This window comes from Vanessa cardui, chromosome 20, assembly GCF_905220365.1.
Source record: "Vanessa cardui chromosome 20, ilVanCard2.1, whole genome shotgun sequence".
Classification (NCBI taxonomy): domain Eukaryota; kingdom Metazoa; phylum Arthropoda; class Insecta; order Lepidoptera; family Nymphalidae; genus Vanessa; species Vanessa cardui.
In genome coordinates, this window is record NC_061142.1 from 4,133,905 (window position 1) to 4,610,023 (window position 476,119).

At 32.5% G+C, this 476,119-nt stretch overlaps 18 protein-coding genes, 1 non-coding gene and 1 pseudogene across 20 annotated transcripts in view; 9 read left to right on the forward strand and 11 right to left on the reverse strand.

Annotated features, from left to right (window-relative positions):
* Window positions 1–20,043, reverse strand: part of LOC124538624 — a 560,620-nt gene extending 540,577 nt beyond the window's left edge. Inside the window, exon 1 of the mRNA XM_047115740.1 lies at window positions 19,886–20,043. Coding sequence (XP_046971696.1) covers window positions 19,886–19,887 — 2 coding nt within the window. The 5' untranslated portion in view covers window positions 19,888–20,043. The remainder of the gene's footprint in view (window positions 1–19,885) is intronic.
* A 7,350-nt stretch (window positions 20,044–27,393) lies between these two features.
* On the reverse strand, window positions 27,394–27,466 carry Trnam-cau. Its single transcript has one exon. It is a non-coding gene; the product is annotated as a tRNA-Met (tRNA).
* A 38,062-nt stretch (window positions 27,467–65,528) lies between these two features.
* On the reverse strand, window positions 65,529–69,336 carry LOC124538601 (39S ribosomal protein L40, mitochondrial). Its single transcript, XM_047115714.1, has 5 exons — window positions 69,165–69,336; window positions 69,001–69,093; window positions 68,328–68,498; window positions 67,805–68,003; window positions 65,529–65,708 (listed from the first exon to the last, which is right to left on the reverse strand). The coding sequence occupies exons 1-5, from the start codon at window positions 69,197–69,199 to the stop codon at window positions 65,589–65,591; spliced, it is 618 nt and encodes a 205-aa protein (XP_046971670.1). The 5' UTR covers window positions 69,200–69,336; the 3' UTR covers window positions 65,529–65,588.
* Window positions 69,337–78,948: 9,612 nt separating this feature from the next.
* On the forward strand, window positions 78,949–83,042 carry LOC124538468 (glucose-dependent insulinotropic receptor-like). Its single transcript, XM_047115542.1, has 4 exons — window positions 78,949–79,291; window positions 80,363–80,497; window positions 81,148–81,297; window positions 81,659–83,042. The coding sequence occupies exons 1-4, from the start codon at window positions 79,084–79,086 to the stop codon at window positions 82,579–82,581; spliced, it is 1,416 nt and encodes a 471-aa protein (XP_046971498.1). The 5' UTR covers window positions 78,949–79,083; the 3' UTR covers window positions 82,582–83,042.
* Window positions 83,043–93,381: 10,339 nt separating this feature from the next.
* Window positions 93,382–96,019, forward strand: LOC124538399 (carboxypeptidase B-like). The gene is made up of 6 exons (XM_047115447.1): window positions 93,382–93,475; window positions 93,594–93,803; window positions 93,882–93,978; window positions 94,323–94,631; window positions 95,253–95,523; window positions 95,672–96,019. The coding sequence occupies exons 1-6, from the start codon at window positions 93,405–93,407 to the stop codon at window positions 95,977–95,979; spliced, it is 1,266 nt and encodes a 421-aa protein (XP_046971403.1). The 5' UTR covers window positions 93,382–93,404; the 3' UTR covers window positions 95,980–96,019.
* Window positions 96,020–96,225: 206 nt separating this feature from the next.
* On the forward strand, window positions 96,226–98,540 carry LOC124538546. Its single transcript, XM_047115632.1, has 4 exons — window positions 96,226–96,235; window positions 96,526–96,606; window positions 97,402–97,485; window positions 98,249–98,540. Exons 1-4 carry the CDS (start codon window positions 96,226–96,228, stop codon window positions 98,506–98,508), a joined length of 435 nt encoding a protein of 144 aa, XP_046971588.1. The 3' UTR covers window positions 98,509–98,540.
* Window positions 98,541–98,983: 443 nt separating this feature from the next.
* Window positions 98,984–129,745, forward strand: LOC124538661 (autophagy-related protein 2 homolog A). The gene is made up of 38 exons (XM_047115795.1): window positions 98,984–99,261; window positions 99,978–100,146; window positions 100,343–100,483; window positions 100,903–101,005; window positions 101,083–101,667; window positions 102,121–102,269; window positions 102,655–102,813; window positions 103,561–103,646; window positions 103,728–103,909; window positions 104,312–104,490; window positions 104,757–104,877; window positions 104,949–105,113; window positions 106,391–106,544; window positions 106,983–107,086; window positions 107,318–107,523; window positions 107,984–108,107; window positions 109,012–109,160; window positions 110,039–110,223; window positions 110,916–111,066; window positions 113,101–113,285; window positions 113,978–114,162; window positions 114,955–115,219; window positions 115,704–115,893; window positions 116,648–116,755; window positions 117,467–117,723; window positions 118,960–119,165; window positions 119,885–120,022; window positions 120,531–120,714; window positions 121,797–121,964; window positions 122,854–123,013; window positions 123,550–123,717; window positions 124,233–124,401; window positions 124,955–125,101; window positions 125,600–125,727; window positions 126,327–126,481; window positions 127,052–127,210; window positions 128,413–128,617; window positions 129,139–129,745. The coding sequence occupies exons 1-38, from the start codon at window positions 99,094–99,096 to the stop codon at window positions 129,150–129,152; spliced, it is 6,471 nt and encodes a 2,156-aa protein (XP_046971751.1). The 5' UTR covers window positions 98,984–99,093; the 3' UTR covers window positions 129,153–129,745.
* Window positions 129,746–129,841: 96 nt separating this feature from the next.
* On the reverse strand, window positions 129,842–132,232 carry LOC124538660 (28S ribosomal protein S5, mitochondrial). The gene is made up of 7 exons (XM_047115794.1): window positions 131,955–132,232; window positions 131,655–131,874; window positions 131,441–131,574; window positions 131,253–131,347; window positions 131,041–131,176; window positions 130,609–130,808; window positions 129,842–130,270 (listed from the first exon to the last, which is right to left on the reverse strand). The coding sequence occupies exons 1-7, from the start codon at window positions 132,100–132,102 to the stop codon at window positions 129,914–129,916; spliced, it is 1,290 nt and encodes a 429-aa protein (XP_046971750.1). The 5' UTR covers window positions 132,103–132,232; the 3' UTR covers window positions 129,842–129,913.
* A 757-nt stretch (window positions 132,233–132,989) lies between these two features.
* On the forward strand, window positions 132,990–134,940 carry LOC124538351 (zinc finger protein-like 1 homolog). The gene is made up of 6 exons (XM_047115392.1): window positions 132,990–133,230; window positions 133,301–133,412; window positions 133,493–133,686; window positions 133,904–134,135; window positions 134,395–134,518; window positions 134,624–134,940. The coding sequence occupies exons 1-6, from the start codon at window positions 133,129–133,131 to the stop codon at window positions 134,805–134,807; spliced, it is 948 nt and encodes a 315-aa protein (XP_046971348.1). The 5' UTR covers window positions 132,990–133,128; the 3' UTR covers window positions 134,808–134,940.
* On the reverse strand, window positions 134,538–136,952 carry LOC124538350 (tubulin--tyrosine ligase-like protein 12). The gene has a single exon (XM_047115391.1). The coding sequence runs from the start codon at window positions 136,830–136,832 to the stop codon at window positions 134,991–134,993; it is 1,842 nt and encodes a 613-aa protein (XP_046971347.1). The 5' UTR covers window positions 136,833–136,952; the 3' UTR covers window positions 134,538–134,990.
* Window positions 136,953–138,677: 1,725 nt separating this feature from the next.
* On the reverse strand, window positions 138,678–148,534 carry LOC124538656 (DDB1- and CUL4-associated factor 5). Its single transcript, XM_047115788.1, has 13 exons — window positions 148,044–148,534; window positions 147,082–147,239; window positions 146,337–146,496; window positions 145,704–145,833; window positions 144,944–145,230; window positions 144,372–144,490; window positions 142,781–142,906; window positions 141,942–142,155; window positions 141,585–141,690; window positions 140,570–140,795; window positions 139,663–139,762; window positions 139,493–139,582; window positions 138,678–139,408 (listed from the first exon to the last, which is right to left on the reverse strand). Exons 1-13 carry the CDS (start codon window positions 148,231–148,233, stop codon window positions 138,753–138,755), a joined length of 2,562 nt encoding a protein of 853 aa, XP_046971744.1. The 5' UTR covers window positions 148,234–148,534; the 3' UTR covers window positions 138,678–138,752.
* Window positions 148,535–148,595: 61 nt separating this feature from the next.
* LOC124538659 (RRP15-like protein) lies at window positions 148,596–150,152 on the forward strand. The gene is made up of 4 exons (XM_047115793.1): window positions 148,596–148,784; window positions 148,868–149,211; window positions 149,334–149,647; window positions 150,082–150,152. Exons 1-4 carry the CDS (start codon window positions 148,739–148,741, stop codon window positions 150,137–150,139), a joined length of 762 nt encoding a protein of 253 aa, XP_046971749.1. The 5' UTR covers window positions 148,596–148,738; the 3' UTR covers window positions 150,140–150,152.
* LOC124538658 (RAB6A-GEF complex partner protein 2) lies at window positions 150,143–152,229 on the reverse strand. Its single transcript, XM_047115791.1, has 6 exons — window positions 151,867–152,229; window positions 151,582–151,787; window positions 151,213–151,493; window positions 150,924–151,076; window positions 150,603–150,789; window positions 150,143–150,407 (listed from the first exon to the last, which is right to left on the reverse strand). The coding sequence occupies exons 1-6, from the start codon at window positions 151,986–151,988 to the stop codon at window positions 150,199–150,201; spliced, it is 1,158 nt and encodes a 385-aa protein (XP_046971747.1). The 5' UTR covers window positions 151,989–152,229; the 3' UTR covers window positions 150,143–150,198.
* A 294-nt stretch (window positions 152,230–152,523) lies between these two features.
* LOC124538657 (BTB/POZ domain-containing protein KCTD3) lies at window positions 152,524–160,762 on the forward strand. Of its 2 annotated transcripts, none has more exons than XM_047115789.1 (13): window positions 152,524–152,714; window positions 152,849–153,162; window positions 153,244–153,409; window positions 153,611–153,687; window positions 153,927–154,020; window positions 154,642–154,859; window positions 155,244–155,456; window positions 155,656–155,772; window positions 157,087–157,226; window positions 157,793–157,967; window positions 158,326–158,422; window positions 159,322–159,509; window positions 159,903–160,762. In XM_047115789.1, exons 1-13 carry the CDS (start codon window positions 152,668–152,670, stop codon window positions 160,043–160,045), a joined length of 1,989 nt encoding a protein of 662 aa, XP_046971745.1. In that variant the 5' UTR covers window positions 152,524–152,667; the 3' UTR covers window positions 160,046–160,762. The 2 variants fall into 2 exon arrangements, with proteins under 2 accessions (XP_046971745.1, XP_046971746.1); XM_047115790.1 differs by having other exon boundaries at window positions 159,906–160,762.
* Window positions 160,763–164,877: 4,115 nt separating this feature from the next.
* Window positions 164,878–169,744, reverse strand: LOC124538388 (CAAX prenyl protease 2). The gene is made up of 6 exons (XM_047115433.1): window positions 169,510–169,744; window positions 169,180–169,424; window positions 168,929–169,096; window positions 168,756–168,824; window positions 167,746–167,808; window positions 164,878–166,715 (listed from the first exon to the last, which is right to left on the reverse strand). Exons 1-6 carry the CDS (start codon window positions 169,623–169,625, stop codon window positions 166,513–166,515), a joined length of 864 nt encoding a protein of 287 aa, XP_046971389.1. The 5' UTR covers window positions 169,626–169,744; the 3' UTR covers window positions 164,878–166,512.
* Window positions 169,745–170,411: 667 nt separating this feature from the next.
* LOC124538662 (F-box only protein 11) lies at window positions 170,412–183,266 on the forward strand. Its single transcript, XM_047115796.1, has 14 exons — window positions 170,412–170,825; window positions 173,483–173,723; window positions 175,001–175,168; window positions 175,954–176,158; window positions 176,501–176,729; window positions 177,521–177,745; window positions 178,277–178,521; window positions 178,636–178,962; window positions 179,633–179,827; window positions 180,122–180,427; window positions 180,630–180,810; window positions 180,936–181,083; window positions 181,172–181,270; window positions 181,626–183,266. The coding sequence occupies exons 1-14, from the start codon at window positions 170,729–170,731 to the stop codon at window positions 181,753–181,755; spliced, it is 2,796 nt and encodes a 931-aa protein (XP_046971752.1). The 5' UTR covers window positions 170,412–170,728; the 3' UTR covers window positions 181,756–183,266.
* Window positions 183,267–184,178: 912 nt separating this feature from the next.
* On the reverse strand, window positions 184,179–188,861 carry LOC124538663. Its single transcript, XM_047115797.1, has 8 exons — window positions 188,618–188,861; window positions 188,359–188,541; window positions 188,049–188,279; window positions 187,828–187,968; window positions 186,908–187,028; window positions 186,334–186,478; window positions 185,969–186,025; window positions 184,179–185,884 (listed from the first exon to the last, which is right to left on the reverse strand). Exons 1-8 carry the CDS (start codon window positions 188,729–188,731, stop codon window positions 184,303–184,305), a joined length of 2,574 nt encoding a protein of 857 aa, XP_046971753.1. The 5' UTR covers window positions 188,732–188,861; the 3' UTR covers window positions 184,179–184,302.
* Window positions 188,862–189,856: 995 nt separating this feature from the next.
* Window positions 189,857–202,189, forward strand: LOC124538196 (dolichyl-diphosphooligosaccharide--protein glycosyltransferase subunit STT3B). The gene is made up of 14 exons (XM_047115165.1): window positions 189,857–190,167; window positions 190,254–190,472; window positions 190,555–190,798; window positions 190,925–191,123; window positions 191,818–191,989; window positions 192,829–193,007; window positions 193,325–193,512; window positions 194,152–194,342; window positions 194,969–195,071; window positions 195,355–195,597; window positions 196,112–196,209; window positions 196,679–196,807; window positions 198,597–198,681; window positions 199,533–202,189. The coding sequence occupies exons 1-14, from the start codon at window positions 189,986–189,988 to the stop codon at window positions 199,608–199,610; spliced, it is 2,310 nt and encodes a 769-aa protein (XP_046971121.1). The 5' UTR covers window positions 189,857–189,985; the 3' UTR covers window positions 199,611–202,189.
* A 987-nt stretch (window positions 202,190–203,176) lies between these two features.
* Window positions 203,177–456,726, reverse strand: LOC124538272 (zinc finger protein 541). The gene is made up of 20 exons (XM_047115275.1): window positions 455,824–456,726; window positions 381,955–382,015; window positions 287,680–287,872; window positions 273,296–273,400; window positions 247,992–248,134; window positions 230,665–230,783; window positions 229,579–229,712; window positions 229,025–229,131; window positions 227,406–227,540; window positions 211,465–211,656; window positions 211,237–211,375; window positions 210,937–211,151; window positions 210,292–210,867; window positions 209,990–210,217; window positions 209,706–209,910; window positions 209,440–209,622; window positions 209,119–209,357; window positions 208,926–209,039; window positions 208,731–208,828; window positions 203,177–207,897 (listed from the first exon to the last, which is right to left on the reverse strand). Exons 2-20 carry the CDS (start codon window positions 381,970–381,972, stop codon window positions 207,738–207,740), a joined length of 3,303 nt encoding a protein of 1,100 aa, XP_046971231.1. The 5' UTR covers window positions 381,973–382,015; window positions 455,824–456,726; the 3' UTR covers window positions 203,177–207,737.
* Window positions 205,175–205,347, reverse strand: LOC124538675 (annotated as a pseudogene).
* Window positions 456,727–476,119: the final 19,393 nt, after the last annotated feature.

Genomic DNA, 476,119 nt, shown 5'->3' on the forward strand with positions numbered 1-476,119 from the left:
TCCATGCATTATATACAAAAACTTCCTGTCGAAACACACTATCTATTAAAAAAAAACCGCATCAAAATCCGTTGCGTAATTTTTAAGATCTATTTTTTTATGGTATAGGTTGGCGGACGAGCATATGGGCCAGCTCATGGTAAGTGGTCACCATCACCCATAGACAATGACGCTGTAAGAAATATTAACTATTATTTACATCGTCAATGTGCCACCAACATTGGGAACTAAGATGTTATGTCCCTTGTGCCTGTAGTTCTAGTATCTAAGCATACATAGGGACATACAGTGGTAAGCGACTTTGTTTTATACTAAGTAATGATTCGGGGCAAACCGCGTTGTACAGTTAGTATTGTTATTGTTTTGCTAAATTTAAAATTCAACGTTCTGGTCCTGAATCACAAACATGACCTACCTGAATTAATGATAAATATTCTTGCGTTGAGAGGCCGTTATCCTTGACTTTGTGACGTCAGTGCGGTGCAATCTTGAACGTGCGTGCAGACTTAGTCCTTTTTTTTGCCACTTAAATGTTATAGCATTGTTTTATTTAAATAGCGAATGACTTATAATCTAATTTTTATACACGAGCATTTGGTTTAAAAAAAAGTTAAATTTTAAGTAATTCTTTTAATATCCTCAATAGTATTAAAAATAAATGGTATTTTAACCATACTTATCGATGATGGCAACATTTATTTGATTTATCAAATATTAATTATCACGTAAGGTTTTATACAGGGTATATCTTTAAAACATTTTCTTAAAAAAAGAGATGTGTCATTGGACATCCGGTTGAAACGAAGTTGCTTTCGCTATAAATAATGTATTATATTTATTTAATAACAGACACACAAAGAGACACAATGAAGTAAATCATATAAAGAACAGGATATATAATAATTGTCATTAAAAAGTCCGCGTACATTAAAACAATAACAAAAAAAATGACCAATTTTATTTAAAACCATTTATAGAAAAGGACAGAGATAGAAAGAAAGAGAAACAGCAGGAAATGTCACCTGGAGCCTCCAGGCTGGCATTACATTTTTTCCTCACGTGACGATTTCTACAAGTTAAGTCCACTGTAAGCCGCGTAAAAGAACTTTGTTCGAAAAAATACTTTGACATGTTAGTTGTGAACAAGTCCAGGAGATTAATATACACACGCCAGTTTTTGTAACAATAATAATCTGATGTGAAAAATGATTGTTGATAAAAATAGCAGACTATGTGCAGATATGTATGAACTGAGGGTCTTCTCATTAGCGTATGCGCTCAAGATATTTTTATAAATAACATATGTACACAGGAATTTTGCAGAGGATAAAAATGTATATTTTATTTATGTAAATAAACTTCCTCAATAACAAGAACTTCAAAACACATTATAAAATCTATTGAAGACTCTTATGGTGAACACAAATCAAATCTCTTAAATACTGATCTCTGAAATCTGAGTTTGAACCCGATCAGCCTCCAAGCAAGAACACATCAATATATATACATATATATTGTTACATAAACTAATTTATCTGATAAGTGGGTGGTAGCTACATAGACGGGCTAGCACAAAGACCTTTAACAAGTAAATTTACCATAATAACGTCAGTTTATCAGCCTGTATATTTATAGAATTAAAAAAGAAATTTCACCTTTAAAATAAATACAGTATGTTAATTAAACTATTTTAAATTAAACTTTAAAGGCGACACTATCTCGACCGAGTCTTTGTTACACGTACATTGTTTTACGTAGAAATCCGAAAGTTATATTTATGTGCGGTTTTTAATTCAACACAAAACTCTTTTGGAGTTTCTATTTTAAAGTTTAGTGTGACCTAGCTCTGACATAGGTTGCGCTCCAAATATATGTCCCAACATATCCTGCGTTTGTTTGTTTGTGAATCGAGAGCCGTATATTGTAAGCCTTGAGGCTTAGTTACAGTAGGTTTTTTTGTAAATTCTGATTCAGTCGACTGTTAGTTCATACTTTACAATGCACGTTTACATTTTTATAAAACCATATTTGAGTGGTTAACAGACTCACCAACGCACGTTTTAAGCCGCAGATAGAAATTTAAATTTCGAATTGTATTTAGGATTTGTGAAATATAACGCCATTTAATCGTAGGACTTTTGTAAAAACAATTTATAAAAGGAAATAATTAATTATTTCGATTATCTATATCATCATCATTACATAGTGTCTGTCCCTATGTATGCTTAAATCTTTCAACGGATTTGTTTTATAATAGATATATTAATTCAAGAGGAAGCTTAAAGTGTATGCACATACATATGTATGCACTTGCAAAACATAGAGAAACACTGACGGTTTCGGATGTGCGATACCAGGGTGGGCCGCAAGTTAATAAATAAATGAGATTTACTGTATTGCTGAGCTAAAAAAAATTCACAGTCAAAGTAGAAGCACAAAACATAAAATTTATAAAAAAAGGTCGCCTGTCGGAAAAGGTTTTAGTATGTAAAATCAATAATATTAGCTGCGCTTCTCAGTTTCACCTTATGTCTGGACTATTGATGTGACATGTGACATACGTGAATTTCAAGTGCTTGTTCTGGATATAACAAGTCGTATGTGTACTTTGTTTTATAAAATCCAACCCAGTACATCCGCTTATTTTGCTTACCGTCGCATGAAAATTTAAATTTTAAATTTTTTGACTTTACAATAAAAATGACGTTGTCCACTCAAATACGTAAATAAATTTGAAAAACGAGTCGTTTTAATATTAAAGATTATAATTATATAGTTATAATTTTTAAAAAATAATAATATATACCACTTGGTGGTAGGGCTTTGTGCAAGCCCGTCTGGGTAGGTACCACCCACTCATCGGTTATTCTACCGCCAAATAACAATACTTAGTATTGTTGTATTCCGGTTGAAAGGGTGAGTGAACCAGTGTATCTCCAGGCACATATAATTAACCATTATTTAATAAAATAGTGTAGTGTAGCGATCGAGTTATTCCACTAACACATACTTAAATGTTCCTGATGATTACTATTTTTTACTTTAACAATTTATGATTTTTGCTTTTTCTTTATTTGTCTCCAAATATATATTAAAAGAGATAAAAACTAAATATAAATTTATTGAATAACATTCGAGAACAAAAACAACAAACACTTCTCTCACGCCTCTCATTTCGAATTCAATAAAACCTTTTAAAATCAAAATCAAGTTCGCATCTCGATGAAACGATTTAAATAACAATTTCACTCGACCAATATCTAAAAGCAATTTCGAAACAATTTACTTTATAAAAAACACATTAGGGAACTTTCTTTACTTAGCGTTGAAAAAGTTTGACCAAATACGAACCTCAACAAAAGATTAAAGGGGCCTGCGGTGACGAGCAAACGAAATAAGAGGAAACTCTCCTCGATGCGTAAAAACAAAACAGTGTCATTTATTTGTACAGAATATATTCCATAAAAAATATTAGGAGATACGCATTTTTTAAGTGATACGCACTGGTAAGTGGCATACTGTTCTTAAGCGCATAATCAAAATCAAAATATACTTTATTCAAGCAGGCGTTTACAAGCACTTTTGAATCGTCATTTATCAACTTTTTTATACGGATAAATCCAGTGGGGTTTTTGTTACATAATTGTCTAAATAAACAAAGCATGTATATTCAATAATTCATTAAAAAAATCTATATTAAGTGAAACCACCTAGTTCGGAATGTGGATTCTACCGACAAGAACCGGCAAGTATTTCAGTAGTTATTCTTTTTCAATATTTAAAAATACATTCGTGATAGTTAATTAAAATTATATATGTATGTAATTTAATGAGAAAGAATGACAAATAATCGTAAAAACCTTTTCATTCCTTCCATTTACGAAACAAATAAATTTTAATGTACTCGTCAGTTTTGTCACCTAAAAAGTGTGTACGTGAACTGGTATATAGCTCATTCTGCCCCACAGATATTAACAAATAACATTTAACTTGAAGCCTGTGAACAACAACTTTAGATTACATTCGGATTCGCAAGATAATGTCGTCAGTCTATTTTTTCACGTCTAGCCTTATAAATGATTGCATAATGGGTCATATTACGTCGTGTGAGTATGTATCAAGATCAAGTTTTTGTAATTTTTTCATATCCAAGGCTGCCGCTACTGGGCAACTCGATGGTATCTCCGCCGTCATTAGTAATGTAATAAATATTTATCATTCCAAGCACCATATGTCTGCCCCCAGCCATGGGAGCTAAGATGTATGAGAACTATCGGTTCCCTTCGTGTAATTGCATTTTTTATCCGTTTAGAGTTAGCGCAGCTATAACAATTTGATAATAATATTAGCAATTAGTATTTATTTGCAGTCGTTTTTCAGTTTAAGTACTAAAATGCTTTTAACATAACGCACAATTGCATAACCATAATATTAGCTTTATAAAGAAATTTTTTTTAATTATTTAAAGGATACAATATTAAGTAATTTCTAATAATCCCATTAACCCTTCCATTTAAGCATAAAGCTTTTTAAGAGAGGGGACGAAAATAGCCCAAGGGGTCTGGGCCGTTACCATTGTGCTATTGACGCTTAAGAACTATGTCTAATTAATACAGTTTAAATAATTGAAACTTAATTGTTTAAAGTTAGTATGTAGTACAAATAGAAAACTAAGTACAACAGACCTTATAGGATTAATTACTCTCATTTATATTATATCTCATTTGCATCATTTGTTTTTCCTGATCGATTTCAGCCTCGGGGATAAGCCAAATGCACATATTATCTTTTGTATATCATTGTGTACTCAAACACGAGTCTTTGTTTAATTTATATCAGGATTAACCAAATCAGGATTGCCATTTTCCAAACTTTAGGAAGCTACCAACATGAAAATAATAATAATAAAAAATACTCATTAAAGCAGGCGTTTTCGGAATGAAGATTCTATCGAGACGAACCAGCAAGTAATTCAGTATTTCGGTCCAAAAATGTTATAATTTGAACATTCCGAGATCTTCAATTAAAATCAACCTGCTATTTCACAGGAGAGAGTTTATAATTAGCACTTTGATGACATATTTTGTGAATGGAGACGCTTATAGATTTATCTCAGTGACAAGTTGTCTATCAGGCTGTCAAGACAACGAATATTTAACGAAAATGATGTTGTAATCCGCAGCAAGCTCAATACGAACGTAAGATATTATATTAAACATGCTGAATGTATGAACAACTGATTGTTGTTTGTATGTAATAAAATATAATCATTTTGTAGTATTTAATATTGTATAAATAATTGTCAATCATAAATTTATTTACATTAAATTTCCTTATTTTGATTAATATTTAAATTTAATTATTTTAAAAGAATTTTAATGTGAAGAGGAAATTATATTATCATTTTTTTTTTACGTTAACGATTACTGTGAAAGAGGTTTTAATATGACTCAAATGAAACTCGCCTCACATTATATCAACACCTAAGCGTATGTTTTTTAGTTTTTCTTTAGTAGTTTTTTACCAGTACGTAAGAACATGCACTTGTCTGATTAATTTCTCATAGATATTTGTCACTCAATTCATCAAAACGTCAGATCGGATTTTAATAATATCTGGTACAGAGATAGATTACAGTCTGCAATAGAACATAGGTTATTATTTATCTAGAAAAATGTACCTAACACTCCCGCCTCACACGCGGTCCAAGCGCGTTCGGATACTTTTTATAGCATATTTTTTATTTAACAATATTTGCTACGAAAATGTGCTTTTATAAAAATATGTTTAACTGGTTCTTTTTATAGCTAACGAAACAAAGTCCAGTTACAGGTACACGTACGATATACGAGTATTTTTATACTTACAGCTCCGTAAAAAATCTATTTAAAGAATAGGTATGTTCTTCAAATTCAATTATATATAAATGGAGTGGAATAAGGGCCCGATGATTGTACTGGAATAAAGTGCTCTCTCTAGGTGTTTCTCGTGTTTGATTTCGTTCTGAATTTTTTTTTTCACTCGTAAATGTGCTATAAATCATATTATCCTGTGACTCCATTAAATCTCACTTTCTTCAAGATCATTTATATTATTTTATCTGTTAATGTATGTTCGTCAATTTAATTTATATCTTCACACTATATTATTTAATTTCGGACACTATATTATTTAATATAGCATTTTATTATATTATTAATGTTTTTAAAAAATGTCAATAGTTATTATCTTTTTAAACGAATTAAAAAATATATGTTATCTGTGTCTAAATTTACGTAGAAGAATCGAATGTTTAACTTTCACAATTTTATAGCACACCTCGTAAAGCGTCATACTACTACAGTAATTCATTATCGCTACAGACTTCTGCTAAGCAACAGTACCTATAACAGTTTTGTAACAATTTCAAGGCCAATTAAGTCAGTGAGATTCAGGCACAAGGGACATAACTTGAGTCCCAAAGTTGGTGACGCATCGCATTGTATGAAACCCATACTAATATTATAAATACAAAAGTAACTCTGTCTGACTGTCTGTCTCGCTTTCACGCCAGTACTACTGGACCGATTTTAATGAAATTTGGTACACAAGTAGTCTCGAGCCTGAGAATGGATATAGGCTACTTTTTGGTAAGACCTCTCTGTATACGTCAATTATTATCAATGTAATATTTTAAGTCAATTTGTAAATTTATTCATATTATACGGGAGCAAAGCCACGGCTAGTTGCTAATATTTAATTTCAATATCAGTGTCATCCATAGAAGGTGTTCGCTTGTCATCAGATTTATTTGCCCATACATTTCCTTATCATAAATGAAAAAGGAACAAAATACATCGTGATTTATTAATTTTTCCCTGTTACTTAAGTTAATGACAATATAATTTTTTTTAATAGATAGCTAGACATTTCTATGTTGTTTCGATGTTGAATGGTCACAACCGCCCAATTACAGTCAGTAGTTACACTGGCTCCTCACCCTTCAAACAGGAACACAACAAATCTGAGTACTATTGTTTGGCTGTAGAATATCTTATGAGTGGGTGGTATACCCAGACGGGTTAGCACAAAGCCCTACTACCAAGATATTCTAATATTATAAATTCGAAATAAAGAAACTTCTGTCTGTCGGCATGCCAAAAACACAACTGACGGCTAAAACCTAAAACGCTAACGAAACCGCTGGCAACTACTATATAAATTGAATCTCCTTTGTTGCTTAAAAATAAATCTAGAAATAATAGTGCAGTTCATTAAAGTTTGAAATTGTAGTTCGATTATTGAAAAAAAGAAAACAATAGTTTGTTTTGTATCTGGCAGCAAACAACACGACCCTGAATTTACTATATAACCTTTTTACATTGCATTAAAAATACTTGCAAAGTCACTCAAAGCATTCCAGTTGTACAATAGCGATTGTATTAAATTTATTAACAGTCATTACATTTTATGATTTAAAAAAAATGTGCATATAATGTAACAAATATAATTGATCTATGATAAATATCATACAGATTATAAATCGCAAATCTACACCAAGATTTCCGGTTCATACGGACAGACAACTGATTATGCATATGCTTAATTTGTGTTTATAAATCAGCGGGTAGCGCTAAACACAAAGATCGTGAGAAAACCTGCCAAACATATTGTATCTACGGACTATCGTCGATGAAATAGGTTTCATGATTTTTTAAATATACTCATATAATTTTTTTTATTTAATTTTTTTTTTAAATTGGAATATCACTGATTAGTATGATTATTGATTTGGTTATCGACATCGTATAGTGGGACTCCCGTCACTTCCTCTCGTGGCGTGGTGTGGCGAGCTGGTACTGCCTGGCACAAGAAAAACAAAAGGCGGTTGATTTCGAACGGGGAGAGGAGCAGAAAACTAGATTCGAGGTTGGGCGGTAAAAAGATATAATTATAATACCATAAGCGGATAAATAATATATGTATCGATTGGTAAAGTAATATATAATATAGAATAGTGTATTATAATATAGTGACATAAATTAATGTTATGTGAGTAGTTTTATTATATAGGGATACTAGTTTCAATCCGCAGCTTCGATCACGTCTGAAAGAAAAGATACAGAAAAGGTCATAAGGTAAGTATTTGATGACCTTTTTCTTTGATAACGTGTATGCATTTTAATATAGTAGGTTAAGTGGTTAAGGCGTGAAAGCATAACAAACGAACGAACTCTGTATTTATGGCATGCGTTGTTATTTTTAGAACCAAGATGGCCCAGTGGTTAGCCGCGTGCATCTTATTCCGATGATTGCGGGTTCAGGCAAGGCAAGACCACTGAATGTCCATGTGCTTAATTCATCTTTATAATTCATCTCGTTCTCGACGGAGAAGGAAAACATCGCGAGGAAACCTGCATGTGTCTAATTTCGTAGAAATTCTGCCACATGTGTTCACCGACCCGCATTGGAACAGTGTAGTGGAATATGTTCCAAGCCTTCTCCTCAAAGGGAGGGAGAGGAAGCCTTAGCCCAGTAGTGGGAAATTTTTGAGGCTGTTGTTTTTTTTTTATTTTATAAAAAAACACCTAGACTAAACTACTGCATGCGGTTTTGACATGCACTATAATTTGGAAAAGATAGGTATATACACATATACCTCAAATAATACGACTAACACACATTTTTAACTAATAAAGTATATTTTACAAATATGTTTAGCAATTTATCTATTTATTTGTGTATATTAGGTATTTAGAATGACTCTCTAATAGTATTCTGTCACATCTGTTTGCGTACGCCAAAAGCAATTACTTTGTTATTCAATTGTATTCTCATTACCTTATAATTGGATTGAAATACTGTTTACATTACAAATTGATTCTTTTATATACTAAAAATAAAATATAATATTATGATTTTTTAAATTGATATGAGAAGTGATTCTCATATCAATTTAAAAAATATTAATAGTTTTTTAATTGAGGGCTTTCTTTAAGAAGGCGTCAAAATCAAAAATACCGAGAGAGAAAATATCGAAAAAAATATTAGTTGTGTATTTCAATAAAATATTTTCTGAGTAAACTGTCGGCTTTACCAGCGACCTTTTAGTTGCCAACTTTGACTATCGTCGTTCAAAGTTTGCCGCCCTGTCACTAGATGCCATTCTCTGCCTATTGTCATGTTAATAATGATTGAATGATTTGTCATATCAATTGCGCAAAATTTAATTTATGTTTTAGCAAAGCATTCTTAAAATGAAATCCTGGTAAATTACAAATCGTGATAGGCTTTTTCAAATTGTCTTCTCTTAGAGTCTTCTTCAAAAACAGCGTAATATCTCCCAACTTAGTCCAGTAATTTTCGCTCAACAAACTAACTTGTCAACTACTACTCCAAATATTAGGTAAATAATACTGTCGACAGGAACAATTTATTGCATAGTATTTTAAAGAAAGGGTTTTACTTAACGCTGCAAAATATTCCCTCAGCGAACTTCGAAGTGTCCTTAGAAAAAACTTCAGCGGTGCATTTGCAAAACTTATTCAGGAATCCAGGCGAAAATGTTGCTGTTTTTTCAATGAAAATCTTCTAAAGTGGACGCTTCTTTTTTTAAAAGTATGTTTAGAGAAATCTTTTACTTTACAAAAACGAAATCATGTTTTCTATAAAATCAATATTGCATATTTTTAATAATGCACTTACTAACGTAACTTCACATCAGAAATAAAAGTCTGATAAATGATTTCTTCAGCAAAAGGAAAATACTATTCTAAATGTCCTTTTACAATAATAAGTATCTTCGACATATATTCTTTAATAGTCGTGTGTTTATAACCTACTGGAACTGTTTCCTTATTGAATATCTCGGTTACTTTTTTAGAGCACAAGTTATTTAAAATTTTATACACTTTTCACCCGTCGCTATTAACGACATAGGAAACTATAACTGTTTAACGATCATTTTGTATTCAACATAAATTTCTGACCGTGCGTTTTACGATAACATCTTGATTGTATTCGAAATTCAAAGATTATTTTAAATTTCGAAACCAGCTGACGAACGTTTAGAATAAGTGAAGATAAAAGGCAGAAAATGTTATTTATATTCATTCAGCGTCCCGCCATTGTGGGAGGTAAACCCTAGTCTTGAGATTCATGACCCAACAAATAACTTGGAAGTTTGAAAACTTCGGAGCAACACGAACGACCCGCATACTATGAAAAATTACCTAGAGAGAACGAAGTTTTTGGACCCATTATTAGAAGAGCCTAATAAAGAATCTTAGATATTTTATAAATTTATATAATTCATTGATAAAAATCATTACTAAAATACTAGGTAAATATATAAAGTAGATATGTTTCGATTAAGTTATTTTAAGTATAACATAATGGCAAACTACCACACAAACACCACCAATTTTACCATCGAAGGGGACAGACATATTTAAAATAATGCGTAGAGAAAAATTTGTACAAATATACATTTTACACACACACCACAAGTTTATGCAGCATTTTTTTAATCTGTGCCTTTTTTGTACCGTGAGACCACAGACTATTTCGCCAATGTCACGCGCGACTGTAAGATGGCGATCAGCAGTCAATCATCTTAAAAATTGATTAAGTAAGTATTTTATATTCAACTAAAGACGAACCATTAGTCACTGTTAAATTTAACTAGAGGTATATATATGTTTCATAACACTCTGATTAAGTGTTTTCGCCTGTACCGCCTTGAAATATTTAAATAATATTATCTAATACTTCACAGTACCTCATTGTTAGTGAGATCGTTTATATATTCAATTGACTGGATAGAATCTTATGACAAGTCAAATATGAAGATGTTATAAATGAAGCAGTTTTTATATTTATGTATATAAAAAAAATTGAACGTGTGTTTGTCCTCTATGTTTCTTAAGCATTATTCGGATTGCGATGAGACTCTTGTACTTGTTTACGCTTATTAAACTCCTATTAATCTCGAATCAATTTTTGTGTTTAATTTTTTCATTTTTTTTTATTTAAGCTATCAGTGACGGATGAAGACTTCTTACGCTACCAGTGCACCGCAAACCTAACTTATTTTTCTAACTAAATATTGCAGCCATTTTTACCATTATATCATAAGTCTGTCTCTCACATTCTGCAAACGAAACAGCAATATGTACATGAGGAGTATAGATGTTTGGCATTCGTGTAATACACAAATGGGTAGTATCATACAGATACACAAAGGACTTATAATACGAAGGAGAACATATTCTGCTGATCATTGCTTTGGAATGTAGCATCAGCAAAATTGTAGATTTCAATAAGATTTAGTACATAGATATATATTTGTTTTACATTTTGTACTCGGTGTGTCCTTTTCATCCACGTCAAACTTAGATCGTACAAATCTGTTTCATACGCGTGATGATTATTGCCTACAATTTTGGCAAAACGATTTTTATTTGTGCTCAAAGTTCTTAATTTTAAGCGTTTTCTTTTATTTAAGCGAATATCCACAAATTAAGCGTCCAAGACCTTTTATTCTTTATTGTAGATGTTTAGTAAAAGAATTTATGTAAATTGCAAGCATTAACTACAAATGTCTGTCCACCGATACAGGACGGGCCATACTAATTCTAGACTATTCTAAATCACTCCTCCCGGCTCCAGTTCTTGCTTCTATAACGGTCCATTCTAAAAGGTCATTAAGACTGTGGCCAATTAGACTGTGTTAGTCCTTATTTGCTATTTTGGCTTTAAGAGGATAATGGATGAATGAAGAGCTAGAAATCCATAACTATAACGTAATTTTTTCCAATATTTGTTTGCGCTTTCAGGGAATTTAGCATTTACGAGCATAAAAATCACGGACTTTATACAAAGAGGAATAAAAACTAAGGCATTAAAGGGCGTTTGAAAAAATAAAAGAAAAACGACGTAAGGAATGCAGTAAATACAATGGCTGGCTAGCTGGTGCTGCACGGGAACGGGTGAAAATAGCTTGGCTTGAGACCGCGATTACCATAAGCAATGAGCGTGCAAATCGGGGCGGAACACTAGTAAACATTGACGATTATATGTGACCTTGGTTACGATTCAAACCCATAAAGTCGTTTAGGTTACCGGCCCCCGACGTCACGGTGGAAGTTGAAATGATTTATAATTGCATTACGACAAAATAGCCCTTATTATAAATGTAATAAAGGCTTTATGTTTGAATAATCCAGCGCCCACTCGAGCTATCGCATTATACGCTACAATAAATCTCTTCAGACCGGTTTCATCGTAGCTTGTAATAAGACAAGTAAAAGTTTATTCTAATAGCCGTGATCGATATTACAATGATTGTCAATTAGAAATGATTAATATTTATAATTTAATTTTATATGATTAATACGTCATACTCAAATAGAATAATATAAGGTATTATTTACGCATATTTAAGTTTTATGTGAATTCTTAATAATTGATTTATTTCTGTTTCAGCGTGATAAGCACTTAAACAGCTCTTAAGGAAAGCTAAGATCTCTGCAAGGGTGGCAAGCCCCGAACTATGTACTTTTGACGAAGAAAATCTTCCAAAAATTTTGATTCCTAAATTTAGGGGAAGTATGATATATATTTCCTCATAATTTACTCATATATAATACCAAATACAAACAGAATTGAATTTTATTTAACAAAGCTTACACAGAATTTCGCACTGATTTAACTGCGTAAAGTACTTAAAATTTTCTATTTGTGTTCAGCCGATATGGCCTCAGGCTTGCTGCGTTCTTCTTAACCTTAATGTTCAGGTACTTAATTTGTGTATAACTCATACATCTAGTGCTCGGGGGGGGGGGGGCTAATAACATCGTGAGGAAACCTGCATGTGTCTAATTTCAAAGAAATTCTGTCACATATGCTTTGGAGCAGCGTAGTAGAATAAGCTTCAAATGGAAGTCACAGCTTGGCATTTGCGAGCTGTTACGACTTTTATTATTAAGTGTTATGGCATAATAGCGTATTAAAAACCTTCATTTTTATAGAGTTAAAGTTCATCCTTATCAAAAATGCTCGAATAGACTAATAGACAACGCATTTTTTTAATAAATCTTTAGATGTCCGTTTTTGTATGATAACTTTAGTTTATAACTGTCAATAACCTTTGTATAAATAAACAATCATATAACAGTTACAACAATAACAACAACAACAGCCTGTAAATTTCCCGCTGCTGGTCTAAGGCCTCTTCTCCCTCTAAGGAGGTTTGGAATACATTCCACCACGCTGTTCCAATGCGGGTTGATGGAATACACATGTGGTAGAATTTCTATGAAATTAAAAACATGCAGGTTTCCTCAGGGTGTTGAATTATAAGCACAAATTAAGCACATAAATATTCAGCGGTGCTTGCCTGGGTTTGAATCCGCAATCATCGGTTAAGATGCACGTTCTAACCACTCAGCCATCTCGGCTCACAATTGCCTCTAAAAAGATAGATAAAATAAATCGCAAAAGAATTATATACTTATAAAAGTAATTTACAAAAAATATGCACTGTAATCATAACGAAATATTTTAACGTAAGCGTTCAAATCAATTTTTAACACCAAAAAACGCTTAACAATAATCTTTTGTTCAACATCTTTATTAGACAATGGAGATCGATATAAAGATTAATATACAAAGATCAATCGTTATATTGTAGATATAATAATAATTTTATTTAAAAAAAAACATTCGTTTCGTCTGAAGCTACTCTTACAGAAAATTTGTAGAGGGATATAAAGATTAATATATAAAGATCAATCATGACATTGTAGATATAAATTTAATAATATTAAAAAGTAATACGTTATGTCTGAAGCAACTCTTACAGCGAAATGTTAGCTAGATTTGCTAGTGATAGCCAACACAGATGTATGAAGCATTAGATCTAGACAACATGATTAAAATCCTTTTGCCAAGAAGACTACGTGTCTTGCATTACGGTGTGGTGTGTTTTAATTATCCGCGTGTTGTCTGAGTGTTCACTTCAGTGCTGAGTACACACTCAACCCGGCAACGCGGTTGCGCTTCAAGTTGTTTTTTCTCTGATTCTAAGGCCTTCCTTTTGAAATCCTTTTTTTATTAAATATGAATATAATATTAAAACTGTAATTGACGCTTTTCGACATGTAAAATATTTACTGAAATTTTTTATAAGTTTTTACGAAAATAAACGCAATATTTTTACGTTGCTGTTCTCTTCCTGTCATACTGTAACGTATTTCTAGGACACCAATAACGCGAAGATAAATGATTAAGCGCGCCAAAAATAAGGTAACATTCGATTTTCAAATCGAAAAACAAAAAAACATTTTTAAATTCTGCTGGAAACATTGCGTCGTGGGTTCATATGGAATGCAAACATGGCGACACACACACATACACATATCATTCACGACTGTTAATGCAACTGTGACGACCACAGCGACAACAAAGCACGTAAAATAATTTCTATATGGCAATAAAGTCTGTGATTGTAATATCAATCGACAAAGCGACCTTACAAAAGTATATTTATAGACATAGCTCCATATCTTTGAGTAAATATTTTGTAGTAAAGGTGTTCGTTGTCAAATGGCCGTGTCAGTGATTATTTTCGTACTGCGAAGTGTTCACTTTGAGTGTTGAGCATACAAAAGAATGCTATGCGGCCTCGCACAACTCAAGTCTTATTTCCGATCGATAGGTTCATATTTTGTATCAATAATTGTTATCGAATAATAACGTAAGAATAAAATATATAATAAAGGGTTAGATATGACATTGTTTTAATTAACTGGTTCTGAATGAAACATATTTTCTTTGTGTATTCATTAAGAGAAATTTTCAAATTATAATTGTCATTCCAAATGTTTAAATCCACAACGAGGCTCCTGGCTCAATTAATATTCAATTATAAATAAAACAAAGGAATAGAAAATAAACTAGCAAAACAATAACGAAATAAAGTTCAGGAGAAGAAAATGGAAAATACATAAAAAAATAAAAGATGTTTGAATTTAAATCTTTTATTTTTCATTGGATGATAAAAAAAACTGTTTTTGCTTAACAAAAGAAGTAGTAATAAGTTTATTGGTGGTAGGGCTTCGTGCAAGCCCGTCTGGGTAGGTACCACCCACTCATCAGTTATTCTACCGCCAAATAACAGTACTCAGTATTGTTGTGTTCCGGTTTGAAGCGTGAGTGAGCCAGTGTAACTACAGGCACAAGGAACATACATGTTAGTTCCCAAGGTTGGTGGCATATTAATTAATATTTTTTACAGCGTCATTGTCTATGGGTGATGGTGACCACTTACCATCAGGTGGCCCATATACTCGTTCGCCAACCTATACCATAAAAAAGAGTAAACTTCTTACAAATCAATATAATACTTAGTCGTTGCCCGCGGTATTGCCTACCTTCTAGGGATTCGTCGTCAAGGGTAAAGGAAGGAAATATGCTACACATTTCCTTCGTTGCGGTTCAAGATTGCCTGACACCAAATTTTATCAATTTCGATTCAGCAAACAGACAGAGTTACCTTCACTATTATATTAGTTTTGATTATTCAACAGAACTATTTTTTTATTCGCGTGCACTCTCAAACATAACACTATCATGTATAATTTAATATATGAGTATGATCTTTATCAGTGTACACTAAGCACTATAAAAGACGAGTAAATGTATAAGGAAAGTATACATGCACTATGATATAGTACTTTCTTTGTGAACATTATTCAACGTTGTTTCATTCATATCTGATTAGTAGAACTATACCTAATTATAACTACCCCTGCGTAGTCTGTTAATTACGGTTCTATCATTTGAAATTTTATTTTACCCTTTTTTAACCTCTTTATCACAAATGATTCAAGCTTTTTCAACCTGATAGGAAGTCACATTGTGAAAAGTATTAAAAATTCTTTGGAATCCAACCCTGGGAAATAAAATATTATGTCTCTTGTGCCTATCGTTACACCGGCTCACTATCCCTCGTAAATATATCAAATCGAAAAACAACAATACTAAGTATATATGGCTGTTTGGCGGTAGAAGACCTGACAACTTTAAAAATTATAAATTAAAATGTTTAGGTATACTTATGTCAAAATTACACGAACTTTAGTCAATCTTCTCAATTTCCTAACACATATTATACACAATACAAATTTTAAACTGGAATTTAATTACATTTTTATCTTATTGGTTTTTAGCGTGAACCTGACTCAGATATAATTTCGCCAATGTCACGATTCATATTACTTTACATTTATCATTTATGAATCAACGATAACGACAAAACGATCGCTTATTGTAATGTTAGTATCTACTAATATCACTTAAAGTTTTGTGAACGGTTCAGTCAAAACGCGTGAACTATAACACCCTAGTCTTGCTAATTGCTCTAATTAATTGCGACATCAATATAAATTACAATTAAACTAAAACTGATTCGCGTTATTGAATAAAATTAAAACGATTGACAACATTCCGTGCAATTATAATGTCACGGCTTTTACAATAACCCCGCGACATATATAAATTATTAATGAAAGAACAATATCGGTGAAACTGTCATCAGCGTTCAATTATATTTAATGGTTTGTTTCGTACTTTTGGAATTTCGATTGTTTTGCCAGTCGTGCGGTTGGTAGGATTTCATCCGTCAGAATCATCTGAGTTATTGAGAAATACGATTTGACTTCGCTACTTTTAATCCTCTGGTCACGGCGCAGAGTTAGTTCCGCGATAAATAAATACTTGATAGACACCGCTATCTAAAAGCGAAGACCAAACACTGGCATCTAAAATAAAACTCCCCATAATACCTAATTTCGTACAGTAAATAAAAATACTGTTTATTTAAGAATACACTCATAAAAATATACATAAATCACATTCGAGAAAGATGTACAACAAGTGGTTTTACTAAAAACAGGAGGCAGACCTCCTTCCAGACAACCTTAAGGTGCAAGAAAGATACATAGCTATGAAAGTATTATACTGCAATTATTATTAAGTAGATTTATAAGACATTAATTATATCTATTTAAGATTTTAATGATATAGATAATATGTCTTGATATTAATATTTATATAATACTGACATATTAGTCACGATTATACCTTACTGAGTATTTTGAATGAGTTCGTGACCACGGCTGAGTCAAGTGTCAAAACGTCATAAAAGGTGTGATGACGATAAAATCCGAGAAACTTACACATTAATACGAACAATATATTATGTTACATTGTCCAATGAATTGTTTTTTGACTATAGTAGCATGTAGCACTTAATTGTTGATAAAAAAAAAGAAACACATATGAAAATTTGAGGATTTTCGTTAAAAGGAATGGTCACCCTACCAAAAAACAAAAAAAAAATCAAAGTACGTTGATAAATGACGGATTTCCGAGGTTATAAATTAATAAAAAAAAAAACAAATTAATAACCTCTTTCTTTTTTTAAAATCGGGTAATTAATTGAAAATAACAAGGGTATCGCCCTAAATTACACTGGAAATTAAGGTATATCGCATATTGCGTCAGGAAACCCTTTCGGTACGAACTGTTTAGGAATACTTTATTGCACTTCCCCTAATACCAATTTATCACTCAAGGCCAAACTTGTCAAGTCATCGACTCATTGAAGCGTGAACCTGATTGTAAAGCATGAAAATAGTCAATCTATTTACGATTTTACACAAAGGAATCATCGAATAAAGGAATATTAAATAAATACACTTCCAAAAGTAAATAATCACGTTCATATGTTTTACAGTCCATATCCAGTTTTTTATCGTCTGTTGATAAAATCTCTGATATATCAATCAAAACAAATGATGCTTAAATTGCCTGTGGGTGTGATTTTTTTATTTTTATTTTGTTTTTACATATAATACGGTAAATTTCTAGTAATCGTATTCATCTAATATACACTAGTCGTGAACCCAATGGAATATCCCATATTAAAAATTGCACAGAAACCCAATCTTATTAAGTTTTTTTTTTTAATATTTGGAATGTAATAATGACTGTCGTCCATATTAATGTTCATCCTTTACTTATATATATAGAACGTAAAACTTTTTTATATTTCGAACATTTAAAAAAGACGAATTTCTACACAAACATTCATCTTAAATATCACCAACTTAGGTGATGAATTTTTAAACCATAAGCCTAAATACAGATTCTTCGTATTTCGAAAATCACAAATAATTAATATTCATACAACTTTTCATCCCTATTTAAGGATATGAATTTTGAAAAAAATCTATATTATAATTCATACATATATAAATTTCTCTTGAACCACTGGTTTATACTGAGTATTCGATTTAAGGTGCTTATTTTAAAGTATTATTAAATAAAATTTTTTAGTCAGTGTTTATTGATTATTAAACATCGATTATAAAAACAGCCTATTAAATCAATAAAAATATGTAATTGTTTGTCTGACGCTTCAAATACATACCACGCGTAACTTCTGTACATCTTGTACACGTTATTGCCTTATGAATGAAGTCCTCGCTCCACGCTTAGTACTTTGACCGAAGAAAACAGCGAGAAAAAATAAAACAAGCTATAAAAATGTTTTTATCAACTGTTTTATAACAATCTCAATAAACTTGTTTTTGGTGCAAGTTTATTTGCGCCAACTATCAACTTCCTATTTAACGCTCTGAAAACAATATTCGTATGCATATAAGATACTTTTACGACTATACTAGCGACCCGGCTTCGAACAAGTGCAACACTGATACTAATTTTACAACAGAATTTGTTTATTTACGACATCACATTACTAAATTCTTAAATTATCAATATTTCTTTACTGTATTGTCCATTATATACAAAAACCTTTCTCTCGGATCACTCTATCTATTAAAAAAAAACCGCATCAAATTCCGTTGCGTAGTTTTAAAGATTTAAGCCTATAGGTATAGGGATATAGGGACAGAGAAAGCGACATTGTTTTATACTATGTAGTGATTATATGTACAAGGATCTGGTATATCAAAAAGTTTCACTTTTTTATATATATATATATATATATATATATAAATATTTTTTTGTGTAAAATTTGCGTAAGAATTAAAAGCGAAAAGAAATAACTACAAAAGAGCGCAGTACATATCACGTAATCCTTTTAAAAACAGCGAACTTGAACTGTGGGGAACTCCGATTTATCAACTCCGGGTACATTAATTTCGAAAGACATTTATTAATTATACTTAAATTCTATATAATAAGTTAAAGAACTAATAAAATATTACACAATTTAATAAGTACGTTAATCGATAGATACATGCATTTATTGTTTACGTTAAAGTATTTCAAGGTCTGTACTTGACAAACTGATTTCCTTTATACAATCATGGATGTTATTGTGTTTATAAATAATTTATTCGTATTTAATTATAAGCTAATATTTACGCGTATAAAAATGACGACAAGCTTTTTGTGCGATAATTGATTTTGAAATTATATATTTAAAATTATATTGTAGTAGGTACTTATAGGTTATATTTCTGATATATTTTAATAAATTAGTATTTGTGGTATGATTAATTATTTATGAATATTTAGACTTTATAATTAAAAACGAAAATAGTCTCATAAATGTCAAAATCAATCAAAATAAATCGTCAAACGATATTGATTGATATGATATATTACTGTATTAGAGTTATATCTGAATAAATAATTAAATAAATTATAATACAATAACAAATTTAGCCAAAAGATATATTTTCACAAAGTTATGAATGAAAATATATTTAAAATAATCATGAATGAACACGATTAACATCTTACGCATAAAAGAGATATAAGCGATCAAAAAAAAAATTAAACAAATAACATAAATCTCGACATAACTTACATTTTGCTGACTCGCAAAGATGGCAAACCGGTTCTAAAACTATCCACAAAACACTCACAATTCACACTTGGGAATAAAAGAAGCACTCAACATCGTAATTATTTCACTCGCGTACACAATCGAGAGACACAGAACACACGTCCAACAGCAACGGCGGATGCCGGGGCACTGAAGTTGAACTCTACAGAGCTATCTTAACGGCTAAAGGGTGAAGAGTATTTTCAACCCTTAAGAGTTTTCTTTGCTCGTATACAACACCTCAAATATCACACTCGGTATACATAATACATCTTCGTTAATTAAATAGCCTTCGTAAGAAATAACGTTACAAATAACGTTGCAATAATCGTTACTAAAATATTAGTTTGGTTATATTGATAAATAATTTATATAAAACATGACTATTAAGTTATTATGTTTATATTGAAACTGTATTTAACGGTGTTAATCTGTTTTACACATATCGACTATGCGTATAGTTTATAAAATACATTAAATGAATGTATAATTTGTAGGTTATTTGTACTTGTATGTAAACACTGAACGAAATCGAATAATATTAAAATTCATTAAACATATATTATAGATAATATTGTGATTTTAGAGAAAATTGGTATTTCGTTAAAACGCATTACCTTGTGTTATTATTATTTTTCGAAAGTAAACGTCACGTGGTATGTCATGAGGATCTCGAAGGAAGGAGGAATCAGGATATTAGGATGTCCATAAAACTGAGATGTCTGTCATTTGAAATTATAAGTATCTACTTCTATTCATTAATTACTACGTACTTCTAAAGGATTTTGTCAAATAATTTCTGTGAATTCAAAGGAAGTATCTCTATCATATCAGAAAGTGATTTATCATAGAACACAAGACCGGAAAAGATTTAACTTCTTGATATATTTTGCTATAGAACCGTTCAACGATAATATTTAAATTAACTGATTTTTGTTATAATTATCGACATGGCTCAGCACACGTGGTTAATATCAAAGGTTGCTTGATTAGACACATAACATAACAACAACAGCCTGTAAATTACCACTGCTGGGCTAAAGGCCACCTCTCCCTTTTAAGGGGAAGAGTTTGGAACATACTCCACCACGCTGTTCAAATGAGGGTTGGTGGAATACACATGTGGCAGAATTTCTATGAAATTTGTCAAGTGCAGGTTTCCTCACGATGTTTTCCTTTACCGCTGAGCACGAGATGAATTATAAAGACAAATTAAGCACATGAATCAGCGGTGCTTGCCTGGGTTTGAACCCGCACTCATCGGTTAAGATGTACGCGTTCTAACCACTGGGCCATCTCTGATTAGACACGAGCAAGCACAAATTATTTTTTCATGTGCTTTGTGTTTATGATTCGTGATCGGCTGTGACAGTAAACATCGTGAAAGCATACATTACATTACATTAACATCCTGTAAATTTCCCACTGCTGGGCTAAGGTCTTCTTTTCCTATAAGGAGGTTTGGAGCATATACCACCAAGCTGGTCTTATTCGTGTTAGTGGATACAATTGTCAGAATTTCGTTGAAATTAGACACAATCAGGTTTCCTCGCGATGTTTTCCTTAACCGCGGAGCACGAGATGACTTATAAACATATATTTAGCACAAGTTTTATGTAGAACCCAGATACGGGTTTGAACATGCAATGATCAGTTAAGATGCACGCATTTCAACCACTAGTCCATCTCGACTAATTAAAAGGATCATGAAATTAAATTTAATTACGTGTGTGTGCACTATCCTTTAATTATTCACATGTCTAAGGACTATCAAACCGTGAATGCGTCAAAAAGTCACACACACATTATTAAAATACTGTGAAGTTTGACGAGTATCAAGCGTAGGTGTCACGCACACCAAGATAATTTACTTTATACTTTATTGTACTCCACACAGAAAATGAATAAACACAAAGTGGATCTAGCCTAAATAAAAGGCATACAAATTAAGATAACGAAGTTGGCTCGTTTGTTATAGTCATTTTAAGGTGTATGTATAATCTAAGCATCTATCATTGAAAATAAATATGCTATACCTTCTTATTTAATACTTATTATTTTTACCAATTAAATCTGTATTTTAGTTATACACCACAAAAAAAAATACATAAATCTTAGGATAAAACACCAAAAAAATGTGTGGCTAATTAGTCAATTCTTCCAGGCAACCCAATCTGAGTTGTTTGAATGCACATGTGGCAAAATTTCGAAGAAATTATACATATGCAGGTTTCCAACCCGCATTGGAACAGAGTGGTGGAATATGTTCCGAACCCTCTCCTTAATGGATGATAAAGAGATGGCCTTATCCCAGCAGTGGGAAATTTACAGGCTGTTACTTTACTTTACTTTTTTACCCAATCTGAGAGACATGTTTTTAATCCATAATAGGTGGTGCAGCCATAAACGCATTATTATTATATTTAAATTTTTAATTGTGTAAAAAATAATAGTTGCGGATTAAGCAAATAATACTATCTCAACATCAACTTGACGAAAAGGACTAATGGATCGAGAATAGACCCCTGTGCGACCTCCCATTATTAACGGAGCCTCATGAGATCTCCATCCAATTATACCAACAAGATTCAATTGTTCAATTTTCAAAAACATCTTGCAGCCTGTTCCTTCTGAAGGGATTTTACTGTAAATAGTTCAATTAAACTCAAGGATCTTTGATACTCTCTATGGGAACTTTATCATAAAACATTCTCGTGGAAGACCCGAGATGGCCCAGTGGTTAGAACGCGTACATCTTAACCGATGAATGCGGGTTTAAACCGTTTCATTTGTGATTATAATTCATCTCGAGTTTGGCGGTAGAGGAAAACGACGGTGACGAAACCTGCATGTGTCTAATTTCAACGAAATTATGCCACATGTGAATCCACCAACCCACATTAGAGCAGCGTAGTGGAATATGCTCATAACCTTATCCTCAAAGGAAGAGGAGGCTATTGCCCAGCAGTGGGAAATTTACAGGCTGTTATTATTATGATTAGTCTCATTGCAATAGGTGAACGTGACGATCAAACTGAAAGAGATAGATCACATCAGGAAATATAAAATTCCAATTACAAAACGACTAACGTCAGAACAAGAGGATTGATTGTCTCTTGAAATAAAAATTATAGTATCTGTTTGTCCTATGCCTTAGTACATATGTAACCCAGTACGCATTCAGGCATAGTGTACACCTTACTGTTATAGGTATAGTATCATCATCTAAGTATAGATTATTTAATCATTGTTTGGTCACTCGTCATACATTCTATCACTAAGCAGCAATAAATGGTATCGTTATATTATACATTAATGTGTGAGTGATCTATTTACACTGGGTAAGTTTAAGTTAGTTAGTTTAAGGTTTGTTTTATTTTAAGGCACCAAAATCTATAGGCAGAGGTGACTGCTTTCCACTATTTACTTATCTGCCCGCCCACCAAAATGTCATATCTATAATCTATACATATATAGAATAAATCTTGTCAATCTTAAAATATAATTGGCTCGAATAATCGAATTTCTCATTGATATCGAGAGAAAAACATTCGCATCAAAAAACTTTGTATTTCGTTTACTACAGCGTCTGTTTTAAATTGGATGAATCGTAGAACGTGCTTCCAAATTCAAATTTTAAAGATTCCATTACTCAGGAAAAAAATAGACATTGATTTAATTATTTATGCCTAACAATATATAAGACCTCTTTTTATTAATATCACGTCAAAATAAATTAGTTTTAATTTAAAAAAAAAAACTTTTCAATGTATTAGATTTTTGATAAGAAACAAGTTATCCAATCCGAGACAAGACGATTTATACCTTAAAAGGCTCGTTGAAACGATTAATCTGTTGTCGAGTAATTGATGCTTCCTCGGTGATTATTCAAAGTCACTTAGGTTACGGGACGTCAATATTTCACAGACACGGCATTTTGTAACTTCTATAAACCATTTTATGTACACCGCCTATGAATATTCATCGTGTCACATAAATGATGATTTTGCATATAGTCTACTAATAGTTGCCCGTTTTAAGGTGTTGCTTGTCAAGTGTCAGGCAAAAAATGTAGCCTATGTCATTTCTTAGAGTTCAAATTTGCTTCATAACAAATTCGTAAAAGACAGACAGACAGACAGACAGACAGAATTACTTTGACATATATAATATTAATATAGATTCCAGCCGAAGAAGGAATAAGATAAACAAACCTTTGATAAAAGTTTAATATTGCATACAACACTTTTTGATCAATATGTCATTATTTATAGAATACTATTTTTCTTAACGACTTATATCGACTTTAATTTTGCTTCCGATAATAGCTTTGTCGACATTACAACACTATTTTATATCATGGACTATACAAGCTCTCAACTATTTCAATATCAATGTCATGTTGTTTATTTGACTTTTGTTCTCCTGTGGTTGGAATAGACTACACTAATGACTAAATTAATGAAGTACAGAAAAGTAACAGCTTGTAAACGTCTCAATGCAATTATAAGGCTTCCCTTCCTTTTTAAGGGAGAATCTTAATTCACCGCGACACTCAAATATGGAACATACACTGCCATATGTTTCGTTATGTTTTTGATCATCGCTGAGATGAAATACGAATTAAGATCACGAAAATTCGGTACTTAGCCGGGTTCAGACTCAGAAGCATCGGCTTAGTTTCAAGTCTTCTGACCACTTTACAAAGTTTACACAGAGCCCTGGTGACAGGAATCGGTATAAATTAATAAAGATATTAATTATACGGCGACATTAACATTAGGCGTATAATCTCTATAGTTGATTTCAATGGCAAACGGCAAAGATAAATCATTTTTTCAAATCATAGATTTCGTCAGTCAGTCAGTCGTCGTCGTAAGTCAGTTGGATTTGGGATTTTAAATTTTTAATAAGTGGAAGAATGATACGCGGGGCTATTGAAATTCAAAAACATCCGAACTTCAATAGAGAAGATGGTTGGAGACTTTCTAACACCTGGGATCCTCTTCAAGATCCACTTATTAAAAATTTAAAATCCCAAATCCAACAGACGGCAAGACCTAAAGATACAGTCAGTGCCTTCTGCGTGCAACCGGAACGTTACTCAAGATACCAATTGAGAAATCGTTGGCGGTAGTTGTAAATAATATTTCTTTTGTTCTTCAAATAGACAAATGCCACCTTAGTCTACCCGTGACCACGAACGCTGTAAAGTGCTCGAAACGTTGGGATGTCAAAAATAATTAATATACGCGATTCAAATCCGTTATAACTAGTTTTATTTAAATGAGTAATAATCGCGAAAATTTAAGACAACATTAGGTGCCCCATTTGCTGATCTGCCTACTGAACGTAAAAAAAATAAGTGGAATGTTAATGTATTGTAACGATCTATTATTCGTTTTCAATAATCACCAATAAAATCGTGGAAGTGTTACCAGTTTAAATACATTGACAACACTAGCGGACACTATCCTCAAGCGCACCCACGTGTTTAAAAGGCATTTTGTGTTTGAATTTCGTATTGTATTAATTATCATGTAATTTTTTAATTTGTTAATTTAATGATTATCTTTTAAATGTATTTTTTAAGAATGTAATAAATCACGAATGTTTTTTGTGTATAATAGCGGTGATATTAACGCAAATAAAATGAAATAAGTTAATTAAAGGTTTGTTCACCTTAATCTCTCCTACCATTTGAATGAAGTATTATATTACTATTTACTAATTTATTTAAATAACTAATCTCTCCGAAGCTTATTTGTAAGACGAAAATCAAAATATTATATATTCAGCAAGGAATAGCGAAGTACAATCGGTCTAGTAGATATTCTAGTAGTGGTATACTGTAGTAGCTTCAAGAGTCTTGAAAATAAATACAGGGCACAACATTTTTCTATTTTCCCTTTTGTAAATCATTTCTCATGTTTACAAATATGGACTGGATGGTTTCATTTCCTTGGGAATGAAACAATCGCTTCCTGGCGATTCCTATTCATATGTATTTAATTAATTTGACAAAAAGAGACCCGCTGAGTTTCTTACTCCGGTTCTTCTCAGGTCAGGGTGTTTCTTTTTCCGAACCGGTGGTAGTGTTTAATTTGACCATCAATTAGAAAGTATAATACTTTTACGCTTAAAAAAAGTTATTTAAGTTTGATTTTGGACTTCTTTTTATTACTATCACGTCCAAATAAATTAGCGTTTAATTTAAACGGTGTAATTGCTTTTGATAAAATAGAAAAGATAATTATACTTTAAGCCTTCTTGATCTAAGAATAAGCAGTGGCTGTTACACTGTAATTTATTGATTGTCCATAATATTTTTTTAAGGATTTTTTTCTTGTATTTGTACATAATTATGTACAAATGCAAGAAAAATAATATCAAACCAAATTAAAGGATTGAACTAGGTAGAAAAGATTAGTATTGTATAAAGGTAGTATTACATCTTATCATTTCTTTTTTTAGTGTAGATTAGTAGTTTAAGCTAGAGCAATTTTATAGTGGTAGTGCCGAACAGACTTGTACAGAATCTGATTTCATTATCGCAGGCATCACGCCGATTGGCTTGGAACATGCACTACCGAAAATGCGGGTAGATCTTTTCTTGACTTCCTGACCAACACGAATACCGGATACTTTCCCTGTTGGAACTTCTGAGGACTTCTTATACGGACGACTACCAGTTACCCAGGTACATTCGAACCATTTCTAGGTTCGTCGGACCATTATCTGCGGATGCTTCACAATACCAGCTTCTTCTATTTGACCCTATTTAACCCAGAGCAGCTCTAATTTATGAACGATCAAGCTTTTTCGGACCAAGGGATCACTTTGGGTTTTCGTAGAGATTTTGGATCACTCTGTATCTTCTACCGTATTTATCGCGAAAATTGTTTCAAGCAATTATTTGGATTAATCCCGGCTGCTGAATTTTATTGATACCGCGCCACCTAGATGTCAGGAATCAACTGCAGCGCGACTTTTAAGGCTTAATCTGCCTCGAACAACCATTCTTTGGAAGCTCCTTTCCGCTGCAGATCTCCCGAACTGATATGACTTTGGAACCTTAAAGAAAACAGCACATACATTTCTCAAAGACAGGCAAATCATCTGCAAGCAAAGTACATTAGCTGTGGTAGTCCTTTCCATCAGATGACCCTCCTGCTCGTTTGCCAAATATGCTATAAAATACTCATCATACATTTCAACGCCAAACGACAATACCAAGTATTGTTGTATTCTGATTTGAAGTAAGCTAATATATGCATGTAAATCCCTTGTGCCTAGGAACTCTAAGATCTCAGTTGCGCGTATGAGGGTAATTTTGTTGTAAAAAAAACGCAGTCATAAACTTTATTGCCAAATTTAACCCGCTAATAAACGTTATAATTTATGGTTTTCAAAAAACAATAAAAAAAATAGATTTTAAAATAGATTTTTCGAACACTTAATAAAGAACAACTGTGAATATAAAAAACAAATGCCCCGGGTGAGGATCGAACTCACGACCTTAAGATTATGAGACTTACGCGCTGCCTACTGCGCTACCGAGGCGATGTGTTTACTTCGTGAAAAACAGTTCGTACTTGTATCACCAATTTGAGTTAACATGAAACAAACTAACATACATTAAGGTCATATTGATTAAAATATTAATAGTAATATAAGTATTAGTATATGAAATAAAAAATGCAGCTTACAAACCTATGCGGTCTTCCTGGAATTATCTTTGCTTGCCAATAAATAAAAGATAAACTATTACTGTAATAATATGTTCCCTGTGTTTAACAAAAGAGGCAGTTTAGACGCTTTCTGAGAATATGTTGTTGTAATCTGCCCCAGGAAAGAGTTACTGATTCTACGCAGTCGAGTAACAAATATAATAATAAATATTTGTTGCTATGACTAATGAAATATATCAATAATTTGTTAAAAAATATTCGAACACAACGTTGGCATGCGTATATTGATTATAAAGCAACTCATTTAAGCCGCTTAGAGTACCAGCGATTATGAGGCGGTAGCTGCATATAAAAGATATGGTTATGGTCTTGTTTTGAAGAAATCCAGGGATAGATAAGCTGAAAAAAGTTTCTGACTGAATAGAGATTTACAATGTGGCTGTATAAATATATAAAAAAATGAAAAACTTGCTAGCAGACGTTGTCAGTTTACACTACAGGTACTAGGTGTACCTATACCTGTCAACAAAACCTGGCATAGGTTTAGAAATCTGTAAAAATCTGTTGAATAATATTTATTACCGATAACAGTACGTTTCCTATAATGAAGAAACTGGCTATTAAATAAAATGTATTAAGGACATACATACATACAGCTGTTAGTCGATCATTCGGGTCATGAACTACTAGTCACTATAATCTCAAGCATGTCTACCCATTCTCGGACGCGAGTGGACCCGTATACCGCATATATAATACCTATATAACTTCAAAATAAGTTCACCTTTAACAGATGTTGCTTTAAATAGAAAAGTAAGTTAGTCATTTTTCTTTTCGCAATTTTGAAATCGCCTGGATCGATGTCGATTTTTGTCGCAAATTCTTATAAGATCTGCCACATAAAAAACCACTGAGCTTTGACCACAAAAGAGTATCTACTTAGTTTCATGTCGGTTCTTCTCAGTAGAATTAGCCAGTCGAATTCTGTCTAGGCATGAAACCCACGACCTCGTGAAAGTCGCGGGGAGCCTGCTAGTTGCGGGCTGCACAGGACCGGGCGTTGTGGCGATCTTTGGGGGAGGCCTATGCCCAGCAGTGTCCTACGTCTACGTCTACGTCCTTCGGCTGAAATGATGATGATGGTGAAATCCTTAAAGATATACCTACATTTGTGATTTTTATCACCTTTAAAATTATACTAAGTTCGAAACCTTATGTTGTTGTCCTTGGTCTAATGAACCCTCCACTTAAGACACCCATTGTAAATATACATTGCTAATTTGTTCAATAAGTGAGTCAATCCGTCGCCAGACAGGCATATGAATATAGTGCAGATTTAATTATCTGATCTGGAGAATAAAAATAGGGTCAACGTCAGTATAAAATCAAGTACAGCGACGAAAATCTTTATTTTCTGAACCATAAAAATCCTGTAGTGTTTGGCATCAGCTTTTCTGATTTAGTATTTACTACAGTAACAGTAACATCCTGTCCCACTAAGGAGATTCTGATTTAGTAGTAATTATCAATTTTCGTTGATAATATCGAATGTCATTTGAAACTGACACTGTTTTTCCATAGGAGTAGTTTTAGTAATTAGTAGATAGATAGATTTTGTAACAATCTATCGTGACGTTCAACATTTAATATGCCATATAATTCGTAACAATAAGTATTTCAAGTTCAAAGTCAAAACGACCTAAGAGACTGAAGTTGTTCGTTCAGCCATACATGTTAAGATTTATTATAAACAGGTGTAAGGCTTATAAAAAACCCTGTGTCCTAAATATCATCAAATTCTGTTCGATGGCCGGTTATCCGATGAAAGCGTCAAAGACAGACATACAGTCAGATAGTTGCACCCAAATTCAAACTCATTTATTCATATTGCAGCATTACGCTAACTTATTGATGGTCAAATTAAAACACTTCTTTTCGGAAAAAAAATGCTTATACTTGGCCTTATGCTTGTCAATGAATTACGCCACCGCATTACCGGGTATGCCTGTTTCGTATAAACGTCTTTTAAAACAACAAAACCAAATTCTGTTGTTCGTCTTGGTACGCCATAATATCACTGTAAAAGTCTTTTAAATTAAACATTACATTAAAATGCCTTTTGAACATGACTAGCGTAAGATTGTTGGTTGTAATAAATACAATTTTTCGTTTATTTTTTTCAAGCGATTGGTTCGTTTTTTTGTAACGTGATCAGCGATTTGCGATGGAGCATGACATAATAATTTTTCAACAATCAATCCACTTAAAGGTATTCGTTCCTAAGAATAACTAGGCAGGTTTCCTCACTATAACAAAGAAAAGAGACAATCGACTACGATTGTCAATATTAATTTAATAAAGACATTTTTTTCAGCCTACTGGGTTATATACACATATTATTCTTTATGCTTTTAAATAAATTGGTGTTCTATTTTTAAATTTAATTGTTCCATATTAAATAATATTTGCAATATTTATAAAAGACCTTATTATATTTTTCACACACAAATAATATAGTATTATATAGCGAATAGCTATATATTAGTCACTACATAGTATAAAACAAAGTCGCTTTCTTAATGCCTATAGATTTAAACATACAAAGGGTATGTATCCTTAAGTCTTAAATTACGCAATGGATTTTGATGTGATTTTTTTAGTAGATAGAGTTTTTCGAGAGGAAGGTTTTTGTATATAATACATAGACAATATAGTTAAGAAACACTGATAATTTTCGAAATTTCAACTGTGATGTCATTGCACTCGTGCGACCTCGTGCACACCCGGGCGGGTCGCTAGTATATTAGCTATTTCATTTAATATTTATTAGGGCAACACTAAAGGTAAACTAAGATCCTTATCGTGAACATTGCTAATCATAGACTTTTTATGTAGCTGTTAATACTGCGCAGCATGGATTCCCCGTGATGCATCGCTCCTTTTGCGCCGAGAAAGCGCCTCAGACGCCGCAGGGCCTCTATTTTTATTGCCCTTTTAATGTTATACTTCCAATCTCTCGATGCAGCAGTCTCCGCCTTCCAGATCAAAAAGGCATTTGTAAGAATACTCATATGAATGATTAATACGGCCTTTAAGCTAGAACTGACTAGATCATCAGCTTCCAATCTCGTTCTTTACGTAGCATACAAGCCACATTCCTTGTCGGTGTGCCGAGACTATCCTCTCCGTGGCATACAAAAAGTTGTAATATATCACCATAGTCGAAGTTTCATCCGCACCACCTATATATCCGAAAATCACAACAGCGCGAAACTTAAGACTTTTTCCGAATCGATACGACTTGGAAACCTTCTGGAAAAGAACATTCCTACTCTTTCCTTAAAGGCCGGCTCTGCAACTGCAAACACTCTACTGTTGCAGATGAATTTTGTAGTCGATAATAATGTTTGATGTGGAACTTAGAAGACTCTTTTTACCTCTCGTTTCCAAAGCAAACACGTGAAGTATTCCAGTCAAAAGTTGCTGATCTTGTTTAGCTCCATATACTATTAAATACTGGATCATATTAATTGAACCACAAGGTGACCATTATATACCTGAAAATAACAGTGTTGAGCAGTAAGAACTTTAATGTTTCTAATTAATAATTACCTAACATTCAGCCTTTATATGCCTGAGTGGACTCGAGGACCACATAGCCATTTAATCAAACCACCGCCTATACGCTAATGGCCAGTTCTAGCTCGCCTAACATTTTGACTCGCTAAGTGATTGGTTAGTGTCATATAGCCTAGTTGTCTATCATCTTTACAAGATAAAATATTACTGAAACCTACACATTAAATCAACCAAATCATTTTACTTTGCGTCTGAGAAATTAATATCAAATACTAACTATTGTTATGGGTATGAAAGCCAATTTACATATGTTTCGTAAGCATGTCTGTCTTTCAAAACATTTCTCAGAATACCGGAAACAGATGGATGAACAGACTATCCAGTCCATATGTAAATGTTCCCGAGAGAAAATCATAAGCATGTAAAACTAAAACATACTAATTAATTTGCGTACTTATAAGTGATCGTGATCTATACTAATCTATTATAATATTATAAAGGCATAAGTCTGTCTCTGTGATAAAAAAACTGGATCTCCAAAAAAGCACATACCCTTTTTATGTGCCAAACAGCAAACGACCAATCTAAAACACAAGCAAAGCAGCGCGAGATATCTAATAGGTACATAGCTCAAAAGCCCAAAAAACCACCTACGTCATAGTAGTGTCAAATTTTACGGAATGCTAAGAAGCTAAGTATTCTAAAGTCGATTTTTTTTGTGGAGGAAATCTCAAGATACCTTTCGAGTTTTTCCATTTGCAGAAACTGATATAAATATATTCAAAGAAATAATAACGGATCACGGCACTAGTTACGAAAAAAAAGGGATATAGTCTCAACAGACGTATTGTCCGCGCCTTTGTTGTATATTCTTATTATATTTAGTTTGATAGATTAGTTTAGTTTGGTTTAGTTTTGATTTTCATGCCGGCACATCAAAACTTTTTATCTCGACAACATTACAATAAATACATTGAGATTGCATATTTTAGTTGGTCAAGTTCTTGTTGTGTCAATTTTTTTTTCTTAGATTGTTGACAGTTGATTTTAGTGGGATTCTGGAATCCTAGATTGGTCTGAATAGTTTTCGATATCACATACGAAATTCTTCGCAAAACACTTTCCAACTAATTGATGAAAATGGCAACAATAAATTCTATATAAACGGCAAATTCAAATACGATCATAGTTTTACGAAATCATATATACAATCAGATTAAACATGTATGTATCTTGTAATTGTATACATAAGGATTGACTCAAAACTATTTTTTTCTCTTAGATTATAACGATAGCATTAAGCACCCTCACTATACGCACTACGTACGTCCCTTCTCGTTTGGACCACGTTTAAACATAAGCTTACGCTACACGTTTTGTTGGCGAAAAATTATCGTTCTAATAATAAGAGCCGAGATGGCCCAGTGGTTAGAACGCGTGCATCTTAACCGATGATTGCGGGATCAAACCCAGGCAAACACAAATGAATATTCATGTGCTTAGTTTGTGTTTAGAAATTCATCTCGTGCTCGGCGGTGGAGGAAAACATCACGAGGAAAGCCTGCATGTGTCTTATTTCATAGAAATTCTGCCACATGTGTATTCCACCAACCCGCTTTCGAAGAACGTGGTGGAATATGTCCCAAACTTTTTACTAGCAGGGAGAGGAGGCCTTAGCGCGGTAGTAAGAATTTTACAGGCTGTTGTTGTTACTGCTGTTGTGAATAGTATCACCCATCTGCCTGGCTAGTGTTTTAGAGAGTGTGAAGACCAAGGGAGCGCCCCTACTAACAAATCCTACTACTATTATAAAGGCGAAAGTTTGTATGTATGGATGTTTGTTACTCTTTCACGTAAAAATTACTGAATGGATTTGAATGAAACTTTACCACAATATAGCTTATACATCAGAATAACACATAGGCTACAATTTTTGAGGTTTCTAATGTGAGGTCGTAAAAAACACATTTTTTGTGCTTACATTGCAAACGCTGACTGAATCCTACAAGATAGATCAAAACAATGTACTACAGTATTGTACAACTTAAAAAGATCTACAAAAAAGTCCATTATGGTATATGTTGATCTCTTAGGAATAACCCACAATAACCATTTTTTATCCTTTACTTTGTACGTGAAATAATGGCTTATTTACGAAGCGATTTTAAGCGATTACTAGACTAGACGGGACGAACCTGAAGTCCACGCGAACGAAGTCGCGGGCATAAGCTAGTAGTTCATGAAAGTAAGAGTCGAACTTTCAATATAAAAACTCCCCTTACATCATCGTAACACAGTCCACTAAACTCACGCGGATACAATATATTTGTCTTGTGAAATATCATAATAAATAAGTAAAGGAAGAAACCCGTTTAATTATGTCATTTGCTAATTGGCCGAGTAATAATTCACTCGTTAAATAGGTCTTAGCGATAAGGTTGGAATTGTGCATTTTTCTTTAATGGATTCAAAGTCAATGGCGATGATTTTATCGTTAGGCAAATAGAAGGATTTCATTCTTCGCTTCCAGCTTTCGAAAATCGTTTAGTCTATAATAAATTTGGTTGATTTATTGAAGTTAAACAGATCAACAAATGGAATCTTAATGGAATAAAAGTAATTTCGAATTCGTTAAACAAATGGTGTTCTTTCATTTTTATTCTTAAGCTATTTTTTATAGAATATAAATTATTTATAATCTGGCTTATATTGTCATGTTGGGGAGTTTATATGAAATGAAAAAGTATCAAATCGGTTATAAAATTATGGTGAAATTACTTCATCCTATTTATTACAAAAGTTTATCAATATTGGTGCATTGATTTTATAAAACTGGTAAATGGACTGGCTTATCCTTAAGCTTAGTTAACTGCTCCGTATATCACCATTGCGCTACCATCTCCGTACCTCTGAGAGGTGCTTACATATAACGCCATAACATTGGCTTATTAAACTTACAGATTGAAACTCAAAAATCTATAATAAATGTGAAAGCCCTTCTTGTGTCGCTTTTTCACGACTAAACTGCTGAACCGAATTTGATTAAATTTGGTATGAAGCAAACTTGAACTCCGAGAAAGGTCGTAGGTTTTTCTTAACCTAACACATGATAACCAACATAGTAATACCCAAGCGAAGCTGCGGGCGACTACTAGTACTAAATACGGAATATTATAAGGAATATGCTCCTACTAAGACAAGGGTTGCACTAAGCCCTATCACAAAATAGAAAAATACTTAATTATAGAAAAAAAAAACAAAGTTTAAATAGAATTTATAGTCCACGATAAATTCTATTTAAACATATTATAAGATTTTATAAATATTTGGTATAAAATGTTCCAACATTTATTAAAATATAATATTATAAATATTAATAAAATCGATATCACTGGATGCTTCCAAACGATATTTTTAAAATATTCATTTGATAGCAATGTTTGGCAAACAAGTTTATAAATACTTACTCTTATTTTATCTTTTTAATTTGTTTACCTGTACAATTCATTCAGTGTATATTTATGAAATGCGTACAATTAACCATAACTTTTATCATTAAACGATACATTTATAATTAATCCCAAGATATTTTTTAAGCGATATACATATTCGCACCCGACCTATTCACCCACACTGAAATAATACGCCGTACAACACGGTTGCATAATATTTTTTACAATCTGACAGCAGACCTAATGACATTCGGAAGCTTACTCTAATTCCCCGTACAAAATATATCATTAAATTGGAGTGTCCGTTTGGAAAATTAAATTAACAAAATAAATAAAAAATTTAACAAAAAGAAAAACCGACTTCAAACACTATTTTAAAACAAATAAATATACACTAAAAAGTGGTACAAAATAATTGCTTATTTTTACTACTTTTTAGTGCATATTTAGTAAAATGAAATGAAAAATATTAGACTACTTAAAAGTCGATTTACGATTATATAATGTAGTTATAGTTATTGTAATATTTTGAGCTGGTGTCAGCAAACAACAATAAACGTGGTAACAAACATAAAAAAAATACAGACGAATTGATAACCTCCTCCTTTTTGAAGTCGGTTGATAACATTCTTTTCAATTTTTATCTATACCTCTGTCTCTCTGTATTTGTTCCGGCTAATTCTTGGAACGACTGAAATGACTCGTGATGGGACTTTTACTGGCAGTACCTACTAACCTAATGTAATAAGGAGTAACTTAGGCTGCAACGAATGTTTTTTTTTAGAAAAAGAACCCCGAAATATCATAAATACAAATGTATCCAATAAATTATCCAATTATACTAAATTAATGACGTCACGAAACTGAATACACTGTGTTATATACTTATAATTCCTTGGAATACATATTTGTATTGATTCCAATATATTTCGACTTCCATTTACATATTCAATGAGGTAATACGAAGTTCCTAACTAATATAAACCACTCAAGACAATACCGCCGAGCGTATGTATGCAATTGTGTTCGAAATTACCTTTAGGCATTAGGTAGTAAACAATGTGACACGTGACACAATGCAGAACTTGTTAAACTTGAGTTATTAACAAGATTTACTGGAACAAGTAACCTATGTATATTTCAAACTATATTGGACACTAAGCAAACGACGGCCGTTCATATAATATACTTTTTTCTTACATAAAATTATTTATTAATAGATTTTTCAACGCGGTTTTTTACTATCCACCACTAGATGGCGCTGTAAATTTGAAATAGTTTAATCGATCGCTATTATTATTATTTTATATACAACCTTGAACCACGGTGGTGTGACGACTTACGCAAGACGGTTGGCAAGAGCTGGATGCGAGTAGCCGAAGAACGATCTCAGTGGCGTGCAATTGAAGAGGCCTATGTCCAGCAGTGGACGGAAATGGGCTGATGGATGGATGGATGGATGAACCACCTCATTTTTACAGTATAACCGTATGTAGTATTTGAAAATTAATGAAATGTCCCTTTTTAGAGAATTACTAATAGTCCTATTAAAAAAAAGGAAAGTAACAGCCTGTAAATTTCCCACTGCTGGGATAAGGCCTCCTCTTCCACTATGGAGAGGGTTTGGAACATATCCCACCACGCTATTCCAATGCAGGGTGGTGGAATGCACATGTGGCAGAATTTTGATGAAATTAGACACATGCAGGTTTCCTCACGAAGTTTTCCTTCACCACCGAGCACGAGATGAATTATAAACACAAATTAAGCACATATATATAGTGGTGCTTGCCTGGGTTTGAACCCGCAATCATCGGTTAAGATGCTCACGTTCTAACCACTGGGCCATCTCAGCTTATATTATAGTCCTATTTACACGTGCTAATAATGAGGGTGGCAATACAGATACACCTCCTACAACAATTTACAACAAAGTAAATAATATTAAAATTTATTCATTAAAAAACATAAGTCTTATTCATAGTGACCCTTTAAGCGGTTTTGAGGTCTGTATTATGCTATTATCTATTCACTCTCGAAGGCGCGCCCCTCTACGTTAAATTAGTAGAGACTCGCATTAATGTGAATTAGTGACGCTTGTTCTTACAAGACGTCTTAGTGAGCGTGACGAAATCAAAAATTTACTCGAGACGATGGAAAACAAAACAATAAATACTAAGTATATTATATTTGTTCAGTTCATTTTATTAACAAGTAGCTATGCCCGCGACCTTGTACGCCTTTGAATATAACAAAAAAAAATTGTAGCCTATGTTACTCCCTATTGTATCAGTATTTTGTGAAAGTCCCGTCAAAATCGGTCAAGCCGTATAGCCGGAACAAGCAGACTGACAAAAATTTAAAAAAATGTTATTTTGGTATATGTACCGTGTATACATGTGCATTGAGTAAAAAGGGTTATTTTAATATTACAAACAGACACTCATATTTTATTATATAAGGGGCGCGCCTTTATGTGTAAATGGATCTATAATTTAAAACATATGTATAATCCTAATGTATATTATACTAGGTTAGTTGATATATTTGTCGGACCACACAGAAGCAATTATTTAAGAAATTATTTTATGCTTTGTAATGATAATGAAATGACGAAGAGGGTATATTCATACAGTTGACTGACGTACAAAATAGTACAGAATCAAATGGTGCGATTGCTCAGAGGGATTAATTAACCGTTTGATGGGGACTCGATGTTGGAATTGGGGGACGGGACGGTTTGAGAGCTCCAACAGAGTGCAATTACATACCCTCCGTCGAGATCATCGCCCACCATCAGTTTCTTGAGTTAAATTGTAATTCCACTACCGAAACTATACAGTGTGTTCAATTTCATTTTCCTTCGGCTCTTAGAAAGATGGAACCAATCCACGGATAACATAATCCTGATCCTTCTTCATATATCGTGAAAGCATAGAAAACAAATAGTATTTTTTTTATAAATATATTGTATTATTATAAATATTTTGTACTTGGAATTATATAAACTTTGTAATAAAAAAAATATGTGTTTTAAAAATCGAATAGTTATTGATTTTTTTTAAGCATTTAACTCTAATCTAGTTAAAGTACATAAAGTTCGTTTACATACATGAAATTTGCAATAGTTTCCAGAAATACTATTAGCGAGGAGTACCTTTCGCGAATTATAGTTTTGGAAACTTCAACCTCGAGGGTGGAAGTGAGAAGGGTATTAAATTTTAACCTTACGAAGTGAGATGGACAGCTAGTTAACTAAAATCATTAAAGAAACACTTTATACTTTGAACTTAAACAGTTTTAACTCTTAACTCAGAAATAAAACAATGTTTTTTATGCAATCAATTTTCCCGCCATGACGGTTATCTGTCAATATTAATGTTGCCAGATTAAAAATATAATAAATATAATGATTAATATACAAAGTGAAAGATACTCATCTCTTATACACAGATAATAATAATTCGTATAACATTTAATATTAAGTATGCCATTATAATGGAGTCTTACAAACTCACCATCATTACCGATCAATGAATACAATTATTAAAGTTATTGATTTCGGAACATTTACCATGTTTTTATTTTGGTTCGGTGGAGCTCGATATTTCGACATTATCTACGAATGTCTTGTTCACGAAAAAAAGACATTCTTAGAATCAATAACTTTAATAATAAAAATAACCATGTTAATTTATAATCTTATAATTAATACAATGACTAATAAATATAAAAAAAAAAAACGAATTAATTATTTAGAGGCAGAAAGGACACAAATTAATTCACCTAATCGTCTATAGCCTATTACATAAGTAAATAATATACAAATTATACCATCGTCCACTTTTCGTAATGTTTAAAAAAATAACGGTCATGACACGAAAGAAACGTTCCAAATTTGATTTTTTTTGTTCATTTGATATGAGAACTGTTTGGTAATGTTTGCCATATACTTGTTGTATATCAGATATTATCTAAAAACTCTGAGCAAAATGTTGAAGCAACTCGTGCTCCCCATACTTTATAAGCTTTACGTTTCTTATAAAACCTTACAATGTATTTGTATATAATCTAGATATTCGTATGGAAATCGACATGGATTTTTTTTGAATGATATGGCTTACGCGGTAATTTTTCGAAATTTTTACGCTAGAACTTTGTTTTTATTCGAGCAACCGATTCGATTTCTCTTTTTTACACCAATGTCCCCAGGTGGCCCCATACACTTTTTTTAAGTATAACATGCTGTTATATTCTTTTAATATATTTTGTTTAATCTGCAAAAATAAATAAAGTAGAAATGTTTGTCTTTGATTTTAAAATATCGGACACTTTTAAGTTTATGAAAATGTTGCCAAAACCAAAAGTGATATATTTTTTGTCTGATTTGTTACTTTTTCACGAATCGATTTTGATGAAATTTTATACGAAGTGAGTTTAAAGCTCAAGAACGAACATATCCTTCTTTTTTTTCACCCCGCAGGGGGCTGAATAGGAAGGTAGTGGATTGCATGCATTTTTTTGTAGGTACATGGTCAATGCCGACGAAAGTAATTGAAACTATGAGATTGTAGCTGCGGTGAATCACTCATACTTTCAATAGGAACATTATAATCTATATACATATAATAAAATCGTAGCGAGTCGAGATGGCCCAGTGCTTAGAACGCGTGCATCTTAACCGATGATTGCAAACCCAGGCAAGCACCGATGATTCATGTGCTTAATTTGTCTTTATAATTCATCTCGTGCTCGGCGGTGAAGGTAAATATCGTGAGGAAACCTGCATATGACAAATTTCATAGAAGTTCTGCCACATGTGTATTTCACCAACCCGCATTGGAACAGCGTGGTGGAATATGTTCCAAACCTCAACGGGAGAGGCATTTAACGCAGCAGTGGGAATTTACAGGCTGTTTTTGTTGTTGTAAAATCGTAACTGATCGAAATCTATACATGTAAGATATTTCAGAAAAAATTGGTACTAATGGTACTTATTAGCAGCAATAGTTTACATAAATATGATTTTTAGAATTTTTGTCTGTTTAACAGTTTGTTTGTTAACGCTTATATTGGAATCAGCTTTACCGGTTTGGATTCAGTTTTCACTAATGTACTTTAGTAACCTTGGGGTAACATATAGCGCTCGATTTATTATAATCATGAGGATGTTATGAACAAGGGCTGATGAAGTTAAAACGTCTTTAAAGAGTACTAGTGGAGTTACATCATCCCATTGCTTTCGAAAATAGATATGCTATAAATATCAATAGTTACGGCGCAGATTTTAAGTCTATACAATGACAAATTCCTTTTCATTCCTAGTAACTTTTCGTTTTTTTTAAGCAAGCCCAGTTTCCAGTGTATACAGCCAGCTTTATGTGGCTCTGACGCGTGTTCGTTTGCAAAAATATCTAAGCTATAATTCACGATGGCACTACGTGCAATATATGTTACGTAGTTAGACAAACACATCATCAATGTTTAATATTACAAGATTAAATTTTAATTTAATACTTTCGGTGGTTTGTGTTGAAGGAGCACTCAAATATATAAAAAAAATAATCTGTCCATCCATTTAGAAACTACAATACTACTACCTGCGTATCGCATATATCTGTGTGTCAGTCGAACTTAGAGATATACCGATATGTCAACCATATAATACCCCAACTTTTAAGGCTTAAGGTCACGCGAAAGGAGTCACGGGCACCAGTTGGTGCTAAATATTACCGGTTTGGCGGTAGAATATGTAATGAGTGGGTGGGTAGTATCTACTTCTGACGTCATATTCGATGTCATTCTTAGAAGTATATTAAGATAGCAGATTTTGAAGGACATTAATAACTCATATCCACGCTGCATCTACTGCATCAACACATTGGGTTCTTTAAAAAGATGTGGGTAAAATAACGTATTTAATTAATTCGATTCTGGTTCCGTAGCTTTATAAAAATACAATAAGTAACTAATTGAGATAATTCCTGATAGCTTTAGCTAAACATTTTAAGTACTGTGTAGGCATATGTGCTGAAAATATCATCCGTTTTTTCAAGTAGCTCGACGAGAAAGGCAGTCAGGATGAACTTGTCAGTCAGTCTTACGCATCATTTGCATCAATGATCTAGTGACTCGGTATTTAAACGAGAGAAGCTTGCAATATATATCCCCCTCCCTCCACACTTGGTAGTTCTACTGAATGCATTCCAATAGCCGGCCACGATGCAGTAAGAGAACAGCCACTATTTGGTGAAAACCAACTAAAAACCTTCACCTTTCAGTACCTTTTACAGCCCAAATGATAATAAAAAAATATTGGTTATATAATAATAAAAAAATATTCTGTACTTACAATATAAAATAAAGCCGAAAATAGTCATGGAACGTTTCCTTTTAAGAGCACTTTAATTGATTTGTTACATTGTATTTTTTGTCGCTGTATGTACCCAACCGTGATCGCAAGTTCATTGACTCTTGATGAGATCTTCTATATCATTGAAAAAACATAAAAAAAAACATTGTAATGACTTAGAACATTTTCGCATAGGTAGGTGCAATTATTTGAAATTAAACGAATGGAACGAAATACGGCTAAAAAATTACATTAACATGTAACGAACCACATACCTCCGTGATACGTAGCCATTACATTTCGTAGCTTTAAATTAATATCAAATTAATGACATTCATTAAATGTAATAAACATGGACCGAAAGAAAATCATGAATCAACAAACTTAAATTTAAATAAAGAACCGATGCAAGTACCTCTGAGTTTTTATGTGTTTATTTAGTTCATATATTTGTATTATAACTCTCGGCGGTCAAGGCAAACTGTTAAGGAAACCCCCAAGTGTCAGATAAAATTTTGCCACATAAGTCGACCTGCGTGGTTGAGTGGTGTGTACACCGGTTTTCATGGTTCCGAGGTCCCGGGTTCGATTCCCGGCCGAGTCGATGTAGATTATCATTAGTTGCGTATGTTGTCTTGGGTCAGGGTATTGGTAGTACCATCGTTACGTCTGATTTTCCATAATACAAGGTTTTTAGCTACTTACACTGGGATCAGACTAATGTATGTGATGTTATCTTGGTTTAATAAAAAATCTGTCACTGATATAGTTTGATGAATTAAGCTCCAACCTTTAACAAGAAGCCTTACATAGCTGTGGAATATTTAGAAGCTTGCTCTTGCTTTTCTTCAGCTGTTATTTTTTTAAAACCTTTATCGTTTTTACATGAATCAATGAACGATGATCACAAAAACATTAAATTAGTTATACTAATTCGTCAAAGTTAAATCTACAAAACCATCTGATTGCCTTTCAAACTTAATGATACTTGATTCAATTTGAGGCAATCTTTACAATATAAAATAAACACTTTGAGTTTTCAAGTATTCGAGCTAATTACGATATCCTATTTTTTAGCTTTGTTGGCTGTGGTTTTTCGCCTACAACCGGGTTTAATTAAGTCTGTAAACATAACTCAATACATATTCAATACAATTTGTAATATTGAATAATATTGGTGACTGTTCTGCTATGGTGGTAACTTCAATAGGAAAACAAAAGGAAACTGACACAAAAATATTTTTTCAAAGCGGAAAGGTAATTTAAAGAAGATTCATATCAAAAATTTTAATGTCAATCATCAAATAGCCGTTTACATGCCCATAATATTGATTCACAACGGTACCATTTTTAAAGGGTCGCTGGTAGTATATTGATTAAAAATATTTTATTATTATTGTTTATTTTTTCTAGATGACCTCTCTAAATATATTTGAATCTATATAAATCTCTTATATGTATACTGATTATTAATAAGCCATTGATTACAATGTAACCGTTTTCTCTCTAGTTGTCTTGATCCATTCTTACAAACAAAATCAAGCACACTCATAGTTCATAACAAAATGTTTACTTGAATAAAAACTTAAGCTTACTTATGACATTACTACCATAAGTTAATTACTTACTAAACGAATTCTAAGATTTCGCACAAAATACGTGCAGAATTTCACATTTCAAGCATTTTTGGAAGTTTAAAAGTTTTAATGGTACAAATTTGAGAAAGTTTCGGCTAAAAGTAGCGCTGAGTAATGTAAAAACGCAGATCCAATGTAACTTGAGCCCTGATTCAACAACTACAGATCTTATCGGGACCAAATTAGGAAGATGCTTAATCTCATTAAATTCAATTGTTTTATTATTCGTTCATTAAGTAACAAGACTACAAGCCGCTTGCGCCAGTATCAGCGTTGTAGTCAGAAATTGGAAAATTATCTGATTTCCAGTCACGTGCTGTCGGGGTCTTCAGTCGAGATAATGTGATGTAATTACCGGCTCCCGATAAATATTCCCCAGGACTATAGAACCAACGCCCCCTTACTTCGAAATCTCGTTATCACCCCGCCTCCAACTCGAAGATATCCACCTAACAATCGAACACTTATGAATAGATATTTCCACTAACAATAGACAAGAAAAAGTAGCGCGTTCTATTAATTTGCGCTACAGATAAAAGAGCTTCCCTTTGCGTTATTATAGGGTAACATAATACAGATCTTACACGTGAAAAACGTTTTTCATTCTATGATGATAAAAGTAAAATAAAAATAAAGGCGTTTATATTTAGTTCATATATGTAGATCAAGTGTAGGAAAATTAGCTGTATTATATAATTATTGATTTTGAAATTATAAGTTCAGTGAAATATTGTTTTGTCATTACTGAGTATTAAGAGCCATCAAATTATATTCGGGAAGGATATTTTTTTTTTAGTTTCATCATTACATCCATGTATACCGTCTCCAGTTACACTGGCACAATTATTTATTTCATCCAAATTTCATCCATACACTATAGATTGATTGCGTATGTCTTGTAATTATAGTGATGCCACAGTAATATTTTTTTATTAAAGTTTTTTTTTAATTGTGGAATAGGTTGGCGGACGAGCGTATGATGCCACCTGATGCCTCACTATCTCCCATAGACAATGACGCTGTAAGAAATATTAACTATGCCTTACATCGTCACTGCGCCACCAACCTTGGAAACTAAGATGTTATGTCCCTTGTGCCTGTAGATAGTAATACCTACATTTATATTACGTTATCGTGACTGTATTTACTTATAGCGAATGCCTAGCTAAAGTTAGATGGTTTCCGTGCAATACATTTTTGTAGAGACAAAAAGGTTAATAAGCACTATTATTAATTACAATTTGAATCATAAATAAAAACATATGATAAATATATTATCATATGCTCATTAATTTATCTTCAAGATAGATAAATTAATAATAGTTTTTACGAGTAACTGTCACGAATGAGCAGGCTAAGAGTTTTTATTACGACTGGAAAGAAAATTTCAAAGTGTTAATAAGTATATAATGTATGTTCACCATTGTCTCTCTTTATAGAGCAAAATATTTCATACATGTATTATTCACCCCAGTTAATAAGTATGGCGGTTACCGCCTCGATTTCGTAGGATAAAATAAGTATTAAAATGTTCATGTTTTTAACTTCAAAGATCAAAGACGCTACCACATCCCATTTCCTTTAAAATTTAAATTTTCAAAAACCTATCTTAGCGCTCTAACGCTTGCATTCTAAAATAAACCTATGTTCTAAATTTGAATTTTATAGACTCTTATATAGCTTTGTCTGAGCGTTGATAACCACTCAAGATTAACGATTTTGTTATAAATCGTTACCATAAATAAGAAACGTTGATTTATAATATTCTCAGAGTAATAGAAGATTTTAAATTAACTTGGTTATTATTATTACAATTACTTAATACGAGATGTTTACCATTTTTTTATTTTTAGTTGGCGGAGATAATTCGACATTACCTACGAATATCTTGTCCACTTGACTTCTCAGAGTAATATTTAAAAACTCAACGACTAATGACCACATTAAAGTAGAATTTAAAACTTTTCTTTCCTGGATTTAATCTCCTGGATTCCGAAAATCAAGATAGAGTTTTTAGCTTTCCTCTGGGAAATCCTGCACAGGATTAAACATATACTCCAGTTGATTTATGTGTACGCTGGCATTAAACTAAATTTCAATGCAACTAATTGAACGAAAAAAAAAAGATAATATTTACAATGATCGTATTGCTATTTATTATTTTTTCAAATTTCGAAATTAGAATTTCGAATTTCGATTTTGAACACAATAACACTAAATGCACTTGAGGTATAAAATTTGTTAAACATTCAACATTTACTTTATAATGCGGTATGTTCAGCAATTTTATCGAAATTTCAGAGGTGACAATAAGCGTTGTTTCTGAAAGCCGTTTTTGTAATCTCATCACGCGCCAAGCGACGTGCACCAATGTCCAACATTATTACCAACATACCTGACAACCTTCTAAAAGGAACTACTAAAATCCTGCTTACATAGCAGTGCTCCAATTCATGGCAGATAATGTAGATTTACGAAATAAAATTGGTCCTATTTTGGTAACAAACATTTTTGGACATTGTTATATAAAAGACAAATAAAATCGATATTAGTTTAGACTTATTTTATTACATACTATAAATTAAAAAAAAATAATAATAATCGGTATATCATCCCGACCGATACAGGCCACGTGTGCTACTCTCAAAGTTGTTAAGTTAACTCGGAAGAGATAGTGCTGACGAATGAAAACTGTCCATTCCCTTACCGGTACAACACACGAGAGTTCAGGCACTTCTACCAACGGCGATACACATTTAGAGGCAAGATAATTAATATAAACATTACCACTAAATAAACTTCTAAACTCAAGACTCAATTTCTCAACAGCGATGGAATAAGCCGGAATTTGAATCAAGACTACAGCCTAAAGCTAGAGCTAAGGTTTCTTAGTAACGATGCTACATCCAAATTTATATTAAACTAGCAACCCGCCCCGGCTTCGCACGGGTGCAATACTGATACTAAATATTCTATAGAATTTGTTTATTTACAACATCACATTAGACACATCAAAAATTACCGTTACGAAATTTCTAAATCTTAAAGATCTAAGTATACATAGGGACAGACTGCGGTAAGCGACTTTGTTTTATACTGTGTAATGATAATAATAATAAATAATTAATTTAAAATGAACAAGGAGGCTTATTCTGTGTAAATTCAATATATGATGTATGTATTCAATATAAGTGGTTGGCATATACGACCTCGTTGGTGTAGTGAAATTAACGAAAGGATCGCAGAGAATTCATATTATTACGTTAACTCGGAGTGCAGAGCGGCAATGTTTTAGCGGTTTCCTGCAGCAGTCGCTGAAACAAAAGTAACTCATTGTCACCGACACAATGAATCGCCCGATGTTTCAACGGGCAGTGTCTGTAAGCGGGTCACGCACCGAGCGACGAGAACCGATGTCCAACATTAATACCAACGTGTAAAACGACGTACTTTTTATATCTCATAACTAGCTGTGGCCGCGACCTCATACGCGGTTAAATTTAACAAAAAAACGATTGTTCAGTTCGTAGATTATACTATAAGTTATTAATTCTGTATTAGGCAGCTTTTGTGATATGCAGTCGTTGGTAGAGTCGAGATGGCCCAGTGGTTAGAATTTTAACCGATGATTGCGGGTTCAAACCCAGGCGAGCACCGCTGATTCATGTGCTTAATTTGCCTTTATAATTCATCTTAAAAGGAAATCATCGTGAGGAAACCTGCATGTGACAAATTTCATAAAAATTCTGCCACATGTGTATTCCACCAACCCGCATTGGAACAGCGTGGTGGAATATGTTCCAAACCTTCTCCTCAAAGGGAGAGGAGGCCTTTAGCCTAGCAGTTCGAATTTAAAGGCTGTTGTTGTTGTTTATATTGTTCAGTTCGTAGATTATACTATAAGTTATTAATTCTGTATTTGGCAGCTTTCGTGATATTCAGTCGCTGGTAAGAAGCACCTGATGTGACAGCGGATTGGTGGCATGCGCGAGGGTTGCGTGCAGTACTGGACAGTATATGGACATTGCGGGATTTTTTGATATATAATTTTACATACAATTCTAAAATAAAAGTAATAAGGAGTAAAATAGGCTAAGTTACCCCGTATTGAGTTCCGTCAAAATTAGTTTGGCTATTCCAGAGATTAGCCGGAACAAACGGAACGGAACGGACGAAAATTGTAATAATTTTTTTTTTGTTATATGTCTCATGTTAACATATATATGCATTTATTTTAATATAACAAACAGACACTCCATTTTTGTTATATGTATAAATGAAATGTGACAATATCGTTTGACTGTATAACGAAAAGTATAATTACTTTGTGGACTCTCTTCTTTTCCATTAATATAGGTTGTGTATATGTTGTGTGTAATAAAGTATTGTTATCGTTTATAAAAAGTACATGCATATTTTTAGGGAAACAAACAATGAGATAACAATTATGGCATAATAATACATACTTCAACTAATTTTCATATATTTTATTATAGGTACTACTAACTACACAATTATTAAAATTTAATGAACAACTATAAAATATTACAAAAATACAAATAGGTTATGTATTAAGTACTAAAAACTAATATATAATAGGTAAGGTAACTTACAAAGCAAATTATGTTCATATGTACATTTAAAATCGTTATTATGTATTATAAATCGTCGTTTCATGTAATAATTGTGTCAGCAATAAGACTAAAAAAATGTATGATCTTATTACAAACTATATAAAGGGGTTATTAAATGTCAAAAATGTGTAAATCTATTGCAAGAACATCAATACAGATTAAAAATCCCCTTCTAATTATTAATAGAACTGCGTTGCTATTTTGTTCCAAGAACGCTATCGTGATATGTTAGAAAGTATTGCATATGCGTATATATATATTATTTGTATATGCGTCATCGATTACAATTATTGAGATACTTAATGCATAAACGTGTCATCATCATCATAATTTCGGTTTTTTTTTTATATTATACTAGTAGTCGTTCGTGGCGTCGCGCGCGTTTTAGGGTGTCGGTTGTCAGATGTCAGGCAAAAAAAGTAGCCTATGCCCTTCGTCAAATTCGTTTCAGCACGTTGGTCGTGAAAGAGCGACAGACAGACAGAGATACTTTCCCTTTATAATATTAATATACATGGGTATCGGAGACAAATGAGCCATCACGTGTTAAATAGTCACCATCGTCCATAGACACAGGTGATGGAAGAAATATAAAACTTCTTACATCACCAATGAACAGCTAACCTTGTAAGCTAAGATATTCCGTGTTCATTCAAATCGGAGCACATCAATTCTGAATTACATTTACCCAATGTCTTAGACAGACTTAAATAAATCTATTATTATGATTACCAGTCAGTACCGTTAGTCGCTTTTCGTTATTTTGCAAAATCAAAATTTCGAAGATAGCTTACTTTTAATTGAATTCTGTAACATAACCTTGTAATAGCACCGTAGAAATAGATGTTGATAAAGAAAACAGATGTTTCAGTGATGTTTTTCTTTAAAATCCTCTCACAATAAACCTGACAATCACAAGCCGCGACGTTATCTGTGAGTCCGGAGTGTTTTTCCAAATTATACCAACTTTAAGTGCACCAACACTAATTTTAATGTCAAATCTTAATTTACATAAGCAGTTTTCTCTCAGTGATTTAAAATAATTTATGCTTTTATCTCCGTTTTCTTCTGCATAAATCCAGTTTGGAACCTCGACTCTTTATTAATATAGTATATTAGGCCATCTATTTATAAGATTTTAGTTGTCGAAGTAGTCAATTTAATAAGCATTTACAATAATGCCATATTACATAAAAGTAACTGTACCTTTTATTCTTGATATTATTCGATATTTTAATACATATTTGTGCCAGATCTGTAGGATTTTATATTCTATCACCCTAAATAGACAAGTGAAGTATGATTACACCTCTTGGCAATTATCTTTTGTGTTAGACGAACGATCATACACATTTTTTTGCAAGTCATTTCGTATTCTTTACCAAATGTATTTTCGGCGGTGGAAAAAATCAAAATCACGATTGAATAATCTCCTCGGTTTGTAAAAAATGCAATTATCCATCACCCTTCATGCTCTCATACTCTCCGTGTAATATTTAAAAAATGCATTGTTGTTTTTATGTTGTATAATTATGAATTGGATTATTAAAAATTATATAAACATTTGTGTTGTTAAAATTTTTATTAAAAATAATGCATCCAATTAAGGAATTAATATGATGATGATTTATTGTTGAGTTTTTTTAATGACTTCGACAGTATAGTATCATCAATTTTTACGATGGAATTGTTTCATTTCATTTAAAACGTTAACTACTATAAGTGCTGGAACATATTCCACAGCTGGGCTAAGACCTCCTCTTCTCTTCGATATTGGATACACGTCTGACATACTTTTATCTGTAAAAGGTCGGTTGGGTGTTTTACTCTATCACCAAGTACGAAATTTCTTACGAACAAAAAAATAAACAAATAGGCATATATTATTACAAAGTTGTGCCTAACTCACATTAAATATGATTCAGCATTGGGTCATCTCAACTTTTTGTATTCATAAACAAATTTATTATGTTATGAGTCATAGTTGTTATAACCATTCAAATTACTTTAGTTTTATAAACGTGCGTAATGATAATAATGCATAATCGGCAACGATTGGACGTCTCAGGGGACATACGTACTACGCATGCCGTTTAGGTCACAAGTGTGTATGCAAGGTGGCGGTGCAAGCACAAGTCCCTCAGATGACGGCAAATCTGATAAGACGGAAAGAGTAACAGCGCATGATTAACTACTTTAGACACAGCACTGTACTTTCTTCTAGTCTCAGAGTTGGTACTGATAATTTCTTGATAAACTGCTTTTTTATCGGCACGAAGTGAATTCTAAACCCAGGTGCTCAGAATCTGCTTTACATCTAATTACTAGACAATCAAGATGGTGCGTAATACAACTAATTATTAGGATTCAGTTATGTATAAATAGATGCTATACGATACATCACGTCAGCAACGAACGTAAATAGGGTTGCCAAAAATATTTAACAATAAAAACGAAAACTATTGTCACACTATACGAAATCTTCGACGTGTTCACAAAACCTTGAATTAATTTGTGTTAATTACCCCCTATTTCACACACATAATTTATGTTAGAGTTGTTTTTGAAGCATATAGTATATGAAAATAGTATAAAAAAACAACAGCTATATTTGATTATTGCATTTCAATGAGACCAAACAAAATCTTTTTTTTGTTTGAAATAAAAACAAATTTTTAACATCCTTTTCGCAGTCACTAAACAAGGCAACAGGCTGAGTCCCTGACATCATTGACGCTCATTGGCGACTGCTTACTATTATTTGGCCCGTTTGTTCGTTTGACTTGATAGGCAATATGATGTAAGGGGAATAATCTCACCTTTTGTATCCACTGAGGACAGCCGTGAGTTCATAATGAATAAGAAAATCTACAAGCCGCTTGTAGGCTTAGAAAGTGTAAGTACTTATAGTGATCAAATACGTAATTTCTCAAATACTGAATTTGGAAACTCAAGGACATTTAAATTGTTAATAAAAAATATGTTTTTTTTTTAAAACGACAACCCTAGTTTGTCTTTCTGATGCCAATAAATAGACCGTCCGTGACATCATTTAACATCAGTTAAATTTAACGCGTATGGACACCGTATGACTAATGTCTTTATCTCCACATCATAAACTAGCTACATATCCTGCTTTGCTTAAAATATAAATACATAAATAGTACAACTTAAAACGACTGATCAATAAAGCTCCGCTAGTAAATCCTTCATTATACCTACTGAAATATTATTTTAAATCAAACTGAATTTATTATTAAATATTTCCTAAGTTAACACAACAATTAGTGTGTTTATAAAATGATATAATTGAATCTAAGGAACTTTTCGCGCGTGGGGTAGGTATATCCGGTTGTCATAAAAAAATATTAGTATGTACGTTCGTCACAAGCATTTAAAAAGAGCTCGAATAGACTGTGCTGACAAAATTACTTATATAACAAACTAGTTATCGAACGCGGCTACGCTCATTTTAGGTATTGGTTGTCAGGTGTTAGGCGTAATATAAATATATGTAGCTTACGTTCTCTGGAATTCTAGCTTGCTTCATACATTTCATCAATTTCGCTTCAGTGATTTGGCCGGTCAATAGCAACAGACAGACAGCAATTTTCACATTTTAACATTACTACCATCCTACCTCTGCTTCGCATGCGTGCAATGCTGATACTGAATATACTAAAGAACATTTTTTTTAAAATACTTTTACTATTTTTCTGTCATAAGACAATACAAACCACTATGTCCCTGCATTTTAAATTTGTTATATCTCCGAAAATATCCATTTACCATAAATTACATATGGTAAGCGCCGTATTGAACTACATTGAATGCACAATGTATTTAAGATACTTAATTGGATTAAGCCGTATTATTTAAGCTCAATCCATAAATAAGCAATTATTTCTAATAAAAAGTAAAGAATATAAAATGACTATTGTTGGTTATTCCTAAGAGATTTACATATATCACGGGCTTTTTTGTAGACCTTCTTGTGTACAAGTTAGATTATTTTTTATCTATGCCGTAGGATTCAGCCAGCGTTTGCAATGTATGCCTAAAATGTGTTTAATATATATACGACATCACATTAGAAACCATTAAAATTATCAGCGTTTTTCTAATATGTTATGCAAGCCTCGTATAGACCTTCGCCTTGAATCACATAGATTAGATCTAAGCATTCTCGAGGACAGACAGTGGGAATCGACTTTGTTTTACACTATGTATACTAATATAAAACATATTTTAAAACATATGAAAATTGCAGCAGAGATGGCCCAGTGGTTAGAACGCGTGTATCTTAATCGATGATTGCGGGTTCAAACCCAGGCAAGCACCGCTGATTCATGTGCTCAATTTGTCTTTATAATTCATCTCGTGCTCAGCGGTGAAGGAAAACATTGTGAGGAAACCTGCATGTGACAAATTTCATATAAATTCTGCCACATGTGTATTCCACCAACCCGCATTGGAACAGCGTGGTGGAATATGTTCCAAACCTTCTCCTTAAAGGGAGAGGAGGCCTTTAGCCCAGCAGTAGGAATTTACAGGCTGTTGTTGTTGTTGTATATAAAAATTATATAGCAAATATATATAATGGAAATTAATGATTACATATTTGTATTGTTCAGAAAATTTCTAAATGATTAAATGTCAAGTGTTATTACGTATGCCGTTGACAAGAGGGCTGGTTAATTTTTCCTCCAGATAAAGGGAAATGTGATTACGCTACTAACATTCATGTCACCAGTCATTAATATCATTTCTTTATCTTTGTTAAGGAAAACAAATAGCATCATATAGTTATTACAACTATTTCTTTAAACGTACATACCATAATATGTAAGATAAAATTAGATAAATACGTTGTAATATGTAAAATGTAATTCGAATTGTTTGTTAATTATAAATGTACTTTAAAACAATCTCAAAGAACACGCCAAATTAATTATTCTGTGATTGTTAACTAAAGTATGCATTTTAAAATATACCATTGACCAAAACATTGAAAAACTGTCCATAAGATCTTATTAGTTAACAAAGTTATAATTATATCCTAGAAAATGAAAAAAACATCACGAAAGTCATAAAAATGCAACTGACAATTAAATTTTATCTCCTGTATCATATATTATCTCCACGTATCATATATCGGGGACTCCTAACACAAGTTAATTCCATTACTTAAAAGGAGCTTCCTAGCTGTATCTGTTGTATCTAGGTATAAGTTACAGAAATAAACAGTTTTTATTTTTTTTTACGTCTACTGTCCAGTGACGTCATTTCCCTGACAATTTTCGTTTAACAATAATATATTATAATCGACCATTCAATAAACATTCAAAATAAATATCGACGGTCACAGACTAACCAACTTTCAGTTATTATCAAGAAAATATTATTCAATCATCAAGAATGCAACTGACAGTCACAAATTAGTGTTGTTGCTTTTACTACGTGTGAGAGGTGACGTCACTTCCCTGACGTCACTCAGTTTTCGTTCTACAATAATATGTATAAATGTTAAGTTTGTCGTTTGTCAAGTCTCACACGAGACTCAAGGGGAGGGTCGGCTCAATAAAACCTTAATAGGGTTGTCTGTTCGATGGAGCACGTTCTGTTAAAGGTTACGGTTTTCACACTCTTGTCCCGGAAACCACGTATAGCCTATTCTAATGGAAGTAGGAATAAAGATAAACAAACTTAAATTTATTATATTATTATATATAATTATTATTTATTTATTTTTATTTTTTTTTATATGAGACAACATCACATACATTACCCTGATCCCAATGTAAGTAGCTAAAGCACTTGTGTTATGGAAAATCAGAAGTAACGACTGTACCACATACACCCAGACCCAAGACAACACAGAAAACTAATGATAATCTACATCGACTCAGCCGGAAATTGAACCCAGGACCTCGACGTGGCGTACCCATGAAAACCGGTGTACACACCACTCGACCACGGAGGTCGTCAAATTTGATTTCATAGTAAAGTAAAAAAAGTAACAGCTCGTAAATTTCCCACTGCTGGGTTAAGGCCTCCTCTTCTATTAAGGAGAGGGTTTTGGAAAATATTCCACCACGCTGTTACATTGCGGGTTGGTGGAATGCACATGTGGCAGAATTTCTATGAAATTTGTCACATGCAGGTTTCCTCACGATGTTTTCCTTCACCGCTGAGCACGAGATGAATTATAAACACAAATTAAGCACATATATAAGGTAGTGCCTCTGTTTGAACCCGATATCGTCGGTTAAGATGCACGCGTTCTAACCACTGGGCCATCTCGGCTCTTCATTTATATTTCATTTGATGCGATTTGCTAATAACTCAGCTATATTGTGCACTGCTAAGAGTTTATAATTAATATACCTTTATTTAAAATAAAAAACTATAACACTTAACAACTCATTTTCACCTTGATTATACTTTCAAAATTTCCATGGCATTTCCACCGACGTTCACAACGCCATTTTTTCATAAATCCATAGACAAAATATCATAGATTAATCAAGCACTCGACCAATGTTATCGCGTCAATTTGCTGCCATGTGTTATTTATTTGTCTTTCAACTGTTATAGTTGGAATAGAGCATTGCCATTGGTCTTGATTTGGAACTGCTCTCGTGTCGGATTGCCATCCCTTAAAATTATTACAAGGATAAAATACATGTGTTTTTACGATATTTCTTACTAATTTATCTTGACCAATTAAGTAGTTCCTGTTGAGAACAATTGCCCTGATCGAAAATAATTTAGAGTATATAATGTCATTATAAAATTTATTAGCAAAATAAAAATTGCATAAAATGCGTTTGTACATTTTGGTGCGATATGTTTAACAAGCAAATGTAGTCGTGAAAACACAATGCTTAATCGTATAAAAAGTAAGAGAAGGCCGCAGATAGTAAAACAAAAGGAGCTAGATTATAATCTGTTCTGATAAACATTATAATGAGCAAAAACGTAATGCAAAAACGAATACGTCCTAGTGTCAGACTTACTGATAGTAGCATGTTCAACCTCCAATCGTAAAAAGATATTGAAAAATGAACTCAATAGTGAAACAAACAAGCATTATTTTTGTGTAACTGCGTGAATACGTTCGGAGGATTTAGCTGTCCGCATGCGAATTGGCCTAATTGCCAAGTCCGAACTGTCCTAGGCTCGTTGCAGTTTTGCGAAGTTAGCACTTTGCTTTATCTCGGCTTACAAAAAGCTAATTAATTATCTGAGTCCGTATAAGTGGGATTAAGCGGTTGTTTCTAGCTTTTGTTAAACCCTGCCTTCGTAATTTGAATGTTTTCTGTCTGGAATTGGATAAAAAGATCGAAAGAACGAAATATGTCTTTCTACGGAAGTTCTCAAAAAATTATTTTAATTGCCTTAGATTTTTTTAAATGTTTAAAAACGATCCTTTGTATCGCGAAAGAATGTATATAGTTGTAAATATTTACGTATGTATTTAGCTCACCCCTAAAACATATATGTATGACTTGTATGTTTTGTTACTATATAATTCAATTCATTATAAATATAATTCAAATTTTCAAACAAAAAGCATATTGCGTATATATGCTTTTTGTTTGAAAATTTGCGGATGTTATAAAATAAAACCTCGAAATACATTCTCTATGTTTTATAGTTTTAGCTATTTCGTTGATAATCGCTTATAATGTTACCTTTTATGTAAAACAAGATTAATATTATATTAAGTACACAATGGATATATACAACATTAAAATACATATGTATATTTTGAGCAATAGGCACACTGTTTCTTTGCTAGTGAAACGACCCAAAAAAACGCAAGATGTTCTTATTTGATATTATGTATTGTACTTTTTGAGTTACTGAATAAGTTTATTTTTTAATTTACTAGTTATCTATATTCAATGCATATGTTTTAGTCTATACTAATATGATAAATCTTATAGTGACTCTCTGTCTGTCCGTCCGTCAATCTGGTACTCTTTCACAGCCAAAACACTAAAACAAATTTGATGAGATTTGGTATGAAGCAAGTTTAAACCTCAAAGAAGAACACGATATTTTTATATATGAAAAACGACGACACGCCTCAAACACGTGTGAAGCTGCGGGTGACAACAAGTTACTTATAAATAAATATGAATTTAATATGTAAACATAAAGAAACAAAAAGTTTGAATGTATTATTATTACTTTTGTTGGTAATTCTAATTAAAAAACCGACTTCGAATTTATTTCTCAAAACTATTTGGATTATTCGGGGTAATTGCGACAAGGTGGTAAAATAAACGAACAACAAACGGTAAGCAAGCAAGTGTTCAATAAATAACAATTTAATTATAAGTAGTCACATGTTGCAAGACTTGATATTATAATTTCAATATCCTTATTATAATTGCAAAGTGATTTAGTAATTATGTTAACTTTCTCAATCTCAGTCAACATCAAGACCAAAGTAAGTTTTATTACTTCTCAAGAAACTTTTAGTGAAAATGAATGAAAACATGCATCCGAACATAAAAATGAACATAATTTTTTGATAATTACTTGTTATAAAAATAGCGTAACAAACATTTTTAGAATGCTACTGTGTCATAAATGTACACCAAATAAAATGGTCAATTTCGAATACAACCGGTAAAGATAATTACTCAGGCATGTTTATTAAAAAAAAAAAAAAAATCTGTATTTTTTTTGCTGTCCTTACTCTTAGTCTCACGCACACTAAGACATCGTGTACGGACGAACATCACTCGTACTAATGCACACCGATAATAATTTAACGTGTAGGTGCGCCTTCGCGAGTGAATAGATCTATGTGTACATAACATATAACTACCTTTACATGTGTACATAACATATAATGTATATTGTTACACGATGAAAGTACTTGACATACAAAAATAATAAAAACGTGGATAGCAATTACACATTTTCATCAATAATAATTAATCTGTACGTAAAAAAGCTTAACCAATTTCATAAAACATTGTTATCTTATTGAGTACTTATAACATTTTAATGATACATATATTTTGAATTAACTTATAGTGCTGTTATCTTTTATTTTGATTCAATAAGTATAATTTTGTTGCAATACATTTTGTACCGAAAGTAATACAAACAAAGAAATAGGTCACACTTATCAAAGTAAAATTTGAAATACTATATATAAATGGGCTTGTACTTGCACGTAAATTATCGGAATAATTTGCTCAAAAGAAAAATAACAGTCTGATCGTGTCTTACTACTGATCACCATATTCGTCGGCTCTATGAGAAGCAAAACTGTCACCATTTTCTTAACCGTGATAGTTTCACAGAAGAAACTCCTCTCCGAAACGTTTACCTATAGGAAATGATCTCGCCTGACGTTGTAGACCAAAATTTGATTTTCCGCGAGAGATTTTCCAAGAGAATATTCTGAGAATGTTCCGCTACGTCCATGTTTGCGACAAAGAAGTGACACTTTGTCTACACTTGACACCATCTTACAATAATACAATATAATCTTAAATCTTGATTAATCAATAGAGTAAAGTTTAAATCATTCAAATAATAGAACTAAAGAAAAAAAAACTTAATCGTCGGATAATTTATAATCTCCTTTTTCACCTTAAGTTCATGAAAATACATACATACGAAAATAAAGCCTTTGTTTGATATGGATAATATTATAAAAAAAGCAAAAGTTGGGCCTTGAAAAAATATCGTAAAAATAAAACACACGTAGGTACACAAATGTAAGTTAACTACTATTCTATTCGACATACGGCTTAAAAAGTACCATAGTATTAACCGTAATATACAAAATAAATAACGTAATACTAATCACTGAGCTAATACTCGACGAAAAAAAAGATATGCTCTTTAGCCAAAATATAAGTTCTATTAAAACATTTACGCAGTTGTGCATTCGAATAAAAATTACTTTTAAGCAAAACACATTATTTCATTAAGAGAATTCCAAAGTATTTCTCGCTGTTCGCCGCAATTTCCTTATTGCTTCGAGAAAATTGAATTCACCCATATTCCAAAATGGAAAGCTTTAAATTAAAAATTTATTTACCGTTGCACAGTTTACAAATAATTTATGCTTTGTATTAAAATATACTACATATATATTTCATTAAAAGTTATACCTACCTCATGTTACGTATTACTTAATTATAAAGTGGATTCTATAATTATCGGAAATCGAATATTTGTCTGTTAGGACTCCCTACCTTTTTTCATATTGCCTTTTAATTTAATTCTAGGTTTCTATTATTAATGTCTTTCAGTTAATAATGGCATATAATCATAAATATAACTCTTTCGATCAATTAAAATTTCTTTTGCAATCCCTTCAAATATAATTCAACTAGTGCACTTCAAAACATGTACATTTAGAGGCTCACTTACTTTCAGTGCCCGTGTTCCATTTATGACGGCTTCAAGACACGGTAGCCCAGATTTCATAAGACATCTGTCGCAAAGCTGGGCACATGACCCATCTCCATTGCCGTCAATAGACCACACTCGACCCAGTAAGCCACGGCAACATTACCCGTTTTGAGCAGCTGCCGCTTCAAAAGCTTATGCTATAAAAATTTCATGAAACGCCTGCTGGCGGAGTCATTGCTACATCTTTTTAAAATCGCCGCAATGTTGCGACTAGTCCTGCCAGTTCCAGCAAGCGATAAATCTAAACAAAACTCAAGGGAACTTAGACTTTAGGCGTTGATAGTGAAACGCAAAATCAAGTAAAGACGATTTTCAATAGTCATATAGCTTTGTGGGATAGGTGTAGCGCTAGAATGAGAGCACCGACATTCGACACTCTTTTGAAGGAAATCATGATGCAATCATTCCCAGCGCGATAATTGCGGATGGGTAGGGTCTCCAGCATCCGCGAAACGTGAAAAGTTTTTAACATTCAAGTATAATTATAACGGTATTTCATTTACTGAAGCACTCTCCGCGGATATTCAGTCGCATCTTTTTAAAGAAATTCACGGTTTTATTAAACTCAATGCGTAGACATCGTTATTCGTTACGACGAAGGTGACAGAACAACGACTTATTCAAACAAGACGTAGTTAGATTTGTTATCGTCAGTCCTTGTCAATACATAGAAAAAATAAAAATACATATAAAAAGAAAAAATAACAAAGCCGATAACGTTTTGTGGAAAATATTTTATGTTACTTCGTGTTTACTTATTGCTTGTTGTATATTTTTTCTGTATCAAATATGTCATCAGTGATAAAAAAAACCTTTACCTCATAGTTAAATGCTAACAGAAAATGCAATTTAGAAGACATTTATTTAAACATAGAAACATAATATTTGGAGGGAAATTCTTATTGCGACCTATTTTCATAACGTTGCCATTATATTAAACAACATAAGTACTCACGGTTATTCAAACATAATTACGCTGGCAAATATTTCTTGGTAAATATAAACATAAGCACAACTGTCAAACTGTATATTTTAGGCGCCATTATTTTATTATTTTACTTGGTAAGTAAACACTCCGATACTTTACATATCGTTAGGCATAATAAAGAATACCTTATGCATTTTGTTATACCACAATTATTATAATAATAACGCCGGAATAATAATAATATTCATTTTAGGTTCTAATTATTTAGATTACTTTATTAATTTTTCTTATCATTTATCCTAATTGATATGATGCAACTCTATGAAATCCTCAATTATTTTATTTTATCTACTGAATAATTTCAAATTTATTGAAGAACAAAATTGTATGTGTGATTCAGTAAGAGTAATTCCAAAATCATAGATATCTCAAATGTCAACGCTACAGGACTGAAATACACTCTTCGGATTTAGCACCCGTTATTTTGCAAATTAAGCTTCAAGCTTCGAATGAATTCAGTCGAAATATTTGATACGACATAAATTAAATTATTAGAGTCGTTGTATTGTACTCTTTTTTAACATATAGGAGAGTACTGAGATTTATTGAAATATATTATACCGATTAACGTTTTACAAAATAAAATTCAAGATAATCTATACCAATTTGCTTTCGTGTCAAATTAGTGTCAATAAAATGGATTTCCCGTTTCTGTTGTAGTTGTAGGCATTGCTGATGTTGTTGTTGTCAGTGAGGTTTGAGAGGTTACAGTTGTCAATTTGATTGTTGTATCAATTGTATTTGTCGGTTTTTCTGAGGTACTCGTGACCATTTCTGCAGTACTATATGTAGTCATGTCTGTAGATGTTAAATTTTGATCCGTAGAATCAATGTTCCTTATTATTGTGTCAGTCTTTTCATTACTTGCGAACGATGATGATGATATTTTTGTACTTATAGCTGTTGAAATTTGCGAATTTGTTGTAACCTCTTTATTAGTAGTCGAGGAAATCACTTCCGTTTTTGTTATGTTTTCGTTTGTCTGTGATGAAGTAGTAACTTCTACATTACTTTTATTTATAGTACTACTTGCATCCCCTTTAGAGTTAGTTGACTGTGTATTTACATTTTTAATCTTCGTGTTGGTAATATAAAGAGTTGATTTTAGTGCACTTGACGCTGTTGATATTTTCATGGTTGTGATATGCGTTCTCTCCCTAATAGGTGTTACAGTTTTTATTAAATGAAGTGGTACTTTGGATACCTCATCTTTTTTTAATAAGAATTTATTGTTAAAGTTAGTTCCTTCTATTGTTGATTGTACTCGCATCTCCATAATACGTTTGATTAAGCTAATGGGCAACCAGTGTCCAGGAAATTCTGATTCGACGGGATTATCCACGTAAGCCAATTCATCTTTGCTTGAATCAAACCACTTTCTCGGGACCACGCACTTATAAATAGTCATGGTACAAACTAGTATCGATATTAGACGCACTATAAAAAGGAAAATTGTATTAAATCCTAACATAATTTTTTTCTACATATCATTAACATTGTAAAAAAACTTACTTGCAACTTGATATAACTGTTATACTTTTCATAACGCATAATAATATTTATGTACATGTTTTAATAAATTGAACACGAGACTTTTAACATAAATGTCACATTTAGAAGAAAAAGCATGGAAATGTTGTAGAAAATAAAAAATTTGTCTTATAAGTTAGGAGTTTTCTTATTACTTACAACAAATAGATCAAGCGTTAAATTGTTTTTACCGTCGCATGGCTTTATGACTAGGTGATAAGAGAAACCTCATTACTTATATGTACGTCGTCAGCCATACCTACATATCATTTAACACAGACATATGTATATAATTATTTAGATATTCTATTTATCTATTCCCAAAATTTTTAACAATTCTTATGTTCCAATATCGACCACTGATCAAATACTATTAATAATACATTTAAATGTTTTATGGTATAGGTTGGCGGACGAGCATATGGGCCACCTGATGGTAAGTGGTCACCATCACCCATAGACAATGACGCTGTAAGAAATATTAACTATTACCTAATTACATCGTCAATGCGCCACCAACCTTAGAAACTAAGATGTTATGTCCCTTGTGCCTGTAGTTACACTGGCTCACTCACCCTTCAGACCGGAACACAACAATACTGAGTACTGTTATTTGGCGGTAGAATAACTGATGAGTGGGTGGTACCTACCCAGACGGGCTTGCACAAAACCCTACCATCAAGTAAATTAAAATTAAAACATTTAAATGGTTTTGCTAGGCCGCTAAGTAATACTGTCTAAAATGAAAACTGAAAATATATAAAACGAAAAAGAATAACAACAGATCAATGATATTTTAATAAACATGTATGTTATATCCATACTAAACAACAGAATAAAGTGTGCCGCGCCGGAGACCGTTTATTTTAGTTTATTTTTACATTTCGTTAAAAGTAAAAAGGATAGCTTCATAAAAACAATAAGTAAAAGGGATAGCTAGATGTTTTAATTGCGCAAAACGTATTACTACGTAATTATGATGTATTATAACATAACGTATTACAACGTAAAACAATTAAAAGCAAACGTCCCAATTAGGACGTTTTCTAGTCTTTACTTTTTGCGCATTAATAACATATCTATTTACTACATCATTGCAACAGAGGTAATAAATTATTTATAATATTCTGTTTAATATTTATCGTGTCAATACGCTTCCATAATCTCTGCTCATATTGTTCATAAATTTTATGCAAATGTGAGATACAATTTTTGACTTTAAATAAAACAGAAAACTTTATCCATTTATTTCATGTTTTATGCAGACCCAGATCGACGATTTCTCCGAACGGATGCAAAAACACGACAACATAGGCGTCCTTAAATCCTAGAATTTGAGCATAATGTATAAAAACTTCTGAAATAAATATTTGAGGCAAATACTCTTGGATTCATATGTTAATAAAATATGATGTACAATTTATTATTTATTTGCCCATAAATTTCCTTATGCCTGACTTTTTATACAGAAATTAATCAACTTTACCAATTATTGTTTATAACTTTTATATACCTTTAAAATATTTATCTACCAATAGATTATTAAGTTTTTTTTTAAATTACAAAATTCAAGATGATTTGTAATGCCCATACGACTTTCGACTGAATAATATGAACTTAAGATTTTTCCACGAACATGTAATATGGCCTTACTTATCCCGGGATTAGCGTACATGTACGTTAAGCACCAGTATTATATGAGCATGTTAAATATCCAGCAAGTCATTTATTTCATCTAAACTAGTTCTATATTCTTAGTGTGAATTTGTGAAGTAGCCTAAAAATTTTTTATACAAATTGTAAAACCTTGGTTACATAAGGTATTATCAGAGTCGGATTTAAGGGTCTGGAGGCCCCTGGGCCACACAGCAGTGAGGGCCCTAGACAAACAGAAGTGTGAACACCCTAATAATTATATTATAATGAATTAATTAGTTTTTTTTTATTTCAATCACTGAGCTATGATTTATTTACTTGTATCGGTAACTTTTAAAATATTAAGTAGCAACATTATTATAATTTGACTAAGTATATCTCGGTATTTGTTAACTCGCTGAAAACTGACGTGGCCCCCTCATGTGGAGGCCCCAGGGCAGTTGCCCCGGTTGCCCTCCCCTAAATACGGCCCTGGGTATTATTACCTATCACTACGCCTCGACTCATTGCTTCAGACAATTTGTACTAAACTGTCTTCACTGATCATGATATTCATTTAAACGTAAAAAGTTGCCATACATAGCGTAGATATTCTTAGCCATATTTTTTTGCGTCATTAAATTGTCACCACGGTATTTTTTAGTAGTGTTTAGTTAATATTAGACTATATACTTACTGATTAGTAATACCGAGTCCTCGGCATATAAACTACTCTAACACAGCCTTCTACCGCGATGTCAAATTTGTCAAATTAATATCCTAACAATATTAGGAGTGTATTATATTAGGTTGGGGAAAAAGTCTTTTCGCATATAGTGTGTATGAACTTGTAATAAAATCTCTTTGGCTATACCATTTGTATCTGGCTGGTTTTGGTATCATTAAAAAGTTTTAATTTTAAAGAAGGCACTTCCAAATTCAAATTAGGAATTTGTGTGATTTTCATTTGTTTTTGTTGTTGTTAAAATGAGTGAATCTAAAGAAGAAATTCGATACATTTTAAAATTTTACCATAAAAAAGGTAAAAATGCAACTCAAGCCGCGAAAAAAAATTGTGATGTTTATGGACCTAATGCAGTATCTGTGAGCGTAGCGAGGTTTGGTTTAAGCGTTTTAAAGCCGGAAATTTTGATATCAAAGATGCATCTCGCTCTGGTCGCCCTGTTACGGACAAAATTGATGCCATTTTTGAAAAAGTGGAGCAAGATCGGCACATTAGTAGTTATGATGTAGCTGAAGAACTGGCAATTGACCACAAAACGGTTTTGACTCATTTGAATAAAGCTGGGTACACAAAAAAGCTCGATATATGGGTGCCTCATGAACTCACTGAAAGAAACCTAATGAACCGTGTACTCATTTGTGATTCTTTATTACGACGTAATGAAACCGAACCATTTTTGAAGAAGCTGATAACTGGTGATGAAAAGTGGATCACATATGACAAGAACGTGCGAAAAAGATCGTGGTCAAAGGCCGGTCAAGCTTCACAGACTGTGGCAAAACCCGGATTAACTCGCAACAAGGTAATGCTGTGTGTATGGTGGGATTGGAAGGGCATCATTCATTATGAGCTGTTACCCCCCGGCAGGACCATCGATTCAGAACTGTATTGCGAACATTGATGAGATTGAAGCAAGAAATTGAGAGAAAACGGCCAGAATTGATCAACAGAAGGGGTGTGGTTTTTCACCATGACAACGCTAGACCTCACACATCTTTAGCCACTCAACAAAAATTACGAGAGTTTGGCTGGGAGGTATTAATGCATCCGCCGTATAGTCCTGACCTTGCACCTTCAGATTTTCATCTGTTTCGGTCTCTGCAGAATTCCTTAGGCAGTGTCAGGTTAACATCACGAGAGGACTGCCAAAACCACTTGTCATTTTTACAGCAATGGGATCATGTCACTACCAACAAGATGGCAAAAAGTTATGGAACAAAATGGCACCTACATACTTTAGTCAAATGTAAATAAACTATAAAAAAAACTTTTTGAATTTTCATATAAAATACGAAGAAACTTTTTCCCCAACCTATTATTATTATAAAATAGTAAAATTGTCTAAATCATTGTGTTTCTGATTAGATTACATTTGTATTATTCGACAAAATCGAATAGGTAGTGACAATATTATAGTACAGCGATTAAAATGTATCTAGACTATTTTCAGCTAAGAGCTCCTTTGAATATTTTAGTTCCCTACTAAGTATGTATGAGAGTGCTAAATGACAAACGTGAAACTGGCTGTACTTCCACACTTTGAATTTTATAAGCTTATGTTATCAGGACCACTCTTTGTGACACTAAGGATTTAGTTTGAATAACAAGTCGCAATTGCTTACGAAAGGTTATGTACGCCATTGAATAAGACGTAAAGAATGATAAGTGTGCGAATTGTAATATATCCAATGATATTCTAATAAACAGATATGTTATACCCATACTAAACAACAGAAAAAAGTGTGCCGCGCCGGGGAACGTTTATTTGACATTTCGAAAATACCCAATGCTCTGATACAGAAAGTAAGAAAAGGCGGCACGTTTATCTAATTGCTCGTAGAAATGTGTGTGTTACGTTTTTCCAATATAACTCGAAGCGGATAATTGTATAATCGATATGGAAATCTCCTTTTCTGTTGATCTTTGTTTCTTTGTAGATTGTACGTAAATGCAATGAAAAAGACCACAGACCAAGCACTTTTCGTGTGCTTGATTTATGCTCACAGCGACAGTTATCATTGATATACTGTATTGCTTAAGTTACACCTACACTCTATTACACCCATAAGAGAAAAGTCAAATAGGTAAACAATGACGAACTCCGTAGTCGAGTGGTGTGTACACAGGTTTTCATGGGTACGCCACTCCGTGGTCCCGGGTTCGATTCAAGGCTGAGTCGATGTGGATTATTATTAGTTTTCTATGTTGTCTTGGGTCTGGGTGTTTGTGGTACCGTCGTTACTTCTGATTTTCCATAACACAAGTGCTTTAGCTACTTACACTGGGATCGGTGTAATGTATGTGATGTTGTCTCATATTTATTTATTTATTTTATTTAATATTTGACAGGAAATTGATATGATGGCGATATCATTGTCGAGAGACTAATCTATGATATTTACTATAGACAAAACTGATATCGTAATTTTGGAAGTAAAATTAAAGTGGAAATAAGTAGTTATATGTATATAACTTCTTATTTCTTATTAATAGTATTGAATAAAGTATAAATAAATATCCGAATTTCATAATTAACATAATTCGTAAAATGCTCGTCGATAACAATTTAACGTGAAGGAGCGCACTTTTAGGAACAAATAAACTTTGAATACTAATGTACAGTGAAACATGTGAAATATATTTATACTACTCAAATAGAATGATATAGTAAGCAGTGCATTTTAAGGTATCTTTTGAGGAATGAAATAACTGGGACACCGAGGCCGCACACGATTGGTCTGCCAGGCGATGCTTGTCTTGTCTTGGCAGGAAATGTATATGCCTATCTGTGCTCACGACTTTTGCTTTATATTATATACGAAATTTTGTTTTTTCATTTATAAAAGAAATATACATTTTCTTCAAATAAATTTCTAAAACTTATGTTCTATTTATTACTAAGAAGATTGAAATAAAAAACTATATTTTTAGTTACATATTTATTATCGCTAATAATAGATTTTAAACTAAATTAATATAACATCCTTTTATTATTTGTGTCCCCATTTCTTAGACACATCGAAGTATTCACCGTCCGGAGAATTGTAGTTCTTAATCGGTGGCGTAGCGTATGTCCCGCTGATCGTATATGGGATAAGTTGTAGATCAGGCTGTAAAAGAAATAACGCATAGTCAAATCAAATCAAAATAAACTTTATTCAAGTAGGCTATTACAAGCACTTTTGAATCGTCATTTTACAATTAAGTGAAGCTACCACCGGTTCAGAAAGTAGATTCTACCGAGAAGAACCGGCAAGAAACTCACTAATTACTCTAGTAACGACCTTACATGTTTTAATGGTGGGCTGAGTTATTTCTTTGGGAAGATTTCGACCACAATCATTAAACAAATAGGACTTTTCGCAATATACATATGACAACATTTTATATGACGTGTACCCTATTATTAGACGTAATTATATAAGATGACATATATTCTCACGATGTCTTCCTTCAACGAAAAGACGAAATATATTATAAAAGTTGAATTGCAAGTGTTGTAACAAATAGGGCATATCGGCACGTAAAATAATCATCACCTAGGAGTCGTATTATTATAATAATTATTGTTGTTGAATATTATTCATTAATTTTATGTATAGGATTTTCAAAAACCTTTATCATTGTTGAAACAATAAATAAATGTCAATGAATAAATATATCATTCAGTTAGACTGTTATGTTTTGATAACTACAAAAAAAAATATTTATATGATAGACTAACAAACAAAGCACATAATAAATATATAGTTGAAAATGTGTTACAAATGAATTATTCTTGAAACCTCTTGCTGAGCGTAATTAGCATGAAAAATTACACTTACTGATTACAATGTTTGGTTGGTTGGGATTGCTTGCTAATTAATCTAGTCTAATATTATATGATATTTATAACATAAAAATTTAGAGTAAATTGCATGACATAGTTATACTACCCTGCCTTACATACGGTTGTCAAACATGGTCACTGCGTCAAAAAGATGAAAATAAATTAGCCATACATCAAAGAAAAATGGAGAGAAATATGTTGGGCATCAAATTATCAGACAAAACTAAAAAGGAAACAATAAGGAAAGTAACACAAGTAACCGATATACTGCAAAAAATTAGAACTCTCAAATGGGCTTGGGCAGGTCATGTATGTAGAATGGCAGATAATAGATGGACTAGGAAACTAACAGAATGGACACCGAGGGGTACACAAAGAGGTAGAGGTAGACCGAGAAAGCGATGGGAAGACATATTCAGGGAAACGGGTGGACCAGACGGGAGAAGGAAAGCTCGAGATAGAGACAACTGGAGGAAGCTGGGGGAGGCCTACGCCAATGAGGCGACTTCCACTTATTTAATATAATTGGAATATTGTGAGCATGTTTTGTGGTAGAATAACGGCTATTTTTATTTTATTTTATTTTTTTATTTAATATTATATTTATGCATGTTTTTTTTTAGAAAAAATCTTTTTGAAAATAGAATGGCTGCTGTAGATTTACCAATTTGTATGAAGCAGATCGGTGTAGTTTGTACTTTGGCTTTATGCTTGTCTGGGTATCATGTGCTCATAATACATTCTAGTGCCAAACAGCAATACTCGTTATTTTTATGTTCCTGATTTAAGGATGTGTGAACCAGTATAACTACAGATAGAAAGGACATTTCATCTAGTTCCTAAAATTGCTGTCACCTTGGTGATGTCCTTTAGAACTCTATTATATATGGACTACTTACCACCAGTTGCCTATGCTAACATATTACAATAAATAAGTCAGCATAATGCCGATAGCCATTTAGAATGAAAATGTCAAACAAATTGTTCATAATTGAGCTTAGGTTCAGTGAGTTTTCTTATATGTAGTCTTAATAATATTTTGTTTATCTAATTATTAATTATTGTGTTGTTACAACACTACATTTTACTAGACTCTTTGTTAAGTTATTCAAGTTAAATTAAGCCTGTAATCGTAACTGTACCATTCAATCTCTTTATTGCACATGAAATTGGCAGAATAATCTGTGCCCTCTCGGCAAAAATTAAAATGATTCATAGCATAGCTAACTAGACAATAATAGCTAAATAACCAAACTAATAGCTATAAAACCAAAACAATAGCTAAATAACTAAATAAGCATAGCTAAATAAACAATTAAAATGATTCATAGCATAGCATAGCTAAAATGATTCATAGCATAGCTAACTGATATTTACCATGATAGCTTCATTGTACAACTCTTCTGATTCTTCATATAACATGTCTAGGGCACGTCGCTGTGCCGCCATGATTCTATCTATTTGATTTACATTTGATATATATTCTTGCTTCTTATACCGACTCCAATCTTTAAGCAGTAATGCGCGTGCCTCTTGTTCCTCTTCTGGTATGACAACAGCAGGTCTCTTTCGCTTTCTGGAAAATTAAAAAAAAGCATATGATTCTTTTATTTTGGAATATGTAATAAAACCTTATGAGTTAATTCTATCAATTAGTTGCAAACACTTAGTTGCAAAGTTATCTTATGACTTTAAATACTGATTTAACTAGGTATATTATTTTTTTAAATATATAAATTGATTAAATGTAAATATTTCTTTATTAAAACAATTCACATAGTTAACAAATATATTTCACATAGAACATATGAATGTAAAATATTAGACATTTTTTGTTTTAGATTTAGTCTATATTTAGATTTAGAGCAGATTTTTTTTAAAAATACAATGAAATTCTTACTTCATTTCATCTAAAAGATGCAAGGGAGGCTCTATCTCTTCAATGGGTTTCAGTTGCCTGGCATTTTTCTCTAATCTCCGAATCTGTTTTTCCAATCTTTTACGCCTTCTTTCCTCACGAGCTTTGACAATTGCTGGATCCAACTTTTTCTTTTTCTTCAAAGGTTCTGCCCTGAAAATCAAAAATGGAGATTGATGATTTTGGTAGGTAGGCAAAGGATCAAATGTGCCATCAGATGGTGGTGGAAGTGGTGGTCACCACAATGACACTGTAGGAATTATTAAGCATTCCTTACATCTTAATTTCCCCACCAACCTTGGAAACTAAGATGTTATATTCTTTGTGCCTAATCACACCAACTCAATGACCCTTCAAATAGGAACACAACATGTTGACTGCTGTTTGGAATATCTGCAGTAGAATATCTGATGAGTGGGAGGTATCTACCCAGACAGGTTAGCAGAAGGTTATGCCGCCAAGTAAACATTTGAAAATTTATATGTGAAAAGAAATGAATAATAGCTTTAAAATAATTATAAAATTTATAACGTGCACTATTGACATACATTCAAGAAAAAACATGTAAATATATTATATGTATATATAACTTTTAATAAGCAATGCAATACGAATGTTCATTTCAAAAATATGCGAGATAAAAATATATTCTTACCATAACTGGTCGGTTATCTTAAATTGCACAACTGCTGAAGCGGAAATATTTCTCGTATTGACAGGGATTTTTGTTGCCGATGAAATTGTTAAACTAAAAAAATAAATAACAATTAAAATGAAATTCAACTAATTTTAGGTTATTTTGCGATAAGTTGTTTATACCGTGAAAACTGTCTGAAAATATTTAAGTTTAACATCTTGTTACTATTGTGGTGGTGAGGGCTTTTCTAATCCCTTTTGGAAATAACTCCAAAAGGGTAATAAAACTTAAAATATAGTTATAGTAACAGTGTTCCGTCAAGACGATTTTGGCACTTGACAAATGACAGCTGATATTTTAGACGTCAATGTCTTATTGACAAGTAAACTCCAGAGCAAATCTATGTTCCGAATTACGCTGTATACATAGATTCTAACTCTTGAGTAATACAGTTACATTCACAGTTTAGGGACTTGCTTAAGATTCAAGTAAATTTTTTATTAAAATTTTAACAATTTATCGTATTAAGAAATATGTCCTGTTTAATTATAGTTATATAGTAAAGTAAAGTAACAGCCCGTAAATTTCCCACTGCTGGGGTGAGGCTTCCTCTCCCATTAAGGAGAGAGGTTTTGCAACATATTCCAGACAGTTTTGATGTTGTTGGCATCCTTAGATGATTATGAAGCTGCTCAATAATTGTGAAAACATTCAAATTACTATAATTAAATAAAAACAAACAAATATCAACTTGTGCTGTTTTTCTAATGAATTAATGTATATTTAATACACTACGTTAGTTCCGTAAAAAAACACTAGGAAAAAATAATCTCTAATGATTTATATTTTTCAAAAGATTATGTTCGCTTCACAATAGCAAATGTAAATAATAAAATAGAAAATATTTTAAGATGATTTTTTTACTATTTAAGTAAACAAAAAAAAGCATTTTAATTACTCAAAATTTGAGCAATATTTTACTAAAAACTTGAAAAATCTATTACCCAAGTTTCGATAGATCATACTTTTTTTATATAATCAATACTTTATCATATCTCTTACCTACAAGATGGAGCGAGCTATTTCTATACATGGGGAATAGAAATGGACCAATTGTTGGTCTTGGTTGGTCCGCCACATTTATTGAAGCTCTATAAAAATAAACATATTGGGTATATGTTTATTTTTATACATTAACATGCTCATTTTGTAATAAATCTGTTCTTGTAACTCCAAATAGAGATTTTAGAACATTCATGTTTTTCCATTCTTATTATGTTCAAGGGGATGTAAGGGGGCGCAAACTACACCTTAGTGCCCCAAGCCAACCTCACCTGCCCGTGGTGCATTATGCCGACCAGCAAACGAGGCTCTGGCGACCGACTGATGGCGGTATAACCATCAACATAATAGGCGTAGCTAAATACCACGGGCCGGTGACGGGCAGCAGCGTCACCGGTGCGAGAAGCTACGCCCTGCGATCGTCAACCCGCCTGCCCAGCGTGGCGATTATGGGCACAACCTCCACATACAGCACACACGCAAGCCACGGCCCCCAGTTCCCGGCAGCCCCGCTATTCCTCGTCATGGTGGCGACGATGGTAACGGCGGGACGGGGGATGCTAAGAATCACCGGGCTACGGGAGGCCACCACAACCGACTGACCCTTGCGACGTACAACGGACGCACGCTACGGCTTGACTCGCATCTAGCGCAACTTGAGGTAGAACTTGGGAAAATTAGGTGGCACATATTAGGGCTATGTGAAGTCCGTAGAGAGGGAGAGGACACCGTAACCCTCGAATCAGGCCACCTAATGTACTTCCGAGAGGGTGACCAACAATCCCAAGGTGGCGTTGGGTTTTTGGTAAATAACTCCCTAGTTGACAACGTGGTGGAAATCTCCAGTGTGTCGAACAGGGTAGCGTACCTCATTATAAAGCTCACCGAAAGGTACAGCCTCAAGGTGGTGCAAGCGTACGCACCGACCTCGACACACTCGGACGATGAAGTGGAAGAATTATTCGATGACATATCGAGGGCCCTCCACTTCACCACGAAAACCCACTACAACGTTGTCATGGGGGACTTCAACGCTAAAGTGGGAGTACAGAACTACAGCGAATTGGTAGTAGGACCCCATGGATTTGGAAGCAGGAATCATAGGGGGCAAATGCTTGTCAACTTCCTCGAACGGGAGGGGCTCTTCTTGATGAACTCCTTCTTCAAGAAGCTGCCGCAAAGGAAGTGGACGTGGCAAAGCCCCGACACTATAACAAAAAACGAGATCGACTTCATAATGACGGACAAGAGGCATATATTCAGAGACGTCTCAGTGATTAACAGGTTCAATATCGGTAGTGATCACCGACTCCTCCGAGGCTCTCTGAATATCAATTTTAAGGCCGAGCGCGCCCGTCTGATGAAGTCCACGCTCCGACCAAAGCTGCTCCAAACCATTGCGGGATCTGAAACATTCCAGTCAATCCTGGAGAACCGATTCGCTGCTGTGGAAACCACAACTGACGTAAACCAGAACCTCGAAAATGTAGTTCGAATTCTCAGGGAAGAAGGCACGAGATATTGTGGCATGCAGCGTAAGGGCAGGAAGTCGAACCTTTCGGAAGAGACTTTGGGGCTCATGAAGAAACGACGTGAAAACCCACCTGTCACTTCGTCAGAGAAACGGCAATTAAACCAAGAGATCAGCAGGCGCGTACGACACGACCTCCGGTGCTCCAATACTCTTGCAATAGAAAGAGCTATTAAGCAGAATCGGGGGTCTAAGGTGTTCGTACAATCTATTGGAAGGAGCCACCTGACGAAGTTGACCACAGCAAGTGGAGAAGTCGTTTCTTCTAAGCCGGCAGTACTTTCGGAAGTAGAGGACTTCTACGGCCGGTTATACGCATCGCATGCATCTCGACCTGATTCCGAAAATGAGGATCCTAGAGCTACATTAACACGCCATTTCTCCGAAGACCTGCCTGAAGTCAGTATTGGCGAAATTGAGACTGCTCTTGGACAGCTTAAAAATGGAAAAGCCCCTGGAGAAGACGGCGTTACCACAGAGCTATTAAAAGCGGGAGGTAAACCGGTACTTAGGGAACTTCAGACGCTTTTTAACTCTGTCCTCTTCGAAGGGAAACTCTATACACGGATAAACTCCGGAGGCGTGGAGTAGGAGTGTGGTCGTCCTGTTCTTCAAAAAGGGAGACAAAACCCTGCTGAAGAACTATCGTCCCATATCCCTACTGATCCACGTCTATAAGCTGTTTTCAAGAGTGATCACGAACCGTCTTGCGCGAAGATTCGACGAATTCCAACCCCCGGAGCAGGCCGGGTTTCGGACCGGATACGGCACCATAGACCACATCCATACAGTTCGGCAGATTATACAGAAGTCCCATGAGTATAATCGGCCCCTGTGTCTTGCATTCGTGGACTATGAGAAGGCCTTTGACTCGGTTGAAATCTGGGCTGTTCTGGAGTCCCTGCAACGTTGCCAAGTTGATTGGCGATACATCCAAGTGATGAGATGTCTCTACGAAGCCGCCACCATGTCCGTCCGAGTACAGAATCAGCAAACAAATCCCATACCATTGCATCGAGGAGTGAGACAAGGGGACGTTATTTCCCCCAAATTGTTCACTAATGCAATGGAGGATATGTTCAAGACGCTGAACTGGAAAGGACGTGGCATTAACATCAATGGCGAATACATCTCTCACTTGATATTCGCAGACGACATCGTCATCGTGGCAGAAACGCTGCAGGACCTACAACAAATGCTGAACGAGCTGGCTGATTCTTCTATGCGTATCGGCCTACGGATGAACTTACGGATACGGATAAATCCAAGATCATGTTCAATGAACATGTTCTACCGGAACCGACTACGATACACGGTACCGTCCTCGAAGTTGTTCAAAAATATGTCTACCTCGGGCAGACTCTGTGATTAGGTAGAAACAACCTTGAGGACGAGGTGAATAGAAGAATTCAGCTGGGTTGGGCAACGTTTGGGAAGTTATGTCGAATCTTAACATCATCGATCCCACAGTGCCTTAAGACGAAAGTCTTCAATCAGTGCGTCCTACCCGTCATGACATACGGAGCCGAAACGTGGACACTCACGACAAGGCTGGTCCACCAGCTTAAAGTCGCTCAGCGTGCTATGGAAAGGGCTATGCTCGGCGTTTCTTTGAGTGATCGCATCAGAAATGAGGTGATCCGTCAAAGAACCAAAGTCATCGACATAGCCCACCGGATTAGTAAGCTGAAGTGGCAGTGGGCTGGTCATATTTGTCGTAGAACCGACAACCGTTGGGGAAAACGTGTTCTAGAGTGGAGACCGCGTCTCGGCAAACGTAGTGTAGGACGTCCTCAGGCACGGTGGAGTGACGATATACGCAAGGCGGCAGGCAGGAGCTGGATGCGAGTAGCCGGAGAAAGACCACAGTGGCGTGCACTGGGAGAGGCCTATGTCCAGCAGTGGACAAAAATAGGCTGTTGATGATGATGATGATGATGATTATGTTCAATTGTTGCTTCTAAATTCAAATTGATGAAAGATTTCCGAAATATAAAAAAGACACGACATATATCTGCATTCCCGAAATTATGTGGTTCACCGTTAAATTGTATTCGAGTGGTGTTAGACGAAGATGTTTTAAATGTTGAAAAAGAGTAACTACTGAGTTTCTTGCCGGTTCTTCTCGGTAGAATCTACTTTCCGAACCGGTGGTAGCTTCACTTAATTGGTAAATGACGATTTAAAAGTGTTTGTGAAAGCCTACTTGAATAAAGTTTATTTTGATTTTGTTACTATTTTAAGAATAAAGATTACAAAAAATATAGATTATTTTATTTGATGTTTCCAGTCCGTACTGGTTCACGTAATGTTGTCTTAAATTTTCGCGATTATTACACATTTAAATAAAACTAGTTATAACGGATTTTAATCGCGTATATTAATTATTTTGGACATCCCGACGTTTCGAGCACTTTACAACGTTCGTGGTCACGGGTAGGGTAGTGTCTACCCGTGACCACCGTTATAACTAGTTTTATTTAAATGTGTAATAATCGCGAAAATTTAAGACAACATTATGTGAACCAGTACGGACTGGAAACATCAAATAAAATATAGATTATATTTGTTAATGCAAGCCGATAAAATTTAACATGAAGGCGCGCGCCTTCTTAATACAAGTTATATACCTATACATAAAAATTACTTATATATACTTATTATTCGGGATTACACCTACTATACACGCAAACTAACGTAACGTGTAATTATTTCAACTTATGACTTACATTTCTTTCAATGTCTTTTGTATTTATTTATTTTTTGGTATTTACCTTTGTACACATATAATAACTGTACTGCGCTATTACAAAGTGCTGTAAGTACTGTATGAACAAACATAAGTGCGTATGTTTTACGGAACTCAACTACCGCAATTAGTGTGTATGTTTTTCTACTTAAAATACTTTTGTTTCTTAGAATTTGTTAAATGACATGTTATTGTTTCGAGTTGACGACAGTACACGCGGTAATTGTGATTTTCTTTAGTCATAGATGCTGACATGATCACGTGAACAAATATTACAGATATCTCATGTTAATATAGTACAACACAACTTAATGTAGCATCAGCAATTCGTAAAACCGATCACATCCGAATTAAGTACGCTATGCCACATTATCAATATTTATTTCTTATGCGAATATTTACACAAACCTAATAACTTTTAAAATCATATGACCTAATATATTCGTCAATTTACGTCGATTTACGTGCACTTTCTTTCTCGGGTTGAACTGACACTAGAATCTATAGGAACGAATAGATTCGAATGGGGCGATGGGGAGCTATTTCTATTGATTGTGCAAATCGGCAGTAATCAGTTTTATTGTATTTGCCGATGCTACATCTAAGTTGTGTTAAACTGTAAACTATTATGCGATCTATTCCATTGTCTTTTTTGTGATATCAACTGCCGATATCAAATTAAATAGTAGAATTCAATAAAGAACAAAAAGGTCCATTGACAAATCCGCGGTACTTAGACGAATAACTTCTTAACGTTTCAAGTAGGTATATTGATCACTTTATTTGTCTAATTATGTGGTCTACCGCAAGCTAACCAAACAAAAATGATGAAAACCAACACTCCAATATAAAACCATTAAATCAAGCTTGTTATACACTACTAGTTTGATTCCGTAGTCAAAACGAGCAATTCATACTTACGTATAAAAAATTAAACCGGTGTCTATAACAGTCGATTACATTCGTTTTTTAGCTCTAGACACGATTCATATTATTTAATGTGGTTCCGTATATATTAATTAACGAGATCTATAATATATAATAATAAACATATTACAGGTAACTTAGTTTCGTACAGATCAGTTCAGTCTGGAAGAGGGCCTTTAACAATCTTTACGATAGATCTCGAATCTCATTTGTATCTTTTTTGGAATCATCTCACGCACACTTAGACAATGTGTAAGCACGAGCGACACTCATACTAAGGCACGCCGATAATTTAGCAAGTAAGGGCACGCTTTCGTGGTAGATACATAGGTATATCTAGCTAGGATAGAGCCTATTCCAATGTAAGTAGGAAAAAAGATAAACAACTCTTAGATTTTCGTATTGGATACAATTATCTAATAACTCAGTTATATTGTGCACTACAGGTAGTTCTTGATTAATATATCTTTATTTATAACACGACACTATTAGGTACATTTAAATATTTATTTCCACGTTCATTTTAGTTACAAAATTCCGATAACAGTTTCGACGACGTTCAAAACGCCATGTTTTCGTAAATAGGGAATATCATAGATTAAGCTTTTATCGACGTCAATTTACTGTAAAATGTTTTTTATTTAGCTTTTCTCCTGTTATGGTTGGAACAGAGTATAGGCACCTATAATATTTTGCTAATACTAAAAGTAAATTAAAAGATACAGATTATGTTATACGTGAATGGACTTCTAATTTAATTATAAAGGGGAAATCCATTTAACAACACGAAATAGCCTGTAATGATCGTAGTTTTTTTTTATTATGACTCATGCACCGCTACAAAATATCATCTGTATTCAGAATAGGACGTTGCGTTCTTATAATCAAGTTATTATGTTTGTTACTTAAATGTTAAGTCCGAGTTAAGATGAATATCAAAGGTTTCGTACTCAAAATTAAAGAAAAAATAACCACTAACTTTAAAGAATAGAAATACAAGTCGCTTTTTTAAATTTTATTTTAATAAATAATATAATAATTTATGTTCTTTTAGTTACATCGTGCCTGTTCGTAAATGCGATAAAATTTTCGTTCGGGTGCACTTATGAATGTGTTTGATAAAGAACTGGCAATGAAGATGGCGCGCGAGTATCCTATAATTTAATGCAAAATAAATGAAAGGAACATTGCAGCAAGCACATGCTATATTAGCGATTACTTAAAATCAAGTGTGTAATATATACCTAATGTTTATTTATGGTATAGTATTCTGAATACATTTAAGCTGTCTCTGACTTTTATATTTTTGCCAGCGTTACCCTAAAAACATCAGTATTTTCAACCGACTTCCAAAAGGAGGAGGTTATCAATTCGTCTGTATTTTTTTTTTTTTTTTTTTTTTTTTTTTTTTTTTTTATGTTTGTTACCTCATAACTTTTTACTGGGTGGACCGATTTTGATAATTTTTTTTTTGTTTGAAAGGTAGTACCTCCCGTGGGGTCCCATTTTTTTTAAATTTTTTTCCGACGATGGTATCCGTATGAAAACGACATAAGTCTTAAATTTGCATTATGTATATGCGCGACAAATAGGTGAATAACTGAAAATCACGTTAACCAATTTTGATAATTCTTTTTTTATTATAAAATATATACTTCAAGGGTAATTTGGTGAAAATTTGGTAAGGTTCTGAGCACAGGATCCATGACAAAGTAACGGAACGGAAGGGAACGGAACAATTCTGAGGAGCACGTTAGCGATACTCAGTCGAATCTTTTATTTATAGGTTATTTGGATATTTGAGTCACCTTCCGTAATGTGGTTATGTTTATGTAATTATCATAGTCGAATATTATAATCAACTAGCTACCCACCCCGGCTTCGCACGGGTGCAATACTGATACTAAATATACTACAGAATTTGTTTACTTACGACATCACATCGCAAACTTCTAAAATTATCAGTGTTTCTTTACTATATTGTTCATGTATTATATACACAAACCTTCCCCTTGAATCACACTATCTTTTAAAAAAAACCGCATCAAAATCCGTTGCGTAGATTTAAAGATATAGGGACAGAGAAAGCGACTTTGTTTTATACTACGTAGTGATGGAACTCCTATACGGCTCGCAGTTAGGGTGCGATATGGGGCAGAATTTCTTACTATCTTTAATCAAATTCTGTGTATGTGATGTGATGTCATATGATGTACGAAATATAGTTGGTCTTTTTCAAAGTTTTTTTTGCTGAGTTCGATTACAGCTCTTTCGAGGGATCCTTGTAGTTTACGCCGCGTGACGTATTAAGTCCGCATTTTCGAAAGTCTATTTTTGCTTTATTCGCAAGTTTCCTTTGAAATTGTCCTCGAAGTAGTTTCTGACTCATATAAACGGAACGCTTAATCTATCCATATTAAAAAAAATTAGTTAGTCAACATCAGCTTCACTTAAAATCAAAAAATAAATAAATATTTTAACAAAAAGAAAAACCGACTTCAAACAAAACACTATTTTAAAACAAATGAATATGCACGAAAAAGTAATAAAAATAATTGCGTATTCAACATATTTTTTAGAGTCTTCCTAAGTTAAATGAAATGAAAAATATTAGACTATTTAAAAGTCGATTAACGATTATATCATCTAGTTATAACTATTGTTATATTTGGAGTCGGTGTCAGCCAATAAAACCCTACATAACCCTACGTATATCTATCAAAAACCAATACGAGAATACTTTAACAAATATGTTTTTTACAAAGTACCTGTTACACAATAATATACTGGATCAATCAAGGGGCTCGTATCGCTTCTTTCTTTTGATTGTTGGGGCAAGGGCACCGTGGCTGACACCGGCTCCAAATATACCAATAACTATAACTACATGATATAATCGTTAATCGACTTTTAAGTAGTCTAATATTTTTCATTTCATTTAACTTAGGAAGACTCTAAAAAATATGTTGAATACGCAATTATTTTTATTACTTTTTCGTGCATATTCATTTGTTTTAAAATAGTGTTTTGTTTGAAGTCGGTTTTTCTTTTTGTTAAAATATTTATCTTTAATCACCTTGACATAATGAGCTATATCACACACCATAATATAGCGGAAATGTATTCATCTAATCAATAAAAGCATTTATGTGAACTCGTAAAAACCTAGCTTTCTGTTATATTAGTATAATTTAAATATAAACTAGCTGCCAATCTCGTCTTCGCCTGAGTGAAATGAAAATTTTATTTACTTGTCAATCAGAGCAACATCTACCTACCAATCTAAGCCCATTCAAATTCACCCGATAAAAACTCGAAATCGGTTCAAATGTTTAGGAGAAGTTATGTTACAAACAAACAGATTTATATAAATATCACTAATAAAATTAAATTCACATACAAATATTGTTATGTCTACTCGCTATTGCGGAATAAAATGTACTAAATTCGATAACAGACAACAAAAAGCTCCAAATATTATCATTTAAACCATACAAGTTATTTAACCACCATTGAAATTTTATTCAAACATGACAAAATGCACAATTGCACATACCTTTAAATTTGACCTGTGTGGTCATGTGCCTACAATATGTATTCTATGGAAACGCCTGAGGAACTATAAAATGCAAATCTTCTCATTATAATAAACAAAACTTAACCAGTTGACTTTATCCTCGTGGTGCGTAATATTTGTCTTCATAACATTCTTTGCTGAGAAACGTCAGTATTGAAATGTGCCAACAGAAAGGTTTGGTTATTACTGAACATAGGAGTATATTCACAATACATCGGTCGAATAAACATTTTCGTGTGTATTTATTTATTAATTATGGCGTACATGAGTGAATATGTAAACATAAGTGTTTCGAATGTGTTAAATCAAAGTGATGTGGACCTTTTTGATTTGTACGAACATTTTAAAGAAAAAGAATCTCAACAAATTGCCACTTATAAAATTGTTGCATATATATTTGGGATAGTCATATTCCTAAGCAATTTGACTGTAGTCATATCCAGTGGGCTGATTTTAAAGAAAGGTAAATCGTTTGATTCTTAGTTTAGAATGTGTACAACATTGAACGGATCTATACTTGCTTAAGCAATCTTCAAGTTACGTACGAAAGATAAACGTGAAAGTAAATATATGTATGTATGTAATACCTGTGTTATATCCAATAATTTATATGCTTGCTAAAGTTACCGCTATGAATTATAATAGTATCCAATTACCTGAAAAGTATAGGATTTTACCCGTTTTGAAAAACTTGCAGACTTTTTACAATTCTGTTTAAATAGTGTCTAAAAAACCAAAGCAAATAATCATTATATACTTTAATTATTATCGAGCAGAACCTACTTGAAATACTTTGAGAGTACTAGTTCCATCAATATAGAGTAAATCAGAGAAAATCACATGGCCAGCTTCCTGTAAAATATCAATAAAATACATAACTTAAACACCAGTTTAAAAGCCAATATAAATACTCATACAATTATGTTGCTATGGACAATTTGACATTAATAATATTCTTTCAACATAAATAAATGTAGTATATTGCTAATAACGCTTAGGATACAAATTATCGACGCTAATAACACCTTCAAATAAACGTTCCCTTCAATATACATTAAGATGATTACTTCATGTTGTAGTTTTCTTACAAAAGTTCCGCTTGTTAGTCATCATAGAAATACAAGGTGCTTCGAGTTTTACTTCGACTTCTAATAACAAACTATTCCGCAATAAAGTAAACGAACCAAAGAGGTTATACTTTATTGAATCAAAAGAACATATTATTATTTTAATTACGATTAAAATAATTTGAAATTCGATTATATAATTTAAGAATATACATATCAGATATTGTATTTTTTTTAATTATTTTCTTTGATATATGTAAATTTAAATTACTTAGTGTGAGATTTACACTAAATAAAATCCTCTATTTATCCAAAGCCTCGTATGCCGCAATTTCTCTATTCTCTAAGGCCATCTTGATGTCGCAATCTCTTAAAGCGTCGTTTGGAGCAATGTTGACATTTGGAATGAAAAGTTGCAGGTTTCCATTGCGTCTTCAAATATTTTTATAAAGTTTTATCTTTTGCAGGACTACAACCAAAGAGCACTTACATGTTGCTCGGCAATGTCTCTCTTGCAGACACTATCACCGGTTTATCCATTGTATTTGGAGTCAACATGGAAAACTTAACTAATGCCAATCCTTTGTGCATATTTCAGACCGGTAAAATATTATTTAAAACATAACAAGTGCTTATTAATGTATCTAAATAATAGCAATAATTAACTTTAAAGCAAGTTTTAATTTGTAACAAGTTAGTACAAGTAAACAACTGACGTTAAAATAGACAATTAAGATGATCACGGTATCCTCTGGACCCGAAGGTTAAAACCCAGGGTACCACGAGAAGGATATCGATTTTTCAGAAGGATAATATTTTTGTTGAAAAATATTAAATAATACTTTATTATTTTACAAAATAAGGATAAGAGTGGAAAATGTATCACCTAATGGCAAGTGGTAGGAGCACACATAGACATTTACGCTGTAAGCATTATAAACCCATTCTTGCATCGCCAATCGCTTACCTTGATAACTATACGCAATGTCTCTTATACCTGTAGTTAGATTGATCCGATCACCCTTTTAATCGAAACACAACAATACTTTTGCTGTAATATGTGAAGAGTGGTAGCACACACACATAGAAAGTCACTATACTTGGTGATTGATTGGTGAAATAGACACAAGTGTATTTAAAAAAAATTAACAGCAAATACTAATTCGACCCCTTTGGTACCTTCATTTGACTAATTCTGACCACTTAATCTATAACAAGTAAGAAAATGTATGAAAATTATACTTTATTTTAGGTATGCTCGTTTGTCCGGCGATGGTGTCGATATTTAGCGTCGGCCTTATTGCTGTCGACCGATATATTTACATCCTTCATGGCCTTTACTATCAAAGATGGTTCAGCACCACGAAAGTGAGAATTGGCATTCTTTGCTTTTGGTTGATTGGTGAGTAAATATAACAATTTTATTTCTGTTTCTTTAATGTTTGTAACAATCAACATATATTTTACTTTACAAAAAATATTTGTATACGAATCTTTCAAGAGTATGGTGAGTGTTTATTTTACTTACTTACTTACTAATCACATTAGTTATTCGTTACATTAAATATAAGCGTAAATCGTATTTATAATAAGAAAAATCGTTTTACTCTGTACTGTTAGTAATAATTTGTCCATATAGTACCTGGAAGTTTTTCATTATCAGAAAAATACTCTCTGAAATAGATATATCAAGTTACTGTTTATATTTAATTACGTAATTTTATAAATAATTTAACATTACAACAAACAACACTTTTTCACAGGCCTCGCCTTGGGATTTTTACCTGCCATCGGCTTTGTCAATACTGAGCTAAGAGATTCCCGATGCTACTACGTCGCTTTATTTCCTGGTGCAATAATTCTCCTCAACTCTCTTCTTAGTATAGTTCCCATTATACTTGTGGCCGTCCTCTACAGCATAATCTTGGTGAAAGCTCTTAAAAACGTAAAAGAAATTAATGCAACAGTTAAAAGTGTGAATTCAAGCAAAAGCAAAATACCTGAAATGAGAATTAACAGAGGGAACGTAAATTTAAAAAAATCTGCTCAATCCGTTAAAATACCTCATACGATCAAAAAAGTCGAAATTACAAGGAGCGCATCATTCGACGGCAGCATAAACCGTAGTATTAAGCAGAATTTTAATAAACTCAACTGTAAATCCAAAAGCAATGACGATCTTAATGATGATAAAAAAACGAATAACAATACTGTAGCATTTGCAATAGACAGTGATAGTCTAAAAAATTACGAATCAGATTTCAGTATACAGTCTATTCATTCAAGTTACACAGAACAAAGTAATGCTACAGACAGAAAAGAATCACGCGTAATAGACATGAGAAATCTCGAAAACGGGAAGCAGAAAACAAAGCATAAAATTCGAGAGCCAAATAAATGGCGTGCCATAATTATTGTGATGCTAACTTCAGGCAGTTTCATTGTTACATGGATGCCATTTTTCATAACAGTAATATTTTTTGTTTTCTGCCAAGAGAAACAAACGAATCCGAAGTGTCTGCATCTAAGAATGTTGCTCGGTGGACCCCTGGCAACACTGGCATTTCTCAATAGCATTTTAAATCCTTTGATATACGCCTGGTGGCATAAAGGTTTTCAAAGGTCCATACGAACATATTTTCGAAGACATCTTCAACATTTATTTCGAAAAGACGTTTTAAGATAGTTTACTTACTAATATTAAGGTTAGTTAGCTCTCTACTTCAATATTTAACTCTATTAGGCTATGATAATTAAACACAACATAAAATAAATGAGTATTTTTAACATCAATTTGGGTTATATTGAAACAATTTACTTTCTTGGGGTTATAATTAATTTATGATGGTCAAAAGCAACATCGGTGCCTTTATTGTTTAAGATATCATATCAATGAAAATCCTCATCATATTGATAACGAAAGCGTTCAATAGCCTATATAAAATTTTAATAATCTAAATGATAACCAAGACCATAATTATACATGTTCTAGGTCTTTCTGAGGCAATTGTATAAGTTCAATAATTCAATTCAAGCTGTCACATGCTCTGCCAAATAACTTCATAATTATTATAGCAATAAATGAACATAGTAATAGCACATAACATATATAAAATTAAATGTAATTGTATTAGTTTATATAGTAACCTAGTCGAATATAACTAAATTATTAAATGATAAATTATATGTAATGTATTATTTGCATATACCCAACTTAAGTTTTACCAAAGGTAAAACGAATAAATTAGGTACCGCAAGGTAATTCGAAATAGAAGGTCTATTGTAATATTGTACCATGTTAATAGACCCATTATTATTTAACCGAAACTATATGTTAACAAAATAGATATATTTTAGCCTAAGTCACTCCTTATTATATCAGTTATCTGCCAGTGAAAGTCCCGTCAAAATCGGTCCAGCTGTTTCAGAGATTAGCCGGAACAAACAGACAGACAGACAGACAGACAAAAAATGTAAAAAAAATGATATTTGGGTATATGTACCGTGTATACATACATATGCATTGAGTAAAAAAGGCTATTTTAATATTACAAGCAGACACTCTACTTTTATTATAAGGCTATACAGAACACTATTCAGTAATTACAATTGAAATATCAGTGACAATATGACATGTTACAATACAATAATTAACTATATATATATATATATATATATATATATATATATATATATATATATATATATATTTATCCCGCAAACAATTGGCCGTCCACTGAAGGCGAAAATGCATTTAAACTGACGTCCACCTGCTTTTGGCGTCCGTATACCGGACGCCACTTTTTTAGCCGGTGGCACTGAGGTCCTATTCATCCTAGCTAGCCGTAGTACAAAAATCGACGGAAGCTAAAATTCGCTTAAAATAATTGAAATAAAATATTGAAAAGTTCCCGAAGAAATCACCGCGCGGGTGAGGCGCTGCCGCAGCGCGTATATCGCACACAGTATATCTAGGGGAATTCCTGACTACGGATTCGCTTATTTGGCGTCCAAAATTGCGACGTTGCCGTCTCGCTCATTTCACTTACGACTTGCATAATACCTATTTGGTGCTTGATTATTGTTTGTTTTACATCAATGTGTAGAAATAAACTGTTATTGAAACTTATTTAATGTTGTATCAAATATATTAATAATGAATATATGAATTCCCGAGGACTTCGTGGAAGAAAATTTTTAAATATTTTACAATAATTAATATGTATATTAATTATTCATAATAATAACATAAAGTATGTCTGTCTGTCTGTTATCTTTTCACGCATAAACCGATTTAGATTAAATTTAGTATGGAGATATTGTAGAGAAGAACATAGGATAATTTTGTCTCCAAAATCATACCCTAACGAGGTAAAAAAGGAAAGTAGAAGTTTGTACAGGGAATCTATATCCGCTTAACTTATTTAAATTAAATTTGATATAAAGATAGGATAGTTTCCATCCACGAAATCATCCTCTAAGGGACTAAAAGGGGGTGAAAGTTTGTATAACATCTATATCAATCGTGATTGGTATCTGTACTGTTAAATCTTCTGTGTAAACAAACCGGCGTAAAGCTTAGTACTTTGTACAGGCGCTAAATAGCCATATACGGACGCCCAATAGCTGTATACGGACGCCCAATAGCTGTATACGGACGCCCAATAGCTGTATACGGACGCCCATTAGCTTTATACGGACGCCCAATAGCTGTATACGGACGCCCAATAGCTGTATACGGACGCCCATTAGCTTTATACGGACGCCCAATAGCTGTATACGGACGCCCAATAGCTGCATACGGACGCCCAATAGCTGTATACGGACGCCCAATAGCTGTATACGGACGCTCAATAGCTGTATAAGAACGCCCAATCAAAAAAACATAATCAAAAATCAAAATAAACTTTATTCAAGTAGACTTTAACAAACACTTTTGAATCGTCATTTTACAATTAAGTGAAGCTATCAAGCTACCACCGGTTCGGTAAGAAGATTCTATCGAGAAGAACCGGCACGAAACTCAGTAGTAGTTGAAAAAGAGTATTTTTCAACATTTAAAAATACAAAGTCATGTTAGTTAATACAATTATATAAATTAATATATCCTGCTAGGAAGTCAACAGGTATTACACGCTCCACGATTTTTTATTATCTATAAAATCTTGTTTCGAAAAATATGCTTTTTTTACCAATGTATTTTTTTACAAACGATTTGAATTAACGAAACGGCAAAGTTAAAAAATGTCTGCAGAATTTTATTATAGAATCGGATACCTTGGCCCAAGAAGGATTTATTACCTTTGCCGAGTCGGAAACTTGACGTTATAAGCTTATCTTCAGTTCTAGTGCACATACAATGATTATTACTGATTTTATCAAAGTGATCAATGTTACTGTGAATATACATTATATTGTTGTAAATATATTGCGACGTAACAGTGAGTATTCCTACTCTATTAAAAACACCCCGAAGAGAGTCCCTAGCTTCATGATTATAAATAAACCGGATTGCTCTCTTTTGTAAAATAAAGATAGATTCAATATCTGCACCGTTACCTCAAAGTAATATGCCATATGACATATTACTGTGAAAATAACCAAAATATACTAGACGAGCGGTATCAACATCAGTTAGTTGTCTAACTTTTCTAACCGCGTATGTTGCGGAGCTGAGTCTTCCTGTTAGGGATGATAAATGAGGACTCCACTGAAGTTTGGAATCCAATTCTATTCCTGAGAACACCGTAGTATCGGCTACATCAAGACGGTCACCGTTTTAAGATATCTTATAATTATGCTTTCTAACATTGGGTAGGGTAAAAACTACACATTTTGTTTTTGTAGGTATTCAAAACTAAATTATTTACTGTAAACCACTTATGTACCTGTGATAACCTTTAAAATCTGTGTAGTATCGTCAGCAAACAACACTATATCACAAATACCTTTAACATAGAAAGGAAGATCATTTATATATACCAGAAATAGAAAGGGACCCAAAATTGAACCTTGTACAATAGCAGAGCGATAGTAATCTTGAGGCATACAGTATTATTAGAGGTGGTATATGTGGCTGCAAGCTACCAACTATAAAATGAAAGCACTGTTCCCAGTAAATTCATTTTATTATAAATACTATCATTTTATTATTGTAAATATGAAAATTGGTAGGTAGATTTTTATGACATACAGGAAAAATAAAACACAGGAGATAACAAATACAACAACAAAATAATGTGATAGAGAGGACATAATTATTCCGATGAAGTTTTATGGGCAGAGCCACTTGTGCTAAGAGCGAAAATGAGAGACACGATCATATTTACGCAAACCAAATATGAATCCCATTTTGAAATCGCCCAAGTTTTTCGCTGATCCTCCGTGAGATGTGTATAACAGTCGTCGGCGTAATCTAGGATAGCAAGTAAATTCGTATTTACACATTATAACATATCGGGCATCCGTATACATGTAGAAGTCTTACGAATATTGGAACAAAATAAACGTTGAACTGTTTGTACAGAACAGCGATAGGAAAAGAAAGAGCCGTTTTTGTTGCCGTTGCCGTTTCGCTCATTTCACTTACGACTTGCATAATACCTATTAGGTGCTTGATTATTGTTTGTTTTACATCAGCGTGTAGAAATAAACTGTTATTGGAACTTATTTAATGTTTATTAAATACATTAATAATGAATATATGAATTCCCGAGGACTTCGTGGAAGAAAATTTTTAAATATTTTACAATAATTAATATTTATATTCATTATTCATTATAATAACATAAAGTATGTCTGTCTGTCTGTTATCTTTTCACGCTTAAACTGCTGAACCGATTTAGATAAAATTTAGTATGGAGACATTGTAGAGAAGAACATAGAATAATTTTGTCTCCAAAATCATACCCTAACGAGATAAAAAAGGAAAGTAGAAAGAAAGGATAGATTCCATCCACGAAATCATCCTCTAAGGGACTAAAAGGGGGTGAAAGTTTGTACAATATCCATATCAATCGTGATTGGTATCTGTACTGTTAAATCTTGTTATCTGTGATTGATAGTTTTTATTATTCGGTGTAAACAAACCAAATTGCCATATACGGACGCCCAATAGCTGTATACAGACGTCTAATAGCTATATACGGACGCAAAATAGCTGTATACGGACGCAAAATAGCTGTATACGGACGCCCAATAGCTGTATGCGGACGCCAAATAGCTGTATATGGACACCCAATAGCTGTATACGGACGCCTAATAGCTGTATACGGACATCCAATAGCTGTATACGGACGTCTAATAGCTGCATACGGACGCCCAATTAAAAAAACACAATCGAAATAAACTTTATTTGAGTACGCTTTAACAAACACTTTTGAATCGTCATTTTACAATTAAGTGAAGCTACCACCGGTTGGGAAAGTAGATTCTACCGAGAAGAACCGGCAAGAAATTCAGTAATTACTCTTTTTCAACATTTAAAAAATACAAAGTCGTGTTAGTTAATACAATTATATAAATTATTATATCCTGGTAGGAAGTCAACAGGTATTACCTCCACACTTTTTTATTATCTATAAAATCTTGTTTCGAATAATATGCTTTTTTACCAATGTATTTTTTACAAACGATTTGAATTTACGAAACGGCAAAGTTAAAAATGTCTGCGGAATTTTATTATAGAATCAGATACCTTGCCCCAAGAATGATTTATTGACTTTGCGGAGTCGGAAACTTGGCACGTACAATGATGATCACTGATTTTATCAAAGTGATCAATGTTGCTGTGAATATACATAATATTGTTGTAAATATACTGTGACGGAACAGTGAGTATTCCTACTTTGTTAAAAACATCCCGAAGAGAGTCCCTAGCTCCATGATTATAAATAAACCGGATTGCTCTCTTTTGTAAAATAAAGATAGATTCAATATCTGCACCGTTACCTCAAAGTAATATGCCATATGACATAATACTGTGAAAATAACCAAAATATACTAGACGAGCGGTATCAACATCAGTTACTTGTCTAACTTTTCTAACCGCGTATGTTGCGGAGCTGAGTCTTCCTGTTAGGGATGATGAATGAGGACTTCACTGAAGTTTGGAATCCAATTCTATTCCCGAGAACACCGTAGTATCGGCTACATCAAGACGGTCACCGTTTTAAGATATCTTATAATTATGCTTTCTAACATTGGGTAGGGTAAAAACTACACATTTTGTTTTTGTAGGTATTCAAAACTAAATTATTTACTGTAAACCACTTATGTACCTGTGATAACCTTTAAAATCTGTGTAGTATCGTCAGCAAACAACACTATATCACAAATACCTTTAACATAGAAAGGAAGATCATTTATATATACCAGAAATAGAAAGGGACCCAAAATTGAACCTTTTACGATAGCCGAGCGATAGTGATCTTGAGGACATACAGTATTATTTAAGGTGGTACTATGTGGCTGCAAGCTACCAGCTATAAAATGAAGCACTGTTCCCAGTAAATTCATTTTATTAGAAGTACTATCATTTTATTATTGTAAATATAAAATTTGGTAGGTAGACTTTTATGACATACATAAAACAAATACAACAACAAAATAATATGATAGAGAGGACATAATTATTCCGATGAAGTTTTATGGGCAGAGCCACTTGTGCTAAGAGCGAAAATGAGAGACACGATTATATTTACGCAAACCAAATATGAATCTTATTTAGAAATTTTTGAAATCGCCCAAGTGTTTCACTGATCCTCCGTGAGATTTGTATAACAGTCGTCGGCGTAATCCAGGATAGGAAGCAAAAGATTCGTATTTACATATTATAACATATTGGGCATCCGTATATATATAAGCCTTACGAATATTGGAACAAAATAAACGTTGAACTGTTTGTACAGAAAAGCGATAGGAAAAGAAAGAGACAACAAACCTAAAGCTGGCAACGTCGCACTTCCAAATACAGTCCATCCTGTGAGGACGCTAAATAATCGATGCCATAGGTAAATTATGATCAATATATCTAGGATGCCTTAAATGTATCATCATGGTTAGGGGTTCAAAAATGTTTGGGCATGACTGAAAGACGAATATCGCGGATTTTCTTTTTATCGGAAAACAACGTATCCCAAGGACTTGGAAATCAAAAAACTAAGCAGTATTCATTAAGACATGCTAAGTAAAGTAAGGGGAAGTTGGGGACGTCGTAATAATGCACCACGTACATGACGCCAAAAAGGTTGTAGGATGTATATATATATATACATATATATATATATATATATATATATATATATATATATATATATATATATATATATATATATTTATCCCGCAAACAATTGGCCGTCCACTGAAGGCGAAAATGCATTTAAACTGGCGTCCACCTGCTTTTGGCGTCCGTATACCGGACGCCACTTTTTTAGCCGGTGGCACTGAGGTCCTATACATCCTAGCTAGCCGTAGTACAAAAATCGACGGAAGCTAAAAATCGCTCTAAATAGTTGCAATAAAATATTGAAAAGTTCTCGAAGAAATCACCGCGCAGATGAGGCGCTGCCGCAGCGCGTATATCGCACACTGTATATCGAGGGGAATTCCTGTCTACGGATTCGCTTATTTGGCGTCCAAAATTGCGACGTTGCCATCTCGCTCATTACTTACGCGTTACATAATACCTATTCGGTGCTTGATTATTGTTTGTTTTACATCAGTCATTTAATTTTTATAAATAATGAATATATGAATTCCCGGGGACTTCGTGGAAGTTTTTTTTAAAATATATTACATTAATTAATATGTATATTAATTATTCATAATAATAATATAAAGTATGTCTGTCTGTTTGTTATCTTTACACGCTTAAGCTGCTGAACCGATTTATATGAAATTTGGTATGTAGAGAAGAACATAGGATAATTTTGTCTCCAAAATTATACCCTAACGAGATAAAAAAGGAAAGTAGAAGTTTGTACAGGGAATCTATATCCGATAAACTAATTTAAATTAAATTTGGTATGAAGATAGGATAGTTTCCATCCACGAAATCATCCTCTAAGAGGATAAAAGGGGGTGACAGTTTGTACAACATCTGTATCAATCGTGATTGGTATCTGTACTGTTAAATCTTCTGTTATCTGTCATTGGTTGTTTTTATTATTCGGAGTAAACAAACCGGCGTAAAGCTTAGTAACTTTGTACAGGCGCCAAATAGCCATATACGGACGCCCAATAGCTGTATACGGACGCCCAATAGCTGTATACGGACGCCCAATAGCTGTATACGGACGCCCAATAGCTGTATACGGACGCCCAATAGCCGTATACGGACGCCCAATAGCTGTATACGGACGCCCAATAGCTGTATACGGACGCCTAATAGCTGTATACGGACGCCCAATAGCTTTATACGGACGCCTAATACTGCATACGGACGCTCAATCAAAAAAAAAAAACAGAAATCAAAATAAAATTTATTCAAGTAGGCTTAAACAAGCACTTTTGAATCGTCATTTTACAATTAAGTGAAGCTACCACCGGTTCGGAAAGTAGATTCTACCGAGAAGAACCGGCAAAAATCTCAGTACTTACTCTTTTTCAACACTTAAAAATACAAAGTCATGTTAATTAAATACAATTATTTTTTATTTATTTTTTTAATTTATTTATCAGAAAAAAAAAACAATATTACAGTACAATGTGTTGATTAGCACTATAAAAAACCACAAAGGTTTGTCCCTAATGCTAAAATTTCACTGCGCTTTATATAAATTAGGCAAGTATGATAAATAATTATTTAAAACGATCATTCTTAAGACTGTTGCAAATTATAACGACGATTATTTATATATTTAAATTAATATATTCAGCTTGGAAGTCAACAGATACCTCCACGCTTTTTTATCATCTACAAAATTTTGTTTCGAATAATATGATTTTTTTACCAATGTATTTTTTACAAACAATTTGAATTTACGAAATGGCAAAGTTAAAAATTTCTGCCGAATTTTATTATAGAATTGGATACCTTGCCCCAAGAAGGATTTATTGACTTTGCGGAGTCGGAAACTTGGTGTTATAAGCTTATCCTTGCTTCTAGTGGACAAACAATGATGATCACTGATTTTATCAAAGTGATCAATGTTACTGTGAATATACATAATATTGTTGTAAATATACTGAGACGCAACAGTGAGTATTCCTACTTTTTTAAAAACATCCCGAAGAGAGTATCTAGCTCCAAGATTATAAATAAACCGGATTGCTCTCTTTTGTAAAATAAAGACAGATTCAATAATACCTGCAGCGTTACCTCAAAGTAATACGCCATATGACAAATACTGTGAAAAAAACCAAAATATAATAGACGAGCGGTATCAACCTCAGTTAGTTGTCCAACTTGTCTAAACGCGTATGTTGCAGAGCTGAGTCTTCCTGTTGGGGATGATAAATGAGGACTCCACTAAAGTTTGGAATCCATTTCTATTCCTGAGAACACCGTAGTATCGGCTACATCAAGACGGTCACCGTTTAAAGATATCTTATAATTATGCTTTCTAACATTGAGTAGGGTAAAAACTACACATTTTGTTTTTTGAGCAATCAAAACTAAATTATTTACTGTTAAACAATTGTATATCATTGATAATACACCGTTCACATCGTCATAGTCAGTTTTTTTGTCAACCCTGATTTTTAATCAGTGAAGTATCGTCAGCAAACAACATTATATCACAAATACCTTTAACATAAAAAGGAAGATCATTTATATATACCAGAAATAGAAAGGGACCCAAAATTGAACCTTGTACAATAGCCGAGCGATCGTGATCTTGAAGCATACAGTACTATTTTAGGTGGTACTATGTGGCTGTATGCTACCAAGTATAAAATGTAAGCACTGTTCCCAGTAATATCATTTTATTATAAATACTATCATTTTATTATCGTAAATATGAAATTTGGTAGGTAGATTTTATGATATACAGGAAAAATAAAACACAGGAGATAACAAATGCAACAACAAAGTAATATGATAGAAGTCATAATTATTCCGATGAAGTTTTATGGGCAGAGCCACTTGTGCTAAGAGTGAAAATGAGAGACATGATCATATTTGCGCAAACCTAATATGAATCTAATATAAAAAATTTGAAATCGCTCAAGTTTTTCGCTGATCCTCCGTGAAATCTGGATAACAGTCGTCGGCGTAATCATGGGTAGGAAGCAAAAGATTCGTATTTACACATTATAATATATCGGACATCCGTATATGTATAAGCCTTACGAATATTGGAACAAAATAAACGTTGAACTGTTTGTACAGAACAGCGATAGGAAAAGAAAGAGACAACAAACCTAAAGCTGGCAACGTCGCATTTCCAAATACAGTCCATCCTGTGAGGACGCTAAATAATCGATGCCATAGGTAAATTATGATCAATATATCTAGGATGCCTTAAATGTATCATCATGGTTAGGGGTTCAAAAGTGTTTGGGCACGACTGAAAGACGAATATCGTGGAATTTTTTTTTATCGGAAAACAACGTATCCCAAGGACCTGGAAATCAAAAAACTAAGCAGTATTCATTAAGACATGTTAAGTAAAGTAAGAGGAACTTGGGGACGTCGTAATGATGCACCACGTGCATGACGCCAAAAAGGTTGTAGGATGTATATATATATATATGTATATATATATATCTATGAAGAGACATATGTATATAAATATAATTGTATATATTTATTATTTTGTTTTACTCAATACAATAAATTTCACCTTAAACGTTTTGCCATTGACACATAATGATACATGTTAAAAAGTAAAATGATTTATTAATGTTTCTCATTTTTAACAAACTAATACAGATAACTAGTTCCCGCCCGCGTGTTCGCTCGCATTTTGTGTTAGATTATCATATGTTAGGCAAAAAAGAAGCCTGGTTCCTTTTTTTCGAGTTGAAGTTGAAGTGATCGTGAAAGAGCAACCAACAGACAGATAGAGTTACTTTTATAATATTAGTATATATTAACCAATGGACGTTATAAAATTTAAATGCATATAAAATATTTGATTTCTAATCATATGAATAATATATAAATAAAAATAGCATAGAAATATAAATGTACCTAATGTTTTCACCAGGGTGAGATAGCATTGAGTTCTTCAAAATAACCACTTTTTATTTTACCGTATATTTAATGATCATATATGTTTTTAAGTACGATTCAACCTTTATTATTATTACCTTGTACTTATTTGTATTCCGTAATATTGTGACCATGATCTTAACAAACAAACATTAAAGACCGATTCAATTAAACAATAAAATTACCAATAAGTCAAATAATTGATAAGATCTCGTTGATAATATTCAAAGTTGAGTCTAATAGGTATCTATGAACAATTAAGATTAAGATAACTTCGATAACATCGGAAATGGATTATCATTAACGGTGGCTAAAAGCGGATCGCGTGAAATAATAGCTTAGTTAGAACGATGGCGCCTTTGATCGCTTATCTGCTCTTGCTGACAGGCGTGGTTCACGCCCGACATGAAAATTATGAAGGGTAAGAATAGCATATACAACAATACATTAATAAATTTAAATAAAAAAAATAATAATTCATAATAATATTCGATACTAAAATATTTTCTAATAAAATTGATTGTATTTTTTCTCTGAAGCCACCTGCTCTACCGTATATGGGGACCATCTCACCAAATTAGCTCGTTAGAAGCTAGTATCGACATTTTATCTGCAAAACCTGCTGCTATATCAAAATCGAGACAATTGGAAGCTTTGATCAGACTTTCTCCACAAGAGAAAGAACAATGGTTGCCTTACTTCGAGAAGAACGAAATGGGCTACAAATTGGTCTCAGATAACTTAGCAAAGTGAGTTTACAAACATATAAAACCTCATTTGTACATAAGCCTACAGTTTTCTCATTTAATATAACCTTTTTAATATAGCATTCTTCGTGCTGAAGAAGTGCAAATCAAAAGAGCCAGAGAAGCTTCTGATTCTAACAGCACTATTACTTGGGATGCCTATTACAACTCGGAACAGGTATGATTTAAGAGTATAATAGAATAGCCGGAAGGTTGCGTTGATAGCTCTTTTATTTTACTTCTATAAAACATCATCCCATTCTACCCTTAAATTGATCATAGCTTTTCTTTACCTTAATTTATATTATAAGCCAGAAAGTAAGTCTGTTTGTCGGTCTGTCTGTCTTTCTTTCACTACCAAAACCGAATTTGATGAAATTTGGTATGAAGGAAACTTGAATTTCAAAAAAGGATATAGACTGCTTTTTTTGCCTAACACATGACAGCATGTACGCTAAAATGTGAGCGTAACCGCGGGCAATAACTAGTTATAAATACCTACAACTTGAATTCAAATTTCAGATATTCAAATACATTGACGAAGTCGGCGAAAAATACCCCAACCTTGTAACCGTCATTAATGCCGGTCTCAGTTACGAAGGTCGTCAAATTAAGTACGTAAGGATTTCCACGACCCGCTTCGAAGACACCCGGAAACCCGTTATAGTAATCGACGCTGCGGTTCATGCCAGGGAATGGGTTACCACACCAGTGGCCCTGTACATAATTGAACAGCTTGTTACCGGGGCAGATAAGGAACTCTTAGAAAAAATCGACTGGATCATTATACCCATGGCCAACCCTGACGGTTATGAATACTCCATCGAAGAGGTAAAATAGATAGATGATAGCCTTCAAAGATTATCAGCATAGCTCATTAAATACGTGACTTACTACTTGCTTATTTAAACAAATAGTCATCTACATAAACAATGTTGAAATAAACAGAAAAATGTCCAATTAATCATTATCATTATTTTATTATTGCGACACGAGGTGACATTATTTTTAGTCTATTTTAAAACCTGTCATAATTTTAATTAATTTCAGTCTTGTTTAATCTCGGTTACTATGTAGTATTTATTCAAAAAAACTATTCGTTTTGAAACGTTCGTTTCTGGAACGGATAGTATAAAATTGACGTTTTTGTTTTTTTTTTTATTAAAACAACATTACCTGTCTTTTTTTACATAACATACATTTACTGTAACTCTTATTTTAGCCTGTGAATCAAAGTTCAAGTCAACAACTTCTGAATTAACAGTAAATATCGTAAACAGCGCACTATTCGTAATTTCGTACGCTTATTTTACACAGGTAGGCTAGCTATCGATCTGATTGAATTTGGTTTAAAAAGTCACAAATAAAAGACATATTTCATAATATTTACACTTCAAATAGAAATCGTGATATACATTATCGAGAGATAACAATTATTTGGTTTTCTTATAGGACCGTCTTTGGCGTAAAACGAGATCTAAGTCACATGAGGGCGCTGATGAATGCCCTGGCGTTGACGGCAATCGTAACTTCGATTTCCACTTCGGCTCGAGACCCGCTTCTGCTGATCCTTGCTCTATTATCTATGAGGGACCATCTGCTTTTTCTGAGCCTGAAATCCGTGTGATTAGAGATGCTGTACTCTCAAACTTACCTCGTGCTGCCCTGTACATCTCCCTGCACAGTTACGGAAACATGTTCCTGTACGCATGGGGACACAATGGTATGTAATGCAAAGGATTTTTTTTGTAAAATTTCGAAGATTCTGAAGTATACTAATTGTCATAAGATTGGAAACGAATTTTAGTATAGTGTAAGTGTTTAATTAATAAGTTACATAACATATTTTTTATTTTATTTGTAATGCACAGGCACCCTCCCATCAAATGGACTGGCTCTTCACCTCGCTGGCATCAGAATGGCGGACGCCATTGACAAACTCAAACTAGACAAAGCAAGGCCTTACGTGGTAGGTAACGCTGCTCAGGTGCTGTATTTCACAAGTGGCACCTCTCGTGATTGGACCCGCTCCGTTGGTATTCCTCTCACCTACACCATGGAACTGCCTGGCTACGAATATGAATTCATTGTACCACCAACCTACATCAAACAAATTGTCACCGAATCTTGGGCGGGTATCGCAGAAGGCGGACACTACGTTCTTTATATGTATAATTAAATTGTTAGATTGCTACAATAAATAACTTTTTAAAGAATTTAATCGTTTTATATTTTATTATACATAGATAAAATAAAATTAAACAATCATGTTTCTGTATAACATTGGCACGTATTGATATGATTCATAATTTTCCATTCACCTTTTTCACTAGAATATATTATCAAAGAATATACCTTCGTAGTTGTTGTCAAATCGACATATGACAACATTAATAATAATATTTTTATACTGGGCTCTACAGCAATGTACTACAGTATGTATTTACCATTATTTAGTTTATTCATAGCAACGATATTGTACCTAAATATTCAAATACAAGAAATCTTTGTTACATAAACTTGACAATAGGTGATTATCACTACAATGAACTTCCTGTAGTTCAGCGAAAACAAATTCACAGTTAACTGACACAACTTCATCTATTCCATACTCTGTGAAGTCTTCAAAATAAATTTACATTTAGTTTTTTTTTTTTAATTATGGAAGTTTATCGAATAATAATAAAATGTTTCGTTGTATCCGCTACTTTATTTAAATATTCAGAAACAGTTAAATTTGTTCGAACTATCGAAGCTATAGGATTACCCTATTATAAGATTTCTTTAAAACTGGGAACTTGCCAAGGTAGGTCATTATTATTATGTAATGAAAAATAAAATAAAGTGACAGCCAGGTAATGATCTAATACTTGGTAAGGCCTTTTCTACTTCTCGGGAAAAAGATTGGAGTCATTGTACCACGATACGTCAATGAAAGTTGGTAGAAACATATGGGGCAAATTTGTATGCACTACATTACGTAGTTTTTCACGATGTTTCCACTCATCTTCAAATAAAAATTGATTTATTAATACAAATTAAGCTCGTATAACAAGAGTAAGAGAGTGACGCTTGCCGTAACTTGCACCTCAATCGTCGTATAAGGTGCATGTGTTATAAATATATTCCTACATAAAGAAAACAATATTTGCTAAGTGATTAAATAAATACTATAATTTAATAAATAATATTAACTAGTTTATATTACATCTTCATTAATAAGTATTTATAAACAGCGAATTAGTAGATTATATTTATTCTGAATCTTCATTTAGTGGTAATGAATTGTTATTAGTTGGTAATAATGTACATATTACTGATCGTTAGTCTCTCTCGCTTGACTGATTAGGCTTTAATTTAATTTTGTTTGTTTGGCTAAAAATTGAAAATTTTGATTATAAATTTGTTATGTATATATGTATAATTTAAATTACGCTGGCATATTGTAAATTTATAGGTAAAATACACATAAAATTGGTAAAATAGAATAGGGAAAAAAAATCTTAAAAAACGAGTCCAACTCGTTTTCCCTCGGAGTTGATGCTGTTTTCCTTTCCTAAATACCATTACTATTATTTAAATAAAGTGCCTTTTGTTCTAGAAAGTATACTCTTTTCCGAAAATAAGGCGTGGCCAACCGCTCGCATGAACAGAATTATGGAAATATATTACAAAAGTGAAATCAGTAAGTTGATAACCATTAGATAATTTATAATACCTATTCTATTCTATTTTTGTCCTTAATATATTTTTGTCCTTATATATTTTGAGGGATTAATAGATGCAATCAAAGATAACTAAAATCTTAAAAGCTGGTTTAGTCTTGGTCTCATTCATAATAAGTCGTCGGTGGTTAAAGATATTTCCAATTTGAATAACAGTTTTAAATTCGGGGATTAATTAGCAGTATTTCACAACCATACCGTTAGCAGACAACTAAACTTCGTCTACAAAAAAATTATCTACATCTGACATTACCTGTTAGTATTGAATTGCTGTCCCATACCCAACAATGATAGGGGTGTATATCGTAAACTTCAAACAGACTCAAATTTGAGGCGAAGGTTCGGAATATATTCCGCCACGCTGTTCCAACGCGGGTTCGTGGAATACACATGTGGCAGAATTTCTATAAAATTAGATACATGCACGATGTTTTCCTTCACCGCCGAGAACAAGAGGAGTTATAAACACAAATTAAGCACGTGAATATTCAGTGTTGCCTGCCTGGGTTTGAACCCGCGATAATCGGTTAAGATGCACTCGTCCTAACCACTGAGCCGGTTCTCGGCTATGTGTAAAGAGCAAACTTTTTTTTTAATCGATGTAATATATTTTAATTGGTGTCGTCGAAAAATGTTTAAAAAGCTCGTAAACATAGTTAAATCATTGAAAAATAGAACTTATTAATAGATAGAAAAATATCAAAAAGTTATATTACTTTTCAGGTGAATTCACAGTATCCAGCGTCGAAATAAAATTAGTAATTAATGATACGGACTGTTTAGGATCTTCTAATTCCGGTGTTGGTTATCCAGAATTTTCAGCTACAATATTTTTAGCAACTAATATGGCTGTTTTATTTTACAGTTTAACAATATACACATGTAATCATAACTACAAAATAATTTCTAATGAGGAAGGCTTCGTACCTAATTTATTTTTTTATACTAAGCTAAGAAAGTCAGAGCCATTAAATATTTTATAGTCAACGCTATTAAAAATCATTGCAATTAAATGTTTGACTGTGGTGTTCGTGTAAATATAAATGCAGCACTCTTCTTTAAATATTGTAATAAGCATTTTATTACAGAAATATAATAAATAATCTACTATTAGAAAAAAAAAACATTTTATCTACTACAAATACATACCATAGAGCAAAATTAACAGATTACATACTTCGCTCATTTATTATGATTGTTTCTGTCATAAAAGTTGCACTAGATGAGAATTACGCATAAGGCACCCATGCACTTTTGAAATCTGCTGTATATTCTTTAGTTATGTTTGCCGCCATTAAAATATATAAATAAATACATCAAGATCTACATTTTTGTTTTTTTTTATTTAATATTAATACATTGAATTAACAAAAATACAGATAAAAAAAATTAACAGGCATATGAAGTGACATTTCTTGAACATCTGTTTTATCAATTTTGATAGGAGGCAAGAGTAAAACGAAACGTTATGTTTATTTACGTGCTCAAGTCAATCACACGCAAATCACAATAGTCATTACGCACAAAAGCTAAAAAATTCATAGTGTAATGATAACAAAGTTTTAAAGATGTTGTGGTATCTGCCATGGTCAGAAAGTATTAAAAAAAGAGCCTGCAGATACTTACTTCAACGCTACTTGGGAAATTTTCTTGAAGAAAAACTAACTTTGGCTCAGCTGAGTGTCGATCTATACAATGGAACTGGTACCGTTTCAGACGTTAGCCTTGACTGTGAGGTAATTATTTTATTTGTTTTAAAAATTAGAAACAATATCATCAAATCAAATATTTTAGTTGATAATTTTATACACGAGGTTTATGTTTTTAAAGATATATGTCCTTGCCAGCAAAAAGTGCGTATAAATTTTATGCAAAACAGCACGTGTTCTTTATAAAGTATAACAAAGAAGTCTACAATTTTAGTTCTGCGATTTTACTATATACTAACTCATATAATGCTACATCTCATACACTACAATTTATTTTGAGTTAATTATTCGTACATTAAATCAGAGCTATAATAATAAGCTTATAAATATTTTATTTTTATGTAAAAATACATTGAGTATTCAAAGTTAATTTATGAGTAATAATGTTATTCTAATATGTGCAGAAATAAATTAACTATGAGTAACTTTTTTCACTTAGTAATTTAGTTACATCAAATTCTATATTATCATTACAATGAGGACTTTGTTTGGGAACTTTCATTATGAATAGATATTTTTTTTATCTACAAATGGTATTGTTATTAGTAAATTAGTTGTATTATTAGATTAAAAAATTTACTGTTGTGTATAGACAATATATTCTATTTGCTCTTGTAGTAGGGTTTGTTCATATGACATATAATATAATATATAGTGTAGGTGTTGAAAGTACCAAAAAAGTTTATAATATATATACCATTTTATTTTACATGGTTATTATGAAACTATTATTATAATTTCAGGCTCTTAATGAACTTGGAGACTCACAGAATTGGCCTATAGAGATAGTAGATGGGCATATGAAAGAGATCACTGTAACTGTCCCTTGGTCAACAATCCTCAAAGATGATTCTATTGTTGAAATCAATGGCCTCTCCCTCACTGTCCAACCAAAAGTACGAGCTGAACCAGGTATGTTGACATTTATTTAATATGTAGGAGTTGTGGCAAAACTATGCTGTCAATAATTTTAATGTAGATATAAATCAGAGTCAAAAGATTAAAAATCTTAAGCAATACTTTTTTAAAAATATAAGTATATTTCTTATCATGAAATTAGATGGTCAATACAATCATGTTTATTCAAACACAATTATTTCAAAAATAGTGTCATCAATGCTGGAATCCATGTGGTCATCAATGTCATCATCCATGCAGCTTGCCGCTGAATGTTTACAAGAGGATGCTGGCCCCCAAGAGTCTAATCCCGTTGAAGGAATTGAAATGTTTGCCCATGCCATAGATTCAAGTTAGTATTTATAAAAGATTCAAAATACAGATGATTAATAACAATAATATATTATAGGTATTTCAATGATAGGAGGACTACTAATTATCAAACCAAACAAGTTTTACATATCTCATATGATATACTGATAACTTAGGTACATTATGCACTTAAAATAGACCTTGCTTGGTATACATTTATTTATAACACCCAACACTACTTCACTTAAATACTACAAAAGATAGATATCAATCAATGACATTTTGTCAATTCAAGGCCAAAATAGTTTGTTTATCTCAACTCCTGCCATTGAAATTGCAAAAGATATGATAAAAAAATATAACCTCTGTATATATTACATACAGTAGGTCACCTAATATTTTTATAAAAAAGGTTTTATTGTTAATAAACATTTATCATTTGATAACTATATTTTTCAGTTTTAAGCAGAGTGAAAGTCAAATTTGTTAATACAAAAATAAGAATTGAGCATGTTCCTAAAAATGGAGACAAAGGTATTGCTTTGGAAATACATATTAAAAAGTAAGTAGATTGGAATATCACATTTGAAACAAGTTAAAATTCGAAATATTAACAATAATAATTAATATTATTTGCAGCATTGATTACTTTGATGAAGCCGGAGCTGAGCCACTACCGGAAGAAACAGATCCAGAAAAAACTAAAACATATATAGTTGCAACATATACAAATAAAAAAATTAAATTCAATGGTGTAACATTTTATATTGACGAGTTCCCTTCAAAATTGCGCACCATGGCACCTAGCCTTATAATGGAAAAATCAGCTTCTACACAAGCTGATAAGTCTGAAGGCACCTCTGCTGAGTCACCAGATTCAAACTACCAAAGCACTATGTCAGATGTCTTCTATGAAACTAGAAGCGTCATATCAACTATAGATTCTGACCCTATTAAAGAAATTATTGAGGAAAGACAGACTGATACTACCCGAGAAGCAACTCCAGAAGAAAAAGTATCACAACCCGATCCAGTGCTGTTTGCTAAGTTAACTGGACAACAAGAGTTAAGCCTGAAGTTAAAGCATTCTGAAGAAGTAGACGGACCAAAAGTAGAAGTTAGAATATTACTCGGATCATTTCTCTTATTTATAACTCCTAGACAGCTACATACACTAATAGAACTTGTAGATGCATTAAATCAACCACATCTAGAAGACACAAGGTAAGTAAATTAACACCTATATTTGTCAAAAATTTAGTTTTGTAACATATTTAAGGCTATTGAGGAAAAGTAAAGTGCACAAATAATATATTTAACTTACAACAGTTTTTGCTAGTTATTCTTGACACTTATGAAAATAGTAAGTATTTAAATTTAAATGCTGAACTAAAGCTCTGTTTGAATGTTGAGATTTCTATGTATAATTAGCCCAATGTAACCCACATTGGTGGACAAGTGACAGTGGTTGGGGTATCACGGTCGTATCCACAAGCCATCCCATAGCGCCCTTCGAAGGACCGGCAAGTGTGCCGCTTTTTTAGTTGGTATTCTGAAACTAGATTACCAGAGGGTCCCACATCGCCCCCCCCCTCAGGCGAGGGAAATAACAATTAATAAAAGTACCACTTATATAGTAATAATTTTTAACGGAGAGTATATTTACATCTTTTACAGCAACATACCAATACGTCCAAGTGTAAATATGCAATGTAAGCAAATGAAGCAAACCGATTTTCAAGTTATAGAAGCCCAGCTACTTGGTAATTTGGAGAAACAACATTCTAAACCTCAAGGCATGTATGGCTGGTCCGGACCAAGTTTTGGTATGTATTTTGAATGAAAATATTACACAATTCATAAGAACTACAAAGTGTTAAAGAACAAATCCCTCTATGAGAAGTTAAATGAGACTATTTTATGTCTGATTACGACCTGTGGAAATTTAGCTCCAGTTCGAGAATAAATTTCAGATCTAAAAATAACCATTCAAAGAAAGTCAACATAGTAATAATAATAATAATTACGGTAATAAGGAAAATTTGATTTCCATTGTATTTATGTGAAGAAATGAGTCTCGACCTACCCCTAAATACATACTTTATTTATTGTTAGTTCTTTATTAGTTGATTAGTTTTCTCTTCACTTGCATAGCTGCATGCGTGCGTGCTGGTTGCTAGTATAATTAATTAATTAAATAAATATTCGCAGAGGACAGTGACAGCGAAAGTGACAAGTTCCTCCCGATGACGTCACAAGGTAACGACATGGCGAAGAGCTTCACATCCTCAGTCAGCTCCATGAGCACAAGCATGACGTCAAGCGTCAATATACCAACATTCCAACCCCGTATCAAAAGGAATAAAAAAGGTTCTAACACTTAATTATTTATTTATTTGTTATGGCATAATATATAGAACATTTGTACCACATAAGAAGTAACAGATAGACTATGACTCATGCTTACATTATAACACTTATAGGTATTAAAAAAGTAATCAATATTAATATTATAAATGCGAAGGTAAGGCTGTCTCTCCGTCTGTCATAGCCAATCCTCTAAACCGATTTTTGTGTAATTTCATATAAGCAGACCTGTCTCCGAAACACGACATAGGCTGCTTTTTATACTTTACACCTGAAGACCGACCAACAGATGAATAATTTATAATTTTATTTTTTATTTTATGGTATGGTTGGCGGTCAAGCTTATTTGGCCACCTGATGGTAAGTGGACACCATCACCCATAAACAATGAAGCTGTAAGAAATATCAACTATTCCCTACATCGTCAATGTGCCACCAACCTTGGGAGCTAAGCTGTTATGTCAATTGTGCTTGTAGCTACACTGACTCACTCACCCTTCAAATCAGAACACAACAGTACTGAGTACTGTTATTTGGCGATAGAATAACTGATGAGTGGGTGGTACCTACCCAGGCGGGCTTGCACAAAGCCCTACCACCAAGTAAAAGATATAAGTCTCAAACTTAGAATCTCAAGGTTATAAATTGTCGATTTAAATATCCCTGATACGTTTTCTGTTAATAAAAATTATATGGTGGTAGTTACTGTGAACATAAGTTGTGTTATTTAATTTTAATGAATGCTTACAGTTCCGCACATTGATGGTGACCCCACAGCTGAAGTTTCACACATAAGTCTAAGAATCGCATCATTCTCTTGCGTTCTTCTTCATAAGGTAAATAAAAATTTAAAACTATTTCCATATCCATAAACATTAAAGTAATATAATTATATGCCAATAATTTAAACTTTTCAGGATATATTGATTCCAACGCCGATGGGAACACACAACATTTCTTCAGCATCTGTGGTAAAACTGCATCAGATATCAACTGAATTCTTTAACTGCGTTGAAACCTTTGGCAGACTCAATGAAAGGAGAGACTTGGATACAATAAATGAAGCATTAGACAGAGCGACGGACCGAGATCACTTAAGGTAAATGAAATTTAAATTAATTAGTGTGTAAACATATTTAAAACATCGTGAGGAAACCTCCATGTGACAAATTTCATAGAAATTCTGCCACATGTGTATTCCACCAACCCGCATTGGAACAGCATAATGGAATATATTCCAAACCTTCTCCTCAAAGGGAGAGGAGGCCTTTAGCCCAGCAGAGAGAATTTACAGGCTGTTGTTGTTAAACATATTTAAAGATACAGGACATAAACACTCTAAATAGAGAAGGATATGAGGTCTGGGATTGTATATTATCTATGGTAATGATTGTTTTTATCTGTTATGTATTAAAGGTCTAAATTCGTTATTTTTTTTTAATTGTAATTGTAGTGTATTAATTATTACGATTATAAGATTAATAGTATTTATTTTTTACAGATTATTAACCTCAGAAATAAGTCTAGATGGCAGTGAGAAGGTGACGTCACATGGTAGTCAAACAATGTGCGAGGCAGCCATTAAGAGTATGCTTGTTAGAGAGTGTCTCTACTATCAAGACGAAGAGCCTGAAGATGCTAAACCACAGAAGTTCGATTTAATATGGTTTGATCACAAAGGTATACTCCCAATTACATTACTGTTAGTTATATAAGCTAAAATGTTTATTTAAAGATGGACGAGAGTTTAGGACATTTGCAATAAGTTATTTTTTTTTTTTCCACGTAGAGGAAATCTTGACCGAAATATGATTGTCAGTACTTTACGTTATTTTTGTTAAAACTTTAGTTTAACTAATTACATTAATAGGTCCATGTTGTCCATTCATTTATGATTATGTCCCAAAAATATGCAATATTTTACTATTTTCATAATATGTTTTCAGATGAGGACGAAAATTCAGTTTTATCGTCGAAATCAGACATAAGAATAAACTTCAAACAGACTTCGAAATACATGAGAATATCCGGTGAAAAGAAATTGGTTCACCCTACGACCGACATCTTGTAAGTCTTATAAACTTTATGGGTTTATTTATGGCGTGTATTCAAACTATAATCATGTTTTTTGTCGTCAGGATAAAATGCACTCCGTTTTATATTGACGTAGATCTGACTTTAATCGAGCGCATGTCAGCTACGTTCTTCGGTGGTACCACAGCGACGACCCCGCCGTCGACACCGTCGCAGCCGAATCAGACGAACATATCTCTTCAATGCCCCAATCTTAATGTCATACTCAGGTAAAAATATCATGTATTTAAAACTGGGTATTTATTGCCTTTCCAATCTAGGAAGGAGTTGTCGAAAAAACACGTTAGGTTAGTTCGCGTACTATGGATTCTCCTATGCATAGTACACTACCAATAGTTCTTGATTAATATATCTTTGTTTGTAATAAAATATTTATTATTATACATTTAATTACTTATATAATATATATATTTTTTAAGATTTTTGTAACCCATATAAAACAATAATATCGCATCAATTCAATGCCAATCAATCAATCAATCAATCAGCCCATTTCCGTCCACTGCTAGACATAGGCCTCTCCAATTGCACGCCACTGAGATCGTTCTTGGGCTACTCACATCCAGCTCCTGCCAGCCGTCTTGCGTAAGTCCTCCACCGTGCTCGAGGACGTCCTACACTACGTTTTCCGAAACGCCGTCTCCACTGTAGAACACGTTTTCCCTAACGGTTATCGGTTCTGCGACAAATATGTCCAACCCACTGCCACTTCAGCTTACTAATCCGGTGGGCTATGTCGATGACTTTGGTTCTCTGGCAGATCGCCTTATTTCTGATGCGATCCCGCAGAGAAACGCCGAGCATAGCCCTTTCCATAGCACGCTGAGCGACTTTTAACTCGTGGACCAGCCTTGTCGAGAGTGTCCACGTTTCGGCTCCGTATATCATGACGGGTAGGACGCACTGGTTGAATACTTTCGTCTTGAGGCACTGTGGGATCGACGATGTAAAGATTCGACGTAACTTCCCAAACGCTATTTTACAATTCAACCTAGTTGAATTCTTCTATTCACCCCGTCCTCAAGGTTGTTTCTACCTAATCGGAAAGTCTGCCCAAGGTAGACAGACATATTTTTGAACAACTTCGAGGACGGTACCGTGTATCGCAATCGGTTCCGGTAGAACATAGTCCACGAATCTAAGACACAGGGGCCGATTATACTCTTGGGACTTCTGTATAATCAGCCGCACTGTGTGGATGTGGTTAATGCCAAAGAGGTTTGTTTTTGTTTAGTAATAATATATAATAATCGCCTATTAGAAGAGGTTATATATCAAAATCAGAGTATATTTTAAATTGTTTTTCACACCTATATTAACTGAAGCTACCACCGGTTCGAAATGTAGATTCATCCGGAAATTAGGAACGAAAGAAGTCCGCAACTCAATATTCTATATAAATATAGTGCTAAGGGTAGGTAGGTAAGTGATTCCGGTCGCGTCGGGTTTGCCGTGCGTAGTTAGCGAGTGACGGCTGATGATGCAGGTTCCCGGTGGCGGACCTGCGTGCGGGCGCGCGCGGGGCGGGGCGGCGCGTGCGCGCGGACTTCCTGCTGCTGCGCTGCGCCACGGCCGCGCTGCGCTCGCAGCTGCCCTCCGCGCTCACGCTGCGCGCCACCACGCTCGACCTCTACTACCACGTGAGACGTATACTAATATATATAGGAACTATTTCATGTTAGATCCAGTACAATATCGTTCTCAGTGTATACTACATATATCTAGGAACTATTTTATGTTAGATGCAGTAAAATATCGTTCTCAGTGTATACTAACATATTCGTCAGACGAAATAGGTAATATATGGACGGTTCAAGTTAAACTAATTCGTGTTTTAAATATACATATCATTGCTTTAAAATTCCTAATGTAAATCTAGTAATATTTATAAAATATTGTAAGCTATCCATTGTTATCATAGTATTTATTACTAAGTGTATTTTTTACATAACAATTACCAAAAAATCCTCATACCAAATCTAGAGCAGTTGATTTATAATTAAGTCTCTACTGTAGTACTCTAATGTATTCTTAATCTAGAATAATATGTAACTCGTTATTATTTACTCTTTATAAAGGAAAATGAACATTTGCCCGCTACGCACATAGCGCAGTCTGCTATGGACGACACTTCCTTGGAAGGGAATATTCTCAGGGACAACGCATCCAACCCCTTACCTATGTAAGCAGATTATATATTATTTTTCTTAATCTAAAAAAAGTTCTTTAATTTGATTCACATGCAGATTTAATGACGATGATTTCCTACAACGGTGAACGTGAGATGATTTGTAAACGCGAATTAAGGACAGGAAATGTCAAAGAAAATAAAGCTAAAAGTGTTGACAGTTGGAAAAATTGTTGTAAAAAAACAAACTAGTACATAAAACATTACATTTGTAATATTTGACAGGATATCGGTTACATTTAAACCGCGGGAACCAAACAAAAGTCCCTTCGACTACTTACACGATGAGATGGGCTTCGAACCCAAAGCAGCGAACCCCATGACAACCTCCATGTACATAATGAACAACCTCCGAAGCACGCTGCCGAGTCCCTTCAGCGGGAAGAAGATGGCGCATCAAAGTATCAGCAAACATGAAAATAATCAACCAGGTACATAGTCTAGATATATTATGGTCTAAGGATTAGCCTTACAAAATATCAATAAATATATAAAATATAATAATAACGTAAATAGTCAAGTAAAATTATGCTTAAAGATTTCAGACAAAGTGTTCCACAAGGATCACTTTTGGACTCTTTCTATTTCTTGTATATATAAATGATCATTTGTGTCTATGATAAAGATATTTGTGATTTTATTGTTTAATTCATTCTTGCCATTAAATATATAATAAAACATTATAGCGTTAAGTATAAAATCAATACCAAGAGTCCAAATTATAACTAGTTTAATTGAGAGTATTTTTACGCATACATAACCTGTTTTTTTTATTCATTTGTGTTACATGTTAATTCTCGTGTCAAAGGTCGTTTAATTGAGAGTATTTTAAGCATACTTAACCTTTTTTATTTTATTCATTTGTATAACATGTTAATTCTCGTGTCAAAGGTCAGGAAGAAGAAATTATAGTTCCCGGTACTGACGAAGAGATGACAGAGTTCACGAACAGTTCCGTGGAGCACTCCGCTATACACCTCGACTTCAATTTACCCATTCTAAGTCTTCAGCTTGAGTGAGTCAGTTTTAAAAGAACATAATGCATGTAAGAGCTGAGATGGCCCAGTGGTTAGAACGCGTGCATCTTAACCGATGATTTCGGGTTGAAACCCAGGCAAGCACCACTATATATATGTGCTTAATTTGTGTTTATAATTCATCTCGTGCTCGGCGGTGAAGGAAAACATCGTGAGGAAACCTGCATGTGTCTAATTTCACGGAAATTCTGCCACATGTGCATTCCACCAACACACATTGGAACAGCGTTGGGGAATATGTTCCAAACCCTCTCCTTAATGGAAGAGGAGGCCTTATCTCAGCAGTGGGAAATGTACAGGCTGTTACTTTACTTTACTTTAATGCATGTTTTATTTAATTATATGTAACGACAATATGCTTTACAATCGTACTTTTGTTACTTAGTAAAGTTTTGGTGCTGTACATCTTATGGACGTTGAATATTGAATATTCTTTACCTAAACTGTTAAACTAAAGACCAAAGTCCTAATGTCATTCAGTTTCAAATATTTAAACAATTACACCGTTTTCATTTGATGTCTCATTAAAAAGAATTGTCTTATTTATTTTATTTAATCAAAAACATATCTCAAAGTAAAAACAATGCGAGTTTATTTCCACAAAGGAATTTTTTTTGTTTTGGCTTTACGAATTTTATACAAGCTTACGCAAACGTTAATTAGACTTAAACTATTGACGGTAAAATTGGAAAACTTGTTACAAAAAACAAACTATTACATTTGTGGTATTTGACAGGATTTCGGTTATATTTAAACTTCTGGAACAAACAAAAGCCCTTTCTTTTGACCCCCTCATAACTCAAAAACTATTTGACATACAATATCAAACAAACATTAGCTAATTTATAATCATAAAATTAAACAAAAACGTGATGTTTTTAGATCGAAACAGTTGTATGAGATAATTTACAACCGTATCAACTCGGACCTGCTTCTGTGGGAGCCGCAGGCCGTGGACCAGTTCGACATCAGCCCGCACATGTGCGCGCCCATCTACCCCGCCTTTGGTCTCTGCAAAGGGATGGGATATGGTGAGTATTTCCACCTATATTAATATTATTAATGTGAAAGTAACTCTATCCGTCTGTCTGTCTGTCGACTCTTTCACGACCAGACCAATAAACCGAAATTGATGAAATTTGGGGTGAAGCAAACTTCAACTTCAAGAAAGGACATAGACCGGGAGATGATAATGACAAAATATTTGGTCATTTGTACCAGTATGGCGGTTCTAAAGGGGTCTAATTACGTAAATGCATAAAGGAAAATGATGGTTATGGCGCTCGCACCGGCTGCCCAATCGCGTGGACTTTAATCGAACGCGTCGGAATTAATAGTAGTATAGTAATCGGACGTAACAAATGACGAAATATTTTGTCATTATCATCTCCCGGTCTATACGTTTTGCCTTTGCCTAACACGTGACAACCAACAACTAAAATGCGAGCAAAGTCACGGGCAACAACTAGACATCAAATAAAATTCTCTAATAATAAATAATATTTATGTTTGGCGGTAAAATATCTGACGATTGGTACATACCCAAAGTGGTTTGTACAAAATAATCCTTACTAAAGTTCCAAAGTAAGAAGAAATGAAATTAGTAATTTCTTCTTACCTATAAGTTATCCAAATGAGGTTGTACAAGCAAGCGCGTACAATTAAGTACTAAGTGCATTTTCTTTGTCACCTTTGTTGTAATTACTTCTCTTTTATAATTTACGTTTATATTTTATAAATCAGTTCGCTATCGGTCATTAAGAGTACCGCGCGTAACTCACCATTTCGCATTCCGCCGTTTAATTCATTACAGACTAAGTTCTTTTATAAATATACATCTTACAGTTTTAGACAATAATTATATTTCTAAGCATTTTTTTTTTTAAGAAGCTATATAATATTTCTCTAGATTCAGACTCGGAAAGTTCGTCGTCCGAAGAAGAAAATCTCTACTACTCAACTTATGATAACAAATTACGAAAAGGCATTGGAAATACGAAACCTTTACCCGAAAATAAAGAGAGTGAGACGCATAACTTTTGTCTCACTCTTAAAGTCGGTAAAGGATTGATGACGATTTATGCTCCTGTTAGGGTAAGTCCATTCTATAATATTTGTAAATCTTTTTAAATATTATTTTTTTTAATCCTGGCTTACTATTAAATGTGGTTCATAGCAAGAGATCAAAGAAAAAATAAAATTGCGAGATTATTTAATTTTTTTTTTATGGTATAGGTTGGCGGACGAGCATATGGGCCACCTGATGGTAAGTGGTCACCATCACCCATAGACAATGACGCTGTAAGAAATATTAATTATTCCTTACATCGTCAATGTGCCACCAACCATGGGAACTAAGATTTTATTTCCCTTGTGCCTGTAGTTACACTGGCTCACTCACCCTTCAAACCGGAACACAACAATACTGAGTACTGTTATTTGGCGGTAGAATAACTGGTGAGTGGGTGGTACCTACCCAGACGTGCTTTGTGCAAGCCAGGTACAAAGCCCTACTACCCGAATTCCAAAAAAAAAACCACTATTCTATTGTTATATTCTTTATATATCTTGTTTTATTTATTATATAAACACGCATCAAAAATCATAGCTCTGTATGTTTGGAACATTTTACGCTGAAATTGACTACTCTTTCTCATATTTATTTTGTCAAAATTTCGGATAATTTTGTTTCTAGCATTTCTCTCAGCAAGACGCTCTTAGATCAGCTTAAGTTACTCGTAAAAGATGAATCATTGTCTTCATTTCGTAATCTGTTTTTATCCCAGGATAGCAACAAGCGTGTGGTGCCCGGACAAATGGGTGAGCTCGTGCTGGAAGCGTACAAGCTGTCGATGTGTCAAGTGAGCGGCCTCAACGGACGGTCGAAGACGGCGCAGATGTGCCTAAGAGCTGGGAAAGCAACGCTTTATCATGAACGTTAGTATATAATCATTGATATTACGTCTCATAAACGAGGGTATAATTCGATATGAAATAGGCAATTTGACTGGTTTTTAAAATCCATTTTATATTATTTAGTAGAGGTTAAGGAACTCAGTAAAAGTTGTGTTTTTTGTTTCTAGTACATATTTGCCGAATAATATCGTATTAAAAATTCCATATTTAAATAACGCGCGAAAACGCTACTTGGATAATATGGCGCTGCAATGGGGTCGGTGACGTCACTTTACTGTATTTTAATCTGTTGTACATATAGTAGAAAAGCAAAGTTTACAAGAAAGTAACTTCATCATAAGCCCGGCCAATCAGGAGCGTTTTGTGTCACGTGACAAACGTTTGAAAAAATGGATTTTTATTTATTGATTTTTGAATAAATTAGTATTATTTTCAAGTTTCGTTAGTAAATAACCATTTTTAAACTCATAATATACACTGATTACAATAATTCACAATTTATTTTTCGCATTCTCAAATAGCCTATTATCACAAATACTTTTTTTTTTAATCTTATTTTATTTATGGACTTTTGTCCAACACTGCTACGTCAGTCCCATTGTACCCTTTTCCTCTGGTTTTACATTATTTAATATCAATTGCTATTAAGTAGAACTCAAGGAGCATCCTAGCAGATTCTGACGAAGGATCTGCTAGAATACTCTGAAAAAATCCAAGATTGAATAAACATACATTCAAATTACATAAAAATAACTTTCTCTCATTCTGAGTCTTGCCACATTCCATCAACAAATGATATAGGTCTTCATAACTTCCACACTTATCGCATTTAGGAGAATCAGTTTTCTTCATAAGGAACCTAAAACTTTTTATACCTGTTGACTTCCAAGCAGGATACATTAATTGAAATAATTATATTTAATTAACATGACGTTGTATTTTTTAAATGTTAAAAAAGAGTAACTACTGAGTTTCTTGCCGGTTCTTCTCGGTAGAATCTACTTTCCGAACCGGTGGTAGCTTCACTTAATTGTAAAATGATGATTCAAAAGTGCTTATAAAAGCCTACTTGAATAAAATTTATTTTGATTTTTGATTTTTTTTTATGGAATATGGGCGGACCTAAGGAGCTGTAGTAATATAAGTCCTATCAAGAACTAGCGACCCGACCCATCTTCGCACGGGTGTAATTCTTATTATAGTAGAGGTTCAAAAAAAACTGACAACCTCAATGGTGGAGTGGTGTTTACACCAGTTTTCAAGGTTACGCCACTCTGAGGTCCTGGGTTCGATTCCCAGGCGAGTCGATGTAGATTATCATTAGTTTTCTACTTTGTCTTGGGTCTGGGTGTTTGTGGTACCGTCTTTAATTCTGATTTTCCATAACACAAGTGCTTTAGCTACTTACATTGAGATAAGAGTAATGTATGTAATGTTGTCTTATATTTATTTATTTATAAATTATCAATGTGCTTCTGCTATATTGTCCACGTATTATATACAAAAAATCTTCCTAACGAATCACGTTATATATCAATTAATAAAAACCGCATCAAAATCTGTTGCGTAATTTTAAATATCTAAGCATACATAGGGACAGACATCAGTAATCTACTTTATTTTATATTATATAAAGATGATGTTTGAAATATTTTATATATACAGTCTTTCCATTATTTTTTATAATAACGTTTCTTTTTTTATGGTATAGGTTGGCGGACGAGCATATGGACCATCTGATGGTAAGTGGTCACCATCGCCCATAGACAGTGACGCTGTAAGAAATATTAACCAATTCTTACATCGTCAATGTGCCACCAACCTTGGGAACTAAAATGTTATGTCCCTTGTGCCTGTAGCTACACTGGCTCACTCACCCTTCAGACCGGAACACAACAATACTGAGTACTGTTAATTGGCGGTAAAATAACTGATGAGTGGGTGGTACCTACCCAGACGGGCTTGCACAAAGCCCTACCACCAAGTAAAACATTTGTTAAATACTGTTTTTTAATTAAAACTTAAGTAATTTTTTTGTCTTTCTTTTATTTTCAGCTCTCCTAACAATACCATCAGAGAAACCCAATCTCCGATTATACGGAACCACTTTACCCTCTCACTTGAAAAGCACTATATACCCCTCCAGTAAAAGCGTAGCGATAAAAGAGCAACTAGAAAATAAGGATATGTTCACATTGGCGCTTAAGACTGACCCTAATTCCGAAACACCTAATCTAAAGGTAAGTGCATAAGGTTCTTGTTATTTATTAAACATTAAATTAAAAAAAAAATACTTTTGAAGATAAGAAACTTTTTTTCATTTTGAAATACCTTACATTTAATTACATTATTTAGCCGTAAGATAGTATGCTGAACAATTGAACAGAGTTTTAAACATATGTATTGTATGTACAATGTACAGTCAGAGTAAAAAAACCTTCGTGAGTTTTCAAATTCAATCCTTTATCAAGTCTTAAACTCTTAGTACCTTTTGAATCTAAAAATCGAATCACTACGGCGCAATTTGTTATTCTCGACCAGTAAAGCAGATTATCGCTCATACTGAGCACACGATAATAGATCTTAAGGTGACGAACCTTTTCTTATCCCGACTGTACATAATTTTCAAACTTAAGTGATTATTTAATAAAACAAAAAAATAATGATTTCTATAATGTTGTCTTAAAATTTCGCGTTTACACATTGAAATAAAACTAGCTATTACGGATTTTTTAATAAAATTTTTTTTTTCGTGGTCACGAACGCTGTAATGTGCTCGAAACGTCGGGATGTTAAAAATAATTAACATACGCGATTCAAATCCGTTATAGCTAGTTTTATTTTAATGATTTCTATTTTTGTGGCAGTTAGGATGTTATGAAATTTTTGATTAGTAGAATAATTTGTAATTATAATACGTCGTCCGTCGCAGACGATATGCATAGCGCTGGGCATCGAGCAGGCCACGCTGCGGCACCGCGGCGACAAGGGCGTGGCGTGGCTGAGCCAGCTCATGGACGTACTGGACGTGTTGGACTACCCCGTGCCCGGATACACGCCCTCCACCGTGCTCTCCGAGCTGCACGTGCACGTGTGGGACTGCGCCGTGGACTACCGGTACTCATATTAACAACAACAACAACAACAGCCTGTAAATTCCCACTGCTGGGCTAAACGCCTCCCTTTGAGGAGAAGGTTTGCAACATATCCACGCTGTTCCAATGCGGGTTGGTGGAATACACATGTGGCAGAATTTCTATGAAATTTGTCACATATTTACTCACGATGTTTTCCTTCACCGCTGAGCACGAGATGAATTGTAAAGACAAATTAAGCACATATATAGTGGTGCTTGCCTGGGTTTGAACCCGCAATCATCGGTTAAGATGCACGCGTTCTAACCACTGGGCCATCTCGACTCATATGAACAACACATTATTATTAATTGTTACGACTTGTCAAACGCGACTTCCCTTGGAACTTGGTCCGTTAAGTGTTAACATAGATAAGCCTTCCTTTGGAGTTGAAGCGAGCCTCATTTTTTTTTCATTAAAGTTGGTTAAGTGGATATACCGCAACAGACAGACAGATGGAACAACTTTTTGCCTTTATAATTTTATTTTATTTTTTAAAAAGATAACAAGCGGTGCCCCGAATTAATCAAGTAATTACTAATGTTCCTATTTACCTCTCCTTTTAAGCTTATCACGTGTTTTAGTAGTGGGGACGACAGCGGCCCAAGGGGCAAGTTCGGCACGCAAAGATTGCGCTATTGACGCTTTTCCTATAATATTAGTATAGATTACGATGTATCCTTAATTATCAGTGTGTAGTGATCCTCCCATCTTTAGATCACCAGTACGCCAAAACCAAGAACACATTAACGTTTACAAAAACCTTTGTCAACAGACCCCTGTACCTACCGATACGCACCGTGCTGACCTTGGGTAACTTCAGCGTCTCCAGCAACCTGATCCCGGAGACGAACACGTCGTATCTTCGCTTCCTAGCGCAGGAGTGCACTCTGTTCCTGTCGACGCTGACGGGGGCGAAGGCCAACGCGCCCGTGCCCCAGGACGACGACAAAGCCCCCGATGTAGATAAGGATTACATCTGCGTTATCGATGTCGGTTTATTCGAGCTGTCTCTGCGGATGGAGGATAAAAATAACGGTGTAAGTATTTTAATCTACATATTCAACCTCAAATTTGCCCACTGCTGGGCTTATGACTCTGTCTTTGAGATAAGGTTAGGAGCATATTCTATCACGCTGCTCCAATGCGGGTTCGTAGATTCAGATGTTGCACAATTTCTTTGAAACAAGACACATGGAGGTTTCCTTACAATGTTTCTCTTCACCGCTGAGCACGAGACGAATTTTAAACACATTAACTTTTGTGCACGTGAAAATTAAACGATGCTTGCCTGAGTTTGAACACGCAATCATCGCTTAAGATATATGATTTCTAACTACTGAGGCATCTCAGCTCTTATTGGCCATCGGATAAAATAAAATATTGAAAATATTTTGGTTTTTTAATTAATAATATTCATCAATATGTTATTAATAAATATTATTACACATCGTATAATACCAGAGTACTTTTAGTTTTTTATGTTACTGACAATATCGCTAAATTGAATATTTATATCCTCAGTCAAACGACCAACCACAAGTGGACCTGACGGCGTCTAACAACATGGTCAACATGTATACCTGCTGGGACTCTGCCTCGGCTCTCTGCAGACTGGTCACCTACATCGCTTCCGATGGGGACTCGCAACCACCCTTCGATAGATCGCGACACACTAGCATATGTTCGGACCAGCCCTTGGAACCATTAGTAGGTCAGTATGATGAAATAAGCAACATAAGAATTAACAACATTAAATGCTTACAACAACAACAGCCTGTAAATTCCCACTGCTGGGCTAAAGGCCTCCTCTCCCTTTGAGGAGAAGGTTTGGAACATATTCCAGCCCCGCTGTTCCAATGCAGGTTAGTGGAATACACTTGTGGCAGAATTTCTATGAAATTTGTCACATGCAAGTTTCCTCACGATGTTTTCCTTCACCGCTGAGCACGAGATGAATTATAAAGACATATTAAGCACATGAAACAGCGGTGCTTGCCTGGGTTTGAACCCGCAATCATCGGTTAAGATGCACGCGTTCTAAAAACTGGGCCATCTCGACTCTTTAATGCTTAAATATATACAAATGTGAACTAAAAATAGTTGCTGTATAAATCTTGACCGCGTGGAATGGTGGCAAGAATGCTAGCAGCATTTCCGCGTTGAATCGCAATTCCGATCCTCTGGGCAAACGAACCAGCCCTCCTGTCACCAGTGGAGGCAATTAGGTGTTATACTTTTGATGAAATAATTATAAATATGAGAAAGGAGGTCTGTTATCAGTGTTCCTGTGATTTGATCCCTTCAGGAATTATATTGTATAAAAATGGCGCTATGCCATTTTTGTTGCTATGGCTTTCAGTGAATCTCCAATAGTAACTAAAAGACAACTTCATTAAACGAATTGATTTAGTTAGGTATTTATTTCGTCCAATCAGCGTGTTGAAGTGACTTTATGTTATCCAAAGGTTTAGAAGACCGACCAATAGAAGATATCAGAGAGTTGTCGCCGAGTGAAATTCAACAAGTCAACGATTTAATGGCTGAGGCAATGAAGGAGAGTCCAAACAATACTAGTAAGTATATATTGTGTGCATTATCTCACGCACACATCTATATTTAAACTATATAACCTAACCTATAATGGTTCCTATTTGAATTGGGTATAAACATGTATGGTATGTCTATACCCAATTCAAATAGGAACCGTTCGGTAACATACGTCCAAGTACTAACTTTCGCATTTAAAGTATACCATATATATCCAATTGTCACTTTTAAATGTACTCATTTCATTATATATGGTGGTAGGGCTTTGTGCAATTTCGCCTGGGTGGGTACCACCCACTCATCAGATATTCTACCGCTAAACAACAATACGCTGTATTGTTGTGTTCCGGTTTGAAGGGTGAGTGAGTCAGTGTAACTACAGGCACAAGGGATATAGCATCTTAGTTCCCAAGGTTGGTGGAGCATTGACGATGTAAGTCATAGTTAATATTTCTTACAGCGTCATTGTGTGATGGTGACCACTTACCATCAGGTGGCTCATAGGCTCGTCCGCCAACCTATTCCATAAAATAAAATATATATATATTACAAACATCATAGTAACATCCAGGTCATTGGTGTTTTATAATACTACATCTCTAGTCTATACTAGAGTAATTTTTATTTTTTTGCAAATTAATTCAATTTCAAGATTTAACCATCCTTACGCAATTTACACGACAACGCACAATAGATTGTTGATAAATTATAATCAATAACATTACGTCACGTTACAGTGGAAGAGGATGACTTTAACAGTTCAATGGAAAAAGAAGGAGTTGAAGTATTCTTCTTCCCGGACGAATCGAACATGAAACAGAAGCCGCCGGATAACTTTGAAGCAGAAGTTGAAACGAAATCGCTGGAATATGAAGACTATCCGCCAATCGAGGAGGCTCAAGAAGCGAAACCAACAAACACGCAAGTCGCGAGAGATCTCGGCGACCCGACGTCGACTCCGAAGACAACGCCGCGGAAATCTAAACGGAAAAAGGTATAGTAAGACACAAATTAGATGTAGCATCGGAAAATGCAATGGAATGAAAATAAAACCGATTACTGCCGATTTACACAACCAATAGAAATAGCTCCCTATCGCGCCATTCGACGCTATTCGTCGCTATAGATTCACACGTCAGTGAAAGCAAGAGCATGTACATCGACGCGTCAAATTGACGAATATATTGGGTCATATGATATTACAAGTTATTACGTTTGTGCAAAGATCATATTCGCGTGAGAAATAAATATTGATAATTTGGGATAGCGTACTCAATTCGGATGTGATCGGTTTTACGAATTTTGTCGATGCGACATCTAAGTTGTGTCGTACTATAAGTTGCTTAAAAGAACTTTTTCAAATTTAAGATAAAATTTCAAAAATTATTAATTTTTATTTGGTTTCATTTGTTTTCAATGTATTTGTTGATAGGCCAACACTCTTAAGGAATATTTGTTCAATCTGTTCTACTACAAACACTATATACACAGTTTTCCTAATCTGATCCAAATCCAAGCGCTCATTGGCTGAAATTGTGTCTGCTGCATCGACCAATGAACACTCAGATTAAAGGCAAAATAGTTACTATGAATTCGATCAACATTTCAAAAATAGAAGCGTAGACTTTTTCCTAATCCAGAGATATGAAATGGTTTAGTTATTAAGATAGAGTTATAAAAATGAGATGAGATGGCCCAGTGGTTAGAACGCGTGCATTTTTACCGATGATTGCGGGTTCAAATCCAGGCAAGCACCACTATATACATGTGCTTAATTTGTATTTATAATTCATCTCGTGCTCGGCAGTGAAGGAAAACATCGTGAGAAAACCTGCATGTGTCCAATTTCATCGAAATTCTGCCACATGTGCATTCCACCAACCCGCATTGGAACAGCGTGGTGGAATATGTTCCAAACCCTCTCCTTAATGGAAGAGGAGGCCTTATCCCAGCAGTGGGAAATTTACAGGCTGTTACTTTACTTTTTTTTTACTTTTATAAAATTTCTTATCCTGTACTTGATTTGAGTTTTAATTATTCGGGCAGTTATGACTACAAATTCTGATGAAACGTGCTTTTATTAGATGTGTCTACCATGTATATTATGTTCGACTAAGCGAACCTTATCTTTAAAGAAAACAGAAAAAGGTTATAACTCTGGTGATGTATTTATCTTCTTCATAATATTTACTTAGATTGTCATAATAACTCATCTTTATGTTATGTGAAGGTCAAGTCCACGGGAGAAGGTAGCAACACAGACGACGAATACTGCATAGTGGAGGAACAGCCTTACGGTCAAGACAACGAAATGGACGAGCCAGTCGTGAACTGGATCAACGGGCCTGTATACATGGTCGATAACCATTTCACCGTGCCCGCAGCTAGGTCTGATGTGCTCAAAGCTCCGAAGAGTTTCCCATTACCTGTCCTTCGGTGAGTTATACACACGTACGGTCTCTCGCACAAATACATACACAACAACAACAACAGCCTGTAAATTCCCACTGCTGGGCTAAAGGCCTCCTCTCCCTTGGAGGAGAAGGTTTGGAACATATTCCACCACGCTGTTCCAATGCGGGTTGGTGGAATACACATGTGGCAGAATTTCTATGAAATTTGTCACATGCAGGTTTCCTCACGATGTTTCCCTTCACCGCTAAGCATGAGATGAATTATAAAGACAAATTAAGCACATGAATCAGCGGTGCTTGCCTGGTTTTGAACCCGCAATCATCGGTTAACATGCACGCGTTCTAACCACTGGGCCATCTCGACTTGATACATACACATTAATTATAATTTATGATTTTGAAGAGAGCTGGTTGCCAAAATCGGTCCTGCCGTCTCAGAGATTAGCCGGAACAAACAGACAGACAGACCGACAAAAATTGTAAAAAATGTTATTTTGGTATATGTACCGTGTCTAAATACAAATGCAATGAGTAAAAAAGAGCTATTTTAATATTACAAACAGGCACTCCAATTTTATTATATGTGTAGATGATTTATAAATGTTTTTCAATTTCAAAACGCGCTAAGTAAACCCTCTCCGCAAAGCTTGGCAAAGATCGGCTTTTTTAATTGTTTTTTCATAATTAATATAAATGATAGTACGTCAAATGATTGTTTACGAGAAAAATTATTCATTTTAGGTACACATTGTGCGAATTAAGTTTAACGTGGAACATGTACGGTGGAAGCGACTTCAAATCAGCGAACGATACAACACCCACGAAAAAAACTGTCACCATCGACGATACGCGGAAACAGGGCTCTCCGACTATATCAAAGTGAGTTTGCTAGCATCTTATCTTCTTATTATTATATTATGTTAAAATATTGGTTTACGGTTTGCGGTATATAAAAGTAGCCCATGTCCATGCTTGGGGTTCAAGCTTGTTTGATACCAAGTTTCATCAAATTCGGTTCAATGGCTTAGTCGTAAAAGCGTAACAGACAGAGTTACGTACTCGTTTATAATATTGGTATATATTCCGAATTAAGTTTTGGTATAATTAAACAATCGACTGAAATTGACTATTATTCCCATGACTGTAGTTTTGTACCCGGGAACAATACCCGGGCCAGGCCAGGTCAGGATAATAAAAAATATTTTCTGTCGCATTTGTGGTAACTGATAGTTCTTACATTTTTGTACCCAAAAATAACACAAGGCCACTTGCCCTGCGTTTGTGATGTCGCATAATCATCCAAGCGGATGGGGGAAAGGGTGTAAAGAATGCTAGTCGGTCAGGAGGACGTAATGATTTGTTCTCTAAGCGTCGCGTGGTCCCGCAGACGCAGCAAGGAGTTCGAGCCGTACGAGGCGCGGCGCGCCGTGGCCGCGTACCGGCACGGCGGCGTGAGCTGGGCGGCGGGCGCCGAGCGCGTGCGCGCGTCGCCCGCGCCGCGCCGCGACGTGCGCATGCGCGGTGGCCGCCTGCGCGACCACGCCACCTGCGTCAAGCTCTGCCTCACCAAGGTGCGCGATTTGCCAGTAGCTCAGCTCTATTGTGCATAATTAACCCCAACTATATTGCCTATTCCCGTCGAGATTTGCCAGTAGCTCAGCTATATTGTGCACTACTAACGTAACATATAATATTGTTCAACTTAACTACTTATACATACTTTAATTGTAGTTACTAATTTCCAGTTTCGTTAACGTTGGACATTGGCTTTTAACCTGCTGTAGTTGGAATATATAGACCGTATGCGTCTGGAATATGTCAACAACTAAAGAGATACATAGAAGACATTAAATCTTATGTACTATTGTTATGATAATTGGGTTTTTTAAGTAACAGCCTGTAAATTTCCCACTGCTGGGAGAAGCCCTCCTCTCCCTTTGAGGCGAAGGTTTGCAACATATTCCACCACGCTGTTCCAGAGCGGGTTGGTGGAATACACATGTGGCACAATTTTTATGAAATTTGTCACATTCAGTTTTCCTCTGGATGTTTTCCTTCACCACTGAGCACGAGATGAATTATAAAGACAAATTAAGCACATGAATCAGCGGTGCCTGCCTGGGTTTGAACCCGCAATCATCGGTTAAGATGCACGCGTTCTAGCCACTGGACCATCTCGACTCAAACATTTTGCCAGTAGTTCAGCTATATTGTACACTGGTTTCGCAGTTACTGCCTATTTGTAAAATACAACACTATTTCCACTTAACTACTTGTACCTACTTTAATTGTATTTACAAAAAAATCCAATAACAGTTTCATCAACGATCGACGTTGTCTTTTGTCCTACTGCGATTGGAATAGACTGTAGATGTCTGGAATATGACAAAAACTAAACTAGAGTTTCAGGTCTATAAAACCTTCGATTCGAAATGAAGAGATCAAACGAATATAGTATTTTACACGAATATTTAAAGAAATCTTGTATACTTTATGGCTATGTATATTAAGTTTTTCTGAATGTAATGTTATTTTATAATTCACCCTTATGCAACAAAACAACTGAAACATATCAACGCAAGTTAGCAAATATGAAGTCTAAAGTACCAAATAGTTAGTGCCTTTCTTATTTATTTACGCTTCGTGCTTGCAGCTAAAGTTCCAGCACGAAGTGTATCCGCCGGGAGGCACGCAGGCCTCCAGGCAGACGCTCGCTATCACGAAGATTGAAGTTCTAGACAGATTGGTCTGCAGTGACATCAACAAACTACTCAGCCAGTACAAACTCAAGGATGAGCCAGAGAGGAAGAATGCTCACATGGTAAGGAAAACTGTGACATATGTACATTTTTGACTTTTCCTTTTTATTAGTCTTAAGAATCTTTTATATTTCTAGCTTAATTTGACATAGGTCAAAACATTTCATTTGTCCCGATTTGGTTAAAATTTCATACAGCACTATCTATGACCGGTGGTGACCACTTACCGCCAGATAGATCTTTGTCTGTCCGCCATTTACATCATGAAGTAAAAATATATATCTATCCATCAGCCCATTTCTGTCCACTGCTGGATATAGGCCTCTCCAATTGCACGCCACTGAGATCGTTCTTGGGCTACTCGCATCCAGCTCCGCGTCTCGGCAAACGTAGTGTAGGACGTCCTCGGGCACGATAGAGTGACGACTTAGGCCAGACGGCTGGCAGGAGCTGGATATATCTACAACAACAACAACAACAACAGCCTGTAAATTCCCACTGCTGGGCTAAAGGCCTCCTCTCCCTTTGAGGAAAAGGTTTGGAACGTATTCCACCACGCTTTTCCAATACGGGTTGGTGGAATACACATGTGGCAGAATTTCTATGAAATTTGTCATATGCAGGTTTCCTCACGATGTTTTCCTTCACCGCTGAGCACAAGATGAATTATAAAGACAAATTAAGCACATGAATCAGCGGTGCTTGCCTGGGTTTGAACCCGCAATCATCGGTTAAGATGCACGCGTTCTAACCACTGGGCCATCTCGACTCGATATATCTATACTTCTGTAAAATTCCATCCAAATCCGTTCCGTTTTTTCGTGAAAGAGTAACAAACATACATACATCCATGCTCACAAACTTTCGCATGTATAATATGAGTAGGACTAATACTTAGCATTGCTAGATATATTTTGTGTATAAAATATTAAACTGTTTCTATTTAATCAGTTAATAGTAAAATCTGTCCACCTCCGAGCTGACGCTGCCGTGCCAGCTCAAGAATGCTGTCTCAAAGTCTCCCTCCTGCCTCTACGGTTCAACCTGGATCAGGATACACTAGCATTTCTCGTTGGATTCTTCTCCAAACTTGGAACCGACGAGATAAACGGTAAGTGGTTATGTCAGATTACTTTGTATATAATGGGAATTGATTATTTAGTTTGTAATGATTACATTTAGTAATAAAATTAAAAGGTCTAATAGTTATTTTCTTTATTAATAAAAATGGAAAAATATTTTTTGTTAAGAGTCCATGTTATTTCGATTAACAGGTATCTAAAGGTTTCAGAAGCATTTCCAAGAAATATTTTCTTTTAAACAATATATTTTCAGATAAAAATGTATTTTTAAACAAGGAACCAATTTCGATAGTCATTATTATTAATAATAATAATCTTTACAAGTAATATATGTATAACTTAATCAATTAGACAAGTTAATAAATATATTAAAGTCCTCTCTCCTAGAGGCTTTAGAACTGGCAACCTGTTCAGTTTTGAGCATCTTATCTAATACTTGTTCTCTTCATAAAGCCAAATATAATAATGATCATTGTCACAACTGTCGTTTTGAGCACCTTATCTAATCCTTCTTCTCTGTATTATAAAGCTAAAAATACTGATCATTGTCACATATGTCGGCCAGAAGAGGATACAAAGAGCGTGGGCGGGCTGTCGACGGAGTCGAGCGGGTCGCGGCAGACGACGCCCACGCACCGGCCGCCCGTCATGAGCATCGGCAGTCACCTGCGCGACCCGCCGCCCACGCCCACCTCGCTCGGCGACGCTGACTGCCTCTCGCTCAACGACACCGGTACCCCACTCGCTTGCTACGTCACTCTGAAGTTAGGTCAGGTGCCCATGATGAGCCGCGAATAGGGCTCCTTAAAATACGTTTTGACATTAATTTTCGAAGTTAGGTCAGGTGGCCATGATGAGCCATCCGTGAATAGGAACTTAAAATACAATATGTTTTGATATTAAATTTAGCTGGTCACTTAACCGAATACCCGAAGATATTTAACAGCAGACAGCTTTTTCACCTGAACATGAATTATATGAAAATAGTTTCCGCCTATCGTTTTAAAAGTTGGTCGTCGCATTAGAGAAAAAATAGTCTGTGTTAGGCGATGGATTTCAAGTTTCATAAAATTGAGTTCAGTAGATTAGTCGTGTAAGAACAACAAACAGAAAGTTACTTTCTCATTTATAATATTATTAATTATAAACATTATTGTATACGACTATGTACGTGCCATCCAAATCTGACTTGTCACCATCACTAGCTCGTCTGCCCTAAATATATATGTTTATAAAATAATGTTTCAGTGATACGTGATGATGAACCGTTAATGGAAACATACGAAGCGGAACGGCTGGTGTCGGAAAACCTGATACAGTTAGAAGAAGACTTCCAACGTCTGGGTATCAGTCAAGAGAAACCCACAACTAAAGTGCCAGACTCAGAGCCGGTAGATGATTCGCCGATATACTTCCGGTAAGCATATTCCCCGTCATATTTTGTTTCTGAGATCTGAATTTCTGTATTGGAAATGCCTATAAAATGGATGGATGGCTCGTGTGACAACTAGTTTCGACAATTAAGTGCAAAATATATATATTTTTAAGAAATCACTAACCATATAAAAAACAAGGTCAATGACCCATTTGCTAAAAATACGTAGAAACCTTGACCTCAAGAAACAATTAAAACACTTGGTGGTAGAGCTCTGTGCTATTCAGTCTGGGTAGGTTGCCTTCCTCATGAGATATTCTACCGCCAAACAGCAATACTGAGTGTTGTTGTGTTCCGTGTTAAAGGGTGTTTGAGCCAGTGTAACCACAGGCACGAGGCACTAACATCTTGGTTCGCAATGCTTTTGGTACATTAGTTATAAAAGGAATGTATTTGTTACAGGACATTTTTCTATGGGCAATAGTGACCACAAACTATCATGTGGTCACAATTGCCCATTATTTGGGTCAACAGATTCCAATTATTTGGGTCTGAATTGAAGTTTAAATAACATAATTTATATATTGTTCCGCAGTCGAGTAGTTTTCTCGCCCGAGGTACCAATCCGATTGGATTACGTCGGTAAGCGAGTGGACCTCTCAGCCGGACCAGTTGCCGGTCTGCTCATGGGACTTGGACATCTCAACTGCTCAGAATTAACGTTGAAAAGGCTCGACTACAAGTAAGTGCTGCTAAATTACTTTCAATTTCAAATAATTCAGTTTTAATGTCCCAATCTCACACAAATATTACAATAAATTATATATCATGAACACGATTGGAAACATTGCAACTTGTAATATTTACAGTTTGCTAACAACGGTGTTAATTCCTTTATCATGATATCATTAATGTTTATTTGTCGACTAGTTCTTCATTAATCTGGATTAGTCCACTGCTGGTTATAGGCCTCCCCCAAGGCGAGCCACTGAGACCTATCTTCGGCCCTTCTCATCCACGATATAACAGCTTCTATTGTCTATCATGTTACAAGTCTTTTCCTCCCATTCTCCTATATTTTTCCCCTTCTGGTTATATTCCTCACACACTCCATCGATGTTTTCTATAGTCGTCTTCTTCCCCTCCCTCCCCCCTTGACTCTAATAATGTAAATATTTTATAATAAGCGTATCATAAAGTAGTAGCGATTTAAGATATCTCATAAATTGTATCATTACAGATTGGGGTTACTCGGCCTTGAAAAACTAGTTCAGTGGGCGTTGCATGAATGGTTGTCTGACATCAAACGGCACCAACTGCCCGGTCTGCTCAGCGGTATCGGGCCAATGCACTCGCTTTTACAAATCAGTAAGTTAACTTAAATCCTACTTCAGCTCATTTTGTTTTCGCATGAAAATAAGTAATACGCAGGACTTGTCACAGTGTAAAGGTCTGTGCACAAACAGATGTACGAATTATTCCTTATTCTCATAATCCAATGGGACCCCAAATCCGACTCTACCGGAAAATGTCCGAGCGCAAGTTTAACGGAATTACGTGCGCACCGAGGCACAGAAGTGTACACACTATGAAGTTACAGACTTTAGGCTGCTAATGAATTTATTTGAAAAAAAATTAGGTGACCCAATAATTTGGAAATACCCATAATTTTTTTATAGCTTTATATCAAACGATGCAGTCAATTTAATGTATTAAATAAAACTAATTATAACATCCCGGTAGACACGGGTCTACCCGTGACCACGGACACTGCAAAGTGCTCGAAACGTCGGGATGTTTAAAAATAATTAATATACGCGATTCATCCGTTATAATTAGTTTTATTTAAATGTGTAATAATCGCGAAAATTTAAGACAACATTTAATGTATTATTTATAAAATTATCCGTAAAGTTTGCATGCAAGGTCAGTAAGTTGTTTATTTATTTGTGAGCAATGGTCCTCAGTAACGGGCATCCGCGACCTGGTGTGGCTGCCGGTGGAGCAGTGGCGGCGCGACGGGCGGCTCGTGCACGGGCTGCGGCGCGGCGCCGCCTCCTTCACCGCGCGCACCGCCGTCGCCGCGCTCGACATCACGGCGCGCCTGCTGCACCTCATACAGGCACGCCCCGCACGCACTTGATACCTATACCTATACGACTTTTGTATCATATGCGTGTGTGTGTAATGAAAGAAAAGAGTCGAGATGGCCCAGTGGTTAGAACGCGTGCATCTTAACCGATGATTGCGGGTTCAAAACCAGGCAAGCACCGCTCATTCATGTGCTTAATTTGTCTTTATAATTCATCTCGTGCTCAGCGGTGAAGGAAAACATCGTGAGGAAACCTGCATGTGACAAATTTCATAGAAATTCTGCCACATGTGTATTCCACCGACCCGCATTGGAACAGCGTGCTGGAATATGTTCCAAACCTTCTCCTCAAAGGGAGAGGAGGCCTTTAGCCCAGCAGTGGGAATTTACAGGCTGTTGTTGTTGTTGTTGTTGAAATAAAAAAGTAAACTCCACACACACGTACATGACATACGGATACATTGATTTAAAAAAATGTAATAATCGTGTAAAGTTGAATTTTACATTTGACAACTATCTTTTAAATAATGAAATAAGCTAATAATATTACTGGTAATGTTACCTTTTACATTTTGTTTAAATTCCATTCATAATCGTCAGGCTACGGCGGAAACGGCATGTGACATGCTGACGCCGAGCCCGGCTCTCGCGCTGGGCGACGCGCTCGAGCGGCGCGCGCGACGGCGACGACGCGACCCCGCGCGCCAGCCCGCCGACATACGCGAGGGAGTAGCGAGCGCCTACAACACCGTCAAGGAGGTATTCCATATATATATGTCGGAGACGGTCATGAATTCCTTAGCGTAACGAAGCGCGGCACGAATCCCGCGAGGCGGCAGCACTGTCGTGACGTCACGACGCGACTAACTTCGTGCTACGACGGAGCCTGCCCGGTGGAGGCGCTCAGAGACGACTCACTTAGGGGTTGTCCATTAATCACGTGATCTTTTTTTAGCATTTTTTAACCCCCCCTCCCCCATTGGTGATACGTAGACCCCCCTCCCCCTTCTCAACATCACGTGTATTTTTAGTACCTACAACGAATCTTAAAATTTTCTGAATATTATCTTAATTTAAATACAGTTATAAACTATAATCTTATTTTATTCTGAAATTAAGGACCATATTTGTTTAAAAATCGCGCATTAGACGAAAAAATAAATACACGAGATATCTTACTACACCACCAACCCCCTCCCCTTTGTGTTATTTTCGTGATTTTTATCAAACCCCTCCCCCCCTTTCAAGCCTCACGTGATTAATGGACAACCCCTTACGATTCCGCTCTCGTGAAGATCAGTACCTCCATCCTAGGAACTTTCATTCGCTTCGTTGCCAAGTGTGATACAGTGTTTTACTGAATAAGTGTCTTAAGTACTTTAAACGTAGAATAAATGTGTTCCTGTATTCGCGGTTTCCTCTTTGCTCGATCACCCAGTAATACGCCCCTATGATGCCTGACGATCGTACTGATGTCGCTGTCGATCCGACATATATAATGTTCTCTTCATAAGGCTGCAGAGTATGTAGACATGTTTACAAGTGGATGTGAAGTGTGATTTTTCCTTGTAACTGTTTCGTGTTGCATAGTTAACAGACTCAAACAAAAATAACGAAGAAGTTGATCTTTCATTTTACTATTAATTTAAATAATTGTATTCAATTAACATGACTTTGTATATTTTAAATGTTAAAAAAAGAGTAACTACTGAGTTTCTTGCCGGTTCTTCTCGGTAGAATTTACTTTCCGAACCGGTGGTAGCGTCACTTAATTGTAAAATGACGATTCAAAAGTGCTTGTAAAGCCTACTTGATTAAAGTTTATTTTGATTTTGATTTTAAGTAAGTACCTACATAGACAGGCTCACATAACATCATACCATGTTAGTAAAAGTAACTACTGTTACTAGAAAAAAGTTTATTTTGATTTTGATTTTATTTATCACTAATTTTCCTCTTAGGGCTTCGCCGATACAGCCGCTACGATGGCGGTAGCGGCGCGCAGAGGGCACGGCGCGGGAGTGCTGCGACACCTGCCGGGCGCCGCCATGACGCCGCTGGCGCTGGCCGCCGCCGGCGCCGCCGACGTGCTCGGCGGCGTGCGCGCGCACCTCGCCCCGCACCTGCGGCGCGACCACGCCGACAAGTGGCGGCGACCGGGCGCCGGTACGAATTATTTCAAAATATAACTTTCACCTTCACAAAGACAATAAAACAGCAAAACCAAACATAAGGAAAAAAACCAACCACTAGACAAACTTGAAACGTACTTATTTTTCGTAATTTGTAAATAACCCTTGGTGACTGCTATGTGACTGAGATAACAAGTTATTGTGTTCCAATTGTTTTAAAAAAATTACTCTTTAATTTACTTATGCATAACATGTTGACTAAGTTTTAGTCGACCCAAAGTCAATGCATCATTCTGAGCAGCATTATTGAACCAATAACCATTATTGGTTTTATCAAAAAAAATCTCCCATTCACCGAAAAATACGTTTAGAATAAAATCATGACCGCACTAGAATATAGAGGTTTGAAAAATTTATTAATACATATTTACAATGAGCTATTTACAATGAACTCGAAGTATCTAGCTAGTTATTTTCCCTAGAATAGCATTTATTTAATGTAGCATTCATTTTAAGTTTTATTAAATGTCACTAACAAATTTAAATTTGTTTCAGACTCAACGGATTAACGACCGCAAATATCTCCAGCTTAAATCACGAGTATAAACTAATATTTTTTAGTAAATTTAAATACATAAAATACTATGTTTATAATAAAAAAATCCAAAAACAACTTTTAAAAAAATTCAATTGAAGATAATATTTTACATAATATACTTTTGTATAGAAAATAAATAAAACTACGTCAAAAAGTTAATATTGAAACCATATCATTCTCAAATAAGCGGTTTGCTTCATTTTGCTAATATATTTCGTTTAGTAAAAAATAAAAAATGGTGCTTAATTTTATAGATCGGACTAGCATTTTGAGGCATTTAGTTGCTTATATTTCCTATATATTGAATAGGTGTAAATATTTTTTTTATAATTTTAATTATTATTGGGATGATCGTTGGGTGCCATGACAAAACGTAAAAGTAATATTAAAAATATTATTTTTTTTTCCATTACATTTAATGTAACAAAATGTGAGAAGAGTTGACAGTTAATTTGAATACTTATGTATGATATTAATTTTTATTTATATGAAACTAGCAAAGTAATTTTGTGAGTGATATTTTATAGGCTAGTGAAGTAAAATGTTCGGAAACTATTATTAAAATAAAAAATTGTATTCCTTTATATAATAAAAAATAAATACAATAAATCATTACAATCTGATAAAAGGAGTTTTAATTGCCAACAATAACACAAAAATATTTTTAATCATTTTATTTAAATATTGTACATTTATACTACATCTAGACTAATTAATTTATATTAAGTTAACTTATGTCTCTTTTTCTTCCTTCGGTTCTGGATATTTATCAGTCAGAAAACTTTTTACTTCTCCATATTCAACTTTAAGATTCAGACGAATTTTTTCATGATTTCTGAATTTTTCATATTTTTTAAGAAATATTTCATAGTGTGGCATTGTTTCATAGAAACGTGGGAACTTCTTTCGCCTGAAGATAACTCGGTCATTCATGATATATTGATTGAAATCCAAAGTCTCATCTTTAGGTATTTCTTCTTTGGTTCTAACTACTGACGGGCTGGCGACAACTATAGGATAATGTTCATTTTCAGCCCTGAACTCAACTAAATGAAGTTTCTTTTCTTCAGCAAGCTGTTGATGTGTTCTCTGAAAATAGGTACATTTAAAAATTTTTAAAGACAATAATATATATTACAGTAGATATCGCCCTCATTTTGATGGGTGGTTGTCATGTTTTAAGCATAAAAAATTAGGGAAATTTTATGAAATTCCATTTAGTGTTTGATTATATAAGTCTAACAGATAGACAGACAGACAGAGTAACTCTAGCATTTATAATGTTATCAAAGATATTTTTTTATTTTATAAGAGATAAATAACCATGTATTAAAATATTTCTTCTAAGTCTTGTTTCAAATTCAAAACAACATGATTCCCAAAAAGAAAGTAAATTACACACATTATAATCATTATTTAATTATTACCTGTTGCAAAAGTCCAACAAAGAAAGCCTTTACAATATGTTGTAAATTATTGGAGCCCTCAAGCTTAGCCCTGAGATCCTTAATACCAATAGCTTGGCAAATCTCTTTTATGGCTCTGTGACACTTTAAGCCATGTCCTTCATTCTTCTTTTGTACATATATTTTAGTTTTACCGAATGCTGTGAAGAAATCATGGAAAACTGGAAAAAGAAAATAACATTTAACAGGCCTGTTTTTATTCTCGCCTCGGCCCACAATGCTAGATATTCATTATTTAAGGCATATAATTATTGAAATAAAACCCACCAAATGTCTTATGACTCGCTAGTAGTATACATATATTCAAATTATAAATACTAATGATAATTGATAGTGAATGATAATGTACTTATATAAAAGAAGTATATAAGTTTGCTCAAAAAACACATATACCTGTGTGGCCGTTATAAATTTCAAAATTCATTAATTTCTTTCCAGCTCTGTTTTTGGCTTTTCTTAATGCAGCAGGGGCTTCCTTGGCTTTTCCTATACCAAATCCAGCTAGGCCTTGACCGTTGCCAGTTACAACCTGTAAAAATTTATTTAAATATGTAATTGAACATCAAAAATCAACATGACATTTCCATTGACTTAAAATATCATACCATGGCTTGGTAGTTTCTCGTGCGGCCTAAACTCCCTTTCATAATCAGAAGAGATCTGAGTTGCAGAACTTTTGTATCAAATCCAGTGAACTCTTCTGCATAAACATAAGTAGTATTTTAATGTCTTGTGTTAAACCATTTATAGTATATTTTAAAAGTTCTATAGAGTATTAAGACAGAAAACTTACCATCTCCAACTGGGTCTGGGGCTCCAATGCTCCGACCTGGCATGCGTGAACCAGACCAACCACGCTCAATTGGGCTTAATCTTAATCGTCTAAACCTAGTCATTGAATCTCGCAGCTTAATAAGCTTCTCCATTCTGAATACAAAATAATATTCTTACCTTAAAAACTAAACTATAATAGAAACTTTAACAGATATAAAACAATTGATTATAACCTTTCTGGATCATCTGGTAAACGTTGCTGTTTAAGCAATTCTCTGCCCCTTATGACTGGAGCAGATAAACCTGGCCACAGCATGTTAATTTTACCAGTACCGATTATCTGCCCACGATTTAAATCTCGAATGCGAATCCGTCCAGCTCCTTTACCACGACCTTTTTTAGCTCCAGCATTACTTACGGATGTCACCGATTTCCATAATTTCTCGGCCGGTACTAGAATGCCACAAAAATTATGAGTAAAAATAATATTAAAGTTTTCTAGCTAGATAAAAAAAATTGAACTGAATACTTACATTTATTGAAGAAGTTAAGGCAAGCAATCGTCGTAGTACTGATGTTTTTGAGGTTATATCCAGTGGTTTGGTATTGTGGTATTTTGTTTACAAAAAAATTCAAAGGCTTATTAACTACATTTCTAATTGCAAGTATTTTGCTCGCCATTTTTATTCATAAAGCAGAGAATTATCCCTGCTAATAAGTAGCAATAACAAAATATTCACTACACAAATAATGACATTTTATTGACAGACAAAAATCACAGAGTACCGTACTACTGTCACAGTGGATGACAGATTTCTCTAATGATAACATTCCTATGAATTTGTGGAAACATAGACTTAAATAGTCTATTACATATATTATTAGTCCAATAAAGTTCTATGAATTTAATGTAGGATAATTCCAATAACTTTAACGACCTGACCCAGGGACTGGACCCGGGAGAGATGGAATTTATTTATGCAATAGATATTCATTTGGTATTTCTTCACAAGTGATGTGATCTAATTTAAAGATTAATTTGCTGTCGAAACGCTTGGCCCTTGGAGTAGTGGTGCAAAAAGCTTCATCAAAAGTATAACACCTCGCCTCATTGCCTCCACTGGTGACAGGAGGGCTGGTTCGTTTTTTGCCCAGAGGATCGGAATTGCGATTCAACGGGGAAATGCTGCTAGCATTCTTGCCACCATTCCACGCGGTCAAGATTTATACAGTAACTAGTTTTAGTTCATATTTGTATATATATATTTAAGCATTTAATGTTGTTAATTCTTATTTAAATTTAAAGATATCGCATTATGTTTATCAATGTAACTTTTCATCCTATTACCGTATAGGGAAAAATATATGATATACATCACTTGTGATGTCATTATTTTAAGCACAACTACATGAAATGTAATATAATTAGTTCAAAAATAAAAATAAAAAAACAGTTATTTAAGCGGTCAAATATGAATGAAAATTCATAAAGATTGAGATTTTAGTTAAATTTTGCTTTCGTAAATAAACTAAAAATTCTTATATGATTTTTTGCATTTTGGATTGTTGACATTTGATTTACGTGGCTGACAACCTGACAGATTGCAAGTTATCAATAATATATTAAATCTTAGTAATTCGTGTAACTCAACCTATTTAAATACACTTAATATTTATATTACTGCATGTAATACTAAAAAAGTTATAATGGGACTTTGCAAATGTCCAAAAAGAAGGGTAACCAATCAATTTTGCTTCGAACATCGTGTAAATGTTTGTGAATATTGTATGGTGACGAACCACCCAAAGGTATATTAAAGTATTCGAATTTTTTCAAACACTTGTAATTATAAATTATAATGTTAAATAATATTTTCAGTGTATTATACAGTCGTATCTTCAGTGGTTACAAGATAGTGATTATAATCCAATTTGTGAAATATGCACAAAAAGTTTATCTGAAGGAGAGTGTATACGATTAACTTGTTATCGTAAGTTTACTATGTTGTACAAACTATAAATCAAACTCAGGCATAAATTAAACCACCCGTTAAAAATGTTATTTTTTTAGATGTATTCCATTGGGAGTGTGCAGAGTCTCGATACCGCGCATTACCGCGTACAACGGCGCCGGCTGGATACCTGTGCCCTTCCTGTGCAACACCAGTCTTTCCACCACCTAATCTTGTATCGCCTGTAGCAGATGTGCTCAGAGAAAGTTTAGCTGGTGTTAACTGGGCTAGAGCTGGTCTGGGACTACCTTTGGTAGGTTAATAGAATTTTGCTTTTGTTTTATAAATTTGATAAAATTTTTTTAATGCAGGCATTTCAAAATAAAAGTAATAAATTAAATTATAGAAATAAATTAACTTGGATTTTACTTATTATTTTTTTCTGTTAAACATTGTTATATAATATCATTTACACAAACATAAGTGTTATTATATGACATATGTGATTTAAGACAAATAAATATTTTCAGCTTTCAGAAGACCAAGATTTGAAGGGGGCAGCTGGTAGACGCAGCCAGTCACCAAATCAAAATCAGTTCTTTCAAACAGTTGATAATCAAAGAGGGACCCCAGTTGGGGCAAGTGATGATGAGTCAACTAACAGATCAGCTGCCAGCACACCACATTCCATTGTTCAAATGCCCGAAGACCTTATCAATATGTATGATAATACATCCGTCAAAAGAAATGATAGCTTACAAGGTATATTTGTCATAGTATTACTAACTTACAAAAAATAGTATTTAATAGTTTCTTTTAAAAAGTTTTATATTTAGTTTTCATGTTATTGTTTTATGATTATTTTAATAAGTACTTTATCCCATGTGATATACAAGTGTTTTGTTTGAATTCAAAATCTCGTATCAAACAATATTTACAGTTTTAAATTTGTGATATAAATCATAATATAGAGTTGATCAAAACTTTAAATTAATTATATTTAATTAATCTTTAATTTAAGGAGGCCAAGCTTCAAGAAAAGGTTTCAAAACCCTAGATCAGTCTAAACCATTGCTTAATTTTGATCATGATGAAAATAAATATAAGCAAAAATCAACATTTGCTTGGATAAGCAGGTGGTGGAAGTAAGTAAAACAAATTTTCCATATTTAAATGTTTGAATATTTTATAATAACAATGTAACAAACATCTACATTACATGTATAAGAATATATTTTTTTGCTACACAGGAACTCTCTACCACCTTCTCGGGTCAGAAGAGCAGGAGGCATTTATAAGAGATATTGGATAATGTTATTTGTCTTTATCACCTTGGTTCTCATTTTATTGCTTCTCAGCCATCGAGATGTTGACATTGACAGTCCTTTTGGCTCCATTCAAGATAGTGACAAGAGAATACTACAGAAAAACTAATCATTGTATTTAATTAAAATATTGCAAGTAATATTATATTTAATTTATATTTATGAAATCAAGCAATCTTTAGTGATATAATTATAATTGTTGTCCTCTGTGAAATCACTAATAAAATTGAATAAAATATTTACTGATGGTCATTTCAATGAATAAATAGAGAGCATAAGCTATTTGCTAGTTTTACAAAATCTTGGTGCAGGTATCCACTTCTTTATCTTGAAACATAACTGAAAAGATGTCATTGTAGAAATCTGGATAATATTCACAAGCTCTGCGACAATCTGGCATCCAGTTAACCTCCAATAATTTAGGCTGAATAAATTTATCTTTGTCATTTTCACTCCAACTGAGCATTATATCTGCAGCATATAAAGCTCTAGATTGTGGACTTTTTGCAATGCCACAGGGAGCATCTTTTGCAGTGGCGGCAGTAAATAATTCTGAAAACATTTTAAATATTGATTTTTCTACTTCATCCCAGCTATAATTGGGATACTGCCTTGACCAAGCTTCTTTGAAATCTTCACACAATAATTTAAACAGTGGAACACCTTCAGTGTAATTCATGACAGTGAAATGTTTCTCATAGTCATCAAAATTATCAAGTGTAAATGCTTTATTAGAAAGTCTAAGGAAGAAATTATTATAAACATAAAGTACAGTAGGATTTACTGATTTCAGTAAAATCACATAGCGTACATCAAACTTCACTTGTCCAACATCTTGCCTTTCAAATAATACTGGGTTTTCTATGTACTTCTGTGCTACCTTAGGGCCAGACATTGGTAGGCGGCATAAAAAATCTAAATTGTCAGAAATATAAGTATCTAAGCCCCGAGCTAAGTTATATGGCTTACATATCCAATGATTGTCTAATCCATGCTTTTGCCTTTGCATATAATATGCGATTAATTTTGGTAATTCTGTTTTCATATTAAATGTTGTGGGGAGCCAAGCTGGTAAAGTTTCAAGGTTATCCTCAACAAGTTTAAGTTTTTTCTGACCTCGCCTTGCTACTATAGCTAAAAGATCCTTAATTGTTATCACATACTCAAAAGGGAATTGATTTACAAATTTATGAGGAGTGGCACTCAATTCCTTGAAGGTTTTAAAATGATTAGTATACCACAGAATATCAGCATCATTTTCATTGTCAACTATTTCAAATCCAGGAGCGTTCAAATTTTGGTTAATGAATTCATACTCAGAAAACACTTTTAGTGTAGCATTGTTTTGTCTATTTTCATTTAACAAATCTAATTCTGGTAACGATTCAACTATATGTCCTTCCAAAAAATAATTTACATCTGGCTCTTCTTGATTAAAATCATCATCAAAATGTTCATAATACCTCCAAGGTATAAGCATAGCTTCTCTTTGAAGTGAGTCAGAATAATGCCCTTCTACAAAGTTTCTTGTGATAATATCACCTTCTTCAACATTTTCAATTGGAAAAAGTAATGTGTATGTCAGTTGTTCTGGTATATACATAAATGGAACTATACGAAAATTTGGATTATCTGAATGTGTAATCCCTGAACCCAATTCATCCATTACATACCACACTGGCACCCTATCTTCAACCGATAGCTCTTCACTTTCGATAGCATAAGTATTCGCATACTTCCATATCTTTTGACAAACTTCGTTGATTTTGCCTTCAGTGGTTTGGGAAGTTGCTTGTATAAGATTGCACATTCTCTCTAACAGCACCGGCACATTTCTTAGGTTATTTCGAATGCTATTTATCTTAAATGTCCACGCGTGATCAATAAGATAAATATGACTAGAATTCGTTCGATCTATATCTCTGACTGCCATGACACTCCATAGAGGGTCATAGGGTTCCCTCTCGTCTTCATCATAATCAATTTTTACCAATTGAAATGCTGAACCGGAGTCAAATATTTGATCCTTAATTTTTTTACATAAGATCGCCCAGAAATGCTCTGGAACACCGGATAAAACAAGTTGCGGTTTATGAGCTGCTAAAAATGCACTATAACTGGCTATGCCATCCATTTTATTTGATGTTTTAATAAAAATAACTTCGTAAATTTAAAGTTCAGAACTGAGCACGATTAATAACTTCATTAAATGTCAAAGTGTACTGTGTACTAAGTAGGTACTTTTGTAGTAGTGACTAGTGTCGGACTGCAGAATTGAAATGATATATCGATACAATGGAATAATCGATATTTTCACCGGAGATATCGATATTCGCCTTAGGACGCAAATTATATGAAAAACTTGTGAACGCTAAACAAGAATCAACAACTTATCTTTAATTTTACTTAAAAAAAACTTATGATACATTTTATAAAAACTTAAAATTGTCGATTGATAAAGCACTTGTTATACCTGTAAGTTTAACTACATAAAATTGATGAAAAATTATTAAATTTAACTACAGAACTTGTAACATTCAAAATTCATCAGTTAAGAGGTACGAGTTTCGGATGTAAGTCTGCAAATGCTAATAATTAGATTTCGAAATATGGTAAATTGTCTTAAGGTTTTTATTTTTCAGTAAAATACAAGTACAAAGTTTTTGTAACTTCAATATAATTGGGGATAAATTTGAGAGCGAATATATATGAAAGCGTACCATATCTGATGTTTAAAATATAAATATTTGTTTAGGGAACACTCGTATAGTTTGTGAGCTTATAATTTTTGTAAATTATTAACAATGATTTTGGAAGACGCATCACCTAATATAATATTGTAATCAATAAAAATAAGTAGGTAAGTTTAGTGTATTCATAATAATTTAAGTAGTGTATTTCTTATCAAATAAAAATCCCTTAACGAATTTCAGTTTATGTACGTTATAGGATATTTTAAATTTAAAAGAATGGTTCATTTGTGTCATCATCTGTACCAAATTCGCAAGATTTATTACGAAAACCTGCCCGCCTACCTTGTTACCACAACGCTTCACTGCCTGCGGTCCTTTAATCACATCCAATGTTTGTTCATCTGCTTAAAATTGATGACGAAAAGGATTTAATAACTGAATAAAACTATTAAAACAAAATATAAATTGAAGTCAATGTATTTTATCAGCATGGGTATATGCTAACAGCCATTTAAGGAAACATTGATATTATAATATCTTAAATCTAATTAATTTATATAATAATAATAATAGATCACATATTTTTAATATAAATTATACAAAAAAGCAATCAAATGTTCCTCATAGTATTCCAAAAGTACACCCATTTGTTAGGTGCTCTACTGGCAATATTTTTTTCAACCAGCAGTGTTTTATCAGGACCGACAAGTATTAATCTAAATATCGTGTCGGATCACGCCATTAAACTTTACCAATGGAAACGGGCCGTAATGATTCCTATATATTTAGTGACTGCCATAAATTATATGATTGCTCGTAAACCTTAAAGAAATACTAGCATCTGTACAAAATTTTATCGTTTTCAAATAGCGAGAATATTACACTATTTTATAAATACATAACAAGATTTCCTCTCTGTATTTGAGCATACATAATCAAAAAGTTTTATTACTTGTAAAATTATTGTTAGTTATTTTACTCGTTCATAGCGAACATTATTTACATTATTTAAGCATGTTTGAAAATATATGCACGGTTGCGGTCCCTAAACTGACATCCATATAATATTAACTTAAATCCTTAACAATCACAACATACAAATTTACAGTCGTTGATAGTCGCCACTTAAAGTAGAACAACTAAAATATCATGGAAATAAATTTAAAACTATTCTCCATTTAATTAAAATGTGAACAAAATGTAAATTAATATCAAAACCAATGATATATTTTTCATTCATATAAGACCAATAAATATAAAATACTGACAAATTAAAAATAGTTACAGCTGTTTATATATTTTTTAATTTACCATTTGTTCAATTTGTAATGAAATGGAATATGTATATATTTATAATTAGATCAATTCGAATCTGAATCCATGTGATTCCTATAATTACGACGAGCCTTTTTGACGCGTTGTCGGAACTTGTGCGCTTGATATTCTGGATCGTCGGACACGTCATCAGCTGGGGGTTGGTTGTTCCTGGTACTGCTGCCCGCAACCGTGCCCACGCCGCTGTCAGGGGTTCCGATGTTGTTCGGAGCCAGCCACAAACTGCTTTCAGTGCTGCAATTGCTTTCGAATTCACTTTCATTTGTCTCATTCATAAGCCTCGCCACAGTTCTGTTGTATCCGACCTTTGGTGATAATCTATCCATTATTGTGAAGTTATTCTCCGTATAATCTTTCGGCGGCGGTGACTCGCTCGAATCGGAACGTTGAATACTGAGTCTACCGTTTCTCCTAACTCTCCTCAAATTCATTCGCGTTCGACTCTCATGGACGGGAGATGAATTATTGCTCTCGGATTCTGGCGGTCCAACTCTCAAAGAGTCGCTGAGAGAATCTCGGGAGCCATTTATAGGTGTCGGTACGATGCTAATTAAATTCGTAGGAATGTTTTGGTTGCCATTTTGATTACTGGGCGAGATTGGTCGACTGCCAACTGACTGGTCGTCGTCTGAATCTACCTCGGCAATTCGAAATAGTGCTGAATTGCTTTGACCTCTATAACCTATAAATAATATTTAGTTAGAACTGATAGTTGGGAAATGAAAACATAATCAAACAATGGGTTTTATTAGTGTTGTAAAGATACCTGTACTTGTGCTAGGTAAAGCTAAATTATCCTCATAGTTGTCGAAATTGGAAAAATTATTATTATCACTACTGTCTTGAGCCATATTACCTGAAATAAATAATTGGTTAGTTTGATACGTAAAGAAGAAACTTTAAATCCACTTATAAAAATTAATTTAATAAACTTACTATTATTTCTTAAATTCATAACTTTCCTATAACTAGTGACTTTACTTTTCCTTTTTGTACTCCTTGTGATGTTTATTCTTCTCCTGAGTGGCCGGATGATCTAAAAATAAATAAAATATGAATAAATTTATTTCAATCATCATTTATATTACAATTAGCTTTAGTCTCATTATATCGTTTACAATAGGCTATTTGACTGGTTTTTAAAATCAATTTCATATAATTTAGTAGAGGTTAAGGAACCCAGAAAAGTTGTGATTTTTTTATTTCTAGTACATATTTGCCAAAAAATATCAAATTAAAAATTCTATATTTAAATAACGCGCGAAAACGCTGCTTGGACAATATGGCGCTGCAATGGGGTCGGTGACGTCACTTGCCTGTATTTTAATCTGTGGTACATATAGTAAAAAAGCAAGGTTTACAAGAAAGTGACTTCATCATAAGCCCGGCCAATCAAGAGCGTTTTGTGTCACGTGACAAAAGTTTGAAAAAATGCATTTTTATTTATTGAGTTTTGAAAAAATTAAGTATCATTTTCAAGTTTCGTTAGTAAATAACCATTTTTAAACTCATTATATACACTGATTACAATTATTCACAATTTATTTTTCGCATTGTCAAATAGCCTATTGTCATAATATTATGCATATACATATTTATAGTATAAATGTACAGTATGTTAATACAATATATATATTTTTGATGTATTGTGCCACTGTGAAATATTCCTTAGATTGATAATGGTCGATAGTGCTATATACCCACCCTTAGCACCGTGTTTTCCTTCCTGTACACTAAAATTAATTTTGCATTAAAGCTGACCTGACATAAATCGATTTAATCGTGTTAATAATGCAGCATAAAAATATTCGTAGCCGATTAAATGCATGCTGGCGGTACCGACCCGGCCCGTGTTCCGGTAGAGGCAGTGCGCGGGCTCGTCGGAGTCGGTGCGCTCGCTGGAGGGCGCGGAGCGGCGCGCGGCGGGCGGGGCGCGGGGGGGCGCGCGGGGTGGGGCGCGGGACGGGGCGCGGGGCGGGGCGCGGCGCGGGCCGCGGGCGCGCCTCGGCGCCGCGCGCTTGCCCTTCGCGCTCGACTTGCTCACGCACGCGCGCGACTGCTTGTTACGCCTGTAAGTATTATAAATAAATAAATAAATAAATATGAGACAACATCACATACATTACTCTGATCCCAATGTAAGTAGCTGAAGCACTTGTGTTATGGAAAATCAGAAGTAATGACGGTACCACAAACACCCAGACCCAAGACAACATAGAAAACTAATGGTAATCTACATCGACTCGGCCGGGAATCGAACCCGGGACCTCAGAGTGGCGTACCCATGAAAACCGGTGTACACACCACTCGACCACGAAGGTCGTCATTACCTATATAATATAAAAAAAAACACGAGTTACGCCTCACTGCATTTCATTCAGAATATTTACGCCTAGCAGAGATCCTCTATGACTTTGGCGTTTCGTATAACCAAGTCGAATATTCAACGAGGAAACTAAGTAAATGGTATGAAGTCTGCGCGACAAAATATCAAAGATTAAATTTCCCAGACTTCGATATGATGTAAGACTTCATAGCACAATCGATTTTGTCGTATATAAAAATGCCAAAACAATTTGGAATAAAAAATATTATGAACTTATTTATATGATATTTATCAGCTCCGTCCTAAATAGAACAAGCGCCCGGTGGAAAGTAGTGTTTTCGCGGTCTGCCACGCCCCTCAATTAATTATATTTCGGGGTCGGCGGTTGGAAAAATTGTATATACATAACATAACAGAGAAGAAATAAAGAAATCTTGGGAGCGCTTCAAAGTTTAGCTGGATTAAGATTGTCCTGTTATCCTATGTAATTTGAACCAATACTTTAGCTAAAGGTTTGACAAAACTCAATTACCTAAGGGAACCCCGTTTTTGAGATCGGATGCTCTTTGGGTATCTCGATGCGACAAGTCGCGCGAGTCTATTTGGGCACCGTTGACTTCGACTCCCGTTTGGAGTTACTGAAAAAATATTTTTTACTAGTAAATATTTAAATGAATAAAGCTGATCTTTGCAAGTTATTACCGTTTTTACCTTAGAATAATAAATTTATAAACCGATTTTCTTCTAATTTATATGAAATATTCTTCCACAACATAAAGCTTAAATTATTCTTAAACATTGAAGACGAGGCTGTATAGTGCAATACCTTCGCCCTTTGCAAAATTAAAAAAGTAAAATAAAAAAAAAAACAAGCACTACGTACACTGACCTCTTTTGGGTGGTAAGGGCAAGAAGTCCGCTACGATGTGATCGCTGTCACTCGTGTCGGAAACGTTCCCGTTGACTGAACCAGAACTGGACTCGTCCAGGGAGTCCGTCTCCTCGGCGAGACACTCCAGTTCCCGCTGAACTAAAGAATCGAAGAACGCCATCATTCGTGGATCCTCGCTTGTTGACTGCTCAGCATAGTTGTGGGACAGATACTGTCAGCAAAAATTAAACATTAAGACTCGAAATCAAAATGTATTCAGGTACTTTGGCTCTTTTAAAAAAATTATAAAGTTAATTATTGTTAAATTATCAAATTGTATTAGTATAGGTAGGACGTTCGTTTTACAAGCCGTGTGTAAGAGGCGAGTAACGACAGCAAAACAATACAAATTAGATTAAATTAGTTAATATTAATTTATTAACAATTTGAAACGTGCCTTTGCAAAAATAGATCTATTTATTTAATTTAGTTACAAAAGATTTAAATTCCGAATTGATAGGGTTCAGAATTTAAATTCTAAAGACAAGAAGTAAATTGTGAAAATGTAAATTTAATAATCATACATATTTATGTATGGGGTTATGTCTTGACCATCATTTTTAAAGTTATTTATTATATGAATATAAATATGAAATGGTGTGTTTGATTTCATTATATACTCTATAATTTTTTATGATAAATGGGTCATCTAGAGCAATTGTTTTTTTAATGACAACTGTTTAGGATCTACAGCCTAAAACTACCAATTAAAAAAAAATTTACTATTGCTATATTATAGATAATTGAAATAATAAAATGTTATGTTGTTATTGTATATTATATTTAAAACGACAAACCTGTCCACTGTGATGGACGAGCGAAACATAGTCTTCGTGGCTATATATCTCGCGTGGGTTGTCCGAGCCCTGGGCCTCCTCCAGCAGAGCACCCCGCATCTGCGGGTACTCCAGCGCAGACCAGATCTGTTATAAAAATAAATAATAAATATGAGACAACATCACATACATTACTCTGATCCCAATGTAAGCAGCTATAGCACTTGTGTTATGTGTCATTATGTCACATGACATAATGTACCACAAACACCCAGGCCCAAGACAACATAGAAAACTAATGATAATCTATATCGACTCGGCCGGGAATCGAACCCGGGACCTCGGAGTGGCGTACCCTTGAAAACCGGTGTACACACCACTCGACCACAGAGGTCGTCGTCGTGTTACAAAAATATAACCCAAATTTTTATCCAGTCATATCTTCCAGAATACCCAAATAATTATGTAAAATCAATAAAACCATATCTATACTCCAGCCAAATTCGATGTGGAATGTTTAATAACAAAGCGTTGCTTAGCAACCAACGTCAGGCAGATGCTCAAAACATTTTTAGAATTATGTAAAACAATTATTTTTGATATTAATAAAAATTTAAATTGATGATTAATAATAAAATATTTAAGACAAAGGACTAAGCGCATTCTTGGTTATAATTATAATACTTATGATCATCTGGAATAATGTAGATCTCAAAAATAATACCTCTCATTTTAAAATGATATCAGAAATTACCTCGTAGTTTTATAATTCGCTTTATTAACTTTATCTATCGCCTCTCAAACGACAGGTCTCATTTAGATTAATTTTGTGTATATTTGAATGGGTCAATGGGAGGTTTGAGATTACAATTGCTCTAATACTGGAAAAAGCAACATCTGTTGGTATGCTAGTGTATTAGTATGTTTTTTAAGCATTAATATTTTATACTTTATTAGGAATGCGCGATAAGTATATATTTTTATTTAAAATTAAAATTATACGACTAAAAATATACACCACCAATTACGAAGAGGCTGTATCGCTATTATATACCTTCCTAAATCTGCCAATTGCTTAAAAACACTCCAAATGTTACAAACCTGCGATTTCTTTACGTCAGTATTAAAATATAGGGTTGTTAGTTTTGTAGTAATATTATAGTGGTAATTAAAGATTTTTAAACTTTTATTTTAAGCAAATTTTCATATAAATTATGTATTGACCGGCTAAATATTTTTTTTGGATTCTGTATTAAATTATTTTTTTTGTGTTTAAACACGAAATTGTGTTATAATGAATATAGTTGTAATTTTAATAATAATTATTTTTATTAAGATTGTATCAACCCTAATTATGATGACACATGGTTTGTTTACTAAAATTCCAGATCGAATGTAGCTGGAGTATATACTGATAACTACTTATAGTAGCAGGCGATACAATTAAAAAACCATTTATATATTATTGCAGTAGCATTAGAGAATTATATATAAATTGTTTTACATCAATATTAATATACAGTTATCATAAAAGACATTTACTTTGATTTAAACTGATATTAATGTATATTTCATATATTTCGTTAGTTCATAAAATGTAAATGGCTTTGACCTTTATAATTTTCTCCACTCCCGATGACGCGATGAGACAATAATTCGAGTTGTAGCGAACTTGATTCACAATTGACCGATGTCCGTACAAAACAATGTGTGGCGGCTCAACCACCATATCTGAAAATAAATATGTCGAAGCGTCAAAAAGTTTCATTAGGTTTTATTTCCTTTTTAACGTACATACTGGCCACGTTAGTATGACGTAGAACACAAGACAGCGAAATAGGAATATTTTAAAAGAATATAAAAAGAAAGATATTATGAATGTGAACAACTAGTCTTATATTTGGAATATCATCATATCTGATAACGAGCTGATGCCTAACTCTTCCTCATACATATATAAATGCTCATAAATACAATCACTATATTAAAAAAAAACGCATTCACACATCAAAATATTCATTATTAAATGACAATAAATATAAAATACAAAATATCTCAATTAAACATTATTGTAAAATAAAATTTCCTTAACAAGCATACTTTGAAAAACTACTCCCACGGGACAATTCATGCCTATATTCAGACCGGTATTTAGTCATATTGAGAAATAAAATTCGGACTCACCAAAACCACCTTCCGTATCTGGTATTTTCCACATGTACAGGTTGAAATCATCAGATCCCGATAGAACGAACTGATCACTTCTCCCGGCGAAACAGCAACTCTTCATCGTGCAAGAGTTGTAGTAGTCCTGGTGGTAGAACTCGGCCACCGGCTCCGGGGAGTGCACAGCGTACAGCACGGGCGGCAGGCGGCGCCGCAGGGCGAGCACGTGCGTGCCGGTCTGGTTGATGCGCACGCTCATGCTGTTCTGGCACGAGCCACTGTTGCCAACGTAGCGGATCACGGGGCTGCACAGGCAAAAAATATTTAAATATACTACATAAAATGACAAGTAAAAACTTTTTTGAATAACTTTAGACTTGTTAATAATTCCACAGTTGCCAGGACCAGTTATGCAACTAGGCTTATTACTTCTATGTTATGCAAATAGGTATATATGTTAAAGTAGATTTTAAGGGTTGATATTAATCCCTTATGATATGAGAATATTTATGGCAAATATATAACATTTTTGTCTCATCATCCGTCTTATCAGTTTGATGTGATATGTACAAGTGGACATACAGAAATAATACCATCTGGACTATCTGTCTCTGAGGTATAATAGATGTATCTAACTTAAACTTTTTTCCTTGCAATGGAAACCACTCTAGGTGCCTGGTGTGACTATTAAGCTGGTTTTATTTAACCAAAATTTTACCACCATCACTACACATAGGTAATAGTAGACTTTGTTTATCATAGTAACACCAATACTCACTGTTTAGGTGATCTCAGGTCCCATAGTGCAACACCATCTCTTGCATTTGCGGATACAAGCATTCCAACTTGTTGGGGGTGAAACATTACACCATGAAATGCTCTCCGACTGCGAGATATAACTAATGATTCTGAAAATATTTATTAATTTCATATATATTGGTATTCAGTGTCAATTAAAATTATGAAGATGTATACATATATTTACAATAAATAATATTATTTATAAAAATTACGAGAAACAGGAAGTTCAGTTCAAGACCAAGCAGTAGGTAGTAGTTTCACAAGTACTTTTTTCTAAGGGTAAGTTTAACTTTCAGTTTCTGCAATTGTGAACAAAGTTCGATTACCTAATCTGACTGAACACAGAAGATTGATTGTTTGCCTATTGCAACAATGGCTATAAGTTAATCAGTTTTTGACAAAAATTTAACAAATAACCTTATTATCAAAATGTTTTTGGTTAAATTCATTAATATTAATTACATATATTTTTATTGTATATTTTTGGATCTAGCTACTAGCCACAATTAAAGTAAATGAATAATCTCATTAGAAACACTACATATATCTATCAACATCTACAATTTATATTAAAACAAACAGATAATAACTACAAACAATAAAAACAAACCATGTACAGACTGCCTGGTGTCAAACAGTAGCAACCTTCCATCATTTCCAGCAGTGGTGACAACTCTTTCATTAAAAGGGTCAATGCTCAGACTGCACACAGCTCGCTGATGTTGTAGGACCTCTACTGGATGTTTGCTTTCCACATCGTGGACTATTACCTGTCAGACAAAATATCCTAACTAATATTATAAATGGCAAAGTGCTTTACTTTTACATCAACTAATAATTACATATATAATATAAATTCATATAAATTTTCCATTAACTTTATTATAGTTACAAATATTTACTTAGCGCACTACTCAAGACTGGTAAAATAACATGCTTAGTTATAAATAAAATACGAAACACAAAATATTGCAATTAGGTGTATTTGAAATGTGAAATTATAGACCAAAAAATACAGTTTTTTTAAACTTTATTTTGCCAAAAACTTACTTGATATATTATTATGTATTTAGTATTTAATATACAGCTACACAACTATAAGTCATTGAAATAACTTTTCTTTATACTTTTGGCAGATTACAAAAGTGAAGGAATAATGATTTCACTTGTATTTATATGTGCATACTCTGTACAGTTAGTTATTTTCTATTAAGAATGATGTCTTAGTCAAACTCAGCAGGAGGAGGTAATCATCAAAATATTTATATGACTTAAGGTATAAGAATATAGTTAAGTTACTTAATATTTTTTTTTGGTTATTTTTTTCTAAAATATAAATAAATTTGATAACTTACAATATCATCATTTCCTCCTGAATATATCTTTTGATTATCTGACGTGACACCCAAACAGAATATATTTGATTGATGTAATGCTTTCATTGGTTCAGGCTTTCCATGTTCTAGAATGGCTTGTCCAAATTGCCATACCATCACCCTCCTGTCATCTCCACCTGGAAAAATATAAACAATATAATATTAATAAACATTATTGCAAATTGATAACCTTCTCCTTTTTGAAGTCGGTTGAAAATTTGCAAAATATACTTTATGAGACAGCCTTTTTTACTATATTAATTTGATTTACAGTTTAATGCTGTGATGTTCAACCTGTGATTATAGTTTAAAAACTAATTTGTTAGTCTTTTAAGTTAATTAATTATGTAAGGCTAGTTTTGTGATCTACACAAATAATGGCAAACATATTTGTTATGTTTTCCATACCATTGTAGATATGCCAAAAGCAACACCATTATTTCTTCAATCACATCTACTATGTTTAATAAAAAAGTAATTAACACTTTTAAAATTAATTGTAGATTAATTGTCAAATAATATTAATAAAATCACAGAAATGATCACTAATTGAATAAATACTCTATTTAGGATTATCGCTTTAGCAACTTTTACCTAGAGGTCCTACTTTTTTTAATAATCCTTATTGTAATGAAAATTTTGAAAATTATTTATCACTTTTTAATAAATTTGATTTACTTGCAATTTTCGCTATTTAAAATTCTATTCCGTGGATTTATAATTAAATATATTTTGTATTTACATATAATACGTATGTTATTAAATATAGGTAAATGTTTTCCTTCACACACCCACCAGTTGTTATCAATGTTGATAAAAGAAAAACAAATAATCAAAACAATTATAATAGTATACAAGTAAAAGTATAGCCATGCGCTTATCAAAACAATTAATATTTAACTATTTATAGAAGCACTAAAGATATAAAAAATCCAAATTACCTGATACGAATAACTCGCCATTGCTAGAAAATTCAATTGCATTTACACATCCAAAATGACACACTAAATCTCGGCGATATAAGTTTTTAGCTGCATTTAGCCGTTTATTAAATAATTGAGATTTCAGATTATGTACAAGACCATATTCTCTTTTAGTAATATAAGGTAAAGGACTTGCTATATTCGCCATGTTTAATACAAAACCACCATTTTCCAAAGGATAGAACACACTTCACTCTACTTGACGATCAGCTGTATTTTATTTTTAAAAACATCTTGCGTTCCAATATATGGTAAAACCAAAACAGACAAAAATTTATAAAACATAAAACAGTGAACGCGTTCAAATTACACGCAAGTATGAAGTAAAACTTAGGAAATGTTGGTTAAATTAATTTTATTAGGTCACTGAATTGTAATAATTGTTTAGTCCTAGATTAATACTGCTAAATATACAAGCACGATAAAACAAATTTACATTTGCCTCACGTGTCGGTCTGGTTGTGAAGTTTGACGTTTATCACTTCAAACTTTTAACACACATGTCAAGCACAAATTGTCAAAACTTTGAATGACAACTTAGACCAACACACGTGCGGCAGAATATCAGTTATTGTATTTTACATTTCGACATTTTAGGTTTAATTCTTTCTCATCTATAATCACAGTTTCTTTATAAGCTTTGATATAGAATAATGGTAGTGGCCGAAAAAATGAGTAAACCAACACTAAAAGTATCAGGTAATTAAACGGTATTCAAGTGACTTTTCGGCGTGTTTATAAAAATTGACAAAATAGGTATATATTAAATAATCTTCTTTTAGTTTCAAATTCTGAATCGTCTAGTGAAGAAGCTGAAGATTCTGAATACGAGGCAGAGGTATCAGACGACGCAAATGATGAAAATTCTGAAAACAATAACAGTGATGATGAACTCATATTAAAAAACGAAGGCTGGGCAGATTCTATTTCAAAGATTCTTGGATCGAATAAACCTAAAAATAAGAAGACATTAGTTTTATCAAGAGCAAAAAAGCTTGCAGATGTTGTGAAAAAGGAAAAAGAAGAGAAACCCGCTTTTGAAATCGTAGGAGAACAGCCTATAGAAGAAAAACCAGAAGTAAAAGAAAACAAAGTTGATGTAGAACCACCGCCTGCCAAGAAAAAGGTAAATAATAATCACACACTTAAATTATACATTACTATTCTGACTATATAATACTGTTTCTCTTCATGAAAAACTTCTTGTTGGATAACAACAAATTTAACAATATAAATTTCAACTTTCAGAAATGTGAAAAATCATCAGTCCGAATGAAACCAAACATACTTGAGAAAGATAGAGAAAGATTACTAGCAAAAATAGCAACAAAAGGTGTTGTACAATTGTTCAATGCAGTGAGAAATCAACAAAAAACTTTTGAAACAGATCTAAATAAAAATTTACCAGAGGGTAAAAAAGAAAAGATTCTAAAGAAATTTGATAAGAGAGCCTTTTTAGATACACTTATGGGTCAATCAAAGTCTATAGTTGTTGAAGATCAAACAAAACCTTTGAAAGATGAATTAAAAGCAGAAGACAAACCTCGGTGGAATGCATTAAGGTAAACTATTGTTGTAAAAAGTGTAAAATGATAATATTTATTGTTTTATCCTCTGTCAAAATACTTTTGTGCTTATTGTATGTTCTTTTTTTCTGGTCAATAACTCGTAACATTTGTATACATCTATGAGTTTCAAACTTATAAGCTACTGAAACAAAACAATAATCAAATATACATAAACACTGCATGCAATAATGTTTTAAATAAAATTGACTAAATACAAGTATAATAGAAATTAAATAATAATTTTGTCTTTACTGGCAATTTAACAATTAGACCTTAATCTAACCATATACTCAAACCGAACTATGTTGTTGTAAGTCATAGTCATTTATTGAAGTAATTATGAAAGACCTCTGCGTATTGCATATAAGTGCTAAAAACATTTAGATATAGAATTTCTCTAAAAAATTAACATTAATTTTACTTTTCAGAGATGACTTCATGATGGGTGCTAAAATGAAAGATTGGGACAAAGAAGTTGAGGAATAAACTATTTAATTATAAATTATAATTTTTTTCTTATAAAACAATTATAGATATATGTATATTTATTTTATATATAGTGTATATGCATCACTTCCCACAGTCTGTTGTGTGATTTGCTTCGGTTGTGTAGAGTAAATCTTCACAGGCAGGTTCCAGACCATTGTTTCTATTGGAACATTAAGTGGTGCATTCCAGTCCTTATCATCTGATGTTGGAAATAGCTTCTCATTGCTTGTCACAAATTCAAAGTGAAGTCGCCAACTTAGAGACACTGAAAAAGGCATAAATTATTCCAATCGATCTTTTATTAGAGTAGTAAGTCCATATGAGGCACTTGAAGAATATAAATTATACAAAGACTTCTAAAAACATACTGTTAATTATTATATAATGAATAATACTTATATAGAAAAGTAGAAAGTCCATTTATTTCTTTTCTAACTTATGTATAATATGTAATTTTTACCTTCATCCCCCTCAAAGGCAGGTGTTATGTGTAATGGTATAGGTAGGATGAGCTGGGAATGTGTAAGACCCAGTGTAACCTCATGACATCTAGCCACTGTCATTGATCTACTAGAGTTCTCTTTGTTGACATTTTTTGTTGGAGTATTAGTTTTCGTAATTTCTTCTGGTTGCAATGACACTGATACCTATGGTACAATATTCAAATAAATTATTTTGTTCTATGGCGGATCAAATATAAAAATATTTCCTTTTTTTTTATAAATTAATGATAAGTAAGTACAATTTAAAAACCTATATAAAAATTAAAAATGAAATATACCTGCATACAAGTGACAGTACCAACTGAGAAATCAAAAGTACCCACAATGTCCTCTCCCAATTTGTAAGCTGATTTAAATAAACAGAATCTTCCGACTTTGCCCCTAGCATTTGTAATCATGTATGAATTGGGACTCCTTCTTGCAGTGAGATTCTAAAATTACATAAATTAACATAGACAATATCAATTTAATATTTTTATACATAAAGTATATATACAAAAGGTAATTTTGCAGTTCCTTTTTTATTTGAAATACTCAAAAAGAAATCAGTTTTATATAAATATATACCTGTAAAACCTGTAGAGCCATAGTTAGAGGTGTTTCTACTTTTCTTTCTTCAGAAAATGGATTAGTGGGTTGAAGTTCTTCTGTAGTCTCATTTCCACATAGAGCTGACAAGTCTTGCATGTTCATAATAGGACTAATAGGTAAAACTCTAAAAGGTATTCTAACCATTTTAATATGAGACCCAACTTTTTGTGTTGCTATTGTAATCTTGTAAGAATATTTTACCGCTGTCCCCCTGTATGAAGGTGGAGCTTCTATTGGTAGTGATTCTCTGTACCAAACTTTTAAAAGAAAACATTTTAATTAATTAATTTTTTATTCATTATTAAAAATCACTAAAATTATTAAACACTCTTTTGTCTTACTTACATGTTTTAGTTTCACCCAAAGGTATAGTCAAGTCACAAAATAATATTTTTGGCTTTGTGTGAAAAATAACATCACCAATATCACAGGATGTAACTTCTAAAGCAGTTGTTTTTTCGATTACAGGGGTTTTTTCTCCGGAATTTTTAGACGTTGAGAAGAAACAGTGTATTTGTGCTGACGCCCATGCTAAGTTTTCTAAGATGTCACTAAAAATGTAATTACTATTATCGTATACATATAGTTACTTTGACTACGAACTTAAATAATATATTTCATTTATTTTACCTGTGACTTTGGGAATTCCTATGCTCTGGTTGTGCTGTGTGGGAAAATGTTATAGCACATTCTATAGCTTCGCCAGCTAAATAAACTGTTCCAGTAGTAAGTTTCGCAGAGAGTTCAATCATTTTAATAATAAACAGTTGTTTCACATTTATAAAATTACACTAATATAAGTAAACTTAATGTAAGAACTACTGAGTTGAGTTACTTTATTATGAACAATGAAAACAAATACATTTTATAATAATTACGAGTATCGAGATGTAAACGAAATTAATGATGACAATGACGTGATAATTGACATATTTTGACGTACACGATTTGACTAGTATTTTAAATCTTGATCCCTTGAAAATGGCAAAGACGACATTTTACTATGCGTATGGCTGACGAGTAGAACCGTTTAACGAATTTGAACAAAACATCTCCATTACTTTTTATTGAATATTATACATATGACTTTTTCTATGAAGTTAGACCAGTCATATTCGTTGAAAATATTATTTTGATCTTAACCTTCTTAAGTCACTGATAAGGCACCGTTAAATTATGCTAAATGATAAATAGACATTAAACAACATTAAAAATGTAAATTTTATATTTCTCTGTAAGTGAAACGAAAAAGCAACAAACGACAGCTGACTTTGACTTTAGATACCTTGATAGAATTTTGACATTAATTTGATTACGAAGCTTGTCAAACTCGCGATGAAATATTTTGGAAAAATTAGAAAGTAATAAATAACAATCGATTCGTTTTATTAAGTTGTGTATCTCATAATCATTATACTCTCTTCACTTTAAATGTCTAACTATCAAGAGATCGTAAACTTAAACGTTGGTGGCACAAGGTAAGCCGCATATAAATGTCTTTATTCTGTGTAGTGTTTATCTTTTGCAAAAGCAACATTGTATGTTGATCTACGCGGGTGTACATTTAAGTTTAAAAATATATGCAGTAAACATTTTTTTTTTTTTATTTTAGATTCGCAACATCATGGCATACTCTGACCTGGGTACCAGATACTTTTTTCACAGCGCTCCTCAGTGGTCGAATACCCACGGTGCGGGATGAGACTGGGGCTATATTTATAGATAGAGATCCTAACCTATTTGGTTTGATTTTAAATTTTTTAAGGACTAGAGACATAGATCTTATTAACATAAACATAAGAGCACTGAGGCATGAATGTGATTACTTTGGCATAACTCCTCTTAGCAGAAGACTTGCACTATGTGATGAGATGAACCATTCATCCTGTGGTGATGTGCTCTTCTATGGATATCTTCCACCTCCCTGTAAGTTATTTTTATCATTAAAAAATACCAAGAATAAAGATTAAGGATTATCAAGTGATTATGTTTTTATTTAAATTTTAGTAAATACAGCTCTTCCAAATGGTAACAATGGTAGAAATGCCAACAGTGTGTCGAGGAAAAACTCAACTGCATCAAATACTGAAGTGGCAGCTAATAGAACTCATTCAAGAAATTCCTCTTTAGATTTACGTACGGTTGGAAGGATACCATCACAAGATCAATTAAGGTATAATTTAAAATCCAAGTTATACTGATAACAAATACGTTAAAATATCATTTCAAAATAATAAACCAGAACAGAATCCAAAATTTAAAAAGAAAATGTTGCCGTCTCTTTTTTACATGCATCCTACAATATTCTCCTAAAACTTTATATATTACTCATGTTAAGAAAAATGCAGTTTTATTATTGTAAAATTTATTTTAGTCGATGTGGTAGAGGTCACTCGAGAGCAGCTTCACTTGGGAACACTGATAGTCACAAGGGATTACGTCCACCGGAAAGTAAGACAATATTTAATATCTGTACTTCATATAATATGTTTTATACATTAATAAAAATTGACATATAAATATTGATTTATTTGTATGTTTTAAATAAAACTAATTATAACGGATGAATCGCGTATATTAATTATTTTTAAAACATCCCGACGTTTCATCCGTTATAATTAGTTTTATTTAAATGTGTAATAATCGCGAAAATTTAAGACAACATTATTTGTATGTTTTTTTTTTTTCAGTAAACACCTGGCAAGAAAATATGAAAGTACAAATAATAAAAGCTCATCACAATTGGATAGCCGTTGCATATACACACTTTGTTACTGGATACAGGTAAAGTTTGTTGTAACTTTTATAATCATTTGATATTTTAACAGAACTCTACCCTATAATAAGCTGTTAAATATCTAGGGTTTTGTTAAATTTGTTTTTGATAATTTTATTTATTACTTTTTAATACTTAGCTTGATCATACATAGTTTTCAATGATTATTTAAATTATTACATTACAAAGGAGAGCTTATCTTACACATGAGACTGATTTCAATGACTCTACAACATTGAGTGTATATATGTTATAGCTATATATATTTCTAGCTGAAGCCATATATATACATACTCACTGATAAACTACATTAGATAAATCTTTTAATTGTATTTGTTTCAAACATAGAGTAAGTATGTACTTAAACTTTATCTTATTATAAGTTTTGATTGTATTATTTAATTTTCTAGAAATAAAGACAAATGGAATACTGGTTACTGTAATACTGTTTATATTTAAAGTTCTTTTAAAGATTTTAAAACTATAAAAAGAAAGAAACATAGTTTTGTTGACTTGCCAATGTGTAATATTTTAAAATTACAGATAGACATTTCCTTTTAATATCTACCTGTGTATTCAGCTGTAATGATCAGATAATTTTCAATATAATTCATTCATCTTTTTTGCAGATTGACTGATTCGTGTGGCTGGTACATAATTTTCCAATCACCAGTTCAAGATTCAGTGATAGAACGAATAGCGCTCAATGCTAAAACTGGTGGTGGTGCAACATCTAGTGGCAACAATTCCTCCGGCACTGATGTGATGCTTGGTATTGCTAGCGGGCCCCTTGTCAGATTATGGGCCTTCTCCACACACACTGAGCCGGTTCGACGGACATTAATAGGTGACTATGTTAATAATTAAAGCAAAGATTTTGGTATCTCAGTCTTTCGAGCTGGTGTTTTAAGGCTTTTTTTTATGGAATAGGTTGGCGGACACCCATATTGGCCAACTGATGGTAAGTGGTCACCATCACCCATAGACAATGACGCTGTAAGAAATATTAACTATTCCTCATTTTCAATGCGCCACCAACCTTTGGGAACTAAGATGCTATGTCCCTTGTGCCTGTAGTTACACAGGCTTAAACCGGAACACAACAATACTGTGTACTGTTGTTTAGCGGTAGAATATCAGATGAGTGTGTGGTACCTACCCAGGCGGGCTTGCACAAAGCCCTACCATCAAGTAAATTTATTACCAACCAAGTTGTTTATTATTCTTTCAGGAACATTTAATTTAGGCGTCCGTGTAGAGCACTTGCTATTCGTGGGTCCGCAGCTAGTGGCGCTCAGCGGCGCTGGAAGTAGAAGTAAAGCCGGTGTGTGGCACACTAGTACTCAGCACTGGCAAACTCAGGATGTCGCACACCTTACCACATATGACACAGCCGGCTCCTTCTTATTACTGGGAACAGCTACCGGGGCTATTAATTATATAGGTAACGTATTTTTTTTCTTTTTTATTATATAATTTAATGTAATGCAAGAGGACACAATATAAAAAATATTGGAAAGTTAACTAAGGAAATGCCTAACATGACCGAAAATTTTTGGACATTTTTCGAGGAATGTAAAAGCCTAAATATATTGTTTTTTGCTGAATTTTATTTACATGGGATTGTGTTTTATTCTATACAGATATGCAAAAGTTTCCTTTGAGGATGAAAGATAACGATCTCTTAGTGACACAGCTGTACAAGGATCCTAATCAAGAGCCAATCACAGCTATATCGGTATATCTTACACCTAAAACAAGTAAGTGAAACACATAAGCTAATTATTAAGATCTATATAATTATGTGGTATGAATTATAAACTAGTACTAATAAACGTAGCCGAAATAGGGTTACGATTTTTTTAATACACAAGCTAAAGTAAACATTAAAGCAGAGAACAAAAAAAAACAGTAACTTTTCGCCAGTCATCTTTCACCCACAAAGGCATTAATCATATCAATATTAGATGTACAATCTAATTTGTATTTTTGCCATCAATTAATTGTTTTTATTATTTGTCTTACAAGACGTCTGGTAAGGACGAGCGTCATTCAAACTAATTTACTCCGATAAACTCAAATTTAAATTCAAATTCCTTCTTCTAATCTGATCCTTTATTTAATCCTTCCAGCGTTTTAAGTGTAATACTTACTTATTGATGGTAAAATTAAAAACTACCACCAGGGTATTTCACCCTGACCTGAGATGAAACGGCGAAAGAAACTCGCGGGTTTTTTTTTGTTAACTTAAGTTAACCTTTATGTACTGAGGTGGTTTAGTCAGATCATAAATGATGATGTGACGTCTATCAGACGGTTATTTAAAAAACCGAAATGGGTTCTAAATATATATTAAAATTCACATGATTTAATTGCCATATGATTCGTTTATTATTCATTTACTAAGGAATTGTAAAAAATAACAACATTTTCGTATGAGATCAACATTTATCAAGTACCAATCAAAAAACGAATATTTCGCTCTTTTTAAGAAAGCTTTCCTTTCTTCACGATCGATCGGTTTTAGTTCAACTTTATTTGAATTTTTTACTTTGTGCAAATTTGTAAAAGTTTTTGATTTAACAATTGTATTAATCATAGTCGTTTTAAATAGTTCAAGCCATAAAGATTCCGAGCCGTTGAATGTTTTGGGTTGACCTCGAGGATTTTTAACAATGCTGTGACTTCGCTCGACTCATAGATGAAACATATGTACGGTAATCTGACTCGACTGATCAATCGATGCTTTCGATCCCGAAGCTACAGGGATGGGCTTAACTTTAAAGGCACCGAAATATGGCTCATATTTGTTTTTTCACCGTCTGTGAGACAACCACGTCAGTACTTAAGTACTGACGTGGGTAGGACATGGGAGCTCTCCTCAATTAATAGATATTAATTCAATGTAATAGAACTATATATAGATATAAGAATGATAGATCTAAATAATTTATTTTGAAGGGTTTCATTTTGAGATAAACAAACTAAAAAAACGAGCATAATTTTTTTTGTTAATGGCCTCATGCAGCAAAAAAAAAAAAACTTGAAAAATATTTTTATTTAATAAATTTCAGATTTATGTGGCAACTGGATAGAGATAGCATACGGGACGAGGTACGGATCAGTGCGTGTGATCGTACAGCATCCGGAAACAGTTGGTCACGGACCGCAATTATTCCAAACTTTCACCGTTCATCAAAGTCCTATCACTAAGGTGAGTTTGCAGGGTATTAAATAACAATACAGATACTAAATGACTAAAACTAACAATAATGCTGCTCTGCCAAGTCGATAAAATTATTGAGTCTGTTATTAATTTCTCAGTGTCAGACCCGTTTACTTCGTCCAAAAATCCAGCTTAATCATATTTTAGGACTAATAGGTATTTTTAATAAAAAATATTAATACCAAAATTGTATTTATTAAATCGATTACGGTACCATCTCGATTATATTCCGTTCCAAGTTTGATCGAAGCGCAAGTGGAATTGGACACTAGTAATGTCGGATTTGCTGTTTCGTTGGATTAAAAGAGTAAAGGAGATTTACTTGTGTTTGCGCATACGTTGAGCATTATTAAATGTTCTGCTCTATGCGTTATCACTCTCCAGAATAGTCGCCTTAGTCATGAAGACATAAACACGTTTACAACACCATTTAAATGCTACTCGAATCAATCATGCAATCGATATGAAGAAGTTCAATAGGTCTTACTTACTTACTTACTTATAATTAAGTTTTTCCAAATTAAATATCTAACGTATATCGCCTAATATTTAAGGTATCTCTGTCAGAAAACTACTTGATATCGGTATGCAGCGAGTACAACCATGTTAGGTCTTGGCGCGTCACTCGCTTCAGAGGAATGATCTCGACGCAACCTGGAACCACGCCCAAAGCGGCATTTAAGGTCTTGGCCTTAGAAGCGCCGACCGCTCAACCTCATAATGACTGTGGTGAGTAGAAGTTAAAGTCTTTATTCAATTTATATATTTATTATTGCAGATATTCATGTTTGGCTCAGCGCTGTGTCACACACACACACACACACACACACTCACACACACACACATCCATAAATCAATCGAAAATTCCAGATTTAAACCGGGGCAATTACTAATTGGTTTTTTCAGTGAGGAAATGTCCTATTTATGTTTATAATTTGTCGTCGAAGACAAATACTTTATGAAAAGACAATATCCTAAGGTTACCTGCACATTTGAATCAGCGTAATAGGCATCTCTTGCGCCAAGCATATATTAATTTAAAAATAATCGATTATCAGTACATATCTCTTTATATTTTTGCTTCTAGGGCCTTATGGTGAACAGGATGAGGAACAAATATTTATACAGAAAGTAGTACCTGATACAGACACGCTGTACGTCCGATTAGCTTCAAACGGCAAAAGGTATTAATGAAATATTAATATTCAGTTTATGTTTTAAACAGAACTTCTTTGATGTGCAAATAGGCCACCTGATTGTTAGTGGTACATCAGATAACGGTGCCGTGTGAAATATTACCAATTCCAAATTGGGAGCTAATATGGTTTAACCCTTTTACTGGTAGTTATCACCACTGTCTACTCACCCTATACGCTGCTATAACTATTCTAAGTATGTGTAATTTGGTAGTGTATCTGATGAGTTTTACCCACCCAGACAGGCTTGACTAAGTCTTACCACCAAGTACTTTTAGGCTGCAACTCCAACAAAGTGGCTGTTATTACGTAGTTATCACCACTGCCTACTCACCCTTTACGCTATTCTAAGTATGTATAATTTGGTAGTGTATCTGATGAGTTTTACCCACCCAGACAGGCTTGACTAAGTCCTACCACCAAGTATTTTTAGGCTGCAACTCCAACAAAGTGGCTGTTATTACGTAGTTATCACCACTGCCTACTCACCCTTTACGCTATTCTAAGTATTTATAATTTGGTAGTGTATCTGATGAGTTTTACCCACCCAACAGGCTTGACTAAGTCTTACCACCAAGTATTATTAGGCTGCAACTCCAACAGAGTGTACTGTGTTTGTTTTGCTCTCGACTCCCAATGGGCGCACACTAAGTAGCGTGGTGGCCGCAGACCAAATCCTACCACCAAATATTTTTAGGCTGCAACTCCAACGGAGTATACTGTTTGTTTTGCCCACGACTCCTAATGGGCGCACACTAAGTAGCGTGGTGGCCGCAGACCAAATCCTACCACCAAATATTTTTAGGCTGCAACTCCACCAGAGTATACTGTGTTTGTTTTGCCCACGACTCCCAATGGGCGCACATTAAGTAACCTGGTGTCCGTAGGGTGTGCACCATCCGCTCGGTGGACGCGTCGGCGGTGTCGTGCTTCGTGGTGGCGGAGTGCGAGGGCGCGCTGCGGCCGCGCCGCCTGCTGCTGTGCGGGCACCGCTCGGGCGCCGCGCAGATGTGGGACCTCACCGCGCCCATCGACAAGGCCGCCAAGCCCGCGCCCGCCGTCTCCAACGGCGGAGGTCAGTGCCTGCTATTACGAAGCTAATGACTTCTTTTTTGATCGCCTACAGGCTGTTTCAAAGGAATAAAGAAATATATATTTTTTTTTTATTGAAGAAAACAATAAGTGTGTATGTGGTTGTAAAAAATATCGCTGATTTTTGTTTGTTTTTCGTTTTTTTTTCTACAGATATTCTGAGGTTAGCGCTGTTTATTTTCGATCCGGTGATAAATTTTTGACTATGAATAAAAAGTGTATATCAACAATATTAATCAGCTCTGATATTTTGCTTACCTAGTTGAGGTGTAGTCCCAGTGTAACCTCTTAAATCAGACGCATTAGCGGGACTTTATCGTGTTACAAATTCCAAAGACATAGGACCTTCAATCGATTCTAATCTTAACATCCGCAGCAGTAGAGGGCGAGGAGTCCCCGGCGGCGGACGGCGGGCCCACTCCGGACGAGCTGGTACGGCTACTGTCGGCGTGCGACCTGGACGCGGCCCCCGCCGGGCCCGCGCAGACGCACTCGCCCAACCGCCCCGTGCAGCCCTGATCCCTCTGCCGAGTCTTACTGGACACCGTGCTCGGTGTCTGCGTGTGATAGCCGAGTGGCACTCACTCACTCACTCACTCACTCGACCCGTTGGCAGCTGACCTCGTGACCGAAGGCGATGTGACTGATCTTCAGAAATTTGCACACAATGATCTTTTTATTATTTCGAATATTCTTTAATTATACAAATTGTGAATAATGATTCGGTTCGAGGTAATTGTGTAAAGACAGAGGGTCGGGTCTGGCATTGAAACAGATGCTATATGTTGTTTGTGTAAATTTATGTTGAACTCGGTAAGTTCATAATAATTTTATGTTTAGCACTGTCATTAACGGTCAACAACAAAAACATAAATAACCTGGTCTAAAATCTTTGGCTCACTATTTTGTATTTAATGTAAACTTAATACACTTTTTACATGTATGTACCAATCGATGTTCAATGAAATGTATATTTCACGTCAAATGTATTGTCTGTTTTGTTATCACGAATTATATAATGAATATTAAGGTTAGTTCCTGTGGATGTATACAATAGTTTAAAACTTAAGCTGTAAAATTTGAGGCTGACTGTACCAATTAATAGCCCGAATTTAATATAAAATGAAAAATATCTAACGATAATGTTCAGTAATAACATATTTTGAATCTCATCAAACGATAAAATTATTTAATTTAATGACTTAATTTCAGCTAATGAAACGCTGATCAGTTCTATAAACGAATAATATTTTAACGTCATTGGTCAGAGACAGTGAAGCACGATATAGGCGACCAATGAGCGTTCAGTATTTATTTAATTAGTAAACCTGACTTTGACCAACGTTTCAGAAAGTAATGTAGATATTATCTTCTCCCTTTGCAATCTTTAACGTATAAATTAAAATATCAATTTGTTGTAGTTTTGAAACGTATTAACGTTGTAACTTAGAGCTTACTGATAACTATGAATTTTTGCATTTTTTAAAATAATAATTGAATGTTGCAACTACAGGTACCTTTACATACGTTGCTGTTGATTATTATCAATTTTCATTATTATGAATTTGACAATCATTGTTTATACAGTTTATAATTATTTAAGTAAATATAAAATTAAATTAACATTCAGAATTTTAATATAATTACATATCGGGATCAAAATAAAAACTTTGTTTATGACACCTTCGTCAAGTTGATAGTAAACATTATTATTAAATATATAAGACTGATTTGGTTCGAGAACTCAAGAGTTGAATAAATACTCATTTTAAAAATTACCTTTTTATTTATATAGTTGATCGAACACATTTGAAATGAGACAAAAAAATTATCAATGTGTATTATAAATTTCAAGTTATAATAAAATTAAAATCATATTATATAGTTACATATCTGTATTTATAGCGTAAAATATATGTTGCAATCATTATTATTAATATACCTTGAATTTAAATAGTTGTTGCGGGTGTAGCGTTGTAAGCTATCTGTGTCTTATTTTATAAATATGAAATAAAAATATATATATTTACGACAAAAAAAAATACTTTTATTGTTTTAGTTTGTAGGTTTGATTTAATAACGAAAGCATTTACAACAAGATACAAGTATCTACATAACTTTTATTCTCCTCATACTTTTCTACATTGACTTATATTGTTCTTTGCCACAGTCGGACAATTATTGCCTACTTAATTTTTCTGCCAACGCTTTTTCGCTCGAGAATTGTCATTTATGATTTTTTTTTCCATTTCATTCTAACAGCGAGATGATTACACAAACTAGTCAGCCAGTCTTTTTTCAAACGGGCAGAAACTCAACTAATGGAAAATGACTACCTCTGCTCATGGACATATGCAACACCGAGGTCGCACCTTTCTGTAAATGTGTTCTGGAAATGTGTAGGCTTTTTTTAAGGTTTCCAAATCGTATCGGTTCGGAAAAACCGCCAGCGAAAGCTGATTCCACAGATTGGGTCTACGAAAGTTGTAGATTTTCGGACAACTAGGTGGTTCGGATGGAATTTGGTAATAAGTTCTATAGTATCCGAAGTTGAGATTAAGTTCTATAGTATTTTTTATCAATGAATAAAGGGTAAGGGAGTTTGGAAGATACTCAGTAAGGTTCTAGTAAATAATAAACGTGATTTTATACAAATATTTAATGTCATTCGGATACTTAATTGTTATTACAAAGCTGAAGCTACGAATTATATAAAAGGAGGTATTTTCTTTGAGTTATTCGTTACTACATAATTAATAAACAATAAATAAGATTACAAAAATGAAACATGCACACAAATATGTTAAATTTGTCTGAAGAATGTCCATACTTACTCATTATACTTACAGGAATCAAAATTACTAAAAAATTGTTATTGATATCGAAGTGCTGCTATGCGTTTTCACTTTCACAAATTTTCGAAACCGCCTAAACAATTTTCCAAGAAAACCCCGCAAGCAATTTGATTATTAATGAAAACAAATTTGTAGCAATGTTTATAATATAAATATTTGTTGTTCAATACACATTCTTATACCATTCATCCAAGTGAGTTGTTCTTGGTACAGTGGTTTATGGCACTTTGACATAGTGCCGTTTACGGATAATTGGTGGCACGCGAGTTGTATTGGACATATGTACAGGGGCATTGTAACACATGACAATCATAGCCACTAAATTATAGATACATCGATAAACTGCTGCAGTACCTATTGTCGATTCTAACCACAGAGCCAAAAGCCCTTCTTCTATAGAATATATTGGAATAGATTATTACAAATATATTACTACGTGCATATTTGGAGTTTGAGCTTGTCTGAAATGTCCGGTCGCATTCCTGATGTATGCCTATTGGTCATGATTTGTGACAATAAACGGTTGACATGGCCTATTTTAGTAAGTTGACATACACGTTACATTATAATAATCATTGATGTCACTACAAAGAAACATTGTCATTTGATAACGGACCTGAAAGCCTGTATCTCTCAGCGATCAAATTTTAACGCGTACATGACATTATTAAAACAAAAACAATGAATTTCAAGGCCAATCACAAATTTGACCTTGAAATTTTACTCATCATATCCCAAGAAGTTACACTTCGTACATGACACAGTAAGTAAAATAAATTCTTGTGCTCTCACTCACACGCCTTAAACACTCATAAATAATTACCATAATGACTTTAAATTCGTAGCTTCAAAATACCTTTTACCTTAGACTCTAAGGTAAAAGGTATTTTGAAACTATACAGTAAGGCTTATACTCTAAGGCTTAGAGTATAAGCCTTACTGTATAGTTTTTTTGTTATATTAAAATGACATTAATTGACTAGTGAGGCAACGAACCTTCAATACATCATATTAATATTAAAAATATAATTTTAAAAAGCCACGGTTTTAAATTTAGGGTATTTGACAATATAAGTGACATTTTAAATTATAAATGGGAACGTTAAAGTAGCCATTAACCGAATAAAACTTAACTTTTGTAGCATTTAAAGTTATAGTCATACTTTAAAAAATAAAGTGTGTTTTTTATTTTTCTAGTTCTCGAAATTTTAATTACTTCATTAAGCACAGATCTCCATAATATTTAATATTTTATGGTTATCATCAAACTTTAAATATGACTTCTGATATAATTTAATGAATAAGCAAAAACGTTTTCCTCAATCAAGCGAAGGCTTTTTCCCAGCAGTGCGACATTTAATAGTTGTTATTATTGTTCTTGTATCGTCAATTACCCCGTAACGAAATATATTCTCAAATAATTATTTACAGACAAAACCAATTACAAAATCCACATGTTACGTATGAGTTAAGATTAAATACGAGATAATATACACTTAGTAAATATTGAATGTCGTTAGAAAATTATTTAAGTACAAAAACTTGAGTACTTATTATTTTACTTTGATAGGAATATCATGACTTAGGTAATTAAATATACATATAATTAATAAACACGTACAGTGTAAACTCCATGTAACGTCACTCGATTTAACGGCAAACTCTCTAAAGCGTCGAAATCAATTGGTTTTAGTTGGTTTAGCTTGTATTCCATACAATGAGACACTCTACATAGCATCACACCCACTCTCAATAACGACAACAATTGAGAAATAAAAAGCTGTGCATCTGTGTACGTTCCTTTGTCGCTTTATTATTCTAGCCCTCAATAAACTCGAATGTCGGCACCACGCATTAGGAACTTTCTAAGAAATTCGTTCATTTGTTTACAAATTAGGATTGCTTGCACGTGTAGACTGTGACCATGCCTAATAGGTAGGAGTCATGGATTACAACGTTATCATATGTATTCTACGATTGATGAGGTGGAAACAGAACTCGAGTTTGATAGCGACGACGACCTTCCTTTAAATGAGTGGATTCAGCAGGTCAACATGACAGGCAATACGGTAAATTTTTAAACATACAGCGAAGTAGACAACTGCCTGCTTACAACGGCTTCACTCACAGACATAGAAATTTTGGATTCAGTGAGAAATGAGGTTCAAGAACAAAGAGATGAAGAAGATAAGACGGATGAGCTTGGGCCTCCACCGAGCGTTAAAGAAGTTCTGAAAGCAGCTAAATTATTGGAAAATTACTTCCTTTATATCAGATATAAATAAAATAATTAAAAATATACAACAAAATTACTGGTGCAGCAAAAGGCGTCAGACAAAAATAACAGAGTATACGCAATAGCGTTCAAATAAGTACTAACAATAGACTAAAATAAACTTTTTTTTCGAATTCTGATTCTCTTCATTTAACGACCACTCTCTATAACGCCGTAAAATGCAGTGTTCAGTGTCGTTATATAGAGTTTACACTGTATATGTACCCTTAGAGCAAGTTTGAAACGCAAACTTTTACGTTTGGATAGTTTGGTACACTAATTCATAAACTATTCAGTGTACTATTTGATATTTTTTTTCCTTTGACGCAAACGTTAAAGTTTATGTTTAAAAACACATTACAACCTATACGTATGTATATGGCACAAAATGTTAATTAAAAAAAAATTAAAATATAATTTAAACGATAAAAAAATTTTTTTTAAGGATGAAAACAGTTTTTTTTTTATTTGGATTACTAATTTACTTTGGCTAGATCTCCTTGGTAAAATATTTACATACTTCTATTACAAGGATTAAAAATTACCTACATAGTTTGTTTTTGGAATTTATGAAATATTAGTTTATATAGGTTATTGTTTAAATTTCTATATCCTAGCCATATGCATGCTGACAGAACTAAAATAAATATAACTAAAATTTTGACCAAATCACTGAATCTATTCAACCTCGCTTACGTTTTTTTTTATGATATAGGTGGCAAACGAGCAGGAGGGTTGAGCACCTGATGGAAAGTGACTACCACCGCCCATGAATATCTTACGTCATATATAATCAAAATTTCTAAGAAATCCTTTAATAAAATGACTTTATTTAAATTTAATTTAAAATAATATGAGATAATGTTTCGAGTAGTTTTAATATACTCTTAGGAAATTGCAAATCCTACATTAATTCTCTTTTCAGATCGTTTTATCAAAAAAACTTTACCTCAAAATATAATACAAACTTATATAGTCTGTTCCAACCACAAGAGGAAAAAAGCAAAATTAACATCATTTGACAGCGAATTGATGCAATATCATTTAGGGTTTGCAACAAATAGCTTTTTGAATTTCGATGAAATTTCTATCGTAACATTAGTTAAGTGTATTATAAATACAGATAACTCTTAGTAGCCAACAATAACTAATTTGTGTAAAACTAAGATTTGTTTATCTTTATTCCTAACAAAATTGGAATAGGCTATGGTTTTTAGTGCATCTAACATAAATATCATAATCAAGTATTCCATATGTGCGTACAAGTATACATTAGTTCATGACTTATTTAATAAATGAATGCTTAATACATTTAAATTAATTAGAATAGTCACAAGAACTTACAAACAATACAACAGATTATTTTAACATATTTAATAAAGCGTGGAAAATTATGCTTTAGAGCATTTATTTAGTTGAGCAATGCAGCGCAGGATTTATTGTAAAATGGATATATTCAAAACAGTTAATTTATTTCGCATATTTAGTCAGAATTTGGTATGATCTTTGCAATCCTTCATGGACTTATACTTAAAAAAAATTACAGTCAAATGCAATTTTAAGTTAAAAAAATATATCCACATATACAACGGCAAAATATATAAAAATATGTAAAAAGACCAACTTTATAAAAGATTCATTCAAGTTGGACTTGATTCATATATTCACTTGACTTAGATAATAATAATAATCATAAATATGCACCAGTCATAATACAAATTTTATATTTAGGTAAAAATAATAGTTTATAAAAATAATTAATACAGTAAATTTAATGAGTAAATCATTATCAACAAAATCCAAGAATTTGGTATAAAAATAATTAGACAATAAGAGCACAGAGATAAATCTTAAATTTAAGTTAACAATTGCAGCTTATTATCATAAATATAGGGATCGGTTAGAGGTATTAGTAAATAACACCATAGGAAGAGACCGAGGAAAAAGTTACATATAATAAGAAGTCGCTGCAATAATGGAAAATGAAATACCTCAATGAAATTCGGGAATCCGAGATGGTTGCAGAATATGTGTGCAACGAGTGGTGCGAAGAAATGACCTGGAACATTTTTTTTATTATAAATAAATCAGGTCATATTATTTGATAAAAAAATTAATATTAGTAAAATTATAATCGCTTATTGTGTTTCAAGTAATCATTTCCAAGACAAATATTATGCTATGTCCATATTATAAAGAACAATTTTTTATTTCATTTTAAGTAAAGCTTCCATACGCAACTACCATCGCGAGTTAGAATGGGTGGGTGTTAGGGATTCACGTCAATTTCTGTACACATATGCAATAGGCTATTTGACTGGTTTTTAAAATCCATTTTATATTATTTAGTAGAGGTTAAGGGACCCAGTAAAAGTTGATTTTTTTTATTTCTAGTACATATTTGAAGAAAAATATCATATTAATAATTCCATATTTAAATAACGCGCGAAAACGCTACTTGGACAATATGGTGCTGCAATGGGGTCAGTGACGTCACTTTGCTGTGTTTTAATCTGTGGTACACATAGTAGAAAAGCAAGGTTTACAAGAAAGTGACTTCATCATAAGCCCGGCCAATCAGGAGCGTTTTGTGTCACGTGACAAACGTTTGAAAAAATGCATTTTTATTTATTGGTTTTTGAATACATTAAGTATTATTTTCAAGTTTCGTTAGTAAATAACCATTTTTAAACTCATAATATACACTGATTACAATAATTCACGATTTACTTTTCGCATTGTCAAATAGCCTATTGTCTTACAAACAAAAAATGAAACCACTTTGGCTTTTATATATTTTACTAGCTTTGCCCGGGACTGTGTGCGCGTTTGAATTTAAGACTAATCCTATTACATCAAATATCAGCCCGTGAAAGTTCCATCGAAATCGGTCCAGACATTCTGAAGATTTGCCGACAGAGATTTGACAAGCAGATACACAAAAAGTTGTTGTTATTTTCGTATACATATCGTTTATAACAATAATTTAGTAAAAAGCGATTATTTTAATATTACAAACAGACACACCAATTTTATTATATGTAAAGACTGGTTAGAATTAAAAAATTATAAGTATTATAATAACTTACCAGTTCTCAAAAACAGGTAAGCTGAATATGCACCAAACACAGTAGTGAATGAGAATTGAAACACTGAAAAAGAAGATGCAATAATACATTACTAATTTGTAATATTATAAACAATGTATAGTATGACACAACTTAAATGTAGCATCGGCAAAATTCGTAAAACCGATCACATCCGAATTGAGTATCCCAAATTATCAATATTTATTTCTCATGTGAATATGATCTTTACACAAATGTGATAACTTGTAATATCATATGGCCTAATATATTCGTCAATTTGAAAAGCAAGCAGATACACAAAAAGTTAAGTTAATACAATAAATGTAAAATCATTTTATTTACTTGTGGTCATTTTCAGGGTAGTCAAAATGGTTAAAATTTATAATTGGTTTTTCTTGTGTTTAGTCAGTTTTCCCAGTTGCCCCTCCAACACATTTTCATATGAGAACAGTGTATTTGAAGTTTTTCCTACAACTTTGATTCCTTTAGCAGATAGCTTTCACTTCACATTAAAATTATCCATTTAACCAAAAATTTTTCTAATAACCGATTAGGATTTTGCATAAGTAATTTTCGTCAATGACATTCTCTTTGAAGATTTCAAAGAATTACCAAACAACAAATGCAATCAAGAAAATATTTGCATATTGATTTGATTTATTTGACTTAAATTTTCGCGATTATTACACATTGGAATAAAACTAGTAACAACGGATTTGAATCGCGTTGTTTCGAGGATCACCTAATAACTCTGTTTTGTCTACAGCAATATTAGGTAATCCTAATATTTCTGTAGGCAAAACCAGTGACAAATTATTTTGAGCATAATTATCCAAGTTCAAGATGATTTATTATAAGTGTTTTGTGATTGTAATGAGTTTTACATAAAAAACAGTGATTCTAGTTTTAACATTTTGCAGTCTTGGATAGTATTTAAACATTCTTAACTAGAAAAAAGAATTAACTATTGACATTCTTTTATTATATCACTATTTATAATTATTACTTACATGCAATAAATAGTGCCGACTTTAATGATCGTCCATTTACCAACATCTCATGCAGGTGATGAAAATGGGCTAAAAATAATCAAATCTATATTTATTATCTTTTGATACTTCTACATTTCAAGTAATTAATCAAAAAAATTAAATACATAAATAATTTAATTTAAATAACTCACCAATACCAAAAAGGAATGGTCCTGTGAAAACGGCAGTAAGTGGTTCAAGACATTGCAGTAGAAGAGGCATCATACATGACCTAAATACCCACTCTTCACTAAGTGGTGCCATAACATGGTTACGCAACCAAACCAAATCTTGCCAGCTTGACACCCAATACATAGGTTCTAAAATATACAAAATAGTTGTAAAAATATGTTAAAATATAACTAAATACAATTTTAAGATTGTAATTTATTCTACATCTTACCTGCATACAATTTCCAGGTACCAGCTATGAAATGCATTGTTAATGGTCCCAAAAATAATATGGCAGTCAGAATCAAAGGAACAAATAATGCAGATATCATTCCTGACATTCTAAAACCCATATATTCATATATATTTCCCTTTTGCAGCATTTCCTCCTTCAATAGTGTGTGAGTAAAAACAGGCGCTAGCAACATCATGCAACACACACTAAGGAATCTTCTTTTAATAGTTGTTGGATGGTCTCTACAACATAATTAACTTTTTATAAAAGCACCTGTACTTATTGTTGTCATTTAGATAAGTGTGTAAAAATATAATGTTACAATACCTGCTTAAATTAGATCTCCAAATGTATAAGCTACCCACGTATGAAAAGGTCAAAAAAACACATGCAAGTCCAGAAATCAAACATATATTATCTTCTATAAAGTGTATAGAGGTCATTGTGCTGAATAATATTTATGTTTATTGCTATCCTTAAGTTAATATTTTAAAATTAACAAGCAAGATATAATGATTACAATGAAACTCGATTTATGACAGTTTTCTGTCATTCAATTGACTGCCAACAATAGGGCTGCCAACTCTTTACAGATTTTGCCTTTGTAAACGGTTGTACAAATCATTACGAAAAAATATTTTACTACAAAAATGTGTTATTAAATACACATTCCTGATAACTGTCTTTTTCAAAAGAACATCACAATTTTTTTTTGAAGCTTTTTTAGAAGTACCCTCAAAACCTAAATTTTTCTAGGTACAATGCTTTCAAGTTGGTAACACTCCTATTGTCCTATCTTAATAATGTCAAATGGTATAAAAACATTGTTAAAATCAGCGTTCAATATTGTTAGTAGTATTTTTTATACGTAAAACTATTCTTTACTTTTTTACTATTTTTTTCATTTAAGGTTTCCTTGAATTAGCATAAAGTTTAGAAACAATTGATTTTACACAATTTGTTTTCGGTATAAAAAACTAAGCGTTAAAAACGTTTATAAATTCTGTTTTTATTTAATAATACCATACAATCACATTAATAGAAATTATTTTTTATACTAAATTCATTTTACATACGGATTTATGCCACATAAGTCATTCAAAAAGTTTTTGTTGAATTCGAATTACTAATTGCATAGCCAAACAGTTAGTTGTCGCATTGAGCGAGTAATTTGAACGCATTGAGCAAAAAAGAATAGTTGTTTTTTTTGTTAGGTGGCGTTAGTATCGCCCCCGCCATGTTAATCTGAAATCCGCCATATTTTTCTTACAGAGAGTCGCCCTTTTCTTTAGGGTAGTGTTAATTTTTAGTGTAATTTGTTAAATAATGTTTTTATAAGTTAACAGTTATTATATTTATTATCAGTGATTAGTGAAATATCTGTGAAATATTTAATTTATTGTCTAACAGTGACTGATGTGGTATATTCTCGATTTCCTGTTTCGGTACCCCAATCTATTCTAAACAGAAAATGGCCGACGGTGTTGGTGCGGGTGTCTCCTTTGTTTAGACTGGATTTTAGTGAAAATAAGAAGCAAAAGAAATAATGCCTAGTGCCTCGTTTTCCTCTTCGCGTTCTTACGTCCGTAGATCGCGAAGAAAAGGTGGACATCGAATACCGTTGCCTTCCAGAACACAGTCGAGTAAGTTATCCGGGTCGTTTGATGTCGCTCCAAGTATTACAAATGGCTCATTATCGACATTTCCATAGATGTGTAACGTTATTAATGCTTGCTATTACATTTGTGATAATATTACCCACGGATAACATTGTAAAACTCATAAGCATTTGTGATTTCATTACTTATTTCGCGAATGATCTTTTAAGTTTATGAACGAAATATATGTCGTTTATCATTATTGCAGTTGACGTTGATCGGTATACTTATTCATTACAAATTTTTAATTTTGCTCATCGATAATATTGTATAGCGCATTTCAGTGACATTTTGCGCAATATGAGTATTGATTTGGTAGATGAAGACTAATTTTATACAGCATGACGAAACAGCTGTTCGGAAACGATGGGTTTTATTTGAATGTTTTTAAATTCGATAAAAATGTAATAAATAAGTACTAATGCATCTACTGAATACAGTAAATACATATATCTGGTTGATATATTGTTTTTAAATTTGTCAATCAATATGTAAACAAAAGGTGCTTAAATGCAGATGTTGAAAATCATATATAAAACAATGTTTCATTGAAGTAATTTTATGTAAGAGATTATTTAATACATATGTATGTATGTATAATTCAAATGAATGTAGGTATTTAAATTTTTATTAAATATAAAAAAAAGAACTTTTGTCCTCCTACTACTTTAAAGGTCAGTAGGTCAATAACCAACACAACATGTGTTTTTTTCATTTAATTTGAATACTATAATGTTAATTTATATACAAATCGGTTTCCAATTAACTTTATTATCAAATTCAATTTCTCTAGTAATTACGATTTTGAGTAGTACAATTAAACTGGAAAGTTTCAATGAAATATTTAAGTTTATTGTTATTTTGTTGAAACGACTAATAAAGCTCAGTATAGTAAGTCCAAGCAGATGAGGTATACCTTTACTACGTACATATCCTTTGTCCAAAAGTCTTTGAAGCATAATCAAATCAAAATAACTTATGATTAAATAAAACTAATATTATTTAAGAAAAACCTTTTGCTTTTTAATGATATCTCTAAGGGCTATTTGCCTTAATGTCATTATATGATTAATAATAATAAAAAAAAAAACAACTAATATGAACCACAGGCATTTGCAAGAAAATTATTCCTAGCAATTTTTACTAGAAGATTAAATGATTTTACTAACAATTTTCTGTATAAAAATTATGAAAACATCTATTATTCATACAATTTATAAAGTACTGTAACAGTCATATTTCATAATAAATAAATATAAAGTTACAAAAAATGTGATCTGATTTCAGTTGTTAACTTGTTTTTATTTAGATTGTAAAATGTTATTCTTTTAGAGCTGAAGTATACAAAATAGGTCAGGCCTTTGGCAGCCAATCAAAATTTTGTCTAAGATAAGATTTAGCTTTGTGTTTATTATCAAAAAGTAAATGTATCGCGAAAATAAAATATATAAATAATGAGTTCTTATTTGAACCAAGGAAGATAACAGAAAATACAGCAGATGTATTGGACAAAGGAATTTATAGGTATTAGAATGATAAAAGATATTTTAGCACATTATTATACTAATTTATCAATAATCTATATAAAATAATCATACTATTACTAATCCTAGGTAATTCTAGTATGTCAGTTTCAACAAAATTATGCTCAGGCAGAAAAATAATTATTTCTATACAAGTATATCTATAGATTGTAAAATTTTTATTAATTTCAGTATCTATGGGTCAAAATTTACAGTGATTGTTTATGTGACCCTTATTAAATCTTTTTATTTTTTTATTTAGCCATTATATATATCTATTTTATGTAACCTGACCGAGTCAATAGTTACAAAATAATATATGTGTTAGTAATAATTAATTAAACATTAATATTTCAAAGTGTTACAGTTATTGAAGCTGCCAATGTTGTTTTGATATATTTTAAACACTCTTACTCCACATACTCTAGTGACTTTTTTAAAAGATAAAGATTTTAGTAACATTACAGTTTAATTCTTAGAAAAGCAAATTAAAAAATAAATAAAATTTGTTTGCCATTAGTTTTTTAAACAAGTACAGATATATGTAAGAATTAGAATGTGATTTTTAATCAAAGTAGTAACTTTATTGTTTTATTTAAATAAATAAGTAACATTTAAGATTAAAAGATTTAATGTTTTTTTACATGTAGTTATGTTACTCAATATCAAAATATTTATTTAACAAATCCAAATTCTGACATTGATTAGATGGTGTATATAAATTATGTAATTTTACTGTTTTAAAAAATAAGTGATTTATGTTAGGTACAATTAATATTTATGTATAATGAATCATAAAAATATCATAGTAATTGGCATTGTATTTCAATTTAATTTTATATTCTCTTCTAATCGCATAAAAGATCTTAGTATAAATAGACATAGCTACAATCAAATTCTTACAGGTATTGAGCTTAAAAGTTGCCTTGAAAAGTGGAGTTACCTTGACCTTTTTAGTTTATACTCCAGACTAGTTGCAATAAAATGAAACAAACTTCATATTTGTATAAAACAACTAATGTAAATTACTATTAGTCTGGTTTTAAATGCTTTGCTTGTGTGATCTAATTAAAATTCAATTATTATTCTTAATTATAAAGTTACACCAACAATTTCCAGGTGAGCCATGTGAATCAGTGCCGTGTCCTAACAACGTGACAGGGAGCGCGATGGCGGCTACAGCCTGTGCCGGTCCGAGTGGCAGTGGTGGAGGTGGGTCACCACCCGTTCCGGCTGCAGCGGCCGCAACCACGGCTGGTCACCACAGTCCTTACGACTTGCGACGGAAGTCACCGCCAGCGTACCATGAGCCGGGCCCATCGGGCAGCTGCTCCTTGCCAGCTAGGAAAAGGCCTAGGACGTATGTGTACCTTAATTAATTTTATATAATTATGATAATTTATAGGATTTGAAATTTAAAAAAAAAACTGATTTTGCATTTAAAATAATACAAATTTTATAATACTACTGCATACTAATTTGTTTATAATTAAATGTAGGTAGACAGATAGAGAACATTTTATATCATATAATCATCTATCATCATTCTTAGTAATATTTCTATTGAAATGAATCAGGCAAAATAATATTTTGTGAGTGTGCATTGCACATGCACACTCACAAAATATTACTATGTAAATAATACATGTTATTTAATCATTAATTAATAAATGCATTCCCAAAACATTCTTATTGCACTAAAATATTCTTAGTACAACTTGAATATGTTGTTTATCAAGTTTTAAGTATATATATTAAATATATGTTATTTGTAAACAACTCAAGATATTCTTGTTTGGGCTCACTTTCACTTGTGGCATGACTATTTACTCTGCTATTAGGATAACATATAGTTAAGGTTCTATTATTGATAATATCCATATTTATGACTAGAAAGCTAACCAGTACTTTCATGCAGCTTTTTCTGTATAAAAAAAAAAAGAATTATAGCAATACCTTTTTGTTATTTAAACTATCAAATCTCCGTAAATGTATGTAGTCCTTATGTATTAGTTTTCCACAATCAAAATTTCAAGGTTACAATTTTAATTGCATTTTGATGTGATCTCTTTATTGTTATATAACTATGTTTTGTTTTATATGTTACATTTATTTTTAAATAATATAGTACTTCTTAGGGTATTGCTTTATTTATATATTGTGATCTTTTTTTTGAGTCCCATTAAGATTGTGTACATATCATTATGAGGTATAAAATTTGACAATGATTTTGGTTAAGTTTTATGGAAGTTGCAGTCATTCCAAAAACAGTTTCATTTAAACAGAAATGAACAGAATCAATTCTACAAACAAATGGTTCTGATCTATCCCGTGCAATTATTAAATGCTTAGCCAATAATATAGTTGTTTTGCTTTTAAAATCTAAACAGAAGATCAAGCACTTACATCTTCACTTTAACCATGAATAAGTTTTACTAAACCGTTCATAGTAAAATTTAAAATATATTAGATGTATCCTTAACCTTGGATATATGCATAAATTAGGGTACTTCTAGAAAAAAAACTAGTCAAATAATTACTACTAAGTATTATTCCAGATACTTATTAAAAAATAAATATCTGAGTTTTTAATCTGGCTATAAATATTCACTCTTATGTAAAGTATATTTGTTACAGATCACTGTCTCAGGGCGTGGATGTGTGCAATGTCTCGCAGTACCTTCAGTACGAGCTGCCGGACGAGGTGCTCCTCTGCATCCTGTCTCATCTCACCGAACGCGATCTCTGCCGCGTCGCACAAGTCTGCAAGCGATTCAACACAATCGCCAACGATACAGAATTGTGGTTAGTTGTTATGCTTACTTATTTAATTGTAATTGGCTTTATGATAAGGTAATAGAAGTGAAATAATCTAAAAGTGTCAAGTGTCTCTATAAAAAATGTTTGTTAGTATTGAGGTTGCATGTAATATGTGCCTTATAGAAATAACGGTTATGGCCTACTCGTAATAAAAAAAAAGAGCTGCTGCTGATGGATGATATTATCAATAACAACTAATATTAATTATGTATGAAATCCTATATATAATGATAGTTGACTTTTAATGCCTTTTATTATACTTAATCCAAAATATAATTCTAATTTTAAGCACATGATGTAATGAACCATTCATTATGGTAGTGTCCTTTTGTGTTTATCTACTTCAATAGGAATCTTGAATTATATTGACTTTATAATGAAATATACATTACCATAATATATGTCAACTTAACACATATATAAATGAACAACAAATTTTATTAAATAAATTATAGGTAGTGGTCAATATATTATTGTAAAAACCTCACACCAAATGTCACAATATAATGTGTAATTGGACCATCCAATCTATTTAGTTAAACGTGTGATACTAGAGACTTGCCAAGAAGTTTCGAGTTATGAGAGTTCACTATACATTATAGTTAAACGATAATTTAATTTGTATTAGACAAAAAGTATTAACTAAATCATTCCCGTCTTTAGATATGTATATTTACTTCTATGGCAAAAAAAACATTTAGTGTAAATATGTCATAATAGTATTGAAAACTTTTATTCGTCACTGAAATCTGTTTAAAATTTTTGAACAGGAAAAGTTTATATCAATCGGTTTTCGAATACGACACTCCGTTGATGCATCCCGCGCCGTGCCAGTTCGAGTTCGTGGCTGCGGACGAGTGCGAAGCCGACAATCCTTGGAAGGAGAGCTTCCGGCAGCTCTACTATGGCATACACGTGCGCCCTAACTTTCGCCCCAAGAAGGACTCGCGTATCAAATATTTTAACACTATTAGGGTTAGTTCAATTAATAAATAATAATAAAGAAATATGAGACAACATCACATACATTACTCTGATCCCAATGTAAGTAGCCAAAGCACTTGTTTTATGGGAAATCAGAAGTAACGACGGTACCACAAACAACCAGACCCAAGACAACATAGAAAATTAATGATAATCTACATCGACTCGGCCGGGAATCGAACCCGGGACCTCGGAGTGGGGTACCCATGAAAACCGGTGTACACGCCACTCGACCACGGAGGTCGTCAATTATGTGACTCGTTTGTTTATATTAAATCTGAAATATTCAATTTTTCGTAATGGTATTTAAAATTATACGTAATTGTAAACCAGGCGGCTCTCGAGTACGTGGAGGAGCGAGGCGGCAGCACGTCGACGTCGAGCGGCTCGTCGAGTGCGTGCGCGTGCACGTGCTCGTGCGGCGCGGCGGCGTGCTCGTGCCGGCGCGCGCCCGCCCCCGCGCCCGCGCCCGCCTCCGCGCCCGCGCCCGCGCTGCTCTTCGTGCACGCCGGCCTCTACCAGGAGGAGTGTCTCGCCATCGACACGGACGTGCAACTCATTGGTGAGGATATTCGTGATGACTCACATATATATACTCCATGGAAATGAAGAATCTTCTCTTGTTGTCGTCTGTAAATGTACAGACGACAACAAGATGTTTACGGCAATATTTTAAATTAATAATGATCTAAAATACTAAAATGCCAGTTTTGGGGGTTTATTAAACGTAAAATAGGTAGTCTTCTTATAGATAAATATCGTCGACAAATAATGGTATTATTTTTCAGTTTCATTTCATACATTTAAAATAAGTTATTTGAAACCAAAACTCATGCAAACTGTTATTAAAATACTAAAACAACAAACAATAAGACATCAATGGACTAAAGAGACATAGGTTTAAATTTTGTAATGTATAATTTATATATACTTGGTTACTGATATTTCACAAAGAAATATACATAAAATAATGTTTGCTATAATAAAATTTTGATGCAACTTGAAAACTTGAATTAGACTTTACAAGCAGTTTTGAATAAATATTCTTCCATGCACATTTAGTTTAACGTCATACTTCTGTGTTGCAGAAGTGACCAGGGAACATATATGGGTAAAGCTTCGTACTACACAACTACACTTCTTTTACAGCACCAAGTGGTAATATAAGCCAGTACACGAATACTGGCCGACATACCCAGCTTGATTTTTCTTATGTTATATCCTCATTAAAAAGCTAAGTGTCAAAAATTTTGTCTGACGAACATCTGGAAGCAGTTACAGTGTGAACTAGATATTATTCGCCTACATCGTGGACACTCCAATTATTAATGTAAAAAACATTGTATTTTCCAGGTTGTGCTGCAGGTAACGTTGCAGAGTCAGTTGTCCTGGAACGTGAAGCAGAGTCGACGCTGACGTTCGCGGAAGGCGCGAACCGCGCGTATGCTGGCCATATGACTCTCAAATTCTCCCCAGACGCAACCAGCACAATGCAACACCACAAGCACTATTGCTTAGAAGTGTCCGATAATTGCTCTCCCACCGTTGATCATTGTATTATACGAAGTGCTAGTGTGGGTAAGTTTACTTATTGTACATATTTAATATATATTAATTTAATTATTTTATTTTAATTTAATATAATAAAGGACTTAATGTTATTAATTTCTATGTCAATTATTATTTTTAGTTTTTTATAGTTATTGTTTTTAGTTATTGTTTATTGTAATGTTATTATGTTAATTTTAGTAATATTTGAGAAATTTGAAGGCCAATCCCTTTTACATAAAACACTTTTAATTTTAATATAATATAAAATGTCTATTCCAATCAAAAGAACAGAAAAGGTAAATAAACAACTTTGACCTTGAATAAACATGTGATATGTTTAGTTTATTTAACTATATTTGAATCAAAGAAGTAATAAAGATAAACACATCTTACATATAACTTAGCTGACATTTAATTCTTTTACCTTATTCATGAAAGTTGTTTATTTGTCTTTTCTGTTTCTATGATTTGAATAAGCTATGGGCAGGGCTGCGTTGATTTTTACCGTCTAAATGATTGAAGGTTTACATAATAACACTAATCGTCCCCTCCCAACAGTGGGAGCCGCCGTGTGCGTGAGCGGCGCGGGCGCGAACCCTGTGATAAAGCACTGCGACATCAGCGACTGCGAGAACGTGGGCTTGTACGTGACGGACTACGCGCAGGGCGCGTACCAGGACAACGAGATATCCCGCAACGCGCTCGCCGGCATCTGGGTTAAGAACTTCGCCAACCCCATCATGCGTCGCAACCACATACACCACGGCAGAGATGTCGGTATATTCACGTTTGAAAATGGATTGGTGAGTTCAATTATTTATAATTTACTAAACGTAAATAATTGTTTTTTTCGCAATTTATTTAAACTTCGAGTACCTTTAATTCAGTGATTTGTATCTGTATACTATTTTTTGCAGGGCTATTTTGAAGCCAACGATATCCACAATAACAGAATCGCTGGTTTTGAAGTCAAAGCCGGCGCAAATCCCACCGTTGTACATTGCGAAATCCACCACGGACAGACTGGTGGCATATACGTCCACGAGTCCGGTCTCGGCCAGTTTATAGATAATAAGATACACTCGAACAACTTTGCGGGCGTGTGGATCACGTCCAACAGCAATCCCACCATCCGCCGCAATGAGATTTATAATGGTCATCAGGGAGGCGTGTATATATTTGGAGAGGGTCGCGGATTGATTGAACACAATAATATTTATGGAAACGCATTAGCTGGCATACAGGTAAGTTTCGATAACATTTACCACAAACTTGTTTCAATATTTTAAATTTTACATCATACCCAAATCATAGAAAATCATTTTATTGAAAAACAATTTCTGGTTTGGCTGTAGAACTTTTATTGTTAAATCATTTTTTGTAATGTAATATTTCACTCAAACTTAACTAAAGAAGTATTACACCAACTTAAAATGTTTATACTTTATACCATACCTCACAGCACCATTTATAAGTAACTTGAAATGTGCAAATAAAATCTCAAAAAGCATTATAAATATCTTAGTAGGCATCATTAACTATCATAACAGATATAAGAAAATAAGATAGTGTGTGTTTCAATAATTTTGGTTTAACAACTTACAATTTTTTTTCCAATTCACCACCTTCTTCAGGACATGAAGTCATGGCGTTAAAAAAAAATTTCGCTATATTATGTAATCATATTTTTATGACGAAAACATTCCCATGTCAATGAATAAATATTTTACTATAAAAAAAGGAGGTAAAATCGTTTTTAATTACAATTATTGTAATAATTGTAGTAATAGTCTGAAGAATTGGCCAAGTTAACTAAAAATTAAATTCATCCAATCCAACAAAAGTACCGTATTCATAAAATAAATAAATGTACCAATTGTATTGATGATTATGTTTTTAAATTGTAATCCATAGATTCGCACAAACAGTGATCCTATAGTTAGGCACAATAAGATTCACCATGGACAGCATGGCGGCATCTATGTACACGAAAAGGGTCAAGGTTTAATCGAAGAAAATGAAGTTTATGCCAACACGCTCGCCGGAGTCTGGATCACGACCGGCTCCACGCCCGTGCTGCGACGCAACCGCATACACTCGGGAAAACAGGTTCGTAAAAATTAAACAATTTAAATACAATTTTCTACATATTATCTAATTACTAGTAGTAATTAATGTTATTAAAAATATACGTTATACTCTAAGACATCACATAGTTTTGTACTGGAAATGTATTATACTATATATATTGTATACATTTTTGAATCAATTAGTAGTGCATGTAAATTTATCTGTGATACCAAATTATTAGTTCATTATATATGTAACATTTAAAAACTTGCGTAAATATAACCTTGCTTAACCAACTATAAAGAATGCTCTACGAGTGTTATATATTTATAGGTCGGCGTGTACTTCTACGACAATGGTCACGGAAAATTAGAAGATAATGATATATTCAATCACTTGTACTCGGGAGTTCAAATAAGGACCGGCAGCAATCCCGTGATCCGTGGCAACAAGATATGGGGCGGTCAAAACGGCGGCGTTCTCGTGTACAACGGCGGATTAGGAATACTCGAGCAGAATGAAATCTTCGATAATGCCATGGCCGGTGTGTGGATAAAGACTGATTCAAACCCCACACTCAAGAGAAACAAGATTTTTGATGGCAGAGATGGGGGCATATGCATTTTTAATGGTGGCAAGGTTTATATTCTACTTGCGTATTTTAAATAGAAATCGATAAATTCCTAAATTTATGCATGTCACAGAGTAATAGCCTGGTTTTATGAAGTTCAGTGAAGAATTTAATTATAACGTATTCAAAAATAGAAACTGACCAGCATCACTACTGTGTTAAGTTTTTAAAAATTATATATTTTAATGACAATTTTTTAACTATTTCCAGGGTGTGTTGGAAGAAAACGACATATTCCGCAATGCTCAGGCCGGGGTGTTGATCTCAACACAGAGTCATCCCGTACTGCGGCGTAACCGCATCTTTGATGGTCTGGCCGCCGGCGTCGAGATCACCAACAATGCCACAGCCACATTAGAGCACAATCAAATATTTAATAATAGGTTTGGAGGTAAGAAACATTCAATATACATTATCAAACGTAATGTATTACCTTGGAACTAGTTGTTTCTACAAGTATTTTATAATAAAGACGAGATAAAATAGCAAATGTAACGAATTTTTTATTAATTTCAGGGCTATGTTTAGCTTCAGGAGTGTCTCCGTTAGTGCGGGGCAACAAAATCTTTAGTAATCAAGACGCAGTCGAGAAAGCGGTCGGCGGCGGACAGTGTCTCTACAAAATTTCCTCATATACTTCTTTCCCCATGCATGATTTTTATAGGTAAAATACATTTTTTTTATTATTATTATATCGCACAATAAAATTTGTTTCTTGTATTAAATAGCTAATACTATTGGTAATATTTTAGGTGCCAGACTTGTAACACAACAGATCGTAATGCCATTTGTGTCAATTGCATTAAAACATGCCATTCAGGACATGATGTGGAATTTATTCGCCATGACAGGTAAGCTTAATTTTTATAGTTTTTTGTTTTATTTAAGTCTTTGATTCAGTAAGTCGTAGGTAAATAAAATATCACATACCAATCGCGATACATTAAATTTACATATTCCAATACAAAGAACCGATTATTACTAGCTGACATTCTAATCGTCATTTTTTGCGATCGATTGTAATTGGTATAATTGTATTTTTGTTGTTATGTAAGTTTGTGGATTATAATATATTTATTAATCTGAATTTCTTAAATCTATTAAGAGCATTATATAAATTCGAAATTGCTATAATTATTTGTTTTCGTTATCCTCAGCAGTATTTATATGCTTATTATGATAACTAAAATACTTTTGAATTTTCAGATTTTTCTGCGACTGCGGCGCAGGCACGCTGTCGAACCAATGCCAGCTGCAGGGCGAGCCGACGCAGGACACGGACACGCTGTACGACTCGGCCGCGCCCATGGAGTCGCACACGCTCATGGTGAACTGAGCGCCCCCCCCGCACCCCGCGCGGACCCCCGCCGCGACCTGCCTCCACTAGCCGACTATTTTTATTGACTTCGCATCGTACATTCACCTGAGTCGCTGTTTACCTCTTCGTCGTATGTGACTTTGTAATCAATCGGTTCAATTATGTATTCTATCGATGTACTTTATAGACGAAACGATTTCGGATACGCTATTTGTATAAGTAGAGGCGTTTTTTATCATCGGTACTTAATAATGTATTTTGTCGTGTAGAATCGTGCATTCCCAAATTGTAATCATCCCACGTTTCGTGTCACATTTATATATTTAGAGTAATATTATTTGTTTTATAAGATATACTAATAGCCTTATATTGTAATGTCTACGGTTATATAATCATGAGGAAGATTGACATTTTATTTATCGCAAGAAAGTCGATATTTTGTTTAGTTACGTAACTGATTCGATCCAGCGACTGTGGCAGTCAGGTTAGCTAATTGTATTATAAATAGCCTTTTAAGTATTTTTTAACTATTTGACGATACGATTTCATTTTTATAGGAGCAACTTATTCTTTAGCTCTCCTGATGTTTAGGGTTGATTGTTCGTGTTTTAGTTAGTAAAGATATTCGTACCAGTTAATTTCCTGTTAGTCGGGAGGAAGTCGAGACGTCCGCGTCAGTGGGTTTGCGTCGAGCCCGGCCGAGTGTCCCGGCGTCGTTTATTATCTCTCGATTAGGAGTCCGCCTCGCCTAACTTTTTTTGGCGCTCCTGTCGCGCTTTGTAAATATTTATGTCTCACAATAATCGAAAATGTAGTAATTAATGTATTTGTATCATTATATTTTTATTATTGATCACAACATGTATGTTTAATTATTATGAATTACGTACGTTATGCTCAGAAGATCATCGCGCTGTCGCTTGTAGTGCAGTCGCCTATGAGTCATAATGTAGTTCCAGAGATATCATAAGCCGTGTTTTCGGCTCATTAGTGTATAATAAAATGCAAATTAAGAACGAATGTGCGTATTTAATTGGAAAAGATCTTAGGTACAATTGATATTTTATTATATTGTTAATTTAAATGTGGTATTGATATCGATCGACAAGCAATGCTAGGAAACTGGACGCCGCACGTGAGCGGCCGGAGTGCTGATAGTGATAAGTTAGCCAATAAGCTATAATGAAAATCTAAATTACTCTGTAATCACTATTGCAAGTTTCGAATCGTTAAATCGTCTCCATAGCACGGTATGTTCTGAATCTGCTTTTTTATAATCCTCAATCTGTGATCATCGCTAAATGTGTAAGAGAAATATTTTAGTTCACAACATACAGAAATAATAAGACTTATTGTAACATCAAAATTATTGTGGCGCCGACGCTTTATATAATTGAATTGAATGTGAAATTGTTATTTATTGAATTGTCAGTATGTTCTTAATTTATTGAATTTAAAACTGGATAATATTTTGTTTATACCTGAAAATACCACTGTAAAAGCCGTGATATACATCATATAATATTATACACCGGAATTTTATTTACTTCCTTTAGTTTTTTTTAAATGACCCTTCCTAACATCAGGTATAATTAATTATTAAAAGCTGTGTTCGCTACTTCCTGTGCGTTTGAATTTAACAAAAAAGTCAAGTCATTGTAGCCTAAGACACTCCCTATTACATCAGCTCTCTGCCATTGTAAGTCCCATCAAAATCGGTACAGCCGTTACAGAGATTAGCCAAAATAAACAGACACAAACATTAATAATATTATTTGTTAATTGAATTTACTAACATCAGTTTCGTTCTGACACTTATATCATCGATCAATATTATATATTTTTTATTATGACTTCACAAACTTTAAAGATATTAATTGAAATACTTCTTAAATACACAGTGATTTGAATGATTTAACGTATTTAGATATATTATATACAAAGAATAAATGTATATATGCGTTTCCATGTACAATGGCGTCGCTAGTCTAATGCAAAACGTCACGAGCATGTCGTGTGTTTCGATGAAGTTTTGTCCCTACCAAATATTGCAGATAAAGTCACTTTTATGGATAGGATATTAATTTCTTTTTCTGTAACTAAGGCACCCAGAAGGATAATTATGATATTGCGACGCCATTCGTTGTAATGTGGGAGTTTTGTAAATATAGTAATCTATTATTTCCTGTATGATAAATGAATAACTTTTATTCATTGATGTAATGGTTCTATGTAGTGTAGAATTACAAACATTTAAGGTATAAAAATATTAAGATACTTATACCGGGTCGTTTTACCAGTATGCAGATTATAATATTGATATTACTGCAGATCATTGTATAAGTTCAACTTACTCTCATAGAGCTGTTATCTAAATAAAACCTTTCGCAAAAAGTATTCATAAGACATTAAAAGCATATATTTCAAATTAAACACTCAAGTATATACAAAAATACATTTATTTTAATTACAAATTGCTAATAATTAAATCATTTAGACTTTATGCTATTTTAAGTAATAAGCCGCAATATATGTAACAGACTTATTCAAAATACTATAAACCAATTAATTGTATGCACGTTGCTTCTGACGGGGTGATCTTCTTGGAGAAATATGCACTGCCTTCATTGGGATATTGTTTCTTTTTAGTTCACTGGCTGACGCAGGTGTTCGTAAGTTTCGAGGGGTGCATAATGATTTTTTTAAAGCAGGGGCCTGTGGTGTTTTTAATAAGTTGTATTGTGGTGACACCACTTTTTTAACGGGTGTTATTTTTCTATTCTGTCGCATATTATTGATGTCCTCTTTGTTATGAGAAACTGAAGGGCGATATGTGGTAGATGACCCAAAATCATTAGAATTCCTTTTAGATTTGTAAGCTGGACTAGTTTCCACTTCATCTCTAGCACAAGATTGAAGTTTCGATTTAGAATTAGTGGCAATTTTTTGTGCTTTTATTTGTTGTTGGCTTACTCTAGGTTTTCTTGCAAAACCTGTATGCATTGATTTCTCATTTCGATCAGATGATTTGTCTGAGCTAGATTCAAACATCTTGGCTTTTGCAAGAACAGCTCCTGCATTTTGTCGCCTTAATTTGTTTACTGAAGGTCTTCCACTTTGTCCGCTTGTTTCTAATTCACCCGTTTTATTCATGAAGAATGCTGCAGCGTTTCGCCATTTTTGTTTAGAATTCGATGAAATATCTTTATTTATTTGATTAGGGTTTTTAATATCTTGATAACATTCAAACTGTGATGAGTACCTTGATTTCGCTTTGTGATTGATTGAATTATTTAATGAATTTTCTGGTCCTGTTCCATCCCAGCTATTGTTTATTGTTATATTAAGTGATCGACGCGACTTATCTTTACCAATAGTTTTATTTAAATTAAAATCAGGGGCGAGACTTATTCTTTTTCTTTGATGATATTTCAGACTAGAATCAGACAGATTATTCATTGAATTCTCTGATAATGAGCCATCCCATTCGGAAACTAAGTTTTGACTTTTTATGGGTACTTGATTTGAATTGGCTGTGTTTACTCGCTCTCTCCTAATTAATCCTATGTATGGATAAAACCTATCAGTATTATGATGAGGTTGCGATTGTGAAGAGGCATTCCAGGATTTATGCCTCACTATTTTAGTCAGATTTTCTTTGGAACGACGTCGAATTGTACCTATCTTTCTTGCACTTGGTGAACGAATGATTTTGGCTTGTTCTTTGGGCCTGATTTTTAACTCTTTGCTAAGTCGACGTGCTAAATGCTCTGAAGTTGGACAATTCAACATGGCGACATCTTCTAATGTTTGCTCATAAACATTTTGCACTTGCTGCAATGGCTGGACTCTTGGTATGACATCAGTAAACTCCCTCGACAATCTATTTTCTATTGCTGATACTCTATTTTTTATTTCTTCATACTCCTGCTTTGATATTCTTACATAGTCTTTGTCAATTTCTTTCATGTCTGGAGATAAGTCTATTGTATCATGAGCACTAAACAAATTTTCTGAGGATGTCAATAAGTCTTCACTACTAATACTTGTTTCAGAATTTTTATGCGATTTAAAGTCTGAATTTATAACAGGTGTACTTCTAGAATCCATAAAACTTAGGCGTAATCTCTTCCGGCCAGTTACACCCCTGTCAAAAAAAAAAATTTATGAATTAAGAACAAATTTTATTGTTTGTGAACGGTATTTAATAAAAATAATAATAAGGACATACATTTTCATTGGAGTAAATGATAATTCTTTCTGAGGAAGTTCCTTTCTAATTTCTTTCCTGTAAAACAATAATTTGAATTAGAGACCATAAAATATTATTCTTTCTACAACATAACTTTATCTTATTTAATAATTAACAAGTAACACATTAATTTAATGAGTAACATTAAAATAAACTGATTAAAAATATTAATAGCAATTAATAATGAATTAAATTATGATTAGATAAAAATAATTATGAAACTTATACATAGGTATGCCATGCTTTTAAAATGGAAAGGATACAGTAACTTTAATTTTTTCGCTCAATACTGTTAAGTATTGCTTGGAATTTTATAAAATACACATACATATAATTCAACTTACTTTATTTTCATAGAAAGTCCTTCATAATTATCAAATTTCCTTTTGGCTGCAGATTTACTCAACACTGGTGTTTTACCATTTTCCATGACTAGTGCTGGGGTGGTTACATTACCAGATACCATTTTACGTAATCCGCTTAACATTCCTAAAGAAACACATTGTATAGCTTTTTTATTTTTGTGGGATTATATTATATAACTCAGTATTAAAAATTGCCACCTATAATACCATTATAAATGCGAACATAACTCTGTCTGTGTGTAACTCTTTCAGGGTAAAACCACTGAACCAAATTTGACTAAAATTGGAATAAGTTTTTAATTTAAGGAATCCTTCCTTATTTAAGCAACTAACAGTAGATTAATAATATTTATTTATTCTTTATGTGGCCACATTAAAAATTAATTTATTATGGTTGTTTGGAAGTGTTTGTTTAATTCAATGTGTGCTATCATCATAGTCTTTATGATAAGTTTTAACAAAGTTATACACAGACATCCTTTAAAATTAATTTTTAAACAACATAGCAACATAATTGATAAAACATATTTCAATATAATGTATGTAAGCTTACTATTAAGGGATCCACTTCTCCTTTTTTTTCTTCTTGATTGACTGACATCGGAATCATCATCAAGTTTTGTCATTAGATCGTCTGTTAGAAGTCCTATGTGCTTGGAGTTATCTATAAATATCTAAAATATAAAAAAGAGATAACATTACACAGTGAAACTATTTAAAGTAAACTATCAATACTAATATTATAAATGTCTGTTTTTTTCTATTTTATGGCTACACCATTGTACTATCTTTTATTTATTTATTGTGTTTGCTAGCGATTTTTACATTTTTCATTCTAACATAAATATAAAATTATGCGTACGTAGATTATGTAAAATTAATTAAAAGTAAACACTACATGCTAATGAAAGTATATAATTACTATTACAACTACTACAACAAAAGTGAAAGACCAGAACAAAACAATTTTTTTTATGAAATTTGGCATGATAAATGCTTGAATCCCAAGGAAAGGACATAACTTAACTTTTTATTCCTAACACATAAAAACACACCCCTAAAATGTGATGATAATGGAGGGTGACTAAATTGTTTATAGTTGAAATTTTTCTTTAAAAGAATTGTCCATTGCAAAATTTAATTATTTGTTAGAAAATAAATAAATGTTGTCACTAATTTTAAATTGTTGTTACAGTTTCAAATTTACTACACATTTTCAAAAATAATATTCAAGATAAATCAGATTTGACATAAAGCTAGTTCAACTATTTTTGTTAAGTCATTGGGAGTATACTGATTGAGTTTGATGGAGTGGCTGGTGTAGTGGTCATGGATTTTTTTTATTTTTACTTACAGAACAGTCAATAAATCAGTCAGTAAGTTGACTAACTTACTGACTGACTGAACATTGAACTGACTTTGTACCTACTAATATGGTATTTTTCATAGTAAATACAGTTATAACACCTTTACCTTGACTAGGGCTACATGATGTTCCAATCGTTGTGCAGAAGATGCAGCTGGTAAAGGCATGATACTTGGTGCTAGTACTATTGCTAGATTTGAAGAGTCCATTAAGTTATCTTTATGCCTCGATGCTATATAATTTAATAACTGAAATTATGACATTTATTTTGAATTAAATGTATAACTAGTTAATTTTTTTTCAAACATATTTGTAAAAGATTGTATACCTCCATCACATAATGCAAAAGGTGAACATGTAGTACTGGTAAAAGTAATAGTGTATTTAAAGTAGATTTCAAACTATCTTCGCCGGCTGTTAATCTACATCGCAAAAGCAGATCTTGCACTTCAGCACTAATCAGAGGTTCTGGCAAGCATCGGAGGTAGAGTTTTAACACACTCGCCACATCGATTGGATGATGTCCCTCTGATACACAACCACCAGCGTCAAGCAACCGCTAAAACCAAATGCTTAGTTGAAAACAAATGTATCCTCTACAAAGTTATATTTATAGAATATATGTTATGTTTATTTACCTTAATATCTTTTTGACGGGTTTGAGATCCTGCTTTTCTAAAGAGGCCTTCGATATGGGCATTCTTTCGCAATACTGAAGACATTTCACTGACAACAGTGGGAATACACAAAGTGCTTCCACAACAAATCACACTACATGATGGAACTTTAACTAAAGGTGCTCCAAACACTGTTTTATGATCCTAGAAATAGATAAGAAATGTTATATTCGACACTTGTATACACAATTAATTAAGTACATTTGAGAAGAAAACTTACTTTGACATTTTTTGATATAATCTTTTTGAGACGATGTTTTAATCCCGCTTTTTTTAATTCGCCAACTATTATTGATTGTAATTTGCCATGATTTATACCATCTGATATCAACATTTCGTTTGTTTTGTTATAATAACATTTATTTTATTACAAAGTAATCAAATTCCGATTTCTGATTTCTGATATCCGCTTTTTAAATCACTTTATTTCGTTACCAATGACGTTCCGTTTTACTTCTGTCTAATGTGTCAATCATCGTCTTATTTTATGTCTGTTTTAAAGTTTATACTTTATTATTAACAATTTTTTAATAGCAATTTTGGTGTGCTATCAGTAAAACTTTATTCATCACGACATTTTATTCCATTACCTTAAATTAACGAAATGAGCTAGTAATTTTTAAGTAATGAGAAACCAAAGACACACACACGTTTGTGCGCTAGGGTACTGTACCTTCATATTCTAAATTATAAATTTATAATATGAATTTAAATTTGTTATGAACTAATGAATGTGGTTAGTTTACAAGGACTTCCATTTAGATGAAAATTAATACAAATCTTCGGTACTTGTATAAGTATACTGAAGGTATAATTCTGTGTGGCTGTTTAAGTCAAGTCAAACTACTTCTTATAAATGTGAGTTTTTTTGTGTTCCTTGAAAAAATATAGACTAAACCAATATAGGTACATAAAAGTTATGCTTTGCAACGCGTAGTATAGAAATGTTGTCAATAAACGTTATGTTTCAAAATAATTAAACATATTATATTAGTAACGATGACTTTTATTAATAAATGTTATACTAAATCTCCAAAATGTAATAATATAAATATTTTTAAATGTTGTAAAATATATTGAAAGTCTTTGTATAGTGTAATTATTAAATTCCTTTTATGTACTTTATTCGTTAGCATATATATGTTAGTATCTAGCATTATATTCATTGTAATTTCTTAAAAAATGCTAGTATTATAGAGCAATACTTGCAGGGATTAAAATATTAGTTATAATTATAAAATTTTGTGTAACATTTATACATGGTTTAGGTATAAATGTATAAAACAATAGGTTTTTATACTACTTACTAGGTACTACTACTTATAAGGCCATTAAAAAAATACTTAGGTACATAATTAGTGTTTTTCCATTTAAAATACCTGTTTAATGTTCTTGATGATAAGCTATTTTAAATTAATCTTCAAATGAATATTTTTTTTTATTATAACTGGCAAGCTTTATTTTAAGGTGGACGTGTCAGTCAGCCAAAAGTCAATCAATTTCAATAGAAATCGTATTGTTGAAATTGATGTATGAGAAATCTTTTATTGAATATTTAGGATAGTCAATAAATTTATCTCATATTAAGATGCCGACAGCGGCTGAGAGTAAACACAGCAATGGTCGCAATAAAGGAATATTTAACAACACGACCGGCTTTAGTACTCTCATCACGGTTACAGTTTTGTCACTGGCTTGGTTGGCCGGTTTTGCATCCCGGCTTTTTGCTGTAATACGTTTCGAAAGCATCATTCATGAATTTGATCCTTGGTAAGCAACATAACAATACTCATATGAAGTTTACGCTTTTTTTTCACGTGCATTCCTCTTAGAAATATAATGAATATGTGTTACAGGTTTAACTATAGATCGACGGCGTATATGGTGCAGCATGGTTTCTATAACTTTTTAAATTGGTTTGACGAGAGAGCATGGTACCCTCTAGGTCGTATTGTGGGGGGTACAGTTTACCCTGGTCTTATGATCACATCAGGGACCATCCATTGGATACTGCATACACTTAATATACCAATACACATAAGAGATATATGTGTTTTTCTTGCACCAATATTCAGGTATGTATTTTTAAAAGTTGTTGGCATGATGTTATACAGCCAAATATGTATAGTTATTATTAATATAATATTTTTTTTTTAGTGGTTTAACAGCAATAGCTACATATCTGTTAACATCTGAGCTATGGTCACGTGGTGCAGGTCTCTTTGCTGCATGTTTTATAGCAATAGTACCAGGTTACAGCAGCAGGTCTGTAGCAGGGAGTTATGATAATGAGGGCATAGCTATATTTGCACTACAGTTTACTTATTATTTATGGTTGAAAAGTATAAAAAGTGGATCAATTTTCTGGTCTATTTGTACAGCTCTTTCCTACTTTTATATGGTGAGTAATATATATTTTAAATTCATGTGTAATCCTTGACTTTTCATTTAAAATTGTGATCTCTAAATATAAAGACTTTGCCTTAGCCTGTTTTACAATATAATTTTCATGGTTAATATTTTTCAGGTGTCAGCATGGGGTGGTTACGTGTTCATTATCAATTTAATACCTTTACATGTCTTTGTACTACTTATTATGGGACGGTTCTCACAAAGGTTATTTGTCAGCTACACTGTCTTTTACATTATTGGACTCTTGCTGTCCATGCAGATTCCATTTGTAGGATTCCAACCAATCCGCACTAGTGAACATATGGCTGCTTCAGGTAAATATAATTTGCATAAGGACAGACGACTCTTTAAAATATTACTGCACATTATTACTTTCGAACCATTAATTTCCAACATTCTACAAATTACAAATAGTGTATCTAAGTATTCATTCACTTTGAATGATCATTTTCAAACATCTTGAAAACATTTTGGTATTTCAGTTAAGAAATATTTACATTTTTTATGGAACATAATTGATGATTGATATCATAGCATCACTCATTGATACATCATTTTGTATATAGTTATTGATTCTTCATTGAAATCTTTAGGAATGACATGACACAAACCATGACACATTACAATTAAAATGAATCTTCCAGGGTTAAAAATATTTTTTCAAAACTGTAACATATTTTCTTATTACAATATCTGTGTATAGGAGAAAAACAATTGATAACTTTGATTTCTTATCAATAGTTTAATAATCATTTAACATTTAAATCTTTTTAATCATTTCTCTGTAAAAATATTGTTGCTTTTTGATGTATTTATTAATTTTAAAATATAGATTAAAAATAAATAAATTATAATAAATTTGTCTGTCTAGACTAATGTAATCAATATTTGGTTGGTGTTCATTATTTCTGATAATTTTTGGCAAACATATTTTAATAAATTTTGCAATAAAGTAGCTAAGAAGAAATAAGGTAAAAGTTCTTGATTAACATTAATTTATATTTCTAGGTGTATTTGCGCTTTTGATGGCCGTTGGTGCATTAAAGTATTTACACAGCCTGAATCCGAAAGGACAGTGGAAACAATTGCTAATCTTGGGGGGTTTGGTAGCTGCCGGCACTGTATTCTTGGCTGTAGTTCTCCTTACATACATGGGGGTAATTGCTCCCTGGAGTGGAAGGTAAGTTTGTTTTTCCAACTGGATTTGCTTTAATTAAAATTATTCTTAAAATTGTTTAACTGGACAGAATTTTGTATCAGAAGTGTTTCATTTAAACGTCACATATAAAAGTGTTATACTTTAATATTTTTATTATGTTTTATAATAAATATTAGACCTTGAAATTTGTTCTAATTTTATATTTGTACCAATTCGTTAAGGTTGTTGATTGAATTAGATAAACACGACATACCATAAACAGACTTATTATTCCACACATGTTACCTTGACAAAAACAATTCATAATATAATTATACTTGTAAATTATACTGGAGGATTATGTACGAAGAGTGGCTCTGTATATGTTATGTTTTATCTATATGAATAAAGTTATCTGTATGAGTAAAACATACTATATGTCTATATTTTCTTTGGTTAAATTTAATTTTTTATACTAATATGTATAGTACACCACACAAAACTTAGATGTAGCTTTGGCAAAATTCGTAAAACCGATCACATCCGAATTATGTCCGCTATCCCAAACTATCAATATCTCTTATGTTAATATGATCTTTACACAAAGGTAATAACTTGTAATATCATATGACCTAAATTATTCGGCAATTTGACACGTCGATTTACGTGCAATCGCTTTCTCGGGTCGAACTGACCTGAGAATCTATAGCGACGAATAGCGTCGAATAGCGCGATTAGGAGATATTTCTATTGGTTGTATAAATCGGCAAGAATCGGTTTTCTTGAATTTACCGATGCTACATCTCATTTGTTTCATAGTTATAACTTTTTATAAGTTAATAATTTTGAAATTGAGAGATATATTCATGTTTTTTTTTTAGATTTTACTCACTATGGGATACAGGTTACGCTAAGATCCATATCCCTATCATAGCTTCAGTGTCTGAGCACCAGCCGACAACATGGTCATCATTTTTCTTCGATTTACATGTACTCGTGTGTACATTCCCTGTTGGACTTTGGTATTGCGTCAAAAATATTAACGATGAGAGAGTTTTTGGTAAGTAAGAAATAAATATTTATTTGTTATAATAGTTTATAATTTTTTCCAACATGGTATTGCATAAAACATAAGGTGCACTGTACATAGTATGCCCTTGACCTAATGATAACAGGGCACACTAACTATTACTGTTTCTTTCTAGTCTATAAAATATATTATGCTGTTCTTATTTAGTAAAATATAATGTAATTTGAGGATAATATTTTGTTATCTTTGTTTGAGTCTTTGACTGAGCGAAATCCTTTGCCCACTTGTGGGATTTTCCAAGTATATAAATTAATATCTGTGGTATTAAGACACAATTTTTTTTACAGTGGCCTTATATGCTCTGAGTGCTGTTTACTTTGCGGGTGTGATGGTCCGACTGATGTTGACTCTGACGCCTGTTGTGTGCGTTCTGGCCGGAATCGCCTTCTCTATATTGCTGGACTTGGTTCTCAAAGAGGATGAAATGCAGACGGCGCCCGTTGAGACAGAAGACTCGAAAAACTTGTATGATAAGGTACAATCCAAGTAGATTACTTTGGCTGTTAAAAGTAGATATTCGGCGTACATTTGTACCAATTTTTTTTTATGTTTTTATTAGTATTTATGTAAACAGTTATGATTTATAATCTTATTTTCGATTAATTGGCTATTTGACAATGCGAAAAATAAAGTGTCAATGATACAATCATGACACTTTATTTTTCGCACCGTTTCGTTTTAACAGTACATATAAGTGTTAAAATGGTTATTTAGTAACGAATTTGAAAATAATTAATTAATTTGTCAAAAATCCATAAATAAAAATGCAGTTTTTAGACATTCGTCACGTGTCACAAAATTCTCCTGATTGGTTGGGTTTACGATGACGTCACTCGCTTGTTAGTCTCGTTTTCTTACTGTATGTGGAATATGTATACCACAGATTACAATACAAGCTTGTGAGGTCATTGCCGTGCCATATTGTCCAAGTGGCGTTTTCGCGCGCTATTTAAATATTGTATTTTTAATTTGTTATTTTTTGGCAAATATGTACTACAAATAATAAAAAGACACCTTTTACTGGGTTCCTCAACCTCTACTAAATAATATAAAATGGATTTTAAAATAAGTCAAATAGCCTATTGTAAAGACTATATGTATGTTCCTCACACAGGCGGGTAAATTGAAGAAGCGAGCCCCCGAGCCAGTCCCAGCGGCAGACTCCGGTCTGGGCATGAACGTTCGCTCGGGCACCCTCATCGCGTTCATGATCCTTCTCATGTTGTTCTCCGTGCACTGCACCTGGGCCACTTCCAACGCCTACTCGAGTCCTAGTATCGTGTTGGCCAGCTATGGTAACGACGGGTGAGTGTAACTGTTCCTACTTTTCCTTTAATTTAAATCATGAGGTACTAGGGTACCATAGGGTTTGTTTCTGAACACGTGACAATGTGTATGTAACTTATTCTGACGGTTGGTTGAGTCACGTGACGTAAGCAGATGTAAAAGCGTAACAAAGAAATAAACTCGCTTTCTTATTTATAGATAGGTTTTGGTAAATTGTCATCATAATTAGCTAAGTAGCGATAATTTAGAACGTTCTTTATTTTTTGAATTATTTTATAGTAAATAGTTCCCAAGGTAAAAGTTCATACGATATAGCTATAATGAAATACTTAGCCCAATAGCTATGCTGAAATACTGAAAAACGCTAGTATACAGTTAGTTTCTATTAAGTAAGGTTGTCAGAAAAATATATATTCCTTGACAAAAAAACTCACCAGTAATTAATACAAGTTTTCTTGGGGTCCAGAAATATCCAGAAAATAGGAATTATATGAAGTATTTAACTAATTTGTGTTATTTTTTTTTTGCTAAAGTGTACTGTGTATGTTGTGTGTGTTTGGTTTGTAGGGAGGACGTTTTTATCAATTTTCTGAAGAAGTTTTTCGATATTTTGAAGTCATTAATTTTAATTGTACAAATTTTAGTTCCCGCAAAATATTAGACGACTTCAGGGAAGCTTACGGCTGGCTGTCACAGAACACCGCTGAGGATGCTAGAATTATGTCCTGGTGGGATTATGGCTATCAGGTAATAAATTTACCTGTCGAAGGTAATAATGATTACCTGTTGACTTCCAAGCAGGATATATTAATTTAAATAATTGTATTTAATTAACATGACTTTGTATTTTTTAAATGTTAAAAAAGAGTAACTACTGAGTTTCTTGCCGGTCTACTTTCCGAACCGGTGGTAGCGTCACTTAATTGCAAAATGACGATTCGAAAGTGCTTGTAAAAGCCTACTTGAATAAAGTTTATTTTGATTTCATTTGATTCAGTTCATCGTTATTGAGTTTTTTTATTTGCTTTAGATCGCCGGTATGGGTAACAGAACGACATTAGTCGACAATAATACGTGGAACAATTCCCACATAGCTCTGGTCGGGAAGGCTATGGCGAGTAATGAGAGCGCTGCCTACGATATAATGACGATGCTGGATGTTGACTATGTGCTGGTGATCTTTGGCGGTGCTATCGGTTATTCCGGAGACGATATCAACAAGTTCATTTGGATGGTCCGCATCGCTGAGGGAGAACATCCTAAGGACATTCATGTGAGTCTTTGAGAATCTTTACAAAAGCCAATATGACCGAATGGTAATCATATATCAATTTAACATGTCCTAATTTGATATTACATGCTGATTACAGATATTAATCGAATAAGGACACAGTCCTGTAATGATATGTATACAGTTTAGTATACAATAAAATTTTAATTGAGTATTGCGGGATCGGGATCAGTCTATACAAAATTTCCATTGTATTTCACATATTTATATTTATTTTTCGATTTAAAAAAATGAATTTAGAGCTCAACGGATTAAAGTGAGGAATTATTAAAATTCTGGAATGTGTACCAACCCATATTAGATATATGTGGGGAAATAAGCTCCTCAAATGTTCCTCGAGAGAAGAGGGGCGATTTGCCCAACAGTGGGGCATGTAAATGTCTGTTACTTATCATTTTTCATGATTCTTTATTCAAGTGTAATTTGTTTTATAATCGTTATGTTAATGAAACTGAATTCAAGATGTCTTGTAATAATACAAGTCTTTTTGTTACAGGAAGCGGATTATTTCACAGAAAGAGGAGAATACAGAATAGATTCTGAGGCTTCTAAAACAATGTTAAATTGTCTCATGTACAAATTATCATATTATAGGTAAGTGGCCCTTAAGATCAGTTATTTATTTTAAACAGTCATAATACAACTGTTAAATAATATCCCTTACGGAGGTACACCTTGTGGAAGATCGATTGCTTGTTAGTGCCCAAAATTAATATTATATTAGTATTTATATTGTTTTGTTTGTTTGTTTCCCTGATATGGTCTAGTGTTTCGTTTTAGAATAAATCGATAACAAGTTATTTATTTTTCGTCAAAGTCGTATGATTTTTGGCTGATGTAAAACGATCTATAGAACCACCAATACCCCGATTTTAAACAATCATGCCATACTAATCTAAAAGTTTACACTATACTATAATTAATTCGAAAAAAATTCAAAATCCATTTCGTTAAAAATATTGTTATGTCAATCCGTCTATAAATTATCCTCACTACATTTTGAATTGTGTTCGTAAGTGAGGATGCTCGTAATGAGTTGTGGGTACATGAGCGTGTGGGGCAGGTACGACAGCGGCGGCAGCCCGGCGGGCTACGACCGCACGCGCGGCGCGCTGCCCGGACACCGCGGCTTCCAGCTCACCTACCTGGAGGAGGCCTACACCACCGAGCACTGGCTCGTGCGGATATACAGGTACCCACCGACCACACGCCACACCTAGCAACTTATCGGATATACAGGTACCCACCGACCACACGCCACACCTAGCAACTTATCGGATATACAGGTACCCACCGACCACACGCCACACCTAGCAACTTATCGGATATACAGGTACCCACCGACCACCACACGCCACACCTAGCAACTTATTTAACTTTAATAGCTTTGTGTGCGCACCTCTTGATACTTTGTATATATGCTTCATAAATTGGCCAACCTGTTTGGTTTCACATTGAATGACGATGAGATCGTTGGCAACAAGTACATCAATTACAGTGAACTTGCTAAAATTAAAACAAAATTCATGTATTTCGTATCTTTAGCGCATGATGAGAGAATGTTCAGAGTGTTAAAAGTATAACATTATTACATATATGATGTTCATTATAATTGTTCACTTTCCATATTATAATGTCATCTGGTTAGTTAAGATTAGTACTTGAGAGATAAGTACTTGAATAATATTTCTAACTGATGTTCAAGATAATTATATCGACTCACGTGCTCTCTGTTAAAAAGCTACTTCATTGATATTGTAAATAAAAATATGTGTAATGACGCATTACGGTTCTTCAGCTGAATCTCGAAGAACGTATTAAGTTTGTGAAATAATAAATAAATACATAGCGAGAACATACTGTCTATTCCTCATTCCGATGGAATGGCAATCCGACATGACAGGAGTGGCATTAAGTACAATATAGTGTATAGTCCATTCCAATGACAAAAGGAAACATTCAAAACATACCGTATTTTTCAATATCACAAGTGTTTTGTTGATAATTCCACTATAAGATTAACTACAAACAGTTCTTGATTAATATATCTTCATTTGTAATACAACAATATTTCACTAAACTACATAGATCCACTTTAATTTCACTTCCAAAGTAACGAAAACAGTTTTGTCGACATTTAAGACGCCATTTCTCGATGACGAACATTAAAAATAGAGGCCTCAACTAGGCATGTTCGCTAAACGAATGTAGACGAATAAATTTATACAGATAAAAAATATATTATTTTAGTTTTAAAATTCATTATAGATATTTTTTTTTAAATATATTTATTTAATTGGTTGTAATATATAATATGAATTATTTATTAGAAACGTAAAAAGTTACCTAACGATATATAAAAAAGTTATTTTTATACAGTAAGGTTTTTACATAAAAATAATATTTTTACTAAAAATGTTAAAAGAATTATTTTACTTAAAAATAATCTCTTATCTCGAAATGTAGATCAGTTTTGTGCATAGCAATTTTATAGTTTTGAAAATAATACAATGTTAAGAAATACATTCGTCTCTCATCTTTCGTATCATGTGTACGGATGCATATTCGGAATTCTCTGAAGTTTTTTATTACGACCTGACTTTGTTCAAACGGAAAATTACTTTTAAAATAAAAAAAAATATATCGTTCTTTAGCATTAATTACCCATTCATTCAATTATTTTCACCTCACTAGTCGAACGCAAATGACATATCAATTCAAGGTCAAAGTTGTTTATTTACCTTTTCTCCTCTTCCCATTGGAATAGACTATATATATCTATACGTAGTTAAATGGCGTAGAAATGTATGTGTTAACTCTCTCACTCCATACTGGTCTACTGATAATTCACAGTAAACCCTTAATGTCCAGTATAGTTCTGGCCCGGTATTTGGTCCAATGACATTTTTGGAATGCGTCAAGCGAGGCGGTTTAGTTTTATTATTTAAATAATTTAATTTACAATTTTTTTTTTATTTCAGAGTTAAGAAACCTGATGAGTTCAATCGGCCGAGATTGCCACTGGCTAAGCGGACAATACCGACCAGCAACAACTTATCAAAGAAGGTCTGATTATACAATTGCCATTATTACTTAATACCATTCGAAAAAAAAAAAACATTAAATTCAAATTTGTAATAATATATACAGTAGGGACCTTCCCTTGAAGGTTTGAAATAATTTAATTATTTATTGAAATAAATAACACTATACGAATTTTAAAAACAAATCAAAATAGAATAATCTCAAAGGAAGCAAGTTCCTGTTTTTCTGTTTTTAATAAAGTATATAATATAATAAAAATAATATAATAAAATAAAAGGTTTTTAAAACATACTATAGTTTTTAAAAAAATCTTATATATATTTTTTATATTATAAATATCGTCTAAATATTTTAAATTGTGTAATATTCCTGATATAATTGGGTGTAAGTATTGTTGTCTTAAGATTGTGATTTGATTGCAGCCTGCTTACGATCTAGGACCGATGGTACAGTACCAAGTATACATTTATCATTTATTTCCTTAGTATTGCGTTTAATAAACCTTTATAAGGATAATTTACATACAAACATCTATGTATATGATTTTGAAAAATGTTAGATGAGATTACATTCGATGCAAATACAAATGATATAACATTTGTTTATTTAGGTGAATATTTTTGTCAATTAATGAATAGAATATGAAACATTTTCAGACAAATGACGATTTTATAAAATGCACAAAGTGTTCGGTCAAAGCATTCTTTGGATTTGTCTAAAACATTCAATTAATCATTTTCCAATATTTATTAATTGTTTAATTAATTAAATAACATAAATATACCGTTATAATGTCTACTTATATGTATTTTAAAGTATCGTAATTATTTAATTTTAATTCGACAGAGTATATAATCAATACCTTTTTACAGACATCGAAGAGAAGAAAAGGTCTACTGAAGAACAAGCCTACTCTTGTCAAGGGCAAGAAAGTGACTAAGCTGGAGTGACGCAGCTAAGATACGGCCTCCGCCAGTGGTGACGATGCTGTGTTCATTACTTAACTATGTTCCCCAGAGATTAAAGCCAGTCTGATTATTTACTACGTTTTATTATCTGTATCGTTCCGATGAGAGCGAGTTCTTACTATTCTTGTTGACACATTGTAAGGTTTTAATGAAATTTTCGCTATGTATATTTCAAAATAATAATATTTTTTGTAGTTTACATTTGACATGATTGTTGAATTTCTAAAGTATATTTTTAAATCACAAACGCTTGATTCAATAACTGGTAACATTTTTTTTTCTAAGTGACTTAATTTTTTTTATATATTTAAATTCAGAATCGAAATAATTTAATTGAAATTCGAATTTATTATTTAAATATTAATTAATGAATAAGTAGCACGTTACCACTGATGCGAATATTAGATCTATGACTGACACCAATTCTTTATATATATATGTAGACTATTAGACTAAAGGCGTTTCTTAAAATTTTAGATGAATACGTTATAATTTATTTACGCGCCGATTACATGGATACTGGCACATTTTTTTTCTTTAATTTTTGTTTTATATTATGCAGAAGATAACCTTTACACCACTTTTTTCCAATCTAAAAAAAGAATGAGAAATATATTAAATATGAATGAATGAATGTGTATTCAAATAATTCTTGTTAAAAACAGTGTTTTTAGCTTTTGAGCTATGTTTGCTATTATCCTGTTTTGAAACAAACTACAGTATCGCTATTTTTAGGTCATTAATAAAATGGTGTATAATATATTAATACTTGATCTTCACTTGATCGATCATCACAATTTCTCAGCAACTTGTAATATGTAAGGAATGGAAATTTAGGTAGCAAGTGCCTCTTCATTAGTCTTTCCGATCGTGAATTGTACGATATAAAATTTCCAGAGAAAACTTATTAGACAAATCTTAGAGACTTGTGTTTCTCTATAATTCCCACATCAAAAATCTACTTATCATTAAAAAGACTAATTTAAATTATCATTCCGAAAAGTCAATTCCAATATAATGCATGATAAGGGAATGGTTTCAAGGTGTCTATCCTGAAAACATACTATTTTCAACTACGAATCCAGCAAGCTCGTTACACATACATTTTCCATGGTAATTTTAGCCATGGGATGTTAGATGTATAATTTATTATACTTTTAATTGATATCTCTCGCTCACTATATCCGACATCAGATTAAGGATATTAAAATAATATTTGTAGATTTCAAACAGCATTGTAGTATGCATTCATTGTATTTAGAACATTAACACACTTAATTTTGCGAAGCGGGTGGATTGCTATCCACATTAGTAGAAATATAAGTGACGCTTGATATATATATAGTATTATATATTTATATAGTCCACCCTGACTTCGCACAAGGAAAAAAGGCCTTAAGTTCCGTTTAGTATTGGGTGGAGTTCTGAATAAAACGGATTTTATGTTATTTTGATTCTTAAAAAATCTTTTTTTACATTGTGGCCAAATGTCCATGTTGCGGTGTCTTACCTGATGTTCAAAGAGGGTATCGTGTTTGTAATTGCTACGTCCATTTATATAATATTTAAATAGTTTTTAAATATTGTACTAGAATTATCCTTTTAACGCCGTGTTTATTGATCCCAATGATTTAGGTATGTAATGTTGCCAGATAATATATCATTAACGATTATATCGAGAAAATAATAAATATTATTTGTTATACTATCGTTGAGTTATATTCTCTAATAATTATAGAATTTCTCGCAAAAGTAATGTTCGCAAAATAATATAAATACCATAAACAAGACTAGAAATTTTAAGTTGATATTTTGCCTATATCTGGCAGCACTAATGTTAGTTTAGCCTCGCTTTGTTATCAGTTTATCTTAATAATATTTATCAGAAAAAAATAATATTAAAAAAAAAATGTAATTTTAAGACAGGTTAATGTCAAATGCAATAATATTTTTGGGACTTGTATTGTTAAATATAATGTAAAAATAACACCAAGGTTTAGGTATGTATTGGCCAACGACTGGTAATGTATCAACTATTATGGATTAAGTTTGCCTCAAATGGTATTGTGAACAATATTTCTTTTTCAGTTATGGACTTAAAGTACAAAATAAAAAAGAATGAGCATTTCCTATCACCTTAATATCTTGACAGATTTATGAATCGAATGACATATGATGAGAGAAGTCTATGCACAAGTTTTTCACTTAATATAAGAATTATAATTTATTTGCTGAAAATGAATATATTCTATTACGGTTTGAGGCATTCATAATTTTATATGTTACTCGTGTAAAGTTGGCCAGTAATATAGATAGGTGTCGTCTAGTTCATAATAATGTCACATGTGTTAGGTAGTGAATTGTATTTTAAAGGCAATTATTTCTTGTGTCTTGGTCAAAGTATTGTCCTGTGTAAGTGAAGATGTTATGTGTTTTAATTTTATTGTTGCCCAGCACTTTTGTTTGTTTTTTTTTTTTCGTATTTTCTAACAGAGGTTTATGTTGTGTATTAAGGTTTCATTGTAGTTTACAATGTTCTTAATAAACAGCTAAAATATAAACGCTGCCTTTTATTGTTAATTCTATTTAATTATAACAAGTGAGAACTGGCCCTAATATTATATGTTTCATTAGCTGTGGGTACCTCTATTGTTTTTTCCTGTCTCTTTGGTCTTTGGTTTGTGTTTAATTTATATGGATGTTGATTCTGAGTACCTGTCAATCCCATACCTTTAATATATTAGTAGATTTGTTTCTCAAGCATTTATCAGTAGCTGTTCGAGTTTTTGTTTAGAAGTCAGGTGTGTTAACTTCCTCCAAGAGTAGGCCTGAATTCCCCGGCCGTCTTGGTTTTATTTCGGTCTAGATTATGAGAGTGATGAATTAGAGAGCGCACTTAGTATTTCAAGCTTTTCCACTTTATATAATGTAATTATCAAACGTATGTAGGAATGGTTATAGGTAAATATTTCTGAAAGCGCCGTTGTCTATTGCCGGTGATGACCACTTACCAACAGGTGATTCCTTTGGCTTACGTCTACCTATAAAATAAAATATATAATAAATTATTACTGTATGTATATCGTAGACATGATATACATAGATTATATTCTAATTTATAGAAGTGGCTAAGTTACTCACGACATTGTGGACGTATGGTTGCACACCATAATCTTACAGTTACGTCTAAAGATGGAACCATCGTCGAAAATTTTGAATCTTAATTTAAGACTAAGAGTACAAACCCAGTGAAATTGGATGGACCTTGTCTGTGTCTTATTAATTAAGAAAAGCATCGTGACAACACCTTAGGTTGTGTAGGATGTAAATTGTCATAATTTTGTCACGTAGCGTGTTCAATAATCTTTAAAATCACCTTAAAATAAAAGGAAGCCTTAGCCCAGAAATGGCATGTTTGCAGGCTTTTATATTTTTTCGTACATACGCAAAAGTCGTGTCGATTGATTTTAGGCGTGTACCTAAATTGTATGAGTGGATTTTTTGGGGATAGCATAGTTGTGGTCAAGGGTATATAAAGAAAAAACGAGTTGACAAAACCTTCACCATATATTTATTAATAAAGACAATCTAAAAGATCACGTAATAGTCATTGTCTTATAAAATTAGTTACCCTAATAAATTTATCAATATATATATAGTTTTATTTGATTACTTATTGTTTCAAGGATATGCGAAGTTGTGAAGAGTCGCCCAGAGCGGGAGAGGACAGGACTCCAGAATAATCGTTGTTCTTTACGAATCATCACATTTAATATAACAATGAATCTAAAATTTATACGTAATACATTTACACCTTTTAATGATTATCTATGTGTTTAATCTAAATGCTTACAACCATTAATGACCTAACGTGACTACGCGAAGAATTGTGCTAATCTAAAAAGGTGTCTACAATTTTTTTTATAGTATTTAAAGACTTTTGTAATTTACAGAACGTTCAAAATCACAACACAGAGTGTAATATCAAATTATCGTGCATTTGGCACGCGTCAGTTAATTACCTACTGTTAAATTACAAGTAAAGTACGTATGATGTTCGGTGTCGTATTACCACGTTCTCAATTATTATGATTTAGGCCGGGCAAACATTTTCTATATAATAATTACTTCGATGAATTGTTAGGCTTTTTTTATATAAATAATGATTACCACAATAGAAACTTTCGATACTTATTTGTTTGTAGATTACATAGTATTTTAAGAACATGGTAACACAACACGCGGAGTAGGACCTCTTGCCGCCTACTTGTCTTACACACTTTATTCGATACAAAATTAGAAGAATATAATATCCACTTAGGCTTATAAAACATTTATACTATATATAATAACATTGTGTTGTCACAAATACATAAGTATATACACATTTATATAGTTTACTTTGGGTTATAGAGAATGGAATCAGTAAATAGTTAGCGAACAAAACGCAAAGGGGACATCACGTCGTCGTCAAAACATACATATATTTGGCTTATTATAAGTTCATTCAATAAAGTCATTCTGTTTTTACGCAGTCGTCTGCTACAGTATACATTGTGTTACATTTTCGTAGATTTATCATTCGTTAAATTGACGTGTAGTTAGTTATTGTTTTGTAACTATGCCGTTGTACTATGAACATCGTAATATAAACGACACAATTTTAATCTATATTAACAGATCTCCTTAAATGATAATAACGTTATTCGTAAACAATGTTAGCCCGTTCTGTCTTTATAATTATAAATAAATTAACATATAAAATAATTTACTAGCAACGTTTGAACTAATACTGATCCGCTTCACAGCGACTCTGATCTTGCAGAGTGGATTTAGTGGACCACAAATAAATGCAATTTCCAGTGCTTCGGTAACCTGATTAGATTTAATTAAAAGAAAATAAACATAAAACAACAACAAAAGAAAATTGTAAGGCACTTCTATATTTAAATCGAAATGAGATTGTCCAATACTCGATCTTATAATTTAATACTTAGCAATTCTGCGTCTTCTATTCAAGTGGTTATTGTGTTACAATAAGTGTACCGGCTGTATTTTGTACGAATTCTAAGACATGCTTCAGTTCGTGTTTGAAACACAGCGTAGCAAAATATCTCTAAACGCTGGTCGTCAATTGTTTATAACGTAGCTACCATTGGCGTTGAAGTATTACAGTATAATTAACTAGGTATGCTAGGACTTTGGCATATTAATCCCCACGCCTTTTCTTTTAGCGGCATTTTTAGGATATAATATTTTAGGAGAATTCATTCATAAATTTGGCATATAAGGCATAATACCTACTCTGACTAGTGAAGTTTTGGCACGTGGAATGGGTGAACGATTATGATATACCTACATAAAAACAAGAGAAGAGTCCATTTAGAATCAACGCTTAAAGATTTTTTTTTCATATTTCAGTCTTAATAGCTAAGAGTATTGTTAAAAAATATTTCTGGAGGGATTTGTCTTTAAAAAACCGTTATTTTAATGTTGTAGTTGTAGATAAATTACCGGTATCATTATTTGAAAAAATATTTTCGATATTTACGTAATACGATTTCCTTAGTTATGAAATAATGACGGTTGAGTTACGTACCTAATAGCGAGCCACGGTAAAAATAAAACCATTTTGATTAGAGTTGCATTAACGATCAGATATTAAGCTCAAAAGAACAGATACAATACTTTGATCTTAGCCAAAAGGCCGAAAAACGACACATTAACGATCAAGACAATTTATTAGAAAATGTTAGTTCGATTCGAAAGCAATACCTAATGTTCCTAAAACAAATTTAAGAATTTATTATTTTATATTTACCGTGACAAAATATGTTTGATTTATATATAAACTTTACCTAATATGAAATGTAATATCTATTTAGTTTTCTACTACAAAATAGATGGCACATATTTTCAGCAGATTCGAAGCATTAATATTTTACTAAAACGTTATTTCCGTACGGGGTTTTAGTTAAAGCCTTGCCTTAATCTAAATCAATCATCTATTTTTAACCGTACTCAATTTTATCTTTAATTCGTAATTACTAAATGGCGTACTTAATAATTTTACTTGACATTATTTGGCATATCGTGAAAATTAATTATAGAATTAACAGTTTACCGTAAAAAATTCGTCTAGATTGTTAAGATTAAGAACACAACCAAATAATCACACGAGTTAGTGATGTACAAATACATAGAGTTTAATTTTCGTTATAACCTTATAAATATCTATCTAGAAAGATACCAAGACAACGAGCTTAAAATCGTCGTGTCATGTTTGGCAGAATTCCATTCAGGTACAGATGGAAGGAAAACGGCTACGTAGGTATACCTCCAGTGCTCAGTACAGAGCTGTTTCTGGCTTTTCATATTTCTGGCTTTTCATATTCAATAGCATTAGAACATTCACTTAAACAATTGTTACTTCGATTGTACTTTTCTGCGTAAAACCGATAGCGTCATACGCTCTGTATATATTAATCATTACAATATTTAACATTAAACTAAATGGGTTAAATTAATACAGTAAACGAATTTAAATGTATTTAAATTATTAACATGTCTTTTACAAGGAATACTGCCGAAATAAATATATACTAAGAAACGAGACGATGTATCGGAAGACGAAATGTGAATTATTAAAGTTCACAACCGCAGAATACGTCGAGCGAAATCGACTTTGGCAGCTGTTAATAGTCCCGATAGCCGGCAGATCTACTATACTTGTTATATAATTGAGCAACATAGCTTATTGCCCGATTTGTACATTCCATTATAAATAATACACAGATAATTTAAAACAATAAATAGTACATATCACAACACGTAAGGTAGGTACACGTACATACATCATTTAAGTACATATATTACACATCCATTGAAAATAATTTACACTCGAAAATTAACTAATTACACATCGAGTATTAAATAATTAAGATACGATAGAACGATCAACAACAAATATCTAGTTAATAAAATTACCAACATAAAATATAGTACTTTGAGCATTTCGATAATATTTGTGTAAAAAAATATTCATTCCATTCGCTTTAATTATTTACCTCCCGCATCTGTGAATGTTCATTGATCACAATATCACGACGAAAGCAAGATTATTAAAAGTGTGTTCATACTTTAACGAGTAAAAAATTATATTGACCAGTTACATTATATAGTCCATAGTATAATATTATAACATTTTAGATATAGAAAACATTTAAACACAAAGATCGGACATTCACAAATGCGGCATATTCTGTCAATATTTTTCTAAAACTGCTTCGATATGTTACTAATTTACGGTACGGATAACGAATTGAATTCCGTTGTCTTAAATTATATCTAAAACTCACGCGTCAAAGTATGCTCCATATATTTATCTAGTATGACTAGAGAATAAAATTAAAAATACTACAAAATAACAACAAGATAGTGAGCAAACAAGCAAATGTAATAGTGAGCTGAGCTCGCAATAAAACAAACAATTCAATATAAACGAGGTAGTGTAGTTACTACACGAGTTACGTTAATGTATCACACGTAGTTGTAATAGAAATATAGATTATCTCGATAAAGCTGCCCGCGGAGCTGAATCGCAGCGTCGAAGAACTATTGAATTATTTACAACATCACACTTGCAAAGTCACATTGAGAAGTCTGTCATATAAAAACTTTACGAAGGCCCTACCTATCTACAATTATCAATTGTTATACAAAATATTTTATGAGCTCTCACGTAGCTTAGCTTATGAAAATTTCGAAATAGTCATTAATGTAACTTTGTTAATAATTTACGAAGAACTAATCTTCTCTAAATTCTAGTTACTACTCTGTTTTTGTTTGTTCTAAATCACTTCCATTTACTCTATAGTACTATTTGGTAACTATTATAAAAAGAAACATTTAGAGCTAGCCATTCATTTATATACATTCGGGCGTGGTGCGAGTGAGCGCGGGCGGTGGGACGCACGCTTTAAGCGATTTATGTTGCAGCACTTGGCACTCGTGATTTGTTACGTGTTAAAGTGATTTAATATATTTTGCCTACGATGATTAGTCGCATTGGCATAGCGCGACGCACGGGTGGAATGGGTGAATGAGTATTCAGTGAGCGAGAGTTTGGTAATCGCTAGTCGCTTGCGATTTATCGTCAGGTTTCTCGACCTTTTCATAAGGCTTTTCGAGTTTTGGCCTTTTCGGCTCGGCGTCGAGTGGCCGGTGCGACTTCATGTGCGCGCTACGACTTTTAACTTTGTTAAATACTCTGAAACATAATAGGGTACATATTAAGAATCAGCAACAAAAAATAAACATAAAAAAAGCAAAAATGTAAGTCGACCTGCAAACAAAGCACGTAAGCTAAGCGAAGCATCTCATTAGTGACGTAAATATCAAGTTTAAACACGCAACATCAATACCTTTCCAATTATATCTAAAAGTCGTAAACAAATTTTACGCATAACACTAATCTATTTTATGTATTGGTATAATAATATTCAATACTTTTCATTTATATTTACAACATTTGACATAGTATGGTCCCTGGGACAGTTATTTTACGTTTTAGTATTTGCCAAAAACATCTTTAACAGACTAAAGTAAACTTATTATTGGTTGTGTATAATATTAACATTTTGTAGCGATAACACTTTTGAACGAACCATTTAACGAAAAGTCACAGGAAACTTTCTATGTCGATTTGAGCCAATAACAATATTCTTGATAGATTATTTTTGATAAAATTAATTTCCATGCAATAAACACCAGTAACACAATCTCTGTCGCTAACCCAGGAAATACCTATACATTAAATTTTAAAACATCCATCAATATTAAAAGTAGACAGCGCTATGTAGCACAAATTTTCCTTAAACCGGTGTAAAAGTTAATTTATTATTTTTAACTTCAGATATTTTTAAAACATGCGGAATTCAAGCACACTTAAATAACGATACTCTTCACGCTATCTTATCAACACATGAATACATAATGCGACATGATGTAAATCATTAATGTTTAATTATTTTGCATTTGCGAGTGTTTGCGGTTGAGGCCGACATGGAAGCGATACTGTATTTTCCAGATCTTGAAACTTACTTCCCGCAAATCTTGCACGGAAACTCCTCGCTATCGTAAGTGGTCGGTGGAGAGGCGCACAACGCTGAGCCGGGAGCTGAAACCTGGCCTAATGAACCCTGGATGAGGACAAGTCGAGCGGGTTAACATCAGTACTTATCACTATTCAGTGAACCTGAAGACAAAGTGTAGGCCAGTGTTGATGGCAGTGCTTACTTGCGGAATTTGACCGTCGTTCCAACTTCGCAAATACAGCGTTTTGTAGTCTTTAGTTACCTTCTTCCAGAAGTAGTAGAACTGGATACATTGTTTCGAATCCTTTGTTCTTATCTAAAACAATAAACCGCAACATTGATAATCGTTATTTAAAACAAAAATTGATCTAGGAATATATTTAATGATATATTACCAGTTGTGCAATCCTAAAGAAGTCCTTGTCATATTGACTTAGGCCGGCTAAAAATGCTTCGACTTCATCTGGAGTCCAGCGCGATTCATGCTGCGAAGGGGCAGCAGGACGGGACATAAGTCGTAGAGTAGCGGCTCGGATATCCCCCCCACATTCGCCCAATGTTTGCAAGGCGTACTCTCTTGTGTGTCCACCCACAGGCATCGCAGCACACATCGCTAGTTCCATGAACATACGAACTAAGGGGAGAAATATTTTCAGTCAAAAGACAAATTAATAAGAAAATATAATAATTTTAAAAGTAGTTCGGTTAAACTGTACCTTCGTTATCATCAAGGCCGTCATTTATGCCAGGGTCCCATAGAAGCTGTTCCGGTACTCGATGAAGATCTATGCGATCATTACAAAGCTCAGGTATATCAGCTTGATGGTCTACTCCTATGTTTATCTGTGGTAATCGATGATCTTCCATATGTGATAACAGATTAGCATCTGCTTGAATTTCTATAAATAATTTTTAAATTGTTACAAAATTATATATTTTTTTAGTATGTATATTATTATATATAGACTATTATTGTACCAACCATTTATCAGTTCCATAAATAATCCGCAGCCGTCTCTATCAGGTGGTAGTATTGGTTGGGGAGTGTAGTGATCAATGGAACGCCGCATACGTGAACGATAGGGTCCAGCAGGTGAAGCACGTCTTTTACGTCTTTGTGGTGATGCTGGAACGCTGCTCGGACTAAGGAAAACGGCTGGTAGAGGATCCCTTCCTTCTACGCACACCTGTTAACCAAATCAATTACAAAATTAGTAAAAATAAACTATTCCATTTGTCTAAGACAGTCTCTGTCTTTAAATATACCTGAAGCGTTGTGTTATCGTGCCACTGGTGAAGTGGTGCTGTAATAGGAGCTGCGATTCGGTGTTGTCGTCGGATTGATCGTTGATTTGGAAAGTCACGTGGACTGCTCGATAGCAGTGGATCTTCTGAATTTAACATTATTCGTCGTGCTGTGGTTGATGGTTCTAGAGCATATGCGTCCAGTGACCTACATTCTTCTGGCAATACTTCCTCCAATGCTTCTTCCACCTGGATACATGATTTTAGTTAGCTGGATTAAGATCAGAAATAAAAATGTAACAGGTATAATAAGCAATAAATACCTCCTCTTGACTTGACATCGTCGCAGTGAAAAAGGCAGCAGTTAGTGGCGACGATGCACGTGGTACTGTGTGGGCAGGTGAGTGAGCATCGTGGGACGCTGGGGGTGTTGGGTAAGCTAGACCGGGCGATGATTCTGGCTGTGTCGAGTAACTTCCACTTGGTGATGTTGCTGTGTAGGCTAAGCCCGGAGAATCTCCAGTGGTATATGATAGTCCAGGTGAATTTTCAGTATATCCAATACCTGGTGATGGTACTGGTGAACCACCGTGACAGGCTCCAAAATCAGCCAAAGATTCTGGGAGTGGTGAGTTAAGTACAGCAGCAAGGCGGCGACTGGACGGGAATGTAACTGGCGACCGTTCTCGTATCGATGCGGCAACAGTTGCATAATCTTCTAATGACGCAAGTTCTTCTAATTGATCTGATGTAGTTGTGAATTGGAAAGTATCTTCATTCAGGGCGGGTGAAAAATATCCATCGTCAGAATTAAAAGACACTCCGAATAATTCTGGACGAAAAGTGAATTCTTGTTGTGGTGAACCTTGACCTGGGTCTGACGATGAGCGCTTTACGACCTTTAAAAATAAAAATGAATGTAGTGGCGTTATATGTCGAGAACATACATTTTATTTATGAAAACTTACCTTAGAACTTCCCTTTTTTAACAATTCAATTAAAGTTGAGTCTCTTTGGTTGGCAGAAATGTTGTTAGTTACGGTGCCTGCTAAAGGTGCGCGCGGTGATGCGAATTGCATCGATGAACCAACTATTGAGGATGATGTGGAGTTCTTTATACTCGATAAAGGCGGTGGAGCAGGCGCTACGAAACCCGAACGAGATGTAGCAATATCTGATGAACCTGAAATTATTATTTATTAATTTCTTGATTTTTTTTATTTATATTAAATTATTTTATATTACTTTTTAGTAAATGTATATAATACCTATACTTTGCGAAGTTGTTACGGTGGCCCCTCGCCGACTTATGATCTTTTCTTCTATCAGCGCTCTTACAGAAACAGAAGCTGTTTGTAATGGTGGTCCTGTTGATTCCTTTTTATCTAACTTTTTACTATCGGAATCCTGTTTAAAAAATATAAACATTGTACATACAAGAATCGTAATAATAAATTTGTGCTGATTTATTGATAAAGATATCCAATATATTATACCTTTTTAAAATATCCTCCATGTAATCGCATGTGACCATTTAGAGCAGGGATATTTTTAAATTTTCGATGGCACAAGTTGCACTCTACCGGCTTGATGTCTGTTGCACGGGGCGGGCCACCGGTCACGCCAGTCAAGTTTGTTGATCCGCTGCCAATTACACCGCTCCCACATTTTGGACTACTCTGCTGCGTCTGCAAAATTCATGGCGACTTTGTATAACTTCAAAAGACTTTCAAACCTATTACGTACTTTGTAATTTCAAGGTATAAACTTTCGATCTTGAGTAGCTCGTTAATATTCCAAGTTAATTAATGGATTTTGATAGACTTTGCGTAATCTCCGTTGGTTTAAAAGGGAAATGGTAATTATAGATCAATCCATTGCAGAACAGCTGGCAAAGTGAGAATAATTTCTGCAACAATTTGTTTTGTAAATTTGTTCGAAATTTAATCTATGAAAAGTTTCTATATAATTTCAAAAAAATCGCCACAAAGAGCGAGCAGCGCAGTGCGGTAATTTATTTACGTAGAATTTTAATTAGTTGCGGAAATCCGTAGCACCGCAGCAGTGTCACCGGTCTTCGTTTCCTTTGCAGAAAACAACATAGCAAAATATTCAACAATAGTATGAAGGCTCACAACGAAAAATACATTTGCTTAACTTTTAAGCAAAACTTTTATACTAGCGAAGTTCATCTATTTGTAAACATTTTAATTCCTAATTGTACCTTATATCGTTAAATACTATGTATTTAAAATCCATGACTAACTTTATGTTATAATTTCTTTATTTAATATCTTTATACCTACACTCAGGCACAAATTAACATAAATATTGTTGGCGTTTATAAAAATATACATATGCATTACAATTATGAATCATAACACTCTTTAATTTTAAATTTTTTATTTTTAAATAACAAATTAGTGTTCCTGATATTAAAGTTCAAGCAAGAGTCAGTTTATTTTTTTCTTTGCGTCTAAGTATACAAGAGCTCTAGGAAGTGGAAAATGTAAATGTGAAAGCTTTAGATAAGTAGGTGGTAATATATTTTAGCTTAGCAATCCTAATAGATGCCATTAAGGGTGCTCGTTAGGTTAGCAACAGTTAACCCGTTACTTATAACATTAAAGTTGCACAAACTAATTAAAATTAGCTTTCACTTAGTATGCACTATTTATTGTTTCATAATTTTGCAGTATTTATTTAATAATTAGTTCATTTGATCTATCCCAATGGATAATATTTTGATAAATAATTATATGTCATTATAATATACATATTTCTTTTAATAAAAACTATATTAGGTATATATAAAATATTTGTAGAAAATAATATGCAATAAAATATATGGAATACTAAACTAATGAAATATTTGTTCAAAGAGATTTAGTAACTGCTCGGTAATTTATTGAAGTTTTTTTTTACACGTGGCAACCCTACCAGCGCCATTAGGGCAGCTCGTTAGGTTAATGCGCGGGAGGTGAGAGCAGATGTTTGTTAGGTACTCGCTAGTAGCGTTTTTGCGATATATCATTCTTGTACGGTCTTATAACTGCATTTTTAAAATACTTACATTTTTGAAGTTTATTCTACTCGTTCTAAAATTAACTTTAAATTTACTTTAAGTAAACAATTCAAGAGCGAAATAGCGACATAATTAAATTAAAGACTTATAAAAATTAACACAATTATTTAAATTAACGGCTTTAAATATATCTTATATAACATAGAAATATACGTCAAATATCTACTTAGCAAGAAAATAAGTTATTTTTTTTCAATATTTACACGAACAAACCTCATTAATTGTATATCAGAAGCATAATACAACTTAATTTTTTTTTACAGATTGAATAAAATAAAACTTTTACGCAATTCTTTAAGTACATACGATTTATATCAATATAATACTTTAAAGAGCACTAGAAACAATACACATATAAAAAATATATTTTTAAAATTAGTCTCACTTTTGACTTGGGAAGAGTTGGGGCTTGAAACAGTTGTGTTATCCAATTGTCCATTGCACTTTACACGAAAAAAAAAAGAAATAACACGTCAAATTAAAATGGCGCCAAATTCGGTGACGTCTGACGTTACGCGGTGCTTATCTCACGGGTTCCGAATTTAAAATGATAGCACAATGTATGGGAAAGATATCGAAGAGATGACCCCTACAGATGTTTTTGAACTCGCGAATTGTAAGATAAAGTGACCAGTGGGACACAAAAGATTTTTTTATGAAACGAATTTGCATATACGCTCAAAGGTGCGGGATATTAATTTCGTTGAACACATCTTATTGTTATGTCGGTGAGATAAATGTTATAAATCTTTATAAATTAATATATTTTTTTTAAGTACCTCAACTAAGTGTTATAATACATAGTTAATTAAGAAATTTCAACTAATGGAATTTTGATGAAAAAGTTAGTACCTTTTTTAAATTATTTATGAAAATATAATTATATCTTTTGATGGGAGTTTTTTAGGATTAATTTGTTACATTTAGAGTTTATTTAATTGAACTTACTACATAATCATCACTCATTTAAAATAATTAAACTAGCTTTATTTAATGCATTAATTTCAATATTAACTAACTAACTAGAAAATGAAATTCAAAATAAAGAAGTGTCTTATTTCACTTAATCTTATAATTAAAAATATAAGTGTGGCATATTAAATACACCTTGACACTTGCATTACGGACAGAAATAACAAATAGGGGTTAAACTACAGCTAACAATGCGGGCAGACGTCCACGTGGCATCCAGAGGTCAGAGGTCAACCGTGTAGAAGGCCAAGTTCTTAGGGAGTCAAATAAACACGCCCCTCTAATAAATTAACATTTTTAGTACCTCAGATATGAAAATGTAAATAAGAAGTAATAAAAAATATGTGTATTTCGAACATGTCTGGAATATATTAAAAATGAAAGTCAGATATTTTTCACCAACACCAAGAAAAGAAATAATTTCTATGACGTGTATGTTTCTTGTACTCATTTCGTGATGATGTGGACACTGGTAATATAGTTAAGGTTAAACTGTCATCTATAACATATTTGAATAATAAAATATTTTATTTTAAAATACGGCGACATTTATGTAAATATGATGTTGTTATAATAATACGAGGCTTTTCCCATTTTCTCCGTAATATCCTATCAACGTAAGACTTTACATTGCGTTTATTGGGCTTTGATTCTCGTATTTTATTAAATCGCGTTTTTATTTATAAATATTTAATGCATCAATATTCTTGCATTTTAAATATAGAATGTATAAAAAATAAAGACACCCGTCATCAAAGATTTATACATCAGTGTTTTATATGGTATTTATAGTTTTGTATAGTAAATTAAATAGTAACTAAACATATTTTATACTATCTTCTTAAGCGCAAAAAGTGTATGATTATTATATAACATTTGCTCATCATCCATCACACTTAGCACCACTTGGCTTTCCTCCGAGGAGTCACGTAAGTAACGCGTCTTCAATTATGCATCGGGACGTTTACAGCGGAACGGATCTACGCCACCTGCGTCGTTGCCACCCTACATTATTAATGAAGAAATTAACTATTATTATTAACAAAGGAATGTGACTCTTAACTGTAACGACAGAAGATCTGTTTCGTATTTTGTATAAATGATAACAGCAATAATTCATGGCTGGCCATCAGCTTATGGTGAGTGTTTTCCACCGCAGCAAGACCAAGTGTGTTGATTGGCAGTAAAATAAAGTTGACATTTTGGTTATACATGTATCTTAGAAATATGCATCTTAGAAATATTTTAAGGAAGAAGCTTGCAAAGACTTCACCTTCTTCTATAAGCCACAAATCAATGTAATTAATGAAATATGGAATTAGGTCATTTTATAGAACATTTTAATAATTTTATAATTAAATCAAATGTGTATAATTAATAAAAAGGTTGAGTTTGTTCTTAAAATAAAACCTTTAGGAGGATTCTCAAGCACGAAGTTTATTTATATTAAAATTTTATCTTTTTTACTAAAATACAAATTTCAGTGACGTGAGATTTTTCTATATTTCCAATATGCCGTCGCTACATTTTCTCGTCATAGTCTGAAAGTGTTGTGCCAATGAAATATTCAAGCGCACGGTGACAGTGAGAAAGAATCGAATTTTGACGCTAAATAAGTTTCCATGATACGACTTTACGATATTTCGCTTTTGTTGTAACACATACTCATAAAATTGTGACATATTTGTTGATAAATGACAAGGTAAAAAGTAAGCTAGAAAAAAGTAAAATAAAAGTAGCGTGCAATCAAAGGCGATCCAAAAATCACCATTTTAAATCGAGGAAGAGTCACAAAGTTAAATTCATTTAATACAATGTTTCTTTGATTCTCGTTCTGTCCCCTCAGAGACGCCGCCGGCGAGGGCAAAAAGAGATAAAGTTCAACGCGGACACTACAAATGAAATCGTGGCGCCTCAGGATGTGCGCGATCAAGAGCTGGCTTTGTTACTTTAGTATAATTGGATTTAGTTCAGATATTTTACTCAGTTTTTTCTAAAATCATGTGTGAAATTGAAAGTTATTTAATCTTCAACAATTTCGATTATAAAATCTTTGAATATCAGGTCGCTCTGTATTACCTATATTGTTCTTTATTAATTATTACTTTTAATTGCAATTTTCTGCAAAAGAATTTAAAACGTTTTATATAAAGAAATAACATTTCAAGTTTTAAAATAAGTTTGCTGCGGTTTCAGAAAAACTCACAAATTGGACTACTTTCCACCTTTCCGTGCCAGGAAACTTTACGATTTTAATACTGTCCATGAAATTTATGGCTCGTGCAAGGCGGAGAACTTTACAACCGCAAATAAATTCTAATATTTTCGATGTTACATCCATAAGACGGCGGCAAATACAATTTCCTGGTGCGAAGCAGAAATAGTACTAGCAATCCGTCTCAAGCTGTTCATTTAAATGTGCAGGTGGAATTGTAAAATTCGGACCAATTTTGAACTTCAATTAGCTTTTTTGTATCTGCAGTATTTATAACGACGTCAAATTTATTACTTAAATATTGTTTTTAAAAAATCGTTGTTCAACACGTCTACATTTGGTGATGTGGGTGAGACTTCTAAATTAATTATAGTTCATGGTGAGGAATTTTAATTAAACTAGCTTACCCGCGGTTTTACCTGCGTGAGATTCGTAAACTTTATAGCACACAAGCCTTCGCCTTTGTGAGTTATAAAAGGAGCCTCTATCGTATCCCAGGACTCAAAATATCCCCATACCAAATTTCTTCTAAATCAGCTCAGCAGTTACTTTCACATTTATTATATCAGTAGGGATAAAACCATAAGATAGTTGTGAGCTCACAACTGCTATAATAATGTCATTATCATTTAGATGTGATAAGTTATTTTAAAACTATAAACTAACACTACAGAAGTTACTGGGTAAAACTACTTTTGAGTAGCAACACGCAGAAAATTCTCTTGATCTGTTACTTACCCTACCATATAAAAGACGATACTATAATAAATCTAACCAAACTTATAACATGCTTTTCAAAAATAGTTTTAACTGAATATATCGAAAAAAATATCATTACTTTTAAATGTTCATTGCAATAATAAAAAAAATTGAACTCGTTTCTAAAGAAACGATATACGCATTTTTTAAGACAATAACTTAATCTATATATTACCTGTTGACTTAATGTTGAAAAAGAGTAACTACTGTGTTTCTTGGCGGTTCTTCTCGGTAGAATCTACTTTCCGAACCGGTGGTAGCTTCTCTTAATCGTTAAATGACAATTCAAAAATGCTTGTAAAAGCCTACTTGAATAAAGTTTATTTTGATTTTGTATACAATTATATCGCATATTTAAACCGTATTGTTGACATGTCATTTCTATTCATCCAATGCTCTACTATTTCTTAATAGTGTATCAAATTGTAGTGATTATCGATTCGAGTCTTAATTATTGGATACCTGATGCGACCCCAAATGTATTATGGGGTCGGGCTTTGTATTCCAAACTGATTATAATGAAATCTACGAAGTAATTTCATAGTTTATTATGTTTGTGTTTTGAATCAAATTATAATTAATATACATTGTATATTATATGTAATCATTTATATACTGACGGCCTTATTTATAACGATGTCTAGCGGTTGTTTAGTTAAACACTGATTTATGCTCTTTTGACTTTCAAGTAACATTTTAGGGAAGTCACAAGTCATTAAAAAATGATTTGTTATCTGTTTCATACGACATTGGCAGAATATTTTTCACTCAACTGGTAGATACAGGCCAGAAAAATAATGATAACCTTTTTATTTATATTAATTGTTAGATCATATGCCATAATATTATATATTTGACATACTTAATAATTAACTTTATTAATGTTAATCTTCATTGTGTTCGAATACAATAGCTTCAATATCCAGTAAATATCAACAAAGCATAACTACATCTTATATTATGTACGTGAATATAATTATTATGTCATTACGTTCGCAAATTCAGCAATCCCAGTCGTAATGAAGTGGTTCAAAGTGGATTTATTGCGTTCAAAGCATTCCGATGTCAATATGTTGTGAACAAAACGTGCCGGTTTGTAATTATGAGGCCGTGTTGTACCGGCCTTTATTACTTCCTGCAGGTGACGTCAAATCAGGGTCGATCAAAGTGAGTGCTTTTAATAAAGCACCCGTCACTACAGTCTATAGGGTTCGCTATACGCACCTCGTCTACAGCCACCCTTATAGCGATCATCTATTAGTTATGCCTTCGATTAAACCGATATACATCGTTATTATTTGCGTCTCTATCTATTAAATCACGTGTTGACTGTAATTAAATTGAACTGTTATAATGAAATATAACACAGAAATGTAAACAACAAAGCCTTTATTAAAATATTTCTCAAGTTTGTTTTAATTAATATAGAGTTGTTTTGTATAGCTTCCATGTGTGTTATTTTCCTGGTTTTCATTTGTGGTCAGTATGCTTAATATCACTGCAAAAACAGATTGTGGAATGCCTGTGCTGGATTGGTTGTAATCGTTTGGGTACTTGATCAGATTGACAGGTGCGCTTAACAAAAGTTTTATTGTTCGCTCTTGCTATACCTACAGATAAATATTTTTCGGGTAGATGTCAAAAAGTAAACACTGTTTTCAAATTGTTCTGTTCTTTTTTAATTTTTTAAATAATAAAAGTAGTAATAACTTACATAGTAATACTTAATTGTGCAATTCCTCACAAATAGCAAAATATAATAGTGAAAATTTAACAAAAACTATGGTATTTATACTATAGTTTGAAACCATCTGCACTACTGCTGGCACTGTACACTTGATGTTCTCCACACTATTTTAATTTTCAACTACTCGATTATTTCTAACATAATGGCGAAACTTGAAGATATCCTGGAAGTTCATAGAAGCATTGCTGACTCTCTTGGACAACGGATGACTGAATTTGAGAACCAACTGAAGAGTTCCAGTTCCTCTAGTAGTGAGCCAGTGAAACCAAATTTAGAGAAGTTAGAAAGTGAGTTCAGGGATTTCAAACTTTCAGTGTTTAATATTCTTGACTTATTAAAATCCCTCACACTGAATCTCGCTACTCAGATTGATGATATTGACAACCACACTCGAAGGAATGCCTTATTGTTTAACGGAATTCAAGAATCCGATAGTGAAAATCTTGTTTCCTCCATAATAGATATTGTTCATAATACAATTGGTCTCCCTGAAATTCAGTCTTCATCAATCCAATACTGTCATCGCTTAGGAGTGAAATCCGGAAACAAAATGCGGCCTGTTCTAGTTAGATTTGGTGATATTCATACTAAGTCGTTAATATGGAGCAGTAAGAAAAAACTTAAATCGTCTAGTGTGTCAATTAGTGAGTTTTTGACAAAGTCACGTCAAGCTATTTTCAGTGCAGCCAGAAAACACTTCGGTATCTCTAACAGTTGGACTCATAACGGCATTGTTTATGTTAAACTTCCCAACAATGATAGAAAACGACTCCTTAACAGAGAAACCTTGGACGATTTAATCAAAAAGTTCCCTAAATGTGGTAACTCATCGGTTCCTGAGAAGCGAACTGCTAATAAAATGACGGCATCAGACAGTGGTTCTAGCAACAAAGCTCCATCAGATAGGCCACCTGAACGCTCCAAGAAGGTCAGTCCTACTTCGAGTATTGTCACTCGTAGAAATGTAGCAAAAAAGCTGTAAGGCTAGCCTTTTTTTTTTTGTCTTTATCTTCTTGTTTCAATATTTTTATTTTCTTTTCTTTTTGTAATGAACTGTGTGCTTTGTGAATTGTTTGTTATTGTGCTTATTAATGTTAGTTGTAGATGATTCTATTATATATATATTTTTTTGTTTTTTATAACCAATTACGTACTTTATATGATTTTGCGTGTTTGTAATGCTTAACGAATCACTTTTATATATGCTATTTTACTATATATGTTTTTTTACAAACTACCTTAGGAGATAAATATTTCAATTTGATTTAAAATTAGTTTGACAAGCGTACGTCAATATGACAACCTTAACTTGGATTCTGGTCTTTTGAGCCATCCTTGTTATATATCTACATTTGAGTAACAACACTGACAACTCAAAGATATTTTGACAATTATCTATTAGATATTTACGTATATATCTAGATATAAATTCCTTTTTTTTTTTTTCTTACATAATAATAGATACAAACGTATATCTTTAGAATTTTTCTGATTTTTGTAGTACAGCCACTCACGTATTGTCCTTTTTTTTTTTTTTTTTATTCCATGTTTTTTGTAATGTTTTTTTTTTTTACTTGTAAATTGTGAATAGCTTAGTTGCATGGCTTTGTTATTTATTATTATTTTTTTTTAATTTTACTACGTTTGTGTTGTTTGCTTTTTTTTTTTTTTTTGTCTTTAGACAATAGTTGTAGAATTCATTAGTTATAGTTTGTATAAGTTCATGCTTTTTGCTGTAATGCTTTTGTTGAAGTGCCAAGTCCAGCAGTCAGTGCAAAAAAGAGATTTTATTCCTGCGCATTGTTTTAGTTTTTTTTTTTTTTTTTTATTATAATTTTTTTTTTTTGCTATTTATATTACATATATTTATTTAATTTTTTTTTTTTTTTTTTTTTCTGTTTAATATATATATATATATATATATTTTTTTTTTCATTATTTATTATTTATACATATATTTTTAAAGTAAATACAAATACACAACATAATATGATGTCAAGCGATGACTCTTATTACTCAGCTGAATCTGGGGATGAATCGTTTAATAGCTCTCATAGTAATAACAATTACAGTTTGATAACTTTAGGGGATACTCTAACCGCCGAATTTTGTGGTTTAGATAAAAAATTTAATGTTTGCCATATTAATGCTCAAAGTGTGCCTAGTCATTACACGGACTTATTAAGTTCTTTTAATCTTAACTGTATTCATGCTCTCTTAATTTCTGAAACATGGTTAAAACCTTCACTTTCTTCAGCGTGTTTTCCCATTCCTGGTTTTGTATTAGTAAGAAACGATCGTGTTGGGAGGAGAGGTGGTGGTGTCGCCATTTATTTAAAAAGCCAATTTAGCTATAAAATCATCTGCCAGTCTTCTTCTTCTTCTAACCCTTCCCCTGAATTTCTTTTTTTGGAAATTGCTTGTGGAAGGAAAATAGTCCTGGGTGTAGTATATTGCCCTCCCACTATTGACTATTTCTCAACACTAGAAGACATTTTCGAGAATCTTTTAGCCAACTACAATGAACTTTTAATTATGGGTGACTTCAACACGTGTTTGATGAAGAATGACACTCGAGCGACTAAATTGCGCTCCATAGTTAATTCAGTGAACATTGAAATTCCACAGCTATCTTCAACACATCACACCTTAACTTCAGATTCTCTCATAGATCTTATACTCTGTTCTGACGTTAAACGTGTTGTTAAATATGGCCAACTTTCTGCTCCTGCTTTTTCTCAACACGACTTAGTTTACGTATCCTATAGCATTAAAAGTCCTAAGCCTACAGTTCAAACTGCATCCTTAAGAAATTTTTCCAACCTTAGTCTTAATAAATTAGAGACAGATGCTACTAAAATTAATTGGGATCTGATATATGAATTGGATACGATCGACGATAAGCTGGACTTTCTTTGCTCTAATTTAATTAATCTATACGACATGCACGCTCCCTTGCGTTTAGTAAAAATAAAAAACCGAGGGTCTGCGCCTTGGATAAACAGTGATATCCGGAATGCCATGGCAAAAAGGGATCGTGCATTTCGTAAATTTAAGTCTGACCGTACAGAACTTAACTGGTCTGTCTATAAGGCTGCAAGAAATAGGTGTAACCAGATGTGCAGAACTTATAAACGCCGATACATCTCTGATAAAATTTGTAACTCGTCTCCTTCAGACACATTAAAATTTCTGAAGTCTATTGGCATCGGCAAAAATTCCAACTCTTCCAACAATATTTCTATTGACATTAATAGTCTTAATCGCCACTTCCAGTCTCCTCCTGTTTACGATGACAATATTAAACTCGATACTCTTTCAAAGATTCATTGCCTGCCAATATGTAAGGACACTTCATTTTCTTTCACCCTGGTGAGTGATGCTGACGTTCGGAAACGTATTATGGCAATTAAATCTAAAGCAATTGGATGTGATGAGATAGGTCGCACGATGATTTTACACATTTTAGAAACATTATTACCTTTAATAACCCACATTATTAATTTTTCCTTACGCACTGGTACTTTTCCCGAACTGTGGCGAAAAGCCCTAGTTCTACCACTAGCTAAGATTCCAAATCCCTCTACGCCTTCCCATTATCGTCCTATTTCCATCCTTCCTTTTCTCTCGAAAATTTTGGAATCCATTGTCCACTTTCAATTATCTGAATATCTGTTGTCCTGCGACCTATTAAATCCACTTCAGTCTGGTTTTCGCCATTGCCATAGCACTACTACTGCACTAATTAAAGTTACAGAGGATATTAGAGAGGGTATGGAAAACAAGACTGTGACGATTCTCATACTCATCGATTTTAGTAACGCGTTTAATGCTGTCGATCATGACTTATTACTCTCTCTTATATCTCGCATAAACATCTCAGACATCGCTCTCCAGTGGTTTTCTTCTTATCTTCGGGGACGCAAGCAAGCAACTTGTGTTGGAACCGATAGATCGGACTGGTGCGATGTTGCTGCTGGTGTTCCTCAAGGCGGTATTCTTTCTCCACTACTATTTTCATTATTTATTAACTCTATTTCCTCAATTCTTTCATGCCAGTACCATCTTTATGCCGACGACTTGCAGCTTTATAAACAGTGCAGCGTAGACCACCTGGTTGACACTATTTCCGCCCTTAATAACGATCTCTCTCGTATTGCCTCTTGGTCAAAAAAATATGGAATTAGTGTTAACCCATCAAAATGCCAAGCTATTATTATTGGGAGCCCTAGGCAGTTAGCTTTAATTCAAAGCCTACCACCCTTACCTGATTTACTATTTAATAACACTGTTATACCTATTTCATCTAAGGTTAAAGATTTGGGTGTTTTAATCGATAACTCGTTGAAATGGTCTGACCAAGTTAATGAGGTTTCGCGCAAGTTTTATGCCACGCTACACTCCATCATGCGCTTTAAGAACTTTTTGCCTATTAAATCAAAAATCCAACTGGCAAATTGTCTGTTGTTACCAATTATAGATTATGGTGATGCATGTTACCCCGATCTTAATGTAACACTTTTAAGTAAACTCGAAAGATTGCATAACACCTGCATACGATTTATATATGGCCTCCGTAAATTTGAGCACATTTCTTCATATCGGTTAATGCTTAATTGGCTACCCATTAAAGATCGCAGGCATTTAAGAATACTATGTATTCTACACTCTCTTGTTTATAATCCACTTGCTCCTTCTTATCTTAAGTCCAAATTTAATTTTCTTTCCGATACTCATGTTAGGCATCTTCGTTCTTCTCATAACCTTCTTCTTTCTATTCCTCCTCACACATCTGGTTTTGTATCTAATTCTTTCACTGTTAACGCTATACGACTTTGGAATGAATTACCAGTCGTCATCAGAGAAACGTCCTCTAAAGATCTGTTCAAAAGTAGGGTAAAACAATTTCTCTTAAAGAAATATAAGTCTTAGCTTTTATCGCCTTACTTGGTTTCGTTCCCTTTTATTTTATTTTATTTAAGCTGTTATTATTACACTGTACTTTTAGTATTATTGTTAACCTTTTGTTACTTTATCATTAGTATATTATTAAATGTATGTTATATTTATAATATATATATTTATGTAAGTGTATGTATGTTTATATATATATATATATGTGTATATGTATGTATGTGTAATGTAATTCAATATAAGGATGGCTTTATGCATCTACTGTACGCTCTTTCTTGCATGTGCTAAGGTTGGCTGGTAGATAAGGCTATATAGCTTTAAGTCCGCCTTTTGCTCAATTTATTTTTTGTTAAATAGTTGTGCAATAAAGTTTTTAAAAAAAAAAAAAAAAAATATGGCATAGATTCTCTATTCATCTTTATTAGAAACTATTTAATCTTGTTAAATAATTACATAGTAAATTGTTAGAAATAAATTCCCATCAAATTTGTATTCATAATCTACGTAAGTTGTATACGATGTTGTTCGTGTTATATTTGAATATAATTTCGACTAGTTTAGCAGATGTAGATTGATACATAATTTTTCTCACGCGAAATAGATCAGCAATAATCTCTCCCTATACGCATAAATCTCATTAAACGAGACCATTTTATATTTCTAGTTTAATGAAAGCGCGTAAACACCCCTCGATCATGTCTATGGGGTCGGAACAGGTGACAGCTCCCATGATGAGCGGTCCAGTTTTGCGAATTACGTCCCTCTACTAAAATACACAAGTTGATTTTATTGTTGTGAGTTTTTTTTTTGTTCATATTACTCTAGTCTTCATTTTTTATGTAATTAATATATCTTACGTTATAAAATTCAAAGATTTTTAAAAATAATTCAGAGATAATTAATAAGTATAAAGAAAAAAAAATAGATAATTTATTAAGAAATCAAAGAAATCAAATGTACTAAAAATAAAAATTAAAATAATTAAATAATTTTCATAAGATATAATTATTGTACATAAATAACGATAGTTTATTCGGACCCCATCATTTTGTCTCGCGGCATGAGGGTCAGACGCAACTGAATTGTTAAACAGATGAATGCCTGTTTTAATTCACTGGATACTGGACATTCGCACAGCAATCCGCGATGTATCGGAATTAGCATAAGAATTTGTTTCTCACGGAGCATAGCTTCGTTGTTTCGTATTATTTGTTACGAATTATTAAATTCCGCTAATGTTATTCATCTAAGCTTGGTTTTAGTGGGAATTTTGTTTAATAATTTATTCCAAGTTTTATGAATAGCTTTAATAATTATTTATTTCATATGTTTCTGTTGTAATAATGTAATTATTTTTGAATGTTGTATAATATTAAACAGTTTCCTTCTCATGTTTTACTCTTATTAATAAATAGAAATAATAAATTATAATTTCTTAATTGAGTTTTCAAACTGAGTATGTTAAAAAAAATAAAAATAAAATAAAATATATTTCATTGAAATTCAAATCGCCTTTACAATGTGTTGCACTAATTAGTCTTAATGAATAATTAAATAATTTTTGTTATCATTTCGATTTGTAAACACAGTTTTAAATCGGAATCATTAATTAAAATCTAATTCATTTACGAACTAATTTCAATGAAGAAATAATTGAAAAATTATAAACTGAAACAGCAATTAACTTCTAACAACGAAAGCATAATAATCTCTATTCAAAAAGCTCATTTGTGAAATTCAAAGCGGTATTGGTTGACTTCAATCTGATATTATAAGTTCGACTAATACGTGCTTCGGCCCACAATAACATTTTATTGTTTTCGTTTACAAAGCGAACTATTTTCAATCGCGGAATGGTCCCGTCGGTACCTGTATTGTCTATACACCTGGTATGTATAAGAAAATTAATGTTGGAATGCTTTACAAATTGAACTCCCTTTGATAGAACGAGTTATTAAATATTTTGCATTTTGTTCCGTCCGTTTTATTTATGACTAAATATAATATTATTAAAACTATCTTGTTTTATATAAAATTGACTTATTTATATTGTTAAATTAATTTTTGAATGGAATTTAATCTAATTAAAACCGGTAATTTAAAAGCGTATGTCTATATCTCTATATAGAACTCAAATAGTTAGTGTTTATTTTATCAGCTACATCAGCTACGAGCTACGAAACTCTACGGTCTACTAACGTAGCAGTTTATAGTGCGTTTAGTTAGTGTTATGTTATGATTTGCAGTTCTAAATGTTTACTTAGAAAATTACAACCAAAACCTAAATGTGTCAAACTTGATTACTCTTTAATAATTTTTCATTCCGTAAAATTAAATTATAGATAATATTCAGATCATTGGCAGAATTGAATTTGTACTAAAAAAACAATTTTATTCCACACTTGAAAAAGAAACAAGTTCTTTGTTAATTGTACGATTGCGTGCGCGAATTTAGTTTTATATTTTTATTTAACTTATAATGTTATTTTTCACATCAAAGAAAATATACTTTATTGATTTTAACAAATAAATAGGCTATTCCAGTGGAAGTATACACAAACCTTAGATATATGTATTTCATGCGATTTGCTAATAACTCAGCTATTTTGTGCTCTGTTAAGTGTTTATGATTATATCTTTATTTATAACACAACACTATTACACTTAACTACCTACTTCCACTTTGATATAAAATGATATCGCATCAAGTTACTGACAAATGTTGTTTATTTGACTTTTTTCCTGTTATGGTTGGAATAGAGTATATCTTTTTTAATTTAAAGATAATACGGAGGCAGTCGTATGACAGTTTTATAAGTATTTAATATTTTTTTGTATATCAATCGACATAAATGAGAATTCTGTTTTATGGTATGAAAATAAACGAGGTCACCTGCACATTTGTGTTTTAGTTAACAATTTAATATTTTTTATATTTAGATATTAAGATTATTTGATTAATTCTTAATTAATTGGTTTAAAGTACCTTCCTATAACAAACTAATTACCTCTTAATAGAAAAATGTAATTTATATGTAAACAGTGATATATTTGGAGGAATTAAATAAATATTAAAAAGCATAAAAGTATGATGAGATAGACATTGGAAGAAGTTAATCAATAAATGCTTTATATACATTTTACACACATTATACAATTAATCCAAACGAGAATGTATACATAAAATATATGTTGAGTGATTTAAAAATTCAACAGAGTTCAAGTTTCTCATGCGAGAATGTGAACACTACGCGAATAGGGAGTAAAACACTTAGTAAACAGAAAGGGTGAGTTGAATCCCTGTTTAGTAGTAAATAAGAGGCGCTTAATTCACTACAAACACGGGATTAGCGTCTAAATACTAATGCCACTCATTGTGTTCTCTAAATACGAAACCGTTCTTAGTATACTTAATATATTCGTAATTCTGATTGTATCTATAAATTTTCGTATTATACTGGGATTAATTAAGAGGAACATTCATCTTAATTTATATATTATAAAAAAACCCATACACAAAAATGTGTTCATATTTTTTGCAACAATTAAAAAAGGTTTTCATTTATGTGAAGACCGATAGATGTAATTAATACCAAAGATATTTTTTCAACAGGCTAAAAAACTTTATTGTTCAAAACAGTAGACTTTCGTATTCGGGAGCATCTGATCAGTACGTATATTGCTTCATTAAGCTATGCACGAGAGTTACAGGAATATATGAGGTTTTTTTAATTATTGTACTTACTGTGGTGTTGGACTTTGGTCTGCTATTGTTGGCTTTGCTAGTTTTGGGGCGCGCTGGCGGCGTCGGCGGAGCTGGCGGCGTGCGAGGCGGACTGCTGTCGCCATTGTGAGGTCCTTTTTCCGAGCAGTTGCTTGACTGGGGAATTATTACGTATGTATATTTTTGTTGTCAACTTCAAATGAATTTAATATTAATGATATTGTAATAATAAATCCGATAAACCACGTTGAAAAAAGATTATTTACAAGAACATGATTGATTATTAACAGAAGACGTATTTTGATACTTATATTACTTTTTACCAGAAAACTTTTCTTTGCTATTTTCGTTTTTATATGACGTTTTTTTTACTAACATGTTTTTACCGTGACGTTTCAAATATTATTGTCGAATAAAAGCTCAATTATCGTTTTAAATTAAAAGACAGAATAGTTGACAAAGAAAATCATTAGGACGGTTCATTAAATGTGAAGTAACTTAGCCATCGCAACCGAGACTCTGGGTACTTCAAATCTAAAGGTACTTGGACTAACAATAGAAGCGTTTTCACTCAAAGCAATATAAAACTTAAATCGCTTTTCCTTATTAAAACTCCAGGAGAAAACATTCCCCGTTGATTTGCTTGAGCTATGTTTGTACTTTGTTCATTCCGGCGAAATTGTTTGGGAACACGACCACCATTATTCCTAATTTTTTTCCGCCCAAAACCTGTAATGGTAGCGTAAAATTAAAAGAGAGCAACGCGGATTTGGGCTAATTGGTTAATTAATAGGAACGTCCGTTGCCGAATTTTACACGCGGTCAGTTGGACGGTCGCCAGCGCGTAATAAAATGTCAGATTGAGCACATAACGTTATACGAATTTATATAAGGAAATTACTTTTCTTTATGATTTCATAAATTTATGTTTGAAACGAAGTGTGTTTCACCAGTAATTATAAGTAATACTAACGTTTTCGTTTTAGGATAATGTTATATAATTGTTATTTTAAAGAAATATTTTATAAAGTCAGATTTTATTAAAAATGTATACTTTCTAACAATCCCATAAAATATTTAAATTGTAAAATCAAATAAGTATAAATAGAATAAGCTACTGTTGAAATAACAACCGTGTGAAATGATTCAAATAATGGCTGTAACATTTCCCCATTAAATCGTAAATCCGATTATCTGTGCGAAAAATGATCGCGCCCCTCCTGTGGTTAGAATAGGCAAACACGGGTCGTATATAATAGGTACATAATAGAAATAAAAAAGTGATGATCACGTACAATTTTTTCAGTCCAATATTTGTAATTCTTGTTTACATAAGACTAATCAATACATAACCAAAACATTCAGATTGCAGTCTTATAAACCGGTTTCCCTTTCAAACAGCCGAAACGTGGTCAGGGAAAGTATTAAAACCTTATATGTATAAACATTTTATTGGTTAAATTACTAAATAATGACGGGTAATGTTCTTTTGGGCAGACAAGCTTTCCATAATCATTATTGAATAATTAAGTAAGCGTGACGTCATTCGATGTGTCTGTTCCATGTTAATGTAGGTGTGTGTTCCTTAATAACGTGGTTTTAAATCTGAATATAAAGACTGTTTTTTTAAAAATACTTACATCCGAATTTGTAGAGTTGGTGCGGGACGGCGATGTCGGTGACGTGACGCGAGACGAGCTTATGTCACGCTCGACAGTCGCATGTGTGTCTGATTGGTTTGTCGTTTCTATAAAACATTGCAAAAGTTAAGGATTTCTGCATTCAATAATATCTATTAAAGGCCAATAACGAATATCCTGTGATAATATACGTTACGTTATTAAAATTGTTCTATTTTTAATTTAAATATTATTTTTTTTATTGTCAGGAATGTATATTTATTTCAATTAAATTATAGATAATTAATAATAGTGTTCAATGAAAGCAGTATAATAAACTATTAATAATTATATACTTATAAAAGCAATACTTTGATTTCGGGCTAAATAACTACGTGTAAATTCCACTTCCATCGGCTTTGATGAGTTCTATCAGTGGCATAGTTGTAAGTAACATCACGTTTCACGAACGTGGTCTAGACTTGACATTGATATGACACGAGCGAGTGAACTCTTAAGCAAGCATCACCCTTCTTTTCAATCCCAATTAAAATCGATAAGCCTAGAACTCTTACTTGATTCAGCGGGAGGTTGATGATGATTCTCGGTGTGTCTACGTAGAGACCGCGCATCGCAGTATGATTTTCCGCAACCGTCTGCCTTACATTCGTATGGCTTTTTATTGCGATGTGTCAGCATGTGCCCGTTCCTATAAAAGAAAAAAAAGTTTCATTTATGCGACCTTGTTAATAACTATCGCTCGCAACGATTGATGGTTGATTAAAATTTAAAAGTGGAAATACTCGTACATTGATTTAAAAATAGAATGCGTGTTCCATTTTAAGTTATTTTTTTATATGTAAAGTTTTTATACAATATTAATATACTTAGTTAAATAGTTTAAAAAGAATAGTAGTCTGGTAACAATGCAATTAAATGATCATTCTTTATTTGACTAAAAGCGTAGAGGTTATTTATTGAAATATTTCAAGATACGATTTGGAGATAATAATTCGTTATAAAACTGAAACGTTTTCGAATTTGGAACCACAAATTAGTCGCCTTTGCCTATTAATTCAACAAATATAATATGTATCAAATTATATCCGTTTTCGCGACAAAAGAGCAATATTTTTAATCAGGCACCTCACTAATTTAACCCGGTTACAATTCACAAATAGGTCACCAGATAACGCGGCCACTTTGGGTCGAGTCGATACGCGCATTTTGAGCATTCATTAATATTCATACAGCGTTAGCAACTACGATTAAAGGGAGGACTTTCGGACGTACAATGACTTAACGGGAACCGAACACTCCTTTATGTTTTAGTACTAGTTGTTAGAATTAATTCCAGATTAACCTTCATAATATTCAAGCTGTAATTAATTTGTTACTTGTTTAGGAAATTGCTATTCAAATTTCGAATCGAATTGATAATACGTTCAAATACTATGTGTTTATAAAATATACATATGTATATCGAGAATGGAATGGAATATTAATATTTGTGATTTTTTTCATATTTATTTGTATCTCATTCTATTTATACGTACATATAAAAGTTGGGATTTAATTTTACGTTAGTTAAGGAAACAGTCTAGACATTTCAATTAACATAATTACGGTCGTATTTGCATGCGTTAGATGCATATACTTACAGATGGTCTTGCCTCTTGAAAGCCTTGGCGCAGGTTATACAGACGTACTTCCGTTCATCGCTGTGGGTCAGCTTATGTTTCGCTAGTGCTGAAGCGTTCCCGAATACCTTGTTGCAAACCTGTCGACAATACACTAAATATTACTATTAAATGATAGATGGGTCATGTGCAGGTACCTATGGGTAGGTACCACTTATCAATTATAGGTACTACAAGCAAACAGGAATACATTGTGTAAATTTGTTTATGCATAACGTACATACCACCTCAGATTTCTTGGTTTGTGGCTTTGTTGTATGCTGTGGTTTATACTTCAGTGCCAGTTTGTATCTCAAACGAAAGCTTCAGTTGTCAATGACTAAATAGTCTTGAAGTATACTTCATATTTTGAACAGTTTGGTTTTGTAATTTTCAGGAATTGTTGACATTCATCATAGTGTTTCAAAGATATCAAGACAAATGATTGGTTAAGTTTTAAATGTAATATAAAAAAGGCAATTAATGTTCATTTATTATAAAGAAAGTGTCATTTGTTTAATATATAAAATAAAGTATTTGAATAATACATTTTTTCAACGATGATTAGGAAAAACAACGAAAATGAAAGAAAAAATTGCATAATCGCAAAATTTAAAATAAAGTTTTGTTTTCGAATTATACGGAACATTAAAGATCGATATTAATCATGGCGAATTTTTGCAACATTAAGTTTTTAAATTGGTACATAAATAAACAAAATGACACGGTGATGACAAAACCTACAGAATTCTATTTACAGTCATTCATGTCTTATGAAAGTTTAAGCTAAATCGTCGATAATTTTCAACATTTTTCAACAATTTAGATAAAACACATAAATGTGTTAAAACGTATTCGCGTTCAAAGATATCTGATACAGTCACAAACACAACACAAACGCCGATACGACACCAAATACACAGCGAAGTATTCCCCGACCCGACGCCATTGTCTTCAATATTATTACCGTATATTTGAATATTTTACTCGAACCCAAGAGTTTTGGTAACGCTTTCTTGTCAATTCTGTTCTGCGAACTATTTGTTCGTATAGAAATGTATTTGTTGGCATCGATCCCTTTTTTTATTATACCATCCGAGTACAATTATATTGCTGTATTAGTAGAAAGGTTTTCATTTTATGTGTGGTGAGTCTGGAGTCGAGATGGCCCAGTGGTTAGAAGGAGTCGAGATGGCCCAGTGGTTAGAACGCGTGCATCTTAACCGATGATTGCGGGTTCAAATCCAGGCAAGCATCGCTGATTCATGAGCTTAATTTGTCTTTATAATTCATCTCGTGCTCAGCGGTGAAGAAAATCATCATGAGAAAACCTGCATGTAACAAACTTCATAGAAATTCTGCCACATGTGTATTCCACCAATCCGCATTGGAACAGCGTGGTGGAATATGTTTTAAACCTTCTCATCAAAGGGAGAGGAAGCCTTTAGCCCAGCTGTGGGAATTTACAGGCTGTTGTTGAGTCTTTTTTTTATATGACATCAAAACAGCAGTTCAAATGTTTCATACACTTAAGAAAGTATTTGTCGATATTAAAATACCTAATTATTAATTATTTGATCATATTAATCCACTTAAAATAATTAAAAGATTTTCAATTCGATGTCTTATATATTATTTAAAGCTCGGTTGAAATGTTTTTGTTACGGACCGATTATTTCTTCGTTCGTTCAGTTTTTACATATATAAATAAAATGTTTATCACTATTAATAATGTATGGTTCTAGTCTATGTTTGTCATTGGTATCCAAGTAAAATCCAATTACAAATACAACAAAAGGGTTACCTAATCTTAACCCACCACAGGGCGTGAAAGGAATTTTGTTAAGCGCAGCTGTCAATCGAGCACGTAATCGGGTCGAATGGTGACCAACCTACCGCCGCTTAGGTTGTTGGTCGTATAAATCTACCAAATCCCTTTTTCATACAGGTTACATACTGCCTTGATTCTAAATAAATGAAACAAAGTTGTACGAAGGACGACGTTTAATGTGTTTAAATGAATTAATTCATTTGTAAAAAAATTTAAGATAGTGTTTACTATTTTCAAATTAATTCGAATGTACATTATATTCACATAATAATCATAAAGTTATATTATTTTTTGTATGTAATATTAATTACTCTATTTCGTTCTAAGAAGGTTTAGCCTCATTGTGGGGCAACGAATGATCGCTTCTCAGAAACAAGACGTATTATTGTACCTAATACAAAATGAGCAAAATAAATCCCTCCTCTTTATCTTGCACTAAACGTTGTTTTATTTAATATTTTCACTTATCTATAGAAATAATATATTTAATATGCTTTTTCTTAATATTTCCAGATCTTTAAAATATTTTTTGATTTCATGAATATAAAAAAAGGTTGTATATAACGTATAATTAGTTAGTCACCTCTCACGGCTTCCCGTGTCAGCAATTTATAAAGAAAATTATTCGATATAAATAATTCAAACCCTATAGCACAAATAAATAATGAAATAATGTGAATTGATAGAAACCAGTAATTATTATTTTGGAATTGGATCATTGGTTCCAAATATTACCTTCTACATGTAAACAAACAAATCCCTTTTATAATTTTAGAATTAATAATATCTGACTTATTTGGGAATACTTCAATTAATTTTACAGAACATATCTCGAGGCTCTTATTTTTACATAAATAAAAAAAAAACATATAATGTCTTTAATCCAACCGAGTGTATCTTTCATCTATACGGTACAAAATAAGTCCCTTCGCCACAATAGACATTTCCTATGGGACGTGCGTTAGCCCAAAAAATCGCTCGTTTCTCCACAATGAATACCCATCGAATATAATAGACATATAAAAATATGTAATGGCTTCCCGTCGCAGAGCCCGTTAACTTATCTCGTCGACGGATCGACGTTTACGTAAGGTTTATGTCGTAGATCGTTTTTATTGGCAAATAAAGTAAGTGAAATGGCAATTTCTATTTGTGGATGCTTGTTTTGATGAGATTTAGATTGATGGAGATCGCCCTCGCATGATTTAATGCTTATAATATGATGGTGCTGACAAAGTAATTAAGAATATATACTCTATTCCAAACAAAAGACAAAAAATACCAAATTTAAATTTGACAGTAATTTTACGCGATGTCATTGGTCGAGAGCTTGTTTAATCTATGATATTTAAAATTAAAGTGAAATGTATGGTTAAGTGCAATGATGGTTTTTTATAAATAAATATATATCAATCATAAACTCTTGATAGTGTACAATATAGCTGAGTTATTAGCAAATCGTATTGCTAACTTTTCACACAAAGTGAGACAAAGTTTCTATAATTATTTAGGTATTTATTGGTTTAGAGTGGAGACGTATTTAAATAGACAGTATTAAATTATAAAATTATTTTATCAAGTGCGTATTTCTTTTAACATATAACTTAAGGATTAAGCGATCACAATAATCTCGGTTCGAGCGTTTCAAGATAAGTCCCTGCAATTTTTCCACTCACTGACACCGCTGCTCACTTTTTCCTGCCAATGTTTGCTTTTCGTTAGTGTTGCCAACTTTAAAAATTACAGTGACAACAATACGAATTTTATTTTTAATAACGTTATAAGTATATCAAAAGCTGAAGGTACGAACGTTCAAGCTAGTAGATTCCCACAGTCATTGTGATAACATAAAAAGGGATCTTTTCCGGGTACACGTAATAACGACTAAAATAAGATGACTTGGGTTTTTGATATCACTTTAGTTTATAGTTTGAAGATAAACATGGGAAACATTATGTGTACATATACAAAATATATTTATATGTTATATCACATATAAACATATTATTTATGAGATTTATACCATGGATACAGTTGATAACGGCGATGTAGTATAGAAAATCTAAATGATGTTTCAAAATGTTGATAAGACAAAATAATATGCTAAGAATAATATATTGATAGAAGTTATTCAAAGAACAAGAAATAATTAGCGGTATATCGTGATTCGATTATGCCGAAATAAAAGTTAAAACTATTATATTTGGCCGTACTTACATAAACTAATTTTATCTGTGAACTATTGTAACGTCAAGTTTAGTATTACTTTAAATTATACACAACAAATTTAAATGTAACCTTAATTTGCATAAACACAAAACTGACGCTTCGTGTACGACTCGGAGCAGACATTACTTGTAATTTTACCGTATTATTATATAATTTCGCAACGCGACGCGCAATCCAATGAAATTTGCTTCTAGCCGTTTTCCTGCCATTTCATTTCAAAAAGCCCGACCTAATTCACGGGCCGTGACCCACATTAAAAATGCATGTGAAATCGGGCCGTGCGTCTTCTCGCAACAATTTTTCACTTGACATTGTTTTGTGAGAACGCTCTCCGTTTGGAAAGGCGTCAACGAGGGAAATGTCCCGTCTTACTTTCGTAATTTTATAAGTGTGCTTTTAAAATGTTCAGTAATAAGAAGAATTACTTGTGAATAAAGTAATCTTCTCGAAACTTTGTTAAGTTATTCTATGTATGCAAAAGGAGGGTTCTTGTCCAAAAAAAAGAAAGAATTATCCTTTGTGTGACTGTCCTTCAATACAAACTTTTTATTTAACCCTTATTCTACTCGTGCCGGACGGAATATAAAAGTTATTAAAACAAATAAAAAAGTTCGTCAAGGCAGATGAACCTACCGTCTGCCCTCTGTACCAGTTTTGTTCCTTTTATAATTACGTCTATATATAACCAGCTATTATATAAAATAATTTATAAAGTCTGCATTTTTTCACGATTATATAATGACAAACATTTTGGGTAAGTTTTTGAATGGAATTACTATCAAGAAATAACTATTTTATTATAATGCTATATTGTATGAAACTACATTTACATACACTCACACACTCGAAATTCTTGAATTTGTATCTATAAGAGTACATTAGTATGAACGCAAATGTGCTTGAGCGCCTTGGCGGATAGATTGTGAAATAGGTATTTTCTATACAATTTGTAAACACTAGTTTGCCCTTTTAAACTTACACAATCGTTTTGTTTTATTTATATCTTTTAATTATTAAAGCTTTTTGGGTAATGTTATACTTATTTATTATAAAATGGCGATATTTTATGTTATAGAAAATCAGAAGTAACGACGGTACCACAAACACCCAGACCCAAGACAACGTAGAAAACTAATGATAGTCCACATCGACACAGCCTTCGATCGAGATTCGATCCCGGGACCCACGAAAACCGGCGTAAACACCACTCGACCACAGAGGTCGTCAAAAATGATATAGAAATAGTATAGATATAAAAATATTTTTACTCGATTATGGAATCCCGATATTAAACGTCAAGATCACAACAGTCTGGCAGAAGAAAAAAAATTAAAGTATTGCACGCAATGAAAAAAAGAAAGTTAAACATTTAATTTTATTAAGAGAAGGCATTATAAATACGTCTTGGAAGCAATTTCTTCTCTACGTTCAAAACGTGTCAAGTTATTACTTGAATCGATACAACTAAAGTAACAGGTGCAAAGGCCTAAGCTATATCCGTCATAATAAATAAAGTGTCAGGATTTCAGGATCATAAGATCCATTTTCTCGTGACACCGTTTCCGTGGAAATGTGAGGATCATCGCTGAGCCAAGGGACTGAGCAATACTCACGCAGCAATTTACCAACTCGTTTTTATAAAAAAAATTAGACAAGAGTGTTAAGGCGATTAAGTTCATGGATTTAGATTTCGAGTAATTTACTGCTTAATACGGACTCTATTGTTTTCTTTTCTGCTTATGAAGCCAGTGAATTGTATAACAAGTATTTCTTTAATTTATTTTATAATTAATATTAATTAAATATAGAAAATTACCCATCTATTTATATTGTTTTATATATGTATGTTTAATTTTATTCGTTTTTATGTTGATTCACAATAAGTTGAGAGGAGCTCTTAGCCCAGCAATGATAAATTTATAGGGTAGTTTACTATGATAATCTGTTGTTAATCGGATCTTGATAAATGTTTTAAACGATTGTTAAGCAAAGGTACTCTTTAAATATTAAAGTATATTTAGTTTTTGCATTTCATATAAGCGTGCGCCTCTAAAAGTTTTAAGTGGCTGAGATTGGTTCAATAGCATGCAATATGGCGCACCCTATTTACTCGGGCCGGCACGTCTAAATCGCCCTCGTATAGCGACGTGCCTGACGTGTCGCCAATGCAAATGAGCCGTGACGATTAACTCCATTGTCGTGGAACTGTCAAGAGTTTCCGCTTTAAGGGTAGAATATGCTTTGGAAATGAAAAGGTCGGATAAATTTAAAATTCTTCAATATTACTTTAATACAGAATTTTTGATCGATGCAATACTGTGATTTAATCTTCAAAAAAATTGTCTTACTCGTGTATTTGTAAGTGTGAAATGTAATAAACGCACACATCTACATTTATCTTACACATATATTAATCGAATATATAAAACGTCTAGTGCATTTACAAAAAGGTCACTAATCCTGTTTTGTGTGTTTGTCGTATAATAAAATACATAAATCGAATAACTCCTTAACGTAATCTCTCAATGTTTTCTGTTTTTCCGATCGCGGCGGCTTTACTTTTCGTGAATTGAATCGAAAATGGGATGAGTGCCTTTTGTTTATGGATTCTGTTTCTATGCGAAAAAAAAATTATTACGCTGCCGCCGCATGAACTTTAAATCTTGCCCTCAGCTTTCCAATGCAAAAATAATGATGTACGAAATTAATATCGACTATTTTGCATTTTCTTTAGTAATAAATTAACAAGCGGTAATGTTATTATATAATCGCATAGGTGAAACAATTATTTTTAGATTATCTCATAATAATCTAGCTGCTAGCCTATAAGGTTAATAGATACGATATACATATTTTATGTAACCCGGGTTTGTCTTACGTTGGCAACCCGGCTCGGACTAATAAAACTTTATTTGTTTTTTCTATCTAGACCTTCTCGGAAGCAGCCCAGAGCTACTAAGTTAGTAGTATTACACTCTCGTGCTTTGGAAACAAGCCGTTAGACTTTCGTCTTGGTTTCGGCAGTCCAACATGACTGCACTTGAGTTTCCAACCACATTTCTGCACTGTAATATTCTTTACAGTTAGCTTTTCTTTCAGAATGGAGCTGAGATGGCCCAGTGGTTAGAATGTGTGCATCTTCACCGATGATTGCGGGTTCAAACTCAGGAAAGCACTAAATATGCATGCTTAATTCGAGTTTATAATTCGTCTCGTGCTCGGCGGTGAAAAAAAATATCGCGTGTCTAATTTCATCGAAATTTTGCCACATATGCATTCCACCCATCCGCATTGGAACAGCGTGATGGAATATTATTAAGAGGAAGCCTTAACCCAATCTACAGGAAAAACTTTACTTTTTTTTCTTTCAAATTAACCGGCATGACCAAACGCCACTAAACACTTTATGTACACCATATTCGTTGCAATTATTTCAAATACTTAATTGTATTTTTTTACAAATGTGAAATGACGATTTAAAATGATTGTAAAACTCCACTCGAATAAATCATGTAATGTTGATTTGTTTCACTGGATAAATTTAAGCGAATCTGTTTTAATTTCTAAATTGATTGAACGCTACGTTCAATTTCATTTTCTAGTTCACGTTATGGATTAAAAATATTGATGGAAGTTTAAGCGTAGCAGATTTTTTCTATCGCGCCACATGTTTTTTTAAACTGTCTGAGCTTCTGATCAACTTTTCATATAAACTCGTTATTATATTTTGAAATATAGTTAAATAAATACGTTAACAAAATCAAAATAAACTTTATTCAAGTGGGCTTTTACAAGCACTTTTGAATCGTCATTTAACAATTAAATGAAGCTACCACCGGTTCGGAAAGTAGATTCTACCGAGAAGAACAGGCAAGAAACTCAGTAGTTACACTTTTCAATATTTAAAAAATACAAAGTCATGTTAGTTAATACAATTATTTAAATTAATATTAATATAACATTAGATAAAAGGATCTGTTTAAATATATAACAAAGGCTGTCCATCAGAGCATAAAAGTTGGAAGAGCTATCGATCCTAGTTGTCTTATTGCTACTAACGTTTCCATACTTCCGCTCTAGCGGTAGTGGTCGCCCTATATTACTAATTGGATGACGTACCCGTCTGTCGACAACATTGAATTAAGTCTATTATATTTTGTAAGTTATTTTGGACTTAAAAGAAAATTATCTTCCTTTGGCTTAAAGAAAAATCTTTGTACATGAACTTTCAAAGACAATGTGTTTCACATACACATATAATCGTATTGCGTAGTTCTTTGTGTGCGTGATTATTTTTGATGTCGCAATGAAGACTAAGTTCATTAATATTTTTTTATTTTATAAGAGTACGAACGTAATTATTTGAATGTCTTAATTATTTTCTAGATTTTATTTACTTTAATAACTCTTTGTATTCTCTACAATTTCAAATAGATATGACGAGATGTCTGTCACTTAATTTAATTGAAAGTTAAAAACAAAACAAGAAGTTTTAATTTATACTTTTTAATGCTTACGAAGATGTTGATGGTTGCAATCAATGTAGAATGTAACTATGTGGTTGCTATACATATACCAGTCATATTTATTCTTACAATACTCCAAAACTCTAAAGGAACAATTTAATAAAAGTCATGGAATCGTAAAATACTTCTGTACGTAGAAATGAAGCGGTGTATAACAATGCAATTATTTCAATGGCGCATTTTTTCCTCAGTCTGCTTGTCTGCGATTTCACCTCTGTTTTTGTTCTTGTGCTCTGAACGCCAACCATTTGTCAACCCTGTCACGGCTTTGTCTCTTTACTCCCTAGATTTTTGTCTCTTAACGTAAAAGGTAATTATTTCCATTTGCTTAATTTTGCTAAAATTAAAACGTATAAATTTTAATGTTTAATAATGTATTTACGTCTAAGGACATTTTTAAAGTTTCTTTAATGTTGTAAACGCATTCAGCATTTAAATATAGGCTAGAAAATATTATTATAGTCCTATTTTTATAATATATAACTTATCAATTAAAAAAAATGGATTTTTGAATTAAATTTATCGAAAATTATAATAATAGTGCAATAACAAGCAAAAAGCATTAATATATCTCAATATCGGACATATTTTTGCTCTTTTATTATAAAAACTCCAACCTCGAAAGCGTTTTATTAAATTGTATATTTATATAATTCGGCGAATATCTTCAAATATGTCGCTACACACACACGGAAGGCCTAAGTAATGTCATCTTCTATTTGCCCATTTGATACAAAGCAATATACGTCCGTCAAATTCACTTTAGCGGAGTGCCATCAAATGTATCATTATTTTTATAACAAATGTCCATTCTACTTGTTTAACTAACCGTGCCACATTTCCTTTCCCTGTCATAAAAACTGACCTTTTTCTTTTATGGTCACATGGACAATTGAGAGAATATAATGCGAATTTGTCGAGATAATCCAACACTTCGTAGATTGAACGAAGTTTACCTTTTTAAGAAAACACGAACGTCTCGGGGAAAAGCGGGGATTAGAGACCGAAAGGACTCGGAACACAGAAGAGAATGGAAGCGACATAAACTAAATTTAGTATCGGAATAAATATCACAGGCGAATTTGTAACAATTGATATAGTACTTATATACGTAATTTTTATAAATGTACCTTTTTCGTTTTTACTTGCTAATTTTAACAACAATGTAATTAAACGAACTATTGCATTTTAGTATCGGCGTAAGTTCTATAACATATGATGAATCAGAAGATATAGCTTAAAAAAATTACCAATCATGCTTAATTAAAGCCGCGGGATTCATCTGTGTTTTCTATTTAAATCTTTTAGCCTGTGGCCTGCCTGAGTTTAGGCTGCAGGATAAACTCCTTTCATGTAAAGCTTAACAACAAAACACTTCTCAAAGAGAAAGGTCCCTTTATACGTCTTTTACTATCGAAATTTATTCCATCTAACCTTCATCAATCACGCGTACGCCTAAACCGGTGACTGACGTGTTAACAGGTGATTTCATCTCTTTCACGCTGTAACGAATGTAGCGTGACATAGCATATTTCAGATCATTTTTGTTTGTTGATTATTAAAAAAGTGTCAATAGCTGCAACGCAAAGTCATTGACTGGTAAGTCTTCGAGGCTTAATATCAGCACGATGCACTTTAGTGTAGCGTATAATTGTAGTTGTAACGGATGCCTTAGGATCTTGTTAGACTGATACCCTCATTTTTTTGTACTATACTGACCGGTGTGTCAATTGTATACAAAAGTCATTTCAAAAATGCTCATTTTAACTCACTAAATGTAGTAAAAAGTATTAATTGTGTTTATTAAAGTAATTTATATTAGGTATAGATTATATAAGTTTCGTAATTATGAACCTGTCATGTTACAAAGAATATATTACATTGAAGAACCAATCGTAAACGTCCAATTATAGGACATGCCCTTAATTTTAAAAGATAAAGTTTCAGTACACGACCGCAAGCGTTCATTTGGAATTACCTGGAGTGGTTTGGCTGGCTGCCGAGATCGTTTATTGGGTCGCTTTAATATACCGGGTAGCGTTGGACAGCGTTTTGTTATTGCTATGAAGCTTACTTAACCTATATCACAGATATGCTATGAAAATAATGGTGTACTTAATTTTGATGAGGGATCTAAAGTTTTTCCTTTTTTCTTTAATATGAAATAATTAAAAACTCGGAGTCTTATACAGTTATTAGTTTTATATTGTAAATAAATACGTGTTTAGCGGTTGTCGTTTTTTTAGTATTATAATATATTAGTTTACAAGCTATAGTGCAGAAAAATAGAGGCTATTGTAACTCATTTTTAATGATAGTTTTTAGGACTATGTTTGTCAATTTTTTTTGGAAATATTAAAAAAATTAATTAATCTACGTTAATTATAAATTTTCGCTTGGAGATCGATCACAGTATCAATAACCATTACTTTATCAGAGATTTAGGTTCAAAATGAATTCACATACTTTATTTTACAGCACCAAAGTGGCCTTTCTACACGAGTTAGTATATTTATACCAACTCATGTAGCTTAAACTTTACTAAATCAGCTTGGTAACGTTCCTTATAATTACATAAGTGGTTGTTCAGTCTTCGATAAAACGGATTTTGATTGCCTAGCTGTTCTTAAAGTTTCTAAGATGTACGTAATTTAATGTTGGATGTGGTGGAGCTTATCGCAGGCTGGCAAGCGCCCAAGCCCAGCTCACTGCTGGCTTTGCGTCAGACCACGGCTCAAGTCCGGTTAAGTTAATGCCACAACATATGAATATACATTTTGTTTTGGTAAGCAAAATTTATGTCCGATTGTTTTGTGAAAATAATGTACGATTTAATCGCAGCACGTGTCAATGGTGCTGTTTTTTTTTTACATAATCTTGAAAGTAATCTGTTTAAAATATAAAAAATATTGCCATCCTATTCAACGAAAAGGATAGTTGATAATTATTTTGTTACGCTTATTTGATGAAGAAACAAATTGCTATACAGAAGATACAAATATTTTCTATATTTATAATTGAACATTACGATGAATATTCAAATTTGTAAAATAAAAATCTGTAAATGATCGACTCTTGGCCCAGGGCTAGGGCTTTATATACATACTTGTGGTATGTAGATCCTTTATATATTTCTTCTTTATCAACGATCACGATACGAATTTTGTATACAAATTAAGTAAAGTCAGTGGTGCTTGCCTGGATTTGAATCCGGAAACTTTGAATAAGATGTACGTACTCTAATCACTGGGTAATCTTTGTTCTACGACTAAATGGGTGTTTATAACAAAAACCATTATGAGAGGAAGCAAGTCCCAATAAAATGATACGTGAACGTTGAAAGGGGGAAATTCCCCACATATACAATGAGTAGAAACAATCCAGAAAAATATTAAATAAATTTTATTATTCCATTTTTAAAATTTTGAAATCTCTATAATTTTAAGAGAAATGTTTTAGTAGAAGCAACAAATACAAACCGAAGGTCCAACGGCGTTATTGTTCATTTGTAGCACTAAATTGTTTGATAACAATAACTGAAGTGTTAAAGCGATAAATTTATGTAAACGCCATCGAATTTGAACGTCGTTATAATATTAAATAGCTTGTTAAACTGTTAAGAAGGGTGCACATTTGTAACAGGACATAACTACAATTTATTCTAATTGACTTTGACTCAATATATTTATCCGTCAGATAAATAAAATAACGGTTATTGTCTATATTTTTAAGAATTAATTATATGGTATTTAGGTTCTCCACTTATATTACATATTTACCAAATTATAAACAATACAAAATTATATTTTGACGACCTCCGTGGTCGAGTGGTGTACGCCAGTCCGAGATCCTGGGTTCGATTGTTTGAGGTACTGTCGTTTGGATTAATCATAACCTTGTGTTATTATGTTGTGCTTTAGCTACATTGGGATCCGAGTAATGTATGTGATGTCTAATATTTATTTATATCTAACTATGACAGTTTGAATCACGAAATAATAAGAATCATTACAAGCAATAGTGGAAATAAATTAACAAGATTCATAAATAAACAGTTGAATACTTTATAAAAATTATGTTATTTAAAGTCAAATCGCGATAACCCAAAGATGATATATACAAGCCTTCAGACGTCAAACAGCATTAAACATTCTGGTCGCGTTTGAAGCTTTCAGCTTCCAAGTCACGAACTATTAAATGAAATAAGAATCTGTCATAATTTGGTTCGATAAAATGAAGAGATATCAGTAAATTTGATTTTGTTCTGCATTGACAACGCCGTGAATCGTTGACTTTGTTGATCATTTTATTATTTATGTATAAAATGTAATATATAATATAATATGATTGATTGTATGGTACAAAAGTCTAACTTAACGTAGATAAGATTTACTTTTTTTAGGTGCTTATATAATAAAGATTTTTTTTATGTTTATAATACGTAAATACAATTACATTTTTTCCGAGGCTTCTGACTTCTGAGTTTCTAAATGTAAGTATTTATTATATGGGATTTTATAATATGTTTAAAAAAATACTATAAAGAAACGACATTATTAAAGCAACTACATAAAATTGAAACTAGTAACTTTGATTGTCTTTATAAACAAATATTTCTTATGAAGTAATAAATAACATCGCAACTGCTACAAAGTTGTTTATTTTAAATGGCATTAATATTCCGCTTAGTATCTTGTCTGTTGTTGCTAAGCTTATTTCGATATAAATTGTTTGAATACCAGCCCAGTAGTACTTAATAAATTAATTAGTATTTCATAAATTATATCTTAGATCATACAAACACTCAATCTTTAAACAAAATCAACATCAACCTTATTCAAGTAGGCTTTTACAAGCACTTTTGAAACTTCATGAAACGACTATATTAAGTGAAGCTACCACTGGTTCGGCATGTAGATTCTAACGAGGAGAATCGGTAAGAAACTCAGTACTTAAACACTACTATATATGTCTATGCTATTATGTATGTATGAAGTCAACAAGTATTGACTCCAGGCTTTTAATCAACATTTAAACTTGTTTATTATAAATCTTACCAGTTCATAAAGAAACATTTCCGGTCTCAAAATAACTGCCTTATTTATTTAGTAATCAAATATACAAAATAATTATACATATTTGTAACATGTCTGGAGGTCGTTTCATGCTCAAGGTGTGCTATTGTCCATGCAGTAGTTTGTTTCATAGCAACTTTTAGCATTCAAACGTCCGTTGACAGTTCTTCGAAGCATATATATTATTTTTATAGTGTTTTATTTTAAGATGTTCGATCCGTTCGGTTCGTAATTGCTTGATTAATTATTAGGAAAGCGAGATGGGGTTAAAACGAGACGAGGGTCGGAGATCCACGGCGACATCAATAAGCCTTAATTGGCAAGGACCATCAAGGCTATTAGCCGGCCCAATTAGCAGTATCAGTTCAAATCTCATTCCGACATTAAAACAACTTGGTATCTGATTATATTATGGAGCCTTTGTAAGTTATTCTGTGGAGTCTGCTGAATGATGGAATTATGGCAGCGGGGATTGCCGCAATGGTGAGGGAAATACAAAAGCAATATTAAACATTTTATGTTTATCAAAATTATAAAATGTTAATTCAATAGTTGATCGAGTACCCAGCATAAATAAGTTGGTATTTAGTAGAATTAATTCTCTCTAATTTTGCGGTATTATAATAATAATCTTTATTTAGTTACAGATATAAATTAAATGATATATTTTGTATTGAATGCTGTAATTTTTCTTATCTATCGGAGTCGAAAGGGGTGTTGTTCTTGGCAGCAGCTAGTATCTTTGATCGCGTTCGGCTGACCTATAAACATACTTTCTGAAATCGCTATTCCTTTGGATGAGGGAATCTATTGATATATTCCGTATTTCCCGCATAAGATCCTCTTTCGATATATTTCCAATAATTTATGATTGCTGAGGATAATACATGCAGCCCAGCCGTTAACTCATGAAGTCTTTTATAATATTGGTTCTTATGCTCACAAAATATTCTCTTTTGCCCTTTCTGCAATCAATTAAACTTACCCCTTAGATTACGAAGAGAGATTATAATTCATCTCGTGCTCGGAAAACATCGTGAGGAAACCTGCATGTGTCTAGTTTTCTCGAAATTCTGCCACATGTGCATTCCAGCAACCCGCATTGGAACAGGTTGGAGGTATTATGTGAATACTTCATGTCTATTATACTTTGAACATTTAGGTCCTGATGGCTCTGTGGTTATAAGACTTGAGTTTAATCTGATTATTCTGAGTTCAAGCCCGGGGTAAGGGGGACTGTTATTTGTTTAATTCGTGTTTATAATTCATCTCGAGTTCGGCGGTGAATCACATAGTGGGGAAACGAGCACGTGGTGGATGGTAACCTCACACTTTAGTTTTTGGTTCCAGTAATGGGTAAAAATAACTATAATAAATAATACTCTAGTTTTAATAACATTAAATGCTTAAATATATATATACAAATATGAACTAAAACTAGTTTTAATTAAATTAAGTGAATATAATTCAGCGATGATAAATTAACAATTTATATGACTCATGGTATAACTATTAATTAAAATATTATATTTGTTTATATGAGCGAGATATACTCGACGGTATAGAAAAAACGTGTGCGTTAATATCCCGTTTAATAACAAAAGCATGATCCACCGGGAGGAGCAGTAACGCTCAGACGGATGAAATCACGCAGAAGGCTGTAATTTAAAAAAGCAATTAATGACTATTAGGTATTGAACGAATTCCGAACTTAAAGTTCGCTTCGTTCATGGGCAAAGACTTAAAAGAAATTAAAAAGTTATCTAAAGGTAAATTTAAATAACGAACTTTAATTCAGAAGATAAGTCGTAATTACACTTCCGCGAAAAAGTTTTTAATAGATTATACCAACTTTTTAAAAAACTGCTTAAACGTATATGCCAAATACAGATGGTATTTTATAAAGTAATTAATAAAGAACTACTTTTATAAAAGCTTTTTTAGTTTTACATAATACCTATACAAATCAATATATATTAATTAAAATTTGAATATAATTTAAGATGAAGCTTCTAATGATTCTATTAAATAAGTATTAAATATAATATTCTTTAAATTATTTCCTATTGAGACACGTGCCAAAGAAACAGATTGATCAATAATTTATTATTCATAAACATCGATACTAAAAGAGGTCTTAAATATAGGAAGGTTATAGCCCATTATTTAAAAAAAAATATCTTATAATAATGTATTGAAGTAATATATGTATATTTTGTAAGTGTAGGTATGTTAAATTTTTTTTATATGGTCAAATCTTGTAAACCCACTCAGATTTAGTTATTATTTTTGCCTGTCTTTACAAAAATGTAAAATTAATGTATTTTTGATTATGTAAACTCTTTTTTAAATCGTATTTACTCCTTTTTCAATTCTACTATAGTTAAAATGAAAATCTAAATTTCAAATATATCACATTCCTTGTTTTATATTAGGCATGTTTATATGTTCTTCAGGGGTGCGTATGTGTTTGTAATTTAAACGTACGTGTGTACATCTGTGTGCTTCTCATAATGTCGGAAGACAAATAGAAGCAATCGCCATGGTCCATCGGTCATTAGGGGAAGGAAACTAACCGGAACGGCGATATTACCCCATGTCTTAATTCTTTACGACGATTCTTTGTCTTTGAGACAAATCGAATATCATTCTTATTACTATAAGCAATAAGACAGAATTCAAATAACGGCATCATACTGGATGTTATTTTTTTCCTCATTTATAAAATATGAAGGATAATGGAAATGAAAGACTATATGAGAGAACGAGATAAAATGTTAATTAATATATTCTATAAAAAAATTCTTTGAATTTTTGTTTTTAGATACAATTTACTTGTCAAGCAATGATAACAGATAACTTGAAAATGATATAGTCGCTTGGAATTGTAACACTGACCGGCCTAGTATTTATTTACGTATTTATATAATAATACAACTTTAAGATTGAAGAGCAAACATACAAAATATCATATTTGTTTTTATTATAGGTAAATTCAAATTCCCGGCATTTCTCTACTGTAATTAGATGTATTATCCATACATAACTTCTAGGGTCACTCAATTCATTGATGAGCTGAATTAACATCTATTGCCTACTTTAAATTATCTAATACTTTGTTTCAATTATAAAACTTTCGAGATGTTTATTTGACGATGATCTATCATTAGTACTATCAGTAGAATCTTAAATTGATTACAATATTTTTTTTCTATGTTTATTTTATTTCGATATACCAATTAAGTAACCGTAAAGTTTTACAGTACTGTCTGGAATATTATCTGGAATAATTAAAAAATATGTATCGAATTAATCGCTAACATAAGGGATGTACATATATGGAGTTAGAATTATCTTCTCGATTACCGTTGTTTGTCGATAATTTCAAAGAGTAACGTAATTTAATTAAATGATATAAATATTGAAGATAAAAAAAAACTATAGCTGTACATAGTACAAGTAGCATTTAACCATATTGATTGTAGTTAAACAATACTGTTCAAAACAAAAAGTTATTTAAGTATTATAGATTTTCTGACTTCTATTATTTAAAATTTTATACTATTTGTATATAGATTCTTAATAAATATACTTGTGTAATGTTAGTACTGAAAATAAATTGAAAACTTAAGCTGTGTCTACACTTACTTGACATTGTTGCGGTCCTTGCCGGTTAGGGGAGGCGGGTTTGGGCCGCACCTTCTTAGCCAGCGGTCGCGCGTCCAGACCCGTTACTGCCACCGAGACAGTGGTGATGCCACTTAAGCTGGACGACGAGGATGTTGTGCAATCTATGAAATAAACAATTCGAATTATAAAAAAAATCTTCCTTTTTTAAAAATTAAGCTGGACGACGAGGATGTTTGTCAATCTATGAAATAAATAATTTGAATTCTAAAAAAACGTTCCTTTTTTAAAAACAAGCTGGACAACGAAGATGTTGGGCAATCTATGAAATAAACAATTCGAATTATAAAAAAAATGTTCCATTTTCAAAAACGTATTTATACAGGTATGTTACCTTTTACAGAAAGGTTGCCTTTTTTGTTTAATATTACCGAAATTACCGCACGATTTTTATTATATATGTACTTATACATAGAGACTTCGAAATTCGAAGAAAATTACTCTTTGTATTTACATATGTTATTGTTGTAGACTGTAAGTTTCTCGGAATTATAGGTGTTATAATTTGAATCAATTAAACACACACACACACACATAAGTTTGTTAGATGTAGACATTTTCAAGGAAAAGCATATTCATTTGTATAGTAACCATAATTGTTCTTTAATATAAAACGATATCGAACTAAATAATCGATATAATCGATATAAATTTATAAGATAAAGGAAAAATGAAAGTTGTTAGTAACAAAAAGGTCCTTTATATTTTCAAAAGATAGAATCAGAATGCAGCGTAATTAAGACCATGACATGTAAATCATATCCGTTCTTCAAAACGAAAGATACCTACTGTAAGTTTACATGTATTTGCTATCTGTGCCAAAGTTCAACGACCCCGTTTGTTAGAGCGCTACAAATTACCTATTTGCTGTGAAATATTTTGCGTTGATAGATGCAGGTGATTTACTTAAGTGCCCACTTTGTACCGTACGTACGTACCCTTGCGGGTAAGATAACAGTTTGTATATAAGAGAGTTTTAAAAATGAATAATAGCCTCAAGAATATTTATAGAAAAAATTTTACTGTAAACGAAATTAATGTGAATGATGTCTGATAATTTATTAAAAAAAATACTGATATTCCATTAAACTACTCGTTCCATTACAAAAAAGGAAAAGTTTATCATAATGTGTTTATGTCGACCTCCGTGGTCGAGTGGTGTGTACACCGGTTTTCATGGGTACACCACTCCGAGGTCCCGGGTTCGATTCCCGGCCGAGTCAATTTAGATTATCATAAGTTTTTTATGTTGTCTTGGGTCTGGGTGTTTGTGGTACCATAGTTACTCCTGATTTTCCATAACACAAGTGCTTTAGCTACTTACATTGGGATCAGAGTAATGTATGTGATGTTGTCTCATATGTCATATGTAATATATGCATTTTAAAAGTTTGGTCCATTTCAATAAAATAAATAAGACATATTTCACTACAAGAGTTGTATGATCAACTTCGTTGACATCCAAAACGAATGTCAAGAATTGGTTATGAATTCCATAGACAATCCAAGATACATTCCAATAATGATGTCATGTCAATTAAATAGAAAATATGAATTTTGTTTATTGGACTTTATTCCTCTCGCGGTTGAAATAGGTTATAAGCCTTTGTTTCAATAGATCAATATTAAATTCTCATCCATAATTTCGCTTCCTATTTAATTTATTGTCGGTACAAACGAAATCGGACTACGATTTAATTAGTATTTTAAATTAAATGGAAAATAATTTATGCGCTATTTACCTATGATGTTCATTATTTGTTGTTTAAATATGCAATTTACCGAGTGAATGTTCGTAATAAATTTTACGATAATAAAACAGAATATTAAAACAAATCTCTGGAAAATTCGATATTAACTTTATTTCAGAATGCAGGTGAAGCCAGTCCAGTTTTAAAAATAATACTGGCCAGTATTTATGAGTTAAATATTATATTTATCAAAATAGTTTTCATGCAGTTCATCCACGTTATTTAATATTAACGGAACTTTTACACAAGCGTACATAATTATTACATATTAATGTTTTTATGTTTGACATTGTATATCATAAAAAATGGTTATTAATGATTTTGGTTGATATAAGCGTATACTACAAAGATATATTTGTTATTTAAACATCTGAATCACGCCCTGACTTTTTAATCTTTATAATACTTGAGTCTACACAGGTATTAAAAAAACTACTAATAAAATTTTGTGGAAAGAATACAAATAATAGTATAATTTAGCCGTTTATATGTATTAAGTGCCTAAAGATCGGTTCACTCACCAAGACGCGTCTGTCCACGATACTTTATTAAGGGCGTGAATATAAGTGTGTGACGTTCGTGCTAACAAAATGTCTTAGTGTGAGTGAGACATTTTAGTAAAAACAGAAAACAAAATACAAATTAGATTGATTTTCTTATGTACCAATATTTTATTTAAAAACATATGAATTTATCGCTTTTCTTAAATGAACAAATCTATTTACTATATATAATACAGAACGTTTTAGCAATATTCAAACTAAATAAAGATTATTTAATGGAAAACTATTTTATATAGAAATATTAACGTTCTCCAATAGAGAGGGGACTTTAACATTTTGACCTACTTTGTTTGAAGGGCAGACATCTGTAAGCCAAATAAAACCTACGTAAATAAGATACTTAGAATTTCTATGGAAAATCTCGTATACTAAATTTAATAACATTTAAAATGAAAGGAGTCGAGATGGCCCAGTGGTTAGAACGCGTGCATCTTAACCGATGTTTGCGGGTTCAAACCCAGGCAAGCACCACTGATTCATGTGCTTAATTTGTCTTTATAATTCATCTCGTACTCGGCGGTAAAGGAAAACATTGTGAGGAAACCTGCATGTGACAAATTTCATAGAAATTCTCCCAAATGTGTATTCCACCAACCCTCTCCTTAATGGAAGAGGAGGCCTTATCTCAGCAGTGGGAAATGTACAGGCTGTTACTTTACTTTACTTTTACTTTACTAAAATGAAAGACCAAATGATTTCGTACTCGAATATCAGTTATTTTGTTTTGTTCCGATCATACATTTGTATATTTATATTATACAAGTAAATATAGTATATTACTTATAAATAATAATATATCGTTGAACTATTTATATTCAATTCGAAAAATTCCACAAATTCAATAACAAAAAGAATTAATGAAAATATTTGTACGTTTTATTTAATTTATTGCGTTCATCAACAGTTGTTACAAAAACATTGTGTTAATATACAAATAAATAATATTAATCAAATCTAAATGATAAATACAAGTACCTTTATTGTATAATGTTATCAAATAAATAATTTTATTTTATTGTTGCGAAATCTTTATAGCTTTACGAAAACAACAAAAAGATTTAGAGGAGACATCAGAGATTTCACTATTCTTGTTACACAGACGTGGAATCGGGTGTTTCGACCTAAAAGCGTTCTGGGGTATAAAACCTTTTGTATTTTTTTCAAGGTTAAGTGTGATCTTAAATTTAGAAAGCCTTGTTAAATGTGGGCAGCTGATTTAATTATTATTAATAATTTTGCTACGCTTTAACAAGTCTTTCATTTTGAAAGGTTTGTCTGGTTAAATAAAATTGCTTTTTATAAATGCTTTCAATTAAAATGGGTTCAATATAGCAGTGAAAGCGATACTATGTTTTATTTTATTTTTTTTAATTGTTTTTCTACTGCCCATAATGATATGATCATATTGATTTTTTATGGTATAGGTTGGTGGACGAGCGTATGGGGCCACCTGATGATAAGTGGTCACCGTCACCCATAGACAATGACGCTATAAGAAATATTAACTATTCCTTACATCGTCAATCCCTTGTGCCTGTATTAACACTGGCTCACTCACCCTTTAAACCGGAACACAACAATACTGAATACTGTTGTTAGGCGGTAGAAGAACTGATGAGTGGGCGGTACCTACCCAGGCTTGCACAAAGCTCTATAACCAAGTAAGCCAAATTCCTATTTTTATGCATCATGGTATAAATGTTTATAAAAGTTTTTTTTACTTACAATGTTCGAATGACTATGTTATTCTAGTATGTGTGCATTAATAAATAAAGTATTAATTTAATATATCTACATTGTAAATTTTGCTTACTACCTTTTTTCACTCTTTTTGTAACGTACAAAATTGTATACATTTTTCTCTAATTTTGAATGTTAATTAGTATCGAATTACAATTTCTGTTCGAATGCTAGCAATAATTAAACGTTACCATAACATTACTTGTTCTTAGAAAGACTTGTCGTGTCATAACTTAGCGAAAGATATATCATATTGACAAATATGATATTTGTGCCATTAAGAGATTGAGAATGTTTTATTTGAAGATATATATCGGAATAACTTTGCACATAAAACGATAGTTTGATCATTGATAAAGCTTTCAATAACATTAAAAGGCGAGGTTTCTTCGGACATTACCAAAACCTACTAACCGTAACCACATCCATCACGGGGATAGTGAAAAGCGGCCACTTTGTTACGCTTGCCCAGTTCCATCCACACTTGATGGGATGTCATTTTTCGTCCATTCCATTAGTGGTCATTGGTCGAGACGAATGCGAGGATGAGAAATAAATATAGCAATGTCGAATATAAATACAGCAAACATTTCAAACAGTCTAGAATTTACTTTTTCTATATTTCTACTGGCGATCCGCTGATCTATTGTTTTACCGGTAAACAGCTTTAATCATTTGTATTTACTTGTCGCGTTTGGTATTACCAGGGATGAAATATATTTGATTCTGTGATGAGCTGTAAGGATTAGTTTATTTATTTTAAATTGACAGTGTAAGGCAAAAGTATAATTTAACAAAGCCATCAAATTTAAAAATTAATTTTCAACTTAAAAACATAACTTAAGGAGTTAAAATAAGTTCCTACTTCACTATTAAAGAACATTAAATTACGGTCAAAATAATTATTATGTTTGCGCATAATATTATGTAAAAGCAAAACCGTATAATAAATTGCCAATGAAACAAGAGATTGTAAAAGTATATCAGTATTCAGGAAAAAGTTAAAGTTGTTTATGGAGAATAATGTTTAATTAATGTTGCCAACTTTCTGCATCGGTTTAGAATTTGTTATAAAATTATGTAAAGCATTATATCATTTCATTTTAATTGAACTGTATTTGAACAATTGAAAAAAATATATGGTTTTTAATATTAAAAAAGTGTGTCGACTTCTTTTTCGTAAATTTATTTCTTTACAAAATCGATTGTCTAAAATATAATACAATAATCTAAATTTGTGACCATATAGTAAATTCAATATCTTACAGTCTAGTAGGTAATAATTGTACACGAAGCCTCATCAATCAGATCAACCCTCTGTCTGTGCATCGAGGCATATCGTTTTACCGGTAAATGCCCGACATTTGCATGTGCAATGTGCATCGGTCAGACATGATAATTATTTCTGATTAATCGCCATGTATGCATGAGATGTGTGTATAATGAATCCGGTACACCCGTTTATATGTCAATAGATTTATCAAAGATGTTGAAAGTAAAAGTAGTTCTAAGATCTTCTTAACATTTGAGCGTTTGAGCTCCCGACAAGCCGCTGTTATAACAATGGAGGATCCATGTACGGCATATTTTCATAAGACATGTAGTATTTCTCTCTATAGATATCTTTGACATCAATGCCTTGTTTAAATAAAAAAATATGAAATATCAATCCTTACCTCCATTTGACCTCAAAATATTCGCTTAAATTCATAACAGTTTCGCTTAAATATATTGTATAAATCATCTCACATGTCATTGTTTACAAGACAATTTTATGTTCAGGGAAAATACATCTTTTTGACACAAAAATTAAAAATTCTGAATTGAAGTCGAAGCACATAAAATCACTTGAATTGGTCATGTCATTGAAATAAATGTAAAACTATCAATAGTCCCTACTGTATACGGTATTACTTTTACTTGTCTGTAAACACACATAAATCTAGACGATTGGGACTTGTATAAATCGTACGAAAACATCTGCATGATTTATACAAATATGTCATAGGAAGACTCGAAGCCACGTTGGTATAACAGTTAGTAGTAGTATAACAGCATCTCATAAACTTGTCGTGAACACGTGTAAAACGTGTATGATAAAACAATGAAGAAAAAATGAACGGTAATTAATTATTAAATAAGAAGCAGAAGAAAAATGGGTTGCTCATAATTATTGTTCTACTTCTTGGCAACGAACGTTCCCCCTTTTAAAACCCCCTATTTGGAAGAAGAGAAGTTTCAAATACACTGCTTCTTTGATGATCAATGCCAAATCAGATTTGATGAAAAAACGTAATGTATTAAATATTAAAATTTAAAGAGTCTAATTGATTTCTGTGAATCGTATTCCATTTTCTAAAACAATACTAATTAATTGCCCGAATAATCCTTTGTTTGTATTTAAAGAGCTTACAATGAATATAGTTTAAAATTAATATCGTCATTATTATTTTCACGAAGCATTTATCAAAATTCGAAGTCTATATCGAAAATGTAGTAATCAAATCGCATTATTGTTTAAACGAATAGGTCTCCCGTGGCGCTCGGTTATATAATATCGTGTAATTTCCATTTAGTTCATTGTATTTCACTTAATTCATGCGTTTTATGCAATGTTGCAAAGCCGATACTCGTTTCTATTCGTGATTTTGAATGGAAAATATAAAAACTGAGGGATTATTTATTTCAATTATTTTCCATTATAAACCAACATTTAATCGTTCAAAAATGCGGTTTAATGATTCGGTTAGCGCTATAAATTGATATATGTTTTAGTTGACTATTGGTATAAATAAATTATAAAAATATTTATTTTATTCTAATGTACGCATGCTAAAATATATTTAAAGTCACAGGAGAAATATATTTCTTTTTTTTATTTTTTCTCATAAAAGCTGGTATCATAAAAATAGATTGAACAATAAAAGTAGATCAATTAAATATCTATAATTTAATTTAATGTATGTATGTATATTGATAACCTGCAGTTATTTTTAGTTCTATGCGAATTATTCTTAGTTGAAAGGTCTATTTTGATTGAACAGTGACTACGGAAATTTACTTTTACAGCAACAACAACAACAACAACAACAACAAAAATTATAACTTACGGGTGCAAAAATTATAAAATAAACCCAGATTACACAAACCGTGACCCCTATTTTACCCCTCAGAGGTCGAATGAAAAAGGTAGACTATGGCCATACGAAATTTCATCTAAATACGTTCAGTGATTTATGTGTGAAGATTAAAACAATTAAGTTCGCATTTATAATAATGGTATACACATAAAATATCATCCAGTTAAACCTCATTTTTCCTATCTTTCTTATCAACATTTCTTAAATTTTTTATAGTAATGATGACGGTCGAATTTCGGTCATGAGAAATTATTTGTTTTTATAAAAAATAAGTTCAAGACCTATCCATTAATATATATAATTCACGTTCATATACGTTTCTATATCATTGCAAGGTATATTAATATTGGAATACAATAGCAATCGTAATGAGCCATGATAAAACACGTTTCTTACGAGCGTAATAAATGTTTACTTTGCTTTTCGGAGGCCGGCTCGAATTTGTCATTCATTTTACGAGAGAGATGTTAAACTAAACTTGTATGAGTTAATGAGACCAATCCTCGGGGACCAGACTCAGATAAGTTGCAAGTGACGTGAACACTACAAGGGCTGTTCACATTAATTTGATACTAGTCGTTGCCCACGGCTCGTTCGCGCTTTAGGGGTTGATTGTCACGTGTTAGGCAAAAAAGCCTATGTTCCTTCTTGGAGTTCAAGTTTGCTTAATACCAAATTTCATCAAATCCGATTCATCGATTTGATCGAGAGAGCTACAGACAGACAGACGTTATTTTCACATTTATAATATTAATGTAGCTTGTATCTAAATAGTACTTAATTGTACACTTATTTAGGATAATAACCATTGCGTTTAACAAAAGGGAAGAGCGTTACGTTTTCTAAAATCGAATCGAATCGAAATACATACATTTAGTCAATGTAAATGTTAATATGGTGTTATAATATGCGGCCAGAAAACAAGCATAGGAACCGAAGTTTGTGAGTTCAATTCCAGACAAAGGATCATCATGGATCATCGGCATCATGGATTTTCACGTTTAGGTATTTGTGCTTATCTTTCATCATGTGCTGTATGTATGTATATCTTGAGCAATAGGGGACGCCTCTGTCCACTAGTGTGATATAGGCGAGCAATTACTTTGAGCATTAATGAAATAGCTCGTCAATTATCGTATGTCGTTTGTATTTCTCTATTTCGGTACTTATTTAAAAATGGAATGATCGCATCCCAGTTACTTTGTAGTAACGTTTGCAAACATCTCTTGTTATTTTAGGGTTAAGAGAAATACTGTATTTGTCTCAGTACGACAATACTAAAGAAAACATTGTATCGTATTTTCGTTTGATGAAAAGAATCCCTTATAAATGTATGGATAGAGTAAGGCCATTGATAGGAATATAAACAAAATATGAATAAGTCTTCAATATCTAGTGGAAAATTACCATATAAACTCAATTTCACATGTCACAAGCTCTGAACCCAAATCTGCCTGTAGTTTGTTCGACCAAAAAATTGCGCAAAATATTCGTTTACATAGCATGATCATAAAATAGTGTCAGGTGTTTTTACGTTGATATTACGAATACTGATTGGGAAACTATGTTGTCATTTTTTTTTATTCGAAACTTATGATACTCACTATTAAGATAAATTGTAATTTTGCTCATATTATCTCTGATCATAAGTAACAGCCTGTAAATTTCCTACTGCTGGGTTAAGGTCTTCTCTGCCATTAAGGAGAGGATTTGGAACATATTCCACCACGCTGTCCCAATACGGATTGGTGGAATGCACATGTGGCAGAATTTCGATGAAATTAGACACATGCAGGTTTCCTCGCGATGTTTTCCCTCACCGCCGAGCACGAGATGAATTATAAACACAATTAAGCACATATATATATAGTGGTGCTTGCCTGGGTATGAATCCGAAGTCATCGGTTAAGATGTACGAGTTCTTAGCATTGGCCCATCTGAGCTTGGGTCATAATTCTTCTTTTATTTTTAATATCATTACCATTCGAATGACATTAGTTGTAACAGACATGCATCAAAACCGTGGTGCATGAGCAGTAACCTTCACTATTTCTATTATGGGTAGAAATTATGATAAAAGGAGGTTTTATTATCAAACAATATTTAAAAAAAAAAATCGAAATTGTTTTTTTTTTGTAAATATGTGGCCATGAATCTGTTTGTGTCGTCAGAGTTCGTTGTTACGGTAGTGTGTGAAAGGTTCAATGTGGGTTAGTGAAATTATTCATATTTAGGATCCTGTCATGCGGGTCGCGTCCCGCCCTCAGGCGCTCCCGATCTTATATCTGTTTGTTACTCATGGATACGTAAATATGCAAGACTTTAAAATTGTAATCATTACATTTTTCTCATTTTGAAAAAGATTTTTATAATTCCTATAACATTCAAAATGGTTCTTTGTTTGATATAATGATTTATTTTATCTAAAAAGAGGGCTGAGTTGATCATACTTAATAAGAATTAGGGTTTAAGTATCATGATATTGTTTATTTGTATATTTAATTATTAAAGATATATAAGATAGTTACTGTGAACTTATATTTCTGTTTACAACATTCAGAACTATAACAAACGTTATCTAGAATCTAGTTTGAGAAATTATAACCACATACAATACGAAGTGCGCAAAAGTTCTAACAGCTTGCACGATCCATATGTATTTCACAATGTGATATATATATGTGTTTGTTTGTTCCCTACTATCGTTGGATCTCGTAAGTTTAGCTTATACCTTTGTTTTATTTTTGAGAAAATTCGCAACACGAAATACGAACCCTTGTCAAAATAACTATTTTGTATTTTGTTTTTATATTACTACATATATTAAGCATTTGGAAATTCGAATGGCGAAATAATTTTATATATGTATGTGAGAATAAAAAATTAAATATATCAGATTACTGTGTACAATATTCGTTTACACTATTTTTGTATGAAATAGAGGGTATAATTACTACTTTTTTCATTTACAACTATTTTACCATTCAAAGACATATCTAAGTGATAAATGTATGTATATTATATATTAACTCATTATTTTATAATGCTTCAAAATATATGATGATTGTTTTTTGAAATATTGTTTATAAAATTATGATGTTAATTGAAGATGTATAGAAGTGTAAAATATTTAAAATACGATGGAATAATTAAGTAATCGGAATACTTGACTTTGTACTAAGTTGAAAGTAATTGAATATTAGGATCAAGTTTGGTAAAGAACTGTCTTAATTGGTCTCCCAAAATGAGTATTTGTAATTTCCGTTTTAAAATTAGTTCCATTTTTGTCGTGAGTGGAAATCTTGACTCAAAGCTCTAACACCTACAGCGGTAACTAAAAGGCGTGTGTGATCTCTTAAACAGGTACTCAAGTTATAATACCTAATTTATTTTCTAAAAAATATTTTCAAAATATAACCTATTTTTTTTAAATGAATGTATTCAATGATAATTAATTAAGAATGATTACTTTTGTAACGGTTTATATTATATTCTATTATTTTTAATTTTGAATGATGGTCACACTAAAAATTAAAAAATAGGGAAATTTTACCACATGCAATACTAATGTAAGGAGATCGTTAATAGCCAGAAAACATTCATGTGTCAAAAATCTTCAGGATGATTTTTTTCCTTCACGAGACGTATTTTGAACCTACAATCTTTTGTTAAAATTCAGGCTTTTTTACCATTTAATTAATACAACAAATTTAGCGTAAGAGATAGTATATGATGACATTTTATATTTTATTATTATATTGTAATTTAATCTAACGAGCGAACTGATTTATTCCATTTTATTGAGATGTCGAGCTTTTACGAAAATCCAGTGAATTTTGTTGCTAGGACTTTGAACATAACATGTTTTATGTGATTATAGAAAATTGTAAATATAATTCAGCTTTATATTTAAACACAATTAAGTGGAATATATTTTTTTAAAGATTTTTATCAAAATTATACGTATATATATATATAACTTTTAATTTGCTTAAGAGATAACTCCTAGATGTCTTTTAATAAACCTATGCATAAAAAACGAGGGCGAACTTCTTAAAAGAAAATCATTCAAAGAAGTTATTGCTCGTATTTTTAGAAATTCGTCGTAGTTATTTGAATATATATTTAATTTAATTTTAATTTTTGTATCATTAAGAATTTGTTAATTCATATTTTTATATAAATATTTTTGATATTGAATTATTCTTGAGTGTGGATATACACAAAGAAATTACACGATAATAATCTCTATACTAATAATTAGCAAGAAATTATTTCGCAATGCCTGAACGAGTGCGTGAGTTTTACTGTTAAATATAAATAAAGAGAAAATCATGTTGTTATAAAAAAGTAATACCTATAACATACATTATAGAAATACACGTCTTGAAAATAATACTTTTGCTCTTTTCAGCTGAAATAACCTTACTAAAATCAATATTGGTCTTTAAATGAAGATTCTTTCAATCTTTTAATACTTATTTGAATATTTACAGAATTCTATAACGTTATTCTACACATGGCACGTTCGCTTCAGATAGTAGAGATGCAATACAATTCATACGCTATCCTGACAATGATTTCTTCTTGCACGGTGTACTCGCACTAATGGATATTGGTTAATTCTTCCAAAGTGTTGAAAAATTGAAATAAAATTGTAACTTCAAAAATATATTTGAAGAAAGTTATTATTAAACATTCCAGAATTAATAATGTTAATAGAATTGTACCCTATGGCAAAACACACAAAAACCAATTTTTAAAAGTGTATAAAAAATTTGTCCTTCAAATAATATTGTGCTTGTAGCCTTCTACTATTGTTGTATTTCTGTTATTCATCAAGGAAGCGTCTGCGCCATGATTTTAGGACTATTTCCTGCGGTAACATCCCCGGAATAACGCTCGATAACTGACATATATATACAACGACCCAGTTTCGCATTGGTGCAATTTATTAATAAAGAAAATGATATGATGTGAATATAATTTTACCCTATAATGAAAACTTAGTACCTACTCATAAACAAAAAAATGTACGTCTTTATAATAAAGCTAACCTGTGAGAGCTAATATTATTAATAAATTTATTAAGAGTTTGTTGTGATAAAATGAAGCAATATAATTGACTAATATAAAAACATATTGGTTATATTACAGTTACTGAAATTATTTTTACAGCTCTAAAACAACCTTTTTGTCGTTTATTAAAGGGGCTTAGAGTAGGCGTGAATACGTCACATAGTGCGTGAACGCTTTCTATTACTTTGAATATATTTCTGGGTCTTAGGGAGCTTTTGTAAGTATTGAACAATACATATAAATGTATTGAGTAGAATTACATAAACGTTCAAGTGTCGTGAAAGTATAGTTAAGTTATATAAATAACGACAAACTAATTCGTCTTGTTTATTTGTATAACAATTTAAGATTTATGCGATTTTATTTCGGGTCACTAAAATGTGACATCTGACAAAGTATCATATAAAATGTCAGGTTTAATCTTCTAGGATCACTGGGTACTTTATAATCTACATTCCACGTCATGTAGCAGTCAACCTCGACGCGAGCGAAATTCTACTAAAACGCGATAAATTTAGTAACACACGTGACACGCCTGATAAATAACCTAACCCAAGCTAACAATTCTGTACAAGTGACATGAACATTGCAGAATTCTGATTTAGTTAATTAAATGACAACTAATGTTGAATGTATAATACGCATTGCTTGAATGTTGCTAGTTAAAAAAATCCAATACAAACTTTTATAATTGTTTAATTAGCGTAAATGACTAAGGAAGAAAAATTATTTACAAGTTTCGTTAAACATTTTTTAAATTAGGAAGCCCCTAATTAGAATGACTGGTAGGAGTTTGTTAAAAAAGTTTGACTACAACCTTTTTAGTAATTACCTTATTACATTAACGTGAAAACTTATAATAAAAACACAGATAATAGATAAACAAAGAAATTTATTTATTTTTGAATATGTATAGCCGATTTAAAGTTTAGCTTGAATGTTAAGTCGTGTAGTACGAACTAGTAGCATTATGTGCAAAACGGGCAGTTGAAAAATGTGTTTTGGCCTAAAATACAGTGTCGGTGTGATGAATAATGAACTAAGTTCTAAACTTCTTCCCCTTCTTGCGGCTTGTGGTCACTAAACAAAGGAAGCTGCGATCTATCAACGTGTCTATGTACACAATAGTTACTGCAGTCTAACTAAATACATTGTAATTTTCGATCTCTAACGTGAACTTACCATAATCTACATATAGATTCAAATTTCCCAGTAACACGAGTCTGAATCTAGCACAGACTTTACTAAGGAGTTTGGATTTATACAACAATTATCATTAAAAAAAGTCTATTAAATAATTACATAGAGTTCATTACTTAATTAATTTATAATCAATTATAAGCTGGGTCATATTTTCCGAGCGACGTAAGGTTAAAGTATAGTCGTAAAGGACGCTACAATTTATAGGACCGGTTAACGAGAAGGTCTAGCTTCCGCGTCATTATCATTAACCTAGAAACATATGTCACAGAGCAGAAACAATTTAACTCGGATTTCAGTACATTGAATTTACGAAACAAGTAACTGTAAAATAAAAAAAAACTCATGCATAACATAATTACATAGTATAAAACAAAGTCGCTTACCGCTGTCCGTCCCTATGTATGCTCTTTAAAATTACGCAACGGATTGTGATGCGGTTTTTTTAACAGATACTTACATTGATTCGAGGAGAAGGTTTTTGTATATAATACATGGATAATATAGTAAAGAAACACTTATAATTTTAGAAGTTTCTAATGTCATGTCGTAAATAAACACATCTTTTGTAGTATATTTAGTATTTTACCCGTACGAAGCTTGGGCGCGTCGCTAGGTGAAGATAATATAATCTTTACTTGCATACATAATAGTCTTACTTGGTTGTAGGGCTTTGTGCAAGCCCGTCTGGGTAGGTACCACCCACTCATCAGTTATTCTACCGCCAAATAACAGTACTCAGTATTGTTGTGTTCCGGTCTGAAGGGTGAGCGAGCCAGTGTAACTACAGGCACAAGGGACATAACATCTTAGTTCCCAAGGTTGGTGGCACATTGACGATGTAAGGAATAGTTAATATTTCCTACGATGTAAGGAATAGTTAATATTTCTAACAGCGTCATTGTCTATGGGCGATGGTGACCACTTACCATCAGGTGGCCCATATGCTCGTCCGCCAACCTATACCATAAAAAAAGTCTTAATAACAGACTTCAACTGTGCATGATAATTTCATTTCACTTTATATTTCTAACGTTTATCACCTATTATTTCTAGATAAAGTAATTCGAATTGCGTAAGTGAGGATGCTGTTTTACCGGCTATTTGCGGAGACGAGCAACTTGTGCTGGATTGTGTGAGTTTCTAGTTTAAAAGTATGATGGCTAACACAGGCACACTTTCTTTTTCTTTACTGTCATAATTCAGCGCAAAGCTACGGGATTAACGTGCTTTTTCAATGCAACTAATACTCAAATCAGCTTTAGGTTTGAGTATTAGTTGCCAAAAAGTGTTACATGTTTTGTAAGGCCCATTGGACTTAAGATCGAAACATAATATGTTATTTATTTAAAAAAAGTACCTGATGGTAAGTGATCACCACCGCCTCTAGACAATAGTGCTCTAAACAGTATTAACTATTGCACCACTGGCCTTGGGAACTAGGATGTTATGTCCTCTGTGCCTTTGGTTACGCTAGACTACGAACTGGAACATAACTATACTGAATACTACAATACTGTTTGGAGGTAAAATATTTGATATGTGGGTGGTTACCTACGTAGACGGACTTGCACAAAGACAGACTATACTATCGAATCAATAATAACAAGTATTTTGTGAATTGTTAAGCTATATTGACTCTTTGAAAATATAATTTATTCAAATCTATACAATTGTTCTAATCAATCATATTAATCCCGCGTGTGATCAAAAGCCATTTCTCACTCCTTACTCAGACAACTTTCTTCAAGCACTGTCTCATCTTTATCTCAAGAATTCTTTTAAAAAGCCTTTGATGTTCTTATTAAAATTATAATTTAAAAATGGAAAATGTCTGAGAGTTTTTTTTTGATAATAATTTAATTAGGATTACAAATAGGCTAAATTTATTTATTAATATTATACGTATATTATTAATTAAAAAATATATACTTTGTGCTGGTCATACTTAAAATCTCTTTGAGATATTTAATCCGTACTAATTTATATTTTATGTATCAGCAATGTTTCAAATATTGTAGTAATATAGCTAAGACCTGAGCATTTTATAAAATAATTAAAATCCAAATTATTCCCGCAAAATATTTACACGATCTCAACTTGTATAAGTAAGGGCGGAAGTCCTTAACGACCAGCGGTAAAGTGAGGTTGCTAAACAAAGGAAGGCTCAATCTATCAGTCCTGTCAAGGGGGCCTCGGCGTACGCATCATCATTATGTCAGAAACTATCAGATACTTTACGTAAACTCTAATATGATCTAAGCTCTTAATAATAACATTTTAAACCTTAGAAGACTTTCCTCGTACATTTATTTATTAATTAATAATAAAATCCCATTAAAAAAATAACAGAATTTAGTTTTTCATACTATTACATATTGTAATATATCTTTAACAGGATAAAATTATTTGATTTTTTTTTTGTTAGATCTTCGGACAGAGTTGCACAAGTCACGTGTCAACTGGTAACTTAACACGCCTTCCTAGTTTTCTTATTGTAATTATTTCTAATATAACGTTAACTTTAAACATAACCTCCTTTGACATCACTTGAAAGAAACGCAATTTGAAGACAAATCTCTGGGTGTTTGAAAAAGTGCTAAAGATCTTCCAGACACTAATTATTAAGTGAAATTAAATTTAGTCAGGATTGAAATAGGATGTATTAAATAAAGCTGCTCTACGTCTTACTCATTATTTGAAGAAGGAAAATATATAAATCTATAGTTAAGTGGTAGATAGTCCCAGATTTAAAGCATTTTGTTCTAAACATTGTAGCCAAATATTGATTAAGACCGGTGAGACCAAGGGCGTCCCATAGGTACCCCCTTATTTGTATTCGGTATCTGCAAATAGTTTCCGTTCAGATAGTTTTCAAGTAGCATACTAATTTATAAGACTAATTGTTTTTAAAATGTTGGAACAGCGTAAGTACTGAGTTTCAGTTCTTCTTGATAGTTCTTCTAGATCTCCTTTTCGAACTATTGGTAACTTTACGTTAATAAAGTATGTTTTAATTTTTTTTACTGCAAAATCGTTTTAGTTATTTTTAATTTGTTATGATTCTAATTGATTTAAAGTAAATCCTTAACGACAATTACAAAATATATCAAAACTGTCCTTTTAAAAATATTGTTTACACTAAAACTCACCGGAGCCTCTTTCAATGTCAGTTGTCGATACTTTACGATGTCTATAAAATGCCTGAAAGCTTTCACCAAAGATGTATGACCTAGTTTAGGCCTACACTTTGTTAGGGTAGTATGAGAAAGCGATCACGTGGCGCCCACCGAAGAAACGGAGAGGGACGGAGGATATTGCTGGTTCTTTTAGTGGGTATTCCGGTGTACTAAGGTGCTCTAAGTATCTTGGGCAACACTTAAATAAAAGTGTGGGGACACTTTACGTAAGGGAAACGCTATAAGCGTTTTTCCACAAAAAAGGCTTCATTCTGGAGCATGGAGTATCGAACTGAAGTGTAATAAATATATTGTGTTAGTGTGTATGTTATATTATAGAATTAGTCTAGTGTTAAGTCGCCTTTATACAAACATCTCGTGTGTCGATCCAAATATTGTGGACCACCCATTTGCCTAAGCTTTCTTTGTGTTATGTTAAAATCTTCTATTGGTATTAAATATGACTTGAAGAAAGACGTTTCTTTTCAAAACCCAGTAATTAACCACATTAGATGGCGACTTAACACTAGACTAATTCTATAATATAACATACACACCTACACAATATATTTATTACACTTCAGAACCATGTGATATTTGACAGATTATAATGTTAAATTTATCAACTATAACTATAGCTATAATAATGAAAATTAAAAAGTAGATGATCGGGTTAAAAATCAGGTAGTTTCTGTTGAAAACACAAAAATAAAGGATCCAGAGTAGCCAAACTGCAAACATAACACTGTCTGGAACAGGATACCCTAGAGCATCATAGCATTTACTTACCTATATATATAGCAAACTGACAGACAACTGAATTGAGCAGAACGATCAAAATATTCTTTTCTTTCGATGAACCAAACATATTACTGCCGTTTAGTATATACATAATTTAATCGCGACTGTTGATTTAATTTGTCAACATTGTAGAATCCGGTACATAAATTTCATAAAATTAAAATGCCTCGATCCAAGTTCGTGCAGTCCAATTGTGGTCACGTAGTGTGTTTATATTATTACAGAAATAAAGAAGTGAAAATCTACGTAAAGAAGGTAGATGAGAAAGCTCCTGAAGTCGATTACGAGGGCGGACCTATGCAACTTTGTCGAAACGTTGGGCAAAATTATAAAAAAGTCGAATATCAAAAACTCTTGTATATATTGCAGTTATTACCTCATGGATGTATCATGAGAGTTTTGACCATTTACAACTCGTAATAATATATGAAATTTTATAGACTAAAGTATTTTTTTTAATACGCTGACATTCATTTTAAATATATTGACATAGAAAATACTAAGAATTACAATACTTGAAAACACCTAAATCATAAAATATAACATAAGTATACACATATAGTTAGTATTGTGCGTTTTGTAACGATAAACACAAACAACCGGAACTTAAAAGTTGGAATAATAAAACACACGGACAATGCATAAGGAATGTTATTCTTTGATAAAGGCATGCGATTCTAGTTGTTGCATTTTTAGAAAGTATTATCCGCTGTAAGTTGTTGAAAATAGAATTTAACCATGAATAATCTACGGAATAAACAACTATAGAAGTTAAATGGTCCTTAAAGATGTTAAATTGGCCACAAAACACGATTGAAGTAACGGTAAGATTAGTTGAATAAATTCTCATTTGAATGCAATGGAAATGTTTGGCGAAATAACCATTGAAACCCTTAATTGCCCCCAAGAAAACTTCTTTATGTTTCTGAGTGGCGCTTGTGGGAATTCGTCTTATATTCCCGAGAGTGAGTCCGCATTACGGAAATTTAAATTGCACGGGATTACATTTTTAATTTTAAAAGTATTACAACTAATTTTCCCTATAGATTTTCTTAATTCGCAATCCAACGGCACGACGATATTATGCTTAGTAGTTTTAAAAGGATAAATTAAATCAGCTCTAAGAATTGTCGATATGACCGCCCGATAATTTTGTCAAGCAATGCGTAGAATATATATATATATAACTACTTTGGCGCTGTAAGAAATGTGAAACATTATTTACATCGCCAATGCGCCACCACCAAACATGGCGACTAAAATATACTTACCTTTGCACTAAGTCCAACAAGTAGATACTATACTTACCGTATTATTTCGCTTTAAGATGGCTTTTTGTATTTTTTTGACAATAAGTTTCAATTAAGTATTATAAATTAATCAATTAAGTCTAGTTGGCCGCACGAGAAACTTCGAGCTTTTTTTTAATTTTACAAATTACGAAACCTATGACAGGTTTCATATTAATAATTTCAATTCAAACTGACGACGTCTGTTCGCAGATTTAACATGTATAACGCTGCTTTCTAAGCGGCCAGTAACTTTTTAACGCTCGAATTTAATTATTTGTTAAATCGAAACGATTTAGTAAATTGGAATCAAGAATCTTCTTCAAAATAAGACCATGAACGATCTTTTATTTGCAGCTATCATACAATAATCACTGTGACAAAAATCGGCTAACGGTATTCATATATAAGATACAATGACAGTACATCACGGAGTATGGTAATATTATATCAATGGATATTAATTCATAATACATATCTGTATTTTGTTTAACGAACGCCTGTCAGATAATTATCATTTTCAGCACAAAATATCGTCATTTACTAATGCAATCCTCTTGTAAGCTACAACTTTGTCCGCCATATTTGCTCCAAATGCTTCCCCAAGACCTGAATATCGGAAGTAATTAATATTGATTAGTTTCGCATTTTCTCTTTGACGTTTCAGCGTTTGTACCAGTCTAATGGCAAAGGCATAATAATTACTCTATACATTAGTCAATGACTTTGTCAAAGTTATCATATGCCTTGATAAAGTTTGCGAAATTGTCCAAATTATATCTAATTTTGAGAATGCATTTTGTTCACATCGATGTTTCTGAATAAGCAGATGCATTAATAAATACGAATACAAAACAATAACGAATTCATTTAATGAACAACGCTAATGGTTTTGACGTAATGGAGATATTAATCCGATTACTGTAATATTCTATTTTTAAAGAGTGCTAGCCGTCGCTTTTAGAGAATTTGTAATTTTGTTATGTACAATATTTAATGTAATCACTTTAATGTTTAGTACAAAAAAAGTTTGAATATAGTAGGTGACGTATATAAATAGATAAGACTATTATTTTCGGTCTTTAATATATTATATGTTCTCATAGAACACTCCTAGAGATGTGTATTTATTTTTTATGACATATGCATACTAGCAAAAGTCTCATATGTTGGAAAGTGATTACAACAATAGGTGCGTTACCGGCCTTTAAGAAACGAGTACTCTTTACTTCCGGTAACAAAGTCGTATCAGTTCCGAGAAACTGCCAAAATCTGATTAAATAGAGTTAGTTATGCAAAGCAAAAAGGCTTTAAAACCCGCCCTATAGTGGGCTTGTTGTATTTAATTTTGACTTTTTGCTTTTAAAAGAATTTCCCGCCAGTTTTACATGGCAGAATATATTTCGAATCGTACCCTTTAAGTAAATTTAAATGAAATTATTTTGATTTGATTTCTATAGAATTAATAGAAAATATTATTTACACAGATTTCACGAAGTCTCTGTTTTAGCTGTCGAATCTAAATACTACCGAAAATGGCATTAATTCTACAAAAGTCTGACTTTTTTTCCTATTTCGATATCACGGGCACACGAAAATAACGCGTGATATTTGAAAATACGTTCTTTCCTATGGAAACATATACAAAGAAGGAGCTTGGGAGCTAAGCTCTAAGCCTCGTACTTGAAAGGCATATTGTAACATTAAATTAAAAAGACCCATCAGGCTAATGGATTGTCAAGTCGTCTTTTGTTGCACAGTTAATCACTGCCGCTCGTACACGTCTTTGACAAATATTAATCATAAATATTCCCATGTAAAATACACAGATAATATATATTTATCTAGGTTGCTTTTATTATTATTTGTTACTATTGTTAAACAATAATATAAACTTCTGTCTATTTTTTATGGATTAAACCAATTGTTACCTTTGAATTAAATGCCGTAACTGCCTGTAATTATCCCACGGCTGGGCAAGGACGCCTCGTCTAATAAGAGATGGTTTGAAGTTTAATCCATAATAATAATAGATGTTACGTATGTTAAATAGACGGCAAAGTAAAACGAGATAAATAATAACACACAAATTAAGTACCTGACTAAAATGTGCGGTTCCACGAACCCGTATTCGTCGGTCAAGACCTCACTTATACATATATAATTATATACATATTATATATTCTCATATTTCTTATTTAGCATTTAAGAACAATAGACGTTAAGTTAGTTTTGAGCATTATTTCAACAATTATATGATTAAAATGAATAGCTCACTGTCTGAATGCAAAATGTCCTTTTGAGTTTGTGAAAAGTACAAATGTCAGTTTGAAACAATGTCGAGAGATTGCTGGCGGAATATAAAAGCAAGTCTAAGTTGAATTTGTTTAGCATAAAACTCAATTACATGTGAAAAGTACAAACGATTCAAATTCAATTTTACAACATTTATACATAGAGCAGTTTGTGAGCGTTCCAAAGTTGTTTCGATTCTTACCCCGCGTCGGATTCATGCATGTTTCATTTCTGGGTTATAAATTTTGTGTGCGGGACGTGTGAGATATGAACGACAAACGCCATATTTGTAGGCCGTGGTCTATTTACGTATACATTTATTCGTATACAGAAAATGTAATGACTTAAAAAGTTTTCGACAGTCGTACGTAGGACACGGAAACATATTTTTCATCATTTTGTTTTATTAAAAATATATCGTTAATTGTTGATTTCAGGGTTATCTTTTTAAAACCCCCCAAAAGTTAGTCTTGCTTTAGACAAGTTAGAAAGGAGTTCAAGATAAGTTAAGAATGATTTAAAATATTATAAGCCTATTTATTTTAAAAACTTCGCTGTTTCGGGCAAAGTGTAGCTGTTAAAGAATAAAATAACTTCAACCGTTAAACGAACAGAAATGCACAAAGCGTGCGTACACTTGAGGGAAAAGGGCCTACATTTTTAATGGCAACGTTTCATTTTTGGCAAGTTTATTGCGCTGGCTTCAGCTTTGCAAGCGTAAACCTTATGCAATAGACAACATAATAGCGTTGTCAGTTTGTTGTTTGAACATAGACAATACGAACCTATTTTAGTCACTTTTTTATTTTTCCAGTTTTGTATATATACTGTTCCTATTTTTAGTTTTTTTTTTTTGGTTTTATATCTACCACGATAATGTGACGTATATTTTAAATCGTAAGACTTAAACTGATTTGTATATTTTATCTGTGGTAAAAAAAACTACGCCGTTTCAAAAGGAAACGTACATGCATATATTTAAACATGAATAATGCACGCTGCAGTTGCCGTTGTTTGTAAATATTTCGTTATGTAAATTACTTCGTATCACATAATTTTGCTGGTTCAACAATTAGAAATGTAAAAGAAAATTTCGTTTAGAGCTGAAAATAAAAGAAGCGCTACGGAGCGTTAAGAGTAGTGATGTTTTTGCGTTAGCGTTGTCAAATCGTCATTTCTCAAAACGTCCCCGCGGGTTGAAATAAAGGACGCGTGACGACATCGTACATTGCTGCTATGCGGTTAGCCAGGGTGTCTCTCTTGACAGGCTATTTAATGCCTCACTTCGATATATCCTCGTACTGAAGGGGATAAATCCTACGATATTCCACCCAATTTGAGGGTAGAACTAAGTATACAGTGATAAAAAAATGCTTTTCACATAGTTATTCACTTGCGATACGATTTATCTTTAATATAATTAAACATTGGGCGAGTTTAACTAATTACATAATATTTGTATGCACACATTAATAATCACGCAGTAATTGGACTTTTTCAATCTGTTTCAACGTCCTCTTCAATTTAAACGTTAAAATCGCTTATGCGATTTGCGCTTATATAATTTGAATCATTTAAACATAAATCTCTATTTGAAACGCTAAAATAAGCATCTCTCTTCGTAGTTATGCTATTACAGCGTCGAAACACATCAGTAAATGCAAATTACGTCAAAGGCATGGGAGATGTACGAATAGGAAACATTATTAAGTACGCTAGAACGACGTACGCTTGTAAAAGAGACCAATTCTATGAAGCTTACTTAGGCGAGTGTGCTCTCCGCTTTATTTGCTTAGGTTATTAATATCGCAAAGGAATTCTTGCAAAGCATTTTGTACACAAGAACGTCTGCATCGCTTTGTTTGAAAAAACATGTTACATTTGAAATTAAATTATTATTCTTGGACGTCGAATCATAATTCTGTAGTGAAACCCAGGGTGACTTGTTCCTTTGATTTCGAATTTTATCTTTATTTAAAATTTCCCTTTGAACTTTAACTAAGTTATTTTTCCTTACATGATTTTATGTTTCCACAAATATTATTATTTCCAATAGTAAAATTAGGTTAATGCATCAAGTACGCACATCGTAACTAATTTATTTTCATATAGTTTGGGTATGTTAGGTTAGTTTTTTTTTGGAATAGGTAGGTGGACGGCCAAATTTGCCACCCAATGTTAAGTGGTCGCCACCGCCCATAGACATTGGGCTGTAATAAATATTAACAATTCTTTATAACACCATTGCGATAGTTCTAATTAAGATGTTATGACCCTTGTGTCTGAACTGTCTTTCTCGCCCTTCAAACCGGAACATAGCAATACTAAGTATTACTGTTTTGCGGCAAAATACCTGACGAATTAGATGGGCTTAGCCGGTCTAACCAGCCAGTAACTTTTTTCAGTCTCTAAAATTAATTATTTCTTACATCGTAATAATTTATTAAATTGCAATTAAGGAACCTCTTTATTTTTTGCACATCTATCAATAGATCTAACCGATATTTTGTATGCTGCTATCGTCTCATAATCACTGACAAAAATTAGCTTACGCTATTAATATATAATAAAACAAAAGCGTGTTGAATGTGAGTTCGAATACAAAACTCGTAGTATAATGTTCTTGGTTAGTTATTTTGACAAATGGAACGATGTGTCGGCTCTTCCTTGTTGGTTACGTTCCGCCCTCTGTAAGCCCTTTACAAGTTTTAGATTGATGAGTTTCGCGCAATGACGCCAATTTGTCGCTGACGGAGACACAGGAGATAGTTTCAAGTTTATGACTGAAGTTACGAAGGACACATTTATGGAATAGTATTTAATGTCTATTATTCATGTATGTATGTGTGTGTTTGTGTGTGTGTGTGTGTGTGTGTGTGTGTGTGTGTGTGTGTGTGTGATATAAAACGTATTAAAATTTCTATTATTTTGATCAAACGAATGTACTGCAAATTAGGAATGTATTCCTAATTCAAATGCATATTTTTATTTTTAAACCGCTGCTGCTGACCAAACCACAGACAATAACTACAACGAAAATTAAATATTTCAATAATTACGGATGTAGATAATACGCAGTATTAAAATGTAAATTTATTATCTCTGACATTAGTTCAATTATTTTTTTTAGTATTTTGCCTTTAAAGGGATTATTTTAAATTGTGGAGTATGTTTAAAACATAATAAAATGTCCTGTTTTTTCTAGATTTTTTTTTCGAGGATATTTATAGCGACGTTTTTAAAATAAATATTTAAATTATTGAAGCTGGCCAGTGATAAACGACGATATTTTTTTAAATATTACATTTTAATCTTGATAAGCCCATTACGCTCATAGCAAAGTTAAATCGTTCATTACCTCCTGACATGTGAGCCTCCTCCGGCACAATAGTACAAGTGGCGCCCCCATCCTCACATTTGTCACTTGCATACAGTTACAAACGTTTTCGAGAGGGGCGAGGAGTACTCGTGTTTGTTAGCATTCGGGAGTATTTAATTACTAAATGGCGAATACGAACAGGCACATAGCCTATTCGTATTTTCCTGAGGCTTTGTATTCCAAAGACGTTGTTAGTTAATAGGTAATTCAATTACTTACTATTTATTAGAAGCTTTTACGTGCTTATATATATCTATACTAGTAATCGCCCGCCGCCTCGCTCGCGTGTTATATATGTTAGGCAAAAAAGTAGCCTATGTTCTTTCTTGGTTTTCATGCTTGCTTCATACAAAATTTCATGGAATTCGGTTAAGCGGTTTGGTCTTGAAAAAGCGACAGTCAGACAGAGTTACTTTTATATTTGTACTATTTTATTTTTCATTATTTACGTTTGAGATTCTAATTTCAAATTTTCATTTGCAATCATTTTTATTTAGATCTTTTGTATGATACGAAGTAATTCACCTGTTCCCTTTAAGTTTTTATTTTCATCACCAGTAGAGCGAGCGAACTAATGAGTATCGATGCTGAACGCTTTTTTTATACTGGAATTGAAAAATGCATTTTATCCAATAATAATTTACAAACCTGATAATGATAAGATCTGAAAATGATTAATACTTACACTGGTTAAATACAAACTTTAATAAACGTATGTAGAATTTCGAGTATGATACCCAGACAAGCCTGCCCTGCCTTACTATTACAAATAGTTTTAGTCAAGGGTTTTGTTAGTATAATTGCATTGCTTGGATTAGTTGTATTGAATACACGTAATTCAAGACGTACCATTGTCATGATCAGGCATTGGCAGGCTGTCTGACGCGTCAGAAGCGAGTGCCAAATCAGGAGACGGCGCCCCCAGCAAGGCTGTCAGCCCGTCATGCTCACCGTCTGAAAAAGGGAGTGGCTGTATCGGAGGGAACGTCGAACGTAGCAGTTTTCAATCCCGAATCTCTATGACACAGCTAATGAGAAGAGTTGACCTATTGAGAAGCGATTTTATATTCCAGTAAGAAAGTATTAAGTTGTTTTTATTTATAAGATTCATCCTACATTTAAAATAAGAACACATTATTCATAATATTGTGATGTAAGATGTGAATATATTGCAAAAAGTAAGTGAATATTTTTACGCCTTTGCCATTAGCAAATTCAGAAGTATTACCAAGTCCTTCAACCTTTATGCGCCCTCAGAAATAGGATCTTAGGTGCTATTTGGTGCTTCTAAATACGTACTTCACTTATCCTTGAAACCGAAAAACAGGAGTGACTTGCATAATACCCTTTTTGTATTCTAGTATGAATACAAAATTCAAAGATCCCTATAAATTTTGCACTGCGATTTCAAATTCACTACCCAATTTTCATTATTTGTTGTACAATAAAAATAAAGTACCTATTTTAGTATTATGCTATCAGATTATTTAGTATTAAGAGATTAATATTAATACTATAAAAACTTATACTTTTTAAAGTATATTCTATACTTTGTAGTATTAATGAAAAATAATACTTAGAGTCATTTGGCGTTTCGAAGTTAGGAAAAAATTTAAAATTAGTCTTGTTCGCCGTCTACACGAAAATTAGCATTAGCGCGGAAAATTATCACTCGGGGAATACTTTGCTTCGTAATACATCGCATTTTAATGAGGTCGGAAAAATGAGAGATTTCATCGTATTTCCGTGGCTTTCTACTTGCAGGAAACCATGTTACTTAGCGGCTGATTACCGTGCAAAGATGTGCTATTTTCTTTCTTACTTATAATTATAATAAGCAGTAGTCTTTTAAACACGTAATAGTAACGTAAAATTGAGCATTATTACCGGTTTTCTATAACGTAAACAAATATATCTTAAAACGTATTAAAAAACACAGTATGCATTGTGGCAAATATATCGTAGGTCTAATAGTTAGTTTATATGCATAATATGAGGTCTGGTCTGGTTTATTGTATATAACAAGGATTTTCTACAAGAAATTTGGAGTAACAGCGTTGAAGTTGGATGTATAATCTTGTGTTCCGAAAGGCACAAATCTTTCAGAACGCGTCGAATTGCCATCTCGTCGGATTATTTATTAGATTGATTAACAGAAAATACACCTGCGATTTCGTTGTTCAATTAATTATTTCACCAACTTAAATATTTTTATATATTAATTTGATAAATACTTATAGGTATAATACTGCAGGCTTTATTAAAACTTATAGGTACTTATTTATATTAACAAATATTGACGAAAATTAAATACGAATTTTCTTTAAAGAACTCAAGATTTGCAATTCTGAATCGATGAGAACAAAATCAAATCCTTAATACGATAAACTTGGATAGAGCCGCCAAATGGTTCGTTGCCAAAAACTGTTTATTTGAAAATGCGTTTATACCCCAAGCTATTTTAGATTTGAAAAATTATTCAAATGTTATAAAAGACTGAACGAATTCTCACAGACATACCAAAGCCTTTTAGAACTTGTTCGAAATTCCCATAAATTATTTATAGCATTTGAACAATTTTCTTACCCTGCCAGAGGCCATTCCATAATTATGTAGGGCTCGAGGTACCTTGTCAGTCCGTTCTTTAGAGACGCTTGTATAAAAACACTGACGGTTTTACGGAACGATCATTTGCTTTGTAAATGTTATGGATATCTTATAGATACTATATTTATATATCTACATTTTTTTACAGTAACTATGTCAGTCAATAGAGATTATAAATTCTATTAGATTTCTTGACCAGACCTTTATCTTGCCAAAATATTAAATCTCTTTATTACCTAGACAAGTATTTCATTTATTTGTGTTGCCATATCTAAAAGCAATGATATTATGAATGATTATATTTCGTTATCACACTTAATAACCTAGTATTTATATTTATAAATTCTCAAAAGAAAGCACGACCACTTGTTTGAGTTTATATTTTTATAGAAGACTGTCTTTTAAGGGCAACACTCTCTGAATGCCAAGTCTGTCCTTTTTCTTTTTCTTATCCTCACTCGCTATTAATTAACGATGTCTTTCCGCTCCCATAAAAGGACTATTGAAAGCGCTTTTGCTTATGAATAATATTTAATTTTTAAAGTCATATTTCATTTTTTATCAAAGAACACAAAGTTTTTTTTTAATTTGAAAATAAGCTTTACTAACACGTTAAGAACATTTTTCAACCTAAGCTTTTCATTAACAGATCGATATAATAAGAATAAAAAATATGTTAGATACGTTAATGATAAATATGTTTTTCAGTGTCAGATGATTTTTAATGGTAATGTTTATTTTTTTTTTCTAATTTTTTCATCAAGATTTAGGTGTATATATTGTAATGAAATTTACTTAAGATAATGATAAAATTATTCTATTTTCATCGATAACTATTGATAATTTTGTCAGTAATCATTATAAATTTTATTTTATATTATTTTTATATGAACACACATACAATAAAAAGTATAGAGCAAGCAATATTTTTGTAAATATTGTATAGGAAGTTTACGTGGCTTATTATGCTGGAAAATAAAAGAGTACTCATGCATACATTTTCTACAGATATTTAAAAATGAACCCTCCAACCATTTTACGCAAATGAAGTTGCGGAAACAGTTAGCATAGAAATAAGAAAGTTACGCTAGTTACGAGGAATAATAGAAAATCACGATCCCGCATCAGCAGAAACGTATTCTCTTAGGGATGGTTCTCATGTGGTCGGACCGACACGACCGATTTATCGTTAGCGTTTGTTTGATACGATTTATCGCACTGGCTGCTAGTATTCTTCGATATTACTCTTGAATGGGCCTTAGAACTGTATTTTTTGGATAGAAAACACCAATATTTAAAAGACTATTTGATGTGTTACGCGAACAAAGAGTTACGAGAATAGGGCATTAAATATCTCTGCGAATCCAGTCGAATGCATCTGTCTAAGGTTGCTGATCTTTCTACAAATACGACATATGTCTTATCAAAACAAAAAGACTTGAACGTTTTATTTTAATTAAACGTCAAAATAAAATGAGAGCGATATATCGATACGATCTAACGTAAACCAACTTTAACAGTTTTTATAAAAAGCCACAGAGCAGAGCGCTCGGGGTAAATGTACCGCTATAAAGTTGTAAATGAAGTAATATCGCACTTGACTTATACTGAAACTTAGAAAGTACTCGCAGAACAATAGTGGCCCGAATCCACCGCTATTTACTTAGTGTCATTCAATTAAGCTGAATAAACCGACAGAGGGAATTGACGGTGTTGGCCGGTGAGTCTGCTTTGTAATTAATGTTGAACATTTTCCTCTTGTCCTCAGATAGTGCGGTCATCCATTTGAATATGTTTCATATCATTTGATTAAATGTTCTATTTATAATCATCTATCACATTACAGGAGGGCTGGTTCGTTTTTTGCCCAGAGGATCGGAATTGCGATTCAACGGGGAAATGCTGCTAGCATTCTTGCCACCATTCCACGCGGTCAAGATTTATACAGTAACTAGTTTTAGTTCATATTTGTATATATATATTTAAGCATTTAATGTTGTTAATTCTATCACATAGGTCACATAAATTCTATCGAACTATGGTTTATAGTTTATTTTTTTTTAAATTATCTGTTGAAACACAGACTGGATCACATGTAAGCGTTTAAATTCCTAATAAATATTTTTATAGGACATACGAGTAGGTAAGCGGACGAGCAAATAAGCCACCTGATGGTAAGTGGTCACCATCGCCCATAGACAATGGGCTAACATCGCCAATGCGCCACCGATCTTGGGAATTAAATTGTTATGTCTCTTGAGCTTGTAGTTACACTGGCTCACTCACTCTTCAATCCAGAATACAACGATACTGAGTACTGCTGTTTGGCGGTAGAATATCAGGTGAGTGGGTGGTAAAAATACACAGCGAACTAATAATAATTATCTTCTAAATACATATTTCTATTATTGGACTATAGAATACAGCGGCCCACCCCGGTTCCGCACTGGTGCAAATCTGATATATGTATACTAAATATACCACATAATTTGTTTATGTACGACATTACATAAGAAACTTCTAAAATTATCAACATTTCTTTACTATATTGTCCATGTATTATATACAAAAACCTTCCTTTCGAATAACTCTATCTATTGAAAAAACCACATCAAAATCCGTTGCGTAATTTTAAAGATTTAAGCATACATGCGGGAACGCAGGAGGCATGCAGGGACAGCAGCGGTAAGCGACTTTGTTTTATATGTGTGTGTATACTGATGCAATACGTTTTGTGTATATTGGTTAATTGCCTATTTATTTCTCTTAAGCTTTATTAAGTGGAAGGATTTAGTAAAATATATTAGTTGAAATAAACTTATTTATTTTGTAAACAGAGTAGCCGAACACCTTTTAATTTAGACGTGCCAACATTTTGTTTCGTATAGTTTGTCTTTATTTAATTCGCAAAGATTCACGGCGGAAGCAGTTAGTTTAAGTTTCTTTTCTATTTTAAGCAATAAAAGTAGAATAATTTGGTTTTGGTTTTTGAATATTTTATGGAGTTATTTTAAACTTACAACTTCAGTACAAATTTAGTAGTAAGCTACATTGTGCTTAAATAGAGATGAGATTACAATATTTTATATTAATAATGTTTCTGAAATTCGATTTTTATAAATTCTTATCAGCGTTGAAAGTGGTTTTATGTAATAAATTGATTGATAAACCGAAGAGCGAAATTTGCTAAACTATAGAATGTTACAGATACATTTTAGGGATGTTTTTAACCCGACTCGAATTTGAACCCTAGACTGCAGCCTTATGAAGCCATCACTAGACTGACGAGGAAGCTAACAAAGTCAAATATCAAATTTTATATATTACTTGAAATTACAGACATCATCGCAAATAAACCATTGTCATTCGAAAATTGCTCAAATTAATTGATCGACCCTTATTACGTCCCCTAAGATCAAACTCACTGATAAGATAAATGACAATTATGAAATCAGACAATGATCTAAATGGTGAGCAAATTATGATACGCCTATAATCAAATATAAATACATATCTACTAATAAATACTTTTGTTTTTACAATTTATTTTTAATAAGTATAATGTTATTTCACCAATTGAAATTAAAGAAGATTATGGAGTGTACAAAAAGTATAAATGAGTTGTTGTGTTGTTAAACATTATATAACATCGCGTCGATGTTTTATTTATTTGTATTCCAAATTTAAAAGTATTTTGTTTCCCTTTCCATTATACTTTTCCAAATAAATTATTAACCATACTAATATGCGATCTTATTACAATTGTACAAACTACTGAGAGCACAGTCTCCAGTATTTATACTATTTACTCTTTGTGAATTCGTATAGAAAATATAGAATCATATCCAATTACCGGTCGACGTGAGCTGGTGGTATCGAATCGATAGGATTTCCCTTTGGTAAGACGGAGATGTCACTTGTCAAGAGGGACTCGGCAGGATACGAGATTGGCATGTGCAGGGGGTATATTACCGAGAAATGTCGATACCAAGACATCCAATACATCACGTCTTATTCCAGTCTTATATTACTGTTCCGGTTTGGATTATTGCAAATATATTAAGATGAATAGTAAATCATGTTTAATACGATCAATAATATCCAATAGACTCAAGTATTTTTACTGTTTAAAGCTGAACAAATTAAAATGAAACTGAACACTGAATTTTGCAACACTTTTGAGTCATTAACAAGACTATGTTTAATTTATATATACAACATGTTAAAATATACATATTTAATTTGTACATAGGTATATAAAATAAGTGGACTAAGAAAGGTGCCACCACAATGATAAGTGGCTACAGATAGACATTGTCCCTTAAAACATATGAACCGATGAACGTTTCATACATATTCACAGTTCACACCATAAATACATCACTAACTTGAGGAATTATCTGTACATAATTTTCCATTTTTCTCTTGTTTATGACGTATGCATAAACTATTCTTACGAATGAGTTTTCGTCCAGTCGATATTGACATTCGCCTTAAACTGAGTAGTAACATAAACATACAATAAGTGTTACGCAAATCGTATAAGAATAAATTCAAAGATGCATTGTAAAGAATTCTGGGCATTAGCTAGTTATACATAAGTATGTTTATTATTTATCTGTTCCTAATGGTGTTATGACTTTTGGCAATCGAACTAGCTATTAAGTGCATATTTATTATCTTAAGAGAACCATATTTTTTATTGACTAAGAATTAAAATGAATAGATTTGAAATGAATGAATGAAAAAAATATTTAATTTAATTTACCTCTTACATAATTGGTAAGTTAGCAAAAGGGATTACGAGGGTAATTCAAATACTTATCTTCAGGCCTTCAGATTTGAATCTTAAATAGCCAACATCGTTTCCTTAAATTTAAATAAGTGATAATATATAGTTACAAAGGCTTTCGAAATAAATAATTTAAATATTTAATTTATGTTCAACGAAATTAGCCTGTTTCCTTTTAAGATTAAAAAAAATATTTACTAGTACTAGTTGTACTAGTTACGTTTATTTTATTTGGTATAAAGAACAACATTGTCATGGCTTATTTTTTCTTATTTTGATTTAAAAGATCCTCAAAGAAAGCGAAGATACTGATAAGAATTTCAACTCCGAAGCCTGAGATATATAAACCTTAATAGTTCACCTTATAAATTAATTAAAAATAATTTTAAACTTCCGAATGCAACAATAATGGTTACAATAAAAAATACCAATAGTGAGGAGTCCATCGTTAAACTATGCGAGTAAGTTCAAACAGTATCTGACGTAGATTCAGATGTAATAATAGTAAATGTCTGTGGTTCTAAAAGTCAGACCGAAGAGGTTACAAGAGATCAAAGGTAAAAAATATTAGGGCTGTAAATAAGAATTTTGAAGGCTTTTAACATCGATTCATGTCGCACAAACATCAAACAACTCAAATATATACCTAAAATGCTCTTTATAGGAATTTTTTGGCCCCCTGCTGTTGAATCTTTACAAAAGTTACTTACTTCGGCGCCAAAATCGAATCAATAATCATTACGGTCAAAATATAATCAAGCTGTCAAGTCAGGAAATTTAAAATATTATTATGTTTCCCTACTCCTACCGTGGCCCCTAGTGGATATTTTTCAATCTTCAGAGGGCAGGCTAAGAACGCTTGTCAGGTCAGTAGTCCAAATTAAAGCTGGTGCATCTTTAGACGCTACTTACAAAATAACATTATATACTGAAATCTACCCAGAAACGCATCTTCTGGTATATATGCATTGGTTAGTACAGTTGTCAAATTTAAAATAATCAGGAGAACCACCTCTTTAAAAGAAGGGAAATTTGGGAGTTTTATTTTGCATTTTACAAAATGAAGCTCAAATGTGTTAGTTAAGGTAAAATTAATTAGGTTTGGTAAGAATACATGTTACTAGAAACGGAATATTAACGTTTTCATATTCAAACTTATCATTACATTATTTAATTAGGCAAATGGAAATTAAATGTTTTTTCTGTAGTATCAGATATATTCGTATATTATGTATGAAGAAGTAAAGTAAAACAACAGCCTGTATATGACCCAATGTTGGGCTAAGGCCGCCTCGTATTTGACAAGGCTCACGACGTTTTCCTTCCTTGTCAAGCATGAGATGAATGTTAAACAAAAATAACATGAAAATTCAATAAGGTTTGTATTTGAACTGGTATTCCTCAATATTAACGTATTCTAATCACCATAAAGAACAGAACTATTCGTATATTACATAAACAACAATAAATTGACGAGAGTTAGACATGGAGACTGAACTACTCGTATAATATCATCTTTAACCAAAATTCGAAGTTGGCATCTGCTTGTAATATATTGTAACCGTAATAACAAAGTTATATGAAGGTCCATGTTTGTCGTAAAATTTAATAGAAGCGACCTCTCGCGAATTTATGCGGGTCCAATTATGACGCTCGTACGCTGATCTTATTGGCTATTTTGAATGTCCATTGGTGTAAAAAGAAATATTAAGGTTTTGATGATTTAATCGATTATAAAATTGCATACTGTTGATGAATCTGTTATATATTCTCTAGATGAGGCTTTCTGTAAGCCCGTCTGAGTTTCATCACATATTCTACCGCCAAGCAGCTTAGTATTGTTGTGTTCCAGTTTGAATGGTAAATAAACCAGTATAACTGTAAGTACAAGGCAGATATCCTCTTTGTTTCTATGCTTAGTGGCGCAGTTTTTTGGTCAACGGGCCATGAGGTCAGTGGACATGAGTCCTCTCCTACAAATCAGGGCGTAAAATTAAGATATATTAATCGATTTCTTTGTCACCAAATTTATTTGAGGAACTGTGCTCAACCATTATTTCTCTCTCTACCTGGCTACGCTAATGATATTAGGGATGATTAATAATTTTATAACAGTTCTAATACCTATGAGCGGTAACCATTTTCCATCAATTAATTCATTTGCCAATCTGCCTACGTACTTCAAATAAATAACTAAATAATTGGTACTTATTTAACATTGGTGGTGCTGTTTCAAATGTATAGTCTAGACCACGATTTCCGTACGCTTCGTGTAACGGACACACTATTGAAATTCGGTTGAATCGATTTTACGCCAATTCCAACTCGACAACAAACAACTAGTGTGTCATGTTACATCTATTTATATTCGAGGCTAGAACATTTATTGTAAAATAATTCTTGTATTAAGTATTTAATACAAGATTTCTTTTACTGGTAGAGTTTTGTGCAAGTATGGGAAGGTGCCACCCGTTTAAAATTTATGATACCGCTAAACAGCACTGCTTAGTAGTGTTGTGTTTCTGTGTGAAGACAAAAACGTTATTGTTCTTAGTTGCTAAAGTTGGTGTAAAGTTGGTGACCAATGTCTATTGGGGTTGGTGACCACATTTGTCAGCCCTCCTATATATTAAAATACAAATATCCATATAATCGATATATTTAATACACATAATTTTATATAATGCAGATATTACACGTGTATTATTAATTCGATTGTTTTCAATGAGCCATATCAATGTGAATTTTTCGCTATCATTGTTGGAATTCCAACGTGTTTCCATTATTTGGCACTGGCATGATCTAAAATGAGCTCAAACATGCTAGCGATATCCATTCCATAACGATGCTATTATGGGAGGTTGTAAATAACATATCGAAATTTTTTTCGTGACATTGACTAATTATATTACTCGTTATTGGCACACATAAAAAAGTATAAACAAGAATTGATATAGATGTATATATGTATAAATTTTGACGTCACCTCGAAACATGATGGGTTGAAGTGTACTGGAGAATAGATAAGATAAAATTATTTTAAAGGTACCAGAATCCTTTTTTTTTCAGCCAGCTATCATATAGATAAAAAGAGAATAAATCAAATATGTTGCCATTTAAAAAAAATCAAGGTCATATCAAGTATTACTCAAAATGAAGATGCTTGATTTATAACGCCTTTAAAAAAGTACATAATTATGTATTTTCCGTACTAATGTTTGTAATATGATCACCTTTTTTTTGAAGGCGTTATAATTCATTGGCAATAGATATAGCTGATAAGTGCCAGTAACTATTACTATTAAGCAACACGATTTGAGATAAATAATATTCTTTCAGATTCAATGTATAGAATTCGTTAATCATAAATGGAATAAAAAATGAGAAATGTTCTCGAACAATACGACGTTTATTTATTTTTCATTTCATTTCACTTTCCTTCGTCGGTTCTCAGGTCAGGGTGTTTTCTTTTTCGAACCGATGGTCGTTTCTTATTTGACAACCAATTAGTAAGTGTAATGTAAAATATACTCATAATACTAATCGTATTTCATCATGAAAGCTTTATACGCAATGATGTTGAAATAAACAGATATGTTATTAACGCGCAAAAAGTGAAGACTAGAAAACGTCCTAATTGTGACGTTTGCCTTTAGTTGTTTGACGTAGTAATACGTTATAATTAATCATAATTACGTAGCAATACGTTTTGCGTAATTAAAACATCTAGTTATCCCTTTTACTTATTGTTTTTATCAAGCTATCCTTTTTACTTTTAACGAAATGTAAAAATAAACTAAAATAAACGGTCTCCGTCGCGGCACACTTTTTTCTGTTGTTGTGTTTTATCTGTTTATTAGAATATCATTGTTTATACGTAAATAAGTTTTTAGCTACAAAAAATATGCACGAAAAGAATTTCACTTAATAAAATACAATTTTCTATTGAATACTTTACGAGAACGTTTAAGCCGGAGACATCTCTCTTATAAAAGTAGTGCCATAACAGAATATTTCCTTAAGAATTCGCTCCGACGTCCATTATTGTCAGTGATTCAAGCTGCGCTGGAAAACAATTCGTGGAGTGACAATTCATCTCTACGCGAGCCTTTTCCGCTCACTGAATAAAATATGCAACTTACTCATATTTTACCGTTTTTATTTAGCTTTGTCGGAATAAGTTTCTCTTGTTTCATTTCATTTATCTATAATGCATTTGTACACTTTTACACAAATCGAAAAAAAAACTAATAACGCTAAATATGATTTCTTTGTTTTTTATATTGTAAGTAGTTTTTTGCTGTGATATATAATATACAAGTAGAGGTTTTGTTCGTGATGATTTAGATTGATATCAAAACGAAATATATTCTGAATAACGATAAATGTGTATACATTCGAAATTCATCTTATTTTTCAGAAACTTTATAACTTTGTTTTCTTCTTTTCTCTTTGAAAATGCATAGGTATTGCATCATACAGCCTTCAGAGTAGTGAAAAGTGAAAATGATATCTTATTGTTGTATTGAGGTAAAATCGAATTTTGTCAGTTCTATTATTGTATTAGAGAGGGATTGTGAAGTTGTTTGCCATGTGTTAATTAAACACTCTCCAAGGGATCGGTTAATGGAATATTGGGTATTTGATTACCGGGAACGGTGTTAGGAGAATAAACAATTAGTGTTTGGAAATAAAAAATTAGAACTAAACGTCTTATTCGATATTAATTTAGAAGAAACTTCACGTTCAAGTATTTTAGTAAAGTTTAATAAAAAAATATTATTTAGGTACATTTTGAATGTTCGTTTCATTAAAAATATATGACTTCGTATTGTAGGCGTTATTTCCAGAAGATTCTATGATAAGAGGTCAGTGCTACCGAGATAGCTGAAGAAACTTCCGTAATTTCGACACTAGCGCTTCTCATTTTTAAATCAAATAACTCAAATAACAAGTTCACGATTGAAATGCACAGGGGTTGGATCTTTCAATTTGTGTCCAATAATAGGGAGGAATATTTCATCGTTTGCTTGAGAAATCTAATTCAATTAGAGGCCTTGGAAGCTCGTTTGCATGAGTTAGCATTTTTAAGCGAGCCGAGAGTTAGCGGGAATTTTTGACAAGTCGGTACGCTGCTGCCTCGGGCGTTTTTAGTCTAATGAAGGACTGGAGTCAGGGGTTTTAAGCAAAAATAGCGCGTTAAGCTATTTAAATTTATAATTACTAATTATATGATAATAGTTATTACAACGATCGTTTTTATTTAAATAATAAGATAGTTATATGCATAAATCTTTCTATGACACTCTAAGGAGTAGTTTGATCAATTAATAAAATTGTCATGAAATTCTGTTTTCATTTCTTATAATTATTAATCAACAGTATTTATATTGCACGGTCTATTTGGTGTCGTAATTGTAATGTAATTATGTGCATAATAGATCTAGTATTTCATTGAATTCTTAGGTACTAAGTGTTCAATTGTAATGAAGGAGAGAATATAAACAATTCCATAATATAACTTGTATTTGTGTGTGTGTAAGTGTTGTACAACAAATCACGTGTCAATGGCTTTATTTTAAATTTTAATTTGATTTAAAGACAATTTATACATAACAATCATAATTATGATTTTTTTATAGTTTAGTACTATAATTTATTGAGTAACTTTGTCAAGAAGTGGCTCACCTATTATATATTAGTTTGTTTGAAATATCATGACTGCGTATCTATGGTTTTTATGAACGCATCGAAAGGATCTATTTTCTAATAAGTACGTAGTCTGAAATGGCTCACAAACTTAATGATCACAATCTTTTCTAATATTATAAATGTGAATCTGTTTGTCTGTCCCTCTTTCACGATCATCCGCTGAACCGAATTTGATGAAACTTCATATGACGCAAACTTAAACTCCACATGACAAACAACAAGGCCGCGGGCGATTACAAGTATATACATATATAATATCTGATTTCATCCGGCACGAAGCCGTGACAGGCCAGTCTTGATATAAATATATCTTTAAAAATTCAACTCACTTTACAGCCCTCTTACATTACTCACCCCACTTATTACCCCTCGGTGTAAGGAGGGCTTGGTTAATTTGACTGATGAGAAAAAGCTACTTTTTGTTCTTGATAAAATTACGCGTGTTCATCTTCATCCTATATACAATTTATTAATTTAAATAATTACGTACATATTCATAGTTATGTGTGTAAATAAACACAATTACATGCTGTTTTTATTTATCATTATAACTGGTACAATGGTATTTCTCTCCAGGTTGTATTAAAAACATCAACAATGAGCAGACCGGTTACAATATACCCCGCTCGCCATTGTTGCAGGGACGAATGTAAACTCCCACAGGTATAATTAAGGTTTTCGGCACATTCTGATAACTAACTCCAGTTTAAATAACATACACCTGTAATGTTGTATTCATTTATTTTAAGATATATTTTGCTTTATTACTTTATGTGAACGCGGACAGACATTTATTTACAATATATAATTGTAGATATGGGTTCTTATAAATGTATATCTTTACATTAAACTTACAATTCAGAATATAATAGACATATATGACGTATGCGAAGAAGTACATAACTGTCTTGTACTTAATATTTGAATTAAGATAATTGATTATTCAATAAATTTTGCTTTGTATCCCCGTCTGGGTAGAGACTCATTATATATTTCATCGCCAAATAGCAATATTTTGTATCGTTGTGCTTCGGTTTAATAGGTGAGAGTTAGTATTACTACAGGCACAAGGAAAATAACATTAAAGTTCCCAAGATTGTTGGCGGATAGGTCACTAATCTCAATTATTCGTTTACCTATTTTATGTGATATAAATCTAAAGACTAATTATAATTTTTATACATTGTTTCAAGAATTAATAGTTGTTAATTCTAAAATGTAGCTGAAAAGGTCATTTTTGGTAATACCATAATATCGTAACATACGTTCCAAACGAGTGTCGCTATAGCGCGTATAATATATACACAAAGTACCAAAAGCTAGTTAGCAATAAAAATGATCGTCCGTCCCAAATGGCCGTAAATGGTAATGCTGTCCGGCAAACGCGAGCGATGCTCGAAGCCAGTTTCGAATGCAAAATTTCATATTTGAATTTCAAAACGCCCGACATACCGGCTTCCAGCAAGAATACTCCTCATTCTTGCGCCGTAGTGAAATAAAACAAGTTGCCTTTCGCTCCAACTGAATGCCAATTTTGTTGACAGCACTTTTCCCTTGTGGCAGCTTCCGTGATGTTAATATATATTTTTAATAGTTAATATGTTATATTTATTGTAACATGTTAATATACTTAAGTATTTAATTAATCAGTTGCTTATGTGATACAAGGTTGCGGCCTTTGTTGTCTGGATTGACGTCACTTCCTTTGAATTTAATTGCAGTCGACCAATCATGTGCATGTAAATATTTACAATCTGTATTGCATATTGTACCCGATTGATGTATTTATGTTTCGGCCAAAAACCTACCATACTAATTGTCAGTTTAGCAGTGGTAAGGTTGCCAATACGTTGAATTGAAATGGCAATGGCGAAGCGCCAGTCTTTGTTATCAAACATTAACTTCTACATTTGTAATCCGTAATTTTTGATTTATTTTCCAAAAATTAAGCTTCTTATGTATAGCTTTATATGTGTGTATCAAATTGAAAAGATTCAATTTGACTAATAGAGTGCAGTCTTTTGTTCTTTCTACAAAACAACCAGTGTTCTGGGCTGAAGAATATTCGAACTCTTACATTAACGAGAAGGTTTTTCCAATGTTTATGTGTGAGTGTACTTACCAATATTTGCAGCAGCGTGCAGCAGGTCTGCAAGTAGCTCGGGCTCATGACAAGCGATTGCGAGTCGCTCGTCGATCTCGGCTGGCGTTGCTTCTCGCAGCTGCAGCGCCACGCCCTCGCCGCCAACCGCCGCGCTGTACATCAGCACGGCGCGCGGCGAGAACGTCGGCAGCGGCAAGCGCGTTGTCGCAACCTGGTAACAAAGATAATGTTCTTTCATTACGTAGTATGGAACAAAGTCGCTTACCGCTGTCTGTCCATATGTATGCCTATATCTTTAAAATTACGTAACGGATTTCAATACATGAACAATATAGTAAAGAAACTAGAAAAGGTTGCAGTATGTTTAGTAAAAACATTGGACATGTGTGAAGCCGGGGCGGGTCGCGTTAGTTAACTTTTAAAACAGAAACCGTCCCATCTTTATCGGTTTTTATTTGACAAGTTCATATAATTTTGAATTTATTAAAAGTATATAATTTACTAAGCAAATTTCTTCGATATTTCTCGTATGATAATTTAAGTCAAACAATTCTGGTCAATTCGATGTTTAATAAGGCAGTTCAAACATTTCATTGAATCTTTTGAAGTAGATTGCCAAGCAACCATTAGCTCTTTGACCAGTTATGATGAATTCGGTATCTAGGTCAATGTTCCCTATTCAATAAAGCAAAACAGTAATTACAAAGTTTATTTCATTGATATGATTGAAATACATTATTAAATACAGCGACAGTTTACAAATTTTGTGTTTAAAGATTTACTTGATAACTACATATCAAAATATTATCAAGGTTGTGTAAATAATGGTTTCAAATGCGTTACATGGATTACATTTAGTAATAATATATGTGTACAGGCTTCTTTAAAAAGTTGCGTTTAGTTTATTATATAATTAAAAATTAGGTAATTGCATATTTTTTTAAAATTCTTTATTCTTTACCACAGTATACATAGCATGTTTAAGGTTTGTTCTCTTTAGAGAGCATGATTAATACTCGTGTTGAGGTACTTCTATAACTCTTCCATAACAAAAAAAAAACTCTTAGCATTGGTTGGTCATGAGATGTTCGAAAATCTTCTTTAATGGGTACTACTATAGATAGACAAAACATAATGCTTACTTTTTGCATGGAAAAACCACGTTATTAGTTAAGACGAGGCCTCAGCCCAGCTGTGGGTGATTAATAGACCGTTACTTTACTTTTTGATTAATCACATACATTCATCTCTTAGACAGACTGTGATTTAAATAATAATTATAATAACTATTCGATACATATATATGTATATATCGCTTTGAGCTTAGTAATGGGAGCTGCGCCATTAGTGGATAATGCTAATGGCATTGTGATACGACACCATTAGTTGTAGAACTATTAATTACAACGAATACACGCTACAATAATAAACACATGTAATCAATTTCAAGTTAAAATAATTATGAATGTGTAAGTATAAGAATTACATCCAAGTTTAAATGTTAAATTTCTTGGGTTAGGTCTAATTCTGTCGATATGTAATCATGGCAATCCGATGGAATTAATTTGAAACGAGTAAACTAAGTACTAAATCCTCATTTCTTATCTTCAGGTGTCAGGATTTTTGTGATACAAAAACGTAATTTTTTTTTCGAAGTTTGAGTCCATGGACTTTGGATATGCAGCTTATATTTAGCAACTAGGAAAATGTGTGAATTTATTTAATATAATAGTAATAATTATGTTTTACAACATAATAATGAGATATTGTTTAATCTTTTAATTATACATTAATTTTATACTGAATGTATTGTATATTTCTGGACAAAATAATAAGTTAATGTTTTAAAATATATCCGAACTCATAAGTTACATTGCGTTAACAAGCATCAGGTATGCACGTGTCTATTGTTGATTACCCTCAATTATGTTCTGGCTCGCAAATTGCTGGTAGTTTGATCCCACCATTTATATGTGAGCCTATCTTATGAATACGATATTCGACTAAACTTGTAAAACTATTGCGTGATTATACCTTTATCGTATTTGATGTAAAGTTATATTAGGTAATCATCTTAATTTAGTTACATTTTTAGTAACTGACTCATAAATAAAAATAAAATAAATATTGTACAATATCATTACTCTGATCCCATTGCAAGTAGCTAAAGCACTTGTGTTATGGAAAATCAAAAGTAACAACGGTACAAAAACACTCAGACCCAAGACGTATGAAATCCGGTATACAAACTACTCGACGGAGGTCGTCAAACACTCATACATATATTGTTTTTAAATCGTAAGATAATATAAATTATAGCTTAGTTATGGTTGATTGCTAACATATTTAACGGTATGCTACTAAGAAAAACGTCATGCCAGCCTAATAGTGAGAACGTATCAATAAAATCGAGAAATCGAGTTGAAAGCAAGCGTTACTGAGCCATCACTCTTAATATGTATAATTGATTTTGTACTTGTACGATAATGCACGACTGGTTTTTCTTTGTTATATAAATTTTGAGACAGAAATTAAATAATAAAACTCAATCTCATATCGTTTTCGTTTTGTTCTATTACAAATATTCTAGCTATAGGTAGTTGGCACGACCAAAAACATGATATTAAGCATCGCGTGTGTGATTAAGCCTGGGTATTGTTCGCAAATGAATCCCTAACGTACATGTAGTAACTAAATAACAAAGAGTGTACACGAGCCTTCGAAATACAGGTATCTTGTGTGCAAAATGTGATTTCAATCTCTATTACTTTAACCATAAAGACTGTTATGCCGTGAGCAGTTTTCACATCTGTATATTTTTATGTACGTTCGCACGTTCGACCTTCTTTCGTGTTGCCCTATTATTGACATGTGTATGGTGTAGCTAATTACAAGCCATTATACTCTATTTTATTCGTAAAGGTAATTTATTTGTATCTCATTCATTAGTTACGTCTAATCGATTTTGTGATTGTGATAATTTTCGAACTTCTTTTTGCTAGTCAATGCGTGTGTATTGAAAGGAAATATAAGTTAAATGATTCCGATTACTCAGCTATAGCACACCCCAATCTGAATTGAACTAAGTTTTACCTTCTCGAAAAGTCTCAGCCCTGAAAGGTTTACGCGCTTTTATGTCACTCTTAAATTCATCTAAATATTAATATGCGAACGTCGAGATTTATTGTACATCTTTTTAAAGATACTATACTAATATTATAAATGTGAAAGTAGGCCTGTCTGTTTATTGTCCTTTCACTTTCACTAACCGAAAGCACTAAAAACACCAAAGCACTGAACCGAATTTAATGAAATTTGGTTTATAGTAAATTTGATCTCCAAGAAAGGACGAAGGCTCCTTTTTTGCCTAACATATGACAACCAAACGCCTAAAACATGAGCGAAGTCTTGGGCGACCACTAGTTTATTATAAAATTGGGTAAATTAAACTCATTTAAAACACTAGTCAAATTGGAATTATGATTAAATAAAGAGGTACGTTTGATATTGATCTAGAAAAGGGTAATAGGTATTTAAAATACACGATGATACAGTTAATATAATAAAGGATTATATTAAATGACAACATAACCGAAATGTCCAGGTCGTTTATCGGACAAAACCAAATCACTGAGGCGGGAAAAATAAAATCACCAAAATTCCCATGACACCGTAAAATATAGGCAGATATTTTTTATGGGCAGTAAAATGTGACTGTGAAATTGTTAGTATTATATTGGACGTCACAGAGATTCATCTCAGTGGATGGACATTGGACGGGCGCATACGTATACATAGATAGACGGCAGCTCGCTTTTGATGTCGACGGACTTATTTCGTTGCAACGATATTTCGTGCAATGTAAAACTATCAAGGGAATCATTGATTTAATGATAAAATATTATGCAGTTATAGACACTTTATATTAATTTATTTAACGTCATCTACTACTTAATATTGGAATAAAATTTTAATGAAATCTATTCTATTCACCTATCTATTATAGCAACGAATGATTGAATTTTATAGATAATACTAAAATAATTATACGTACTACTTATTGTAGAATAAGTAGGGCGTATAGTTTTACTTTCTCCTGAGTATAGAAACTGAAATTTGAGATAAACGCTTAGTATGTAACTTAAATATCCGCAATAATTTCAGCAGCAGGAGGAATTGGTAACTTTTTATAAATTTTACTTGGACGAAGTTGGGGCGGACAGCAAGACTATACTGTACTTAGATATTGTAATGTGTTCGGAATTAATTAAATAATCAATTATATATATGACCCACATGAAATTGTATAAGTTAGACGAAGTCCAATTTAAAATGTATTTTATAACAAAACCAGAATTCTAATACCTTTCTATCGATGCAGACAAACAGGGACTACACTTGGCGCACGTTTCGTTCGTATCGAGATGCTCTCAAGAAACACATTTTAATACACTAACGAGAATTTATTATTTTAAAGCATAAGACTGTCTTAGGTGGCGGAGGATAACGAAGGCATATGTACAGTCAGAGTAAGAAAACCTTCGTCAGTTTTGGATTTTTTTCCTTTATCAAGTATTAAACTCTTCGTACCTTTTGAATCTAAACATCAAATAATTACGATGCGATATGTCATTCTTGATCGGTAAAGCAGATTATCGAAAATAGATCTTAAGGTGACGAACCTTTTCTTACCCCGACTGTACCTACTGATGGTAAGTTGACGCTTATACCGTCTATTTTATATTATTATAGCATTGTCAGGTCGTTTATCACGTTGAGACGTATGAATCTCTGTTAACATACGTATTGGACTAGTAATCATGGGATTTAAGTACCTTGTGACCGTAAATTAAACATCGGGCGATACACTGAGCAAGACGGGAAAGGAAGTTATTAGTTATTAGTAAGGATACGTGTGAATAATTTATATTCAAAGTAAAATCCAAGATACTGTTCAATGGATACTTTTGGCTATGAAGTGTGCGTGAAAGATGGCTGGAAAGAATGTTACTTGTGAGATGACATGAGATAGGGATGTATGGAAGAAGAAAGTATGCTGAGCCGAGTAAATTGGGATAAGGGCAGGAGATGGTATACCGAGTAGAAAAAAATGCCGATGAAGGAGAGCGTTATAAGGAATCCTGTGTTTGTCAAATGAAAATCTGCAACATGGGTATAAACCAAAATTAATATATAATTTCATGTTGTAATTAAATTATATGATACATAATATTGTTTAAATTGTAATAACGACAACGTAAACTCGGTTATGTGAGGTTGTATTGGTTTCACTCGAAAATTCGACAATAATTACACATGGCGGTTGCGAAAGTCCTACCGATGTTTTTAAAATTAAATTAAGTTTATTATATGTTTATATGATCCGTAAATAAATGTCGAGAAAAGCTGATATAAATAGGTTAATTTAATTTAGACAACGTTATGTAATAACACTTTCATTTAATTTTTTGTTTCTGTTAATAAAATCATTAATTTTGATGTGTATGTGTGTGTCATGTGTATGTGAAAATAATAAGTTTTTATACTTATTATTGAAGGCATATAATAAAAATAGTATTTTAAATAGTTATATTGGGCTAGTTATAACATAAGGCTGAATCCGTTGGTAACTTTTTTATAACTTTAAATGATTTGTGATTCGAAATTATAACGAAAAGTTTTAAGACTAAGCGAAAAGAATAAGACGGAGCAAAGTTATATATTAGCAAAGTAAGTTATTTTAAAGATAAATCCTCGACGCTGAGAGTCTCGCGAAGTTTTCCGGTGCATCGGTTTAAAACAGGAACCCTTTTACGGCACATTTATAACTCTTCTTTTAATCAACGATCCTTCAATATAGGTACTAGTTGTTTTTTTGTTTTAAATTTTTAAAAACAGAACATAACACCCCCTTCATAAAATAACCAAAACGCATGAAACCCGACGAATCAACAATACGGGGAATTACGTTTCCACTAAAAAGCTTGTGCATCGGAAAAAGCAAACTCGGCATCTATGATTAATTGAGGCTTACCGTATCGATTTTGTATTATCTGTGAGCATGAAAGTCATATATTATTTTGTGTGCTTCATTTGTGAATGTACTCGTATATATTTGTTTTTATTTTTTTAATTTACAAATACTGGCTTAGGTTTTAACTAAATAAACTACACTAAAAATAAAAAAAATATTCGAAATCAAGATTGATTCAATTTTTGTTTTTTGGCACAAGAGTAAGCCGCCTTCATGCGAATATGATGAATAAAAAATTTGCAATATGATTTGTTTACTAAGTTCTAAATAAAGAGATCGGTTGCACTTTTCAACCGACTTCAAAAAGGAGGAGGTTATCAATTCGTCTGTATTTTTTTTTCTTTTTTTTTTTTTTTTTTTTATGTTTGTTACCTCATAACTTTTTACTGGGTGGACCGATTTTGATAATTTTTTTTTTGTTTGAAAGGTAGTGCTTCCCGTGGGGTCCCATTTTTTTTTATTTTTTTCCGATGATGGTATCCGTATGAAAACGACGTAAGTCTTAAATTTGCATTATGTATGTGTGCGATAATGAGGTGAATAACTCAAAATTGGTTGGCACAATTTTGATGAATCTTTTAAAATTATAAAGGACATACTTTAAGGGTAATTTGGTGAAAGTTTGGTAAGGTTCTGAGTATAGGATTCATGACAAATTAAGGGAACGGGAGGGAACGGAACAATTCTGAGGAGCACGTTAGCAATACTCGGTCGAATCTTTTATTTATGGGTTACTTGGATATTTAAATCACCTTCCGGAACGTGGTTATGTTCATGTAATTGTCATAATCGAATATTATAATTAACTAGCGACCCGCCCCGACTTCTCACGGGTGCAAAACTGATACTAAATATACTAAAGAATTTGTTTATTTACGACATCACATTGCAAACTTCTAAAATTGTCAGTGTTTCTTTACTATATTGTTCATTTATTATATACACAAACCTTCCCCTTGAATCACACTATCTATTAAAATAAACCGCATCAAAATCCGTTGCGTAGTTTTAAAGATATAGGGACAGAGAAAGCGACTTTGTTTTATACTATGTATTGACGGAACTCCTAAACGGCTTACAGTTAGGGTGCGATTTGGGACAGAATTTCTTACTGTCTTTAATCAAATTTTGTGTATATGATGGGATGTCATATGATGTACGACATAGCATACGAATAGCTCTTTTGCAAAGTTTTTTTACTGAGGTCGATTACAGCTCATTCGAGGGTGGTACCTTATAGTTTATGCCGCATGACGTATTAAAGCCGCATTTTCGAAAATCTATTTTTGCTTTATTCGAAAGATTTCTTTTGAAATTGTCCCCGAAGTAGTTTCTGATTCATATAAACGGCACGCTTAATCTATCCATATTAAGAATAAAATGTTAGTCTACATCAGCTTCACTTAAAATCAAAAAATAAATAAAATTTTAACAAAAAGAAAAACCGACTTCAAACAAAACATTATTTTAAAACAAATAAAAATGCCCTAAAAAGTAATAAAAATAATTGCATATTTAACATATTTTTGAGAGTCCTCCTAGGTAAAATGAAATGAAAAATATTAGACTACTTAAAAGTCGATTTACGATTATATAATGTAGTTATAATTATTGCTATATTTGGAGTCGGTGTCAGCCAACCTATATATACTATATCTATCAAAAAACAATACGAGAATACTTTAAGCAATATGTTTCTTACAAATTACCTTTTATACGATATTATACTGTACCCGTGGCTGTCACCGGCTCCAAATATAACAATAACTATAACTACGTTATATAATCGTAAATCGACTTTTAAGTAGTCTAATATTTTTCATTTCATTTTACCTAGGAGGACTCTCAAAAATATGTTAAATATGCAATTATTTTTATTACTTTTTAGGGCATTTTTATTTGTTTTAAAATAATGTTTTGTTTGAAGTCGGTTTTTCTTTTTGTTAAAATTTTATTTATTTGTTGTTATTTTAATCAAAACTATGTATTTTTCGTTTAAAAAAATAAGGAAATATAAAAAGGAAAGTTGTACGTACACTTTATTACATATTCTACCTCTCTTATTCCTGATTACCTTCAAACATGATTCAATCTTAATATCATTGAATTTACTAATTCGAATTACAATATACCTACTAATTTTGCTTAGTTTAATTGATTTAATGAAACGAAAAATAAACATTTTTGACAGTTATTAAAATTGCCTATTAAATGGATAAATACATGTAAATCATGACATAATATAATTTTCTGCTGAATTTTGATACTTATTCCTCCCAAATTTTAATTTACAAAAAAATCTTAATTATATTAGTTACGTAGGTTTAGCATAATCTTAACGTTATGCAATAAGTAGTTGGTCAGCGAACGTCCCAAAAAACTCGATAAGGTATCAAACGAATGTCTTCCCTTTAACATATCGATGTAATATATTTAAAATTGTACATTCGAAACGTTATTTATTTTGATAGTCGATGTACGTTCGTGTTTTAAAAGTAATCGATACGCTGTCAAGAGATTAATTTACAAACATATTTTTCACTAATGAATACGTTCGGTTCCAACTGAATGAACAAATTCGGATAACAATTTTTAACTCCACATACTATAGGTGATTGGCACTTGTTTATTCATTTCGATTCTCTTTAACGCTGTGTATAATATCCAATATTAATTATTGTATAATATCGAAGAGTATTATATTCATTATTGTTTATGAAAATTCTGAAATTGCTTTTTATATAATTTTAATTAAATCGAGCATGTAATTTGTAAAATTTCATCGATTATGTGTCGTATTTAAGTTCATTCGTTATATTTAGTTTTGCTTATGTATAATAAATAAAACAATTAGTAACTTTTATGAGAACTACACAAAAAATTAAATATACAAAAATGGATATGTAATTCACGCTCGTTGTCAACACAATAAAAATAGGCGACGCCCGAATTAACGCCCTAAACACAATTTATTAATTTTTGTGTCATATTAATTTATTTTTTACGTAAATTATAATACATGTCAAATTCAATAATACATAAATAAATATTTGCCTCATGGTTAATATTGGTTAACTTCGAACCAAAATATTTTTCAGAGGCAGAGAAATGATAATAATTCTGGCGTGTAATTTATGATGTTCATTTTAATAAGTAACCGTAACTAAGCTTCATCTGATGGTGATCAATCACATAATTTATTCACGAGGAAAAAGAATTTTCCTTCATTTATCAAATAATAAATTAAATTATACGATGTCTATAATAATACTGTAAATGCGAAAGTAGCTCTGTTCGTCGTTTGTCTATTGCTTTTTCATAACAAAATCACTGAAACAAAGATTGAATTTCAAGAAGGACTTTGATTTTATGCTCTGCACCTGATGACTAAACCCCAAAACGCGAACGAAGCTACGCGTGAATTTTATATAAAATAAATCCAATTACAAACCGCTTCGAAAAAATCATCGTTGTCAAAAAATTAACGCTTAATGTCATACTATTTAACGAACATGTCATATTAAGGTTACTTCAAATCTGTGGCTAGCCAAAAGGCATTTACATTTATTATAATATAAATGTATACATGTATGTATGTCTGACATATCTTTAATTTGTAAACAAAACTATTTTCAAATCGTAGTATATTACATAGATTATACTGCGTCGAAAAAAGTAGTGTTTTGTTAGTCTACCTTTCTTTCCTGCAAGTTGAATGATGAGGTAGTTTCAATATTACTGAAACTAGTGCACTAATAAGGAGATGATATTATTTTGAAATTTTAAACAACTCAGTACAAATAGGTCAGTATCCCGTAAAAGATCCGATTTTTAAGTATTTATATTCAAATTTTTGTTATTATTAATATCGAATTTACAAATCAACTAACTGAAATCATTATGAGCTTATTTCTGTAATCTGAATATTAATAAACGATGCTTTTAGGAGAATAAATAATTTCCAAGTGTGCAGGCAAGACGCAGAGAGGGTTGTAAGCGATGCCAACTCCGGCTGTGCCGATTAATTGGAGCTTACTGTATCGATTTTGTATTATCGTAAGCCAGAACTTACCAATATTAGACAGCAGTTATTTATTTATTCAAATTGCCTTGTACACGCGTCAGGATTATTATCTCTCTATGCATAGTTAATGCGTTAAATTTCGCTCAGCGATAATCCATTTTTCCATTATACATAACGTTTGCGTTGCCGAAATCTTTTTCCGAATACATCCAGCTTTTATTATTATTTACTATCCAATATTTACCTCGTGTTCACATAGACGATACGCGATACGAGCTGAAATGTAAATAATAATTCGTCAGTTCCCGAGTAAGTCAAAAGTGTAGTTATTTTGTTTACAGGATCTCGGAGCGTAAAGTTTATACACGATTTAAAAAATATTTTCTCATCTTTGCCTTTGAAACACGTATTGAATTTTCGGACTGAATCAGCGCTGGTCTTGTTTTTTTTTGTTTGATTCTGTAATTAAGTCAATATTTGGAAATGCTGTTTTAGTCATACAGAAAGGATTTTCGATAAAGTGTTTCCTGTTACCGTTTTTATTCCGTTGTTGTACGAATTGATGAACTTAAATTGCATAATATTTCGTTGTTGTTGAATGTAGATACATTTTTCAATAGTTAGTTTTGAAAGCAAAATTTGAACACGAATAAATAATAAGGGACGTTCAAATTTCAAATTTATTTAAGAGACAATCTATGGATTTCGAAGGCTTTGGGATGTTTTTATATATACTTTCTCTTTAAGTTATGTATGTTTAAAATATGTACGTAAATATTACGTAAATTAATAATGTTGTCGACTAACGAAACACAAGCTGAAAGGAGTGACAATACCTATATGTACCTATAATATTTAAATATTCCCTTTAATTTTGGTCCAGTACAGTCTCACATCAAACTCACTTAATATATTACTTTAAGTCAACGCAACAAAAAAAATATAAAGTTATAATAACGATTTATAATTATTTATTTATTTTGCATAACCAATATAATTTGATAAATAAATGAATGTCTTACGAGTTAACTATGTTGTATATTAATACAATACGACGGCTTTTATCTATGTGGGTTGTTAAGGTATTATATTCAAAATCAATCATTGAAATATTCCTATCGTTGTATGTTCCATCGAAAATACGAATTTACTATGAATATAACATTTAGTACCTCTATTTTGTTTATTGGCCACCGGCGTTCGTTTGCGTTTGTTGCTGGCGTGTGCACTATATAATGTTTACCAATCGCTTTGACTTTCACGTCAGATATTTTCATTTCATATATGGTATAGCATTCCAATAAATATTATTAATATTTACATAGAATGCACCGGCTTGGCATTTATAGGTATACATGCGCGGTGTGTGGTTAAACGTTGTGTGTGTGAGCATGTAAGTGTGTGTGTACGTTCGAGTAACGTACACACAAGTACACGTATTTTATCTTAGATGTGTTATTTAATTCGAATATCATGATACGGTCACGGTTGTGTGTAACTCGGCTAATGACTCGTTACGCGGTGAACAAAGCGCTGCCCAACCGTTTTGTAATAGGCCAATTATACAAAATTAATTTCATTGCTGTCTTCGCCAAAAAAGTGTAACGAGTTTTCAAAGCGACACGCCCGTTCTAAAGCGCTTTATGGCAGCGCCGCTTGGACACGGGTAATGGTCCAAATTTATTGGGTTAAATGGTCCGTGCGAACAGGAATTCGGGTTACATTGTTCGCATGTCTTATTTCTGTGGATTTGATACTTACATTACTGCATGACCTAGTTGTAAACATTCGACGGATAAAATAAGCAAGCATCTTTTTTTCTATATTTACGAAAAACTTAAATTATTATTTTGTTACTTTGAACTGTAGTATAACTAGTTAAGGGTTTATTTTTAGCTAAACTCAGATGCTTTTCACATCGGATACTACTATATATGTACTCTTATTTATGCTTGTCCAGTTTATATATAAACGTAGAAGAAAATCAATATTACAATATGAGGAAAAATGTATGTAAATATTATAAACGCAAAAGCAACTCTGTGTATCTGTCTAACCAAACCAAACCACTAAACTAAATTTGATGTAGTATAAAGTATTTTTTTATGGTATAGATTGGCGGACGAGCCGATGGGCCGACTGATGGTAAGTGGTCACCATCATCCATAGACAATGACGCTGTAAGAAATATTAACTATTCCTTACATCGCCAATGTGCCACCAACCTTGGGAACTAAGATCTTACGTCCCTTGTGCCTGTAGTTACACTGGCTTACTCCTTCACCTTCCCTCACTCCTACACTGGCTCCACCCTTCAAACCGGAACACAACAATACTGCGTACTGTTGTTTAGCGGTAAAATATCTGATGAGTAGGTGGTACATACCCAGCCGGGCTTGTACAAAGTCCTACGACCAAGTAAAGTATGTAAAATGACAGATAATATAATTTAAAAAAATACGTTTAGATATGAGAATAGGGCAGAATTGTTCAATAAATTATATATTTGTTACAAATTACATGCATTTACAAGGTGGTTTGGTAAAAGTATGGCGTATTTTCTCATTTAATAATATACTGACGCCCGTTTAAAAGTTTTCATAATTAGAAATGTTAACAGATAGGGTTAAAATTTTGATGCAGCCGGATTGTTGCCAGCATTAAAGCAATATTGCAGTGAGTTTAAAATAATTAATTAGGTGTTTACATTGTTAGGTTGTAATTGTACACATGTTATAAGAGTTTGGGAAATTTTCCTCGTTTCAATATTAAATACGATCGTAGTTTTGAAAACATTAAATTTAAACAAATATTTCGTAAAATATAAATATTTAGCGTGTTCGGATATAAAAACGTATTGTTTTAATGTTGGAATAAGTTTTTAGATTGTTTAGATGGAATTGGGATTATTGTTCTATTTTAATCTATTACGTTCGGTACATAATAACATTTTAGTATGGATAAAAATACACGATAGAAGTTCCTAATGCTAAATCATAACTTTATTGATTATAGCAAACACTGAAAATAAATATCGTATGATATGAATTTAATTAATGAAATAAATGAAAGCAACGTCAATTATGTTACAAACAGTGGCTTGAAAGTAGAAACTTGGTTAAAAATTTGATTTTACTTAAGAGTTTATGTGCTACAATATCGTTTCAGTATCAAAAGAACATATCACAGCGTAAGTCTTATGATTTTTGGGCAAATTGTGTGTCGTTGAACAGGTTTTTTCAGGAGAAACACTGAAATGATTCGTAATTACAACATTTTTGATAGGCAAATGTAAGAACATATTACTTCAAATTAAATCAAATGTTACATTCTTGTCTAATTATTTTTAGTTACCAGATTAACTGCTGTTATTAAAAATCTATGATATTTTATAATCCATAAACATCTTTATATCAGCGACAAGACATTTTAGATATATTCCAGTAGTTTAATGTTTTCGTTTACCAAGCTTGCGATATTATGTTATGTGTATGTAACAGCCCATTGCACGTGCCCGATTTGTTTTGCCGTTGATTCTGATGTTAATAGAAAGCGTTTTTGTTGTGCCAACTACAATAGCTTGGAACTGTTCCAAATCTGCGACTTGTCCTTTAATACAAAACATTTCATCGTATCTTAGGCTATCTACACACGAAGATTTTTTACGAGCGTTAATTGTTAACATTTTCAAAGGTTTAATTACGTGTAAGATCGGTAAGGACATCATGGAGATAGCGAACAAAAGGATGAAGTACGGGTCCGCGCTCACATCACTTCGCTCTACCAGGGTTGTCAAATTGTATAATTTCACAACCCTGGTAGTAATAAAAGAAAATATAATTCAAAGAGAATTACAAACATAGTCTTATTCCTTAACGTTCTATCAAGCTTGGGCTTGGAGTTGCTTATATCGACGTACGTAGTGATAATATTAATGCTAAGCTGATTGCTATAGATTATGTCTATAGCGCGTTCCAGTTGCGTTTTAGTTGCGTTCTAAGCTCATTGACGGTGCGTAAAAAACATCCTGTGTATAAACCCCTTAGGTAGCAGAATTACTAGAATTCAGACGTGGGCGCTTAGCGTAATGGAAAATTGAACGCGTAAAAATAAATCGAAAATAAAAATATTAACTGATAATAATATGTATTTGTAATATACTTTTAATGTTGTGTACAGAAAGTATTTTGTCTTAATATGCAAATAATAAATAAGGCACTTTGATCTTTATTATATTGCATATTTTATTATTAGAATATTGAATGCATACTTATTATATTTGTTAAATTATATAAAAAAAATTTTCATCTACTTTTTAACGTAAGTTCTAGTTTGCTGCGTTAAGATGGTACCAGATAAGCTAATTAAATAATAAAGCAGCATCACCATTATAATTTTAACTTTAGTATGTATGGTTAACTCTTAATCGATACGCTTGTATATAATTATAGGTGACAATTAATTCTATCTTCGTTCTGCTCTCCTCCAAACACATGCGACACAATTTCGTGATCCCAAGAGTGATTTTATTGCGACGGCGAAACGGATGGACTTAAGGAGAACTCCTTAACACGGTTCGTCGTAAATCTGAGACAGGAATTGAATCGAACGGCCCTCTTGACGGCTGCCGTGATAATGGTCGATTTATGTTCCGCATTGTCTTCAGTTCGGCTTCCGAAACCTGTGCTATCTGAATCTGCAACTCGATTGTTTGTGGGCTGCATCTCGTGGATAAGTTGACTGTCGTTTGTTCAGCTGCTTCGGTATTTTGTTAAGAAATAAATCCATTTAAGCACAGCGTCTTAGTAATTCTATTGCTGACGAGTTCGTACAACAAATCTACATTTTAAAATAAAGCAATTCCTTTTATGGTTGATGATTATAAACTTTTAAAATATATTGTAGTATTTGCGGTGAAATTGACTTTAAAGAATATTCAAAAAACTAGGCACTAAAATTTCGAATTTTATCTCAATTGTGTGAAAGGCTCGCATATATCACTGAAAAAGTTTTCCCATTTATAACAGGTGTAAGTGAGATTTAAAATGGCGCATTACACATTGAAACGAATTTAAAGCATTTTGTTCGGGTTTTTAATGCAGTTTTATCCCGCAGACTCCCAGATGTAAGCAAATCCGATTACGGTCGTTTATATGGTTTTGTTTTAAGACTGTACTTCGTACGTTTTCCGTTCTTATTTGGATTTATGATTATATTGAAAAGATACACGGCGCACGTCTGGGTTTTCTGTTATCCTCCGATAAGTAATTGTTGGCGAAATCGTCGAAGGGTTTATTTTATAGGTAGCAACATAATTCAATCAGTGTCGTGGTTGCTTCATTTTATCGAGCTGATCTCGAAAATTCTAAAGAAAGGAAACTATGGCAATATTCGCAAGGGATCTTCCTCTCTTGAGAATATTTCTTGCAAATAAGATTTCCGTTCAGTATCAAGTTAAGCATTAAGTTACAGTTTTCAAGTTAATAAAACAAAATGATGCTGTAATTTAATTTTATATATATTGGAATACGTATTTAAGCAGTGCTAAGGATTAATAAGAAATTAATTTAGTACTTATTTAATCGGGTACCTGTTGTTCGAGTTGCTTTTGTTATTATTATGTACAATCCTTGTCAAGTTCCTTATGAAAAGAGAATTACACCTTATGTTCTAATCTCAGAAGTAACTTTAATATGGTGTCACTTAATATTGATGGTAATATTCGACGATTCAAAAGTGTCTTTTAATAATTGAATAAAGAATAAAAAAAGTTAAGGAAAGTAACAGCCTGTAAATTTCCCACTGCTGAGATAAGGTCTCTTCTTCCATTAAAGAGAGGGTTTGGAACATATTCCACCACGCTGTTCCAATGCGGGTTGGTGGAGTGCATATAAATTCGATGAAACTAGACACATGCAGGTTTCCGTTTCGCGATCTTTTCCTTCACCTCCGAGTACGAGATGAATTATAATATTTATAATACACAAATTAAGCACATATATATAGCGGTGCTTGGCTGAGTTTGAACCCGCAATCATCGGTTAAGATGCACGTGTTCTAACTACTGGGCCATCTCAGCACTTAAATTAAGAATAAGAATATATATAAGAAAAATGTATAAAGAATACCTATTTTGATTTTGTTGGTAACATAATACCTCAAGAATCTAGGATGAAAGTGATGAAAGCTTTCAAATATTAAAGATACGGAAATCTCGGGAAAGATAATAGACTTGTTACAGGAAGATGCTTCTCTCGCTCTTGTCTTTCAAATTCTAGCCGAGAACGCAGCTGCAGTCTTACTAAATAATAATATATAACTGGAACATATAAAAGTATCCAACTCCATCTCTCAAATATTGTATACGTAGATAAAGTTCTTATACGCTTAAGTCATTAATTATATATTTTAACTTGAGTCGACGACGTTTCCAAAACAAACAACCTTTTTAAGAACATTCTTGAATTAATACATAATCTTTTTTTTTCGTGTTTTTAGCGAACCTTATTTTTAATCTTTTTTTTAATGTGCCTGATTTTTTTATTTTCAGCCAGCATCACAATTTAAGTGGGAGGATTACATTTGTGATCGAAGTATTATATACGTTTAAAGATATATTAGATAACTATTTTAGTTTAGGAGACATCTAAATTGTTACGAATTTGTCCTTGAATGGGTCCATGGAATTCTGAATTCCTTAGCCAGTTTAGAAGCTAATCAGTCTATTTAAAATAGATTCATCTGTACTATAAACACTGTTTTTAAATAAAAAAATCAAACTTTATAAACACAATATAAACACAAGAGTCGAAATGGCCCGGTGGTTAGAACGCCTGCATCTTAACCGGTGATTGCGGGTTCGATGGACAGGCAAATATTACTGCATTTAAGCGGTGAAGGAAACATCGTTAGGAAACTTGCATGTGTCTAATTTCAACGAAATTCTATCACATGTGTATTTACTAACCCGCATTGAAGCAACATGGTGGAATATACTCAAACCTTCTCCTGAAAGGGAGAAAAAATTTAGGCCCAACAGAGTGAAATTTACAGGCTGTTAATGTTATAAACATATATTTTAAACGATATAAATGCTATAGAAGCAAGGAGGTCAATAATATACCTTCAAAATAACTGGCTTAATGGATTCGTTTGGCACAAAACCGTGAGAATCAGCCTAAGTGCCTTTTGACATGAGCACCGTCACGGCACGATGACCGTACCGTGTAAAGTAGTAATGTATAAGCTCGGTCACGGCATACTCACCCTGCCTTGTGTATACTGTTATAATAGCCACTGATTGTGGTCTGATATAGACTAAAAATGTTCATAATATAGTTGATAATCAGTTTGAAAAGAGTTTACTATTGAATAAAAAGTTTATTTTAACGCGTAATACTAGAGGACATAACAGAAGAAATATCAAAAGATTATTTCTTCTGCTTATTTAGTTTGACTGTTTTTAATATCATAGGTAGGACTGGCAAATGGTTAACTACTCATAGACAACGCTAGTTTAAGAAATATTAAACTTTCCTCATCACAAATGTACCACCAACCTTGGCAAAATAGATGTTATGTCCTTTGTGCCTGGAGACTCACTGTTTTTTGTAATAGTTGACAATTTTAAGCAATATAAAATAATAATATCACTATTAGAGGTCACATAAATAAGAGAAAATTTTTAAACTATTTTTCGTTTATTTTCGAGATAATAGTTGGCCAAGGGTTTGATACCGCGTATATTTACTTTTATATGCCACTAGCACTTTTGTAGAGGCTTCGCGAGCGGAAAGTCGAAAAATAAATATTAGTTCATTTTCACCGCGAAACTGCTATAGTATTCCATATCAACCATAAATGTGATCGTTATTCCTAGGAGATAGATGGATAAACGGATGCGATTTGGAAGAGTGAGATATAAAACCGTTCTAAAATTCAAATTTCGAAAATGCATTCTTAATTCAAAAGATTTTTTTTTATAGTATAGTTGTGCTTTGAAGCCAGTTAACTACTAAATTGCCTTTTATATGTACAGATTAATTAAATATTAAAAAACTATTGAAAAATAAATATTATAAAAGTAAATATTTATTACAAGTAACTGTATTACTTTATGTTGATGTACCTTGTTAATAATATACTTAGGTATAACTACCTTGTAAATACATATGAATATATTTTTAGCCAAAACATTACAAGGTACAATTATCCAGAGTAGATATGTTTATGTATGTTACACATTTATTTTCTTCGCTTTATTTTTCACTACAACGATTTTTCTCATTTCACTGAAGAAAAAGTCAAGGCGTTGTGTTAATGAAGGACGTTTAATGTATTTCAGGCCCTTTCAAATAGACCCCGTCTTAATTAGACTCCCAGAGTTCGTAAATAAAAATGTCATGGACTTTATTCGCAAGAAACACGACAAATATATTTTCTATCTAATTAGTGTACGCGAATTCATTATCGTTTGATAACTTGTTTGTGACTAGAAGTATTTTTTTACCGAATTTGATTCTCACAAACATCGGGTGTAATATGTATTTATACTGTTTTTGGAATTCCGACCTTTGGAAGTCTCGAGCTCCAAAAGTTGGTGCTGCGGTTGAAATCTTTTGAGTCGTATTGGATTTCCTTTCTATCGGAGAATTTGTGCCAATACTTGTGCAATTTGTTCTGTTGGGAAACTTCTTTGAAAATAGCGTTCGGTTAAGAGAACATCATCAACCGTTAATTACGAAATGGAATGCGCCGACTTTTATACAACTAATATTTTTATGATCCTTATGCATGTTAATACGCTAGCGTACTCTACCCTTTATACCGTAACGCCCAGGAATAAGCAATTACGTTTCATAGTAGAGACTGTTTCCGCATATTAGCAACTACTCGATCACGTTTAATTGAAAATATGATAAATTAAAGAAGTATTATAAAATTAATTCACAGGCCTTAATTCGTCTTTTGCCCAGAGAATCGAAATTGCGATTTACCGATGCAATGACTAACAAACAATCTTGCCACTATTTCACGCGATATGATCGCGATATTTGTAGAGTAACAATTTTTATTTTCTATAAATTAAAGTAAACATTAATAATAGTTGGATTACTTTCAATACTTGTGTGTTTACGATGTCAACCAGAACCGGAGCTAGCCGCTTGAACGCGTTCTAACAAAACTATATTTCTTGACTTGTTCTCGTAAAGTGATGCGCACAAAGGGACGTCGGAAAACCGTGGGCGTTGACTAAAAGTTAAGTTTTGTACATGGAACTCAAAGCTATTGGAATTATAGTGAATATAGAAATTATTATAACAAAACTATTGTTTGTGAAAAGCAGACGTTTAAAACTCGTCCCACATTTGTGCTAGTGATGAGCTTTAATGCAAGCTTTAATGCAATTTATATCCGTTAGTCATTGCCTAAAATCATCATTAACAAACAGCCGTGACCATCTATTACTGAATGTATAAGTAGACCTCTCCATAGACACTAGTTCCAATCACCGGATTCTTTTTCTACTGCCAAATGTATTTTATGTAGGTTGACTCTTGACATAGCCTGATATTAATTAATTAATGTTGGTATTATTGCAATGATTGAAACACTTAATTATATATATATATATATTTGAAATCGTGGTTGACACATTGAGATCGCGAGTATAATTATTACGGTGTAATGTGATTACTGATGGTTATTTGTGTTGTAGACTAAATGTTTTACTTTTGTGGTAGATTTATTGTTATTTTAAATTAAAGATAATTGTTTTAGAGGTTAACCTACTTCCTACTTCTGGCTCAAAATATATATATATATATATATATATATATATATATATATATATATATATATATATATATATATATATATATATATATAAATATAAATTGCGTATAGCAAGCGTATATTCAATGCATACATGCAACGTGTTCGTTTTAGTTTACGTTTTTTTTTGCGGAAAATTGCAGTGTAATATTCGTTCTCGTTCGACGCGTGTTTTTTACCCTCATTAGAATGCATGAGCTTGATTGATTTAGCTAGCGGCAGCGCTAACGTTATTTTACGAAGAAAGAATTTTTAAAGATTTTTATTTTTCATACCCAATACCAATTATTCCTACTTGATTGAAGTTCTTTTTAGTTGTGCGATACGTCTGCTGAGGTAGAACGGTGTAAAGTAGACATGCTATGTATTTTTAAGTGATTTAACATTGGATTGTATTGATGATGATCGTTTTCAACGGCTTTTCAATTAGGGCCATTCGTTTATTTCGTTTGCCTATAGGTTTACAAATTCGAGCTGGCACTGAGAATTGCTTGACAGAATAAGTTAGTACCTATAATATAAATAGGATTTTATATTTTAGAAGCTCGATTCAGGGTTTGAATCCAGGACCTTAACATTTAGTCTTAGAAATTAGCCATTGGAACGAGCTACGTAAAGCTATAAGTACAATTTCGTTACAATTTATATACGAGTATACATGAATGTGCATCTCTGTAACTTAGATCACATAACACACGAGGCTGCACCGAACTATCATTGTTAGTAAGGCATTATTTACATACAATTGTGAATCTATGTTTTATTTAATCGAAATTAATTTCTTAGTCTTGTTAATTTTAAAACGAAGTGGTAGGCTTTCCTATCTATTTAATATAGTAAACTGTTCATTTATTGTAGTATACATTTTTTTTATTTGATAATTCAAGATTTCATAGACACTTTTCAATTAGGAAATTGAAATATTAGTTATGTATAAGATTTACGATCAATTATGTAAAACGACGTAAAATACTACAATATATATGTGTTTAAGTCACAAGTGAAATAAATGTGGATATCAGTGTCGACGGAATAAATTTTGGAAATCCAACAGGGAAAAGAATAGTGCGCCAAATTTACGAGCCTGGGGAGAGCAGTAAAGCCTCGTTATGGTGAGCTATGACCCGATCGAGGGAATATTACTACAAAATACTATTTCACACTCTATGTGTGATAAAACGCATAAAACTATGAATAAGTCATCAGATTCCTAAATTGTAGACTAGTTTATTTGGCTTAGGATATCTAGAACAAATATAAATAACAATAATACCTAGTACATTTTAAGCTAGTAGTTTCATTTGGTTAATTTCGATTGGTTTAAAATAACAATAATAGTCTGACAAAATTTTTTAGAAAGTAGTAATATTATTACCATTACTTTTTTATGGAAACTGCTCAGTAGTTAAGGGAAATACCGTAAGGAAACCTGCATGTGTATCATTTCGATTAAAATTTGCCACATGTGGATATATCGTTTTGGAACAGTTTGGTGGAGTATGCACGAAACCGTTTCCTCAAAGGGAGAGGTGGCTTTAGTCCAGTAGCAGTACATTTACAGACTTCTAGTTCACTTTTTAATATTGTAAAGTTTTCATTACCGACCGTCGAAAAGCATATCACAATTCACAAGTTGTTCTTTCACCAAATGTCTCTCCAGTAGGTTGGGATTTGCATTCTATAACAGCGGTCATACTTGTACAATAACATAATCATATATTTTCTTATTTTATACGATAGGTTTTCATTGAAATATAAAATACATAATTAATTACTCTTGATATTGTCCAGAGTAATTTAAAAGTACACACCGAAATCAATCAACAACTTAATAAACGTAGAAAACTAAGCGCCCCTTAAATGTTGTTTCTCAATAAACTTGAAAGGTTTAATTACGGTTTTAGTTAAATATAACAAGATTGCGTTCAATTTGTAATTATTAAATTTGTTTGCCATGAAAAACTAGACTCGAACATCTTGTATACTATATATACTATATATTGTTTATGATTTACCGATCATGCCTTTTTATTCTGTCCGACGGCGTCCCACCTGCTGCGGTCACGAGCTGGCCAAAACAAAATGAACAATCGCATTTAAAATCCGAATATATATATACTTTTACTTGGTGGTAGAGCTTTGTGCAAGCCCGTCTGGGTAGGTACCACCCACTCATCAGTTATTCTACCGCCAAACAACAGTACTCAGTATTGTTGTGTTCCGGTTTGAAGGGTGAGTGAGCCAGTGTAACTACAGGCACAAGGGACAATCTTAGTTCCCAAGGTCATTGTCTACTGGTGACCACTTACCATCAAGTGGCCCATCTGCTCGTCCGCCAACCTATATATATAAAAAAATACAGATAAATAAAATTAAACTGCTTGTCGTGATTACGAAATCGTTGAGTTTTTAAATGAATATGGCCATGTTTAGCAAAAACTATATTATTTTTATGGTCCTGAGTTAATTTGAAAATGAAAAACATCATTGGGAGAATTCCAAGACCTTCGGAGAATTTGTATTAGTTATTTATTCTGTCAGAACCGGTAGAATCTATCAAAAGTTTTAATAACTTAAGATTAACACATATATTATCAACACTAATATTATAAATGCGAGAGATTGTATGTCTGTTATAATAACCCCTAAACTGAATCTGATTAAGTTGATTACGAAGCCAGTTTTAACACTAAGGAAGAACAAAGGTTACTATGTCAAAGCCTGAAACGCGAGTGAGGACGCGGGCTACAATTAATTATACATACATGTTTTGAAAATTTAAAATAATATGTATGTCGAAGGTTTAAACTTTGCAGTCTTGTGGGATACTGAACGGTTTCTTAAGTTTTATTTATTCGTTACTTTTATTAACTCACATTTGTTTCAGATCGTCTTACAATTTATCACGCCGCGGTTACCATCGCATCCATCACGTTAAGTGCAGGATAGAATTAAAACGATTTACAAGACTATGGAATTAAGTGCCCGACAACACAAAGGAGTGAAAAGAATATCTCGAATATTTATTGTTCACCTTTTATCAACGGTTTTTGTCACTGATGAAAAATTTGAATACATTTTCTTTTTTTAAGGTATTTTCATTTTGTTTAATATTTCGTATTAATTTTTACTTATCTTTATAAATTGAATAAAATGTACCTTGTTACATAAGTTATGATTATCAAACATACTGCTTGAAGCATTATTGTATATAGGAATATATCAATTAGTAAAATGGTCTAAGTATTTGACGGCACGCCAGAAGTTAATATATGAAAACAAACAATATCGGTATGTAATAAAAATAATTAGTTCATAATTGAATCAGTAGTTAAAAAAGACAAAAACAAAGAAGTTATAATGAGTTAAATTAAACGCGCCATCTGTAAAAGCTTTGCGAATTTACTTTTCTTACAGACTTCGCAAACAAAAAAAGACTAGATTTTCGTTTTATTTTGGTTCTTATTAGGTGGTACTGTTTCTTATTATTTGATACCTTATAGTGTCTTTAAAACACGAGATAAATTATTATGAAAATGTTACCTGCAGTGAAATTGAGATACTTTCTTAATCTAGGCAATACAAAACAAATCGTTGAGGGAAGAAATATTTCCAATATAATATGTATCCAAGTAGTATTATTATATTTATTATATTCGACACTCACCAGTGTAAATAGTAATATAAATACCTCTATTTAACATATTTATTCTTATGGCCTCTAGTGGTGACAAGATGGTTAGATTTTTCACCCAGAGGATTGCGATTCAATAACTAAATTCTGCTAGCATTCTAGCCACTATTTTACTCAGTGAATTAGCAATTTTCGTATATAAACGATGGATGGATATAAAAAATTCTAATGTAAATAAAATATTCAAGTGGCACTTTTATTCAATTAATATCGGTTATTTAGAATTCAAATACTGAGCTTAGTTCATATAATAAATTGAACGAATGTTTCGTTAACACTTTAGATAATGGACATTGAACATGCATTGTTACAGGTCTGCAAAAAGGATTACGTATTGGTCGATACAACATATCATATACGGCTTTGTGTAAGTATATAGCGGAGTGCGTGTTTGTTAAATATTGAATCTTTTGTATGGAACGATATTTGATTAATTTTTAGTCACGTCCAATGCTGTTGGAAATTGTATAATATTAACATCGAATATAAATACGTTCATAATTCAATTTTGATTATAATTAGTGATGCTTAAAGTACGTTTAATAAACTTTTAATACAGACAATTTCAAACCTAGTCAAATATACATAAGGACTTAACAGCATTAAGAAAAAGTAGGCTTTATTCAATTAGCTTTAAATCTTTAACTGTCCTAAAAAAACGAAAACAAAATTTGTTAGCACGAAGTCGACAAAGCGTGTGTCCGAAGCTACCTTTCTCAATGTTTCGAGTGTCCCTAATTCAACAAATTAACTTAAGTTAAAATCTCCTTCGTGGATCGTGCCAATTTTTTTACTGAAATAGTTTAAGTGGCGGCTTAAAGATGGCCGACGTGCTCTTGCGGGTGACCGCATTCATTATGCTAAATTGCTCCATTAAGCGCCATAAGCTGCACGTTTTAAGCCGAGATACTAAGATTGGGGTCAGGAAATTAGCGCATAAAAAAATTATATTTTATTTTTTAATAAAGTTAAACATCAACGCTTCCATTTTAAGTGTATTAAAAATTATGATAGAATGTTCTTTTTTTAAATAATTGAATTATAGTATACATGGGATGTTTACCCTCTAATACCCTCGCGACAACTGTCCTCGACACAGATAAAAGAGGTCGCGGATCGTTCGATCGTTCGATCATTTTCCCACACAGCCTCCAATACCCTGTACAATAGTGGATAACCGATTTCAACTCAAACCAATAGCAAAACTAATTATCAATTTATTTCCAAATGGTATCAGTTTATCAAAGACTAAGGTCCCGCCTCGGTTTCGTGCCGGGGCAAAACTGATACTAAATATTAAAGTTATTAATTTCGGGATATTTATTATGTTTTTTATTTTTGTTCGGTGGAGCTCGATATTTCGACATTGTTTACGAATGTCTTGTTCACGAGACTGAAGTTTGCATACATTCGTAGACAATGTCGAAATGAGCACCACCCAACAAAAATAAAAAACCTGGTAAATATCCCAAAATTAATAACTTTAATAATAAAAATAACCATGTTAATTTAAAATCTGATACTAAATATACTACAAAATTTGTTTATTTACGACATCACATTAAAAACTTCTAAAATATCAGTGTTTTTTTACTTACTTTTGTCTATGCATTATATACGAAAATCTCGAATCACTCTATCTTTTAAATAACCACTTACGTAATTATAAAGATCTATGCATACATACGGATAGACAGCGGTAAGCGACTTTGTTTCATACTGTGTAATGATGAAGATGATAATAAAATACCTTAGTTGTATGTAAATATTCATATCATAATACTCGTCTACAAACAATATTACTATGATGTTATAGAAATAAACTTTATTACATTTTTGTTAAGGTATCGATTTACGAAAATTTCGTAAATGAAATCACAAGCATTCGTTACAAAGATGTAATATTTACATAACATCCGAGTATCTCAATATTGAATATTTATTTTAATAGTACAACATCAATATACGATCGACAACAGGAAAAATGTCAATAACAGGCTTCTGAAAGCAAGTATTATATATTATTAAACTGTAGCGAGTTCCGTTCAATGTTTTCACATAGCAACTGTACAATGAAATAATAAAAAAAGCAGGAATCTGATAAAAATGTTTCATTATACTTCTAAAAAGGCGACTAGAAATAAACAAGGAGCAAAATCTGTTGAAAATGTTTTATGTTTGACGAAATCTATTTTTATAAATCGTGGAAAGGATTTGTGTTTTTTTTTTTACCGAATAGGTTAGAGGCAAATTGGCATCCTAAAGACAAGTGGTCAGTACCGGCTATATACATTGGAGATCTAATAAATATTAAGCATTTCTTACCAGTGCGCTATCAATTTCGGGAGCCAAGGTGATATGTAACACGTGACTACATACCGACTTTAACCTACAAACTGGGATACAACAAAACTATGCATTTTTGCTTGGAGGTAGAATTTCAAGGTAGTACTGGCTTAGATGGTGGTACCTAACATTAAGCCCTACTAATAAGTTTTCGTTTACTTAAAAACTCTTAATTCAACTGGAATATGTTGTTGTGTGTATATATTGTAAATATTTAGTTACGTTTAGGTGGGATACTGGTGTTTTCTCTTGAATTACCTCGATTGTATATTTGTTAGTAGTTTCGACGAGCAACAGCAATCACGAGATATGTGACTTATCTGTCAGCTCATGACCATGGGTGGTAATCAAATTTGGAACTCGATTAAAGCATTAATGTAATCAATTTAATTATATAGGACAGAAAAACCTATTCCTTGTTAAAACGATTAAAATGTATATTATAAATGTATACACATACGATATTTTAGTTTACGACAATTTGATTTTCATGACAATTGAGAAAATTTTTATCTAAACCGTCGCTCTTGGATTGATTCCAAGAAACTCGCTAAACATAAAGCATGGCTATCTCTCACAGTGAAATGGTATACTTCGGAATAACAAAGGATTTAGCCTGATACGGCAGTTTTGACATGAAAAACGTTAGAGTTAGACCACAGGGAACGTTTGAAGGTTAGCAATAGAAGCTTATTTACCCTGTAACGGAATGTTTACGTAACTCAGCCAAAAACTCGACCAAACAAAGCAATATTGATTTTTCTTTAGGAATTGATCGTTTTAAAACGACAGTGCTGGTTTTGAAAGGATGTTTCGGCGGTCTATTGTGTGTGAATTTAATTCATTAACACGTTGGTAGCATTATTTTTCTATTCCTGTGGTACGGGGCGGTTAAGACCTCGTATGAAAACTATCGTAATGCCGGCAAGGGGCTTAGTAGACCACCTAACTTTTAAGATACTAAAATTAGATGTAATGTGATGATGCGATATGATTGAATTTTATTTCTTCAATAAAGTATAAAGTAACTACACCATCGCATTCTGTTTTCAATAGGCATCATATAAATATATTTATTACTTTCCTACAATATATCAAATAGATGTAACGGCGTCCGCACGTCAGATAAATTTGTTTTTCTTAGCCGCATCGCAAGAGATACGAGGCGTATAAGACCTCGCTCAGCATGAACGTGTTAATAATACGTCAAGTGTAAATCAATACTCAATACTTCTAGTTTGTTAATATATTCACACATTATTTTCTATTGTATTTGAAATCAAATACCCCATTGGTCTTGCAACTGAAGGTCTGAAGGTTTAAAACCCCGGCCGAACAAACGAACTATTATTGGGTTTCCCTGTCAATAAATTCCCAGTCAAAGCTCTCAGTAATTCGGGCGTGTTAACATTTCTGTACCTTGCAAAATACGTAAAGGCTTGGGCTTATACTCTCTCATCGTGTCAAATGGCCTTTCCATCGGATTATGACAGGGATGGAATAGAAAGTGCATCTGTGTTAGTGCACATGCTCGAGAACTATAATACTTCATGTACATTACTTCATGGCTATCTTAGGATACCGTTATTATCATCATCTTTTACAAATCTTATCACATATTAGTTTTGCCCATGGCTTCACTCAATTGGTTTTTGTCGTGTAATTGGTGTAAGATACTCTATGACCTCTTTCTCAATCTAATTAGAAAGCTTCACTATTAAAAAATCAATAAATACCAAGTTCACGCCTTTTTATCTTTAATATAATCTTGTATTGAATTTTATACCTTATTAATTCCTTTCATTATACATTATGAGAATATTGTATATTTTAATGCAATATTGTATATTTATATTTGGAACGTTTATTGCGCAAAGACGGGCAGTTAATATGGTAATGGACGAGTACTTCGGGCTCAGGCGAGGCGGTATTACATTGTCGAATGCCTGGGGTTATCTGCAAAATTGTTTTTGTTTACCCGAGCTCATTTTAATTAGGTTTAAGATCAAAGTTGGGCATTTTTTTAATGGAATGGCATTACGGCTAAGTGCTTTGGGAATTCACTATCATAATTTTCTTAAACAGTAGCGTGTCAGTGGATAAAAGAAGAATTATTATAAAGGATAATAGCTGTCCATTTTCTTAAGTATATTTATATTATATAAATAATAAGAAAATTAAAATCATGTATTAATTATTCCAAATAAAGTAAAGTGACATTTGAGAATCAAATAATTGGCAAGGTTAAATAAAAAACATTTTCAATGCATGTAAATAAACAGCATGTATGTAAAGCAAACCAGGAAAGCAGAACAAATGAGGCAACCACGGCTAATTCAACTCCGCTAATAATAGAAAAGAGATACGATGTATACATCTTTCTTTGTCTAAAATTAATCCACCTCTCAACTGCCAAACACTGGACCTAAGTTATATTATTTATTTTTGTAATTATACTTCACTTATCCTTCATAGTTCAGTCATTATATTATACATTTTGAAATGCAAATAAAACGAAAAGGTTGATTTTGGATATGTTGTATGGGATTAGAAAAGCTTAACTTGATTTTGTCGTTTGGGATTGCCTATGTGCGTTTGCCGCCATCTTGAAAAAGGGTTGAATTTCAGAATCAGTTAAGCGATAAGTCAGCTGTGCGTGATACAAGAATTATGGTAAGATACTTTTTGTTGTTTCATTTGCGCTCTATAATTTTGGTCCTATACATTTTTAACCGTTTCGTTTTGTCCATTTATAATTCCCGGTTTTATTTTTTATGTAATGACTGTATTACGACTATCAATTGGAAATCAAAAACGATACTTTAGATTACATTAGACGAACCTGCGCAAAACCTCACTAAAAGTAAAAAAATATATATGTATCAACAAATATTAATGTTGAATTATATCGAATAATAATAATTGTACCAGGAAGCATACCATATCAAATATGATATAAAAATTAAAATTTGATGACATACAGATAATTGGCCATGTACGAGACGGTAAAGGAATATCCGCCGGAGATTAGACTCGCGTTGCGAATATGTACACGGCAATATGATCTTTATATAGTACATCATAACTGCCTTATTTATATATCGATACAGTTACAAGACTGATCCTTAGCGGATATTAAAGTGTTCGTATGTGGATCGTGTTTACAGCACGTTAGTGACAGGATTTACGACGTTTCTTGGTATTTAGCATTCAGATTTTATCATCTAGTTATATTCAGATAGTCAATAATATCTGGCCATCACGAAACAGGAAATAATATCGTTGATCCTTTATATAATGTCTCTAAGACTTTCAACTTTGAAGTAATACAGATCTCAGTTAAATAGGATTGGGAGATTTTAGTGATGAATGGATATTATTTGATGTTTCAATTTATTGTAAGGAAAATAGAAATTAAATGAAATAGAATTTAAATTTTGATCTCTATTCGTGTAATTGTGTAGTAAGATCTAATTGATATCATATAAATAAGCCTAAGAGTTTGTTTGAATGTGCTAATCTCTTCAGTATTTAAGAATATCCAAATTTTCAAATGGAAATGCGGGTGAAAACTGTTGGAGCAATTCTTGATATAAAACTAACAGAGCACATTGGGTGAGATCAAGAGTAAAATCTCAATAAAGTATCACAATACGTAAAATCTAATAATAATTGATATTTTTTTATGAATATTAATGTTTCTATAAAAAAGACGCTTATAAAATTTTAACTTGAATATTTCGTATAGATAAAGAGACAAAGGTTCTATAGCATTATTATCTCTTTTGTCAGAACGAATATGTACAATAGGTATAAATACAGCTCGCGTCAGATACCTACCTGCGTCGATACCGCGATAAGCCCGCCCTCGCAGCGATGTCACACCAAATCCCTTTCCAACACAAAGCCTTTTTATTTTTGCGATCTGTTTTTTATTTACAACAATGTTTTTCTTCTTTGAAAGCCTTTCATAGCATTGTGATTTTTTGTAAACGTGAATGTTTTAGGCAATTATATTGCATTTAAAATTTTTGTTTCTGTTTCAGTAAACATACGATGTGACCTCACATACATACATATTCTTAATAATGTTACTTAATAGATATCAATTATAATATTTAAATTAGTTTTATTAACTTGTTTTTCTTTTTTTTTTATTACATTCATTCACGGGCTAAGAATTTGCCCGTGCCTTTAAATTTGTCTGTTTGTATGTAAGAAATGTTGCCCAAAACTAATGATCCATTTCCAAACATTTTACTCTTAAGAAGCTATATTATTCCTGAGTGCTATAGAATATAGGTTATATTTATGTAATACATTGTATTCATTAATAAATCGCACATATAAAGTAAATCTAGGACGCAGAAAATAAATAAGAATAAATAATCATTATAAAGTTACACACACTCCCTTGAGTGAGTCAATGTAACTTCAAACACAAGAAATATGGCATGTTAGCTCCTGGGGTTACTGGCTTATTTGCAATCTAGAGAATGATTAATAGGTCTATGGTCGATGTCCTTTACTAATAGATCCCCAAATGTAATAATTAAAAAATAAAGATTTTTATTAATTATGTATTGTTTTTTCATTTACGTTATTCTATTAATCATGCCCCTCATGATTAATTCTATGTAATGGTAGCAAAACAGTTACAACTGTCTTTAGATGACTTATATTAATTTCACGCCCAAAAGACAATTATAACAAGGTATCTTGACAATAATTTGTTTTCTGAAGGTATTATTTATACTTTAAATATTACCGCCCTAATTCCGTTACAATTATTTCAACATTTCACTCTCAAACGGGCTTTGTCGTCGACATCGTATTTATCTTGACGTCCAGGACCGAACAGCGATCCATCAATTCCCTCGGAAACATTTAGAAATACAAGTTAAGTGAGGTGAGATAAAAAAGGAATATTTTTATAAAAAATGAAAATCGAAAGGAGATCTTGCTTGTAATTTGTCACTCAAGTCAATGACAGGAGCGAGCAAACTTCTGAATGAGGGGACCGGAGCCCTATGAATAATTAAGCTAAAGGGATATTTTTGTACATTACACTAGCGTTCATTTACAACGTCGATCATTTCAATCGATGTATCAAAGAAACACGCAAATATCTACCTAAGATTGTTAATTACAGTTACATATATACTCATGTGTTATTTGCTTTGCTATTGTCTACTTAGAATAGTCCAGAATAGCTACATTTACCAAAGTACTTACATCGAATGTGACACAGCCGCGCTAAGATGTATCCTACCGTATCTTCGTTTTTTACCAAATTAAAAAGTTTAGTTTAGTTTAAAAGATTCTTATTCACGTGAAATGTTTTTGAAACTCTCTAAGACTTTTTTTGTAGTAACATAAATTCTGACAAATTAAATATCGTGCTTAAGTGCTTATACGACAAGACTATTTAATACACATATTTCCGTGATGTCATTTATATATTTATAATGAGGAGTAGGCATCAAATTGGTATAGGACATATTGATATTCGAAATATAAATCTACTCGTTCAAAGATGACGTTTCGACTGTCATCTGTTCTACGTCATACTTAAGTTGCCAGTATGTGCGATTAAAAAAAATCCTAATTAAACTTTTTGGTGCTTTGACATATATTTCAAAAAAACCTTCTTGTATTATGTGAGTTAAGTAAATTTGACTAAAAAATCACTAAAGTTATATTCCGCTAATAATATTGGCTTCCGTATTCTATGTTGAGATAATACGAGTTATTTTCGGCGAGATCCGAGTTATATGTAGACAGAATACGTAAATCCGTGGACCAAATCCGCGTAGAGACCGATTTTTCTTTTTTATCCAAAAAACCAGCTGAACCCACAGATTTACCGTATATTTATAAAACTATACCTATAGTTAGCAAATAGCCACCAACCATTTAACTCCCTCAATGGAATTTATCCTCCCAATTTATACTCCCTTAAGGGAGTTTATTAAAAAGGGTAGTCTGTATCTTTCTTCCGGACTCAACCTACTTTAATATAAAATTTCATCTAAATCAGTTCAGCGGTTTAAACATAAAGACGGAACAGACAGAGTTACTTTCGTATTTACAATATTAATAGATAGCAGATACTGCATTTGTATGATGATGGCTTCGTGTATGTATATGAAGCCTACATCCTACTAGTTTAATAGACAAGTGCATTATTCTACAATAACTGTTTCTCTATCCAGTACATCTGTCCGTCTGCCTGCCTGTTGCCCTTCCATATATAAATTACTAAACCGAATTTGATGAAACTTGTTTTTTTTTTATGGTATAACTTGGCGGACGAGTATATGGGCCACCTGGGGGTATGTGGTCACCATCAACCATAGACAATGACGCTGTAAGAAATATTAACTAATCCTTACATCGTCAATGCACAACCAACCTTGGGAACTAAGTTGTTATGTCCCTTGTGCCTGTAGTTACACTGTCTCACTCACCCTTCAAACTGGAACACAACAATACTGAGCACTGTTGTTTGGCGGTAGAATATCTAGTGAGTAGTGGGTGGTATCTACCCAGACGGGCTTCCACTAAGCCCTACCACCAAGTAATGGTATGTAAAAAGTTTGAACTCAAAGAAAAGACAAGGGCAAACCCGAGCGAAGCGGGCATCAACTGGTTGACTACACGTTTAAAAAATGTTCACGTGTATTTAATGTAAAATCTTTTTAAATATAATTTAATAAAATCCTTAAAACGTTTCACCTAAAGCTAGCGTTTGCTTTAATCTTACCATTTTCCATTCACAAATCTGTTTGACTATCTAATACAATATTCCCTTTCAACTCTCATAACTTAAATGTAGGAAGGAGTAAAGTGGAAAATAGTTTCCATATTTCCTTTAACTTTTCGCTACGCTAAGAGTAAAATGTAATCGTGTGTTCTTTTAACCTTACTTAAAGGAAAAAAGACGTTTTATTTACGCGCTTAAACAATATTTAAGATATTTTTCGATTGCGCTATTCGATACGTCTTAAATATTACTTTTTTTTAAATGATTGAATGAATGAATGATGAATGATTCATATTCAAGTTATGTAATGGTCATATTACTTTTATATTCTATAGTTTTTATAATTTTAATTCACAGACATTCCAGAAAACAATTAATACTTTACTAAGCGAGTATTTAGAAAAAACATGTAAATACAGGGTGTAGTGTACTAATGGAAAAATGCATGGTTATTCGAAGTTTAATTATTTGATCATATAATTAACATATCTGAAAGACGGTGCAATTTAATTGAAAGATTAAACGTTTGTTAAAGTCAGATTAACTAAATCGGCTTATATGTATTAATATGAATGGTCATTGATCGGTGTAAATAGATGACGTATTAGGCGTAATGACGCAGTAACTTAACTTTGATTATCGTTTTAGAATCTGGAGACATTGAGCTTAAATATTATTTCATATAAAAGTTCTTATAATAAAAAGAAAGAAAAAAAATATATACTTTATTCAACTAGGCTTTTTTAAGCACTTTGGAATCATCATTGACTTTGACTATTATAAATGCTTAATTTGTGTTTATAATTCATCTTGTGCTCGGCGATGAAGGAAAACATCCTGAGGAAAACTGCATGTGTCTAATTTCATCGAAATTCTGCCACATAAGCATTCCACCAACCCGCATTGGAACAGCGTCACGGATATTTTCCAAACCCTCTCCTTAATGAAAGAGGATGTGGAATGAATGGAGGGCTTTAGCCCAGCAGTAGGAAATTTAAAGGCTGTTATAGGTTAGGCTGTAAATATATAATATACTCTGTTGAAAGTCAACAAATGTTACTATAAGCTCCACACTTTTCTATCATCTGTATATTTTTGTGTTGAAACTTAGGTTTGAATGTTTTTGAATAAATAATTGGGAACTTGACCAGAATAGCCTATAAAATAAAGTATACGGATCTTGAAAAACTTAAATCGTCCAAATTCCTTTCATAACTAACTTGAATGTAGGTCAATTCAAAGTAATTCACTTAAAAACTTATAATTGATGGATATCATGGAAAGTTATAAGAAATTAATGTAGCTGAGAAATTTAATATATATGAACGCCTAATTAAATAACTTAATATATTATTTATGTATGTAATAAGAAAAGTTCTTGTGGTTATAAGGATCTGGAACATCTGGGGTCGTTATTTGTTATTGAAATGGTTAGCCATTTTTGTAAGTGGGCCTTGGTAAGTGGTCACCATCCTGAAACTGGGGGGCGGGGGTGGGACTCCCCAGTCTCCAAAAAACCAGCCGAGCATTTCGTTGATGATGCTCGACAGCGAGAGGTCTTCGCCCATAGATGCCGCCATGGAGATCCTCTGGGGCCCCACGCGGCACACTCACTCAGGGTGTGGAGTGGTCACCATCCTACGTCCCTTGTATAATTAGAGGGGTTAACTCACCTTCCAATCCTTATTTCTTGTTAATAGTATTACAGTATTATAAATATAAATAAATGATTTCAACCGTTATAAGCACATAATTGTGTACAATATGTAGTTTCAACATACACTCAGAAATCGGTCAAGTGGGTATGACGTTATCATTATCACAACACTTAACCAAGTGTCTTAGAACCGATATAATTAAGTTACATTTTGGTTGACAAGTATTAGGGATTGATGCATGATGAAAACTAATAAATGATTATTTTTTATTATCCCCATTATGAGCAGCGGTCTTTATCCAATTAATTGAATTATTGGCTTTTCAATTAGCAATCATAACAAATATTCAAAATCCCTATTACGTAAAAACATTTTCACAATATAAAATCTAAAGCACGATTTAATCTTGTTTATGGAGTTGATGCGTCTCAATGCGAGATGTATCTCATTTCCGAGTATAACTTTGCTTCAAACCTCTGTGCCGCAAGCGATTTCCAATCCCCACGACGTACAGATAGCACAAAAATGAACTTGGCATTTATTTTAATATTTAACTATAAAAATATTAATAAGCTGCAAAATTATACTGCAATATACCCCTATTAAAAAAGGTTCAGTAGGCAAGTGTATCAAACAGGCAAGTGTACATAACCCTATTGGCCAGTAGTAGCTTAAGAGATTTATGATCAAAGAAAAGTTTAAAAAAGCCAATATAATTAATTTAATTAAAGTTTAAAATTATATTAAGTGTAATTATAAAACCATTGTATTGTTTTGCTGACTGTACAAAAAATTTCCACATCAAAGGATGTGTGACAAGCAAAGCATATATTCATCAGTAGACTTACAACAGACGCACACATACAAACACATTTTGCGCCATTGAAATTTAAATTGTACCCAACGATTCATCGTTTATTCATTTATCTTAATTTTATTGTATTTTTAGTTTTTTAAAAAGGAATAATATCATTTTCATATACAAAAGCTATGTGTTTTCTACGAGTTAATAATGTTATTTCTCGTATAATCTAGTTTAAGCCGCTTTTATACGGTAAAGGTACATTCACTTGTATACAATATTTCAGTCTATAAAACTTAAAATGAAATATTTGTGACAGTTACATAGTATATTTTACTGACACAACAATAAGTATAAACCTACAGTGTCATTACGTAGTCAGCCATAAGTTCAAAGACGCTATGTCCCCTGTGTCTGAAATTAGACCGCCAGTGTAATTCCACTCTTGGAATCCCTGTTTCATCAATAGAAAAGCATCCACAATGCTACACTACCCAGCAATAAAACAGCGATCAAAAACAGCTACACAATCGTGTTAAATGTTAAAAACATTTTTGTTTTTAATGTATTTACTTTCGTCAAACAGAAAATGCGCTAAATCTTTCTAAAAGTACCGTTAGCGCTTAACATATTCACAAAATACAAATATTTGCAGTGCCGTAATTAAAAGTGTTAATTAATAATCAACTGCGCGGGTAGCGTGGTTTCACATAATTAAGTATTTGTTCAGACAATAATGAGCTACAATATATTTTTTTTTATCAAAATAAATTTTGTAAAGTTTTTTCTAAGTTCGCGTAAAAAATTCAATTTATTGGCAGCAAAATTTAGTCTTCATTTAATTAAGCCTCGTTTTCAAAGTAAATAACATTTTTGTGCCTCGTGCCTCACCTATCCCCAGCCCGCGTGTTTTTATTCGGTACTTAATTTTAATTTTACGATAATTTAAACTACAAAGAAAATGACGTGGGCCGTGTAATTGGATATAACTTTTATTTACCTTTCATTAATAATAAGATTATTGAAAATATAATATAAAAATAATCATGAATGTATTGATTTGTTTTAAGTCGAGAAGGAACTGTTTTTCCTTAGGATTTCGTTTTCAGACATATAACACCTCAGCACTACAGTATTGTTCGTAAGCTATTTTTGAAACTCAACCATTTTTTTCTATGGGTCTCCAAGACACAGTAATGCTTATTTATAAAAATAGCTTGCAAATGTTACATCTGTTGGTAAGGGCTCATCACCGCCCATCGACATTTGTAACTAAAATGTTACGCCTCTTTTGGCAGTAGTTACAATACTCTCTTACTCACCATCAATAATCATGTTTGTTGTAGAGTATGTGTAAGCCTAAGATTAAGTTTAAAGTAATCCCAGCAGTGGGAATTAGACAGTTACTATTTATTCTCACTGCAACTGTTCGAGCATTGGGTCTCGTAAATTCTCTCTAAACATTGATCGGTCCTATTAAAGTTCGGCGCAGGCAAAGTTTAGGTGCCCTAAGTGGTGCGGTGTGACACTAAGTGAGACTACGAAAGTGGGGCAGTTGGCATCGGTGTAGGCGTTAAATTACTTTGGAAACTGATGAATGCTATTAATTGGCCTAATCACACGGTGAGACTGTTTCTGTCATACTTTAAACTTTTAACTGTTAAAATTTTTTATTTATATTATTTTGTTGCTTTTTTCCGACATGATTCACAATTGTCTATTTCAACTTATTTACACAAAAACCTTAATAAATGACATACCTAAACATTTCTCATTGATCCCTCTGTCTAATAGTGAAAACCGCATGAAAATACGCTCAATAGATGTGGAGTTTATCGCGAACATATAGAAAGAAAGACACGGTCGGAGGGCTTTGTTTTATAATATGTAGTGATGAAATATAGTGTAAATTAATGTATATATACAGTTTTTTATGTAATACGGAATACATGAAGTTTCGAGTTACATTTCAATGTTTCTTATATCACTAGTCGGATATCTCATATGACGTTTGGTGTTTTGTGTCCATATAATTTAGTACCGACATTTTGGATGACGTCAGCAATTCCTTTTAAAACATTATTCAAATAAAAACAAAAGACTAGGATTAAATACAAACATGTGTCATTTGGATATAATACGACTTGTTCATTAAATATCAATTAAATAACGTACAGCATTATGTACCTATAATGTTACTTGAATAAATCACAATTTATGTACATCATATTTTTAAGAAACAATATGTTATCTGTGCAATGCAAGATCACGTCACTGGAATATTTATTGGTGTTTGTAATAGATATGTCGTCTGAGAGAATGATATATCAAAGTACTGTCCAAGCCACTGGTTGGGTTTCGAAACTCGAAACTTCTACAGAGGTTCCTTGTTATTAATATTAAGAAACATATCGTGTTGGTTAAGACTAACTCATAGTGGAAGGGTTTATTTCTGTTTCTGAGGCCTTCTGTGTAGTTTGTACTTTTATAAATTACTTTTATGTATTACTAGCGACCCGGCCCAATTTCGCATGGGTAAAATACTGGTAGTAAATATACTACAGAATTTGATAATTTACGACATCACATTAGATACTTTTAAAATTATCACTGTTTCTTTACTACATTGTCCATATATTATATACAAAAACCTTCCTCTCGAATCAATGCATTTATTAAAAAAAAACTGCATCACAATCCGTTGTGTAATTTTTAAGACCTAAGCATACATAGAGAGAGACAGTAATAATAATGATGATAATGATAGCGATAATGATGATGATGATAAATTGTTATTTTATGGTACCATTACATCATTATGTATTCCTGTATTCTATTTAATAATTATCTATTTATATATATATTAAGTTTCATGTTTGTAGCACAGCTGTGAATGTAATGTAGGGATATATTACTTGATTTAAAACAAAACGATAAACGTTCAAAATCTCGAATTGTGGTTGAAGTAGACTTTTTTATATAAATTGAACGTTGTTTTTACATCCACCAAAATTATAGAACGAATATATAACTTAACCGAAAAATAAATAATTATATATGTACAAACACATAAAATACATTACTAATTTTATTGAAACGCAACAAATATTTATAATTGCAATTATAAATTGCCGTTTAATCGGATTTTCTCCCACTTTAATATAACCATTGTCCAGTGACAGAGTTATTAACTCAAAACGAGTAAATTTGCACACAAAATTCGTATTATTCGTTGTAAAATTTTATTTAACATATTTTAGTGGAGACTAGCTTGAAATATTCATTTTACAGCTTTGGATATTTAATTATTATCAATAGTTGTTGGTTTGCACTGGTTACGTATTTATAAATAACAGCTCATAAATTATTAATGGTTTTAGAATATGTTGATGCAGATTAAGTATAATTAGAGCTATTAATTATTATTTATAACACAAAGAGTCTAAGTTACAATATTATATGTTAGGCTACCCGATGCCACTTTCTGTTGATATTGGCTGTGTTATAAATTTTAACAATTTCTTGCATCGTGAGGAAACGTGCATGTGATAGATTTCATAGAAATTCCGCCACATGGAACGGAATACACTTCCAACAAGACGCATTGGAACAGCGTGGTGGAATATGTTCCAAACCTTCTCCTCAAAGGGAGAGGAGGCCTTTAGCCCAGCAGTGGGAATTTACAGGCTGTTGTTGTTGTTGTTACAACGCCAATGCGCCACTACTGTTGAGAAGAGAGATGTTATATCCCCTACACTGGCTCACTCATCTTCAAACCGGAATACTACATTATAAAGTATTGATGTTAGAATATATAATTAGTATCTGCCCAGATGGATAGACAAAGCCCTAGCACCAAGTAATGTCTGAAAAAGTGGACATATAGAAGAAAAACATGAAACAGTCAATAACATTGCATAAATGTCCGGTTATGAGGCAATTGCTTTTGTTTGGATAGGAATTGAATAGAATAATTGGAATCAGATCTTGTTCCGTGATAACACCAAAGAAATGGTACATACTTGAGTCGGGTTTTTGACATATATGTACTGCATTATAACTTACATCACTCTTAATATAAAACAAAAATATAGTAGTTGAAAAGCTACGTTTAGTCACACAGCTACGTTAAATACACAGCTATTGCGGTTCAGTCTGAAAAACGAATATTTTTTGGCCAATCCGTCATGTGTATTAATACCAATTTCCTTTGAAAACGGTCATATAAAAAGAGAATTTTACAATCTAGTTTAAATAAAGAATTTTGAGTGGGATTTAAAACTGACATACAATAAAATCTTCAAGTTTTAAGCTTCTCTTGTAAAGAAAAACTTTTGCGGCTTTGCAATATTTTATATTTTTCTTCGCTGCTAAGTACGTTACAAATTTTTTACGAGTTATTTAAGCTCGAGCAGCTCAGTGTTAAGTTTTTAATTCGATAGAAGGCTTTTTTTTCTCGATGAATTTAAAAGGAAAGTCGAAATAAAAAAAAAAAAAAAAACGTTACAATTTGAAAATAATTTTAAATAGTATCCAATCGAACTTGAAAATTGAATTAACTGATTTTTAATATAATATACGACAAACAAAAGTAATTAATTAATTTAAGTATTAGAGCTTTTTGGATGACTGCATCCATAACCTCATTTTACCTCGATCACGGAACACTGTATATCCCTAACAAAAATTATCTGCAATGAATTAGACATGAGACTGTTCGGTACGTTTTGTATTGAGCTCTGATTTGAAAGTCAACCCGAAAATAATTTACAGAACCTTCCTAATATGCTATACTAAACTTATACTTACTCATAGCTATGACCAGTTAAAAGAGTTAATGTAAGCTTGCTGGGACATATACAACCGTTCATGAGATATTCTACCGACAAACAGAAATACTAATTATTTAATATAGTTGTGTTTCGGTTTGAAGCGTGTCTTACTTTCCAAGGCTGATGGCAAATTGTTGGTGTAAGGATTGCTGATTATTTCTTACAGCGACTGCCCAAATAATATTCACCATTATTTCTATCGAAAATTGCTTGGGAACTAAGAAGCTTGCGCTTGTAATTAAACCAAGTTACATTTCAAACTAGAATATAAAAATCTTAAAGAGTACCGTTTAACGGTACAATAAGTGACGCGTTGTATTTGTTAATTCAGGCTTCACTTGGGTAAAAATGATCGTTGTACACATTTTTCGTGTATAATTGGTTTGTTTAAATACATTGGATGCATCGAGTGTGTATACTTACGTAATTTGTAAGGATTGCTCTAGATGATAGAGCAATTTGTGGATACCTACGCAAAATGGCTGCCTTGAATGAGTAAAGAGCTTCCATCAACTGAGACGACGAGGAAAGAAAATGTTGAGAGAGGAAATTATGTAGGTACCTTATAAAAACTTAAGGTAACAGAGTTGTACTTCGCTAAAATGGAACGTATTGAAAACATAATAAAGATCATAATTGCATTACTCCTCGTTGTGTTTTCTTTAAATACAGGACCCCAAAATTAAGCTGGTATTTGTACTTGTTGGGGTGGATAGAGACTTAATAATATATAAACGTGATCATTTACGAAGAAGTTATCTTTCTAATACTTTTAAAGTCTACTTCCGTTTCAATATATATTGAGGGTAGTATAACCTCAATAGGTATCGAAACGGAAGTTTCAAAAAAATCGTTTGTATATAAAACTCTTGACCTAAAAAAAGGGGAAAACGTAAAATTGACACAAATATATGAATTGATTGCTTAGGTAGGTCAGAGTTGGGCATTTTATATTTCATCAAATTCTCCAATGAAAGGGGAATATGAATGGGTACGTCATAAATATTGAATACAAGATTGTTGTTTTATAAAGGGCAGTAGATTGATGGCTACCGTTCCACGGCCGAGCTGAGCGCCTGATAATTGACATTCAGTAAATATTGACGGATAAAATAAACCGAAAATTGAGTTTTCAAAACCAGCCTAAATTAATTTGCAACTTCATAACAGCGTCGTGTCGACGTAAAATTTTTATTAAAAGCAAATCCCGAGGCTTGCGAAAGTCTGGAACACTTTCATTGGATAAACAATATCGTGTTTCGTGTTAGACGAAATTAGGTAACGTCCAATTTTAAGTATTATATTCAGCCGTAAATCACGCGCTACACCAATGGGTTATTAAATATTCGAAATTTTACTACAAAATTGTTTAAAAAAAAAAAATTGAAATATGAAACTACAAATATATTCAACTTCGTCTTAATAAACTAATTTCAAACGTCCATAACGTTTCAATAATTATTAATGTTGATAAACTTTATCATATCTAAGAAACACATTATATGAATTTTAACATCAATCTATCCAAGTTTTCAAACTGTACAGATTAGCGTTGAATATCTTTAAAATCACCTTTGAAAACTGTGTTCATAGTAGCAAATTGCACTACAAAGCGAAACAATGGCTCGACTAGTATTTACCAAACAGGCCATCTGTGTAACAGTGTGTAATGGTGTGTCTAGGTGGGGCAAATGAATTTGGCAACGCCTCGGTAAACGTTGGCTTCAGCTCGGCTCACAATAGCAGCTATTGTCCACGGTTTCATAACTTAGCAATAATGCAGCCAACTCCTGGCCTATAATTCACCGCAGCGCAATCAAGGGCCAGTTCCTATTGAGTTTCCAAGTGCACTTTCGATATTATGTAGCTCTTTGCTTTGTACAGTTTTCTGATAAGGATTTGTGAAAAGTGTTGTTGTATACCTTCTGTTGTTGAAAACTAGCATCAGTCTTTCTTTGCGTTGAACGTTGAAAAGACTTTCGTCTTGATTTTGTTTACTTTCGTGAGCACGGAAAAAAGTGCTTTATCAGTTTAAATAATAGTAAGGAAACGAGTCATTATAGATTGTACTTCGCAAGTAGTTACGATGTAAATTTTCAAAAAAGATGAAATATTATTGACACTGTAAGTTTCTAAACGTTTAAAAGCGTTCGCCATGTGTTACATCTATAATAGTTAAAGTCGACAGAGTTTGGATGTGACTTGGAGCAAGTTAGAGCATTCGTCTGCTGGATCTTATCAAAATGTTCTTGAACGATTGTTCTAGATATGTAAGGCTGGGTTCACATTTGATGTTTTTACCGTATCGCATCTAGATCGCGTGACAACGTATCATGATTACTAGTTGATACCCTTGTGTTCTTTTAGGATAGATATATCGTGATTGATTTGTTCTGTATTGTTGTCACTTTCTATATCACGGTAGTAGTATAATCCGATGTCCGATCCTCTAAAAATATATTTTTTTAATTACCAAACGTTTCAAGCCGTTATTTGGACCTGTCAAGTTATGCCGTTAATTAATTTGAAATTTGATTTTTATCTTCAATTGGTACTGTTTTGTTGAACAGAAAAGTGTTGTGACGCTTTACTGTTAGAGATGTACAGTCATCGTAAGAAAACCTTCGTCAGTTTTCAAATTAATTCTTTTATCAAGCTCTAAACTCTTAGTAGCTTATGAATCTAAAGATCAAATCACTGCGACGCAATACGTCACTCTCGATCGGTAAAGCAGATTATCGCTTATACTGAGCACACGAAAACAGATCCTAAGGTGACGAACCTTTTCTTACCCCGACAGTACATATGTACTCGATTAGATCAGATGAGTTGAACATAGTGCATTCGACAATATACATGTATTGAATTTAGCTCACATATGCCTTGTTTGCAAAATATATCATCAACCGCTTCGTTACTTTATCTAGGCCAACTGATCAGCGTACAGCAGATTCGTCAAGTGTGTACCCGGCCTAATATAGCTTGGCAGAAGCAGTTGGAAGTACTTCTCCCCTACGATCACTCCATTGGAAGTTGTTTGGTTTATAACATGGAAATCGAGTTTGGATTGTGAATGTTTGAAAACTACGTAATAGTCTGTGTCTTTATGTGTGTTTTAACAAAAGGTATATGTAACGTTTTTTTCTATATGGGAATGAGTGAATGAATGAATTTATATCCTTCATAGAATATAAAAATGAGTCCGATATATATATAATCCACTGTTTATATATCTATCTATATATACGTCAAAATTAATTTAGTTAAATTACTAACCCTTGTATATTTCAGATTATTAACTTACTAAAACAAACCTAATACAAAATTAAATTGGGATGTTAACTAAAAATTGACGTTGCTAAAGTTTCGAAGTGCTCCATCACTCCAACACTTTAGGAACAACACTATTGGAGTAATAAATAATTTAATATCTATGTTTAAGGCAAATATTGTAAGAGGTGGTTAATTATATTGGTTAATTTAACATCTAATGGAAAAGTTTAGTTGATTAGAATGCTACACAACATATATTAGGTTAGTAGACACCTCAGTGTTTAGAGCACTTGAATCTTAATCGAGAATTTGTGGTTCAAGGGCAGCACCACTGTGATTTCATGTGCATAGGTTGATGTTTTTTGGGCCACTAAGTAAACTTAAGTAGGTACCACTACCTTCCCTACTTGAGTTACCTACCTTGAGAACCAATATCACCCTAGGTCATTAACCTTTCTGACCCGAACACAACAGTAATAAATATTGTTGTTTCTGTTCTTACTTCGATGGGCTTGCAGAAAATCCTGGCATACATAAAAAGCTTATATTTAATCTTATGATCAATTCGATACGTAAACTCCTAAAATATTTTGAAATGGTCTGTAACTAGCAGAGAATTACTTAATAATCTATCCGATATACAAGACCACAAACAAGCATGTCTCGTCATTAGATAATACGACGGACTATAAAATGTCGATAAAAATCGTGAAAGATTTATCAAGCTAGACAAACAGACTCGCATTTGTCTCAATTATCTCGACAGGCCATCTGTCAATCAGGCGTCCCGGTGGAGTGATTCGTTACCGATTTGTTTGCAAGAAAAAATGAAATTCTTGAAAGAAAACATATGTATGTAATGAGTAAAGATTATGTATTCGGTGAAATCGTCATCGATTTATTGTAAATTTAAATAAACCAAGTTTTGTAATTGGTGTTAATCGATTTTGCACACAGCGACCATTCCTAAAGGTGGCTAAATCAATTGAAAATATTATCGAGCACAAAGTTGTTCGCTAATAGGTGCACCCATAAAATCTAGTGAAACGTTCCGATCTGAACGTACAGAGTTTAGGTTTATGACCAATGGCCTTCCGTGTACTGCAGACTCTTTCGAAAGAGAACCCCAATAGCATTAAAATACCCCGTCTCAGATCTTTTGATCTTTTATCAACTAGCTACTAAACTGTCAGCTAGCAAAATTTTTGAATATAAAAAATATATATAATAAAAATAGTATTCAAAATATAGAACACTAAATCACATATTACTATCGAATCTGTCAATACATTTGTTATTTACGTGTTTTGACAATTTCTTTTTTCTCTTACTAAAACGTCATCGCCTCTATGTATAAAGTATCAAATATTCGGGATTTATAGAGGACTAATAAATAATGTAAGACGGGCTGAGGGACCGCAAAAAGCTTTGAACTTCGGTGACCATAACTCAGGAAATTTAATCATGGAACTCGGGTTGGCGCAACTTGCGCAACTTAGTTCACTAGTCTTCGACTAAGTTTTTAGGCGTTACCTCCTGTTGTGGCGAAAAAGGCACAATTAGATTTAACAGTGTCTTACAGGACTTATGTTTTGTTATGACATCGTATATTTTATAATAAGTGGCATCACTTGTGTTGCCATTTTAATTTATGCGACTCAATTTATAAATACTGGTTTACAGGGTTAATAATTTAATTGGAGATTTTTACGACACTTAAATTAAAAGCTAATTATTGTCAAAGACTTATGCAAAACTTCTAAAAGTAAAAAAAAAATCAATTTTTTTTTATTTAATCTTTACAGATTAGCTTTAAAATACAACCATAAATAATATCGATTCGAGCTTATTCGATTTACTTTCAAAATGATCTCGATTGGGTTGTCTCGGTTTTACGATAACCCAGCGATATTTCGCCGAGGTACATATCAAATTCAAAGTATGATATTATGTCAGAATCCCTACTTAAATTTATGGCAATAGAATCGAGAGCGTACTTAAAACTTTTTATGGATATAACTTCTATAAAGCTATTATATGGATATGAAAAATCGTATTACGTATGAAATGTGACACTCAAATATTATTATGATTAATATGATTAAGAATCAGTAAATGATAGAGAAATACTTTTTTATGACATTGGTGGCAAACGAGCAGGAGGCTCACCTGATGGAATGTGACCACCACCGCCCATGGACATCTGCAACACCAGGGGGCTTGCAGGTGCGTTGCCGGCCTATAAGAAAGGAGTACGCTCTTTTCTTGAAGGTTCCCATGTCATATCGGTTCGGAAAACCCACAAAGCGGTGGTGCGAGGCAGAAAATGTCTAAGAAATCGCGCTGTTGTGGATTTTCGGGCATCAAGGTGGTGCGGGTGAAACTTAAAATTTTGACGAGATGTCCGAAGGTGAAATTCAGCAGCCGGGATTAATCCGAACAATTCCTCGGAACATTCCCCGTGAAAAATTTGGTAGAAATTTTATAACGAGACTAAATATTTTAATAAGTATAATAATAACACGGCTTCAGATAAGACGGTTTGGAAATTGACAATATCATGCCCCTGCTCGACGGATTGTTAAATATACACACGTATACCAGATTTTTTTCTGGATTATAATTGAATTTAAAATGGCTATTTTAGAATAAATGTATGCAACAGTACTTTACTAGATACTGGCGATCTAATAAAAATCTTTAGGTTAATTTGGTTCAAAATTGTTTTGTATTACATATACGCACTATATACGATGTTTACATCAAAATATAATATATATAACGTTTATCAAAATTAGGTAAAAGGTCTTAATTAAAAATAAGTACTCATTAATTCCAAATAACAAATATTAACATTTAAGCATTATTAAAATGTTTTCCGGTATTAATTACGTGCTATCAAGTATCTAAATTGTTTATGCTCGTTTATTTGTTTGAGAGGAGCGTTCTTCTTTACTGACTTTGTTGAGGAGTTGTCAGAAACATTACACTAGTTACAACTAAGCTACTAGCTAATTAAAACTAAACTCAGTAGCTACTTTTAAAACCCGACGGTGTTGCAAGTCAGGTATTTTTTTTCATTAACAAGTGTATAGTTTGTAAAACGTAAAATTGACTCTGGGATAATTCCCCTTTCGTATTTTATTCATTTTAAACAGCTATGAAAGTTGATTTTTCAAATGCCCTTATGCATAAGCCCCGGTGCTCGTATACGTCAAATATGCCTTGGAGTATTGAAGTGCGTTAAGGAAGCCCGAGATTTGAGGAGCCTACTCGTCTCCTGTGCTTGCACCAAGTGACTCTGAATATTTTCGAACTTTTAGAACTGGTATGGATGTGCATTAATACATCACAAAGACATTAATAAATGCTAATACTATGTACAAAATATACAACTGTATATGACATTTTCAGATTAATATTATAAATGCGAAAATAACTTTTTGTGACTATTTGTTACTCCTCAACGGTCTGGAACCTGTGGGCTAGGCGTATAAATTATTGGATTTATGGCAAAAGTTATTTTGACGCGTGTGGTCATTGGGCTGTTAGTTTAATATTTTTTATCATAGAGTAAATTACGTTGATATTTATAACATTGTGACTTTATTTAGGTATTTACATTTTGTTAGGTGGTAAAACTATACCACTTTAAAAAATTTATGTAGGACAGTATTATTATATTTGCAATTAACGAAGAAAAATAAAAAAAAAACATTTAAGTATGTCGGAAAAACTAATTAAAAAAATAATTTAATGCCATTAAAGGTATTAAACGTAGTTTTTACTTTATTATCCTCGTAACAAATATTTTGTTACGTCAAGATTCTGTGCAAAATTTCAGCCAAGGGTAACGAAACTGACCATTGACGTGCAAGATTTGAACCACAATTACACGTGAAGTAAAACCCTTTTACTAAAACGGAGTACATCCAGTGAATACATCAACTTCTTGTACTCCAAAATGCGCTGATTTTTCTAGCATAAGTTTTATGTATATTGGTTTAGAAGTTTCTCTAATATGACATTTATTTGTGCCGTAAGAAATTTTAATCGTTCTTCACATTAAAAAGGCTTGGTTGGGAACTAAGGTATTCTATCCCTTATGCCTGTTACACTGGCTAACCTTTCAACTGAACACAACATTAGATTGACGCGTACCACAAAGTAAAAAAGCTATTTTTACAAATAATATTTCTTATTTATTATTAAACATTTTGTAAGTATTCAATAGAAGCGTATTTGGGTCTGGTCGTTAGTTTAAACTTAATACGTATAACAGTAGTATTAGCATGCAAATCTAAGTAAACAGTGGCGCATACTAACGCGGAAGTTAGTTGAGTGCCGTATGTTTCTTGGCAACTGGAACCATTACGAGTGAGCGTGCTTCCATATGTTAGAACTTTATCGAGACGTGAGAACAATGATTAAGTTTTCGAACTAACGATTGGTTCAAATATAAAAATGAAACGTTTCGACATTCAACGTAATAAGATTAAGAAACATCTTATAAAAATGACGTAATACTTTAAAACTCGATGATACAAGATAATTTATTTTATACTAGGTATTGCTCGCAGTCGAGATGGCCCATAGGTTAGAACGCGTGCATCTTAATCGATCATTGCGGGTTCAAACCCAGGCAAGCACCGCTGATTCATGTGCTTAATTTGTCTTTATAATTCATCTCGTGCTCAGTGGCGAAGGAAAACATCGTGAGGAAACCTGCATGTGACAAATTTCATAGAAATTATGCCACATGTGTATTCCACCAACCCGCATTGGAATAGCGTGGTAGAATATGTTCCAAACCTTCTCCTCAAAGGGAGAGGAGGCCTTTAGCCCAGCAGTGGGAATTTACAGGCTGCTGTTGTTGTTGTTGTTTCTCGCAGCTTTGCTCGCGTGGAAATTGTTTATTTTACCTGAAATTTCAAATCTTATTTCTCCCCTTTAGGGATAGAATTTCCAAAATCCTTTCCCTAGTGGGTGTATACTCAACAAAACGATCCTACTGACCAAATTTCAAGGCCTTAACTCTAATAGTTTACTCACGGCGGTGATTAATCAGTCAGTCAGGACTCGTTATTTTATATATAAAGATTGTAGTGTGAATATGAAAATTGATCGTTGAATTTCGAATTTTATAGTTCCATTTAAATTCATCAAAGTTTTCAATTTTTAAAACAATATTGTTTATCTAGGACAGATTGTGATGCTTTATCTTACATATGTATGTATACTATATATTTATCATTAGGTTTTAGGTTACAACAGATATTTCATATCATAATTATCACTGTCATATACTTCTGACACATGGCAGCCACTCGAAGCCAGCGTTGAGGTATCATCCTCAATATCGAGCTGAGAGGTAGCCAATTTGTTTCGTCACGTCGCTTTGTAATATTAAACCATAGTTATAATTGTTTTTACGTCTTTCAAATAACATGCCATTTGTTTTTAAGACATTAAATTTATTTAAAATAGCTAAGGATAAATTTAAAAAATATAAAAGTAAATAAAGGTCACGTTATGACATTATAACAAACATTTAGAACATTTTATTTATTAAACAAAATCTTTTTGTGTGTTTACAAAATTAGGAGAAAATGTATTAGTAATTCCTGTAATTGTTAATCAGAGTCGAGATGGCCCAGTAGTTAGAACGCGTGCATCTTAACCGATGATTGCGGGTTCAAACCCAGACAAGCACCGCTGATTCATGTGCTTAATTTGTCTTTGTAATTCATCTCGTACTCGGCGGTGAAGGAAAACATCGTGAGGAAACCTGCATATGACAAATTTCATAGAAATTCTGCCACATGTGTATTCCACCAACCCGCATTGGAACAGCGTGGTGGAATATGTTCCAAACCTTATCCTCAAAAGGAGAGGAGGCCTTTAGCCCAGCAGTGGGAATTTACAGGCTGTTGTTGTTGTAATTATTATATGAATGGCCAACTTGCCAGTTTATTTGCCTTACACATATTTAATTAATAATTATAGATGGTTTATTAATTTAGATTCTGGATAAGTATATATTTACAAACAGAATGAACGCGTTTGGATAGCAAATAGCCCTGCAGTCAGTTTGAGCCAAGCGTTATCTTGAAGCGTAATGTTTATTGTCAAATACTATAACGTATTTGTCAATTTATTACATTGTTATTTCATTGTTGCTAACCACAATAACGGTGAATGCTTATCGCTTTAAATAAATCAACCTGCGGCAGTGTTTCCCTTTGAATAAATTTGCACGATTACATCATGTATTCTATTGATTTGTATTTGTGCAAGTCCAACAAGTCTCATCAAATCTGACGGATGGGTTTCCGTCCAACTACAATGCATCATGGATGTGTCTTACAGGGTGGTGATTGAATTAAAGTAACAGCCTATTAATGCTCAATTGTTTGCTTGCAATATTGGTCACCATGCTGGTCAAAGCGGGTAGATACACAATGTTTACTTGCTCCACCGAGCATTAGATGAATTAAAAACATAAATTATGTAGCTCAAAATCTGCAATTAAGGTATCTATCTATTGATGGTTATTTTTTTATAACTTATGTAAGGACAAACAAGTGGATTACCTTGTGGGAAGAAAATTGCTGGTACCGACAACTTAGACGGTATGGTCCTAGTCCCTATAGATACTGGTAAACGTAAATTTTATGTGTAGATTAGATAGATAGATGATAACCTACTTCTTCAATATGTTTGTATGTATGTATTATATTTTCGTTATTATTATTGTTATTCTCCGTGTAGTTATCATTTTATGTATACTAAAGGTTGTCTGGTAGAGAATTCCCTCGAGTCCTAAAGTCCGCGTTCTGTTTCAACTACCTATTTTCATTGACCAATAAAAATTAAATGTTCTAATGTCTTATACTATGTTAATTTAATTAATAATATGTTAATTTGTAGCCAATGCTTTTTTACAAACCGTGAAATTACAGTTAAAAATGTAAATATTAATATGTTTTTAATTAACCGTGTTATTTAATTATAAATGCTTAACGATAACATGATTTGATCTCTTCTTTTTAGTGTTAGTAGAATGGTTAGCGAGTCTTTGAATGATTTGAGTTAAAGTTGTCCAACATTATATGTAATTATGTATAGTACAACACAAATTATATGTAGCATCGGAAAATGCATTGGAATGAAAATAAAACTGATTACTGTCGATTTACTCAACCAATAGAAACAGCTACCATTCGACGCTATTCGTCGCTATAGATTCGCGTCAGTTCGACCCGAGACAGCGAGTGCGTGTAAATCGACGCGTCAAATTGACGAATATTATTTTTATTAGGTCATATGATATTACAAGTTACTACGTTTGTGCAAAGATCATATTCGCATAAGAAGTAAATATTGATAACTTGGAATAGAATACTCAATTCGGATGTGATCGGTTTTACGAATTTTGGCGATGCGAAATTTGAAAAAAAAAGTTGTGTCGTACTATACTGTTCTAGATTAAGCATACAAGTAAGTGTTGAACTTGTTATAGCACTGTAAAATGTAAGCCGAGTTAAATTATCCTCCCGAAATCTCCGACAATAGCGGCAGTGAATTCTCGAACCGCCGACACCAAGTGTTTCACGTCTCAGCATGAGTTGCTCGGCCTTGCCTCTGCAACCGTGTATTAATAACACAGCGGGTTAGAGATTTGATAGACATAATGCTTTAAGAAATAATTATTATTGCTTCGCATAATATCTATACCTATAATAAAATTGGAGCGACTGTTTGTCATATAAATATAACCAGTTTTTACTAAATACTAATGAAACTTACATTATTTTTTAGATTTTTGTGTGTCTGTCTGTTTGTTCCAACGTATCTCTGGAACGGCTGGACCAATTTTGACGGGACTGTAACTGACAGAAAGCGGATGTAATAAGGAGTAAGCCAGTATATAATAATATATGTACAATGTACGTAAGAAGTGTACCTACATGTTTTATGATGAAATACAACTTAATAAGAGTCTCACGATTTTATTGATTATAATATTATGGTATTTATATTGTATTTAAAGTTATTGGAATCATTGGAAATAAGTAAATACCATACAAATCTATTTATTAATATAGTTATATATTATGGATTTTGTTTAAAAATGCACTATGTTTAACGGATGTTGCTCCGACAATGAACTATATTTAAACCTTACAACGCTTCTATTAACAGCAACCTCTCCCAATATATTTCTGATAAATACCTACTACACATAATAAAGATTAAAATAGCTAAGATCAGTTTTATCGTTCGGTAACTTTTTTTAAGAATTTAATTTGAATTGTTTTTTTGTCGAAGGAGCAGAACAGTGGAGCCAAATGAAATATTTTGGCATTATATAGGTTAAATATATTATGTATGATATAGTTATATGTAAATAATACACATGTTAGACCTACTGACCGAATTTCGGACGAGCAGTCGATTGTTAACGGAGTTAGCAAATATTGCATTAAATATTATTTACATGCAAATAACAATGTACCTACAATCGGCCTTATCGATCACAGTGTTACTTCCCAGAGAACCTTAAAGTGTATAGAAAAAACAGAAGCAAGGAATGTACAAAGCATGAATAAACATAATGTATATTAAGACATTACAATAATGATAATTTTTTATTTATATAAAACAGTTCTAGCTTTTAGCATATGTAGGACGAAGGCGTTCATATAAATTACTCGGGATCGAGCCGCAACAGGAATTCACTTGACCTTGTGTGTCATAAAATTAAAGGCGTCTAGGTAATTAATAGAAGCGCTTAAGCACTGCAGGGTTCTGCCTTAATAGGAGTGCTCAAGGTGAGGCTGTATTAGTATCGTAGCGCAGCGTAGCGAATCGTAGCGCAATGTAGCGTAACGTAGCTGCTAAATATATTTTACTGTTAAACCTGATTTCTTTATTCTTTATGCTTTTATAAATATACATTATAATTATAATACTTTTATAAACTCTTTTATTAAAAACGTTGTTTGTGTGTATTTTGTCCTCTAATTAACACTTAGTAGGTAGCTTTTAATAGAATAAAATTAGTTTTGAATTTGTAAAATAAGATTTTTTATAGAATTCCTAATAAATCTTTTATATTTTATAGCAAGTTGTAACGCTATAAAATTGTGGATGTGCAGCTTTAATATTTTATTAGATCTCATGAGCCAAGAGAGTATTAGCTACGGTACAATAATAAATTGTACTTTACCACATTCTACCTTGCGTCACAAATACTGAGAATATTAATTATATTTTAGCGATGCGAGTACAATATTGTACAGGTTTGAACGAGGTATGAAATATTATAGACTTGTCACAATTGTATATTAAAAAACAACATAATTATTAATATGTCAACGACATATATTCATTCGAGAGCGGCCTCTTTAATACATATATTATTATTAATATAATGAATTTGAAAAATAAATTTATGAAATACTTTTTACCATAACACTGTTTTCATGCCACTGTTATATTTTTCGTATATTTATATTTTTTTGTACAATGTATTTTATTTTATACATTTTTTGTTACACGTTTATAATTCAAAAATGTTATTTTTAATTTATTTATTCTTTAATAGGAATCGTAGTATTTTTGTTCATTTCTTTTTTTTATTACATGATAAGTTAGTCTACGTATATTAGACTATGTTAATTTTAATATTTGTAATACTTGATGTAAACATAAAATTAGATACTCTGCGTACCACGTTGAATATCAAAATAAATAAATATATCTGATTAACTGAAGCAAATTCAAATCCAGTCACCACGAGATTTCACGTGTTTAATTTGGGTTTATAATTCATCTCATGCTCAGCGGTGAATGAAAACATTCCGACGAAATATGCAAGTGATATTCTGCCGTTAATATAGCCTCACGTATTGGAGCAGCATCGTGGTTTAAAATCTTCTGAATTGGAGAAGACCTCTTCGTTTAGCAGTAGGATTTACGATACAAATTTTTGTACGAATGTTATATCTATACATTATTTGATTTGTAATTTAGTATTAGATGATTATGGAAAAAAGATATGCTAATTATAAAATTTATCTTAAGCATTTTTTCCAACAGCTATATAACGTAGCCATGATTTCGTAACTATTAGGAACGTTGCGTCAGCAGTCTGTTAATTCCCATACAAACACACTTTAAGCTCATATTATTAATTAGATATACATTGTAGTGGAGGTTTCAACTTCTGTGATACTGAGAACTACAACTTTATTTATAAACTAGTTAACCTGCGCGTTTTCACTTGCGTTAAATAGTACTGCTCATCTCACATGGGTCTTAGGGTCTGTTTTGTAATCTTCCATATTTCCCAATAAAGTATACCTTATCTAGGTCAAAACTTTTTATACGTCACCTGAGATCTGAGTTCAAATAAACAATGAAACACATCACGCATATAATATTGGTATAGTTTTTTTCTGAATTGTTTAGGAATAAATGGATTTTGTGATTCTGCGAATATATAGACATTTCGACCCATCTCGTCGCTGCTTAAAGCTCGAATTTCAGTCATAAATTTCAGAAGGAGCCGCCTTATCTCTCAACGCTCAGTATTTATTGCAACAAATCGACTCGTTACGAAACTACTTTGAAGTAAATAAAATCTTTTAACAGTGAATTTAAGGCTAAAACTCTGTATCGGTAATGTTATTGGCATGCTCATTTTCTAGCACATTTTGCGATAACTTAGCTTTGTTTCATTTGTAAATAGAAATGAATGAAATAGTCGTCATATTAAATGTTCTAATGAATACATTTCTTAGTTATCTGAAAATCTCAACAATTTCTGAGACTCAGTGGAGGTATTCGCACTGAGGGAATTTCGCTAAATAACAGATGTCAATACTCCTTTATTAATTATCTCGTGGATTCCTAGTCACTTGAATTTCTTTGAGGAATTTCTGTCTCATAGCAGACTGATTGCAATCACTTCAACAATATCAATTTAATATTTTCTTGAACTCGCAGCGAGTGGCGTTAGTGAATATAATTCTAACATTTTTATCTTAAAGAATTAAAAAAAAATATATAAGTATTGAAATACAAATTCCTATCTCAATATTTATATAGAATACAATACATTAACGTATCACATCTTATTAGTAGTACACTATAATCGGATAAAAAAACCGCAACTTTATAAATATTATTTTTGTTTTGTATAATATTTTCGAGCGTAAAATTACCTTATTACGTATATTATTATTATTTACATGAATGTATATTTGTCCATTTATTTAGTTAATTTTGTATAATATTTGTTTACTACTGTGGATTTAGGAACAGTAGAGCACAACAGGTGGCATGTGGCTCACCTGATGATAAGTCTCACCAACATTTGTACTGAGACTTGTCTGTTACACAGACTTGATCACACTTCAAACCGAAACACAACAATATACTATTGTTGTTTGGCGGTGGAATATGTGATGAGCTGTGTGGACATGTTACCCAGTCACGGGCTGGCACAAAGCTCGTCTAACATACTTACTATATTATAATAATTTAAAAATAGAATGAATTTCCAATAGTTTGTGAATTGTAAAATGATATCAATGAAACAAATGTAAAAAAAAAAACTATTGACACTTTCCGGGACTAAACTGTACTGGGTTTATTTTACGTTACATCGTGAATGTTATATTTCATAAAATAAAAATTTGAACAATTTTCTGACCAACTTTATTATTTATCACTGAATATTTTTGAATTGTAATTTTTATATTGTTTCCTACGGTTTGGATGTGTTTTAAAAATCGGACACAATTTGTAAATATTAAACAGACGCGTTGGTGATGAAATATGCGGCGTTTTTTATGTCTGTACGGTAATAATGAATCCTTGATATGTATTAGGTAGGTATAGTTTTTCGATGATTCAAATTTATTCCTTTAGTTATTAAACATAAAGGCCAAAATAGTTTGTGTTTATCATGTAGAAACATATATATTATTTTGAGTCCTTCAAAAGGTAGATTTTAAACATTATCATTACTATACGAATTAAAAAACGAATGAATTACGAAAATGTGTTAGAGCTAGTATTTGCATTCACGTTCCTCGGTAAGGTTACAGCTGTCTTACCCACAGGACTATTCCATGTCATATAATTTAACTCAAAATGTTATATGCACATGATATAAAGTGACAGGTATATTATTTCGAAAAATAAAACATGTCACTAGCCAGTTTCAACGCGGCTCTCGACGTACTCAGAGCTCTAAAGTTGTTTCGCAGAGGAAATAGCAACACAATTTGCCGCGTAAAGTGGTTCAATGGGCAATCATTCGAGCTGTGTTAGCGATGTGTCTTTAATGGCATACATTTGTCTATAAATTATACGATATAGTTGCAATATAAGAACCTGTAATTCCCACAAACTTTTTTCAGATATAGCAGAACTAAGTTCCATAAGATTTTGTAATATCACTATTTTACCTTAAGCTAAGATTTCATATAAAATTGCAAATTAAGAATATAATTAAGACCGTTAAATGTTGCAGTATCTATAAGGTTAACCTTTGGGTTTTATGATCAAAGAGTTAAATAAAATTAAAAAAAGAAAAACGAAATGATATATTCTGATTACATAATCAAGTCTCACCCACAAAGACAAGCATACTGTCAAATTGCAAAACAACATTTAAAAATAGCAAGCCGGGGCACTGTTTAATGTATTTGTCTAGTAAGACCTGAGTTGTTATTTAGTTTTTAACGATGTTCCTTCTATTTTAGAAGTATTCATCGTGAGATGCAAGTTACTGCTTCGAAAGTTGCAGGATAAAGGAAATACTAGCACAATTTACTTCGGAGAATGGTTCAGAAGAAGCAATTATAACTCCGGCGTACCGATTAACATAGCAATGACGTTTTAATATCTATTTTTTCCACATTACTTGCTGGTTACTTGGTGGTAGGGCTTTGTGCAAGCCCGTCTGGGTAGTTACCACCCATCAGTTATTCTGCCCCCAAATAACAGTACTCAGTATTTGAAGGACGAGTGAGCTAGTGTAACTACAGGCACAAGGGACATAACATCTTAGTTCCCAAGGTTAGTGGTACATTGACGATATAAGGAATAGTTAATATTTTTTACAGCGTCAGTGTCTATGGGTGATGGTGACCACTTACCATCAGGTGGCCCATATGCTCGTCCGCCAACTTATATCATAAAAAACATTACCAAAATACTGTTGATGTGACTTGTATAAGTCCCTTGGGACAAACTACTCACCAGTAATTCTGCCACCAGACAGTGGTACAAGAGTGCAATATATGTATTCTGCTTTGATTTATGGTTAAACGAGTGTAACGGATTACAGGCAGAAGGGTCGGATATTTATGTAAATGGGGCATGCCAAAGATCACGTGGGACCGCCTCCCACGTGATCTTTGGTACTATTATCAAGTGGAACTTTTACTCGTCTAACTTCTTGAAATAAATGTTTTAAGTTAGCGAGTACATTTTACGCTGTTTATATTTAGTATGGAATTTTGTTTTGCGAAATGGTTTTTCTTTATTTTCAATTTATTTAATCGGCCTTCGCATTTTGCATTAAATCTACTCATTTACATTAATTCGCATAATTATTTACGTTAAATAAGCAATTAAACAGCCTCTCTAACTAGATGTACTGGAAAGCTTTTAAAGTATTTTAATTGAACTGAGACGCTTTGATTGGTCATTCAATTCCTTAGAAATATGAGTTATAAAAATTCAAGATCAAAGGTTAGGTTAGAATATTGAGACTATTTTTACTTTTCCTATTTGGCATTAGAATTTTAAACATTACCGACATAGCTCAATGAATAATAGACTCGGATAATATTGAAGGTTGTGAGATGAGATTTTGGAAAGTACTGCTACATTTTCTTGTACTTAATTTATGTTTACAACTCTTCTTATGTTCGACGGTGTAAAAAATCCGACACATATCAAGCAAACTACTCAGAACAGCTTTCAGTATAATAAACCTTAATATCCTGTTTTAGAGTGAGGAAAATTGTCCAAAATTTACAAACTCTTACGTACATTTATTTTCAAACAATCAAAAATTCTCTATAAAGTCTGAACCGTAAGTATGCCTCTTTAAAATACCATCTAAAATTTACTTTTAAAATAGTAATGGCTGCACAATGTGCTATTAAGCTCTTCAACTAAGGCAATTTTAACTGAAGCACCACGTGTAGCTAACTATACCTACTTCTGAAACTTTATTAAACTAGTTTTGCTTCGTGACATCGTCCGTGTAAAATAATTTCAACAAGGTTACTAGACATTTTTCAATGTCTTAATTTTATATGTATTTTAAACAGCTTTGAATTAATAATAATATATATTTTTAATCTTTTTACAGTTTGTAATAAGCAATGCATCTTTCAAAAATCGAAAGTACTGATGTTTGTAGTATGCGTAACAAGATTTGATATGCAAATTGTTCCACATATAAACTGTCAATAATGTGCCATACGCTTGGAAAGGAATAACTCAGACCTGAGAAGCTTGAACGAAGGAAACTCAGCGATTTGTTTCATCATCGATAATTTGGTTTTCAATAAAATGAACAGTATCACGTTTTCTAGTCCACATGACTAGTTTTATTGACTTGTTCAAAGTGAAATCGATTCAAGTACTAAGCATAAATGTGATACAGATTTCAATACTCGTGTTTGTCATAGTAACAATATCAGAGCACAGTTATTCCGACGTATGGCTGACAAAACAGCGATTCGTGCTTGATTAGGCAGCATTCACAGCGAAGGGTGAACCCGATTCAATCATTCAATCAAGCCTATTCGACGTTTAATATGTATCCTTGTATATTCATATGTTTTGTATATGTTCCATATATTGTGTTTCGTATTTAAACCGAAATGTATTGTTGAAGATATTGTATTGTGTAGTTTCGTAATTTATATTGTTAAAATACAGAATTGATTTATTTGTGTATTTTCATTTAACAAAACATTCTCAGTAATAACTATTACATAAACATCATCTTAATGTGATTTATAATAATCGATTTTTAAATTATAAAATAAGCGTTTTGTTTATGCACTGAAAGATATTTCAGATAAATCACCAAACAAACAAATAGCTACTGTTTATGAATTTTAAAATCATTCATTTTTCTTTGTATACGATTTGCGTAATTACGTATAATGACGTAACTTCAGTTATGTAATTTTATTTAAAGCTAGTTTCAGACAACGTTTATTTTCAAAGCTCGAATCGAGGCGAACTTTAATAACCTTTTGTTATTGTTTTGTTATCGGTTCGACCGCTTCGAGTGACCCAGATCAAATAAGGATTATACGAAAACTCATTTCACATGCCATTATCTGAAAATATACTTATTTTCTTTCTATTAAATATTGAAAACGTAGTCCCCAAGCTAATAAAGGAAAGTGACTCTTACGAGATCGATATCGGAATATAACTCGTAATAATTATTATTATTTCAGTGAGATGCTTTCGAAGTTTTGTTTGTTTTAAACCCCGCAGTATTGACCAATTAAAATGTCATTGTTTAATTTTAAGTAAATGGCTCATTATTGTGTTTCAAGAAACGTTTTTTCCTGCAAATAATTTATAAAAGTACGTGAATAAATACTCGCCCGGCCACTTCCTGCCAGAAGTCGACTGTCTGAATGCTAACGCGTTCGAGACATGGAAAATAAGATATGCCAGTTTCTTTCGACGGAAGTTTTTGTTGAATATGCTTCTTAATAAAATTACAACTGAAAAGGTTTATACGTTTAACTGTTTTTACGTTAATGATTATTATTAATACTCAAATTTAAATGTTGATACTGCCTGGTAAAAATATACAAGTTATGAACCATACAATAAAACAAAATTATTTTTTATTTTATCGTAATATCATTTATATTTTATCATACATTAAATTAAAATATTTTTTATTTTTTTGTATGATAGTAATTGTACGACAGACAAACGACGCAGACGCACAAAGTGTTTCTACATTTGCAACCGTGGACGACGATATCGTTGATTAGAAGACTTTTTCATAAAAAAAATATTGTATGTATTGATGTCTAAGAAAACAACAGCTTACAGTTTTCTTAGTTAAACTCAGTTATTAAACTTGCTAATTTATTAAATATATATACTATGTATGCAAACATGATATAGGTTCCGGTAAGGAATTCCATCGATCGTACGTTCATTAGCGAAGGGAAGGCAGCTCAAACCACGTGACAAAACAAAGTAACTGACAAAGCAAAGCACTACATTGCAATCTGCAGACTATGTTACGATAACATTATAGATTGTTTGTATGCTTTCATCGGAAACAGATCTCGGATAGTTTATTGCATATAATAGAATGCAAGGCAAATTTGTTTTGTTAACAAACAGGGCTTGTTGCTTTATAAGCGTTTAATTGTTGCGATCAATCTTAGTTTATATCATAAAATATTAAAACGTAAAGGTCCGTTTCCACTGGAGTAGTACTTTATGGTTGTACTTTTTTCTCTTCACATATTTTATCGCCAAATACTTCCTGTCGTTATGTTACAATTTTCTTGGTGATAAGGCTTTGTGCATGCCCGTCTGGGTAGGTAATATGGCGGCTGCTGTTTGGCGGTAGAATATCAGTTGATATTCTTTCGCCAAACAGCAGAAATCAGTTTTGTTATGTTTCAGTTTGAAGGGTGAGTAACCCAGTGTAACTACAGACACAAAGATATAATAATGTAGTTACCAAAGTTGGTGGCGCGTTGGTGATGTTAAGGAATGGTTAATATTTCTTACAGCGCTATTCTCTATGCGTGTTGGCAGCCACATACCATCAGGTGGATCATTATGCTCGTCCACCTACGAATATTATATAAAAAAATGAAGGGTAAGTCAGTTCAGGTACGAGAAAAATAACACCTAAATTCCCAAGGTCAATGATGCATCGGCAATGTTATGGATTGTTCATATATCTTACTGTAAAAATGTCATTTTGCCATGTCAACCAATGTTGAATTAAAAAAAGGTAGTTTGCAATTCTTTTGAGTCCCGTTTTTATTTGGCCGAGCCGAAATAAAATAAATATACTGAACATACGCTCAGTTTATTGAATGTACATACAGAGTAACAAAAGAGTATAACTTTGTATTACTTTGATGTTTACCGCCTAAAACATAAATACTCTCTTCTGCTATTGACATAATCGTACATTATAGTTGACCACTCCAGGTTATTAGGATTTATATATACGAATGCGTTTTTAAAAACAATTGCTGATTTATTTATCGTGGGAACTCGGTTTTATTTAACAACATATTACAAGCGCTATGACGTCATTAAATTGATGTATTTCCTCGCGATATTAGAAACTGCGATTTCGCATAAATAGCAATAGTCAAGACGTTTGTATGAAATGTATCAATAATATTTTGATTAAAAAATATAATAAAATTCTACGTTGAAAATTTGTATTTCGAATTTGCTTTTTCTGATTAATTTTATCGCTGAATGCGATCGGTTAAATCAAACGAGAATTTCATTTTTTAACAAACTTTTAATATACGATCAAAGCTATATAGTTTCATTTTTCAACATTTCATGTAGCGTTCAAAGCAGTCTGTTTGCGCAAACAGCAGTACGTCAAAGCGATTTCTTGTTTACAGCGAATCGTACACGATACTTTATAAGCTCAGAATTTATAGCAGACCAGTGATTAAACTTAGTTTAGATTTTTTTAATCTTTTTACGTCACCAATTATCGCGAATTTCGTTTTCATGCAAACAAAGAGTTTTTACTGTACTATTTTTTAAATATAGAACTGCGTGAAGCTTGTAAATACTTTTCTACCAATATTCAATCGATATTTGTAAAAGATTTAACGTATAAATTAATGTACCTCTGTGATATTATAAATGTTACTCTTTGTAAAGTTCCTACTTCATTACTACATAGGTATTTATGAGTCTAGTTGCGGAATTTTAGTAGACGCCTCTTATTAAGTATACTTCTACTACTACTGATATAAATTCATTATTAATAATTATTAATCATTTTCATAAACACCTTTCTACAAATAGTTGAATTTATTTGTAATATTAATATTAAACTCAATTTTATGTTTATAAGAATGTATAATTCATCATGTATGTATATATGTATGTTAGTTATTGAAATTATGTATTAATTTGTATTTATAAATCTATATCAATAAATAAAGATATGTTTTCTGTAAATAATCTCTCGCGGACGAAACTACTATATAATAAATAATATAAGTTAATTTCGATAAATGCGAAGGAATAAAAATATTATGTAAGCGTTATATAAGCTGCTAACGTTTCATGTGCTTCCATTTAGATTTTCACGTCACAGAAATAGAAAAACTAACCTCTTAGCATATAAAAACTAAGTTCCACTCTATTGTAATGTCTATCAATTTATTTTCTATTCGTGTTTTTACGGATACATTTATTTTGGACTTGGAAAGAAAAACCGAGAGTATTTCTACAGTTTTCGTTACAGAGTCGCAATACACGTTACAGTTTTAGTTACAGTATAATCATATAAGGATTGATTTCTTTGTAATACAGTTATATAATTTCATTAACATTTGCCATTTATTTTGTATATATATGTCTATATATTATACACGGATTTTTTTTCCATAAATCCGTTTGAAAAGCTAAATAAACAAGGATGGGTGTGGATCAGGTTATCAGTTGCTTGTGTATTCTTTGGAACACGTTAGGTTCCTTGTTTGATAAGGATATTGTTTATTTTCAAGTCTATGATATTCTAATAAACATATATGTTATATCCATACTAAACAAAACAGATAAAAGTGTGCCGCGCCGGGGACCGTTTATTTTAGTTTAATTTTACATTTCGTTAAAAGTAAAAAGGATAGCTTGATAAAAACAATAAATAAAAGGGGTAACTAGATTTTTCAATTACGCAAAACGAATTACTACGTAATTATTATGTATTATAACGTATTATTACGTATAACGACTAAAGGCAAACGTCCCAATTAGGACGTTTTCTAGTCTTCATTTTTTGCGCGTTAATATCTGTTTACTAAAACATCATTGTTTCAAATCCATATATTTAATAAATGTATTTATTAATATTTACATCTGACAAACGAGTATTACAAAAATGATCTTTACGCTAATAACGTATAAAATTCTGAGAGATAATGAATAGGTTTTAATTATGGGCTATTAATTTAAGCCCTTATTTTTTTTCTCTCATTCTGTGAGTCTATTTTAATGTAGTCTTCACGGCTCGTTGTAGCTCAGTGGAACCAAACTAACAATATTAATATACTCAAAACAAACATCAAAGGTTTGAGCTGTGAGCTAATAGACCAGTCAATCAGTCAGAAAGATATTTATGAGAAATGCTCGAGAGTTCGTTCACATTTGATATAAAGGTTAAGATTTAATTATTTAAAATATAATGATGTTTGAAAAATTTTGGCGTAAGTGTCATATGTTTTTGTCACTTGTATTTTTTAGTTAAAACTTTAGTTAAAGTAAAAATAAATAAATAAAATGAAATAATAAAAGAAATTGAAAAAAAGCTTTTGATGAAAATTATTATTATTGTTAACGACTTCCATGGTCGAGTGTTGTGTACACGTGTTTTCATGGGTATGGGTAGTGGTCCCGGGTTTGATTAACGGCCGAGTCAATGTAGGAAACGTTCATTATTTTTCTATATTGTCTAAGGTCTGGGTGTTAGTGGCATCGTCGTTACTTTTGATTTTCGAGGCCTTTAACTACTACTGGGATCAGAGTAATGTATGTGATGTTGTCCAATATTTATTTATTTATTTTTGTGAAAATATTTATAAGGTTTTTTTTTTAATTTTCTAATCTACTGAGGAGTGTTGGGTATAAATAAATTGTATAGAGAAAGTACAGTCAATTTCATTAGGTAACATCATTCAATTAACCTTACACCGCACTGAGACGAAACGTCGACTATGTGGAGACAAAGTTTGCTTTCTAAAGGAGCTAAGTAAACAGTGTTGCGAACTGGGAATTTGCATGTTTACCCACTAGCTTCTGTGCGACTTATATTTACGTCATCTGTCCACTAAAAGCAAAGCGCCACAAGTCGGATAGCGCTTAATATAGCTAATGGCTTCTAATAATATTCACTTCTCTACCTACATTGTAGTTGCTCTAGTTATTATTTTATGAGGATGCTGATATCAAGGATGTAGAAAATCTGAGTTAATAAGTGTAAAAAGTAAGGAAACAGCTTGTATCTATAGCTGGAGCCTATATCACACAACTGGAGACCATTCTCCCTTTGAAAAATCTTTCGCGGATAATTAAACAAAGGCAAGTTCCTCGTCGCCAAAAATGAGAACAAAATAGCTTACTATAGCTTACTGTACGCTTCATACTGCATCGTGGCAGCGGATCAACAGTCTTATACTCCATCTCTGTGTCTCCGTGTGGTTTGTGATGAAATAACGTAGACAAACATAAGCTACCTATGTCAATGTTAGTGGTCAAACAAGAGATTGTATTTTTTAACGTGTTTCTTTGTAATATATGTAAGTTTATTTTTGTGTGTTTTTTTTTTTAATATTATGGACCAGTAAGACAATTCATATGTGTTTATGTCTAATGCTCATTGTCTTTGATTAATTATTATACCATGCTTGAGGGTTTGTTAAACACAGGCTATGTTGGAGTAAGAATTATACTGGGGGATTCAACTTCGCGTTTATTCAAGAAATTTCGAAACCTATTACAAGTTTTATTTTGATTTAATTGTCAACTGGCGACATCTATTAGAACGTTTTACTTTTTAGTCTTATACAGCCAAAGCGCCGCTCATTCCCTGGCAAGTAACTTGTTCCCGTTTTCTTAAATTATTTCTTTGTTAAATTATAAAATTGTAAATTGCAATCAAGCATTCCCTTTATTTTTCTACCAACCTGCGGTCGGCGATCTTCAAAATGCGACCGTAACCGATCTATTATGTGCAGCTATCGTCCCACAATCACTGGGACAAAAATTGGCTTACGTTATTAATATATAAGACAAGCTGTGCCCGCGACCTTTTACGAGTTTGAAATTAGCAAAAAAAAATTGTAACCTAAGTTACTCCTTATTATACCAGTTATTTGTTAGTGAAAGTCCCGTCAAAATCGGTCCAGCCGTTCCAGAGATTAGTCGTAACAAACACGCAAACAGCAAAAATTGTAAAAAATGTTATTTTGGTATATGTACCGTGTGTACATATAAATTTGTATTGGTTAAAATGGGCTATTTAAATATTACAAACATACACTCCAATTTTATTATATGTATAGATAGTGTAAATAGCAACTAAACTAGACTAAGAACTCAAAAGTGATGATTTTACATTGTTTATATCATATAACTACTATGCATACCTACTATGTTTTAGTTATGGAAAATTTAGCTTCAGTTGTACTGCTTGGTAGAAGTTTGTGTAAGCTTGGGTAGGCGCCCTCACCTGGCATATATTGTACCTCAAGGAGCAAAACTTAGTATTGTTGTGTTCCGGTTTGAAGGGTGTTGAGTCAGTTTAACTACAAGCACAAAGGACATAACATCTTAGGTCCTAAGGTTGGTGGTGTATTGACGTTATAAGGAATGGTTACTACCAGTTCCTTTGAACGATAATGGAAAACTCTTAATAATATTCACATTTTTAAATTATGAATTCGCTGTTATCGGATAAATATTTAAAGGTGACTATATAATTTAATTTTTTTTTACTCAAAAATCTATATGCAAAATTTAAATTTACATATTTATAATGAAATTGTAGTGTCTGTTTTTAGTATTAGAGAACCGCTTTTTAATAAATCCATATGTATACATATTGCAAAATAACATTTTTTTAAAATTGTCGTCTATCTGCTTATTCTGGCTGATCTCTAGAACGACTGAACCGATTTTGATGGAACTTTCACTGGCAGATAGCTGACGTAATAATATATATAAAATTTCAGTTTCATTTAAATGCGCACTAAGTCGTGATCACATCTAGTTCAACGTTAAAATTTTATTCGTGTTACATACAAAGGATTTAAAAAATCTATAAGCGTGATACATTGTACTGGAAGATATATCTGTTCCAACTTACACTAACACTAAGTACGTAGCGCGAAACGTTAGCAAAGAGCACTTGTAACCCGATACATACATGCTGAGCTAGAATTCTTCGAAAACTTAAAGTGTACCCAGTGGTTTATTGATGCCGCTACACTGTTCCGGTACATTTAACAAATGAAGAGACGTTGTTCCAAAGTGGGCTCTTATGGAACAAACGGAACGTAAAAATACTGGTAAGATACCTTATAATACAAGGATGAATTTTATATGCTCGTGAGTTCTCATAGAGCAATGCTGTAGTCGTTCTTACAATCCGATAGCGTCGGTTTCGTTATTGGAATACTATTGATCGTCGATTCGAACAGTTCATTCTTATTGTAATAAGAAACTTAATAAAATAGTTTCCATACTGTTTAGAAAGAGATGCATATATAGTTACAGTTCCTATTTTTTTTTACTGAGTACATAAAAGCACCAAATTAATATGATGAAATGTTTCTTTAAATCAAAAAGCTTTGCAATGATTTAGAGTACGTACAAATGTATTGAATATTTGTATGTATAGAAGAGTAGTTTGTCAAGAGTAGTATTTAATTACGTAAAAATCCAGGCGATACTTTGAGACCATTTAAAAAATTGGTTACGCAAACTGAATACGTCACAATACATTACAGCTATCAGTTCCACTCCGATAAGTCTCCTCAATGTCCCTTTCAATTACCACAGCCTCTAAAGATAGGTAGGTAAATGAATAGGCTCTGGTTTTCAGACCGTTCCCAGGGGTTGAAAAGGGCCTCTAAGCCCCGAGGTACGCAGCATTCATCGAGAACGATAGAATAACGATGTAGACGCCCATCGAAATTTCCTCGAAATAGGTCGGTGGGAATTTAAGAACACTCGTTTTAAGTCGAGTTCTTACGTAGTTTAGGGTTCAAGCTAAGTTTTAAAAGATATCGTTTTACGTAATCGTAACCGAACTAACTTGAAATCTTTGCGAACTCTAATTAGACCGAGATCATTTATGTAACAATATACACATACGAGTATATGTGTAGTATGTAAGAGTTAGAATGTATTTTCTATATGAATATAGGCTATGCAAATTGGTATAGAGATATTTTTGTGAATATGTACATAAAAATTAAAATCGGACGACGGACCACTATTTATATAATATTGAAAAGACATTTCAATATGATATAAATGCTGGTCCGTCGCCAAAAGACATTTCCCATGTTATTTATACGCTAAATAGCTTATAAATAACATAGGAAAAAATCTTAGTAGATTTCAGGACTTTAAAATGTATTTTCAATATTATATAAATACTGGTCCGTCGCTCGATTTTAAGCAGAGGGCGTGTATTATGTTGTACTGTTAGGTATATTATTTTTTTCACTTTGAAAACTATATGTGTTTTATTTTTTGCATTAGTGTGGCAAATTGCAGTCATGTCTATATCTATATCTGTTCTGACGTGATTGTGTAACAAATATCTATTAATCAGATAATATTGTGACGTATATGCTAATATAATGATATTAAAATATTTAGAGACAACAGAGTTAAAACAGTTAAAGTACGAAATGCAACTTCATTCTTTGACGTAAGGATAGTTTTAAATCCTGTTACGAATGCACCGTAAAGAAGAAATTCTCAAACCATTCTTACGGAAGGTTGGCGCTCGTATCGAACGCTACGCCATTGAAAATAATTTCTAGAAAGCGAATTTCTGCTCAGGACATAAGTAGGTCGCGATGTTTTATGGCTACATTTATCATGAGAGATGTTTATTTGTCCCTTTTGTACGAAATTTTGTTTTTTTAGTCATATTATATACAATAATGTGTTTATTTTAATCGTATGTTAATAAATATTTTTTTCAATAAGTATAAGCCGGGATGGGCCAGTGATTTAGACGCCCGTTCTTAAACAGTAATTGTAAGTTCAAACCCAGGTAAACATCACTAAATTTTTATGTGCTTAATGCACATGTATGAGTGCATGTGTGCATCTCGCGTTCGGCGATGAAAGAAAGCATCGTGAATTAACACGTTTTTTAATATTTTTTAATGAATACAAACTTTAAGTTAGCTTAGCATAATGTCAATTAAGATTTTAATCATTATCGCATAATAAAGAATGATTTATTTTAAATCTGCATATTTAGTCCATAAGTGTACACTCAATATTAATCATATTTTCTTTAAACGCTTTCATTGTGCACCGGTTCCTTTTAAAAGTAAATAAATAATAAAAATGGTGAATTTATTGAAAGAAATATTCAATCATTTCTTATTAAGTATAAGGAGTCAAGTTCGAATTTTTATTTTATGAAAAATGTCAGTTTTTATATAACAAGATTTAAGTCCTAAATCGAATTGTATTATACGTAAAAATGGTTTAAGCTCGTGACTGCAGGCACCGCAAACTTGTTCGGCTCCCGTGCTCCTGACATCTGCTCTCTTTTATTTGGCTTGCTTCCTTTATTTTCTTTCAGAATTTCATCTTTTGTTTAGTGTCGAAGTTTCGCACGCCCCGATGCGAGCAGACCTACCTACCGTACACACAGTACCTAGTTTCCGCCGTAACATTTCTAAATTAATTTTATTTGATATGCTTTGTGTTATTTTTGCCGGCAGCTCGAGAAGTTTATTTGGTAAAATTATATTTCATACGTTTATGATTTCTTTTTTCTGGTGTTTAATTTTAAAAAGACCATTTATGAAACTTGAAAACCGATGTTTTATATTCTTTATTTACCTTAGCCGTGGAAGGATCACATACCTGAAACAAAAGAATTATTGGGTTAGCATTAAGATTAATTTAAAGCAGTAAAAAGTTTTACCCTTAAATTTCTTAAAGCATTAATTTCAAGTTCCATTAGAACGAAGTTAAAAAAAGCGATTAATCTACACTACCTGCATTAAATTTTCGTTTTCTAGAGCGGTTTAAATTGTAGCTCCTTGCATTAATCCATCATTGTCAGCGTTCTTGGGTTCTGCTGGACTTGTTACTGCCTTTTTGCCTCCTACCTGCTCTGAACTACTTCCCATTCATTACTTGTCAAGGCAACTACTGTCTGTTGTCTTTACAACAGCGATAAGGAAAATTTGCTACTTTTTCCTCTTAATATCGTAAAGAAGGTACAACATTCAAAATACACTGTAAATACAATAGTAACTCTGTTAGATCTTTCGGTATTGTTAAACGAATCTTTAAAAAATGTACGTATGTGTGTGTTTTAGCGCTACTAAATAACATTAAAAATTATGTAAGCGTATATATGTATTTCTAATCCTTGTGATTAAAACTTTTTTTTATATTTTGTAACTTATAAAGCAATGACTCATTCCCATTAACCCCGAAATATAAAAAGAATTTAAATATACATACTAATCATTCAATCGCTGTTTTATTTCATTTTACGGTAAGTTAAATAAAAAACGCATAGTACTTTTTGAATATACAATAGTACAGAGCGGTGACACTTTTAGCACACTCAAGAGAGTAACATTTCCCGATTTATTGAGTGAAAAAATTCAAGTTTTACTGAAACTGAGGGTCTCTGCTATTGTAAATTTCAGTTTTAAATGTTTAATGATGATATATTTTTATAAATTAAATAATACATGTTGCTTTATATAAAAAGTAAATATCCAATTTTTACATTACAAGAAATATAACCCTTATTTTCATTACCATTAAGATCAAACATTGAAAATAATATATATTTGATTTGTGACCTAATGTACATAGCAGCAGCGGTTAGCACTTGGATTTTTACGAGGGCATAAAATTTCACTTTGCATTACGCAATTCAGTACAGCTTTAGCTTTACGAACATCGACGGCTTAATCTTTATTATTATCGTAATAAAGGTCATTATCGAATAAAAATAACATTGTACCAATTTGAATTGTTGACTCTGTTTCATTGCGTACGCTTCAGCCGTCATATTAGCGCGCGATATCAGGAGGGAATCCTTTGTTTAGTGTTTTGTTTTATGATTTACTCTTAGAATTATTTTAGGTGTAATGTGTGTTTATATATTATACGTTACGTATTTAAGATAAATCTCAGTCTACACTTATTTCTTTGAAACTTGTTGGAAGAAAGATGGGTCACCGATGACATTTTCTTAATGTTTTGCATTACTTTATTTAATTGACTATAGTTGTGGTGACTTTTTAGTAGTTTAAAGTTATGTTATACTTAAGGGTAGCTAATACATGTACTGACACTAGCTCACTCACACTACCAAATACAACAATACACTTTTTTATCTTTATCTATACTAATATTATAAATGCGAAAGTAAATCTGTCTATCATGTTTCTCTATGTGTTATGCTTTCATGCCTTAACTCCTTAAATATGGTATGAAGTAAGCTTAAAAGAAACTTTCTTATACATAACACCCTATCCCACCCTTTTCAACCGCTCTCTAAGAACTAGCGACTAACTATACACTATATATTATATAAATCTAATATATATAATATAAAATATAATATCATATAAACTAACTAACTAACTATTCACGGACTTGACAAGAGTAAAGAAACAGTCACCGTGACAAAAGTTAGCAGTGCGCACTAGTTCTTAGATAGCGGTGATAGGTGTTATGTATAAGAAAGTTTATTTCAAGCTTACTTCATACCATATTTATGGGTTTAGGCATGAAAGCATAACACCGGCACCATCAGTGCGCGCTAGTTCTAAAGCGCGGGTGAAAACTATTTGATTAATTCATTAGGAACAATTAAAAAGTGTGGCTTGTTGCAGCTCAATACGAAGGTCAGATTTGTATGTTGTACTATAATTATAAGTATAATTTAGCGACATTATAAAGACAAATAATATATATTACGAAAAGTACCAATAATATCTTCTTATATCGTAGCTGCCAAAATTATAATAAAGTTTATTCAGATATTGATATATTATTCGAAAAAATGTATTCTTTTAAAAATAAAGTTAATAAGATTAATTTATGTATCAATTCATAGTTTGTTCTGACGTGTATAAATGTTTTGCCTGTAATTTAACTAACCAATTTAGCCATTAATGCCTTCAATTTTGTTTAATGTGTTTTGTTACTTTTTTTTTAATTTTGTTTCGTTTAATTATATTTATGTTAGATTTTATTCATAACTGCCGAAGAAATTCGTCAGTATACGTTTTTAATGTTTGATTTTATGTATGTTAGTCATTTTTTAATTTTAATAATGTGTCTAATTACCAGTGGAAACTTAGCTGATATATGTAATTTTGTATATTCATATCCCATAAGTTTATCTTATTGTTTGTTTCCCTAAAATAAAATAAAATAAAATAAAATAAAAAATTAGTTGTTTTGTTATTGATTAATTGAACGTTATATATTTTTTATATTTAGGATATATATTGGTCTGACATTGACAAAGGGAGATCACCTGAGTATATCGTCAGTGCATCGCTTCATCTTGACAAATCCGTTCGACGGCGAAGGGGACAGCCTAATCTGACGTGGCTAAGCAACGAATGGAGAACTTTACGATGCTTCACTATAAAATCTGAAGCGCAAAGTAAAAGAAGAATTGCCAGTTTATGCGATAGCGTAACATTTTTGCAACTATAGTGGATAAACTGTAAATATCTATAATATTTTCAAGTCGCATGCGCTCTGCGTGTGGACGTGTCGAGTAAACCGCGCATACGCAGTACGCACATTGTAATAAAAATTTTAACAAAAAGAAAAACCGACTTCAAACAAAACACTATTTTAAAACAAATGAATATGCACGAAAAAGTAATAAAAATAATTGCGTATTCAACATATTTTTTAGAGTCTTCCTAAGTTAAATGAAATGAAAAATATTAGACTACTTAAAAGTCGATTAACGATTATATCATGTAGTTATAATTATTGGTATATTTGGAGCCGGTGTCAGCCAATAAAACCCTACAGTATATTTATTTTATTTTTTTATTTAATTATTTTTATTACTTTTTCGTGCATATTCATTTGTTTTAAAATAGTGTTTTGTTTGAAGTCGGTTTTTCTTTTTGTTAAAATTTTTATTTATTTTTTGATTTTAAGTGAAGCTGATGTTGACTAACTAATTTTTTTTAATATGGATAGATTAAGCGTTCCGTTTATATGAGTCAGAAACTACTTCGAGGACAATTTCAAAGGAAACTTGCGAATAAAGCAAAAATAGACTTTCGAAAATGCGGATTTAATACGTCACGCGGCGTAAACTACAAGGATCCCTCGAAAGAGCTGTAATCGAACTCAGCAAAAAATCTTTGAAAAAGACCAACTATATTTCGTACATCATATGACATCACATCACATACACAAAATTTGATTAAAGATAGTAAGAAATTCTGCCCCATATCGCACCCTAACTGCGAGCCGTATAGGAGTTCCATCACTACATATTATAAAACAAAGTCGCTTTCTCTGTCCCTATATCTTTAAATCTACGCAACGGATTTTGATGCGGTTTTTTTTAAAAGATAGTGTGATTCAAGGGGAAGGTTTGTGTGTATAATACATGAACAATATAGTAAAGAAACACTGATAATTTTAGAAGTTTGCGATGTGATGTCGTAAATAAACAAATTCTGTAGTATATTTAGTGTCAGTATTGCACCCGTGCGAAGCCGGGGTGGGTAGCTAGTTGATTATAATATTCGACTATGATAATTACATAAACATAACCACATTACGGAAGGTGACTCAAATATCCAAATAACCTATAAATAAAAGATTCGACTGAGTATCGCTAACGTGCTCCTCAGAATTGTTCCGTTCCCTTCCGTTCCGTTACTTTGTCATGGATCCTGTGCTCAGAACCTTACCAAACTTTCACCAAATTACCCTTAAAGTATATATTTTATAATAAAAAAAGAATCATCAAAATTGGTTTACTTGATTTTCAGTTATTCACCTATTTGTCGCGCATATACATAATGCAAATTTAAGACTTATGTCGTTTTCATACGGATACCATCATCGGAAAAAAATAAAAAAGAAATGGGACCCCACGGGAAGCACTACCTTTCAAACAAAAAAAAAATTATCAAAATCGGTCCACCCAGTGAAAAGTTATGAGGTAACAAATATATAAAAAAAAAAAAAAAAAAAAAAAACAGAAATACAGACGAATTGATAAGTGTCAAAAATCTTACAATAAAGAGCAACTAATGTCGCCGATCATCGGTATAGATTCTACAAAAATGTCAGTAGAAACGCTTCTAATCGAAATGAATAAAAAGTTAGAAGTGATTTTTAAGCTCGAAAAGAAACTAGATGAACTCGTGGAAGCAGTGGATTTCTATTCAGAGTTATATCAAGAAATGACAGAATTTAAGAAGACTGCGGAAAACAAAATAAAGGCCTTAGAACAAAGAAATGTATATATTGAGAAGTATAATGTGGCGCTAGAAGAACGAATTATGAGTTTAGAGAAGAAGGAAAAAGAAAAAAAATTATACGTAAAAAAGGCATGAATGCCTTGGTTACGAAATAACGAATAGTCTAAGTTTTTCTTTATATTATATATTAAGCTTCGTTACGTAATAATATAATAATCATAGGTAATGGAAAAGTAAAGAATATTGAAATTTATTTGCAAGCAAATTATAAAGTCCGTGTTATGAATTCGGACAACGAAAACATTATATACTTAACGTAAATTTAAGATTCGTTTATACCTTTTCCTAAATAAAACATAAAATATAAAAACGGTGAAGTCTAAGCCCGGATTGTTGCTTATTAACCAATATATATATAAAATAAAATATTAATTGTAAATACTCAAAATTGTTTAGTTTAGATAGTTCACTTATGTTCTTATCTTTATTTTAATTTATTGTTGTTATGTAATAGTCTTTAATTAGCTTTTTTTACCTTCTGTTTGTTGTCGCTTAACTTGAATTTAGTGCTTCACCTATAAGTAAGATACCACTTGTCTTAATTTTCATTCATGTATTTGGAATGTTTTTAGTGTGTATTTTGTTGGTGATCTAATAAATAAATAAATATATTTATAGTCAAGTTTTCAAATATCAAAATAAATTATTGTCATTTATTTAGTTCAATTAGAACTTATATATTTCGGTTCGATGTGTTATTTTCTAATTAAACAGATTGCGTTTCCTTTCAAAACGATTATCTTGATCTTAGTTTCCTTGCTGAGTATTCTGAATCTATTTTATTTACCGATGACCAAAACTTTTAGGAAACTACGGGTCAACGGTTTAATATTCCGACGTGCAACTCTACGAACTTTTTCTATAAAGCTGGTATATTATATTTTGACTTCAGATCTTTCTGCGATAACAAGCAAACTTCTTTTCGGTAAATAAATAATTTGGTGTTTGTGTGGTTTTGGACGAGAGCCAGATTGCTTCGGTTATGATTGACATTTGATGAATTCGAAATATTTTACTTATTTTACGTAAACTAGGAATTAGTACAAATTATATTCGAATACATTTTTCTTCTTTCTTTCGAATTACGTTTTTACGTAAGCTTTTGCTTATATAAAAGGACACAGACCGTCGAGGGGTGAATGAAAAAGGTGGCTTCCTCGGGGCTCAAGCTATCTTCACACAAATTTCATCTTAATCGATTCAGCAGTTTAAGCGTTAAGAGACAGAGAAAGATTTAAATAAAATATTAGGTGTAATATGTTAGTGTTGTATATAGGTTGATAAGAATTAAATATTCGACAACACGATAGATGAATCCGATTATTGAAATTGCGTGATATTTAAATATTAAATATTTATTTTATAATTATGTATGTAATGCATGCAGTAATAGCGTTTCAATTGAAGTTCGCTCACTGACGTTCATTCATTTTCCGAGAACGTTATTTCAAATAGTTTGAAAACTGTATTAATCATTATGAAAATTAATGGCATATTATTTCAAAGCATTTTCTGCGAATAATAATTAACATTTGCACTACAATTACTGTATTTTGTACCAACACTTACGAATATTTTACACGATATTAAAAAAAAACTCATAATAAAAAAATATACTTATCGCACACAAAAGGGAAATAATTATGCCTAAAATAAAATTAAAGTTTTCAAATAAGTATACGTATATAAGTAACAAATTAAATACACAAAATGAAGTATGATACCTTTATTATATTTAATATCACTACATATTATAAAACGAGTTGCTTTCTCTGTCCCTATATCCCTATGTATGCTTAAATCTTTAAATGTTCGCAAAGGATTTTGATGCGGTTTTTTTTAATTAATAGAATGATTCGAGAGGATTGTTTTTGTATCATACATAAAATATATAGTAAATAAACAAATGTTGTAGTATATTAAGTGTCATCATTACACCCGTGCAAAGCCGGGGAGAGTCACTAGTTTATTAATACTATCTAATTCTTCGGTTGATATGTTACCAATGAATAAGTTTAAGCGTTTCGACGGAATACGTTTTGTACCTACACACTTTTAATTATTTAAAGCACAGTCGGCACAGACCTGACAAGTTGCGTCAGATTAATTTTGATTCATTTTGCGTAGCTCCCACCTGTTCTCAATTAAATTACGAACTTCCCTTGATAAGTAGGTATCTTATTTCATACGATTTCGTGACTGAAGCGCGTTAATTAAATTCTTTATAAGGCTAATAATGATCCCGAGTGATCATGTTCAATTAATTGGAACGTCTGAAGGAAGACTTACAACGGAAAAAATCTTCATTATTATATTCCTGTAATAAGTGTACGTATTACATTCTCGTAAACATTCTCTGACTTGTTCTTTAATGTTGCCTAGCGTGTAGTTATTTTACCAAATCTTTTATCTCGTGAATGAGGCATGATTTTTAAAATAATGTGTTTCATTCGTTCTTTCACTTTCTTTTTATTAAGTATAAAGTAACCTTCATTGTATAAAAGTCAAACAACTCTACAACCGGTCCTATTTAATTTTTAGTTTTGATTTTTGAAGATAATTTTGCTGTAAGGTTTTAATACTGCGATCCTAATTATTAAAAAAGAAAAGAAAGCACTCGACTTTATTCTGTAATCAATACTTACTGCACTAGTCTGAAAATTTATTACAATACATTAATTTTCGCTGGGTAACAAATGAAACCTTGAAAACAACAAATTTAGGTCAAGACCTTTCCAATCATACTAAATTAAACGAAACAAAAGCTTTATATCTACAAATACGTAGCAGAAAATAATTTCCTTATTTTCTTAATAATATATTTAAGGAGGAGTATCACATATTTATTGAATAACCAAATATAATTTATGTACTTCTACTAAAACATAAAACGATGCAGTCTCAGATAAGTCTGCACATAAAATTTGGCATCCCGAAACATATGTGTTCAGCAATCGTCGAAATACACTTTATCTTAGACGGTATTTTCGTAGCAGCTAAATTTACACCACAATGGCCCATATAATGTAATCTAGAATATTGTGTTCAAACGCAGCGGGGGCCATTTGCAATATTGCGGGCGAAGCCAAGCGTGACTGATCGCGCGTACGATGCTTTGTGAGATGACATACTCATATAGTATCAAGATCTACATCATGTGTTCGGCTGATGTTTTTGACTCGAGAAAATGTCGACTACGTCAAAGTCGGGCCAAATGAAAGGAGATATTATGTAAGTGTATGTACGTTCTGCTATTTCTCTTTGCTTATCAAATGTTACAGTACGATAGCATTAAGTATTCTTAACTCAAGAAGTCTCTAGTAGCGCATATTTTGAGAATATTCGTAACTGGTTTTTTTTAATAAATCAATAGTAGTTCACCTGGTTTTTAGAATCCTCTGTGACCTGTACTATAATATTGTAGGCTTTTCATCATTGAGATGTTTAAATGATTAAACTATAACACATTGGGTAAAGGCTAATTCCGACAAACTACAAGTAACCTGATATTTTTTGAAGAGCTGCGGTTATGTTTTCAGCTAACGAAATTTTCAGTAAGAGGTTCTCAAAGTTTAGAACCTTAGAAACAGAGTTAGAGCAAAAGATTAAAAAATTAGTATGAGTATATCTGATAAGACGATAAATCATTTCGGTACGAATTTCATTCAATGCCAAACTATCAAGAAAGTGAAGAATACATATAAAATGTATTCTTTATATATAATTATCTTAAAAGTTTTACATAGATGTGAATAGGGATGAGTAAACTGTATGTGTATTATTAATGGTGTCCTAGTCATAGCCGAACATGCGGACAGGCGTGGGAAGTCAGCGACCCACGTCACTTTATGACACATGTTCAACTGCATAAGACACCTTGATCCCTGAGGCTTCTTCCATTTTATGAATAATTTTATATTTAATGTTTTGACCGAAAACGCTTTTATCTACTTCTTGGACAAATAAGGGCACAAGAGGTTTTAGGTCAAATGCAAGCTATAAAAATCATCATTCGAAAATTTGGACAAAACATTACTCTTAAAAGAAAACGTCTGCTTTTTGGAGTTTTTTTTTAGCTCCATATTTTGACTATCTGGCGTAACGTTACAGTACTTTTGAATTAAAATAAACTATTTTGTTCAAATATTAATCAGAGGTTTCAAGAGTTCGTATACACACTTGCAGGTGCTTTACGGCATGCATTATCAACACAAATTAAGCACAATACTGTTTACAACAACAAAAACAACAACAGCCTGTAAATTTCTCACTGCTGGGCTAAGGCCTCCTCTTCCTTTAAGAACGTTTGGAGCATATTCCACCACGCTATTCCAATTCGGGTTGGTGGATTCATATATAACAGAATTTCTATAAAATTATAAGACGTTTTCCTTCAACGCCGAGCACGAGATAAATTAAAAAACACAAATTAAGCACATGAATATTCAATGCTGCTTGCCTGGGTTTGAACCTGCTATCATCGGTTAAGATACACGCGTTCTAAGCATTGGGCCATCTCGGGTCATCAATAAATACTGTTTGCCTAAAACGAATTGCTTTGACCTTGCAATCTTCGGTCAAGATAAAAACCCTTTAACTGAGCCACCGACGCTCTAAAATAGGTATATTATTTGCATGAAGCCATTTATTATACGGATAAGTCAAACGTTACAATTAATTTTAATTTTAGATGAGAGAGAATGATTGAAGTATGGAAATCTCGAGTGGCTTCTGTGTTTGTTCCAGTTATATGTAATCTTTGTTTTATTTCATCAAAGTGGGCGTTGCTATGGCAACATATGTAGAATAATTTTGTATCAACAGTTTGATAAAGACCTTTTATACGTTTTTATCAAGCATTCGAATTATAATTTTCAATTTGTAAAATTTCAAAAACGGCTTATTAATAGTTTTTAACAATCATAATAATGACATACTCATTATAACTATCATTATGCACTCTATATATATTTTATTTTGATAATCATTGTATACTCATTTAAATATTAAAAATTAATTAATTATTTAACTTAGTTTTTAATAATAAATTTATATCTTGTGTTATATGTAATTAAATGAATGTAAAAGTATAAATTGTAGTTTAATTATATATTTTTATTATTTTATCTTCACATATATTTTTAATTAACAATAATAAGAAATGCTCTTCTATAATGGTATATTTTTTATTAAATATATTGCTATAATTATTAGTATATTATATATTTACAAGAGGGCAAGTACAATGTTAAAGTTATCCTTGTATTTGGAAATAATATAAAACATTTAAGCTTATTCTGTGTTACCCCAGTAAGTATATCAAATTATTAAGAAATCTGTTTGAGAATACGTACGTTTTGGAGAAAATCCTCACTTTTTATCTACGAGGCACGTCGTCGTTCGCGATGTTTATTTATTATTACGTGACGCGGTTTGAACTCCTTTACAAAAGGGGGTTGCCATAGCAATTTCCATTCATCTAGCAACCCTAGCAGAATATGAGATTCGAAAACTTCTGAGTTGAGTAGATCACTAATCTTCTTGAAGTATAAATGTAGAAAACTTGAATTTATTATTATTTAAATACATATACCGTTTAAAAAATATAATGAAGAAAAATATTACAAAAGTACTAAAAACGAAAAATCACAAATTATTGCGAATTAATTAAAAAAGTTCTATAAGTTTAAATGTATGTTATATATATTTATACGAAAGTAACTTTGTCTGTCTATTGTTCTTTCATTACCAAGTCATTAAATTGAATTTGATGAAATTTTGTATGAATGCTTGAACTCTAAGACAGGATTTTTCTTGCCTAATTTCTGACGAGCAACCCGCGACAACTAGTTTTTTTTATGGCATAGGTTGGTGGACGAGCATTTGGGCCACCTGATGGTAAGTGGTCACCATCACCCATAGACAATGACGCAGTAAGAAATATTAACTATTCCTTACATCGTCAATGTACCACCAACCTTGGGAACTAAGATGTTATGTCCCTTGTGCCTGTAGTTACACTGGCTCACTTATCCTTTAAACCGGAACACAACAATACTGAGTACTGTTATTGGGCGATAGAATAATTGATGAGTGGGTGGTCCCTACCCAGACGGGCTTGCACAAAGCCCTACCACCAAGTAGAGTAGTTATATCATAAATATATTTAGGCATTCTATTTCAATGTGTAATCGCAAGATGATTGTATGAAATTCTTTACACACCATGACGATTTCCTAAAGTTTAGAAAAGTTTAGAAAATAACACGGCTAAACAAGTCTACTTCTTCATACTTCAGCATAAAGATCCCATCGGTCTTTGTTACTTTGAAATTTAACTTGAAAAGCGTTCGAGGAAATTTCTCTTCAAAAATTGTAAAGAATATTATATTTCAAATTAAGTTTGAAGTGTCTTTAATGCAGTCATGTTAATGTCCGTTAGATATTTCGCAGTTCCGCGATAGAGACTTGGCACGGATACCCTTACGCGGTATTGCGACTCTGTAGCGGAAACTTTCCAGAGACTACTTTCTTATTATGTTAGTTCTACTTTTTAGTCTTTTTAGAGGTTCATTTGTTCTATATTGAAGTCCGAAAACTTTTAACTTTATCTTTAAGCTGGAACTATAAAAGGCTTTAGAAAGAAAAGTTTATGAAATGTCATTTTAATAATTCAATAGTTTTAAAATTATCGAAGCATAATTATATTATATATTCTGAAGAAGCTTATCTTAGAAATATAGTAGCAATTTCTTCACCATTGAACGTCAAACTAGCTGTTGGTACAGAGGTCTGTTTTTTTATTAAAAAAGAAAATACTTTTGATGTAAAATAAACGGAGTTGTAAGCATTATTGAATTACTTGAACACAAAGCCTAATTGGCAGACAACCTTGAGCGCGAGACCCAAGAGGTGTAAGTTCAAATTATGTTGTTTCACAAGTCGGAAAATTTATATAATTTTTAATTACCGAACGTTTTACGAGCTAAAATGAAAATACATCCCTATTATGCTCTACTTATTTTACAATATGGATATATTTAGAAGCCGTATAGTATTCCGTTCAGAATACTATACTAACGATATGAAAATCACAAGATCGACCCTGAGGCTCTTATTCCCTTGGGCTATTATTGTACCCACTTACTGAACAAGCTTCACGTAGTTGGAGGCGAAAACAGGAATATTAGTTATGTCTCTGTTTTAATGTCTCATTCGTGTAATGGCTAGCTTATACAATCTGAAGATCGTAAGGTTTCCAGTTCGAATCTTTAAGTCAGAATATTTTATTGGCTTTTTGAGCCATAACATTGATGGTGTTATAGCTGCAGTTTTTGTATGGTATTATAATGTACATCCTACAGTAATGTACCAGATAGTAAGTGGTCACTAATTTTAACAGGTTAAACCTTAATGTATAACATAACTGATAATAAGTTTTACTGTCGCACTTAGAAATCGCTAAAGTGCCGCCAACCTTTGGAAGTAAGATATTATGTCGCTGCTTGTGACACTGGCTCACACATTCTTAAAACTGGAACGTAACAATACAAAGTATTGCCGTTTCGTACTAGAATATGAGATTAGTAAGTGGTACCTACCCAGATGGATTTCACGATAGCCTTACCATCCAGTAACGTAAATTTGTGTTATATAATATATTTATATCACTGGATAGTCTTCAATGACACCGTACCTGAAATCGGATAACCTTGAAATCATCAGACATTAAAAGGAAATTAAAATTAATATTCAATATTTATATAATGAGAGCACTCACGGCTTAGGTGTGAGTATCAGCCGCTTCGGTAACACGCGTCACCGACACATGACACCAACTATTAATCATCACTACCTTTAAATTGTAAGCGAAACCGCCTTCGAAATTTTAACCTAAAATACTAAAACTCCCACAAGACCTTGGGCCGGTATTTTGATATCATTTTATTATAAATTATGTAGAAAAACTTATTTTAAAAACACCTTTGTTATTTAATGAAGGTTTTAATAATTTAAGCATTTTTAGAGAGCGTCAGTCGATGATATTCAATAACATCTATACATGTGAACATACTGCACACATACATATGTATATATAATATATCTGACCGTCTCCTAAAACGCGAGTGAAGCCACGGGCTACATATTGTACAATAAAACTGAAGACTTTGTTTATTTTTGGAACGAACATCCTTAGCGCGGGTTTCAGAAGAGTGAACTGGTAAAAATCGTCACGTTTTTGCCCCCTATACATGTCTGTTTTATACAGGTTAATATAACATTATTATTTGTCATTGTTTTAATTTACATTGAATTTTTAACGGTTAATTATTAGTGAACATTGGAAATGAAAGCAACCGTTTCAACCGGGCTCCAAGCTCGATTCTTGAGGAAGGTCGTTTAACATTACGCTACATTCACAGAAATAGCTAGTATTATTATGAAGTACAAGCGCTTGTAAAAAACTCTTTTTTTATATCAGAGAATTGGTGGTTTAATAAAGACAGTAACACTAAAGTTTATCCAGTCTTTAAAATTTAAACTTGTAACTCCTATAGGGCAAAGACTAGACAAAGACACGATTGTACAGCCGTTTTACATCGCTAAGAGGCCAGTAAGCCATTAAGTTTTTAAGATTCAATGAATTTTTAAAACGACTTTGTTAATACACTTCGTAATAACTAAACCCTGAAAATGTATTTATTTAATATATTTTCTATTTATGAATCCACGAAATAAATTTTTACTCACCACCGGCCTTCCAATAAGTTTTTGATTAATAATAACTGAAATTTTATTTGAGACTATAGTGTTTAGTCGTTAAATTTCGTCTTATTTAATGGAAAAATTATTGGTAAATAGATATTTAGTTTTTAAACTCTTAAAATAGAACTTGAATACTTTAAAATTGTTCTTTAGTCTTCTAATAATAAGACGGGTATACCCGCCAATCGCATATTTACTCTTAGTTTTTCTTTCATCGAAGTAGCCTCTACTTGTTTTTTGTGTAGCTGTATTGACTTAGGTTTTTTTCATGAGTCGTTTTCCATTGTTATATATAATAACGACCAGTTCATTCCGGACCTATAATAAAATCAAGGGCTTTTAACTGCCTCGGTTCTGCTGGGAAACAGATGCTGCATCTCACGGAGATTTCAATAGCTCCGTGAGATGCAGCATCGATGCTTTGTTCGTTATTTCATTCTTTCGAACTACCTTCAAATGAAGCTGTAGCGATAATAGTGAACTTTTCTTTTTGTTATTTTCTAAAGCGCTCGGATACTTGACATCGTTGAAAATGCATTCCATTTTGGAAATGTTACGTTATAAATTACATTTTACAGTGATTCTCATTGAAAAAACAAGAGCAATTTTAAGTCATTTTCATAGCTGGTTTACGTATTTCGTACGAACCTATCTTTCTGAATTTGCTATTGACCTATTATTCACAGTTTTATTTACAAGTCAAACAACATTTGATTGAATTCGTGAATGAACAAGAATGCTAGCTACATTCTACGCAATACCGATTCTTTTGCCAAACAAAACAATCAACTTTTCTGACAGGTCCGTTAAAATAATAATAATACGAATTTATTTAAGAAACATTTTTGTTTATGGGTCACAATAACTTAGAGATGATAAATCGGGTTTAAAAAAACGTTGTACCTTATTTTGAAGTAGGTTGTGACTTCGTAATGAATTTCATTCAAAGGACCGTTTCCTGTTTCACTTAAGTTAATTGAAATACCCAGCAATTTCGTTTTTACGCTTATTTAAGCACTGGCTCCGTTGTAACTCAAGCTTTACTTGCTGTGAAATGTTCTAAATTTAAATATTTATTGTTGAAACATAGTGTAAAATTAAACATATACGGCTTTACCGATAAATGCTATTGAGGAGTTAATTAGTTTAACAATGCTGTCATAATGTTCTAAATTATTAGCAAGAAAGAATTTTGCAACATCATGTATTTAGGGGCTCGCATCCACCCCACAATTTTCGACTGGTTTAAATTGATACGTTCGAGGTGGAATATTTGATTGCATAATATTATTATATTTATTATTACCTATTTATTATATCAGAATGTTTATTTTTATTTTGAAGTAATATTAGTAATGCGCCACTTTAAGAAATTATTTATATTCTTCTTTATCCCAGCAATTAAGTCTTAAGCTGGGAGTGGGGATGACAATAGGAAAAGGAGTCAGGATCGAACTTGCAAATTTTTGCATGATGACGGCCCGTAAACCATTGCGATATTGATGCTTTTATATATTTTAATATACATTTATTTACGCTATATCTGTATCAGAAACAATTGGTATCGTACTAGCACTAATACTCACAAAAATATACCACTTATGTTTTCATGGGTACGCCACTCTGAGGTCCCGGGTTCGATTCCCGGCCGAGTCGATGTAGATAACCATTAGTTTTCTATGTTGTCTTGGTGTTCACTGGATCACTCACCCTTCAAACCGGAACACAACAATACTGAGAACTGTTATTTGGCGATAGAATAACTGATGAGTGGGTGGTACCTACCCATACGGGCTTGCACAAAGCCCTACCCTACCACAAAGTAAATGAAATGCATGAAAAGCATGTTTGTAACTTGAAGAGAATTGTTCCATCAAACCCGAGATGAAATAAAATTTATATAGATAAATAAGGTCGATACGTTTTCAAATTCGTTTAATATATTTATTGTCTCATTTTATAATAATTTTCTCAAGCATTATCAATGACGTTCTCATCAAAGCACTATATATAACAAATCGTATATTACAAAGTAATGAAATCCATTTCAGTATAGCTTAATAGTTCAATACCTTAATCTTTTATATTATGCATGAACCTTTACAATACTTGAGTGAAAGCAGTCAAAACTTCACATTGCAAGGCCAAATTATACACGCTATCTGGTTACCATATAAAGTAGTATAGATTGGCTGAGTTCCAGCCCGATGAAGCCGGTCCCGCTCCGGGTCACGCCGTCACAAGGGACATTCTGCAACTAGATGGCTTTAAATCCAATTACTTAGTCGTAAAGTTGCAGGGTAAGTCTATAGGCGTTTTTAATACATAACTTACTTTATGGATTAAACCAGTGACTGTACAGGGGTTTTGTTAAGTCTTCAATTATATTATATGCTTTGTTCTTTGTATTTTAAATTAATTGACCTATTTGTTTGATTTTTTTTAGTTTATTAATCTATTTTGGTATTACGTTTAAAGCACTTTCTTTATATTTTTGTTTTGTGTTAATAAGAACGAGCAAATTGTTTTTCAAATAAATATGTATTGAGTGTTCAGTCATTACATAGTATAAAACAAAGTCGCTTACCGATGCTTGTCCCTATGTATGCTTAGATTTATAAAATTACGCAACGGATTTTGATGTGGTTTTTAATAGAGTGATTCGAAAGAAAGGTTTTTGTATATAATACTTGGACGTTCTAGAAGAGAAACACTGATAATTCAGACATCGTCTACTATATTTAGTATCAGCATTGCACCTGTGCGAAGCCGGGTCGGGTCGATAGTATTATATAATTGATCCTAATGTTCATTGGTCAGTAAAATGACGAATACAATTGAACAAACATCAGTTAAAATAACTTTTGCAAATAAGAACGTGACCTAATTGTCTACGTTATCTGGTATCATACGAGTCGGGATACATTGGCGTCACTCCAACCCGCCCGTCCCGCTGTGGGTCACGTGGCTCAGGACAATACTGTCTCGCTGTCAATTCGCTTTGAATCCAATTACTTAGTTGTAAGGCTAGACACTAAGACCACTACTTATGCTTGGACAGAATTTAATGTAACAGAGCTTCCGAAAATCATTAAAATAATGGTTTTTCCTACATTTCAACAAGAGTATAAAACAAAGTCGCATACCGCTAACTGTTCCTGTGTATGCTTTGATCTTTTACAGAATAATTACACAACAGACTTTGATGCGGTTTTTTAATAGGTAGATTGATTCAAAAGGAAGGTTTATATGTATAATACATGCACAATATAGTAGAGTAACATTGATTGTTTTAGAAGTTTCAGTTTCAAGATCAAAATAATGTCTTCAAAAAAGTCTGCGATAGTGTGTAAGCCTATGTATCTCTTAGTGATATATCACAATAATCATTTATATCCTGTACTTTTTCTGAAAAAGACAATCTCTAGTACATTTAGTATCAGCATTGCACCCGTCTGAGGTCGGTACGGGTCGATAGTTTATTATAATTTGAAGGCTATATTTTAACTCGCCCTACGTTTGAATGTTATATAATTATAATCTTTATAACATGTTTAACATAATTGGTAAAAGAGGTCGTCTACAGATTTTCCAGGCTGTTCCTTTCGTTAATTTTACATTCGAAATCCATTTTAGCTTTCAATCACAGTATCTTAACTTATATATCGACGATTCAAAAGTAACACATTTTATTCATAATCAGGTGTTCAAAGATACTTATATAAAGATGCAATCACAATTGAATTAATTTTATGGTTTTTATTAGCATTGTATATGTCTATGTGTGTCTCTGTGTGTGTGTATGTGCATCTGTGTGTGGGGGTGGAATTAAGACGTTGTAATTAAAGATCAGACGATACAATCAAATATGTTTATGTGCACTATTCGTTAACTACGTATCTTATATTAAATATATAAATGTATTGCATAAGTGTTTTGAAGTACTACAAAAATATCTATTATATTTTTGTAGGTAGCGTTTATTTCCTACTTCAACTTCGCCTTTCCTTATCTAACATTGCGCTACGTGTATGGCTCTGCTAAGGGACGATACGAGACAGTATTGTCCCTTGGCAGTGTCCTCAAAAACTTTTAAGACAATACAGTTAAATATTATATGATATAGATACATACAATATAATTCATGAGGCCACATAGTGAAATAAATAGTATTAAATATATAACCCTCCTTAATTTTTTGAGATATTATATTCATTTTAATGATTACGTGTTAAGTTTCTCATTGATTTATGATATCGGTTTCAATGAGAATAAACGCACATTGCAATTAAAATAATAATATTAATTGACTTTATAATAACAAGCGGCTGTAGCCATCCGAATTTTTTAAAACGATACTATAACCATACCAAATTACATCGAAATAGTTCAGAGGTTGAATAGGTAACAGGCATGCGATGACCTCCGTGGTCGAGTAGTATTTACAACGGTTCATGGGTACGCCACTCCGAGGTCTTTGGTTCAATTCCCGGCCGAGTCGATGTAGAAAAAGTTCATTAGCTTTCTATGTTATCTTGGGTCTGGGTGTTTGTGGTACTGAAAATACTTCTGTTTTTCCATAACACAAACGCTTTAGCTAATTATATTGAGACCTGAGTAATGTATGTGATGTTATCCAATATAAAAAATATACATATATATTTACTTTTGCCCTTATAATATTCATATAAATTGCGCCTTGTGCCTCTATACGCATATGCATATCTTTTGCTTAAATTGGCCCCAAACTTTTTACACGCACCTTTCAATACAGCGTCAATAATTAATCAAATTAGATAAATATTGTGAAAGTTCAATATTATAAACAAATGTTAAATAAATAACGAGTTTGTATGAAGGCCATTATCCAAACCAAACTCGCTGTTTTCAAACAAAATCAGGAAAATCTATAACAGGAATGGAAACTATTAGCCTCTTTAAACGAGGCCACTCGTCCTTTTCACCCTTTTAGTGAATAAATGAAATATAATGGATGAGTTTACGCATCGGATCCGGTCTTGAATCCCGAATTAGTTTAACTTTAATTTATATTACCCGATTTCAAATGCTTTTCGATGTTAGATTAAATTGTTTGGAAACATTTGTTCGTCGAAAAGTTATTCAAAAATTAAGACTAATGTTTACCTGAGGTAAAACAATTACAGTCAGATAAGTAATTCATACATTTATAAAGGTTTGTTTGTATAGTTGTCTACGTTTACTAGACTTATGTAGATTTGATTTCAAATGATAGTTAAGATTATGAAAAGTCGTAAGTCAACCTGTTTACCAATACAGTCAAATTGTTTTACAATTGATTTTTTGCGAAAACGTTAGCTTTGCTAGTTCGTATTTATTTTTAGGGTCTCAATTTTTTCTGTAACCTACAGTGTATCGTTTCCTTAAGTATGGGACATTGTTTGAATAACGCTATTCTCTATATTTTACGCTTGGGATCGAAACAAGAGGGCTATTATCAGCATTGGTGCGAGGCCTTCGTTACAAGGTTGCGATAAACCATCGTTTTTTATCTTATTAAGAGCTGGGATTTTCTCGAGAATTTAAACACTGCCAGTGTACTTGGACAAAAAAAAATGTTTACTTCATTTCGTTTCGTTGAGACTTGAAAAGATTTATATAAGTCTACAGCGTCGGTGAGACGATAATGAAATTCTAAGATAATTTTACGAACAGAAAAGTATTAGTTTGTTAAATTAATACCATAATTTTTTTAGACGTAATTAGAAGATTGCTGTTTTATTATGTTTTATAGACGGACCGTTTTTATGGAATTAATGGAATAATGTTCTTTGTTAAAAGTTTTGACAAGATTATGTAACTTAAATGATTGCTAAGAAAGTAGAAAAGTTATTTGTTTGATTTTCTGTAAACATAATTAGGTAAAGTCCAAACATTCCAATCATTGTAAATCACTTATTCTACTTTATCCTAATTTTCTTACCTTTCTTACATGAATTCCGTAGTCTGTAAAAACGACACTCCGACTACTGACTGGAAATATTCATCAGAGAGATTACTGCATACTTTATTAATATGTTCCCTCGTACTGGTTTGGTCGAAATTTTTAATATAATCTTCCAGATATCTTTAGTATTGACAGAGTTGTGTATTGTGTGAGGCAATGAGCAGTCAAAATTCGTGTTTTTAATTAAACTGAAATATTCAGGGCCGCGTCTACTTATACGGGCATTTATCTAAGGACAGAATTCTCGTAACAAAGGCCTCTCAGTCAGATTAAATTTCCGGCGGGTCCACTCCAGTGCTAGAATGTTCTTTATTACTCCGTTACAAAAGGCTTCACTGCTCTCCAGAATTAGAATCTCATTCATTCCCCTCTCGGTTTACTTTTGTCCACTTGCAGGTACTCGTTCCTATGGTCTTCCTCTTTTTAATTGTTTCTTCGCGTTCCACTTGATGTTCTGTTAAATTTATTGTATCTCTTAACTTTACGAGTTTTGCAACAAATGGTTAACACTTTACAGCACTAGTCGTTTTACGTCGCTTTGCACGGAACGTTCTATGGAATAAATCTTATCAAAAAGTTCTTATTTAACGTCATAATTAAACGATTTGTAGACTTTATTATCTAGTAAGTAACAATTCAATTTATTATGAAATTCATTCTGACTATTTGCCTTGATTATAATTTTGGAGCTTATTCCATAAGGCTGTGGTTCTATACGATTATTTTAATTGTGATATTATTATTACTTTTGAAAATTAAATGTTGATGGCTAATAAAATAATATCACATACACACAAAGGTTACAAAGTACAATAATAAAATCGTCGATCAATTATTACATTTTAATCTTATAATCATTTAAAAAACAAAATAACTCAGATAGCCTCAATTATCTACTTCCTCTCAAGTGCTTTGTAACAATAGTAATTAAATAATATTATTATAACCGGATAAAACAAAGAATAGTATTAAATAAGGAATAAATATACTATAAAACGGGGCATCTTTATTTTGTCGTTTTATGGCGTGCGAGGGTTATATCCTCCCTGAATGAAGGCGTTACGCGCTACAATGTCGTTCAGAGAGTTTGGGACCCACAAGCCCTGCACAAACTGCCACTTAACACTTTATTAGGTTGCAATAAAACAAACATTTTCTATTCCGTATAATGGAATTGTATCGCGTAATTTATTTTTATTAGTATCACGCGTAGTCTAATTTTATCGATTAGGATAACATTATTTCATTTATGTTTGTTCGATGTATTGTATTGTCTAATTTATGTAGACTCCGATCGATAAACCGCGCTTGAAAATAATTTAATATTGAGTAATTTCTGTACGTTTTATGAAAGTAATGTAATCTTTGGCATGGCCGGTCTGTGTGGAGGAAGAATTTGTTTATTGCTGCAACATATTCTAAGGTATAACAAAAGGTTTCTCTTTAATATTGAATGACGGCGTATTATATCATTTTTCATTTAATATTCTGAATAATACGAAATCGTTTATTAAATTATGGAACGAGAGTCTTTTAAAATTTATTATAAATAGAACGTTCGAGCTTTGAGAGACGTTTATTAAAATATAAACCCTTTATTAAATACTAACACCCCGTTAATACCCTACTTCTGGGTAAACGCCTTCTCCTTATGAAAAAGATTTAAAGCTTATTACAATGCGGGTTGATAGGTTCACATGTGGCAGAATTACAGCCTACATATTGCCTTTGTGAACGAGATGTGTACCTATATAAATAGATAAAAATACGGCCTCGAGACAGACGGACAGACAGACAGACGGGCGGCTTTAATAAGAGAGTACCGTTTTATCTTCTAGGTACGGAACCCTAAAAATCTATGTTTTAATAAATTACGTATACAATAAGATATCATCCAACATACATAATCTATTCCTTTAGTATTTGATATAGATATTGATAAAATCTACCAAAATACAAATAAACGAATATCAGTTTATTGATATCTGAAGTTTACAGTTTGTAAGTTATAAAAAACAGAATACGTCTAATTTCTCCGAAATCACATCGGCCTGAGATTCCTGAAATCTATATTATCTGTTAAAACAAGTCGGTATCTTTGACTGACATTAATCGCCATTGCTCCCCGTATCAAAACAAAACCAACCTTATAAAAACGTTGATTTATAGTCAAACGTATCTGGTATCGTATAAACAGTGCAGTCGTTGAATAAGACTTTTTAATTTGGTAGCATTTAACGATCCCATCCTACATCACACGTACTATGTTTATCATAATAAAATTATTTCGTAAATGACACACATAATAAACCTAATTAAAACGTACAGTTGAATCTAGTAGGCGTTATAAGTTTGCAAAACATATCTCTCTTCAAGATAGAAGGATAGGATACCCCAGGAAGGATGATACCCTCCCCTTATTGATGGACGATTTCCACGTGTTTTGCTGTTGTTATATTGCCTTTTCATTAAAGCTGATATCAAGTCTAAGCCTTACCGCGCCTTCCAAGAAGCCATTAGAAATAAATAAACAATAATTTCAAAACTGGAGATCTCTTGTGTTTTAGTATCGAGGGTTTTTATCAATAAATATTTATTCAAATATATACAAGTACACATGAAATATACATATGTATATATAAATTAATGTACGCACGGGCGTAGCATCTGTTCGATTCAATGAGACTTCTACGTTAAGAACTGGCAAGCTTGATTTTGCCTTTTAAATATATATCTGACTCATTATAGCACGAACTCGTTTATTTTTCATGGATTTGATTGAGACAAAACAAGCTTTCAAAGTTAATAATATTAACTTATATTTGCTAGTAAGGCTTTGAGCTAGCTAGCGGGTAGGTATGATACAATCATTAGATATTCTACCGCGAAATAGGAGTATTCAGTATTGTTGTATTCCGGTTTGAAGAGTGGGCTAGCAAGTGTGACCTAAGATGCCATAACCTCTACAATCTAGTTCCCATTATGAGTAGCGCATTGGCGATGTAAGGAACGGTTAAAATATTTTCCAGCGGTTTTGTCTATGGGCGGTGGTGATCGTTTAATATCAGGTAAATGGGCATTTACTGGTACACCTACCTTTATCATATATACATATATTTTCATAAAAAAGCATAATATTGATTTTATGTTGAATATTTAAACATTGCATTTAAAACGGGAAAAAAATCGTTTACTTTGATTAGTAGCTAGCGCTCTTCGCTCAAAGATATTCAGGAGCTAATGAGGCATCCGTGGATCATTCATCATGGAGAGTTGTTATGACTTTGATGATAAATAAGGGAAATAAACTTTTTGAACAGGAAACTAGGACGGCACGTTTTTGGATATTTTACACGTATATTTTTGTATAACATTCGATGTCAATTTATAAAATATCCTATTTTCTTTTACGTGTAACAAACGTACGTCATGTCACAAATATGCCAGTCGTGGCATCTTTATCTTGTAATTTGTATTGCGATGCAGACATAGCCATTATATATTTCACAGATATATATAGTTACAGATATTAATACGGCATAGTCATCATAGCTCATTGTCATATTTTTATACTTTTAAAAATGGAATTTTCTACAATGAAAAGTTTTTAATGAGAAAAAAAAATGCTAAAAATTAAAAAGAAAATTGTTCACTGAGCGAGCTTTTAGAAACAGCGCCCAATCTTAATAAATGCAATCTTATCAAATGCATCAGTGGCATTATAGTGCAAAATTGTCGTTATCTATTTCCTATAAGTTATAGGCATTTATAGTCAACAAAGTTATCCATACAATTTGCCAGCAAAAATAATACTCACAAACGAAATAATGATCAAATGGCAAGTAATTAATACCTAATATTATTAAATATTCAAATGTAATACTCCCTCTGCCGATCACAGAATATCCAATAATCACTGCTACTGTATCCTGTATTAACCAGTTCAGTTGAAACACATTTTGTATTTTAGTGCTTGAAATAACGAAGCAAAATTTGTGATTATATGCAAAGCCACAGGTCATGTTAATTTTGTTGAAGTGGCCGTAGCTATGATGAACTAGCTCACATTAATACCTCGATGATTTCTACCATTAGTCAAATTGAGCCATATTTATTGGGCTATAGATCACGTGGCTTCTTGTTTGTATTTCTTATTAAGCACGTGTCTGTTTGATATCGTCATTAAGGTTTATGACTTAGAAATATTCATATGTTGGAAATCGTAATGAATTGTCTCGTATAGCTGACGTGACTTCGTGTAAGGGAATATGTGGAATTCGTATGAAGATAATGGGCAAGGAAATAAATGGGGAAGTACCGCTGAGTTTTTATGACTTAATTCTTGTTTATAATTCATCTCACGCCCGCCCTTAACGGCAAAGATCTCGGGGAAGCTTGCATATGTTAGGTAAAATTTTGCTATAGTAGAGCTTCTTGCTAGAATAACACAAAAAATATGGCCTTTCATCGGACAAAATTCAAAACAAATATGATTTAAGGCTATTTCTTGTTGTATCTTTTTTTACGAGATAGGTGGCAAACGAGCAGGAAGCTCACCTGATGGAAAGTGACTACCACCGCCCGTGGACATCTGCAACACCAGGTGCGTTGCCGGTCTTTAAGGAGTACGCTCTTTTCTTATCGGTTCGGAAAAACCGCCGGCGAAAGCTGGTTCCACAAAGTGGTTGTGCGAGGCAGAAAATGTCAAAGAAATCGCGCTGTTGTGGATTTTCGGACATTATCATCGGTATCAGTGATATTGATGTTTTATCTATTTACCGATATCGATAAATATGAGAATTTCGTATTATATTAATAAATCAAATTCCGTAAATATAATTTAATAAAAAAAATTGTTTTATTGCAATTATATAATTTTTATTTATTTAATTTTATAGATAAAACTTCAAACTTTAAAACATAAGTAAAAATATGCTAACAATCCGGTTAGGTTATATAATTAAGATCGTATTCATTTACTTAATTAAAAGTTGCAAAAAAAAATAATCGAATTTGTAATTTCATACTATTTCAGCAAAATACAAATTCGACCTTTTGAACCAAAAAATAAAACGTACCTGTGATTAATTACGTAGAAAATGTTCTGAAAAACAATTTTATCCATAGTTTCACGCCTACGCGTTTTTCAGAGTGCCTCATAATCGTTTTTCAAATTCATTTCTGGCATGTCGTTAAAAACACTAGAATTATTTGCGAAAAATAAAACTATAAATTTTGGGATAAAACATTTTTAAGTAAGACAATGTAAATTAAAATCTATTTATAAGAATAGAATTAGACAAATTTAAGAATCTGTCTTGAAAATAAAAAGAGGTTTTATTCGATGTATGTGGCAGTGGCTTTAGACAGTTTTGTAAGGTAAAAAAAAAAATAAAGTTATTAAGAACTTTTTCGTTTTTTGAATATAGTTTTATTTTTTATTTATTTAAATATTCATGGTTAATAAATAATTATATCATTGCAACGAGATCTAAAACGATTTCACTAAAAGTAGTCCGTCATTAGGTATGTATGTTCGTTTCTCTTTGCCTATAATAATATATAATAATAATTTATAATCGTTTTTTCGTATATAGTTTCACTTGATTTGCAATGATTTTATATATTACTCGTATGATAAATTGGTTATGGCATGGTATTACAAGAGGCTTAACAGATATACTGTCAATTAGGGAGTCGTAGAACGGTCGTGAGTTCGTTTTAATCACTCTATTCATAATAACCTGCCTCATTAATACTAATGGCATATTATCGACTATGGCCAAAATGTTTTGATCAGCTTTTAATAGTTTGTTTTGCTTTGTTAACCGAATGTAATTTAATTATATACTTCATTTAAAATTGTAACTTACAAATAAAATAATAATAAGTTGTAATAAAAAATGTAGCCATACAAAAATATACATATGTAATAATAAAAAGTAAGTATATATAGGAGTATAGATGTCCCACGTCTGGTCTATTACCTCCTGTATAAATGTCTTACGATAGCTCTCCTTAATTAGTAACAGTCATAAGCATAACTACAACAGAAATCTAATCCATTGAATATGTTGAATAGGACAGTAGGTATGTTGGTATTTCAAATGTTTTTCTTGTATGTAATAACCAAGGATTAATATGTTTCTTTGCTTACATACAGTTCATGATAGCAGAATAAGTAGTAGTTAATAACACACATCTCTCGACTTATTTTTAACCAGAAGCAACAACAACAACAACCTGTAAATTTCTCATTTCTGGAATCCTCTCCTTTTGAGGGAAAGGTATGCTGTTACAGTGCTGTTTGGATGAATATATATAGGGGTGGCAGAATTTTTATGAAATTAGACACATGTAGGTTTCCTCACGATGTTTTCTTTCACCGCCGTGCATGAAATGAATTATAAACACAAATTAAGCACATGAGTATTCAGTGGTGCATGCCTGGGTATGAAACCGCAATCATCGGTTGTTGGTTAGGATGCACGCGTTCTAACCATTGGGTCATCTCGGCTTGAAGAGCAAACTTAGGGTTTAAGCCATGGGAAAATAAATGGCTTTAAAATTAATTTTTAATTTCATATTTATTAAAACTATATTACATTGTAAACACTTAGTAACTCTCATTAGGGAATTGTAACGACTTAAAGCCGATTTAATTGTATTTAACGTTATAAATAATACTTTACAAAGCGAATGTGTGCTCAAAGCTTACCGAATTAACAGCCGTCATCACAACATGGACGTTGTCGCGCCGCTACGGCTACCAGTTCATTCTGAAACAAATTAACACATTACTCATATAATTACCTACATAAATGAAACCGCAAATTTACGTAACCGTACACATGTACAACTCCACCCGAATAAAAATGCCCATTGATGGAGAGTCATTAGCGTCAATCGTAAATTGAATTAGTCCAAAAGCAATATCGTAAATGCTTCTCAAAGCGGGTCGGCCTTGTTGACATCTCGGATGTGCGCTGACTCAATGCAGTCTCCGGCTACGACGCTCGCCTTACAGAACACAGTGGAAATTAATCTGCATAACACACGAATATAGCCTGTAACACGTCGCGGTAAGGCTCACAACGTTACGTCGTAAGCTGATAATAAGATACGTTGAGACAAATAGAATAGCCGCGTTCACAGTCAGTAGGGCAAACGTCCAAGTCCATTAATAAAATTGAATCAGACGAACATTCCGAGGCACAATATGTGCACGTGTGGGAATAAATAAAGACGCCGGAATGCCAGCGTACAGCGAAGCAAACGCCAGTGGTTGAATCTACTGGCATTATTACTGTCACTGGTAAGACCAAGCCAGTGACGAGGTTTTTAAACAATGGCAATATAAAACAGTCTTTCTATAATTATACAATAACTTAATCAGATTTGATGGGTAACATTATCATACGTAAATAAATTATATAATACCATACTAACGCATGTACAAACATGTTTTATTTATATGGCTGACAATAGCAGTTCCACGAATAAGATCATAAATAGGACTTTAAGATATAATTATATTTTAAGGATTGTTCGACCGTAAAGAATGTTATATATGTATGTATAATATTTGAAATTAGTTACTTTGTCAGGTATAACTATGGCACAGCCCTATTATAGTATAATTTACAACTTTTCTCTGTTCATTTCCAACTGTTTAATGTGAACAGGCAGTGTTCCATATTTCACGTTACTCTAGAAATTTAGCGCTAAATGATATTTCATTTCATAATAACTGCTTAAAAGTCTACTTTTGGAAAATCTGCTTATATTTTGATTCTTATAACTTTGTTAAAGTTCACTTATATAATTATCTTATAAAATGTATTGCAATATTGTATAGTACATATTTTATATATTTAAGATTCAATGGTGTTAGTGAGTAAATCGTAACGATGATGTACTTAGACTGAATTAGTAATATGTTGCAATAAAATTATCAATAAAAATTTTCATTAGAGACTAAAGTTTATATTAATCGATATTCACTAGCATTAACTGTTTATAGCACCACACCAAAGTGATCAAACGGAAAAATCTGTGCCAGAAATAATGACCTACTAATTCCGTAATAATTAGTTTTCACCAAAAATAATGAGCTAAAATTATCAGAACCGAATTTTGATACTGTTCCGTGAAAGGCTGCGTAAGAATTAATTGTTATCCACCTGCCGTCAAATTAGTGTTATTAATCGTGTAATCACGCCTTTGTGTTACGAATAATGATGGATTACTATTTTCATCAAAATGAGCGCAACAAATTTAAAAAACCATTTGTTACGGGACTTAAGCTTTTCCTGAACTCGTGACAGAATAATATGATGTATGGGTTTAGAAAAAGACGTTTCTTTTTCTTCCTGTCACCGGTAATGTTTTAAAATTGATCGATATTAAAATAGTTTACTTTTTTCGAGTTTCTCTTACTAATACTGTAAATGTGGAAAATTGAATTGATGTTTGTTACTGCATTACCTACGCCATATATTCTTTTAATCTCAACACCTACATTCTCCCCCAAGTGGAACTAGTTTAAATATATATACATTTGTATATGTTAAATAATTCTGCTTTTAATTATGACGATTTTTGTTTATAATTAAATATAAAAATGCATTTTTGCAACACTATCACGAATATCCCAGTAGGGCAACGATGAACTGACTGAATGATGAGTCTTTATGAACTTGTGATAATACAGAATTATTTAAAAGTAAGAGTATACTTTCTTGTAAAAACATTTATGATTTAGACATATAAATTTCCATTAGTCATATATTTCCAATTACTTGATATATGATTATCGAACTTGAGACTGAAAGCAGATCCCAATTTATAAAAAGGTAGACAAGATTCTACAACTTATAACTGTAATAATAAAATATAAGAAATGTATAAACATCTCAAAAAACAAGCTTTCACTTGTTTATTCTGTGTTAAGTAGACGAAGAACACCTATGGTCATATTAAGAATCCCTGGTACAATATTTTTCCATTGTCACCGAAGTTACAGATTATTTGTTACAAATTTAGTTCAATTGTAACATAAAATAGGTAGGAACTTATTTAATATTTTCACAAATTTTACGTTTACAAGGTATTCAATTAACTATACTCTTGTATAGACATTAGCACTGTGTATGAAATATTTCACCAATGAGTTCATGGATTGAACCCACACAAACTAACAGGTGAAGTTAAACAAATGTGTCTGCGGACTTTGCGGAGCCAAAAGATTTTCGTTGATATATTACACCCACAGTTTGACGTAGAAAACGTTACGTTGCTCGTATGATAACAAATAAAGATATTATTTTAGTATTAAATTGAAGTTCATTGCATGCTCTGAACTAAGACGAAACAGTCGCCATGTTTTCAGGGTTTATCCGGGATGTTCGAGATTGACAATGCCTTGTAAATCTTCAAGCCTTGAATGTCATTGAAATTCAAATGAAGGATTTACCTTTTGAGCTATTTGTATAATAAATGGACATGATACAGTAATGGTTAATAGAAGTAAGGATAGGTCTCGTCACACACCTATAACCTATTCCAATCGAAGTACGAATAAAGATTAAACCTTAAATTTACGTATTTTATGTGATTTATGAATAGATTAGCTATTTTGTAGACTATTAAAAGTTTGATTAAAATATCTTTACTTATAATACAGTACTATTAGACTCAACTACTTATATAAACTTAAATTTCACTTTCAAAGTTGCGGTAACAGTTTCTTCGACGATAGAAACGCATTTTTTTCGGAAATCTATAATTAAAACCATAAATGAATCAAGCTTCCCCCCCCCCCTCCCATGATATCTCGTCATTTCGCCGTCAAATGTTGTTTATTTGGTTTTTGTTCTCTTTTGTTTGGAAAAGGAGGATATCAGAGGTTTAGTTACAACGATTCTCCACTTCAAGTAGTAACAGCCTGTAAATTTCCCACTGCTGAGATAAGGCCTCCTCTTCCATTAAGGAGAGGGTTTGGAACATATTCCATCACGCTGTTCCAATGCGCGTTGGTGGAATGCACATGTGGCAGAATTTCGATGAAATTAGACAAATGCAGGTTTCCTCATGATGTTCCCCTTCACCGTCGAGCATAAGATGAATTATATACACACATTAAGCACCTATATATAGTGGTGCTTGCCTAGGTTTGAACCCGCAATCATCGGTTAAGATGCACGCGTTCTAACCACTGGGCCATCTCAGCTCTTCACGATGGTGGATAGATTTTTGATTGAAATATTTACATCCGACACATACGAGTGTTCTTTCACTGTCAAATATACATTTTTTTAATAGTGGTATTACATTTTATTAGTTTTATATGATTTATGACCTAAATGTGTTTCTATATAATGTAAACGTCTAAAGCAGCTATCAAATAGAATTCACTCTTAAATCCGTTTGAACTGATAAATAATATATTTTGTAGAAATAAATAATAAACTCTTGACTGTAAATGTAATCATACTCGAACATAGACAACATTTTATCACAAGAGAAAATTTAATCCGATAAATTGGAGCCAACCGGAGGGCACATGACAACTCATTACATTTAGTTGTAACATACCACTGAAACCTTTGAGGGATATAGTTAAAAAAGTACTATTTAAATTCGTTCAGTGATTCGTTCATATTCATTCGTTCATAAAATACGAATTCCTGAGTTCAGAAGTAACACGATAAACTCACACATTAACACACATAACAAGCTTTAACTTAATACACAATTTATATTGTACATATATCCCTTCATAAATTACAACACAAATATGCATAAAGATATTTAAATTTAAAATATGACCAACCTTAACAACTCAAATAAGAGTCGCCCGATGTCGTATGAAAAATAAAATAAAAATATTATAAAATAAAGACAAAGCGTTGAGTTTATGAAGCGCGCCCATCATTTTTATCACTTTGCTTGAAAAACTTTAATAAAATGGAGACACGACGGCGCAGGTGAGATATTACATTTTTATGTGCAGCTTGTATTTAATATTTCATTTTATAAAAAGACATATACAATACTAGATATGAACAACGAACGAATTGTATACGACCAGATTTCATTTAAAAAATTGGATATTTGAGACTTGTAGATGTACATGCAGTATGTGGAGGTATCACTGTTTATATATGTATGTTTTTTCTTTATTATTTTACAGATAGATTTAAGCCGACTGTGTAACTACATAGTTCTTTGTTATTGAAATTTAAAGAGTGCTTCTTTGCTTTAAATAAATCGACAGTACAAAAAATTAACGACACATAAAAAAACAATGTCTCGTGTTTCTAAATTGACAATTTTTTTATAATCTTTGAAATCATGCAAACAAGGCAAAGATGTCCATTGTCATATGCGTCGGAGAACACTCGAAAGAAATTGATCGATACGATGTTATCATTAATTACAGATTTAATTGAGTAAGACAAGTAAATTGAAGGTGGAGTTAATTTTGAAGGCTTATCACTAGGCGGAAGGGCTTTATATAAGACCATTTGAGTAGACACCACACATTCTGTTATTTTTACAATATTGCTGTGACCCGGTTAGAAGAATGAGTTAATATAACTAAAGGGATAAGGGATATAACATCTCAGTTTCCCAGGACATATAAAAACATGAAAATAAGTAGTAAAATAAGTATAAATCAATCACATAACTATTTACAACTTCATTTTATCATGCTTAATGTATTTACATAAAAATGTACAAATCGGACTTTACATTCAACAGTTTTATATAACAAGGATAAAAGAATAGAGTTTTTTGGGATAGGCGAACAAAATATGGGATAAGGATACTTCGTCTAGTCCACAAACACACAGAGAGTGATATCCTATCCAATTTTTATATGTGGATGGGGCATGCATGTTCAGGCCGCAAACGACATCTTTTATGAAAGACAGATTTTAATGAAACTTTCCAAACAGATAAACAAGTGTTAAAATGCGTGCACAAATCGATTGTTCAAATCCAGGCCAGCACCATGTTTATGCACCAAAGGGTAAGGAATAAGCTCAATGATTTCTCCCTTAACGCTCAGGACATCTTCGCAATGAGAAATTTGGACCCTATTTCCTTGCGAACTTTGCTTTATTCCAAAGAAAGTTCGCAAATTTATACATCTATCATAACAGCAAACAAGTACTTAATTTAATTTATAAGACATTCAGTACAAACTACTATACAAAAAAATAAATCTTTGGTTTTAGTTCATTTTCGATTACATGAACTATACATATATGTATAATGATAAAGATACAAATAAAAATTTGGAATTTGTTTGTTTTAAATTAGTATCTGTAAAAGAAATTATAAATAAATTATAATTTTTTAGTATAGAGCTGTTTGTAATGAGAGGGATGAAATCATATTACAAGAAGTATGAACAATTATTAAAAGAAAATGGTGTACTAGTTAGAGTTAAACATTAGTTTGTGAATAATGTTTTTTTATACGCGCTTATTTAAAATTTGTCAACGCTGTTTTAAATGTTGTTTATAAAAAATTGTAAAACAAAGAGAAAAAAAAAACAGGAAAAAATCAACTTTAGATATTCAGTAAAAAATTATATTTTCAGCTTTAAAAAATTCCATTCTCGCAGAGATTTTGTTTAAATGACAATAAAATAAACGATAGAAAAAGCCTGCGAACAAACCGCCGTGAGGCAAATAGCCAAACCATTAATAAAATTGAATTAGTGTCGTATTGGCCGACAATACTCGGTCACCGGACAGAGCGCTTGATAAATCTTTCAAACCGAATCAAATCAAAACATTGGCCTCCGCAACAATAGAACAATGGCCAATTTACTAACGAGTCTTTTGACTGGTTTTTGGCGCGGAAAGATGGAGTTTGTGTACTTTCATGTTTTACAACGAATATTGAAAGCCGATTGTATTTTCAATCTTTTTTCGATACAATAATCATGATATACGGATTCCTTTTGTTATTTTGAACTTATTTGTGCATCTCCAGAACCCTGAAAAAAGTAATCTTTGATGTCAACTATCAGATGCTATTGTTATTTTTTTGGTATTAGATTAGATAGGGATTAAAGTTAATAAAATCCTTTACCAAATACATCACGACAAAGAAGCAATCCACTTACTTTTTAATCTATAGGTATAAAACATTATTGTAAGCCGATAAGAGGATAATTTATAAAGCATATGGATAATATGTAACTTTATAAATTAGAAGTTGGATTTTAGCAGTTAAACAAAAGCAATGTTATAATCTGTAGGCCAACCAAAGCTTCGGTCCACCAGTAAACATCTTCCGGTTATAGAAGATCATATCTTGAAATAATGGAAGTGTCAACATCAAACATATAAATTCCAAATCCATCGGATTAAATCAACACAAACAAATAAATATTCATTATATTTCAAACTATCAAATCCAGATAGACGTTGTCCTCCTTGTAAATAAATATAATGATCCTCTTTGCAAATATATATGATAATTTAATTATTGATTAGCCAATGTAGAATTTGTTACAGTATTATAACAAATTTTATGAGAATGTATAATCTCATTCAGCATAGTTACAACGGAGTGATTAGCTAAAAAACCCTCGCAATTCAAAAATTTTAGCAAAAAATCGAAGTCTATTAATTGCCAACAGAAATACCATCAAACAATTTTGGACAAATAGTTTCATTTATGAGATTAAATTAAAAAAATATTGAAGAATTTCATTAATTCTAATAAACTCTTTGTTATATAGTATGAGTTATTCAATTTTGATTGGTTACATTATTCTATAAAATATATGTAAAAGGCCAAAGTACAACCCCGGTCAAGTATGTTGATGTGATTAATTTGTGTTCAAGCTCTCGTCTAGGAAAATATAGTGATTTAACCTGTAGGTAAATAATTTCTAAACCAGTTCTTAACAAGGTACCGAAATGAAATATTAAAAAAGAATTATCAATCACCCATAAATTTTCTTATGGTCTATCTTTCCAAAAATTAAATGAAGTAAATTTGTTTCAGTGTAAATAAAAACGCGTTTATACTGGTGTATCTTGTAATAGGAAGGTCGAGACTCGGCGCCGCGTCAACGGGAGACTGTTCGAGGTCTGTTTATTCCACAATAAAACATTGTTTTACAACCAACAGCGCCATTCTATGTTCCACAATGCGTAAACAATTTTCACTTCTTCCTCAATAAAGAAACGAGCATCGATATCATTATACTTGATTACTGATTGGCAAGAGATCGCGACGCGCCGATAAATAATAATACAGTCTTGACTTATGTCTTCCGTTTCGATCATGGTTTGTTTATTTGATCTTATGTAATTGATGTACTTCATAATTTAATTGGCTACTAACTACAATAATGGTGTTGTGATGTTTCAAATATAAACTTTACTTACAATGACACTAATTATTGTGTAAACATTCACCAATTTGGCAATACTAACCAGCTTGTAATAATTCTTAGCCCAACGGTTGAAATATGATAGCAATATTGTTGCATCCATCCATCAGACTTTAAAGGTCCACTACTAGACATATACTATAGTTAGTTGGGGTCAGACCGACCTGTGTGTTTAGGATCGTCGATCCATCCGGTCTGGAATTATCCTGTGCCCCTTTGTCAGATTCGTGTTCTTCTTTCGGAAACTATTCTGATAACAAATGAGGGCATTTGTTATCAATCCCCTAGATTGTCTACCTATCTTTTTTAGTAACAATAGCAATGCCCTAAATTAATTAAAAAATTAATAATATTCCATTCCTTCCTCGTATTTCAATAATCTTCTTTTAAGAGTAGGGACAATAATCACCAAAGATACGAGGTCAAGATCGATCCAGCGACTTTTTGCTTCGGTAGACGACGAGTAAACCATTGCGCTATTGACGTCTAAAAACTATGGACAGCTAAGCTTGCAATTTTAAGTCACGTGAAGTAAGGTATCGCAAATCACCATCCCTTAAATTTCGTTAAAAGTAAGATAGCAGCATTAAAAAGTCACTTCTTTACAAAAAATCTCCTCTGCGTGATTGAAGAAGATTTTGTGCTTACCTCACAATTATTTTAATAATTTACACATAAATATTCATATGATTTGATATTAATATAAGTAATATCTACTTCTAGATATTATAATAATTAATAAAACAGTATTGAATTACTGTGGAAATAAAAGGTGAAGGTGAACTAAATATTCTGAGAATTAAAATTGAGAACTACGTTTAGAGGTTTCTTTTTAATTCCCCGACCAGTCATGGATCATACACGTGCTGTAAAAAATATACAAACTCAATTCTTATTGTGTTATTTCTTTCAATTATTGATTGTGTTGTATATTGAATTCGTTTATATGGCTTCATTTTATTTAATTCTGACAATTATTAAATGGAAAGATGAGTACAAGAAAAATCAATATTTTTTTCCGGTTGTAATTTCATTAATATGTAAGGCGTTTTATTATTTTTTTCAAACCATTATTTGCAACATGATTGATTACATTATGCTACCCCATCACAGCATAGATTGAAACTGTATTCTACATTTGTAGCATCGCGTGTTCAGCCCAAATAAAGTTCTCTACATTAGGCACATAAAATTGCCAGACAAGGCATGTTTCGTATACGGAAAATTCAAGCTTGGATGTAAACGGTAACATACGATTTACACAGCTTATTATACTTTAGAAAGGTGTTATTTAATTTGTATTTAAATGTACATAAGTTCAAAGTGTAAATTTTTCTATTACGAGATTTGTTTTTTTTTTATGCGACACGTCAATACTTATATGGCGGTTTTATTTTTGCTTTAAATCTGTTATTCTATATTTCGGACTTAAACAAAAAGTAATATTATATTTTCAATGTAGTCTCCATACAATATTAAAACTCGATATTTTATTCCACGCCCAGTAACACGAAAATTAATTACCGAAAATACTTTATATTTACGCTACAAAAACAAACCTTCTATTTCTCTACCGTCTTCTGATAATTAAGCATGTTGAGGGGTTTCCTAAGCACCAACCTTAAGCCCCTCTGGACGTGATTCTTGCAGGTAGGGGGAGTTTTTGTGAAGCAAAGATTTCTCTAATGTCGTTCACAGACGGCTACTAAGAGTATTTCTTAGTAGTAAAGTAAAATTTCTTTTGAAGATAGTATACTTTAAGCTATTTATTCGAACAAAGAATGTCTATGAAATTATATATTTTTTAAGTCGAAATCGTTAACTAAGTCTATAAATAAAAACACTTAAATAGGTCGTTGACTCTTGGCCGTTGTTCGAATAATTATTAAAGAAATATTACTTTTAATTATAATTAGTAATCTTTGTAAAAAAATTCTATGTGTATAATATTTTTTTGTTAGTCTGTTGTGGTGTTCAGTGAAAATAATTAAATTTATTATTTTTAATAATTAGCGGTAATTAGTGCTTACATTTTAATAAGAACATCATAATAAGAAAGAACAGTCATTATTATTATGACATGTATTAAAATATATATATATTGTATAATTTTCTATAAAATACCTAGGTACATATAGACAAAATTTGGGCATTGAGTTTGGGTTCTTATTACTTTTTCCAAATATATAATTGACAATGATTCTTTGGTATACATATAAGGCGACGTACGATATAGAGTAGAACTGTTGTGTGAATATTAAAATTCATAGCACGAGCTCGTCATAATAAAAAGGATCGAAGGCTTAACGTGATCTTCTAAGTTCATTGGGGAAAATAGAAAATACGCACAATAATAGACCGAAATTCAAGCCGCAACTGTATGGTGAATACAAATGTTTGTTACGGAAGGAATACGAACTCCGTAGCAAACGTTACGTAAAAAAAACCTGCGGCGAACCGCTGTCAGTAGTGGCGAATATTATCAAATAATAATAGCTTGGTAAAACGTTCATTGTATAAGCCAAGCAGTAGAGTTTATACAGCAGGTAATTATTTTTAATTCTGCTTTGTGTAATCCTATGTTAGGTCCTTAGTGTGAATAAAATTGCCAGGCAAGCGCATGTTTCGTATACGGAAAATTCGAGTATTTATTTGGTGGTAACGCTTTGTACAAGCCCAATAGTGCCACCCACTCATAAAATATTATACCGCCAAACGGTGATATTTAATATTGTTGTGTACCGGTTTGAGCCAGTGTTACTACAGGCATTAGGGACGTAATATCTTGCATCCCAAGGTGAGTCGCGCATTAGTGACGTAAGTGATGGCTAATATTTCTCACAACGCCGCTGAACGGTAGTGACTATTTAACATTAGTTTTACTTAACATCATATATACTTCTATACTAATATTATAAAAGTGTATATTACTCTGACTGTCTTTAACGGTCAAACGTATAAACCGAATTTGACGAAATTTGGTATGAAGCAACCTTTAAATCCACGAAAGGACATACTTAAATACAGGACATAGGCTACTTTTTTATTTATTTTTTTATTTTGCCTAATACATGAAAATCAACTTCTAAATCTCGAGCGACGTCGGGGGAGAAAAATAGTTTTACACAAAATAATATTTTCTTAATAAGTAATAATCATATTAAACCTCGACAAACAATGACAGTAATACAAAAACATGATTAGCACATGAATACATGAACGTTTCGTAAGCGAATAATTTATCAAATACTTCAAATAATACAATGTTCTGAATTAAGATATAATGGCTGTCGACAACAATTGGAATCGTAATTATTTTTACAAGTCTACGTCACAGAACTGACGCGTTCTGAATTCCACGCTGTTTTTACTTAGCAACGTGTTACTGTCTATCTATTTAAAAATCCGCTTATTTCGACGTTGCTTCGTCATGAAGTCGAGAAAAAATTTCAATGGTCGACTTTAAAGCCAGTACACACTACAATTTACTTCGTACATTTTCCGCAAAGGTAACTATTATTATAGTGGATTTTTTAAATAGTTTCTTTAGAAATAAATAAATAAATAAATATAAATATGAGACAAAATCACATACATTACTCTGATCCCAATGTAAATAGCTAAAGCACTTGTGTTATGGAAATTCAGAAGTAGCGACGGTACCACAAACACCCAGACCCGAGACAACATAGAAAACTATTAATAATCTACATCGACTCAGCCGGGAATCGAACCCAGGACCTCGGAGTGGCGTACCCATGAAAACCGGTGTACACGCCACTCGACCATGGAGGTCGTCGAAAAGTATGATTTTTGTATTGATTTAGTGATGAATCCTCCTGATTGACTTTCGATCAACGAGACTAGTGAAACGTATCCGTGAAAAGTATTCTATTAATGTCCAACGTCTGGGTAGGTGCCACTCATCAGTTATTCTACCACCAAACAACAGTGCTTAGTATTGTTGTGTGCCGGTTTGAAGGGTGAGTAAGCCAGTGTAACTACAGGCACAAGGGACATATTATCTTAGTTCCCAAGGTTGGTGGCGCATTGAAGTTGTAAGGAATAGTTAATATTTCTTACAGCGTCATTGTCTACGGGTAATGGTGACCACTTACCATCAGGTGGCCCATATGTTCGTCGGCCAACCTATATCACACAAAAGTCTTTCTGTCATTTGAAATGTAATTGAGTTTGTCATGAAATTTTTTGTAGCAAATTATAATATAAGCTAGGCTTCGAATTTTCTGAGGTGAAAAATCTATTGCCCCGTTTTCGGTATAAGACCGACACGTATGTCGTAAGGACAAACGTCATGATGCTCTTTTCATCATGTAATACTTTTAGCTCCATATTGCTGTCTCTTGTTTGTGAGGAGCATAATTTGTTATATATTATTACTAGCGACGTATATATACTACAGAACTAAAAGAAACTTCCATAATTATTACTGTTTCTTTACTATATTATCCATGTGTTACATACAAAAACCTTCCTTTCCAATCAGACTATCTATTAAAAAAAACTCATCAAAATCCGTAGCATGGTTTTAAAGATCTAAGCATACAAAGGGACAGACAGCAGTAAGCCACTTTATTTTATACTATGTAATGATAATGATGAGAAAAAATATTTATTTTATGATAAATTTATTTATTGACTTTCTTTAATTACAAATGCTTTCAATCATACCCGTCATACGATGACGTCCATAAATTTTTGTATAAAAGGCGTCACTGTTGTGTGAGCTGGCTCTAAGACGGCCGTTAATGACTTAGAACATTTTGGCATTCGCGTACCTACGTATACGTTATCGCGCTATTATTCTTCTTGTAACGTTGTTTTTGTAAGATGTCGTATGGTTGAGGCGAGCCAAGAATGTAATCCGTTTAATGGGTTCGTAAGCGATGTATCACCGTATATTACGTGTAATGTATTTATAGATATACGTTTTGTTGATGGCTTTTATATTTGGTCAATTTCGAATTCTTAACTGACGACTGAATGAGCTATATGACCTGAGACTTTGGTTTCAAGTATTTATACACACACACAAGTACAATTTATATTATTATTATATCATTTATTTGTTCCTAATTTGAATATATATAAATGCTTGGTAAGGTATGCATCAACAAATATAATCTAATTTATATATTTTTTGTCTTTGTTTAATTTCACATTAATCACGTCACGCACACTACAACACCTCGCAAGAACGATGATTACTCATACTAATGTACAATGATTTTACGTGTATACATGAATGAATACATCTATAGTACATAATTACGTAAACAATCATTCTATATTATTAAATACAAACACAGCTTTTGAAAATATAAAAATAAATATCTCATAAACAGCTCGTATCAGTTTTGACCGATTTTATATTAATTCAACAGAAAATCATGGTTGATTATTAATAAGAATAATAATTTTGAAGATATTACAGAACATACACAATTTATTACCATGTAATAAATTGTGTATGTTCTGTAATATGGCGCTTTACGCAGTTAATACTTCAAAGGAAATCGTTCAAAAACTTTTAAAATATTTGTTTAATAGTACAAATATAAAATTATGCAATTTTAAGATTGCATCTTTGAGCGACTCATGAATCAGACAGGAATCCAGATACACGTGGACACAATAACGCAATATAAAACACATCTATATAATGCGCTCCTCCGAAGTAGGTCGTCCAGGAAATAGATTGCGCGTTTGTGATCTTCCGGTGATATTTTCTTGCTTTCCAAATCGTTACGATTTATTTTTCTAACATTTTGTATTTGGTGTTTTTCTTATTAAATATTTATTAGCTAAGAATATTATACGACTATCATCACAAGCACATATTTGACTTCAATCTTGAGTACGATTATGATGTTTCCGTCAAAAATTACAACTGTTTTAATTTGTATTTTAAGATACAATCTAGTATAATTAAATTGTTATTATAGTTTTATAACGTGAATTTTATATATAACTAAATATTTGTGTAATTAAACTTTTTATTACCTACAAGGCGCTATCACTTACCTAAGAAATTTTAATTTTATTTACGTTTAAAACGTAAATAAAAAGACAGCAGATATATAAAATCTATTAAAAATACATGCCTTTATTTATAGTCTATATTCATTTGGACGGAAAATATTAACTTGCAAATAAACAGGGATAGAATTGATTATAGCAGCAATACAAAATTGTTAAGTGTCGTTAATGGAAAATATCAAATTCGACTTAATTAGTCGCTGAAGCTATATAATTGCCTATCGAGCATAAAATTAACGATCTCTTAATTGTTATATTGGAGTGTTTATTAAACAACACTTCCATGGATTCGTAATTTTACGAGTTGTAATTGAATCCGGTGCATAAGTATAACATTTGGAAATAAATCAAAGGAAAACGGAACGGTGGATGTTTCAAGGGCGGATTTGATAATTTTTGACGCAAAACGTTTCAAAATTTTGTCACGTTTACACATTTTAACAACTGTACGTAATCTGTTTAATCAGCGAGTGTAAGATTCTTTATGTTTTTTAATTCCGTTATGTCATAAGAAATAACCGGGAACGGTGCCAGAAAATCAGTAATTGCATTTCACAAAGTAAATATTATACCACTTTATTTCGATGTTTTTGCGGTTAAAACAATAATTACAATACAACCAATAAAATCATTATGAAACGCTCTCTCAGTTTAAATATTAATATGTACGAGTGCTTGCGGTTTATTCTTGAGATTTAAGTTAATGAGAATTAATAATTTCATATTTTGATACTTCTTGCATATGCCTTTCTCATTTTTACGAGAACAAAATTTTAGTTTACCATCCTTGTCCTAGGCTCAGTATTACCTTCAGGGCGTCACGGTAGCATGCGCAAGCGATCCCGTGGCGCCCGCCGAAAGACGGAGAGGGTACCGCTGGTTTTTTAGTGGATAAACCCGGTGGACCTGTTTGCACTCGGCGTCCAGGAAACCGGGGAGTACCACCCCCCCCCCACTTTCCATCACGTGGAGGAAGCGCGTAAAGCGTTTTTCCAGCGAAAAAAAAGCTCAATATTACCAATATTAGAAAGCTACATGAATCCTGAACACATTACACGTAAAGAAAGTCTACTTGTGAACATATTCTCAAGGCGATAAGAATTGACTTCTGATGATTGCGTGAATTTGTGTTCTATTACACGATATAATAGATATCTAGATATAATAGATATGATTATTATTACCAAAAAACCAAACGCAACCTTTGAATATTTCATAGAAGTAAAAATAAGTAAACGATCGTCTGACATTTGTCATAACGAGCTAAAGCAAAGAAATAGGGTTAATAGCATTAGAATTCGGATTATTATTTATATTCGAAATTATATTCGAAATTAATAAGGAGGAGGAAAGGTAAACTAATATATCAACAACAACAACAGCGTGTAAATTCCCCACTACTGGGCTAAGTCTTCTCCTCCTCTTGAGGAGAAGGTTTGGAACACATGTGGCAGTACTTCTATGAAATTAGACACATGCACGTTTCCTCACGATATTTCCTTCACCACTATACAAATTAAGTACATAAATATTCAGCCTACTTGCCTGGGTTTGAACACGCGATCATCGGTTAAGATGAACGCGTTCTAACCACTGGGCCATCTCCGATCATCAATAAACTAATTACATCAAGAATTCGCAAAGTTAACAAAGCTTTCCCGAGGTATTCGTTTCTGTAATAATACTCCAAAGTTATTTTTAACTTGGTCTGCTTAAAAATTCAAAGCTTATGTCTACTTTGATAAATGAGACATATTAATACAAGATTGTATTAATGATATGAAACGTGGACTAGTATTGGCATAACCAGTATTCAAAATTGTGAAAAAGAGTTATTTCTAAACTTCTATCTCGGCATAGAATCTATTCTCTGAATAGATGGAATCTTTACATTTAATTAAACACAGTAGCATGAGGATTACTAGAAAAAAATTATTTATTCAAGTAGACTTACTACTTGAATATATAATATTTTTCTTTTTTACAAGTAGCCTACCTCTCGGTTGGTAATTGTTATATACAATGTAGCGTTATCTAAAAGGACAAAATCTAGCGCTTTAGCACAAAACTGGAACAATTCAAGATTATAACGAAGTTTGATGTAAAACACTACGGCAAGGAAAGGAAATTTCACGAGTCCCTTAGCGAGATACGGCTTAATTAAATAGAAAAACGAATTTAAGGGTGCAGCCTCAATGATAGCGGAAAAGGGCAGGTGGCATTGCTTTCGTATGTATTTTTAATGTGAAATATGACATTTGATATGACGTCGGGTAATCTAGTTATTCAAAAAAAAGTAACTTAATATTTCTACACGGGCTTCTAAATTATAAATTGTACGAACGAATTTAAAATCGCTATAAAGATTGACATATACACATTATTATTTTATATATTTACATAATTGCTTTGAATTGATATAGGTATATGACAGATCAATGTTCTCTTATTAAATTCGCCTGTGCTATTTCTAACAACTGTTTGAACAAAGAGAAAACGTACAAACATTTTCATTACTATCATATCACCGCTTGCTCTGATCTACCCGCTAGAATAGAGAATGCAACCTTAGTCCCCACTAAAGTTCCCCAAGATACAACGTTCCGAAAGGGAGCCATTTTCTTTTAAACTTCAACGATTCTTTGTTGCTGGTATGTGCGTGAGATGAGATAAAAAGTTCCAAAAGCCGTGTGAACGTTCTTCTTGATAAACGAGCACATTTAGGAGATAGCTCTCTTCTAAGTCTGATTACGGTTTGATTTCTTATTTAGAAAGATACGTGAGTTAGAGATTTGATAGGGTGAGGAAATTTAGCAAAAACATCAATCAATGGGAATGATTAAGGTGTTAAGTACAATATTGGATATATACCTTCGTAATAAGCGAATGTAGGACTATTTTATTACTTTGGAAGTGTTTATTTCATATATTGTGGTTTGTTTTTAATTATCTGTTCATACCAATCCTATTAAAAGTAACTAATAATACAAAATATAAATATGCCAATGTTAGACACTCTTCCCGTTTGAGGAGAAGGAATTTATTTCACCACGCTGTTTCAACACAAGTTGATACTAGATACTCATGCAAAATATCCTCCGAGCACGAAATAAATTATACATATAAGCAAACCTTTATTTAAGATTAACGTGATAAGTATAACTACTGGGCTGACTATGCTTTCTTATTACCCAAAAACAACAATTATTATTAAACACATAGTACTTATACTTATACAGATAAGAGATCCCAGAGGTGAGTCGAAAACTTTATCTGAATAACTTGATGTGAACTAAATTGTGAGAATAACAGCTCGTAAAAAAACAATAGTGGCCAATTTAATTATTGCGGTTGATCTATCTAGAGTATGTAAGTTGGATTTAAAATTAACTTGCTAACTATTCTACAAGTTTTCAATCAAAATATACTTTAGAAGTAAGTGCTACTGAATTACTTTAGACGATTACGATACTACTAAAATTTGTTTGGTTTCTCTGATATTATTTTTTGTAGCAGCCCGGTTGTTGCCAGTATTTACGAACCCATGTCCGAAAAGCATGTAAAGCCTTTGATCCTGATTTGTCCTTCGCCTGATTGATCCTGCGCTTGTACTTTTTCCGGTCGGCTTATGAAAGTGAAGGAATAGGGGGTTTAATATGCCCTAGTAGTCTTTATTGAAAAATGACGTGACACAAATCATTTAGAATGAAATCACTACGATTAAGACTACCGTAACAAACACTCCATCATTAATTATTTATTTGATATTGAGTCATATTATATTCTATATGAGAATCAATAGTAATTGTACATTTTTTATTTTACTTCTTTATGAATATGCTTTTAGTTTTTTTAAACGTACTTTTTTGTAATAGAAGGCATAATATAACTAAATTAAAACTAAATCAAAATACACTTTCTCACCCAGACTCTTTCATGGAATTCATTAAATGTCAGTAATGATATTTAAAAAAAATCATTACTACTTTTAATTAAAAATTAATAATAAGTTAAAACGTCATAAGTCACACTAATTATACAATTTAATAAACAATATATGAAAATGAAATAGAATAAACAACTCAAATTCTAATTCGAGTACATTCATACGATTTGAAACGAAATATGTTTATAGGAGGCCTCGAAAGCAATTACAGAGCTCCAACAAAACTTCTAAATTAAACGTAGTATTTGGCTATACATGCATCGTATAAAACACGGCGACCGCCCGAGGCCTGCCCTGTTACGCTTTTGGAATTGTTTGCGGTTAACAACTACAGAACATAGAGAATCTGTACTAAATAATTCTTGATATACACCCGTACATCATGTACGAATGGGTACATTACTCTTGATATAATTAGTACGTATAACAAAAAGCAATTACATGACGCTTTTCAAACGATTTAAAGATTGAAAGGAGAGGGGTTCGATTTTATTTAAAAACGCCTGAAACTCTTATACGAAATGTATACAAAATATAGTATAATTTCATTGATATGTAAAAAAAATCAACAGGTATATACCCTGCATTAGATACATTATATAAGTTTTAATTAATTGAAGACATAGCTAAAATGAATGAATAAGTTCTTTACCAACAACATCGTACATATTTAATTTAAAATCTGCTATTATAACATAACATTGATAATTATTTTATATTGAAAGTATTATAAATGTAAAATAATAAAATCGTTCTTCGTGAATCAAAAAACATATTCCAACCAAAAAAGTAAATTGCTCACCACAACGCAGCGAACGTCGAGTCGATGTAAGGCAACATTATGAGCAAGAAACTCAGCAGTTCAGCGCTCATAAAACGGAACAAGATTTCCGCTAAGTCTCGCTAAGTTTCGTTGCTGACTTTGCAGTCTTCCTTCCCTATTTCAAAAGACAACCGAACATGGAGGTGATTACTGCAAGCTTTAAAGATCATTAGTGAAAATACGTTATCATTTTTAATTTGTACACTCATAATTTTTTATTTAAATTATATTTATAATTCTAGTAGTATTCTATGACAAGGGAACACATTATTACTAAAACGATAAACAAATAAAATAATTATTGGACAACATCTCACTCTGTTCCCAATGTAAGTAGCTAAAGCACTTGTGCTACGAAAATCAGAGGTAAAGACGGTACCACAAACACCCAGACCCAAGACAACATAGAAAACTAATGAATTTTTCTATATTAACTCGGCCTGGAATCGAACCCAGGACCTCGGTGTGGCGTACCCATAAAAACCGGTGTACACACACTCGACCATGGAGGTGGCTCATCACTAAGATTATTATGTAATATAATTATTTTATTAAAAATAATATAGAAAATATCAACAATGATAGCTATTTCGGGGAGCACAACAGAACATTCATCAAAAGAAAATCACAAGTTAGTTGCATAAAATACAACAATGCAAAATGATATTTGCGATAAGAATTGTGCGCTCGCTCGTAAAACTGTAAGATAGACGATAAGACTGTTTCCGGGTTGATTTTTGTGAATTCCATCTCAGGATTTAGGGTTGACAAGTGAATCGTAGTAAAATCAAATTCTTGTATCACAATTATATATTTTTTTTATGGTATAGTTTGGCGGACGAGCATATGGGCCACCTGATGGTAAGTGGTCACCATCACCCATAGACAATAACGCTGTCAGAAATATTAACTATTCCTTCCATCGTTAATGTGCCACCAACCTTGGGAACTAAGATGTTATGTCCCTTATGCCTGTAGTTACACTGGCTCACTCACCCTTCAAACCGGAACACAACAATACTGAGTACTGTTATTTGGCGGTAGAATAACTGATGAGTTGATGGTACCTACCCAGACGGGCTTGCACAAAGCCCTACCACCAATTAAGTATATTAAACATTTAGAATAAAAGAACGTTCGAATGGAAAGTTATTGGTATAAATGTAGAAAACGCCCATAGATATGTAAAACGTACCTAACTATAGGTTAGTACACGTAATTATAACAGATGCGATGCTTCCTAAATTAGGTTCCTCAAAACGCGAAACGTCTTGTCTGTAAAGCCCCTTAAGAAATAATAAAGCACTTGATGCAAAGCAATATTACGAACGGGAAATTCTGCAGTTAGTGGTCATAATATACTAGAGACGAGAGATTTTCAGTAAGTCTTCCTAACTTGCCAAGCTGACGGAGCGTTCTTCCAACGATTCAAGAGCATTAACTGAGCACAAAGGCGATTATTACAAGTCTGTAACTATTGGTCTTATTTTCGTTAATTGACGGGACTTATGTTATACTTTATTAATAAATTATAAAAAGAACTACTGTTACGTATTTAAATTAACGAAATATTTTCAGTTATTAATAAATTAGGTATTTTAGCTGTTAATTTGTAAAACATGTGACTTTAATTAAAAAAAAAAAAAACAAAAATAAGTGTTTTTTTTATTTTTTTTATATGGCAACTTTTTTGTATTTTTACGGCTAATATCGCGCCAAAATGACACTGTGCGGTTTTATAACGGCAGTTTAGTTCTGCACCGCAACGCTTTAAATTTACATCAACCCACAAATCTTTTATCACGGGAATTGCAAATCGCTAAATTTTCGTTAGTCATCAGTCATAATATCGTTATACATCTGTAACAAATTTAACTTGTTAAGCCATAATTAAGTAAGAAATAAACAGAAAAAGGAACTTTCGTTTCTACAATAATACGTATACCCTAGTAATTAACTTCTCGCCGCATTGAAGGGGTTACATTTTGATAAAATAAAACGAAGTCAGATTAGTATTGACCGAGAAGATGTAAACTACACAGAGCCTTCATTAATTGGGACGCTCTGAAAGTAGTTTCACGTAAAGGTGAGTTCGGTTGGTGAAAAGTTTCGAACTCCGAACAACTGCGACCTGACCGGTATCACCTGAACCCAACTAGCCACCAACTAATCCATTCGAAAGTTCCGTTTCATTACGACTTCCACCAATGAGGAGTTCGAAAGAGCGACTTCGTTCTATTTATAAATCCTGTACGAAACAAATAAAATAATGCTACATTGTAAATTTTTGAAACGTCTAAGAAATTTAACAGCGAATAATTCAAGGCGACTTTGTAGAATAGACTAGTAAATGTCATGAAAGTGCTAATAATAAACGGGTCGTGTGTGTTCGCTGTAAAATGGAATACGTATTATATTGTGACATTTGTTGCCCTAATATTCAGCAAGATACATTGTACACATCTGCTATGTAGAAAACTTTGTACACCTTTTAAAGCATATTATGCGCTCTGAGGATTGTAAGATTTGGCAAAACTGTCACTATTGTCAGACACAAAGGAAGTTCTTGTAAGCGATTTCTATTTGGTTTCTCATTTCTTACTATAAATTGTGTATTATGTGCGAAAAAATAATAGTAGTGCAATATTCTCTGATGTTACGTTATATATAGGAAGTAATCAATTTCGAACCTACTAGCCAGATGAAATATCCAGTAGGAACACATTATTCTTTTATATATGTATATTATTCACTTATAGTTTATAAACCAAAATATTCCATATTCCATTTCCATATACAAAACACCAAACCATACTGAAGACAACGTGCCATAAGGAATCCCTGTGCAAAATATCATTCCGTTAAACCCAGTAGAGTATGCGTTGGTATGTCATTTTAAATATATTATAGAGTTGATATTTTTTGAATGTATTAGTATACATTAGATTATTATGTATGTGTTAGTTATATGTGTATGTATTAGTATACAACACATTCGAATACATCTTGATAAGTTCCTTTAGGTTAAATAGATATTTTTAGGTTTTTTATTCACAACTGCGACTGCCTCGTAAGTTAGTCTACAAGGCAGAGTCCAAGACGCTACGTTGAAACCCCGTGACTAAAAAGATGACTAAATAAAATACCAATAGCATTACGGATTCTATAATGGGAAGTGTAATTACTCCCATGCCTCGAAAAACATGTAACGCCTTGTCATGGGCCTGAAATCTGTCCGGTCGTGTCAAACTTGCCTTCCTAGTATTACTACTACAGTTATTACTAACTGGGTAATTAGCTTGTCTTCTTTGAGATTGGAAGCTGTACCCTAATAAGTTAACAATCATTTTATTGTCTATATGCAAATCAAAAATATTTTGTTTGTAATTAAATTATAAACTAAGTTTTCCTCTTACATAATGCCTTAATATATGAACATCGATAAAAGTTATTACATATTTTTTTTTATTATTCACATTACAAGAAAGGCAGTGAAATTCATCAGAATGAAAATTTGACACGTGAAATATATATAAACTATTTTTCACGAAATCTTATTTCTAGCATTGAAATATTTAAAGTATAACTTTCTTATTTCAGAATACACTCTTGGCATATAACCAAGAATTGTCATTAACAGCAATACCCATACAACTAAATCGCTATTAAACAATGAAGTTAATTGCATGTCGCATTTAACGTTAAATCAAAAATTAAATATTAACGAATGCAATTTAATTAATTCGCCAAAAATAGGAGTACATTTGATTTACAAAATAAATAAAATCCGCACTACACATTAATTAGATACTTCTAATTAGTTATTTATTCGTATCAATTTATAAATACATAGTATAGTATTTATCTATCATCAATAATGAAAATTTATATATGTATAGTCCATTATTTTGTATACAGGCGTACATATTTTTAAAGACTTTTCTGTGTTCAGACGGAAATTGAACGTATTTCAATGGAAATCAATATGCCAATATTGTATTTTCTGGGTCAAGATTTGTTATCGCAGGAAATGAAAGGATTCCCGGGCCATAGTCAAAGAATTCCCATGTCTTAAACCCAAGAAAAGAAGAAAAACACAACTCGTTACTTACTCGGTAACTGCTATTGAACTTATATACTTCCATACTATTTTTGTTTTATTTTGCGAAGGCTGTTCACCAAATATAGGCACAAGGCCCATTTTAAAACAGCCAATTGAGTTTTAGTGTATATTATATAGTATTAAATAATTAAATCAACGTTGTGTCAGTTTTTGTATAGAAAATAGCCTGTTTTTTTTGTTTTATAAAAGAAATAGCTGACAATTAAGAAAATATGTTGTTGTAGTGATAACCAAGGAGAATGATCGTCTTAGATCGCTCGAACACGTTCGAATATGGGCATTTGTAAGTCTTGTACACATGGTGAAAAAAAATCTCAGAAATAAATAAATAAAGTAATATATCCAAATGTGTTTTAAAAAACTAGCAGAATATCTAGAACGGACTAAAAAAAGTATTACTTAAATGTAATACAACAACAACAGCCTGTAAATTCCCACTGCTGGGATAAAGGCCTCCTCTCCCTTTGGAGAAGGTTTGGAACATATTCCACCACGCTGTTCTAATGCGGGTTGGTGGAAAATGTAATAGATAGAGCACAACTAAAGAAGTATAACTTCTTAACATATAACAATAATAACATTTTCTAAACATAAGTATGAGTTATTTATAGCGTGGAACGACGGAAAAATTTATAAACGAAACGTGTTATTACATCACGTTCAAATGCCATTTTAATGTCAAGAAATTATATTCAATGAAGAAACTACTTATTTTGTTTCTTCCGACAAACATTGGGATGTCTGCCAAAATGTAGGTATATATTAAAACAATATATTTCATATGAAACTTTTCTCATAACAAAATCAGTTTTAGTGCTGTTAATAATGTAGTTTAAAAAAAACCGCTATGAATAACATGTTATTTTGAGGTATTCGATTAAATATACATGATATATAAGTGTATCTTTAATGGGTCACGGTGTTAAACTGACAAAATGTGGCCATCGTTGACCTTTACCGTATAAAAAATTGCTAAACACCGCCAATTCCGACGAGCATTTGTTTTAAACTATCACTCTTTCAACTAGAACACAGCAGCTCAATATTTTCTTAATCTATATTAATATTATAAATGTGAAAGTACCTAACTCTTTCACGACCAAACCGCTGAATCGAATTTGATGAAATTTGGAATGAAGCAAACAAGAACTCCAATAAAAGACATGACTACTTTTTTGCCTAGCACATAACAATCAACGCCTTAAAACGATTGTGAAGCCGCGGGCGACAAGTAGTATATATAATCATAATGTTTAGCTAGCCAGAATCCATAAGAGTTGTGCCAATTAGGAAAGGGTCTGGTCTAGTCATACTGGTCTAGGTCTAGGTCTAGGTGCGGGGAAGTATTAGTAAAAAATACAAAATACCACATGAATTATTCAAATGAAAATAAAACAAAAGAGAACATTTCGCCGTCCCCGGGGAATAAAAAGATAACTAACAAAACGTAAATTTTCAGGAGAATTAAAAAACATGTTTTTGTCAATAACTTCTTAAATACTGGACATAGAAGCGTGATTTAAAGTTTTTAGAAAAATAGATTTTTAAAAGATTTAAGTTAATAACGAGTAGAACCTGTAACTTATGTTGAAACGGAGATATTTAAAAAATAAGAAGTTAGTCAAAATCAATCATCACCTGTGTTGCCTAACACCCGTTATCATTTTATTCACAGTATTTCCTATCCAAAGTCAAATATTGTACAACAGCTATATCATTTTATTCTTAGAGTTTCAAGAGTCCAAATGCAAATGATAATACAATAATATCATTTTGTTCTCGTAAATATTCATTTACCATTTTATGTTTAATGACTGTAATCGATTTTTCTTGTAAAATTTTGATATGGTTATCACCTTTATTTTGCTTTTCTCATGATACCTTTTTAATAAAACAAAATTAAACCAAGGAAATACAACAAAACGTCCAATATTTTTCATCTGTTCATCTGTTTTATTTTAATCCTAATTTAAATCGAGTAAATAAGTAATCCATAGTTCCATATTATTAATTAAAAAACTTAATACTCAACTGCAATACTCAACTACCTAATCAAATAAATCAGTTTTAATCAACAACTGAAATATTAATCATGATCTTCTTCCTCGTCATCAGAATTGCTTCCAGAGTTACCCTAAGGAGTTAGAAACCTGTTAAGAGCGTGATAATGCTTGAGATATGTCCTGACTTGGAAACACACATAACAGCATCATATATAGCCTTGCTTACTGGAAAATGTTCAGTATACATATGTATAGCACTGGCAACTCCGCCACATCGCTGGGGTTTGGACTCACTATCTGTAGGGTATCTCGTTTCATACTGATTCTTCACAGGTTCTATGTTTAAATCATATCTGTTTTTTAATACTGATTACTGTGAATGGGTAACACTCTCTTCCATGATTTGAGTCCACAATATTCTCTTACCATCTTACCAGTTTTTTAGGCTGCCCCTGAGATTGTAAAACTCTAATTTCACCATTCCTTGACGTTATATCTGTCGCCATTAACACATGTGTTTCTAACAATTGAGTAAATTTAATCGGGAGTGTATTCTATTCTATGTTTCAGTTATCCCTCAATATTGAAATGCATCGCATCTCCCACACTTTGGTCGTGCCCGATCTCAAAACATCTGTCCGTTGTATTAAATACAAGCTTTTGTGAGGCAAATATATATCAAACTATAATAAATCTGTTTATATTTTGACCGTAAAATACATCGGAGTAAAATAACACGTTATTGACGCCTCTTTTCTTCTCATGGAATTGCCTCAAGCAAGTACCTATTTTATTAGCACCTCTTTTCGCAATCTGAGCGTACCAAACAAGCCTTTACAATTAATATCATCATATACAGTGAAGTTGTGAATAGGATAGTTTTTTTTATAGTAAAAGGTACCAACTTCAGACTATGAGATACTCAAAATCGTTTCGAATATTGAAGACATCTATGGTCTCTGGTGTCAATCTTGCGCGAAGACTCGACGAATTCCAACCCCCTGGACAGGCCGGTTTTCGGACTGGTTTGGTAGAACAACCTTGAGGACGAGGTGAACAGAAGAATTCAGCTAGGTTTGGCAGCGTTTCGGAAGTTACGTCGAATCTTAACAACGTCGATCCTACAGTGCCTTAAGACGAAAGTCTTCAACCGGTGCCTCCTACCCGTCATGACATACGGAGCCAAAACGTAGTCACTCACGACAAAGCTGGTCCACCAGTTTAAGACTTTAAGCCAGCTCTCTTGTTTCTCTGCGGAATCACATCAGAACAAACATCATCACAGAACCGATAACCGTTGGGGAAAAAGTGTTCTAGAGTAGAGACCGCGTTTCGACAATCGTATTGTAGGACGTTCTTGGGCGCGCTGAAGTGACGATTTACGCAAGACGGCTGGCAGGAGCTGGATGCCAGTAGCCGAAGAACGATCACAATGCGTGCAATTGGCCTATGTCCGGCGGTGGACGAACATGCGCTGTTGATGATGAATACATTCAAAATCTCGTTGCTCTCGTATTCCATGTTCATTAATTCCAATCCTTCCTTTTGATGGTTCATTTTAATTTTGAAACCATTCATTGGCACCTCATTGAATTTTTTTTTAAATTCCTTGATATATTTTTTTTTATAAATATTAGTTAGAATCAAGTCCAGAACACATTCTGTCTTTGTTTTAGAATTATCTGAAAATTCAAGAGCTTCGTATATAACTCATAGCGATGCTATGATATTTCTTGTGTTAAAAAAAAGAAATTTTGAATATTGTTTACAATTTTTTAGTTGCTGCTTATATGTAATCAGAATTGCCTCCATTACTTGACAGACAATTGAGTTGCAATATTTTTGATGTTCTATGTAGACTCGACTAATACTCTGATTCGTCCGCCGAGATATCTTCAGCTATTTCATTTTCCTCGTAATAAATTCCTTCTTTTGGGCTTTTTTAACATATAACATGGTATGAGTTATAACTACTTCATCAAAAGAAGTATTACAAACACACCTTATACGAAACGCATAGACTGTTTTGCACAAGAATAAAATGGTAACTGCTTTTATCACAAGCTATTCGAGAAGTTTTCACGAGAAAATAATTGTTAGGTTATTTGTCCTACAGTAAGATATAAAGACATTTAGATAATAGTACAATATATTTTTGTTCTTGAAATATCAGGCATGAGTATAATCGTAGAATAGTAGTGTAATATTTTGTAACTTCGTAAATATCACTACAATATTTATGAAAAAAATTGAGCAGGTGTATTAGTATCCAAAGATCTCAAAAATGACATAACACTAAAACGATGATAATGGAAGTTATCATTTTGTTCCCCGGGGACGGCGATTTAATCCTCGTATTGGAAAACATATTTAGAATAATTAAAATGTAATCGTATTTTTCTTGCTTCGTAAATACAAGACGGACTATTAATTACGTGTGAATAAATGACTCGGCACCATTAATCACACATGAATCCGAATTTAGATACTTCACAAACTTTCTAGGTGCTTAGTCGTAGTTGATGAAATTAATATAATTCAAATAATAAAGATTAGGAGAATTTTGTCTTATAGTATATAAGATCTATTTATTATTTATTTATAATATTATAAATGTTAAAATAACTCTATCTGTCTATCTATCGCTCTTTCACGACCAAACCGCTGAACGGAATTTGATAAAATTGACTGGTCTTGTGCAGCCCGCAATCAGTCTTCCCGCGACCTTCACTAGGTCGTCGGACCACCTCGTGGGGGCCTACCCACGCTGCGTCTTCCGGGCCGTGGTCGCTCGTCTCGTCAACTCGTCGGCTCCATCGGCCGTCAGTTCTTCGAGCAAACTTGACTCCAAGAAAGGACATAGGCTACTTCTTGCCTAACACATGACAACCAACACCTCGAAGAGCGCAGACGCAGGCGGCTACTAGTCATAATTTATTTTAGCTCTCAACAATTAACAAACCCTTTTTTTGTCGGCGCACACTCCACACTGATAGACGTTTCCGCCGTAATATTACCCATTCTTTACATAGCTACTAACCTTGGTAACTAAGACGTTATGTCCCTTGACTGGAATACGATAATACCAAGTTATAATAAGTATTGCTGTTTGGCGATAAAATGTATGATCAGTGTTGCATCCAGACGAGGTTGCACAAAGTTAAACTACTAAGTAATACTGTCTCAACAACAAAGTTATACTGAAGTCGATACTTGTGGTATAAAGAAACGTTGATAATTAATTAAAAACGTTTGCCACGTAAGTATTCCAAGCATAATTGAGTCGTATAATAATTAAAAGATATATATTTGTCTATATCATAAAAATAATCATCAATCAGAAATGTAGTAATATATGTATTTATGTGTCAATTTAGAACTGTTATACATAAATCTAATCATTACTAAAAGTAAATTTTCTTAATTATATCCAATTATAAATTCTATTTAAAAACTCGGTTTATAAAACAGTATCAACTTGCGAAATGCCATAATAGTATCATAATCATATTTAAACAATAATTATTCATAATATCGTTTGTATTATGCGAAAGCGATCCCGTACTGCCTGACAAAGAGACAGTGTGAGCACCACTGATATTTTTTGGGTATTCTGGTGTACCAGGACGCACTCGACGTACTGAGCACAACCGAGTCTCATATACGATAGATAGATAGTCTCTTCCAAATGGGGGAAACGAATACATTTTATTTAGGGGAAGAACTTCATCAATTTAAATAATAATTATTATACTTAATATATTTTGAATCACGCGAAAGCGATTCCGTACCGCCAACAAAGAGACAGTGTGGGCACCGCTGAATTTCCTTGGGTATTCTGGTGTACCAGGACGAACTCGTCGTACTCACACCGGCGAGTCCCATATATTATAGATAGAGAGGGGTCTTTTTCACGTGGATGAAACGAATAACGCATTTTATTGAGGAGAGAAACTGATGCAGATATGGGTTTAAAAAACACAATAAATAGGAGTGAGTTGTTGTATGGAATAGAGTTAATAGATATATGAGCTATATATCTAAGGATCACTGATTCTCTGTATGGTTAATTCATGTTTATATTTTATAGTAGATGTTTATTCTTATCGTGTTCACGACGAAGATAAACATCGAGAGCTACCAAGCTACCGCTTGCACTTGCAATTTTGCAAGCAACTTAGAATGTAATCCGACATAACTTTCGACTCCAAGCAACATCGGAACACTCGAATAAGCTCCTAACCTTCTTAAGATGAGAAGTCTTTGCCTTTATCATATTTACGGGCGGCGTTACTTTTATAATTATAGACAAAGCACATACTCTTTTCAGCTGCTGCTTAATTTGCAAAATGTGTCCCACTTTAAGATTAGGAAGCTGAGATTGAACGCATAAAAATCGTTTTAAAACACAACGTATCCACGAAAGTTGAACTGTTTATTTCTATCGTGATAGTTATCTGGAATGCGCATCTGTCGCGCAGTAACTCACGCTGTATACAAACATCTGACAATGGAATATCAACGTGATATAAAGTTAACATTTTATTTCGATTAAAAATATTATTTTATGCTACGTCAATAATATTCGAAAATTCCAAAATTGAATTTTTTTTATTATTATTTTACTTACATAAAGACTCAAAGATATTTTGCCTACTAATGTTATAATTTTGTAAATATTTAACTATATTAATTTATAGTTACAAATCAAGAAAAACCAGCTATGGTGTATATTATAAATATATGTAATTTGAAATCTACAAAAATGTGACGACGGTTTTAGGCTATTATATATTATAAAAGTAATCGTCTTCTATTAATATTTCAGATTTCTGACGTGACGCATATAGCTTTCAGAGTTGAAGACGCAGCTATGAATTAACGACTCTCTATTTCTAAAAGATGTGACGTTTAGTCTTTTAGTCGATGTTTATGTTAAATTTGTTTAGGAAATCTATTCTTTGTGTCTTCCTCTTTGTAAAGAACATTTAATTTAATTATTTATTTCCTTTAACTTATATAGCAGTTGACGCGTTTAATAAAAACATAAATCGGTCTTACTAATCAACATTGAATAACGTGTTACTATACATCATTGTGTCTTTTTCTGTTATCAGTAATTTCACATTTAACAGAAAAAGACAAACATCTGTTATACATGGTTAATTTTATTAATGTCTTTAATTACAAACATTCTTCAGGGCGTGAAGAATGAACTTCTTTCAAATTTCAAATCAAACATTACGACAGAAAGGGGTTAGGTGTCCTGAGGGGTTAAATCTTTTAATGATTGATGATGAAATATACTTGGTGGTAGAATTTTGTAACAGCCTATCTGAGTAGATACTAGCCACTAATCAGATATTCTACCGCTGATCAACAATACACAATATTGTTGTTCCAGTTTAAAGAACGATTGAGGCAATGTCATTACTGGTATTAAGGACATAATATCCTAGTTTCCAAAGTTGATAGCGCATTTGCAAGGTAAGGAATAATTAATAATAACGTCTGTATATCTATAAAATAAATATATATATTTATGTATAAGCTTTATAAAACACACGCAGTTCCCAACAAATGTTACTTAACTCTTTGATACTACTCTTTGATATAGAACTGTTCCGGTTTACTTCAGTGTAATTCAGTAACGTTGATACGTCATGCCTTGTCGCTTACGTCAGCCGCGTCACGTTCAATTGAAAGACAGCGAAAATGTGTGACGAATACGCTTATTTATATAATGCCTCGGTAACAATAATAATTTTTGTTTGAAGGGAACAACGGCAAACACGTAGAATTAATGGAATGGAAAATTTTAAACGGCGCCAATGTCGATGGGTAGTTTGGACTACTTAGCACCAGATTGGCCACTCGCCGTCCAACAAGAAATTATAAAAAAAATCTCTATACTCTATGAAACGGCTTCTCATTTAATCTTTAATGCTACTGCTTTATCTCCATGGATCGTAGCGTCATAATATATACGAATAACCTTTCTTGGACATGAATGGGCTATATAACATCTTTGGGAATGGATGGGTTTACTGTATATATTTATTATTTATTTATTTATTATCAAATGGGACTGGTTATTTTGGAATTAGCGCGTTTAAATCTGTTTTACAATATATATACTAATCGTATATGTATATAATGTGTTATTATTATTATTGAAGTAAAGAAATTTTATGCAGCTTACAGCAGTAATGGTCACGTAAGGACAAAAGATTTATATCAAGCGACATTTTTTCTCTTTTTCTAATATTGCCTGCCTCTTTCTTTTATATACTTACTGGTACATAATTATTTAGACTTATTTTTCGTTCATGTTTTAATTCACAGTTGTCATTATAAACTATTTTATTTTTTGTCGTTTTTTTATTTTCAGGGCAAGATTTGTGATGTCAGATCGCGTACATCTTAACCAATGATTGCGGGTTCAAACGTAAGCAAGAATGACCACTGAATTTTCACGTACTTAATATGGACTTATAATTCATCTTGTGCTCAGCCGTGAAGGAAAAATCGCGAGGAAACCTACATTTCCCAACAGCGGGAAATTTACAATCAAACACACAGTCCCACGGAACCGCTCTTTTTTTTTAAATAAATTAATTGAATGACATAGTTTAATCGTCGAGCGTGTGTTTTCAATAAATGCACAAATTATTTAGTATATCGTTCCTATCCCAGGGATAGAGATTAGGGTTAACCAATCCATTTTAATGGAGCGGATGTGGTTTGACTGCGCAGCACACTGCCTTCAATCGAATGAATGATACGTGCTTAGCATCGCAGCCCGATGCTGGCATGATAACCGGACCCTTTGAATGGGACCATAATTTTGCAATGGAGATACGGTACGGGTTGTTTTAGATACTATATTTTCTGAATTTTATTTTCAGCCATAACGTTTGTTCTTAAATTTTGCTTTTCAATTCTAAATTATGTATAATAAATTCAAAATTGAATAAACGAAACGTGCTGAGCATAGCTAGACATTGACTCCATACCCAGGTTCTTTCAAATGTGGCCATAATACTTAATCATGATGAGGGTAATATTTGGTGGATTATCAAAGTTAGTTTTATATTTTATTATTGTAATTACTTGGCATTTCAAAGCTTAGCAATATTGTACCATTATGGTATTAGATGGAGTAACTTTCTATATGCTCCTTCAAACTTCGTCCAAGAGGAAAAACCATTTTATTTACTTTCCAATCGTAGCGCCACCTATCGGGTCGAATCTAAACCATTCAGTGACCCACTCTGACACAAAAAGAAGTCAACGAAATCGGTCCAACTGGTTGGAAGAAGATCAGTTACGAAATATACACATATTTAAAAGACTATTTGTCCCCCTTCGCACGCATTTTAGGGGTTGGTTGTTATGTGCTAGGCATAATAATAGGCTATTCTTGGAGTTCAAGTTTGCTGCATATCAAATTTCATCAAATTCAGTTCATTGGTTTGGTAGTTTGAAAGAGCAAAATATATATATACATACATACAGAGCAGCTTTCACATTTATAATATTAGTATTGAATTTTTCGTGTATAAAGATGATTAGGAGGGTATCGTTAATTGTATAACATGATATTGTTCCATCGCTCATGTTTTAAATACAGTAATTGAAACATAATATATCGATATTAACATTTAATTCACAGACGAGTTACTATACTAGACATGGCAGCCTTAATTACTCTCGTTGGCTAGTTAACAACTATTTCTAAATTTATTGCATTAAATCAGATTAGAACTCTATGAATAAATGTAACGAATTTAAAGGGATTCATCTAGACGAGCTATTTTTGTTAAATTCGACACGTATGTGAGTCAGATATTTCGTTTGAAGAATGAAGACTGAAACGTGCCTCAGTGAGTACAAATAAATGATTAAATCAAAGAGTTTTGTATTACGTTGCGTATAATGTCGCAAAATTTTATTCGGATCTGCTGATTTAATAATATTATTATTTTTTTTTATGGTATAGGTTGGCGGACGAGCATATGGGCCACCTGATGGTAAGTGGTCACCATCGCCCATAGACGTTAACGCTGTAAGAATTATTAACTATTCCTTACATCGTCAATGTGCCACCAACCTTGGGAACTAAGATGTTATGTCCCTTGTGCCTGTAGTTACACTGGCTCACTCACCCTTCAGACCGGAACACAACAATACTGAGTACTGTTGTTTGGCGGTAGAATAAATTAAAATAAAATAATAAGTAAAAAATTTAAAAATTCAACTGAAAATCTTTCGCCAGTTCTATTCCAAACTTGAGTTTGAAGATGAGTTTTATTTGTACTATCAATTGACTTAAATTTTACTTTGTATAGTGAAAGGCAAGAAGGTCCAACATAACTCACTTATTTTATTGGAAATATTCCGGAATACTGGCCATCAGCACTGAGTTATCGTGTACTTAATTGATATGATATTTGACACGAGGAGGAAAGATAAACTAATAACACCTAGTTTCCGACATCAAGTTAATACATCCTTCCTGGGGCACGGTATTCGTTTCTGTAATAAGATTCCAGCTATTTTTACCTTCGACTAAATTTAAAACTCATGAAAAAAAAGATAAATAAAGCATATTACTCAATACAAGATTATATGAAAGATAAAAAGCGTGGACTTAGTACTTATTGATTTGTAGCAGGATAGATACAATTTTAATTATTTTCGGGCATATAGTGTAATTAAAATGGTGAAAAAGAGTAACGACTGATTTTCTTGCCGGTTCGTGTTGGTAGAATCTACTTTAAAAACTAATGGTAGCTTTACATTTAAATCAACATATGAAAATTCAAAATTGCTTTTATGAGGCTACTTGAATAATGTTTTTACTTAAGATCATTGTTAATTCTAAAGTACTTCACGAAACAATTTTATAAAAAAATGTTTTGTTAGGTACTATAGCAACAGTTAACAATTAACTTTTTATAAAAATAATTAATTCTAGGAACAAATAAGTAAATGCTATTCGAATAATTATCAACTTTATGTTTTGATTTCCATTTACAAATTGAGCTTTGTATTCGCCTTAATTGGATTTTACGTGATGTGTAAAATGAGACAAATCACATTAGTTCGGAACCGTCAGCGCGTGATTTGTTTGTGCACATGTCAAGAAATAGTTTACTGTGAACTAAAATTTGTGATATGAACGGCATATTAATATCGTGAATAATGCGTGGGATGCTTTATATCACATAGCGTTGCTGTGACTTTATTGATTACTTACATACATGATAGAGTAGAAACAACTCAGTCGCTAAAATAAATGATACCTTAGCGAAGGTTACAGGTTCAAGGGATTGTTACGTGGGTGGAAGGAAATAGTGATGAATCCTGGGATGTATCCGATGAGATTCGTATTGGAGCAGCGTGGAGGAATAGGCTCTAAGCCACTTCAAGAAAAGAGGTCTCATCTACTTTATACTTAACAGCGTTTATGTCTGTATATAAATCCCACGCACGTGCCGTACATGATTACACAGACGGCTTTTGAGAGTTATAATTTATTTAAACTAAGCACATCTAATGCGTTAGAACTTGATGGCTATGATCATATCTGCTAAGATGGGAACAGCTTCTGTGTTTTGACATATCTCCACTTTTACGTTAAGTATGTACCTTCATTGAGCGTGCTCTCTTGGAAATATGTGCTTCCTAAAATTTTAGGCAGGCATTTATATTATAGGCAACGATCACTAAGAGCTTATGTATGGGCAAAACAAATAAAGTACGTACTGTATTTTTTTATTAGTTAATTTTACTGTTAACATCAATTAATTTTCAGATTTAAGAATGTAACATGATAGTATGAAGACGGACATATTGTTAAGGCTTTGTGTGTGTGTGTATCACCCAGTATCGCATTCCTCCAAGCGCCAAGAGCCAATGTGTCCAAAAAAAAAGTAATTATCCCGCTGAGTTTCTTTCGCCGGTTCTTCTCAGGTCTGAGGTGTTAAATTCCGAACCGGTGGTAGATTTTTGTGTAACCAATTCTGTTTTGAATAAAGATTTTTGACTTTGACTTTGAGAAGAGGTATACGAGAAAATTCATCTTAATCTCTTCAGACCCAATGATTATACGTTGGTGGCCATTATCATCAAATGGCCTATTGGCAAGACTACCTACCTACCTACCTACATTTTTATATAAAGGACCGCACTACAAATATACATTAGTACAAAGTAGTGCTTGTAGCAGAATTAAATGTTCTTAAAATTAACATCTTACTGATACGGAACCTATTTGTATGTAAAATATAAACATGAATAAGTAAAATGTTCGCCCAGTATTACAAAGTCACTGTAAATTACTGGAACGTACGCTAGTATTAATTAAAAGAAAACAGGAACACAAAATAAGCATAAGAACTAAAAGTAGAAATATTTTCCTTTGGAATTGCTTGCATTGAAAATATGTTAAAGCAAAGTTTTACTTTAAATTTAGAACTACTTATTATTTTAAATATAAAAAAACTATTAAGAGTATGCATTAATATAAGAAGCTAATTTGAATATATTTTTAAGGCTTTTCGTTGTCACAAATGCTACGTAGAACTAAATTTAATTATACCTAGATTCTTTCTTAATATACATTTGTTTTTATTACGATTACGTTACATAACATAAAAAAATACGAATTCTAAAAGTTTAAATTTGACAAGGCTATCTGATTAATTATTATCGAAACAACTTTAATCAAAAGGAAATGATTTTTATTTATATAATTATAAACTTTTAACAGAACGAAGTTTTTCAAATTTTTATGACGTATTTTTTGTCATTTGTCATTTTTTCAAAGGGACATTTGATGAAAATTCTTGTCTTAATTTGTGTCCAGTAACAAATTACCCTCTTTTTCTGAAAATAACTTAAAACAAAGTGCCCCGGGGAAGATTGATGTCCATTAGAAGGTAATTTCCTAAACAATTTCAGAGAGACAGCAACGGTAATCAAATCGCCCGTGATATTACTTCAATCCAGAACAGTTCTTTTAAAAGTATCCACCATTTAATAAATAAAAGCATTTTTATTACGTCTCGAAAATATTTTTTGATAGATTTTTACTTTTATTGATGAAAAGTCAATACCCAGATCATATAAAATGTTCGAAATTTAAAATAAAAAAAGTATTTTATTCTTAATCATAGATAGCTTTTCATCCTTAATTTTATACTGTGATGTCTAAGAGATAAAATTCATTAAAACCTAATACACTTTTTATGGGATCATAACATGAACGACTTTTGAGCCATAAATTCAAATGAGTTTCAAACTAAAATATAATATTATGGTATCCTGAGTTTGATACTTAAATATATGATGGCTATAAAGAAATATAAACAAATTATATTTACTTTTACTTTCATGTCAGACAAAATGTATCTTCACCATCTTCAAGTCACTCCATTCTACCACCACCTTCTGATTATATTTTTCCGATTTTTTTATATCGAGATGGCCCAGTGATTAGAACGCGTGCATCTTAACCGATGATTGCGGGTTCAAACCCAGGCAGGCACCGCTGATTCATGTGCTTAATTTGTCTTTATAATTCATCTCGTGCTCAGCGGTGAAGGAAAACATCGTGAGGAAACCTGCATGTGACAAATTTCATTGATATTCTGCCACATGTGTATTCCACCAACCCGCATTGGAACAGCGTGGTAGAATATGTTCCAAACCTTCTCCTCAAACGGAGAGGAGGCCTTTAGCCCAGCAGTGAGAATTTACAGACTGTTGTTGTTGTTGTTTATATAGATTATCTTAGAACATGCCCGAAAAATTGCTTGCATGCCCCTTTCTCCTAGTACAACTCATGAACTCTTATACTATACATCAGAAACTACAGTCTGATACTATTTAACCTAAATAAACGTTTGTGTAGTTGTACGTCGATGACATTCCGTCCCGCTAACATCGATACTGATTAGTGACATTTCACAGCTCTAGGTCGAAATTAATTTAAATACATTTCTGTCTTTCCGCTCAGCCGAGCGTGACTCGATTCGCAATCCCGACACCCCTGTTTCGTTCACTGACTTAAAATTACAATCTCTAGCCGGGAACTTCCCAATTTCTGAACGACTCTTTTTATTTGTTTCCCAACCGTTCGTTCGCGAAGCTTAATGCGTTCAAATATTTTTTAACTCTAAACGTCGTGCTTACCGGTGAGGAAAAATCTGATCTCTTTTTAATGAGCAAAAAAATCCCTTTTTACCTCCGAAAGGCTTAACGTTTAATTAAATGTCCGAGAATCTTCAACATAATGGGTAACTTAAATCTACTGATTGCCGATTTTTTTTTATAATTTATAATTGTCTCAATTAACTAAGAAATATTGTTTGTAATTTTCAACGCTAGTAAATCGATGTCCATTACAAAAAATAATTTCGTGTAACACAGTAAGATTAAATAGACAATGATTATTGATAGTGGCAGTTCTATGAGCCTATAAAAACAAAAGAGTGTCGTGTTGTGCCTTTAATGCCGTCTCTATGAACGCGGGTCTCTTCGCGATCGTAAAATTTTATCGATAAGACACTGTTATACATCTAACATTGTGGCACCTATTAAGACTACAATAAAACAAAGTAGACGACTCTGTCTGAACATAATTTTCAAGGAAACGTCGAGCGAAACGGTCCGTCATTCGCATAGATAGAACAAATGGAATCATGTCACAGATTGTTCGAAATATCCGGCGCGAAGTCACACGGACCACATTCGTTCGGCTTCTACAAATAAACATGAGTACGCACTGAAAATAAAATATTCTGCGATCGCATTCGAAACGCAGCTACTAAAATAAATAGTTTGTCATCTGCTTATAACGAAACTAACATATTTTTCCTATCATTAATTTATAAAATTATAATTCTTTTGATATACAGTTTAATGATTTTACGATATTTATATTTTATATTTTACGATATCAATAAAATGTATTACGTTAAAGGTTATATAAGAGACCGTTAGTAGTTTATATTAATAACAGTATATATGGTAATAGATTAACCCTTAATTTGATTTAGTCCGGTGTGACGGACACTTATTTAAAATAAATCCTGCGAAGTTTTTATTTCATGTTCATCGATTTCTAATCGATTAAATGTTTATTTATACCATAAACAAGTAGTAAAAAAAATAGAAATGATTGTGGCAACATGTCAGTTTGGACACAAAATGTCTGCGAAAAGGCGGCCACCAGTTTTTCTCAAGGTATTTATAATTGTTTTTCTTATTTTTTGTGGAAAAATGAATTGAATTATAGATTTTTTTATTAGATAATAAACACTTCAATCATTATTTAGAAATACATACGTACTTTATTATATTTTTATGGTGTTTATTTGTAACTAAAATGTTTTGTCCGTCACAGCGGACATTGCTAATTGCATAGAAAAGTACCACTTTATTACTATGTCCGCTACGGCGGACAATGCCAAAATGTGTGTGCTTCTGCTTGTTTGGTTATGGTTCTGAGTTTGGTTTTTTTTCTTTGCCAACAGCCTAATCGCGCAAGTAAAATTATTGCTTTAGTGCCGAATGAACATGCACCTTCCGATGCTAGCAAAATATCAGATTCGGAAACTGAATTGCATGATGTACGTACTAATTCTTCCACCCTGTCTTCTCACCATCTATTGCATCTTCCCTTGCTAACTTAACAATAGATACATCCGACGATAAAGAATTACACTCCGAAGATGTTGATATTATACCAGATTCTATCGTGCGTGAAATTAGCGAGTCTATTTATGAAAATGTTCCATCCCTATCTGCTATTCATCATCCTTCATTGCCTGCAACGCCTATAACACCAATAGCTTCTTCATTAGCACCCCGAAAAACAAGATCTAGGAAACCACCCACAGTCAAAGCCAAAAGACCACAAACAAATAAAAATTTCAGCTGACTTACAATTGGAGAGTAGGTCAATTCCGTCACCAAGCAACAATAGAAGAGGGTGTGGAGGATGATTACATAGACCTGCCAGAAGATGATTCACCTTTCAGTTTTTTTCACCTTTTTTTTCTCAATATATTTTTACTAGTATCGTAGAGCTGACCAACTTATATTCAGTTCAACAAACCGGCAAGTCAATTCAACTAACAGACGAAAAATTTAGATACTTTTTAGCCATCCATGTTCTTATGGGTATTGTTGTAATGCCTTCATATCTTGATTATTGGTCAGAAAAATTTAGGTATGGTAATGTCGCTGATATAATGTCTTTGAAAAGATATCAGCTGATACGAGAACATTTACATTTTGTTGACAATACAATGGACGATGGAGACAAATATTTTAAAGTGCGTCCAGTCATAGAGCAAATACGACAAAATTGTCTGAAACGACAGAAAAAAAAGACAAAATTTAGTATAGATGAAATGATGATAGCATATAAAGGGACTAAGGCCGGTAAAAGAAAACAATAAATGAAAGATAAGCCTAACAAATGGGGATTTAAAAATTATGTAAGGGCCGGAGTTTTCATACAAACATATGGGAGGTGTTGATCTCTCTGATATGCTTATAACATTGTACAAAACACCTTTCAAAAACAGGAGATGGTATTTAGCGATATTTGCACAGATAATTGACATTTATATAAATAATGCTTGGCTATTGTACCGCCAAAAGCATTCCGGCAACGTGAAATCTAAAAAACCTTTGAAATCATTTAGATACGATATTTATGACTTACTGTGCAAGGCAAACAGGTGGGCAAAAAGAAAACAAACAAGTACAGTCAAAGTAAAGAAACCGCATGCACCCCGCCCTTTGAGTCCTTTAAAATATTATAATATAGGACATTTCCCTTCGACCATGGAAGAAGGACGCTGCAGGTTCTGCCAAAAGAAAACTGTCGTGTATTGCATAAAATGCAACACAAGATTATGTTTCGTGACAGGAAAAGCCCCCAGAAATTGTTTTTTAAATTTTCATACAAAATAAACTGTACTTCGGTATCAAAATGTTCATTTCTGTATTTTTCTTTACTAAAAAAAACATAAAAATAACTGTGGTTTTTATTTTCCGTAGTTTGGCAGTGTCCGCCTTAGAGAACATATAAATCTGACCATTAATTTCACAGTAATTGGCAAGGTCCGCTGTGACGGACACCAGTTTTCCCAGCATTGGGCTATTGTAGATTTTTTTTTTCATTTTTTCAGAACTTTATAACATACTCCCGAAACCGCAAAATTGTCAAATTCATATATTTTGAATATTTTTATCGTTGCCAAATTAAGGGTTAATCGAGTCAGGTTTTATGTCGTCGAAAAATGACATACGGCACTAGTGTGTTATTTTATTATCAAGCACCAATTACAGTTACATTATAAACCCGCCAAACTAACCTAAGAGATTTATAAGCTATCGAAATTTTGATGCGTTTTATTGTAATTTGGATGTTCCGCATATACTACACACTGTTCAATTATCAGGTTGTATTTTCAATGTATTAGTAAGTAATTAGTGGGAACTCAGTTGATTTACGCTTTGTATGTTAATAAGGTAATGTTTGTAATTAAGTACAGGATAATTGTCTCTATCCAATTAATACAACAAAAGATAATGACGAACGTCTTTATCCATATACATTCTAGTCTAGTTTATCCCATCTTTGTCTGTTGAGGACAAGGATTGGGGGTTTTTGCACTACCTATATGAATTTCTGGATAAATATCTGAAGTTTAATCTTTTTTTTGTTTATCTCGTTGGTAAAGCATTGTAAGAAGTTTTCCCCATGTAGTGTGAACGGCTAACGCGTAATTTTTTTTAATAATTAAATAAATAAATATTAGAAAATATCACATACATTACTCTGATACCAATGTAAGGAGCTAAAGCATTTGTGTTTTGGAAAATCAAAAGTAACGACGCTACCAGAAATAGCCCGACCTTTGGCAACATAGAAAACTTTGTTATCTAGAATCGAACACTGGACCTCGGAGTGGCGTACCTATGAAAATCGGTGTACACACTACTCGAATACGGAGGTCGTCAATTTTCAAGAAGCACGCTGGAATACCCTCTAAAAACAACAGTACACTCTCCGACTCTTAGAGAAGCAGCGCTATAGCAAGCTACTGTATAGCCTCGACGGTAGGCTAAATGAATTGGCTGCCAAATATCATGATGGCTTACTTCAACGTTGATTATAAAGTGAGTTATTAACCCCACTCTCTCAACTCAATCGTACTTATCAGGGTTTATATCTGCAATCTTCGGGTAGGATTCGCAAGGTTTAGCTACTGAAACGATCTAGGCTCTTTGTTTATTCTAATAAATACAATCATAATAGTCCTATGTGACCTTCTCGACTGATGTTACTGTATCGTAAAGCTCATTTCAATTGGATCGTGAACTCCCAGTTATGGCTATGTTAGTTTGTGTTATATACTTCTATAACTAACTAATGCAACTTCGTGAAAACAAATTGTTCCGTAGTTATAATATTTTGAATAATCCCGATTCATAGAATCATATTATTCTTAAAAATAAATAAATTGTTAAATAAAGCATATTACTCATAACAAAATGACATTAACACAATTAAGCTTAAACGTGTAATGCGTTTTTCCAGCTAGAAGAAATAAGAATAGTCACACTATTACTTAGCGAAACTTTAGTATTTCTTTTACCAGAAATTTGTACTTAAATAATTAAATAGTTTTTATTCAGTTTTGAAAATAAGAACTTTCATTTGTTACACGTGTTCTAAGGACAAAACCATTACGAATATTCTACTTAAAAAAATGTTACATTAATGTAATTGAAAGCTAAAATATTTCTAAATCCGTCTGTTTTTACGAATTCGTGACATTTGCTAAATCAGAGTGACGCTAATCCTTCATCCCACGTCACATTTAACATGAAAATAATACGTTTTATTTTATTAACCATAACATTTGTGAGGTACAAGCTTTCAAATAATTTAAATATAAACTTAGACTTACATTATTTTATTCCATTTCACTTTTTTTTTCTAAAGTTGGACGTGTTTTTATTACAAATATTAATTATTAAAGTTATTTTTCATTTGAAAAAAGAAACGGTTTGTCATAATTCTTTGTGCAACCCTGTCGGGTTAGATAATATTCAAGAAAACACTTAGTATTGCTGTTTGCTGGTTTAAAGGTTGGTAAACTAGTGTAATTCAAATTATACTACTGAGTAACTACTGAGTTTCTTGTCGGTTGTTTTCGGTAAAGTCTACTTTCCACAGCGATGATAACAAAAGTACTTTTATAGTCTTATAAAAGTACGTTTGTTATCATCCAAATATCGAAAATGTACTTGATTAAATTATATTTTGATTTGATTTAATTGGATTACATTGCAATTAATAGTTTAACAGCATAAAATATTTTCCGTATTCCGTTTCATTGAACACTTATCTTATTAATTAATAAAATTCAAATTATACAGTAAAACAATATCGTAAATAATAACTTAATTGACGTGTAACCGTGTAAAACTCGACTTGCCTCCACATCACATGCAATATACAATGCCAATATTGCCTCTACAAATAATAATAATTCATTGTGACCATAAAAACGGAAAATAAACCGATAGTAAACGTGTACACGTTTTATTTATCAGCGAAACGGCAATATAGTAAATCGGGATGATCTGTCTTTGTGTATGTAATTGTTTATTTTTCATCAAATTGATACGGGGAAAGGGGAACGAATGAGACATCCGAGTGGATAAATATATAAATATGAGACAACATCACATACATTACTCTGATCCCAATGTAAGTAGCTGAAGCACTTGTGTTATGGAAATCAGAAGTAACGACGGTACCACAAACACCCAGACCCAAGACAACATAGAAAACTAATGGTAATCTACATCGACTCGGCCGGGAATCGAACCCGGGACCTCAGAGTGGCGTACCCATGAAAACCGGTGTACACACCACTCGACCACGGATCGTCGTCAAAGTGGATGACTTTGTTCAATGATATTGAAGCTTTAGATGTTGATAATATTACCATCTTGTGGTCTGACATTACCGTATTATATCTAACACTAATCTATATCAATAAATAGTATAAAACTAAGTCGCTTTTTCTGTTCCTATATCCCCATGTACGCTTTAATCTTTAAAACTACGCAACAGATTATCATGCGGTTTTTTTAATAGATTCGAGAAGAAGGTTTTTATATACAATGACATGGACAATTTAGTAAAGAAACTCTAGAAGTTTCTACTGTGATGTCATATTTTTGCACCTGCGCGAAGTCAGGGCGGGTCGCTAGTTAATATAATAAATATAAAAGTAACTCTGTCTGTCTGTCTATCGGCGAATAACAGAATTTAATGAAATTTGATGATGAAAAAAAATGAAAAGCAAACATGAACTCCAAGAACGGACAAAGGCTACTTTTTTGCCTGACACATGACAACCAACATCCTAAATTGCGAGCTAAGCCACAGTCGTCTACTAGTAACTAACATGACTGTATTTTTAAATGGTAACCGGTGGTAGCTCCACTTAATATATTATAGTTGTTAAATGACTCAAATGACGTTTCAAAGTGCTTGTAAAGGCCTATTCGCGTAGAGTATATTTTGACTTCGATTTTTAATTTTATACGAAATATTTATGCTCCATGCATAATTATTTCGTATAAAATCAATTAGTAAGTCAGTTCTGTCCAAGACACGAGATCGGAGGATAGTATAAAGGCCATCTTGGTGATATTGCATTTAATTAAATTTGCATTTTAACCGCGTTCAGACAATAGCTGACTCGACCCGACCTTGTAAATAATCCGAAATAACTTAAGACACAAAAGTGTTATATTTATAGAACGATAAATATCAGCAAGTTAACCCTACTTCTGGACAAAGAACACCATTCCTTAAAGATTGCATTTAGAGATTATACAAGTTCGATATTACGTCACAGTAATAATTACTTTACAATTTAATCTTCACTATCGACCTCGAGATGACTTATGTATTCATATAAATCTAGTAAATTTAAATTTGTTCAATATAGGTTCTTTTCTTTCTATTCTTAGTAAATCTTCGAGTATTTCAGCAATTAAAATTTATGAATTGGTTAGTAATTCTGTCAAACTGTTTTAGACTTAGTCTTTGAACTAATTGGATTGAATTTAGCGTGTAACAATGGGATTGAAAGACTAGAATAAAAATAATATATAAACAAAATGTAGTTATGTAATTTGTGTGGCTTCAAATATAATATAGGTGTATTTGTTAGAAAAAATATGATACAATTCATTCTGTATTCATTATATTGTTGCTTAATCCAATTAAACCAGACGATTTTCCGCAACCAAATAATTGTTGACGATAGAAGTAATAGCGAATAGGAACGGAGGGAAAAAATAATAAAGAAAACGATTACCCCATATATATGCAACCAATCTCTCGTATATTCGGCGGTGTGGGATGAATCGTGACATGCATAAAAGTTGCTCGACCTTTGCTAGTCATTTCTATTCAGACCTTACGAGTATCATGGAGGCTAAGTGCTAATCGTGGTAACAGGCACACAGTACCTCAATTCTATTGCAAGGGTTGTAATTAGTTTCGGATGCTATACAAAACCCTAGTTCAACCTTCCTTTGTAGAACAGAAATTAATTAGAGCATCGATAAAATATTATTAAAACGGAACACCTGTGTAAAATCGTATTAAAATGAAACGTTTTTTGGGAAATGAAAATAGATTCTGAATCACGCTATCGTTTAGTTGGCGGCAATATATATATAGGGTATCGCTATTTTTTTTTACACCAAGTAACCAATATCAACAAAAATCAATGTTATTTTTTTTTATTCAGTATAATTACTACAGTCAGTGCTTTTGTTCTTTTAAGATATGTAATTTCATTGTGCCTGCATTTTATTGCCAGACAGCACCACAATCTGAATTTTTATATTGAAAAGATTGAGTTTGTCTTTGACTATTATTGTTGAATTATTCTTGGTGGGACTAAGGATTCTTCAGCTACTCCGTCATTTAATCAGTTTTGACATAATCTGGTCATCTCTATTACGGATAGAAATTTTGTAATAAAAATATATCACGATTTTGGATGAGGTTACAAAAAAAAAAGATTTTAGTATTTTTGGCAAATAAAGTATTTCTAATTGAGTGAGAGTCCAATTAAAAGGGAAAGATCTATGTGAAATGACACGAACGAAAATCGGCACTTGAATCTTAGAGAATAATAAAACCACAGTGTTCGGTAATATATAGCATACAGTTCCGTAAAGTAATTAGCTTAAAAATGTGTCATTAGTGCACCTTGAAGTGTTAGAGCAATAACGCATTGGCATCACAACGGGGTCTCGCAGTCATTTATTTGGCTGTGGGCGGCGCTATTGTTCCGTAGTATCGTATTGGCGGCAAGCCAGCTCGAATACGAAGCTATGAGACACAGGTTACTAAGATATGTATCGGTTAATCAACCCGATACAGAAGATTGCGAAATAACACCACTTTGTGAACGTAATTAGGTAGCAAATTAATTTGGACGACATCCAATCGAAATATTTGCAATCTATTTAGAGTTGTAAAAGCTTCGAGAGTATTAAGGTTTGTGTTATGTTATAATATAAAATCGCAATTTACAAATACCCTAAAAGACCATTTGCGATAAAATTCTGATGTACGCTTACTACGCTTTATACTGAATATAAATATAGAATATATTATAATACTGAGATATTATTACCTTTTTTACATTAGATAATTGATATTAAATTGGCTCAAAACGTATTTAGCTTACCTCTTACCGAGAAAACTGTATGTAAAAATAGTAATAGCATGTAAAATAGGTGAGTTTAACTAGACACATGATAGTAAGTAGTCATCACCATCCATATGTATTGACATTTTAACCAATCCGCCACTAACCTTAAGAACTAAGATATTATGCTCACCCTTCTAGGAGGAACACGACAATACTAATTGTAAATGCTTTGTGGTCGATTATGGGATGAGTAAAAAATACCTACTTAATAGGGAGGTATCATACTTATTTAATAAATTAATATGTATGTAAAATTTTACAGATTTTATATAACTTTAGAACATTGTATGTATACATTGTTTGTACATGTATACACACACATTCACGACACGTAGTCGATCAGCTTTACGGAAGAATTAAAAACTTATGAGCTTTACTTTACTTTAATATTTGTACCGAATTAAAATGAAAATAAAGTGGTTTTTTAATTCTTATTTATGTAACATTTTATTAAATACTTTATTTTACATTTATGACCAGACTTCCAATCCAATAACATTTAACCTCGAATTATATTTTTTTATAAAACCAACCTCGAATATGGCGACAAATGATTTAATTATTTTGAAATCTTTAACATAAAATATACAAATAGTCGCTATTTTTGTATGAAAGTATCATCGTCCATTGAACTACTGTCTTATTGATATATTGGTAAGCTTAAAAGGTATCAGATCCCGCCTCGGGTAGTACGTAAAGTCATGCCATCGGACAACGAAAATGACGAAAAAGCGAGTGCCGAAAATCGGACAGGATGACAGTATAGTAACAGCTTGTCAGAGCACGAGATAAAATAAATACACAAATGAACTACACGAAATCAATGATTGAAAGACGAAAGTTGTGGACCTACATGTACAGTTTTCAGTTTAGATTTACGTTTTCTACTACTGCACCATCTTGGCTTTTATCAGATCTCTCGTAAATAATCTTCAAAAACACTAAATACCATATGTTCGCAATTACAAGTACTATTTCTCTCAATCGCAAGTAAAATATGACGCAGATAGAGCAAAACTATTTAGTCTTTCGTAGAATTCGGCAAAAAGACCATCGCAAGTGCAGAGTTTTTTGGTTTCAGCGAACTAGTTCTGCAAACGAATCGTACACCTCTAACTGCACAAACAAGTTCGAAGTGATACAAAGAACATAGTGTCCATTATTTTTTACAGATGCAAGTGGTTTCACAGATGTCAGATTGCAATAAATAAATATAAATAAATATGAGACAACATCACATACATTACTCTGATCCCAATGTAAGTTGCTGAAGCACTTATGTTATGGAAATCAGAAGTAACGACGGTACCACAAACACCCAGACCCAAGACAACATAGAAAACTAATGGTAATCTACATCGACACGGCCGGGAATCGAACCCGGGACCTCAGAGTGGCGTACCCATGAAAACCAGTGTACACACCACTCATTCTTATTATGATTTTTATAAAATAAACTTGAAGCTTTCCTCATAACGCGGTCGTTGGACTTTGCAGACTTTATTGAAATACTTCAATAATTATGAAGTACATAGGTATATATATAAAAACATACATTAAAAACGTATCAACATTCTAACATATCTTAGTACATAATTTCGTAATATTTTTTAGTATGAATTTTCATCGTGAAAACAGTGGCAAGAATGAACATTTTTTTTTATTTTTCTGGGTTTAATTAATTAATATTAATTTAAAATATTACGGTGAAGTTCTTCGAATATACGAAAGGTACGATGGAATTTATATAACGTGCTTCAAGTCTTTATAATAAATTCATTTTTAAACACAAATCATGTTTATCTATTATCATTTATCATCATCATCATTATCTATTATTATCATTAGTAAATGCAATTTACGTGCTGGAAATCTGGTCATGGATTTTTATAGACATTTTGATAATCCTAAAATCCTAATAAAAGATTTTCTATCATCATTCTTTTAATTTTTCATTTTCGCATTAACTTGGATATATCCTAGATGGACAAGTTTTCATGACTTCACTGACATAATAAACAAACCCTTCGTCAACCCTAAAACTATGTCCTTCGTATGGTTAATCTTCCATATAATTCGGATTTGCTGTTCTCGTGAATTCGGAATCAAACAAACAAACTTAGCTCTTAAGAGTATTAATATAATACTATAATATTAATTGGAATTAATTAAATTTTCGTTATTGATAATTGAATTTCCTCCAATATTTCCACAATGAAGTTAACTCAGATAATTTAGTAACATTGATAAGAGGTACTTCCCTAAATTCAATAGAAGCAAAATCTCATTTCCGGTTAGCCGTCGGTTAGTCAATTTCACCCGCAGGTGTCGAATAAGATTTTTTCTCAAAGAAACGAACCAAGAAATTTTCCAGTTTTATTTCCGCATAAAACTTTCCTGGCATTTATTAAAACAGCGTGAGACTTCGAATTTCCACGTGTACGATAAAAGTATTGCAATAAATATATTTAGTATTGAATTCTGTGTCATAATATCGCTTGAACGTTACACCTAAAATAAAACTACAGCAGCCTAACTATGCCGTGTCTATGATATTTATTGGAGTACTAAATAAAAAAATACTTTTTTTTTAAAAGTACATACTACACACTACAAGTGCACTCTTTCTCTTCCTCTATCTGTCTCTTTCTCTCTCTCTCTTAATCCGATATGATGGTTTTGACTTCAAGCGCTAAAACGACAGCTTTATGGGCATTGCCAGGTACTAGAGTGAGCACTATTGTTGTTTTAATACTTAGAATTCTTTCTAGTTTGTTAGTTTTTGCTTCAGTCTGATTTTATTTAAATGAAAACAATATATTTTGGAAAAATAATTCGTTGACCTTAAAATGTTTATATAATGATTAACATATAAAGTATTTCTGTCTATTATACTAGCCTCACTAAATAACTATAAAATTTTCAAAGATACAAAAATATACAGAAAGCATAATCAAATGTTTTTATATGAAACCTTGAAGATAAGAGTTATAGTTTGAAATAAACAACGAGAGCTGTTTAAATAAGTGATATATCAGTTATTAAATTAACCCCAAGGTAAGCTGTAGTCTCCTGCGCGTTACATTGTAGCGTTGCTGTAAGGCCTTGCGATTTACAATGTGCTACAACCGTAGCCGAAATCCTATACGTAAATCTATACCTCGTTGGTTCGGATAGTTTAAAGTAACGGCCTGTAAATTACCCACTGCTGGGCTAAGGCCTCCTCTTCCACTGAGGAGTGGGCTTGGAACATATTCCATCACACTATTCCAATGCAGCTTGGTGGAATGCACATGTGGCAGAATTTCGATGAAATTAGACACATGCAGGTTTGTTCACGATGTTTTCGTTTACCGCACAAATTATAAACACAAATTAAGCACATATATATATATATATATAATGGGTTTGAACCCGAAATTACCGAATAATTCGTTCTAACCACTGGGGCATCTCAGACAGTTTACTCAGCTACAAATCTAACGATCCAAAATTCGAGTCCTGAATAAGGCCAATAGAAGTGAATGGTTTTATTCTATGAAAACATATTCTCTATATTTTATTTATTGGCCAATTGGTGGGGTGTAATCGTGTTATATACAGAAGTATTGGGCAGGATAAATAATAATCCAACTCTATTTAATTAATGTAAGTAATATTAAAATAGTAACTTTTGGGATCCTTGACGACATTGTAGACTATTTTAAATATAAAGTCCTCGGGTCTACTCGAGCGTATTATATTTGTAATTTTTTTTTTTGGGACAATGATTACCAAAGGAGTATCTAATCTAAATGTTATGTTTTACTCTAACTACCAAGCGCAATCTATGGTAAGCTGCTATTGTTCTGGAAAGTATTGACAAACTGTACTATACTCCTGTAAGTTAGGTGTGTATCTGTAATTACTGATACAAACCTTTGAACCAGTAATTAAATGTACATGTAATGATAATGATGTTTGACAATGTTGAAACAAATTATTAGTTATAATTATTAATATGGCAATTTATTTTATGTCTTGTTGTTTTTTTATGCTCTTTCAGAACGTAGAGTTTTTTTTGACTAAAAATGAGCAAATTGTCTATGCCTTACGATAGACACGAACTGATACAAAATAATCACTTCTTTGTCAATCGAGAAATGCTGTCCCTTGTGGTATAATTACACTGGTTCACTCACCACTAAAACCGGTATTCATTACAAAGTACTTTTTTATGGTGGTAGAATAAATAGTAAATTACACTATTTATCTAATGTACATGTATCTTTTCTGGTTACATATATGACGTCACTCCACCTGATGGTAAGTAGTAGTGGAGATAAATGACATTGCAGTTGTTGATTTTTGATATAAAAAATAAATTTAGTATTACTATGTACGAATGATGATGATGATGAATGATGAAGATGAACGATTGTTGTGTAAAGAATTTATATATAAGTGAAGCTGAGATGCCCCAGTGCATCTTAACTCATTCGTGCATCTTAACCGATGATTTTGGGTTCAAATCCAGGCAAGCACCTATATATATGTGCTTAAATTGTGTTTATAATTCATCTCGTGCTCGGCGGGGAAGGAAAACATCGTGAAGAAACCAGCATGTGGCTAATTCCATCGAAAATCTGCCACATGTGCATTCCACCAACCCGCATTGGAACAGCGTGGTGGAATATGTTCCAAACACTCTCCTTAATGGGATATCTGCCTTAGTCCAACAGTGGGAAATTTATAGGCTGTTACTTTACTATACTATACGATATAAGTGAAGGGTGTGGTTGAACTAAAAATTTTACGACATATATATATATATATATATATGTTACGTATGGCACAAGAGTGTCGCAGACGTGATCTATTCTACAGATAGTCTATGCCTTTGGGACACGGCCAATCACATTCTTGAAGTACGTTTCTAGTCACGTCTATTGAAAAAAACAACTAGATTTTTGTTCAATATTAATACGCTATGATAGTAATTTGAAAACAACAATTAAATTCATTATTTATCGTTGGCAACATTTTTCTCGTCTGAAGATGGCCAGTCTAACCTGTAAACCACTAATGAGCGAATAAACTCTTAGATTTTCAACCTAAGATAAAAAATTCGAACCAATGCAAGCACCTTAAAAATTCAATGTGTTTCATTTATGTTTCAATTTCATATCGTGCTTTAGTGAAACATCATGAGCAAAGCGGCATGTTTGGTAAAAAACTGCCACATATATAATGTCATGCATGGGCACCGTGAAGTAAATTAGAAGCATTCTCCTAAAAAGAAACGGAGATCTTGGCCCAGTAACGTAAAATCTACAGGGGATATCTATTCTTTTTTTTTTTGGGCTAAAACACCCAAATGTTTCACTTGATAGTAGCGCTTTGTAAGTACATTTGGGTAGTTTCCAGCTATACGTCAGATATTCTAAAGGGAAACAATAATATTTTTTTTGTGTTCCGGTTTGGCGGGTGCGTGCGTTTAACTAAAGATACAAGGGGTTACAGCCCCAATGGCTACGGGCGGTGGTGATCACTTTCTACCCAGGTGGTCTATTTCTCATCCTGCCTATATCATAAATAAATAAGTATTAGACAACGTCACATACATTACTCTGATCCTAATGTAAGTAGCTAAAGCATATTTATTATAGAAAGTCAGAAGTAACGACGGCACACAAACACCCAGACCCAAACAGAACCCAAACAGACAACACAGAAAACGAATAAACTACATCGACTCGGCTGGGAATCGAACCCGGGTTGTGGCGTGGAGTACCTATGAAAACCCGTATATACACTCGGCCAGGAAGTCGTCGAATATATATAATAGAAATAATGCTTTATGAAAACCGTGAACAGTGATTTAATTTGTGCAAACCTGGTGTCGTAATAAATATCCTTACCATTTTTTAAAACGGTAAAATGTTAGTAGATGTTATATCGGAAACACTGATATTGCTTTGTCAAATTAAAGTCCCGAATTTAATGAAATATATGTGAATCAATTTAGTAAGTTATTACAAGAATATAAATAATGTTTGATTTTTATAATTAGCAAAAAACCTTAATTAATCTCAAATAACTTTGTTAATTAATGTGCCTGTTCGAATATGCTGCAAACAAACAAATCCGAATTAAAATAGATAAGTCTGTTTCCCGTCGGGTAACGATCATAACTTCCTAAGCCGCCCATAATTGCCTGACCGTCTCTTCCAAATTTTCCGATGTACGCACCCTCGTCGCCATAAATCGTTACAATCATTTTAATCCCGATACATTATTTTATAAATCTCGAGGACCATACCACGAGACTAACATAAATTCCCGATGTATAAGCTATTGTGTCACTTGGAATACCTTCGGATACCTGGATTGGAGATAAGTTGAACTTTTATATATTGTTATGTAATACTAGTACTATTAAAACGTGTTATCTAAAGTTTTATGAAAGGAACCAAGTGTTACGTAACCGTCAATCAAAGAAATAAGAATAGAGAGAGATAGAAAATACAAAAATGTCTAAGCGAGAAAAAAGATATTTAGATCTATATTAAACGTGTAACAATTCTTTATTTTTTACATTTTAATTTATTTGTCACAGTGAATTTATCTTAATTATACATAATATAAGCATGTTAATTTTACACTGTTTCTATTTTAAATATTTAACTATGTTACAATATGTTGAGTACAGCACATATTTAAAAACATATGATTTCCACATATTGTATAAACTAGATGTTCTATTTTCAATAACATAACAAAATTTTTTAAAATAAATAGTTCGTGTCAATATAATTTTAATTTAAAAAAATGTTATTGCTAAATTGTGATGGAAAATTTAAAAATAATAAACGCTACAGAGGCGCTCTCGTTGATATTGGCCTTTCTATTTTATTAATTTTATATTAAGCACGTTATTATAAAAACATAAAAATGAAATTTTAAATTATAAAAGGAAAACGTAAATCAAAGTTACTGAATTATAAAATCTCAATGCTGATAATAAATCAATGATTACCGACCGTTAAATAAGGATGAAAAGCGCCATGTTTGTAACTAAACGTTTCATGCGAGACGTATATGTTAAAATCTATGTTACACTTGTATAATTAATCTAAAAATCTTAAAAAACTACAACTCTAAAGTATTTTTTGAAACCAACGTGAATAAAGTATATTGTGATTTTTATTCTTTGATCATGTCCTTGTACTTTTTACTATAATAATGTCGCTGTAAGAAATACCCTACCATCAAATAAATATATATGTATATATAAAATATCACACTGACCTGTCATATACATTCATTGACATTTCACAAATTTCATGAACATACAATAATTTGTAAAAAATTACGTACATAATGATTGATCATGAAATCAGTAATATAACAATAACTATAACTACGTTATATAATCGTAAATCGACTTTTAAGTAGTCTAATATTTTTCATTTCATTTTACCTAGGAGGACTCTCAACAATATGTTAAATATGCAATTATTTTTATTACTTTTTAGGGCATTTTTATTTGTTTTAAAATAATGTTTTGTTTGAAGTCGGTTTTTCTTTTTGTTAAAATTTTATTTATTTATGTAAAAAACTCAGAATACCAGTAGTAGTGTTCAGTTAAAATTAATAAGGCTATATATTTATCAATTATGAAAAGAAGAAGTAGTCAATGTATGTTACGTTTTAGATTTTTTCTCTAATCGCTCTTCTGATCACTTCAAATGATTTTTCATTACACGTTTTATCTTACAAAATTAAAATTATTCATTTTTACTTTGCACCAGAATATCTCTATAAAAGTAGTAACTTATAGTACGACACAAATTAGATGTAGCATCGGAAAATGCAATGGTATGAAAATAAAACCGATTACTGCCGATTTACACAACCAATAGAAATAGCTCCCTATCGCGCCATTCGACGCTATTCGTCGCTATAGATTCACGCGTCATAGAAAGCAAGTGCATGTTAATCGACGCGTCAAATTGACTAATATATTAGGTCATATTATATTACAAGTTATTACATTTGTGCTAAGATCATGTTTGCATGAGAAATAAATATTGATAATTTGGGATAGCGGACTCAATTCGGGTGTGATCGGTTTTACGAATTTTGCCGATGCGACATCTAAGTTGTGTCGTACTATAATTTTGTACACTATTTTTAAAGAACTTTAAAAAATAATAACAAAAAGTAAACTCAAAACTACACTTCAATCCGTACTGGCAAGCGTCACTATTATTTTCGAATTCGTATGACCATAAACAAAGTCTGTTTTTCGTTGACCAGAACATTGCTAACTTCTGTTATCTCCGAAGTTTTCCAATAAAACTTTTTGTTGACATCGTATGTCACACACAATCACATAGCTCAGAAAATATAGGTTATTTTTCACACACACACACACAAAAACTTATGTCGATTATTTTTATGAAATCTTTAAAAGATATATGGACGATTAGCTTTACCCCAATCATATAACACAACATTCAGTACCCAATAAAATTATATTTTTAGGCTATCTTCACAAATAGTTCTGCCCATACTAAAACTTTGATCTATTTAATCTCTTTCAGTAGTGCCGTCGTAAAATAGTTCAAAATAACTTTAAAATTGGAAGCTAAATGAGACACGATTTTGAAAGAGATTAGTATTATTTAAAGAAATGTTTAATGTTTTATACAAATACAAAACATTTTATATTTCTCTAATTCATTCTAGTATTTGGACTGAAATAAAAATATATATTTGTAATTCTATCTTACTTTATTTATTCTTAAAAAACTTAAAGCGATATTTTAGTAATATCATCAAAATAACTCAAATAAATTTCTTATGTTATTACTCATAATTTAGAGCAATATGACGTGAGCCTTGTTTATTAAATATTATTAAACACGCATCGATTACCAGCGCTGCCTATCAATATTGTTTAGAAGGCGGTAAGTGAGACCGTAAATTTATACCAATTATAAAATGTATGTTTATCTGTGTTCAATGTTCATAAATTACTTAACTGTTATTTAATTAATATGAAAGAGTTTCCTTGTTGATACGATCAATACATTCGAAACGTTAGTAGTAATTTTAAAATGATGGTTCAAAAAGGATAAAGGTTTTTTTTAATCTGTGTAATTGAGCTCACTTTAGAAAACAAAACATCCTTATTTCCTTATATCTTTACAAATGAACGCGGAAACTCAAAGAAACAGGACATTACCATAATAAAATAAACCGGCTTGTCTGCCAAATATCAAACTTATTTCAATAATAACATTTGAAGGAATATGCAACTGGGTTTACGGTCCATCAGCCTTCCGTTCGAGTCTTTCGCATAAGTGAATTGGCTGATTCTTGAAATATACATATTCCAGTATGAAATCTCTCCGATGGAACTCGACTGCGGATTTTATTGCTCGAGTTTTCTCCGAGGCTTGCCAGTTCTACCCTCGTGATAAATTATGTTGTTTTCGCCGATCTAGCTGTTTGCTCCCGCTTGCGGTTGATCTATAGAACTGAAGTAGATACGAGCTATTACTGAAGCTACAAACATCGGTGGCGCCTTTTGTGTTTATGTCTCACCAATGGGATCAAGGTCGGGATATAAATTGTAATCCCTTCTTTATTTTGATGCTATTACTGAATTATTGCCTTTAGTTACGTTACTTAAGCCGTTTAGATGTCGGTAAACAATTCTGAAGACTTGATAAAAACAGTATTAATTTATAAATCAAAATGCAAATTTGAACAAACGCTAAGTTTTCTCTATGAAAATATCATGAAGCAGATTTACAAGTATGTATATTAAACTGAAACTTCCGACAGGTCTGAACATAAATATAAATAATAGCATAATTACTTTTATTCTTACATTTTAATACATTTTCTTTTGTTTTTAATTGATAGATAAATAATTTGTTATGTAATTAACACAAGGAGGTTTAAATACTTTTCTTTTTAATAATTGGATTATTTAGAAGAAAGTTGACTCAATGATGACTCAAACAAATGAGTTTTGACGTCTCAAACTTTAATATCGTTTTGACAAAAGCGCCGGATCTATAATTAAACGGTTGTGTTTAATTAAATACAGCTTGACATTTTAAAGGAGGACATGCGTATAATTATAATCGACCACAAATATCATTAGGGCAACACTCGAGATTGCAGGTCGCGCGTGGAAGCGAGACAGTTAGGATTAACTACTGTTGAATGACAGAGATGGATATAGGGATTGCCCTCATTTAAAAACTACTAACGCATTGTTTGTCGCGTCGACAAACCAACTGACGGACGCCAACGTAATGTTGATTAGTCAGTTGTCAGCAAATCAATGCATTAAACTTTATTTAATAAAAATGTATATTAAATTATATTTAAACAAACACTTTTTAAAATTAGTTGACTTACCTTTTTTTTAAATTTTATCACTAATAATTTAATAAACAAAAATAAATATCAATGGAATCAGCAAAAACAATACAATAAAAATTCTATTTATTTTACAGAAATGAAACTTAAAGTTAAAATACAAGCAAAGAAAGATGTTCCAGAGACGGTCTTATCTCTAAGACAGTGATTTATTCTAGGCAAACTTAAGGTAGAAAAAATAAAGAAATTAAAATAAACACAGACTAAACTATAAGATATAGGAGATGTGATATTTGTAGAAAAACTTTTTACGATTAAAAACGGCGCACTAAGTACGGATTATCGATTCTATGATCTTTTATGCGACTTTAATAAGTCAACCTTCAAGTTCAAAATGTAATTTCAGACATGGTGGTTTAAAATTACATTAATTACATAAATCATGTTATAGATATATTTTTTGGATTGCATAAACGTAACGCGTAGTATTCCTTGCGAAGTGCAAAGGGTAGTACTAGTTGTCAATAATATTACATAACATATATAAAATGTATCTAATGCATTATATATTTACTTAAACGAAGAAATGAAATGTGCCATTTTCTTAATATTGTATTACAGTGAATAGATTTGCTTAAATAATGTCATCGAGTCCAACACCCCCATTTAATTTCCCGACATCTCGGAAGCCCCTGAATTCTTCCGAAATTTTCCTCATTACATAAAGTAGGGCAGAGCTCGAACTTCTCACTCGGCGGATTAATCCTTTCAAAGTCGGTATAAAACAGACTAAAGGAAAGAAGACGCACGCGTATCCGTCATAACCTGTGAGACAAGTTGGATTCGCCGAAGAATATATTAAAACTTTATCAAAGCTGAAACTTCTATTTCCTTTCAGCGCTCGGATGTGTTGGAAGTCATCCTCAGGGGTGAAACTCCGAGATGGGGCAATGCCAAAGATCTATCTATAAAGTTAGTGGAATTAATCAAGAGTCGTACAGAATGAAATATGCATTCGAAACTATCAACAAAATTTTAAAACTATTCTCTTTAGAAATGCTTTAACAAAACGGCACCACAATTATTTAAAATAAAAACGCTTAATTCAAATACTTGTTATAGGCAGATCGAAAAGTGACCACTGTAGGTTACCAGTCATCTCAAACAAAGGGAAAAATAACGAAATTAAACAAAAAAACAATTGAATGGAATGTATAATCAAAGCAGAAATACAAGCAACAACGCGGCCACGCCGAGCGAAATGTTTGATTGATGAGAGTCAAACTTTATAGCGTTTTGTAATCGACTCCGCTCTGATGTCTGAAACGTGTGTGTTTGTGATAGCCGCTTGAATGATTAATTGTTTGAAACGTAAATCTTAAAACCTAAGAGTTTTACCACAAAATTCCTCTTATTTTTGTTACTTGAAATTCAACTTCATTGTAAAATTACGATTAATGAACCATACCGAATATAACGAGATATTCCAGCGTAATAACCAGATAGTATAGAAGTATGCTTTTAATATAACTCGCTGATAAAGCAGCGAATTTATTAAACAGAACATGCACATCTGAAAGCTAATGGAATAGATTTGATTCGTACTGAAAATTTAATAAACGCTGTAGAATTTGCTTGAACTGTTCGAAATTACCAAGTCGCAATTATTCAAAACCGACAAACGAGCAAACAAACGACACATGTAGGTTAATAGGTCTGGGAACAAGCCTTCGTCACCTCCCTAATCATACACTCGGTTGATTCTCAAAAGGCAAAAGGAGCCCAGAAAACTCAACTGCCTCAAACCGATGGTTTAATTAAAGCAAATAATTATTTGTCGAGCCCTTGCATTAATTCGGAATCGCTGGATTTTAATTTGCTCCGACTGTCACAAATATCTGTTCATATCGTTTTCAATTTAATTAACATTTACGTAACATCGTGACTCATGAATAACAAATAATTGTCCGATTGAAAACAAAAGCTATCGACGCAGACGTTAAAAACGTGGAGATAAAGAAGATCAAAGTAACGTTGTTTATTTAATTCCGTTCGTTTCCTTTAGAGAGTACGCTCGTGGTCTTATCGGGCTGGAATGAATATGAAGAACGCACAAATGAAAAACACGACATTGCGTGAAATAAATGTAATAGGACAGCGGATTTTGCTTCACAGTAAAAATCCTTTTAGTGGAGACAGAGGGATCTCGCGCATGAATTCCCGATGCTACCAAAACAATACCTAGCAAAAAGAAAACGAATGGACCTTTTAAAACTCTAGTGACGTCACCTGAACGAATTAAGTTTTTTGTCCTTGTCATACTCGATGCCAGGCGCAACCCTCTTCCTCGAACGGTAGGGAGGCAATTGACCTATTTTCGGAGGGCGTGCAATAATTTCACGAAGGATTACCTAGCTTCCACTACTGATCTATGCCTTTGCACATCTTACAATAATCGACTCATTTCAATTTATGGTTCCTTAATTGATTTTCTCTAATCCATATAAATATTTAAGGATTTTTATTTATACACACTATACAGTTTTTTAATAATGATAAGCGCACCATACATATATATTTTTGTGTTACTATGTTTATTCCAAATCTTTTTACCAGTTTCAGTAATCAATTGATAAAACATTTTAAAAGACGATCTTTTTTTGCAAAAACCCTGATTTAGAAAGAATTTTGCGTGTAATGACGAGAAGTATTGTTTTTAAAAGCATTTAAATATTTTTGCAATGAATAACTATTAGGTGGTTAAAAATAAAATCGTAAAATATAATGGCTTACCTCCAACCGTGCATCACGCTCGCGACAGCAATAGGCCGACCAATAGAGTAAACAAGTTGATATTTTTGGCCACAGATAAATAAATTTTCTGGACATACTATTGTAGACTTATCGGTCATTAGCTCACATAAAAAATACACAAATGTTATTTTGAAAAGGGAACATTTTTAAAAATAGAACTAAAGATTGCCAGCTTTAAAATATTACAAAAAGTAGCTAGTTCTCTTATTGAAAGATTTTAAGTTTAATTTAAAACGGCATTGAATTCTGAAAAATTCTGCACCATGCAAATTTTCATAATTCTTTTTTTAATTAACTGCTTAAAATGTAAAGGAACGTGAATTTATAGACATGGCGAATTCCTAACAAATTTGATTTTATTGATATAAAATATAAATATATACAACTTACATACTCCACTTAAAAAAAAATGTTAATTTATATTTTAGAATGTAAATAGCAAAGTTAAAATTTAATCTTTTATAACCAAGTAAATCATAATTCACAGATTATAAAAACAATATTACGTGCTGTTATAAAATACTATTCGTTACTGCACAAATACTACATATTTGTGAAGAATAAACACCAACCTTCTTTTCAAAATCAGACGATGCCTTAGCCTAGAAGTAAAATATTGACAAACTACATACTTTATTTTAAAAAAATATAAATAAACGACATAGTCTTTGGTTTATTCCTATGAATGTTTTGGAAGTTACATAAAAATCGTTAAATCTCGAGAAGAAATCTTTGGACATCAAAGAAGAAAGTTATATTGCTTACGAAGGTTCCACAAATATGAACTTCGTATATAAAAGGTAACCATGTCGCACGGCAAAGTCAACTGGGCCGAGGCGACACGCACGAACGATCCTGTATCCAATTTGAACCGGCAACCAACTGAATACCCTACCTGGTTTGTTCGTTAATTTCGACATTTATTTACTATCACACAAATAAACATACTAACAGAAATAATATTTTACAATCAAATCTGAAATTATCGCCATTTTTATTGAAAGTTATACATACATATATCAAATATAAATAATACTACAATGTTTTTTTTCCTTACAATGGTTGAATTTGAATAACCTAGCCTAACACAAAATATTATAAAACGAACAAATGTTACGCTTTTTACCACAAATTGATTAAACTGTAAACAAATATTCCGATAAAAACAGCTCTGTGATTATATAAACCTACATGAAATAACCTTAAGTTAAACACGATGGATTAAAATCTGAAAGACTAAATTACATTATACTAAATAAATAACAAGATTTTGTGAGTTATTACTTGATGGTAGGGCTTTGTGCAAGCCCGTCTGGGTAGGTACCACCCACTCATCAGTTATTCTACCGCCAAATAACAATACTCAGTATTGTTGTGTTCCGGTTTGAAGGGTGAGTGAGCCAGTGTAACTACAGGCATAAGGGACATAACATCTTAGTTCCCAAGGTTGGTGGCACATTGACGATGTAAGGGATAGTTAATATTTCTTACAGCTTCATTGTCTATGGGTGATGGTGACCACTTACCATCAGGTGACCCATATGCTTGTCCGCCAACCTATACCAGAAAAAAAAGGTTTTTTATTATATTTACGTAATATGTTATTAGTTATTTATTTTTGTTACTATAGTTTTTTTTTTTTTTTAATATATCTCAAAATCGTTAAGCACGTTTAAAAAGACCTGTAGCAATATTTTTCTGTGTTGCAACCAAACATTCATCGTGCATCATAATTTCCATGATTTGAAACTGTAACAGACAAAACCTTTGACTCAATGAAATGAAATAATTCCCAGGCGGTAGTCATACGAACAACCTCTACGTTGAATACAGGAACTCATTAACGTTTAACGTTCCTCGACCAAAACGCGACACGTGCCTTCAAAATCACAGTATTGACGGCAGCGCTACATCCGTTACATTATTGACAAAGTCCGCAAAAAATGGCGCTCTATGAACGCCAGCTGCCTTTGCACCAACTAATAAATCTTTCGAAGCAATAATGGCGGATCTCTTTTTACTAAATCCAGTGTGCGTACGTGTTGTGGTTCGGCTAATGCGTTGTATTATCCTCGTTTATAAATCATTCAGGTCGATACCACGCTTTCAGCTTACCGATTTTATGGTTAAACTTATTAGAAACGAACAACCGTTTTTAACAATGAAAAAATATATGCCAATAAAGATTGCTCCATATTTCATAAGAGGAACGCCGCCGTACGTGGTTATTTGTGATTTCAATTTCCTCTTTCCTGCTTTACGATATTGATAAGGCTTTTTGCAATTCCGAATATATTTTCATTCATATTGACCCGGCCTGGAAACTAAGCCCAGATCCTTAAGATTTGTGGACTCATAAGATAGTTACGTATTTTACTCAGCAGATATTGAAAGTGGGACAAATCGTTGAAGTAACATTATCAGAATCAAAGATTTAAAGTCGACAGATGGCAGTGGCAATATAGAAAATATTATATAGAAGCGATTTGCAACGGATTGCGTAATGGACATTTATCATTTAGGTAGATGAAACAAACGTCTCGCAGCAACAACATAAATCATTAGGCTCGTCCTCCCTAGCTCTGATTCATCGGAGACGCTAAGCGAAACTCGCATTAATAAAAACATTGAAACGCTCATATTTTGCAATCTAATAGCACGTGACGATCATTTGACATTAACTTAATGTTTTCTGTGAGTGATAGGCCCACGTTCATAGCAAATATAATTTTGACACAACTTTAAAAAGTAATAAATCACGATACTATTTTCCACTGGTTCGAAATTTTCTCGTTTCTTTGTTATATTTTAAACTTACGCACATCTCAATGACACTGATTTATTAATAATACTACAATTCCAAAAAAACGTATAGAAATTAAAAAAATATATTGAAATTTGCAAGCCAAGTATTATTATGATTATTATTTGTATCACGGCAAGACGTAATGAGAATACTCAATTTCGCTCTTTTCCTCTAAGAAGTGTCAGAGCTTATTGTACACAAGAGATATTACAATTCAAATCATATTACCAGCTCATTGTAAAGTTAAAAATATTACCTTACTATATCTTATGATAAAAACATTTAAATGTATTTTATACAATATATATGTAATTGAAATTAGTACTGGGCTTTAATGTTTACTTCATATTTTAATTTTTTTTCCGCTATAAAATTTTATATAAGATCATAGAAGTTTCGTATAAATAATACAATAGGTTTTTAAATATGAAACAACACGCGTTGTCAATACGTGTCTATCATATCTGTACCAAGAAATATAAATCAGTCCAGTCGTAGTAGTACCAGTACGTTCCTCGAAACAATTTCAACCACGGCGGCTAAATCAAAAAAATATATTCTAGAGCACACACTAGTGCACTGTACACAAATCTGTGTACTGTGCACTACAATAACTCTCACACGGTATATATTTTCTCAAATGCGTGTCGAAATTTTTTGGCACATCTTAAAATAATCCGATACAAGATCAATTATAAAATCACACTTTATATATGTAATTGTGATTTTCATATCTATAGTACTAAATAATGTCAACATCGATAAAAGTATAGAAATGACATTAAATACAATAACAGAAACGATAGCCTCGGAATTTAATAAACTCAAGCAAACTCTTAAACTTGTCTTACAATTAATTGATTTGCGAGATAAATCGATGAAGTCCTTCAAAGTTACTCAATAATAAAGTTTTCATTTACAAATATTAGCAACATCTTGCTTGCGATATTACTTAATATTACTGAACATTCCGTGGTTATATTTATCATTGTAACTATGAAGGGATATGAGCAAATATAATTGGACTGACAACAAGAAGTCTTTAATACTTTAAGGTATTAAAAATCATAGGTTTTCTGAATCTAGCATTTAGATTGCGCTTTTTGTTTACTTAATTTGTGTTTATTATTAATGTCGTGCTTGACGGTGAAGGAAACCTACACGATTCAGAGGAGAGTCGCCTAATGGAAAGTGATTACCGCCGCATATGAACATCTGCCACACCGGAGGGATTGCCGGCCTTTAAGAAATATGTACACTCTTTTCTTAAAGTTTTCTATAGGTCAAATGAACATTTGAACCATCTGTATAAACCAAGCGCGGTAAAATAAGCACTGAAGCATTTCCTTGGCTTACAAACGTATAAGAAGCCTTAAATAAGTGAGTCATTTACGACGTGCTACTTACTTGTCATTTAGAAATCATTATAATGCTACCGAATTTGGGCGTCCGATTTTGACAATCTGTTTCTTAGTATATAAATACTCTTTTATTTACAATCAATGGATAATTTGGATCGTATTTTCGTACAAAAAATAGAATTGTGATATATGACGTACCTCACGTATTTGTGTTTTTATGAGCCACGCTAACGTATGAATTGTGTTTGCATATAAAGTAGTTTCAAGTAACTCATGTAACAAGCTATTTTCCTTATACTCGTATGCTACAAATACTGTCACCAACTCTTCTGTTATTTTTGCAATAATTTGTTTCACAATATACCTTATCTTCTAATACTGGTAAAATTCTTGCACGTGATATCCAAGAGAGCTTGTAAAACATTTTTTTATTTATTAAATATGGGAAGGCACTCGAGCAAATGGGTCGCTCGGCGGTAAGTGATCACCGTCGCCAAGGGAATTAATATGATATGACCCTAATGCCTTTGCGTTAGTAAGTCTTACTCACCCTTCTATCCAGCAAGACAAAAACATAAATGTTTGACGTTAGAATAAATGATTAGTAGGCCCAAGACGCAAACGCCTATTCATTAAAAGAATATTTCAATTTAATAAAAATAAATTGTATACATTTGTCAACGATGACGTTTCTTATTGATATATATTTGCTTGTCGGTTTCGTCTATGAGTAGTCTAGACGCTCTCATTTCCATATGTTTAGAGCCCATAGTTTGTCACGAAACTGTCTTGACCAGTACCAACTGTGCCAATTCTCCGCGGCTCGCGTTGTATTAATTATGTGTCTGGAAACATCATTAGTTCACACTAGAGACTATTGTAACAGCTGTATACCGCTAGATATGTATCTTCATTAATAGACAAATTGAATTAAATATAGAATATAGCACTATTACACATCGGTCGTTATTAAATGTCATTTGTTTGGTTTCAAAAGGACCCTAATTTTCGTACAGCAAACATTTGCACAAAAGAAAAAATATCGTTGACCCCATGTCGAAACAAGCCTACATTCACTCGGCGAGGAAAAATTTCGTCGTAATGCGAACACGGACTGAAAGACGAATCAGAGGCGCGAAGCACTCGCAATAGCCGTTTTATGGAGGAAACAAGTGCTTGCTCATTTTAATATTTCCAACTTCCCTCGACCATGGCGTCATTAAGCGACCTAGAAAGAAAGCGTTCCCAGCTAAAGTGGGCCGACAGGGATCCCCCTCAAAATATCTCGAGTCCATTGTTATATTTTCAGAACCACCCCAACGCTTTTCACTGCATGCCATGTTTTCAGAACCGTTATATTTAAAGCGATTTATGCGACGTTGATCAGTTGAAATTTTGTTTTAACGAAAAAGAAAATATCCCGTACATTAATGTACTTTAAGATATTCCCTTGCGAAAAGAACATGCGGATTTGGAAAAAATCATTCCCTTCGTCTACGCAGCGGGATTTGAACCATAAATCAGAGACGTGTCAAACTGCGTCGAAGTAGATATAAATTACAGCCATAGTGGCAGTCTCATTTAAAATTCGTGAAAAACTTCGGGATTCCTGTTCTAAAATTATTGAGTCCAGTCCACTGGAAACCATCTGCTTAGTATGCAAAGTGTTATGAACTTTGTGGAAAAATTAAATTACGAACGAATGAAGTCGCATTATATACGAAAACTTTATAATGATTCAATATACTTTAATTTGTTTTTTTTTTTAATTTGAATTATTAATAGTAATAAAATTCAATTCATTTTAGTTTATAAAGACACGTGCTATTTTTTTAAATAAATAAATATGTCAATCTACATCGCATAACTTAGTATGAAACCTATTTAAAATTATGTAGATTACGTGAAATTTCCCAATGGGATTGATTTAAACGTTACCTATGTCTTGGTGATTAAATTAAATATAATTTTCAATGATGCCATTATTAATCAAACGTTACCAATACGATATAGAACACGCTTTTTACTTCCAATACCTTAAACAAATACTTCATAAATACATTTGGTTCCTTGTATATTTGAATAATAAATTAATTTTCTATTTTCTTTTTGCAGGTATGAAAAATACATGTTATTAATTGTTATTTAAAATATAAACTATTATTATAATGTATACTTGGACATCGAGAAAATCGTTGAACTCAACAATGAAATAAAACTCACAAGTCATAACAAATTTCCACCGCTGGCTATAAAATAGTTTTACGACACCAAAATCTAGTTACGTTTAGAAACATTTCACGCTTTGATAAAAGGAGAAAATGAAAGCGTTTTATACTACACCGCACTGCGCCAAGTTAGCAAGTTTCACGTATCTTAAAGGACGCCTAAGAGTTGTATCTGTGTCTAACACTCGTATTTACTGCCTTATGTAACATAACTTATGAAAAACTAAACACGAATGTCCCTAGCAAATATTAATTCTCCGGTCTGCAGGCCTAGAAATTTACGCACCAATACAAGAGGAATCCGACTATCGAGAAGGCTATTGACGAATCTATAAATGTATATAAAAACAGCCCTAAAATTTCCCACAGTTGGGTAATCCCTCAGTGAGAAAGTCAGAGCATATATCACCATGTTGCACCAATTCTGATTGGTAACACGCACACATGCTAACGACTTAAAAAAAGGATTTGTAGTCTGGTTTTTTATTATCTGTGGAGACTAATAAGCGATTTTGATATTTGTTTTAGTGAACAGTGTTATTTACATATATACCTATGGGTAAACAGGTTCATATAATCTGAAAGCAAAACAAAGAGATAATGAAAGTGGAAAACTGGGAAATTTGAAATTATTATACAAAGAAGACACTTACAAAAACAGCATACCTACTAGACAAGACGGCTTAATAATAGATAAGACATACATATGTTGGCCTAGATCTAAGGCCTAAGTCTCAAAGGATGTTATGTCATGATGACATCATCATGAAATAAAATAACCTATTGCCCACCGAAGTAAAATTTAACATAAAATTACTTAGGGACTTAATACAAATTTAAATACCAAACAAATATTCTTATTTTGTAGTCAGTCAAAATTGCCCCGTTTTCCCATACTAAAATTTACTAAAAATGCTCTACACGACGTCCATATTCATTGAAGTTTTAGAGACTTGAGTCATCGAGGTTGCTTGCATAGCCCAATAAAATTTAACGGGGCATCTGTCCACTTATTACAAGCGTACTACTACAAGAGTAATAAATCTTTGACGATATTTTGAAGCCGAAATAGACGGAATACGTTGCATTATTCATTAAACTTGTATATTATCTAAGACGTAAACGAAAACTTTATTCGATGGAAATATGAAATAACATTATATACATACATATATAACCAGTAGTAACACGAGTGATGTTGATGTATTTCTTTTTTTGTATATAGAATATTACAAACATAATATACCTAATATCAAAATGTAATGATAAGTTTTTTTTTAAAGTGAGATAGACGCTCTTAAATTTCCAAAAAAAAACCTGACCGATGCATAAATTAACGTTTTTTGGTTATTTTTGTTTGTTATAAATAATTTGTTTTTTTTTTTGTAAAATTTAACAATCGATTTGATAACTTTCTTTTCATTTGCTCTATATTAAATTAAGACCTAATATATAATCTAGCATCTAATATTAAGAACTGAAATTTTGAACGCCTTTGTTCTTCAGTGTCTTAATATGCCTTAATATTCGTTTTGAAATATAAAGCCAATTTTAAGACTAGAAATTTAGAAAAAGAACCTTATGCTTATTAAATCGACGAGAGAAAAGACATTGACGAATATTTTAGTCTGAAAACCAAACTAAAGTAAAATAAAAAAGCTGCATTAGATATAGAATCGTTGTATTTACTGATTCATATATTTCAAGTCTGGTATAATACCCAATCACAGTTTAACAGTTAATATGAGAGAAATGAACTTATTACTAGATGCTACCACCTAGGCTTTGTGCAGTGCAATCACAGTTTAACAGTTAATATGAGAGAAATGAACTTATTACTAGATGCTACCACCTAGGCTTTGTGCAGGGGTTTGTTCGTCTGTGTATGTACCACCTTTTGGCTTTTCTACAACCACACAGCGATGGTTGGTATTGCGGTGTTCCAGTTTGAAAGGCAAGAAAGCCATTATAACTCAAGGCACAAGGGACTTCACAACTCTGGCCCCAAGGTTAGTAGCGCATTAGCAATGTAAAGAATGGTTAACTTTTCTTGGAGCACCAATGTCTATGCGACGTAGTAACCACTTATCATATAATGATTCACCATCCTATATCATAAAAAAATATTATATCTTTCTCATATATATGTATATGATTTTGAAAAGATTATAAAAACCTTTTGAAACTATTGTGTGCTAAAACTGCATCATCCAGAGCCATCAATAAAATAAAATAAAAAAACCTCGAATTATTATACAGATTGTTTACAATAGAATCGGCACGTACGATCGTTTTATAAAATTACACAGAAACGTGTGACGAATCCAGCGTGTCTATTTTCGTCATGAATAAATTTTTTCACAACCTTGACTTGCATTTAAAATTAACAAATGACAGATTTTTTTGTACCTACGTCTTTTACAGTAATGAAGCAACATAGAATATTCACATCGGAATATTTTTCACCTACAGCAAGGCCGAGAGCCGAGAGGGCGCAATGGTTAACACGTGAATATTAAGCGAAGATTTGGGATTACTCTAAACTAGTGAACCTCGACAAGCACTACGTAAAACTACATTTTAAATCATATTTTAAATTATTCTTGCAGTAAACATAGCAATAGAGACTTTAAACATTGAAGCGAATTAAAAAATAATATCTATATACATATATAACATAAAAAGTTAAAGTATAATTCGTCTATGGTTAATGAAATCGACAAAGACGTGTTTATAGTATACTAGCTGTCGCCCACGACATCGTCTTTGGGATTAATCGTTGGGATAAAACAACGAAAAAATAAAACAGCTAGTGAACTAAAAAAATATATATATCTATGTCACTACTAGACCGATTTTAAAGAAACTTACACTGTTCCCCAAGTTAAAGAGTACCTAACTCAGATTAAATATGATCATCTCAATACTACTTTTAGTTTTCGAGAAATTCGTGGACAAATATAAAAAAATAGATACACTACGAAATTTAACACATGTGCTTGGAAGCCTTTATGGATCATCATACTCAAATATAATTAAATTCTAACAATGTAACATACAAATCGAACTGATAACCTCCTTTTTAAGAAGTCGGTTAAAAAGTATAGCCCAAGTTCTTCCCAATCATCAAGCTTACTTCATACAAAAATTTCATCAAATTCGGATTAGAGGTTTGGCCGTTCAAGAGTTACAGACAGATAAACAGTTACTATTAGTATAAGCGAGGCTAGTGGTAGTTAGTTCCCTTTCTGTATTCCTGTCAACGTGAATGCATTTATTATATCAGTTGACATTTGTCGAACAGCTTTAATAAAAGTAAGTATCACATTATTAATTTACCCATCATTTTTAGTTACACGGAGCTGAGATTGCCCAGTGGTTAGAACGCGTGCATCTTAACCGATGATTTCGGGTTCAAACCCAGGCAGGTATAGTGATATATATGTACCTAATTGTGTTTATAATTCATCTCGTGTTCGGCGGTGAAGGAAAACATCGTGCATGTGTCTAATTTCATTGAAATTCAGCCACATGTGCTGCAACAACCCGCATTGGAAGAGCGTGGTGGAACATGTTCCAATTCCACTCCTTAATGGGAGAGGAGGCCTTAGCCCAGCAGTAGGTAATTTACCAGGCTGTTACTTTAGTTACACGATTGCATACCTTGTAATACTAATTGCGTTCATCTTTTAATCTATTTAGATACGGAACGCGAATGTTACTTAAATAATATTTTAAACTGCGAAAAAGTGACAGGCAGACACGGCATTGTATGATCAAATATTGTTTAAATTAACAATTTCATTTCAGTCACTGGGAGCTTGTAACAAAGGGTTTCTATTGTATCTTTTTTAACCCTTAATCGGGTACGCAATTTTATTTGTATGTTTGTAAGATACGTATCCGAAATAAATTTTATATCTACAATTTGTGTTTTGAATATTTTAATGTTCGAACAACACAATATTTGAAATCAGTACTGATTAAAATCATATAAATAAAATAATTGTATCAAAATATAATCATGGAAATAATAGGAATATTTTATTATTTCACGGCGATTTCTATATATAATATCTCAATTTATTATATTGGTACACCACTACATATGTAGATAACATTTTTTAATTTAAATTATTTACGTCTTTATATAACATTAATTATCTATTTTGTCTGTAATTAATCATACAGCTGTGCTTATAGAATACAGATGGTATTACTAAATTTGCTTTTGATTTATACAACCACAGAACCTTGCCGTGTCCGTAGTTAGTCACAAGCAAGTTTGAATTTTGATAAGATATTAGCGCCATTGAACCGAAACCACAGATAATATAATAAATATCTATAAACGTGGAAATAGATCGCTGTACCGCGTGTTCTAATTTTGAATTGTCAATCGATATAATGAAATAACAAAATTAATTCGATTCGATTTGCTAATGTCACATATTAAATGTACATTAACGATAACTAAATAAACAAATCGTGACGTCACTGTCTTAAATCACATTTGCTGTATATAAGTCGTAATGGTATTTACGATTATCAAAATGATAATTTAGCATGATGGTTGATAATTGTTACCATTTGAGGTGTCTTCAGGTGAATAGTGATTAGGGTAAATTACTAATTATATAATTTAATTTTACGATTAATATTCCAAAGTTTGACATAATGCCCTAAGTTTTGTCAATCAATATACATATATACGTACAAAACTATATAGGAAATTTGACACCAGAATTTCGGTAAACAAGACAAATTTCGATTTTCTGTCTTCGGTTTATACAGCGATCGTTGAATGAATTCATAAAATAGAAAATGTCATGTTTCATGTAAACAAAAATCAATAAAATAAATTTTAAAAAAATGTGTCTAAATATTTATGGAGTCTCATTAGAGCGATTTATTACATAACGTTCGAATTTCCGCGATAGTATATCAAAGACAGTTGTAATCCATTTATCGTGGCGAATGTACAAAGAAATGTTCCACTCCCGAGACAATAGAAGGTCAGTATGCATCATGTCAATAGTATTCGCCTTGGCAGTAACGCTGGTCAGAAAGATTTGGCTCATCGACAACTGTGCGCGCGGCGTCGTGACTAAAATATTCATTCCGATGACAAATTTAAAATATATTGTTTTCAGGACTTGGTGATGCTGTTTATCGAGTGCACAAATAAAAAACGTATAAAAATACATCTTATTTAAGAATAACATTCTATAAATGTCTTACTGATAGGTTGATTCCGACATTTTTTTTTTTTTTGAAGAGAAGGTTTATCGCGATACCTCACTACGATTTTTCAGTGCGACTTAGTCGGTGAGAGATTTATATAACACTACGTGCAGATGTTTTCCACCGTCGCTGAATATGTGATGAATTAAATAAATACATTAAATAGCAGAGCTTTGTAACTATGGATAGTGTGACACTTAATCTATTATTGTATGACCAAGAATTATTTTGTAATAGTGAAAGCGGACTGATCCAGTGTTACATACATTAGCCCGTTGCGTTTATTTAATCAGTCCTACATAGACCACGCGTTTCTTTTTTGATTATAAATAAATAAAATAATAGACTTTTATTTAGATCGCTAAATCGGACTCAAATCCAATAAACTTATGTCTGTCATATATCATCTCTAGATCTATTTACCAGTCGGCAAAGGCCTTCTGCAAACTTTTTGATTCATCCCTCTCTTGAGTCAGTCTGTTCCACATGACTTCCGCCATATTGATTATAAATAAGTATAATGTCGCAATATTGAATGAAGATATTCGAATTTACACCATTTACACTAAGCGCGTAGGACATTCCTAATATTCCTATTGTAATGGAATCATTGACTGAACAGCGAACAGATTATATTTCTCATGGTGTCAAGCGGTGGTGACCACTTACCATCGTGTAAAAATAACCAAAGAAGGAAGTCATCCAGACATTAAGACGCGATATTTAAAGTAGATGTCTGTCAATCTCATTTTTAGTGATGATCAATTTTGATACCAGCGATCATAGTCGACATCATTGCGTTTTAAAACTATTGAATAAATATTCCGTAAGAGCTTAACATACCCATTACACATGTGTAGTGTCAATTTTATTAATATCAATATACATTATTTTTAATCAATTAAAGTAATAAGATTTGTTTTTTAAAGAAATTGAAATCAAAATCCATCGTCGAACGCAAACAGTTGTCAAACGACAATTTATATAAAAAGTATTAAAACTGTGTCTATATTTGTGTATGAAATATATTCAAATCAGTCTCGTTTGTGAAATTCTAATTTAAGACAAATTTCTACGTTTTGTGATTCGCTGATTTTCAGAAGGACTGCGTATACATTTTCTTCGATCTTTCTTGCATTTATTTACCTACAATTGGCGACACTCCTCGGCTTCGCACGGATCCAATACTGATACTAAATGTACTACAAAATTTGTTTTTTTAAGACCAAAAAAGCTTCTAAAATTATTAGTGATTCTTTACTATATTATCTATTTTTTATATACAACCCTCCTCTAGAATCATTTTATCTATTAAAAACTGCATAGAAATCCGTTACGTAATTTTAAAGTTCTAAGCATACAAAGGGACAAACAAGAATAAGCGACATTGTTTTATACAAACTATGTTTACAAAAAAATATGGTATCGACTTAAAATACATTCTATTCCTTATCGCAAGTAACTGTTTAATAAAATACTTTTAGTACTCTTTTTAATTATAGCGTATGTATAATGCTAGAACTAAAAATTCTTTACACGTTATAAATTAATTAATTTAACTTGCGTTTTGCAAAAGGTCAAATCTATGAACATAGACTATGATATTTTTTTCATAATATGAAATGGGATTTGGGTAGAAGGTTAACTTATTCTCATGCCTATTTATACATAGTACTTTTGAATTCCCCGAGGTGTTTAAAACAAAGAACCGTACAATGAGGCACTAGTTATCTTTACTAACTATAAGTCGTAAATAAATAATGTAATACGAACGCTTTTCCATTAATTGGACTTGACTTCAGTTTTTAGTGTATATGTAATCTCTAAAATAAAAAAATAATTACACAGAAAAGTAGTTTTATTATACTTTTCTGTGAAATTGTCTTTATATAATTTTATGAATATGTATTTGTATAAAAAAGCCTCGAATTTACCGTCGACTTTCGAAATCGACAGTAAATTCGACTCAATAAAGACTCTCACACCTGATCCAGTTGTCTTCGCTGTACGAACTGTTTATTATCTAAAAAATGTGCTAGGAACACGTATTCAGGTGTTGCCTAGTTTGATTTTGGTTTTCATATAAACTTTTATAAGAAAATGTACTCTTTTGCAAATCGTATACAATAAATACTTTTATTTTACGTTTTTAAGGTAAAATTATACTAAAAAAAACTCATTTAAAATTTTGAAATAGCAGTACATTATAATTTTAGAATGATTTTGCTTGCGCGACTAATGCGCGCCGCCTCTATGAATGTGTCATTTCCATCTTTATCGCTAACCTACTTACACATATTTAATTAAAATACATTAAAGAATATTGTTAGCAACGTGGTTTTTGAAATTGAGTTTACATTCATTTAGTTTTGTTGAGAATTAAAAATATAAACCATCATACGTAAATATGAACTGAATTTTAAATATTACTATACTTTAGAAATATATATATTTTAATTAAAATCCTATTCCATCCTTCTATTCTAAATATATTTTGGTAACTGAAATGATTTTGTAATAATAATAAATTTATTTCAATATATAATCCGTAACTATTTTTTTTGGGATTTTTATATGTTCTGGGACGAGGCTTATTATTAATAATGATATTCATAGTTGTATAGAAACATTTATCTTTTCAATTATATATAATTATATATAACTAAATAATTTTGTAACAAAGAATTTTTGCACGTACACACGATACATTAAAATGAATTGACGGAAGACAATTAACTAGAAAATCCATTTATTTCGTGACGAAATAATTTACGAGCGCGTTGAGTGCTTCTCTAAACAGTTTATGAGGTGGTACTAATGTTACGACTTTTTTATGAAACTGTTAAGACATTGAAAAACGTTCAGGTAATAACAACGAACCAAAGTACTGTTTAACCTAAATCATTAAAAAGAAGTATTTTTATTAATGGACTCATTAATTCTTATGCTATACATGTACTATACTTTTACTTATTAACATTTCATTTGCCTTTATTTAGTATGTATTTTTTTTATAAATAATTACATTTATTGGTGTAATCTTTTGGAACGTTTTAAATTTAAATGTGTCACTCTGCACTTTAAGCTTTCACGATTTATATTTTGTATTTTTATCATGAACTTTGCCTCTATTGGTCATTTATAAATAATATAAAAACTGAACGAAGAGTATCTAAGTATGGTTTCAAAATATTTTTATTATACTAAATAAATGTTATCCTAAATGAGTTCTTAATAGTTGTCAATAGTTAAAGGTATAATATGCTTCTTAAAATTATTTCTAGAATTTTAATTTAATTTTTAATTTTTATAAAGATTTCTTAAATTAAAGAAAAAACTAAATAAATTACAGTGGTTAAACCCCGTCAAGTCATAGTTTTTCCTAGTTATGTTATTCAGGATATATTATTTATATTTAAATTGTATTAATTTCTCTATTGATTAAATAATATAGCAGAAATAATAAAGCTTATTTTAAAAAGTAATAGTACATCACGTGAACAACATGAATAAGAAATATCTTACCTCAATCTCGTTTGTGTCGCGCTTCTCGTCACCTGAGTATCACTAATGTCCCAGAAAATCCACCATTTCTCTAATGACAAGCAGTTCCAAAGGGCAATTTACCCTCTGAATGGTAATGCTCCAAGTTTTAGCATCAGTCTGTTTATTGTATTCACAACCCAAGGGAAATTACAGATCAAAAGTTCTTAGCGATACATACACAACCTTTTATCTTTTCAACGTTAAAAGACAGTAAAACGTGAACTACAAGAGCTCTCTCTACGGACATTTATTCTTAAACGTATTTGTATAAATATATTAATATAACTTTTAATTAATTCACAACTTACAGAGTATTACAACCAATTATTTTATGATAAGTCCATTGGCCATGAAAGGAACGCACTCCACTAATTATCACAACCACGATAGCTCTACATCAGTCTAAGATCAACTGTTTAACAGAATAAATATCTCTGGCTACATAGCTCTCACTCGATAATTTTAAACTACATTTAACTAACCGTTATTCACAACACTGTAAGAGGTAAACATTGAATACTTCCAGATATTTACATTCTGTTAACTTATCGGAATTAACACATCAATTCACTTCGTCACGCGGAACACACATCTCGGTAAATGGTCATATTTTACAAAGAGTTCATTCGGTTATTGTTTTTGGCACTGTCGAGTTTATGTTCACCACGTGAAGTTTGACGCGGTCAACGGGACGCGAGAGCTTCATCCACTGAACATGCCGCTATACTTTGTCTATTTATAAATAGTTATATCTATCGTGAAATGTGACGGCCCGTTTACTAAGCGCGATAAGCCGCCGTAGTTGGGAGGACGGCGATGAATGTCAGGTAATGTCGGAACTGTCAGTGAAACTGTGTTTTCAGTTTTCGGGTACGACGTGTGTGCCGTACTGTTTGTGCTGTGTTACTAGAGGCACGCGTTCTACACTGCAACTCCTGAAAGGCGAAACCTGTTGAAATAGGACGGTTTAATGCGTGCGAGAAAGATAGCGATACGTTTCGCGGCACCGCGCCAAGTTTCAGGCGCTTATTTTGCTACGAGCACGTGTGTGCGTGAAAAGCTGCGTGCCTACGAGCAGTGAATCGGTGTTAGTGAGTTGTGGAAAACTCTCTTAGGGTGTTTTCATAAGCGTGCAAATTTTCTCGCTTTTTATGAAAGCTTTCATAAAAATATCTTCATATTAAATGTATGACAATGTCTCTGAATTCTCTTTTTAATATACTTTTATTTGTACACAAGATATTTAAGAAGCTACAATATTAATAAATATTTTCTTTTTTACTGATGTAGAAATATTGTAATACTAAAATATACATTAGATCTAAATAAAAAAATATATGTTAATATATTCTACAATAACTCTTGTGAATAAATAATAATTATTATTTCTGTTATTACTAGTAAAGACTTGTTGTGGTAGCAATTACAGTAGTAGCAATAAAACAAAGAGATAACATTCCTCAAAAGTGCCTAACAATAACTAGGTTTAAGAATCGAAGGTGTTGTAGTAAGAATTAATCAATTGAAAGTGGTTCGAGACCAATATAAACAAAGGATCACACAGACGCGTCGAGTGATGAAACGGCACGCACGTCGTAAGCTGTAGGCCTTTACACGAGAGCTGAAACGAGACGACACTACGCAAGTGCGCACGCAGAAGTTCAATACCCCCACGCCACCACACTCACACCCGCAGATCAGGCGACCGCCTCTGACAGCGATGTAACGACGTACCCTTCATTATAATGGGAATCAATCGGCAAATTCGGACTAACGGCACACGCATTGCAATACCCGATCGATATATTTTTCACCTTAATTCAGAAAGGCTTTGAATACAATTAATCATAGCCTTTGTGTGTTATTCTTTATCAATTCATTTATTAATTAACAGATAAAACAAAAATGTATGATATATGTTTTATTTGTTAAAATAATTAATTATCATTCGAAAGAATTAAACTGAAATAGCTTAATAAAAAATGAGTTTGTCTCACGTGAAATAGTGAAATATAAAAGTTATACTTGTGAGTGCGATTTGATTAGATCTTTTTGTCCTTTCCCCAGAGTGGAAACACTTCAAATAGACCCGAGTCCTTTAAGAAGCTTACAGCATCCTCTAGCATGTAAGCTTTAAACTCTTCACTTCAGATCAACTATCCTTTGAAGTACATAATCTTATTCAGTGACTCTTTGACTAAGATTCGTCAATAATAAATAATGTAGTCCTGGACCGAATTAAAGTCAAGCTCTTAACAAAGAACTTTACACTAGAGAATATTGTTGTGCATGTGTATGTACAGGACTATAATAAACAATTGTTTGCGCAAAAACCTGCCCACTTTCTATTCTATCACTATGATTCCTCGATTGTATTGTCAACACATTACAACCAGGAAGAGTTAAAGCAGACTGCTACAGAGAATTATTTAACTCTACATGTGTACAACCCTATTATTTTATATTTAAACCGGAGGTTTGAATCCTGGACCTCGATATCAGTGTTATAAACTAACAATATGTCATAGATGAAGTTAAAATTTACTAGTTAACTTATATTATTACTGTTACACTAGCAAAAACTGAATTTTTAGCTGATTTGTCTCAACGAAATCCACTTTTATTGTACGACCCTCTGTTTCGGAACCAATGACTCATAGAATATTCTACCACTGAACCGCAATACTATATATGGAATATGTATATAAGTACTGTTGTGTTGCTCCTTGAAGAATGACTCATAATCACTCATAATCATCATCATTTCAGCTGAAGGACGTCCACTGCTAGGCATAGGCGTCCCCCAAAGATCGCCACAACGCCTGGTCTTGTGCAGCCCGCAACCAGCGACGTCCCGCGACCTTCACCAGGTCTTCGGACCACCTTGCCTACCACCGCGAAGAATGACTGAGCATAAGAAACGACATAAGATAAGATCTATGTTCCCAGCATCGGTGGCACATTGGCGACTTAGAGAATGGTTAATATATCTTACAGCGTCAATTTATACTGGCGGGTTGACCATTCACCATCGGGTACCATGTGCCCGTTTGTCTATCTAAAAAAATAGTAATCCCTAGCTCTATCATAACAACAGATTCTAAATGCTTGTTTTTAAAAAAAAAAACAAAAGATAATATTTCAAATTCTAACTTAATAAAAAAAAATCGTATACACGTTATAGAAATCTGGAGTGTCCCAGTAAGTAGTTAGATCGATTTAAATCTTGATCAAGTACCGCGGGTTCAACCCGGGCAGCCACTGAATTTTCATATGCTTAATTTATGTTTCCAATAATTAATATTATGCTCAGTGGTAAAAGAATACATTTCGAGGAAACTTACTTATAACCTTCTACTCAAACAGAGAGCTTAAGCCCAGTAGTGAGATATTTACAAGCAGATAATTTCTTACACTTTTCATAAACAGGAATTTAATTTTGTTGGAATAATAAAATCTCTTTGCACGTCTACCTAGTTTCCGTTTGTTTGTGTTTTAAAGATATTAGATATCCCAATTATAACTTCACGGCTTAATTAAATCTTGTAAGATATTTTGACGCCAAGACAAAGCTTAGACATTAAAGAAGCTTTATTCATACCGTTTTTAAACTTTCAAGCATTTTTTAAAACTTCGATAACAACTTTTGTATGAGTATCATATAAAAAAATATATACTATGTTTAGTTTGTGCAGTATAACGTTATTAAGTAACACGTATTTAAAAACACAACCTTTTTCATTTATTTTTATTTACATAGAACATTTTTAAATAAAGCTTAATCTAGGCGCACTTCAAAAGAGTAGTCATGAAAAATTAAAATTAATTTAACATCATTTTATTTACCCATTTTTATGAACAGCAAATTAATATAAAATGATAAAAAATTTAGAAAACATCACTGAAATACAATTTAAATACCATAACCTACTTATGCTTCGTTAGCGGAATTCATGACTGTAAAACAAAGACGCGAATTCGTCTTATTATTTAGTTAGTACATAATTATTATTAAATAACATTGTGCCAATTGTATAAATAAATACATTATTTGTAGCATCATTATATATACAATTTAATTAATGATAAACCTGTAAAGGGGTCTTAAAAGATCAATAGGCATATACAAGTAATGTAACTCAAAGGGACAAGAATGAAAATCAAAATAGTTTTCATACAAGAAGGCTCATGAAACTTTTGAATCGTCGTGTAATGTAAAAGTAAAGTAAAGTAAAGTAACAGCATGTACATTTCCCACTGCTGAGATAAAGCCTCCACTTCCATTAAGGAGAAGGCTTGGAACACATTCCACCAAGTGTCCAATGCGGGTTGGTGGAATGCACATGTGGCAGAATTTCGATGAAATTAGACACATGCAGGTTTCCTCACGATGTTTTTTTCACCGCCAAGCAAGAGATGAATTATAAACACAAATTAAGCACATACATATAGGGGTGCTTGCCTGGATTAAAACCCGCAATCATCTGTTAAGATACACGCGTTCTAACCACTGGGCCATCTCAGCTCTGTGTTGTTAAATTAAGTGCAAAACAGAAATTCAGTAGTTATTCTTTTCCATCATTTTAATTACAGAATATGTGAGTAAAATGGAAATGTCTGTGAAGAAATCTATATTAATGTCATAAATGTTTAATTAACTCTGTCCGTCTGTCTATCTGTCGCTCTTTCACGACGAAACCACTGAACCGAATTTGATGAATTTTTTTGTGAAGCTCATTTGAACTCCAAGAATGGAGATAGGCTACTTTTTTTGCCTGACACATGATAAATTATTATTACTTGATGGTAGGGCTTTGTGCATGCCCGTCTCGGTAGGTACCACCCACTCATCAGTTATTCTACCGCCAAATAACAGTACTCAGTATTGTTGTGCTCCGGTTTGAGGGGTGAGTGAGCCAGTGTAACTACAGGCATAAGGGACATAACATCTTAGTTCCCAAGGTTGGTGGCACATTGACTATGTAAGGAATAGTTAATATTTCTTACAGCTTCATTGTCTATGGGTGATGGTGACCACTTACCATCAGGTGGCCCATATGCTCGTCCGCCAACCTACACCAAAGAAAACCACAACCATAAAACTTACGGCTTCTGGTATAAAATAAAATAGCGTTAGGTTTTAGTTTTAGTTATAAGTTGTGCAATGACAAAGTATTGTGGGATATAAATTTGCGAACGACTAAAGTGAACATGAAAAAACGCCACCTCGTTCCAGGTTACGGGAACAGATTTCCTTCCGACCGCGTAAATCATCCACACAAAGGCGTAAATGAGAAAAAGCTGCAATTTATTTCGCTGCTCAAAGTGCCGCGGTTTGCAGCGACACGCTAATCCATACATATTATCGTGAAACTGTAACGAGACTATATCTTACCGACGGTCTTTTTATTTGTTTTAAGCTTGTGATATTTTATTTTAGAATACTATTTTTAAAACATTATTGCATAATAATATCTATAAGAACATAAATTTCATATTATATTCAATGTCAAAAAATCTACTAGCAGTTCAGAAATCAATACTCAACATTTAACAGTTTACATTTTTAATTTTAACGATTCTCATGAAATAGAGACTAGACTAGACCAATTCACCCTTTCTTATCTTCAAGAAATTCAAAAGAAATGTGCATGCAAATATATAATAAACTTAGATTGATTAACATCACATCTCACACATTACATCAGTACATTTTAACAGTAAATTTTCCACTGCTGGGCTAAGCTCTCCCATTGAGGAGAAGGATTGGAGCATATTCCACCACTCTACTCCAATGCGGGTTAGTGGATACAAATGAGACATAATTTCAATGAAAATGCAGGTGGCAAATGCACATTAGTCACGATGTTTTCCTACAGCGCCGAGCACAAGGTGAATTACAGATATAAATTAAGCACATGAAAACTCAGTAGTGCTTCCCCGGGTTTGAACCCGTAATCATCAGTTAAGATGCACGCGTTCCAACCAATGGGTCACCTCGGCTCTAATCACGAAATTATTATACTACTTTCATTGTTGTTCAACTAACTATTGTCCGAAAGACCGTCGAAACAACTTTACGTACGTTTAACAAAATGTATAAATACATATAAACCTATAACTGCAAACTGTTTAGTCTGCAGTTATAGGTCTGTTCACTCGTGCCCCTCGAAGTTAAAATGTCGTCGTCTTCGATTCTTCTTGTATTGATAAAAGGCAAGACAACCTTGACCTTGATACAAAACGCGACTAGTGAAGATCCGACCATCTGCTGCCATAGTATACCATTACGCGGAGTTTCACCGGAAACATACGCTGCATAGACCATCTTCGAGCGTGCAGCCCTTTTTTATGGCATAGGTGGCAAACGAGCAGGAGGCTCACCTGATGGAAAGTGACTACCACCGCCCATGGACATCTGCAACACCAGGGGGCTTGCAGGTGCGTTGCCGGCCTTCAAGGAAGGAGCCCGCTCTTTTCTTGAAGGTTCCCATGTCTAAATTACTGGCTAGTTAAAAGTGGTCGCCATGGTCAATCGGTCGGACAGATAAATGTACACAGACAGATATACAAATATAAGGTATTTTTGTATATCTGTTAAACCTTTACATAGAGTGGAAATATTTTTCATATACAATATAATTTCGGAGAATTGTTTATTGTATGCTTGTTATTATTTCACGATGGCTGATATTCGCTCTAAACGTAAATGTACCGTTGGCAAAAAAAACATTATTCTTTTAAACTGGCTGTTAAGGCCACTTATATTATTTTATAAACTATTTTCTGAAACGACTCACTAGAATTTAACGGTTATTTATAGTAACAAATAATCGATACTAATATTATAAATGCGACAGTAACTCAGACAGTCTGTCCGTCTGTCTGTTCACTGCCAAACCAACCTTGGACTCCAAGGAAGGAGATACTACTTTTTTGCCTAAAACATGATAATCAACCCATAAAACGCCAGCGAAGCCGCTGGTGAGAACTAGTCATTCATATTTATTGATGGTTAAAATATTTAAAATATACGCTCAACCATGCGTCATATAACAAACGTCCAAATTAACACAAAATTCATTTATTTCCTACATGTGTACATTATACATTATTTTATATGAATAAACCCATATAAACATATATACGGTAAAATGGATTACATGTAATTTTTACAGAATAAATCTCGAAGTTAAATCTTAATATGAAGATAGTGCATTCGCTAATAAATTATGCAAGGACCATCGACGCGTGTAAATAAATAAAATTATCAACAACCAATAGCAAGCGACTTTGAACAGCAAAATTGATGTCTTTGTCATTTATTTTTCATACAATGTGGGTAATATATACACTGCTTAGAAATTTTTAGCCCTTGGTTGATGACACTGATGATTTAAAACGTAAATACAAAAATTTTGCAAAGTTCCTACTTTATTTTCAGTCCACTAGGCGGATATAGAATAGTATGTGTCATGTGTATAATCAGACACATGTAGATTTCCTCACGATGTCGAAAACCACAGAATGAATAACGAGATGAATTATAAATACATATTAAACATATTAAAACTCATTGGTGCTTTCCTGTATATTAACTTACGATTTTGAATTTTTATATTTATTATCCCTGTACGAAACCACTAAGTCTACTCTAAAAAGTTTCCAATAAATTATTATTTGTAGATAATCAATAGCAAATAACTAGTTATTCCTGAACCTGAGGATTTCGTTTAAGTTGTGTTAAATCCCTCTTACCCATGACGAGTCTTTGAACTACCGTTTTAGATAATAAACATAATCAAAACCGAATAACTACCTCGATTAGCGAAGTTTATAATTATGCTTCGACTTCTCGTATTTTCGATTTGGGATCTTGTCCAAATAGTTCCCATTAAACCAAAATAGACTGAGAGTAATGATCATTAAAAGTATTACTGCTTTTCTTACAAGCGACAGTTGACATAAAGATGTTAATGTTTTGTTACAGTTATATTTTGTTCAATTATAATTAATAACAGACCAACATAATAAATAATAATAAATATTGGACAACGTCGCATACATTACTCTGATCCCAATGTTAGTAGGTAAAGCACTTGTGTTATGGAAATCAGAACTACGGTACCACGAACACCCAGACCCAAAACAACATAGAAAACTAATGAACTTTTTCTACATCGACTCGGCCGGGAATCGAACCCGGGACCACGGAGTGGAGTACCTCTGTAAACCGCTTACGCACTACTAGACCAAACTCAAACTCAAATTGCTTTATTCAATGTAGAAGTATTACACTTTCTTATTGATGGTCAATTGAAACAGTACCACCGGTTCGGAAAAGAAAATACCCTGACCTGAGAAGAACCGGCGAAAGATACTCATCCTGCTTTTTTTTGTCTCATATATTATATAAACAATTTAAATGAAATTAAATAGCCTGGAGGCGATCGTTTAACGACCACGGATGTTGACAAAATATAATAAGAATAATCTTAAGATACACGAGTATCTTAAGATCCTGGTTACAGATTCGAGAAAGTACTACTAAATTTTTGTGTAATTAATGTGTGCCTATAAAACATCTGCTGCACCCTCATAAAGAAAACATCGTGAGAAAATTTGCACATGTCTCACATGGCATTAAAGAAGCGTGGTGGAATAAGTTCCAAGTTATACTGTATGAGTTGAGTTATTGGCTATTATTATTATTATATTATATTTAAAGTAATGAAGATTAAGTTTCCATCGAGAAAGATTGATAAGTGGAGTGCATTGATTATGTTCCACTTAAATTATGTATTAATTGACGACCTCCATGGTCGAGTGGTGTGTACACCGGTTTTCGTGGGTACGCCACTCCGAGGTCCCGGGTTCGATTCCCGGCCGAGTCGATGTAGATTACCATTAGCTTTCTATGTTGTCTTGGGTCTGGGTGTTTGTGGTACCGTCGTTACTTCTGATTTCCATAACACAAGTGCTTCAGCTACTTACATTGGGATCAGAGTAATGTATGTGATGTTGTCTCATATTTATTTATTTATAATTACTAACGACCCGCCCCAGATTCGCACGGTTGCAATGCTGATACTAAATATACTAGTTTTTTTACTTGTTTCTTTACTATATTGTCTTGTTATGTATTATTTATTGAGAGCTGAGATGGTCCAGTGGTTAGAAGGCGTGTATCTTAACCGATGATTGCGGGTTCAAACCCAGGCAAGCACCATTATATATATATGTGCTTAATTTGTGTTTATAACTCATCTCGTGCTTGGCAGTGAAGGAAACATCATGAGAATATTCTGCCACATGTGCATTCCACCAACCCGCATTGGAACAGTGTGGTGGAATATGTTCCAAACCCTCTCCTTAATGGAAGAGGGGGCTTTATCCTAGCAGTGGGAAATTTAGAGGCTGTTACTTTACTTTACTTTACTTTATGTATTATATACAAAAATCTTCTTCTCGAATTACTCTTTCAGCATACATAGAGACAGGCTGCGGTTAGCAACTTTGTTTTTTACTTTGTAAAGATAAAGATGATTATAGACCTGATTCGTTTGACTTCACTGTTACTGCGTTGCATTCGTTGGTCATATCGTGTTGTTATATAGCCTTTAAGCTTTCTTAGTAAATAGTTTAATGCATTTATTTTATTATACAAACAAATAAACAAACTCTTCATATTTATTATATTAGTTTTATTATATTAAAATATCTCCCAAATCTCTTCCAATTTAATTGATCAGGTTAATATGTCTTTTTAATATTTTATACAAAGTGTCTCTTATCTGTCTCTCTGTCTTTCACAATTTCACGACAAAACCGATGAACCGAATTCGATGTGATGTCCGTGATTGTTACTTTTTTAATTCCATGCTATTTATTCCTTCACATTATATGTTAACTGAGATGGCCCAGTGGTTAGAGCGTGTGCATCTTAACCGATGATTGCGGGTTCAAACTCAGGTAAGCACCACTATATATACAGAGTTATTGGTAACTCGACGTATATCCGTTAAGAGGTGATAGGAGTGACTATTTGCAATAATTTTAACCCCCATATGCATGATCCTAAAGTAAACCATTTTTGAGTTATCACGTTTTTGAGCTTTTTTCAAAATATGTCAAAAATGCAACTTCAAAAATTTATTCAAAAAAAAGTAAAAAAGTATCCATTAAAATATTTTTTTTTCTTTTGTTTTATAAAAACGATTTACAATAACACAACAAACGAAAAATAATTATCGGTCCAAATTTAAAAATGCGAGACTGAAAACGAATTTATAACATATTTTTTTAATTTTTTCACCCAAAACTGCCTTAAAATCTTAATAATCGTTATGAAACTTGGCCTGTAGATTATTTTAAAAACATAAACGTTTTCTTAGCTTTCAATCAATTGAAATAAAATCATTTAAATTGACATTCGTATTCGTACATGAACGAATTCATCATAAAGGTCGCTCTTTAAAATTCCCACAAAATTAACTAAAAATAAAAACCAATGAAAAAAAACTTACTTACTTATTAAACTTGTGTTTTATTACTTTAATTTACTTTATATGTCACAAATAACAACGTTGATCGAGATATGTGATCGTGATCGTGTTATTAAATATAAGACCGCAGAACTTGAGGTTCTGGAATCAAACCCCAGATCAGGTCGATGAAAGTTATTGGGGGGTTGGAAGAACGCTCACTGTTTCGAACTCTTTCCAATCGTGTCTGATTTGTGGTCTCATAGGATTATTTATGAATTTAACTCTTTTTTGTTGTTATATGTATTATTTGAATTGAGTTTGTTTTTTTGTGCTTTTCTTTAAATGTTTTTGGTATCCGTGTTACATTAAATTTGTTTAAATTTATACATTATAGATACAACTTCAATGAAAAATAGCTATATTTTCTCCTAATACTTGATCATGGAATGGAACCATTATAAAATAACTTCATCAACTTTTGGACTATATTAAAAATAAATATCGGGGCCTTAATTTTTATTGATTTCTAGGCGGTATAAATGAAAATTTAATTGTTCTTTGTCATATTCTGAAATGGTGGAAAAGAGTACCTAGCTATTGAGTGAGTTCTCAGTCAGTCAATTTGGCATCAAAAAAGTTCGGTGTGCTCAGCAAGGCAAGACAGTATTTCTGATGAAATAAAAGTAAAGGCGATTATTTAATTATTTATTTTATGTATAAGTAATGACAGTGCACAATATATATATATACGTCAGACGAGAGAACATAGTTGACAAGTATTCAATACATAAAAAGGGTTTAATATTTAATTTGTGTATCCGTCCTCCATACTCCAAACAATTTCACGTCTGGCCATCGCCTAAAACTATACAAGGCACAAATTCAGCCGCACATGGAATACTGCTCTCACCTCTGGGTGGGTACTCCCCAATACCAACTCCTTCCATTTGACTGTATCCAACGCAGCGGCTCGAATTATCGACGATCAAGCCCTTTCTGATCAGCTTGATCCCTTGGCTTTGCGTAGAGGTATCAGGATCACTCTGCATCTGCTACAGAATTTTTCACGCAGAATGTTCCGAGAAATTGTTTGGATTAATCCCAGCTGCTAAATTTAACTGTCGGACATCTCGTCAAAATTCGAAATTCCGAAATGATATGTCCGAAAATCCACAACAGAGTGATTTTTATCACATTATCTGTGTGTCGAGTCGAGATGGCCCAGTGGTTAGAACGCGTGCATCTTAACTGATGATTGCGGGTTCAAACCCAGGCAAGCACCGCTGATTCATGTGCTTAATTTGTCTTTATAATTCATCTCGTGCTCAGCGGTGAAGGAAAACATCGTGAGGAAACCTGCAGGTGACAAATTTCGTAGAAATTCGGCCACATGTGTATTCCACCAACCCGCATTGGAACAGCGTGGTGGAATATGTTCCAAACCTTCTCCTCAAAGGGAGAGGAGGCCTTTAGCCCAGCAGTGGGAATTTAAATGCTGTTGTTGTTTCTGTGTACGTTCTAAACCTTTGGTTGCTTTAAATTTAATTCAACATTGTAACGTGACAATTCGAAAGTACTTTTATGAGCGTAGGCGAGAATAAAGCATATTTGATTTTGGTTTTCAATACATTTTCTAACAATCTAACATATAAAGAATGCGTTCTATATTTTTACGTTGTCTATGGTAATATAGGTGTAGTTCACATACATAAAACATTTGCAGTCGCCCGCGGCTACGCTTGCGTTTTTAAGGTGTTGGTTGTCATGTGTTCGGCAAAAAGTAGCCTATGTCCATTCTTTGAGTTCAAGTTTGCTTCACAACAAATTTCATCAATTTCGGTTCATCAGTTTGGACGCGAAAGAGCAACAGACAGACAAACCGACAGAGTTACTTTCACTTTTATAATATTAATATAGATAAAATTTGATAATAATATAAACAGCAGACAAAATATCCTGCTTAAAAATGCAGAGCAAAATATCTTTTAAGTAAAGTTTCATAAAAATATCAGGAGATGTTTATTGTACGTTCGGTAAGTAAAAGCTGTTTGAAAGGCTTTTTAAACGTCCGCCCTGTTAAGTAACACCCACTCATCAGCTATTCTACTGCCAAACATTATGTTTTTCCTTACACATAATAAGTTACCAAAACATATTTTATTTTAACTGTCACCCTGGCAACAATAGTAACTTAAGAACCAAACCGCTTACAAGCATGAACCCGATAAAGAAACAATAATACGACTGAACATATCCTTATTTTGGAAGCTATTTGCATAGACACACTGATAATGCCCAATATAGGATCGTAAGGTCGTCGCAGCCGCAGCGCTGAAGCTCCTCAAATAAAGCGCTGCAAATTTATACATACATTTAAACAGTATGAGTCAGTGGTTAGACGAAAAAAAAACTCTTTTCTAATAACCTAATGTCACTTCTAGCGACCCGAAACGCTAACGATACGCGAAGAGTAATAGAGCCAGCGTCTCGTGTAGGAGACTACGCCATTTTACTTTCATTCGATTCTATTATTAAGGATTTTATGTAACTTAACTATAATACCTTAGTAATTAATAATATAATTGTATGCTTACATAAGTGTAATAAATATTTAAAACTTGTTAACAAATAATTTTCTATATTTATAAAAAAAAAAACAACTAACTTAATCAAATTGCGATTTTTATAGTTTCATTTACGGAACTATTGTCAAAACTAATTAATAACTTTAGTACTGTGCTGGATACGACTAAAAATACCATGAAGTTCATGTGTCACGTTCTACAGAATTGAAAATATCCGTCTTCCACCAGTTTGAACTTTATATTCTCTCCATATTTTAAACAATAATAAATAAATCGAAATCAAAACATGGAATATACTGCATCATCGTAAAACAATAACAATATTGTATTCGGTTGTTGTTTTTGAGCTGTTACGTTGATATGTAGGGAATACCCTAATGTTTTTACCTATATACATTTTATATAATAAATGCCTTTGTTGTTTATAAATTGGGGTAAAACCGAAACCGAACGGATCACGTAAATTTTTATTAACCAACAAATACAATGCACTGTAAATAAATGTGTTTGATTAAACAGACAATAGTTATTTTAAGAGCCTATTTATAGAATTCTAAATTAAATAAGGTTTGTACCTTCAAGGAGAACCTAAATTGATAAATTGTTGATAACGAGTCTAGAACAAGTTTTTATTAAAATTGAGTGATATATTTCTTTATTTTATGGAATAAAAATTTTGAAAAATCTTTAATAGTTATAAGTGAAAAGGAAAACTATTTTTTGATCTACAATATTAAATTTTATCGGTACAATATATACCTATACGTATATTTCGATAATCCACTGACTTTTAAGGTATAAAATTTACATTTCATAATAGTTTACTGCACAAGACTGTTGATGGATGGCTAGGTGGCCTATACTGACTGCAACGCCAGGAAATCATTCTTGGAAATAATTCTATCAGCCCAGCAAATACAAGAAGCGTGCCTTATGTGAGATCGTGTAGCGATAGTCGAGACAGTCCTAGTCGCGAGGTTATTGAAACACTCAGTTAAAAGTAGCTAAAAACTCTTTATGATGTAAAAAAATAACTCATACAATTTTAGGTAACGTGCATTTATTTTTTCTTTGTTTACTTAGTGTTCATTTAAAACTACGCATATTACAGCCCAAAATCTTCCATAAAACATTTCTTTCTGATTTTCTGATTGTAAGCAAAAAAATATAAAATAGGAATATTATAAATAAAACCCTTTATATCATTGAATTTTTACTATAAAATATTGATAATACCCATTGTTCAAAATACAAATACGTAGAAATAACAAACAATGAAAGCACAGATACTAAATATTATTAAATTAATTAATTGATTTCTTCATAAAGGGTTCACTTCAAATGTTTCTTGAGCTGTAATCAAATATTGATGATAGCAATTTTCATTCATTTAAATGTCCCTGATAACAAAAGAGTTTGGGTCCAAATCAGAAATTCTTAGTAAGATAATGCTTGGCCGATATTTTGTTATTATTGTTTCTGTTATTGGTCGGGCTTAAATTTAAACTTGAGTTATATGCGTTTAAGCTATATTAATACTACAAATGTGAAAGTAACTTTGACTTCGCGTCTTCACACTTAAACCGTTGAATCGTTGATGAAATGAGATGAAAATTCGTATAAAGATAGGTTGAGTCACGGGTATGAACAAAGGCTTCTTTCTACATTCACTCCTTGAGGGTAATTGATGAAATTAATAGAATGATGATTTGTTTGCTGTAGTTAAAGCTACAATTTGAGCCAATTTGTTATATTATTTACCTTGTGCTTGGTGGTAAATAGAACAACCCTTACCTAGATTATATCACATTAAATGCCAAATCTCTTAAAATATATTTGTATAATATTTAAATATTATTACCAATTAAAAAATATTAAAACATAATACAGCAAAAAAGCATTCATAGCATAATTTATGTCGGCATATATTGTCCAAATGTAGCTGTCATTACGACGAAATCCTTTTGGTTTTTGATACTGATAACCATTGTTTTCATTGAGGTATTTCATATAATATTTAGGAAAAATCATACATAACAAACAATAAATTGCTGTGTGATAATATTAATATCTTCATAATAATAACCTGCCGAATATAATTTCTATAACAATATGATTTGCTCATATAGCAGATATTATTAATTAGCAGACTTTGTTAAAAAAGGCAGATACTATATAATTTTCTAATGGGTACCCTGGACTAAAAACTTTAGATTCCTTATAGTCTCCTGATATACGATTAATTTACAGGTAATAAATTACAAATATAAATTTTATCTTATTTAAATAATTTGACAAGTCATAACTGATTAAAAATAAATTAAAATATATTAAAATGAATCTAGCTCTGTTTTGAATGATTATTATCCAATATGTGTATTTGATAATTTCATTAACATTCAGCATATTTATTTTCCTTGTATTGCTTTACCCGGGTTCTTTATTGAAATAAATGTTATTTTTTATTTTAATAAACATACATAGCTTGAATCTGGTGTTCTAATGGCTATATAATTGGATATTTTATACATTGTCTTATTTGACTGATATTAATTTTAAAGATTAGTTTATTTTTTCCGATCATCGATTCCTTGAAAACGACTAGACCATTTTCGATGATTCGGATTCGATTATTCCTAGTGTCGGCTTTTCCAGTCTCCTTAGTATCAAGAGGAAAAAGAATAATAGCTGCAGACTAATTAATTTTATTAGATGGCATACGTTTTCACGTTGCATCATCATGATCGTTCGTATCGTATAGGAAAAATGTCAAACAAATTGTGATTATATTAAATTCAGATCTTAAAGTATATTCGAGGTCGGCTGTCAGTAAGAAGTATGATAGTAACAATAAATTAGATTCTTTATGAACATCGGCAATCGGGTTTTTACTTTGTTCAGAAAAGACAACTATACGACTAATAAATACTTAAAGTAAATATCTAATACTTTAAAATACTTTATTGTATTTAAAACTCTCATTTTCAATTAAGGTTTTTGTCACTGAAATACTTCTTACACTTTAATTTACTTAAATTACTAAAATTTATTTCAGTGTGTACTCATTAATCTAATAAATTTAATGTTCCATATTCTACAAAACTGAGGGCCTAAAAAATGTTAATTTTGATAATTTTTATACTCTGCGTAAACTGATGATTGCCCAATGGTTAGAATACTTGAAGCTTGACTGAAGATTGCGAGTCACAATAGAGCAAATACAACCATCAGAATCTCGCGTCATTTTAGAAGCAAGTACCAGCAATGAATTATCACATAATTTTAGTTTTTTCTAGGCGATTAAGGAAAATATCCGAGTAAACCTGCATGCCTTGGATGAAAAAACTGTCACATGTATATTCCCATTCGGCGATGGAGGAGCCTGATAGAATTAGAATCAGACATCCAGACAAGACAGCAGTAATGAGGCAATTACAAGCTTTTTACTTAAGAGGAAATCTTAAATATTTTAAAAATAACACCATATATAAGCGTATCAACATAGTATATCTCATATAGCTCATATCATAGCCTCTTTTTACCTCCGTATTATAAAACTTCTATAAGGAAAGGTTGCTTTTATTTGGCACTGAATAACCTTTGATGAGTCAGTGGGGTTTTTTATCAAATACTTAATTGTCTTATTATTAATTGTGCAGCAATTTTTTTGTTGTTGTGTTGACAAATATTCAAAAAAAATCCTAGCATTGATAAACTAGTTTTTGTTTTCAAAGTTGTCATTTAATACGACGACATGTCGACCTTGCAATAATTAATTCCATTTATAATCTACTAACTGACTCCGCAGCTTTACCCAAACGAAATTTGTAGAACTTCATAGTACACACAGATGTAGCCTTATCATTAGCCCCTCGATAGGTGAGAGACAGGATTAATAAAAGTAACCTATGTCCTATGTTAATCCGTAGCGAATTTCATCAAAATCTGTACAGTGCTAAGTTGCCTTTATATTATTAGTAGATCAATTAGTGAGGTTAGCATACTACAAAATAAACCTCTGAGTGTTAACAAATATATATAAAGACTTTTAAAAATTAAATCATCGTCTTATAAACCTGATTGGTTAAAAGTGCACAAACATTTCTTAAGTTAACGAAAAGATAAATTGGTTTGAGTTTTTTATGATCCTTACTTAATTAATCATTGATATCCCATGCCAACTTCCACCCCCATTTTTACGCCCTTAAATAATTTCCATAACCAAACTATCCTACCTCAGGACTCATACAACCAATGTTTCATTTAAATCCGTTCAACGTTATAAAAGTGAGTAAAAAACAGACAATAGACAGAAATTCGAATATGTGAAAAAGTCGATAAATATATTTATTTTTGTTGTAATTGTCATTGTGATGCTGTGATTAGGATTGATATCTAATACCAGCATGCAAAGACAAAAGGACGATTACAGGAAGATTCCATCAAAACCGACATGTGTCATTCCACGAATATAATATATTGGAGGGGAAAATTACTGAATAACGTTGAATATGTTCTCAAACCGTATTCGCCATGTATGTCAATTTCATTAGCCGTGATTACCCAGAGATTAGAACGCGTGCATATTAACCGATAATTACAGGTCCAAAGCAAGCACCATTTTCATATACTAAATTCGTGTATAATGTATATTTGATGAATCTTGTGCTCTGAGGTGAAAGAAAACACCGTGAAAGAAAACACCGGAAATATGCATGTGTCTAATTTCAATAAAATTCTGTCAAATGTTATTCTGATACCAGGCTATCATAGGTTATAATAGGTAATAATGCAGGTTGCCTTGAAGCAGGGAGAGGAGGCCTTAGCCCAGCAGTAGCAATTTTAAAGGCTTCTGATTTATATTTATCAGTTTATATAAATGTCTTTAATTTCCGAGATTAAATTGTATGAAATATCAACTGTTTTAATTAAATTAGGAATATATTTTTTGAAAATTTCAATTAGTTTTTATAATAATTGTTAATCATGAAATTATTGTTGTCATGTTTATTGATCTCTATTAACTCGCCGAGTTCGCAAAAATATGAACTGATATAAATATGATTATTTTAGAATTAGGTCATTTGTCCGGAGATTATCTCCTACAAACAAAATTAAATTCGGTGGTAATGTGGGATCAGAAAAGCTTTAAAACAAAACAAAAGTAAGTGGCGACATTAATCTGACGTACTTTTTTGAGCAATTTACTAAAAAGTCGCTTTCGACTTCTATGACGTAAGTGACAGAGAGCACCAAAAAAACAAAGTAATAGGAGCATCCTCGCCCGCTAAACAACCTTCACTTACGGTAGTAGGTTAGTTCAATTTGCTTGGTCCAATTTTGCTCGATTCATCATTGCATCGAAACTGGAATGATGACCAATAGAAAAAGTAGTAGTAGAAAAGTCTTCATTGACGAATCTAACTTTTAACATCGTACAGATTTGACCCAGAGAAAGGTAACGTAACTGTGTTGATTGGGAGCTCGTGGAGGAAAGTCAATAATCGGAAATATTTGCGTATCAGAACACTCAAACACACAACATGACACAGTTATGGTAGAACAACTGTGATGATACATTATTTTTACTTCATTTTAAATTTTAATTATAAAAAACACGAAATAATGATTGATCTAACAATTAAATAGTCTAAATTAAAGAGTCGAGATGGCCCAGTGGTTAGAACGCGTGCATCTTAACCGACGATTGCGGGTTCAAATCCAGGCAAGCACCGCTGTTTCATGTGCTAAATTTGTCTTTATAATTCATCTCGTGCTCAGCGGTGAAGGAAAACATCGTGAGGAAACCTGCCTGTGACAAATTTCATATAAATTCTGCCACATATGTATTCCACCAACCGGCATTGGAACAGCGTGGTGGAATATGTTCCAAACCTTCTCCTCAAAGGGTGAGGAGGCCTTTAGCCCAGCAGTGGGAATTTACAGGCTGTTGTTGTTGTTGTAACAATTACAAATACGTCAAAATTCGAATATTTCTCTTTTTTCCTATAAAGGCAGTTTTCAATATCGTTTCTCTGTTTTGTTTTGTATTATTTTGAACAGCTACTAAGCGATCCCATTTTATTTGTGAATATATAGCTTTTTTGTGTATGTCTAACCATTGGATAAAAGATATATTTTAAAAACAAAATAGACACTTAATACAAAATTTTAAACCAATATATATTTATATTTATTATATTTACATTAGAGATTTGTTATTAATGCAATTTAATAATTAATATTATTCTGATATTTTAATCTATCTTAGTTTTATATAGCTTTTTTATTGTTTAATTTAAATAATTTATTTTCTTGTTTTTTTTTTCTGTCTTTTATACAAATACTAAAATAATATAACTGCACTGTTCTAAGTTTCACAATATTTATGTTCGAAAACTAATAAAATTTAAATGAAATAAAAATAAAACTTTGCGTTATTTTTATCTAATTTAAATATTATCACATATTAACATATTCGTTAATAAGGAAAACACAAATATGAATTGAGTAACAACAAAATTCTTACGACAAACCTATGTCACATATAAATATATTTTATTAATTGATGAGATAATATAATCTTAATCTTCTTATAATTCTTATGTTAATAAATATTATTTATATAGCAATACGTCTTTTTACGGATTATCATCTTTCAATAAATGATGTAGGAGTGTGGAATCAAGGCATATGTATAAATACGAGTATATGCAAACGAGTCGCCTGATGGTAAATGACCACCATTACACATAACCATTCCTTATGGTGCCAATGCCCAAACCAACCTTTGAACCAACATGTTATGTTGACGCTAATAGTTAAATGAAACAACTATAGTCTTACAAAAATACATTTATTATTATAACCTATGCAATGTTTAATAAATAAAGTTGTACCTTTTATTAATTACAATTAAGAAAAAAATAAGTCGGCGATACCATTCGAATGTTTTCTTATTTACACTAAAGAGGGAAACAAATGTATCCCCTTCTCACATATCCACTTGGACACGACCCGACACGGACACCAAACCTGTTATCCAACGATTCTGGTTCGTCGTCGACGATTGTCTTCGTCGGATTTACTTTGCTGTCCTTAAACATGATTTTATCACCACCACTGTTACTTCTCCTTGCGATTGCCAGCGGAGTCTCACTATCCGATTTCGCTGCCCGACAGTCCACATTTACGACGAAAAAG

Bases quoted from the DNA above. Each gene is read 5' to 3' on its own strand.
- LOC124538601 (XM_047115714.1), bottom strand. From the start codon at position 69,199: ATGTTAAACTTAAATATTTTCAGACAGTTTTCACG. The intron at 68,499-69,000 runs GTAAGAATATAT...TTTGATTTTCAG, and splicing joins AAGATAACCGACCAGTTATG to GGCAGAACCTTTGAAGAAAA. The intron at 68,004-68,327 runs GTAAGAATTTCA...TTAATTTTCCAG, and splicing joins CATCTTTTAGATGAAATGAA to AAAGCGAAAGAGACCTGCTG.
- LOC124538468 (XM_047115542.1), top strand. From the start codon at position 79,084: ATGGCGTACATGAGTGAATATGTAAACATAAGTGTTTCGAATGTGTTA. The intron at 79,292-80,362 runs GTAAATCGTTTG...TATCTTTTGCAG, and splicing joins TGGGCTGATTTTAAAGAAAG to GACTACAACCAAAGAGCACT. The intron at 80,498-81,147 runs GTAAAATATTAT...ACTTTATTTTAG, and splicing joins TTTGTGCATATTTCAGACCG to GTATGCTCGTTTGTCCGGCG.
- LOC124538399 (XM_047115447.1), top strand. From the start codon at position 93,405: ATGGCGCCTTTGATCGCTTATCTGCTCTTGCTGACAGGCGTGGTTCAC. The intron at 93,979-94,322 runs GTATGATTTAAG...TTCAAATTTCAG, and splicing joins CCTATTACAACTCGGAACAG to ATATTCAAATACATTGACGA. The intron at 94,632-95,252 runs GTAAAATAGATA...GTTTTCTTATAG, and splicing joins ATGAATACTCCATCGAAGAG to GACCGTCTTTGGCGTAAAAC.
- LOC124538546 (XM_047115632.1), top strand. The intron at 96,607-97,401 runs GTAGGTCATTAT...CTTTTGTTCTAG, and splicing joins AAAACTGGGAACTTGCCAAG to AAAGTATACTCTTTTCCGAA. The intron at 97,486-98,248 runs GTAAGTTGATAA...ATTACTTTTCAG, and splicing joins ATATTACAAAAGTGAAATCA to GTGAATTCACAGTATCCAGC.
- LOC124538661 (XM_047115795.1), top strand. From the start codon at position 99,094: ATGTTGTGGTATCTGCCATGGTCAGAAAGTATTAAAAAAAGAGCCTGC. The intron at 120,715-121,796 runs GTGCGCGATTTG...TCGTGCTTGCAG, and splicing joins TCAAGCTCTGCCTCACCAAG to CTAAAGTTCCAGCACGAAGT. The intron at 126,482-127,051 runs GCACGCCCCGCA...CATAATCGTCAG, and splicing joins GCCTGCTGCACCTCATACAG to GCTACGGCGGAAACGGCATG.
- LOC124538660 (XM_047115794.1), bottom strand. From the start codon at position 132,102: ATGGCGAGCAAAATACTTGCAATTAGAAATGTAGTTAATAAGCCTTTG. The intron at 131,575-131,654 runs GTTATAATCAAT...TTTTGTATTCAG, and splicing joins TTACCAGATGATCCAGAAAG to AATGGAGAAGCTTATTAAGC. The intron at 130,809-131,040 runs GTATATGTGTTT...TTCTTTTTCCAG, and splicing joins AATTTATAACGGCCACACAG to TTTTCCATGATTTCTTCACA.
- LOC124538351 (XM_047115392.1), top strand. From the start codon at position 133,129: ATGGGACTTTGCAAATGTCCAAAAAGAAGGGTAACCAATCAATTTTGC. The intron at 133,413-133,492 runs GTAAGTTTACTA...TTATTTTTTTAG, and splicing joins TATACGATTAACTTGTTATC to ATGTATTCCATTGGGAGTGT. The intron at 133,687-133,903 runs GTAGGTTAATAG...AAATATTTTCAG, and splicing joins CTGGTCTGGGACTACCTTTG to CTTTCAGAAGACCAAGATTT.
- LOC124538350 (XM_047115391.1), bottom strand. From the start codon at position 136,832: ATGGATGGCATAGCCAGTTATAGTGCATTTTTAGCAGCTCATAAACCG.
- LOC124538656 (XM_047115788.1), bottom strand. From the start codon at position 148,233: ATGGCGAATATAGCAAGTCCTTTACCTTATATTACTAAAAGAGAATAT. The intron at 146,497-147,081 runs GTAAGTTATCAA...TTTGTCTGACAG, and splicing joins CAGGAGGAAATGATGATATT to GTAATAGTCCACGATGTGGA. The intron at 142,907-144,371 runs GTCAAAGCCATT...TTTTTATAACAG, and splicing joins GAGTGGAGAAAATTATAAAG to ATCTGGTCTGCGCTGGAGTA.
- LOC124538659 (XM_047115793.1), top strand. From the start codon at position 148,739: ATGGTAGTGGCCGAAAAAATGAGTAAACCAACACTAAAAGTATCAG. The intron at 149,212-149,333 runs GTAAATAATAAT...TTCAACTTTCAG, and splicing joins CACCGCCTGCCAAGAAAAAG to AAATGTGAAAAATCATCAGT. The intron at 149,648-150,081 runs GTAAACTATTGT...TTTACTTTTCAG, and splicing joins CCTCGGTGGAATGCATTAAG to AGATGACTTCATGATGGGTG.
- LOC124538658 (XM_047115791.1), bottom strand. From the start codon at position 151,988: ATGATTGAACTCTCTGCGAAACTTACTACTGGAACAGTTTATTTAGCT. The intron at 151,788-151,866 runs GTAAAATAAATG...TTACATTTTTAG, and splicing joins AGGAATTCCCAAAGTCACAG to TGACATCTTAGAAAACTTAG. The intron at 151,077-151,212 runs GTATATATTTAT...ATGTAATTTTAG, and splicing joins TGGCTCTACAGGTTTTACAG to AATCTCACTGCAAGAAGGAG.
- LOC124538657 (XM_047115789.1), top strand. From the start codon at position 152,668: ATGTCTAACTATCAAGAGATCGTAAACTTAAACGTTGGTGGCACAAG. The intron at 152,715-152,848 runs GTAAGCCGCATA...TTTTTATTTTAG, and splicing joins TTAAACGTTGGTGGCACAAG to ATTCGCAACATCATGGCATA. The intron at 154,860-155,243 runs GTGACTATGTTA...TTATTCTTTCAG, and splicing joins GGTTCGACGGACATTAATAG to GAACATTTAATTTAGGCGTC.
- LOC124538388 (XM_047115433.1), bottom strand. From the start codon at position 169,625: ATGACCTCTATACACTTTATAGAAGATAATATATGTTTGATTTCTGGA. The intron at 167,809-168,755 runs GTAAGTAATAAT...CTTCTTTTTCAG, and splicing joins GTCGGCACTATTTATTGCAT to TGTTTCAATTCTCATTCACT. The intron at 166,716-167,745 runs GTAAGTTATTAT...AAAATGTTCCAG, and splicing joins TTACCTGTTTTTGAGAACTG to GTCATTTCTTCGCACCACTC.
- LOC124538662 (XM_047115796.1), top strand. From the start codon at position 170,729: ATGCCTAGTGCCTCGTTTTCCTCTTCGCGTTCTTACGTCCGTAGATCG. The intron at 177,746-178,276 runs GTAAGTTTACTT...CCCTCCCAACAG, and splicing joins TATACGAAGTGCTAGTGTGG to TGGGAGCCGCCGTGTGCGTG. The intron at 180,428-180,629 runs GTTTATATTCTA...AACTATTTCCAG, and splicing joins GCATTTTTAATGGTGGCAAG to GGTGTGTTGGAAGAAAACGA.
- LOC124538663 (XM_047115797.1), bottom strand. From the start codon at position 188,731: ATGTTGATATCAGATGGTATAAATCATGGCAAATTACAATCAATAATA. The intron at 187,969-188,048 runs GTATACAATCTT...TCATAATTTCAG, and splicing joins TTTTGCATTATGTGATGGAG to TTATTAAATTATATAGCATC. The intron at 186,479-186,907 runs GTAAGCTTACAT...GTGTTTCTTTAG, and splicing joins GAGAAGTGGATCCCTTAATA to GAATGTTAAGCGGATTACGT.
- LOC124538196 (XM_047115165.1), top strand. From the start codon at position 189,986: ATGCCGACAGCGGCTGAGAGTAAACACAGCAATGGTCGCAATAAAGGA. The intron at 190,799-190,924 runs GTGAGTAATATA...AATATTTTTCAG, and splicing joins CTCTTTCCTACTTTTATATG to GTGTCAGCATGGGGTGGTTA. The intron at 191,990-192,828 runs GTAAGTTTGTTT...TTTTTTTTTTAG, and splicing joins ATTGCTCCCTGGAGTGGAAG to ATTTTACTCACTATGGGATA.
- LOC124538272 (XM_047115275.1), bottom strand. The intron at 230,784-247,991 runs GTAAGTGTAGAC...TATTGTCGACAG, and splicing joins AAGGACCGCAACAATGTCAA to GTTTGCAACAAGGTATTCGG. The intron at 211,376-211,464 runs GTATAATATATT...TTTTTTAAACAG, and splicing joins ATGGAGGATATTTTAAAAAG to GATTCCGATAGTAAAAAGTT.